Genomic DNA, 576,716 nt, shown 5'->3' with positions numbered 1-576,716 from the left:
AGAATGTAAGAAACAGGGTTATTAATAGAGGGGTGAAAATCCTACTCAAGCAACAACCACAAAGGTCACTGACTTAAACTATGCTTAACCCTCTTTTTGACCTTGGCACTAATATGGAAACGTTTAATAAATAAAAATGTTACTAGAACATTAAACATTCAATCATTAGTTCGGAGATATTCAGTTTCAGAGTTTTAAAAAGATATAAAGCCTAAAACCACAAAGCGCAACTCATGTAATGTATAGGCATTTATATAGCGCACTACTTACCCGGCGGGTCCCAAGGCGCTTCGACCGCTGCGAAACCCTTCCTGGCTTCCCTGAGAGATAGTCCCTTAATGGGTATCTCCAGGGTGAGACCAGGCATCTGAGGTTCCGTGACAATTGTAAGTGGTGTTTTCGACTCGCACGAATATGGTTGAGTCTGGTATCTACGAACCGCAAATGACGAGTTTAATAAGTGTGCGCAGTTTCGCTGTGCTAACTTAAACCGTTCGTTTGTTACGTGGGTTATTCATCTCTACCCACGGGTTCCATCTTAGATACAGCATCCATTTTGTTTCTTGCCCTCAAGTAGCCAGCGAACGGACGTTGTCCGTTTCACGACCCTGGGATTCCCAAGACATCCGCGGAAGACACATGTTCTTTGAAAGTATCTTTATGACAAGGGGGATAGTACTGTAAGGCAGATGGCCCTGCTCGAGGCTCATCTTGCCGTGCCGGTCTATTGTCTCAGCCGTGCATCTCATTAGGCACGTCCCTTTGATGCCTGTAGCTCGTGTTTCCTGATACCTCCCCTTTTACACCCTTTTTCGATCTCCCCACTGTTTCCATCTTCCTCTGCACCTGTCCTTGTTCCTTCTTCGATCTGTTTTACTGCCGATTGGAATGTACTAATGGTGGGAAGATGGGTTTTTACAGTTGGGAACCGCCAAATGTTTCCGCACTTATGCCCCGGACCTTGGATGTATCAAAGTGACCAAAGTGACCCCTCTTGGGGATAATTATGGGAACCGAGTTGTAAACCTTTGTGTACCATGCAATCTTATGGGAGAAATTTGTATAAAAGGAGCGATCCACAGTAGCAATTTGAAGCAGTCTCCTCGAACCTACATTCGTTGTACTTCCTGTGACTTCTGTGTTCCCTGCAGTAAATAAACCTCAAATCTTTGACGCCGAAGGAAGTGTCCCGTGTCTCTGTCATTCGTACGCCGGAGCAGGTTACCCACGAAGGTTTCAGGTGTTGTCCCCTGGCACCGCTGGGTCTTAAATAACCCAGTCCTTCAAATATAAGAGCTCTTTAGAAAAGAAATAGCCTGTATTTGGGAACACAGTACGCACTATGACGTCAGCAAGTGTTTTAGAAGCGTTATTAGGGATGAGAGTTCACAGGCACTTTCTTCCGCTTGCTGTGTGTTTCGTGTCGGGCGCGTTTAATGACGACGCCGACACAATCTGCCTTGAGACAGTCTTTATTCGTTCTCTGCTCGTCTCTATCTGCCTTTTTTTCTCCCGTCCCTCTCCTTCCGCTTCCTGCCATGCCTGACCCTGACGTCACAAGCCAGATCAGGCACAGCAATACTACATCTCCCCCCCTTTTATTTTTAAGTATTCCAGGTCTGCTTTCTCAAAATTCCTCGATAAGCCGGGTGGGTCTCCAGATAGTTCTCCGTGGTCGGAGAGAGAGGCGCCCGTCTCTCAGCTCACTTGGATTCACCTTTGGTTGGGATTCTTCTTGATTTTCACTTTCTCGATTTGATTCATCCGTGTCCCATTCAGGTTCGTTTGTTCGGGTGTACACCACATCAGGGGCGGTGGGTGACATTTCAAAATGGTGGGGTGCAAAATGACTTGCATACATCACCCTAGCGAGCGAGCCCAGCGAGCGAGCCCGAACCCCAAAAGGGGAGTTTGGGGGTGTAACCCCCCCAAGAAAATTTTGAAAAAAAAGAAGAAAAATTGTGCATTTTCAAGCAAATTTGAGAAAGCAGGAAGGTTAATAAAGCAATTGTGAAAGTGCAGTTATTACATTAATAGATGGCATAACATAGGTAGCTGCTTATTCAGAATAACCACAGAGCTTCATACATTTCGTCCTATTACGCTCAGGTGCAGAATTCAGACTATAAGACTTTCATGAAAATCTCAGCTCTAAGAGTAGAAGAAGTTGCACAGCAGTTGGGAAACAGCCTTCACAAAGCATTAGGAAAATGAGAGGCAATTACTTGAAAGCAAACTGAAAGCAATGCATCAATTAGTAACTTAAAGCAATGCATCCAGAAAAACAGTGCATGCAGTCAACCATACAAAAGTAAACTAAAGCAAGTGTGAACCTGTGAACCTTCACTTTGAAAGCAGGGTGCTAGTCAACAGGCCAGTCACATACATTTAAACTGAAGAACAGTACACTTCAGCATGAAGGCACCAACATAAAAGCACCAAGCAAGTCAAACAGTTTAATGAAAGAAAAATGAAAGCCATACATCCAGCAAACTAGACAGTGACTCAAAAAGTAAACTGAAGCAAGTGCACACTGAAAGGAATGCGCAGTCATAAGTCAGACATTCACATAAAAGCAACTTACCAAGACACCCAATCAATTACATGGGAAAAACTTGAGCCAATGCACCCAGAAAACCAGACCAGCACACCAAAGCATCCCACCCCTGATTGGATGGCAGCTGTGCTCTTAGGGTCACCCCTCAGTTTTTTGGCAGGGTTAAGCACCCCCCAGTTTTATGCCCTAGGCGTCTGAAGAGGAGACAGGCAAAAGGGGTCATAATGGGACATCTGGCACAGCCACTTTGTAATCGAGGTCACCCACCCAGCTCAAGACTGAGTTACAGGCTGATCTTAAATCTTTAAACAACCACAAGGGTCTCCAGCTAGTTGGTTCTTGAGCCAAAAGAGTCCTCAGCTCCTGGGAGTCTTTACATCGCGCCTGAGATGACATGACAATGTCCCTTAATCCGGAGCAACTGTGGGGACTGGTCTGGGTCTGGATCTGACTTGGTACGAGCAGGATACAAAAAGTAACGGGTAGGTGGTAACCCACTTCAAGTGAAGGAGCTGTAAGGAACCTAAGCGCACTGGTGTGGATACCACTAACAGGGCAGCTCTGGCTTTCTCAGGGTGGGTGTCAGTTGTGTGATGAAACCAGCATGTGAAGCAGTTACCTCAAACAAACTAAAACCAATGCACTCATCATGACAAGGAGTTACATGAGATCAAATAGAAAACCACCATCAAGCCAGGTAGTCACCAGCCAGCCTATTACACTAAAGGAAAATAAAAGCAATGCTCCCAGTAAACAAGACAACATAAATTGAAAATGTTTCCCCGCAGGACCAACAGTCACAAAAAGTAAAGAAACAGAACGAAGTCAGAGGCACTCCAGGAATCCAGGAGAGTGGTCTGGTGGACTGTTCATGAAGGCTGAACCTGGTTCCCCAGAACGAAATTCGGCAGCTCTGGCGTAGTGCCACATCCCCCAATGAACACCATACTATCCCACTGAGACACCCACACTGCCTTCAGCTACAACCCAGTTGTGCCCTGCTACATATACCTGGATGCGGCTCAATTCAAATTATGCACAAGAGTGATATGCTGCCTGGAAAAAAGTACCTTCCTGGAAAAAGCAAACCCTCATATGGATGCAAGATTAAGTAAAGCATATGAAATGTAAGTAGAACAACATGGCTACCTTAACACTTTTATACTTATTATTCAGAAATCAAGAGTGTTTTTTACTGAAACTTTAAGCACCACTACAGATCCCTGGGGGACCAGTATCATGGTGTATTGCTTATATCCTGTGAACCGTGAGAAGTATGGTTTAAAAAGACTACATTACTCAACACAGAGCCACTGCTTGTTTTTCTTTTTTTTCCTGTTTCATTATTCTATGTGTACCTTAAGTATAATAACATCTGTGCTGCTTTGCAGGAGAATCCAGACAGCTATCACTGCAGAGTCAAGGAAACAATGGGACACTTGGCTAATTTTTATATGTGATAGTATCTATGGCCCTGGGACAGAGACTAGAAAAGTCAATGGCAGATAATGATACTACTTAGTACGATCTGGTGAACTGGTGTGACCAGGAGAGAGCCTATTAAAGATGGCAATAAGCAACATCGGTGCAATGCCATAGAGACGGGAGCGCCAGGACTGAGTTAGCAACAGATGGGACTATCAAGGCAGGAGTACCAAATCTAACGCTGTGAGAAGGAGCATTACTAAGCCCTAAGACGTAAGAAAGGAGTGCAGGATTGGAATAGAGAAGGAGCCAAGAGGTGAGAGCAGAGGGCTAGAGCAAAGACAATGAAACAAAGGGCTGGCATACATAGGCAGTGTGACAGCAGTGCCAGGATAGGAACTCAGAGGGTAGTATCCGAGTCAAGGAAGGTGAAATGCTAAGTAGAGTTAGCAACAATGGGATTCCAAGGCTGAATGGCAAGGCAGAGAGATGGGAGTGCGATAGAGAGTGAGGGCGAGAACCGGCAGAAGCAACGAAAGAGACCAATCCCAAGTAAGAGACAGCAGGCAGGAATGGTCCTGGCCGGCCCTTGGACCGATTTTAAAAGCTGAGTTCTGTGTACATCCCGAATTAGAACCGGAATGGCCACTTGGAGATAGGGAACTTTCCTGGGAGGCTGGGGTCACGGGAGGCTGTTTTTTTGTAGGTCTGGGGCCACTGCTGATGCATCTGTCAATTTCTCCAGCCACCCAACAATAATTGCAGCAGGCCCTGCTGGGTTCTGAGAGCTCGAGACAGAGCGGAGAGAGAGAAAATGGATGGGAAGGGACAAGCAGCAGAGAGGAAGTTAACTGACTGGCCTAAACATTTTTGCTCGGGCTGCTTTTGGTTCCCAGACCGGTCCTGGACGGCATCAGTGCTGCTGCACACGCACAGTCCCCCCAAAATACACATCCATAACGCCAGTGGTAATAGCACCAATCTGCCGGCTCTCCAAGCAGCAGAGCTTGACGTACGAGTCCAGCGAGCACTTTCACTTTTCACGCAGGCGAGGCTGACGAGGATGACTAGAGGGGGAATAAAATAACATTCCCGTCTCATAAATACCTGGCCGGCTGCTGGAGATGGATGGGCCAGTCGCACAGGCCCAGCCATCATTCTGGCAGACAGGCCCAAGGACACCAATAACTTATTTTACAATCATTTCGTTTCAGCTCAAGTGGAAAACGTGACAACTAATCTCTGCTGACAAGATGCCACATCCAAGCTCACAATTAACTGTCCCCCCCCCCGGGATGATCTGCCTGTCTCATCGTTAGGCAGAACGCTACTGACGCAGCCTGTCCATCCTCTCCCCTTGGAGCGGCCAATCACTTCTGAGGACAGAGGAGGGTGAGGGCGGCTAATGGGCTGATGCTCGTGTTCCTAGAGTTCGAGCCAGAGCCAGAATACACCCAAATAAAAAGTTACAGCCCATGCAAAGGGACCTGGGAGAGCGCGTTGATCCACTTTAGTAGGCTACACAGCACGTATTCGAGTTGTAGTTGCCTTTATATAGCACTGCATTCCCTGAAGTAGTGCACTGGCAGACAGGCAGCATGCTACTCCGTGGGAGTGCTGTGGATGGAAGAGTGTATGTTTAGGGAGTGACCCATATGGACAGTGTGTGGAGAGGTGTGTGCGCTTCTCATGGTTTGTCTGGAATTTGAAGTGAAAACGAGTGAAAGTTAGGACGCTTAAGCATTAGATGCTGGTCCATGGATGGAGTTGTAATCTGTGAGTGCATTGTGGTCAATGTGGGAACTGTTTTGATGCCATGCATGCAGGGACTTGTCAAACTTTGTCACAGCATACATGTTTCTTTTCCAGTTCAGGCATGTGCAGAAAAAGCTGCAAAAAAGAAATGGTTGAGCGTGAATGACGATACCTATGAGTTGCAGATTTGTCCAGAATCGAATATACATTTTGAGCAGCGGTGAATATTTTAAGGTAGCATTAAAAGTGCCCAGATATGAAAATCAATGGAGAAGTACCAGAGTAATATACCAACATCTTGGCACAGCACTCAGCTAGCATCACTAAGAGCACGCAAGGCTGTGTTAGGTCCAGTGTATAAAGGGTGATAAAAATGACTCAGTGCAACATGAAGACGGGGCTCTGGTATTAAACCTGCGAGGCACTGGGGTAGCTGGTGAAACTCTGTCTGGATTTGTGTAGATTGTCATATTGTTCTGGGTTTCACCTCTCATGAACTTGTTGGTCCAGGTTCAATTAATTGAACAGATTTGCGCAATTGTGAACGTTTCGCTGGATTTCACCATAAAGTATTTCTTTATACCGATGTTTTGACCTCCTTCCGCTCAAAGATACCTTGGAAGACAATAGAGATTCGCTTTTGTATTTATAAAGAAATGGGTAGGGGTTAATTGGACAGTGTAATGAGCCATCCAGCTCCTACTTGTCGCCGAAAAGCTTTTCATGAGGGGTAGTAAGCGCTATATAAATACAAGTACATAGTTTGGCTTCACGAGGCACGCACCCGAGGACTAGAGCAGGACCGGTTCCAGGATTTTTGATCTAGGATGGCCATGAAGGTGAACGGCAACAGCCACAAAATTCAACAAAGCGGTTCGGTTATATTTTGAGTGTGGCCTTATGCCCTATATTGACACTTTCAGAACTTTGGGGCATAGGTGTGCGGAATGTTCATTGTGATATTCAGCAGTAGAACCGTTCCTGCTACCACACATGCCCCCTTTGCGCCTTTTATTTTTAATTTTTAAAAGCACTGATGTTTAAAAATGGGATGCTATAAACCTTATAACTATTTTGCACACCCTTTATCGAGTACCTTAATAAACTGCTTGCTATGGGTTTTTTTTCTACACGCATGTTCACTGAAAAAGAAAAAAAAGTTATGGTTCTGTCTCAAATGCAGTGGGCATTATTCAACAAGCCCATAAGCTACGAGGCTTCACTGTGGTGCGACAACAGTCGTGGCTCGCGGGAGGGGGGGGTGTCTCGCAGGGTTAGGGGGCAGGAGCTTTAAAAGGAAAAAAATAACAGATTTTACCTACCTGACCAGGTCCCGCCACCTCGGGTCCGTTGGCGCCAGTCCTCCTTCCTTGGCTTGCTGCTCCTGAGACGACGAATGCAGGGCACCCCCACGCGCGGCATCCAATGGGATGCTGCGCCGGTGGACCAGCCAATCCTGGCGCTGCATGCAGCGCCAGGATTGGCTAAGGGTGCACATTTGCTGCTCGCCCTGTCGCCCTTGGGAAACCCGGGCTGTGGCAGGCGAAAAGTCAGCACGGTGAAGCACCCCTGGGTCCCACTGGGGAACTTACAGTGGGCATGCTTGAGAAAGTTGCCAACTTTCTCAAGCATGTACACTGTAAGTTCCCCAGCGGGACTGCGCAATACGGTCTGCTGCAGCCTGAGTGTGTGGACTGTCACTCAAGCTGCAGCAGGCCACCCCCCCTGCGCAATTCAGCGCAATGTATTTTATTCTGAGATATGGCCGGCGGCCGCGATGCGGGTCCATGGTGGCTGATGGGGCTACGCCCCTACGCCCCAATGGACGCACCGCGGCTGCACCACAGGATTGCATTTCTTGAATTGTGAAACATTTTGTGTTGTTCTCATGGTCCCTGAGGCGGCTGTGATCATGTTTCCTTTCCGCCTTGTCACCTGCAATGGTTGAGCATAGTATTGACTGTCAGCCTTGGTTTTCCACTCCTGTTTTACTAGCACCCAGTCTCCTTCTCGGATGTTGGATACAGTGGCATGTTGACGTTTGCCTGCATACACTTTTATTTTTGCTTACTTGGTCCTGTCAATGTTCACTAGAGTTTCATGGTCCGAGGTTGGGGACCTGGTTTGCATGGTAACGTCTGCAGTTGGTATTCTGGTGAGTGGTGTTCTTCCAAGCATCAGAGTGGCGGGGCACCTGTTAGTTGTGCTGTGTGGTGAGGTCCTGTACGCTTGTAGTTCTTCCTTCAGCGCCGGTTGGATGTCGCGTTGAGTCATTTCGGCTTGTTGTATTGTTTTCATTATGTTGGCCATGACTCTTTCGACCATCCCATTGGCCTGAGGCCACATGAGAGTGATATTTGTGTGTATGAAGTTCAGGTGACTCGCAAACTAATGCCCATTGAATTGTAGCCCATTGTCCGTTTTCACTATTGTGGGGATTCCCCAAGCATCAAAGGCTTCGTCGATGACGGGTATGACTGTAGCTGCTTTTGTGGATGAGACTTGTAGCGCAATAGGAAATCTGGAATATTCATCCATGATGACAATGATGTATTTCCCGTAGTTCAGTGGACCAAAGAATTCGACAGCTACATGTTGCAACACACTGTCTGGGAGGTCATACATTTGCAGTGAGGAATGCGGTTCTTCACGTCCTGCCAGTTGACATTGAGAGCAGTCTTGAAGTGTGGCTTCTACCATCTGCTCAAGGGACGGGAACCAGACTCACTCACGCAATGCTTTCCTCATTGCTACTACGCCTCTGTGTCCTTCATGTGCTAGGTTGACAGTTCCTTATCTCAGTTGTTGAGGGATGACAATTCTCCTGTCTCTCAGTAATAGTCTATTGGCACTGATCGTGAGATCGTCCTTGACTTATCTGAATGATATGCGTTTTTGCATGTTAACAGTGTCATTACATGGCGTGTTCTCTAGATGTCTCCACGAGTCCGTGCGGATTTGATGCATGATGTTTTTGGAGTGTGGCGTCCTTGGCCATGGTTTCTATGATGGCATTGGGTGGGACAGCAGGTGGTCGTGCTTGATCGATGACAAAATTTAGATATTCTTCCAGCGAGCAACTTGTCCGCGTCGAGGCCTGGGGATGTCGCGATATATAGTCTGCCGGGTTTTTCACCTTCCCCAGTTTGTGAATGATGGTCTACGTGTAGTCTTGGAGGTGAATTCCCCACCTTTCAGTCCATGGTGGCAACTTCGCGTGGGGGGTTCCAAAAATCGTTTTTATGGTCTGATGATCAGTGATTAGTGTGAAATGCTTACCATAGACGAACAGATGGAAATGCTCACACGCCCACATGACTGCCAGGCTCTCCTTTTCAGGCTGCGAGTAGGCTCTCTCCATGTTGGGGAGGCACGACTAGCGTATGCCACGATGTGACGTTGTTCTCCTTCATCATCATACTGGGCTAAGATGGCTCCAAGTCCAACAGGGTTCGCGTCCATGGTGAACTTCGTCTTTTACCGAGGGTTGAAATATGCTAGTTTGAAAGCAGAACTCACTGCTGTTTTAATTTGATTGAAGGCGTGCTCACACTTGGCTGACCAGTGAAAACGTTGACATTGTCTTGTGAGTTCTTGCAGCGGATAGCTGATAGTCGCATAGTATTTAAGGTAGTGGGCACAGTAGTTAGCCATGCCTAGGAAAGATCAAAAGTAACCGACATCTCGGGCTGTGGCGTATCAACTAGCGCAGAGACTTTTTAGGAATAGGTCTCATTCCATCTTTGGAGAAGATGTAAACATAGAATTTTAGGGTGGACATGTGGAACTCGCATTTGTCTTGAATGAGTGTGAGGTTGGCATTGAAAAGGGCATGGCATACCCTATCAAGTGCTTTGTCGTGATCCTTGCGAGTTTAGCTGAATACCAGGATATCGTCGCTGTAATTTAATCAGTTCGGGACGGCCTGAATGACGCACCGTACTGCCTCTTGAAAGATTTCCGCTGCAGAGGAAATTCCAAAATTGAGGTGCTTGTATCTGAAGAGCCTTTGGTGTGTTGTGAAAGTAGTAATGTATTGAGACGTCTTGTGAAGCTCAAGTTGGTGATACCCCTTGTTCAAGTCTAGATTCGAGAAGACGTTTGCTCCATTTAGGCAAGTGATCATGTTGCTGATATGAGGACCTGGATGCCGCTCCCACTCGATGCCTGTGTTTAAGGCTCACAGGTCCACACACAGGCGTACTTTGTTTTCTTGTCCTTGTTTGGGCACAACCACCACCGGAGATACCCAGAGTGGGTCCCGTTGAACTCTCTATGATGTCTGCTCTCTCTAAGTCCTGTAGCTCTTCATCCACTGCTTTCTGGAGATGGAACAGTACTTTCCGGTTGTGCTGGGCCACAGGCGTCACTTGTTCATTGATATGGTGTCGAACCTTGAAGTGATTTAGTTTTTCTAGACCAGAGACTAGTTTTGGGAACTTGCTGATGATATCAGGTGAATCGTCAACTTTATATAGAATTTGTACTAGCTTCAGATGTTCAGCTGTAGGTAGGCTGAGGAGGCAATTAACTGCTTCAGGGCCTTCTATCACATGGATTTGCGCGTGAACTGTCCTGTCTTTGTAAGTGAGAGATGTGTGAAATTGTCCCAGGCACAAAAGCGGTTCTTTGGACATCCATGTGTAGACACGCACAGCAGCCGGTTCTAGCTTGGGCTTTGGGTTCATCTTCTTGTACTTAGTCATGCATATATAGTTAAGTGACGCTCTGGTGTCTAGAACTAACTTCCCTTGGTAGTTTCCCATTTGAATGTGTAGCCGGGGATCCTTCGTTAGTCGGTCGGGGTCTGCTACCCTGCATACATACGCATCACTGTCTTGTGATATAGGAGTAAGGGCTGATGATTCTCTTGAGGACAATCGTCGGGACTGATATGAACCTTGCGACTGGGTGCTGGATCTCGGCGAGCTCGTTGAGCAATCCCTTCTCCCTTTAACTGCCCTTGCATGGTGAGGTGGCCCTGTGCTTCACTTGGTCGGCCCGGACTCTTTGCTAAGGGTTTGGCACACCGCCTCAATGTGGTTGTCTTTCCCACATCGGTGGCACTATTGTCCGATGGCTGGTCATGGACCTGTGTGGGGGTAGTTCTGGCCGCAGCGATAGCATTGTGGCATTGTTTCTGGGTGTTGCTGTTCTTGTTTCCACCGTGGGGTGAATTTGTGAACTTCAAGGGTTTCAGATGATCTGATTGACGTCTTGAATCTGTTTGGGACTGTATTCGGAAGTCTAGTTCACGCTTCTCAGTCTTGCCAGCTTCTATCTTTTTTGCATGTTCTTCTGCTTGGTTGTTTATTCGTGTGAGCTCCTCAATGTCGTTGAGGGAGTAGTTCTTCTTCAGCAGACGACGGTGCAGTGACTCCAACTGGCACCCCTCAATGATTCGTAAACAAAGTGCATCCTCAGTGATAAAGTTGTCGAATTCAAAGTAGCAGACTAAATGCTTGAGGCGTGAGATAAAATAGCCCATTGATTCATCTTTTTCTTGAGACGCGAGATTGAAGGTGTAGCGTTCATAGTCCAGGTTTCACTTGTGGAGGAATTTTCTGTTTAATGTTTCCCTCACATCTGGGTATAATGCAGAGTGCACATACCGCTGTGGAATTCTTCCTGGCCTTTCCCTGTGAAGTGCCCACTCCTGGGTACCCCCAAGGTGAAGCCAGGCATCCTAGCGCTGTTGGGGCCGTTGTGGAGATTAAGCAAGCTATTGCCCAGAGTTACAGAGTGGGACCCATGATTAGAATAGGCACGAGGCGAGAATATCAGGTCCGGGGAAATTGAGCCAAAGACCCGCAGAGGCGGGAATTGAACCCTGGTACGGGCCAGACCTCTGCATCAGGGTCTGCCGCTCTAACCATTGAGCCACACTTCTCCACTCCATGGAGCGTATGGGAGTGTGAAAGTACAGCTGTAGCGTTTACAGAGGTTGCGATCTATCTTTTGGTGGGAGCAGTAAAGCTTATTTCTTTTTGCCTGACTTCAAGGTGGCCACCAGCCTGGTGACGAGGCCTCTTTAGTGACATGGGCTTGACTTCAAGATGGCCGGCTGATGCTATGGCTGCATGCTACACCAGGCATTTAACAATGAGGCTTACCCCTGCTCGACGTGGTGTTTACTTCCGAGATCCAGGGTATTAACAGGGCTTGGGTGGCAGGCGATGATGACGGGCGGCGCTCAGCTCCAGCGCAATCCACTGCGCAGGTTCACTTTGGCAAATAAAGACACTTTATTCACTGCATGCGCTGCAGCTTTTCGTTGGCATGTGCAGATTCGAGGAGGGTGTCTCCACATCCCACCCTCGTCGCCAAGTTTCGTGTCGGGCACTTTCAATGAAGAAGCCGACACCAGCTGCCTTGAAACACGTCTTTATTCATTCTCCGCTCATCCCTTTCTACCCTTCCTTTCCCCTCACCCCTCTCCTTCAGCTTCCTTCCATGCCTGACCCTGACGTCACATGCCAGGTCAGGCACAGCGATACTACTGTGTGTTCGAATAATATTTGCTCCTGACAAGTGAAGTGATTATCCATTCAAAATGAGACGGGCCAGGCTAGTGCATCAATCAATCATCGATTGCTCTGCATGCTGTGCTGTCCTCCCTGTTCTTTGTTTGGTGGTATGAACCATCCTGGGCAGCAAACCTCTTGCAAAGGACCCCTAAACATGGTGAAAAGTTACAAGGCCTAATTCACACCATACTTTAAGGACAACAACAGACTATGTAAATGAGGATTGTTTGGATTAATTGGACACACATCTGCTGCATTTGGCTATCCTGGAAATTTGAAAGCCTTAGTGGACCAACGTTGGACAACATTGGCACAGGCTGTCACTCAGTCATGGAAGGAATCGGTTAGATTTCACTTTAGTCAGTCTAATACAAGCATTAGTGCTCTAAGTTTTCTTCTGATGTTCTCAGCTGAACCATGACTAAAGCTACCAACAATGCCTTCCTTCAGACAGCAAAGGCATAAAAGGCATTCTGTCACAAGAATAATTAACATGGAGTAGGTGCTGATTTATTTATAAATGAATACCCGTGTTTTGGTTTCCGGTGAGCAGTGACAATGGTTTACACAAATTGTAGCTAAGCTCTCGTAACATGTTTGACCTCATATCAAATCAAATCAAATCAATTATTGATGGATTAATTAATATCATCACAATGTGCAAGAATCCAGATACAAAAACAATACTGTCACAAAACCTATACATTGTGCAAAAAATATAAATATAAGTCTAGAGTAACACAAAACATGAATTAAAAAACGGTAATCAAAAGTGTTGGTGCAAAAAAAGCTATTTGCATATGTGATCGCACAGTTTGTTGTAGTTAAGTAGTGTTTGCTTGTGTTAACCCACATTTTAAAAGAGTCCACCAGTAGGTAATGTATATTCACTGAAAAAAAATAGTTTTCAGGGACGTTATAGTTAGGAATTAGCATTTACAAAACTTTAGAAATTCGGTGAAAAAAACACAGGTTCAGGGACATCTTAAGGATTTTTGGGGCCCCGGGCCAACCGTATTTTGAGGGTTTCTGTTCAGAACAGCTTTGAATTTATGATGCAGTTCCAGCTCTTTCGAGCCCTCTTTGGCCTGGTCACTGACAGTACACAGGCACTCTTGTCCAAATTCTAAATGTGTTTACATTTAATATTCAGGAATATTGTACCACAGCAGCAGCTCATAATATTAGTGCAAATAATCTCTGTGACACCCTACCATTTCTCATACGTGAGGTCCTGTTTTGATCTAAAAAAACATTGTGTATGGATTTTGCACAAACAAAACCAACATAATGTATCTTCAAAATATATGTAATTTTCTCACTCATCACCCACAGTAAAAATAAATGAAAGGAAAACGCTATTTAAAATAATCTGTTCATGAATTATTTGACGTCATCAGGGCAAGGCTCTCTGCAGAACAGAGCTGGCTCTATCCACTTTGCCCTTGCTTGAAAACACCTCTGCACAGGTTTCAGGGACGTTATAGTTAGGTTGACATTTCACTCATACAAAACCAGAGAAATTCAGCCGTTATAGTTAGCTCAGCTAACTATACCTCGCGCTCTGCAATGCACTGCTGATGACGTCAAATATTACATCACTCATGATATGGTCAGTGACATCACTGATGACATCATCCTGTGAGTGTGAGTGTTTCTAAAAAAGAATGTTATATATATCTATACTACTATTATAAAGAGAGAACTGTGCCCTTTGAGCCAGGTAAACTCGAAAAGTACACCACCAATCCAAACACCCAAGACATCTTTGAATACCTCAGGGCAAGCAGAAGGACATAGGCTATGTAAAAATAAAAAATATACATTCTTTAAAAATTTAGGAATAAAAAAAAAGTAGTCCCTTGCAAGTAGCGCCAGCCGCAACGTGCGTGAAGACATCGGGAGCCTGGGGAGGAGCGGCGTTCAGGAGCAAGAGGAAGAGCGGCGGACATGAGCACGGGGAGGAGCTTCGGACAGGCGGGAGGAAAGGCGAGCGGCGGACAAGCGGTGAGGAGCGGCGAGAAGCAGAGGAGCAGTGGATCGGTAAACTCAGCAGCGCAGGGAGGAGCGGCGGCTGAGGTAAGTGAAGCAGCCGCGGGTGCACACGGAGGGACGGGCGGAGGGTCGGGTGGGGGACATGAGTGCTCGCAAGCCTTTTGCTCAAAGTCGGGACGTCGGGGGAAACAGCGGACAAGAGCCGCCAGTGCGCACCGAGGGACGGGCGGGGGCCATAAGTGCTCGGAAGCCTTTTCCTCAAAGTCAGGACATCGGGGGAAACAGCGGACATGAGCGTGGGCAGAAGCGGCCGGGAGCAACAAAACCGGAGCAAGGAAACACTGTAATTATGCTCTGCTGCTCCCGGCTGCTCTGCTGCACCTCTCCTGCTGCGATGCTTCCCCCAGCCCCCTTCTGCCCCGGGCAACGCCAGGGCGGGCTGCTAATATATATATGTATATGTATATATGTATATATATATATATATATATCCTGTGCACCGTCTGTCTCCCAGCTCGCACGCTCGCGCAACACAGCAAGCAGACTCCGGACACGGACCTCGAGGTGTGTAAAGATTTATTTACGCAGAAAGAGTCACCAACGTTTCGGCTCAAACGGAGCCTTGATCACATGACAGCGCTCACTTGACTGGGTACACCATTTAAAGTGAAAGCGAGTGGTTAACTAAAATCACCTGTGCAAATTCACTGATAAACATGGAAAACATACTTTGTAAAATACTCGGCATCATATTGCCTAACAAGTTTCTTAATAAATGTAAAATACAGTTATGATCAAATCTTATTGACACAGTTATCAACAGATTAAATAACAGGAGTGACAAAAAAGTATTATGGTAAAATACACAAATCTATTACAAAAACCCGTTTCTAAAAGCCCTAGTTACACATAGATGTATAAAACCCATAATCAATATGTTACCATATTTGTAAACAAAGTTTTTAGTTTTGTTTTCTTATTCAGGCACCTCGGTATGATAGTAAAATCCATATAAAGTGCTACGTGCTTACTTTTTAAAGTGCATATAGTGCTTAAAAAAGTGCGTCAATATGTGCAAAAATAGCAAAGTGCAAATACATATAATACAGTATACCAGGGTCCTGATCCATTCCACTCATATACAGTGAACGTTTGCAAATATATCGATTGCCGGTGAGGAGATAAGTTGTTATATCTCTTCTTGTGCAAAGCTCTATACAGAGCGTTTTGTTAAGGCTTCTAATCCTAAACGGGTAAATCTTCAATTACAATAGTCATACAAATCCATGTTGAAGTTTCCTATGTGAGTGCCAGAGTTTCCATGTTTAAAAAAAGTACATGTGCTGGAACGAGTTAAAACAAATACACCAGGTCCACACGGGGCCTGTAACCCAAAACCCAACTAATCCAAAAGTATAAATAAACGAACAACCAGATGTTAAAAGACCTATACAATTCATTATATTTCAATGGTAATTAACCTGGTTGCAAAAAACGTGCACAGTGAAAAAATAATAATAACTAAACAAACATAGTTTCCTCATAGCAGCATTATTATTACTAGTCATGATTATTATGGATTGTGATTGCTCGCAGCCCCCACGGGATCTGTCCCAGCCTTCACCCAGCCGGGTGAGTGCCGTGGACATTACCCACGAGGGGGAGAGCACACATTCCTAATACACAAAGTCTTCTAGAGCAAGCAAGTGTGGAGATCTTCAGTCACATTCAACCCATGGGGCACCTTAGTGTTTAGCAGGAGGATGTATTTTGTCTCCAGCTTTCTGAGCTTGGTCTCCCTGTCCCCACCTCTTTTGTTGTTGATGACAGAATCAATAACCCAGTATTTGAGACCACTGTTGTTGCTTTGATGGTGGTCCTTGAAATGGCGTGCAACAGGATATGTGCTGTCCATATTCGTAATTGCTCGCAGATGTTGCAAAATGCGCTTATGGACAGCATTCCTGGTGCTGCCCACATACTGCAAGCCACAGGGACAACGCAAAACATATATAGCGTATTCTGTCTTGCATGTGAGTACTTGGGTTATAAGATGTTCCTTTCCTGTGAACCCATCCCTTTAGGTTTTGGTGTTTTCACCATGGGTACACGCTTTACAGATTTTACAGTTATAGAACCCCTTATTTCTTTGCCACCACTCTGTTCTAGTAAAAGGGTCCGGGTTGGTTTTAACTATGTGGTCCCTTAGGGAGGGGGCTTTGCTGTAGGTCAAAGAAATAGACTTCGGTAGACTCTTGCCTATAACATTATCCCTCAGCACAATGGGCCAGTGTTTATTCACTATTTTCTTTCTTTGCTGGCGTTGTCTAGTGAATCCTGTTATTAATCTGAAGCATTCAGGCTCAACTATGTCTGGTTTAGAAGTGCCTTGGCTGGGGGGCTCCCTATCTGCTTTCCTGATAAGGAGCTCCTCTCTACTCATTAATAGGGATTTCTCCACAGCTTTGTCTATCACCTTTACGGAGTATCCTCTTTCAAGGAATCTCTCCCTGCTTTCCTTTTGTGCTTGTTCCAGTTCCACTGGGTTGCTGCATATGCGTCTTAACCGCAGCATTTCCCCGTATGGAATACTGGAGATGAGATGGACCGGGTGCGCACTGGCAGCATGTAAAATGCTGTTACCTGCTGTCTTTTTCCTGTAAACTCTAGACTCCAAACGACACCCATTGGTGTAGAGTTCAGCATCTATATATGAGATGTCATCAGTGATGTCATCGTTGATGTCATTTGAGATGTCATCAGTGATGTCATCAGTGATGTCACTGACCATGTCTTGAATGATGTAATATGTGACATCATCAGCAGGGAATTGCGGGTGCGCAAAATATAGTTAGTACAACTAACTATATAGGAGCAATTTCAATGGTTTTTTAAATGCTAATTCCTAACTATATAAGGCCTGAAACCTATGGTTTTTAAGTGAATTTGCAAGGTTTATAAAATGCTGATACCTAACTATATAAGGCCTGAAACCTTTGGTTTTTTAAGTAGATAGGTAGATAGATAGATAGATAGATAGATAGATAGATAGATAGATAGATAGATAGATAGATAGATAGATAGATAGATAGATAGATAGATAGATAGATAGATAGATAGATAGATAGATAGATAGATAGATAGATAGATATATGCCAGGGTGTATTGTATGAGTGTCTAAATGGATGATTTAGTGGGTGCATGACTGACTGTATAAGTGAATGATTAAACATGGCTTAGTGAATGCATGGGTGAATGACTAATCTGTGAGAATGTCTGTATCAGTCTGTCAGTTGGTGTGTAAGTGGCTGCATGGGTTGGTGATAGCTACATGAGTGTCTATATGGGTTAATGATTGGTTATCTGAGTACTTGTATTGGTGCAAGGGTGGGTGGGGGTGTGACTCCCTGCATGGATGTGTGAATGGGTGATTTGCTGGGTGTATAGGTTCATGAGTGCATGTGCGAGTGTAAATGTATGTAAATGTATTGCGATTTATATAGTGCACGTATCACCCGAAGGCATCAAGGCGCTTGCCTTGGGAACCCGTCCTGGTATTCCCCTGTGAGATATCCCCAGCAGGGTATCCACAAGGTGAAATCCAGGCATCCCGCCGCGAGGGGCCGTAGTGGAGATTAAGCAAGCTATTGCCCAGAGTCGCAGAGTGTGAACCCGTGAGACAAGTAGGCACCGGTACGAGAATTATCGAGTCCGTGGAATTTTTGAGCCCAAGACCCACCGAGGTGGGGAATTGAACCCTGATCCTGGACCGATCTCAGCTTCCGGGTCTGCCGCCTCTAACCCCTGAGCCACACTTCTGTGAAGGGCTGTATGGGTGAGTGAGTGTGCATATGGTCGTGTTTGTGAGTGAGTAGATATCTCAGTGGTATATGTGTGAGTAACTACATATGTGAAAGGTAGTTTATGTAAGTATTGCAGTATATAAGTGACTATATGTGAAATTGAGGATTGTTCGAGTGACATTATGGATGAGTGTATACTTGTGTCAGTGATTGTAAAAGAGAGTAAGTATGTGCTAGTTTCTGTATGAATAAGTGAGGTGATGTGTGTATAACTGTGTAGCTGAGTAAAGGACAATGTGATTGATTCTTTGCGTGACTGACTAGGTGTGTGAGTAACTCTATGGCGAGTGGTAGTGTGTGAGTGTCTATGGGTATATGTTCGCATATATCAGTGCCTATATAGATGAGTGACAGAGTGAATTAGTAATTGTATGGGTGAGTGACTGGATGTGTGTCCACCTATGAATCAGTATGTACTAACTGGTATTGGTGTATCTATGGCTTCAAGAATGCTACTCTATATTTTAGAGTGAGTGTATCAAAGGTTATGTTATGGTGTGAAGAGTTGCATCAGGTTGATGATGTCATCAGTGATGTCCTTTGAGATATCATCAGTGATGTCATCAGTGATGTCACTGACCATATCATGAGTGATGTAAAATGTGGTGTTATCAGCAGTGCATTGCGGGGCACGAGTTATAGTTAACGGCTGAATTTCTCTGGTTTTGTACGAGTAAAATGTCAACCTAACTATAACGGCCCTGAAACCTGTCTGTTTTCACTGAATTACCAAGGTTTTGTAAATGCTAAATCCTAACTTTGAAGTCCCTGAAACCTATGTGTTTTTTTCAGTGGATTTCTAAGATTTTGTAACTGCAATTTCCTAACTGTAACATCCCTGAAACCAATGGTTTAATGTATGATTTTTTACTGTTTCTTTAAAAACAAAACTTTTATGAAAATATGTTTATTCATTTTTTTCAGCTATCATTTTAAAAATATTTTTTTTAAGTTTTCAAATATTTGTAGGCAGTTTGAAAAAAAAACATAACATAGCTGAGCCTACATTTATATTCTAATTTCTTTAAATTAACATTCTTTTCTTGTTTGCAATTTTGTACATTGCTATATTATATTACAGAATGTTGAAATTAATTTCTTTAAGAAAAAAATGCTTAACTTATTTATAACAATTTTTGATCAATTAAACTTTGTATAATTACTTTTAATAGAATAAAAGTTGAGGGGGGCATTCTTGGGTGGATTTCTGGAGAGCATTTTCACCCCTCTGCCCTCTAGCTGCACTACTAAAAAAAAAGGGTTGCATACAGTACGCAAACGTACACGGTGGATGTGTGGATCTGTTTTACAGAAATGTCACCCCAAAGCACGTATTTAGAATGGATTAATATATTTTTTTGATGTAGAGATTTATTACCACCTAAAAATATTAATAAAGAAGTAACTCTTTTGTTTTAAAATTTTAAATCTGATTTTTGTGGATGTGATGGTATTGCCTACCAGTTGCAAATCTATGTGTTGCCTGTGCGAAACAGTTACACAAATGTAATTCTAAAATACATACTTACACTGAAAAAATATATGTTTTTTACAAAGAGGTTTATTAATCAATAGTAAAAATTAGTATTAGTGTTTTTCTGCAATATTTTTAAGTTCTATGAAGCACATTTGTATGTACACAGCTCCATCACGCTGCAGAAGCGTACGGGTCGCGATTATTTGTTTCACGTATTTCCAGGTTCACGTAGAAGATGCCACTGCGACACAATTTTTAAAAGTTTCAAATATGCATGTTTCAAGTTTAAATATCTGCTTTGCATAAACACTTTGCTTTGAATTACTTTAAAACACAATATCCTAATACTAATTTACGGTTTTATATTATATTTAATAAATTTTACGAGTATGCTATGCATACGCGATCGGAATGCAACCCGTACACAACTCCATGTGACATACAAAAAAAGCTTCTCATTGGTTAAAGAGCTTTTCATTCTCTTGGTGGGTAAAACCAACACCGGTTCCAGTCCTTTCTTTTTGGGTGTTTCTGCCATAAAGGCTAGCTTTTTCTAGGCTCTCTAAATTTCATATCTTTCTTGGTGATCTTCATATTTCAAAATCTAAAATGGCATCAGCATTTCCTGAAGAGCAGAAGGAGGATATGGAAGAGGTGGAAGATGGTGTAAAGAAGGAGAGCATCGTGTGTGATTCTTTCACTGTCCCGGAGGCAGAGAAGAAGGTGATTGCTTTTAAGGTAACATGCGCAATCTGCCAGAAAGTCCTCTCCAGAGCTTCAAAGAAGAAGTACTCATGTGGTACTTCTTCGATGATGAAACACCTTCAAACCATCCACCCTGTTCATCTTGCATGGGAGATAGAGCGCCAAAGAAGAGAAGAAGCAGCCAGTGATGATGGAACACAACCATCAACATCTGCAGGGGTTGGTTTGACCACTCCACAACCTCTTATTGTTCCAGAGATGGCAGATGCTGACATCCACAATAGGAAATGCTTAACAACTCTGCGTGGGAGAGATGTCCATTAATGCTATCAAGACTCTCCTGAAAGCACATAAGTGTTAATTATTTTTTGTATTTCGTTTTGTTGCTTGTGTTTCTTTGTTTAAAAGAAACACCCCAGTTGGACTGTGAACTTTCATTGTTATTTTTTAAAAATTGGGAAAAAATATATATGTATAATTTTTTTTTAAAAAGTACAAAAAGAATACAAACTTGTTTCAACCCCCCCCCCCCCCTCCATAAAAAAGGTTCTCATGGAACCACGTACACCAGTTAAAAATAGACAAATTGTATGGAGAAAAAGTGATTGCTTCTATGAATCTGTGTATGATCAATGTTACAGTTGTGTATAAGTATTGTCTCACTGAGTGCATAAGTGCATGCATAATATATAAATGAATAAATAACTGAAAGAACATTGCTTGGGTGATTTCATATGTGCATAATTGGTGGTAGAGTGAGTGGATGACAGTATCCATAAAACCTGTGTGAATGGCTGAGTGCAAGAGTAGTGTTTGAATGATAGCGCAAGTGCACTTGTAGTGTGTGAGTCATTCTGAGAGTATATGTCATCTGTCTGGGGGATTGCATAAATGCATGCATACTGTTGGAGTGAAAGAATGAGTGTAACAGTACTGCCTGACAGTTTCCATGAGTGCTGGTGTTTTGCCTGGATGATTGGATAAGTGCTTGTGTAGTACCGTAGTAAATGGATAACTGCTTAGATGTGCTTCAGGGAATTCATAAGTGAATACATAGTGCCCAAGTGAATTGTTAAGTGCAAGAGTAGTGCATGGCGGCTTGCATGACTGCATAGGTAATGTGTGATTGATTGAATGTGTGTATAAGTAGTGCCTCCTTGATTCTATGAGTGCATGGATAGTGCCTAAGTGAATCTATGAGTGCAAGACTAATATCCAGCTGTCTGGAACAGTGCATGGGTACTGCCTTAGTAAAAGGATGACTTCAAGAGTGATTGCTGAGTCATTGTATAAGTGCATGGGTAGTACCTGAGGCAATCGATGAATGCATGGGTACTGCCTGGGTGGATAATTGAGTACAAAAGTAGTATCTGGGTGATTGCATGAGTGTGTTGGTAATGTCTGGTTGATTGGATGTGTATATAGCTAGTGGCTCCTGGATTACGTGAAACATTATCCTGTTGGTACCTTTAAGTTCCTTGGAATTACTTTTGTTTGTGAATTGTATTTGTTGCTTTTGCATTTCGCTGTCAGCATGAAAGTAAATAAGTTTTCCAAACAGGGAATCACTGTTTTCTTCTGTGGAACATTCTTTAGTTTGCAAACAAATAAAAGTACACAGAGATTTTAAGATTTCGCGCTGTAATTTGTACTGTTTTTTTAAAGAAACTCCAGTGCCTGATGTTATTCCACGCTCATTGAGCTTTCGAATAGCAGTTATCTTATCCCAAATAACCACAACTGCTGTGGCTTACGAGCAGGCGTTCCATATACAGCCACTCTTTCACAATGTGTTACATGTTGCACCAATGTCTTTAGTCCTCCCCCACATGGGATTGTAGATAGTTTCTTATGGCCTTCCATGCCCACTTTGAAAATAGATTTTAACAACGTACGCTGACTCAAAGCACTATTGTTTCAACAAGAAGAGTCACTCACATCAGCTCGTGAGACCTTCAAATAGCTGGTGGCTAAAACAACAAGTGACATTGAGTCACTGCTCAAGAACAATCTCCCACTACATTCTTCAGAATTAATACACCAAATATTTAATGCATCTGAAACAGGAGGCCTACTACATTTTTTTAAACTAGTCGACTCCGGCCGCATTATCTCTTTTCAGACTATTTTTGAAGTAATACCAGCTTTTATTCTTTCTAATGTTCCCAGCGCCTTTTACGAGTTTTCCATGGTGCTCTTGCTGGTTTGCGCAGTGCTTGTTCTTCTGCTCCTACTACGAAATGGCTGCCCATCCTGTGGTTGAGCCCCATCCAGGCCAAATGCGGCTGTATTGTGAACTAATGCTGCAACTTTTTGGATGCTTGTCATTGGCGACTCTTGGCATCAGCTGTATGCTGAACTTCCGCTACGTCTATTTCACCGCGTGTAACCTGTGTTCTACTGTCTCCGGTGCCCCTTTGAGTGTGACCTGGATGTCTGCCTCTCCACTACTTCAAGTGCTGACCTGGTTTATGAACTGTTGGTGAGTCCATTGCTGGCTCATGACCACAACTGTTCAGGAGCCACACGCTTGATGGATGCATTTAATCATGCAATTAGGGGGAGATGGAGTGCGTGGCTCATGTGCAGCGCCTCTTGCAGTGCAGTATCATCGAATATCACGCAGGTTGCCCTGACATGCTCCTGGTTGCACGAGATTATGATGACCATGTCTGTTCTTTTGGCTTGCTCAATTGGAAGGTGACCCTCTTTGCTTGGAGAGATGCGAATGACCTTTTAGAGCTGATTGCATTTCGCTGTGCTAGTGAATTCTTGCATCTCGATGGATCTCCATAAGTGCGCATTTGAACCCAATTTCATTGCCTGTTATTACTACACTTCAAAAACACTGTTTTTCCCCACTTTCTCATTTCATTCCTTGCAAACTTTCAGATATTTACTTTTTCTGCGATTTCGCCTTTACAGATTCGGTTTGGCTCTGCTTTTCTTTTTTACGTTCTCTTTGCCTGGGTACTACAGAGCTGGCCAAGGGGAGGGTGCGACTTGCCTGTTCGGGACATTATCAACTTCACTTACTTAACATAAACCCTGCAGTCATTATCCAGCTTTTGCGCACAATAACACATGGCTTTATTTTTGCAAAATACCTCGTTTGTACTTTTCTCATGAGAACTGTCTGCTGTGTTTCTTCCTAGCATCTTTCGGAACTTTAAATTCAACATTGTGGGTAGAGTCAATAAACAATATCGCTTGTTATTCTGCTCTGGACAGGCCAAGCACCTGTATAAAACCTTCCAATGCAGTTGTAGTTGAACACCCATACTGTGAATCCAATAGGTGGCACACACATTTGGAGAGAAACGTTTCCTCAGAGAAACAGCACCTATATTTAATTTTACCATCTATATTCAAAGTTATATGGTCTGCAGGCAAAGCCCAGAGATCTTCTATTATGTAATAATACTTCTTCTTAGCAACGGGAGGGAGGTTAGGCAGTATAGTCTTTTCTTTATTGTCTTTTTATGATGACATCTCCCTTTATGACATATGGACTAACTGGTATACTATTATATTTCTATCCTAGATTTGTGTTCTTGTTGTGGCACGTGTACTGCAAGTTACGCCATGTTACTTAAAATATTTATTGTAAAATGTTTCATATCTGTGTCAGATCTTACAAGTACAAGAGTGACTGTGAAAGGCTGTGTCTTGTTACCGTGATACATGAGAGATGTGGGAGTGTTGTGTTCTGGGTTGTCTAATCACTTGTTTCTCTGTAAAGGATTTGGACAGCAATTGAGACAATATAGCAAGTTGACCTGGGACTTATAGGCACTCAGATAATAGAATGACTCAGTCCCTACCTACTAAGGTCCCATAATCGTACGCATAGTTGTGATCTTAGGCAGAATCCCTGCAACAGCCTGAGTGAATGGATTACTCCATGGCTAGTAAACACAAGGAGATTATGGATGGAGATTATTAAACTTTTCAGACACTCACCCCCAGTCACAGATCTGGGTTGAATCCCTCATCGTTCTTTAACTCACTACGCCACCCCAGTTCAGACACAGCAATATGCAAATCAGACTTGACCCTGTGCCTCATGGAATCAGTCCAGCCCGAACTGCCAAGCCATGTCTTACCTGGGCCGGAAACAAGCATCCTGGCACCAGTTTCGGGCTAACAGCCCTCATACGCCAGGCTAGCTTGAATCCAGTGCCAAAGTGAGCAAGGGACCCACATCTGGGCATACCCTGCCAACTTGAGGGGAATAAAGCAAACACAAAGAGATGATGGACGGATCGCTAAAACTTTTCAGACACTCACCCCCAATCACAGATCTGGGTTGAATCCATCATCGTTCTTTAGCTCACTTCGCCACCCCAGTTCAGACACAGCAATATGCAAATCAGACTTGAACCTGTGCCTCATGGGAACAGTCAAGCCCAAACTGCCAAGCCATGTCTTCCTTGGACCGGAAACAAGCATCCTGGGACCAGTTTTGGGCTAGCAGCCCTCATCAGCCAGGCTAGCTTGAATCCAGTGGCAAAGTGAGCAAGGGACTCGCGTCTGGGCATACCCTGCTCACTGTGCCACTGGATTCAAGCTAGCCTGGCTGAATAAGGGTGACATACCCTGAAACCGGTCCCAGGATTCTTGTTTCCAGTCCAGGGAGGACCTGGCCTGGCAGTTTGGTCTGGACTGTTCCCATGAGGCGCAGGATCAAGACTGATTTGCATATGGCTGGGTCCAAACTGGGGTGGCGTAGTGGGCAAAAGAACAATGGATTTAACCCAGATCTTTTGACTGGGGCAGAATATTTGCATTGTCAGCATTCTGGCCATCATTTGTTTGCTGTAGCACTTTTAGCCCTAAGTGGGATGGGTATGCCCAGACGTGGGTCCCTTACTCACTGTGCCACTGGATTCAAGCAAGCCTGGCTGGAGAAGGGTGGCATATCCTAAAACCTGTCCCAGGATGGTTGTTTGCAGATCTTTTGACTGTGGGAGAATGTTTACATTGTCAGCATTCCGTCCATCATTTGTTTGCTGTTACTCCATGGGTAGTGCCTGAGTGAATGGTTGAGTGCAAGACTAGTGTCTGGTTGATGTATTGATGCATTGGTACTGCCTGAGTGAATTAATGAGTGCAAGAGTAATGTCTGGGCGCTTAGATCACTGCATAGGTAGTGCCAAAGTGTAAAGATAATGACAAGAGTAATCCCTGGGTGATTGTATGAATGCATGGCGAGTACCTCAAAGAATGGATGAGTGCATGGGTAGGCCTGAGTGAATACTTGAGTGCAACACTAGTGCCTTAGTGATTGCATCAGTACATGTGTACTGTCTAGGTGATTCCATGACTCCAAGAGTAGTCCTTGGGTGATTGTATGTCTGCATTGAAACAATTTGAGTGACAGTATGAGTACACGGTATACCGACAGGGTAATTTTTATTATTTGGACTGGTGGAGACCATTGACCACCGCCATCTTAGTATATGATTATAAGCTCTTTATTTCTGACTTTATTTTATCTATTTGTAAGGTTTACCTATTGGCTTTGGCATGATTTTATGTCTTAACCTCTTTTCGGGCCTAGAGGCCTAAACTAGAGAGCAGCCATCTTTTCTTTCCGCCTCAGCTGTCCGAGGCGCTTGTAGGTCAGGGGTAATGTTTTAGTTTCAGCTTGTTGTTCACTAGTTGGAAACCGGTGAGGACCCGCCCTTATCGAAGGAATGTGCTTATTCCCTGGGTTCTAGACGCAACTGCAGATGGCCACTGTGGGAGCGCCGGGAGGGCGGGACTTGGTACAGGAATTCGGTGGGAGGCAGGTTGCTGGCTGGAAATTTGCGTGGGCAGAGGGCCTCCCATATTATCAAAGAGCAGCAGAGCAAAGGGGGAGAATTTGAACAGCCAGTCTTGGGAGCAGCTCGAAGTCAGTTGCTCCGTTCAGAGATTGAAGTCAGCAGTAGTGGCTGTCAGGGTGTCATCTCGAACTGGTGCAGATGGAGAGATCGGAGAGGATTCAAGTGGCCTGAAGGTGTAGCAGCTTTGATGAGGCATAGTGGTGCAGACGTGTACTAGCGATTGCAGAGCAGAGTCCTGAAAGAACAGAAGCGAGAGAAAGAGGGACCAGCTCAGCTGCTGAGACTTGAATGCATGAGATCATGGTGAGGCGTTCCTAGATAGTTTGCAATTTATAATCATTCACTCCTTTTTGCTTCCTAGGTCATGTTCAGGTTCCCACTTGCACTAATAATTTCCTTCACTCCTTTTTGCTTCCTAGGTCATGTTTAGGTTCCCACTTGCACTAATAATTTCCTATTTTATTATCGCAATGTTTTCTTTGTCTTGCCACTCTATCATTATGTAATAAAGATACCCCGATGATTAGCAGTTGCACTTGAATGTTGTTGTCTATGACAGGATTGACCTTTCTTTCTAGCCAGGTGCTGACGTATAGAAGAATGGGCGATTCCCTTCTTACAGGTAGCCTACAGAGCATTGTACTTCCAATATTTACCAAAGCCCTGTCTATACTTAAACCTTGAGATTTATGAATAGTTACTGCATATGCTAAGACAGATGAAAGTGTTTTCTGCAAACACACAAGTCTTTTACAAGCAAAAAACGTACAACACAATGCCCAATCTGTCTTACATCTTTTATCTGATAAAATGTTATTTTCAATAATTCTATTTCATCTCTGTTCAGAAATTTTACTAAATCAACAACTTTTCCCATTGCTCCATTTACTAATCCTTCTTCTACATTCAAATTATGCCGTACAATTACCCAACAGTATATATATACATGTAATGTTTTTCTAATGCCTGCTGTTTTAGATACAGTCTTTTCCAAAGAGTGCAATTTAGTCTGTAGTTTCTCTGCAAGAGAACTAGTCACTCCTTGTTGTTCAATTTGATCAATAGCTTAAATTTCAACTATTTCTTGTTTTTCCAGTTTCAAAAGCTCTTTATTTATTGTAGAACACTCTTGCAGTGTAGGGATTAGGCCAACTATAGACTTCTTTTCTCTAATCTTCTAATACAATACTTCAGCCGCTGTGTTTTCAGTTGTAAACTGTTTCCTTAGTTGCCGACTTTCTGAAAACTTGTTTGCCATGTTTCGTCAAGGCACCAATTCTTATATCTTAAAGAATATTTCCATAATCTTCATCACTTGCTTGCCGCACATTCTTTATAAGTTCTTTATATTAAAAATGTAACCAAATGTTCACATTTCCAATACTTCACAAAGTTTTTCTAGTGACTTTATGCACAAGTGTTTTAACAAGCATTTGCAATGCAATTGGTCTCGCCTTTGGGGCCTTATATGTATTTAGCTATGCAGCACATTAGCCTGAGTGCTGAAACATCTACTGTACTTTAACATGGATGGAAAGTAAGCACCAAATTGTGTGACACACCAGGTATGGGTACACATGGAGAGAAAAGTTGCATTTCACCGGGAAATGGCATAGTCCAAAGCTCTGTTTTTAATATAAAAGCAGGGCCTTTGGTGGTGATATCACTGAAAATACAAGATTTGAAGAAAAAAATTATTGTCTACGGGTGTTCCTGGAAGCCAATTTCTATGGACTGGAATCTAGAGAACACCAAAGTGATTCTAGTAGTTTACTGACCTCTGCTGGTCGTTTTCTATTAAGAAAGTAAAATAAAGGCAGATTCCATAAAAATATAAAGTCCCTCAGCAGAAAGCAATTCTGAAATTTTACTGACCTCTACTGTTCGTTTTCTATCAAGACAGTTAAATAGATCAGTTGAACAGATAAAAAAGTCCCTAAGCGGAAGCAGACAAGTCCTAGGGCTGATCTCTAGAGCCCACAAAGTACATACACATATAAGTATATGTTAAAGTATATACAGGAGGTCTTGAATACTCGACCTTAAAACTGGTTGCCCTTTCACAGGAGTTATTTGCAGTAGATCTCCGAATACAATTAAATGTTTTCCTCCAAACAGCACATTATATTTTGTTTTGAAAATCTGTTGCATTCTCAGGTTTACAAAGGGAAGCATTAAGTTTGAGACCATGCTCACCTCATCAACGATTAAAAGTTTAATTTCTTCAGTACTCCACATTACATGCGTCTCCAGACACCTTCTGATTAGGGTAACCAACCGTCCATAAATTTCATGGACCGTCAGTAATTTGGTTCCCACGTACGTTGTCCATGATGATCCCTTTTGTGGACGCTTTTTGTCTGTAATTGTGGGCATTGGGGAACAGCACTGTTCTCCTGAAAGAAGCCTTAGCTCCCTGCTGGTGCCACCTCACACTCCTTTGAGCACAAGAGCAGTCCCAACCCACCCAGTGTCATTTTGTCTGTGGCTGATTGCCACATACAGAATGACAATGGGCCAGTCGGTGCTCTTACTGAAAGCGGCGGGCCTCCTCCTGCAGCTCGGTCTAGGGCAGGGCATTCAGTCAGGTGGAAGAAATGTACATAAACGCCCATGCTGCTAGGTGACAATCCTGTTCAGGAAAAGAAGGTGGTGAAAGAAATTTTAAAACATGTGTTATGCTTTCTTTCACTGTCTCATCATTTTATAACTGACGCCTTTTAAATGTTATATTCAACAAAGCCATGGTTGCTGCTTTTTTATTTTATGCAACTAGCAACTGTTGACAAAGACAATAGTTCCTGCTCGTAGGTGTAACACTACTTGTTGTGTTATATATCTGGATGCAATGACAGAAGCAGCAAATTACTGTTTGGGCGGCACACTATGCTAAGCACAAATTTTTAGGTTAGGCGTTTTAAGCCATACCTTTAATTACATTGAACACCCCCTCTGGAGAGACCCCCAATTTTCCGATCCCACTTAAAGCCTTGGAAACAACACCATGTCACAGTGGCACTGTGCATCATGCATGACTCATGACTTCCACATTTGCGGATTGTCCATGTAAAGGGGCATAGTGAGCCCTCCCCGCCCCACCCCTTGCTTTATTTAACTAAAGCAGGGGTGAAGTCCTTGATGGGCCTCTGCTGTCTCAGTAGACAAAGGCTCAGCTCATAATTAATGTGAAAAGGTGTGGGACAGGTAAAACGATGGATGGATGAATGCAAGGATGGATGGATGAGTGACAGGGTGGATGACAGGTGAGTTAATGGGTGGATGTATGAGTGAACTGATAGATGGACTGATGAATTGATAAGTGAAAGGGTGAATGGATGAGAGAAAGGGTGGATAGATGAGTGATGGGGTAAAAAGGTGGATGGATGAGAGAAAGGATGGATGGATGTGTGAAAGGAACGATGAGTGATAGGGTCAATGGATGTATTCATGAATGGATGAGTAGATGAATGAATGGATGGAACAATGAATGGCTAAATAAAAGGGGGATGGAGAGAGAAAGGGAGGATGGATAGATGGATGACTGAAAGGGTGAATGGGTGGAAGAATGAGTGACTGGGTAGATGAATGAGTAAGTGAAAGGATGGATGGATGGGTGAATGTATAGATGGCTGGATAGATGAGTGAATGGATGGATCAGTGGAAGAGTGGACGGATGAGTGTATGGGTGGATAAGGTGAAAGTATGAAAAGAGGGATGGATGAGTGAAAGGGTGGATGGAGGTATGGAAGCATGGAATGATGGATGGATGAAAGAATAGAAGATGGATGGGTTTGCAAATGATTGAATATTGATATGGAAGGGCAAACAGATGGAAAGACAGAATGAATGGTGAAAGACTGAATGATGGATGCAAGAATGATTACACCTTGTAACCCCCATTATCTTAAGTACATTTCCCTTAGATTGGCTTTCACATCAGGCACCAATAGCTGACGTTTCATATTTCACGGGGGCATTATAACGCACATCACAAACACAAGTATGACACTAACAAGCCTGTAGGATAAAACATTAGATGGGGGTAGGCAGCATTTCATTTGGTTTAATGTATTGTAAAAACTTTATTTATAAAGAATGAATGCAATGGTTCTGTTTTAAAAATGCTCCCTGAAGAAGAGCGAGATGCCCGAAATGCATTGGAGTAATGAAATAATGTACAGACATAATGCATAAACGGAAAGAATTGAAAGGAAAGTAAGTTTGATGGAAAAAGAATAATAAAATTAACTTTATTGAAAATATACATGAACCAATGTGTATTATTATATAGAAAAGACACAGCAAATCCTTAATATAAGGACAAAAGAGGAGTGCCTAGGGGGATGCAACCAAATTGTTTTGGAAGCACTACAAAATATCTATGACATTGATGCCTTATAGGACGGAAGACGCTACCCCAGGAGCACCCTAAAAAACTTGGTTAAAATAGATAACAAAAACTCAGAACCACCAACAGAATAAAAGGTTGTGCGCACGCCAGTACACAGCACATTTGTAAGTCTCACCATATTACTGAAACCATGCATGCATGTGTCTCTGCCTTTTGCTAGTGCCATCATACATAAAAGAAACATAAAAATAGATGTATACCTGTGTTTTATAGGTGTCAGATCTGCAGATGCATGAAACATGTGAAAATACATGTAGAAGTAAAGACACACCTCAGCAAGGTCCGATTTGTAAGACGGACACTCAGGCAAAATATAATGTGCTGGTATGTAGGTTGCAACTGTGTGCCGCTTTTTTGTGTGGCATGGAAGCAGATTGAGACTTTCTCTGTGCTGTTCAGATGCCTCCAGCAGCACAATGGGGGCCTAAGTGCTATTTTTCAATGCAGATGGCCTTCTGTTACCGTCCTTTTCCAAACGGGTGGGATGATGCGTTGGGGAGGGACGAGTGGGGGATCGAGAGAGGTGTCATTCCAAGTCTCTAGATGTGCCAGCCCTGTAATGTACGGAGATTGAGCAGGGACAGGAAGCCTGACTCGCTCCTGACCGGTTGCTCCCTCCTTGCTCCTCTCCCAGTACTGCTGCTGTCTTCCTGGGGATCTCCGCACTGCTGAATAACTTCACGGTATCGCCTGCATTCTGTAATTTAGCAGTTTCGCCTGCATTTGAGCAATTTGAGCATTTGAGCAATTTGCGCTGTGTTTTTAAAATCTCATAGCTCACAGCGCATGTGATTGTAGCGCAGCCCGCCCTGCATTACGTGTGATAGTAGCGTCGCCCGCCCTGCACAGCATTTAACTGTATTTGCCCACCTGGCAGCAACGTGCATTATTGTATAAATTTTCGCTGTCCCAGGCGACCTACTGCCCCTGCCTCGCCTCCCCTCTGACCTCCATCTTGTTTGCTGTTGTTGTTTTCCCTGCCCCTCCTCCCCGCTACCGCCTCCCAGCTGTTGACCCTCCCACCCACGTTCACAGAGCCTACCTCGTCCTTCCAGCCCCTGTGACCTTCGACTCGCTCCTGACCGGTTGCTCCCTCCTTGCTCCTCTCCCAGTACTGCTGCTGTCTTCCTGGGGATCTCCGCACTGCTGAATAACTTCACGGTATCGCCTGCATTCTGTAATTTAGCAGTTTCGCCTGCATTTGAGCAATTTGAGCATTTGAGCAATTTGCGCTGTGTTTTTAAAATCTCATAGCTCACAGCGCATGTGATTGTAGCGCCGCCCGCCCTGCATTACGTGTGATAGTAGCGTCGCCCGCCCTGCACAGCATTTAACTGTATTTGCCCACCTGGCAGCAACGTGCATTATTGTATAAATTTTCGCTGTCCCAGGCGACCTACTGCCCCTGCCTCGCCTCCCCTCTGACCTCCATCTTGTTTGCTGTTGTTGTTTTCCCTGCCCCTCCTCCCCGCTACCGCCTCCCAGCTGCTGACCCTCCCACGCTCCGCCCCCTCCACCATCCATTTATGGCCAATGCCTCCACGCGCTACGGACACGCCGAAGGTGCGCCAAAGGTAAGCCCGTCTACGCCCGTCCGCGCCTGGACCGCGCCCAGCGCCATACCCCCTGGCCCTCGCATTGCCCAGCCCTCCCGCATTACCTATGATGCTGCCACCCTCCTAGCCCTTGACCCCGGTCGCGCCCCCAACTGCGTCCAAGCCGCTCCTGGACACACCCATGGACCTTTCTCTAGCTACTCCTGCAAATTCAGCGGCACCGTCAACATCTCCGCCACGACCACATCACAGATCCCCGACCCCAACCACCTACAATGCATCCTTCTCAACACCCGATCAGTTCACAGGCACGCCATTGAACTATGGAATCTACTAGACACCATTTCTCCGGACATCGCCTTCCTTACGGAAACATGGATGAACGCTTCCTCCGCACCAGACATCACCATTGCCATCCCTGAAGACTATAAGATCACTCGCAAAGACCGTACCAGCCACACAGGAGGAGGGATCGCTATCGTCCATAAGAAATCAATCCGCATCTCAACCAGCTCCGACGCCAACCTCGCCAACTCCGAACACCTTCACTTCCAAATACACATCGACCCCAAGACCACACTCAGAGGAACCCTCCTCTACAGACCACCAGGACCCCGAGCTAAATTCAGTGAAGACATCACGGACTTCATCACTCCACACGCGCTCCCCTCCAAAGACTACATCCTTCTGGGAGACCTCAACTTTCACCTTGAAAAGATCAACGACCGCAACACCGCCACCCTCGTGGACAACCTCGCCAACCTCGGACTTAAACAACTAGTCACTTCCCCCACCCACATCGCAGGTCACACACTCGACCCAATCTTCACCTCCAGCAACCATGTCTCCTTCAGCCACACCACGGACCTCCTCTGGACTGACCACAGCTGCGTTCACTTCACCTACAACAAACCAAAACCCAACATCCACCTCCAACCTACCCTGCAAAGAAACTGGAACAAAATCACCACGGACCAAATCTCCGCATCGCTCCTTCGAAACTCCCCAGCCCTCTCTTCTAACGCCAACGAAGCCGCCGCCAACCTCACCCTATGGTTATCCAACACCGCCGACACCTTAGCACCACTGAAAAAACGTCAAAGCAAACCTGGCAGCAAGAAGACCTCATGGTTCAACGATGATCTCAAGAAATCCAAGAAACTCTGCCGCTCCCTTGAAAAGGCCTGGAAAAAAGACCCAACCACCAGCACCAAGGACGCCTTCAAATGCGCCACCCGCACTCACCACCAATTGATCCGAAAAGCCAAGAAAACAGCCTTCAAGGATCGACTTGACAACAACGCCCACAACAGCAAGGAACTTTTCAACATCGTCAAGGAATTTTCCAATCCCTCGGCCAACTCCAACGACATCACCCCCTCTCAAATCCTCTGCGACTCCCTAGCCTCATTTTTCCACAACAAGATTGCAGACATCCACAACAGCTTTGACAACCAACCCGGAAACCAACCCACCCCACCATCTGCTGATCATCTCCCCCCCGTGAACACCCTTAACAACTGGAACCCAATCTCCACTGAGGACACCATCCGCCTGATGAATTCCATCCACTCAGGATCCCCCACAGACCCATGCCCTCACCACATCTTCAACAAAGCAGACTCCGTCATAGCACCGCACCTCCGAGACGTCATCAACTGCTCCTTCAACTCCGCCACCTTCCCGGAAGACTGGAAACACGCTGAACTCACCGCCCTTCTGAAAAAACCAACAGCAGACCCCACCGAACTCAAAAATTACCGCCCCATCTCGCTTCTTCCATTCCCGGCCAAAGTCATCGAGAAAGCTGTCAACAACCAGCTCGCCGCCTTCCTCGAAGCCAACAAATCCCTCGACTCCTCTCAATCTGGCTTCCGAGCAAAACACAGCACTGAGACCGCCCTCATCGCAGCAACAGACGAAATTCAAACTCTACTGGACAATGGAGACACAGTCGCCCTCATCCTCCTTGACCTCTCTGCAGCTTTCGACACAGTCTGCCACAGCACCCTTTTACAACGCCTCAATAACATCGGAATCCAAGGAAAAGCACTTGCATGGATCACCTCGTTCCTCACCGGAAGAACCCAGAGAGTCCGCCTTCCTCCATTCAAGTCCGAGGCCTCTGAAGTCATCTGCGGCGTTCCACAAGGATCCTCGCTCAGTCCCACCCTCTTCAACGTATACATGAGCCCCCTCGCGGCCATCGCACGCCAACACAACCTCAACATCATCTCTTACGCAGACGACACTCAACTGATCCTTTCCCTCACCAATGACCCCAGCACCGCCAAAACTAACCTACACGAAGGAATGAAAGAAGTTGCCGAATGGATGAAACAAAGCCGTCTGAAACTGAACTCGGACAAAACAGAAGTCCTCATCTTAGGTACATCCCCCTCTGCATGGGACGACTCCTGGTGGCCAGAAGCCCTCGGAAAAGCACCCATCCCGACAGACCACGCACGGAACCTAGGTGTCATCCTGGATTCTTCACTCTCAATGAACAGACAAGTCAACGCCGTATCCTCTTCCTGCTTCAACATTCTTCGCATGCTCAGAAAAACATTTCGCTGGATCCCCTCCGAAACAAGGAAAACAGTCACCCACGCTCTGGTCACGAGCCGACTGGACTACGGAAACACCCTCTACGCAGGTACCACCGCAAAACTCCAGAAGAAACTCCAACGAATCCAAAACGCCTTAGCCAGGCTCATATTAGACATCCCACGCAACGAACACATCTCTGGTCCCCTTAAAGACCTCCACTGGCTACCCGTCAATAAGAGGATCACTTTCCGTCTGCTTACCCACGCACACAAATCACTCTACGACATCGGACCAGATTGCCTCAACTCACGACTGTCCTTCTACATCCCCTCCCCCCAACTACGTTCTTCCAGCCAAGCCCTCGCCACTGTACCTCGCATCAACAAGACCACCATGGGAGGCAGATCCTTTTCATACCTGGCTGCTAAAACATGGAACTCACTCTCCGCTTACCTTCGCCTTACCCAGAACCACCTAGCATTCAGAAAGCAACTTAAAACATGGATATTTGACAAGTAATCCTCCTCCCCTTCCTAAGCGCCTTGAAACCCTATGGGTATGTAGTGCGCTATACAAATTCCATGACTTGACTTGACTTGACTTGACTTGACAATTATCTTCACCTTTATTCAGGTGTGGTTCACCAGTGTGAACAAATCTGTGCACAAAGTGAGCAGGCAACATTTGTATTTCTTTTTTATCTCCCTGAAGTTAATAAAACATGGCTTTTTTAAAGCCCCCCCAGTATTTGCGACAAGGTGCAATCTGCAAATGTGTGCATTTCTTTTATATTGCCCGGGCCGATTTTGGATCCCAATTCAACCCTGTATCTCAGTCACAAGACTATGCAATCCTTTCAACATGACAGACTGCACTCCTCATTTTACGAAGACAGCTAAATATATACAGCCTACTTCAAGCGTACCTTTCCATAGAGTCATACAAAGTACCCGACTCATTATTACCTCTGCCAGCATGTCTTAAACCTTACTTTTCTCTTACAGCTTGACTATTCAGCAACTACTCAGAGTCTTTGTACATTTTGTAAAATATTTCAAACAGCACACTTTTGTAATAATTTGAAATCTTTTAGAATAAAATATTTTCAAACTTAAAAATATCACTACAAAGTCTGAACCACTCCTACACAATACATAACACACCTTTGTAATAGTATTGCAGAATATCAAATAAATGTAATGCAGCGCTCTCAACAAGGTAAAACCAGTAATGGCAAACTGTCCGTCTCTTTCTGCACAGAAAGTAATGTAAGTAACAAATCAAATTTGTTCCTTCATTATTTCAAATTGGAAAATACATTTCTATTGGTTGATCACATTAACCCTTTTTTTTATTTCTTTTTATTGAAACAAAAATCAACAAAGAAACACATCAGGTGACATATTCCAAGATAATACAAAATAATTGATGACATTTCATACATTCAAAATATTATGCAGTTGTGTCAATTGGTGGATCAAGGGGACACGTGCACAACTGCTTCTTCAGGACCTGTTAGGGGGTACAGATATCCCCCCTATAGTGATCCCAGGCCTCCCAGACCTTACCCTACTTCCCTGGACCCCCTTGCGGAATAAACTTACCTTTCCCTAAACATACACCAGTCCAAATCCTCCATCCATTTCTCAACACGGGCGGTTGGCTGGCTCCCCAAAATTGGGCAATTTTCCTTTTGCTATCATGAATGCCAACGTTGCCCATTGCTTTTTATATGTGTAGAGGTCTGTCGGCTCCACGACGTTCAGAATGCACCTATGGGCTTCCAGCTGCAGTTCATTCCCCAGGACTGCCCACAGCGTGCCATGGACCCTTCCTCGAAACACCTGCACCCTTGCACAGTGCCACAATATATATGTGAATGTCCCCAGCTCCCCGCATCCCCTCCTGTAGTCCCCGCTCTCCGAGCGGCCCATACGGACCAGACAGGGCCCGTGACACATGACCTGTGTAGAATCTTTAGCGGCACCAATCTGAGCCTCATTGGAATTGCCACTACCCGTGGGGATGAAACCGCTTCCTGCCAGTCCTTGTCATCTAACTCCAATCCATCCTCATTCCATTGCCGTCTGATGAGTTCTAGTGGGTCCTCCATATTATTAATAAGCTTTTTATATAGTAAAGAGATGGTTTTCTCTGGAAGATGTCCGTCCAACACTCTATCCTCAAGAGGAGAGGCATCAGGAAGTACTGTGCCCCCTGGAATGTGTGTGAGTAACGCATGTCAAACCTGAAGAGAATGGAAATATTCATGTTCTCTCAGGTGATATTGTAGCTTGAGGGAGTCAAATGAGTGAATTGTACCGTCCCCCCAAACATCCTTTATGCACGTGATCCCTTTAAGATCCCAATTGTCAAAGCCTTTAGACTTCCATAAACTTCCCAACCTCTCAGAACTCCACAGCGGAGTGGGGAGTGGGAGTTTCCCTTCCCACACCGGTGCCTGTTGGCTGCATGCCACACCTGGACGGTATGTGCCGTGATTCCTCTGAGTGGAAACATGGGGGACCCAGCATAGAGCGCTCTGGTATAGTCACCACCCAGCAGTTGCCAACGGTCCATGGCGTATCCGGGGTCATTCAGGGGCCCATATATCCTGTGATTTACTGCCGCCAACTGGGAAGCCCAGTAATATTTCTTTAGGTCTGGCAATCCTATACCCCCGTCATACCAGGGAAGAGTGAGTTTAGAGAGCGCTATGCGAGGTTTACCGTCCCAAAGTGGCTGTCTCTGAAGGTCCTCTATTTCCTTAAAGTAGAATGCGGGAACTGGGTCCATCTCATTCTGGAGTGCGTATAGGAACCGGAGCACAGCCAACATTTCACAATAACCCTTTTTAACTCTCTTCTAAAAGTGCCCAAACTCATACTGTAATTTTGTGGAGTGGTGACTCCACCACACTGCTGCATCACCATGGAGCCCCGAACCCTTACAAGTGTTCAAAAGCCTATTTTCAATAATACTACTGCTAACGTTAAACAATACTTTTCTTCTAAGCATACTACTGATTTAGAAAAACTAACTTTAATAACTTATCACTGGTATTTCAATCTGCATTTCATTTTGTAATACGACAGTTGTTTCAACCCTTCCCCCACTCTCCTTAATGCCAGTTCACATAGCAACAGTTTCTGCAACATTCAACAGCAGTGGCAGGTCACAAGTTCACCATATATTTCAGTTCAGAACAGTAGCTTCCAAATGCAAATAGCAGGTGTGGTTGACTTCTGCAACATTTTAGCTTATCCTATCTATTGTCACCTTTTTAGGTATCTCTCATTCTACCAACTACAGACATCTTTTGATTCCTTCCATACATCCCTTCAAAATGCTCACAGTATGTACTGTAGGGCAGAGCTACTATGTTTTCTATTGCAAAGGGTATGCTGAACACAGACGTTTTGACAAAGATCTAGGTTTACAATATGGAGATATTGAATGGTTTGCACAGAGAGGATTAAAGTGGCACAAATTGATGCCTTTGGTTGAAACTTTTTGCATCTCCAACCCCCTGACCTCATGATTGTGCCCTGTGGTGGCAATGACCTCTGCACAATGACCAGGGTTGGGCTGGAAATGCTAATGAAAGATACCTTTTGCACAATTGATGCTGCTTTTGCCTCAAAATGTCTTTATACACTCTAATATATACCAAAGATAGAAATGGAAGTGGTCAAATCAATTTTGTCCTCAGATTGAGAAAGCTAGGAAAAATATCAATAAAGCAGACTCTGCTTACCTCAGAGATCATAGAATGAGGTCCATCTCTAACAACAATCTACGTTTTGACATTGGATGACATCTACAGAAGTGGTGGAGTTCATTGAGGGAAACAGAGTTTTTCTCAACAACCTCAAGCTGTGTATCCGTACTTACATGTAGCTCCAACTAAGTCATAATGAAAACAAGGGCTCTTTTTAGAGCCACCCTATAACCCAGAACTCATTCCTATTTATTTTTTAAAATACATACTCTGTTTAAATATTTTGGGGGATTCGTGAACACTTCACAACATTACTCAAAGCAGCTCTGAGAACCGCGTTGATGTTGCTGCTTCTATCACAAAAGAAAAAAGTATTAATAAAATCCCCTAGTTACAGTGGCCGAAATTGGACCTGGGGAACCTATCCCCGTCCATTTCTATTTTTTTGTGTTTCTATTTTTTTTAAGCAAATAAGGGAGGCCACGTGACCCCCTCCCTGGCAATTGTAGGTCCTGGGGAGCCCATCCCCTGGGGCCTGGCCACAATGTTTGGGTACTGTGGGGAAGCTCCAATGCCCCCATAGTCCCTGTCGGATCCCCGCCTACTGCAGGAACCGGCATTGCTTTTGGGCAATGGGAGCTGCTGACATGCATCGCCCATTGTCCAAAAGCATTGTCCAAAAGCAAATCTGCTGTGCTTCATGGAAGCAAAAGCAAATTTCCTCCTCTCACTTCCATAAAGCGAAGCAAAAGTTTGCTATGGCAGGGCAGGAAAGAGCTCTCACCCTGCCATAGGAAACTGCAATGTCCTGGGGTTAGACACCACAGGATATTGTTTGAACTGGCCCTTGGGGGTGGCAATCCCCAGGGCCATGGAAAGCTCCTCAAGGGACACTGCACAACCCGTCTCCATCAAATTAAAAGCCGTGGAAAAATCGTGCTTCCCAGGGCCAGCAATCTACAACGGACCCCCGCATTTTAATTGATGAATGCCCCGGGAACGTAGTGGTCCCCAGGACAGTGTTGGGAAGGCTTGAACCCTTCACACTAAAATTGTATGTATAGCCCCGGTGAGGTGGTGGTCTCCGGGGTGGTGGGGGGCCGCATGCCCCCGCATATCATTATATTTGCACTGGGGAAGCGCGGTGCCCATGACAGAAGTAGGCCCCACATCATAACTATTTATCCCGGGACCTAGCACACCTAGGGGCTTATTTAAACAAAGCACGTACCACAGCGTTTCATTTCTTTTTTTTTCGGCGTGATTTGGGGACCCTATGTCACTCCAGCCGAAAATATTTAAAATGAATGCTCTTTTTGAACTTGGGGGTCCCTATGGCACCCCCTTAGCAGCCCCAGGGAGTGTTTCTACCCTCCCCCTTTTCTTCATTTTTCACCTTTCTCCTTACGACTCGGTTCAACCAAGTCACAACATGCCTGCCAACACTTTCTAGTTTGAACTGTTAACAGCCAATCTCGTGATCGGGAGCACCCACCCACTAAAAATATAAAAATAAAATACTTTTATTGACCTTTGGGGTCCATGTGGCACCCCCTGAGCAGCCCTAGGGGTTCAGAGTGTTCCTACCCTGTCCCTTTTCTTCTTCTTTCACCTTTTTTCTTGCAACTCGGTTAAACCGAATCACAAGATGGCTGCCAACACTTCCTGGTTTGAAGTGTTGGCAGATCCGGAAGATCTAGCCAATCAGATCTCACAATCTCCAAATATTGATATCTGTAAATGTTTAAATTTCTCAAAAACTACTGAACGGATTTACACCATTTAGAGAAAAGAGTGATTTCTGGAACAAAAGCTACCTTTTTTTGCCAAATTTGCTGTAATTCCATTCAGCAGTTCGGGCTGTAGCTATGTCTAAAACTTCCTATGGAAATTAACATGGAGAAAACGCGGTTTAAGCCCTCTTTTTCCTCGACCCCGCTTGACAAATCACCCCAAAACTTTCAAGGCAGGAGCTACCGGAGCACCCCATTAGTTTTGAAAATTTCACGAAGATTCGTCAAAAGACGCCAAAGATATTGGCAAAAGAAAAAACGCTTTTTGAATCGAAACAAGGTCCTAACAATTACTACCTACTGATAGATCTATAGATATAGATATAGATATAGATATAGATATAGATATAGATATAGATATATATAACACCTTAGGGCCATAGTGAATCAGGACAATACCTGCCATGTATCATGTGATCAAGCCTCTGGCTAGAGGCGAAACGCATCATGCGGGCTTGCTAGATGCTATTCGATAAACTGGATTAAACACTGATTGCACCAGATTTTGGGTCTGACTTGTTCGTTTTGAAATGCAGTCTGAGCAGGATTGACTGTGATGCAGCGGCAGCAGCAGCGAATGTAGAGTGAGGATATGTACACCCATAGGGCCATAGTGAATCAGGACAATATCTACCCTGTAGCTCGCCATTATAGAGAAGCCCATCAAAGCGAAAACAAAGGTCTAAAGTTTTTTGTGATTGACGCAGTGGTATCAAGCAGACGAGGGGGTGACAGGGAAGCTAAGATTCGCAGATTAGAAACCAAGTATATTCTTCAGCTAGATTCTAAAAATCCAGGTGGACTAAATGTTACTGAGGATCTAGTGCTTAATGTTTGATTGATTTTTTGACTCTTGATATCAGCATTAGTGAACGGGCATTTTTGATAAGTGGCCTTAAGATGATTTTTAATTATTTGATAACTATTTATTATTTATGGACATTTTTATTGATTCACTGTTCACTTAGCAAACCTTAGTTCACTTGGCCTATCAACCAGAATTCCACTCGCAAGCATATACTTTGTCATTGAAACACATTCAATATTGAGACAGTCACCTTTACAAGACATGTTACATTAAGTCATATGTGGCAGCTGTGGCTATTTTTCAGGGTAGACTAGTCCCTTAACATTTAGCTCTCAATATATGAGCACGCAGAACTCTTTTTCATGATATCGACAATGAATGTTATCGTATGGCATGAAATTTCTTCTAATATTATTCACAGCTTATCTGATATTCTCCACATTTAATCTAAATCATTTTGGTACTTGTGGTTTTAAACAATGCACAATGAGTGTGATGGGCTCAGTCCACCATGCAGGCAACCAGAGTTCTAATTTTTATTCCCGACTATTTTTCAGTGATTTGTCCTACTAAATAGTAATATGCACATTAAGCACTATTTGCACTTTTATCACACACTCTCTAACTTGATCATGTAGGTGAAGATGGGATAGACATATTCTACTCACAATACAGGGGATTTATCCCATTGTTGTTTGAGATTATTTGTTTCAAAGATGGCAAGACAGTCACAAAATACCACTTTTAGCACTAGGATGAGGGATGCATATCCATATTTAGAACAGATATTCCAGAACATTTTGTATTTATACATTGATTGGTTTTAAGCAAACTATGAAAGATAGTCAATATAAGGTGGACATATCTTGCCTCCCGTTCTCACTATCTATAGGATATATTGAAATATGGATTTCTCTTAGGATATACTCAATCTTAACATGATTTGATATACCTATGTACAGCAATAAATTGTATTTTGCAAAGCATTTTTCTACTTACTTTAAATGCTTACATGTGCGCATTTTGCACATAGACAATATGGTTCCCAGGAAACATGGGAGGCCATTAGGGAGCGTCAACTTAATAGCTAATGTTAACCAACACACTGCGTACACTGTGTACAGGTGAAGTAGTGTGGCTCACTGGTTAGAGGCGGCAGACCCGAGAGCAGAGGACGGCCCGGGACCAGGGTTCGATTCCCGGCGCGGCAGGTTTCTGGACCAGGGTCAGTGGACTCGATAATTCTCTCGCCACGGTGCCCACTCTGATCAGCGATCACACTCGGCAACTCTGGGCATTAGCTTGCCTCATCTTCACTAACGGCCCCACCAGACCGCCGGGGATGCCTGGTCTCACCCTGGAGATACCCATTAAGGGACCATCTCTCAGGGAAGCCAGGAAGGGTTTCGCAGCGGTCGAAGCGCCTTGGGACCCTCCGGGTAAGTAATGCGCTATATAAATGCCTATACATTTACATTTACTGCGTGTAAATATCACCAATAGCAATGTCTGCCAATAATCAACATATGAACCATAGTTTTTTCTTCAACATGTAATAACGGTTATTATTGGCGCTATAATAATTTTAAATATCCAAAATAATGTGAGCTGCACACCCGATAGCTGAAACTTTTAGATTGCGATACTTTGCACATTAGCGCTTCTTTGTACATGTTCTAAACAAACCCTGTAGGATTAAAATGAGGTCCGTTCAATAGATAGTATTCATGAATTATGAAAAATGTCGAAATGTTTACATTGCGATACTTTGCACATCAGCGCTACTTTGCACATGTTTTGACCAAATCTTGTGGGATTAAAATAAGGTACATGAAATATGAAAAATGTTGAAATGGCTACATTGCAATACTTTGTACATCAGCGCTACTTTGCACATGTTCTAAACAAACCCTGTAGGATTAAAATGAGATCCGTGCAATTGATATTTGAAATGTTTACATTGCGATATTTTGCACATCGGCGTTATTTTTGCACAGGTTCTAACAAACCCTGTAGGATTAAAATGAGGTCCGTGTAATAGATATGTACATAGAAATTATGACTAATGTATATGCTTCAATGCCTACACTTCTGCCATTTGAAATGTAACAATGAATGTCTGATGCTATAGTATGTCTTCTATGTCTAGCCTGACAAAAGAACACATTTTTTTCATATGCACAGTCACTTTAAAGACGGTGTCTTTACTGGATCACGTTGTCATGTGATCAAGGCTCCTCGGAGCTGAAACGTTATGGTGACTTAAGAGCACGCAATAAAAATACTTTGCATCAAGCTAGCCGGTCCGTGTCTATGGTGTGACTGCTGGGATAGGAGCGAGGATCCGACTGTTTCAGCTGTTTCACGGATTTAATTATATATATATATATATATATATTCACTTAAAAACCATAGGATTCAGGCCTTATATAGTTAGGAATTAACATTTAAAAAACCATTGAAATTGACTATATATAGTTAGTTGTACTAACTATATTTGGCGTACCCGCAATCCACTGCTGATGATGTCACATATTACATCATTCATGACATGGTCAGTGACATCACTGATGACATCTCAAATGGCATCACTGATGACATCTCATTTGACATCACTGATGACATCATCCAGTGACTGTGTGTTTCTGTAAATTTTAAATATGTTTTACATATTGAAGAATGAGTGGATGTATAAGTGTCTGGATGAAGGATTTGGTAGGTGCGTGACTGACGGTATGAGTGAGTGATTAAATGTGTCTTACTAAATGCATGGGTTAGTGACTAAACTGTCTGAATGTGTGCATCAGTATGTCTGTTGTTGTGTAAGCTGCTGCATGTGTTGATCAGTAGCTATATGAGTGGCTATATGGGTTATTGATTGGTTGCCCAAGTATTTGAATGGGAGACTGAGTGTGTGTGTGGGTGGCTGGGAGGAGTGTGACTCTGTGCATAAATGTGTGAGCAGTTGATTCACTAGGTGTATAAATTCAAGAGTGCATGTAGAAACAGCTACATGGGCGGTTGACTGTGTGCGTGGGTGTGTTGGTGAGTGAATGGATATCCCAGTGCTACATGTCCAAGTAAGTACATATGTAAAACACAGTGCATGTGAGAGTTGGCATATATAAATGACAATACATTTTTTCGAAATTCTTTATTTTTTTTTGCCCTTGGGGGTCCTTTTGGGACCCCCTGAGGAGGGCTAGAGGGTTGGGGGGTCTCTACCCTGCCCCCTTTTCATGTTTTCCACTCTTGGTTTGGGCTCTCTTGTGCCTCAGTTCTCCTGAAAAACAAGATGGTGGCCAACACTTCCTGGTTTGGACAGTTTAGAATATTGACAGTCGACTGCCAGCCAATCAGAAACTCGCTCGCGCATGTAAGGGTACGCGCACGTACGCGTACGGTGCGCGTACGGTGAGCGCATATAGATATATAATTTGCTCAAATTCAATTTTCTCAACAACTACTGGAGGGATTTTCACCAAATATAGAAAAGGCACTACTGCATACCTGTCCCTACCATTTTGCCAAGTTTGGTGTAATTCCGTTCAGCCGTTCAGGCTGTAGCCGTGTCTAAAGGTCCCATAGAAAATGCCATTTGAAAAATTTCAAATTCAATTTTCTCAAGGACTACTGGAGGGATTCTCACCAAACATACTAAAGGCACATCTGCATACCAGGCCCTACCATTTTGCCAAGTTTGGTGTAATTCCATTCAGCCAGTCGGGCTGTAGCCGTGTCTAAAGGTCCCTATGGAAATTAACATGGGGAAAACACATTTTGGGACCCCCCTTTCGACCCCCCGCTTTACGAATCCCCCCAAAACTTTCAGGGAAGGAGCGGAGCGGAACTGGCCAAAATTCTGGGACATTACACGCAGATTACTCAATCGGTGCAAAAGTTATTCCCAATAGAATGTTGAGCGCATATAGATATATAATTTGCTCAAATTCAATTTTCTCAACAACTACTGGAGGGATTTTCACCAAATATAGAAAAGGCACTACTGCATACCTGTCCCTACCATTTTCCCAAGTTTGGTGTAATTCCGTTCAGCCGTTCGGGCTGTAGCCGTGTCTAAAGGTCCCATAGAAAATGCCATTTTAAACATGTCAAATTCAATTTTCTCAAAAACTACTGGAGGGTTTTACACCAAACATACAAAAGGCACTGCTGCATACCAGGACCTACCATTTTGCCAAATCTGGTGTAAATTCCGTTCAGCCGTTTGAGCTGTAACCGTGTCAAAATGTCCCTATGGAAATTAACATGGAGAAAACACGTTTTGGGACCCCCCTTTTTTCTCGGCCCCGCTTGGCGAAACCCCCATGAAACTTTTAGGGAAGGAGGGGAGCGGAGCGAGGCAAATTTAAGGAAAATTACAAACAGATCCCTCAATCGGCGCCAAATTTATTCCCAATAGAATGTTCGGAATTTCCTATGGTAACTAGGTCCTAACTATATATACTTACTGGCGACCGCCAGTAGGTAATATATATATATATATATATATATATATATATATATATATATATATATATATGTATATATATATATATATATATATATATAACCTACTGGCGGTCGCCAGTGGGTAGTCATAGTTAGGATTTTTTTCAATGTTAAATCTCAAAATTCTATTTGGAATAACTTTGGCGCCGGTTTTACGAATCTGCCTGAAAATTTCCTCAAAATGGCCTCGTCAAGCTCCGGTCCTTCCCTGAAAGTTTGGGGGGGGGGGTGCGTCAAGCGGGGGCCGAGATAAAAGGGGGGTCCCAAAATGCGTTTTCCCCATGTTAATTTCCATAGGGCGGTCGACCTCACTTTTAGCCCGAACGGCTGAATGGATTTACACCAAACTTGGCAAAATTGTAGGGACTGGTAGCCCGATGTGCCTTTGCTATGTCTCAAGATATGTGCTCCAGTGGATTTTGAGTAATTTAGGTTCAAAAAAATATATATATCTGTAAGCGCGCCCCGGTACGCGTACCGGGGAGCAATCCGGGCGCGACAAGCGACTTGCGCGCGGAAAGCTGATTGGCTCATGGGTGTCTGAAAACATTCAAAACAGTCCGGTGCGGCCGCCATCGTGTGTCTCGGTAGGATCGAGACACAAGAGGTGGCAAAAACAAAGGGGGAAATGACCATAAGGGGGCAGAGTAGACCCCCCTGACCCCCTAGGTTTGATGTGGGGGTAATAAAAGGGCCCCGCGGGGCAACATTTTTTTTTTAAATAATTTCGATTTAAGCGGACGGTGCGCTTACCGGTGCGCGCACCGGGAAGCGCACAAAAGTGAAAAAAAGTATGTAAGAGTTTAAAAAATGATAGCAAATTTTTATTATTGGAAGGTAGTTCTGAAAAGAACTTTTTTTGTTTGTTGTTGTTTTAGATATTTTTTTGTTTTTCTGAACATTTTTTGTTTTTTTTGGTTTTTATGAACTATTTTATAATTTTTTAGGGAAGAAACTAAAAACTGGGAACTAACAGTGGCTCAACAGAAGCAAAAAAAAAAAAAAATGCTACTGCTTTCTTTTCTTGCTGCACTGGTGGTTGTCTACAGCATCATTAATGAGGGAAATACTTAGTTGCCCGTAGCAGATGGTCTTTCCACAATACATGCAGACCATCTTTAATCCACCAAATGTAATTTGTATGTTTGGCGTTATTTCGCGCCCTTCTGGTGCTGCAACCGAAATTTCACCTGTGGAGGTGCTGGCCTGAGGATCTCTGTTCTTCTGAAGCATGTCCCGTACCTCAGCCTGTGCCAAATTGTTAGGATGTCACCTCTCCATGTGGCGGATCATTGTATAATTCCCAAAGGAATACTTTTTCTTTGGGTTGCCCCTGGCAAGGACTTTGTTGCAAATCAAACAGGTGACATGTGGGGCATTCACTTTTTTTTGCCCAGCAGGGATGGAGAAGTACTCCCATATAAAATGCACTTTCACATGCCTTTCCCTAGGTTCTTCCTGCAAGAATCTCCTAGGCTGTTCCTCCTCATCATCTTCTTCCTCCTCTTCTTCAACTCCTGGAAGGATGTGGGGTGGTGGACCTTCCTTTCTGGGTGGTGGTGGTGGTGGTGGGGGTGCACCGGCTGCAGCTACTACTGAAGCCATTTCTCTGCTCACAAATAGCTCTTGCTCTCTCAAAGAAGAAAGTAAGAATGAGGAAAAAAGGAGGGGGCTTTCATCATTTGAAGAAAAAAAAAGTTGAGAACCAATGAAAAGTGTTATTTTCAGGTCACATGTCCCGACGCGCTTACGTTACGCGCTCCGGCGCGCTTACGTTTCGCGCTCCGGGTCGCGCTACGGAGCGCTTCCGGGTGCGTTTACGCAGCGCGCCTAAAGAACGCATCCCGCGGTTACGCGATACGTCACGCTTACGCGGCACGTCACGATGTTGTTTTCGTTCGCTGCAATTGCGATGACGGGGCGCTCACCGTTACGCGCACCGGGGCGCTAAACAGAGTTGCGCTTACCAGTGCAGTGCCCGGTGCACGTACCGGGAGCGCTCCGGGGCAAACATTTTTAAAAATAAAATAAAAAAATTAAACATAAAATTTTTTTATTAAATAAATATAAAATACATTATTCATTTTAATGAATTATCTATTTTACAGCTATTGATATTTGCTATTAAAAAAACATTGAAATTCACAGAAAAAACCATAGGTTTGAGACCATATATAGTTAGGTGAATATTTTAATCCTACAAAACCAATGAAATTCCCATTTATAGTTAGTTGCACTAACTATATATTTCGCGCACCCACAATTCACTGCTGATGATGTCACATATTACATCATTCATGACATGGTCAGTGACATTACTGATGACATCACTGATGACATCTCAAATGACATCACTGATGACATCACTGATGACATCTCAAATGACATCACTGATGACATCTCATTTGACATCATTGATCACATCACTGATGACATCATTCTTGTGCTAATTGGATGAACCTCTTCAGACTCTAATATAACCTTAAATAAACTCAGTGTATACAGACACTCACACACTGTCACTCATCCATGGAGTTACTCAAACACCTAGTCAGTCATGCAAAGAATCACTCACCTCCATTTCCTCAACTATACAGTTATACACACCTTACTTATTCAAACATATACTAACACATATTTACTCTCTTTTACAATCCCTGATACAAGTTCACAATGATCCATACGGCCACTCACACATTCACTGGCTCTCATGCACAGTTACATAGGTTTGAGGCCCTATATATAGTTAGGAATTAGCATTTAAAAAACCTATGAAATTCACTGAAAAAACCATAGGTTTCACACCAGTTATAGTTAGGAATTAGCATTTAAAAAACCTATTAAATTCACTGAAAAAACCATAGGTTTCACACCAGTTATAGTTACCTGGAAATTTTACTGACATAAAACCATTGAAATTCCCACGTTATAGTTAGTTGGACTCACTATAACTTGCACGTGTAATGACATCACATATTACATCACACATGACATGGTCAGTGACATCACTCATGACATCACTGATGACACCATCCTTGTGAAAGAGTAACAGACCTCCTTTCAGTGTAATGTAACCCTTGAAACACATAGTCAAAAAAAGAAACTAAAATTTTCGAAAAAAAGAGATATCCATACCAGTTACAACCAATGCAGTATTATCACCATCTATATACACATCCACTCATTCATCAATAGTTCTATATAGTCACTCATACATATACTCTATTGAACATCCATTTATTTACATATACAGCTATACACACACTACCACCTTACCTCTAAGGAATCTTACACATACTTACTCTCTTAAACAATCACTTATAGAAACACATACTTATTTAAACAAGAACTCTTTCAATCTCTCACTCTCACATATACTCACTTATATACATCAATACTCACATATACTACATTAGAACAAATGTAGTTATTGATATAGATACTAGTGTGACAGTCATTCACTCACTAACATACACATATACACACTCATCCACCCATACAGTCCTGCACATATGCTGTCTTCAAAACTCATACAAACAGTGAGTCAGTCACCAACCCATGCAGCCAATTATACACAAAATGAAACACTGATACAAACATTTAAATATTTAAACAATACTCGCTAATATATGTATTCTTTAAGATACACTTAATAAGCCAGTTAACCAATCAATATTTTTTTTCAAAAACATCCATTAAGACACTTATTGAAACATTTATTCTTCCATCGACCTTTACATATACATATATAAAACATGTTTATTTTTCACAAAGACACACATTCACTGGATGGTGTCATCAGTGATGTCATGAGTGATGTCTCATATGAGTGATGTAATATGTGATGTCATCAGCAGTGCATCACACGCGCAAGTTATAGTGAGTCCAACTAACTATAACGTGGGAATTTCAATGGTTTTATGTCAGTAAAATTTCCAGGTAACTATAACTGGTGTGAAACCTATGGTTTTTTCAGTGAATTTAATAGGTTTTTTAAATGCTAATTCCTAACTATAACTGATGTGAAACCTATGGTTTTTTCAGTGAATATATATATATATATATATATATATATATATATATATATATATATATATATATATATATATCCAAAATCACTTCCTCCGTTTCACCGGGACCCACGACTGCGGTGCATACCAGGGATAGAGGTCGCCCTGGAAACTATAAACTTCTCACCCCGCACAGCAGCCGCTGTTGCAATGCACTTCCACTCCAGCCTCTCACAAAATCCAACGAAGAAAGCGCGTGCGCTTAAATTCTATTTATTCATTTCGGTTCCAGCATGTTTAGTAAACGGAAATCATGGATCAAAAAACCCAACGCGTTTCGGTGACCAACACTCGCCTTGCTCACGGGTAATTCATGTATCGGAAATGAAACATTTAAATAAAGTTATCTCCTTTCAAAGTGCACATGTGATTTCAGTGAAAATACGTGAACATAAACAAAGGACGCGGAACCTATAACATTGGAGGCCATCTTATAGCGGTGTTGTTCACAGGCTAATTATATCCATTTTTTTACCATTCCAAGTGGAAAGTCACCCCATATTGCAATATTTACATTACGGACTAGCTATTTCTAAATTCTACCTTTTCATGAGAGATATCATAAACATTTCCTTTCCCCATTACTTAAATTTATACCTCGTAATCCATGATCTGTCAAAACCATAATTTTTCAAAACCATAATTATTCAACAAATGTACCATTCAGAAAGCTGAGTGACCATAATCCATTTAACAGTAAATTGTCCGTGCAAGTCATTATACATAATCATTCAATTAATTATAGTTGACTTAAAAAGACCCAAATTTCTAAACCCATTTGTTTAACATCCAGTTCACATTCTCTTCAGAGAGTATGTTGAAATTCTCATCTCTTCCCCAGTGGGAGTTTAAGACAGTTTCCAAAGGATAATACGTGTTTTCAATCAAAAACCGGGGAATGGGGTATTCTTCAGATAGCATTCTTTCATAGTCCTGTACATCAGCAGGGGAAAACAAGAAAAAGGGTGCAACCTGTCAGAGTTACACGCTTTTATGCCATTTATGAGAATATGCCAATATATGTTCCAAGAAAAAGTGCAAACCCTCAATCATATGTGATAACATTTTAAACCAAGTATTAAAATCATTATTACGTTGTCTCGCAGAAGCTCAGGAACATGTAATATACATTAACATCATATTGACAGAATTTTCATACTCAAGAACAATATTAAAATTATTACAACTATTTGCATATCAGATAGAGAGTCAGGATTTGCAAAACCATTTACTCTCCAAGATGCCATACCATTTCTTCCTCAGAATTAAGGCCCCCCAGGATCAGAGTATCTAGACTCATAATGTACCACTTCTCTAGCTGTCGCAACTTACGAATCTTATCTCCTCCTCTTTTCATTGGAGGTAGTTTGTCGATTACGAAAAATTTGAGAAGGTTGCGATTGCTACCATGGAATTCCTCGCAGTGTCGAGCAACAGGTGAATTTTGCTCTTTGTTCTGAATAGCCCTCATATGTTGTAAAATCTGGGTTTTGGCAGGGAACATGGTACTCCCCACATACTTCTTAGGACAGGGACACATCAGTACATATACACAGTATTCGGATAGGCAAGTAAGATGTTTCTCAATGTTTTTTTCTTTATCCTCTATCGGATAATACACTTTCTTCACATTTGTACTATACCTACAGGCTTTACACTTCATACATGTGAAGAAGCCCTGAATATTAGAAGTACTGGATCTAGTAGTGCTGACCTCATTCTGGCTCACCTTGCTTCTAAGTGTGTCTGCTGTTCGGTAGGTTATACTCGGCCTATCTTTCAAAACTTCCTTCAGAGTTGGTTCTGTCCCAAGGACCTTCCAATGTTTATTAAGGCTCTTTTGGACTTTCCATGATTTTGAATGGAAAGTGGAGATAAATTCAATGGTTTCGTTTTCTTCACTTCTACTCTCCTGTTCTGAGGTTAGTAGAGACAAATGGCTGATCTTGCTAGCTTTTTGAAATGCATGGTCTATGACACTCTGTTTATAACCTCTCTCCCTGAAACGTTCTTTCATGCACTCCCCTTCCTGGACAAAATCTTGATCCCGGCTGCAATTCCTCCGAGCCCGGAGGAACTCGCCAAACGGACTACTATGGATCAGTGCCCTGGGATGACTGCTTTCAGCATGAAGAAGTGTGTTCCCTGCGGTTTCCTTACGGAACAGTTTCATCGCAAGATTACCTTCAGAGATTTCAACAGTTAGATCAAGAAAAACTGCATTTGATTCACTGATTTTGCCTTCTAGGGTCAGGTTGAGGTCATTTCTATTAAGCTCTTGAATAAATAGTTCAGCAAGGTCACCAGGACCATCCCAGATGATAAATAGGTCGTCTATGTACCGCAGCCATACTCTCACATGGCTGCGGTACAGGGCGTTTGTCCTCGCTACTTGTCGCTCCCAGCTTGCCATGAATAAATTAGCAAAGCTGGGAGCAAAACAAGTTCCCATTGCTGTTCCTTGACACTGGCGATAGTATGTCTCATTAAAAATGAAATAATTTTGTTCGAGGCAAAATTGCATCATTTGAATGATCATTTCTGTATGCTCTAAGAAGGAGATGGATCTTCTCTTCAAGAACATACGACACGCCTCAATACCATTGCCATGTCTAATTGACGTGTACAAACTGCACATGTCAAGTGTAATAAACAGATAATTGTCATGCCATTCGAAATTCTTAAGTTTGTTGATGAAGTCCCTATTGTCTTTTAAGTAGGAGGGGACCTCCTCCACAAAAGGGCGCAAAAAATAATCGATGTATCTTGATGTGTTCTCTAGTAAAGAACCAATCGAAGATACGATCGGTCTTCCCGGGGGGCTCTTTGAGTTCTTGTGCAGTTTTGGTAAAAGGTATAGTACTGCTACCTTCAGATTGCGATTGAGTAGAAATGAATATTCATTCCACTCAATCAGCCCTTGATCTTTCCAATTCTTTAGCATCTCGAAATATGTATTGTTCATTTTTTCGATAGCTTGTAATGAAGATACTTCATAGCAGTCTACACAATTGAGTTGTCGCATACCCTCAGTAACATAGTCCTGCACATCCATAATAACGACATTGCCCCCTTGTCAGATTGTCTTATGACAATAGAGTGATCATTAAGCCTGGGCGTAGTTCGCGTAGCCGCACTCCGCGGAGCTACGCGAAGATGCACTTGCACTCCGCGAACTACGCATAGCTCCGCAAGTATGCGTAGTAGCTTGCTTGACCCGTTCGCGAGCCATTTTTCGTCTTCGGGAGCGCCGTGGAACTCTGGAACCTGCTCGACACCACATCTCCAGACGTCGCCTTCCTCATGGAAACATGGATGAACGCCTCCTCAGCGCCCGACATCTCCGTCGCCATCCCGGACAGATACAAGATCACCCGGAGAGACCGCGTCAATGAGACAGGAGGAGGCATCGCCAGCGTCCACAAGAACACCATCCGCATCACGACCAACTCAGACGACACCCTCACAGCCGCTTAACATCTTCACTTCCAGATACACACCGACCCCAAGACCACACTCAGAGGCACCCTCATCTATAGACCCCCAGGACCTCGCACACAATTCAGCGAAGACATCGCAGACTTCATCAGCCCGCACGCCCTCGCCTCCGCTGACTACATCCTCCTAGGGGACCTCAACTTCCACCTGCAGAACAACAACGGCAACACCACCACCACCCTGCTGGACAACTTCGCCAACCTCAGACTCATGCAACTGGTGAACACCCCCACCCACTACGCCGGACACACGCTTGACCCAGTCTTCTCCTCCAGCAAGTACATCTCCTTCAGCCACTCCACCGGACTCCACTGGACAGACCACAGCTGCGTCCACTTCAGCTTCAGAAAGACCACGACTCACCACCACCCGCAACAGGTTCCCCGCAGGAACTGGAACAAGATCACCACCGACCAGCTCACTACTTCACTGAGCCAGAACCCTCCCGCCAGCTCAACGGACCCCAACCAAGCAGCCAACAACCTCACACAGTGGATCACCAATTGCGCTCGCCCAACCAGCCTCGACCACTCGCAGTCCGGCTTCCGCGCCAACCACAGCACCGAGACCGCCCTCATCGCAGCCACTGACGACATCTGAGCCCTGCTCGACAACTGGGAAACAGCAGCCCTCATCCTCCTGGACCTCTCCGCAGCATTCAATAAGGTCTGCCACCGCACCCTAGTGCAGCGCCTCAGCAACGAAGAAACCAGAGTGTCCGCCTCCCCCCGTACAGATCCAAGGCCACCGAAGTCATATGCGGCGTACCACAAGGATCATCACTCAGCCCCACCCTCTTCAACGTCTACATGAGCCCCCTCGCAGCCATCGTACGCCAACACAACCTCAACATCATCTGCTACGCCGACGACACCCAGCTGATCCTCTCCCTCACCAACGACCCCGGAACCGCCAGAACCAACCTACATGAAGGGATGAAAGACGTAGTCGAGTGGATGAGGAACAGCCGCCTGAAACTGAACTCAGACAAGATGGAAGTCCTCATCCTTGGATCATCACCCTCCGCCTGGGACGACTCCTGGTGGCCCCCTGCCCTGGGCAGCGCACCCAAACCAACGGACCACGCACGCAACCTGGGCTTCATCCTGGACTCCTCCCTCTCGATGACCAGACAAGTCAACGCCGTCTCATCATCATGCTTCAACATCCTACGCATGCTCGAAAGATCTTCCGATGGCGCGCCACCGAAACCAGGAAGACGGTCACACAGGCACTCGTCACCAGCCGACTGGACTACGGAAACACCCTCTATACCGGAACCACAGCCAAACTCCAGAAAAGACTCTAACACATCCAGAACGCCTCCTCACGACTCATCTTGGACATCCCCCGACACAGCCACATCTCCGGACACCTGAGAGACCTTCACTGGCTCCCCGTCAGCAAGAGAATCACGTTCCAACTCCTCACCCACGCACACAAGGCCCTCCACGACCTGGGCCCCAGGTACCTCAACAACCGCCTGACTTTCTACACTCCCACCCGCCAGCTACGATCGACCAGCCACGCCCTCGCCGCCGTGCCACGCATCCGAAGATCCACCATGGGAGGAAGATCCTTCTCCTACCTGGCAGCCAAGACTTGGAACTCCCTCCCCATCCACCTCCGCCTGACCCAAGACCACCTCTGCTTCAGGAAGCAACTCATGACATGGCTGTTTGAGCAGTAGCGGACCCCCCTCACCCAAGCGCCTTTAGACTCTCTGGGTGAGTAGCGCGCTATACAAATATCCTTATTGATTGATTGATTGATTGATTGATTGCCTGCATGCTCGGGATGTGTAGCGCGCGAAGTTACCCATGAGGTTTGTCCCGCCCGCTCGCGTCCCCTTATTTCCGGTCACTACTAACGTGTTCGCGAGTTCTTCTGTGCCAGATTGCAGTTTCTGCGTGTTCGGCAACTCGATCTTACCGACAAGCATCATCGCGCACGCGAAAATGCTGTTGAGCGCGCGAGAACTACGCTACGCAGCAGTTTGCGGAGTATTCAAAAACTTCGCGTTCTCCGCGGAGCGCGGAGTTGCCGAAACTCCGCGAACGGAGCGTAGTTCTTCGCCCAGGGTTAGTGATCATCCCGTAATGATTTTATGGCAAGTCGTTCACACTTAGTCAGATTGTCTTTTGACCAATGTTTCTGTTTGGCCAAATCATTGAAATCAGCAATCATAAGAGATTCAAAGGTATCAATGCTGCAAGTAGGTAAGGAGGGATTAAAGGTGGACTTAGGTTTAAAAGATATGGGACATTTCAAATTCGTAGAAAAACCTAAGGTTTTTGCATTGATAGACTCCTTCTCAGGGGTTCCAAATTCTAGACATTTCAAGGTAATCAGGGATTCCACTTCAGTAATACTTTCGCTAACTGGTTTGATGCTCGGTGGAGTGGAAGTGATGTTTTTTACCTTAAGTTTATTCCACTTGTGTAACCGCAGTTTTCTTGTAAATTTAAAAAGGTCTATACGTTCCTGTGCATAGCAAAAGTTAGAGGTGGGGCAAAAAGAAAGACCAAATTGAAGTACCTCATGCTCACTCTTGGAAAGAGAGCGGGATAACAGGTTGATTACATTTTGTTGATTCATTTTCCTCTTCTTTTTTGACCCCGTGTTTCCACTCCCATAGGGGTTTAATTTCCTCTTGCAGCTTCCGCCACGCCTGACTTGTGACTGGATTTGGTTGCGTCTTCTCCTTGATTTCCTCTGCCTTTGCCTTTTCCTCTGAATCCTCTGCCTCTTCCTCGGCCCCGGTCTATCTGCCAATTCTGCTGTTGTTGTGTTTGATTCATACGTTTGAACTCCTCCCAAAAATTTGTCGATTTCGTAAAATTCTTGGTTGTGCTTTCTGCTGTTCCTGGCATCTGCTCTTCTACAGATACATTGCTTTCCACCACTTCACCATGTCATGAGTGGTGTAATATGTGATGTCATCAGCAGTGCATTGCAGGCGCGCAAGTTATAGTGAGTCCAACTAACTATAATGTGGGAATTTCAATGGTTTTATGTCAGTAAAATTTCCAGCTAACTATTACTGGTGTGAAACTTATGGTTTTTTCAGTGAATATATATATATATTACCTACTCGCCAGTAGGAAGTTATAGTTAGGACCTATTTTCCATAGGAAATCCGCAACATTCCATTTGGAATACCTTTAGCGCCGGTTGACGAATCTTCGCGAAACTTTCAAAACTGGTTGGGTGCCTCGGTCCACTCCTATCCTGAAAGTCTTTGGGTGATTCGTGAAGCGGGTGAGCGTACATTATAGTGTGGAACATGGAACCGTAGCAAAAGGATATTAAAGGTTTAATTTTATGATTTTGTCGAAGAAAAGCAACAACACACAAACACATGGTATCATACTGGCAAGGGTCATAGGAGGGGGGGAAGGGGAAAAGGAATAATTATATAAAGGAACGCATCTGGCAAGGGGGAGCGAGCATGAAGGAAGAAAGGACACAAATGATATGGAAAACAGGAAACGGAACGTCAATCATGGGGAGGAGGGGAGAGGAACCTCGTAGTCAAGTGGAGGGGAGCAAATATCACCACGGTACGAATTCCACTGAGCCCAGACCCTGGACCATTTCTTGGGACGCCCCCGTGCCTCATACACCGTCTTTTCTCAAAACATGCACCAGTCCATGTTCTCCTTCCAGGCACTGAGCAGCGGTGGTCTGGCGGAGCCCCAGAGCTGAGCTATATCCCTCTTTGCAACCATGCTGCCCAGAGTGACCCAGAACGTCTGAGCAGCAGTACAATCCGTAGGCTCCCACACATTAAGCAAGCAACGTCGTGCTTCAGGAAGGAGGGGGACTCCAGTAACACGTCCCATCACATCGTGCACCCTAGACCAGAAGGCCGAGACAATCGGACATTCCCACAGAACATGGAGAAAAGTACCATCCATACCGCACCCACGCCTACACCGTCCATCCGTCACAAATCCCATTCGCACCAGACGCATACCAGTCACATACACACGGTGGAGGATCTTTAGCTGGACAAAACGAAGCCGAGCCGGAATAGCCACCTCCTTGGGGGAGGAAACAGCTGACTGCCAGTCCTCATCGTCTAGTTCAAGCCCGTCAGCTGTCCAGGAAGCACGAAGTTTCCCCAGCTGGTCAGCCCTGTTGTTAATGAGCTTCTTATATATTAAGGAAATCGCACTATCGGGGACATGGCCGTCTAGGACACGGTCCTCCAGGGGGGAGGATTGCGGAATATCAGTACCGGGGGGAAAGACGGAGGACAAGGCATGTCAAACCTACATATACCGAAAGTGCTCCCTGTCATCAAGCTGGTATTCCAGTTTCAGGACTTCAAAGGACTTCACAGCACCCCTGGCCCAAAGATCATCCACCTTACTGATCCCAATCATGTCCCACTTATCAAACCCTTTCGTCTTCCAAAGGTTGCCCAATCGATCTGAATCATACAATGGCGTCATACGCGTCAGCTTGCCACCCCAGCCCGTAGCCACAGTTGCATCCCTCCAGGCCCACACGGCACACTTCGTAGGACCCGTAAGGAGACGGATTGGTGACTTCGAGTACAAAGCCCTATTAAAGTTGCCACCGGGCAATAAAAATTTATCCAAGGCAAAGGCGGGAGCGGGTTCCGATGAGTACGTTGCATGATTAATGGCACTCAGGTGCGAGGCCCAGTAATAGCGTCTGATATCTGGCAAAGCAATACCACCATCGTACCAGGAAAAGGTGAGCTTAGACAGCGCAATACGGGCACGACCATCCCAGATCAATTGCCGCTGTAGACTCTCGACCTCGCGAAAGTAGCGAGCGGGAACTGGGTCGAAGAAATTCTGCAAGGCATAGAGAAATCTGGGGAGCGACATCATTTTAAAAAGCGCCGCTCGGCCCAATGGAGATAAGGGCAGCTCACGCCACCGTCTTACATCTTGTTTGAGTCGGCGGAGCGGAGCGTACAAATTTCGCTCATAGCGGACTGAAGAAACCATAGAGACATAAATCCCCAAATACTTGAAGCCGTCAGCCGCCACCAAGATTGGGAACCTGCGAGGCAAAGGCGGCAGAACCCCAGCTATGACATAAACACAGGATTTGGTCCAGTTGATGACCAATCCAGAGTTCTTACCGAAGGATGTAAGAACGTCGAAGAGTACGTTCAAGGACTTTTGAGGGGAAGTGAAATAAAGAAGGATGTCGTCGGCATACAATGAGACGCGATCCTCTAGATCTGGCGTCCACCGGATCCCTTTAATCGAGGGTTCCCACCGGAGCCACGCCGCAAGGGGTTCAAGTGCCAGCGCGAATAGGAGCGGGGAAAGCGGACATCCCTGACGGGTGCCGCGGCCCAACGGGAAGGGGTCAGAGCTTCTGCCGTTTACCACAACCTGAGCCAGTGGTTGTTCATAGAGGGGCCTGACCCAGGCAATAAAGTTAGGACCAAAGCCAAACTTGGAGAGGGCCGCCCAAAGATAAGGCCATTCAATGGTGTCAAAAGCCATAGTAGCGTCTAGAGAGGCCACCACCGCAGGCTCCGTGAGAGTTGCAGCTCTCGCGAGAACACCATGAAGCCTACGCAGGTTAAGGGCCGTGTTTCTGTGCGGTATGAAGCCGGACTGATCCGGATGGATCAGGTCACAAATCACCGTCAACAACCGATTGGCCAGAACCTTGGCCAGGATTTTAGGTTCCGCATTTAGCAGGGAAATGGGGCGATAGGAGGTGCAGTGATCACGAGGCTTGCCATCCTTATAAATGACCACTATAGTAGCTAGGCGCTGTTCAAGTGGAAGGATTCCTGCCTCGAACGCGTCAAGAAACATGTTGCGCAGATGGGCGGCCATCTTGTCCGGACAAAGTTTGTAAAGTTCGATGGGCAAACCATTTGGGCCCATCGCCTTACCTGAGCGCAAAGATCGGATAGCGAGGGCAATCTCATCCACCGTAAAGGGAGCCTCCAGAGCCAGGCCCTCTTCTTCCGAGACAGAAGGAAGAGCTATATCACGCAACAGCAGACGGGAATCAGCCTCATCACGATCACTCACTGGGGTGTAAACCTTCCGGAAGTGATCAACAAAGCAGTCAACAATCTCACCGGGGTCAGACACACTCTCACCAGATTCGCAAACAATAACGGGCACAACACGACTCGCTCTTTCAGCCCTGTCCAGCCATGCCAGGAGTTTGCTGGCCTTGTCACCCACATCATACAGCCGGCCCAATTGATTCGCTCGCATCAACTTAGCAGCATCGGTAACACAAGCCTTGTAATCCGCCTGTTTCAGTTCCAGAGTGTGTAACAGCGCAGGCGTGTCGTCCCCACCCAGCTCACTTTCAAGCGCTGTGATTTCAGCCTCGAGGGCCAGAACGGCCTCCCTCTTAGCCCTCCGCTCAGCAGCAATAAGAGACAGTGCGGATCCCCGAATGACAGTTTTAAAGGCCTCCCAGAGAACCGTAGGGGAGGTCAACGAACCCACATTTTCATCAAAGTAACAGTCAATAGCCTTCACCATATCTGAGCGGAGCCGGGGGTTCCGGAAGTGCCAGGGGGGAACAGGGGGAACTCTGTTACCAAGGAGACCACCCACAGAAATCCTAATCATCAAGGGGGAATGGTCCGAGATGCCCCGGGGGAGATGACGAACCTCCCATACCAAGGATAGAGTAGAAGCCAGCATAAAGAAGTAGTCTATACGAGAGAGGCTGCCATGTGCACCAGAGTGGAAGGTATACTGCGTCAGGGCAGGGTGCAGTGAACGCCAAACATCCACCAGACCAAAAGTCTCAGCCATATCATAGAGCCACATCTGGGACTGCGGCAACACTCTAGGGGGCAACCGATCACATTCGCCAGACATAACAGAGTTAAAGTCTCCGCCCATGATCAGCAGACCATCAGGGAGACCAAGAAGAGTCTTGCCAAGATCAGCGTAAGTGGTAGCCTGCAGCCCCGGGGGAATATACACAACCACTAATACAATTGGCTTACCCTCCCATCTCCCAGAGACAGCAGCATACCGCCCCCGATCATCCAGGATAACATCATCAATCTCAAGGGCAAGGGAGGATTTCACCATTATACCCACTCCCCGGGACCCGGAGGTGAAACCAGCGTGAGCGACCAATCGATAGCCCCGACGGTCAAGAGCCTTACAGGCATTACCGATCAAGTGCGTTTCTTGAAGGAACACGACATCAGGGGCATGACGCCTTAGAAATTGTAACACAATGCCACGTTTAATCCTGTCACCCAAACCGTTGATGTTCCAAGAAAGAACCTGCATCTCACCCCCCCCCCCATCCCAGGAAAAGCGACCCGATCCAACCCCCTCCCACAACCACAGATCCAGAATACTTGCAATCAGTGACATACCATGAAAAAAGAGAAATAACAGGAAACATGAAACACAACCAAGTTCCCAGAAACCACCCCCCAACCAAGAACCCGTTACAACGCCCCCCACCCTGCACCCCTGCTGACTAAAAAGCCACCCCAAACTGCAGTGTGCCTGTCGCCCCATCTGATCTACACAAAGAACCCCCCGAGGAGGAAGGGAGAAATCACCCGCACCCGCACCACCACGGGCATAATCATAAAGCATACAGTAAAAATTACTCTGTAAAGTTCATAGTCTCAAGTCGGACCTCTGGGGGCCCACGTTAATCCTGGGCTGTCGCACCACCTTCCGCACCACCAGGGCCTCCGCTCTCGGTGTCATCTTTCGGCAACGAGTCCAACCAGTCACTAGCACGGTCCGGCTGATCGAAAAAATAAGCTCGTTCTCTGAACTCAATCCGCAAGCGAGCTGGAAACAGCATGGCGTACTTCAGTCCCAGATCTCTCAGACGACGCTTCACTCCGAGGAACCCAGAACGTTGTCGTTGCACTTGGGGAGTGAAGTCAGGATAGATAGAGACAGAGTTATTATCGTACTTCAACGGGCCGTGTTTACGAGCGGCCTGCAGGATAGCGTCTCTGTCCCGATAGTGAAACAGCCTAGCGATGATAGGCCGCGGAGGGCCTCCTGGCTTCACCTGACCACCTGGGAAGCGATAGGCCCGCTCTACCGCAAAGAACTTGCTGAGACCTGCGGGAGCGAGTTTAGCGACAATAAGTTCCTCGACCAGTAGATCCATCGAGGCGGCACCATTGTCTTCCGGCACTCCGACCAAGCGTATGTTGTTCCGCCTGGCCCTATTATCGTAGTCTTCCATGCGTTTGAGCAAGAGGTCGTGTGAGGAACGCAGATTACCTATCTCGGATTGCGCCTCCGCCATGTCCGTCAACAAACTCGATGCCTTTAAGTCCAGTGCCTTTACCCTCTCGTTCGTCTTGGCCAAGTCGGCTCGAATAAGAGTAACATCCACCGCCACCGTGTCTATCTTGGACACGATGGCTTCGTATTGTTGACTCATATCGGCCTTGAGTCCAGAAATGGCGGCCAAAAGGTCCTGAAGGGACACTTCTGAGGAAGACGACATGTCGGTCTTCGGGTCCTCCAAGCCAACACTGGTAGCACCGGGGGAGCCTCTCGGCTGGGTGTAGTGCTCGATCATATTGGACTGGATCGACCACCCGCGAGCAGTGCTTAATTTGTAAAATATGAAGTGCAGGTGCTCAAATGTTTGTCGGAGTCCACACCTACTTTTCTCTGGCTCCACCCACTTCCTCCACTGGCTCCACCCACTTACTATATTAGCTCCACCCACGCCTTCAACTGACACTGCTAAAAGTCAGAGGTAATATATACCTGGTTGATCCGAATTTCAGCAAGGGAGCTTTCCTCATAGTAAGGTTTTGATAGGAGGTTCCCCTGCTCTGTGAACATTTTGAAAAAGATAAACTCAAAAGTGCATTTAAAGCACAATTTTGGAATAAATTAGCTAAAATCACTAATGGAAACGTCACGGCACCCAGGCCAGAAATCATAGAAATGTCACACAAAGCCAACCAACCAGGCCAGAAAGCATAGAAGCATCACACAAAGGCACTCAAGCAAGAAATCATGAAAATGTCAAAGAAAGGCACCCAAGCCAGTGGTGCTGGAACCACCCTTTAACACTGCCCTTGGCTTCAAGTCTCCATAACCACTGTCTTATATTAATGTATTTTAATAGCGCCTCTCATACCAGTGTAAGGTGTCAGAGCACTTTGCATCATTCACACATTGCATAGATACAATCCTACGTGTGTAAATCAGCATATAGGGAATGTTACATCAGACAGGACTACAAGGTATAGGAACCACATGTCATCCATGATTGTCATTGTAGGCAATATAGTTTAAGAGTTCAAAGTCTTGAAAAGGGCAAAATTTAGAATTTAAAACATAACAGCATTGTTAGGGGTTCTCTTCAATAAGAATTGATTTCTACCCACATTAGACCCTTTTGCAAGATTAGGATAATGAAAGATTGCCCAACAAAACATTTAGCTCTAATAACTTGCTGTTTGCATACAGCTCTTTGATGACAGACAGACTAGTTAATAGCTTGCTTTTCTATGATAGGATTTTAACTCACAAACTGCAAGTAACCAAAGGATCTCTCCGACAGAAGCAGTAACACACCGACCTATTTTAAATTATATGCACTTTTCTGCATGGTAAACGTTTGCAGCAGGTATATAACCCTGTACCACCTTTGAAGCAGTCACAGCTTCACCTAGATGAAGCTCCTGCCTCTCTCCAGGTAGACGATTAATCACCAGAGTTATCTTGACAATTTAATTTATGCCTGAATATTACTGGAGCCCAGGAACTCAGCAGCAGCTGCTTTTACAAAAAGGATATAGTGGCAAACTGACACACCTACCCCCATAGTGTTATATTAAATATGCTCATTGCTTTGATCGACAGGACAGGTCATTGTTTACCTAGAGTCTCCAGTGTCACTCACATGAGATATTGGCTCTCTTGTGTTGTATCATTCTGACACTGTACAGTAAAATAGCTCCCCTCCCAAGAAGTGCTGTTAGCACTCCGCAACCATTGTGTGTAACTATTTCAGCATGTAACAGCGGCCTCGGTGTTACGCAATGTCGCTGGTCGGTACCTTCAAGCGAACATCATGCTGCTATTATCGGTCGCACCAGCACCCCTATCGCTTTCAATGTTGGTTCTTGCACATACACTGTTACAAAAAAATGTTAGTGAGTGTATCTAACTGACTCAAGGTGAGATACTGCACAGAAAATTGGGACGTGCTCCAGTCTGCAGTGCAACTGTGAAGGAGTCCTGTGAATTAAAACCGAAGTCAATGTGAGAGAAGGGCTGTAGAATGGCCTGTGGGACTTGGGTACTGAGGAGCTGCAGAACACGAGGCTGGATTCAGGACAGCCCGACACAGACACGGAAATACGGACATAGGTTTACATATTCACACAGCAAAGACATGGATTTCGGAAAGCACGCAAAAATGTTGAAGCGCAAAATCCTGAGAAGCCACCATTACAGGAGACTGTCTTTCAGACCACCTCCAATTCAGTAAAGCGCCTATTTAAACCTTTTGTTTTTACTGTTGGGTTTACAGGTTGTGCATTTGATTCTGCTTCTATTTGGCAGTATGAAGCACTGAGTCCAGAGCTAGTTTGATGAGGTACAGGCAGATTGGCTGGATACCAGGATGCCAAAAAAAATTGGATTTAATAAAAACAGGTGAAAAAGTGGTGGAACAGCCTGACTAAAGGGCAACAGATGGCGGCAGGCATCATAGCAGCAAATGTCTTAATATTCTGTCTCTGGAAAGTGCCGTCCATGCAGCGCACAATGATTAAATACTTCACTTCTAACCAGGAAAATAAGACCTTTAATTTGCCACATTTTTCTTTTATTTTGAGGGGGTTTATCTGCTGTACAGAACAAATTGTACTTCCTGCTTTTATGTATGTGTAAAATAATTTAATAAACTCTTGGACTCAAGTTTTCACCATTGCCAAACCCTTAAAACCGAATGTACTTTTAAAATATTTGGCAGTGGTGGCTTTGGTGTGTGTAATCATTATGCAGTATTACTTGACTGCACTTCCATCACACAGCAATCCGCATTGATCGATCTTGTGCACTAGGCTAGCCTGGACCATGTGAAGTTACTGTGCACAAGTGACAAAATCAATCATCGCCCGATCCGATCACCACTACTTTGATCGGCGGCTGGCTGGCCACCAGGCCATGATGACTAGGACGGTGCCGGTGGTGGTGAGCGGGCCTCAGAGCCGCTTGAGCCAGTGCGGGTATGCTGGGGTGTGGTGGCACCGTGGCAAGCAGTGAAAGTGAATGCGCACGCATTACAATGTGAAAAAATATGCGCACGCTGCTTGCCGCGCACAGCCACAGCCCCAACCCCCACAGATTTCAGGAGCCTGCTCTGAACCGAAAATGAATCTATCAGGGCAAGTACTGATCTATCTATCCAGGCAGCTGGGCCGGCCCACGCCGCAACAATAGCCTGCAGTCACAGTGCACACTAGCAACATGATCATCGTGATAATCAGCAAATCAAACACAAACCTCATTCTTATGATCAGAGTGACCCCGCATCAACATAATGATTAAAAAAAAGTACAGTTTATTAAAACCAGCAGTGGGCCTCACCTGCGCAGCTCTACTTATTTTGTAATGCATCATGATTTTGCTGCCACCGGCATACGCCGCCTACTACCCCAGGCCATCATGATCAAACCAGACAAGTCACTCACCACCAGTCACCAATCAACATCATTATGATTAAAAAAAACAGTAATCCTGCCCTGCCTCACCTGCGCTGCTTATTTAAATCATGATTTAGCCGCCGGCGCCGGCCTACCCCAGGCCATCATGACGCAACCAGACACAATCAACATAATAAATAAAAATACAAAAACAGTAATGAGTAATCAGTATCACGGCGCCCCCTGTGGCCTGCCAGGCCCTGCCTCACCTGCGCAGCCGCCGGCAAACCCACTGCCCAGGCCATGCCTTGCTCGCCCTCCCTCACCTGTTGAGCAGGGCTATGTAATGTCTGCTCTGCAGCAGTAGTCACTCTAGCCAACGGTACCTGCCTCACTCAGGCTCAACGTCGTCCAAGGAGCAGGTCCCGACCGACACCCACACCTCTATTTCTTTGAAAGGCGGCGTTGGATACTCGGTGGAGAGGTGCGGTGCGGGTATGCTGGGGTGGCCGTGCAGGGGCAAAATTAAACCAGCGAATGCGCGCGCACTCAAATCTGCGCACGCCCCCGCAGAGGAAGACCCAGCCCAGGCAAAGCCCTGCCCTGCCCAACAACAACAACTACTACTATACAGTGTCCCGCCCACTCCACTAGGTACACCGGCAACACTGATCGGAGGCCGGCCGCCGGAAGTCTGAAGAAAGAGTGAGGAGGAAATGTAATCACTCACGTCACGTCACCATTTAGACAGTCACACACAGTAAGTGTTTAGGCAACAATAACGACGGGGTAACTAAAACTAAGTGACTGCAGCACACAGCACGTACGGTACAGCAGCAGCAGCACACGCTCTCTCTGCCAGTGCGACACACGAGTCACATAAATCAATTACTGACGGGACCGCAGGTGCACTTAATGCAATGTGACTGTGTAGACCCGGCCCTGATAATTAGGTGCCGGTGCTAAGCACCGGCAAGCTCCGGCTCAAATTAAGCCATGCCCGCGAGTAACGTTCTTCCTGCGTTTCTCAGCCTCAGGTTTCGTCGCCATGTTGCATTCAGCGTCGGCCGGGGACACCCAGGTGTAGCGGGACGGTGACAAGTCCCAAAGCTCAAAAGTCTAGATTCACAAGAGGATGCCACGGGCCTCCTTGCCAGCACAAAGAAAGAAAGCGTTCGCTGTGAGAGTGGCAGGCCAAGACAAAGTAGGAGGTCCCAAGGAGTCAGAGACGAGAGGGCCGGAAACCGAAATTGAAAGTGGCACACCACCGGTGGGCCAGATGCCAGGCAGCCGTTGTTGTTGTATTACAGCTCGGCCATACTAGGCAGTTGAGACCCCGGTCGCGTCGGGGGTTAGGCCAGAAAGTTGGAGACGATATAAAAATGGTCCCCGAGGTCCGATTTCGACCAAAAAAAGGATCGACAGCATCAGTGAGAGTAGCACTCCAAAAGCCCGTCGAAGTGACCAGGATATCTGCAGGATAGATAAAGAAGGGCGGCACGGGTCTCAGGAGCTCTCTGCTCACGCGACCATCTTGGATGCCCGCGTAGCTCCTCCCCTCAGCTCTTGTGTTGTTAATGATCTGGAGACTGCTGTCATGAAAATCGGAAGGGATATCCATAACCCATTCAACATCATATGGGAAGGGTATTTTAACATTCGTACTTGCCCCTTCTCATTTACAAACGCATGTGGTTTTGATGGGGCAAATGGAAAGGACCGGGCTCATTTTGTTCACACTTCATATGGTGACTCCCTTAACACATTTATGCTCAAATTAGACCTGTTAATCCATCAGCCAGCAGACGACAGTGAGGGCAATATTGTACCGACTTTTGTAGGGAGGAATTCAGCTACTGTTATTGATTATCTGTTGGTTTCAGTCAAAATTAGCTCTCTTTGTGCCATACCAGAAATAGTTGATTTAGGCCTTAGTGACCATAAAGCCATTACTATGCTGACATCTATTTGGGTGATGAAGACACCAGTCAATCGAGGGACTGTTGCTGAAATAATATCCTGTAGGCAGAATGGTATTAGGATCAAATGGTGTGGTGATAACTCTGAAAAATTGCTGCGTAAAATCGTGGTAGCCAGTTTCAAAGAGCTGCAACGTTGCTTAGATGGTGATGCAGCTGCATCAAGTACTGTTGCAGAATTTGAGAAACTAAACGATATCATTAAAAGGACTCTCACCATTACCAATGCTAATAATAAGAGGGCTACCGTAGGCTAGTTTGACAGGGCATGCACGAAGTCCCTACAAGAGTTAAAGAAAGCACTTTTAAACCACCCTAGGGACAGGGAAGCTGTTAAACTTCTTAGGGCAACCTATAAACAACACCTGAACCATAGAAAGCAGGAGCTAAGGGAGGAGGCGTGGGACAATCTGACAAAAGCGGCGGAGCTGCGGGACAGCAAGCTTTTTTGGAGTACTGTTAACAGTCCTATTCTCCAAAAAGAGGAATTCCCTGTATTATCTGCCCAGGTCAGCGAGGATAGTTGGGTTCAATACTTCACTGGAATCTTTGACCCGACCGGGGAGGACCCTATATGTTCCGGTGCTGAAGCCATTGGCCCAAAGTTACCCCTCAATATTACAATGCTAGAGGTAGATAACGCTATCCGGAATAGCAAGGGAGGGAAGGCCCCAGGACCAGACGGGGTCCCGGTTGACCTGTATAATACGGATCTATTGTTATGGAGCCCCTTTATGACACAGGTTTTTAATGCGTCTGTAAAGGAAAGCACTCCAGCCACATGGGGTGAGTCTATAATTTTACCACTCTATAAGAAGGGAGATAGAGGAGAGGCTAAGAACTACTGCCCTATCTCCCTTCTAGATTCATACCTAAAAATAATGAGCAGGGTGTTATTATTGCGTTTGGAAGAGTGGGCTGAGTTAACGGTATCCTTTGCGGATTCCCAATTCGGATTCCGCAAGGGCCTTAGTACTATCGAGCAGTGTATTAATTTAGACTTAATTATTGGCAAATACACTAGAGCTAAGCAGCGCTCTTTATTCCTCTGCTTCACAGATCTTACCAGCACATTTGATCTGGTGGATCATGCTTTATTGTGGTCCACATTGCTTGAGCTGGGAGCCCCTGCTGCAATTATCTATTTCCTGGCCAGATTATACAATAAGCTGTCAGCTCAGATTCGTTTTGGCCAAGCGGGGGAATGTACGAAGAAGATTAAGGTCAAATCAGGAATTAGGCAAGGCTGTGTTCTAGCCCCGCTGCTTTTTTCCCTTTTCATAAATGCTATGGACTCCGAGCTGAAGATGGTTAAAGCCGATGCACCGTTAGTTGAGGGCCAAGCGATTCCGGTACTGCTTAACGCAGACAACACTGTTCTATTATCTAGAACACCTGTAGGTCTGCAGAGACTAATGAATAGTTTTTTCGATTTTATAAAGGGGAGGAAACAAAAAATTAATAACTCTAAAACTTTTATTATGGCATGTGGGAAAAAGGTGAAAAAGTTGAGATCATTCCAGTTTAGGGATCAAAGAATCGAAGTGGTGGATAAATTCTGCTACTTAGGAATTACTTTCAGTAGCAGTGGTACATGGGCCCTGAGAGATCCTTAATATTAAGGCTAAGATGGGTAAGGGGGCCTCAGGGGTTTTTAGATTTGCTTCTAAATTAGGCAGTCGTCGTACACATGATATGTTAAATGTTTACCGACATAGATGTGCTTCAGTGGCACTCTACGGTTCGGGTGTCTGGGGACACTGCCAACATGGGGATTTGCAAGTAGCCGAAAATGACTTTTTAAAGAGGCTTCTTTGCCTCCCAACTTCGGCTTCAAACGAGTTGGTTCATAAAGAGGTGGGGTTGGAATATTTGACTGATTTAACAGGATTGAGGCCCCTAATGGCTTGGAGGTCTATCTGGGCCAAGGATGAAACAGGCTTCACTAGGAGAATAATTAACGACTGCCTCCGCCTGGATACATTTAGCCAGATCCCATGGCTTAAATATGTTTTGACATCATATAGAGACGTGTTTGATCTGGACATTTTTGTGGACCCAGTAAGTGCCATTAACATTTCAAAACAGGAACTCAAACATGTCTATTTGGGGGTTAAGGCAAAACAGCGTAGAGAAGCCAGCAGCCAGTTTACAACACATTTATTTTACAACTCTAATAACCTGGCAGGCTATGGCTTTTCAAAGTACCTAAAAGTGGTCACCAAGCAATCTCACCAGAATGTCCTTACTAGATTGAGATTAGGCATTGCTCATAACCTGGTGGCCTTCCCCCTGATGAAAAAACACACATCAATCCCCTGTCCATGCGACGGAACCTCCAGAGTACTGTGCACATTTTGCTAATCTGCCCCTTGTATTTGCATCTCCGTATAGCTTATCTGAAACCCCTTTTTAAGAAATACTCTGTGTCCACTGTTAAAACTGCTATGAGATTTTTATTTTCACTTGATGTTCCGGATGTCTGTTTTTATACTGCGACTTTTATCCTAAAATCAGTGTCCGCTAGGAAAAGTATGGAATTTATAACCTAACTGCGAATATACCTTTTCCTGTATATTTTGCTGCTATGCCGATTGTTATTCCCCCCCTTGTTGTAATTGTACTGTATCTCCTTTTTTTAAAAATGTTTTAATAATTTTTTACTGGATATGTATCTAATATTTTGTGTGCTTTTATGATTGTTTACTGAATGATCGAATAAAGCTTCCGAACTGAACTGAACTAACCAAATCAAAGTACTCCATTTGAGAAGATGTTTTCAGCAAAACTGTGGACTCTTCTTGGTAAAAATAAAGTTTGATTCTGGCCCTGGTGCTAATTTCACAGAAATTAGACCTCAACAAGATGCAGTTACAAATTCAAACATATGAGGTGCCCCAGTTGAAGCTCCACTTCAGTAAAGCACAAACGATCATAACATCTTGGGCTTGGCGTAGGTAACGCAAGTGTGTTTCCTCTCATATTCCACATTGAAAAATTATCTGAAGTGCTTAATGCAGGTGAATTAATCATTGGTGCACAATCTGATATGTAGTGACTGAGATGAGTTGGTTCTTTCTTATCGTCTTCTGGTGAGAGTAGAGTCCATGGTTCTTCTTTTTAAATACCCTAAGTATGCAAATGCCCAAAATGCATAGCATCACTCACAAACCCACTCACAGACATACAAAGGCACGCACAGACCCACACAGGCACTGATAGACCCGCTCACAGAGCCATACAGGAACTCAACCACCCACTCAGACACTCACAGGCCCACACAGGCATTCAAAGACCCCCACAGGCACTCACAGGCCTACTCAGTTCAGTTCAGTTAATCTTTATTTCGGTTTAGCAAACCATAAAAGATACACATTACCAAGTATCACATCACAATAAAAACACTTCATAACATAATCTTTCAAAAAGGTACCGCTAGACCAATGCATACATTTTAGAATCAAGTTTCTAATCTAAGACCTTTGTTAATCCTTAAAAAATAAATATAATTAAAACAGTTTTAAAGAGATCATAAAAACATTAAAACGTTGAGGAGTTACAGCAGTTTTCGTTATAAAATACCAGCAACCAAGCTTACTTCCTGATTTTCTTTTTTAAATACTATTGATACAAAGCAAAATATATATGCCCAGGAGAGTGTTCCAACTGTTTTTCCTTTTAATACGGCATAGCAAATATTATAATGCTAATAATATTCTTCGTGTACTAACAAAAGTGCAAGTGCAAAAGACCAGTGTGATTTTGTGATATTAAGTTAAAATTTCAGACCTTCCTTTCTTCTTAATAAACTTACTCCAAACAGGTACCTACTCACACTAAAAACCACAGTTTGAGAAGTTTTGTTTTTTAATATTCTTTCTGCCTCATTGCAGGATCTTATACCCAACAACCGGCAGATGGGTTTGATCCATTTACTTCTATATATTTTATAAGCTGGGCAAAAGAACAATATATGTACATCATTTTCTTTAGCACACGTATGGCATAATGCACAACACTCCAGACCTTCCTCCCCTTGTTTCTGGACCCATTTTGATGTATTCGAGTTTGTCTGTAAAACACTTTATCGGAATTTCAAATATAAAGATTTTGCTAACTGGGGCTGTGCTCTATCCAAAAAGGGCTCGAAAATCCAGGTCGGTTTCATCGAAAGAAACCTTATTGTTTAAGTACCAGTGGCTGAGTTATGATGAAGGCTGTCTTGAATGTAGGTCCAGAAAGTTAGCTTGAGTACTTTATTTGATGCCATAGACAATCCAGCAGGTTCCTCCCAAAAATGCTTAAGTCCTAAATTATGGAACAAAGCATGGACATGCTTCAGCCATGGTAACCATGCACCATTTTTTTACCTTAGAATTTCCTCCAGCCCTTCCTTATAAAGTATGAGCTCAACTGTTGACCACAGTCGCACCCAGAACAACAATGGTTGTAAGATTGCCTGGTAGTCTATACGGTGTATAGTTAGGGCCATTACAATAGGTATGAGCGGTGTACGCACTGGAGGGCATAACAATTTCCTAAAAAACATATTTTCTCCCACCACAAACGTATTACTGCTTGAAGGTCCCCATAGTTCTGCCCCATATAGAGATGCCGATTGTGGCCTATACTTATATACTTCAAGGGCAGGGGATACCGCTTTGGATAAACTGCTTCCGTGTTGCTTTACTATTGGTAGAGCGTTTTGGAGTAAGATAGACTTACTTTTCTCCAATTGCGGTTTCCAAGTCATTTTGGTATCCAAAGTAATATCTAGATAATTAAAACTTTGCATGTACTCTAGCTTCTAGTTTTTAACAGTTAAACTCTTTTTAAAAGACTTATGTGGAGTAATTGCCATGTATTTTGTTTTGCTAGAGTTTATTTCCAGACCCTTAGCTTCACAGTATATCCCAAAGGTGTTTATTAGATATTGTAAGCCTTTGGGCATTTGGGAAATTTAGAGTGCAGGTACTGGCACCCCCCTAGTTTGGGAGAATCATGTTTGCAGCCCAATAGATGTTCAGGAATATCATTTACATATAGTGAGAATTGGTTGGTTGCCAGCACACATCCTTGCCTTACGCCCCTGTTTGCCTGAATTGGTTCAGTAAGTTCTCCCCTTGGACCCTATCTAACCCTTACAAAATGATCTTTGTGTAATCTTATTATTTGCAAGAGTATTTCTCATGGAACCCCTTGATTTTTTAGAGATTTCCAAAGGAGATTTCTAGGGTTGAGGTCGAAGACAGCCTTCAGGTCAACAAAGGCGATATACAGATGGCCCTTCTTAAATACTGTGTTTTTCCAACTCATGCAGAGAAATCTAAAAAACTGGTCAATGATGCTGGTTTTGCCTATCAAAAAGCCTGCCTGTTACTTTGATGAAATGTTGTTCTCATCAATATAATCATTTAATTTTTATTTACTTTACCGAGCTTATATTTTCTGTAAAATATCCATTAAACTAATCGGTCGATAATGCGAGGGTCTTGTCAATTACCTTTTTTTTAAATAGTTGTAATTTCAGACCCTTTCCATGATTCTGAATAGGTGCATTTGCGGCAACTGAATTACATTAAAAATTGATATAAGGGCCCCAAACTTCTTTATCATGTTTCTATAGATCTCCTGGTATCTTATCTGGCCCCGGTGCCTTCCCCTGTTTTACTGCATCTATTGCAGCCATTGTTCATCCAAGCTAAAATGCAGGGGTGCTATAGCCAAAGCTCCTACATAATCTTGTGGATTAAGTTCTACTTTGCTCATAAATGCTGCATATAAGCTGGAAAAGTGACTTACCCATGTTTTAGAGTCTTGGAAGAAGTTCTTGCTACAGCTACCTGTTTTGTTACCTTTCGATATCAGGCTCCAAAATCCCGACTGATCTTTGGCCTTGGCTGCCCTAAATAGTTCAGTCCAGATGCTATCATCCCAATGTTTTTTAGTTTGGGCTAGTAGCTTCTTGTAGTTACTCTTCTCCCTTAGAGCCTCTACATTTTTAGGTCGAGTAATTTTAATTACTGGAAGCCTATTATATCTGAACCAAAGTCTCTTGAACCAGCGGATTTCCTGCAATGCATGTGGTGCATTCGAGCATGAAGCTTCCCCAGGCGCGCGCCTGACCTCGCACACCACCATCAAAGGCTTCCGCTCCCCCTCACTCACACCCCATCCCCATATGCTCCTTTCCTCCCTCCCACTCGCTCTCTCCCCCGCCCTCCACCCCCATCCGACTTGTTTGTTGTTCTTTGCGGCCCGGCCGCTCAGCCAATGCTTGTTTTTTCCCTTCTCTCCCCGAGAGTCTAAATGAGGTGATTTATGGTAGTTATCCGTCTTTAGGGTCATCAATCAACTTTTAGTTGCTAGGCAATCAAAGCAGCAGCTGTTTGATTTGAATCTAGCTGAAACGGTGTCAGTCATCGCATGCAGGTATGAACTTTTGTGGTAAAAAACATTATCTTGCGTGCAGAGTTACAGGATTAGGCTCCATTTTTTGGGGGTTTCTTTTTGGGGATGGCCAGGGTACATTGTGTATCCTGTGAGGATGCGAACAAAATTGTAAAGTAAACATTTCCTTTGCATTTTTGACCTGCTTAGTAAAATGCCCTCGGGAGGGCAGTCAGAGGCCTGTAAGACGATCTGTGCGGTGCCACATTATAGCGAAATAAATCTCGGTTAAGGTTAATAGCCTATGTGGCTAACATATGAGGCCTGGTGAAGTTCTCTGGTGGTGGGTGCTTGCTTTCTACACGTGCTCATTTCAGTAGGAGACTTGAGTCGGTGCCTGCAAACATTTCTTCTAAGCAATCGTCTTGGTGGATAAAGACCGGCACAAATAAACACATTTCCTTCAGAAAGTATGCGGTGTTAGTAAGACAGTTACCAAACTGCATTTTCTTTCAAGAATGACAATTTTGAAGACAACAACGACCGAGAAGCCAGTGTAACTCGCCCCTTCATCCTAGTGGCTTTGCTTGTGGGTTTGTCAGAAGGCTTCATAGTCATACCACTTTCAACTTTTGGGGAGATTTTAAAAAGTGCCTTTTAGCAAATTTACATACAGTAAGCCATCGGATACATATATTTAGTTGTCAAACATGATTTGGAAACCGAGAAAAGTGCTCAACTGGTTAAGTCCTGCCCTCAAACCCCATAACATGGGGTCTAATCCCTTTTTTCTATTTAGAAAAAAAACATGATTCTCTGAAAACTACCCTGTTTTCCTTTCCCTCTGACTGTAAATGTGTATTTTTTTGTATTCAGCACCACCAGAGCACCACTCAGTGCCACCACAGCATCACTCAGCGCCACCACAGGATCACTCAGCACCACCACATTATCACTCAGCACAACCACAGCACCACTCAGCACCACCACATTATCATTCAGCACCACCACAGCACCACTCAGCACCACCACAGCATCACTCAGCACCAACACGGCATCACTCAGCACCACCACAGCATCACTCAGCACCACCAGAGCACCACTCAGCACCACCACATTATCACTCAGCACCACCACAGCACCACTCAGCACCACTCAGCACCACCACAGCACCACTCAGCACCACCACAGCATCAGTCAGCACCACCACAGAGCCACTCAACACCACCACAGCATCACTCAGCACCACCACAGCACCACTCAGCGCCACCCCAGCACCACTCAGCGCCACCCCAGCATCACTCAGCACCACCACAGCATCACTCAGCACTACCACAGCACCACTCAGCACTCAACAGCACCACTCAGCACCACCACAGTATCTCTCAGCACCACCACAGCATCACTTAGCATCACAACAGCATCACTCAGCACCACCACACCACCACTCAGCATCACTCAGCACCACTCCGCACCACCACAGCATCACTCAGCACCAGCACAGCATCACTCAGCACCACCACAGCATCACTTAGCACCACCACAGCATCACTCAGCACCACCACAGCATCACTCAGCACCACCACAGCATCACTCAGCACCTCCACAGCATCACTCAGCACCACCACGGCACCACTCAGCACCACCACAGCATCACTCAGCACCACCACATTATCACTCATCAACACCACATTGTCACTCAGCACCACAACAGCACCACTCAGCACCACCACAGCACCACTCAGCGCCACCCCAGCATCACTCAGCGCCACCACAGCATCACTCAGCGCCACCACAGCACCACTCAGTGCCACCCCAATATCACTCAGCGCCACCACAGCATCATTCAGCACCACTCCAGCATCACTCAGCACCACCACAACACCACTCAGCACCAAGACAGCATCACTCAGCACCACTCAGCACCACCTCATTATCACTCACCAACACCACATTATCACTCAACACCACCACAGCACCACTCAGCACCACCACAGCACCACTCAGCGCCACCACAGCATCATTCAGCACCACTCCAGCATCACTCAGCACCACCACAACACCACTCAGCACCAAGACAGCATCACTCAGCACCACCACAGCACCACTCAGCACCACCTCATTATCACTCACCAACACCACATTATCACTCAGCACCACCACAGCACCACTCAGCACCACCACAGCACCACTCAGCGCCACCACAGCACCACTCAGCGCCACCCCAGAATCACTCAGCTCCACCACAGCATCACTCAGCGCAACCACAGCATCACTCAGCGCCACCACTGCATCACTCAGCGGCACCACAGCACCTCTCAGCACCACCACAGCACCACCACAGCATCACTCAGTGCCACCCCAGCACCACTCAGCATCACCACATCATCACTCAGTGCTACCCCAGCATCACTCAGCACCACCCCAGCATCACTCAGCACCACCACTGGTGATAGGGGTGGGTAACCCAATATACCCTTGCGGGCTTGGGCAGTAACTTGTTTAAGGAAAAAATTGCCAGCAAGGGGTTTATTTGCTGAGTGATGCTGTGGTGCTTCTGAGTGGTGCTGTGGTGCTGAGTGGTGGTGTGGTGGTGCTGAGTGATGCTGTGGTGGTGCTGAGTGGTCCCGTGGTGGTGCTGAGTGGTGCTGAGTGATGCTGTGGTGGTGCTGAAGGAAAAAATTGCCAGCAAGGGGTTTATTTGTTAGTCTGAGTTAGACAGTATAGTACAGTCTGTATTAATTAGACTTAGTAGCTGAGTGGAGCAGCAACTGTTCAGAGTGTTACGAATCTATCAGCCCAAAACTATAGAAACTACCACACTAGCCCCATAGAGTTGCATTGATTTGGACAGATTCAACAACAAATTTGCGTTTTCTGGCAGTAAATGGCGAATTAAATACAAATGTATAAGTAAGCAACACGAGAAGATAAATTTTTGGAAGAAATCATTATTTTTATATTGAAATCAATCAGTGAAAATCAAGGGTGTACAATTATAAACAAATGCATATATTTCTAAAGTAAATGGAGCTGAATAAAACAATCCATAGATACAAAAGAAAGCAATCCAGTCAAGAATATACTAATCCGCGGAATATACTAATCCGCGGATTGGATTTGGACGAGACGCCTCACGTCATTTACCCGGTTCAGAACTATCCCGGACCCTGAGATTGAAGCCACGGGTCACCAAAAGATTTATCTCTGTTTTGGCCTGATTATTCGGATATCACTTCGGGGCAGACTTAAAGCTTCCCCAAGGCAAGGAATTGTTAAACTCTGTGTGAGTTCACCTTGTGCTTTGTTTCAACAATGAAATAAGGGTCATCCTTATTGCATTATTCCGTTGTCCTGATGATGGTCTCTGGATTACTCCACTGAGACCGAAACGTCGACTCGTCAATCCAAGTCTCTCCCTTGTTTACATCTGGCTTTCTATTTACCATCTTGGAAAGAAGTCAATTTATTTAGTATATTCTTGACTGGATTGCTTTCTTTTGTATCTATGGATTGTTTTATTCAGCTCCATTTACTTTAGAAATATATGCATTTGTTTATAATTGTACACCCTTGATTTTCACTGATTGATTTCAATATAAAAATAATGATTTCTTCCAAAAATTTATCTTCTCGTGTTGCTTACTTATACATTTGTATTTAATTCGCCATTTACTGCCAGAAAACGCAAATTTGTTGTTGAATCTGTCCAAATCAATGCAACTCTATGGGGCTAGTGTGGTAGTTTCTATAGTTTTGGGCTGATAGATTCGTAACACTCTGAACAGTTGCTGCTCCACTCAGCTACTAAGTCTAATTAATACAGACTGTACTATACTGTCTAACTCAGACTAACAAATAAACCCCTTGCTGGCAATTTTTTCCTTCAGCACCACCACAGCATCACTCAGCACCACTCAGCACCACCACGGGACCACTCAGCACCACCACAGCACCACTCAGCACCACCACAGCACCACTCAGCGCCACCACAGCATCATTCAGCACCACTCCAGCATCACTCAGCACCACCACAACACCACTCAGCACCAAGACAGCATCACTCAGCACCACCACATCACCACTCAGCACCACCTCATTATCACTCACCAACACCACATTATCACTCAGCACCACCACAGCACCACTCAGCACCACCACAGCACCACTCAGCGCCACCACAGCACCACTCAGCGCCACCCCAGCATCACTCAGCTCCACCACAGCATCACTCAGCGCAACCACAGCATCACTCAGCACCACTACAGCACCACTCAGCACCACCACAGCACCACTCAGCACCAACACAGCACCACTCAGCACCACCACAGCACCACTCAGCACCAACAGAGAAACACTAGGCACCACAACAGCACCACTCAGCACCACCACAGCATCACTCAGCACCACAACAGCACCACTCAGCACCACCACATTACCACTCATCAACACCACATTATCACTCAGCTTCACCACAGCACCACTCAGCGCCACTACAGCACAACTCAGCACCACCCCAGCATCACTCAGCACCACCACAGCATCACTCAGCACCACCACAGCACCACTCAGCACCACCACAGCATCACTCAACGCCACCCCAGCACCACTCAGCATCACCACATCATCACTCAGCGCTACCCCAGCATCACGTAGCACCACCACATTATCAATGAGCACCACCACATTATCACTCAGCACCACCACAGCATCACTCAGCACCACCACAGCATGACTCAGCACCACCACAGCATCACTCAGCACCACCACTGCACCACTCAGCACCACCACAGCACCACTCAGCACCACCACAGCACCACTCAGCACCACCACAGCACCACTCAGCACCACCACATTATCACTCATCAACACCACATTATCACTCAGCACCACCACAGCACCACTCAGCACCACCACAGCACCTCTCAGCGCCACCACAGCACCACCCCAGCATCACTCAGCGCCACCACAGCATCACTCAGCGTAACCACAGTATCACTCAGCGCCACCGCAGCATCACTCAGCGCCACCACAGCACCTCTCAGCACCACCACAGCACCACTCAGCACCACCACAGCACCACCACAGCATCACTCAGTGCCACCCCAGCACCACTCAGCATCACCACATCATCACTCAGTGCTACCCCAGCATCACTCAGCACCACCCCAGCATCACTCAGCACCACCACAGCATCACTCAGCACCACTCAGCACCACCACAGTACAACTCAGCACCACCACAGCATCACACAGCACCACCACAGCACCACTCAGCACCACCACAGCACCACTCAGCACCACCACAGCACCACCACATTATCACTCAGCACCACAACAGCACCCCCAAGGCATCACTCAGCACCACCACAGCACCACCACAGCATGACTCAGCACCACCACAGCATGACTCAGCACCACCACAGCACCACTCAGCACCACCACAGCACCACTCAGCACCACCACAGCACCACTCAGCACCACCACGGCATCACTCAGCACCACCACTTCATCACTCAGCACCACCACACCACCACTCAGCACCACCACAGCACCACTCAGCATCACCACAGCATCACTCAGCACCACCACAGCACCACTCAGCACCACCACAGCACCACTCAGCACCACCACAGCACCACTCAGCACCACCACAGCACCACTCAGCACCACCACAGCACCACTCAGCACCACCACGGTATCATTCAACACCACCACAGCACCACTCAGCACCACCACACACCACAACAGCACCACTCAGCACCACCACAGCATCACTCAGCACCACAACAGCACCACTCAGCACCACCACATTACCACTCATCAACACCACATTATCACTCAGCACCACCACAGCATCAATCAGCACCACTCAGCGCCACCACAGCACCATGCAGCACCACCCCAGCATCACTCAGCACCACCACAACATTACTCAGCACCACTACAGCATCACTCAGCGCCACCACAGCACCACTCAGCACCACTACAGCATCATTCAGCGCCACCCCAGCACCACTCAGCATCACCACATCATCACTCAGCGCTACCCCAGCATCACTTAGCACCACCACATTATCAATGAGCACAACCACATTATCACTCAGCCAGCACCACCACAGCACTATTCAGCACCACTGCAGCATGACTCAGCACCACCACAGCATCACTCAGCACCACCACTGCACAACTCAGCACCACCACAGCACCACTCAGCACCACCACAGCACCACTCAGCACCACCACATTATCACTCAGGACCACCACATTATCACTCAGCACCACCACAGCACCACTCTGAACCACCACAGCATCACTCAGCACCACCACAGCATCACTCAGCACTACCACAGCATCACTCAGCACCACCACAGCACCACTCAGCACCACCACAGCACCACCACAGCATCACGCAGTGCAACCCCAGCATCACTCAGCACTACCACAGCATCACTCAGCACCACCACAACATGACTCAGCGCCATCACAGCATCAATCTGTGCAACCATTCAACAACAACTGGTTCAAATATGTTCTCTCAATGTTTCAAGGTTTATTACAAATGTCACAAAAAGATGTTAATAATTTTTGCTTTTGTTGCCAGGATAAGTTCTTTTTTTTTTGCCTCCCTGCAATCATAATTATACCAGGGATTATCCGGATTAATCTCCTCTGTTGTTTCCTTATTGCGTTCTTTGGGAATCCTACTTAATGTAGGTATCAAAGCTTCTGTTAGTATGTGATGTATTTTTATAATTGGGATCTCTGAAGCAGACAGATTGACATATGGGGAAATAATCTCCACAAAAGTATCATAAATCTGCTTCATGGCAACCTCATTTCTCCCTTTGGAAGGCCATTTTAATGCTCTGTGGTTATTGCTAATTAGAGGCTCAATGATCCCACCATTGACATCCTGTCACAAAGTAAAGGTTCACTAACCTCAATGGCCGGATACAACAGGAGCGATGCTAGAATTCCAATCCCCCTTCTCTGGCAACACCTTTGAGTCTATTCATAGAACTCTACAGATAGATACCATAGCCGGGGAAAGGGTAAAAAGGGACAAAGGAAACAAAAACGTTGGTGCAGTAAATCAAGAAGGCGTGCGATACAGGGGAGATAGCAATCTTCACTTCTCTAGGCGCCCTTGAATTCCTGCATATGAAACAAACAAACAAATATTAAGTGACCCCTCCCTTCCCTAGTGCAGGAGATATCAATGTAGTAAGAAACATCTAACTGTACACCTACAAAATATACTGCCCCACTTCCTCCAAGCAAAAACAGTGCAAAATAGAAAAATAAAGAAAAGAAAACAATAGGGTCTATTAGTCTTTCATATTCCTGGAATCATCCAGGAATTAACAGCATGACCTAAAATTGTGCAGAAAGGAATACAAGGTGATCATTGCTTCCCCTAAAGAGTTCTTAAAAAGAGAGGCCTGGGATGAAATACTTGACCCCTCCACCTTGAACTGCAGCACCAAGTTCTGGGCACTGGTCAAAAAACCTTTTCTGGTAGATGAACCAGGTGATGGACTTGACTGCTGCATAACTAGGGAGGAGTGGGAATGTCATTTCAAAAACCTGTATTACACAGCGGATCCTGTAACCATTGATGTTGCCTCCTCTGATAGAGGAGGCGATATTAAATTTGATAAAAACGAGGTATTGGATGCTATAGAGGGAATCACAGCAAATAAAGCTCCTGGACCAGATGGAATCCCACCGGATCTCTATAAATCAGATCCAGACTTTTGGGCACCCATTCTGGTAGCAGTATTTAATGCTGCCGCCATAGTGGGTTGTCCAACGTCTTGGGGATTGTCAACTATTGTCCCTGTCTTCAAGAAGGGAGATAGGGGAAGTGCTCTCTGCTATCGCCCAATATCACTAATAGATTATATGGTTAAGATCATGGGGAGAATCTTACTGCAGCGTTTAACAAATTGGTCCGCTGAAAATAACATTATGCCAAATTCCCAATACGGCTTCTGTGAAGGCCGTTCTACTATAACACAGTGCCTTAACCTGTTTCTCATATTTCATAAATATACCGTTGTACAGAAGGGAGCAGTACACCTTGCCTTCATGGATCTGTCTTCAGCCTTCGACTGTGTTAACAGGGGAAGGCTGTGGCAGACCATGACGGAGAAAGGTGTTGACAGGGGGATTGTGGACTTTTTGGTGGATTTGCACACCGACACTAGAGCCAATGTTAGGTTCTCATCCAATGGGGAAACCACGGGAAACTTTAGTATTAAAAAGGGAGTGCGTCAGGGCTGTATTCTGGCTCCATTTCTTTTCAATTTTTATATTAATGACTTAGATGCCGTACTTCAGGAGGTAAAATCAGATTGTCCTAGAGTCGGCAGGAGGGGTATTCCTGTACTTTTATAAGCAGATGATGCGGTTTTAATTTCAAGAACAGAAAAGGGTCTCCAGGCACTTCTGAATGCTTTTAAAAACGTTATGACTGATAGGGACCTTAAGGTCAACAATTCTTAATCCTACATAATGCATGTTGGCCGTCAATCAAAAAAGAAGTTCATTTTTAAACTAGATGATGTCCTGATCCCCATCACTGATACATTTTCATATCTCGGTGTTTTATTTGACACAAAGCTGAGTTGGGCCCCCCATGTAGCAAGAAATAAGGGGGAAATGACTAGAGTAAATGCCTCCATTTTTAACTTTGCTACTAAATTGGGGAAAAAGCCAAACGCTGCCATGATGAAACTATACAATGCCAAATCGATAGCTACTGCAGTTTATGACAGTGAGATATGGGGCTATGCCAGTGGCGATCAGCTACAGATCATTGAGAACAATTTCCTAAAGCGTCTGCTCTGTGTCCCAGTTAGTACATCAAACTTAGCGGCACACGAAGAGCTGGGAAGTCAGCACTTATCCGACATTGTTGGATTAAGACCACTGACATGTTGGGTAAAATTATGGTTAAATCATGATATTCCGTTAACCCACCAGATAGTGAAAGATCTTGTTTCGCATGATAATGCAATGTGTGTACCCTGGCTTAAATACTTGAAGTCTCAATTTCTGAAGCTTGGACGCTTGAACCTGTTTGAAAACCCGATTGAGATAGTAAAGGGTGATGTGGCAGCAATTCAGAGGGCTTTTTATATGTACAGAAGGGCCCAAAGAGAAGAAGTTTAGCTCTTGAAACCTAATGTTAGGAAATATGTCATGTTAAGAACTTGTGACACTATGGAATTATACCTAACATGCTCCTTTACTTCCCATGAACATTTTTTGCTGACACGGTTCAGGTTTAACATGTTTCATCACCTTTTAATCAGACCAAAGTTGGACATTTTTAAGAAAATTGTAGCTCCCTGTGGCTGCGACGGGAAGTCTCCACAGGATATGCTGCATTTGATATTTTTATGTAGTTTTTATGAATACCCCCGTAGACGCTATCTTGTCACCCTTTTGAAGAAACTAAAATTTAATCAAATAAGACCTGCACTCATGTACTTAAAGCTTTTGCACAGCGACAGTGTCCTCCAGGTGATAGAATTTTTAAAATTAACTGTGAGAATAAGAAAATGTTTAGATGAGTGATTATATATCCCTGAAGGATGAGGCACTAATGCACTTTGTTGTACTTTGATACTATCTGCACGTTAATTATGACCTTGATTTTGACTACTTACTCATTCAAGAACATTGTATGATTTATGAAATATGTATTATTTGTTCAGATGTAATAGTGATTTTAATTATGAAATGTTTATTGATTCTGTGCTTTTATGGATTGAAATATATCCGAAATAAAGTCATATTACTTACTTACTATTAGAGAAACCTTGGAAGAATCTCCTACAAAAATTGGCAAAGCCAAGGAAACTCTGAAGAGATTTCACACAGGAAGGGGATTCCCACTCCACAATCGCTTGGATTTTCTTCCGATCCATGCACAACCCTTGAGGACCAATGACATACCCAAGAAAGTCAACTTCAGAGGTATGGAACAGACATTTATCCATTTTGGCATACAGGGCATGTTGTTGTAGCCGTTCCAGTACCGCCTGCACATGAGCATGATGTTCTCTGAAGGTCCTTGAGTATATTAGGATGTCGTCTATATAGACTATACAGGAGACGTCCAATAGCCCACGTAAGACATCATCCATAAAATATTGGAAGGCGGCAGGGGCGTTGCATAAACCGAATGGCATCACAAGATATTCGAATAGCCCAAATTTCGTGCGGAACACAGTTTTTCATTCGTCCCCTTTTCTTACCCGGACAAGATGGTATGTGCCTCTAAGGTCCAACTTGGTGAATATCTTAGCTCCTTTCAACTGGTCCAGTAAGACTGGGATCAAAGGCAACGGGTACCTGTTCTTCCTGGTCACCCTATTGATAGCACGATAATCGATGCACATTCTCAATCTGCCTTCGCGTTTCGGGATAAAAAACAAAGGCGAAGAAGCAGGGGAGGATGAAGGTCGAATAAACCCTGTCTTTAGCATCTTCTCCAAATATTGCTGTAGATAGGTGTTCTCAGTCTCTGTTAATGCATAAATTCTACTGCAAGGAATACTAGAACCAGGTTCAATGTCTATCACGCAATCATAATCCCGATGCAGAGGTAGCCGACTGGCTTCTTGTTCACAAAACACGTTCTGGTACTGTCGATATTCCTCAGGCAGGGTGGAAGTAACACAAACACTGGGAGTACAACAAGCACTGGCCAGTAACTTTGCCGGGCTGTCTTCTCAAGCTTTTTCCTGTAAATGGTCTTGAGTACAATGTTCCACGCAATACGATGAAGTCAACTCGATGGTACGAGCTGCCCATTTCACCAACGGATCATGCAGCGTAAGCCATGGCATTCCTAAAATAAGTTGGAAGGTAGGAGCATCAATTAAATCGAATTGAATGTATTCGCAATGAGTTGGTCCAGTTTTCATCAGTATTTGAAGAGTATGGAAGGTCACAGGACCCGACGTCAGATCTGTACCATCTACAGCTTTCACAGGTTCAGGTATAGCCTTCTGAATACATGGTACCCAAATGCTTTGGGCATATTTACGATCCATGAAATTGCCAGTAGCACCTGAATCCAATAAAGCGTGTACAAGCACAGGATCAACAACTGCCCATTCCAAAGTCACACAAACGTTCATATGGGGTGCCGTGTTTTGCATCGCGATTGCCAAAGCAGGAAAGACCTCTTTATCATAAACACTCAATCAAAGGGGTCTCCAACTTGTCTGAGCATCCTCGTTTCCCGACGTTTCTGGTTGACATTCCACTACCCACACCTTGTTGGAGTCCTTACCATCCTTGTACCTGGCATTGGTTTTGGTCTTACAGTCCTTAAAAAGTGACTGATTTTCCGCAATACATACACAACTGATGTAGGCGCCGTCGGTTTCGAAAATCGATGCTTAATGGGCCACGTACCCCACTTATCTGCATGGGTTCACTTCCATCACTGGATTGAGGTGTTTCTACGGCTGCTGGTTTAGGTCTAGGAAGAAAGAACTTGCCATCATAACGCTGTTTATCCCCCTTTCGGTCTTGTAGGCGGTGATCCAGCTGAACAGTGAGGTCTATTAACTCCTCGCATGTGGTGGGCATATGAACTACTTGAGCGAGGACGTCTTTCATTTCGCCTCTCAAACCTTGGTAATACAATGAGACTCTCTTCTCTATTGGCCACTCTGTTTCAACCTCCAATCTATTAAAGTTGGTAATATAGGATAATAAATCAAGAGAGCCCTGTCTTAGGGTAATCAATTCTCTATCTAAAGATAGGAGATGGGCTATCCTATCAAACAGTTTGCGCATTTCATCGCAGAATGCAGTGAAGTCATTTAGGACCGGGTCATTCCTCTCAATTAATGTAAATGACCAACTAGCCGCATTCCCCCCTAAATATGACATCATAAATGCCGTTTTAGTTTGATCATCGGGAAAGACAGCAGGTTTACACATAAAGTGTAACTTACACTGTCCCAGAAATATACCAAACTTCTTAGGATCCCCAAGGAATCTCTTAGGGGGTGCTAATGGCAGCGTATGGGGCTGTATCACTTAAACCACGGATGTACCCACTGCGCCATCCTGTGCAGGAGAACCAACAGAGGAAGAAGGAGGAGGTAAGGTCCAATTCCTAATATACGGTTGCCCTCCACTACTAGTAGGCACCGTACGTGACATACCAGCTATCTCATTCCTCATGATTCCCATCTCATTCCTCATCTCATGATTTTCCCCTCGGAGTGCATCTACCTCTACTCTCAAAGCTGTTATGGTTTCTAGCAATGCAGTGAGCACTGCGTCTGTATCCATCGCTCGGGTTGTAAGTCAGCTTGGGCTTGTCACTCTGTCACAAAGTAAAGATTCACTAACCTCAATGGCCGGATACAACAGGAGCGATGCTAGAATACCAATCCCCCTTCTCTGGCAACACCTGTGAGTCTATTCATAGAACTCTACAGATAGATACCATAGCCGGGGAAAGGGTAAAAAGGGACAAAGGAAACAAAAACGTTGGTGCAGTAAATCAAGAAGGCGTGCGATACAGGGGAGATAGCAATCTTCGCTTCTCTAGGCGCCTTTGAATTCCTGCATATGAAACAAACAAGTGACCACTCCCTTCCCTAGTGCAGGAGATATCAATGTAGTAAGAAACATCTAACTGTACACTTACATAATATACTGCCCACTTGCTCCAAGCAAAAACAGTGCAAAATAGAAAAATAAAGAAAAGAAAACAAGAGGGTCTATTAGTCTTTCATATTCCTGGAATCATCCAGGAATTAACAGCATGACCTTTCCGAAGTGTATTCAAAACGTTAAGGACAATGAAATTGTACTTAGCTGCCCTTTAGAACGATAGCGCATGCAGGTGAAGTCAAGTAATCCAAACAGGCAATCCTGCACCGCTCCTTCCTCCAGAAACGGCGATATCGAGGAGACGATTGTAGTTGTCTGTCATTACTTCATGATTTACAAACAATCGAATTCTCTCTGTAAATATCCTTACGAGCAAACAATAATGTTCCCTTCAGTTTGTGTTCTTCCTCGTAGGGCACAAGAACCCTTACCAAATCCTGCTAAGGCCACCAATGCTTTCGCGCTAATCCAAATGTCGAGGCTCACAACAGACTGCAAAAAAAACACGAACGCGCTCCAGCGCTTAATCCAAAGACGCGGCACTTGTCGGAATTCAACGAACCACAAACGCGCTCAGTGCGATTCGGAAAAAGTCTCGAACATCAAACCTTGAATCCTGGGGATGAACAAACAAACTCAGCAGAGGGGAAATCCAGGAAGTCCTCAGGTGACAAGCACCGGGGAAGGGGAGGAACAGGTTTAGATAGGAAAGGAAAGAGAAAGAAAAGTAGGACAAAACTGCAGTCATTATGGGAGATGTAGTTGTCTACTTGCCCTGGCCTATTCTACGGCGTAATCGTGACACTTCCCCTCTCTTCACAGGTACTGGATGGGAAATGTGCCGCAAGCGTCAAACATAAGGAAAAATGGTCGCTCTAAGATCTATCTTCGATTACAAAATCATGTAAAATTGGCCACAGGCCATTAGATACCAGTATGTAGTCATGTAGCTCTTAGCGTTACTCCTACTAAACATGGCAACATTTGGACTGTCAGAGGGCAGGCGACCGATGCAAGCCCGAATTTCATGTCCCGAAATAAGTCTTATCAATTGTGCAACGGCACATGTACAGGGTACTATCGGACTACATTCCAGCATGGGAATATTGTTAGCCATGTTTTCTTCTTCGAAAATATTTTTGAGTCCCGCCACGGGTTCGAATTTACGATTAAAATCACCCCCCACAATTACCATTGCCATTGTGTTAATTGAACACAAAAATTGGTCTAACTGTTCAATAGCCACAGATTCATTACTTGCTGGGCTAGGTCTGTTATAGATATTTATAATGTACAATTTGTTTTTTTTCTGGAGTTATGATTTTTACCCCCGCTATATCCTTGGATAGGAAATCAACCTGGCTTATTTCAATGTTTAGAGTAACTTTTACCCAAATGACGAGACCACCTGAGGGCCTCCCTCTAACCGAAGGAGTCGCAGCTACACTATATGCTTTAAATCCCACTTTGTGTGGTGTTTCCAAAGCCCATGTTTCTTGTAATAAAATAAACTCGCTTTGTCTGATATATTCCTGCCACATTACATTCCCTTGGTTTCTTTTCAGCCCTGCAATATTCCAGGATGTCAATCTTATCTCTGTTTGGCTTTCCTCCATGCTTTGCTCGTTAAATACTCCTTCCATTTAACTTATAGCTCCTTGAGCTTCCTGAAATTCACCAGCAGAATTAAAATTATAGTTACAGTTAAAGATATCTCTTCCATTGTCCTGAAGTGGATAAATATTCTCTGTTAGTACCTCAATCTCATCAGGGAAGAGTGCTAACCATACATCTAAAGTGTCGCATACTGTAGCTGTCTCACATTTATTTTTAATGCATATTATATCCTGATGACTATTCCTCTTACAAGTTCTTCCTACATCCTCTTTTAGGGTACCTAAGTCAAGGCCTACATTGGCATTCTCTGCAGTAAATTTCACTGCTTCACCATAGTTAAGAACGGTAGGCACCAGAACTTGTACATTATCCACACGAACCATTTCATATTGCAATATGGGTAGGTGTCAGTCTTGGGCATCTAAATCTGACAGAATCTGAAATCTGTTAAGCATGGAGATCGGCATGGGTTTACTTACAAAAGGCCCAGTTGGCGGTTGTTCTGACCGGGCTTTTTGCCCCTTTTTTGAGTGAAGGTGACTTTAGCCTGCTATCTTTCTAATAGGAGGATTAGAACCTCAGACCTGGCGTATTTACAAGGTGTTTGATGTAATTCCCTACCCTTTTCTTTATTCTAGGGCCTATAAACTTATGTTAAGGGATAGATTCCTTAGTATTAGTATTAATCCGTCCTTTTGTAAGGTTGCTAGTATATTTCTGATGGAGTTATGCTTATTTCGGGCCTTGTAGGCCTCGAACAGGAGAGACTCCATCTTTCTTTCTGCCTCGGCTGCTTGAGATGCTTTTAGGTCAAATGTAATGTATTAGTTATAAGGTGTTGTTCGCTTGGAGAGAACCGGCTCAGGCTGGCCCTTATCGAAAGACTGTATTTTTCTTCGTGTCGAAGACATAACATCAGTCTTGGGCATCTAAATCTGACAGAATCTGAAATCTGTTAAGCATGGAGATCGGCATGGGTTTACTTACAAAAGGCCCAGTTGGCGGTTGTTCTGACCGGGCTTTTTGCCCCTTTTTTGAGTGAAGGTGACTTTAGCCTGCTATCTTTCTAATAGGAGGATTAGAACCTCAGACCTGGCCTATTTACAAGGTGTTTGATGTAATTCCCTACCCTTTTCTTTATTCTAGGGCCTATAAACTTATGTTAAGGGATAGATTCCTTAGTATTAGTATTAATCCGTCCTTTTGTAAGGTTGCTAGTATATTTCTGATGGAGTTATGCTTATTTCGGGCCTTGTAGGCCTCGAACAGGAGAGACTCCATCTTTCTTTCTGCCTCGGCTGCTTGAGATGCTTTTAGGTCAAATGTAATGTATTAGTTATAAGGTGTTGTTCGCTTGGAGAGAACCGGCTCAGGCTGGCCCTTATCGAAAGACTGTATTTTTCTTCGTGTCGAAGACATAACATCAGGCCGGCCGGCTGAGAACGTGTCCTTGGCACGGGGTGGTACAAGAATTTGGTGGGCGGCAGGTTACTGGCCGGAAATTTCCATGCATAAACAAGGTTCCATATTAGCGAAAGCATGGAGAGCTCAGTAGTCAGTTAGTAGACGGCAGCTAGTCGTTAGCATTATTGCAGTTAATCAACTTCAGGCAGAGAGTCGCCATTTTGAAGTCCGAAAAAGACCGAGGGCTGATACTCTCTCAGAAAGATTGAAGTTATTCTAGTTGGAGCAGCTGGCGAGCTTTGATACTGAGATCAGAGCATGCAGAGTGAAGAAGTTAGCAGAGCGAACGAATATCAGAGAGGTAGAAACTAAGGTATAAGATTGAAGTTAGAAGGTGAAGATAGTCAGTGATCGAGAGGAGAGAGGAGTAGTGCAGAACAGCGAGAGTGAAACAGACGAAACAGAGAATAAGAAGGAGGTTCCAGTGACTTGGAGGGGAGCAGAGGAGACAGAGCATAGCGGTGCAGACGTGTATCCGTGACTGCAGGGGTGATCCTAAGATGAGCCAAGACACAGACGAGAAGGGAACCCAGATGACAACTGAGTCCAGACTTCGTACTCATAAGGTGACGTCGACCCTTTCTTATTAGGGTGCACACACATTCTAATTTTTTCTTTTGCTTTTCAGGCTATATGTTATATTGCAGTATTATATTGTTGTTATAATTTACTATTGTTTAATAAAGGGACCCCAGTTCTTAGTGAACCATTGTGTAACTGTTGTTTTCTTATAATAAAGTTAACCTTTCTTCTAGTCAGATGCTGTGATGTGGACGGATGCGTCTCCCGTCCGGGTAAATGGTAACTGAGCAAGGGAGCAGGGGAGCACTTGAATCAGAGAATAACCTTTGCATATTGTAATTTGGCCATTGTTGTGTGAGAGGATTGAACAGTCTATCTATCTATCACATAACCCATAATATTACATCCCCAGTAGATATTGGATAGAGAAACTTCCCAATACAGAGAGAGAGAGAGAGAGCTGAAGGTATTCATAGGACAGTGATCGTCGTTGTGTAGTGACGTTAGTGAGAACATTGATTGTGATCAATGTGTATACCCACAGGATTGTGGCTTGTGAGAGCACCGGAAGGACACGGTGCGTAGTGAGATCGCCGCCAGGGAAAGTGGCGTTAGTGAGAACATTGACTGTGGTCAATGTGTATACCCACAGGATTGTGGCTTGTGTGAAAGAGTGAGAGCACCGGGGGGACATGCAGCCATATTCATCAATCTCCCGTTTTGCGAGGCCCTAATAGCGAATTATAGCGATTCGCTATTAAGGACTCGCAAAACGGGATTCATGTAGGATTAGCCAAAAATTTTGCGATTCCTACTGATTCCTTATTTGCGATTAGCAAATTGCTAATCGCAAATAAGGAAAAACTCCCCATTCATTCCTATGGGCCAAAAGGCCCATAGGAATGAATGGGGAGTATTCCTTATTTGCGATTAGCAATTTGCTAATCGCAAATAAGATTGCGATTTGAAGGGTGCCAGGGGTGTCCAAAGGACACCCTGTAGCACCCCTCAAATGCACATTTGAACAGGTGTTGCGCACACACATGTCCAGAGGACATGTGTGTGTGTAACATGCCAAAGAAAAAAATGCACTAAAGTGCTTTTTACAATTTTTTCGCAATTTACCACGAAGTCAGATTTCGTGGTAAATTGCGACCAAATATTGCGAATTCGCAATTTCAAATAGGGTGATGAATTGGATTTAAGGAATCTCTATTAGAGATTCCTTAAATCCAATTCCTCGCAAATATGCGATTTCGCAAATAGCGATTTTTGCATTTGGGATGATGAATCCCAAATGCAAAAAACGCACTCGCAAATGGCCAGATTATCAGAATCTGGCCATTTGCGAGCGCAATTCTGGTTGATGAATATGGCTGATGGTGCCTATACCCACAGGATTGTGGCTTGTGTGAAAGAGTGAGAGCACCGGGGGGACACGGTGCCTATACCCACAGGATTGTGGCTTGTGTGAGCACTGATTGTGATCAGTGTGTAATGGTAAGTAATCGGAACTGCCTCAGGGTAGTCTAGTCTGGTCCTATGTTGCCGCGAGACTATAAGGTATGAGTGTGGTGTTTTAGAAGATCTAAGCTTGTATATTGCTAATTCCCCATCCTTAGGTAGGTACCCAGGTGCCTTAGTAAGTAGGTCCTGAGGAGGGAGGTGGTTACGTTTCGGCTGGGTTGGTGGTGTCTTCGTGAGCTGATTCTATCTGGTCCGAAAATCCGGTCGTTACAGCGGTTTATGGAAATATCCCAAGGGGAGTGCACAGATACTAGTATTTTAAGCTATAGGTTGACTCACAACAATTTAATAAAGAGCGAACCATCGGTGGCCTACAAAAATGTGTTATAATACAGTCACTAATTATACCCTTAGATGATTGTCCCACCCATCCCACTCTACGAACCATTAAAATCTCCTTTATATTAGATGGGTGGAATCTTTTATATTTTTTTAACCAATCTGTACCTTTGTTACGCAAGTCAACCCACGTCTCTCTCTGCTCCTCCCTAAGGTCCGAAACATCAACCAAGATTAAAACATAAGGTCATGAGGCTGGGGGTAAGCTCAAGACATCTTCATTAGGTTTCAAATGCTTCCCAGTCAGATCAACTCTTCTATCAATATTTGAGGGTCTTGGTACAATTCCTAAGGCTAAAAGGTCAGCATTATTTTGTGCACCTACCCATTCCATCCACTTAAAAACATCTTGCAATCTGCCTTCCGTACCAGTATTAGTAGAGTTTAACATATGGTTATCTTTGGTTTTCCCATCTGGAGCTACAGATAGAGTCCTATCCACTGTTGCTCTCATTTCTTTTCTTTCTGCCTCATTCAATTGTTTACCTAGTATTTCACTACTTACATTTTTTATAGCAATATCCACTTGGTCCAGTTTACCCCATAAAAGGGCCAAGTTCTTTTCGACTATATCGTGGACAGGGGCTAACCCTAAACCTAATACAGCGAAGTCCTCAGTGGCTAAGGTTTCAGGCATAACATCCACATTATTAATATTCCTAGGTACAGAGGGAACAGAGGGTAGTAAAATCACGTCAGTTTGAGTACCAATAGAATTACTTCTCGGTAAAACAGCTTTTACATTATTAGCATGATTTAACATATGGGATCCCTTGGCATTCTTTGACTTTTGTGCCCAACCCCCTGTTCCCATTTCACTGGTGGTTCTGCCACCTTCCTCGCTTCTTGGTTGGCTAGAGTCCGTGTCCTGGTAGCTCTATGTGATACTTCTAGTGAAACAGGTGCTGGTGGGTTTGAGTCTGGCACAGAAGCAGTGGGTAGTCCATTTGTAGGAGTTATGGGCGGGATATATGTTCAAAGTCTCCCCCATTGTCCAGTGATAATCGTCTCTGGAGAGTAGATGGGTCTAGGGAAAGACGCTGCACAGTTAATTCTATTTTGTGCGTCAGTAGTGACTCTGCTCTAACTAGAAATGCGTCTAGGGTACCCACAACACCCTTTCTCTTATCCATATTGGAATACAGGAACTATTTGCCAAAAGAGGGAACCTACAGATGCACAATTGTATATAATTAAACACAGGCAGATTCACAGTACCTTCCCACACAAGTTATCAAGTCGATGTCCAACAAAAGATCCAGATCTCTGGGGGAAAGCCCAGCCCAGCCTCCTCCTGGCTCTGACGAGAGCTCTCTTCTTAAGCGCCTCCCGGCGCTTGAAAACTGGCATGCTGCGCTAGGTCTGCTGGGGCTTGTAGTCCCTGGCCGGCGTCCTCGCTCGTGGCCGGAACCTTCAGGAATGCCCAAGTGACTCTGTTGGCGGTGGCAGCAGAAGTGACGGAAACAAGGCTCCAGGTGAGTTTGGCTCCCGCGTTGTGGGAGCCCTGCTCTCTTCTTCAGCGCCTCCCGGCGCTCGAAAACCGGTGTGGGGTGCTAGGTCTGCTGGGGCTTGTAGTCCCTGGCTGGCGTCCTCGCTCGCAGCTGGGACGTTCAGGAATGCCCAAGTGACTCTGTTGGCGGTGGCAGCACAAGTGGCAGAAACAAGGCTCCAGGTGAGTCCTACTCACAGACCCACACAGGCACTCACAGATACCAAGGCACTTATACACCCACTCACACACTTACACAGACACTCACACACACACAAGCACTCACAGACCCACACAGCTACTAACACACCCACTCTCAAAGGTGACAGGTAACAGTTAGAATTAAAACATTTTAAAAACTTAGAAATTCACTGAAAAAACAAAAGCTATAGAAACATTATAGTTAGGAAACATTATTTCTTTTAAATTTAAATTCACTGAACAAACTAAAGGTTACAGCAACGTTATAGTTAGGCTCAGATTTCACTTGCACAAAACCATTGAAATTTAACAGTTATAGTTACCTGAGCTAACTATAACTTGCGCCTCCACAATGCACTGCTTATGACCTCACATATTACATCATTCATGACATGGTCAATGACATCACTGATGACATTTCAAATGACGCCACTGATGATATCCCTGATCACATCAGACAAACCCCCTCCAAACCTCCTCACACACCATGCAGTCTCTCATACACCCACTCTTATGTCCACATACCCATTTGCAGCCCCATACGGCTACTCACACACCCGCTCACTCATCCATAGAGTCACTCATGCGCCCACTCACTCACCCACACAACCACTCATTTGCCCCTACAGTCCCTTATCCATACAGGCTCTCAGATAGGCACTCACTCACCCATACAGACACAGCCTCACCCACTCACTCATCCATACAGGCACTTAGACACCCACCCACTCACTCACCTATAGCTATACTTACACCACCAATCACTCACCAATAAAACCATTCACACACCCACTTAAAAACCCATACAACTACTCATGCATGCATGCATGCACACACCAACACAACCACTCGGACACCCACTCATATACCTACACAACCACTCGTGCCCCCAATCACACACCTATATAACCTCACACACCCACTTACACATCCATACAATTACTCACACACCCATACTACTCACACACCAACTTATAAACCCATACAACCATTCACACACCCCCCACAACCACTCACACATCTGTACAACCACCCACTCACCTACAACTACTTACAAAACCACTCACACACTCATACAACACTCACACAACCACTTACAAACCCACACAGCCAATCAGAAACCCACTCACTCACCCATACACCACTCACACACAAACTCACACACTCATACAGACACTCAGACACCCACTCACACACTGATACAGACAGTCACACAGCTACTCGGATTACATATGTTAGAAATAGTATCACTCATTACTAGTTCACCTTGTTAACTAATCTAACTTTTGTAAGTAGGTTAGCATATGTGTAAAACTCATAAACTCTTAGAAAACACTTACACTAACTTAATGATGTCATCAGTGATGTCATTTGAGATGTCATTGACTATGTCATGAGTGATGTAATATGTGAGGTCATATGCAATTCATTGCGGGGGCATAAGTTATAGTTAGCTCAGGCAACTATAACTGCTGAACTTTAATGGTTTTGTACAAGTGAAATCTGAGCCTTACTATAATGTCCTGGCAAACTTTTGTTTTTTTCAGTGGCATAAAATCTATATATACACATACTGGCAAACCAATGGGGTTAATGTCATGTATGCTACCCCTATATACCACAACCCCTCCCTCACTAAAATTGAGGATTTCCTGAAGTAAATCTTCCCTATTTCCAGAACTGGCTATACGCGGTTTACACATGGTGCGCTAAAGTGACACTCAATGTAAAAGTGTTGCAGATGATGTTCAAAAAAGTCACATATTAGCTAGGGTGACCAGACGTCGGGGTTATCCCCGGACAGTACCGGTTTTCAGTGGACTGTCCTGGTTTCCTGACACATTTCTTTAATTTGAATAAATGTCCTGGTTTTTAAGAGAAAGGTCAGGTAATTGCAATTGGAAGGTATGCTCTCCTTACACGCGCTTCAGAAGAATGAAAAAACATAAACAAGTTATTCTGTTTCCGTTATGCATCACAAGAACAGGTCAGCTGCATGCTCCCAGTAGAGGGGAGACAGGGTGGCGAGGAAAGGCAGGACAAAGGGTTGAGGTCAAGCCAAGGAGTATGTTAAGTAAATGTAGCCTTGTAACTGTATGCACGTGTACGTGTGTGCACGTGTGCATGCACATACGTTTCATAGCCTACATGCTTTAAAACGTATATGCATGTACATACACACATATTTAGAAGGCTATGCGAAACCAGGACAGGCCAGATACAGAAGTAAGACTAACGGCTTTAGTTCTACTTTTACTTTCTGGTGTGTCCGGTTTTTGGTTCTCAAAATATGGTCACCCTAATATTAGCACAACACAAATGTTAAAATATCAAAAACTTTGAACAAATAAAAAAGTCAGACATAAAGCAAATTGAAAGTCTGTCTTCCCTGATATGGCACAGCAAGTGATTTTTTGCGAATTCTTTATAGATTACAAAATAAAATCCAATACACATAAAAAGTCGAACATAATAGTATATTTCGTTTAACTAGAAAAATATCTGCGAACTCCGAAAATAAATATTGCTTAACTCTGTTGAAGAAAGACATATCCGTGTTCGCCCATGAAGGGGCAACCAGGCGCTGAATAACGCGTTTAATGCTTTCCAACGACAATCACATTACGAATCTCAGAAAGGATGAATAGACCCGCCGGGAATTAAACCTGTGACTTCTCATTACGAATCTCAGAAAGGATAAATAGCCCCGCCGGGAATTAAACCTGTGATTTCAGGTCGAATTCAGGATCCAGCAGTGGGTGCATTAGTCCACTAAGCCACAAGACCTGCGAGAATAAGTTTAGGATTCTTTTTATCTCACGATACAGTTCAACTTAAAACCTACTAGTCCAAAATGGCCGCCTTGATAAACGAAAGGATAGTTTGTTTTATCTGGGGGCAGGGCCCCGACGTGCTCTGTGATAGGGTAAGGAAATATCACCCGCAAGACGGCTGCCTAGAAAACGGAAATGTGATGCGGTCTAGTTCTACGGAGGCCTGTCAGCGCTGCCGGGGTTCTCGCGATACGATCGGCGGATTATGGCCGTGCCCCATCTGTTTGAGCGGAGGGCCCTCAGGGATGCTCCAGAGTCAGTCCTGACAGTCCTTTAACTGTTGTCCTCTGCCTTCCGTTATCAGCGGCAGCAACACCTGCACTACCATGCACTGTGCTTGAGTCTTCCAGCGGGCCCGCAGCCAGCTTCTCCAGCAGGGGAGATCATGACCGGGGAGAAAATCCGCTCCCTGCGCAGGGATCAGAAACCCAGCAAAGATGAGGACCTATTGGAGCCCGACGAGGAGGCCACGGTTGGCTTTACCCGCAGTAGCGGCAAAGCGCGTGGCAAAATGTTCAGCAACCACAAACTAGTCCGCTCACCCTCTGCCCCCACGGGGCGGCCGCTTAGCCCTAGCGGCGCCAGCGAGGGTGGCCTCGCCTTCCCGGTGCACGAGTGCGTGTTCAAGGGGGACATACGTCGACTCTCCTCTCTCATCAGGACCCACAGCATCGGCCAGAAGGATAATCACGGTGCGTATAAGCGACCTGTCCACGGCTGTTTTCCGACCTGTCATCGAGTACAAGAACCCTTCACTGGGGACAGGGTGAAAGCACATTCTGGGTGTCTGACACTCTCGAGAACAAGGTTAGCTGGGAGATGCATGAGGTTAGGTGGGAGTTCATAGAGAGCAAGGGGGGGCTCGAGTCACCCGTTAGTACTAATTTGTATGGATCACACTTAGGAGGTACTTGTTTGATGACCCGTATGCACGCAGAAGAAAAAGGTATTGGTGGCGTAGATAAAATGCCCAAAATAAGCTCCAAGTTCTAAAACCTTACCACCATGAAATATTGCCAAAGAAAATATACTTTACGCTAAACGGACAGTTATCCCCACATCAACTCAGAAAATATTGTTACTCCAGAAAATAGATAAATGTAGAACTTACCCGACTTAAGGTGTGGGAGACTTGACACGTCGTGTATCAAGGAAGAGAGTGCGGACTAGGTAGCTAGTCCGTATCCCCAGGTATTTATATGTAATCAAAAAGGACTAGCCTATTGTGAACATTTACAGGACTCAGAACTGTATGATTAGGGGTGAACCATTAGGTTTCTTCATGAAGCCCGCACCCACCAACCTGGTTGGTGGCATGCTTCATCATCGGGCCCACCCAGTGACACTGAATGTGTCCCGGGTGTGCTTCGACGCTTTGATTACAGCGGAGCAGGTATGTAACTGAGTGTGCAGTGTGGTGACGTGACGTGAAAAGTGAAGATTAAAATGCTATACAGTGGTCCCAGTACCCAAGGGTAAATTATATGTTAATAACCGGGCCTCTGTTAGCTTTTAAAACGAGGCTGGTGGATGTAATGGGAGTACAAGTTAAGATCGCCTACATCCAAGTGTAGACCACACTTGGATGTAGGAGGTCTTAACTTGTACTCCCATTACATCCACCAGCCTTGTTTTAAACACTAACAGAGGCCCGGTTATTAAAATATAATTGCTGTAATCTGGTGTCGCAGCACACCTGGGACACATTCGGTGTCACTGGGTAGGCCCGATTATAAAGCATGCCACCAACCAGGTAGGTGGGTGAGGGCTTCATGAAAAACCCAATGGTTCACCCCTAATCCTACAGTTCTGAGTCCTAGACTTGACACGTGACACTAGCTTTATTTATTCCTTCATTTTCTTACCTGGACATCTTGCAGTCGGTGCCTGAGAAGGTGTGCGCTATTATTTGGCACTCTAGGAGACGTAGTAATGCGATCTTTATGTGGGACCAGTATTGGATAACTAGATATCTCCTTGTTGAAGGAACGCAGCCCTTATTAACAGGGCTCGACAAATCCACTCGCCCGCTCGCATTTGCGAGGGAGAATGGATGAGGACGAGCTATTTTTAGGTCCTACTCGCCCTTTCTGGCGAGTAGGAAGTCAAACTAACTTTTGTCCTCTGTCTTTAAAAACAGAGCAAAAGTGACAAGATAACATGATTTAAAGGCATTTTTATTGCTCATGAAGGTAATGAGCAATAAAGATGCCTTTAAATCTTGTTATCTTGTCACTTTTGCTCCGTTTTCAGAGACGGAGGTCAAGTGGGTTGCAGTCAGGTCGAGGGGATTTTCCATGGTACTAGACCAGCAGGACTAGTACAATTTTTCGGATTTGTCGAGCCCTGATTAATCATGTTTTCTGTTTGCTGATAATTTATTAGCTGTGTTATTTCAATTGACTTATCGGAATGCAAATGGAATATAGCTCCAAGAATTTACAATGTCGTTCGGAAAGGGTCAAAATGGGATTCGGTTTTGCAGAATCAGATTCTGAACCCTTGTTTCCGAATGAATTGTACACACTTCCCAACAATCGATTTATGATACCGGGACGCCGTTCGAGCAGTCCGAATCTTTTCCGAAAGGCATTTGGACAGCCTGTCTTATAGAGCCGATTCGTACAGCTCTATGGACACGGTTTCCGGACGAGCGATTACGATGACCGACTCAGACAGCCGTTCTGATTCGGTCTGCCCGACACGAAACAGCTGCCTGAATCTGTCTTTGGGGGCCCGTTAAGGGCCTCCCTTCACATGGAGGAATATGAATTGGGCCCGTGGAGATAACCAAGGAACCCCTCTTCCCAACCATGCACAATGTGGCTGCCAGAGGGTGCAAGGTTTTCCCCAACCACCCCTTTATAGGTCTCGGACTAGCGTCCCACGCAGTGGGCGGAGTACGAGACTTTATGTTTTGCAGTATGGGGGCTTGAACCCGCCCCTCTTCTCCATTGGCTGGCCTCGTAAATGCTGGCCAGCCATTGGAGGAGAGGGGCGTCACTCAGTTCAGGCCCCGTCTTGAGCAGATTTGGGGGTGTTTTTCTCTTTTTTTTTAAGCTCCGCCCCTTTTCTAGTGGTGGGCGTTACACCCTCCCTCTCACCGAGGTCCCAGTCTATTCCTCCTGTAATGTACCTTTTGCTACCTCTTGTATTTTGTTTGCTCACAATTGTCACTTTTGCCTCATGTAACTTCACGTCTGCTTTTGTAATTTGTTCACTCGTAATCTTTTCATGTATCATTACTGTTCCTATTGTGAAGCGCTCCGACTCCTTCGGGTACAGTCCGCGCTATATAAAAACGCATTAAATACATAAAAATACCATCACCCCGTGTCGGTGTCTGGACTTGTTAGGGGTATGGAAAGCTGCAGTGTTACTGACCCTGATTTGTGCTTGTTTGTAAGCCGCACACACGGCCGGCAATGATGCGCAGACCGGGACAAGAGGGAAGCTGAGGTGAAGCTTGTGGGACAGTCACGTGCTCTGCAAGTGCCCCGCAGCCCAAAGCCCGCACCATTCTGCTCAGAGATACCCCGCCCCTGGGACAGGCAGGCGCAGCACACCCACAGCCCCGGGACCGGCTGCAGGCAGCTCCCAGACTCTGACCGCGGGGCACCCGGGCTGAGGCAGACCTGCAGGGACCGGGCATCCCAGGAGGGAGCAAGGGGATCCCGGAGCCTCCCCAGCGCCAGCCGGGATAGGAGGTGAGCAGAACCCGCTGGGAGTCCCGTGCCGGGATGGGGCATCGGCCTCTGTGCCGCCCCCGCACGGGGTGCTTGTGTCTGCACCCTTAGCACCAGCCTCATCACTGATTTTCCCCCCCTCACCATCCTGGGAGACCCGAGGTGGCTGGGGCACACTGTGAACGTGCCCTCCCGTTACCTTTTGCTACCTCTTGTATTTTGTTTGCTCACAATAGTCACTTTTGCCTCATGTAACTTAACGTCTGCTTTTGTAATTTCTATTATCGTTCTTTTTCCGTTGTTTTTGGGTTTACCTCTCTCTGTTCCCCTCTTCCTTTTGCTTTCTTTCCTTCACTTCCTATTGTTCTATCACTTTCTTTGCCTCTAAATTTCCTTTTTTCTCTTTTTTCGTTTTCTATATTTTTTTCTCTTGTTCGTTCTATTATCTTCATTTCTTTCTCTCCTTCTCTTTTTCTTTTTCTTTTTTCCCCTCCCAGCCCCCATAACATTCTCCTGATTGAACTTTTGATTTTGGTCAGTAAAGGAAAGAATGGTTTTCCGCACCAGTGGGTTTTCCCCTGAAATAATCGCAACAGAACGAACACCTTGATCAAGGGTTTTACCTCCTCTGACCCCTGACCTCTGCACTGCCAGTGCAGAATGCGGACAGGCAGCTAAGCGCCTGGCTCGCTCTGGGATAAATTGAAACCGATCGCTCCCTTCTTCTGGGCTCCATTAAATACAGTTCCTGTTTCTTATCTTCTACAGCTGATTACCTGCGGACTCGATTTACAGCATCAGATATAACACCGCAATTCGTCCGGCTTCGGCTCAATCTCTATGCAAATTTGCCACATGTAATCCGTTAACACAGTCTCTGATGAGTTTAATGAGGTTAGACACAGTTGCGTGCCCTTAAACAAATAACCTTTATTCACAGAAGCAAGATGAAAGGACCCGCAGCCTCCAGCAGGTTGTAATTTGGCGTGAGACCACCACACCCTCTGGCACGCCCAGGCCCGCTCTTGAGGACATTCGTTGCTTTTCAAATGTGCAAAGGACAGCAGAGATTCAAGGAGTTCTAAGTCATCGGTGATTGTTGGATATCTTTAAAAGTGCTTTCATCTTTTAATGGAGACATTATAACGTCGTTTTCTAGTGACCACATGCTCACCAGCACACATTCTGAAGTGTTTTCTCCCCTCCATCCCACCCCTTCCCATCTCCTTTTGCATTATGGTTTCAAAGTGCTCCAAAGATGGTGGCCAGTGAGCTTATTGAAGTTAATGCGTGTGAGTTAGTCATTGTAGAGAAAGTAATTCATGGCAGGTGGCCCACTTTAAGGCTAAGAGAAACTGTTTGCATGAACCCGGCGGCGCCTCGAAGCTCCATTAACGTTACTAGAGCGCTATACAAACCTCTAGTAATCGAACGCAACGCACAACGGGGAGGGTGGACGCGATTTCAATCTTAACCCCTTCGAGGCTGATGACGAGCTGGGCTCGTCATGGTGTAGCCTCCTCAAACACTGATGACGAGCCCAGCTCGTCATGAACAATGGGATTTTCAATTCTGCAGCACAGCAGCAGAATACCATGAGCATCGATGGTGTTAAACTGAAGGCGAGTTGAAATGTGTGCAAGTGGGTGAGAATAACTTTACTTTCTGGTTCGTTAAATTCTCCCATCCGGGCCGCTCCGCTCCCTTCTGTCCCCACCCACCATCACCCTCCCCGGTTTTCTGTTTACTTCTTCCACGTTGAACTCCTGACCGCTTCACTTTTGGTTTCGGGGAGGGTGAGGGCTGGGAGAACAGTCACAAAGGACACAGCTGGCTGCACACACTTTTCATGGCACTGTTAGACCTCTTCCAGGGGTCTCGGGACTGGACCCTGCTCCAGGACAGCAAGGAGGACAAGAGGCGACAGGAAGATGCTCTGGGGCCACATGGCTCTGCCTAGGGGAATGGAGGTGAGGAGAGGTGGGGATTTCGGTGCTGGGCAGGAGCTCTCGGACAGCTGAGATGCTGCCAGGGGGCACGGAGGACACAACCCGCAGGCCTGGCTGTGTTTCTGGGATTGCAGCATGTATGTACATTGTAGAACACGCATTTTTTCAATGGGAGACTGTGTTCTTCGGAACACAGACTCCCATTGAGGTCAATGCGAGTCTGACCGAACGATGTTGGGAAGCCTAGTAATCAGTCGTTTGGACTTAAAGGACCCGATTAGTTTGAAAATGAGTCAGTGACAGATTCATTAAGAAGAGTTTCCTAACATCGTAATCGGCCCCTTAGTCTATTGACGTCAAACACACATAATGTCCCTGACAGTTAAAACCGAAAACAACATGGCCTATCCATATCATTTTTTCTTTACCATATAAAATTATATAGTGATCCTGAGTAGTCCCTAAAACACATGCATACCTGATCTGGGCCTAGTTATCCCCTTGTAATTTAAGATGTGCAGAGTATTAGGGTAACATTTTGATGTGGCACCAGATTAAGTATGGTTTCTATTGGATCATGGCTCTGAAGAGACATTAGAGTGAGCAGATTATTTTGGGAACCTGATAGCATGTAGGTTAATTTTGAAACATGCAAGGAAGATGAGCCAGTGAATGATGGGACGTAATTTTCCCCATTTTACGCACACCAGGGTATATTTGAGTTAAAATGACATGACAATCTGGTGAGCCCTCAAAACGCAACCTGAAGTTCTGTGTATATGGTCTAATTAGGTTTTATTTTATACTCCTCTCTTGTAAGTTAACTGTATATGCTGTACTCTTCTGAGGGTATGATGTATCACTCACGACCAGCAGTGCTGGAAAGCCTAACTCATTGCTCACTGGATCTTGCAGTTGGTGCTGCGCAGGCAGATTTCTACTGGCCACTTATGCTCCCTTCTTGTTTCTTTCACCACCAGTATTGAAAGATGGATAATGGCCAAGCAGATATTTGCTCTCTTTCTAGCATTTGGACTGCTAACAAAACTCACTGGGGCGGGAATACCTATGTTCTCAAACCTGGAGCATACAGAGCAGTACCTGCACCCCCACTACTCGTTGTCAGTGGGAGAAATTATCTCTTCCTCATGGTCTGAAGACAGAGATTTCAACTATTGTTTGGTTTTTCCTCTTGATAAAAGCGTAGATGCTGGCATTATCTTCCCAAATTAATGTTTAAATATAGACAATGGTTCTGTCGGGTATGAACCTGATCGCTTCAAAACATGCATAAATCCTGCAACATATGTTCAAAACATGCATAAATCCTGCAACATATGTTCTATCATAATTATATCAATTATTATGACGTTTAGAGTAAATCATTAAGTGCAAAACCAAACCAGCATAGAGGGTCATGCAAATGTTTTAATCATTAAATTATTTTTTATTCATGATTTTGTTTCTTCTTTATAGAGACCCTGTAGTAATGCATAGAACATGACACAACGACTTTATAATAAACGGCGCATCAATTGTGTTGAGTGAAATGTGACGTATTGTGCAAAAGTGACAAAAAAATGGTGATTTATATACACGACTGAGGGAAGGGGGAAGGAAAAAGAAGGACTTCTCAAGGCCAGTTCTTGTTTTAATAATTGTTTTGTCCAGTACGCCACAATAGTTAGCTAGGGAAAGACTGGACACGATTGACTAGTCCTTTAGCATTTATCGTCGATGTTTCGACCCTATTGACGCCTTGATTGTGGGTCTCGAGCGGGTCTTATTCAGGACGGGGAAGGGTAGTGACGTACGCCTATTGTTCCTTGATAACTCTGACACAAGGAAGGTATATTCAGTTGTGTTTTTCCCGTGGAACAATTAATCTAGTCGGACGAGTCTGTGTCAAATCCTGCTTCCATTATTTAGCTTGATTTCTCGTGTTCAGATATAATCAGAACTCCTCAGTAGCTCACGATCAGCCGTAATTAATTCGGCGATCGGTAAGTAGTGAATTTCCTGTTTAAACGTGCGTCCGATCTTGGTCAAATCATGCTTCCATTAATCAAGTTGATTTCTCGTATCCAGATATAATTTGAACTCCTCAGTGGCTCACGATCGGCCATGATTAATTCGGCGATCGATAGAAAGTGAATTCTCTGTTTAATCGCGGGCCCGATCTCAGTCAAGGTCCATCGTGTCGTTCGGCAACCGAGGCGGATCTGACTACGGTGGATCTAGCGTCTGTCTTATTCATTAGTTAAATTAATGGCCACACGCTGTACGAGATTCTGTTAATTTCAGCATCCTCTGTTGAAGTGCCACAGTGAGGAAAGTTAAGAAAGATATTGTTGCAGCTTTGCACTCTATTCTCTTAACGTCTTCTTACTTAATTTTACATCTTTTTCACTTCCTGGTTCTTCATTGGATTCTTATTTTCCCATCGCTGTCAGAATCATCCAGGCTTCCTATGATGAAGACACAGATGTGTCACCCCAAGCTAGACCCTTGGTTCAGTGTTTCTTTAATCACTTTAAAGATAAAAAAATTCAATAAATGACATCAAGTGGTACAGATCATATTGCCTTCTGAGAAGGCTGATATAATAAAATAGTCTTACAACACTAAAAAGATTCTTCAGTAGCTTCCAAAAGAAGTACTATTCATCCACAATTTTCTCATTCCACACTGCTCTTAAAGCACTATTTAAAACAATAGATTGCGCCTCCGCCATTACAATCCCTGGCCACACTTACCCCATAACTTTCTACACCATCAACTACGTCTTGTTGCAGTAAGTCTTTAAAATTGGCAAAGCGATTCGTGGATGATGTTTCACACCTTCTTTGGCCATCTGTTGCACTCCTCAACAGTGACTTAAGTTGAATGATATTTTGTATTACACTGTACTTAGACCTACGTCAGGGTCCCCTGTAGATCTCTGACCTGTACGTATTCTTAAACTTTTCCAGCTAAACCTTAGACTGGGGCCAATAATGGCAGTGTCATTATCCTGTTTATACTTGTTGTATGAGCGGGATTTGATGCAGACTATCACTACGTTCTGTGGGATCATCTTGAAGTGACTGGGATTGCTGACTTTGCATTATCCTGGTGTGGGTCCTGTCAACTTAATGGCTATCAATCCATTGAATGTCACTTTTTTTCTTTTCTTCTACCCTCTGCCTTCTGATTTGCTAAATTGTAGATGGTTTCTCCTTACCACCACCCACGCTTCATTGGCTATCTACAACCACTGACCGATTCATCCCTTCTAATGGCTTTGGATCCTACATGTACGCCAACAATGCCAAGCTTATCTCAGGCTGGAGTGAAGTCATTGGCACCTTTTTCTAGCTATCTAGGAAAGAATCCTGTAAGTGAATTGGTAGCCGATGACTTGCGCTTAATGCACAAAAGTAGACTAGCTTGTCGATGCCCGTTATTGGATGGCTACTGATCCCATGAAAGGGGACCTGGTCTTATGACTTGTGAAAATGGTGCGTCACATTGGAGACCTCTGTGATGCTTAGATATCTTTAATCCCGTAGAACTTGGCAGTCCTCTTCAGTCAATCCTTTCAGCTGCTTTGCTTGAGGAAGATTTTCCCTTCTTCATTGTAAGCTTCAAGTGTTTAGTCTGGTGTCACATGGACGTATGCTCGCTCCCATCCTTGCACTCTGAGTACTTGATGTCTTTCTTATTTGGAACCAAATGAAACTTAGCCCTGAGTGCCACTAACTTTAGTTGTGCTTGTCCTTACCTTGCTTTATTGAACTTGCTTATTTAAACAATATGCATCAAGTACAAAGTCCTTTCTGTGGTCCATTAACATTTTCAGTTCTTTTCCTTTTGTACTGAACAAGTTGTATCCTTATACTCCCAGTCGGACTCTGGGACCCTCCTCACCTCTCCTTCTGTTCACACCAACATTTCAAAAATTGATTAAGGGCAGCACTAACTTCCCTTTTTATGGTTCTCTCCATTTCATGCTCTTTCTCCTTACTTCTTTGCCCCATCCCTCCTTTAGACTTTTTTGGAAAGTCTTAAAGACCTCTGTTTCATCCACAAAGGTGTATGTCACTTGGAGTACTCCAGACTCTTATTTAACAGTGCCATGAAACCTTTTTTTAGAAGTACTCCTGCTCTACAGATAGTTAATCATATTAGATGAGGGATCAAAATGACCCATGCAATGACTCATTGGTTAAAGTTGAGGTTGGAACTTCTTTTGTCATGGATTATAGGATCTTGTGGAGGCCAAGTTGAGCGGTCAATGGGCAAAGGTTCTAGGAGAGTAGATAGAGGCCGTGGGGCAAGTGAGTGAAGTAGTATGTTTTAGTTATTCATGATTTTATATAGTACTGAACAGATTGTTAAATATGTTGGAGCGCTTTACAGGATGACGCATTTGTGATATATTTTTCAACAAAGGCTATATATTTAGGCATTGGATATTTCGAATTTTAAACCATGAGGTATCATTGTTCATCATAATTCATAAGTTTAATCAGTGAGTAGATTTTTCTTTTGTGAAAGTGCAGTAAGATGGGAATTTTAGAAGTTCTGTAGGATTGTTGTTAGTGATTGTGTATGCAGTTTTCAAGAATGCTTTTCGTAGCATTTAGTTTGTGAAATACACATTCAGCCTCTAAGGGCTGTACTCAGAAGAAATGAGTACACCTAGAAGGTGGAAGTGCCAGCCTATGCATACCTAAAGGAATTTGTTAAAATCCTGTTATGGGTGGTGTGAGATCCCGTCTGGGTTAACTGAAATGTAAGTTAATTTCTTGGTTTTTTTTGTGCACATAGGAACAGTATTGGCAAAGCCAATAGCTTATGCCTTGGCTAGCTTATGTAGTTATTTTTTAAATATTTTTGATTGCAAGCACATGCTAGAAAAACATGTTCCTCTCCAAGAGTGGTGACCATGTGCCTGTAATTAAACATTTAAACATTAAATTAACAGAGCTCATATAATTTTATTAGACCAGGGCAAGTGCTGCCAGGCAACCATGTGTACTTATTAAATGTTTAGAGACCTTTTTTTATTTTAATGTACTTCACAGGAAAGTATGTTTTTATTGGCACAAAGAAACCAGCATTTGCAAAGCCAGTAGGTCTGGCATTGGCTGCCAACATTTTGGCCTTATATCTCTAGCAGTAATGTCCACAGATGCTATCAGTTTCAGAAAACATAAAAATCCAAGTGATCTATTAATTAAGTTCACCAATCGGGTAATGACATTGAGTGAGAAAACTGTTCAATAATGGCCATGCAACTGCATCATATTGTAGACCTATTTATATAATTAAAATCGCAATGAAAAAGATCATAGACAAAAAAAAGATTAAGATCTTTAATTGACATGCCCGTTGAAAAAAGTAAAAACACGTTGTTAGAAGTGACAAGTGTAGACCAAAATGTGTTTAAAAAAAACAAAAGAAAACAAAGACTCGGATAGACCATACACAAAGAGTCAGCCAGTCAGTCAGTCAATGATTGCATTCGTGAATTTAAAATATCATTCTCTGAACTCTGATACATTTGAAATGTCTTTACTGCTCTATATGTCATCAGCGTTTCGAACAGGACATGGATTGAAGGGTCATCAGAACGAAAAATAACGACCTGAGCACTAGTAGTGACTTATGTGGCTGGCTTCTCATCCTGGTTCAAAAAAATGAAAAACAGGATAAGGTAATTGCTATGGAGGACAGGGGAGACAACTTTTTGTACACTCGGAAGGGCTTTAAATGAAGAATTTGAAAGGATCCTTGATTCAAACCACCAGGAGTAGTGTTTCAGAAATGTGTGTGTGTGTGTGTGGGGGGGAAAGGGGCAGGTTGGTCGCAGTGGGCAGTGATTCAGGTTTTAATTTAGTGCTCCAGATAAGTGTGCGCTCATGCGGATGAAAAGTCCTACACTGAAGCAGCATAAAGGGGAATAGTAAAACTGCTGAGGCACGTGAGACTTTAACCAGCATTACACAGGTTATCTAAATCATGATGAGGCTTACTGCTGGGAAGCAGATGTGGGGGAACTAAAGGAATCCTCAATCAGTGACTCCATCTGTTCCCACACTGTTGCCTCCCAGTTCTCACTTGTAGGTCACAAGAAGCATCCTGGAATTTCAAGCCATTACGTCGCCTGCATTATTGCTGCCATCCCCTTAACCAAATCATTGGGTTCCACCACTGCTGCTTCCCAGCAGTAAGGAACCTGGCATCTAACATTTATCATGCCTCTTACACCCACCATGAGGCCAATGAAAGTTTCAGATGTGTTTTATCAGTTTTAGTAATTCTCTTTTTGCTTTTTCACTGCAGACCGCACAGGACGTCTCACCCTAGAACACACTGTGTTCTCAAAACTACTAAATAGGCACTGAATTGCTGCACATTGTGGGCTACTGCCCCCCCCCCCCCCATTTCTGAAGCATCACTCCTTGTGGTTTGAATGAAGGGCCCTTCATTCAAACCACAAGGAGTGGTGCTCCAGATATTTGGGTGGTGCCTTTTTATGAGAAAGGAAAGGCATCTCTATTCTTCATACCTATTACCTTCTTTGCCTTTACATTTTTTGAACTAGGAAGGCCAGTCACATAGGTACCCCTAGTGCTAAGTTCATTCTTTGTTATCCTGATGATGACCCTTCAAAGCATGTCCTGGTTACAATGCTGTCAAGACACTCCTCCTACCCCCCCAGCCCCTCAACAAAGATAGTTCAAATTTATTTGAGCACAGAGCAAAGTGCCTGGATTTTATGTGCCCAAACACCGATTCACTCCGTGACACCATCTTTGTTTATTGATCACATTGTCTTACAAATTATACTTTCTCAAGTAAAACTCTGCATTTGTTGGACAACATAAACGGACTGGTGCAAGACTGATTCTGAACACCACTAGTGATATGTTCGCCTATAGTCCTGCTAGCTCACAATGCACTATCTGTACCCTTAAATTTACATGATAACTAATGGGTGTGCAACCTCAGAAACATTACAACCCTGACTCACGAAGGAAATCTTTGTAACAGGTCTAGAACCTTTCGCTCAGTTACTTATGCATACCCAAAGAGCTACGCAAGAAATACAGTGGAGTGTTTCAATATTTATTGAAGTATTATGATTCTTGAGTAAAATACTTGTGCTGCAAAGAGTAATGGAAGGAAACCGAATAATGTGATTAACAATTCGAGAATGGTGAAGAAGATGAACAATTCACCCCTTTTGGTGAAGAAGATGAACAATTCACCCCTTTTGCTGATTACAGAAAACTATATACTGGTATGTAAGTACTGTAATATAATGTACTCCTACCTAGTGCATTCTACCCTATCGTGTCTAAGGTGAGTGGATCTTCCACATCCCTGTCGAGTGGTCTAACTCCCCATTACTTATGGGTAAGTGTCAGCAAGTTGCCCGTCTTGGTGTAGAGTTGAACAGCACATCTTGCATGAGGTGACGGGAATCAGCTGAGCTGGAATTACAGCATGGACCTACGTAGAAGTGCCAGTGAAATGCTCCTCTGAATAAACAAAGGCTTGATGTCGTATATGTATAATCACATCCTCCATGGTACCATGCCGAAGCCCCAGTCAGGCCACTATTGTTTATTCTATTGTGATAGCTCTGTCGCTGAGTGCCCTAAAACAAATAACCTCTTGCATGCTGAACTTCGCTCTTGTACAGAATGTCCAAGGTGTTCTGATAGAGTGCCTATGGAGTGGTATTGTAAGCAAACTGATTTCGAGGAATGTTATTCTGTGTGTGCATGCAAATTGAGTGTCAAATGCCCTCTTGTTCAAGGAGAGAAGACCACTTAAGAACGTGAACATTTAAAGATGGCGTTTCTTAACCAGGACTAATATATCCATGTGACAACATTTTGAGCTTGAACTTTTAGCACCATGTGTTAACTTTTTTCACTGGGCACATTCATAAAAGTGATTCTAATGACTTTGTTGTCGCTGATATATAAATCGTACATGCCTCCAATCTGATTCAGTTTTATGGCAATTATTGTTTTTATTTTGTTTTTGATGTAATTTACTGATCAGTGAAATTATTCAATAGATCATTTGAATTTTATGTTTTCTTGGATTGACACCCTCTATGACCTTGTTGCTAGACATAAATTCCTATACTCTACTGGTGGTCCACGGGTCCTTCTCTGGTTTTACTACTCATAGACTTTTGGCTTGGTCAGTGCTTGTTGTCATAGTTTTACGAAACTTTATTTTTGGGGGAAGTTGCTGGCGCCAGCACGCTGGTGGAAGCGACTACTAACACAGTAATTGCTGTGTTTGTCTTTGGACGAAGTAGTCACCAGCGCCGCATCTCTCAAGCTACCCGGAGAAGACTTGGGGACCGTGTATTGGAGGCGACCGATTTGGACAGAAGCACTCCCCTGTTTGAGGCCCTCCGACACTCCCGTCATCACAGAGAGTAAAGCGGTTGTGCCCGTGACTGGTAACTGACACGTACTGGTTAACGCGGAGGAGCAAAGCTAATCTTTATTATAAGCGAGTCAATGGATTTCACGGAAAGTGACTTGTTAGGGGTGGAAGCAGCAAAATAGATTTTCAGCGACGTTCTTGAGAATGGGAACAGTGTCACTGAAGCGGGGATTGGCAACGCAGCAATGGCATCCCTGAAACAGAAAATGTTTAACATAGAAAGACTGTCTAACAAGCATTTACAATGCAATCGTTTCGCCTTTGGAAAAGTTAGAGCTATTGGCATTGCTCATGACATTTCTTTTTTTTTTTTTTTAAACCTATAAATAAATGGCATTGTTATTTACATTGCCAACAGCTCTCTCAGCCCACACAGCTCTCTCCACTCACACAGCCCCCGCAGCCCTTGCAGCTCTCGCACCCCACACAGCTCTCGCACCCCACACAGCTCTCGCACCCCACACAGCTCTCGCACCCCACACAGCTCTCGCACCCCACACAGCTCTCGCAGCACACACACAATGCAACGGTTTCGCCTTTGACAAAATTAGAGCTATTGGCATTGTAAATGACAAATTGTTTATTTATGTGTTGGTTTTGAAAACCGATAAATAAATGGCATTGTCATTTACAATGTCAATAGCTTAATCTTTCGCAAATGTGAGACCTATTGCATTTGCACCCACACACACAGCCACACGCACACAGAGCCACACACACACAGAACCCGCCCCCCGTACGTTCCTAAGAGAAGACCAAAACATGCCAGAGAAGTCTATAACATCACTGGTACTCAGTATTGGTAAGTGGTAACAAACCCAAATTCGAGGGTCAAAAGTAACAGAAGGCAGACAAATCACTGTTTTACTATGAATGTGTATAGTCGAAAAACACAGTGTGTAGTGAAATTTCAATGGCTAAGATGCGGTGTAGAGAGGACTAGGCAGAATGGGGTGCACACAAACTAAAGCAAAGGTGCTTTTTAGGGAAAGGTTGTGTGTGTGAACACATGTACAAATGTGCACTAAAATTAGTATAGGTGATAGCAGATGGCGCGCTGAAGAGCTCATGGGCGCCTATCAACTGTGGCGATAATGCGGAGCCGTAGGGCATGGGCACTCACTGGGTACGTCCACTCCTACAAAGTCGCTGGTAGGGGGAAACTCCTGTGTGCACAAACATAATTATGCATGTACAGTATAACGAATGGCACGTAGAAAAGGCACGTGGCTGTAGGGTGCGATCTGGAAAATGGCAAAGAGACAGTACATGGGCATGAATGCGGATAGGGAAACATGCAACGGTGCAGTATGACGAATGACCCAGGGTAGAGGGAGCGTGAATGACGGAGACAGTAGCGGAGGAAGGAATAGAGATTGTGTGGAAACAGTAACAGCGCTGTTAAAATGCACATACATGTAATGACGGGTGGTGAAAGAATGTAATACTGGTGAGTCTGGTGTCGCGTACCTTGACAAACTGTAACAGCTAGAGACGGTCCGAGAAGGATATCTTTAAAATTAAAATAAAGCTCTGGGTGAAATAGCCGGTCGTGGCAGGACGGGTAGGTCCAAAGGTGGAGCTGCAAAAACGGAGAGGAAGAGTTAAAGCAGCTACCGGACCGGAGAACCAGCTCACGGACGGTGTAGTAAAAAGAGGAATCCCACGAGTGATGTAGGGAAGTATCCATCGTACGAACAGAGTATGCGGGTGTGGTCTCTTACCTTACAATAGGTGAAGGAATGCACGGGTAATGTGCTCCACTCAAACGTAAGTCCTCATCCGGGTAATGGATGCGGATGGGGTAAAAGTGGGTGTGTATATGCAAGATATGCACTGCCGTGATACGGTTGGTGCATAGGTCAATGGGGGGTATTAATTGGTGAAAGGATAACCACTAGACCGGTAATCGAGAAAGTGATGAGTGGGTCTCAATGTGCGCCGGCGCTAAAGAATAGAGGCAGCTCATGGCAATGAACGTTTGTCGGCCGAAATGCGGGAGGGTCAATAATATGAACGAGGGACAGGAAGGGGACTGGACGAGAAACGTCGAGGAGAGGGTCTGTGCTTCAAAGGCCTTTGGGACATATAAGTATTTAGCCATGCAGCACATTATCCTGGGTGCCATAGCATCTACTGTTACATCATGTGAAAAGCAATATGCATTGTACTATCCATAGAGAGTTTGCATCCATGTGCCTAAGAGAGCTGTATATTAAAGTACCCGCTCAGGTGTCAGATAAACTGTCATGTGGTATTTGTTTCCTGCATCATGTGGCTAAAAGAGAACATATAACGTGGTGCAAACAGCAGCCAGGGGCTTAGAAGTGGTGAAAAAAAGAAAATAGAGTCGAAAGGTGTGTTGGGTATGTTTGCAGCAGGCCAAAGAGTGGCCTGAAATTCTCCTTCAGCGGGGTCCACGTTTCTGGAGAAATAAGGGTCCTTGGGTGTGGGCGCTCCAGAAACCGCTCCTCTTCCGGGTCTGCAGCTCCACCCAGGGCGTGCGGGGAAGCCCTTTCCATGCCAGAGCCCGTCACACATTAAAGACCCATCCAGACAGGAATCTTCTGGGCCACTTTTTACACTCGAGGCGTGAGCTAAAGCGAGTCCCTTCCATCTCCTCACATTAACCGTGTTTCTTGGAAGGGGCTGGGGTGATTTCCCGTGCCCAGCCCGTGGCAGCTACTTCCGAGCAAATTTCAATCTCTATTTTTTCATGAGAAGTAAACTGTCTAAATAAATTGTATTAGGGTCGAGCAGTATATTTTCTGGTACTTCCCCGTGTTCCAGTTCTACATGTCTGTAACAATCTAAAACCCATTTATGGAGAGCAAATCGCCGGATCCGTCATGGAAAATCCTTTTACTTTGCTGTGAGGTGATTTCTGTGACTGTTGCTGGCCGCGCTGAGGGGGCCCAGGGATGCGGAGCTGCAGGGCTGCGTGGCTGCTGGGCTTGCACGAGTCGAGTAAAATCCCCTGCATGAACGGAGCTGCGGAAGGCGAGCGCTGCCCCGGCGGAGAGCGCAGGGAAGCCCCGCTCGTTGTTACCAGAAACGCCCGGTGTTACCTGTGGCTCCCGGGCCCCGGCTCTGCCACAGGTGCTCTCAAGTCCCACCCCCCCCCTCCCGCCCCGAAGTGATTTAGTTTGTTTACCCTGCTGTAAAAATCAGAAGCAATAGAAAAGTCATAAAAGGCAGCTCGCGATCAATCACGAGGAGCATTGTTATTCAGCAGTTACTAACCGAGATGGATGCGTCTGATGGTGCCTTATTGTTATTACTCGGCTCAGCCTGCCGCGCAACCTTTATTTATCGACCGGCGTCGTGCGGGCTTGAATATGGAAAGCAAGGGCGGGCGTGCACTTGTGTACTCTGGGTACAGCCACGAGCGGGAGGGGGGTCGGGAAGGCCGCAGGAAAAACATGAAGCACACGGACAGGGGGGGGGGGGACGGACAGGGGGAGGGGGGTCGGGAAGGCCGCAGGAAAAACATGAAGCACACGGACGGGGGGGGGGAGGCTGGGAAGGCTTCCTCCGTTGGCGGTCGGCCGCGGAATGGCCAAAACAAACCTGGACAACAACAAAAAATAAACCCCGCCCACGGCCGCGATGACGATGCGAAAAGGGTGGAGAGGGAAGAAATCGCGGGAACGCCCACGAATCTGGTCCGGCCATGACGGACCGATCTCCGTTCCAATGGCTAGCCTCCATTTATGGAGCTAGCCAATGGACCAGAGGGCGTATTCCAAAGCCACATATTATCATATTATTCTCATTAAGTTTTCACCTGCGTGAAAAGCCTGCGCAGTGCGCAGGCTTTCACTTAGGCGAAACCTAAAAAAGAAATCCGTAAGTGGTGGGAATCGTTGTCTCTGACGCTGTACGTACAGCCACGTGGATTACAAATATTCACAGTCGCCACATATGAAACACCATATCCAGGTCCCTTGGAGGAATGGCCAGACCATAATTCTAAATTGAGCCAAGGAATGTTGGAGATCCTCGTCAAATATGCAGAACGGGATCTGACAAGAATGTTAATGAACTTACTCAAATTCGGAGGTGGAGAATGCATATGATAAGGAGACCCTGAAGGACTTGCAAGTAAAAATAAACGAGAGACTTGCAAGGCATGAAAAAGATGTGAAGGCAAAAAATATCAGAATATTCAGCGAGATAAACAAGATTATGCCGAAGGGCGAGTACTATTGCGAGTAACTATGACATTTATAGAAAACAAATGTACTGCGAGGATATGCAGAAAAGGCATGATGTTGTATCAACTGAATCCAGCTCCGTCCTGAGTACCGATAATGAGGATTCAGGGGAGCCAACAAGAAGGGTTCGGGGATTTACGATGAGTACTGCATCTTGAGACAAGCAGAGAAACCCAAACTAGACCACCAACCTCGATGAGGTAAAGGAGATGGAAGGGGGCGCGGAAAAGGCACCAACAAAGACATCTGATCAGAAGAGGGTCAGGAGGAAGCACAAACAACCAGCAGCAGTACAGCACGACCAACGAAGAAGTAAGCTCAACATTGACTGTTTTGAACTTATCCAAAAGAGAGGTAACTGAGGATGAAATCTCATTGTTGGAACTGGGTTTATCGTTCTGTCTGCAAAATGCTTTAATCTGCACAAGCACGTATTGACTTGTACCTTTTTGTACGAAAACTGAAACGATATAAAATGAAAAAAATATATATTAGTACTGATCATGTTAACCTTTTTGTGACTTACAAAATGGAGAAGCAGGAGGATTGTTGGCTCTAGAAATGCTACTAAGGGAGAGTGAATGTGATGACCAGGATATAAATATGGAATCCATGTTAAACACCTTAGGCATTGATGCATCCCCAGTGGGAGTGGCTTTAAGCCACCTTCACAGAGTATCCCGATATTATCCCGGAATCACATAGATGTGGGTCAGGAGATGGTGATCTAAGAACCCTATATCCATGCGGGATAATATCCCATATAAAGGCGACGACTTGTCTCAATCCAAACGCCAAGCTATTATCAATCTAAAAAATAACAAAACTATTATGAAAAAAAGCTCTGACAAGGGAGGCAATGTAGTTATCATGGAGGCCCCCTGGTATGAGGGAGAGATTGAGACAGCTGTTACAGAAAGATTACTATGAGGTGATTGACCTGGTGATTACAAGGATTCAGTGGAGCAGTTCCATCAGTTTGATTTTGTGGCGAGAGACAGGCGTTATGCATGACAAATTTGACTTTTTAAGACCTGACTTTCCCAGGGTACCGGCCTTTTATATACTACCAAAGGTGCATACAAGTTTAATTGAGTTTTCCCTCCCCCACCCCCCGGTAGACCAGTTCTGTCTTCTGATAATGTTTTTTGGGAAAATGCAGCAATTTACATAAATTCATTCCTCTCACCGTACGTAGTTGCACTCCTTCCTGTTGTAGGGACAATGGCGATTTTCTAACTAAAATTGAGAATGTTACTTGGACCAATATATTCTAATGATTACTATTGATGTGGTGAGTTTGTACACCTGCATTGACCATGATTTTGGAGTAAAAGCATGTGAGTCCTACTTAAATACAAGCATTGGCCTGGCAAATAGATTTCGCTTTTGGGACCTTATAAGTATTTAGTTGATCAGAACAATATCCTTGGTGCAACAACATCAACTGTTGCGTGGCTAAGCACTTATAAGGCCCCAAAGGCGAGACCTATTGGCTATGTCAATGCTTGTTATTTTATTTTTCTTGGGGGAAATCGGGCTAGTGCCAGGAGGGTCAAGGGTGAGGTTTGGGTGGTTGTGTGCGGTTGTGTGTGTGTGCGCGGTTGTGTGTGTGTGTGGTTGGGTGTGTGTAGTTAGTTGTGTGTGTTTGTGTTATGGTTGGGTGTGTGTATTCTGTGTGTCAGAAGTAAAATGTTCGGATTTGGATGTTGCAGCGATTTACAATACAGTTAGGTATTCATTACGTTTGTCAAACATGTGATGTAAGGCGAAGTGTTTCAAAAGCTGTCTGCTCCTTTGTGCCGCATGTGAACTGACTAAAAGGACAAACTGTGATAGTTTATCCTGCATCACAGCCTGCATAATTGCCCCTTCACATCCACAGCAAGGAAGGTTCCCCCTTCTTTAGTTCTGGTGAAAGAGAAGAAGTTTGGTAGATCGTCGAATGTATGGTGCAGAAAATTCTGTTCCCAAGGATGTGTGCACAATTATTTCACGAACAATAAAGTTTCTTCAATTTTTCATTCTCATTCTTTTAATAATGTTTTGAAACAATTCTTCATGTTAATCAAATGATTTTATTCTTCAATTTTCAAATTCAATTCAATTCATTAGTCTGATCTTTTGATATCATCATACATATTACTCCATTAGTCGTTTTTCAAAAACCCAATGCATTTCGGGTCGTACAATAGACCCCTCATCAGGGGTCTGAAAGGAAAGTGCAGGAAACATGGTGAGCTAGTCTTAACTAAAGAAAGTAAATGTTGCACAGATTATACATGAAACATAAACAACATAACTTCTAGAGAAATCGCATTACATATTCATTCCATATGGACTATTATACAATAATGAATATTATGGTGAACTGCATTGTGGTATCTTAATTTACTAAAAGGAGGTTCATACGATTGTACTGACGCTTATGATGGTTGCTTGACTAATGGCCGTAATGTATCAAGGCTACGATTTGAAAGTGTATATCAAGGATACGGTTTAAAAGTGAGTTAAAACAGGAAACAAACAGAATGTGTCAAGGCTACGAATTGAAAGGCTACGTTTTAATTTAAAACGGGAAACAGACAAAACTTACTGTTTTGAAAGACGCTGTCGCGGGTGTCTGTTCGAAAGATTCATGTGACATACCTCACAAATCGGGATTCGTCTTATATGTGCAATATGGTTCAGCCTGCCTTGCTGTGTGTAATTGGTTTAATCGGCGTCACGTGATCACAACTATTGTGATTTCAGTAAATATAGTCTATTTTTCAATGAATCCATCTGAATGGTGTTGGTATACATATCTAAGGTATATAATACAGTTTAGTGTAACCGGATAAGTGAAGTGAACAGAGTATCGAGCGGCGTCGGCCATTTTGGATTGGGTTAATTAGGTAAATAGAGATTGAATAGTGTCGTCCATTTTGAATCGGGTTAGTTTAGTCCAGCGTCTCATGTGAATGTTAAATTGCAAAGTTACTGAGTTATCTGAAATAATTTGATGAAACCTCATACAAAAATAATCATACAAAAATAATTTAGGAACAGTTATTTTTAGGTCTCCTGGCGTTGAACCGCGCGAAAGCGCGGTCTCGCAAGAGACCTATTGTGAGCGACTCTGCTTCCCAGGAGAGGGGACAGGAGCTGGCCGCGCGCTTCTCTGAGAGACGGAATACAGCGGGCCACGCGCATGTGAACGCGCGCTCTATTGAGCAGGCTCGTGTCGTCCCGCTCTCACCGCGCTTTCAGTTTTGCGCGCTGAGGGACGTTCTCGCACCTCCCATAGTCACAGATGAGACTGCGCGTGGCCTCCTTCCCAGAGGACTTGTGTCCCCCCTCTAACCTCACGCTCTACCCCGGAAGCCTCCCCTCCGCAGCGCTCCCCCCCCTGTGAGTGCGGCTCTGCCGGCAGGCGCTACCCATCTGGCGGCTTAAGGGCTCGACGGCTCGTTTAAGAAAGTAGAAAAGTGAGCCAATAAACGCTCATCGGGTCGTTGGGCATGAGGCTAGGGAAGGCATGTCGAATTAATGTAATGAGTATTACTATGGAAAACGAAGAACATTGTAAGTCCTAATTTAAAATACTTGCCATCATCACTCCATCCCGCCTGCTCCTGTCAGTCGCCTCCTTCTCCATACGCTCGTTCCTCCAGGCACGCAATATGACTGAGAGGCAGCCTTCCGAGCGACTCCCGGCAGACGTATGACCTCTCAGCTATGCGCTGTGCCTGCGACCCGACCTGGTGGACTTTACCTTCGAGGGAAAGCTGGACGCGGCTGTGCAGGTATGGGGGTACAGCAATGCTCTCTCACCTGGTGGTTGTATTACAGTGTGTGGTCCCGCACAAGGCCCGGTTTACACACTTAGATTGGGTTTACACACTTAGGGGCCTATTAGGATGGAGGATTTTCCGCATCCTCCGGGCCGGCGGAAGCCACCGCCGGCCCGGAGGATGCGGAAAATCCTCTGCGGACCCACCAAAGACCCACCGCCACATTAGGATGGCTGGTGGGTCCTGGTTTCCGTCCGCAGCTTTTCCGCCGTGGTTTTCTTACAACCGCGGCGGAAAAGCTCTAATATGGTGACGGTATCTCTCAGACACCGTCAGCCAGATTAGGATGGGCTGTGAAACATGCTTTTCTGCGGCGACTTTTCCGCCGTGGAAAAGCATGTGTAACTTCACTGCGGGGGCCCGTTGCGGGCCCGCTGGGTGGTGGGGGGTGCACACGGGGTGTACCTATGGTACCCCCCTGCATTTGTATGCAGAAATCGGCAGGCACCGCACGGTGCCTGCTGCTTTCTGCATACAAATGCAATGTATGCAATTTTACCATTGCGGCGGATGCAGCTAGACGCCGTACCCGCCGCAATGGTAAAAATAGAGGATGTGACCGCCAGGGTGGCGGTCACATCCTAATTGCACAGGAGGGAACTCCGCATGCCATGCGGAGGTTTCCTCCTACTCTATGGTGGCGGACGGACTCGGGTCCGTCCGCCATCATAATCGGCCCTTTAGATTGGGTGAGGAGTTAATCGTGTGGGTTTGAGCTGTGGAACTGCAGGATGGCAGGATTAGGGTAAAAGAACCCGGCGTACGCGTTAGAGTAGGCTTGGGGCCTCCTGCAATGTCCCCATCTGCTACAGTCTCTCACTGTGGATGTTAGTTGAGTTAGAGGTGTGATTTGTTTTGAAGAGCAGCGGTGAAACAGCCGTGAAGTGGGCTTCATATTATTGGCCAGTGTACTTGTGTGATCAATTTATGTTGCAGATGTGGAAATTAAAACTTTCTGCAATTAGGAAGCGTCCACAGATGTCCTGTGCTGTCGGATTGATGTAAGGCAGCATTTTAGACTATTTACGAGACTACGTGATTGCATGTACACTGGGGCGTCATCAGCAGAGTGCTAGTGTAGTGCCCTCTCAGCTTTAGATATGGTTGATGGATAGTTTTTAAGGTAGCAGGAACATGTATTTTTGTTTGGTGCTTTAGACAGCGGTTCTGTTTCTAAGAACTATAAATACGGGATGTTCATGTTATCCCGTTTTAATGGTTCTTGACTTACTTGACTTTGAGGCAGGTGCAAGGCTTAGTTTGCTTTGCCGGGATTTGAGTTTGCTTCAAAGAACGACGGTTCCTATGTACTTGTTTGAAGCAATATGGAGATATCCTGCATTAGAAAACGTCTGTATTACAGAATTGTTAGAGTAAGAGTGATATCACCAAATACTTATTCTGTTAATAAAGTACAATAAATACTGGAACCGCACGTACATTTTTTTTTTACCTTAAGTCAATATGTGAAGGTTATAGTGACCGTGCAGTACTCAAGAAAAACGAGAACCCAGTCAATTAACAAAAAGCAAATATTCCACAAATTACAAAATAGAGGTTTGACTGCTCACTGATTACGAAATAGGACCTATTTGGACACACTGTTCCAATGTATGACCAGTATAAAACAGAATGCATGTCAACATTAGTTGACGTTTCAACCTCTACTGACTACAAATACTAACTGCATATACTGGCGCTTCCACTAACCAGGCGCTGCCTTACAACCTCAGTAGGATTTTTTGTTTGTTTTGAAGTGGTATTAAAATAAGCCACAAACAATAAAGCAACATCCTTATCTTTGTCTAGTTCATTCAAAGTTTCCGTATTGTTTCGTATACTTAACTGCACTGTGACTTACCAGCTGTAAAGGACCACACAGTCCGGATGTGCTAGTAGTGAAGAGGACCCAGCCCATTTAAAGCCCTGCGCAAACATCTACGTTAAAAGTATATATTGAATGGAGAACCCTGTTCTTCGAGAGAGTAGGGTGACCAGCAGTCTCAGATTTCCCAGGACAGTCCTGGTTTTCAGAGGACTGTCCCAGCTTTTAGATTCTTTTCTTCACTTTAATTACATACCCAAGTTTTTTTAGAAAATTGCCAGCTCATTCTGCAAAGCAGAAATGAAGCGTATGCCCTCCTAACTGTGCATCTGAAGGGGAAAAAGCACCCAAATTCCTGCACTCTCTACCACACTGCTTTCAAGAACAGCATACTCTTGCACACACTCTCACTGCTCACCAATTCAAAGTTTGCTAAAAATGTTATGCAACGCATTGTCATACACAATGCCAATAACTCAAACTTTAATGCTGCGAGACCTATTGCATTGTAAATGCTTGTTTTGTTTGCAAAAGGGTATACTCTGTAATACATAGCTAAATCTAATCAATGTATTGGTGTCTGCAGGAACAACCAGCATTGGAAATGCAATAGGTCTCACATTAGGAAAGTTTGATCTATTGGTATTGTAAATGACACTTTTTTTTATTTACGTGTTGGTTTTGAAAGTAGCAAAATTAATAGCTTTGTCAGTTACAATGTCAATAGTTTTAACTTTTGCAAATGTGACACCTATAGCATTTGTAATGCAATGTGTGTTGTATTTACGTGACTTAGATGTATTGATATTACAAATAACAATGGCTTTTAATTTTGTAAATAATTAATACTTAAATAAAAGTTATTGTAATTTATAATGGCAATAGCTTAAACGTTTGTAAATAACTTTTGTGAAGATTATGTTCAGTGTATTTTATTGTGACGACAATCCAAGAACATTGCATTTGCACCTACACACACACAGCCACACACATGTAGATGTGGTGGTGGTGGATCTGGGGGATATGGTGGTGGTGGATGTGGTGGTGGTGGATGTGGTGGTGGTGGTGGATGTGGTGGTGATGTTGGTGGATGTGGGGGTGGTGGTGGATGTGGTGGTGGAGGTGGTGGTGGTGGTGGAGGTGGTGGTGGAGGTGGTCGATGTGGTGTTGATGTGGTGGATGTGGTGGTGGTCGATGTGGTGGTGGAAGTGATGGTGGTGGGTGTGGTGGATGCGGTGGTGGTGGATGCGGTGGATGAGGTGGTGGATGAGGTGGTGGTGGATGCGGTGATGGATGTGGTGGTGGTGGATGTGGTGGTGGTGGATGTGGTGGTGGTGGTGGATGTGGTTGTGGTGGTGGTTGTAGTGGATGTGGTGGTGGTGGATGCGGTGGTGGTGGATGTGGTGGTGGTGGATGTGGTGGTGGTGGTGGATGTGGTGGATGTGGTTGTGGTGGTGGATGTGGTGGTGGTTGTAGTGGATGTGGTGGTGGTGGATGTGGTGGTGGTGGATGCGGTGGTGGTGGATGCGGTGGCGGTGGATTTCATGGTGGATGTGGAGGTGGTGGTGGTGGTGGTGGATGTGATGGTGGATGTGGTGTTGATGGTGGATGTGGTGTTGATGGTGGATGTGGTGGTGGATGCGGTGGTGGATGGGGTGGTGGTTGTAGTGGATGTGATGGTGGATGTAGTGGTGGTGGGTTTGGTGGTGGTGATGGATGCGGTGGTGGTGGATGAGGTGGTGGATGTGGTGGTGGATGTGGTGGTGGATGTGGTGGTGGATGTGGTGGTGGATGTGGTGGTGGATGTGGTGGTGGTGGAGGTGGAAGTGGTGGAGGTGGAAGTGGTGGTGGTGGAAGTGGTGGTGGTGGAAGTGGTGGTGGTGGAAGTGGTGGTGGAAGTGGTGGTGGTGGAAGTGGTGGATGTGGTGGTGGTGGTGGATGTGGTGGTGGATGCGGTGGTGAAGTTGTGGTGGTGGATGTGGCGGTGGATGTCATGGTGGATGTGGTGGTTGATGTGATGGAGGATGTGATGGTGGATGTGATGGTGGATGTGGTGGTGATGGTGGATGTGGTGGTGGATGCGGTGGATGTGGTGGTGGTGGATGTGGTGGATGCGGCGGTGGTGGTGGATGCGGTGGTGGTGGTAGTGGTGGATGGGGTGGTGGTTGTAGTGGATGTGGTGGTGGATGTAGTGGTGGTGGTGGGTGTGGTGGTGGGTGTGGTGGTGGTGGTGGATGCAGTGGTGGTGGTGGTGGATGCAGTGGTGGTGGATGCAGTGGTGGTGGATGTGGTGGTGGTGGATGTGGTGGTGGTGGAGGTGGTGGTGGTGGATGTGGTGGTGGATGTCATGGTGGATGTGGAGGTGATGGTGGATGTGTTGGTGAAAGCACAAGGAGGCAATAAGGCCTCAAAGGGTGCCTGGCATAACACCCTCTTCCCCTATTTCCACCCCCAAAAAGATTCCGCTGACCACATAAACCCATTACTGACGTGCCAAAGTCTAACCCAGTATAAGTATACCCTACGTGGTTTTCAAACAGTTGGTGTGCAGGGGTATAGAAGCTGAAATTAAGAACAGAAGAGGACTGGGATGGATAAGCAAGGTCGGAGGTCAAACATGCCATCTCAAATTCTTTTGGGGAGGTGGCAAGGAACGCACGGCAGGAAGTGTCGGCCTGTGTCAAAGCAGCAGCCAGCTGGGAGATGAGCACGTGCCTTTTGGGTGTGGGCTGTTGCAGAGAGTGCTCATGTGACCTTCCTCAACACAAACAATGCGCATTCAAACCCTCCAGGGGAGGGGTGGGCGTACTTGGACCAGGAGGTTAATTGCGGCTGGCAAGTGGCACGCTATTTTAATACAATATGGAGTTTTGTGCAACGTGTGAGTTTGGGCTGCGGGGAACTGTGGGAGTAGGCAGCAAAAATGCTTGTTAGTATGGAGTGCTAAAAGGTAATATGCGAGAAAGTTATTTCTCGCATATTACCTTTGGACCTTTCTCCTGCTACTCCTGCAAATTCATCGGCACCGACAACATCTCCGCTACAACCCCACCACAGATACCCGACCCCAACCACCTACATTGTATCCTTCTCAACACCCGATCAGTCCACAGGCACGCCATCGACCTATGGAACCTACTAGACACCATCTCTCCGGACATCACCTTCCTTACGGAAACATGGATGAATGCTTCCTCAGCACCAGACATCACCATTGCCATCCCTGATGAATATAAGATCACACGCAAGGACCGCACCAGCCACACAGGAGGAGGAATCGCTATAGTCCATAAGAAATCTATCCGCATCTCAACCAGCTCTGACGCCAACCTCGCCAATTCCGAACACCTTCACTTCCAGATCCACATCGACCCCAAGACCACACTCAGAGGCACCCTCCTTTACAGGCCACCAGGACCCCGCGCAAAATTCAGTGAAGACATCACGGACTTCATCACTCCACACGCGCTCCCCTCCAAAGACTACATCCTTCTGGGAGACCTCAACTTTCACCTTGATAAGATCAACGACCGCAACACCGCCACCCTCGTGGACAACCTCACCAACCTCGGACTTAAACAACTGATCACTTCCCCCACCCACATCGCAGGTCACACACTCGACCCCATCTTCACCTCCAGCAACCATGTCTCCTTCAGCCACACTACGGACCTCATCTGGACTGACCACAGATGCGTTCACTTCACCTACAACAAACCAAAACCCAGCATCCACCTCCAACCTACCTTGAAAAGGAACTGGAACAAAATCACCACGGACCAAATCTCCGCATCGCTCCTTCAACACACCCCAGCCCCCTCCTCCAACGCTAACGAAGCCGCCGCTAATCTCACCCTATGGTTATCCAACACCGCTGACACCTTAGCACCTCTGAAAAAACGTCAAAACAAACCTAGCAGCAAGAAGGCCTCATGGTTCAACGATGATCTCAAGAAGTCCAAGAAACTCTGCCGCTCCCTTGAAAAGGCCTGGAAAAAAGACCCAACCACCAGCACCAAGGACGCCTTCAAAAACGCCACCCGCACTCGCCACCAACTAATCCGAAAAGCCAAGAAAGCAGCATTCAAGGATCGACTCGACAACAACGCTCACAACAGCAAGGAACTTTTCAACATCGTCAAGGAATTTTCCAATCCCTCGGCCAACTCCAACGACATCACCCCCTCTCAAACCCTCTGCGACTCCCTAGCCTCTTTTTTCCACAACAAGATTGCAGACATCCACAACAGCTTTGACAACCAACCCGGAAACCAACCCACCCTGCCGTCTGCTGCCCATCCTCCCCCCGTGAACACCCTTAACGACTGGAAGCCAATCTCCACTGAGGACACCATCCGCCTGATGAACTCCATCCACTCAGGATCCCCCACAGACCCATGTCCTCACCACATCTTCAACAAAGCAGACTCCGTCATAGCGCCGCACCTCCGAGACGTCATCAACTGCTCCTTCAACTCCGCTACATTCCCTGAAGACTGGAAACACGCTGAACTCACCGCCCTTCTGAAAAAGCCAACAGCGGACCCCACCGAACTCAAAAATTACCGCCCCATCTCGCTTCTTCCATTCCCGGCAAAAGTCATCGAGAAAGCCGTCAACTGCCAGCTCGCCGCCTTCCTCGAAGCCAACAAATCCCTCGACCCCTCACAATCTGGCTTCCGAGCAAAACATAGTACTGAGACCACCCTCATCGCAGCAACAGATGACATTCGAACTCTACTGGACAATGGAGACACAGTCGCCCTCATCCTCCTCGACCTCTCTGCAGCATTCGATACAGTCTGCCACAGCACCCTTCTACAACGCCTCAATAACATCGGAATCCAAGGAAAAGCACTGGAATGGATCACCTCGTTCCTCACCGGTAGAACCCAGAGAGTCCGCCTTCCTCCATTCAAGTCCGAGGCCTCTGAAGTCATCTGCGGCGTACCTCAAGGATCCTCACTCAGTCCCACCCTCTTCAACGTATACATGAGCCCCCTCGCGGCCATCGCACGCCAACACAACCTCAACATCATCTCTTACGCGGACGACACTCAACTGATCCTTTCTCTCACCAATGACCCCGGCGCCGCCAAAGCTAACCTGCACGAAGGAATGAAAGAAGTCGCCGAATGGATGAAACAAAGCCGTCTGAAACTGAACTCAGACAAAACAGAAGTCCTCATCCTAGGCACATCCCCCTCTGCTTGGGACGACTCCTGGTGGCCGGAAGCCCTCGGAAAAGCACCCATCCCGACAGACCACGCACGGAACCTTGGCGTCATTCTGGACTCTTCACTCTCAATGAACAAACAAGTCAGCGCCGTATCCTCTTCCTGCTTCAACATTCTTCGCATGCTCAGAAAAACATTTCGCTGGATCCCCTCCGAAACTAGGAAAACAGTCACCCACGCCCTGGTCACGAGCCGACTGGACTACGGAAACACCCTCTACGCAGGCACCACCGCTAAACTCCAGAAGAAACTCCAACGAATCCAAAACGCCTCAGCCAGGCTCATATTAGACATCCCACGCAACGAACACATCTCTGGTCACCTTAAAGACCTCCACTGGCTACCCGTCAATAAGAGGATCACTTTCCGACTGCTCACCCACGCACACAAATCACTTTACGACATCGGACCAGACTGCCTCAACTTTCGACTTTCCTTCTACACCCCCTCCCGCCAACTACGCTCCTCCGACCAAGCCCTCGCCACTGTACCTCGCATCAACAAGACCACCATGGGAGGCAGATCCTTTTCTTACCTGGCTGCTAAAACATGGAACTCACTCCCCGCTTACCTCCGCCTCACCCAGAACCACCTAGCGTTCAGAAAGCAGCTTAAAACGTGGATATTTGACAAATAATCCTCCTCCTCTTCCTAAGCGCCTTGAAACCCTCTGGGTATGTAGTGCGCTATACAAATTCTATGACTTGGCTTGACTTGACTTGTGTGTGAAGGAAGATTGTATGGGTGAATGGCAGAGTATGGATAAGGAAGAGTGGGGGGCAAAAGATATAAGAGCAGCAACTTGTTGATAGTAAAGTTATGGAAGGCAAAAGGAATGTGAGCATATTTGTAGAGGCAATTGTTTTTGTGTGTTGTCGTGTTATTTAACAGAAATAACTAACAATTGTAGCATTGTAATAAGTACAACAATAATGAGAAGTATTAGAAATACAAAAGTTGCAGTACAGCTCCAAATTGTTATATTAAAATGGATGATGTAGTAGGTAGAGACAGGGAGGGAGAGAAGAAGATAGTAGCAGTTGCGTAAGAGTAAGGTAGTATTGTGTGCAAATGGTATGATGTACTATAAAAAAACAATAAGGGCTTAATGGAGAAAGGGAGGGTTAAGAGCACGGAAGATGGCAAGCAAATAGTAGTGGCATGTAGCTAAAGCAGAAGGGACTCAAGAAAAAGGGAGGTAGGGAGGGAGAAAGCAGGAAGTGCAGTATGTTAAAGTGTTAGTTTGTGTTAAAGCAAATAGTAGCAGATGCACTGAAGGCGCCTTGCAGTCTGTATTATTTTTTTTTGCAAGTAAATGGTCCGTTATTTAATTAAAATAAAAGAAGGGACTTGTAGGACACAGGATGAAAGAAGCGCGCAGGACGTTAAGCAAATAGTAGCAGATGCATCGAAGGTGCCTTCCAGTCTGACAACACAGAATAGATGGTGAGGTAGATTAGGTTAAGGAGAGGCCGCGCATGAAGTAATGAAGCGGACGCGCTTTGTGGTGGGGGAGGGGGGTGCATCTGTTCTGTTAAAGTGTTCATGAGTCTGTATGAAGGGGCTTATATGTTTGTGTGTGAATTTTATAGTTGTCAAATTCTTTGTAGTTGAGAGAGGCAAACAGAAAATACAGAATGACAGAAAAGAGACGGGTGAAAAGGAAAGCAAAAAAGAGACGGAACCAGCTTTGCAAAGGGGCAGATGGAAATGATCTAGACAAAAGACGAGAGGGAAACCTGAGCAATGCAGGCAGAGAGAGAGTGAGGGTTCGAGAAAAGAATGAGGCGTTGCGGTTCTCTTTCTCCCTCTGGTCCCTCCTACCTGGGATGATCCCTCGCTTGTGAAAAAGGGAGAAGAAACGGTTTTCACTTGAAAGGGCATGTTTTGGGATCAACTTCAACTACACACGTGCAAATTGTGAGATCGGGAAATGCATTGTGTCATTCCTTCAGAGGAATAAATGGAAAAAAATGCTTCCGTGCGGCAGCGCTGATTGAGGCGAGTATGTAAGAGGAAAACAGCTTAGGGAGCCACTAGAAGCTTTGCCTTCATCCAGAGCGATTCTGGCGGGCTGAGATTGGGAGGGTTTCAGCGCTGCTAACTTTTCGCTGGGATTTCACGTGGTGCGTGCGCACACAAAGAAGGGAGGGGTAGTGAGAGAGAGAGGAAGGGGGAGAAAAAAGGGGGTAGTGGTACACGAGTGCAAATTGTGAGATTTTTAAAAGCATTGTCATTTCTTCAGAGGAATAAGTGACTCCGGGGAAAAGGGAGGGGGCGGAGTGGGTAAAAAAAAAAAAACAAGACGGAAGGAAGGCCGAGAAGGGGAGGGGGGGGGAGAAATGCGACACGGCGGGCAGGGGAGGGGGCGGAGCGGGGAGAGGGTGTGAAAGCAGCAGGGGCCTGGAGTGCGGCTGAGGGAACTTAAAAAATGCGACACGGCAGGCAGGGGAGGGGGCGGAGCATGGGTGTGGGAGGAGTGCGCCTGAGGGAAAATACATGAAAGCAGGCGGCTGGGGGCATGTGCACGCGCTTTTAAGCTCCATGCGCATGCGCATTGAGCTTAAATTTCACGGGCACTGCAAGGAATCGCCACGATTCCTTGCAAGTTGGTTAAAGACTGTTTAAGCCCCCATAGTCTCGCAAGCTCGATGCGCATGCGCATCGACAGGCGAGACCTAACAAAAAGGACAGTTCTGGTTTAGTTCATTATAGAAAGCAGGATAATTCTATCCTATCATTCATTCATTGTGGGTACAGGCATGTTAAGTTTTCTTAGACAGAGGATGAGTAAATGAGTTCCCAGGAATGACATTATTGCAATGTTTGCAATTTTCGCATCTTTGCATCCCTTTGTATGTGATTCCTTTTTTTGACTGGTCAATAGTTCTTTTAGATTTCTTGATCTGCTAAAAGAAAAGGTTATTCTGAGACTAGCGGTTGCAAGTCAGGTTCTTGTGTGATAAGTGACCGATGTTTGCTCAAGATTTTTTTCAGCTTGCATAGAATATTTCAAAACACAAACTGTTTTCTTGGTGTCGGATGTAGTACTAATTTCTAGTAACTTGTCTCTGTTCAAGTCCATTACTTTGTTTTTTTTGTCGTGGATAACCCCTTTTCAGATATTTACAGATCTGCCTGTCAATCGTGGTGGAAACTTCTTGAGAATCTGATGTCATTCTTTCTAATCTTAGGAATTGAGACATGGGTAGATGTTTTTTTTAAAGAATTCTGGTGAAAGCTTTTGTAATGTAAACAACTGTTGCGGTCTGTTGTTTTTGTGTGGTCATTAGTTTTTATTTTGTTGTTCTCAATTGTAATCTGGACATCTAGAAAGGCTAATTGATGAGCATCTATCTGATGGGTAAATTTTATGCGCTCATGGCATGCATTTCGTTGTTCAATATTTTCTAGTAGTTTTTCTCTTTTTCCTCTCCATAGAATGAAGATATCATCAATGTATCTTTTGAATAATGTCAGACCTTGTAACCAGTTCGGATTCTGTAAAATATGTTCCAGTTAAAATTTGGCCATGTAAATATTCGCGTAGGATGGTGCGCCCGCAAATCCCATTAATGTTCCGCTGCATTGTTCAAAAATTGTATCTTTTCATTGTAGGTAGCTATGGAACAGTGCAAAATGAAAGAGTTCCATCAAAAATATCTTATTTATTTTTCACTTCATTTCGCATTAAACACCATTCATTGGCATCCATCCCCTCATTATGAGGTATTGAGGTGTAAAGTGCTGTTATGTCAATAGAACATAGCCAAACTTCTTCTTCTTCGGTGAGGGTGATGGTGTTTAGCATCTTTAAAAATGCAGTAGTATCTTTTATGTGTGTATGCCAATTTTGAACTATTGGTTGCAAAAACCAGTGTAGGTATTGGCCTAGGGGTTCCGATATTGAACCGCAAGCTGAAACTATTGGTCTGAATGGTGGAGTGATAGGATTTATATGCATTTTGGGCAGCATATAAAACTGTGGTCTCCGTGGGTATTTTATATTCAAGAATCTGTATGTCTTTTCTGTAATCCATTCTTTTAAAAGAAAGTTGTTCTTTGAACAACTAAATGCATGCAATGAGCGCATAAAATTCAGCCATCAGATAAATGCTCATCAATTAGCCTTTCTAGATGTCCTGATTACAATTGAGAACAACAAAATAAAAACTAATGTCCACACAAAAATAGACCAACAGTTGTTTACATTACAAAAGCTTTCACCAGAATTCTTAAAAAAAACATCTACCCATGTCTCAATTCCTAAGATTAAAAAGAATTATATCAGATTCTCAAGAAGTTTCCACCACGATTGACAGGCAGATCTGTAAAGATCTGAAAAGGGGTTATCCACGACAAATCCTAGAAGATTAAAAAAACAAAGTAATGGACTTGAACAGAGACAAGTTACTAGAAAGGAGTACTAAATCGGACACCAAAGAAAACAGTTTGTGTTTTTGAAATCTTCTGTGCAAGCAGAAAAAATTTAAAAAATCCAAAAAAGGAATCGCATAAAATCACATACAAAGGGATGCAAAGATGTGAAAATGGCATACATTTCAATAATGTAATTCCTGGGAACACATTTACTCATCCTCTGACTGGAAAAAAATACCCTTATCACATTCAAGTACATGTGATACAAAAAACATCATCTATGCAATAAAATGCCCATGTGGAAAAACTTACGTGGGTCAATCAGAACGGAAAGTCAAAATAAGGATGACTGAACAATAAAGCAATATACGTCAAACGAACCAAAAATCAACAGTAGCCACACACTGGATGGAAAGTGGACATAATATATCCCAACTAAGATTCACTATACTGGAAACCATTGAGATACAAGGTGATACAGATCCGCTCAAACAACGCTTAAGAAGAGAATATTTCTGGATAAGAAAACTTAACAGCCTGTACCCACAAGGAATGAATGACCGGATAGAATTATCCTGCTTTCTATAATGAACTAAACCAGAACTGTCCTTTTTGTTCCTGCAGACACCAATACATTGATTAGATTTAGCTACAGAGTATATCCTTTTGCAAACAAAAAAATTACTGTTCATAAATTATTTTTGTATGAGGTCTCATCATCAAAATTATTTCAGATAACTCAGTTTATCACTCAGTAACTTCGCAATTTAACATTCACATGAGACGCTTCTGACTAAACTAACCCGATACAAAATGGCCGACACTATTCAATCTCTATTTACCTAATTAACCCGATCCAAAATGGCAGACGCCACTCGATACTCTGTTCACTTCACTTATCCGGTTACACTAAACTGTATTATATACCTTAGATATGTATACCAATACCATTCAGATGGATTCATTGAAAAATAGACTATATTTACTAAAATCACGATAGTTGTGATCATGTGACTCCGATTAAACCAATTACACACGGCAACGCGGGCTGAACCATATTGCACATATAAGACGAATCCCGATTTGTCAGGTATGTCACATGAACCCTTCGAACAGACACCTGCGACCGCGTCTACAGCGTCTTTCAAAACAGCACGTTTTGTCTGTTTCCCGTTTTAAATTAAACCGTAGCCTTTCAATACGTAGCCTTGACACATTCTGTTCGTTTCCTGTTTTAACTCACTTTTAAACCGTATCCTTGATATACACTTTCAAATCGTAGCCTTGATACATTACGGCCATTAGCCAAGCAACCACCATAAGCGTCAGTACAATCGTATGAACCTCCTTTTAGTAAATTAAGATACCACAATGCAGTTCACCATAATATTGCTTATTGTATAATAGTCCATATGGAATGAATATGTAATGCAATTTTTCTAGAATTATGTTTGTTTCATGTATAATCCGTGCAACATTTACTTACTTTAGTTAAGACTAGCTCGCCATGTTTCCTGCACTTTCCTTTCAGACCCCTGATGAAGGGTCTATTGTAGGACCCGAAATGCATTGGGTTTTTGAAAAACGACTAATGGAGTAATATACATGATGATATCAAAAGATCAGACTAATGAATTGAATTTAATTTGAAAATTGAAAAATAGAAATCATTTAATTTACATGAATTGTTTCAAAATGTTATTTAAAGAATGAGAATGAAAAATTGAAGAAACTTTATTTTTCTTGACAAATTGTGCACACATCCTTGGGAACAGAATTTTCTGCACCATACATTCAACATTATACAGAAGTACTTCCTGACTAAGTACTTGGATGGAGTAGCACATCTAGATTAAAAGAGGAAAATGATAACAAAACGGGGATAGCGAATGAGTGCACCGAAGAACACTAACAGTCTGTTTGGTAGATCACCACAAACCTCAAGAGTGAACAATTCATTTTTCCAAACAATCCATACAATAGAAGGTATGTATACTTTCTCGCAATCTGTATGTTCTCTGTAGCAACAGGCCTTCCTCTCCACCTACAAAGCGAAAGGCTTGTTTCCTCTCTAGCAGTCTAAACAACCGCAGGTCTTTTTTTCTTTAATGGGTAAGCGATGGTAGCATTATTTTTCAGCTGTGAGGCGTTGGTGCAGGGTGTAAAATTCTTAAGCTAGGCCAAAATGGGTTTAAATGCTTTCTTTGCTCTGGAGATAGTAATTCTTGATAAATGTCTTTTATTATGTGACAATGACGCCTATTTTAGGTGCCCGGCATTGATTATGTATGTGCTTCGTATGTTCAACAGGGATTGCGCCCACTTTCGCTTTTTTGAGTTAAAAAAAATATGGTAGGCACTGCCAAAATGTCTTCCCTCTCTCAGAAATGGTCTTATTTGCATAGTTTTAATAGGCATATATTCTCAGCTGTTGGTTTTTGACCATGATTACAGTCCTTTTTAGGTCGAGCCTAGACAGTGCTTGCGCTGTTTGCAAGATATGTTGTATTGTATTCTATGTGTATTAACAAATTAACTGCATTCTATTGGCTGTGCCATTCAAAAATGTAGCCTTTGTATTGGCGTTGGGTTGTAAAACTCCCCCTTTATCTCCTTCTCGCGATTTCACTTAGTGAGTATTTAGTTTGGCCATCACACTGTGTGGGTTAGTGATGGCCCCTTTTTACAGAGACGTGCATCTGTTTGTAATTATCCTTATCGTAAGTGCAGGCTGACTTCCATTCTGACCTAAAGAAGCTCTGTGGCTTTGTTTCTGTTTCAACGTGCATCTGTTATGAATTATCCTGATGGTAACTGCAGTATGACGTTTATTCCAACAGTCAAACTTAAAAATAATATTAAACCACGGAGCATTTCCTTTTACTAATATTAAACATTGTGTATTATTAATTAAATAATACAGTAAGGTTTTTTTAGTTTCCTTTTCTGTTGAAGTTGTTTGGGTTTGTTTTCCATTTTGGCTGCGGACATAGGCAGAGATGCTGGAGTCATGGAAGGTGTGGCTGGAAGTAAATCGCAGTGCATATGCACTTGTTTCAGGACCAGCTTTTTAGAGCTAACAATGGTGAGCACCGGCAGGACCCAGCCCCATTAAAGTTGTGTCTGTTGGTGTGATTGATACAACTATACCAAACAGTCAAACTTAAAAATAATATTTAAAAAAACACGGAGCATTTTATTTTACTAATATTAAGCATTGTGTGTCATTAAAAAATACGGTAGATCATTTATTTTTTCCTTTTCTGTTGCCGTTGTCGGGTTTGTTTTCTGTTTTGCTACCACTGCTCTTTAATACTTCCACTGCACTTTAATACTTTTTATATACTAAACTCCAATATATGGCGAGACATATTGGCACTGCCAATGCTTGTTTTCCTCTATTGTGAGACTGTGATTGCTGTCGTGTTTTAGACTGATTTCCTCTGCATAACATAGGTTGTTGACCTATTTTCGTAAATCAGTGGCATCGATGGCATAACTGAAATCTATTCCAGTGTTTAGTCAAGATGAAAATAAGGTAGCCTTTTTGAGGCAGATCCGTAGAGTAAGCATGTTGTCTGTGCTTCATAGTTTTTTATGTAATTGTGTGTGTGATTCTTGTATTATCTTGAAATGCTGTTGTTTATTCGAAGATCAGATTTGATGGCTCCTTTTTTCAGATTGATCAGAGCAGGATCTTGTATCCACCCTTGAGGGAATAACCTAGTTTTCACCATTTCATGTCGGTTGGTGATAAATGAGGTGAAGCAACTCGGGACGTTGCAGTGGAAACTCATAGTGGGCTCAATTTATGACCATCTGTCGCTTAGCTCAATCTGCGTCTCCAGGTGCGAGCCAGTGTCTGTGACACTTACCTACATTTCTTCACAAGGAGGCAGGATTGGCACAGGAGGCAGGATTTGTTGTTACTTTTTGCTTAGGGGTTTTCAGTCCAGAAACCTGCAGCAGCTTCAATGTAGCATTTTCGCCATGTTACCCAGTGTGTGCGTGAGGGTGTGGCGGACCGGAATACCAAGCGCGGAGGCCGTATATAGTGGGCAATGTTTGATTTATTTCAGTACGTCTGTTCACAACAAAGTGGTTATCGAGAGTCAATGTTCCAGAAATTAAAGGCACAGCTCCACGGGTAGAAGAAGGGTCCGGGTTCATTACCGATGTCAGCGGGCTCTCCGGGTCTTCTACTCTTGGGGATGTCCTCGGAGGTACCGGGAGGAAAACAAAGAAAAGAAAGGAGCCGTTAGTCCTGCCGGACTTCTCTCGTCGGATCCCTGTTACCAGCACCGGGGAGTGTGAGGGGTACGGAGTCGAAAGTGAGGAGGGAACGGGAGGGTCGGGGTAGGTACAGACACAAGCAGGGTATCGAGAAGCAGTAGGGGTGTTGGGTGGTGGGACGTGAGGGTTGGAGGGTTTATATACAAAGTGGAGGAGTGCTTCACAATATTTACACAGTGCTCCGGGTGACGACGTGAGCCTAAAGGGGTTTTAAACTATACAAGAAAGGAGTTATTTACACTGCACCTAACGTGCTATCAGAGGGGTTCCGTTTCACTCACCCGCTCCGCCGCAACTCTCCAAGTTGAGTTGCGGCCGCTCCCCAGCAACCTCCGTTGGACTCCACCAATCTTCGGACCAGTCTTCTTCCTCTTCAGACGTCCTCTCCTTCGCCGCTCCGGTCGGGGTCTCCTGCCACAAGCTCAATCCGACGCTGGACTGTTTCCTGGTTCCGGTCTTTCTAGTGTCCGGATCACGTGAGGGGGAGGTACTTCCGGGGTCGGGAGGTAGTGCTTCCGTGTTTTCGCCGTTCCTGATTGGGTCCTGGAACAAAGGACAGAGGGTTGGACATTTGGTGGGTTGAGCCGTTACTATGGACGCTCTGGCTGGGTTCTCTGTCGTACGTGAAGGACTGCAGTAACGTGGAGCAAGACGGGTATGTGAGGACGCCATATCACATCCCCTTCCCCTAGCTGTCTTTCTAGTACGGGTTTGGGTCATGGGATACCGGGAGAGGTAATCAGCATTGCCTTGTTCAGTCCCTTTACGGTGCAATGTCCGGAATCTGTATGGTTGTAGGGCTAAGAACCAACGGAGGACCCGATCATTATGTCCTTTATTACGGGCCATCCACTCTAAAGGGGCGTGGTCAGTATAGATGATAAACTCTCTCCCTTCCAGATAATACCTTAGGCTTTCCACCGCCCATTTGATGGCCAATGCTTCTTTTTCAACGACAGCATAACTGGTTTCACGGGGATACAGTTTACGGCTCAGATACAAAATGGGGTTTTCGTTCCCATGTTCGTCTTTCTGTGAAAGGACTGCCCCTAGACCCTGGTCCGAGGCGTCTGTCTGTAGGAGGAAGGTCCGTGAATAATCCGGACTGACCAGTACAGGTTTGGAGGTTAAGGCTGCTTTGAGTCGAGAGAAGGCTAACAGTAGAACAGGAGTGGGATTCTTTAGGAGGGTTTCTGTTTTTGTGGACTTCCTTAAGAGGTCAGTGAGGGGGGCTGCAGTTTGGGAAAAATTGGGTATAAACCTACGGTAATAACCTAGTAGGCCTAGGAAAGCCCGGAGGTCTTTTCGTGACTGGGGAAAAGGAATGGATTGAATGGCCTCAACCTTCTTGGCCTGGGGACGAATCACTCCCTCTCCTAAGAGGTAACCCAAGTACTTCACTGATGTAGCCGCTAGAGTGGTCTTTGCGGGATTGATGGTGAACCCAAAAGACCCCAATGACCCAACAACTTTACTGAGATGATCGAGGTGTTCTGCCCAGCTATTGCTATATATAACAATATCGTCGAGGTAGGCCCCGGCATACCCTGAATGTGGTCTTAATACCTGGTTCATCGCCCTTTGGAAGGTGACGGGTGCCCCGTGTAACCCAAAGGGTAACACCGTGAACTGGAATAAGCCATCTGGGGTAGAAAAGGCAGTTTTCTTTCGGTCCTGTGTTCTTAGTGGGATCTGCCAGTAGCCTTTGCAGAGGTCTAATGTGGATATGTAGCGAGCTTTCCCTATGCTCTCGACCATCTCATCGACCCGTGGAAGGGGATAAGTGTCGAAGGTAGATATTTTGTTTACCTCTCGAAAATCTATGCAAAACCTGACGGACCCGTCAGGTTTAGGCACTAGAACTATGGGGGAATTCCATTCACTGGTGGAAGGCTCAATGATCCCCATACCCAGCATCTGTTCGGTCTCTTGTCTTATCACGTTCCTGCGGGCTTCAGGGACCCTGTAGGGTCGTAGCCGTACAATCTTTCCGGGCTCTGTGTGTATGCTGTGTTCTGTGATCGTCGTGTGACCTGGTGAGGAGGAAAATACTCCCTGTAAGGGTTGTAATGCCTCCCGGAGACTCTGTCTCTGCTCTCTGGTCATTTCAGGGTCGAAACACGATTCAAATAAGAGAGGGGTTGGTATATCAGAGGTGGATAGGACGGGTCGGGGTCCCTCCCATTTTTCTAGAAGGTTGATATGGTACACCTGTGTGGTGCCTCGAGTAGGGTCGAGTTCCACTTCGTAGGTGACAGGAGTCACTTGGCGAAGAATCACATAGGGTCCTTGCCATTGCCCTAACAGTTTGTGGTCTGATGATGGCCTCATCAGTAGAACTAGATCCCCATTGTTAAAGGAGCGGGGTTTGGTACCCTTATCATATTGCCGTTTCTGGCTGGCTTGTGCGTTCTCCATATTCTGGCGGACAATATCGCGCAGCTGGGAGAGATGAGTTTTTAGGTTTTCGACATATTCTGGTAGGGGTCGGGTTCTGTCAGGTTCGGCCTCCCATGCTTCTTGGGCCATGTCAAGTAAGGTGCGGGGTGGTCGACCGTACAGCAATTCATAAGGAGAATATCCTGTGCTACTCTGAGTTTTGCAGCGAATGGCAAACAAGGCCAACGGCAACATCTCCTCCCACCTCTTTGCCTCCAAGGCCAACATCTTCTTCAGAGTTAACTTAAGGGTAGCGTTGTAACGCTCTACCAACCCGTCTGTCTGGGGGTGGTAGGCGGAAGTGCAAATCTGTTTTATGCCTAGGTTTGAACACACTTGTTTCATTAGGGATGAAACGAAGGGGGTGCCTTGATCCGTAAGGATCTCCCTGGGAAACCCTACCATTGAGAATATGGAGATGAGGGCTTTAGCTATAGCCTGTGTCGTAGGTTGTCGTAAGGGCACTGCCTCAGGGAAGCGGGTGGCGTAGTCCACCAAAACTAGGGCATATCGGCAGCCACTGCGGGAGGGGAGTAGGGGGCCTATAATGTCCATTCCCACCCGGGTGAAGGGGATGTCAATGAAGGGTAGAGGAAGTAAGGGAGCCCTGGGAGGACGGTATCTACTGTTCCGCTGACATACCGGACACTCTCTACAATATTGTCTGACTTGTTGATGTACTCCCGGCCAATAAAACTTCTCCAGGATGGACAGACTGTTTTTTTCATCGCTGAAGTGACCCCCTAGGAGATGGCTGTGAGCAAGGAAGAGTACCTTTTCTCTGAAGGGTTCGGGAATCAATAGCTGGGGTGGTTGGTTTGGGTTCCCTTTTCTATACAGCAGTCCGTTCTTTTTAAAAAAATAGGGACATACGTGAAGGGGGTCTTCCTGGTCTACGGCCCTTCCCCAGGCCTCTTGCAGGATAGGGTCTTCTTGTTGTGATGCCCGGAATTCCCTATCCGTTTGCCAGGGATGGACATCAGGAACCACCGGGTAGGCGGTGGTGTGGTTTCGCTTCTCTTTTCTCTTCTGGTTACGGGATTTCCGGGGTCTGGTCGGATCTTCAGCAAGCGGCTGTTCCCTGGAAAAGGGTGCTTCTTCCCACCATTGGTTCAGGGAGTCTGTAGTGTCCTGTACTAGTTTAGGGAGGCCAGCATAGTCACTCCCTAGGATCACTTGCTCAGGAAGGTTCGGTATCAGACCCACAGTGAGTTCAGTTCCGGGATCGGCTGGGTGCCGTACTCGCACCTGGGTGGTTGGGTACTTTTTGGTGTCTCCGTGTACACACTGGATGGCGACCATTCCAGTGGGAGATCTCGGTGGGGCCGTAGAACACTCTGGCGACAGCCCGTGTCAGCCAAAGCCATGAGTGGGTGTCCGTCTACATATACGGGACAACGGAACGGTGGGGGCTTCTTTCCGGGTGTGGCACACACATAGTTCTGTACCAGGCCTACCTCCATGGGCTCGTCTTTCTGGGGACATACACGCGCTATGTGTCCATAGCCACCGCAGTTGTAACACTGTGGACCCGGATTGGGTGGTCTGTATATGAGCGGCGGCAGCAGGGGAGGTGGCTCCGCTTTCCGTGGAGGGGGGGGTCGGTGGGGTCGGACTGTATTTATATGCGCTCTGTGGGGATGTTCATCTCTGCCCCTGGGTGTTTCTTGGGCTCGACTGTATGCACTCGCGATCTCCACCGCGCTGTCGAGGGTGAGACGTGCGTGTTGTCGTACCCATTTTTGAGTGGCCGGATGGAGGGAAGCCAGGAATTGTTCCAAATATATTTTTGCCAAGATATCCTCTTTGGTGGAGGTGTCCGGGCGTAACCAGCGATTTGCGAGATCTTTAATGCGGAAGGACAGAGCCCTAGGGGTTTCTTGTGGCCCTTCCTTGGCTTGGCGCAGCTTCACTCTATAAGTCTCGTCATCTATGCCTAGTCTCTCGAGGATACACTTCTTGATGTCATCATAGGGTGTGTTGCCCTGAATATTGGCTTGCTGATACGCTGCTTGGAGGTCTCCGGTCAGTAGCGGTCCCAAATATTGCCCCCATCGATCTGCTGGCCATGAGGCGGCCTGCGCTAGTCTTTCAAAGTTCGTAAAAAAGTAGTCCGGATCGTCGCCAGGAACATACTTTTGTAAGACCACTGATGGTAGGGAGGTTATGGGTCGTTGTTGCTGCTGGCCGAGGACGTCCGTTAATTTACCCATGGCCTGGTCGTGGGCGTCCCCTTGGCCCTTGAGGACGTCATGCAGTTGCCCCCTGTCTTCCTCAGCGGTTTTCAAAAACTTCTCCATTAGTTTTCCCAACATTTCTTGGGACTCGGCCATTTTCTGCACGACGGCCTCCATGCCTCCGGATCCCTCTTCTGACACCAACTGTGTGCGTGGGGGTGTGGCGGACCGGAATACCAAGCGCGGAGGCCGTATATAGTGGGCAATGTTTGATTTATTTCAGTACGTCTGTTCACAACAAAGTGGTTATCGAGAGTCAATGTTCCAGCAATTAAAGGCACAGCTCCACGGGTAGAAGAAGGGTCCGGGTTCAGTACCGATGTCAGCGGGCTCTCCGGGTCTTCTACTCTTGGGGATGTCCTCGGAGGTACCGGGAGGAAAACAAAGAAAACAAAGGAGCCGTTACTCCTGCCGGACTTCTCTCGTCGGATCCCTGTTACCAGCACCGGGAAGTGTGAGGGGTACGGAGTCGAAAGTGAGGAGGGAACGGGAGGGTCGGGGTAGGTGCAGACACAAGCAGGGTATCGAGAAGCAGTAGGGGTGTTGGGTGGTGGGACGTGAGGGTTGGAGGGTTTATATACAAAGTGGAGGAGTGCTTCACAATATTTACACAGTGCTCCGGGTGACGACGTGAGCCTAAAGGGGTTTTAAACTATCCAAGAAAGGAGTTATTTACACTGCACCTAACGTGCTATCAGAGGGGTTCCGTTTCACTCACCCGCTCCGCCGCAACTCTCCAAGTTGAGTTGCGGCCGCTCCCCAGCAACCTCCGTTGGACTCCACCAATCTTCGGACCAGTCTTCTTCCTCTTCAGACGTCCTCTCCTTCGCCGCTCCGGTCGGGGTCTCCTGCCACAAGCTCAATCCGACGCTGGACTGTTTCCTGGTTCCGGTCTTTCTAGTGTCCGGATCACGTGAGGGGGAGGTACTTCCGGGGTCGGGAGGTAGTGCTTCCGTGTTTTCGCCGTTCCTGATTGGGTCCTGGAACAAAGGACAGAGGGTTGGACATTTGGTGGGTTGAGCCGTTACTATGGACGCTCTGGCTGGGTTCTCTGTCGTACGTGAAGGACTGCAGTAACGTGGAGCAAGACGGGTATGTGAGGACGCCATATCACACCCAGCAACCCCCATCGTACCCCTAATTCTGGTTTATTTACAGATACGTGTACGGATATGCTGTGCATCCTTACGTTGCAGAAGGTGCCTGCCTCTGTTTTTCACAAGTGCACCACACTGTGCAGGCAATACAGTCCCACAAACTCAAAAACTGCGCAGGCAGTACATACACAGTGTTTTGATACATTGCTCCAACACTGAAGGACAGCATGGTGCACTTTCATTGAGACATCCCAGCAGCAATTAACTTATCACCCAACACCAATTAGCTCCTCTCCCAACACTCCAAGACTCATCCAGTCCAACCTCCAAAGCCATGTGATGATGCCTTTCAAGCACAAGCAGGTGGCCTCAGTAAATAAATGCTAATTGACAGCTGCTCCCATCAGTTTTATTTAACCCCCAATATATCCCATTCACAGAATGCTCAGTATAAATGAGAAAGGTAGGCTGTGACCACTAAACATTTTCATTCTTTACAGTTAGTGTTTGTAAACAAATTTCTTCTCAGTAAAGGATTTCTATCCAAAAAGATAACGTTTCAACGAAATCAGGGGTTAACGAGGAGCTCTCATTTCAAGGTCTGCTCATCATATTCCCCCAAGAATAGAGTGAGCAAGTGAAATATGGTATTTCTAAAACATAAGTTGCAAGGCAGTGCCCCACACACATCAGAAGTATTTTCAGTTAAATAAAATGCATAAGTGTGATATGAAGAAAATGAAATCCTGTTCACTCACTTCCTGTTCACTCACTTCATAACTGTACCCATTACGAGACCTAACTCGCTAAATTTATTCTTGGCAAAATAGCCCAGCAGGCTAAACAACTCTCCACCTCCTCACTTCATTTGCACCCCAGACTCACACATTAGACCGCATAATCTCTTCAATAATATCTAATTCCCAGTGTTCCATGAGCAGTGCAATCCAACACCATGGCTTCCCTACACCAAACGAATCGGTGTCAAATAAGGATGTACCCACACATATCGCCACACTACACAAACTCCATCCTACTACCATTGAAAGGCATGAGTAATACTTGAGTAAGTTCTCACATAATTGGTGGATCATTTATCCATAGAAACATTACATTATCTTAATCTCCAAATCACACATTCTTTTGTATAAGTAAAAAGTCAATACAAAAACAACTTAAAATTACCGTTTATGTACCAGTTTATGAGATTCCAGTACTGTAATGAAATACCAGTTTGAAGTAGTGCTTTAACTACTGGTGTCCACACCTTCTTGAGTTTTTCCGTGGCTCGCGACAGTTTTAATCTACCATGTGTTCAGATTCTATTAATTACTGCATTTTATATGGTCCAGTTTAATCTGTTCTGGGAAGTGTTGTTTTGTTCCTCCTTTTGGGTTATTGCATCTTTTCGTGTTGTAGCCCCGTTATCTAGTTCCTCTTGTGTTTTGTGTTTTTGTGTTTTTATTCTATTTTTTTTTTTTTTGCGTGTTGTAGCTCCTTGTGTGCCTCTTTAATAGAACCACAATTAAACACATTTATTGATTCATCAAGTTTTTGATTAGCTGTTCAATGTGGGTTTTTTGTAAATGCATATATTGTGTATGTGTTAACTTTCGTTCACATTTAGTTTAAGGCTCTTTCTTGCGTTTGTGAATTGACATGATACCAGAAATATTTCCATTTTGCACGTTTCTCATAATTTAACCCCAATACCATCCCATTCTTCACGATCTTCGCTTTTTTCCTAATTATAAAAATGTGTAATAAGATCAGTAGTTAAAGTATTTGTGTTTTTTTTAAACAATTAAACAATCAGGAAATTGATTTGCATCTATATTGTCTGGTTTCTGAATCCTGATGAGTGTTGGCCACAATATTGCTGAGGTGAGAACTCTGATGCACATTTGGTAGTCCTGCCAAAAACTGGAAATTATATTCAAAGCAAACAGTAGGGGCCTTCATAATTGTCTCAGAGTTTCCCATTGTGAATGATCCTTATTGAGTAGTTCTGGGATTTAAACTCCCAGTCTCTGAGAAGATTGTATTTAGCTTTTAGAAGATGGTAAAAATTAAAGCAGCATTTTAAATGCCACAAAGAATTCCACTCTTGGGAATACTTAAGTAATCCTTGTGTTACTAAACGCCTCATTAGGTTTTGGTTGGTCAGTTTGTAGTTCAGGTTAAATTTCCTTGTATTATCTGTCTTAATGTCTAGCATCACCTGTAGCAACATAAATGCAAGACCAGTGCCCCAAGAGAAAAAGAACAATAATAAGGTGCGAGCAAGGGGATCATTCAATACGTTATTTGTAGGATCAACTCTAAACTTAATGAATATAGCATCTATTCATAAGGGTATACACTGAATACAAACAAATGAAGAAAGATAAACATTCTAACAACCAGGTGTACAAAAAGAAGACTCTTTGCTAACAAATCAAATAAAGAAAAACAAAACAAATGACACCGAATAATCACATTGGTAAGACTGGGGACTGTGAGTATTTTAGCATATTAACACCAGTACAACTTCAAATAATTTCTAAAAACAAAGTAAGTTGTAAGGTTCACTTCAGTCTTGATCAACTCTTGCAAAGAGATTGTTGTCCTGTGGTATGTGAGTTGGTGAAAAGATCACTAGTATAATTACAGATACAGTCTTGTTAATTGTATTGTATTTTCGTTCTTGTATAGCGCAGACTGTCACCCTACGGGTAATCCTGGCGCTGTGACTGAATAAATGGATCAACAGAGACTGGCCTGATTGTTAGTGAGGGGAAATCCTATCATTTCTAGGAAAAAGCCAGGTCTTCAAGCACTTTCAGAAGCATAGCAACAAGCTGGCTTGTCTGATGCTTTGGGGTAGTTTTTTCCAGAGGCGTGATGCTGCTGTGCCAAAAGCCCTGCCTCCCATCTGAGATTTCTTAAATCTGGTAGTTATTACTAGATTTGCGCTGGAGGAGTGAAGAAGTCCGGTAGACCTGTACCAGGTAAATCTCTCTTTCATAGAAAGAGGGCCAGTACTATGCACTGCTCTGTATACAATGCATAGGAATTTGAAGCGGACTCTGTCCCTGATGGGCAGCCAATGGAGATCTCTCAAAGCCATTGTGGTAGATGAGCTACGGTGTCTGTTAAGTGCCAGCTTTGCAGCTATAGACTGGACTCTTTGCAACCCCTGCAAGATATATTGTGGAGCTCCCAAATACAGGGGGTTGCAGTAGTCCAGCCTAAACAAAATCATACTCCTCACCACCAGAGGTCTAGCCTGATTAGGTAGCAGAGGAAGGATCTGGCGGAGCTCTTTTAGCAAGGCAAAGCACACACTGATCGTTTTATTTGCCTGTGACAGCATTTGCAGATCTTCATCAACCAGGACACCCAGGTTGCGTACTGTTTTGACTGGGGTCAGGGGGTCATCCTCCGTGGTAAGTCTGAACTCGTGCGGTAAAAGCTGTGACATTTTGGCAGTACACCACCTCAGTTTTCCCCCCGTTAAACTGCAACAAATTTACTTTGAGCCAGCCAGAAACTCTACGCATACATTCCTGGAAGATATCCATTGACACCGCATGCTTCCCTTCCAGGGAAAACACCAATTGGGTGTCGTCTGCATAGTTACATATCTATCCCAAATGATTTTATAATGGGGATCAAGGGGCGAAGATATATATTGAAAGGCTTATTGCCGAACCCTGTGGCACTCCATGACGCACCGTAAACTTAGATGAAGCGAACGGTGTCATGGTTACAACCTGTTGTCTTTCTGATAAGTACAATTGTAGCCATTTCAGGGCACAGCCTTTCACACCCAGTCTCTCCAGCCTTCTTATCAGCACTGCATGGCTTACCATGTAAAATGCGGCCGACCTATCCAGCAGCACTGATACAGATGGGTTACCATTGTCGGCTCTCATTCGTAGGTTGTCCAGTACAGTTACCAAAGCTGGTTTCATCCCGTGGCCTGGGCGGAAACCGAACTGATCCCTATCCAATAGGTGAATAACTACAAGGTAGCTCGAAAGGGATTTGCTAACTGCCTTTTCCACAATTTTTATAGGATAAGGCAGGAGGGATATAGGCCTAAAGTTAGCTGGATTCATTGGATCCAGAGAGTGCTTGTTGAGCAGGGGGGCAACCACTGCCTGATTCCATGCCTCCAGGGCGACAGCTTCTTCCAAGGATTGGCGACGGATCCGTTGCATCCAAGAGAGAACTTCTGGCCCGAACTTCTTCCTGATCTTATGGGGTAGCGGATCTAGGGGAGACCCAGAGGAAACACTCTGAGCGAGACTGTTAAAAAGCTATTCAGTGAGTGGTTGAAAGCACTCCATTGATGTTTCTGCCCAGGATTCCATAGCTAAAATCTGGGATAGTGTCTCCTGGCTGCTAATATTATCGGGATCGAAGCCTCCAACAATTTTTGCGATCTTGTCATCAAAGAAGGCGGCAATTTCATCGCATTGTTTCTGAGATGCAACCACTTTATTGCCAATCCAAGCAGGACTGGAGAGATCTATTATAATGTTAAAAAGGGCTTTTGTACTGTTAGGTGCGTGTAAATTGAGCTGGCATAAAAAAGTGCTGTAGACTTGGCGATGGTCATCCTTATATGTCTGCACTAGTTTCAGTCGTTTCCGATTTTGATTCTAAATAGGACCTTCGCCACCTTCTTTCAGCCTGTCGGCATGTGTTCCGTATTAGTTTCTGCTCCTCGCTAAACCAGGGTGCTGAGGGTTTCCTTCTATTCTTTATTCTTTTCATGGGGACATGCCTATTTAAAATGTAAGTAATGTGATTACAGTAGGTTTGATAGTTCTTATCCACTGAGTCACCTGGAACAAAGAAGGTCTGATTGAAGAATATTGGGTCTGTGCTATTTTCAGCCAGTTTGGTCCAGTCTCTACCCCTTCGAAAGGTCGCTGAGCAGTTTTTATTGTCTGTATAGTTGGCTATAGTGATCCTAAAGTGGATTAATGAGTGGTCAGTCCAGTTTTGGGGCAAAATATCAATCACCTCCGTCTCAGACTGATTTGCGAACACAAGATCCATCACATGTCCTCCTAAATGGGTTAGTTCTTGTACTAGCTGGTTTAGGCGAAGATTCTCACATGTGTCTCGCAGATCTCTCAAATTACTCCCTAGGGTCCCATGATCCCATAGGTTAAAGCCTCCTAAAATCAGCACTCTGGAGTGTGACAGAGCAGCAATAGTGTCCAGCAATGCCTGATACTGCGTGTCTGAGCCTGGAAGTCTATAAAAGACCATGCCAGTCAGTAATCTTCCTTTTGTCTCCTGCAAAGTGAAACCCAGTAGCTCAATCCTAGCAACTTCATCTACCTGTAGGGGTGCGAGGTTCCATCTTTCTTTGATAATTACTCCGACCCCCGCCTCCCCCCCCCACTTTCCACCCTCACCTCGTCCAGAGGCCCTGGGTTTGTGAAATGTCTTATATCCTCCTGGACAGGCAAAACGCAGCTCAACAGAGCAGTCAATGCTGGTCCAGGTCTCTGTGATGAATAAAACATACAGGTCCTTGTCTCCTGATGATGTTTTACCAACGATCTGCTGTTAATCAGGCCACATGTTAAAACAGCACTAGCCTGAGGCGCAGTTACATGATGTTCCCCTCCCACTTCCCGCTTACCAATTCTAGGCAGCAGTTCCTTAGAGTAGCTTATCCTGCCCTTTTCCAAACGGGCAGCGTTTGATGAAGATGCAAGTAGTAGAGAAGTGTTGACGTTTCGAGCTCTGCTTTACTTTTACGCGAGGCCATTCTCGGGACAATGCTGATAGTAAAATTGTTTAAACTCCCATTGTTTTGTGAATACGGAGTATAAAACTGCAGTGATTTGATAAAAATGGGGTTCTGTGAAACTGCTCATGGATACTGTACATTTTTTGACTAACTAATCCATCTTTTGCAAATATGGTATCCATTGCCTTCGATCATTTGAAGTGGATATCTACTTACAGGCTAATTATCTAATCACTCAAGTATTCCGTTTCCCCTGATGACTGCTTCCTAGAACTCTCTGCATTTCTATTCTTTTTAGATCTGACCTGCCAGATGGAGCCAGCTGTCTTTTTGTTAAAAGTGACTTACTGTCTCCTTAAATTGGGCTTAAATAAGCCTGTCCATTGCTTTTATTGGTTGGCTTTGTCACACTCATTTGCCGTTTTTTTTTTTATTTGTTCGTTTGTGTGGGCTTTCCTTCCTTTTCTTATGTTTGTCCCTCCCTCTGAGTTTGTCCTTCAACCGCATTACTTTTTAAGTCTCGCCTATGCTGCGCGCATGCGCTGCATAGGAAAAAGACCTTTAGCCATCGGTTCCCTTTTTCGCCCAAAAACGTGCACACATTGTAGTGCTTTCAATGATAACGCGTGCACATTTGGAGATTCCTCTTTCCTCAGACAGACAGTCTGTAAACACTAAGCATGTCTCCTGTGCCTCTTGCAAGCACAGAGGAAGCTAACCCTGCATGGTTCGATTACTTTCTTGCTTGTTGCAGTCAGACACAGACTGCTGATACCTCCTTTTTCCACTGTGTGCTGATCTGGTTTTATCACTCAGATCAAAGCAGTGAACACTGCCCATTTTGAATGTGTTTACTGCAGTGAGGGGCGCAACATTCTACGCATTGATGGTGTGTTCTCTGCAGTCAGACACTGACTCGAATCAATGCACGCCTCTGATGTTTACTACAGTCAGACGCGCAGTAAACAATGCACATTTGTATTATGGGAAGATTAAAATCAGACACTCCATGCGGTCAGACAACGTTTGTAAACTGGACTTCTCTATGACACATACTGCAGTCAGAAAGAAGGAAACCAGGGGACCCTACTCACTGGGAGACTGGGTATGAAGGCTATTTGAGAAAACAAAGGCTCCTATGGAATGGTAAGGAATATTTATAATAGAATTACGCACAATGACTATGCAAAGCTTTGGGGGGATATCAGAAAGAAAGCTAACTATACGCATGCGAGGTTTGGTCAATTAGTGAAATTCTTAATATAGAAATTACATAAATAACCTAATACATACATGAGTGTTTGGGTAGGCAAGTATGTTTGTACAAAGGCTAAACATTAGACCATAGTGTCTGGTGTCCCAGTGAAAGTGCAATTGAACCTAAGCTAAAAAGTGACATTAAAAGTGACGAATGACTAAGGTTTCAAATATAAAACATATTCGGCGACCATGGAAATTATAGTCATGTGAGCCACAACACTTTAAACAATCAAAAAATGCTGCTTTTTGGTTCCCCGAGGCGAAAAAACAGCAGCATTTTTTGATTGTTTAAAGTGTTGCGGCTCACATGACTATATGCGAGTCCCTAATAGCGAATTGAAGTTGGTGGTAATTAGTGATTCTTTAAGGCTAAAGTGCACTTTCTTTAGTGCTACTTACATTGCATTTAAGGAATCGTAATTTCCGATTCTTTAAATGCAAGAGCAAAATAAGGAATTGCAATTTTGCTATTTCTCTTTTTTGCTAGTAGGTTTCAACTCGCCTACATTGCTCTTAGCCAAATACCGATCGCAAACGCTGAAATCCTGCAAATTTCAGTGGTAGCGATTGGTATTTGGCCACCTACATCTAGCCCCATGTCTCTAACTCACCTTCTCACAGATAACTCTGAGCACTGCATACTTCTGCCATGTTCCAGTGACTGGCAGCCACGGTCTGTAAACATGGCACGTACTTCCTGCATTTATGCAAATGTTATAAACACTGCATGCTTCCATTGTGTGCTTCCTGCAGCCAGGCAAAGGTTGCAAACACCCTCATGTACATCCGGCATCCATGCAAAGGCTGTAAACACAGCCTGATTCTATCATGTGTCCTACAGCCATGCAAAGGCTGTAAGCACTGCACCTACATCCTGCATTCATGCACGATTCCATTGTGTGATTCCTACATCCATGCAAAGGCTGGAAACACTGCATGATTCTATACCATGAGCTTCCTGCAGCCATGTAAAGGCTGTAAACTGTATGATTCCATCATGTTACTCAAGATGGTTAAACCCATAAATGAATAGTCCCATTCAAAACAAGCATTGGCATAGCCAATAGGTCTCGCCTTTTTGGGACCCTATTAGTGTTTAGCCATGCAACAGTTGATGTTGTTGCACCAAGGAAATAGTGCTGCATAACTAAATACTTCTAAGGTCCCAAAGGTGAGACCTATTGGCTATGCCAATGCTTGTTAACATTTGGGTTAAGCGTACCTTGGAAGTGCATGTATTTCTCGCTTCTCCATTGTGTACTTCGCTCTCCATCGCACTCCGTGTTGCTCTCTTGCACCCCCTTGTGTTGCGCTTGCCCTAGTGTGCTTCTCCTCCGTTGTTGCTTTTCACCAGTGCGCTGCACCCCTGCATTTTGCTCTGTTGCGTCTCTCCCCTGCCCTGTTTCTTTCCCCAACCTTTGTCCTCAGTGTTTCTCCCACACCCACCTGCACCCCCAATGTTGCTTCCCCCCACACTTAATGAAAAATGCTTTTGTGCTGCTTTAATTTTTGTACTGCTCCAACTCAGATCAGTAAATAAAAAATAAAGTGCCAGTGTAATTTTGTAGATGCCCAAATGCCTACAAAATGGCATGGCCACACACATTATTGAACTATTTTTTCATTTGCCATTCTACACAGTATCGGGGGGAATGCAGCACAGTATCATAAAGGTGGTCTCAAAAATGAGACATATTGACTTTGCCAGTGCTTATATTAGGTATTTGCTACCAGACTGTTGGGAAAGATACTTTTTTCTTTATTTAAGAATGTCGATTGAGCAACCCAGTCTGTCTTGGGTAGAGGGTGGTTCCACAGATCTCAACGGTATTGGTATTTGGAGTAAGTTCTTTTCAGGAGTGATTTCATAAGTGTTGTTTAGTGAATATTATGGTCCTTTCAGTTTTGCAGTGTATGGCATCTTTTTACACATGCATGTTCTTGATAATATTTTAGCAATAATTGATTTTACTATATACTTTCTGGCCCTGAAAACATTTATATATCATTAAAAAGTATTTCAAGGGTTTTTTCGCTGCTGGACAAAATAGGAAATTACCCTGACCCCAAAATCAAGAAGAATAAACCTGTTTGAGTACATTGAAAAAGGATTGAAGATAAAACATGGGACTAGGGGAGTGATACTGAATTTAACTCATTGGAGAGGAAACCTACTACTTTTTTTTTTTTTTTATTTTTTTTTTTAATGATTATTGGTTTAACCACTGCCAAGGACTAAGGGATTGGTGTCATGTGGGACATATTGACGTTTTGTTTGGGGGGGGGTAAGTTAACCTAGAAAAGTATGTCTCGTTGGTCTTGCAGCTTTTGTATTCTCTAGTAGCCATGTTACCTGCCACATGATACTGTTGAACTGTACGCTTTGTCGTGGCCAGCCGTATATTTAATTATAAGATGAAATGTAAAAAAAATACTAAATCATTGCATTTGCTTAGTTGAAGAATTATTTGTGCAGAGTTGCTTCAGGTAGATGTGCAGTTTAAGTGTGCTCAAGCCTTTGTTTCTTAAAGATGTTTATAATTTCTGTAGCTTTATTACATCGATATCGGCAACCTGTTCATTTTACACTTTGTCTAGTAAAAAAAGATGACTCATTTTTAAGATATCACAGAATAACAGGTGCGTAGGCTGATAAATATTCTCAAAACCATCTTCCCACGGCGAAGCAAAGATAGATTTCCGTAACTTGATGGCTGTCTGAATAATTTCTGATACATGTTTTCCAATGTATTCTAAATTATTTGTGTACTGTTTGACCTAGATCTGTCACAGTGCTTAAAATGTGATGCTCTGTGATCAGAACAAATGTAGTAGCTTCAAGTATTAAGTTTTGACGGACGTCTTTATTGCTTTTTAATTTTTTTATTTTTTTTGCACCATTGGCACTCGAAAACAGGGTCATGTATTTGAATTCAATTTCATCTATAAACATTATTCTCCTTGTGGTCTGTACACTGTACTTTACTTTTATATAATTGCCTCATAGAACCTTTGATGAATGCTAACTAATAATAAATACATTTTATAACATCTCGAATGAATGGGAAGGAAGGCAGTGTCTTGCATGCAAGCATCTCCCTCGCTGAGCTTTACTAGGTAAAGGCTGACAAAGCAATGCATGTTCTCATGCTTGTAGTTACGTAGGAGAGACTCTGCCTTACCCCAGGAGCAAATATGTGATTTTGGCCTTTTCTTGTCTATTATGAACATGTTTAGACAGTAGTAATGGGAGCTAAAGAGATCATGCTCTGAAACGTTTCCTCCAACCCTTTTAGGATTGCTAGGTGCTAGTTTTTATACACGGAGGTGAAAGTTTACAGCTTGGAGAGTATACTTATAAACTTAATACCCCAGGGTTTGAGCAGCTTAGGGTGTGTTCTTCCTTTTGAGGTCACTGAGCCTACTTGTGAGTGAAAACACCTATTTTCAAAAGGCAAATGCCAGATTTGTAAAAATGGGTAAGTTTCTCTTTTGAAGTACTGTGTGGAGTGACCTACATAAGAGTCGCTATCAGATTGCTGCTACCACTCTCTTTAGTTCTAGTACCTTAAGAAGCAAGCATTTTCAGTTGTCCTGCGATAGTGACTGCAAACTTTACCTAAAGTGTTAATTTTGGGGCTCGAAGTTATTCCAATGCTCCCCTGTCATCTTTGCTCAGTTTGTGTTTGGAATGCCTGAGTGATACACAATAGAGCAACTTTTACTCTTGACCCCTATGACTCCTGATCCAGCGCTCTGATTGAAAAACTGTCTCTCAAAATGCTACCTATCACCATTAAACATCAGACACATATTCAGGCCCATAACACCAATAAGACAATTTTTGAGCAACTAAATCAGGTGATTTGATTAATAAATCTATTCACATAATATTTACATTATTATATACAACTGCAGTTTATCTTTCTTTACCATGGCTTTAAACATATCACCTATAATCAAATCACTTAAGGCGATTGGATCAACTGATGGAAACTAGACCATGAATAAACAAGACCAGCTTGTCTTTCCAAATCTAATTTATTAACTTTTATTCTTCATAAGAAAAAGCATTTAAGTTTTAAAATCTTTATTTTATCAGCAAATAGAAAAGCAGCATTTTAATAAGGAAATTGAATTAATAAACTGACATTATCAAGCAAGCTCAGAGTCATGAAATATTAGCAGAATAATAGTTTCCCATTCCCTAAATCTATTTCCCTGACTATTTCTCTCTTCACCTGAAAAGGAAGAATCATTTAAAGTCTGCTGTCCTTACATGCGCCAAAGGTCCATCAGCATATCATGACACTCAGGAATCTGAAAGTAAGAGTTTTTTTCCTTGCTCATTGTGTCAGACGTTATACCTTTCTTTCTAGCTAAACTTTCTACAATTTACATTCTTGCAAACGAGTCCGAGCTTTTAATTGGCTGTCCTTTGTCAGTCCATGATAAAATTATTAGGTCATCTTCGAATCTTGACCAAGTCCAGGCTTCACATAAGCCCTATTGTCTTTCACTTCCATGTAATTCAGTTTCCTCAAGAAAGTAACTTTTCCTCGAGTTCTGAACGTTCACTTCCTAACCTTGGCAGACAAATCAAGTTCCTGTCCTTGGGTCATCTCTCCATGAGCACGTTCAACGCGACCAAAGAACTGCTTTTTAATTCACGATGGCAATGCAGCAAAAATCTTTACTGCTGCGCATGCGTAAGAGTTCACTCTGGACAAGCTTTTGCATCTGCAGCTCGGTCAGCCATATTTTCTGAACCATCTTTTAGGCCTCACTTTGGAAACTATTATTAAACAAACGCGAGACATCAATTAATTAAAGAATTGAGACCCATTCTGTTACCCTCCCCCCTACTAATTAACCCTGTTAATTATGTTACCTAGCAAAAGCACAAATAGGCAGCATCATAATTACTTCTCCTTTTCGCACAGCAGGAACTCCATGAGCTTTTATCACGAAAGACATAACATAAGCACATAAAATAAGCACATGCCATTAATTTAACTGCCGCATTTAATACTGACAAAGACAATAGACCAGGTTAGTTTATTATTCTTTCTTTGCGTTTGCAACATAGAGCACATTAGTTTATCCTGCGTGTAATGATGAATATATTTTTTAACTAAGTTGATTAATAATTTCACCACAAGCTTATTAATCTGGTTACTTTGTTATGAGAGATTAATTTAACAAGTTTGAACAAAATCTTGTTCTTCACCTTGCTCCATCACTCCCATGCCACCCTACCCTCTAAATCCCTCACAATGACAGCTCAACACCCTGCTGCTAACTCCTTTGATTTCACTGCTATCATGGATATCTTGATACACCAGAACGATAACAACTGTTATACGTCAGTCTCCGCAAGCCTGAGAAATCTTAAACGCATGAGCCCCTCTACAGTTACAAACAGGCTCACAACACCCTTACTTTGGCACTCAGCAAATTCCTCCTACTGCCATAAACTCAACCTCTCCCTCAAGTCAAATCTTCCATCATCTCTCTGAGTGGCTATCTACCAGTTAAAATGTTCCTTTCTTTGTGGTACTATACAACTCTGCCCCAAACAGTCAAAGTCTTCTCAATTTGCACACTCCCCATCATCTCAATTTGCACACTCCCCTTCATCTCCTTTCATACGCTTTCCTTTCCTCTCTATATTCTCCACTCTGCATATTTAGCCTAGTCCCCGTTGTGCTTGTCCCCATGTCTAAATTTACAAAACCTTTTCTTGCTTTTATCCACCCTTTTAGCTTTCATACACATAATTTCCCTCTCCTTAATCTCCACTCTGCACATCTTCCCTCATCCCCAACTCCTATATCTACACAAAAATCTTTTGCTTTTTTCCCCCACCCTTTCAGCTTCCATACCATCAGCTCAACAGTACTCTTCCTGAATCCTGTCCTGCCCTGCCTCTCAACACTGTTCAAGTGCTTCTTTATCTGGCATTTAAAAGACTTCCCTTTAATTCTGCAGTAGTCGTAGCACTCATATAATGATGGCAAATGCCTCCTTTCATTACACCGCATTTTCTTCTCATCACACTTGCACTTTCAATGTTTAATGAGCTCACCTCTCCTTCTCTTCTGCAAATTACCTTCTAGCACAGAGTTTCACACATTTATCCAACCTTTTCAGCTCTGCTAACTTCTCACTTCTCATTCATGTATTCTTAACCTACATATTGTCTGTGACATGCGATACTGTTGCTCACTTTGCTATGCCTGGAACTCTTGTGCTGGGTACTCCGCTCGACTTAGGCAGGTGTCCAAGATCTTAAGGAATCTAGTTGAATGAGTAGGCACAGGTTTATTGTATTGTATTGCAATTGCATTTATATAGCGCTTACTACCCCATATGAGGCGTCAAAGCGCTTTTTCGGCGGGTAGCACGCTACTCCGGGACCCATAGAGGATTAGTGTTGAATTAGTATAGTGAAACATGCAAGTACATTTTAAGTGGTGGATAGGTTAGTCAGTTATTTGGATTTGGAATGATAGCGGAAGGATGGAGGAAAAAAGGTTTGTATTTATATAGTGCTTGTTACCCCTGATGGGGTGTTGAAACATGCTATTCAGGTAGCCCATAAAGGATTAGTGGTGAATTAATATGGTGAAATATGAACGTAATTTTAGTGGTGGATATTATTCAGTTATTTGGAGTGAGAAGGATAGTGAAGGTATAAAAAGGGGAAGAAAGGTTTGCATTCATATAGCACTTGTTACCCTTGATGGATGTTGAAGCACTTTTCTGACGAGTAGCACGCCACTCCTGAACTCATAAAGGATTAGTATTGAAAATTAGTACAGTAAAATATGAAGTAAATTTGAGTAGTGGGTATGTTATTCAGGTATTTTATTTGTGTAGAGAAGGGTAGGTGACGGGATACTGAAGGGAAAGAGGCTTGTATTTATGTGGCGCTTGCTCCCCCTGATGGGGTTTTGAAGCGCAAGTAGCACGCTACTCTGGAACCCATCAGGATTAGTGTTGAATTAGTAGGGTGAAACATGAAAGTAATTTTAGTGGTGGATATGTTAGTCAGTTATTTGGATTGAGAAGGGTTTGGGAGGGGTAGAAAAGAGGGAAGTGTTTAGAAAGGTCTGTTTTGGGACATCGGTATAGTAAGAGGTGTAAGATGATGCAAGGAGGGGTAGAGTAGGAGAGAGTCTAGAAAGGGTTATTTTGGGGATCCTAGTATAAATATATAGATCCATAAGTACATTGAAAGAATATAGATGCATAATGGAGGTATGTATATTGGGCAGCATTTCTGGCCCTGGCATTGGTCAGTTTCGAACAGGCTCAAACAGGCAACTGCCCTTGTCCTCTCCGCCCTTAGCTGAGACGCTGAAGCCTGGCCTTTTATAGCCCTAGTAATCAGGTGACCCCATCAGCCAATGGGAACCCTAGCCCTAACACTATCCAAACACAACACTAGCCCTAAAAGTCTAGAACCAATAGGAGACCAGGACTTTACAGCCACTCTTAGCCCCAGACCAAGCACCAAATCAGTTCAAAAACCCTAATCTGTGGGAACAATAGAGGCTCTAGCCCTAACAGTAGTCCCACCCCAAGTCCAAGCAACCAATGGCACAGGAAGCCCTTGTCCCTACTTCCAGTAGAAAGCCTAATCCTACTCTTAGTCCCACAACCAGCACAGCAACCAATCACACCAGAAGCCCTAATCGCTACTTCCAATTAAAAGTCTAACCCTAGCCCCAACAATTAATACCACAGTACACCCTAGTCCCTACTTCCAATAGAAATCCTAACACTAGCCCCAACCCTACAGTGATTGAATCACAGACCCAGAAACCAATCAGAACACTCAAATACCCAACCAATGAGGACACTAACCCAATAGAAACATCAGATACAACCACCAATCGGTGTACATATGTACCAAACCATATCAGACCATATAAGGTCCCAGCGACCTCAGACAAGGTTTGCTGGCCAGGAAGTTGGAAGCTGCTTTTCCTGTTCAGAATCTCCTAGGAGACAGACGGGCTCAATCCACACTTTGGACTTCTGCAGGTAAAGGCCTCACTAACTTGAAATCTAACAATACTGTTTGAAAAAAACTTTAATCCCTCTACTGGACAAAAAACGAAGTGCACAGTCCCTAGTAAATACACTTTAAACAGCTCCCAGAAGCACCCTCTGATGTAGAATATCCCTGTTGCTGGGGAAGGGGGCGGGGGGGGGGGAGGTTGGGGGAGGGGAAGCAGGGGGGCTTGATACTGAGTTTTTACCTTCTGAACAGGCAACAGCTTCAAAGTTCTTACGCCTTGTGTGGCCCTAATAACTCAGACTAAGGATAGTGGCTTTTTTCAAATGAGTTTGTACTTTTTTTTTCAATATTAGTGTTGTTTACGAGTAAAAATGGTTTAGTAGGCATTGGCTTTGCATTTATTTTCTTCACTATTTCTTTTTTCTTTATTCTTTCACAAACATTGCATCTTACTAAATGCTGTATATGACTAGATTTGAAATGTAGATTAATGAATGTTATAGTTGCAAGTCTATTATTAGACTGAATTCATGGACATTGTTAGGTTACAATGATACAGAGAATGTTATTTATTTTTTTCAGATTGAGCCCCCGACGAAGGGCCTCATGGCCCGAAATGCATAGGGCACCACATGAAACTACAGTGGAATGATAATAATCATGGAAATGAGATATGATTGATGTATTTTGATGTTTCTAAATTTATTCTGTGAATAAGATAAATAGTAAGCGCTCTGTGATTTTGATCTTTATGAGTCATTTGGTTTGTCAATGTTAATTTTGTAAATATTAATCACATTGATGTATAAAGGATAAGATTTTGTACCCAATGCTGGGTGAGCAACTGTGCGCATAGGCCAAGTGGTTTCACTTGAGGTTCTTTGAGTTAGTTTTAGATACACAATAGGGACATGGACATTGTGTATGCCTACGCAGCACGCTTAGAGAATAAAGCTTAAAAACATTTCAGTTTAAAGAGTAAGAGTAGTTAAAAAAAATAGGAGTGCCCCCCCCCCCCCACAACATTTGTTACTTGGGCAGTCCTCAAGGCGGGAGGGAGCACCCACAAAAATGTCTTTTGACGCGATAACAAGCCTAACAGAAAACAGAGCTAGCACTCTAGTTTACACCAATGATCAGGCTGCAGAAATGTATTCACTTATTCAAGACATCAGATCTTTCAATGTCCAAGACAGCAGTCTACCTCAACAACTGAAACAATTGGAATTTCTTACAAAGAGACAACTTAACCAGCGCCTGCATGCCTCCACCCTAGTGCAGTACCATCGCGAAAAAAGAATCCCCAGGGGACTAAGGATGTCAATCAAACCTATGCTGTTTAGGTTCCATCTAAAGAAGGACTTTATGGATCGATGGTACGCAGTACTAAACAAGTTTTCGCTCGATTTAATTCTATTATTGATCGAAGAACTAGCGGTGGTCATAAAAGAAATTACCATCATTCAAGCAGACTTGGAAACCCGAATGGAGGCTGATGAATGGTCCAAATTCCTGGAGGACATGACTCAAAAATTTGACACATATACAAAGGATTTGCAAGAAGAAAAATTAAGGAAGAACAAAAGAGACACCCTAGATTATAAACTCAACAAGGTATATTCATGGGCGGAAGTGTATGCCCAAAGATGAACAGATTAAAAAAAAAAAAACCCGAATGCATCATCTGAAGAAAGTGTAGCCACTGAAGGCGACACCAATATTAATCGGGCACCGCCAAGACGAGAGAAAGCACCAGAAAAAACAACAAGAATAGCAAGTGAAAATAGGGTTGAAGGAGTCGCTACCAGCAAATCGTCTTTTTTTTTATCTCATGACGCGGATACTAGTCAACCACAAGGCAAACCTTCAGGAAAACAAGGCAAAGTCAAAGAAAAACCAAAACCAAACCTGAGGAGTCAGAAACAAATGCTGTCATAAACATTTCATCATCCTCAATAACCTTGCAACAAATGAAAGTACTTAACAAAGGATTAAGTTTTGTACCGACGTATCATACTAATTCTTTGGAAGTGGAAATTGATTTTTTAAATTCATGAGAACATTGCGTTTTTTAGATTTTTTTTCTCAAACTTTCCAGAACAAAGTTCCATACACACTGAACCGGAGTTTCTTGAGTTTAAACCTAAATCCACATTTAAGGCCCCTACATCACATAAGATCCTGGATGCATTCGAAAACCTTGTTCTGAAGGATTTAAAGAAAATTAAAACTTGGAAAAAGAGAACAACGAATCTTTCTAGACATGAGAAATCAATTTTGCAAAATTTAGCTAATGACACCAAGATCCATATTCAAAGAGCGGACAAAGGAGGAGCTATTGTCATTATGGATCGACAATTTTACAACAGTAAGGTAGAAGAACACATATTTGACACCGAAACTTATTTACATTTGGATTGACGTAAATAATTAATTTACTCTCTTAATTTCTATGCAGGTAAGTACTTAATCAATAGCAACTCAATCGGAATGAAAGAAGACAGAGTCCGTGGTGTTAGAGTTTCTAAGGGTTTTATTCCTCATAAAGGAATGGTCAGGACCAGGATATCATGTTCTGACCACCACAGGGGTGTCAGAAGGGATAGAGCGCTGTCGTTTATTAACAATACATAGCTTATATACTTAATTCACATCATAGGCAATAGTGTAGGAGGCGTAACAGCTGAGAGAAGACAAGATAACAGTATACACGTGGTACTAGTACGTAATCAAGAGGCGTAAACTAGGCGTGAATCAGAGGTGTGTGCTAGAAACGTCATTGATAGGTGACGCAAGTGGGTGGCACCAAGGGGCGGTGCTAACAGAATTGTTGCAGTGTCAGCAGAAATCGGAAGCTTGGATGCGCGCGCAGCTGCATGACGTGTGATTGACGGGGTGCAGGGGACTTGACATTTACACTGACGGAAAGAGACAGAAGTCTGGCATGTCAGACCAACTTGTACTTTTATCGTATCTGATATCTGATGTTTAGGAACCATACTATCTGGGCGGAAAGGTCTCTAGGGCAGAAGCTATTCTATGCTAACTGTGGATGCGTGTATAAGCGCCTAAGTGTCTACATGAGAAGCGTGGGGCACTGGGCCTTCCATGGAAGCATGGTAACAGAGGCTATGAATTACTTGCATTGAGACAGGTCGGCCCTTTGGCTCTGCAGCTGGAGAGGATGTTTACTGGAGCTAGTAGGCAGGAATGCATTCTCGAGGAGCGGAACAGATAACTCGAAGGTTATAGTCAGTCTTGGCAGAAAGCAGGCTGAGCTGAGCGCGAGGGGCCGCGCTGAAAGTAAGTCAGAGTTCACGGGTACAGAGGTAGCCTGGGCAGAGGCTGTCAGAGTCAGGAAGCCAAAAGAGGCTCGATGGCAGAAATCAGGGCTTACTCTGCCAGAGCAGGGAAACATGTAAAGTGTACTACAAAAAGACGGTGGCATAGCATACTTAGGAACGGACTATATAATCCATTCAGGGTGGGTCTGAAAGAGGACAAGTTAACGTTGGACGCAAATGTATTTGCGTCTTCATAGCTGGTACAGGAGGGAAGTTACATGCACTTTAAGCTGGTACATGGAGTCGGTGGGGTACGCGCTAGGGAACATAACATGTCCAAAAATTTATATTTCCTCATTCCCTCCTTGTTCCCTACGGACCCTTCATGAAATATCGATCCTCATGAATCGATCAGTTTGTTCTTGCGACATCATTTGTTCTTCTTTCTTTTGTTTACGTTTTGAGAGAAAACTGGAGTGTTCAATACATGACGTGGCACACAGTCCACAAATCGCTGGCCCACACTGCAGGCACAGGCAGCAACTGAATACTAGGACTAGGCCAATGCCTAGGAAGGATAGGATCTTCCATCCCCAAGCTGTTAACGTTGTCCAGAACCAACCGGACCAAGTCCAGGTGCCTGGATTCTGATGTATCTGATTTGCAATTTTATGGAGACGGGTGATAGCTTGATATACAGATGGTGCGTTTTGTGGTATGAAAACACAGCAACTTGACCCGATGACCTTACAGGCTCCACCTCTATCTGCCAAGATGACGTCAATAACAAGACGATTCTGAAGGACAACAACCCGCATAGCGGACTGCTCTTCTGTTAAATTACCTAAGGCGGAGGCAGTTTCATTCACTACTGCTTCAAGTGTTCTAGTTAATCTGCGTATTAATTTACTATTCTGAACAGGTCCTAAAAAGAAAAAGAATCCTTTATTAAAGTCGGTGTACTGTTCCCATGCCGTTTCTGTGTAGTCGACAAGTGGGATATCTCTTCTGGGTCTATTCTTTACTAGATTGGTATTTCTATGGTAATCAGGAGGAGCTAGAAAAACAGGTGGCAGAAGGAATGCAATGTAACAGGTACCATCCCAATCTGGAGGTAGACGTATGTATGCGGTATGACCACAGACAAAGTAAGAATGACTAATAGCTTTGAAAGACGATTTTCCATGATCACTGAATTCGACCACAGTAGTACATTTACTATGACCTAAGTGTATTGAACCTTTCTTCTTGATACATAATTCACCAGTGACTGGTAATACTGACATAATGGGTAGAACTGGTGCAGCTTCGGACTCGACAGTAAGGATCATAAGGCTAATTGTATAATTACCTAATCCATATACTTCATTTTCTAGGCTGTCCTGAAAAACCAAGGGAAACATTCTGTGAGCCTGAGAGGGGTGCCCCTGGGACTTCATTATGACTGATTGTAGTGCGACTTGCCCCTGTATCAATTAAAAACTTTCTGTCTTTTCCCAATACGTGACTGTGTACATAAGGACCTTCTTGATCTACAGGAATTTCAATAAGAGGCAAACCACCTTCCCTCTCTAGGCTGTTTCATGTGTATCGGGGGTAATCTGGATATGCAGATTGGGCATACTGGTACATCTGTTGTGAAACTTGCTGAGTCGCGGCAATGGGCTGTGGCTGTGGTACGGCTACTGTCTGTGCTGTGTGGGATGGAGCATGCATAGGCTGTGCATTCTGCATCGGCTGTACATTTTGTGAAGTCTGTTGCTGGACCTGATCTTGTCTAGGTAGATGCGGTCTTTCCTTAGTTTTACCTGTTGAGATGTTGTGTTTCAGGACTGGGCATTCATGTACATAGTGACCTGGCTGTTTGCAATAATTACATGTCCCTTTAACGGGAGCTGTATTGTGACTTGTCTGGGCCCCACCTTTTCTCTGACCGTCGGCTGGGACCGTCTGAGCTACCAACATTTTCATTTTTGTGTCCTTCATACGCTTCTGTTCCTGATCTTGTTCTTCCCTAATTCTGTTTTGATGGTATTGTAACATTTGTAACATCTGGGATGGCGTATTTGCCTGCCAAGTACTTTCAACTTTGTACACTCTATTTTTAACTAATGGTAGGGAATTCTCGACTAATTTTGATACGAAAAGGTGTGGATATGACTCGCTGCTTGGTTGTAGGCCACTATTTATAATGAAACATTTCTCGAATCTTGAATAGAAGTCACTAGTATCTTCATCTTGTTTCTGTTTACAGGACGAGATTGCGTCCCAATCTTCCTTTCTAGTTGTCAATAATCTTGGCAAAACCTGTACTATTAATCTGGGTAGTGCTTTAGTCCTATCCCCAAGGCCTAACCCTGGGATTCGTTTGCTTTCTTCGTCTTCAATTTCTGCCCATGCTATCTTTGACTCTCCCACCTCCCAATCCTTTTCCTTTAATTTCTCGTAAATGCCCGTAGGCAACAGTACTTTTAACATTTTCATAATATCATCATATGTGTAATCACCCATCAGTAACATGTCTTTAAGCTCTCTGTGAAAACCTGCAGGGTCTTTATCATGACACGGAACTAGTTTCTTCATTTCTAACAGTTCTAACTTAGTCAGTGGTGTGTGAACATACACACGCTTCAAGACTTGATCCGCACCCATAACTGGGTGTACTTCTCGTAAGGGGTTCTGACTTTCGATGCCACTCAGGCATTGCATGTGATACGTTTTTCTTTCTGGAGGCGGGGGGGGAACATATTCAGAACTTATAAAGGTGTTATATTTACGTCGTTGTTCTATAATTATTTGTATTAACTTGGTACTGAAACCTCTCCATCTATCCATGAGTAGTGCTTCTAATGTTTCGTGTAAGGGACCTGGATCGGAATGGTTGTTTCTGAACTTGATGAGGAGGTGCTGAATCATGTATACACCTGCTAATTTCTGCTCGTCTGGGGAGAGGTTCAAGAATGTCTGTGCTAACGTATCGTCATTATATATGTCTGGGTTTTCGGCCCATAACACGGCTGACCGGGCTAGTTCCTGTTCATCCATAGAATTGAGTACATGGTACCCCATTCGGTCTCGAAGCCTTTTATCAGTTTCCTGGAACTGATGTTCAGAAGAATTCGGATTAGTTAAAGCAGAGAGAAAAACTCTCTTGTTTTCCGGACGGATGCCTTTCCTAAGGTAGTTTCCCTTACCTACATACGCTATAGTATCTGTAGTCCTTCCTTGTTCTGTAAGTTCTTCTTCCTCCTCGGAGGAAGCTTTGTCATTCCCTTTCTGATGTGCCGTTATCACTGCCCTTCTGATTTTCTGGTACATACTGGCTATACAAGCCCCCTTGTCATGTTTTCCTTCGGCTATATTTTGACCCCACTTTGTTAGTCCATCTAATTCACTTTGATCTGTCTCGGGCCTGTCTCGTTCTCTTATTAGACAATTTATAAAAAATCGTAATATCTGTGCTTGAATGTCAACTTTCTGTTTATCCATGGCATCCTTGATACTGTCAGGGTCTTTCCCTGTCTGTATAAACTCGTATATTCTATCGAGACGCTCCTTCATTCCTACATAGCATAGCAAGATATCAGTGGCAGATCTTAATCGTAATGATGCCAATATCATTAGATCGTTATTTCCGGGTACTGGATCATATCTGCAAACTGACATGTTTTCCTTTAATGCGTCAAGACGGAAAGGAAAAGGGGAGACTGGAATGCGAACGGATTCTGCGTGTCCCTTAAATTGAATCTGTGTGTTAATGGCGGGGTCTGAGGACCCGCAGTCGCACCTCCTGAGGCGGATGCTTGGGCATTATTTCTCCGCGGAGTCTGTATCTGAACTTGAATTTGTCGTTTAGTAGGATCAGGTAGGACCTGTTTCGGTAGGTCAATCTTGAGTGCGGGAAGTGGCGGAGCTGGCGGAACAGGGGAAGTCTGTCGCGGTACTGGCGGAACATGATCTGGGGGCGTAGTGCCACGCCCGTCCCTGTCAGTAGGCAGGGCACGAACAGGCAGATTGGTGTAAGCTGGTGCTACATCCTCTAAATATGAATTTAAGAATATGTCTTTAGTAGTTTTATGCATTACTTTAGTTGGAACTAATGGTGACGGTAAGTTTTTCGGTATGTCTGATAGGCCTTCAGATGTGCCCTCGGCCGCGAGATACATTCCGTTTACAAGATTGTTTCGGGCACGGTCTATTTGCTCTGTCTTTACTCGGATCCCTTCAATAACTAATTCATTTTCTTGAGCTTTTTCTGATTCTTTAAGTCTGTCCTCTCTACGGAGTGCTTTCTCAGCACGCTTATGTGATTCCTTACGCCAGAATTCTATGGCGTCTTTCTGGGATTGTCTAGCTTTCTTTTTCCATAATGCTTCTTCTACTTTCATGATGCACTCGGCATCCCATGTTCCAGTAACAGGCCATCTGTGTCTTTCGTCTAGGTGTTTGGTGTAATCGGCCCATAAATCTAGATATAATATGGCATCTATGCCATGCTTGTGGTACATAAAGTTACCTGGAGTGTCCCTAGGGGGAATAGGAATTTCTTCCTCCAGTATCCCTTTCCTAGTTCCTATCTGCTTTAACTTGTTGAAAAACGGCATTTTGCTTACTTATTACTGAGTGCTCGATCTTTACTATTTAATACGAGTTACAGCTAGTTGATACAAAAAAAAAACACAATAATGCACATTAAACGATCACATTCATACCACGACATTAATCACATAAGAAGACATTTAAAACATAGATGACTACCCCCCTATACTGGATGTACTGCTCAACAGTACAGATACACTGATGTAACAGTGCAGAAATTCGGAATACTAGATATACTGCTAAACAGTACAGATACACTGCCTAAAAACAGTGCAGACCGGACTTGCGTACCCAAACCCGTCTAGATACGACCCAGCAATGGTACTCACCGGGAAGCACGGAAACAGAAGGCCTCGGAAAACTCGACTGGACTCGACTCGGTACTTCGGAAAACTTCGGAAAGCTTCGGAAAACTTCGGAAAACTTCGGAAACCTGGTGGGCCTCTTGACACCTCGGACCTTGCTTCTTTCGGCTAGGCTCTGGTCGGGATCCTCCGCACTCCTCACCGCCTCGTCTGGGCACTGATCGCAGTCTTCGTCACCTCCTTGGGTCAGAGGGAGATGCAGGAAATCCTGCCGGTACGTGTAGGTTCCGTCTAACTGACGGCAGGGGACAGAGCTTGCAATGCGCCAACCGGCGCGTGAGGTGGGGGAGGGGTTCCTATTCGGGCGCCAAAATGACGTAAATAATTAATTTACTCTCTTAATTTCTATGCAGGTAAGTACTTAATCAATAGCAACTCAATCGGAATGAAAGAAGACAGAGTCCGTGGTGTTAGAGTTTCTAAGGGTTTTATTCCTCATAAAGGAATGGTCAGGACCAGGAAATCATGTTCTGACCACCACAGGGGTGTCAGAAGGGATAGAGCGCTGTCGTTTATTAACAATACATAGCTTATATACTTAATTCACATCATAGGCAATAGTGTAGGAGGCGTAACAGCTGAGAGAAGACAAGATAACAGTATACACGTGGTACTAGTACGTAATCAAGAGGCGTAAACTAGGCGTGAATCAGAGGTGTGTGCTAGAAACGTCATTGATAGGTGACGCAAGTGGGTGGCACCAAGGGGCGGTGCTAACAGAATTGTTGCAGTGTCAGCAGAAATCGGAAGCTTGGATGCGCGCGCAGCTGCATGACGTGTGATTGACGGGGTGCAGGGGACTTGACATTTACACTGACGGAAAGAGACAGAAGTCTGGCATGTCAGACCAACTTGTACTTTTATCGTATCTGATATCTGATGTTTAGGAACCATACTATCTGGGCGGAAAGGTCTCTAGGGCAGAAGCTATTCTATGCTAACTGTGGATGCGTGTATAAGCGCCTAAGTGTCTACATGAGAAGCGTGGGGCACGGGGCCTTCCATGGAAGCATGGTAACAGAGGCTATGAATTACTTGCATTGAGACAGGTCGGCCCTTTGGCTCTGCAGCTGGAGAGGATGTTTACTGGAGCTAGTAGGCAGGAATGCATTCTCGAGGAGCGGAACAGATAACTCGAAGGTTATAGTCAGTCTTGGCAGAAAGCAGGCTGAGCTGAGCGCGAGGGGCCGCGCTGAAAGTAAGTCAGAGTTCACGGGTACAGAGGTAGCCTGGGCAGAGGCTGTCAGAGTCAGGAAGCCAAAAGAGGCTCGATGGCAGAAATCAGGGCCTACTCTGCCAGAGCAGGGAAACATGTAAAGTGTACTACAAAAAGACGGTGGCATAGCATACTTAGGAACGGACTATATAATCCATTCAGGGTGGGTCTGAAAGAGGACAAGTTAACGTTGGACGCAAATGTATTTGCGTCTTCATAGCTGGTACAGGAGGGAAGTTACATGCACTTTAAGCTGGTACATGGAGTCGGTGGGGTACGCGCTAGGGAACATAACATGTCCAAAAATTTATATTTCCTCAGGATTGTGATCCCATTAAAGAACTATCTTCTACACTGAATCAAATCTTGGAACATGCTCCGGATATGAAATGGATTTTGCAAAAGACAAGACAGTACCTGACTGTTCAGCACCCAAAAAGTCCAGGACTATATATGCTACCGAAAATCCATAAGGACCTCACTAATCCATAATTTCGACCAATTGTCACTGAGTGCGGCACCATCTTCGAGCCCCTAGGTCAATGTATAGACCACTTTTTACAACCGTTTGTTCAGGCATGGTATTCATAAACCAAGGATACCACTCACTTTCTACAAAAACTGGCAGGACTCCCCTTCAAGGAAGGAATGATCATGTGCACCTTAGATGTTAAGGCCCTCTATACTTCAATCCCTCACGAGGGGGGAATTGAAGCAGGTGAGTGTGCCCTTTTGAAGCAAAATGACATGCAAGCAGATAAGGTGTTCATCCTGGAGATGTTGCATTTTTGTCTCCACCATAGTTACTTTGAATGGGACAGCAAATTTTTTTTTACAATGCAAAGGCACATCTATGGGCTTTGCCGGGGCACCAGCATATGCCAATACCTACATGGCAAGATATGATGAGACATTTCTTCTTAAAGATGCAGAATGGACAGATAACATTTCATTATATTGTCGATACATCAACGGTATTTTTCTGATTCGGCACAACAGTATGGAGCTCCTTGAAACAAAAATAATTCAGCTCAACACTTACGACAACAACATACAGTTCACCAAATCAATCCACAAAGAAAGGATACCATTCTTGGATGTACTCGTCAGGATTGATAAAACACCATTCAAACTGAAGTGTACCATAAAGCTACCGATAAAAATACAGCATTGATGTACACAAGCTTTCATTCAAGAAATCTGATCTTAAATCTTCCGTATTCACAGATGCTACGGGCCAAAAGAATATGTTAAGAAGCAACGACACTACAGTATAATCTTGAAATGATAAAAAAGAAATATACAAACAAAAAATATCCAATGAACTTCTGAACAACACAATTCTGAAGGTAGAGGAACGCACACGTGAATCATTGATGGAAACCAAAGCTAAACCAGAACAGACAAGTTTTTGTCTCAAGATATTCTACCAGTTCAAATCAAATAAAAAAATGCATTAATCAACATTGGGAGTTGTTGGCCAATGAAAGTGATTTCACGGACTTATTTCAAAACAAACCCATCTTTGCGTATAGAAGATCCCAAAACATCAGAGACATTCTTAAATCCAGAGGCAAAGATACGCAAGAGAATTATAGAGGCACTAGGAAGTGCCAAAACTGTTATTGTTAGCAATGAAGTTAAGCACCCGCATACCGGAGAAACCACCACCACTAAACACAATGCAGACTGCAATACAAACAATCTAATTTACGCAATAAAATGCTCATGCGGGCTCCTATACATAGGAAAAACTGAGCGTAAAATTAAGATCCGAATTTCAGAACGCAAAAGCACGATACGGAACAACAACCCCAATAGCAGTTTAGCAGTACATTGGTCTACCAACAGACATTCCATAGCACAATTAAAATTTCAGGTTCTTGAAGTGGTATGTCCCGCACCCGGGAAAGACATAACTAGGACCCTACTACATAGGGAAGTTTTCTGGATAAGGCGTCTAGATATGCAAGATCCAAAAGGGATCAATGATGGAGTGGATTTAGGATGTTACTTATGAATCCTGCACAAAGGCCGATTGCATGCAGTATTTTGATCTACATATTGACATGTACACTAAAGTTGTGGTGTAATTAACGACCGAGTTATTACTGTAAAATATGTAACTTTTTCTCAACACACACATCACTATTCTTTTATTTTACTTTTATCGTTTTCTTAGGGCAGTTAATGGGCGATTCGATTCGTGCTATTCACTCGTGTAATGTCGGCTTAGTATTATCACTGCATGGTTATCTGGAGTATTGTACAGGTTTTTACTAGCTAGGCATGGCGTCATAATTGAAACCATTTTTAACTTTAGGAGCCTTCCTTGTTCACAAACAAAATTTTATTGTTTATTTATGTCCTTCGTTGACTTTCACGAGGGGGACTTTCTAAAGCATGCGTAGCGTCCCCTCAATATGACCAGGTGAAGCGGAAGCCCGGTACGCCGAACGAGGATCACATGTGAGAAAGCGCAGGTACGGAGCGGTGTCAGGGAATCCGAGAGTAGTCTAGTGAGTTTAGCTGGTTTTACTAGCAGTTTGATATATTTTCTAGATTGCGGGGAGAGAAGGTGCTTCGCAGCTAAACGCCAGCAATACAGCAGTATACCTACGGGCCTGTCTATGGAAGATAGACTTACTGAGCGCGATTTATCCAACACTGCTGGTATGTTTACCAATATGCAGCGTAACTAGTATAGATATATGCTTTTTAGGTTAGAGTTAACCCTTCGATTGTTTATGTAGGCGGAGTATTAAAGGAGTCCATTGGTGAGCGTGAACAGTTTTTGACGTCGCACGGAATAAAGCAAGAACCAAACTCACGGTAGAGCATTGATACTGAGTTTTTACCTTCTGAACAGGCAACGGCTTCAAAGTTCTTACGCCCTGTGTGGCCCTAATAACTCAGACTAAGGATAGTGGCTTTTTTCGAGTGAGTTTGTACTTTTTTTTTCAATATTAGTGTTTACAAGTAAAAATGGTTTAGTAGGCATTGGCTTTGCATTTATTTTCTTCACTTTTTCTTTTTTCTTCTTTCACAAACATTGTATCTTACTAAATGCTATATATGACTAGATTTGAAATGTAGATTAATGGATGTTATAGTTGCAAGTCTATTATTAGACTGAATTCATGGACTTTGTTAGGTCACAATGATACAGAGAATGTTATTTATTTTTTCAGATTGAGCCCCCGACGAAGGGCCTCATGGCCCGAAATGCATAGGGTACCACATGAAACTACAGTGGAATGATAATAATCATGGAAATGAGATATGATTGATGTATTTTGATGTTTCTAAATTTATTATGTGCATAAGATAAATAGTAAACACTGAGATTTTGATCTTTATGAGTCATTTGGTTTGTCAATTTTAATTTTGTAAATATTAATCACATTGATGTATAAAGGATAATAATATTTTGTACCCAATGCTGGGTGAGCAACTGTGCGCATAGGCCAAGTGGTTTCGCTTGAGGTTCTTTGAGTTAGTTTTAGATACACAATAGGGACATTGTGTAAGCCTACGCAGCACGCTTAGAGAATAAAACTTAAAAACATTTCAGTTTAAAGAGTAAGAATAGTTAAAAAATAGGAGTGCCCCTCCCCCCACAAAATGTATTACTTGGGTGATCCAGCTGAGCCACCCTCTGTATGACGTTTTAGAGGTATCCTTTTAGTTTGTGAGTACTAGCTTGACTATAGCAGTTAGTAGTAGGTCAATAAGCTCTCTTTCCCCCTCGGAGGGGAGGTCAGTTCGGATGAATGCCATGGTGAGCGAGGCGAAGTCTCTTAATATTTTACAGTTGAGCGATTTGTCTATGAAGTCAAATACTAGCCCCCAAAACCCTTTGAGTATCGGGCACAAAAATATGAGGTGTTCCAGGTCTCCCTTGACTGTTTTACAGTTCCAGCATTTAGCGCTGTCTCTGAGGCCCAGTTTGTGAATGCTGTCTGAGGTCCAGAATGTTTTGTGTTGTAGCCACAGTTTAGTCTGGGCCAGGACTGGGGTGATCTTATTGCGGGTGGCGGAGGCCCTAGTGTGTACCACTACAGATCGCTTAAGGGGGCTTGTGTGCGGCTGTCCCAGCATCCTATCGTTTTGTTGTTAATTTTAGATTTTTGTAGGCTGCGGGTTTTATATAAGAAAACTAAAGTTATCACAAATCTGCTTTCACCGCTGAATTAGATGCTTGGAAAATAATAGTGAGAGAAAAAGCATAATCATGTTTCTAGTCTTTACCCAGGCAGAGGAGAAGGATTGTTCATCCAGTCTTGTTCTGTTCCTGGAAATATGTAACCTATTCTGTGCGAACTGCTTTCGGATAATCATTCATGGTGAGGGCATACTACTGACTATATGTAATATGCCATGTTTTTATAGATTAAGTACCCAGCTCAGTGGGCTAACCAGGCAAACTTTATGGTTGATCTATCTAATCTATAAAATCGGTTTTCCTACACGGCAAACATACTATTTCCTGCCATATATCACTGCCGGGCTTTGAAACTGTAGCCCAGCACAAGCACAGTGGTGCTTCAGGCAGCCATAGATTTTGGCAGTTATATGGGTGGTGTAAATACACACTGCAGGCCACAGGTGACATCTAACTTCCACATCAGTTGTGCAATGTCTGTGCCAGTTTACAGTGACCTCACTGGAGACTTTTCTATCCCAATTAAATTAAACAAATTGTTTGTTACCACTTTAGGGGCAGGCCCTGCACACTGTGCCAGTGTCGTCCTAGCAAAAATAGACCCGGAAAATTCCAGGGTGTCCACACAGAAGAGACCTATTTGTTGCATTTATTAATAAGCACAACATACTTTGTAAGCAAGCACAAAGACTGCTATGTCATTGACTTCACTGCATGAAAGATGTCTATCTTAATCATCACAACAGAAGAATCTTATTCTGGCAGGAGTATCATTACACTGTAGCACTTTTTGCCCATACTGACCACTTGACTTAAATCAGTTTCCAACAAAGTCTGTCCTTGATAAGTCACCGTGTCAGCTACCCAAAGCCATCATAAGGTGGCGGCGTTCACTGCCCCTCCGCCTCTGTCCCACTTTCACCTTTTGAGTGGGCAAGCAAAGTAACCGAATTTGTGACTGCATGACAGGCTATAACCTCAGGCAGAATTTTTGACAATTCCTCCTCCTTCAGCATTCAATATAAAGAATAGCCACAAACTTTTTTCGAAGCAACAAAATGGGATATTTTGATCATGTTACCAAAGAGGTGCTGAAAATATTTTCAGATTCCAGAGGTGAGTTCTGCCTTATCGCCACATTTGGTACAAATACTGAGGGAATTGAGGCCTCAAGATGGTCACTATGAGACATTCTTCATTTTCTGGAGCAACATACCCTCAGGTCAATTAACTTTCAGGAAGCAGGCTTTAATATCTCCATTCATCAGATTTTTACATTTTATAACCAAGGTTACGTGTTCAAGGCTTTGCTTTTTGGCTTGAAATTCGGCAACACAAATGTTCACAATGTTCAGTGCTCCAGTTCTCTCATTGCCACAATCTTCCATCTCTTCTTGAGCAACTGGGCTTGTTGCTTCCTGGGGACCAGCCTTGTCTAGTTCAATACCAAACCAAAATGGCAATGCCAGAGTGAAAGTTTTACTCTTCCAAGGAGAGCAATCAAAACAGAAACTACGACCTAGAGTTTACAGATGAAAGGCATAAATAGAAGTCTGTAAGAGGCAAATCTTTCACGGAGATTGCCATCCACCGACAAGAATTTGACAGAACTGTCAGTTTTGCCTTGCCCATGCTTTCGGCTCTCAAGATACACAAGCAGCTCGCTCTTCTTTTGAGGATTGGCCGATGAATCCAAGAATTTACTGGGAAAGCATTGCCTTACCAGCATCATGCTGTTAATCTCTTCCTTTCCTCAAACGCACAAGCACACCTCCTCATCTCGAGGCAGGATGGACTGTGTTTGGGCACCTGAAACAGGCTAGGCAGCGATTTGTTTCTTTGGTGAAAAGATTTGGGAAGTGGGTGTGCTCAGAAACGGGGGTCTCCAGATCACACAGAAACACAGTAGTCTGCAAAGATGTGAGGTTACGCACCTGCCAAGGGCTTAAGCCGAGCTTCCTAATTTAAGGCATTGTTTGTTTTGCTCCATTGAGATTTAGAGCTGGTCCCCTACCAAACGATGCATTGCAGATCTTTTTGGCTGACTTCATCCTACAATCCATGCTTTCCTACTTAGCTTGTGGAGGAGTGCTGCTCTGAAACATGCTGCATACAGTGGCATGCATAGAATACACATCATAATGCATTCAAATCAAACTATGCAGAACAGCAGCTCCAAGAATCTAAGAGCCGGGAAAATGCACACCCCCCACCATCTCCACCTATGCAGGTTCCTTACTGTGCGTGCCATTTCGTCCATTAGGACATCCTCACACTAGTGGTCATTGTGAAGAGCTTGCATTGCCCAACACAGTGACAGTATCTTAGACTGTCTCCCCTATTCATCACCAAGTGCCAGCTTATCATAATTCCCCTCCTTAAAGGTCTTTGTCCTCTGGCTCCTAGTGGCCTCTTCAGCTGGGTTGACTTTTCCCACTTGCACCATTGCTTGTTTCTCTTCTGCATACCACCAGTGCCAGCCCTTAGCACAGCACACCAGAGAATGCTCCTTAGACTGCCCTTCAGTTTGCATGGAGCATGCTCGTTGGCTGAAGGGGAAATGTAGTCTCGGTGACCATTCAGTCCTTAGATGCATTCCTGACAAGGCCGACATTGCTTTGTTTTTTTGTAATTTATTTTTGTAATCCTGTTCTCTTTTGACCTGCCTTGTCTTTCCTTCTGATATCATTATCCTTTTCACTATCTTCCCTACTCCCTCTCTTGCTTTCTGAAACTCCTCACTCCCCTAACCTTTTTAATATTTTATTCCATTGATTTTGCTTTTCTTCTGTCACCCTAAGTGGTTGTGGGGGTATGAGTGGGTATGTGAATGGTTGTATGGGTTTATAAATTGGTGTGTGAGTAGTTCTATGGTTGTTTGAGTAATTGTATGAATGTGTAAGTGGTTGTGAGAGTGGTTGTGTTTGGTTGTATGGGTGTGTGAATGTTTTTAGGGGTGAGTGATTGGAATTAATCCACCTTCCTGTTTCTAGTTTCCCACCCCTTCTGTTTTTAGGTCTCGACCTAAAGCATTGCTTTAGCAATGCTTATTTGTCGATTTCTAGTACGCGGTCCGAAAAGTCCGCCAAAACGACGGATTAGACACAGTTCATGTGATGTATGCGCATCAGACTTCAAAGGCTGCCGCTCCCCCCATCAAATGTTCTTACGCGGTACATCTCTTTCCTACACACTGTCACATCCTTGGCTGAGCTTCACCTCACCCCTTCCTCTGCCCTGTCCCACCCACCTTCTCTGCCCACCCTGCCCACTTCCCTCCCTAAAATGTCTTTCTAGCTCCCTGTTTCTTCTCTCGCTTCCTTGTTTAATATTGCCCTCCCACACAATAGCAGCATTTCCCTAGTTGCTTTCCACCGTCGCTGCTCCCGCCCGGCCACCACCCTCCTACATAAACACAGCGTTTCACTTATTAGATAGGCCCGACACAAATGCTGTGTTGTGATGAGCTGAACTCTCAGCACACACGGAGTGAGCCTGTTTGTCAACAGTCCTGCTGTGAGCCTTGCCTCAGTCTCTGTCCACTTCCTTTCTTCCTTTTTCTGCTTACTGCCTCTGAGCTCTAAAACTGTAGCATGGCATCCACTAGTTCCGAGCTGCCTCTCTGCAAGCCCGCAGATGCTTTTTGTTGGGGGAGCCCTACCATGCCCAGAACAATAGCCAGGTAAGTAAAACTTCTAAAAAGGCAAAGTTAAGCAGGTCCGATACGCAAGTACAGAAAGTCGGTGTTCAGTTCATTTCACACAAAAATGCAAGCTATGTGCAGTGCGTTCTTTAACCCAGCTGACATTCTCAAATCACAGCCCCCTCTCTCAAGATGGCGCTCGGGGGGCTGCTAAGTAAGTCTGCTGTAATAGAAGCAAACTGCCCCACTGCAAGTAAATACTCCACAGAAGTAGACAAATGTCACATGCGCACAGCCTGGTAGTTGCATTTTGATGGAAACACGCAGCCGTCACCATACGTGAAAATAAGTTAAGTAAAGCAAATTCAGTTGGTCTGCAAACATCCACATTCACTTTTTGAGGCAAGCCGCTTGCCCTCTACGGATTACTTCCTTATTTCATTGTTGACTCTTTTCTTTCACTCTTCAGTGTCACACAGGGGCTGCACTGCTCTAGCCTTTACTGCACCATGTCTGAGCTCAGTCAGCTGCATCATTGTGGTGTCCATCAAAGGGGGTGTCTGGGTAGCACATAAATGCTCTTTTCATTCTTCTTTTCCACTTTTTCCTAACTTGTTACCTTCACTAGTAAAACGCCTGCTCCCCCCACCAAATCACCAGTCCACTTCCTTCTTTCCCACAACTCCCCTACATATCATTTTTTTAAATAAGCACAGTTCACTTGCCAGGCTTCCCTTCCCTATTCCCTATCGCACTTGTGTTTATTACTTCAGAGCATTTTGCCCCAAGTTGTGGACCGCATTGTGAAACCACTATGCATTGCATTTGCCTGCTGTACCCTTTATAATTGCACAATAGCTTTTGTTTTAACTCCACCCTCTAGCTCCACACCCCATCACTCGGGGACACCCCCCATCACTCGGGGACACCCCCCCATCACTCGGGGACACCACCACACCACTCGGGGAGGACACCACCACACCACTCGGGGAGGACACCACCACACCACTCGGGGAGGACACCACCACACCACTCGGGGAGGACACCACCACATCACTCGGGGACACCACCACATCACTCGGGGACACCACTCGGGGACACCACCACATCACTCGTTTCTCATTCCCTTCCTTCATAGCTTGTTCTTCTATCTCTTCCTTTTTCCATCCTCTCCACTCTTCTTTTTTTTCTTGCTGTAGCTCCTTGTCCTGGTTACCAGGCAGAGGCAGCATGTCTGATAGATGAGTTGATTGACCTCTTGTCTGGCTCCTTTACTTTGTTAAATAATTATCTTCCGTCAACTGCACTACCGCCCTACTGCTGACGCACTTCCTTCTGAATACAGAACTCTCGCACATGCTGAGTACAGTTCACCCACTCTCCTTTGTGGACTCTATGGTGATTATATAATTTGTGCTTGTAATTTGTGCATTTATGTGGTTGCATCTGTCTTACTTACTCCTGGGTGGATACTTTGTGCAGGGTTCTCCAAAGTCAGCCCTGGACGGCCGGATCTATGCCAGATTTTGACATTTCTCTTAATGGGATCTACTAAAAATCTGGCATGGATCCGTCTCTCCAGGACTGACTTTGGTGAGCCCTGGTAGAGAATATGCACTAACTGATTGCTGGTAGCCAGTCCATTTTCTCAATTGACTCGCAACCAGCTGTGAAGTGTAATCGTTCCCTAACATGGATGATAAACAAGAGCATCGGTTCATCTAGCTCTCACTCCATGCATAATCGCAGATGCAAGATTGCTGTGACTCGGGCATTCACTACTCATGACGCACCAAAACTTCCACAAAGGCTATAATCCTAAAGCACTTGCTCCCATCTAAAGACTAGGATAATTAAAGCATGTGCAGTATCCTTTGTTCTGCGATGCGATTATCGCAGTGACCGATAAGAGCTAAACCCTGGTCATCAACCCCAAACACAACATCAAAATGTTTCCCATACTGTTCACGCTGCAGTTCAGCTCTGTTACGCTGCCCATCAGTTATTGTGCTTTGCCACCTTGTTGGTGGAACGAAGCGCTACATGAATGCAACTACAACCTTGACAAACTCACTGTAGTGTAGTTCCTATTTTCCCTATAGGCCCTGCGCATTGGAATAACATAAACAGCAGTGTAGACGTAGGACTGAGGTCTTCTAGGTCTCTACTGACTATGTTAGACTTAATTTAGGTTTGCGCCAGCTAGCTCAGAGGTCACTGGAAACTTTCTTGATTGAATAGGAAGTGATCAACTTCCCTGGCTCAGACAAGAAGGGATTCAGCTTCCGACAACCGCATAAACATGACAGCTTTGCTCCCTCAGAATAAGAGTCAATCTCTAGAGTCGTGTGAAACAATAGACCGCTATTTCACTCAGTCAGATGTGCATATTTAATTTCACCAGGGTGCAGAGAAATAGAGAGACGGGCGTTTTCAATAAAATGGTATTATTTATTGAGCAGTCTTCCTTCTCATGCAAGAGAAATGAATTGCCACAATTGCAATACTTAATGTAAAGTACGTACAGTAAAAGGAGTATTATGAAATAATACTGTAAAAGCATTGATATGGTTTCTTAGCCATAATATACTTTAAAAAAAAAAAAAAAAATATATATATATATATATATATATATATATATATATATATATATATATATATATATATATATATATATATATATATACACATACGTAGGCTAACGTGCTCAACTGGTGCTTCTAACCTACGCCTACCCTGGTGTACCTGACCTAAGCCTAATACGTGGGAAGGAGTAAGTAAGTAGCAGTTTGAGTTAAGTAGGTTTTTTGCCAAGGATCTGTTCAAGAATTCTCTCTAAGGGTTTAGTCAGCACTGTACCTTGGGAATAGAATGTAGGAGGTCTGGTATCTCTCTCTCAGGACTCTATATCCCAGTCACCCGCAAGGGTAGGCTGGAAACGCTGGAGCTGGATTTTCTCGGCAGGAGAAAAGACAGCGTCTTTCTCAGCGCGTCAAAGAGGAGGGGCAGCGTCCGTGGGCTTCTCGCTTCTGCTGGGCTCTCAGAAAGTAGATTAGCTGCTCTGCTCCAGAATCACCACTGCGTGTTTGCTTAAGGCAACGTTGGTATATTTATACCTGAAAGGTGCCAAGTTTGACGTAAGGTTTGGACATAAGACGTCAATAAAGATGTCACTAAGAACTGGCCGTTCTTACAGTGCTTGCAGGAGTTCTATTTGTGATATTTGTGAGTATTTGTAGAGCGCGAACTTTCGCTCCGGAAGGAGCATCTTGGCGCTGAGCATGCCCGTGTGAGATGAGTGATACATGGCGAAAATCTGGGTCTAAATAGCTGCCAGTACAGAAATGTCTGGTTGTTGGTACACCCAGGTCTTGAGGAGTTGTCTAAAAAGACTCTCCTTTTCAGTTAATCTAAGATTAACAGGTAGATTATTCCATGCCCTTGCTGCCAAAACGGTGAAGGATTTCCCGCCCCTCGTTTTGTACTTAAATCTTGGGATCGTGGTGAGATTGGTCCCAGAGGATCTCAGACATCGTGTGGGATTATAGTGAGTGAAGCGTTTAGCAAGATAGTGAGGACCTATATTTTTCATGGATTTAAAAACGGTAAGCAAAAGTTTAAAAAGGATTCTTTTGTGGAGTGGTAGCCAATGGAGGGAATTTAAAGCTGCTGAAGCTGATGACCTACTAGGGAGTTTCAGGACCAGTCTAGCGGCTGCATGTTGTATACTCTGTAACTTCCTGAGGGTGGACTTTTTCACTCCAGCCATTAGGCCGTTACAATAATCGAGTCGGGAGAGTATTAAGGCTACCGCGACTGATTTCCTAGCGGCGATGGGGAGGAAGTCAAAGAACTTCTTTAGGGATTTAATAAGTCCAAAACAGCGTCCGGCAGTGATCCTGACGTGGTCATCGAAAGAGAGGGATGAGTCAAATTGCACGCCCAGGTTCCGTGCGGAAGAAACAGCACTGGGTGGGGCCTCTGATCCTGTGGGCCACCAGTCTTTCGGGCAAAAGGATAGATCTTTGCCCAGTGGTATAATTTCTGTCTTCGCACTGTTGCATTTCAGATGGTTATTATTCAGCCACTGAAAGACGTCAGAGAGGCAATTGCGAAATCGCAAGTCAGCGTCCATACACTTTTTATCAATGGCGACGACAAGTTGTGTGTCGTCGGCATATGACGTGACGAGGATCCCATGGGATTCTATCACAGCGAGGAGGGGGGCCATATAGATGTTGAAAAAAAGGGGCTTAATATGGACCCCTGGGGCACCCCTGATGTAATGGGTTTTTCGCTGGATAGATAGGGACCCAAAGACACAGTCTGGGACCTGTTTGACAGGAAAGATTTTACCCATGCCAGAACAGTGTCTGTCACGCCAATCTCTCGCATTCTATTAATCAGAAGGACATGAGAGATGGTGTCGAACGCTGCTGTGAGGTCAAGCAGGATGAGGACGGCTTGCTTTCCTTCATCCTGCAAGAACTTGATGGAATCAGACAGTTCTATCAAAGCTGTTTCGGTGGAATGGCCAGAGCGAAACCCCGACTGTTGGGGGTGCAAGATGTTGTGGGTCTCTACAAATGCTTTTAGCTCCCCATGTACTAACTGTTCCGTGATCTTACCTAGGACAGGTAGTAATGAAATGGGGCGCATGTTGGTGAGATCTGTAGGAGATTTGTTCAGCTTTTTCATCAGAGGCTTCACAATAGCCTTCTTCCAGTCGTTGGGCACTATCCCCGACTCTAAAGATTTATTGATGATAATGTTGATGCAGGGGTTAACTGCCTCAATAAGGTGGTGGAGAATGGCGGGGGGGCAAGAGTCGGTAGGGGCTCCTGATTTACAGGCCAAAATTGCCTTGCTTGTTTGCTGGAGAGAAACAGGATTAAAGTGACTGAAGCAAAGCAAGCGGGGTTTTCCCAGGTTGCTGGAGGTTTGGTGTGTCGAAAGAACTCGGTGTGCTCTCTAGGAATCCAAGGAAGTAGCTTTTGCCCTGCCTTGGACTGCAAGGGCGATTTACTGAAATATGGATCTGATTATTATGCCATTATAGGGATATTATTGATTATAGCCGTATAGGGGCATAAAGTCACAATATTGAATCGGGTTCCTAGATAAAACACATCATCACAGATGTGGAGAATAGAATGGGTAGGCTGGAATAAGATGCGGTTACAAATAATACAAGTAAATCAGAATTGCAGGAACTATATACAACACAGAGCAAAACTACTGGAAGACCTTAGAGTCCTAGACTATAGATTATATACACAGAAACAGCATGTGAATGCAGATAGGGCAGGCCCCCTGCTAGCTAGGATTATTAAAGATACAATCTCCGTATCACCCATTCTTGAAATAGATGCCCCTGGAGGTGTGGTGAAGTGCACTCCACTGGAAATTAATGGTGCTTTTCGACAATACTATGAACAATTGTATGCGTCCCTGGACAGGGTAGAGGACCGGGAATATGAGCAATTTTTTGAGGGATTGCAGGTTTCCACACTAAGCGATAATTAGGCAGCTGACTTGAAAGCACCAATCGCACATATGGAGATTAAAACAGCAATAAATGCCCCCCATGTAATAAATCGCCAGGAAATGATGGATTACTGTAATGGCTGGATTTTCTGTTTAGATGGGATCAGCCCCAGGGGCCCCTGTGACCCAGCCAAAACGTACTCACCTTCCCTCCTCAGATCGTATCCACAATGAATAGATATACAGATATATATATATATAGGTCGCACCTAAGGATGGGGAATGACAATATATATATGTACGGATTTTCTACAATATCTTATTCACATCAGTTGGTCTCGCGGCCACCCCGACCCAGACCGTTCTACCCTAGGGCAGATCTGACACACAATCCGGTGTGTCTACACATGGGCCTGCAGAACCCAATGCTCCCTTTTCCAAACTGTTCGCAATCCTGCGAAACTACACACTAGTTCAACCTCCTAGTGTTCTCACTTATTCAAGCCACAATCCAGTGGGTATAAACACTGGTAATCCCCCCCAGTGCTCTCATTAACGCCGCATATCAACGACGACCACATTCCTATGAACAGTTATCAGGATAATATCTCAGTTACCTACTCGGAATAAAACTACAATAATGACTTTGAATATAGTTCCAGATTGAATAGTGTACTCCCTGCTCTTGGCATCAAAGGTCCACTCACCCCCTCTTTATTCGATCACCATTTACCTGATCGGGATTTCTCATCCGTTCACCTAAACAGCTTTCAACTAGGAATGCAGTTTACCGAGATTGAACATGAACACCAGGTACACAGTAATTCTATATGAATTAGGGTATTTATTAACAATAGACACAAATCACATTACTATGCAACATAAATTCTGCAAGAAAAAGGTAAAGATTAGAGTGCACAATCTAGTTAAGTTAGACAGAGATCACCTTGTTAGTGGGAAGTCTGGACTCGGCAGTCATCTAGGTTCCCTTCTCGTCTCTGTATCCTGGCTCGCCTTGCAGTCACCCTCAGCCGTCACAAGTACACGTCTGCACCGCTAGGCTCAACCTCGTCTGCTTCCCCTCAGGACACCGGAACCTTGCTGATTATTAGCTACCGTCTCTCTCTCTCTCTGTATCAGTGCGCTCCGCGCTACTTCTCGTTCAGTCTTTCTCAGAGAGTTTCGGTCTTAAATCTTTCTCCGACTTCAAAGATGGCGACTTGTCCACCATGAAAATGAATAATGGCAGAGATGCTAACGGCTAGATGCCGCCTACGGACTAACTGAAAAACTGACTAACACCTTCGCTAATATCAAAGCCCGTTCCTTCATGGAAATTCACGGCCAGTAACCTGCCGCCCACCAAATTCTTGTACCTCCCCGTACCAAGGACACTTTCCCAGCCGGCCGGCCTGAAGTTGTGTCTTCGGAGTGGAGAAAAATACATTCCTTCGATAAGGGTCAGCCTGAACCGGTTCTCTCCAAGCGAACAACAGCTTGAAACTAAAACATTACACTTTACCTAGAAAGCCTTCTCGAGCTACCGGGCAGAAAGCAAAATGGAGTCTGTCTCGTTTAAGGCCTACAGAGCCCATAATATGCATAGCTCCATGGAAAATAGCCCAGCATGTTAGCAAATGAGCAAATCATGACTAATACTTATATATCTATCCCCTAACTTAAATTCATAAGCCTTACTCTAAGGAAAATAGTACGAAAATGCCCTTATATATGTGGGGCAGGGTCCCTGTCTATCGGCCTAATCCCTATGCTATAGGGGTGATAGGCTGGAGTCACTCTCCATCATTCTCCTTCTCCTTCTTCAAAGAGCTAGCAAAAAGACGGCCATAACAATTACCTATTGAATTTTATGTGAAGTACTCTGAGTTACTGATTCCTCGATTTGTTAGAACTGTACAGGGTAGCACTGGAGGATGGTTCCCTCCCTGCACTGCAGTACAGGCGACTGTGATCTCCTTGTTGAAACCGGGTAGAGACAGCAGAGACATGGCAAGTTATAGACCCCTATCGCTCCTTAACACGGATTACATTTTAATTAAGATATTAGCAAATAGACTATTGCAATATTCCCCCAGTTTGATACACACTGATAAGTGTGGATTTGTACCAAACAGGAGTATGGCGCTAAACATTCGGAGGCTTCACACAGTGATGTCACAGGTGCCTACGAATGCTGAACCGCGAGGCTGCATCTCTCCGGATCTGCGGCAAGCGTTTGATTTGCTACACTGGGAATATATGTTGACTGCGTTACCTAGGTTTGCGATCCCTCTGGAATACATAAAATGGGTGAGATTGTTATACACGAATCCAACGGCAGGGGCACAGGGCACGCACGGGACCCCACATTTCCAGCCAATATCAGGTGGAGAGGCGTACCAGACAGGGCTGCCTGCTTTCGCTTCTATCTAGCGCTGGAACCTCTTCTGCAAAATCTGCGTATGATGGTAGGGTACCGGGGGATATGTATAAAGGCCAAGTTGCATGTGGTTTCGGCATACGCGGATGACATTATTCTATTTATTAACAATCTAGATGAGGTCTTTGATCCTCTGCCTGAGCTTTTTTCGATGTTCCCAAAATTTTCCGGACCTACGATAAATGAGAACAAATCGTACGCCTTTTTTTTTTTAATGATGTAGTCTGGAATGAACCAATTCAATTTGCTCACTGGGAATTCCATACCGCCCCAGTTACCTTTTTAAATATTTAGGCATCCAAATATACAGAGACGTGGAGGACATATTAGATGGTAATTTAACTCGCTCTATCGCATCACTTCGGAAACAGATAACGTTTTTGACTTCCCTACCGATATCGGTGGCTGGGCTGATAGCCATAGCTAAAATGGTGATGCTAACGAAGCTGTTATATTATTTTTTTAATTTACCCATTCCGACACCTGTCTACATTTAAATTGTTGGACACCCTACTAGTTGAATTAATATGGGGCTCGGGACCTAGGCGTATAGAGCTTACTAAACTACAATTGGCCACAAAGCAAGGGGGAATGGGAGTCCCTGACATGAGAGCTTACTGCTATGCAGGCCAACTGCAGTGGTTGGCATATTGGATAAAAGGCCGTAACTTGAGAGAGAGATCCATGACCACACAAACATGAGAGAATGGGGAACTGCATGTACTCCTGCTACCAGGCAGTAAAGTTTCGTTGACAGCTTTCCCACTCCTACGCACAGCCCTAGGCTACTGGAAGAGGGCTACACGATACACCAAAGTCTCTGTGCCTTACACCCCAAATATACCCCTACCGGGTCTTCCACTTTCATCAGGAAGGGTGACACTCCAACATATAGGGATGTGGGCAGAGGCGGGAGTTTCCACGTTGGGTGACCTCTTCACAGATGGCACACTAATGTGCCATGATGCCTTTGTCAGGGAGATGCGGGTAACAGGGTGTTTCTGCTGCATGCACACATTACCCGCTATATCAAAACAGTATGGGCCTCTAGGGGGGATGAGCCACAGACCCACGGTTTGACACATATGCAATACTTGATGGGGGTCATTTGACAAAATGGCTGTATCTGGGTATCCGCACACAAATGTCTGTATCAGTACAATCAATTCGACATGGATGTTGTTGTGCACTCACGGACAAAGAATGGGGGTTACTATTGGAACACCCGTGTAAGGTCTCTAGAAACCTGAAATTTAAGTTTATCCAGCTAATGACAGTACAATGTGACAATGACCTCTGACCCTGTCTACAGGTTAGGTCACCCCCACGCCGCTGCCGCCTGCTCTCCCTGGTTGCCCGCTGCCTCCTTGCCGCTCATTTTTTCCCACCGCTGCTCCCTGCGGCCCCACCCCCCGGCATCCCCATTCGCTGCCCCGCTCCCGTCACCCAGCTGCTCCTCCCTCCCATCAGCGCTCTTATGCAGACCACGCAGCGACCGCGTAGCAGACGCGGCGCGCCAAAGGCAAGCCCGTATGCGCCCGTCCGCGCCTGTACTGCGCCCAGCGCCAGGACCCCTGGACCTCGACGATACCAGCCCTCACGTCGGACCTACGATGCTGCCACCCTCCACGCACTCAACGCCGGCCGGAACCCCGCCTGCTACCGAGCCACCCCCGAAACGCACCCACGGACCCTTCACCTGCAAGCTCACCTGCCTCCGGACCTGCACCGCACCCGCAAGGCCAAGCGCCAGCAACAATCACCTCAAGTGCATCCTGCTCAACGCCTGCTCCGTCCACAGACACGCCGTCGAACTCTGGAACCTCTTTGACAAACATCACCAGACGTCGCCTTCCTCACAAAAACCTGGATGAACGCCTCCTCAGCCCCCACATCGCCATAGCCATCCCAGAAGGCTACAAGATCACCCAGAGGGACCGCATCAACCAAACCGGAGGAGGCATCGCCATTGTCCACAGAAACACCATCCGCATCACGACCAACTCCGAAGACGCCCTCACCGCCGCCGAGCACCTTCACTTCCAGATACACATCGACCCCAAGACCACCCTCGGAGGCACTCTCATCTACAAACCCCCGGGACCACGCACACAATTCAGCGAAGCCATCACAGACTTCATCAGCCCGCACCTCCTCAGACTACATCCTCCTAGGAGACCTCAACTTCCACCTAGAGAACAGCAATGACCGCAACACCGCGCCCTGCTGGACAACCTTGCCAACCTCGAACTCAAGCAACTGGTGAACACCCCCACCCACTACGCCGGCCACACGCTTGAACCCGTCTTCTCCTCCAGCAAGCACATCTCCTTCAGCCACTCCACCGGACTACACTGGACTGATCACAGCTGCGTCCACTTCAACTTCAGGAGAACCACGACCCACCACCACCCCCAACAGGTTCCCCGCAGGAGCTGGAGCAAGATCACCGCCGACCAGCTCACCACCTCCCTCAGCCAGACTCCCACCAACACAACGGACCCCAACAAAGCAGCCCTCAACTTCACACAGTGGCTCACCAACTGCGCCGATGACCTCTCACCACTGAAGAACCCTCCCAGCAGACCCGGCAACAAGAAAGCCTTGTGGTTCACATACGAACTCAAAACCTCCAAGAAAAACTGCCGCACCCTCGAGGAAGCCTGGCGCCACAACCAGACTACAGAAAACATGACAGCCCTCAAGAATGCCACCCGCATACACCACCAGCTGATCCGCACCACCAAAAGGGCAACCGCACCACGAAAAGGGCAACATTCAAAGAACGACTGGACAACAACACCCACAACTGCAAGGAACTCTTCAGCATCGTCAAAGAGCTCTCGAACCCCAGCGCCTGCAACAACGACATCACACCCTCGCAAGACCTCTGCGACTCACTCGCCTCGTTCTTCCACTGCAAAATCGCCGACATACACAACAGCTTCGCCGCACAGACCAGGCACCCAACCACCGAACCAGCGCCCCCCACCACCACCCTCTGCAACTGGACACCGGTCAGCACCGAAGACACCACCCGCACGATGAACACCATCCACTCAGGATCCCCAACCGACCCCTGCCCGCACCACGTCTTCAACCAGGCCAACTCCATCATCGCACCCCAACTCCGGGATATCATCATCTCCTTCGCCACCGCCACCTTCCTGGAGAACTGGAAACATGCTGAGCTCAGCGCCCTCCTGAAGAAACCCACCGCAGACCCCACGGACCTCAAGAACTTCTGCCCCATCTCGCTCCTCCCCTTTTCCTGCCAAAGTCATTGAAAAGACCGTCAACAAACAACTCGCCACCTTCCTCGAGACAAACGGATCCCTCGACCCCTCACAGTCCGGTTTCCGAGCTAACCACAGCACCGAGACCGCCCTCATCGCAGCAACCAACGACATCTGATCCCTTCTAGACAATGGGGAAACGGCTGCCCTCATCCTCCTGGATCTCTCAGCAGCATTCAACACTGTATGCGACCGCACACTAATACAGCGCCTCAGCAACACCGGAATCCAAAGGAAGGCCCTGGAGTGGATAGTTTCGTTCCTCACCGGAAGAACCCAGAGTCCGCCTCCCCCCGTTCCGATCCGCGGCCACCGAAGTCATCTGCGGTGTACCTCAAGGATCCTCGCTCAGCCCCACCCTCTTCAACGTTTACATGAGCCCCCTCGCACACCAACACAACCTCAACATCATCTCCTACGCTGACGACACCCAGCTGATCCTCTCCCTCACCAACGACCCCGCCACCGCCAGAGCCAGCCTCCAGGAAGGAATGAAAGACGTCGCAGAATGAATGAAGTCCAGCCGCCTGAAACTGAACTCCGACAAGACGTAAGTCCTCATCCTGGGATCATCCCCCTACGCATGGGACAACTCCTGGTGGCCCCCTGCCCTGGCACCGCCCCCAAGCCAACGGACCACGCATGTAACCTGGGTTTCATCCTGGACTCCTCCCTCACGATGACCAAACAAGTAAACGCTGTCTCGTCATCTTGCTTCAACACCCTGCGCATGCTCCGAAAGATCTTCCGATGGATCCCCACCGAAACCAGGAAGACGGTCACCCAGGGCCTCGTCACCAGCCGACTGAACTACGGGAACACCCTCTACGCGGGAACCACAGCCAAACTACAGACTCCAGCACATACAGAACGCCTCCGCACGACTCATCCTGGACATCCCCCGCCACAACCACATCTCTGCCCACCTGAGAGACCTGCACTGGCTCCCCGTCAACAAGAGAATCACGTTCAGACTCCTCACACACGCACACAAGGCTCTCCACGACTTGGGCCCCAAGTACCTCAACAACCGCCTCACATTCAACACACCTACCCGCCCGCTCCGCTCGACCAGCCTCGCCCTCACCACCGTCCCACGCATTCGCAGAGCCACCGCAGGAGGAAGATCCTTCTCCTACCTGGCAGCCAAGACATGGAACTCCCTCCCCATCCACCTACAACTGACCCAGGACCATCTCTCCTTCAGGAAACAACTCAAGACCTGGCTATTCAAACAGTAGCGGATCCCTCCCCTCCCAGCGCCTTGAGACCCTAACTGGTGAGTAGCGCGCTTTACCAATACACCTGATTGATTGTTTGAATGTGCGTATTTAACCCCACACAAACTCAGCAAAATGTTTCCAAAGACATCAGGTGATTGTCTCTGCTGCTGTTATCCAAATGCGGGCTTACTGCATGTTGTGTGACTGCCCAAGATTACAGACCTATAGGTCGATTGTGCAGGAACTAGTTAATAGCGTGGCGCCGACAAGGAATGTCAGGTCACTGGACTGTTGCATATTAGGTCTAGGCCCCAAGGGGAAGAAGGGAATTCCTACGCGCAGGTTTGTGAACCTGGCAATGATACTGGCGAAAAGAAACATAACCATAAGATGGAAGGCAACCAGACCACCCAAACTGTTAGACTGGTGCAATGAAGTAGTGCGATGGGGGAGGGCAGAAGGAGCAGAACTACATAGAGAGGAGCATAGGGGGATGAGAAAGGTACCAATATCGCTTGACTGGAATGCAATAATGGAGGAATGTGTGGCCAAAGACCTGCAAGAATAGTGATGGAATGTATGGAATGGTATTGTATATAATATCAGGTGGAGTGGACAATACACAAAGTGCAATACTATGAATTGTATATACAATGTTAATATTCTGCAACTGATTTACATGATATGTATTGTTGAACTCGCATAGATGTTGGATTACTGTAATGTGTACAAATGTTAGCTTGAGCCAAAAAGGGGGGCGGGATGGATGGGTGGGAGGGTTTTGTTAATTGTCTTGTTCATATGCGACAGAAACTAGTGAAGATAAACCTAGAAGATCTAGATGATTGTGTTATTGTAAAAATTCAATAAGAATGTTTTTTTTTAAAAAAAGTTAATGCAACTACAACGCAGTCATAAAAATGACCACTGATTACAGAAATGTTCATGTGGACAGACCAGATAACGTTTATGGATAGTTGAAATTGGATTAGCCATTTTGTTATTCAAGGGATCTTACCCGTTTGTTGGGTTTAGAGTGATGCAACCAACAGCCATGGTGCTTCATGTTAAATGTTTCTCCACTCAAAATAAAGTATAGCTGACACGTTTTTAAAAAGAGAAACCTTGTGTCCTTATCGCTTGTTATTGTAACGTTTAGTAACATAACACATCATATCTCATTTGTGCATGGATGGATAACTCGTTGTATGTGACGCTTCTGTTAAAAGGTCCAACGTGTCAAAGAATGATACAGTATACATTTTGAAAGTTTTCAAACTTTTGACTAGTATTTATTATGTTTGTTATAACTTTTTTGGTCAAAGGATATTGTTGTAATCACCTGGGTCCACCGAGTAAGTAGAAAAGGCTTGTTTATTCAGGAAGCCTCCAGCCAGTCATCGATGTTAAGGTGTGTAGTAACTGGCACCAACATATATCATGCCTTTTTGAGATGTGAACGGCTAAGAAAGAGGAGAAAAGTATATACTGTCACAAGTATAATATTTTTTTTCATTTTTTTAGGAAACACTCCATTACATCTTGCGGTGACATTAGGAAACAAAGGCAAGTAGTTAATTACGTCAGTTACTTTACTTATTGAAATATTTCCTACTCTTTTTATGTAACCGGTCATTTTTAGTTGGATACCTTAGCTAAATGCTCCAGTTAACTTATATCCACGTTTTTTTTATTTTTTAAATGCCGTTCGATTTTACAAATGGAGGTAAAAGCTTTGGTGGTGTACTAACTGAACTATACGTCGTTCCTACTAGAAAATAATAAACATTTTTTTTTTTAGTATTCTTCAAGTAAAGCAATTCTGGAAAAACGTACCATCTGTTTTATGTCATTAGAGAGGTAGTGATCCGGTTTAGACAAACGAAATAAAGCTTTAAAGACCTAAAGTTGAAACCTGACCCAGGATTAGGCATCTGTGCGAGGCATGTTGTTGCTGTCCGCAAACATAAAGTGTCTTGGAGCCCTTCTATTGCTTACCATTAGTTCACTTTCTTGTCACTCACATTTTCCTGCTTCTTAATCTCTGCTTTCAGTGGTTGCTTTTCAGGCTCTACTTTTTTCTTCTGTGTGAAGCACTTTGTTTCAGTGTATGTGTTTTCAAGTCCTCCTCCTCGTGTACGTCTTTCCCCATCTTTCAATGTTGCTTTCATTTGCTTGACTACTCTCCCAGTCCCCTACCTCTTGCACCCACCCGCCTTTATCTTCTTTTACCCACGCACGTCCTCCGTGTTGCTTTCCCCTGACCCCTATGTTGCCTTTGCTCCCCCCTTGCTCTCACTTTCCCTTCAGCCCTTCACCATTGCTTTTGCATCCCCTTCCTGGTTGATTCAATGCTCGCCCGCACCCTCTCCCCAGTTGCTTCATGGTTGCACCCACCGACCTCATGTTGCTGCTCCCTGTCTGCTTAAGAGAAGTTGTTTTGCGTGTTTAATTTTCTTTTTAGTTGCCGATCTATCATAGATCAGTTACAAAGAAGACAAAAAAATCCAGTGGATCATTTTGTAAAGGTACGCATGCGTGGAGCAGTGTCTACAAGATGACGCATGCGCCTACAGCTAAGATGTTTAAAAATGTATTATTAACTTTAGCCACGCTGCACAGTATCGAGGATTCTGCGACGTGGCTAAAAAGAATTGGCAAATCCAATAGGTCACAAAGGTGAGGAATCCTGGCTTTGCCAATGCTTGTTTCATATTGTCTCTATTTGTAAAGTGATTCATCAAAAGATGTGGTAGTTTGTCCAAACAAGCACTGGTAAAAACCAGTAGTTGGGTTATTTGGAAATGTTACAATTGTATCTTCATTAATTAAAGCAAACACAAGGAGATGATGGACGGATCGCTGAAACTTTTCAGACACTCACCCCCAGTCACAAATCTAGGTTGAATCCATCATCATTCTTTAGCTCACTTTGCCACCTCAGTTGAGACCCAGCCATATGCAAATCAGTCTTGACCCTGTGCCTCATGGGAACAGTTCAGCCCGAACTACCAAGCCAGGTCTTCCCTGAACCAGGAACAAGCATCCTGGGACCGGTTTCTGGGCAACACCCTTCATGAGCCAGGCTAGCTAGAATCCAGTGGCACGGGGAGCAAGGGACCCACGTCTGGGCATACCCTGCCAACTTAGGGCGAACAACAGCAAAGTGAGTTTAAGAACGATGATGGATTCAACCCAGATCTATGACTGGGGGTGAGTGTCTGAAAGGTTTCAGCGCTCCGTCCATCATCTCCTTGTGTTTGCTATCTTCATTGATTAGCAAGTATTTGTGTGTGATTGGTTGAATTAATGATTGAAAGCAATGATGAATGATTGAATAAGTGAGTGCATGTATGGATGAATCAGTGAATTGATGCACCAGTCTTCTAGGCGAGGCAAGTGACAATGTTACGAAAATGCTAAGAATCGCCAATGTTATGTCAACCAGCATTCAGCTTTGCCCAAACGATATAAATAATTATCCTAAATATGGCAGAGCAAGCATTACACAAAGGTGGTCTGCCTCATGCTATGGGTGCGAACAATGTGTAGATAATTACTGCCACTATGCCATGACCATTCAGCTTCTGGTGGGAACAATGCTGGCAATGTTCTGTCAAGAATTACCACAATTATGCCAAGAATTACCCCAAACTGGTGGTGGTATGTTGTACTGCAGTTCTGTTATGTTGTAGTCCAATCTAGGAGACACAATGCAGTGATGGAGTGTGGTAGATTGCTTATATGGGCTAGATTTGTGCCTAGAATGTGGCTTTGTGACATTGTATAACTAATGGCTGTACTGAGGTGTTTAGTAGTGTGGTTGTGTGCAGTTATTGGTCAGGGCATGAGACAGACTTGTTGTGGTGTGAGTATTGTGGTTGTGGGATGAATTAATAGTGAGCTGAGGTGGTAGTGTGTTTGCTGAGGTGTGATAGTGTGTTGGTGGCAGAAGTTATTCAGTGTTATGTCAATGGAATCATGGGGACAGTGATGCAGTAGTGTTGCTGCTGGGAAATATTTTTGTAGTGATGGACAATGGTAGTGCAGTGGTGTGGGGATTTATGTGCTGTTAGGGGACGTAGTACAGTAGATATGAGGTGGTCAGATGGTGATAATGGACTTGTAGTATTGACTCTTGAGTGTAGTGGCAATGAATCAAATCAAAGTCTGACATAAATGATTGAGTGTGGTTAAAAAATGTAATTGTTTAATGTGGTTTGGTTTGTGAAATAGTCCATCATGCATTCCAGTGAAAGCACTCCCTAGGGGCGGAATGAAGTACCAAATAGCCAGTACTAGAAGTCAGAGATGTTTACTTCTCGAACACTGGATGGAGACAATGAGTGTTTGACTGAAAAAACCTATGGTAGGCAGGGGTGTGGTCAAATAAAAAGTTATCTCCCACATTGCATCCTGCCCTTGCATCATAAGCAATCACTTTCAACTCTTCCTACAATTCCTCTCAAAACCCCACCAGTATCATGGTGGTGGGCAGTGGCGTAGCTCTGCTGATGCATATTACTGCACCTTAGAGCTATTTAGAGTTACTCAGCAGGTTACTTGTGTGTTGTGATTTGCAAACAGTCTAATGCTTTCCTACATGGCCATCTACTGGTTGCTGTTTTGTTTTTGTACGGCAGGAAGGCTGATTCATTGACATTTTGTCTGGATAGATTTCTTATTCTTATTTCACATTCAGTACGTGCAGGAGGAAAACCCCTCAAAGTTTTAAACCTTTTCTTTTACAGAGTGTGCCCATTTACTTTTGGCGCATAATGCTCCTGTCAAGGTGAAAAATGCTCAGGGTTGGAGTCCGCTTGCTGAAGCCATCAGCTTCGGAGATCGACAAATGAGTAAGACTCACAAACTTAATGTAAATTTGTTTTCTTATAGTAAATATGATAAGGATGTTTAAATGGGATTGGTGATTACAAATTATATTTCCAAGCACAGTCCTCGCAAACAAAATAGACCACCTTTTCTTTGTGACTTTAGAGATCAAGTGTCCTACTGATTTCAGTGAAGTTGTTAATTTTCAGCAGTGTTTTAATTTCCCACCCTTTGTTCATCTCACCAGTCAGTAATTAAGTAGACACCAAGCACCACAAATCACACATTACCGGCATGCTGGGCACTTTAGTGGGGCCAGACCAGCATCCCAGGAGGGTACGAGCGACTGAACCGTAACCAGAAGCTCTTGCTGGTAATAACTTCCCATGTAACCCTGGTAGATCTCGTACAATTTACCCTCAACTACCCTCATAATGTACACCGTATCTAATCATCCTGAAGGACGTTCCCTATATTAGCACCTCTTAGTATTGAGGATCACATGACCAAGAAGAATAAATAGGTTGTGGACTGATTGGTTGCAGCATTTAGCAAATTAAGTTCTCTGTGAGAAGGACCACTTTGTTGGGCATTCATCCTAAAGATTCCTCAGAGGACTGCATGATTATTTTGTTCAGGAGCCCTGACATTTTTGAGCTGTTGCTTTAGCGCCTTACCAGGACAACTTTAGCCAAGAGAAAAATAAAAGCTCTTCCATTGGGGTATATCTACAGGCCCAGCAGACCTATTAGGGGAGTGAACCCGAGCAGGTGTACCTGCTAATCTTGCTAATCCTGGGTAGTTATCATTTAATGTTCCAACCATGAACAGCTTTGATGCCCTCTCATTCTTGGATGGCCAAGACTGACGGTTCCCGGACACTGTGGGTAACCAACCTAGAAAGTCTGGTCTACATGAGACAGCAGGCGGTCTGCAAGATTCTCACCCTGGTCCATTGTGCGTGCCTGGCCTGTCTGCTCCAAACACCAAAAATAATGATTTTAATGGGTCTCCCAAGGCTCAGTCTTTTTTCGCAAAAACTGCTGATCAACAACCACCAGCTATTTCCAGTAAGAGCGCTAGCATCAAGATTCTGTCATGGAATGTTGCGGGATTCGAGGATTACTTGCAAATCCAGACTGGGCATTGCTTTTATATAAACATGACATTATCTGTCTGCAGGAAAATTGGGCCCGGTAGGAGCCCTGTTTGAATGGATTTTATTGCATACATTCCATAGCGATTCCATCCAGTGCCGGAATGCCAAATGATGGCCCATTGACTTTTTTGCCACACAATTGCTCAAATGTAAGATATCTGAAGTTAAATCTACATGTCTACCAGTTATTTCTACTAATGTTGCTGGAAACATGCGATATTGATTGAATACATTTGTATTCAAATGGCCTTGATTACAATTCAACAAAGGTCATTGATGATTTAGAAGATGATATTGTAAATATACAACATAGGCATAGCAAGGAGGTTGTAGTTGCAGGTTAAAATCTCCAACCCATACATTTATCTAATGTACAAATGCAGACATTGGCATTTATTCATTTTGTTCGAAATCCATTTCCAGTCATCACAAGAAACATGCCAAATCCATAAAGACCAGAAAATGCTCTTTTATGCAGAGATTTATAATCCTTTCTTAGGAAACTACCCTACTCCTCTGTGATGCTTTTTTTTTCCAATGGTCTCTGATCATGGGGAGTTTTGAGGCCTTTGGATTCCTCATATTCTGTCCTCCCTGTTTTTTTCTTTAACTCCATTCTTGCGGTATTGGGTTGTGAGTGTATTTCTTTCTACATAGGTTGTACTGATTTCAGCTGCCAGGTCAATATATGTTGGGATTATTGGATTTGTGTATCTGTGTTCCCAATGTATGATGTTGCCGTTCACTTTAAGGTATCTTAGAACTTGAGGCCACAGCCAGCCCTAGTATTTCTTCAGAGACATATTGGGCCTTAACATGGAATTGAGATGTTTCTGAAAACAGCTGAAGTGATGTGCTAATGAATTCCACCTATTTGTAGAATGGTTAGCTCCCTTGACTCCCGAGCTCTTAATCTTTGATTTGGGGTGACATCTGTAAACTAGGTCTCCGCCACACATGCTGTTAAAATTGTGTTCTTTTCAGACTCTTGCTTCAGCCTATGTTACTATGGGACTGGCCTGACCATATGTCAGACAACCTGTCTAACACTGGTTGGTGTTAAATCTGGTATAAATGTGTTTTAATTGCTAAAATGTGACTTTGGCCCCATCACCCTCCATAGGGCTACAGTCTGTTTCTTAGTGTAGGTCATCTTGTGGTCAGTGGCTAGGTTGAACACACTTGGGGTTTGCTCATTGCTGAAGCAAAGATCTGGGAAACGGGGAGAATGCACATGATGATCTGTGCATGGAACCTCCTTTTTGGGCAGTTCACCCAATAACCATCTTCCTCAGCAAAGGATGTAGAGTTGTTCACTTGATATTTAACCATCTCTTTTACCAAGTAGTTTGAAAAGCAACAGATATCATAGACTTGTAGCATGTTACTCATTGTATCCAATACCCTTTGGACGTTATTACAGGTGATGGATGTGTAGTATAATCTTTTATTGATGTGCTCTCACAGCCGTGTTAAAACTGCTTTACACAGCGTGTTATGAACAGGATTATCACCAAAATGTCATTTTCATATCTGTCTTAATAAGTCAATTTAGATTGTCATAGCCGCGCATCAGACGCAATTTTATATAATAATTTAAGATGTAGCCTCTTTGAGATAAGAGCTGATATACTACAATATAAATACTGCTATTACAGATGTGGAAAGGGTTCCCATTCATACGTAAACTGGAAAAAAACCTCATGAGCGTTAGCAGTGGAAATCGAGATTTTTAATTGTTAAATTTTAGTTACAGCACTTTTAAGAAAGTTGAAGCAACAATCCAGAGAAAGTGTGGAAGAGAAACGACCACGACTATTGAATGCCCTCAAAGAGGTATTTTGCATTATATATTTTTGATTGCAAGTTATGGTTGGCTCCACCGTAACACTTTCATTTGACTGGACTCAATTTGTATTCTAGTTAGTCACTTTTGCATTCTGAACAAAGTCCTATAACTAAGCACAAGTTTACAGTTTACTCCGCATAACATGGCAAGGCATAGTTACCTACTTCATTTTCATCAGTTGCTTTTGTCTATTTGTTTTAAGCTAAATTGTGCATGTTTATCCCTTGTTTTTCTTTTTCACAGCTGGGAGATTTTTATCTAGAACTTCACTGGGATTTTCAAAGCTGGGGTAAGATGTAATGATGCTTTGTAATTTAATCTAAAGTGGTGACATTACTTCTAGGGCTGTCATTCTAGAGTAGGGGGGATGGGAAATTATCTGGGCATGCTGTACTGTGAGTCACAGCAGCATATTCTTTTCGTTGGAGTGAAAAACATTGTAATGTGAGGAATGTAAATGCTAAGAAAGTGACAAGGTCAACGATCTGAAAGGAAATGGCAGCAATATTTGAATGGATCAAAACAAACCTGCATATCATTTATTTTCTCCTCATACCAGTGTAGTCCTAATCCCAATTGACATGTTGCATAGAGAACATTGATAACTGAGAGCATCATAACACTGGAGTTAAAACCAATCGTGAGGAGAATCTGAACAGGGAAGTGTTCATGGATGAAGTCCCATTGTTTGAACCACTCTGCTAGGGGTTTCTATAAATATCTAGAATGAAATGTAAAAGATTTGCCACTGGTGCAAGTTGGAATGTAAAATTTAAGCTAGAACTTGTATCTACTCTGAAACTTGAGAAGCACTGCCTTGTTAGCAGACCGATATGAAGTTCATTGTGGAAAGGAGACAATGCAGTCTCCAAGAGTGGGATCTAAATGTTCTCTTCAAGAATTTTACTTTCAGACCTCCAAATACTCCTACCCCCTTCACCCGGATACATACCTTTGCTGGGGCTTTACCAGTTTGCTTAAAGACCTTCAGTTTGTGGGCACAGTAAAAAAGAAAAACACTGCAGTGTATGCTGACAATGGTGTCTCCTCTGGAGTAGTCCATAATGTAGCGTTGTGGTACACTTAAGGTAGTCCTACAGAGTACATAATTGAATTCGCTAATCAGAAAAGAATAAAGACTATAGAGCACATTGAAGTCTTACATCCCAGATCCAGAACCTAGAAGTGCAACAATTCACAGCTGATGCGGGAAACTGGGAGGAACTTCAGTTGAGCCAGGCAGAACTTAGCCAGTTTAGAGTTAGCTGAAGCAGAGAAAGCCTTAGAATACATGCTGCACAGAGAATATTAACAAGTTGATATGGGAGACCAGTTCTCAACACAGCAGCTCAGGCCTAGACAGGTGAAGGCAAACAAAGCTCAGTGGCTCCTAGCCTTGAGGGGACCCCCTCCAAGTAGTCCATTGAAAGTAAGCATAGACCTTCCTCTGCTTCTATTTAAACTTGAAGAATGCTGTCCTGAATGATTTCCAGGATTCTAGAATATTGGTTTACTTAGGAAGGGTTTCCTTTATGGTGGAGAAATTGTTAGATCTTGAAGGGACTTCCTCCAAGAAAGCCTGAGGCCCTCACGTTATTGTTTTGAAGTGACTCTTCCGTAAAGGTTTAGCAACAAACAGACACTATAAGAATGAACCTGCTCCTGTGAATTTTATACCTATTTCCGTGCCTCTTTATATGGCTAAACAAGAGTTGGCCAACATGAAGGAGATAACCCCCTGTTCAGAGTGCCCATGTGTAGAGCCTGAATTAGTAGGAGTATACTGTATATAACTGGTGTTATGGGGGCTTAGCTCTCCTGACCTTCCACCAGTATAATGAAGCATCCCAGTTACATTTCTTGGGTAAATGCATTCTACAAAACATGTCACTGGCTTGGGTGGTGATGGACAGGATTGTAAAAAACTAAATCTAAAAACAGCAGCTATAAACCAAAATAGAACATCTTTTTGTTTTATTCTGACACAGAGTTAGACACACCATAACTTAAAGGATAGCAGCCTGACTTCTGTAGTAGGGGATCTCTGTGTATAGTCATCTAGTGAATAGTCCCGCCCATGTGCGTGGACACCGGAGCAATCTAAATAGTCTTAGACAACTTAGACAACTTAGTTTTAAGTTGTCTTCTTCTGCAGTCCTGCATAGACACTTAAGAGAAAATCAAACACAAATAATGCAGCCTAAAACTACAAGGCTACACTGGCCGGTACTTCATCTTGAAGTGACAAAAATAACCAAATAATATTACATTTTACACACTTTGTAAAGTTTCACACCTAGAGAAACTCCCCTTCACAAAAATCCTTTGTCATGACAGAGAGGAAGGGTTGGACAGACAAGCCCCATAGGCTGCCATTGTGTGTCTGGAAAAGGGATACTGTGCCTTTAAGGAACTCTCCAGAGACCCTCAGTATCCCAGGATGCACAGCCAAAGGCCTTTTATTTTCAGTTCTTTTTTCCGGCTCCTGCTAGCAGGACCCTGGAGCATTGAGCTCTACCTTTTTGGGTATATCTTCAGTTTTTGGACTTTTCCAGTGTTTTGAGTGTTTCACTCGACGTGTGGGGTCTTCCTCTTCCAGTTGCTGTGTTTTTTGACCAGTTTTGCCTCCTCTATATTGTGGATATGCCAGCTTTATTCGACAAGTGCTCTGAGTGTGGTAGGAAGAAGGCTAAATATGACCCCACAGAGTGTGTATACCTTGTCTCCCTTCTAGCCATGTCCTTGACTCCTGTGATATTTGTCACTCTTTCTCCAGGAGTACCCTGCGTGACCGGGAGAAGATTTGTCTCCAAGGCCTGGAGCAGAGGAGACATCAAGAAACAGGTGGGGCTTCTGGGCATGGAGGTACTCTATCTTCATCCTCTGCCCATGCATCGGCCTCTGGGGGGCTCCCCAGTCAAGAAAAGGCCCAGCAAAGGCACCGGTCGACGTCTATGGCTTCGGCGTTGAAAGGTATGACTACCATCTGCTCCCCATCTACCCAGGGCTCTGGGTCGAAGCGACGTAGCCGTTCGGCGTCGAGGGGTTAGTACGTCGAGACCTCGGACGAGGTCGACGTCTGAGTTCACTGGCTTCGACACACCGACGTCGCAATGATTCCCGAAGAGGCAGGCGCTCGCCGTCGAGACGATACTGCCGTTCGCTGTCAATGTCGACGCGAAAATCAACGTCGAGGAGAGGAAGATCGCCGTAGAGGCGAAAACACTCGACGTTGGGGAGTTAGTCGACATCAGGAAGGTCGACGTCTAGAAGAAAGACTTCAAAGAGATCGACGTCGAGGGGTGGAAAGTCTAAGTCGAGGCCTAGAACAGTGTCTAGTGCCTCTGTGGTGAGCGTGTCCTCGTCATCAGCGAGTCACTGGTGGCGCTGGCGCTCGCGCGCAGAGGTCGGCCTCCAGAGTGTCCTCTCCGAGGCCTGCTCGCAAGAAGAGACTAGTTCTTAGGTCACTGGAATCTGATTACTCCCGGACCTACTCGCCCTCAAGGCCAAGGACGCCTATCCTCCGCCGCCTCTTCCACAGCTGCCTCTTCCTCCTCCTACACTGCCTCCTCTACCGAACCCTGTGGTTCCGGCACTACCTGTTCCGCTTCAGCAGCCCCTGGGGCCAGTGGTTCCTGCGAGGCCCAGAAAGCCAAGGTCAAGATCCAGAGGGAGGCATCGCTCTCGAAGTGAGCGTCGATCCTCGACGAGGTCACGCCATCTTCGGCAGAGGGACATGTCACGGTCCAGGTATTCGGTCTCATCTAGCAACAGGAGGTCGGACTCTCCTCCAACAAGAGTGTCCCCAGTGGACGACATTGTGACTTTCCAAGATGTGCTACTGAGCGGGGCAGCGAAGTTGGGGATCACATTGACTGTGCCAACCCCTACCACTTCCGTGATCTTGAAACGTTGCAGCGCAGACACCGCTCTCGCCCTTTAGTACAAGGACTAGAAGAACCGGCCATGGAGCTGTTTCTGACGCGGGCCTCATTTAAGTTGGCGCCATCAAGACTTCAGAAGAAGTACAGGCCTCCGGATTCTGATCCGGCATTCTTGAGAGCGGATCCTGTACCGGATTCTGTCATTGTGACAGTGGCCAAGAAACAGCCTTCTACTGCCCCGTCGTCTATGGTTCTTCCGGACAAGGAGAGCAGGCACATGGATTTGGCAGGAAGGAAAGACTAGTACACTGCCACCTCAATGAAGGCAGCTAGTGCATCAGCAATTCTGAGCAGATATGATCGCTCATTGTGGGATTCTCTGCAACAATTCATTGAGCTCCTCCCCAGATACCGGAGGGAAGACTTCCAGGAGATTCTGAATGAGGACATGATGGTCTCAATTCAGGTCATAAGTTCGGCGGCGGATGCCTCTCTCCTGGCCCCGCATGGGTATTCCATGCATTATTTTGAGGCGACATTCCTGGTTGCGCCTTGCCTCTCTTAAACCCGAGGCGCAGCAGCAAATTGCTAATTTGCTCTTTTCAGGATCCACCCTCGTTGGGGCTCATGCGGACGAGGAGATGGCCCGCATGAAGGCGGAAGTGGAAACTCTGAAGGCTGTAGGTTTGGAGAAACCGAAGGAGCAGCGGAAGTCATACCATCCCTTCCAGAGGCGTTACTCTTCCCAGAGGAATCAACCGGGGCAAGGTCGCCAAGCTGGCCAACAGCAGCAGCAACAACAGCAATACCAGCGACAACCCTTCCAGAAAGTCAGAGGGGCAGAGGCAGACAGCAGTCCTCAGCGAATAAGGGTCCGGCCGGGTTTAAGCCCTGAGGAGTTACTTCCCCCCTCGCGCGTCACCTGCTCCGGTCGGAGAGAAGCATACAGAATTACTTGGCAGAGTGGAGAAAAATTACTCTGGACAAGTGGGTGCTGAATATTGTTTGCAATGGATTCAGTCTTTGGTTTGTCAGCCCTCCTCCAGCTATTCCACTGGTTCCTTCGCACTACCAGCTGCAAGGGCTCCAAGCAAAGGCGGATACCCTGTTAAGAAAAAGGGCGATAGAAGACGTCCCACTGTCTCAAAGAGGAAAGGGTCTATACTATCGGTTCTTTCTGGTACGCAAAAAGGACCAGAACGAGTTGAGACCCATTCTGCATTTGCGACAAGCAAACAAATGGATTCGCAGGGAGAAATTTTGTATGCTGTCCTTGCACCAGATTTATCCCCAGCTGCAGCGAGGAGACTGGCTTTGCGGAATAGATCTACAGGATGCGTACTTCCATGTGCCCATTGCATGGAAACACCGGAAGTTCCTGCGATTCCTAGTCGGCACCAATCGCTATCAGTACACCGTACTACTGTTTGGACTGAAGTCTGCACCCAGGACTTTCTCAAAATGCATGGCAGTGGTGGCAGCGCACCTGAGAAAGAACAAGGTGTTTGTATACCCGTACCTGGACGACTGGTTGATCAAAGCCTCCACCTTCCAGGAAACACAAGTGCATTTCAACAGGACGGCCTTTCTGTTGAATCAGCTGGGTTTGCACATCAACATGTCCAAGTCCGTTCCGACTCCCGTGCAGTACTTGGGAGCCTCCATCAATACTATCATAGCAAGCGTGTCTCCTTCGGAGGAGTGACCCTTATCGATCCTTGAAGGCTCAGGCTCTCCTGTTGGTTCCATCGACGACCGTAAGGACGGTGTCCTCTCTTCTGGGGTCGATGGCCTTGTGCATCTTCCACACACCACATGCATGCCTCCACATGAGACCGCTGCAGGAATGTTTGGAGGGTCAATGAGACCAGAAACGAGGGAGATGGGACGACAGGATCCAACTGTCTCTACACGCTCAACAGTCTCTGAGATGGTGGTGCTCGGCAGAGAATCTCCTCAAGGGGGGTCCCTTTCCACAAGGACATTTCCACACAGATTATTGTGATGGATGCGTCTCTCTGCTGCTGGGGAGCGCATTCAGACCATCTTCAGATCCAGGGAACGTGGTCCCAGGCGGAATCCACATACCACATCACCTTCCTGGAACTCAGAGCTGTTTATTTGGCACTGAAAGCCTTTCATCCGTCCTTCCAGATCAACTCCTTGCTTGTACAGACGAACAATACAACCACAATGTATTACCTCAACAAGCAGGGGTGCTCGAGATCGCGCACACTGTCCCAAGAAGCGCAGGCGATCTGGCACTGGCTGTTAGCCAGAGGACTGACGATAACGGCGACCCATCTCCCAGGTGTGCAGAATGCTCAGACGGATGCACTCAGAAGGCTCGTTCAGTAGAACCTCGAGTGGGTCTTAAACAACGAGGTGCTTGGAAACCTCTTCGGAAGATGGGTCACTCCAGACATAGATCTGTTAGCCACCGCCGAAAATGCAGAGACTTCACCTCCAGGTTTTACCAACCGGGGACTCTGGGAATGCGCTATGGATCAGCTGGTCGAACAGCTTTCTGTACGCTTTTCCACCCATTCCCCATTTCCCCTGATTCCGGCGGTGCTCATCAAGCTGTCGCAGTCCAGAGCGCGAATGATCCTTATTGCTCCGGAGTGGCTTCGACATTCATGGTTCACAGACCTGCTCCACTGGTCTCTCCAATCTCACCTGCAGCTTCTATGTCGGCCGCACCTTCTCACGTAGTTCGGGGGCAGATGGTGCACCCCAACCTCTCATCGTTTAGTTTGGCGGCATGGCTCCTGAGATAGTACAGTATGGACACTTGAACTTGCCTGACAACTGCATGGAGATACTCAAGAAAACTAAGAGACCTTCCACCAGGATTTCCTATGCCTATAAGTGGAAGAGGTTCGGTATCTGGTGCACGTCCAAGAATGCTGATCCTACCTCTTGCAAGGAAGATGTCATCCTTCCATATCTCTTGCATTTGGCTCAATCTGGCCTTAATTTCCGTTCTATTAAGGTTCACCTTGCAGCATTAATTGCATATAGGAAATGCCCTTCACAAACATCCTTCTTCCAGATTCCTGTAATTAAAGATTTTTTGGAAGGATTGAAGAAAGTGTTTCCTCCTGTTAGGCGGTCGTTGATTTCATGGGAATTGAATGTGGTGCTGTCTCGGTTGATGAAGGAACCTTTTGAACCCATTCATAAGGCTTCCCTGCATCATCTTTCCTGGAAGGCGGCCTTCCTTGTGGCTATAACATCGACCCACAGGGTGAGTGAGATTCAGGCCTTGTGTTGCAACGAGCCTTATACAGAGTTTCATGCTTCCAAGGTTGTCATGATGACTTGCCCTAAGTTCCTGCCTAAAGTGATTTCTGATTTTCATGTCAATCGGACGATAACTTTGCCTACGTTCTTTCAACATCTTCTACTCCTGCGGAGAGGTCTCTTCATTCCCTGGATGTAAGAAGGGTGTTGAAATTCTACTTGGATAAGACTAAGGATATTCGTAGGTCAGACCAATTGTTTGTCAACTATGGTTCAGTCAGAACTGGTCTTGCCACTTCTAAACAGCGAATCTCTAGATGGATTGTGTCCTGTATCCAGTTGTGTTACCAGAAGGCTAACAAGACCTTAGGGGGTAAGCCTAAAGCCCATTCCACCAGGGGCAAAGCAGCTTCAACGGCTTTGCTACGTAATGTTCCCAGTGCAGATATCTGCAGGGCTGCCACCTGGAATTCAGTCCATACCTTTGCCAAACACTACTGCCTGGACTCTGATGCCATAGCAGACGCTCAGGTTGGGCAGGCTTCATTGAGAAATCTGTTTACACAGTAATAGTTTATCGGTTTCCTCCACCGCTGGTTTGGTTTGTTGGGATGGGCTTGCCATTCTATTCACTAGATTATGACTATGCACAGAGATCCCCTACTACAGAAGGAGTAGTTTCTTACCTGTAACTCCAGTTCTGTAGTGGGGTATCTCGGTTAGTCCTAAGCGACCGCCCTCCTCCCCGCTGTTTGACCGGATAATGTACTGAAAGCTATAGGCCTAGCTTTATACACCATCAAAAAGAACTGAAAGTAAAAGGCATTTGGCTGTGCATAGTGGGATACCGAGGGTCTCTGGAGAGTTCCTTAAAGGCATGGTATCCCTTTTCCAGACACATAATGGCAGCCTATGGGGCTTGTCTGTCCAACCCTTCCTCTCTATCATGACAAAGGATTTTTGTGAAGGGGAATTTCTCTAGGTGTGAAACTTTACAAAGTGTGTAAAATGTAATATTATTTGGCTATTTTTGTCACTTCAAGATGAAGTATTGGCCAGTGTAGCCTTTTAGTTTTAGGCTGCATTATTTGTGTTTGATTTTCTCTTAAGTGTCTATGCAGGACTGCAGAAGAAGACAACTTAAGAGACTATTTTGATTGCTCCGGGGTCCACGCACATGGGCGGGACTATTCACTAGATTATGACTATAACAGAGATACCCCTACTACAGAACTGGAGTTACAGGTAAGAAACTACTCCTTCCTTGAGATCCTCTACATTGAACATGACTTATTGTTGAAATAAGCAATTGCACTGATTCGAGCCAACACAAGCATTAGTATTCAGGGGCTGAACCCGAAAACAGTGTAACACTTCTCCCAGTGAATTAAGAGTGGAAGAGATGAGGACATTTGAAGGTCTCTGCAAGCAATCCTAGTTACCGCACACACTTTTATACATATATAAATATATAAAAATTAGGCATTACCTTCAGAATTTTGGGCATGTGGTTTCAAGGCGAAGCCGCTGCCCCACAGCTTCTCTGAGGAGTATGTGCCTGAAATTGAGAGGTATGTTCATGTACCTGATAATTTTAGACCTGGAGACACTGGAAAATTCCTAAATCCCCAGACCAGTATCCCTCCTGGGAATACAGCTCCAGGCAGCTGTTAATAACTGCCTTGGTTTCTATATATTATGACCCTCTCCAGAAAATCTCCTTGCAAAACATTTTGGCATGAGCATGCCAGGATTGGAGAAAGGACCACAGTCTTCGTGCGGCTCACCAAATGACTTCTTGCTCATTATGGATGGAGGATGGCCAGTAGATGCTTTTGAGTCTCCAACCAAACCGGTCAATAGAATGAGAGTTTTGTATTATGTTGGAGGAAGTGTGGTTGGAAAGATAGGCGGGCCACATTTTTAGGATGTTTCCTGAAACTGTAATTTGAAACTAAAATACATGTATATGTCCAGAGATTAATGCGGACTGATTTCTGTACAGACATTTCTCTCTAGTGTTTGGCTTTTGAAATCGGACTGCTCTAACGGGTAGATTTTATGATATATTGTCACAAGATCCCCAAAGCCCCCCTCCTCCCCATACAGTTGTACACGGTGCATTATTCCAATACAGTGGAAATTATGTTTACATTCTGGCAAATACAGAGCCTTCATGCCAACCACCCCAATCGGGGGCAGGCGGTGTTGATTACTCACGTCTTAATCGCCACAGGATACTGTCACCATCCATCGAACCAATGCAGCCCATAAGCCCATCCAATACAGTCATAACTTCCTTCAGTTAACCCTTTAGTACCCCCCGTTAAGTACCCCTTCCCGTTGCTCGCCCGACAGCCAAACCCAACCCGCAACCCGGCACTCCCTCACCGCCCGAACCCAGTATCCTCCCCCTCGTCGCATACACCCCTCATGATGGACATTCCCTTTAAGCACCAGTGATTTCAGCAGTTTGCAACAAAAACCCTGCCTGTTCATACGGTATCGCCCTGCTGCGTCCCATTGCCCCCCTCCCCCCTTCCCCCCCCCTCTTCCCGACACTCCAACCCGGCATCCTCGCCACTACTGTGTGTCTGCGCCCTGAGCAATCCCCAAAAGTTTTTAGGGTGGCTCCGCGGAGGCAACAAGTCATTGTAGTTTTCTGACTGTGTACAGCATGTCATGCATCCAGCGTTTAACGGTGGGTGACGGTCCCCGCATCCAGCACAAGGCCACCACGCGCCGGGCCACCAGCATGTCCATATTCACCAATCTGCGCAAAGCCCTGGGTAGTTTCTTAGAGTACCCCAGAAGCGCAAGTGCGGGATCAAATTCCAGCGTCACTTCAACTATCCTACTCAACTCCTTAAATTTCCTTCCAATATACATGTACTCTCAGGCACAACCATGCCAGGTGTAGAAAATCTGCCTCACGTGTATGGCACCTCTCGCATTCCGACTCCTCACGGAGACCGTATCTGCACATGCGCTCTGGGGTGTAATATTGATTTTTAATATATTAATAGGGTATAAGTCTATGTCTACCATGCAGAGAAATTTGCCTAGTGCTCAGGCAGCAATAACGCCACATCTCATCGTCAATCGTTATTTGCAGGTCTCGTTGCCATGCGAGACGTGCAGCCGAGTAGTGATTATCTCTATGGGACGGTGCAATTTTATACAGGTTAGTCACCAACCTACGAGGGGTGTCAGCCTTACTCACGTAAGTGAGTTCTGGAACTTCCGGTGGCTCATCAAGGTCCTCCCCCAGCTGCTCCAGCAAGGCCCTGCACAGTCTGGAAAACTGGAAACGCTGGAGCTGTGAGCTTGCTCCGCCCCCCAGTTCTCAATAGCTTGTTCCCAGGTTTTCGCCTTCTCGTCTAGAAATAAATCCCCTGCCAGTTGAATATTCATTTTGTGAAGAGCACTTGTCACTCCCTTATCCCTACAGGGAGCCAGCCACTGAACCCAATCTACCGGCATGATTGGCGAATACAGCAATGCGCAGCCCCCCCCCCCGCACCCCCCCCCCGATGCTGCAGGAGGCTGTGCATGGTTGGTACCAGTTATCAAATTTATTATTCCGGTTCTGCGGTCAACTGCTTTGAATATCGTTGCTCTAATTGGGAGCGGATCGGCGAAGAGCCTTTCCATTCGTACATGCGCACTATTCCATTCCCCATGAATCCAGGTGTGCATATGCACACCCTGTGCAACCCTATAGTAAAGTTCGAAGTCAGGTGCTCCAAGGCCCCCCATACTATATGGCAACGTAAGGACCTGCACCCGCTTCACCCGCCCACGTCAATTTAATCAGTTAAGTTCAATCTTTTGAAGAAGACTTTAGGGAGGACCATCGGGAGATTTGCGAAAAGGAACAGTCTAGGCAGCACCACCATCTTCATGAAAGCGATACGTCCGAGGAGAGAAAGCGGGAGCTTACACCAGGCTTCTACATCATTCTCCAATCTGCCAATAGCCACGCCGTAATTTTCTCGGAACATTAGCTCAGAATCTGTGTGCAGTCGAATCCCCAAATATCTAATCTAGTCAGTAGTCCATTGGAGCAGAAACTCCCATGTCAAATACGTGCATAGCCGGGGTCAGTGGAAGAGCAACAGACTTCGTCCAATACACTCGCAGGCTTGAAAGTGCGCCTAAGTGCACAACCCCGCAAAGTACTGAGGATAGGTTGTTTTCGGGGTCACGTACATACAACAAAGTGTTGTCTGTGTACATGGAGACCACTAGTCTGTAGGTAGAGAAGCCGATGCCCTCCTGCCCATGATATTCGCGAAGCGCACACGCCAACGGTTCCGCCACCAAGGCGTACAACAGGGGAGACAGAGGGCAGCCCTGACTGGTTCCTCTAGATATAGGGATAGATTCTGTGACCAGATTGACCAGGCGAATACGCACCGTGGGTCTATTGTACAGAACGCCAATCATTTGTAAAAACGCCGACCCCAGCACCATCCTTGTTAATACTTGCCGCATGAAGGGCGACTCCAGGGAGTCGAAAGCCTTCTCCCTGTCAAGGAAGACCGCAATGGCTTTGACGTCCTGCTTCACGTGCTGCATTGCTCCAAGGACAGTACCTATGTTAGATGTGAGGTTTCTGCTCGGAATAAATCCATCTTGTTCTGGTGCCACCAATATCGGCGCAAGGAGCGCCAGACGGTTAGCTAGGACTTTCGCGTATATTTTAGTGTCCACATTTATCAAAGAGAGGTCTATACAAGCAACATTCATCTAGTGGCTTGCCCGGTTTGGGTATAGCCACCAAAAGAGCCTCCCTCATCGATTGTGGCATGCAACCTGTCTCACACAGATCATCAAACAGTGCCACCAGGTGTGGGAGCAATAGGTCCAGAAACGCTTTATAAAACCCCACTGTGAGGCCATCTGCTCCCGGGGCACTCCCAGATTTCATGCTCGAAAGAACCTCCACTATTTCGTCCTTCTCTTTAGGCAGCATCAAAAATTCTCTGTGGGTGTTCATGAGAGTAGGGAGCTCAATATGTTCCAGGTAATTTAAAATTTCCTCGTCTAGGTCCTCTCTTTTTGACGAGTACAAATCAGCGTAATATTGCTGAAATCTGTGCGCAATGTCTACTGGATCTGTAAGGGTCTCTCCGTCTGCCGATCTCACCTCTGAAATCTGTGCTCTACTCCGCCTCCCCTTCAACACCCTTGCCAGGACCGAGCTCGGCCTATCTCCCTCACCATACAAGCGGGCCAAAGCATACTTTCCCATATGCTTTATTTCCCTATCTGCCTCCTCATGGTACTCCTGTAAGAGTGCCTTGATCTCGTTCTCCGTTACAGTGTCATAGTCAGTCGTCTGCCTTTCCTCTAGATCCCCCAGCTGCCTCTCCAAGTCTGCCAACCGTTGTCTAATGGATTTGAGTACCCCCGAGTGCTTGGACATCGCTATACCCCTAATATACACCTTAAAAGCCTTCCATACAGTTTTGAAACTATCCACTGGGCCTATATTTGACTCAAAGTACAGCTCTATAGCTTCCGCTAGCTCCCCCTTGAAAAGCGGGTCCAAAAATTAATAGGGCGGGAATTGCCACGTAAAGGGCTGAATAGATTTCTTCTGAGTAGTTAAAACCAGCAGCAAAGGGGAGTGGTCAGAGTGTGCGCGGCAGGACCCTACAATCCTGTAGCCTCCCCAGCAGGGAGGCAGATGCCAGCCAGTAGTAGATACGGGTGTGAATATTATGGTATGCTTAGTAATGCGTGTAGCCCCCTGCGCAGGGTTATGCACTCTCCACATGTCATCGAGATCCATACTAACCATCACGCTGCCTAAAATTTGTGCCGCCGCAGCAGGTTTCCTCACAGGGCCTGTAGATCCATCTAAAACCGGGTCGCGGACTAGGTTAAAATCGCCACCCCAAAGGAGCTGTGCACCGTGGCAACCGCGCACCACCGCTACCAGTGATGCGTAGAATTCCGGGCAATCATAGTTAGGTCCATATACATTGACCATCACAACGTCTTGTCCCTGGCCCTTACAGCGAGATATGACGTAGCGCCAATCAGTATCTTCCTTCTACAGCTCTAATGTATACCGTGACTTATGTTAAGCCGTATAAGCACCCCACTAGCATGCGTGGTGAAACCTGCTGATGTGACGGTACCCGCCAGCCCCCTACTATGGAGCATAGCGCTCGTTTGTGGGATGTGGGTCTCCTGAAGGAGGGCCTGTAACAACCGGATTCTCGGACCAGATAGAATCAGCTCACCAAGACACCACTAACCCAGCCGAAACGTAACCACCTCCCTCCTTAGGACCTATTTACAACAGGTATCTATGTTCCTACCCAAGGATGGGGAATTAGCAATATACAAGCTTAGATCTTCTAAAATACCACACTCATACAATATAGTCTCGCGACCACATGGGCCAAGACTAATCTACCCTGGGGCAGTTCTGATTACTTACCGTTACACACTGACTACAACCAGTGCTCGCTCAAGCCACAATCCTGTGGGTATAGGCACTGTATCCTCCCAGTGTTCTCACTATTACACAAGCCACAATCCTGTGGGTATACACATCGACCACAGTCAATGCTCTCACTAACGCCGCTTTCCCTAGAGGCGATCTCACTACACACCGTTTCCCCCCGGTGCTCTCATTAACGACGATCACTTTCCTATGAATACATTTAGCTCTTCATGTTGGGGAATCTCTCACTATCCACTAAAGGTACAATACTACAATATTATGGATCACACAAGAATGGCCGAATTACACGGTGTACGACTTATTCCCTATTTCAAGAGCTCCTCTCTCCCTCGTTATTCAGTTACCATTTACCTGGACGGGAATTGCATCCGTTCACATAACAGCATCTGACTAGAAGAAAGGCTAACTTTACCATAAGATAATAAGACATACACACTGGTTCACTAAGAACTGGGGTATCTTTATTCATTAACAATGTCAACAATATAATACTATACTATAACATATAGCCTGAAAAGGAAAGGTTAGAATGTGTGTGCACACTAATAAGAAAGGGTCGACGTCACCTTTATTAACATGAAGTCTGGACTCAGCAGTCATCTGGGTTCCCTTCTCGTCTGTGCCTTGGCTCGTCTTAGGATCACACCTCTGCAGTCACGGATACACGTCGGCACCGCTATGCTCTGTCTCCTCCGTTTCCCTCCAAGTCACTGGAACTTTCCTCTTATTCTCTGTCTCATCAGCTGCTTTCTCTCTGGCTGTTTTGCACTACTCCTCTCTCCTCTCAATCACGGACTGTCTTCACTTTTCAGCTTCGATCTTATAACTCAGTTTCTACCACTCTGGTATTCGTTCTCTCAACTAACTGCTTCACTCTGTATGCTCTGATCTTAATGTCAAAGCTCGCTAGCTGCTCCAACTAAAATAACTTTCTAAGAGAGTATCAGCTTCTCGGTCTTTCTCAGACTTCAAGATGGCGACTGTCTGCCTTGAAATAATTAATTGCATTGATGCTAACGACTAGCTGCCGCCTACGGACTGACTGACTCACTACCTCATGCTTTCGCTAATATGGAAGCTTGTCCCTTCATGGAAAGTTACTGCCAGTAACCTGCCACCCACCAAATTCTTGTACCTCCCCGTACCAAGGACACATTCTCAGCCGGCCGGCCTGATGTTATGTCTTCGACACGAAGAAAAATACAGTCTTTCGATAAGGGCCAGCCTGAGCCGGTTCTCTCCAAGCGAACAACACCTCGTAACTAAAACATTACATTTGACCTAGAAGCATCTCAAGCTGCCAGGGCAGAAAGAAAGATGAAGTCTCTCCCGTTTGAGGCCTACAAGGCCCGAAATAAGCATAACTCCATCGGAAATATACTAGCACTCTTATAAAAGGACGGATTACTACTCATACTAAGGAATCTATCTCTTAACATAGATTTATGAGCCCTAAATTAAAGGGAAGGGTATGGAATTGTATCAAACGCCTTATAAATAGGCCCTATCTAAGGTTCTAGTCCTCCTATTAGAATGATAGCAGACTAAAGTCACCTCCAATCACCTTCACTCAAGAAAGGGGCAAAAAGTCGGTCAGAACACTTCACCCTTGACTTTAGCCTACTAATCATTCGCTAAATGGAACTAACATCCGTAGAGGAATAATATGAAACAAAACTAACTGATCTATTTCTAGTACCACATCTACAGGTCTGGAATAAAGAAGGAATGCACTGAATAAAGCAGCAAATAGCTACTAAAATGCAAATAGTAATCAGGATACCCCCTTATATCTGTTGTAAAGAATGTAAGTCAGGTAACCAATTGAAGAGCCAGTCAAACCAGCCCTGGTCAATGTGTTTTCTAACTTCTTTGGTCAAATCATGAAGTTTGTCAATATGAGCCTGAATGGATCTGGTATGATCTGATAGATTGAAACAGCAAAGGCCCTCAAAGTCAGAACAGTCATGTCCATGTTTGAGCAAAAGATAGTCAATGGCAGCCCGGTTCTGCAAAATAGCTCTGCGTTCACCCTGGGCGTCCAATAACATGTCACATAAAATTTTAGAAGTATGATTGATAGATTTAACCATCCAACAGGCCATCGTGCCCAATGGACTTTGCATTATAGACTGCTAAGGCAGGGACACCCACAATTGAAAAAGCTAAGCTAAGATATTCAGATTCAGAAAACAAATGTAGTGTAGAGTCACAATTGTCATGTAACATCACAGCATCACGAACAACACGGGAATGCGTATTAGGATGTGAAGAAAACATCAATAAGCTCAGTCTAGTGATGGCACAAGGTCCTCCAGAAATGTTTGTGGGAATGTAAGGCCAAGATGTATTACCACAAGAGAAAAGCCATCCAGAAGGTAATAGCATTGTGCGATAATGACTAGGGGTAACTACTAAACTCTTGCAGGTCATATTATTTTTAACAGAAGTACATAATTTCGGGGATCTTCGGGAACACAAAGTTCGTTCATGAGCTGTAAAGGAAGTAGCACCTTTCAATTTTAAATGCACACATTCGGTGATTGCATTGGGATCACAGGTAAGGAAAAAACATAATTCACCCTGTGATATTATACGTAATTATTTGGGAATGAATCAGGGGTGTTGGATCTGAAAGCACAGTACATAAAGGACAGTATTCGTGCGTAGCAAAATCTCCAAGAATAATATTAGGACGGGCATTTGATATATTAAAAATATGGGCTAAAGTCTCCAACGAAGCAGGGACAGCAACCAATCAGGTCGCTAGTATATCAGTCACTGAACGCATCGGTGTTAAACAGAAATGTGGGGAATTAGTGACTCTTCGAGCTAAGGTAGTCCAAAAGTTAGATAATGAATCTCACGCAAAAGGAACGTGATACTCGGGTTATCGAATCAACCAAAGTCTGTGGGTTCCCTCCTTTCCCGACGTAGCAGGCCAAAAGGAGTCCAACGCCGGCACATCCTGCAACAACAGTCCAGAGAGTGATCTGAAAGAAAGTCAAATACAGGCATTATTCATTCTCGTAAATAACATTTGTCAGCCGGGACAGCTTCCCAGCTATCTTTCCCTGGTCTCATGACGAGTATTGTATTATCATGACCGGTTGCAATAACTTCAGCTTGTTCAGGGGGATTTTTAGGTGATTGCACCCACACTCTCGCTCCTGGATTATCTGTGGAGCCAAAACATTTTTGTCCTCGTACAGTTAACAAAGTTGGGGCAGTGCCTTTCTGAATCTCACCACTGAAAACAGGCATGATTAGCAACTGAGCAATTCGGTCAGTTTTATGAATCGGTAAATCAACTTCACTGCTATTTAGCAGGAGTACCTTAATCTCTCCCTGATAATCACTGTCAATGACTCCTCCGAGTACTTGAATGCCTTTTAAGGCCAGACCCGATCTAGGGGCAATCAGTCAAAAATTTCCAATTGGTATACAGACACCAACACTAGTTTCAATGATAACTCGATCTCTACTTTTTATGGTAGTGTCATTCATGGCATGCAGGTCTAAGTCTGCGGAACCTGGGGTTGCTCTGCATGGAGCTAATGCTCCAGGGGAAATTTCCTAGTACATTACAGTATTGTCAATTGTATTTGGTTTTGCGTCAATAGCTGGAGGAAATAAACGCATTAATGGAGATTCAGCATTCAACAAGGGACGATTATTCAAAATCAACAGTGCCTGAAACAAATAATCTCTCCAATTTTTATATTTACTGTCAGTTAATTTACGCAATTGCTCTTTTAGCAAACCATTCATTCTTTCAATAAGGCCTGCTGCCTGTGGATAATATGGTATATGAAACACCCATTCAATGTTATTTTCCACACAAAATTCCTGCACCAATCTTCCCTTGAAATGGGATGCATTATCAAATTGAATTTGAAATGGGACACCACAATAGAGCATAATCAATTCCAATGTTTTAATGGTATTCACTTGGGTAGCTCGATTACAGGGAAAGGCCACTAAAAGGCCACTGTATGTATCAACAATGGTGCAAATATATTGGCAATTTTTACTCATAGGGAGTGGACCAATATGATCAATCTGCCAAATTTGAGCGGGTAATTTTCCTCGGTGTAAATGTCCTTTAACAATTTGGGGTACTTTTCGCTGTCTGGAATGTTGACAGATAGGACAATGCAATATTGTATCTTTAATCAAATTTAAAGGAATATAAACTCCTCGATCAGCAGCCCACCTGCTAGTGGCTCTCTCTCCAAAATGTCCTGCTTTCTGGTGGGCCCATTTCGCCAATCCCGCCAAATCAGAATCTTGCATGTCCACCACTGCCTCAGCAATTTCTCATCTGCAATGTTATGAAAGAATTTGTCAAGGGAGTCTATTGGTGTATGAGCATCCACATGAAAGATTGTAACAGTACTTTGTGGGAGCATCTCCCAAATTTCTTGCCATAATTCTTTACACCAAAGTTCTTTAGAATGCAGTTCCCAAGTTGGTAACCAAACCGCCAGTCCATTAGCAGTGGACCAGGAATCAGTAAAAAGATGACATGTACCGGGTAACTCTTGGTAAACCGCATATAATTCAGCAAATTGACTACTCTTTCCTTCACCAGTTGTACTCAGCAATTTTTGTGTGATGGGATTATAGGACACTGCCTTCCAATGCCTCTTCTCTCCTATGTACCTTGCTGAACCATCCGTAAACCACACATGGTTTCCGTCCTCCGCGGACAGATCATCAAATGGCTTACCCCATTTAAAAGGGATTTCCTGTACTACAGGTACGGAGCAATCGCTCCCAATCTCAGTCGATGGCGCCTGCGCCACTTGCTCATGTAATGATGCCACACCTTTCGGTCCCACGCCTGTCTTGTATGTACCATTTCCACTTAATCACACTCGCCTCTTGAGCATGTCCAATTCGATGAGTTTTCGGCGAACTCAAAACCCACTGCATAATAGGAATCTCAGGTCTCAAAATCACATCATGCCCCAAAGTCAATTGCTCGGTATCCACCAGAGCCCAATAGCATGCAAGTAATTGTTTCTCAAAAGGTGTATAACGCTCACCAGCATCAGGTAACTTTTTAGTCCAAAAACCTAATGGTACTTTATTTCTGCCTTGTTTTTGCCACAAACTCCAATTTGCATAAAGACCTTGCACGGACACATTCAGATCCACATCACCGTCACGCACGGGCCACAAATCCAAAGCATACTGAATCGCTTCTTTCGCCAAATCAAACGCATCCTGCTGCAGTTTACTCCATTCAAACACATTCTTTTTACGAGTAACTTTGTATAAAGGGGCCAATATCTGACTCAAATGTGGGATATGTTGACGCCAAAAGCCAAATAAGCCAATAAAGCTTTGAGCTTCTTTTCGGTTTCTTGGAACTGCAAAATCAAGAATTTTCTGTTTTACTTGGGGAATCACCTCTCTATTACCTTGATGCCAATTGATGCCTAAAAATTTTACACTTTGTGATGGACCTTGCAATTTGTCAAGATTGATTTCCCAACCTTTTTCACGTAAATGATCAATAACTTGATCTAACTGGGTTTGAACTTGATCTTGAATCAAAATATCATCAATATAATGACACATCTGAATTTACGGGTATTTCAGACAAATGTTCCGCCACCAGCCGGTGACAAATCGTGGGACTATGTACATAGCCTTGGGGAAGACCTCTAAACGTCATTTGACGTCCATTCCATGTAAAACTGAATTGTTCCCGACACTCGGAGGCAATTGGGATTGAAAAGAAAGCATTAGCAATATCAATAGACTCATACCATGTTCCTGGATGCTTCTGAATTCTCTCAATTAAAGTAATTATGTCTGGTACTGCAACAGTCAAAGGGGGTGTATGTTTATTCAATTCGCGGTAATCAACATTCATACGCCAAGAATTATCACTCTTACGTACGGGCCAAACGGGATTATTCCAAGCAGAAGTAACCGGAGTTATAACTCCTGCATCCACCAAGTCTTGAATTGTAGCACTAATTTCTTCATGGCCACCTGGGATACGATATTGCTTTTGGGAAACAACCTGTGTAGCTTGGGGAATTTTTATAGGGGGCATTCTTAAGCGACCAACTCGTACAGGTCTGGATGATATATAACTTTTACTTCCAAATTGATAACAGCCATCATCTAAATGCAATGTCATTCCTTTCAAAATATCAATTCCGATTATGTATTCCAAGAGTGGCAAAACTAAAACCGAATATTCTTTTCGGGGAATTCTACCTATTTTCATTTCAAGTGTAGTTTGCACTGCGGGAGTTTCCTTTCCACCTAAACCAGTAATTGTGAAAAACTGACCTTTAAATTTCTTTGATTTTCCATGAATAAGAGTGGCCTCCGCTCCTGTATCTACCAATGATCGGACCCTTTGGATATTACGATGTTTCCAAAAAATTTCAATATCTACATAGGGTCTATTGTCTCTGAGCCCACCTGCGTACTGGAGCTTGACCTATTTCCTAGTAATTTTAATTGCGTTCTGGTAACCAAGACAAATCAGGGTAAATGCTCTCATATTTCTTGGACGATATAATGTCATGTTCATATCCATCCCCATTACGAAATGGATTCTTGTCATCTGCATGGTACTGTGAATTTCGATCGGAAAATCTGTGTCGATCCTCCCTTCTCCTCATCTCGGGGGACTGATCCCTTTCATCCCTATATCTGCTGCTAACACGGTCATCTCTCCCACTTTCTCTTTCCCCCTCTCGCCCTCTCTCTTTTTCACGCCGAGGGGACACATCACGTTCATATCGTCGTCCCTCACGACGATCAGAATCATCACGACGTCTATCGTCTCCACTGTCATCAGAACATTCACGATCACAATCATTCTTACGCACACGTCGAGCACCCTCCTTCCGATCCAAACCACGCTTGCGAAACATGTCCCACAAGCGATTATTAGGTTCACCATCAATGTCCTCACTCTTCACACCATCAGCCAGCAAAGCAAGAAACATATCACGTCTAGTGAACTTATAATTCCCAGCAGTACGACCCTCAGGTCTGGACTGCCTCTCAGGTTTAAGCCATTCGCCCAGCTCACCAAGCTGACGCACAGATTCAAGCACCATAGACAAAGCATTGCCAGTCTGATTGATCAACAAAGTCATCATAACCTGCTTATAAGCAACAGGGGAAGAACGGATAATGCGATTACGCACAGAAGACGTCAACAAGCCATCCAACAATCTGTCAGATGTACTCAGAAAAATCGCAGTTTTCATCACCTCCTCTTTCAGCCGTTGTGCCGCATCACGCAATGTGTACCATGGCTTGTCATTCAGAGGCCAATCAGATTCGAAGGGTATTTGTTATTACAACCATCAGTCGCTAACTGAAGCAGAGTAATTTGACCAGCAGCATTATAATTCCGGAAATGATCCTGTATAGTGGAATCAGAACTCAAAGAACAAAATTTCAAAGCATCTCCCCCATCTAACATGATGCCAGCAGCACCCAATTCATAGAGACGCACCATCCACGTAAGCAAGGCCTCACCATGCCGTTGCCAAAAACGTTGCAAAATGTCACTAACTTCCTGTTGTGTAAAATCTTCCATACTATCCATAGGAATACCATTTTATTACCAGGAGCTTGCTGTAACTTTCGTCGAAAAACCGGATGCACAGAAACCTCAGGACGAGCATCAGAAGAAGCCCGATCAGCAGATTTAGAGGGACAGTCAGAACGAGAAATATCAGAATGGAAAGAGCGACCACGGTCGCTGGAACCATCATATTTGTCACAAGAAGCAGATTTACAATTGCGTCCGGAGCGAGAAGACTCGCGCTTGTCAGACTCCTCAGCCGAGAAACCAGAATCATTCGAGTCCCAGATATTACCATCCCATTCATCAGGATTCCAGTCCAGTCTGGCTTTCGCCAGGACCATACGCACCTTCCGTTTACAAACACGACCACGACGATTCTTATATTTGTATTTTGCAATTCGAACAGCAGCCCTCTCTGCTATTGTCTGATAAGTCTCAAGTTTGTCGGCAAGCAATTTATTTTGACATCGCAAAATAGTATGACCATTCTGCACTTCAACAAACTTTTCTTCCATATCCACATATTGTCGCCGCAATTTCAAAAATTTCACATGTACAATCCTGTACGCAGTTAAAACAATCCAACCTCTGCGTCCCAAAATAGGAAGCTCCTCACCCTTCACTACTGGCGCTTTTTGCAAACAAGTAATAGCTGGCTCCAAACAAGAATTCCAATTTTCACTCAAACCAGTAGAATCGGCCCACTCACGGGCCAAAGCCTCGTAAGGCGTTGATTCCCAGCCGGGAATTTCAATAGGCAATTTGAAAGTAGATTTCGACTTTCTCAAAAACATTGTGACAAACCAAAAAGATATATACAACTATAAACAAATAATATACAAAATAAACTCCGTACATGCCCAGTGCAAACCGACAAGATAAAAACAATACAACGCACACAGGCTTCGTAAACAGTTCGTGACGCCAGATGTAACGACCGGATTCTCGGATCAGATAGAATCAGCTCACCAAGACACCACTAACCCAGCCGAAACGTAACCACCTTCCTCCTTAGGACCGATTTACAACAGGTATCTATGTTCCTACCCAAGGATGGGGAATTAGCAATATACAAGCTTAGATCTTCTAAAATACCACACTCATACAATATAGTCTTGCGACCACATGGCCTAGACTAATCTACCCTGGGGCAGTTCTGATTACTTACCGTTACACACTGACTACAACCAGTGCTCGCTCAAGCCACAATCCTGTGGGTATAGGCACTGTATCCTCCCAGTGCTCTCACTATTACACAGGCTACAATCCTGTGGGTATACACATCGACCACAGTCAATGCTCTCACTAACGCCGCTTTCCCTAGAGGCGATCTCACTACACACCGTTTCCCCCCGGTGCTCTCATTAACGCCGCCTTACAACGACGATCACTTTCCTATGAATACCTTTAGCTCTTCATGTTGGGGAATCTCTCAATATCCACTAAAGGTACAATACTACAATATTATGGATCACACAAGAATGGCCGAATTACACGGTGTACGACTTATTCCCTATTTCAAGAGCTCCTCTCTCCCCGATTATTCAGTTACCATTTACCTGGACGGGAATTGCATCCGTTCACATAACAGCATCTGACTAGAAGAAAGGCTAACTTTCCCATAAGATAATAAGACATACACACTGGTTCACTAAGAACTGGGGTATCTTTATTCATTAACAATGTCAACAATATAATACTATACTATAACATATAGCCTGAAAAGGAAAAGGAAAGGTTACAATGTGTGTGCACACTAATAAGAAAGGGTCGACGTCACCTTATTAACATGAAGTCTTGACTCAGCAGTCATCTGGGTTCCCTTCTCGTCTGTGCCTTGGCTCGTCTTAGGATCACACCTCTGCAGTCACGGATACACGTCGGCACCGCTATGCTGTCTCCTCCGTTTCCCTCCAAGTCACTGGAACCTTCCTCTTATTCTCTGTCTCATCAGCTGCTTTCTCTCTGGCTGTTTTGCACTACTCCTCTCTCCTCTCAATCACGGACTGTTTTCACTTTTCAGCTTCGATCTTATAACTCAGTTTCTACCACGCTGGTATTCGTTCTCTCAACTAACTGCTTCACTCTGTATGCTCTGATCTTAATGTCAAAGCTCGCCAGCTGCTCCAACTAAAATAACTTCAATCTTTCTAAGAGAGTATCAGCTTCTCGGTCTTTCTCGGACTTCAAGATGGCGACTGTCTGCCTTGAAATAATTAATTGCATTGATGCTAACGACTAGCTGCCGCCTACGGACTGACTGACTCACTACCTCATGCTTTCGCTAATATGGAAGCTTGTCCCTTCATGGAAAGTTACGGCCAGTAACCTGCCGCCCACCAAATTCTTGTACCTCCCCGTACCAAGGACACGTTCTCAGCCGGCCGGCCTGATGTTATGTCTTCGACACGAAGAAAAATACAGTCTTTCGATAAGGGCCAGCCTGAGCCGGTTCTCTCCAAGCGAACAACACCTCGTAACTAAAACATTACATTTGACCTAGAAGCATCTCAAGCTGCCAGGGCAGAAAGAAAGATGAAGTCTCTCCCGTTTGAGGCCTACAAGGCCCGAAATAAGTATAACTCCATCGGAAATATACAAGCACTCTTATAAAAGGACGGATTACTACTCCTACTAAGGAATCTATCTCTTAACATAGATTTATGAGCCCTAAATTAAAGGGAAGGGTATGGAATTGTATCAAACGCCTTATAAATAGGCCCTATCTAAGGTTCTAGTCCTCCTATTAGAATGATAGCAGACTAAAGTCACCTCCAATCACCTTCACTCAAGAAAGGGTCAAAAAGTCGGTCAGAACAGGGCCTTGTCCACCCGCTGCCTATGCAAATAGCTCGGGACCTTCCGCAACTTCCGGTAATCATTAAGCCCCCTGACATTCCAAGTTTGCGCTCTAAGACAGTCTACCTTCCCGTGGGATCCTCCTTCAGCGGTTTCCGCCATCTCTGTTGTCTCTGTGTGTACTTGACCTTCCCTCACTATGTGTACATGCACCGTGCACTGCATACAACCCACCCCCCTATTCCCAATATAACGGCCCACAACCACCCACCGAATCACAACCACCCCATCCCCCCTCCCACAGCTGACCTCCCCCCAACCTGGTCATGCAGAGCCCTCAGACCCCCCTCCCCACCCACCAACTCCCCCACAAACATTGCCCTCTTGAAACTGCTGTGGTGCATAGCACGCGCTGGCAGAGGTAGCTTCATGACCAATTAGTATAACTTTATCGCATCAGGCCTATTACCCGCCCCCGCCGTGCCTCTTGGTCCGCACCATTCAGCCCCAAAATAACTCTTGCTGGCCCTTCCGACCATATACCAGAAGTATATTACATACGTGCGTCTCTCCCTCCTTCGGCGCCCAGGCCCCGTCTATAGAAGAGCTGCCCCTCTTATCAAGCTATAAACTGAGTACAGTACCAGTTCCTCTGCCATTCAAACGGAGGCCCCTCCACAAAAATTTCATTGGGCTTCAGCCTCAGGTCCCCTCCACCTCCTTTTTATCACCAAACCGGGCACGTCTGTACAGTCTCAGTCCTGTTCATCCATCTGGCCTCCAGTTGCTTCATCCTGCAACTTTCTTTTGGGATCTTTACGTCGTTCTTTCCTCCACCCCTTCAATACCTGCTGCAGAGCCTTTGGGTCTGTGAACAAATGCGACTTGCCCTGCCGGTTCCCACGCAACTTAGCTGGGTACAGCATGGCGCAGTCAATACCCATTTCACGAAGTTCTCTCTTCAGCAGGGCCAAACGTTTACGTGCTTCCTGCACCCTGGCTGTGAAGTCCGGGTAAATCGATATTTCTGAACCTTCATATTGCAGCGACTTCTTCTCCCTGGCCAGGCGAAGCGCAGTGTCTCTGTCCCTGTAGTTGAGCAGTTTAGCGATAATAGGACGTGGCGGGGCTCGCGGCGAGGGCCCAGTGAGCCATGCGCTTGCTCCACTACAAACATCGGTGAGAAGCCACCCTCTCCCAGCAGGACAACCAACAGTTTCTCTACAAATAATTTCATGTTCCCGGTGGGGGTCGTCTCTGGAAAGCCCATAATTCGCAGATTACAACGTTGCGAGCGGGCTTCCAAGTCCTTTGCCTTATACTGCAAGGTTTGCATGAGCTTCCCTAGCCTCTTGTGTTCTGTGTCGATCTCAGTGTTCGCCTCCTCCACTTCAGTAATCCTCCTTTCAGACATGTCCAGCCTCTCTATGTGCTTATCGAGTCTTTACGCCATCCTGTCCATTCTATAAGTCGGTGCATCCATCTTCGTGCCCAGTGACGCTATGCTGCTCTGTAGGCCTTTCTCCATGGCAAGAAGTAGACTCCGTAGGTCCGTACCGGCAGTGTCGCTCTCCGCCACTGGCATTCTGGATTATACCACCACAGCAGGCGTGAACTGCGTCAACCAGTCCCGGGCAGAATCAAGCCTGTACCAAGCTAGTTACCGTCCCCCTCCATCGCATCTCGTGAATACTTCTACACAGTCCAGTATCCGCAGTCTGTAAACCACTACACGCAGACTTTCACTTCAGCTCGGGCAAGCCGGCTCCACAAGTCAGCCGCTACAAGTCTGCCTGCTTCGCCCCGGCACTGCAATCACCAATCCGTGGTCACTTTAATGTGTCTCAATGCACAGAAACTATGTGTTGTGCCTCACCGTGCGACCGCCAGGCTTCTCACACACGCCTCAGACTGCACTGTCACTCCAGCAGCGGTACATCTATCCTTTGAGGCCAGGGGTGACAGATGGCAGTGTAATTCTGCTTCGAGCAGAAGGCCGGCCGAGTCGCTCTGTAAAGGTCGCACTCACTCCTTGCTGGCCCCCCAAATATCCGCCTCACACCACCTCCGAATAGGTGACCAGGGACCACCCCAGGAAAGGGAGCTGCCTCCTTCTGCTCTGTCACCGGGCTCCTATAGTGTGCCTGCAGGGTGCCAGGGCAGTTATCAAGGCCCAAAGGCCTCACAGCACAGGGATCCTTGCGCACCCCGGGAGCCAGCCAAGGGCCCCACCGCCACAGCAACTCTCCTCAGCTGCCTCGCCACCATCACTTCTCCACTTTCTCTTGCCGCCGCACCTTACTTGGGGTCCTATGGGGCTCCACAGCACACGTGTGCAGGCAAAGGGCTCCTTCGACGTCAGGACTCCAGAGCCGGGGGGTGGGGGGTGTCGCAGAGACCAGATGCTGCCCCGCAGGCCCGAGCCCCCGGCCCAGTGCTCTTCGCCTGCAACTGACACCCTCAAGGGCACCCCGCAGAGGGAGGAGGGAAAGGGGGCCAACTTTGTCCGAGTCCTCCGCCCGAGCAGACACAGGGCCTCGGCCTCCGCAAGACGCTAATTTCGCTGCCGCAGGCAATCACCGGTATCCCGCAACCGCCTGCGATGCAGCGCGGCCTCCTCAGGCACTGTGGGTCGCGGTCCCGCGGCCCTCGAGACTTCCGCAGGTCGCAGGCGCTCACACTCTGCTCACTCCACCAATTACGGCCGGCGCCTCAGCTGTCAGCAGCGCTGCCCTTCCGATAGTCAGGACGCCCTTTAGGTGGTAGTTTTGGGGCCAAGTAGTGCAGGATAATGTAAAATATTATGCACAGCAGGACAGCTCGGGGCTCAAGCGCCCATCTCGGTCGCGAGCAAGCTCCGCCTCCCAAACGGGTAGAAAGCAGCGTCGGATTGGTAACGAGGGCACTCGGGCAATGCCCGAGGGGCCGGTATCCGAATTCCTGCTGTGGGCCGCTTTTTTGAGCAGCCTGGGCGCCGGTTTGGGCGATTTCTGAGTGGTTCGATGCCGCCAGCGGCCCAGTGGGTGTCTGAGTGGCCTTTCTGGAGGCAGATGGGCAACCATTTCCTCCCTTTTATCACCGGGCAGAGGTGTCACTACATTTCTCTCACTGGACTGGCCAATTAATGTGTGTATACTGAGCGGAGCAGGTGGCCTAAGCAGAAGTGGCCTCACTTGTTTTCAGGTGTGTTTCACCAGTGTGAAGTAATCCATGCATTTTTTTTTAACACCTCCCCACCCCCTTTTTTAAAAAAAATAATATGTTGCAGAAGCAGTGGTTTGCGGGAAGGCAATATGCAAATGTGAGCCACTTTTTTTTGTTAGCATGCCCGGGCCGATTTCTAATCCCAATCCGACCATGGTAGAAAGTTATCTGTATCCTGACAGTAGTGACAAATAAATGTGTACTTTGTTGCTGGAAACTGAATGCTATTTCCACATTAAACCATGGAAAAAATTCCCAGCAAAACAGGGGCATGCAGACCTCTGACTTCAGCTTAAGGATTTATTGTTTCAACAGTGTTGGGAGTTGTACTATGCCCTTTTCCTTCCTCAGGGATCAGATTGAAGAAAGACTTGGAGGATTCAAATTATACCTGGTGGGTAGATAGGGTGGCTAGAAAAAGGGACCAAATGGGATGATAAATACATTTTGAGGACTGTTTTGTTTGAAATCTCTACTGCTGCTACTGTTTGCATAGAGATAGTGAGCTTTAACTGCTCACAAGCTCAGAATGAATAGAAGTCTTGCGTTCTCTGTATCAAACTATCCCATCCATTTTTTTTTATATTGTCCACCTGCCTTGACTGGTTTATTACAAATGTGCATCTACATTCTCTTGCTCTGGTTATAGTGAAATGCTGGTTCGCCCACCTTGTTCATGTGTGTGCCCACTTACAAGATGAGATTTATCGGTCCCAGATTTATCTTTGTGACTTGTGTGAAGATTTTAAAAGGGATGGTCCTCAGCAGTGGTTACATCAGGTTATTGCTAGCTACTTGACTCTCTGCTAGTGCACCTTGTATCGTCAGAGTAGGTCCACAGTTCTTGTCCCACCTTTTGGGTCCATATCTGAATTTCTGCAGACATGGATTCTGATCTACCCACCCTTATTGTCCTGGACTTTACTGTCCATGCTGTGCTGGAACAGGGGTGAATGCCCACTTGGGGGCATAACATGTGCCCCCTGCAGGCACCCCTTGGCCCTGAGGTTAAAGGGGGCCATTTAGGGCCCTCTTTGTTTCCTCATCGCCACAGTGTCGATGGCGTCCTCACCACAATAAAAACTGCCAAACAAATTGGAGCCTCTGACCGCAGCTCCAGTGAGCACAGATCTCTAGCGGTTGCAATGGTATAGTGGAGGTGTGACCGCCGCACTCAAAATATGGCGTCGGACTGCAAATGTGGCGGTTCCTTCCACACCACAGCGAGTACGGCGGTCCTATGGACTTCCGTACTCATAATCGGTCTTTAAGTGCGTACTGAACGGGTTTTCTAAGCGGTTTTCTAAGTACTGCTTAAGTATTAACTTGTATATGTGCTGTGTAGTAGGTGTGTAGGTGCTGTGTAGGGCATGTCTTAATATTTACAGAAAAAACATTTGATTAAACAAAATTACCTTGATAATCTACTTAAACTGCATGCCTTGTACGAATTCTTAAATGATAAATCTTTATTTGCAAAGCTATTGATGTTATTTAATGACCTGTAAAGGATATTGTGGTGATAGTGTTGGGTGCATTTTGTGAATTATCAACTTTAACTATTTGAGTATCTTCTGAGCATAAAAATGGAACATGTATAGAAGAAATGAAGTCTTGTCTGACAGCCCTGCATTCTGATCCTGCTAAAGGGACAGTCAAATGTTAGTCCTTTTTAATTGTTTTCTTTACTTGAAGCACAATTGAAGAAAGTGACCTTAATGTTTCCTTTCCTTTTATACATGCAGTGCCTTTACTTTCCCGAATTCTGCCTTCTGATGCATGTAAAATATATAAACAGGGTATAAATATAAGGTAAGCTTTGCTTTTTATTTTTTCAATTCCTAATTTTTCAGATAAACACGTTTGTCCTATGTTCAGGTGGCCTGTCTAATGCCAACATGTATGTTTTATTGTGTTAAATTCTTAGCATGTGATCAGTCGTGTGTGAGGGAGAATATGTGGTATATATCCATGTAAATGTTTTGTAGTTGCTATGAGGACTTATTACGACCTTCAGCGTTTAGACTTTGAGAGTGGATTGTGCAATTTTTATACTGGCAACAGAAGTCTCTGTGCACTGAAAACTCGGAAGTTAAGATGTGGAAGTGAAACACCTGTGTTGGAATTTGGTAAATGATTAATTCTTTTTTTAGGTCTGGCTTCAGACAGCTTTAGTTGTTTTTAAGAAATCATGTCAGCCTTCAGTGGTCTTAGTGCCCGCCCCCTTCACCCATAGGTTTTCATGTGCTTCCCACTGTTTGTCATTGCTTGGATGGGTTGTCCCTTTGATGATGTTGATCATGAACAAGGTCGCAGTGGAGACCGAAACACGTTGATGATGTTTTCACCTTGAAAGTAGAAATAAAATAATGGAATAAGGAATTATTCAAAACCTTCCGTGAGTGTGACCCAATTTTCTTTGTTGGGAGAAATTTGTGGAGATGTATATCCCTTCCGCTGTTAGCCCCTCCCCCTCTTCTAAGCCTTTTGTTAGGCGATTTGTGGTAGTTTGCGCTTAGGCCTCCATAACTTTTTTCCACATAAGCTAGCCATGTCAAATTTGTGTCTATTTTTTCCAACATCCTGGCGATTCTAAAGGTACCCAGGCTTTGTGGATTCCCTTGGAGGAGATTGAGAAAATAGGCAAAATATAGCTTCATTTTGAGTTTTTGGGGAAAAATAGAAAAAAGGTGATCTTCAAAAATGTCTTTTTTCCTCTAAAAATTGCATCAACAGAAGGGTTGCTGTGCTGAGGTCTCCATTTTCCTGGCTTTCAGGGACATGTGGAGCTGAATCAATCCAATTTTTTTTTTACCACAATTTTGGCATTTTTCAAAGAGGTAACCCATTTTTCGTAATTTTCGTGCTTTCAACCTACTTCCAGTTTGTGGTGGAAACCCATGGGTGATCCTGTAAAGCTATAGATTTCTGAAAATTAGACAAAATGCCAGAATCAGCAAGGGGTTATTTGTGTAGATGCCGCAAGGTATTACCAAAGAAACCAACTGTTGCAATAAAAATATATTGAAAATTAGTAGGAAAAAACTTTCATTTGTTACGTTTTTATCTGTAACTTCTCGCCACGATGGCCGATTAGAAAATGAATATACCATGACATCTGCTAGACCCTTTTGGTTGCTAGGATATCTAGCGTTTGTGGATTTTCTAAGTGCTCGAGGTACCCAGAGCCAATAAGTGACCTGCACCTTGCAATGGTTTTTCATTGTGTACCAAGTTTAGAGCAATTCATGCGGTAAAATATGAAGAGTGAAAATAGGTATCAAGGAAACCTATGTATTTCTGAAATGGGCACAAGATATGGATTTTAGAAGCAGTGGTTATTTGCAAATCTCAGAATTTTTGGATATCCATTTCAGCATGTGATTTAGAAGGCATTTCTCACAATGTCTCCTTTCTTACACACTGGCTTACATTTGGAAGGCAAACCTGCAGAGAAATACAATCGTAATAAAACGTATCACTATTCTGCGGTCCCCTAAGTTTCTCGATAAAAATGTTACCACCCATTTTGGATAGGCCTAGTGCCCGCGATAAGAACGGGCCCAAAAAACATGATGAACACTTTTCATTTTCCACTGAAAACGAACCCTTTTTAGGTCTCGCAGACCTAGCGTTGCAGCGCACATGCGTTGCTCGCTCTGCGAGGCATATTGTAGTAGGGTAGGTTTTAGAAGTGGGATTGAAGCCCCGCCGCTATTTTTCATTGTCTCGCGTCATCGTTTATGGTGAATGCTGTCTTCCGATTGAAAATGAGACTTCTTAATTACCACCCTTTCTCCTTTTTGGACGGCCCATTCGGACTGGATCTTTTACTTTCGGCGTTATATAGTCTTTTTTAACTAATGGGTAAGCACTTTTTTTATTATTCGCGTAATGGCGACGGCTTGTTTCAGTCTCCTTTTTGTGCACGAGCGGCCACTTGTTTATTTTTACATCGCGCTTTCACTTAAAGTGAAAGTGCGATGCAAATATAAACAAGTCGCTACCTTTTTGCGCAATGGCAAGAGCTTGTTCCAATGGTTCTGAGCAGCCGAGGCCGCCCTCAGGAGTCCTGTCTCACGGATCTTGCTGCTGAGCAGATCCTAGAAGCGTGGAAAGATCGAGGTGCCATTAGACGACATGTTGCTGGTGTTCGGTATAGACTGCATTCACGTACAGTGGATTCCCTCCATGTTAACTGCCAGGAGGTGGAAGCGTTCAGTGGCCTACAGTTGTTGTAAGAGGTTACAGAGTGCGCAGCGGGTGTGTTGGAATCAGTGACGCAATGTTCTTTGTGCTTGGCACTGTCTGCACCTCTTTGTGTTCGGTGTACTTGTTAGCATTTCTCGGCGAGCGCAGGACTATCGCTTTGCCATGAATGTGGGATTGCTCCAGGGCGTCCGGCCTCGGCTCCGGGTTATGGGCGTCGGCCATACCATGCTAGGATCTGCACCCAGCCCTTGGCGTGCCCAGGAATTATATTCTGAGAGGTCAGGCGCGCCCCTGGATTCCCTTGAGTTTCCTCGTGCTTGCATGACTAGACCGTGTCTCATAGTGTAGTCCAGGCGCAGGATTGCTGGGCTGGCATTATGCATTAGTATAATTACCGCACATGCTGGAGATGAGGTTGGTCTCTCCTTGGGAGATGTGATGCATTGACTGCCCTCTCACCTCCACACTATGCACCGATCTGCATCTGCCCTCACCCCCCATGCCTTTGTACCCCAGTCTCTACCCCAGACCCTACGAGGAGGTGCTTCACTAGTCCCCACCATACTCTCTGTCACCCTCCACAGGTGAGATTTTCACTCCACACCTGCATTCTCCACTCTCCGCCCTTAACATGCCTTCTCCACCCTACACATACACTCCCTGCCCTCCACCCTACACATGCACTTCCCGCCATCCACCATACACATGCACTCTCTGCTCCTAGCATCTTTTGTTAAAGCTTTATATTTTTTATTGTTTGTGTTTAATCGCAAAGGTTATATGTCCGCTTTATTGTAAAAAAATTAAGTCAGTCTTGTTTCTTGTTTGTTGTGTGTGCTCAACGTGTTTTTTGCAGCGCCACCTTGTTTGTTAAAGCTGCTGTAGTGTCATGTGGGTTTATATGCCGTTTAAAGTTATTAACGGACAGGAAGTTTGCGTGTTTTTTTTTTGTAATTTGTTTTCTATACTGAACGGATTGTGTTTGTATGTTTACGTATCTAGATTTACATTTTAAATTGTAATAATGTGCTTACTTTTTAAACACTGTCACGTATGTGTTTCTAATTTTGTTGCTTTTTTAAAAACTTGAAACATTTATCTGCTTTGTAAGTGGGTGAATGGTAGATTTAATTGTTCGGTACGTTTATATGGTGTTAAATGTGTTTCATTGGCATTGGAAAGTTTGCATAGCTTTCTATTTCATTTATTTATTTATGGCACAATCCGTTCCAAACCTAAAACAAACATTCGCATTGCAATAGGTCTTGCATTTTTGCAAGTTTGAGCTAATGGCATAAATGACAATGCATTTTATTTATGTTTTGGTTTTTAAAACCTAAATAAAAGGCATTGTCATTTACAATGCCAATAGCTTAAACTTGTGTAAATGCGAGACCTATTGCATTGCAAATGCTTGTTTGCAATGTTGCTAGCTTAGGATTTTGGAGCCTAGCTCAGCAGGCACCTTGGTAAACCTAGCACACCTGCACATTATTTTTAAACTGGACACTTGGGGGAATCCATGTGGGGTGACTTGCACGGCTCTCATAATGTTTTCTAGCCGAGAATCCCGTGCAAACCTCAAACTTTGACTTAAGAAAAACATTTTCCTCACATTTCTGTGATGGAAAGTTCTGCAGTCTGCAAGTAGCAACTAATTACCTACAATTCCCCCAAGTCTCCTGATAAAAATGGTACCTCACTTGAGTGGCTATGGCTATTGGCCGCTACAGAAAAGGCGCCAAAACATAATATTTAGACATCTTATTTTTCCACTGGAAAACTGACACTTTTTTTTAATGGGCTTAGTTGCAGATTTTGGACCCTAGCGCAGCCGCCATATATGGAAACCTAGCAAACCTATTCATTTTTTGACACTAGATACCTGGGAGAATCCAGTGTGCGGTGACTCTCGTCAGGTTTTTCTACCCAGACCCTTGCAAACCTCACACATTGTGCATTTTCCTTGCATTTCTGTGATTTTAATTTCTGGAATCAGCAGGAATCTGTAAAATTCCTCCGATCCAGCATTTTCCCACTTATCCAATAAAATTACTGCCTCCAATGTGACTGGGCCTAGTGCCTGCGACAGGAACAGATCAAACCAAGTTCAATGAGTGTCCCTTTGTGAGGACTCTAATTTATGTTAGTTTAATCCATTCCTGTTGCAGGGACTAAGCCCACCCGCTCAAGAGGGGCAGCATTTTTATTTGGACAAGTGGGGGAAGACTGGGTGGTAGGGATTTTGTGGACTGCTGCTGATTCTGGAAGAATACATCGCAGAAATGCAAGGAAAATGTGCAATTTTAGTCAAATTTTTGGGTGTGCATGGCATTGTGGCTAAGAAAACTTTGTGGGATCCATGAGAGGCACACCACCCTGTACTTCCCTGGTAGTCTAGTTTACAGAAATGTCTGGGTTTCCGAACCCAGACTATCCCTTTTTGTTAATGTTTCCACATTGAATCTTGGACCCCGCCCTTTGGACCCTGCCCTTTTGCGAGCCCTAGGCCCACACAAACCGGTGAGGTACCATTTTTATCTGGAGATATGTGGGGCTTTGGGTGGCAGGAAATGTGACGCTCCCATCGTATCCCAGTACTTTAAGGGATCCACGCGAGCCATAGTGGAATCCCCCTGGTGTCTAGTTTACACAAATAACTGTAGTTGGTTGATTTTTCCTAGAGACATGGTAGACCCTGGCAGAGTGATGGAAAGACAAATATTACTTCACAACCATCTAATCCTCTGGTAGAGAGAGAGTCTCTCTCTCGCTGATCAAAATATAAACAAAATATTTCACAAAAATGAAATTCACTGGTAATAATGTACACAGCCCCCCTCATCCTCCTCGGTACAGGGGCCCCCCCCAAGCTCCTGAATAAATCCGGAGGGGGCCCCTCCACGTACCTTGCACGGGGGCCCTACTCCGGTTTCGTTATGCCACTGCTTCTCCACCACTCCAACTCTAAGAACACTTGCCTGCTCAACTACAACGAGGCTGCCGATTACAGACTGCGGAAGCAATAAAACTCATCTTTGAATCTGGAGAACAATCCTTGAATACAACAAAAACATTGAAGGTTGCCAAATAAAACAAAGGAACAGCCAACTTCTTATACCAAATGTATGACTTAAGAAAGCACTGTAAGGCTCCAATGTTCTATCTACTCTGTTGTAGACTGTAGGGGGGGAGAACGTAGGTGACTGAAGGACACACCACTCGTATGTTTATAAGTGTAGTCTTTTATTATTTTTTATTCTTTTAATGGCACTGATTTTAAGCTTTCTGGTGTCTCAGTCGCATATGTTTCAGACTGTCTTTAAATTAAATACACAAAAAAATGGTCCTTCATGTCAGGAGTGTAACAATGTAACTGAAATAAGGGTTCTTATAGGATTTCTTCAGGGTTGCTTCCTCAGGCTTTCAGGTCCTGGATGATTGTCCGGTCTCTCTGTCTTCGTAGGGCCTCTGAGGTAAAAGAGAGGGGAAAACAAACAATAACACGCCTTAGTCATGGGTTTTCAGTTTTATCTACCATGTGCTACCGTCACCAGCCGTAGTGGGGGAGGGGGGTTGATCAGGTGCCATAATGAGGGACTCCGGTATCACTCTCACCCAAAGAAACGTGTTTTAAGACTGCACTCCTTCCCACCAGAGTGCCCCTCCCAAGGGTACTCGCCTGAAGCCACGACCCCTACTCCGGGCTGTGGTGTAGGGACCCGGGGGGGTCCTCCCTCTCCTCTGGGTCGCTGAGTTGGTTAGCGGTGTCGGCGGCTCTTTCTCTCTGGTCTCCGCTCTCCTCGCTCCTTACACTCCTCTGTCGCTTCGCTCACTTCCTCCCTTACCGCTGCCTCTGTCCTGGACTCCTTCGTTGTTTCGCTCCTTCCGCCGTCGGGGTCCTTCTTCTCCTCGTCTCCCTCGCTTTATTTGCCTCCCGTGGGTGACGTCAGGACCACTTCCGTGGGTGACATCAGGACCGCTTCCGCCCACCTCTCGAGGACCGCTGACCTCTCTTCCTGTTGGATTGCAGGTTTGCCCGGGTTCATCGTGTATTCGGTCTTCCGCAGCACTGAACTCCTTACATCAGTCTACACCACCCATGTGCTGATTGTAGTCTAAAATGCACACATGTTTGCGCAATTCAGCAACCTGACCCCAAACAGTCAAGGTGAAGTTCTTTTTTTTTTTACTTTTCATGCATGTGTGTAGGAAAAGGCCATTATTGCATGTTTGCCCCCTAACTTTTTTCCAGATACCTGATACACTTTGTCTGAGTGTGCCTTGGGTCCCTACCAATCAGGTTCCCAGGGCCTGTGTTCTTTCCCTAACCTATACCATTGTTTGCACATTTGGCAGAACTCTGGCCTACCTGTAAGCCCCTTGTAAGGGGTACCCATGGTACCAAGGGCATGGTAGCCAGGGAAAGGCCTCTGAGGGCTGCAGCATTTATCATGCCACTCTCGGGGACTTCTCACCACAAATATGCCCCACTGCCATTGTAGCCTGCGTGTTGTGGTGCAGCTAAAAGTGAAGAGACACTATGGCACACAAGCACTGCATGAGACTTCGGTAAGTCACCCTTAAGTGAGGGTGCACTATACTTCATGTGAGGACCTATCTGCATGAGCAGGCAAGCCCCTATAATATCTAAGGCCATTCTTCGATATGAGAGTGCCCAGTAAAGCTATACTGAGTATATTGTCTAGAAACAGGTCATTACCATCTTCCTAGCACCATAATTGCTTTATGGAATCCTGGGATGTTTGGTATCAAACATCTGAGTAATAAACCTGCACTGATTCCAGTGTCTGATTTAGTATCTCATGCACTCGCTGGTCCCTTCTAGAGGGGACCCCCTGCAAACCAACTGCTGGTGAGTTTCTGACTGGTGAATATCGGTATTCCTCTTGGACACAGGTTTCTGGACCTCTGGGGTGGGAGCCTTTGCTCCCTGGACCCAAAAACAAAACCTTTCCTGGGCCGAGGGGTTCACTCCTTGCTGCCTTTGCAACGCGACCCCAGCCTCTCCTGCTATCGGGAACAGGCCCCCTTCCTGTCTCACCCCCTTTTCAGCGGGAAGACAGGTGGGACAATCAGGACAGCCCAGAAAGTGTGCCCGGTTCTGCCAACCACCCCTCAGGTGAAGGAGGCGAAGTGAAGGCCTCTCATAACTGTCAGCCATCTTGCAGATGGCAGGCACCCACTGTAGGAAAGTGGTCTATATATACTGGACCAAAGTAAGGTACAGTGTGCACAGAGTCCCCTGTCCCCAGAGGTTTGGCAGAAGCTAAAGTCAGATATAACCTTACTCTCTAAAGTGTTAGCTCGGTCGAGCAGTTAGGCAGTATCAGAGGACAGTGTAAAGCATTTGTTGTACACACTTAGTCAGCAAATGGTCCAACACACTCAATAACTGAACTCTTGGCCAATTGTTTTGTATCAAAAGATCTAGTTTTATTTTAGAACCAACAAGGTATCAACATATACTTTCTCAGGATGAGTTACTTTAGTTAAATAGGCAATAGACTTTTTGAATGCAATAAGTGTAGTCTGTTGCAATAGGCAACACAATGCAACATTGAGCTCAATGGGAATTTCTAGTTGAATGCAATTAGTTACTTTGTAGATTATTTTTCTAACCACAGGACTGGATCCTAGATTCAGTCCCAGGACATGAGCTGTAAACAGTTAAGAAAAAACGTTTTGGTTACAGTAGTGATTTTTAACGAATATTATTGTATTTTAAAAGTTGACACAAACCTTTTCAGTTGAAATTACCAATGTTATCCTATGGAAGGAAATTCAATTTTCAGGTAAAGTGTGTTTACGTTACTTTTGTAATCCAGTTCTGTCTATCTAAAACAGGTAAGTAATTACATTTTGGTAGTTGGTACGATTTGTAGTTTGCAGAAAACGACAGAAGAAATTTAACAGAAAAACAGTCAATAGTTTCCTATGGAAGAAAATACAGGTTACTGGTACATACCGTTAAAATTAGTTTTCAGGGTTTGTGCTGGGCTAAAAGGTGCAGCACTGAGGTCTCTCCTGATAACAGGTGAGTAAATCCGAATTTGTTGTTTGGCTGATTTTAGGTGAATATTTTAAAGTTCCAAAACTCCACAATTTGAAGAATTTCCAAGTGGAAACCAGTCCATGTTAACTCCCTTTTCTTCCGTAGGCTATCGGCTTTTAGGTAAGTACTCGACTGGCAGAGTTAAGGTTCTGGGCGTAGACACGGGGTCTCCCAGGTTCAGGTAGGTACAGTTGGTACACCCTCAGCGGCACAGGGGCAGCCGGGTGCAGAGGTAGTTAGGCCCAATGAGAGGCAGGGGGCCTTTAGTTGGTGGCTGCTGGCTAGCAGGCCACGTAGCTGTGGGAGCTGGGCTCCTGGTCACTTGCTCAGGGAAAATGGGAAAGTAGTATAGGACACAGGTTGCACTGCCAGGGGCACTCAGGCGGCTGGGTGCAGGGTGCTTTTAAGCCTTCGGGCGCTCAATGTTATTCAATGGAGATCTTTAAAAGGGAACCCAGGCTGCAGGCAGGGGGACGGTGGATCTTCTGGAGCGACCAACACTTCGAGGGTAAGTTGCGATCTTGGAGGGTAGGTAGGCACCCCGGAGTTGGGCACAGGAGGCCGGGGGGGTGCGGGATGCAAGGGTGTCTTGGGACGTCTGGAAATCTTACCCTCTGCTGGTCGAGATAGGAGGGGTCCCTGGTTCTGCGTCTGCAGGTGTCGTCTGGGTCATTGAGGAGGGTCTTTGGGCACTGGATTCCAGTTCAGGGTCTTTGTCCACTTGGGCATAGGCTGGGCTCGGCGGGTGCCGAGTGGGCTTCATTTGCGGTTCCTGGCTGGCACCAGGGGTAATGTGGTTTGAGCAGAGCCACTGCTCGTGTGAGTCCCCGTCTCTTAAGAGGGTCAAGGCAGGCAGGTCCTCCGGGGTTCTTGAGGTTGCTGCCCGCAGGAGACGTCTGGTTTTAGCAGGAGCAGGGTCAAGGATCAACAGGCCTGTAGAGCTGGGGCCAAGTCAGTTGGTGTCGTCCCCTTGTTAGCAGCTGCACAGCAGGTCTTCTTCTTCTTGGTCTTCTTTCTTGTTTCAAAATGTGGATCTGAGGAAGGAAGGTTCAGGATGCCCCTAAATACTACATTTAGGGGCGTTACATGTAGGAGAAGGGCAGGGACCAATAGGTCCCTGTCCTGGGGTGAGTACACCCCCTAGCCTGCTCCTCTCCTGTGGAAGGGGGGCAGGAGCCTATTTCTAATTGGACAGGGCTCCCCATCTTCAAGATGGCCATAGCCCCGAGTTGGGCTTCACCTCGCCTCTCCCACCTGAGGGGTGGAGTTGGCACAGGCTGGCACCCCCTCTTTCCTAGCGTAGGTTTTCCTGCCAGTCTGAACCGGTGGGGGCCAGTTGCTGAGTACAGCAAGTGGTCTGGAGAAGCTCACAAAGGCGGTATGTCTTTTGAAGCTTCCCCCCCTGCCCATCCTGGGGGAGGAGGCCTAGCACCTTGCCTAGGATGTGCATTGTTGCAGGCCCTGGAGAGTGGGGGGTTCTCCACCCAGGAGTCCAGCAACATGTCTGCTGTGTGGCAGCCTAGGCAGCCTCTCAGACCAGACGTGGATTGTAGGTTCGGTTTCAGGGGGGTTCTCTAAGATGCCCTCTGTAGTGTATTTTACATTAAATACCACACTGGCATCCGTGTGGGTTTAACGTGCTGAGAAGTTTGAGATCAAACTTGTCAGTCTTCAGTGTAGCCTATTATGGTGCTGTGGAGTTCGTAATGACATGCACCTGTGCCCACACAAATGGCATAGGGCACCCAGCTAGAGGGGTAACTGATGTATGCCAGGGCAGTGAGGGCATGGCACACATGGATGTGGGCCATGTCGAGACTTTGTTTAGTTCTACACCAAGCCACTCAGTCTGCAGAGGCAGTGTGTGGGTGTCCGGGTGCAGGGCCCCTAAGGGTGGCATAGTAAGTGCTGCAGCCCTTAGGGGTCTTCTCTGGTCATAATGGCCTGGGTACCTAGGGTAACATTTACCAGGGGCTGACATGTGGCCAGAGATACCAATGAGGTTTCAGCTTCAATAAAGTTTTAGGGAAGGAACATAGGCACTGGGCACCTGATTAGCAAGAGCCCAGGGCACACTTAGTCAAAGCACATCAGCACAAAGTGGGGGCATACCAATGCAAGAAAGATGGCACTTTCTCACACCCTCCAATCAGGGTCAGGGATTATGCCCACTCCTTCATGTGGGGCGAGCACACTAAGGGTATAGACACCCCTAAGGTCAGCAGCCCATTGGTTACTACCTTGCAACCCCAGTAACACCCCTAAATACAGCATTTAGGGGCACCCCTGAACCCAGCTCAACCGTTCCTGATGACACAAGATGACTGGCGAAGATGACGACACAACTGACAAAGATCCAGGCACCCACTGCTTTGGCCGCAGCCCTACCGCCTCTGCCTGCACCTTCATAAAATCTCTGCAGCACGACTTCCAACCTGAAGACCTGCGAACCTTGGAGGACTGACCAACTTTGAAAAAGACTCCGGACTTCCGAAGACAGCGGCTTGGTCTCCAAAAAGAACTCCAAGCCCCTGCGTAACGCGAATGCTCACCTTCCAGACCTACCTCTGCACCCAACGCCCATGGCCTGGGTCCCGAGGCCCACCGGACGCAGAAGAGGATTCCCAGGGGTCTCAAGCCCGAATCCATTGAGGGGTGATGTCTTCCCAGCATTCATGACAGCGCCCGCAGCCTCTGCACCAAGACCCTCTTCGACCGCAACCTTCCCGGTAAGGAGAAACCCAGCGTCCAAAGACACCCCTGCATCCTCCGGCCCTGCATCCTGGTGATCAGACCCAACGGTATCCCAATGTTGCCTGGTATCTCAACTTCCCTCCCTGGCTGTTGGTTCCATCGAAAAAACCTTCTCGTCTGAATCAGCAGCTTAAAACCGATCTCCAGCTGGTAACATTGGCCGCCTGATGCTGTTTGACCACCCGGCCGCCCTTGTGCCTCTGGTTGTGTGGTTTTGGTGCTGCCTTGGGCCCCCGTTTGTGATTACGTTAACTCCTGAAGATTGTCCTCCAAGGCTGCTTTTCCCTTTCTGTGAGCAGAACCAACCGATGTGCCCCTTGTCCCCATTGACTAGCATTGGCATCTCTGTACACGGCTCAATGTTATCCATTGAGGGATAGGGGTCCTCCAGTTGGTGGCTGCTGATAAGCAGGTCACTTGATTGTGGCAGCAAAGCTCCTAGACTTTAGCTCAGGGCAAATGGGGAAACAAAGTAACATGAAAGGTGCACCCTCAGCGGCACTAGGGCAGCCGGGTGCTGTTTCCACTTAGGCTGCCCTGTTTGCAATGGGAAACCTCCGATTTGCAAAAGCACTGCAGGCTCTGGGTTCCTGACAAGTTTATCCTTAAGCTTGAATGATATCTGATTTTACAAATTTTATCTTTTACATAGCAGTGTTAACTCCTTGCTTTTTAAACATTGTGGTATTTTATATTTTGTAATGGTTTTTATTAACTATACAATAAAGGAAATCTTAATCGCTGCATGGCTCTGGGACAAAGGTCTTCTGGGTGCGACCACCACTTCGAGAGGTATGTTGGGGGTTGGCTAGGCACCGTTGTTTGAGCTACCCGAGGCCGTGGTGCGTCTGGTGCAGGGGTGCCTTTTAGGGTCGGATCTTCTTACCAGCTTCTGGTCGTGGTTGGGAGATATTACAGATTTAGGCTGCAGTCATTGGCTTGGGGCAGGTCAGGGATCGCTGGATCTCCAGTCAGGATCGCCGGGGAGACCTCCTCGGTGTTTTTGCCTACTCGAGCTCCGGCCGTGGACAGCGGGTGCAGAGTGGGGCAGATTTGCGGTTTCCGGTTGGGCCCAGAGGTTGGAGATTAACAAATCTGGTGTTCACTGGAGACAACGTCTTTGGGCTTGAAGGCAGGCAGGTCATTTGGGTTTCTCGGGGTTACTGGCTGCAGGACACACCAGGATTTCGCAGGCGCAGGTTCGAGGTGGAGACAGGCTGGTAGGGCTGGGGGTCAAGTCAGTAGGCGTCTTCCTCTTGTTCGCTTCGGCACAGCTGTACAGTCCTTCAGCTTCTTTTCTTGTTGCAGGTTTTTATCTGAGGAAGCAAGGTTCAGGGGTGCCCCTAAATATAAGATTTAGGGGCGTTCGAGGTAGGTAATAAGGTTGGGACCAATAGGTCCCTTTCCTGGAGTGAGTAAACCCCCTATTATGCCACCCTCCTGTGGGAGGCGGGCATATGCCTGTTCCTGGTTGGCTGGGACCCCTCCGTCTATAAGATGGCGGGGACTGAGAGTTGTACTTCACCTCGCCTCCCACACCTAAGTGGTAGAGTTGGCAGAAGTGGGCACACCTCTCTTCCTCACTTGTTTTTCCCGCGGGGTCTCCTGCCCATAGTGGGGGTCAGAATCGGTGTGAACCAGTTGCTGAGAGCAGCAAGTGGCCTGGGTTAGCTCACAAAGGTGACAAGCCTTTGAAGCTTCCCCTTCGTGAACCCTGCTCATCCTGGTGAGGAGGCTTGGCACCTCGTCCCAGGATGGGCATTGATTGAGGGCCCCAGAGAGCAGCAGGCTCTCGACCCCGGGGTCTAGAAAAGCCGGATGGTAGCAGCTGAAAGCATCCACCTAGCCTGGACACTAGTGATAGGTTATTTTTCAGGAGGCATCTCGAAGATGCTTTCTGTGTGCATTTTCATTAAATCCCACACTGGCATCAGTTGGGGTTTAATGTGCTGAGAAGTTTGATACCAAACTTCTCATTTTTCAGTGTAGCCATCATGGTGCTGTGGAGTTCGTAATAACAAACTCCCAGCACCATATACTCTTAATGGCAGCTCTGCACTTACAATGTCTAAGATTTTACTTTATAAAAAAAAAAAAATTTAAACAAATGGGATGATGGACAGAGTGAACATTGCGAGCACTCTTCCCCCAGTCAACTGATCTGGGTTTAATCCATCATCATTCTTTAGCTCACTCCGCCACCCCAGTTCAGACATGGCCATATGCAAATCGGTTTGACCCTGTGCCTCATGGGAACAGTCCAGCCCGAACTTCCAAGCTAAGTCTTCCCTGGACCGGAAATAAGCATCCTGGGACCGGTTTCTGGCTAATTAGCCGTCATCAGCCAGGCTAGCTTGAATCCAGTGGCAAAGTGAGCAAGGGTCCCACTGGCGCCAGCCCCAGAGCCACTGGATCCAGGGCCCTCGGCTCCGGCCCTGGCGCCTCATGGTACAGCACGGCTGGCTCCAGTCCCGGCAACGCCCTTGGCTCCGGCCCCAGCGCCGCTACAGGCGCCACACTGGGTACTGTTTATTCGGCCCCTGCCCCGGTTCCCGAACCATTGTGTTCCTGCCAGGGATCCACGTTGGGATGCGGCTCCGGTGCGGCCCCGGCTGGCGTCACTTCCGGCGCCGTTGACCCCCCGCTCCGGCCCTGCCGCCACGGCCGGCTCCTTCTACCCCGGAGCCGGACGAGGACTGGGACGGCTCCGAGGACCCCATTGCGTGGCAGTGTGACTCCGAGCAGGATTGGATGGATGACCTTCAAGATGCGAGGGAACTTGATGTGTCTTCTGACCCGGCGTTTGCCTCCCCTCCACCTACTATGAAGGAATGAATGTAATGAGAATCCCAATCTATCCTTGAGGGCTTGAGCAAATCAAATAAACGGGTAAAAAGTACCTTCAAGGGATTTATTAGAATACTCTGTTCTATTGCTTTTGATATATATTTTTAACTGCAAGACTTATTGATGAACTCGCTAGAGATATTATTCAAATGTCTTTTATCTAAGAAATATTTTTGTTCCTTGTGAGGACATAAGAACTAATGAACCAATCGCAAATCAATAAATATTCAAAACAGGTGTGTATATATAGAAAAAAGTTTTATCTTTTGAAAGTTATCAAGTGTACTATACAGTTATACAAACAATGTAACAAGAGGAAAATAAGTACAATTGCATAATCCTTCAATGTCACTATTGTAAACACTTCTTTTCATTGCACATAATTTTCCAGAAGAGTGCAAGTGTTGACGTTTCGGTCTCTATGCATTTGTCCATGAGACCATCTTCAGGACTTTCATAAATTTAACAGTTGACCCCTGAATGGTGTTTCCAAAGATTCAAGAATTATAGAATACAATTGATACTTATATGTCAAATCGATCGTCGTTCTATAACTCTACTTTGCTTAAAGTGAATAATCGTCAAAAGATACAGGTAAGGGAACTCTGGTGCTTTTTGGACTGTGTAAATAAATTTCCAGTCCCCAGCGACTTCTCAATTGAAGGAGTTTATTCTGTTAAGTTTTGTAGCGCAGCGAAAATTCGGCGCTTCCTATACTATGGTGCTGCGTCTGGCCGCGGAGGCTCTCTATCTCAACCTCGCTACGGCGGCCCTTAAGACCAACCTCCTTACGAAGGTGCTCCAGATGGCGTCTACGTCTTCGGAGCCGCCACTCCCGTTCAAAGAGGCTCTTATCAAAGTCCTCTTGGGTACTGGGTAGCAGCCCGCCTCTGGGCACCGGTGGATAAAAACATTTCTAGGCTTCATCGCCCGGCTCCTGGTGATCTCGCCTTCTTGACCACTCACCCCACACCTGAGAGCCTGGTCATTCAGGCCTCGACTTCGCAGAGTGCCTTTCCCTCGGCTCTGCCGGATAAGGACTCTAAGAGGCTGGACCAATATGATAAGAGTTTGTTCTCCTCGGCCAGTTTGGGGTTGAGGTCGGTTAATACCACCTGCTTATTGGGCCGTTATTACCATGCAATGTGGGATTCGGTGGCAGAGGTTCTGCCTCAGTGCTCTGAGGAGGTCCAGGCTGTCCTTTCCCAAGCGATTGTGGAGGGCAAGGATGCAGCGAAGTTTGCCATCAGGTGTGGTTTGGACAATACTGATTCGTTGGGCAAGGCGATTTCCACGATGGTGGCGTTGCAGCGCCACGCCTGGTTGCTTTCCACTGGGTTCTCACCCGATGTCCAGAGCTCGCTCATGGACCTGCCCTTCGATGGCTCCCATCTCTTTGGCGACAAGGCGGACAATGCCCTGGATCGCTTTAAAGACTCGCACGCCACAGCCAGGTCTTTGGGTCTTTCCACGAAGGCCCCTGCCACGTCTGGGTTTTGTTCCTTTCATGGCCAGGGTAAGGGCTCCCAAGCACGCTCTCCCACTAAACCTATGCAGAACCAAACCTAGCGTGGCCGCGGCCATGGCTTCCGCAGGGGCTAGTCTGGTAACCAGCGAGTGGGTCATTCCACCTCCACCCCCGCTTCTTCTGCCTTTAATCCTTCCTAATCCTAGCTGACGCGCAATTACCTCGGACAAGTGGGTGCAGCAGATAATCTGTCACGGTTACTCTCTCCTCTTTTTGTCCTCCCCTCCCCACTCGGTAACACAGCATGTCGGGGGATCATTTGGCTCTTCTCCTTCAGGAAGTTAGGGCCCTCTTGGCCAAGGGAGCCATCGAGCGCATTCCAGGTCAGGAAGAAGATAGTGGCTGTTATTCCCACTACTTCCTGGTCCCCAAGAAGGACAAGGGGGGCCTGCGCCCCATCTTGGACCTCCGGGAAGTCAATCGCTTCCTCCGGAAGAAGAAGTTCAAGATGCTCACTCTGGCTCAGGTCCTGGCTGTCCTGGAGACTGGATGGTGGCGTTGGGCTTGCAGGACGCCTATTTCCACATCCCCATCCTGCCGGCCCACCGGCGCTACCTGCTGTTAACGGTAGGCCATGAGCATTTTCAGTTTGCCGTACTCCCCTTCGGCCTTACCAGTGCCCCTCGGTTGTTCACGAAGGTGATGGCGGTGGTCGCAGCTCATCTGCGCAGGTCATTCTTTTCCTACCTCGACGACTGGCAGGCTCTCCCCAGGCAGTCGTCACCCACCTCCAGACTACGGCGGACCTCCTGCACTTGCTGGGGTTCTCCATCAATGTGTCGAAGTCACACCTGAGTCCCTCCAAAAGCTCCCCTTCATCGGAGCGGTTCTGGATTCGACACGGTTTCGGGTCTATCCTCCCGAGCAGCGAGTCCGAAATATTCAGGCTATGATTCAGCTCTTTCAGCCTCTATCCCTGGTTTCAGTCAGGATGATCCATCGGCTTCTTGGCCTGTTCCAGTGGGCCCAGCATCAGGGCAACCTGTCCGATCACGTCCAGATCTCAGAGGGTGCTGCAAGACAGTTGCAGTGGTGGCTCACAAATCGCGATTGGGTCAGTGGCAGATCCCTCTACCTTCCCCAACCGGAACACACAGTGGTGACGGATGCGTCCTTCCTGGGATGGAGAGGCCACATGGGAGAGGCGGAGATCAGAGGCCTCTGGTCTCCGGCGGAGTCCCGGCTCCATATCAACCTTCTGGAGCTGCGGGCGATCCGGCTTGGACTGAAAGCATTCCTTCACTCTGTCCGAGGAAGTGTAGTGCAGGTGTTCACGGACCACACCACCACCATGTGGTATTGGGAAACATCCTTTACGACGCACCTTTTACCACGCAGTACCTTTACAATGCAGGTTTTTCAATGCAAGTCATTACAACGACTTGCGCTGGGCGGCGCTCTAGGATAGGTAATAGATTAATTTACTATCCAACACCTTCCCTACTATCCACTGGGACTGGAGTTGGAATAGTAAATTAAACTATTCACTATCCAGCACCCCCCAACGCAAGTCGTTGTAACGACTAGCGTTGAAAAACCTGCGTTGTAAAGGCATGCGTGGTAAAAGCATGCATTGTAAAAACCTACATCCTGTGGTATTGCAATAAACCGGGCGGGTGGTGTCGTGGACCCTATGTCAGGAGGCTCTGCGCCTCTGGACATGCCTGGAGCATCAAGGCATTACCTTGGTGGTTCAGCACTAGGCAGGTTCTCTGAACGCCAGGGCGGATAAACTCAGCCGCCGGTGCATGGTGGATCACGAATGGCGTCTGAACTCGGACGTGGCACAAGGTGCCACGTCCGAGAGAAGTGTGGCGAAGTGGAGAAGTGTGGCTCACTGGTTAGAGGCGGCAGACCCGTAAGCAGAGGACGGCCTGGGACCAGGGTTCGATTCCCGACGCGGTAGGGTCGTGGACCAGGGTCAGCGGACTCGATAATTCTCGCCTCGGTGCCTACTCTAGTCAGAGACCACACTCGGCAACTCTGGGCATCAGCTTGCCTCATCTTCACAACGGCCCCCCCAGACCGCCGGGGATGCTTGGTCGCACCTTAGAGATACCCATCAGGGACCATCTCTCAGGGTGAGCCAGGACGGGTTCCCCAGCGGTCGAAGCGTGGAGATACTCCTCCGGGAGTCGATTCCTAGCGCTATATAAACCCGCAATTAAAGGTCTATTTCTGCAGTGGGGAGAACCTTGGTTAGATCTATTCGCCACCGAAGAGAACGAGCAGTGTCATTGGTTCTGCGCGTTGGAATTTCCAAGGCAGCACTCGCTCGGCACCGCTTTTCGTCACAAGTGGAGCTGCCGTCTATTGTACGCCTTTTGGCCTATACCACTTCTGCCAAGAGTGCTGAAGATCAGACGGACTAGGCCCAAGTCATTCTTGTGGCTCCGGACTGGGCTCAAAGAGTATGGTATCCTGAGCTACTCAGTATGAGCATCGACTGTGGGGCTGCGTGCCCATTCAACCAGGGTCACAGCAGCCATTACTGCCTTGGGACGCGTTGTCCCCCTACAGGATATCTGTCAGGCAGCTACGTGGACCTCGCTGCACACATTTACCAAACACTACTGCCTTGACAGTCCGGTCCGGAGGGACGGCGTCTTTGGCCGTTCTGTGCTCCGCGACTTTACGGTGTAATCCTGTTCGCAGACCCACCACAGGGGTTGGTATTGCTGGGGTATCTATTCTAAGGTAAGGAATCGATCACTAACGTGTCTCTTTCAGATGCACAAGTCACTTACTTGTGTAACGATACATCTGTAAGAGACATTAGTTAGTGATAGATTCCTTACCGCCCCACCCATCCTTCCCGTTCTGCCAACTGGTTATTGGGGTTGTCATCCCCTTTTAAGGCCCTAGTTTTATGCACCAATTGTCAGTCTTTTGCATCGCTCTGCGCTTTGGCGCATAATAGTTGTGTACATAACTAACGTCCGCGTGCATGGGTGGCTCCTAAGTACTCTCCGTGAAGTCATCTCGGTGCCTATGACGCCAGTGACTGACGCAGAGCCTCAGGACGCCACCGACTGGGGCGCAGAGGTACTGCTAAGCAGAATAACTTTTTCGGATCCAGCCTGATGCCAGGGGTTATTCTCAGGTAAGGAATTTATCACCAACTAATGTCTCTTACAGATATATCGTTACATAAGTAACTGTGCACTTGGCCTCCACCAACAAGGTGGCCCGGGTAGACCACAGTTCCCTGCCCTATCTGGCATTTGGATGCCTTGATAGTTAGGCCTGCAGTTTGCAGGGCTTTTAAAACCTTCTGAAGGTGGATCAGGTGTTCTTGCCAGGTAGAGCTAAAGACCGCAATATCATCTAGATAAGCTGCACTAAAGGACTTCAATCCAAAAAGGACTTGATTCACCAACTTCTGGAAGGTCGCAGGGGCATTCTTTAAACCAAAGGGCATAACCGTAAACTGATAATGCCCATCAGGTGTGGAGGATGCTGTGTTTTCCTTTGCTCCTTTGGCCATGCCAATTTGCCAGTACCCTGCAGTTAAGTCAAAGGTACTTAAAAATGTGGCTGCACCCAATTTATCAGGTCATCTGCTCTTGGGATAGGATGAGCATCTGTCTTGGTGACAGAGTTGAGCCCTCTATAGTCCTCACAGAACCGCATTTCTCTCTTTCGACCCTGTGAATGAGGTTTGGGGACTAGAACCACTGGGCTGGCCCAGGGGATCGCAGAGGGTTCAATAACCCCTACCTCCAGCATCTTGCTGACCTCAGCTCTGATGCTTTCCTTGACTTGATCAGACTGGCAATAGATTTTGTTTTTGACAGGTGAATATTCACCAGTGTACACATCATGGGTACACCAGTTTGTCTGACCAGTGGTCAAGGAAAAGAGCTTAGCTTGCAATCAGTCTGCTGTTGGGCAGAGAGGGTGTCTGAAAAGACAACTCCATCCACTGACGCATCTTTTGGGCTGTATGAGAGGAGGTCGGGGAGAGGTTCACTCTAGGTCTCCTGAATCTCATCAGTCACCACCAGCATGGTGATGTCAGCCCTATCATGGTAGAGCTTCAGGCGTTTCACATGGATAACCCTTTTGGGTGTCCTGCTTGTGCCCAGGTCAACCAAGTAGGTGACCTCACTCTTTTTTTTTCCTAATATAGGGTAAGGGCCACTCAATCTGTCCTGGCGAACCCTTGGTGCCACTGGCTCCAAAACCCACACATGTTACCCTCTTTGAAATTCTACCAGTGCGGCCTTTTGGTCAGACAAATGCTTAATGAAGCTCCTGGCTGGCCGCCAGATTCTTGGATGCCTTTTCCATGTACTCAGCCATTCTGGACCTTAGGCCAGGCACATAGTCCACAATATCTTGTTTAGGTTCTTGGAGAGGCTTCTGCCAACTCTCTTTTACAAGACAGAGTGGTCCCCTCACAGGATGGCCAGAGAGACGTTCAAAGGGGGAAAACTCTACTCCTTTTTGAGGCACCTCTCTGTAAGCGAAAAGCAAACTTAGTAATCAGACATCCCATCTCCTTTTGAGTTTTTCAGGGAGCCCCATAATCATGCATTTCAATGTCTTGTTGAATCTCTCAACAAGGCCATTGGTTTGTGGGTGATAGGGTGTAGTTAATTTGTACTGCACTCTCACATGTGTTTGAGGTAAGCAGACATGACGTTAGAACCTCTTTCAGAAACCACCTACTTATGAAACCCTACCCTGGTGAGGACACCAATGAGGGCCTTGGCTACTGCAGGAGCTCTAGTAGTCCTAAGGGGAATTGCCTCTGGATACCTAGTGGCATGATCCACTACCACTAGTATGAATTTGTTTCCCGGTGCTGTGGGAGGTTCAAGTGTACCCACTATGTCCACACCTCCCTTTCAAACGGAACCCCAACCACTGGGAGTGGTATTAAAGGGGCCTTTGGGTGGCCACCTGTCTTGCCACTGGCTTGTCAGGTGACGCAGGAGCTGACAAATTCCTTCACCTTCTTAGACATCTGGGGCCAGTAAAGGTGGCTAACTAGCCTGTCCCAGGTTTTGATTTGGCCCAGATGCCCAGCTAGAGGGATGTCATGAGCTAAAGTTGGGAGGAACTCCCTGTACTTCTGAGACACTAACGCTCTCCTAGTGGCTCCATGTTTCGGGTCTCTGGCATCCGTGTGCAGTAGTCCCTCTTCACAATAGACTCTGTGGGTACCACTGACCTCTCCCTGTGCTTCTGAAACAGCTTGCTGCATCAGGCTTTCAAGAGTGGGGCAGTCTCGCTGACCTTGGCACAGCTCTTCCCTAGCGGGTCCCCCTGGGCCCAAGAGTTCAACCTGGTATGGGTCAAGCTCCATGGGCTCAGTTTCCTCTGGGGTGTCCAAGTCCTCTTCCTGAGGAGAGGGGCCTTGATCCTGTTGTATAGAAGCTGGTTTCCCAGTCTTCTTACCTTTCCTCTTGGAAGGTTGGGCCATACTTTCAGGCTTCAACCTTTCTTTTTCACCCTCATTTCTGCTCTGTGCTCTTGTTTTTACACACACTATCTCAGGCATATCCAGCACTGTTGCATGGGTTTTCAGTTCCATCTCAGCCCATACTGAGGTTTCCAGGTCATTGCCAAGCAGACCTGCAGCTTGAAGCTTTGGAGAGACCACTGTTTCAGGCCAGTCACCTAGCCCCCTCAGGCTAATGTCACCATAGCCATTGCATGGTTAGTGGTAACAATGTCAGCATTGGTGACTGGGAAGGTTTTCCCAATCGGCTATTGCTCAGTGTATCTCTCACCATAGTGACACTGGCACCTGTATCCCTCAGAACTTCTATCCAAGTTCCAAGGGTATTGTAAATACTTCTTTAAGTTGAGTGACCACACAGCTATAGTGACAAACTCAACTTCCCCTACTGAAACTAGGACTGCTTCAGTGTGCAACCAGATTTCCTCTTGGAACACTTTTCATCCCATCTGGAGACTTACTACACCAGGAGTAGCTGTACTAGGCCTAGGGGGCTTCTTGTTAGGACAAGTAGCATTTCCAGTTAAGTGTCCCAACTTTCTACAGTTATTACACCAGGCCTTTGCATGATCAAAGTTAATTCTCCTGTACTTAGAAGTCGATTGGGAAGAGTTTTGGGACCCACACCCCTGTGCGGGTTTTTGGGGCCCTTTAGAAGACTCAGGCTTTTTATCTTGGGGATTCTCACCACCTTTCCACTGGGGAGGTTTGCCTTCTTTCCCAATTCTTGGGGAGAAATTAGACCTAGGTCTACCAAATGCTGAAGTAACTTTTCATTAGTGCAATTACTTAAAATATGTTCTTTCATAAACATATTATCTGAAAGAGACACGTTAGTGATAGATTCCTTACCTTACCTTAGAATATCCCAAGGTGTCAGACTGGATCCGGAAATTTTTGCGTAGCAATACCCCTGCGCGTCGGTAGGCGTCGTCTGCGGCTCCGCGTCCGTCGTCAGCGTCGTTAGCGCCGGAATGACGTCGTCCGAGTACTTAGACGCCACCCATGCGCGCTGACGTCAGTTCTTCTTTTTTCCGCGCCAGCTAGCGCAGATCCGGAGAAGCTCTACCCCTAGTCATTTTTTGACTGAACTTTTGATCTTTTTGATCATTCTCTTTCTTCGAGTCTTAGACTCTATCGGTGCCGGTAGGGATGGCCGGGTTCAAACCCTGCTCAAAGTGCGACCGACTGATGTCGGTCACGGACCCCCATCGCCGGTGCCTGAAGTGCTTAGGCCTCGATCACGACGACTGCACCTGCTCCGACTGCCGGGCCCTGACGTCAAAGGCTAGGTGGGAGCGGCCTGCAAGCGGCTCGAGCTCTGGCAGTCGGCCCGCGCCACTCCAGGTCCCGGTCCCGGTCCCACAGGAGGTCGAGGGACAGGTCGCGGGGTCGGAGTCATCGCAGCTCCCGGAGTTCACACCGGTCGTCAGGCTCCAAGTCCTCAGGTAAGAGGCATGAGAGGTTGGAGAGACGTCATCGTTCCTCCGACCCACCCCGACGCTCGCACGATGCGGCCGGGGGCTCGGGCGACACCGCCCACGCGGCTCAGCGGGAGTCGCAAGCATCGCCGCCTGCCCCACACCATCGGGTCCCTGGGCGAGGCGCGACGCCGGAAGAGATCGAGCGGTACCTCATGGCCATGAGGTCCCTCCCTCCTCAGTCTGGTTCCGTGGCGCCTTCGGGCCCAACGGTCACGACTGTAGGCCCTAGCGGGTCGGGTGCTTCGGCCCAGACGCCGACTTCGGTCCAGGCGCCGCAGGACCTCACTGGATCCGGATCCGGGTCGTCGCCGGTCGACCTCACGACCTCACCGGCGCCGGCCCCACGGGTGTCGCCCCCGGCGCCCACTGTGGACGCCGTCCCCAATGTTCCCTACGGTCCGACTCTGGCGCCGCTTCCGACGGCCTTTGGAGATTTTTATTTCCATGAGGAGGCCCTGTCTACTAATCCTGTTTTACAGGAAACTGGTGATGAGGAGGATTGGGAGGGGTCTGAGGACCCTCTGGCACTGGAGTGCCAGTCTCAACAGGACTGGACATATGAGCTTGGGAGGCCAGTGGTATTGACACATCGCCAGACACTGGATTTGTCTCCCCTCCGACTGTGGCTTCGGAGGAGGGGTCTAAATATAGTGTAGTGTTGACGAAGGCAGCCAAGGCCTTACACCTTGAGCTCCCCGTCGCAGCCGTGAGGACTAACCTTCACACTGAGGTCCTCAAACCGCAGTGTAGCTCCAGCGAGCCTCGGCTGCCGTTCAATGAGGCCTTGTGTGACGTTCTTGTGGGCACTTGGTCCAAGCCCGCCACAGGCCCGCCTCTGGATAGGAACGTGGCCAGACGCTACCGCCCGGCCCTGGGCGACCCATGCTTTTTGTCCACCCATCCCACCCCGAGAGCCTGGTCATCCAGGCCTCCCAATTCCCACACTGCATTCCCGTCGGCCCCGCCCGACCGGGAATCCAAGAGATACGAACAGTTCGAGAAGAAGGTGTTCTCATCTGTAAGCTTAGGGCTGCGGTCTGTCAATACCGCCTGTCTCTTGGGCCTCCACGCCCACACTTTGTGGGACGCGGTTGCGGACGTGCTACCACAATGTCCGGAGGAGGTCCGGGCTAAACTCGCACAAACCCTTGCGGAGGGCCAAGATGCAGCGCGTTATTCCATCCGATGTGGGATGGATACAACGGACTAACCGGGCAGGGCAATGGCAACGATGGTGGCGGTTAGACGCCACGCCTGGCTGAGGTCCGCCAACTTCTCGGCTGATGTCCAGGCCATACTTCTGGACATGCCGTTCGATGGCCGTCGCCTCTTCGGCGACAAGGCAGACCATGTGCTGGAATGTTTTAAGGACTCCAGGGCTACGGCCAAGTCCTTGGGCCTCTCGGCCCCACGCCAGCAAACGGGTGCCTTTCGCTCCTTTCGTAGCCACGGAAGGGGTGCCCCCACACGTGCTGCCAGCCACGCGCCGCAAAATGTTCAACAGCGAGGTGGTGGCCGTGGAAACCGCCGTGGCGGCGGTCGGGGACAACGGCGAGGCCAGTCCACACCTCCCTCCACAGCACCCGCCTCAAAACCTTCCTAGTCCGAGTTTTCAGGCCCATGTGACGCCTGTGGGAGGCAGGGTTCGCCATCACCTCGCCCACTGGCGCACTATCACGTCGGACAGGTGGGTGCTGCAGATCGTCCGAAGGGGCTACTCCCTCCCCTTGGAAGAGACCCCTCCATCCATGCCACCGCATGCCGGGGGATCACTTGCAACTTCTGCAAGAGGAAGTCACGGCCCTCTTGGCCAAGGGGGCCATCGAGCGCGTTCCTGGGCCAGAAGTTGGGTGTGGATGTTACTCCCGCTACTTTCTGGTACCCAAGAAGGGCAAAGGGGGCCTACGCCGTATCTTGGACCTGCGGAACGTCAACGGCTTCCTCCGGAAGGAGAAGTTCAAGATGCTGACTTTTGCTCAGGTCCTAGCTGCCCTGGACCCGGAAGACTGGCTGGTAGCGTTGGACTTGCAGGATGCTTATTTCTACATCCCCGTCCTGCCGGCCCACCGGCGCTACCTGCGGTTCACGGTAGACCAAGAGCACTTTCAGTTTACCGTGCTCCCCTTCGGCCTTACCAGCGCCCCACGGGTTTTCACGAAGGTGATGGCGGTGGTCGCAGCTCATCTGCGCAGGTTAGGGGTTTCAGTCTTCCTCTACCTAGACGGCTGGTTGTTAAAGGCGGGCTCGCCCCAGACGGTCGTCAGCCACCTCCAGACTACGGCCGACCTCCTGCATTTGCTGGGGTTCTCCATCAATGTGCCGAAGTCTCACCTGTGTCCCTCTCAGAAGCTCCTCTTCATCGGAGCGGTTCTCGACTCGACGCAGTTTCGGGTTTACCCTCCCGAACAGCTGGTTCGGGCTATACAGGCTCCTATTCCCATCTTTCAGCCGTTATCCCAAATCTCGGTCAGGTTGACGATGCGGCTTCTGGGGCTGATGGCCTCCTGCATCCTTCTGGTGCATCACTCCAGGTGGCGGATGCGGGCTCTGCAGTGGGACCTGAAGTTTCAGTGGGCCCTGCATCAGGGCAACCTGTCCGATCAGGTCTTGATCTCGGAGGGCACTGCGAGACAAAAGCAGTGGTGGCTCACGGACCGCGACTTGGTCAGGGGCAGATCCCTCTCCCTACCCCACGTGGTTGTGACGGACGCGTCCCTCCCTGGCTGGGGAGGCCACATGGGAGAGGCGGAGATCAGAGGCCTCTGGTCTCCGGCGGAGTCCCGGCTCCATATCAACCTTTTGGAGCTGCGGGCGATTTAGTCTAGCACTGAAGGCATTCCTCCCCTCTGTTTGGGGGATTGTAGTGCAGGTGTTCACGGACAACACCACCGCCATGTGGTACTGCAACAAACAAGGCGGGTGGGGTCGTGGACCCTATGCCAGGAGGCTCTGCGCCTCTGGCAGTGGCTGGAACATCAGGGCGTGACCCTGGTGGTTCAACACCTGGCAGGCTCTCTGAATGCCAGGGCGGACGAACTCAGCCGTCGGTGCATGATGGATCACGAATGGCGTCTGAACTCGTACGTGGCGCAAGGCCTCTTTCAGCAATGGGGAGAGCCTCGGTTAGATCTATTCGCCCCAGAAGAGAACGTGCAATGTCATCAGTTCTGCGCGTTGGAATTTCCAAGGCGGCACTCGCTCGGAGACGCTTTTCGTCGCGAGTGAAGTTGCGGTCTATTGTACGCCTTTCCGCCTATACCACTTCTGCCCAGAGTGCTGAAGATCAGGCGCAACCGGGCCCAGGTTATCCTTGTGGCTCCGGACTGGGCACGAAGCTACTGGTATCCTGAGCTATTCAGCATGTCAGTCGATCCCCCGATTCGTCTTCGGGAGGACCTTCTGTTGCAGCAGCAGGGGACGGTCCTGCACCCGAACCTGTCCAGTCTCCACCTACAAGCTTGGAGATTGAGCGGCGGCAGTTAAGGGCATTTGACTTGCCACCCGAAGTCTGTGATATCATTCTGGCAGCCAGGCGTCCCTCCACAAAGTCGGTATACGCCTGCAGGTGGAACAGATTTGTGGCATGGTGCACAGCAAAGGCTGTGGACCCTCTCTCTGCACCCCTTTCTGAAGTTCTACTCTTCCTTCTTTCCCTTGCCCAGCAGTGCTCTGCTCTGGGCACTCTTAAGGGGTACCTTTCTGCTCTTTCCGCCTTCTTACGGCTACCTGATCAGCCTTCCTTATTCAATCCCCCCATTGTAAATAGATTTCTGAAGAGCATCACACACATGTTCCCTCCTGTTCCCTTCGTGATGCCCCAGTGGGACTTGAATCTTGTACTCACTTATCTAATGTGTGCTCCCTTTGAGCCGCTCCATAACTGTCCTCTCCGTCTTCTTACCCTGAAGACTGCTTTCCTGGTTGCCATCACCTCTGCCAGGAGAGCGAGTGAGCTCCAGGCTCTTTCTTCTACTCCACCTTTCCTCTCTGTTCATCCGGACAAGGTTGTGTTGCGGACAAGACCTTCCTTTCTGCCCAAGGTTGTCACGGCCTTCAACATCGGGCAGTCCATTACCTTGCCCACCTTCTTTCCGCCTCCGCATCCCTCGAAGGAGGAAGAGAGGCTCCACCGTCTGGACCCAAAACGTGCGCTCTCTTATTACCTAGATCGCACACACCAGTTCCGGGTGGATGACCAACTCTTTGTTGGTTACGTGGGCGCGAAGAAGGGAAAGGCGGTACACAAGAGGACCATTTCGCGGTGGATCATCTTGTGTATTCAGGCGTGTTACTCCATGGCCAAAAAGGAGCCCCCTGCTGGATTGCGGGCTCATTCCACTCGAGCCACGGCAACAACAACTGCCTTGGGCCGAGGAGTCCCCTTACAGGACATTTGCCAGGCAGCTACGTGGGCCTGGCTGCACACGTTTGCAAGACACTACTGCCTGGACAGTCTAGTCCAGAGGGATGGCTTCTTTGGCCGTTCCGTCCTCCCGGACTTTCTGGTGTGATTATTGGTTCGCAGACCCACCACCGGGGTTGGTATTGCTGGGGTATCTATTCGAAGGTAAGGAATCTGTCACTAACGTGTCTCTTTCAGATGCACAAGTTACTACTTGTGTAACGATATATCTGAAAGAGACATTAGTTAGTGATAGATTCCTTACCGACCCACCCATCCTCCCCGTTCTGCGAACTGATATCTAGGGTTAAGGTCATCCCCTTTCAGGGCCCTAGTTTCATGGCACCAGTGTTGGTTCTATCATGGCTCTGCGTATCTGGCATGGAAAAGCTGTGTATCAGAACTGGCGTCAGCGCGCATGGGTGGCGTCTAAGTACTCCGACGACGTCATTCCGGCGCTAACGGCGCCGATGACGGACGCGGAGCCGCAGACGACGCCTACCAACGCGCAGGGGTATTGCTACGCAAAAATTTCCGGATCCAGTCTGACGCCTGGGGATATTCTAAGGTAAGGAATCTATCACTAACTAATGTCTCTTACAGATATATCGTTACACAAGTAGTAACTTGTGCGTAAAGTCCATTGAAATCATGCACATTGTGTCCAGTTAGCCAACCATCTAGTGTCTTAACTGAGTAATCTACAAAGTCAATCCAGGATTGGTTTTGTGGACCCCCCTGAATCTAATTCTATATTCCTCAGTTGTGAGTCCAAATCCCTCAGATTTCTCTTCATGATGTCATAAGACCCAGCATCTGCACCAGAGGGCCAGGAGTCTGTCTCTGCAGTTGCCAGAGAACAGTTCCCAAAGGAGTGCCCCCCCCAGTGTGACTTCTTACTTTTGTAATTTCACAATTCCTCTCAAAGGCTGTGAACCATTTGGTGATATCATCACTCTTCATATTTTGGGACAATCCCTTTGGGGATTTTAGAATCATAAGATTGCTCTTTATCATTATTAAGTATGTTGGTGCCACCATTGATGGGTGCTAAGCCCATCTCTGCTCTCTCGTTCTAGAGCCAGCAACCTGGTCTCTAGATCCAGTCTTTTGGTCAACCTTGCTGAAAGGCTGTCCTCAATGAAGTTGTCCTCAGTAGTGCCTGACCCACCTGTGTGGGATCTAGGCACAGAGAGGTTTACTCTTGGAGTCGAGGGCACTTGGGCCCTTTTCTCCCTATGAAGTGGAGGGGTTTGGTCTACCAGATCATCCCGTCCTCTTCTTCCTCATCTGATTGGCCTTCACTATTTTCAGATGGGTGGTCCTGAGCATACCCAGCCAACAGCTCCTTGAGCTTTTGTTTGGTGGGATGAGACCCACCAAACAAAAAGGTATCAAACTTCTCAGCACATTAAACCCACACTGATGCCACTGTGGAATTTAATGAAAAATGCACACAGAGTGCATCTTAGCTCGTGTTCGCACTGCTTTTAAATTTAGAACTGTTACTTGTGTATAACTAGTGTGTATTTTAATTTTCACTCGAACTTGCAGGGATTACCTGTTCTCTTCCGGTCGGCGCCTCGTTCCACCGCGGCAAGTGCCGTTTGTTGTGGAGGGCGGTCACGACCTTGGGCACGCCCCCTGAGGGTGTTCTCTTCGCCAGAGGCGGGGACGGTGTCTATTTAGGCTCATTGACATCTTCCCGCGCAGCGGACGCGCGTGGCAGGCAGCCGGCGGGTCGCCGAAGGCTCTCCAAAGGCGAGCCCGTCTGCGCCCGTCCGCGCTAGACCGTCGCCCGTTGCAGGAATCCCTGGTCAGTTCTATTGCATATGGCCCCTTACGCTAGGGAGGAGTTATTGGCTCTTTGATATGTGGCTGCATGTGCGGCCCATGCACTGCACCCAGGCGCGCTCTGCCTACGATGTCCACACTGCGGTTTCGCGGCCACGGAAGCCCTTTGGCTTCACCATCTGGTAAGGACATGATTTTAAAAGTATTGAGCCTGAATTGTAGGTCTCTAGTTAGACATCATGAGGATGTCCATGAACTTCTGGTAGATCAATCTCCTGATCTACTATTTCTAACAGAAACATGGCTTACTAATGACTCTTCGGCCATTCTGACCCTGACACTGCCTCCTGGCTATTTGATACAGACCCAGAATAGACCTAAGAAAAGAGGGGGCGGATTGGCTGTGATTTTTAAATCCATTTATTTGTGCTTGCTCTCTTCTATGAACATAATTAACTGTGAATGTGCCCTTTTTTAAGATAAAGGTCTCAGACATTTTTACCCTTACAGGGCTCCTGATCTATCGCCCCCCTGGCCCTGCAAGCGCTTTCCAGGAATCTCTGGTTTCTTTTATTTCTACGTTAGCGCTCCAGTCTGCAAACTTTAGCATATTGGGGGATCTGAATCTCCATCTCGAGTGCTGTGAGTCCCCTACTGTACGAGAGCTTCTGGGTGTCCTTGAGGCCTGCCAACTCAACCAGCTAGTCAAAGGGCCATCTCACTTAGCTGGCCATCTGCTTGACCCGGTGTTTTCAAACATTCCTGGTGTCTCGGCCTCCATTCCTAGTCCCCTTAGCTGGTCGGACCACTTCCTGGTTCAAATTTTTATTAAGATTCCAGCTAGTTCCAGGAAGCAGTCCCTCCCGCCTCTCTGGAGACGCCCTTGGCACAAATTAGACGGTGCCTTGTTTGAGACTAGTTTGAATAATTCCCGTCCAGATTGGCCTGAAGATCTGGAGGAAGCTGACACACTTGATAGAGACTGGGTTAATTCGTCTCTCGACAATTTTATCCCCAAGAAACTGTCCAGACCCAAGCGAGAGCAATCCCATCCTTGGTATTCCGTGGCATTGGCTGATCAGAAAAAGCAATGCACGTTACTAGAGCGTACTTGGAGCTGATCTTATGATCCCCTGGCAAAAGCCAACTTCAGATCAACTACTAAAGCTTATCATAAACTTGTAAAGAAAGTTAAGGCTAACTATCATACTGAACTGATCAGGTCTAGTACAAATCGCTCTAAGACCATCTTCTCCTTAGTAAAGGATATGACTAAGTCACCGGGGGAATGTAACTGTACAAAAACATCTGACCATCAATGTGAAGAGCTTGCTGGTTTTTTTGTCAGTAAAGTTCAGGAGATCTATAATTCTTTTAAATCTGATAAGTCCGTTCTAATTTCACACCAAACTCCAGACTCCGTTCTGATTTCACACCAAACTCCAGACTCACTTGAACTCCCTCACTCCCTTCTTACCCTCCCTTCCATCTCACAGTCCAACATGGAACTTCTGGCTATAAAAGTCAAGTCCGGGTCCCCGGAGGACCCTGTTAAGCCTGAAATGTTTAATCTATTTCAAAATTCCATCCTGGCGGAGGGTCGGGAGTTGATTTAATAAATCCCTTCAGTCTTCCACCATCCCTAAATCGTGAAAACATGCTAAGGTTGTCCCCTTATTAAAAAAGCCCACGTTAGATCCCTCTAGGCCTGAAAGCTTTAGACCTATCTCTTTGCTCCCCTACTTGGCCAAGTTGGCAGAAGCGCATGTGAATGACATCTTGACCAATTATTTGGAGAGCAATGGGATTCTAGATGAGTCACAAAACGGGTTCCGGCCTAACCACAGCACTGAATCTGCCCTGTTGGCCGTCACTGATTAACTGAGGGCGACACAAGATCTAGGTGGCATGTCGGCCCTTGTCCTGTTGGATTTGAGTTCGGCGTTCGACACGGTCTCCCATAGGATTTTACTCAAAAGACTATGGGAGATCGGAGTCCGAGATGGAGCCCTGGACTGGTTCGCGTCTTTTCTATCAGACCGTTCCTTTCAGGTCCATGCCCCAGCATGGACCTGAAAGGTCCAGCAGGCTTCCACTGAGCTGCGGTGTTCCGCAAGGGTCAGCCCTCAGCCCCACGTTATTCAACGTATACGTCCGCCCTCTGGCAGTTTTGGCCAGAGAACGTAAGATCAAACTAACTTCGTATACGGACGATACGCAGCTTATCTTTTCCTTCTCCAATGACATCAAAACAGATCAGGCCAAATTTCAAGATGATATTTTGGCCATCTCTAGTTGGATGAATGCGAATTGCCTGCAGTTGAATTCATCTAAAACTGAGGTACTTCTAACTGGCAAGGAAATACACCAGTGGGATGAACACTGGTGGCCCTCCATCTTAGGTCCTTATCTCATCCCTAAGATGGAAGTAAAGAACCTGGGTGTGACTGTGGACAACTCCCTCACCCTAGAGTCACACGCAAAAAGAGTGGCTGGCGTGTGTTATGGTCGCCTTCGGTCGCTTAAACCTATTTTGGGCTTCTTCGATCCATCTGTACGTCCGACAATAGGCCAAGCCCTTGTTTTATCACATATAGACTATTGTAACATACTAATGTTAGGTTCTAATCGGACAGCTATCAACAGTCTCCAAAGGGCCCAAAATGCAGCTGCCCGTATTTTGTTTGCTCTGCCCAAACATTGCCATGTGTCTCACATTCTGTGGCGTTTACACTGGCTTCCGATGACACAACGCATTCAATTCAAAGCCCTTTGCCTAGTTCGTAAAGTCCTCCACAGCTCTGGCCCTCCAATCTTGCAGGGTCTGTGTTCCTCCTATGTTCCCACACGTGCTCTCCGTTCAGCGGACCTCCATCTTGCCTGTACCATCAAAATTAGAAGGAGCAGGGCAGGTGGCCGTTCCTTCAGGTATCTGGCTCCGAAACTGTGGAATTCAATCCCCCTGGAGATACGTGCCACTAACAACTACCTGTCATTTAGAAAGCTAATTAAAACATGGCTGTTTCCGCCTACTTAAGGCTCCTAGGTATTGCTATACGCTTTATCCACACCTAGTTGTTTTGTCTCAAACCGTCTGCAAGCGCTGGGACGCCCTGTTGCTGGGGTAGCCATGCGCTATACAAGCGTTTTTAACATAACATAACAAATAGTTGTAAAGGGGGAATCCACCTCCCTATAAACCACAAACTTGCAGTAACCTCCCAAATAGTTGTAAAGGGAGAATCCACCTCCCTATAATAATACTGTAAAATGAAAATCACATAGAGTATCAATTTAGAATGACACGCTGCAAATCAAAAGCAAATGTACATAACATTGGCATATATCACCAAATTCAATGCAGTGTCAGTAAGTGACTTAGCCGTCATCACATGCACCACAACAAATGAGTGAGTGACTTAATACTTAACAATCATCTCACACAGTACAGTTCTGAGTTCCTTATTTCCTTTGACCCATACTCTAACTCCTTATAGCAATATTTCATTACTGTTCCAGTTTTGAATCCTCCTTTCTCTGAGTGAACCAGTTAATTCCTTTTCTTGGTGCAATTGCGCTCCATAGCCAGAAGATGGCGCTGTTGCACTAGTTCTAAGTTTTCCAAAGCGACATTCTGAGTAATATGTAGTTTTCAATTAGTGTAAATGACAGTACCTGTGACTATCTTCAGGCAGCAATGCTCATGGCAACCCTCACATTAAAATCATCTTTATCACCAGTACTTGACTCACGAAATAAATTCTGATGGCAATCCAGGTCAGCTACAGAGCACAGAGACACAACAACAAACTGGGGCCTTCTTGCAAGTCCATTTTTAATACCATGGAGACACCAGTCGTGGTTGGCAAACACTGCACAGTTACAATAGACTGTGCAAAGGCCTGTAGACTACAATCCAAAGTTTTCTCCACATTTGTTCAGTCACATTTTTAACAGCGGTGCTTGATGATTTTTTTAAAGCATGTGATCAAAATCTGCCCCGATTATTTTCTACCATGTGCAGCCACTTCTCATCCGGGCACACCGGATCCTTGTCAGCATTCAACACCGGGGCATGACCTTCGCCCCTACCAGGGCTCGATGTGTGCCCCCGACATCACTACATCACAGCCCATTTAAACACTTTGAGGTTGATTTAGCACATACCTCTTCATTGAGCTTCGCAGTTTTAAAACAGGACTGCAGATACACTTTACAGTTTCATACACAGGTGGATCTGGCACCTAAAATTATTTAGGGCGACAGTTGTCGGGGTCACTGGTGGGGCGGGTGCCAGAAAGCTTAAATAGTTCAATGTCTTTAGTAATATTAGTACCTGAAGTTCAAGTAGCCATCAAATACCCTTCTTTTCTCCACGCGCAAGTTCTTTTCCTTTTAAATCGTCGCCAATGTAGAAATCAATGAAGCCTAGTAGACAGCCTTGTAGTTGTAGTATATTCTTCAAGTTACATCTTGGTAGATTCCAATGTAAGTCTTGACCTAAGCCCCACCAGGAGCAGCCTCCTGGCTGCTCAGCCCATCTGCTCCAACATCTCCACCTTCAAGTACAAACATCCATAATATTCCAAATAACATCATACAGCTAGAGCATCAGGCAGAGAACCAGGGCCAGGGAGCTGCATTACATAAGAAGCAGATTACTACACGAAGGTCTAGGAGCTTTGCTCCCACAACCAAGTGGCCTGCTCGTCCGCAGCCACCAACTGGAGGCCCCCTGTCCCCCATTGGATAACATTGGGCCTCAGCACTCTGCACCTGGCCGCCGTACTACCGCTGAGGGTGTAACTAGTGCATCCTTGACCCTTGGGGACCCCTGAGTCTACCCCCAGAACCCCAACTCCCACTGCAAAATAATTACCTTAAAACCAATAACACTATTTTCCTCCATAGGATAACATTGACTGTTTTTCTTGGAAAAGTTTCTAAGTGTGGAGTTTGAAAACCTAAAGAAATTCTTTAAAATTACACTGTTTAACAAAAAGGATTTTACATTATTGTTTACAGGAAATGTCCCTCAGTACTATCTTGGTATACTACTCTGTGTAAGAAAAGTAATCCAAAAAGTAACTTACCTAGTATTTTACTGAAAAGCCCATTCAAGTCTTTGTACTTTATTTAAAAAGTATTGCATTTCTCTGCAACCATACTGTAAGTCGAAACAAAGTGCATATGCAATTACAATTCAAAATTATTACAAACTGCATTACTACTGTAAAGTATTTATTGCTTACCTGTGCCAGGCTTGCTTGGTTCTAGTAAATATAATGACTAAAAGAATATTTTCATACAAAAACATTCTGTCTGAAATTCAGTCTTTGAGTGTGTGAATTCTTTTGCTGACTGAGCGTGTACAACAAATGCTTAACATTGCCCTCTGATAAAGCCTTACTACTTGACCACACTACCACAAATGGAGAGTAAGGTGCTATATAACTTTACCTCTGCCGACCTTTGGGGTTCCTATGGACTCTGGGCATACTATACCTCACTTTAGTATAGTATATGCAGAGCCAGCTTCCTACACATGTCGACTCTTCACTTTGTTCTCTACCAAGTCATGGAGCCTGCAGGGGGTGGGGTCTGTCTGTGTGTCTGTCTGTGTGTCTGTCTGTGTGTGTGTCTGTCTGTGTGTCTGTCTGTGTGTCTGTCTGTGTGTCTGTCTGCGTGTCTGTCTGCGTGTCGGTGTGTCTGTCTGCGTGTCTGTCGGTCTGTCTGTCTGCGTGTCGGTCGGTCTGTCTGTCTGCGTGTCGGTCGGTCTGTCTGTCTGCGTGTCGGTCGGTCTGTCTGTCTGTCTGTCTGCGTGTCGGTCGGTCTGTCTGTCTGTCTGCGTGTCTGTCTGTCTGTCTGTCTGTCTGCGTGTCTGTCTGTCTGCATGTCTGTCTGTCTGTCAAGGTACTGGACCTCTAAGGGTGGCACAATAAGTGCTGCAGCCCTTATGGGTCTTCCCTGATCACAATGCCCTGGGTACCTGTGGAATCATTTACCAGGGGCTGACCTGTGGTCAGAGATGCCAATTGGATTTCGGCTTCAATGCAGTTTTAGGGAAAGAACATAGGCCCTGGACACCTGGTTAGAAGGAGTCCAGGGCACACTCAGTCAAAGCACATCAGCAATTCCACAAAAAGTGGGGGAACCGTGCATGCAGAAAGAGGGCACTTTGTCACAATTTCTTGGCTGAGTGTGTACAATAAATGCTTAGCACAATCCTTTGAAAATTCTGACTGCTCAACCACACTACCACAAAAGAGAGTAAGGTATTATCCACTTTAGTCTCTGCTATACCTCTGAGAATCCCCTTGACTCTGTGCACACTTTGCCTTACTTTGGTATAGTATATGCAGAGCCAGCTTCCTATAATTTTTGTTAGCATGTGGACATCTCTCTTGTCTGAATATTTCACCGCTAGAAGTTCATCACTATGCAAGGCACTGCACTGTCCCCTTTTAAATAGAAGCCCTTTAGGGTAACCTTTAGGGTTAAAGCGGTCCATTCCACATGCAATAGTGTCACTTAGAAGAATTCCTTTAACAGTTGCACACCAGTGTAGAAGTTATCTACATATAAATGGTGACCTTATTTAAGAAGTCCTCTACCAAGTTTCCATACAATATTCTCACGGACTCAAAAAGGAGACAGACGACCCTGGGGGTCAATAGAAGAATCCCTAACAGTGTACGCATTGAAATTATAGACCTGTCCGGTATTACTCGCAGACAGCATATACATCTTAATTCCACACATGCCCTCGTGCTGGGAATGTACTGCCTAAAAACCAAACTGTCTTTAAACTGGACCAAAGACTCATTCACTGCTATTTCCTTCCCTGGAACATAGATCACTGAAAAACAATCTATAAAATCGTCGAGGACAGGCTGAATCTTGATGAGATTGTTACAATCAGGATGCCACCATGGCAATGCTGAAGTATTATCAACAAAATGCAGCATCCAAAGCAGGAGCAAATACTGATCACGACTCCTGGTTGTTGGAAGTATAGCAGTTGCCATCAATGGACTAGTAGAACAATATGAAGACCGCATCGGCTTCCTTCTCAATCCTGTAGGAATCTTGCTCTTTACATATTAGACCAAAACGAGGTACACTGTAAAGAGTCTAGGCAAATCTCAAATGGTTTATAGAGGCACAAATGATAACCCAAATGCTCTCTTTCGTAGTAGTGTGGGTGAGTAGTTAGGCTAATTTGGAGGCTAGTACAAAACATTTGTTGTACTCGCAGAGGCAATAAATGAGATGCACACTCCAATAAATCTGAGACAAATTTAGAAATATAACTCCTATTTTTATATACATTTTGATACCAAGATCTTCATTATCAAGTAAAATACTTTTTTAGACATTAATTTTTACAGGTAAGTAAATAGCTCATTTCATTCTATCTTTACGCAGCTATGCATATGTTGCATATGCAGATTTGCAGTCGGTTTTTGGGGGGTGTCCTTCGGGACTTGGGATCATAGGGGCCAAGGTTGAAAGAGTTCAAAGTGCCACCAGTAGTTACTCGTCCCCTGCCCTGGTGCGTCTGGGTGCAGAGATACTGGTCAGGTTGGTAGCTGTGCGCGCTGCACCCTGGATACAGGCTGCAGATGAGGGCAAGGCCAGGAGCTCTCAATGGGGGGGGCTCTGGGTCACAAGTGTCCTGGGGACAAGGGGGCACAGCCGGTTCATCGGTATTAGAGTTGGGACGCTGGGCTGTAGAGCAGAAAGGTCTGCTAAGCTCTGTTCATCCTAGGACCTTGAGCTTTTCGGTCTTTTCCGATTGAGGGTGCAAAATCAGAACAGCTGGGCAACTCTGGACATGGGTCTCTGTGGTGCTGACGTCCCTTGACGGCTGATTAGTCTTGGTGCAGTAGGAGTCCAGATTGGACTCTCTCAAACTCTGTTTGCTGCAAGGGTCTGGTACCCAGAGTATTGGTTATATGCCCCTCTGGTTGGTCCTGGTGTCCTCTCACTTGGTGGGGCGACAACTCTGACCTTCAGGAACACAGGGCCATTTTCTTGGAGGGGGATTGCTGCGTCGGGTTGACCAGGGAGCAGCAACTTAATAGACGGGACTTAGCGTCTTTGGCGCCAATGGACTGCAAGGGAGTAGCTCCTCTACTTCAAGGGAGATTGCTGACAATTTGCGAACCGCTGGCAGCCTCCTGGAGTTCTTGGAAGCTGGTTAGCTGCAGAAAGAGTTGCTGGTTACTATTGTGGAGACTTGGTGCAGGCAGGATTTGGCTCCAAATTTCACAGCAGTCTTCAGTTCTCACTTTTCTTGCGGCTCTTTGTCCTCTCTTCTTTATCCGTCAGATCAAAGTTCCTGGTGTCAGGGGTGCCACCTAAATACTCAATTTAGGGGTGTTACAGGAATTGACGGGTAGTAGCAAATGGGCTACTTACCTTTTATGCTACGCCCTCTATATGACCACTTCCAGTGGGAAGTGGGCATAACCCAGACCCAGAGAGCCTAATTCTGCCAAAACTAAGATGGTGGGTTTTAAATATTGTGTTCACATCAGTTAGCCCACCTTAGGGGTGATACTAGCTTGAGAGGGTAACATGCCTCCTGACTAGTTAATTTGCCCACCTGTCCTGGTGCTTAACGGGCCTAGGGCAGAAGGTTGCATTTCTCCTGTCTGGGGAAGCCTCTGGTTGCATAGCCAAGGTGGCAGAGTCCTTTTGAAACCTCCTGCCTTGATATGCTGATCATTTAGCACCTTTGGCAGGCCTGGTTTCTGCCCTCAGATAACGTGGGCTCTCACCAGCAGGAGGTCCGAAACCTGCAAACACTAGTTGGCCTACACACTAGTACTTAGTAGATTTTCAGGGGGCACCTCTAAGGTGCCCTCTGGGTGCATGTATTACAAAATTCATCACTGGAATCAGTGTGGGTATATTAATATGAGAGTTTTGAAACCAAAAAATGTCTAGTTTTAGTGAATCCATCATATAATTGGAAAACTCTTAATTACCAGTGTCCAGCACATGTATCTAAAATGGCTTTCCTGTTCACCAGCAATATCTAAGAATCAACTTAGACATCACAGGGGCATATCTGATCAAGTAGATATGTTCTCACATGTAGTATAGTGCACCCTGTATTAGGGGTGACTTACCTATATGGCATGCACTGTCTGTAGGTATGGCACAAAGGTGGTGTGCCATGTCATGTCTTCACTTTTCTCTGCACCACGGCATGCAGCCTGTAATGTCTGTTTACATGTTGCTGCTGAGGACTCACTTAAGGTGGCAGAATACATGTACAGCCCTTAGGGACCCTCTTTAGCCTCATGGCCCTTGGTACCAGGGGCATCATTTACTAGGGACTCGCAAGGGGGGCTAAATGTATTTCCAATTGGGGGAACAATTGCACAGTTTTTGGGAAAGAGATCTGGTACTGTGGGCCTGGATAGCAAGAACCAGTGCACTTCTGTCAAAATTGCATCCCATACCAGGAAAAAAGTGTGGTTGACAATCCAAAAAGTTAAATGCCAGAACATTTCAACTCATCAAGATTTTTAGAAGTCTAAGGACCAGCTCTAGAGTGGAATTTAAGTCTAGCATTGTTGTCCCTATAATACTTTTGAGCATACAAATTCATCTAGTCCACAATCTCATCCAAAAATACATCAGCCGTAAACAACTGAAAGAAATGTATAGGCTCTACATCCTGAAAACACCACTGAAGGCAGGCAACACAGGCTGCACCTTTTTAGGACAACCCAAAGGTCAGCACTTCCAATGGGAAGCCTTTCAGCACCAGGCTGCAATCCAGATTCCTCTTGCTGCACTCTCGGCACTAATGTCCTCCTCTAAAAGAGGCACTTTCTTCCCACTGTTAGTTGCTTCCTCATCAGATTATTCCTCTTGGACCGAAAATTCACTGCCAGAATCTTGGACTTTGTCCTCTGCTTCTGATGCAGAGTCGGTCTCGGAACCATGGAGAGGAAGAGTCGAAAAGCAAACCAATAAACTGCTGAACGGTCAACCTGTGGTTAGCCATAACCATTGCTAATAAAACTAGCACAACAAATAAGTGAATAATAACCAACAATGATGAAGCTCAGTTTTATTACTTATTTTACACAAACGGAAAGTAAAACTACTGGCATATAGTAATCTGAAAAGAGCAGTCAATCAGTACAAAGTATACAAAGACCTATATCCTCCAACAATACCACTCACTTACCAGAGACAGCAAGACTTCAAATCAACTGCACCTACTCTGCATAGACAGCAAGCGCCAAACAAGTCCCACTGGAAAAAAAAGAGCACGTATCACAAGGCAGTATAGAATATGCACAATCATTGTTACTTTGAAAGACAATCAAACAAAAAGCTGAAGATTCAAATATTATCACAGCATGATTATACAAACATGCCAAGGATACACATTAGATGAAAAGATTACAAAATGAGCTGCTTACCTACCACAACTCCACCAACTACAGATACCCCAAAGTTGCAAACACAAAGAGATTCACTGCCAAGAACAAGGAAACTATTGGCTCTGCAATAAAAAAAAACACAAATAAAAATAACAAAACATCAGTCAAAAGACACAGATTTCCTCCAAAAGGAGGCGTGACAAAGGCAAAAATAGACATTTCGAGATGAAAACAAACCTTACCCCAGAAGCAGATCCCCCACCACATATATAACCTTACTCCCAATGACCCAAGTGTTTCCACCCACCCTGAGGCCCAGTCGACTCTTAAGTGAGGTAGATACCAATATTTGTGAGGTAGGTTGGCTTGTGAATCAGAATTTAGCTGAACCAACTTAGCGCATTGGTCATTTTGCTAAATTCTATACTGGTCGCAAATTGCAATTGATGATTTATCCAGTCTTATAGGTCCTTTCCAATTCCATTTCCAGAAATGTGGTTTGCACTTACAGATTAATTTGTTTTACATTGTTGCTGCTCAGTGGTGTTGGTAATGTTTTATGCTTGTGAATTGTAACATTTCCTGATTAGACTTAAGACCATCTAGTGTTTATGATTCATACGTGTGTAAATGTTATGGTCTCAAAACCCTTTTCAGATTTTACAGTGGGATCACCTTCTTTTGCAGACTTGACACAACTCTCATAGATTTCACTGATATGAAATGCCAGCGAGGAGATTTAAGTTTTATCTTTAACGGAGATGCAGTACCATCTGAATCTTTTGTGGTTTTGGATAATGAACAAAAAGTTTATCAACGAATACATCATGAGGTAAGTTCTACATGACTAGTATATTCTGGCTGTTTTTGGTTTTGATATGCATATAGGCGACCTAAAAAGCATAGTTTCCTTTCTTTTGCAAATCTTTTTCCCCGTCTCTTGGCCTGATGGGTAACTGCACAGTCTGTAACACTCATTCACTCATGCATGCATAGTGTGGCCACTGCCATTTCCATAACACAGGTGCTCACCCTCACAAATTCACTATTTTCTGTTGAGCCTATGACCTGAAACCCCCTGTGTTGTACTTTGCCATTTCGTACCTCAGACTCTGCATTGCTCTATTGACTTCCCTGGGTCTGCGTTGTACTATCCGTAATTGGCAGCAACCCATGCTAGTTTTATCAATTTTTCTGTAAAATAACTGTTCGAGGCATATGAGCTGCAGATTGTACACTTTGCATAGATCGCCATCTGGTGTTGAGCTCGGATGATTTCATGTTGTTTTTGTCTTCGAAGAAGTCTTGCAGTCACAAGACCGATGACTCCTCCTTCGGTGTACAGTGCGCATGGGCTTGGGCTCCATCGTTAGATTGCTTTTATCCGCCATCGGGTTCGGATGAAACTTGCTGCGCTCCGGTTCGGAACAGTTTCCAGACCCCTTCGATGCGCAATTACATTCACCAATGGTATTATTTAGATCACGTGCCTTCAACGCGCACCTCGAAAGCTTCCATCACTCTTCGACGCCTGCGAACCTCAACGCGGGCTGTTGGGCCTACCCGCGCCAATATAGACGGACGTCAATGGAATGGACTTCATTTAAAAAAATGTCCACAGTGTGGTGCTAAATTTCCACACTCTGACCTCTATCCTGTATGCAATTTGTGCCTTTCTCCAGAACATTGAGAGGACAATTGTGAGGCCAGCCTTTCATTTAAATCGAAAAAGACTATCTGGGATCGACTAGCTCGACGCCGAGACATGCAGCAAGGCACAGGCTCCATTACGGACATCTTCAATCCAGGTACCGATAACCTTCCGGAGCCAGATCCTGGACTCCGAAGCAGATGCCTCCGATGCCGATGATATCACTCCAGCTCAAAGGGACGTGAGTACTGAAACCCCGGCCTCACCCAAAACTATGACACCGGTAACACCTTTGCCTTCGGGCTCAGGTTCACACTGTACAAAGACTTCGAATGTCCCGCCCTCAGGCTCGGCACCGAAGGACAGACAAAAGCCATCCGGCTCGAGCCAACCACTCTGTGCCGAAAAACCACCCTCTGCGCCATTGTCCGAGTTGCCACGCCATCTTTCTTCGTCACCGAAGAACCACTCTATGCCGAAACCCATAAAAGACCCCTCTGCGCCGAAAGACTCGGATAAAAAGTCGGCGCCGAAGCAGGAATTCCTGATTACACTGGCCACGAAGGGCAGTTGATGGAAATCCTATAGCGACCTTCCTGTGTTGTAAAGAGTTTACATGAATTAGTAGTTAGATGGTGTAACACATGGTCTGGGGACTGTATGTTCAGCAATTGCTTTTCTCATTATAGATTTTTTGACCACCAGATTCCAGTTGTGTTTGAACCATCAAAACACAAGGCACTGAAAACTTCGGAACTGATTAAAGCTGTTTTGTCAGACAGTGTCCCAAGACACCCAAAATTAGTTCCTAAGGACAATTCTTCGACACCAAGCAAGTCTGTGGAGTCCGAAGAACTTTTTTTCCTAGATCCAAAGCAGACTACTATATTTACCCACCCAAAGACTGGGCATATAGTCACCAAGTTACCTGCAAAGAGGAAACCAGAACATTTACCCCAAATTCTAGTTCCTCCAAAAAAATTCATACATCTACTAATACTTCTCCACCTCCACCACCTGATAACCCTAACTTAATAATTTCACCACCACACTCTCCAGATTTATAGGATAGTGATGATTCACAGGGGCATGGAGATGTAGATGATGATGTAATGTCATTAATGCAAAAACAACACTCTCCAGATTTACAGGATAGCTTGACTCCAGTGGTGTGGAGAGCATGGGACTCACGTCTGAGCATACCCATCCCACTCGGGGTGACAAATGCAAAAACAACAGTTGATAGACAGAATGCAGAACAATGTCATACATTCACCCCAGTACAGAGATCTGTGACTAAATCCATTGTTTTTTTGCACTCCACACAACCCCAGTTCAGACATGGCTATATGCAAATCAGCCTTGACCCTGTGCCTCATGTGAACAGTCCAGCCCGAACTGCCAAACCATTTCTTTCCTGGACCGGAATCTAGCATCCTAGGACCGGTTTCTGGCTATCAGCCGTCTTCAGCCAGATCTCTGTACTGTTCTGCATTCTGTCCATCAACTGTTCTTTTTGCATTTGTCACCCCGAGTGGGATGGGTATGATCAGACGTGAGTCCCATGCTCTCCACACCACTGGAGTCAAGCTATCCTGGCTGAAGACGGCTGATAGCCAGAAACCGGTCCTAGGATGCTTGATTCCGGTCCAGGAAAGACATGGCTTGGCAGTTCGGGCTGGACTGTTTCCATGAGGCACAGGGTCAAGGCTAATTTGTATATGGCCATGTCTGAACTGGGGTGGTGTGGAGTGCAAAAAAACGATGGATTTAGGCCCAGATCTCTCTACCCCTCAAAGCCATCTCCACCAGATCATAATGTGGGGTTTGCACAGCTTATTAACAGAGCAGCTGCGTATCATAAAGTCAAACTTCATGCAGGCCCTGTAGAGGGGGATTTTTTGCTAGAAACTTTTGCACAACCACAAAAATCTACTCATGTCTTACCTATGCTAAAAGGCCTTATCAGACATGCTTCTGATGTTTTTGAAGACCCAGTCAGAGCTCAGGTTCTTAACCCCAGACTTGATAAAAAATACAAAGCCGCTCCTAGTGACCCTATTTACATTAAGGGCCAACTTCCCCTAGATTCATTAGTAGTAGCCAATGCACGTAAAAGGGCAAACTCCCAGGGATCAGGCGACACACCACCTCCTGACGAATCTAAACTGTTTGACGCATCAGGTAAAAGTATGGCGTCTCAGGCTGCTAATTCATGGAAAATCGCAAACACACAAGTCCTGCTAGCAAGATAGGACCGGGCCCACTACGACAAGCTGGAAAAGCTCATTCAACATCTTCCACCAGAGTATAAGGACAATGCTAATGGCCTTGTACAAGAAGGGAAATTAATTACTAATACCTCAATAAAATGTGTACTAGATGCAGCAGACACAGCGTCACGTGCTATAAATACTAGTGTGCTACTACGTAGACACGCATGGCTTAGAGTGTCTGGTTTTAAGCAAGAGGTGCAAAATACAATTCTACACCAACCATTTGATCAAGCGCACCTTTTTGGACCTGCAGTTGATACATCTTTAGCAAAAATTTAAAAAGATACAGAAAAGTCTTTGGGAGCATTACAGTCACCGTCTGCCAGGGGGTCCTTTCGTCGCTCCTTTTACAGAGCAGGTTCCAAAGCTAACACATCAGAACACCAGACATCCCCCCCATAAAATTCCCAACCAAGGCTCTTTTTCTAGGGGATACGATTGAGGAGGTTACAGAGGTAACAACAACAAGGGTAGAGGCAGAGGTAACAACACCCGCAACTCCCCTAACAATAAACAGTGACTTCCCTAAGCTTCCCCCCCGATCATCCCACACCTGTCGGGGACCCATCTCACAGTTCCTACCTGTCTGGAATTCCATCACAACAGACAGGTGGGTAAGACAAATTATCCAGTATGGTTATTGTCTGGAACTCACTTCTACAACCCCAAACATTCCGCCAAGACAGCGCCCTATGTCATTAGATCATCAAACGCTACTCAAACAAGAAGTCTTAGCAATGTTACAAAAAGATGCAATAGAGCCAGTTCCTCTAATTCATCAAGGGACAGAAGTTAACTCACTTTACTTCCTTATCCCAAAGAAGGGCGGCTTTCTAAGACCAATAGTGGACCTCAGACCGCTAAACTGTTACATTCATTCAGACCATTTTCACTTGGTCACTTTACAACAAGTGCTTCCACTACTGAAGCAAGGCGACTTTCTCTCAACTATAGATTTAAAAGACGCCTACTTCCACATTCCAATACATCCCTCTCACAGGAAATATCTCAGATTTGTGGTAGATGGTCAACACTACCAGTTCAAGGTGCTTCCGTTCGGAGTCACCACAGCACACAGGGTCTTAACCAAATGCCTTGCAGTAGTTGCAGCCCATCTCAGAAGACAACAAATTCATGTCTTACCCTACTTAGACGATTGGCTTATAAAAGCAAACTCCCAAGACAGCTGTGTGCAAAACACGCTTCAAACAATACAGTTGCTTCACAATCTGGGATTGTGAGAAAGTGCCATGTTTCTTGCCTTGGTATGCCCCCACTTTTTGTCTGAACTGCTGATGTGTTTTGACTGAGTTTGCCCTGGGTCCCTGCCAACCAGGTACCCAGGGCCTGTGTTCCTTCCCTAAAAACTAAGCTGAAACAAAATCCCCAATTGGCATCTCTGGCCACCTGTCAGCCCCTAGTAAATGGTACCCTAGGTACGGTGACCAGAGAAGACCCCTGAGGGCTGCAGCACTGATTGTGCCACCCTCAAGGGCCCTGTACCCTGGCACTCACACACTGCCTTTGCAGGTTGAGTGCCTAAGTACAGAACTAAAATAAGAGTCGACATGGCATACATCCCTGTGTGCCATGCCCACAGAACCCACTGCCCTGGCATACCTCAGTCACCCCTCTAGCTTGGTGCCCTATGCCAGAGGTGAGGGCACGGGTGCATGAGCACTGTGCCCCTACAGTACCCAGGGCCATTCCTGGGCACTGTAAGTGCAGTGATGCCATTTACAGTATATGGTGCTGGGAGGTTGTCATTATGAACTCCACAGCACCATAATGGCTACACTGAAGACTGACAAGTTTGGTACCAAACTTCTCAGCACATTAAACCCGCACTGATGCCAGTGTGAGATTTAATGTAACATGCAAGAGAGGGCATCTTAGAGATGCCCTCCAGAACACGAACCTACAATCCACGTCTGGGCTGAGTGGCTGCAGAAGCTGCCACACAGCAGACATGTTGCTGGACCCCTGGGTCTAGAGCCCCCCGCTCTCCTGGGTCTGCAACAAAGCACATCCTGGGTGAGGTGCTATGTCTCCTCCCCCAGGATGGACAGGGGGAAGCTTCAAAGGCATACATCCTCTAAGAGCTTCTCCAGACCATTTGCTGTACCCAGCAACCAGTCCTACCCCCACTTTGGCGGGAAGACTGGCGAGAAAAACTACTTCAGCCCTAAGGTGGAGGAGGCGAGGTGAAGCACGACCCAGGCTCCGGCCATCTTGTAGATGGGGAGTCCTGCCCAATCCCAGCTAGGCTCCTGCCCCCCTCCCACAGGAGCGGAGCAGGCTAGGGGGTGTACTCATCACAGGACAGGGACCCATTTGTCCCTACCCTTGCCCTACGTCTAACGCCCCTAAATTTAGTATTTAGGGGCTCCCCGAACCTTCCTTCCTCAGATCCCGATACCAACAAGAAGAAAGAAGATCAAGAATACCCGCCGTGCAGCTGCCAACAGGACGACAACAACTGACTTTGCCCCAGCCCTACTGGCCTGTTGATCCTGGAACCTGCTCCTGCCTAAACCCAGCGAACCCCGCGGACAGCAACCTTGGGACACCCAGATGGCTTGCCTGCCTTGACCCTCCTGAAGACTGGCACTCCCATCACCAGAGGCTCTGCTGCAACAACCCACCAGGAAGCTCCGGACCAGCCCACTCTGCACCAGCCGAGCCCGGGCTGGGCCAACCCGAACCAAGACCACAAGGACGTCCCCCCGGCCACTGGGACCCGAATTCCAGTGCCCAAAGACCCTCCTTGACGAACCAGCCGACGCCTGCAGACTCCGAACCAGGGGCCACCCCAACCGCGACAAGCCAAGGGTAAGCTTTTCCGGCACCCAAAGACACCCCGGCGCCCTACAGCCCTCTGTGCCCCCTTTGGGGTACCTACCTGTGCTCCAAGATCCCAACTTACCTCTCGAAGTGTTGGTCGCCCCTGGAGAGTCTCCGTCCCCGAGCCTGCAACCTTTGTTCCCTCTTCAAGATCCTCATTGGATAACCTTGAGCGCCCGACGGCTCAAAAGCACACTGCACACTGCACCCAGCTGCCAGAGTGCCGCTGGCTAATTCCCCTCTGTCCGATCCTACTTCCTCCCCCCCCCCCCCCCCCCCCCTTGCCCTGAGCAAGTGACCAGGAGCCCAGCTCCCAGAGCAGCGTGGCCTGCTAGCCAGCAGCCACCAACCGAAGGCTCCCTTTGCCTCATTGGATATCATTGGGCCTACCTACCTCTGCACCCGGCCGCCCCTGTGCCACTGGGATTGAACTAACTGTACTTACCTGAACCTGGGGGACCCCTGAGTCTATACCCAGAACCTTAACTTCACCAACCAAGTACTCACCTGGAAACCGGTACTTCACTTACATGCCATTGGATAACATTGATCGATTTTGACTTGAAAATTTTCTAAGTATGACGTTTTGAAAACTGAAAATATTCCAATAAAATCAGCCAAAGACCGACGAACTCACCTGGGCTCAGGGGAGAAGCCAGCACTGGACCTTTCAGCTCAGTACTGAACAGTAAAATTAATCCCTAGCGGGTTTACTAGTAATCTGGATTTTCTCCATAGGAACCCATTGACTGCTTTTCTATGAAATTTCTTCTAAGTGTCTACTTTTGAAAACTGGAAATATTCTTTAAAAATCATACGAAATACTGAAACGCAATTACCTACCTGTTTTGAGTTAAGCTCCCAGTGCTGGCCCTAGGAGACCAGTGCTGGGTTACAAAAGTAACGCGATCGTACTTTACCTGCAACCTGAATTTCCTCCCATTGAATAACATTGTCAGATTTACATTAAAAAGTTTCTAAGTGTGAACTTTTAAAACCGCTTTATATTCATGAAAATTCACTTCAATAACTAAAACGTTTTTGCTTATCTGGTTTCAGCTTAGACTCCAGGACTGAATCTAAGATCTAGTCCTGGAACTACCGAAGTAATCCATAAAGTAATCAACTGTACTTATATGTAGAAAACCCATTGAGCTCAATGCTAAAGTGTGTTTTAAGATTGTGTTGCTTACTACCAATACTGTAATCATTGTGTTTATGAACCTTATTGCTCCTTTACGAAGTATTTACCTGAAAGTACGCATAGCCAGAAAAGTATATTTTTATAACTGTTGGTTCTAAAAATAAAGCCACTATATCTGTGGATATAAAAACAATTAGCCTGAAGTTCAGTCCTTGAGTGTGTGAAACCTTTTGCTGACTGAGTGTGTACAACAAATGCTTTACACTGTCCTCTGGTACTGCCTTACTGCTCGACCAAGCTACCACTTTGGAGAGTAAGGTCAGTTCTGACTTTAACCTCTGTTATACTTCTGGGGTTGGTGGACTCTATACACACTGTACTTAATTCTAGTCCAGTATATATAGAGCCACTTTCACAAAGGAATTCACTGTAAATCTAACAAAATCCCATCTCTAACAGTCTACAATGCAACAATATCTAGGGGCAACAGTGAACACTCCCAGCCAAACCTTATCCCAATCCCATCAGGATAAAAGCTATACAAACACTAGTTCAAAGATTTCAACCGCAACACACTCTACCAGCAAGAGTGTTCATGCAACTAATAGGAATGATGGCATCATGCATTTTCCTCGTCCCTCATGCAAAACTACAAATGCGCCCATTATAGGAATGTCTAGCACTACAGGGGAACCAGGCTCAAGGTCAACTAATAGATCTGGTGTTGGTAGACGACCGCACCCATCGCTCTCTGCAGTGGCGGAGTACAAAAAACCTTTCCAAAGGACGGCTGTGCCTCGAGCCACTTCCACAGCTAGTACTAACAACAGATGCGTCGCTCACCGACTGGGAGCACATTTCAACAACCATACCATTCAAGCGTTATGGACCTCTCAGCAAAAACAATTCCACATCAACTATCTGGAATTATTAGCAATCTCTCTAGCGCTACAATAGTTTTAACCGCAACTCCTCAACAAAGTTGTCTTAATCCGTACAGACAACATGACGGCAATGTATTACATACAAAAACAAGGAGGAACACACTCTCTCCAGTCATCCCGTCCAGCACAGAGCATCTGGAGGTGGGCCACTCCACGAAACATCTACCTCCTAGCAGAACATCTACCAGGAGTACACAATTAAATAGCGGATCTGCTCAGTCAAACACAACAGATCCACAAATGGGAACATCATCCTCAAGTTCTTCTTCCATTCTTTCGTATGTGGGGACAACCAGACCTAGATCTGTTCGCCATACACAAACACAAAATGCCAAAACTTTGCACCCAGGTATCCACACCCATTTTCCAAAGGCAATGCGCTATGGATGAACTGGTCAGGAAAATTTGCTTATGCTTTTCCGCCTCTCCCACTCATTCCATTGTTAGTGAGGAAGCTTCAACAGCATTCCCTTACAATGATCCTAGTTGCTCCAACATGGGCAAGACAACCATGGTTCACAACGCTGTTGCAGCTATCATAAGTGCCATATCAAAAGCTGCACCTCTCTCCCAACTTTCTCACTCAGAACCATGGAGAGAAAAGACATCCAGATCCCAATCAGCTCAACCTAGCGATCTGGCTCCTGAAATCCTAGAGTTTGGATACCTCTATCTTTCACAAGAATGTATGAACGTTATCAAAGAAGCTAGACGCCCTACAACAAGAGCGTGCTACCCTGCAAAGTGGAAAAGGTTTGTCATTTATTGCTCTAACAATAACATTGACCCACTAGATACTTCCATTTAAAACATTATTTGTTACTTTTTGCATCTTCAACAGTGTAATCTAGCGTATACATCAATAAGATTACATCTAGCTGCCATAGCCGCCTACTTGCAGAACAGACAACATCTGTTGCTTTTTAAAGTTTACCAATAAAAGCTTTTATGGAAGGGCTTAAAAGAATAATTCCACCAAGAGCTCCACCCTCCCCAGTGTGAAATCTATATATATTCCTTACCAGATTATTGGTACCTTCATTTGAACCTCTACACAAATGTGAATTACAATATCTTGCTTGGAAAGTGGCGTTTTTAGTCTCCATCACATCTCTTAGGAGAGTGAGTGAACTCCAGGCATTAACCATTCAAGAACTATTCTTACAAATTCATCACAACATAGTGGTTCTTAGAACAAAAATCCTACTTTTCTACCGAAAGTAGTTTCTGCCTTCCATCTAAACCAGTCAGTTGAACTACCAGCATTCTTTCCTCAACCAGACTCCGTGGCAGAGAGAGCGCTACACACTTTTGATGTCAAAAGAGCATTGCTCTATTACATAGAAAGAACAAAACCATTTACAAAAACTAAACAACTTTTTGTAGCTTTCTCCCCACCTCATAAAGGCAATCCTATATCCAAAACAGGAATTGCAAGGTGGATTTGTAAAATGTATACAAATAAGCTACCTTAAAGCTAAACTTGCATTAACCATTCACCCTAGGGCTCATTCCACACGCAAACTAGGGGCATCTATGGCATCCTTAGGAAACATTCATCTAGATGACATATGCAATGCAGCAACTTGGACCATGCCCCACACCTTCACAAAACACTATTGTGTAGATGTGCAAGCAAAACACGCTAGTGTGGGCCAGGCTGTATTAAAAAACACTTTTTCAAACTACTGCAACAGATACAGGTAGCCACCGTTGAGGAGGATACTGCTATATACTCTATGCAAAGTGTACAATCCGCCGCTCGTATGCCTCGAACGGAAAATGCTCCATACCAGTATGCATCTGTTCTTGGCATGTAGAGCTGCAGGGTTGTACACGCCCACCCTCCTCCCCGGATACCTCAATCTGATCCAGTATTATCTTAATTAGATACATCACGCATGGACACTTCTCTATTTCTCACTACTCCATCTAACCCTACTGGCAAAACAATCGAACGATGGAGCCCAAGCCCATGCGCACTGTACACAGAAGGAGTCGTCACCGGTCTCGTGACTTCAAGACTTCTCCGAAGACCAAAACAACATGCAATCATCCGAGCCCAACACCAGATGGCGATCTATGCAAAGTGTACAACTCTGCAGCTCAACATGCCAAGAACAGATGCATACTTGTAAGAAGCATTTTCCTTCTCATGCAAAATTGTGTGATGCTATTTGTGATAAGCTCTCCCTTCAGCCACCTCCTGCTGTACAGAGCATGTATGATTTCATACTGCAGACTCGTTCAACTTCATTTTGAATAAGAGTTCCAAGGTAAGTATAGCGACTTGAAAATATACAGTGCAGAGTAACTCTCCAAATTGTGGAGAAAGGTATTTTTAGAGTTCAGGGATGGGTAGTATTCACGAGTGGGGAGTATTTGTTTAAGGCTAAGGGAGGGTGAAGTTTAGGGCTCAAGAGGGTTTTAATGGATGGGTGGGATTTAGGTGTAGAAAGGGGTTTTCAGGGTTGATTGAGTGTATTTAGGTGTAGCTGAGGGTTTTCGTTTTCAGAGATGGGTAGAGTTTAGGAGTAGGAAGTTGGGATGGGTGGAATATAGGGGGTCGGGAATGAGGCTACTTGAGGCGTAATGCAAGGTTTTAAAGAGCAGGGATGTATGGTGTTTAGGGGTTGTGAGAAGGTCAGGTATGGATGATATTTAGGGGTGGCGGAGGGTCAACAAACTTAAAAGCATCAAAAGTAATTGTTTGACAGTGTAGAAAATATAAATCTGACATGTCCCCTGAAGTAAAGCACTGAAATAATTACTTCTGATGAAAATGTATCTGAAGGAAATACATGCAACCATTGCATTTACGCCTTAAAAAATAAGCATGCAAAAGCCAAACACGAAAAAAAGGACATTCTATGAATTGGTTTCTATGAAATGGTAAATACCACACATCAAGCAAATTTCTATTAAACAGTTTAGGCTAAATGTTTTCTCTGTAACTGTATTCCACAGAACCGTTTTTCAATGCAATTGCATACAACCGCCCAATGCAGCTGTCCAGACCGCTGTGTTAAGTCTTTTATAAAAAAGAATTACATTCTAATGATGCAAATCTAGCCACCTAACGGGAGGATAAGGGGGGGCTTTTTTGCTAGTCAGGGGAAGTGATCAACATAGTTCAAGATTTCAAAGCAACACTCATCTACATCGTCCTGAGTTGTGCTGATACATGATATGAATGAAGCCATTATCAGGACACTTACTAAGTTTCTATCCAATGTTGTTCAAAATATGTTAATCTGCCTGTTTTTCTGCTAATAATCTTACACCGTTTAGGTCCAGCAGAGAAGTATCCATACTTTGCATGCAGTAAGTGCTCTCACTTGCTACTAACATAACTGAAGAATTATGAGACCATGCATGTGAGCTGTAGCTTCTCTGCCAGACTTAAATGGCCTTTTTCTGGCAGTGTAGGGAGATGGTATAAAGAAAAGAAGGATGCAATGGAAGCTCTTTGTGGAACTAGTCTATTTGCAGAATTTAGTAAACCAGCTGATTGGAGTTTTCTTGTACACAAAATACAGACCGAATTATGAAGTAGGCGAAGCAGAGTTCATAAAACTTTTCAATTGTCCATTTTTCTATTTCTTTGATTGTATATTGTCAGTGTATTGACTTGTGAGTGACGCTCTAATAAGGAGTCTGTCCCACACATCATAGAATCTACCCTTCCAACTTCTCTATCTGTTTCCACAGGAACAGTTCTGACTGGCTGCTCATCTTGGAGGATGTAGCTTACTGAAAATGTTTTTAGAGCACAAGAGTACTTGATCCCATTAGTGCCATTAAAACACATTCAAATTTGTTATGCCTTGGGCTTCTGTCAAAGTTAGAGATTGACTATTTATTGTGTTGTAATTGCATTTATATAACTCTTACTACTCCTGATGAGGCGTCAGTGCTTTTTCGGCGAGTAGCACACTACTCCTGAACCTATAAAAGATTAGTGGTGAATTAGTATAGTTCATTATGCTTTGTTACAGCTTCCCACGAAGAGTAACTTTTTTATTTTCTAGGATGGCATTGAACTATTGTCTGAATTGATGCATTCTCTCTACAAAATGTTCATTTTTAACTCTTTTATAAAAATCTTGTAAGAAACAAATAATTAATATTTGTTTAATGTTTTTTTCATTTTTAGGAGTCGGAAATGGAAACTGAAGAAGAAGTTGACATCTTAATGAGCAGTGATATTTACTCTGCTACTTTATCCACCAAATCAATTACATTCACACGTGCCCAAACAGGGTGGCTTTTTCGAGAAGACAAAACAGTAAGTGTCTGTGTGAAGAAGATGGCACTCATGCATATTAAGATATCTTCTTTATTGAGATGAGGGTAATACAAGATCCCATCCACAGAAGACATCAACATCAACTGTCTCTTAGATTCAGTAAAGCATTACATCACTTACATTCTAGATTCTACACGAACACTCTAATAACCACTGAAGCTACACAAAGGATGAACCAAATGATTGTAAGATTTGAAGAATATAAATAAGGATACCACACCCCTTCCCCTGAAGCTTAAACAAACAAATAATAAACAGTAGATAATAATAAATACATATTGTTTCAGTTTCACAAAACAAGAAAGAAATCAGAATAAGCTTATTTCATCATACAAGAAAGTTAACAGAACAACTTATTTCAAAACATAATCACGAAGAGTTGTTGGATTTCTTGACTCTCGTAAACTTCTCCTTAAAGGGATATTAACACCAGCTCTACTACCAGTGTCAGTCGAATCAAGAGAATTGCGTGTGTTTTTGGATACCATCCCAGGAATGGGTGCAATGCGATTCAAATTCCATATACGCCCATCATTCAGTTTAAGAGCTTTGCGAAAAAGCTTGATAACATGAAAAGTAGTGGAGAACTTTGACCCAGAGGATTTGAGAGGTAGACGAACCCTCACACGATCACCCACAGAAACCTTTGTGTGAGCAGAAGCATGTCTGACATCAAAGTTTATCTTCCTATTATTGGACTTGACATGCTGTCGGTCTAACCCCAGAGTTTTACTCTAACTCAAGGCCTTAACACAGAAGTTTCTCATCCAAGACTGAAACATGTAGGTGTTTGGTGTACGACCCCTAAATAATACAAAAGGTATCTCACCAGTGGTGGAGTGAGGTGTGAATCTTTAAACCGTAACTCTTTCGAACAACTTAGTTTTCCAATCTGCACCTTGTTCTTTAGATAACTGAATGCGTTCTTTGAGTACGCGATTAAACCTCTCTACCATCCTGTTGCATTCCGGATGATGGAGAGAGCAGCGCTTATGTTTGATACCCTTATTATCTAGGAAGTGCTCCTTTTCTTTTGACACAAACTGGACTCCGTTGTCTGTGAGAAGAGAGTCCGGAAATCCTGCTCTACAGAAAACATCTTGCAAAAATTTAGTAATGCTCTTAGTCTAGATGCTTTGAGTGACTTTAATCTCTGGCCACCTTGAGAACATGTCCATTAAAACTACAACATAAAATTGACCACTTTTGTTAAAAAACAGGTCCTAAGATATTTAGAGCCACATCTTGCCAACAGCGCGTGGGAGCTTCTCTTATGATCATCGGTTGCACTCTCGTCTTGCACAACTTGTCAGAAGTATTGCACTCAATACAATCTCTTATCAAGCGCTCAACCAAGATATCTATGCCAAGCCACCAGAAATGTAATCGTACACTTTCTTTCGTCTTTCCTTATTCCTTGATGAGCTAGTTGAACAATCTTCAATCTAATGGAAGGAGGAGGAACAAGTCTAGTGCCCCTCCAGAGTAAATCCTCTCTCACAGAAAGTTTGTCCCTTACATTCCAAAACATCTTGGCACTTTCATTTAAGTTCTTCAGACAAGGCCAACCTGTTAAAACTAATTTACAAATTGCTTGCAGATCAGTGTCTTTACTCATGGCATCTCTCCAATCAATTTCAGGAACCACACTCTCAACAATCTCACAAACCTTAAATTCGTCCACCTCCCATGAATCTTCAGAGTTCAAGGAAGTTCCAGCATCACTCTCAGGTACCAACCTGGAAAGACAGTCAGCAACCTTGTTGTTCACGCCAGGTATATACTTTACCTCAAATTCAAAATCTTGGAGAGCAATCACCCATTTACAGATTCGAGAGGAAATGGCATCTAGGCTCTTTTTACAAAAGACATCTTTTAAAGGCTTGTGGTCTGTATGAACAGTGAAAGGATTGCCCCACAGAAACATTTTTAACTTTTTGATTGCCCAAAAGATGCTTAAAGCTTCCTTCTCGATTACAGAGTAAAGCAATTCCGGTCCAACAAGAGCCCTAGAAAGAAACAAAATGGTAACTTCTTTTCCATCTTCCATCTGCTTGAAGACAGCACACAGGCCACGAGAACTTGCATCTGTGACAAGTATGGAGTTGAAAGACACATCAAAACTTTGAAGAGAGGGAGCTGAATTAAGAGCTTGTTTGACATGCTCATATTCTGTTTGACAGTGCTGTGACCATGCAAACTTCACTCCTTTCTTCAAAAGAGATCTCAGATTAATAGTTTTACATGCCAAACGTGGTATGAACTTATTATAATATTCTCCCATGACTAAGAAAGTGACCAGTTCTTCTCTAGATTGTGGAATGGCAAGTTCTCTTATGGTCTTAACCAAGCGATCCTTAGGTTTAACACCACCAGCAGTCCGACAGTGACCTCGGTAATCTATTTCAGAGGGGTTAAACTTGCACTTATTTTCTCTGAGTGTCAACCCTCTCTATGCAAAACGTTCAGAACAGATCTGACCCTGAAATTATGCTCCTCTTGAGACGATCCATGAACCAGTACATCGTCCTGATATACTTTAACTCCTTCAATACCTCTCAGGGCATCCTCCATGACCCTTTGAAACACGGAGGCCGTGGAAATTAAACCAAAGGGCAGCTGTGTGAATTTGTTGGTTCCGGAAGGAGTTATGAACGATGTAAGATTCATGGACTTCTCGTCAATCCTGACCTGGTGATAAGCTGCCCTAAGATCCAGGGATGAAAATACACACACATCACCCAGCTGCGTTAACAACGTAATGATATTGGGCAGAGGATATCCATCAGCTACCACTTCCTTATTGAGGGCACGAAGGTCCACACAAAGGAATCGTTTCTAGAATAGTTGCTCTCTCTTACAGACTCGTTGATTTGTTTCACGTAGGGGGAGATATTTGCTTTCAAATAAGACTGTTCTGCGTGTCAATGTGGTGGAATGTTAACTACAGTTTATCTGTAAACATAATGCTTCATGCGAGTCGCACCAGGCACGAAGCTGAAATTCTCTTCAGCCAGCTGTCTGTGCGAACCTCAGCGCGAGTTTAAAACTTACGTCATTGCAGTTTAAAAATAAACACAACCTGCTGTGCGCCTGAAGCAAAGCGTGAATTTGAAAGTAATACATATTGGCAAATGCATATTTTCAGCCATGCACGCTAAGTCAAGCGTCAATCTAAATTTCATATCAACTCTCAACTGTGCACGTCAAATTGAGCCCGATGCGGAGTTGCAGTGTGCGAATGCGCTAAGCCAAACACAGGAATTCACATTATAAGCAAATTAATCTTCGACATACTAAGCGCGAAGTAAACCTTTTACTTCAATACAACATTTTCTTCATTTTTGATTAAGAAAGGGGATTGCCTTACTAACATCCCGTTTTCTCTGTGTAAGCCTTCACTGCTTTCATTCCTGTTGTTAAAAGGGAAGAAGGACTACAGGAGAACATCTTTCAGAACTAGAGCGCTGATACACGCAGCTTTGTCACTCTAGTTTTCATTACACGTGTGTCTCTGCCGCCGCGCTGACACGCACAGCCTTTCCGTGGAATCATCTATATTTAATGCTGACCCGAATCGCTACATTTAAGTAACCACATTTTATGTGTATTTTCGCTACAGCGCTGATACACACAGCTGTGATTCCATCGTTTCATTTAAAGGCTAATCACTTATAAGTGTGTCTTGAGTACTACTCTGACACACACAGCTCAATTACAAGTGTGTCTTGAGTACTACGCTGACACACACAGCTTATTCTGTGAGAACACAAACCAAAGCCTCATTACCATTTCATCATTCATTTTGGTAGTAGAAACAGAACGCGCTGACACACACAGCTTGTTTTATTTATTTATTTTTATATATTGCTGCTTTTATGTTTATAAATGAGGGGTGTAAATTCTTGTTGTTCTCGCTGACACACACAGCGTTATAAAGTCTAATGCTTTATAATTAAGTGTGCATTATTACATGTTTCCCTTTAAGTTGCCTATTGATCGAATATGTATAGAAATATTCTTGACTTTTAGTCTCATAAGTTTATCAGTTCAGTTCATTTAGTCTTTATTTCGAATAAAATTCATAAAAGACAGCAGATATAAAACATTATTGACATTTCAACATTTTACAATGGTTCCCCAGGTATATAAGAAAATTTAAATACAGACAATCTACAAACATTAAAAATCTAGCTGTTTTAAAAGGGGTTACAATTTCTTTACGCGAATTAGCCACAGCCACCCCAAAAATTTGGCAACGCAAATCACAGATTTTGCAGTGTGTAAATCACGTAATTTAAACAAGGCTGCACGATTCCCCCCACAATTTAAGGATTTACAAATTGGTTTCAACCATTTCAGTCTAGGCAAACGATAAGCAGGGCATGCAAAAAATATATGACCTATACTTTCCACCTGGTCGGGGCAAAAGGGGCATTTGTTACTTGTATTCTTGGCCCACTTCGCAGTAAAGGAGTTGATCTGCAAAGTTCCCACCCGAAACTGATGATACAGCTTACGGTCAAGTGTTTTGCATATCAAGTCCCAATAGGGTTCAAGGGACGGAGTTATCTTATGCGTTAAGAACTGTCCCGTTAGGCTGTTTTCTGATGAAAGGCTGACCAGTACAGATTTCTTTGTAGCCCAAAATAGCTCTTTGAATTCCACTTTAGATGGGAAACTAGAACATTCGGGATGTAGCCATAGTTCAGGGAGGCCCATGGAATACAATATTTGTTTGACCTCCCGCAGCCATGGAATTTTCTGAGCACCCCACAATGATCTAACCTCGCCCAATTCATGAGCGAATAGACTAAGCTCTTGAGTCGTCCAGAGGCGACGCCAAAGAGCTGCAAGGCGATACTGTGCCATCTCATTCAGCGGTCTACAGCCTAAGTCTAAAAGCAAAGGTTTGACAGGTGACGATTGGGGAAGCCCCACTAGGTTCCGAAAAAACCTGTTCTGTGCTGCGGTTAGTGATGTCAAACCTTTGTAGCCCCATATGTCCGCACCATACAGGGTAGCTGCATTCACCTTGGCCTCATACATTTTTAACGCCGGTGTAATGCGTTTGGTCAAGGTTTTTTTCTGTTCCTTCAACAAGCATCCTGTAAGGCGAACAAATTTGAGAGTTAAAACCTCCAACTGGGGTTTCCACTTAAGTTGGTGGTCAAGAGTCACGCCCAAATATGTCATGACTTTGACCTGTTCAATTGGGATACCATCTAATAAAAATGAACTTTTAATTGGTTTATTTTTGTTAAAAATCATAAATTTAGTTTTATCAGTATTAATCTGAAGGTCATTTATTGTGTAAAATTCAGCAAATCTATTTAGGGCAGCCTGTAGGCCGCTCCGGGTCTTGGAAAGGAGCAGGGTGTCGTCGGCGAATATTAACATGGGATATCTTGATCCCCCCAGGGTGGGAGCATCAGTTTGTACTTCATTAAAGAATGCAACCACCCGGTTGATAAACAGGAGAAACAGGGTAGGGGCCAGCACGCAACCCTGTCGGACCCCACGTTCGACAGGGAAGCTATCGGTCACCTGACCCTGTTTCCCCCATCTCACACGGGCAAAATTATCCTCATGTAAGCGCCTGACCAGCTCTAGTAATTCAGAAGGAAGGCCCATGAGTCTCGGGGCTTCCCAAAGTTTTGCCCTGGGAACCAGGTCGAATGCCGACCTGAGATCGACAAAGGCAGCGTAGATGACACCACCGCCCAAAAAAACCACCTTCCAGTACAGCATGGTAAGACGAAACACCTGGTCTAGGGTGCTGGTGCCTGATCTAAACCCTGCCTGCATGGGGGAGAGTATGTTATTCTGCTCAATCCACCCCTGTATTCTAGCCAGGGCCATTCGTGATACCACTTTTTGAATAGTATCGATCAGGCTGATGGGGCGATAGTTTTTGGGTGAAGATCGATCCCCTTTCTTATAGACTGGAAGCATCTCAGCCCCTTTCCAGGATTGTGGTATCCTTTCCCCTGCTGCAATGGAATTTGCTAATGTTGTTATATAAGGGACCCACAGATCTAAATTCAATTTAAAAAGGTCCGCTGGTACTGCATCAATACCTGGGGCTTTCCCAGACTGAATAGAATCTAATGCATGTTCAGAGTCTGAGGTACAAAAGGTGAGCCTATCCCCATAGGAAACTGATATGGTCCCTGCTAAGGACTCGCCTGCCAACTGAGCGATATTAGGATCTTTAAATTGAGCGGAAAAGAATTCTACCCAATCCACAGCGGAAACATGATTTTCAGGGGTTAGTGAATCCGAGCCCCTGCCCCATCTAACTAACTCCCAAAACTTGGTTTGGTATGACGACTCACAGGCTTAAAGAAGATCAAGCCAATATGAATCATCCCATTCCCTTTTAGCTTCCCAAATAATGCGTTTATAAGCCTGTCTCGCTGCCCTGATGTCAGGGGTATTCCTAGATTTAACTGCAACAATAAGAATGCTGTGGGCTTCTCTGCAATTTTTATTATACCAACCTTTGAATTGCTTCACTTTCTGTTTTCTACATGGCCTAGTAAGAAGTTCCTTAATAGCCACGAAACATGCCTCATGGAGATCAACAATATTGGGCTTAGGCATGTCATTAGAGGATGATGCAATCATCCTATCTCTAGTATCTAGGGCCAATTCTTCTATTTGGCAGACAAGCTCTTGATCAGCTATAACCCTTGACCATTTGACCCGTCTTCTGTTGTCACACAAAACTAGGTCGGATGTAATACAAGCTGTTTCTGCCTGGGGAAGCCCTAGACCAGGGACCTTAAGTACAAGTGAGAGTGGGTTGTGATCGCTCTCTGGCCTGGTTTCTATTGACATGTCAATTATGGTAGCCCAGGATTCAATGTTGACCAATATGTAGTCAATGCGACTCGCGCTAGACCCATTATCAAAGGTTGATTTTCCCGCCTTGTCGGATAAGCTACGGCCATTTACCGCACGGAGCCCCCATTCCAGGCAGAGCCCAAGCCAGTGGAGGGCTTCCTCCGTACCCCTGACACCTTTAGTTATTGCTAGCGGGGGAATATTCCAGACAGAATCTTCATCTATACTTGAATCCCCAGCAAGGTTCAGGATGGGTTCAAATGAGCAGTTCAGATCACCAGCCACTATAATGAGCTGGTCCCTTTTATACTCATTTAGAAAAACTTCTAAATCATTAAGGATAGGTTGCTTCTTACCACCCTGACAACCTCGGGCATAGATATTAATTAAAACAATATCCTTACAGTTCTCCTTGCTTAGGGATATACAAAGGAGATCAGGGTTCGTCACCGGGATTTCCTTAATGCTGAAGCCAAGTGAGTTTTTTATCCATATGGTGAGACCACCCGAAGCCCTGCCCTTGATACCCTGCAATGCTGGTTTATAAAAATTAAGGAAGCCTACTCTAAACAGGGGAACAACTGACCAAGTTTCCTGGAAAGCGATGATATCATGTGTAGTAATGTAGTCTGCCCAATCATCGTTGTCCAGGCGACCCCTTAAACCTGCTATATTCCAGGAGGCCATTTTAATTTCATTAGCTGGGGTACTAGGGCAAGGAGTCTCAGACTGTCCCAAAGCTCCTAACTCAGCCGGGATGTAATTATAGGCTTTATCAAGTGTTACTCGTGGGCCTGATGGCAACATAGAACAAAAGTTTATCATATCATTCTGTTTTGCATAGGCAAGAAATACTTGTCTGATTTTCCTTCCTGTTAAAGGTATTATCTACAATTCAAGAATATCTATAACCAAGTATGCAAAACGTCACTTCTGCCCCTTTCTTTCTTTCAAAGCCTGGTGACCCTCCCATTCGTTGGTCCAAATGGAAGAAAGTATTTCTTAATTACGTAAGGGTGTGTGGAGTATCTCTTAGCGCGGCAAGGAAGTCCGCTTTGTTAATGCATTGTTTAGGCTCAGAAGGCCAAGAGGTGTTCGAACATCTCCCAGATTTGTCTAATGAAGAATCAGATAATTGAAATAAACATTAAAAAACTTGATAAACACTACCTTCCAAGATTAAGTACTATCTTGGAGCGGTATCACTTCGGGAGACGCACACAAAAAGAGGAAGAATCTGTGGAAAATTATCTGACTGCTTTATGCAAATGAGCATCGATTTGCAAATTTGAAAATGCCTTAGAGAAAAGGAACCGCAATCCTATTTATTGCTAGGCTGCAGCATAAAAAAGGTGAAAGATGAACTCTGGCAAAAGGATGATCCAGATTTGTATGAAGTTATTGCCATAGCCAAGAGATTAGAACATTCACTCGCTTGTGTAGAAGTGTTTAAGAAAGGAAAAAATGTTGCTCAAGAGAAAGTGCTCTATGTTACAAAAAAGAAACCTCTTGGAAAGTCGATATCTAAATCTGCTAAGAATCACACTACTCCTTCCAATCACGCTACTTCTTTTTCTAACTTTGCTAAACCCACTGGTGGTGCAAGAATTAAATGTTATCGGTGTAATGCTTTGGATCACCTTGCCGAGACAAAACTTGTCCCGCCTTATCTTCAAAGTGTCTTAACTGTGGAAAAGTTGGTCACTTAACAAAGGCTTGCAGGTCACAATTTTTTTTTAAAATAGACGTGTTAAAGAAGTATTGCTTGATGAACAAAGTGATTCGGATTCTGATGCATTAGACTGTGGTGAAATCTCTTTTTGTGATACATTAGACTGTGGCGAAATCTCTTTACCAAGCGATAAAAAATGTAAAGGGGCTGTAGATAATGTTTCCATCAATAATTGTGAAGTTAAAATGCTCTTTGATTCTGGCGCAAACATTTCTCATACTTAGTGTTCTTTGACAAAACCCTTGATGGGAAAGTGAAAGTGTTTAAGCCTGACATAAGGCCATTGGCTTATGGGGGTCAACCAATCCAACTCTTTGATTATTTCAATGGTGAAATTGAATACAAAGTTAGGTTAACTGATGGTAAAATGTACATCTTTTGCAGGGGTGATCGCATACTCAGTTGGCTCCATCAAGCTGACTTGGGTGTTTCCTTAGTTCCAGGTGGGAATCCCTGTGTTCGAGGCATGTGGGCTGCTGAATTCATATCTGTGCATAGATCGCCGCCTAGTGTTGGGTCCGGATGATTGCACATTGTTGTCCTGGAAGAGTCTTCGAAGTATCACGAGATAGGTGGCTCCTCCCCTGGACTGCAGTGCGCATGGGCATCCTCTCCATCCTCAGATTGTTTTTTTCCGCCATTGGGTTCGGTTGTACTTTCTTGACTCAAGTTCGGAATCAGTATAAAAAACTTTGCGCAAGGCCAAAAGGCCTTCGGGCGTCGGTATTGTCTCGTTCGGTGCCTATACTTCATCCAGTTCTTCGAACAGGACGTCGAAGGCCGTTTGCCTTTCCAACACCAAAGGCCCCAACTACGACGACGATGGAACGGAGCCCGTTCAAGAGATGCCCCGTCTGCAACTCAAAATACCCTCACATTGATGTGCACCCAGTGTGCAATAAATGTTTATCCCCGGACCACGACGAGGCCAGCTGTATTGCCTGTTCCAAGTTCCGGTCGAAGAAGATGCTTCGTCTTCGACGCGCAGCAAGACAGTCGGCGCAGAAAGTGGCGCCTGACCCGGAGAACATCTTCGAGGCCGATGACGGTGAAGGCGTCGATGAAGAGGATCCTGACCAGCAGTCGGACCCTGCGTCGGAGCAAGACTCTAACTTCGGTGTGGACAACAATGAAGACTACGTCCATGATGAAGACGTCGTCGAGGTAGGAGACAACGCAGAGGCCATCAGAGCCGTCGATGACGACTCGAGCGATGAGCAAGGCCCACCCGCAGTCGCGGGGCCTAATATTGACACTGTGCTCTCTAAGGCTCAGGTCGAGGCATCGCCGGAAGGCCTTAGCCGAGATCTTACTCCACATTCTATAGCCCCGCATCAAGGCCCGGCTAAGAATACTTCAGAGGAGCCTTTGGTCGATCCATCAAAATCGAAACCGAAACCAACAGAGGCGAAAACGAAACCGAAACTGTTGAAGACAGTCCTCGGATCGACGCCCTCGGACTCCTCGGCTCCAGTCAAGTCTAAGTGTCATCGACCCTTCGGGGTCACAAGGGGGCCTCGGCCCGAAGAGCGGGGCTCCGAAGCCAGTCTCTACGGTCAAGCACGTCACTCAACGCCAATGCCAAAGGACTCCAGACTAAAAAGACTGTCGAACCGACGCTTGCAACCCCCAAGCCAATGTTGAGCAAGGCCCTCGAGTCGAAGACCAAACCCGACCCGAAAGAGCATATTGCGTCGAAGCCCAAGGCCGTACCTGCTACGCACCATGGACTCGAGTCGACGCAAGGCCGCAAGCATGCTGGTGATCCACCGAAGCAGATCGGATCGAAGACGACGTCAATCTCGAAGAAGGTCGGTTCGTCTCCGGTGCTTCCTCCAATTAAATACGGACTGCCCCTGACCGCTCGACCCAAAGCGTTCAAACCACAAAAGAGCACCGAAACGTCCAAGAAGGTGTCGGGACCTTCCAAGTCTCACTCCATTCCAGAGGAGGTAGTGTTCCAGGCACCCTCGTATGACAATCAGTCGAAGCTCTTCATCGACTCGGATTCCGGCAGGCTCACCATTCACAAACGGAAAATCGCTCCAGAACATCCGTTGGAGTCCTACAAAATCCCTCTCAAAAGGAAAAGAGATTCAGCCACCTCACCTGTTTTCTTCGAACCTGTGGAGTCATATACACAACACTATGCCTATTCTCCCACACGCAGCGATGAGGATGTGGGAGAGGGTTACGGTCAGGTTGAATTAACTTATCATGCTGACGCAGATCAGGAGGAACCTCAACCCTGGACTGACCCTGTTGACCCTGATGAGCCACACACTACGCCTGATACTCAGTCCTATAATGTCAAGACCTCGCCTACTGAAGACATGGCGGCGTTTAACGCTTTACTTGAAAGGGCGGCCTTTAACCATGACGTGGAAATGCACGCAGACCCAGTGGAGGAGGACTTTCTGTTCGATACTTTCTCCACACCAGAAAGATCAGTAAAGACATTGCCTATGCTAAAAGGTGTCCTGAAACATGCTACTGACATTTTCAAGGAGACCACAAGGGCAAGGGTTGTAAACCCAAGGATTGACAGAAAATATCTGCCTGCGCCTGTGGACCCTACGTACATCAAGGGCCAGCTCCCATTGGACTCCTTAGTAGTGGCTAATGCTCGCAAGAGAGCAAACTCCCAGACTAGTGGTGATGCTCCTCCTCCGGACAAAGAATCCAAAATCTTGGAAACTTCTGGCAAGCGTGTAGCTGCTCAAGCGGCTAATATTTGGAGGATCGCAAATACACAGGCCCTATTAGCCAGATACGATAGGGCTCACTACGACACGGCTTATAAGGAGGGGGCAGAAATGCTGATACAGGAAGGAAAGTTGATTTCGAATGCATCCATCAAGTGTGCACTCGATGCAGCAGACACGGCAGCTAGAGCCATCAACACTAGTGTGATGCTGAGACGTCATGCCTGGCTCCGCATCTCTGGTTTTAAACCAGAGATCCAAACAACTTTGCTCAATCAGCCAGTTAACCCTGACTTTCTTTTTGGTCCTGATGTAGACACGACCCTTGAAAAGATTAAGAAAGACACTAAGACCGCAAAATCCATGGGGGCTCTACAGTCACAGCAGTTCAGGGGCAGTTCCTTTCGTCGCTCCGGTAACAGGGGAGCCTCTAGAGGTCAAGCATTGCAGCAAGCCCAATACAACAAGGGGAGCACGCAGACCACCTATAACAAAAATAACAGGGGTGGATATCGTGGGAACAGCACCAAAGGCAGAGGACGTGGAAATAACAATGCCAGTTCCTCCGCCCCCAATAAACAGTGACGCCTTGTCACTGCCCCCAGACCATATAACACCGGTCGGGGGAAGACTCGAGCAGTTCCTGCCTGTCTGGGAAGGCATTACCACAGACAGGTGGGTGAGACAACTTATCCAATACGGCTATTGTCTGGAACTAACCCCCACTCCTCCCAACATACCCTCAAGGCACCGTCCTATGTCCGCAGAGCACATGCACTTATTGCAGCAAGAAGTACTCTCCATGCTGCAAAAAGGGGCAATAGAACTCGTGCCTTTAGAACAGCAAGGTACAGGGGTGTACTCTCTGTACTTCTTAATCCCAAAAAAGGACGGTTCCCTGCGGCCCATTCTAGACCTCAGACCCCTGAACCAGTACATCTTGTCAGAACATTTTCATATGTTAACTTTACAGCAAGTTCTACCATTGCTCAGTCAGGGAGACTTCCTGGCAACCCTAGACCTGAAAGATGCATATTTCCACATTCCCATTCACCCAGGTCACAGGAAGTATCTCAGGTTCACCGTCAACAACCAGCATTACCAGTTCAAGGTCCTGCCTTTCGGGGTCACTACTGCCCCCAGGGTGTTCACCAAGTGCTTAGTGACTGTGGCTGCACACCTTCGAAGACAACACATCCATGTCTATCCTTACCTGGACGAATGGCTTGTCCAAGCAAAGTCAGCCCAGCAGTGTGCCAGCCACATGTCCCGCACAATTCACCTCCTACACAGTCTAGGATTTTCACTGAATTACCCAAAGTCACACCTTCAGCCCGCTCATGTACAACAGTACCTAGGTGCAACAATAAACAATCTGACAGCAACAGCGCAGCCAAACTCTGCCAGAGTCAACAGCATGCAATTGCTAATTCGGAAATTCAGGCCCCAACACTCGCTCCCAGTGCAAGTATTCATGCAGCTGATCGGTATGATGGCCTCCTGCATCTTCATAGTCCCGCATGCGAGGCTACACATGCGTCTGCTTCAGGAGTGCTTAGCACGACAGTGGAACCAGGCTCATGGGCATCTGAAAGACCTAGTGTTGGTAACCGGTCGTGCATACAACTCTCTGCATTGGTGGAACACACAAAACCTTTAAAGGGGACGATCGTTCCAGGAGCCTGTCCCACAAATAGTGCTGACAACGGACGCATCTCTCCAGGGCTGGGGAGCGCATGTCCTCCATTATACCGTGCAAGGACTATGGACGACGCAGCAGCAGAAGATGCATATCAATCTGTTGGAGCTGATGGCAATCTTCATGGCGATGAAGGCATTCAAATTGCACCTGTGCAACAAAGTCGTGCTGATCCGGACGGACAACATGACTGCCATGTATTACATCCAGAAGCAGGGAGGCACACACTCTCCGCAACTGTCTCATCTAGCCCAGAGCATGTGGAAGTGGGCTATTCAGAGGAACATGTTCCTCATGGCGGAACATCTCCCATGCAAGGACAACCAGATGGGGGACCTGCTCAGCAGGCACAGCCATCAGATGCACGAGTGGGAGATACACCCCTCGGTGCTCCAACCACATTTCCAGCAGTGGGGTCATCCAGAGATAGACCTGTTCGCCACAAAGGAAAACGCAAAATGCCAAACCTTCGCCGCCAGGTTCCCACACCCGCAGTCTCAGGGCAATGCGATATGGATGAACTGATCAGACAGATTTGCATACACTTTTCCTCCAGCGCCGCTCATACCGCTAGTGGCACGCAAACTGCGGCAGCACTCCATGGCGCTCATCCTGGTTGCTCCAACGTGGGCAAGGCAGGCCTGGTACACCGCATTCCCGGAACTTTCAGTGGTGCCTCACCAACGGCTGCGCCTCACGGCCAGTCTCCTCACTCAGAGCCATGGAGACATTCAGCACCCAAATCCATAACAGTTGAGCCTTGCAATATGGCTCCTGAGGTCATAGTTTGGCTACCTCAACTTGCCCCCTGACTGTATGATCATCAAGGAGGCAAGGCGACCTACAACTAGGGCATGCTATGCCGTCAAATGAAAGCAATTTGTCATCTACTGTTCCAATAATGACATTAATCCGCTAGATGCGTCCACGCAGAACATCATATGTTATTTATTGCATCTGTTCAGATGCAATCTGGCGTATAGTTCCATCAGGATACATTTGGCCGCCATGGCAGCATATCTTCAGAACAGGCAGCATCTTTCCCTTTTTTAGGGTGCCTGCCATTAAGGCTTTTTTGGAAGGACTCAAAAGAGTGATCCCTCCTAGACACCCTCCTTCACCTGTCTGGAATCTAAACATAGTTCTCACCAGACTCATGGGACCACCCTTTGAATCTCTTCACTCTTGTGAGATGCAGTTTCTTACATGGAAAGTGGCTTTTCTGGTAGCCATCACATCGCTAAGAAGAGTTAGTGAGCTTCAAGCCCTAACAATTCAAGAGCCTTTCATACAAATTCATGCTACTAGGGTAGTGCTACGTACCAACCCTAAATTCATGCCTTGGGTGGTGTCGCAGTTCCACATTAATCAAACTATAGAACTGCCAGTTTTCTTTCCAAATCCTGATTCTGTGGCAGACCGAGCGCTGCACACCTTAGATGTTAAAAGAGCTGTCCTGTATTACATCGACAGGACAAAAGACTTTAGAAAGACTAAACAACTGTTTGTTGCCTTCTCTCCACAACACAAAGGAAACCCCATTTCCAAATCTGGTATAGCCAGATGGATTGAGTGCATACAAATCTGTTATCAAAAAGCTAAACGCACATTAACAGTTCCCCCAAGAGCGCATTCCACACGCAAGTTAGGGGCATCCATGGCTTTCCTAGGTAACATTCCCCTAGAGGATATATGTAGAGCAGCCACATGGACCACCATACATACATTTACCAAACACTACTGCGTAGATGTACACTCCAAACAGCAAGCTGCTGTAGGACAGGCTGTTCTCAAAACCCTTTTTCAGACTGCTGCAGCTGGCATGGGCAATCGACGCTAAGGAGGTAACTGCTATTTATTCTATGCACAGATATGAATTCAGCACCCCACATGCCTCGAACGGAATATGCTACTTACCAGTATGCATCTGTTCTTGGCATGTAGGGCTGCTGACTTTCATATCGCCCGCCCTTCTCCCTGGTGCCTGTAGCAGCTGTAGCACTCAGAATCCTTCTCAGGCATAGTCATCACTTACTGTATTACACTCCATCTCTGCCACAATGGCGAAAAACAATCTGAGGATGGAGAGAATGCCCATGCGCACTGTAGTCCAGGGGAGGAGCCACCTATCTCGTGATACTTGGAAGACTCTTCCAGGACAACAATGTGCAATCATCCGGACCCAACACTAGGCGGCGATCTATGCACAGATATGAATGTCAGCAGCCCTAGATGCCAAGAACAGATGCATACTGGTAAGTAGCATATTCCATCCTTCTCAGAAACATGGGATCTGATTTGAGTCCTCATTTTATCAAAGTCTGATTCTCCAAACGAAGAAACTTGTCATATTCCAGATTCGCTGACCTCAATCTCTTCTTGTGAATCACATCCTGACTGGCATTCTGAATTCAAGCAAGTCTTTAGCAATAAGTTGGGTTGTCTGTCAGGCTATGTTTACAACATCACATTGAAACCACATGCCATTCCGGTAACTTGTAAAGTGCGGAACTAGATAATCTTAAAAATAAAGGTATTGTTGAAACTGAAGCAAGTGAATGGTTGGCTCCATTGGTTCTGGCACACAAGGCTTCTGGAGAGATTCTGACAAATCTTGATTTAAATTCCTTCACTCGACAAGTAGCGGTTTCAGAAAAAAAGGAACTATGTATGTGTACAACAGGACAAAAGTGCATTAAACTCTCCTTCGCTGCCAAACACTTATAAGTGTCAGTGTAGATAAACCAAAGCTTTAGCAATAAAGCGCTTGTCATTGAACGTGGGAAGTCAATTAAGTCTGAATAATAGCAATAGATTCTTTAGAAAACCGCACAGTGCGATCAAACTTGATGATACTTGATGATGATTTATCTTAAGTGAGCAAGTTAAGCGTCTTTGAAGTTTCAAATGAGTTAAAATTAATAATGCTGCAGAATACAAGGAATTGTGTTGAGATCTTGAAATCACCTCAAACCTGAAGTTGTAGCATGTAGGTGTAGTAGGTTGAATCAATCCCATCCTCGTCGCCAATGTGAAGATGATACTCATGCATATCAAGATAGCTTCTTTATTGAGATGAGGGTAATACAAAACCCATCCACAGCAGACATCAAAATCAACTGTCTCTTAGATTCAGTAAAGCATTACATCACTTACTTTCTAGATTCTACACTGACACTCTAAAAACCACTTAAACTACACAAAGGATGAACCAAATGTATGTAGGATATGAAGAATATAAATAAGAAGGATACCACAGTCTGCAAATTCTATTGCCTCTTGTTTTCCTCGACATGCCTTGCACACTTTATAGTTTGGCAACAGGGCCCTGAATAAACATCTCTTCAACTTTCATGAGCTCCTCTCCCTATTCTTGTGTTGACCGGGCTCTCATTCTAGGTCCTATGTTTTTCATCTGTTGGCAAGTCGCAGGGAAAGGCTTCTCTTGATGCAGCATTGTGGTTTGGTCAATTATGTCTTTTTCAGCTTTCTCTCTGTGCTGTCAAAAAGTCCCTTTCAAGCAGTGTATACAGTAGAGCAGTTTTGTAATTGTTTCCAATCTACCCTAGGTTAACCTATCTTGTTTGGGAAATTTTTCTCCAGTTAGTTCCTGTCCTTTTTCTGTGTGGAAATTCCCTAACTACAGTGGTGACAAAGAACGATTATTGATGTCAGACGTGTGCAGTGCCACAAGAGACCATCAGGAGACTTTGTCAATTTACTTGAAGGGGATTCAGTACTAGATATGACTCCTCATTCAACATTAACTTTTAATACTGATGCAGGGGCCAACTTTCATGTTTAGGTGCTCTCAACAGCCTCTTGATAAGGAAAACAAAGGGCTTCCCAGACCTAATGGATTCTTTGACCTACATTTGGGTCTCTAGACCACAGAATAAAACCATCAAAACCCCACCAAGGTCACACAGTCCAGGCAACCCTGCAGAGCACCAGGAGCATCCAATAATGAGCTGTGTGATTTAAAAAAATAAACAGCACTTTAGGGGTAGCACCTTGTATTCTTGTCTGGAGTATTCTTTGTGGTGACATATTTTATTCCCACCTCTACGCATGGAGCAGGCTTGGATTCAGAATTCAGGTGTCTGTATTCCCACCATCTGAAAGAGACACGTTAGTGATAGATTCCTTATCTTAGAATATCCCCAGGCGTCAGACTGGATCCGGAAATGTTTGCGTAGCAGTACCCTTGCGCGTCGGCAGGCGTCGTCTGCGGCTCCGCGTCCGTCGTCGGCGCCGTGATGATGTCGTCGGAGTACTTAGACGCCGCCTCCGCGTGCTGACGTCAGTTCTTCTTTTTTCCGCGCCAGCCAGCGCAGATCTGGAAAAAGCAGTACCCTAGTCATTTTTTGACTAACTTTTTGGATCTTTTGATCTAATTCGAAGTCTTCACGATTCCGACGGTGCCGTTAGGGATGCCCGGCTTCAAGCACTGCGGCGAGTGCGAACGCCTCATGTCGGTTACGGATCCGCACCGCCTGTGCCTGACGTGTTTGGGCGTCGACCATGACGACGAGGCCTGCCCCGACTGTCGGGCTCTCTCGAGGAAGGCCAGGCGGGAGTGGTCCCGCAGGCGACTCGAGATCCGCCAGTCGGCCCCACGCCGTGTGAGGTCCCGGTCCCGGTCCCACGGGAGGTCGAGGGACAGGTCGCGGGGGCGGAGCCGTCACAGCTCCGGGAGTCGGCGCCACTCCTCCGGGTCCAAGTCGTCCGGTAAGAAGCATAAGAAGTCGAAGAGACATCATCGCTCTTCCGACTCCCCCCGACGCTCGCGCGATGCGGCCGGGGGTTCGGGTGACACCGCCCACGCGGCTCCTCAGGAGTCGCGGGCGCCGCGTTCGGCTCCATACCCCCCGGTCCCTGGGCTGAACGCGACGCCGGAGGAGATCGAGCGCTTCCTCATGGCCATGAGGTCCCTTTCTTCTCCGACGGGTTCCGCGGCGCCTTCGGGCCCAGCGAACCCGTCTGGGGGCCCTAGTGGGTCGGGGGCTGCGACCCCGACGCCGTCGGGTGCTTCGGCCTCGACGGCGCCGGCGCCGCAGGGCTCCACGATCCCGACGCCGCTGCTGCCCTCGGGCTCGGCGCCGCAGGGTTCAGTGGTCCCGGCGTCGTCGGTGCCTTCGGGCCTGACGCCGCAGGGTGCCGTTCGGCCCTCGTCGGGCGCTGGAACGTCCCCGGTGGACCTTACGACCCCCCCCCCCCCGGGTCGGTCCGTGTGGTGTCCCCTCCGGCCTCGGCCGACGCCGTCCCCAATGCCTCCTCTCTATGGGTTCCGGCGTCGGGACGGCGCCTGTCGGCGCCGATCTCGACGCCGTTCGGGGATTTCCATCCCTATGAACCATCCTCATTCACTTACGACACTGAGTCTCAGGAGATGGGGGAAGAGGAGGATTGGGATGGGTCTGAGGACCCTCTGACAAGGGAATGTCAGTCTAACATGGACTGGACAGGAGACCTTGGGGAGGCCAGTGGCCTGGACACCTCTCCAGACACTGGATTCGTCTCTCCTCCATCTGTGGCTTCGGAGGAGGGCGCGACATATAGTGTGGTGTTGATGAGGGCTGCTAAGGCATTGGGCCTTGAGCTCCCCGTCGCGGCCGTGAGGACTAACCTCCTCACTGAGGTCCTTAAGCCGCAGTCATGCTCCATGGAGCCTATGCTGCCGTTTAATGAGGCCTTGTCGGACGTTCTTTTGGGCACTTGGTCCAGGCCCGCTACAGGTTCGCCTGTAGATAGGAACGTGGGCAGACGCCACCGCCCGGCTCCGGGCGACCCATGTTTCCTGTCCACCCACCCCACCCCCGAGAGTCTGGTTATCCAGGCCTCTAACTCCCAGACCGCCTTCCCGTCGGCTCCCCCTGACCGGGAATCCAAGAGGTACGAGGCCTTTGGCAAAAAGGTATTCTCGTCCCTTAGCTTAGGACTGCTGTCTTCCAACACCGCAGGCCTCTTGGGCCGTTACACCCATTCTATATGGGAAACGGTGGCGGAATTGCTGCCAGAGTGTCCGTTGGAGGTACGGGCCAAACTCGGCCAAGCCCTAGTGGAGGGCCGGGACGCAGCGAAGTATTCGATCAGGTGAGGACTGGATACAACTGACTCGCTGGGCAGAGCGATGGCTACGACGGTGGCGATTCGACGCCACGCCTGGCTCAGATCCGCCAACTTCTTGGCTGATGTCCAGAATACCCTCATGGACATGCCGTTCGATGGCCGTCGCCTCTTTGGCGACAAGGCAGACCATGCGCTTGAGCGCTTTAAGGACTCCAGGGCTACGGCCAAGTCCTTGGGCCTCTCGGCCCCGCGCCAGCAAGTGGGTGCCTTTCGCTCCTTTCGTGGCCAAGGAAGGGGCGTCCCCACGCGTGCCGCCAGCCACTCGCCGCAAACTGTCGTCCAGCGCGGCGGCAGCCGTGGAAACCGCCGTGGAGGCGGTCGGGGAGGCAAGCGGAGCCAGTCCACACCTGCCCCCGCAGCATCTGCCTCTAAACCCTCCTAGTCCGTGCTTTTCGGCCCATGTGACGCCAGTGGGGGGCAGGGTTCGCCATCACCACTCTCACTGGCGCACAGTCACTTCGGACAGGTGGGTGCTGCAGATCGTCCGAAGGGGCTACTCCCTCCCCTTCGAGACGACCCCTCAAGCCATGCCACCGCAACACCACCGCGTATCGGGGGATCATTTGCGGCTCCTGCAGGAGGAAGTTTCGGCCCTCTTGGCCAAGGGGGCCATCGAGCGTGTTCCTGGGCCAGAAGTAGGTCGTGGTTGCTACTCCCACTACTTCCTGGTACCCAAGAAGGGCAAAGGGGGCCTACGCCCTATCTTCGATCTGAGGAACGTCAACGGCTTCCTCCGGAAGGAGAAGTTCAAAATGCTGACCTTGGCTCAGGTCTTGGCTGCCCTAGACCCAGGAGACTGGATGGTAGCGTTGGACTTGCAGGACGCATATTTCCACATCCCCGTCCTGCCGGCCCACCGGCGTTACCTGTGGTTCACGGTGGGCCACGAGCACTTTCAGTTTACCGTGCTCCCCTTCGGCCTTACCAGCGCCCCACGGGTGTTCACGAAAGTGATGGCGGTGGTCGCAGCTCACCTGCGCAGGTTAGGGGTGTCAGTCTTCCCCTACCTAGACGACTGGTTGTTGAAGGCGGGCTCGCCCCAGGCAGTCGTCATCCGCCTCCAGACAACGGCGGATCTCCTGCACCTGCTGGGATTTTCCATCAATGTGCCGAAGTCGCACCTGTGTCCCTCTCAGAAGCTCCTTTTCATCGGAGCGGTTCTCGACTCGGCGCAGTTTCGGGTTTACCCGCCCGAACAGCGGGTCCGGGATATACAGGCTCTGATTCCGGTCTTTCGGCCGTTATCCCGGGTTTCGGTCAGGTTGACGCTGCGGCTTCTGGGGCTGATGGCCTCCTGCATCCTTCTGGTGCATCACGCACGGTGGCGGATGCGGGCTCTGCAGTGGGACCTGAAGTTTCAGTGGGCCCAGCACCGGGGCGACCTGTCCGGCCATGTCCTGATCTCGGAGGGCACTGCGAGACAGCTGCAGTGGTGGCTCACGGACCGCGATTGGGTCAACGGCAGATCCCTCACCCTTCCCCAACCGGAGCACGTAGTTGTGACGGACGCGTCCCTCCAGGGCTGGGGAGGCCACTTGGGAGAGGCAGAGATCAGAGGACTCTGGTCTCCGGCGGAGTCCCGGCTCCATATCAACCTGTTGGAGCTGCGGGCGATTCGTCTGGCACTGAAAGCATTCCTCCCGTCTGTCCGAGGGAGCGCAGTGCAAGTGTTCACCGACAACACTACCGCCATGTGGTACTGCAACAAACAGGGCGGAGTGGGGTCGTGGACCCTTTGCCAGGAGGCTCTGCGTCTCTGGCAATGGCTGGAACATCAGGGCGTGACCCTGGTGGTTCAACACCTGGCCGGTTCTCTGAACGCCAGGGCGGACGAACTCAGCCGTCGGTGCTCGATGGATCACAAATGGCGTCTGAACTCGGACGTGGCGCAAGGCCTCTTTCTGCGTTGGGGATGGCCTTGGTTAGATCTATTCGCCACCGAACGCGCAATGTCATCAGTTCTGCGCGTTGGAATTTCCAAGGCGGCACTCGCTCGGAGACGCTTTTCGTCGCGAGTGGAGCTGCGGTCTGTTGTACGCCTTTCTGCCTATACCACTTCTGCCCAGAGTGCTGAAGAAGATCAAGCGCGACCGGGCACAAGTCATTCTTGTGGCTCCGGACTGGGCTCGAAGGTACTGGCATCCCGAGCTACTCAGCATGTCAGTCGATCCCCCAATTCGTCTGCCTCTTCAGGAGGACCTTCTGTCGCAGCAGCAGGGGACGGTCCTCCACCCGAACCTGTCCAGTCTCCACCTCCATGCTTGGAGATTGAGCGGCGACAGTTGAGGCCATTTGACTTGCCTCCTGAAGTTTGCAACATCATTCTGGCAGCCAGGCGTCCCTCCACAAAGACGGTATATGCCTGCAGGTGGAACAGATTTGTGGCATGGTGCACAGCAAAGGCTGTGGATCCCCTCAATGCCCCTCTCTCCGAGGTTCTTCTCTTCCTTCTTTCTCTTGGACAGCAGGGCTCTGCTCTGGGCACTCTCAAGGGCTATCTTTCGGCTCTTTCAGCCTTTCTGAGGCTGCCTGACCAACCTTCTTTGTTCAAGTCCCCTATTGTTAACAGATTCCTGAAAGGCATCACTCATACCTTTCCTCCTGTTCCTTTCGTGATGCCTCAGTGGGACTTGAACCTGGTTCTCACCTTTCTGATGTGCGCTCCCTTTGAGCCGCTTCATAACTGTCCGCTTCGCCTTCTTTCTTTGAAGACTGCCTTCCTGGTAGCCATCACCTCTGCCAGGAGAGTGAGTGAGCTCCAGGCCCTCTCTTGTAAGCCTCCCTTCCTGTCAGTCCATCCGGACAAGGTTGTTTTGAGGACTAGGCCCTCTTTCTTGCCAAAAGTGGTCACGGCCTTCCACATTGGGCAGTCCATCACATTGCCCACCTTCTTTCCTCCTCCGCACCCCTCGAGAGAGGAGGAGAGGCTCCACCGTCTGGACCCAAAACGTGCGCTCTCGTTCTATCTGGATCGCACACGCCAGTTCCGGGTGGATGATCAACTCTTTGTAGGGTACGCGGGCGCTAAGAAAGGGAAAGCGGTGCACAAGAGGACCATCTCACGATGGATTATCATGTGCATCCAGGCGTGTTACTCCTTGGCTAAGAAGGAACCACCTGTTGGGCTGCGGGCTCATTCCACTCGAGCCACGGCCACTACAACTGCCTTGGGCCGAGGTGTGCCCTTGCAGGACATTTGCCAGGCGGCTACGTGGGCCTCGTTGCACACGTTTGCTAGGCACTACTGCCTGGATAGTCATGTCCGGAGAGACGGTTTCTTTGGCCGCTCGGTTCTCCAGGACTTTCTGGTGTAAATATTGGTTCGCAGACCCGCCACCACGGGGATGGTATTGCTGGGGTATCTATTCTAAGGTAAGGAATCTATCACTAACGTGTCTCTTTCAGATGCACAAGTTACTACTTGTGTAACGATATATCTGTAAGAGACATTAGTTAGTGATAGATTCCTTACCGACCCACCAATCCTCCCCGTTCTGCGAACCGATATCTAGGGTTAAGGTCATCCCCTTTCAGGGCCCTAGTTTCTTGGCACCAGTGTCGGTTTTTTGTCATGGCTCTGCGCTTCTGGCGCGGAAAAGCTGTGGCTAAGAACTGACGTCAGCACGCGGAGGCGGCGTCTAAGTACTCCGACGTCATCACGACGCCGACGACGGACGCGGAGCCGCAGACGACGCCTGCCGACGCGCAAGGGTACTGCTACGCACAAATTTGCGGATCCAGTCTGACGCCTGGGGATATTCTAAGGTAAGGAATCTATCACTAACTAATGTCTCTTACAGATATATCGTTACACAAGTAGTAACTTGTGCTTTAAGACACATTTGCAGGAGTTTTGCTCTCATTAAAAATTATAGACACAAGCTATTCTAAAATGTTCTTAGTTGACCTAACCTAGCCACATGGTAGAACATTGGCAATAGGGTTCATTGTTGATGGCACCTAGATCTAAGGCACTAAAATACTGTTTGGGTTTGTACCTTGGCACCAAAGGGTGCCAGCAGCTACTTTGGGATTTTGTTGGATTCTCCATTTTAACTATTACATTTAACTTACCTGTTAATAAAGAACTGTTCTTTTTCCAACGTGAACTGCTGACTGTACATAGCCTTTTTTTGTTTTTTTTTAATTTTATTTTTAAAAATAAACAAATATTATTGGGGTTTTTGCACATGTGATGCATTGCCATTGTACGTTCAATGCAATCTATTAAAGCATAGTTATCTTTGTTACTATTCCCCGCTTCTTTCAACATTACAAACATCGCCAACTCTCCCCCCCCATCCTCATCCATTGAGTCGGCGTCTCACTTCAAAGTTGCCCGTTGTATGTGATGTGTTCGTGTGCTGGTATGTGTAGGTTATAGGTATGAGAGACTGGGGTATGGTCAGAGAGGGTCCATCAGGTGTGCGACTGGGCCCTGCCCACTTCACCCCTGCTTTTGAGATGGAGGTCATGAAGTCCAAGCCGCAGGAGGGGTCTGAGTCCAGTGCTATCAGCTCAACGAATAGCACTCCCCAGGCCATAGCAGTGTCCAGTGTGCCTAAGGCCTTCCTCAAAAGTATTCTCCCTTCACAATCACCCCCCCCCCCCCCCCCCATTTTTCCATTTACCTCATTCATGTTGCGAATTTTGGCCCTCCCCTTGGCTTCCAGTTCCTGGTAATTTCTCGTTTAGCCAGGACCTATGCGAAATCTTGGATTTTCCCAGTGACTTTTCTTTTGGCTGTGTGGAAACCACCCCAGTAGGCAGTAACCCGGTGTGCGAGGAATATCCTTGTCAATGACCGCTTAGACTACATTCACAACATCCCCCAAAAGGCGCACAGAGTGATGGCACTCCCAGAACTTGTGCAAGATATGTGCTTCCCCTTTTCCCTACAGCTGGGGAAAGCTGCTTTCGTCGTCTGTAAATACCTTCTAATTCTCACCGGGGTAAGGTGCGCTCTCTTCAGGATATAGTAATTAATTCATTAATTAATATAAAACACGTATTTCGCAAGATCTTTGGTGTTCTTTACACTATAGTATCCCAATCTGTCTCAAGGATTGCAGTCCTCGGATCCTCCTCTCCTGGCATTCGCAGGCGCTCCATTGTAGATCACTACGTATGGCTTCATAAAGACACTAGACTGTTTTAATTGTACCTGCCGATAAAGCATTTAGAGCATTAACAGTTAGGGTGGTCGACCGCAAATCTGGGAAACCGGGTCTCGACAACGGTGCTCAACATCGTGTGATTCTGGGCAAATCACTTAATCTCCCCATGCCTAATAAATAACTAAATCTGTCCTTGTATAATGCAACTGGTGCTCATGTAAAACTGGACATCCCTGAAGCGTTCCCTGCTCTACCCTCTGACTCACAAAGATAGTTCTCCTTTGCACACTGTGGCCTACTGGGTTTGCATACAATAATTTCATCCACGTTAGAAAGCCCCAACCTAGGCCCACTTGTTTCAGCACGTCGCAGAGAAAGTGCCATTCGAGATTGCCGAATTCCTTCTCTACATGCATTGCGAACACAGGTGCTGTGGTCCTATCATAATCATTTGTGTCTAGTATAGCTAGTAGTCTCCTGATGTTTGTGGCTGTGTTCTGGCCCTGGGTGAATTAGTTTAAGCATGAGGGCTAATAGTCTGGCTGCCGGGATCTTACTCAATATTTTATAGTCCATATTTTGCATTGACAGCGGTCTGTAGACCGTACAGTCGTGAGCCGGTTATCCCGGTTTGAAAACTAGGATTATGAGTGCTTCCCTGGTGCTTTCGGGTAGAGTCCCGCGGTCTACAATGTAGCTAACCATGGTGCTAGTTCTTCCAAGTAGGTGGCATACAACTCTGCTAGAAAGCCGTTTGTTGGCGGAGTTTTGTTGCAAACCATATGCTCTCAATTCCTGGGGGGTAATGTCCCCGCCCAGTTTCTGTCTCTTCCACTCCAATGCATAGCCGGCGCAACGCCTCTAGATAATCCCGAATTGCTATTGTGTCCTGCGTACTACGGTACAGGTTGGAGAAGCACTGATTAAAAAGATGATTGATCCCCTCCTGAGTGTACTTCTTATCCCTCTACTGGCCGGGTTCGCCAGCCAAGCCAGAAAGGACCTGGATTTGTCCCATTTGGTCTATATATTGCTTGAAATCAAAGCATCTAAGTCTCTCAGTCTGTTATGCTACTTCCTCCTTAGCACCCTGTAGTCCGGGCTGAAGTTCTGGGTGCCCTGGTCGCCGCCTCCTCGAGCTCTCTCGCGTCCTGTTCCACAGTCAGGACCTCATGCAGGAGCATATTCCTAATCACTTGGCTTCTGCAATGCACTGGCCCCTTGGGACTTCCTTTAAGGCATCCCGCTCCACCTGGGAATTGTATTGGACTATTTTCTTCCTTATCACCTCCAGAAAGGCTTGATCCTCTAAAGAGGATGGTCTGAGCCTCCAGGTAGGTTTTGAGGGTTTGGGGTGGGCCCACTTAAGGCAGAGGAGGACCGGGTTGTGATCTGATATTGTTTGGGCCAAGTATTCAACGGTTTGGACTAGGCATTGTATTTTTGCGGTACAGAGAAATGTGTCTAGGCGGGCATGGGCCTAATGCAAGGCAGAGGAGTAGGAGTAGTCCCGGTCGTGGGGGTGTAGGGTTCTCTAGTAGTCAACCAGCCGCCAGTGACTTCGCCAGGCCCCAAAGGCCTGGGCGATGCGCACTGCATAGGAGTCGCAAAGCGGCATGTGAGATCTGTCTAGCTGCCCATCTGTCACACAGTTGAAGTCTCCTCCCATAAGCATAGGGGTAGTCGGGTACAGGGCCAGGTGACTTGTTCAATGAGCAAAAATGGTGGTCTGATCGGTGTTAAGGGCATAAATGTTTGAGCTAGATAGGATACGACCCTCTAATCTGCGTCACAACACTAAGTAGTGGCCCTCAGTCTGTCAAGGTGCCGATGTGCTGAAATGGCACCCCCCTCTCTGATCCAGATCATCACCCCTCTAGCATCTGCAGAGAATGTGGTGTAGAATGCCTAGCCGCGCCAAAGTTGCTGTAGCTCCTTCCCTTCCTTCGCTGTGAGGTGCACCTCTTGTAGTAGCGCGATCTGCTCTATTCTCCTATTGAGGAAGGAGAACACTTTGTACCTCTTTGACATAGTGTGCATACTGCTTATGTTCCAGGGCAGGGATTTCCCCAACACCCACTCACCTGGACAAGAAGGTGGTCACTCCCCCAATCCAAACCAGTAACCTGAGTTAGAAAATCAAGTACCCCCGCATTTGAAGGAGTAGGGGGGATGGGCAATTGATCCCCTCAGGCACTCTTCCCTCCTCCAGTGAAGTCTGCAGGAGATCTCGATGCAGCCCGAAATAAGAAAAAGACATCTTGAACGTCATTGCCCCAGAGTAGCTATGAAAGGTGTCTTATTGTCCACTTTTGTATTCCTGTATTGTTTCGTAGTTGACCATATGAGGTTGTCTTATCTCTGGGTCACCTTGGGGACGGCAAGGCTGGAGGCTCCTGAACTAATCGAGCCACCATGCGAGTCAGAGGCCCTTGCAGCGTTCTCTCCCTCCAGCATCGATGGGCCTGTGTCTCCCCCTCCGATTTGCGCCACCACGCTCTGTTGTCTAATTTGTGCTTCCACCTGTGATGTTGCTGCCAAACTATGTGGCGCCTTTCTGCATCAAGAGCAAAATGCGCTGATTCCTCAGTCTGTCTGTGGCCTCCTACTGCAGGTTCTGGTCCAGCCAGTCCCAGACTTCTTGTTGTGTCAGAATTTGGCGCCATCCTGTGCCACAATCCGCAGTCTGGCCGGAAAGAGTATTGTAAATGGGAGGCCAAGCTGGCGTAGCTGTCTCTTAGCTTCCTGGAATTAAGCACTTTTCAGTTGCACCTCCAGAGAAAAGCCTGCGAATATTCGTTCTTCGGTGTTGTCTACGCGGAGTTCTCCTTTGCGGCGAGTCTGGGTCAAGATGTGGCCTTGATCTGTGCAGTGCAGGGATTTGCACCACCACCAGTCAGGCAGGTGCTTCCAGCATGGGTGGGCATGCTGGGACTTGATGTGCCTCTTCAAGAGTGAAACACGTACAGAGAGGTCCGTAGGCGTAACCTCACAGCCAGTCTTCAGCTGCCAGGCCCTTTCCTTCTCTAATCACTTGTATGTAGGACGGGGGTGGGGGGTGGGGGGGGGGGGTAGGAGTCATGTGTCTCATCCCTCTCAGTGGCTGGCTTACTGTGCCTCACTTCATATCCAGCACAGTCTTCTGAAGTACACTCTGGCCCAGTCACTGCCCAATGGCCCTGTTGGTGATGACCTCATTGGTGATGACCCCTTTATCTGGGTGGCAGGAGACCTGTGTTCCATGGGCCTGACTGATTAGGCCCCCTATGGCCCGCAACACAGGCCAGGCTGGCTTCTCACACCTGACCTCTTTACTGTGATTGGGGTGCCCTTTGCAGCTGCCATTTGGGAAGGAGACCATCACCCATTAAAGTGAACCAGGAGTCTTGCTGCATGAAGCATATGAGGTAGACTTCCAGTTTTCTGCATGCGTTCAGTCATCCTGAACTAAAGCAGTAAAAAAAAAAAAGTGGAAACACCAAGTGTCACTCGCTTTCAGTCCCTCTAGATGATCAACCTCATCAGCTCAGTTGGGAACTTTGCCACCAATGAAGGCATACATATGCAAAAGTATAAGATGCTTCCAATTTCTCTGCTGGGCCAGATCCTGGAGAAGGAACAAGTAGCAGTACAAGTAGAAGTGACAACATAACATTAGGAGTGATGCATCAAAAGCAGAGCACTCTATTCTAACACCATAAAATGGAATCTGATGAAACGCTGAAGACCCCAACTCATCTTTTCCTGTCTTGAAGAATGTTTGTTATCCTTAGGAGCAAGATGAAATGCAGAAACATGGGGACTTAAGGAGAAAACTAGAAATAGCTTTGATCACTGCTTGTTTTTATTTTTTTACGGACATCCAAACATGCTTGACAAATGCAGGGATTGTTGGTTCCCCACTAAGGAAGAGATCCCAGTGATGGAGCGCATTATCGTCCGCAGGCTAGGGGGTTGATGTCCTTTTACAATAATTCACATCACATAACCATATTCTTTTCAGCACTTCACAAAGGGCACTCATCTGGGCACAAGAATTAGTATTTTAGTATGTTAACACAAATTAAAACAGCTGTTGGATTGGTAGCGGTTTTAGCGAAGGCATAGATCCCAGTGGTAATGATTTGTGGAAGACCTGAGGCATATAATGTACATGGACACACTGTACAATTTAATCAGAATTGCCTCAAGGTCCACGATCTTCATTAAAAATAATCCTAAATTATTGATTCTTGTTGCAAAATGCTAATCTATTTCTTTCCTAATGGCACCACAAAAGTTAGAACTCGTAACTGGCATATCAATTGTTAATAAAAGGTTTTGTTTATTTTTGTTTTTTAGGAAAGAGTTGGAAATTTTTTAGCAGATTTTTATTTAGTAAATGGACTAGTATTAGAATCCAGAAAACGAAGAGAACATCTCAGCGAAGAAGATATTCTTCGAAATAAGGCCATCATGGAAAGTCTAAGTAAAGGAGGAAATGTAATGGAACAGAACTTTGAGGTATTGTATAAACTGGTTTCAGAATCTTAAAATGTTACCACATTTTATCAAACTGCTTGCATTGCCTACACAGTTATCCGTCCCCCTTCATTAGCAAGGTATATTTTAATATAGTCAATTTTAAATTATACCAGTGTTGCATCTGCTGTGGCCTAAGGCACATGCAAATCTGTCTGCTAACCACACACTGTACCCCAAACACTTGTTTACACTGCCCGAGGGGTATCCTGTTTGTGCCCTTTGTCCCAATTCCATTTTTTCAACTGGATTAGTAGTCGCACTTTTTTCCGGGGCTAATAGTTGACCAGGAATTGGCTAGATGAAGCTTCCCCCTTTTTTCCACCAGTTTCTGCATTACTTAGAAACAATCCACATATTTTCTAGGGTCTCATGAACTAAATCTGTTTGAAAAAGATCTAGGGCTGTCGGATCCTCTGATTAGGAATATACTAAGATCTGTGTATAACTGTTTTCAGCTATTTGTATAGCATTTGGATACCTCAGCTAGTCTTTTTTTTTTTTTTTTTTTTTTTTGGTTTTTTAAAGCTACCATGGCTGACTTGTTTTTATATCTATAAATATGTTCCTCCTTCTGCATGTCCAGTCCTTTCCTTTTGTGAGATGTCCCCTTTTCACAGCTTAAGAATCCTTACCAGTTTTAAAGGTCCTTACCCCGTGGGCATAACATGTTTCTAAGCTCTGTGGTAGCAGTAAGGAAAAGGGTAAATGCCTACTGCTGACCTAAGCCTATAACAGAGCTCTCTTTTGGGAAACTCAATGGTTATTAGCGCTCCTATTCGAAACCTGAGAGTGGACTACACTATTGAGTTGGGCTCCTTGTATAAATATGAACACCAAGTAACTGTTGCCAGATTTTGCAGCAAGCAACCAGCATTCTCGTGAGAATATGCTATTATTTCAAAGAAGGAGGGAAATGAAGGCAATTTGTATTCACTGAGGAATATGAACATTTCTACCAGCATGCTGTTCATAGTAAATCATGATTCATTTTGGTTGAACGCTACTCAGGATGAGGGATAGTTGGTTTGGCAAGACAAAACATTTATGTTCGAGGCATGTGGGCTGCTGAATTCATATCTGTGCATAGATCGCCGCCTAGTGTTGGGTCCGGATGATTGCACATTGTTGTCCTGGAAGAGTTTTCGAAGTATCACGATATAGGTGGCTCCTCCTTCAGACTACAGGGCGCATGGGCATCCTCTCCATCCTCAGATTGTTTTTTTCCGCCATTGGGTCCGGATGTACTTTCCTACACTCCAATTTCGGAATAAACTAACTCTTCTTTAAAGGCCAAAAGGCCTTCGATTCTGTTGGTGTTGTTTAGCGCTCGGTACCGAGACACTTAAGAAAAATCTATTGCACTCCTGTCCTCGAATCAGGCCGTGAGGCCTTCTCGACACCACGTGGACCGACCGTCGATGGAAAGAAGTCCATTTAAATACTGCCCGCAGTGCAACTCAAAGTTCCCGCACACAGATAAGCATCCCGTGTGCAACAAATGCTGGGTCACAAGGAAGATAGTTGCCTAGCTTGTGCCCAGTTCCGGTAGAAAAAGACTATCTGGAATCGACGGGCAGCAAGGCAAGAAATGCAGAGGTCGGCGCCAGAACCCGACAAAATCTTCGACGATGAGGAAGAACTAGGTAGCGCTGAAGACTCTGATCAAGACGAAGAACAATACTCGGAGCATGACTCCGAAAATGACTTCGAAGAGGACGAACAAATCGTCGATCTCCAGGAATACGATCAAGACATCGTAGCTGTTGAAGACGACTCCGATGACGACGAGGGGCAAACCGTTAGTACACCGCCCCATATAGACACTACACCAATATCAGAGACTCAGGTCGAGGCATCGCCAGTGGGCCTTAACCAAGATCAACACTTTCGTTCTACAGCCCCGCCGTACCGCCCGGCTAAGAACATATTCGAAAAGTTCTCTGAGACACGCCATACGATAACAGTTCCATTGAAACCGAAACTCGTCGACAACACCGTCTTCGGACAAAATGTCGTCGATCCAAAAGTAATTAAGCCAAAGGTCCTCGAGCCGAAGGCCCAACACAACCTTCGAAGCCAAAGACCGTCGAGTCGACATCGAAGATAAAACTTGTCGAGTCGAGCTCAAAGCCAAAAGCCATCGAGTCCGCCTCGTGGCCCAAACACGTCGATTCGACGCCAAAGCAAAAGCACGTCGAACCAACCTCTAAACCAAAGCACGTCGAATCGAGCAGACAAGTCTCAAATATCGACAAAGGGAAAAACACTGTCGACGAAAGTAAAAGGCCGACGCCCAAGACTAACGTCGAACCGAAAGTGAAACCTACTGTGGACAAAAACAAATCGGTCGAGCCGAAGCCCGTCGAACCGAAAAAAGTCATTGAGCCAAAACCACATACACCTAAAGAGACTGTCGAACCGACCAAACCGCTCGGTCCGAAAAAGGTGGTGAAGCCAGCTAAAGACATCCAGCCGACAAAAAGTGTCGAAACATCAAAAACCCGATCCAACCACCAAAAGCGGTCAGACCCAAAATCTGGCAAACCAAAGGCTACGGCACCGAAGGCAAAGACTGTGGAGGAAGAGCTTATTCAACCAGACCCCTCCACAGAGGACCAGTAAAAGCTGTATATTGACCCTGCAACTGGCAAAGTGACTGTCTACACAAAAAAGAAAAGACCTCTGCCAATAGCAGACTTTCCTAGAATACCACTCAAAAAGAAACAAGGCTGTGCTACCTCTCCTATCCTTTTTGAACCTATCAGTCCAGCCATGCCTACAACCCCATAGGCCCCAACATCACCGGACTACAACCCAGATGAACATCAGGATGCAGATGTGGGGTTTGGTTATCCACAAAACCCAACTGTAGACCCCAACCTACAGCCATGGGGTGCAGGAGGAGAACCAGATAATGAGGGGACTCTGCCCATTACAGAAACAGCAGTTTAACCAACTAGGCCATCACCCACTGAAGATGCAGTGGCCTTTAATTCTTTACTTGATAGAGCAGCTACCTACCATAACGTAGATATGCACTCTGATGCTATTGAAGAAGACGTTCTCTTTGATACACTCACAACATCTGAGAGACATGTAAAAACACTCCCCATGTTAAAGGGCGTCTTAAAACATGCACATGACATTTTTAAAGACACTGCTAGGGCACTGGTCATTAACCCTAGAATTGAAAAGAAATATCGGGCTGCACCTATAGAGCCTACATACATAAAAGGGCAGCTACCCCTGGACGCCCTAGTGGTGTCCAACGCACGTAAAAGTGCTAACTCACAGACTACCGGAGAGGCTGCTCCTCCAGACAAAGAGTCAAAAATCTTTGAGGCATCAGGCAAAAGAGTAGCAGCTCAAGCAGCAAACTTATGGAGAATTGCCAATACACATTCCTTGCTGGCCAGATATGACAGGGTGCATTATGACAGCTTATACGAAATTCTCCAACACTTACCTGACCCTTATAAACAGCAGGCAGATGAACTAATACAATAAGGGAAGCTCATCACCAATGCCTCAATTAAATGTGCCCTAGACGCGGCTGATACAGCTGCCAGATCCATCAATACAAGCGTGCTGCTAAGGCGCCACGCATGGCTTCGCATATCCGGTTTTACGAATGAAGTCCAATCCACTATTCTTAATCAGCCCATCAACCCAGACTTTTTATTTGGTCCAGCAGTTGACTCAATTCTGGACAAAATGAAAAAGGATGCAGAAACAGCGAAGTCAAGCAGTCAAGCAGAGGCTAATGTTTAAGGGGGTATGTATTGTCCATAAAGCCCTTTATGGTAAGGCACCTACCTACATGAAATCACGTTTGACTCTCTACAAACCGGGGAGGGTGCTTAGATCTGCAGAAGCTACCCTCCTAGTTCAGCCACGCTGTAGACTGGCTACGGTGGGTGGGCGTGCCTTCTCACACACACTTCCAGCTATGTGGAACAACCTGCCACTGGAACTGCGGAAAGAAACTAAGCTAATGTCCTTCCGAAAGAAATTAAAAACTGTACTCTTCCAGCAAGCGTGGGTTGGTCTTTAATCTGTTACCAGATGTATCCCTAAGTATTGCCTAGCGGACCCTGACAAAGCGCTTGGAGACCTGGGTTATAGTGCGCTATATAAATCAAATAAATAAATAAATAAGTCCATGGGAGCTCTCCAGTCCCAACAACACCGGGGCTCCTTTCGTCGCTCCAATTATAGAGGAGGAGCCAGAAGTAATACATCACAGCAATCCTCCACCTACAAAACTAACACGCAATCCACGTACAACAAAAACACCAACAGGGATGGATACAGGGGCAATAACACCTAAGGTAGGTGTCGTGGAGGCAATACAAATAGATCCTCCACTAAAACCAAACAGTGACTTGTTGGCACTACCCCCAGACCATATAACACCGGTCGGGGGAAGACTACAACATTTTCTGCCCGTCTGGTTAAATATCACTACAGACAAGTGGGTCAGGCAAATTATCCAACATGGCTATTGCCTCAAACTCACTTCAACACCTCCCAGCATACCACCCGTGCACTGTCCAATGTCACAGGACCATATAACCTTGCTACAGCAAGAGGTCGTCATTATGCTGCAAAAAGGGGCCATAGAACCAGTCCCACTACAACATCAAGGAACAGGAGTATACTCCCTATACTTCCTTATTCCAAAGAAAGACGGGTCTCTAAGACCAATATTGGACTTGTACATTTTGTCAGAGCATTTTCATATGCTCACTCTCCAACAAGTCTTACCATTGCTTCGCCAGGGAGACTTCCTGGCAACTCTTGACCTCAAGGATGCATACTTTCATATACCAATACACCCTGCTCACAGAAAGTATCTAAGGTTCACCATTCAAGGACAGCACTACCAGTTCAAAGTCCTACCATTTGGTGTCACAGCAGCTCCACGAGTGTTCACCAAATGCCTAGCTATAGTGGCGGCACATCTCAGGAGGCAACACATCCATGTGTACCCATATCTGGACGATTGGCTAATACACGCGCCATCAGCCCAGCAATGTGCCAACCACATGTCAAAAACCATCCATCTCCGGCACAGTTTGGGCTTCTCGCTGAACTATCCAAAATCGCATTTGCAACCCTCCCACGTCCAACAGTACCTGGGGGCAACAATAGATACACTGCAGCAAAAGCATATGCCAACGCAGCACGGATCAACGGAATGCAAACATTGATCCAAAGGTTCAGACATCAACACTCATTAACAGCTCGAGTGTTTATGCAACTAATAGGCATGATGACCTCGTGCATATTCATAGTCCCTCATGCCAGGCTACATATGCGTCCGCTCCAAGAGTGCCTAGCAAAGCAGTGGAATCAGGCTCAGGGGCAATTACAGGACCTAGTGTTGGTGACCAGTCGTGCATACAACTCTCTGCATTGGTGGAATCCACAAAACCTTTGCAAAGGTAGACTGTTCCAAGAGCCTGTCCCACAAACAGTGTTAACCGCGGACGCATCCCTACTAGGGTTGGGAGCCCATGTCCTAAATTACCCAGTCCAGGGACTCTGGACTGTACGACAAAAGAAAATGCACATAAACCTTCTGGAGTTGATGGCATTCTTTCTAGCCCTAAAAGCGTTCAAGACACACTTATGCAACAAAACTGTGTTGATCTGGACGGACAACATGACAGCTATGTATTATATTCAAAAACAGGGAGGAACACACTCCCCACAGCTGTCGCACCTAGCAATGTGGAAATGGGCCATTCAGAGGAACATGTTTCTCATGGCAGAGCACCTCCCCGACAAGGACAATCAAGTAGCCGACCTGCTCAGCAGGCACAGTCAACAAATTCACGAATGGGGGATTCACCCTAAAGTGCTCCAACCATTCTTCCGGAAGTGGGGACACCCGGAAATAATCTGTTTGCCACAAGCGAAAACGCAAAATTCCAGTACTTTGCCGCCAGGTTCCCACATCCACAGGCTCAAGGCAATGCGATATGGATGAACTGGTCAGGCAAATTTGCGTAAGCTTTTCCCCCAGCTCCATTAATACCGCTAGTGACACGCAAACTACGTCAACATTCACTGACGCTAATCCTAGTTGCTCCCACATGGGCGAGGCAACCATGGTACACAACGTTCCTAGAACTATCAGTAGTGCCTCATCAAAGACTAAGACTCGCACCCAATCTCCTAACTCAGAGCCATGGAGAAATCAAACATCCAGATCCGCAACAGCTGAACCTGCCGATCTGGCTCCTGAAATCCTAGAGTTTGGATACCTAAACTTGCCTCCAGACTGTATGAACATTATCAAGGAGGCAAGAAAACCCACTACCAGGGCATGTTATGCAGCTAAGTGGAAACGTTTTGTCATTTACTGCAGAAACAACGATATAAACCCACTTGATGCTTCCACTCAAAACATCATTTGCTATCTCTTGCACCTACAACGCTGCAATTTAGCCTATTCATCCATCAGGATACATTTAGCTGCGTTAGCAGCATATCTTCAAAACAGGCAACACCTTTCACTATTTAGGGTGCCGGCAATTAAAGTGTTCATGGAAGGACTTAAACGCGAAATTCCTCCAAGACACCCACCTTCACCAGTCTGGAATCTAAATATCGTTTTAACCAGACTTATGGGACCACCTTTTGAACCACTACACTCATGCGAACTACAATTTCTTACTTGGAAGGTGGCTTTCCTTATTGCCATTACTTCACTTCGAAGAGTTAGCGAGATGCAAGCCCTAACTATTCAAGAGCCATTCATTCAAGTACATGCAAATAGAGTAGTTCTTAGAACAAACCCTAAATTCATGCCAAAGGTGGTATCCCATTTCCATATCAATCAAACAATAGAACTGCCAGTGTTCTTTCAAAACCCACAGACAGCAGCTGAAAGGGCCTTGCATACTCTAGATGTCTAAAGAGCTCTGCTATACTACATAGATAGAAACAAGGCATTTCGAAAAACAAAACAGTTGTTTGTTGCTTTCTCACCGCAACGCAAAGGCAACCCTATCTCAAAATCAGGTATAGCCAGATGGATCGTTAAGTGCATCCAGATATGTTATTTAAAAGCAAACACACCTTAACTGTTCCCCCTAGAGCGCATTCCACAAGCTAGGGGCATCCATGGCTTTCCTGGGTAATATTCCTTTACACGAAATTTGTAGATCTGCCACATGGACAACAACACATACATTTACTAAACACTATTGTGTAGATGTACATTCAAAACAGCAAGCTGCTGTAGGACAGGCTGTTCTCAAAACTCTTTTCAGACTGCTGCAGCTGACACAGGTAGCCACCGCTAGGGGAGATACTGCTATACATTCTATGCACAGATATGAATTCAGCAGCCCACATGCCTCGAACGTAATATGCTACTTACCAGTATGCATCTGTTCTTGGCATGTAGGGCTGCTGACATTCATATCGCCCACCCACCTCCCCGGTGCCTGTCGCAGCTGTAGCATTCACTCTTTGCATGGCCATCTCTTACTGTACTATACTCCATCTCTGCCACAATGGCAAAAAACAATCTGAGGATGGAGAGGATGCCCATGCTCACTGTAGTCCGAAGGAGGAGCCACCTATCTCGTGATACTTCGAAAACTCTTCCAGGACAACAATGTGCAATGTGCAATCATCCGGACCCAACACTAGGAGGCGATCTATGCACAGATATGAATGTCAGCAGCCCTACATGCCAAGAACAGATGCATACTAGTAAGTAGCATATTCCTTACCTTAAGACGCAATAAGATTCAACATCATGAGATTGTCATTAATAGTCATCAAATCTGAATAGCCATACAGAAAATATAACAAGATATCTACAAAATACAACACAGATACACACACACACACACACACACACACTCTTACGCTTGGATTTCGATAGAGACACACACATGTACCATCCATACACATAAGTGCAAACACACACTCATCTTCTCCTCTCATACAAGGAAAACGTCCTATCCTCAGAGTAGTGTCAACTCTTTAATTTTTCAATGGATAGATGGTTTAAAATGTCTGACCGTGTGTTCCAGTCCTTACAGAGGCCTTTCTCAAGGCTGTGTGCCCTGTTAACTTGTTTTCAGGCAATTAGTAGCATTGCAATGTATTCTAGGATTTGAGAAAAAGTGCAGCGAGAAAAATTTTACATATTTGCAGTGTAAGGCTGTGACTGAGGGACAACATAATCACAATGCAAAATGTAATCAAAGTATCATATATATATGTTGGGATTTTCTGATTAGTTTGTGCCTTACCTGTTTCTCTCCTATAATGGTAGTACGCTTACTTTTTAGATGGGCATTTTAAACTTCCTAGATTTATTTCTTATCTCCTCATGTCAATCACACCATGTATTATTATTGTCCACCCACATACTTGCAGCTCACATTTGTAGACAGGTGCATCATTTTGTAGCACTTGTGAACATAAAAAAAGTTCATGCTCTGTGTAGGTCCAGCCACTTTGGTATCCAGTTCACCATAAAATCCGAAGGTCCACTCTGCTATCATTTGATTTCCTAAGACACTAGTTGGATTCCATTGCTCCCTGTTTTCTAGATAATGTGTCCTTTAGTCAGTGCTGTGATTTATTTCTGTAAAGATGTTTTATTTTTGTCCATTCATAAAGAAATGGGGGTATTCTTTGGTCAAAAGAATGAATTGTCAGTGTTTGGCTCAGGTCCTGGGATCGATGGGGAGGGAGAGCGGGGAATCGTCATCTGATAATTAGCTGCCACACTGCACATAGGCTGAGTCAGCCCAGGCCGGAGTCAGACCCAGGCCTGCTGTACAAAGGTGTAAGAAGCCCAAACATCTGGAACCAACACAGGAGGGGCTCCTCTTAGATGTTTTAGTGGGATGGGATCTGGAAGTGATGTCAGCTTGCTGCACCAATGAAAGAAGTCTTCAAGGCTTCTGAGGCGTGTGGAAAGCCCAGGTTATACATGGACGAGCCACAAAGAACCTGCATTTATTGACTGTGCCCAGCTCCTTCAGCTGTGAACTCTGCAAAACATTTCCTCAAACATTCAGTGTTCTTTTCTGGAGATGACTTTACAAAGCACCCCTCAGACAGCTCGAAAAATGCCACATTAGGGGAGCAGCAGGAATCTAAGTGAAGTTACAAAAAGGTCATTTGTCTGTATAATTAGCGAACCTCCTTTTTTTGACCCTCTGACTTTGGCACTGAAGAAATCATTTACTAAGTCTTCATGCCTTTCACCTAAAGCAAATAAGATTTCAACTAGAATTCATGATAGTCACCTTAATGAAAGAGTTGTGGACGAGATCTTCCCCATCACTATCTTATGGCTCTCACTGCTTCCAAATTGCTCTCGGAGTGATCGCAGATGGCCCTTCCATCAAAAATCCGTGCACTGATGGCTGTCTTCTTTTCAACATCTTCCTCTTTGGCAGCTTCAGTGACTGTGGGTGCGATGCCACACCAATGGCTCCACATGCTTACCTTTGTTCGTCACCAGTTTGGTGACTAAGCTGGGTAAGTATGTGGAGTCATTAGTGCTCATGTGTTCGAGGCATGTGGGCTGCTGAATTCATATCTGTGCATAGATCGCCGCCTAGTGTTGGGTCCGGATGATTGCACATTGTTGTCCTGGAAGAGTCTTCGAAGTATCACGAGATAGGTGGCTCCTCCCCTGGACTACAGTGCGCATGGGCATCGACTCCATCCCCAGATTGTTTTTTTCCGCCATTGGGTTCGGATGTCTTTGGTTCCCTCTTGTCGGAATCGATTAAAATCTACTTTACTCTTAAGACCAAAAGGTCTTTAGGACTTGCGTCGGTATTGTCTTGCGTTCTTCGCAACTTTCCTCGGCTCCGAGTCGAGATTGTACTTCCGCGTGCTTTCGGCGCGGAAGGGCCTAGTCGACGCTCCAGACTCTTCAACATCATGGAACGCAGTCCATTCAAACGATGTCCGGTGTGTGCCTCAAAGTACCCACATATCGATGTCCACCCGGTGTGCAACAAGTGCTTGTCGCCGGACCACGACGAGGCCAAGTGTATGGCCTGTTCCAGGTTCCGGTCAAAGAAAACACTCAAGCTCCGTCGAGCTGCGCGCCTGGAGGCCCAGCAATCGGCACCACCGCCTACGGACATTTTCGATGCTGGGGAAGTCGAGGACGATGATCTCCAGGACATCACAGAATCTAACCCCGCGTCGGAGGACGACTACGACGCAGAGACTGAGGATTTCGGTGAAGTCGTCGAGGAGGTAGGGGACGACGACGGGGCCCTTGCCACCGTGGAGGATAGCTCGGACGAGGAGCTTCCTCAGACAGACTCCGGGGCCGTACAAATACATAAGGCCCAGGTCGAGGGATCGCCTTCAGGCCTTACCTGAGACCTTGCTGTAAGTTCCTCGGCCCCGCCTGCTGGCCCGGCCACGGACATTGGTACCGATTCGGTAACGCAGAAACTGAAAGTGAAACTTACTGTCTCGACGCCAGAGGTATCAAAACCGAAAGTGCGTGTCGCACTGGTCGGGTTGAAGACTTCGGAGGCCTCGGCGCCGAAGAAATCGAAGATGGCCGTCGAGCCGAAGAGCCACGTCAAAATGGGCGACCCGAAGGCTACTACGTCGAAGCCAAAGCTCAAGGGGTCGGACGCAGCCGCGTCGGCGCCGAAGACGGTCGATGCCAGCAAGGGTCGACTCGATCACAAAAAAACGGTCGACAACCCCAAGAAGTCTCTTACCGACCCGAAGAAGCGGCCAGACGACCCGAAGTCCCTCTCTGCCTCGCTTCCACACGACAAGGCCAAAGGAGCTGCGCCGAGTGCGTCGACTCCGAAAGGAACATCGTCGGTCTCCGCTCTGAAACCAACCGATAAGGACTCTGTCGAACCGGCGCGCCCATCCGCCGCGTTCACAAAAAAGGTTACGGAGTCCCTACAGCGCATTAGGGACGGCGCCGCGGCTGTCGAGCCGAAAGACCCTGCGCCAGCCAAGCCTCTGGATAAACCGGCGAAGGTGCCCACGCCGATCCTTTTCACTTTGCCGCCTAAGACAGCGCCGAAAGCTTTCGCTGCTAAACAAGGGGCCGGCTTGCCCGAAAAGGTGTCTTCGACGCCGAAACCGTCGTTGGTGGTCCTCGGCCCACGGCGTCGACAACTTGCGGAGGAAGAGCGTCAGGAGCATTTCATCGACGCCGAAACGGGCAGGCTTTCCCTCCTGAAGAGGAAAATCACCCCTGAGCCCCAATTGGAGTCATACAAAATCCCACTGAAACGAAAGATGGACTCTGCTGGGACTCCTGCCTTGGTGGAGCCCATCTCACCACAGGCTCCCGAACTCTCGCCCACTCATTCCATATGTCGACGCTGGTGAGGGTGACGACGACTATGAGTACAGCTACCCCATCTACACAGACCCAGAGGAGGTGACTGAGCCCTGGTCTGCTGGTGGCGATCCTGGGGACCCGCATTCTGGTCAGGACCCTCAGCTTTTCTCAGCCAAAACTTCACCCACTGAGGACTCTGCGGCTTTCAATGCCCTCATGGAGCGGACAGTGGCCAATCACAACGTCGATCTGCATGCTGACCCTGTGGACGTCGACTTCCTATTTGACACTTTTTCTGTCACTGAAAAGACTGTAAAGACTCTCCCAATGCTAAAGGGGGTTTTAAAGCACGCTGCTGAGGTCTTCAAAGAACCCACCAGGGCGAGGGTTATCAACCCAAGAATCGACAAAAAGTACAAAGCAGCGCCCACTGATCCAACTTATATTAAGGGACAGTTGCCTCTGGACTCCCTGGTTGTCTCCAATGCCCGGAAAAGAGCCAACTCGCAGACTACGGGTGATGCTCCTCCCCCAGACAAGGAATCGAAAGTCTTTGAGGCTTCGGGGAAGAGGGTGGCAGCGCAGGCAGCCAACATATGGCGCATCTCCAACACGCAGGCGCTACTGGCGCGTTATGACAGGGCACACTATGATACTCTAGAGACCCTTTTGCAACATTTACCCGATCAATATAAGGAAGCGGCTGAAATGTTAATACAGGAGGGGAAGCTAATCTCCAACGCTTCCATAAAGTGCGCTCTGGACGTGGCTGACACCGCCGCACGCGCAATTAACTCTAGCGTTATGCTGCGTAGACATGCATGGCTGAGAATATCTGGGTTCAAGCCACCATCTTGAACCAAACAGTCAACCCAGATCACCTGTTTGGCCCGGAGGTTGACACCACCCTTGAGAAGATGAAAAAGGACACCGACACTGCAAAATCTATGGGTGCCTTGCAGTCCCAGCAGTTTCGGGGTGGGTCCTTTTGTCGCTCCAATATTAGAGGCACCTCAAGGGGGCAACTTTCGCAGTCAGCGCAGTTCTACAAAAGCAACACCCAGACTTCTTATACCAACAAGGGTCGGGGTGGATACCGCGGCAACAACGCCAAGGGCAGAGGACGTGGCAACAACAGCTCCAGGTCCTCCACCGCCAACAAACAGTGACGCATTGTCACTGCCCCCCGACCACACAACACCGGTCGGGGGGAGACTCCAGCAGTTCCTGCCCGTGTGGAAGTCCATCACCACGGACAGGTGGGTCAGAAAACTTGTTCAATTCGGTTATTGTCTGGAGCTCACATCCACTCCACCCAACATACCCCCAAGGCACCGTCCTATGTCCGGCGAGCACTTGCACTTATTGCAGCAGAAAGTCACAGTCATGCTGCAAAAAGGGGCAATAGAGCTCGTGCCCTTGCAGGAAAGAGGCGCGGGAGTTTACTCCCTGTACTTTCTAATTCCAAATAAGGACGGATCCCTCAGGCATATCCTAGATCTCAGGCCCCTCAACTTTTACATCCTATCAGAGCATTTCCACATGCTCACACTGCAGCAAGTTCTCCCACTGCTTCAACAGGGGGACTTCCTGGCAACTCTGGACCTGAAGGATGCGTACTTCCACATTCCGCTACATCCTTCACACAGAAAATACCTCAGGTTCACCATCCAAAACCAGCACTACCAGTTCAAGGTTTTGCCTTTTGGGGTCACCACCTCACCCAGGGTTTTCACAAAGTGCCTGGCGACGGTGGCGGCGCATTTCAGACGTCAAAACATCCACGTCTACCCCTATCTGGACGACTGGCTCATTCAGGCGAAGTCGGCCCAGCAGTGCGCCGACCACGTGTCTCACACCATTCACCTTCTGCACGATCTGGGGTTCTCACTGAATTACCCGAAATCCCATCTCCAGCCCGCCCACATACGGCAGTATCTGGGTGCGACCATAGACACTCTGGCAGCCACAGCACAGCCAAATTCAGTGAGAGTCGGCAGCATTCAATCGCTGATCCAAAAATTCAGACCTCAACACTCGCTTCCAGCAAGAGTGTTCATGAAGTTGATAGGCATGATGGCCTCCTGCATCTCCATTGTCCCGCACGCGAGACTACATATGCGTCCGCTTCAGGAGTGCTTAGCACGTCAGTGGACTCAGGCTCACAACCAATTGAAAGACCTAGTGTTGGTGAGCGGTCGGGCATACAACTCTCTGCATTGGTGGAATCCACGAAACCTTTGCAAGGGCCGACCGTTTCAGGAGCCTGTGCCACAGATTATCCTGACAACGGACGCTTCTCTCCAGGGATGGGGAGCGCATGTACTCCAATACACTGTGCACGGACTATGGACGCAGCAACAGGGGAAGATGCACATCAACGTTCTGGAACTAATGGCAATCTTCATGGCACTCAAGGCTTTCAAAGTACATCTCTGCAACAAGGTTGTGTTGATCCGGACGGACAACATGTCGGCGATGTACTACATTCAGAAGCAGGGAGGCACACACGCTCCGCAGCTGTCTCATCTGGCTCAGAGCATGTGGAAGTGGGCCATTCAGAGGAACATCTTCCTCATGGCAGAGCATCTCCCAGGCAAAGACAATCAGATGGCGGACCTGCTCAGCAGGCACAGCCACCAAATGCACGAGTGGGAGATACACCCATCAGTACTCCTCTTTCTACGCCGCGCTTATCTATCAAGCGTAGTTCGGCCCCTTGGTTTTCTAAGTCACTTGCTCTGGCTCGGCGCAACTGCAAGTTAGCCGAACGTCTCTGGCGGAAGCAATATGATAAGGAAGCAAAGTCCGCCTACAAACTATCTATCAAGTCCTATCACACAGATATCCTGGAGGCTAAAAAGAACTATTTTGCCAACAGAATTGAGTCTGCGTCAAACTCCTGTAAAGAAATTTTTACCATAGTTAAAGAGTTTGTCTCTCCCAAATCCAGTACCGTTCAGCATAAGTTTTCCGAACCTTGGGTAAAGGAGTTGGCCATTTTCTTCAATACTAAAATTAAACTGATCCAAGAATCCTTTCCACCAGCTGCCCCTAGTGTATCCCCGATTGATTGCAATCTGACGTCTCTTCCACCTGATTCCTGCCCCCTTCTATCGGAGTTTCCACCTCTATCGGAATCTATCTCTCTGAATCTTCTACTCAGGATCAAATCAGGCTCCCCGTTTGACCCTTGTCCGGCGACTTTTCTAGCTAGGAATGCTAAGATTCTAAATTCCTTAATTAACCCTGTTTTGAACCTATCCTTGTCTAGCGGCATTGTTCCGCCAGCCTGGAAGAAGGCTATGGTTGTTCCACTTCTAAAAAAACCAGGCCTTGATCCAGAGATGCATGCTAACTATAGGCCTATATCTCTCCTGCCCAGTTTGGCTAAGATCGTCGAGAAGCACGTCCACTCTGTGCTTTCTTCCTTCCTTGAAGACCAGGGGTTACTCCATTCTACCCAATCTGGCTTCCGCTCCAATCTGAGCACTGAGACCGCTCTATTGGAAGTAAATGAAGCCATTAAGGAAGTCCTCGACGCAGGTGGTAGAGCAATGCTGGTGATGTTGGATCTGTCGGCGGGCTTCGACACCGTCCCTCATGAGGCCCTCTTGAGAAGACTTCACGAGATTGGTCTCGGAGGGACGGTGTTGAGCTGGCTGAGATCTTACCTAGCGGGTCGTCGACAAGTGGTCTGGGCCCCGCCGTACTCCGCCGAGGTACCGCCTATGGATGTTGGAGTCCCTCAGTGGTCGGTGCTTAGCCCGACCCTTTTTAACATCTTCATGACTCCACTGGCGGTACTGGCTGAGTCCATGGGTGCCCAGATCATATCATACGCTGACGACCCCCAGCTTCTCTTCACCTGTAAGAAGGGCATGGAGTTCGATGGGGAGAGCATCCGTGGTTGCCTTGGGGCTGTCTTCGACTGGTTTCAGCGAAGCGGCCTCAAGTGCAACCCTGATAAATCTGAGGTGCTCTTCTTTGGCTGCTGCGTAAATTCCTTCCAATGCTCCCTTTAGTCCACAGGAAGCTGACAGTACAGGCTTTAATTTGTTCCAGGCTTGATTATTCCAACGTCCTTTACCTGGGTTTGCCGGATTACCTCATGCGTAAACTTCAGGTTGTACAAAACTCCGCGGCTAGGGCTATATTTGGCCTACCTCGTCAAGCTAGGTCATCAGAGTTGCTTTTTTCCCTCCACTGGCTTCCTGTCAAGAAGCGGATTACATTCAAAGCTCTCACTTTGGCCCATAAGGCACTCCACTCGGTTGGGGCCTCCTACATTCAGAAACGGCTCTCTTTTTATAAACCTACTCGATCTCTCCAATCTGAATGTCTTGGTCTGGCAACGGTTCCACCCATTAGGAAAATCCGGATTGGTGGACGCTCTTTTAAACATCTCGCCCCTAAACTTTGGAACTCCCTTCCCGTGGATCTTCGCCGCACCACCAATCTGCTTGCCTTTAGAAAGGCCCTGAAAACTTGGCTCTACAGTCAGTAATCTGTTATGTTTCTGTTCTCTCATCTTCTTTTCAGCTATGGGTCAGAAAGCGCCGGGACACTCCTCGGAGTAGCCGTGCGCTATATAAGTCACCCATTAACATTACTCCAGCCGTACTTCCAAACGTGGGGTCATCCAGAGATAGACCTGTTCGCCACGCAGGAGAACGCAAAATGCCAAAGCTTCGCCGCCAGGTTCCCACACCCGCTGTCGCAGGGCAATGCGATATGGATGAACTGGTCAGGCAAATTTGCGTACGCTTTTCCCCCAGCACCTCTGATACCGCTGGTGGCACGCAAACTCAGGCAACACTGAATGACTCTCATCCTAGTTGCTCCAACGTGGGCTCGTCAACCATGGTACACCACGTTTCTGGAACTGTCCGTGGTACCGCATCAGAGGCTACATCTCACACCCAGCCTTCTGACGCAGAGCCATGGCGACATCCAGCACCAAGATCCGCAACAGCTCAACCTGGCGATCTGGCTCCTGAAGTCCTAGAGTTTGGCTACCTGAACTTACCTCCCAATTGCATGGACATCATTAGGGAGGCAAGGAAGCCCACTACTAGAGCCTGCTACGCGGCAAAATGGAAGCGGTTTGTCATCTACTGTGCAAACCACAACATTAACCCGCTGGACGCTTCTATTCAGAACATCATCTGTTACCTTTTCCATCTATACAAGTGTAATCTGGCCTATACTTCCATTCGCATTCATCCCATCGAACTGGGTAATGCGCCAATACCATCCACCGCAGTTCGTAACCTGGGTGTCATTATAGACGACAGGTTAACTATGAGACAACAGGCCACTAAGGTTGCGGCCATCTGCTTTTCAACGCTGCGGTGGCTTCATAAGATCCTGTGGATGCTCCCACTCTCCTCCCGCAGAACCGTAGTCCAGGCGCTTGTAACATCACGCCTGGACTATGGTAACATCCTTTATTTGGGCGCAGACAAAGCCACCTTACAGGTGTTGCAGGTAGTGCAAAATGCGGCTGCGCGCCTGTTAAAAAACATCCCCAGACGCACTTCAGCCAAGGCCGCCTTACGTGACCTTCATTGGTTAAGCATCCCTGAACGTATTAAATTTAAGGCACTCTGCTATATGTTCAAGGTCAAGCAGGGTAGTGCCCCAGCCTACCTCCAAGGGTTGATAACACCCTATAGACCCCTACGTCCACTAAGGTCATCGGACATGGGAAATTCACTATGCCAAGATGGAAGCTGACAAAAATGGGAGGTCGTTCCTTTTCTACTCTGGGCCCCAAATATTGGAACTCCCTCCCACTGGCTCTAAAACTAGAGACCAATTTGCTTCGCTTCCGTAAAGCTTTGAAGACATTGCTCTTTACTCAACGTGCCCAATAGTCTGCTGTGGCTCAAGCTAGGTGAAACTGCCTCCTTTCTTCTTCAGTCTATCCCTAGCGCCGGGAAACCCATTGTGGGTAGCTGTGCGCGATATAAGCTTAAATAAATAAATAAATAAAATAAAATCTGTCTGCAATGGCCGCGTATCTCCAAAATAGACAGCACCTTTCACTCTTCAAGGTGCCTGCCATCAAAGCTTTTTTCGAAGGCCTCAAACGAGTCATCCCGCCACGGACTCCACCAGCTCCTGAGTGGAACCTCAACGTGGTTCTTACCAGGCTGATGGGTCCTCCTTTTGAACCACTGCATTCCTGCGAGATTCAGTTCTTGACATGGAAAGTGGCTTTCCTGGTAGCAATTACATCACTACGGAGGGTTAGTGAATTACAAGCCCTCACAATCCAAGAGCCTTTTATCCAAATTCATTCCAACAGGGTTGTGCTCCGCACTAATCCTAAGTTTCTGCCCAAGGTTGTCTCAATTCCACATCAACCAAACTATCGAATTACCTGTTTTCTTTCAAAACCCTGAATCATTGGCGGAGCGGATGCTCCATACCCTTGACGTTAAATGGGCCCTCATGTATTACATTGATAGGACCAAGGATTTTAGGAAAACTAAGCATTTCTTTGTCGCCTTTGCACCACACCACAAAGGTAACCCTATTTCCAAGGCTGGTATTGCTCGATGGATCGTTAAATGTATCCAAATATGCTACATCAAAGCTAAGCGTACTCTTAACATTCCACCAAGAGCCCACTCCACTAAAAAGTTGGGGGCCTCTATGGCATTCCTTGGAACCATTCCTTTGGAAGACATATGTAGAGCAGCCACATGGTCTACCACACACACATTTACTAAGCATTACTGTGTTGACGTGCACTCCAAACAGCAGGCAGCTGTAGGGCAGGCTGTTCTCAGGACACTTTTCCAAACTGCTGCAGCTGGCACGGGCGGCCGCCGCTAATGGAGGGACTGCTATATATTCTATGCACAGATATGAATTCAGCAGCCCACATGCCTCGAACTGAATATGCTACTTACCAGTATGCATCTGTTATTGGCATGTAGGGCTGCTGACATTCATATCGCCCGCCCTCCTCCCCGGCGCCTGGAGCAGTTGCAGTATTCACATATACTCATAGCATGGTCATCATTAACTGAGTTTCACTCCATCTTGGCCACAATGGCTAAAAACAATCTGGGGATGGAGTCGATGCCCATGCGCACTGTAGTCCAGGGGAGGAGCCACCTATCTCGTGATACTTCGAAGACTCTTCCAGGACAACAATGTGCAATCATCCGGACCCAACACTAGGCGGCGATCTATGCACAGATATGAATGTCAGCAGCCCTAAATTCCAAGAACAGATGCATACTGGTAAGTAGCATATTCGTTGCACTATGTCAACTGCTGTGCCACCATCAGCAACTGAACTGACAACAGGAAAGAAACAAAGTAAGACTGGAACACTCATTTTTAGGTCGAGCAGACCTACGCTCAATGCGTGAGCATTGAGGGTGTCTGCTTCAGACCTATTGTGGCCCGTATTTAGGAATGTGGACAGTTACCAGACGCGCGCTTTGACGAGGTCAGATTTCACCTCGGGAGCGAGCGTCTGGTAGCTGCGCATTCGCGGTGCAAAGCCCTCACACACAGACACAGGCAGCCCTCACACACAGACACAGGCAGCCCCCTCCCCTCTGCATGCACGCACACACACACGGGCACGCGCATGCACACGCAGGCATACGGCACACATACAGGCACACTATCCCCTACCTCGCATTCTCTCTCAATCACACACAGTCACACACGCGCACACCCTCCCCCCCCCCCTCCCCCCCCCCCCCCAGGCATACACACAGGCACGCACGCACTTCACATCAGCCCTGGGCCCCACTCACCGACTGCGCTCTTCCGGCGGGGCTCCTCACGGCGCGGCGCGTCTCCTCATCTGAATCGGGGCTCCCTCAGGTCAGAGGAGCCCCGCAACAGGCGCCACACTCCTCCTTCCCCCTGGCCCCCTCCTGGGGACCCGGGCTACACCGGACGGCAGGGCGCTCCATGCGCCGGCAGCTCGCGGACCTCGGGAGGCGGGACTTCCGGTCGGCCGCGAGCGGATTGGCCGGCCGGGCAAGAGCTTCCGGGTCGCCGCGGGCAGCGCGGCGGCGCCCTTTAACATTTTTGTTTTAGGGAAATGTGCTCCCCTTCCCTGCCGTTCAAAAAAAGTGCAAGCGAAACTGAATATGCTTGTACAATGCTCCTTTTAAAGCTTTTTTTTTTTAATGTCGTGAGTTTGTTTTATATTACTCGTCTAGCCTATGTTTCCTGACACAGAAACGTTTACCCGCTCAACACACATCACACTTAATGCTACAACATCCTGTGTGATTATGTCCACTCCATGCAAAACAAAAAAAACACCAAAATAATAAATAAGCAATCATTATAAAATAGTCAGTGAGGCTTGTTACATGTGCCTCGCACACCGCTCATTAAATGCAACGTGTACGATCAAGGCCGGGCGGCGCTGTGACCACTGCCCGGCATGAAGACTTCTCTTCCCCACCTCGTTTAGTTTCTCCTTTCAGAATCAATTAGCCGAGTGCTTGCCTAAATTTCTCCCCCCTCCCCCCTATTGTTTCTCTCTCCACGTTTTGCCCCTAACATCAAATTACTATGAATTGCTATGAATTGCAAAGCAGCTGCCAGCTGAGCGGAGGGAGCAGGCAGCTTGCCGAACACAATCGCGTCTCCTCATGTAAATGCAGGCATCATTTTTTATGCACGTATTACACGCCACTTTTTTACAGCCTTTACTGCTAGGGACGGCGAATACCTTCACATATTCAGACCTGCTCAACTCATAAAAGATGCACATTCACCGTCTCCGCTGCCCTGTGTGGCAAAAATAAACAAGACGCAGGCACACATGTGTGCGCACAGGCAGGCAGACTCACAGAGATGTCTGTAGGGGCGCGCCTTACAGACCTGCCAGGGAGGTGTTCTGAATTCCTTGCACCCGTGGACTGCTGGATGCCGGGTAAGTGTATATAAATTGCCTTTATTATGCTTTTAAAACGCGCATTTTTTCTCTCAGCCATCAGCCTGGGTTTAACTTAAAGCACAAATTAATTTAAAGCACAAATATCTTAAATCTAGTTTCTGCAGTCACATCGACCTCTGATCATTTGACAGAAGTCCGCTCGGACAGGGGATGTCGTTACCAAATGCTTGCCTTTGTAGTTTGCAAAAAAAAAAAAAAAAAGAAGCTTTCTTTATATGCGTTTTCCTATTTAAAAAATGTTTTTTTTGGTTCAGCTTAATGTTGTATTCGGGTGGGACCGGGGAACTTGAGAGATTCCGTAGAAACATCTGACATGGGGTAAAGGAAGGGAGTGGGGCCGCCTGGCCAGGGACCTGTTTGGCATTTATTGCAGTTAGGCCCAACCAGGTGTACAGACACAAAATAGAAAAAATAATAAAAAGCAACCATCGCAAAACACACAGAGCGTCATTTGTGAGTGGTTTCGTTGGCACAAAAATATTGTTATTGTATTTATATAGCGCCTACAACTCCTGACGAGGTGTTGAAGCGCTTTTCAACGAGTATCACGATTTTTTGTATTTATTATACGAAGAACAAAGCCAAAAGATTCCCTGATTAATCACTGTTTTCCCCAGCCCAACCTACACACCGTTCACATGGGGGGAAAAACTGCGTGAAGGAGGGTGGGAAACCAGACTAGCAGGTTACGTCAAAGGGTTCAGTGAAGCTTGCTAAAATATAGCTTTTTGAAGACTGTCCGCCGCTGGCACTGGTCGTCAGAGAAACTATGCAGGGCTAAACTTTGTCATGGTTTCAGAGTTTGGAGAGGCGCGGAACACAACAGTAATATGGTGCACATCTGTGGTGGGACGTCACAAAACTGGACGAATACTGGCTTTAGGTATGGGGCTGTTTGAAAGCTGCCCTTCATATGACCCCTGCCTGCATGGCGCTGCAGCATGATGTTTCATTTTTATTTGCACTAACAAGACATGTAAGATGATTGGCAATTGCATTGGGCATTGCTAGATTGGTTATCCTACGTCATTCAAGGACAAGTAGAAGCCTGACACTTTTATTTAAGTATTAATTAAAAAAAATAAAAGCCATTGTTATTTGTAATATCAATACATCTAAGTCACGTAAATACAACACATATTGCATTACAAATGCTATAGGTGTCACAATTGCAAAAGTTATAACTATTGGCATTGTAAATGACAAAGCTATTAATTTCGCTATTTTCAAAACCAACACAAATACAAAATGTGTCATTTGCAATACCAATAGCTCAAACTTTCCTAATGCGAGACCTATTGCATTGCAAATGCTTGTTTGACAATGGGGGTCCCAACGACACTATTGCATACACAGACTTCTCCGAGCAAAGGATCTGGTCAACCACTGCCTAAGCTGGCAGAGGCTGAAGAATCCAATGCGAAGGCCCTTATAGTCCACTTGCAGTCCTACACAACTCATTGACCAGGCAGGACTCTTCTATTAACATTGTCAACACGTCAGAGATGAAGAATGGTTTTAAAATGGGAATATTATGGGCACCTAAAGAACAAGGACCAAAAGAGTTCCACAGACAGCCCATGTAAGTGTATGTAGCTCAAATAGTCTGCAAATGATAGCAGTCTATTTAAGGTTACTCTTAGGACTGCCTCAGAATGTAGTTCTGCCCGAGAATGCTCCATTGCCCACACCACAGATGGTGCCTCCCCCACTACGGCAAGCTCCACTAACAGAAACAACTCCTCTTCCACCCGACCTCCCGCCACGGCTTGCAAAAGTGGACACCACAAATGATTCTGATGAGGTTGATTTGTTAGGGGAAACTACATGCCCCTGCCCAGGAAACTGAACCACCATATAGCACCTACTAGATATCTGATCAAATGCTAGTTACATTTTTAAACCCCCAGAAGGTTTGTACCCTTTCCAAGCAAAGTAGTTCCAAATGTTTTAGTGGCCATCACATTGTCACGCACTGGCAGGGGCTGTTGCTCGAGTGACAGCATATTCTACAAGACTTCAGCAGCCCCTTGTGTGGGGGTGTCCCCGTGAGATATTTGCTTAGTTGTTCCTTGTAAGATTTACAGCACATTTACTCAACATTAGTGCTTGGATGTCACATCTGACAGACAGTGGTTAGAGAGACTGTTATTCAATGTAATTTCTGGTAAGGGGAGCCATCTGGTGCTGATTTCCTAATGCTTGCTGCTCTGGAGCATGTACATTTATGAAAGCTCCAATTCTGGATAAGTTACTTCCCTGGGACTGCTGGTTCGAGGCATGTATGCTGTAGATGCACATGCTTTGCATACTCCTGCCATCTAGTGTTGGGTCTGAATGTTTGCAAGTTGTTTTTTTTTTGAAGAAGTCTTTTCATGTGAAGAGGTAAGGTGACTCCTCATTTTGGTTATAGTGCGTATGGGCATCGACTCTATTGTTAGATTGTTTTCTTTCCGCCATCAGGTTCGGACGTGTATTGCAGCGCTCCGATTCGAAAATGCTGATCGGGATCCCTTTGATGCGCAATTCACTCTACCTTAGTCGGTATAGTTTTCGATCGCGTCTTCCACCATTTAGTGTTGAAATTTATGAAAATTTTATATCATCGAAAAAACTCTAACCGCACCCTTTGGGCCTACCTCTTTACTCAGTCGGCTTATACTTCAAGAACTAGCGGCCAGTCTTCCGCCGATGGAATGAACGCCGTTTCAGTTCTGTCCTCAATGCCATGCCTAATATCCGCGTACCGACCAGCATAAGGTCTGTTATCTCTGTCTCTCCCCAGAACATAAAGAGGAAGACTGCGATGCGTGTAGTTAATTCAAATCCAAAAAGACACTGCTGGAACATCTGGCTCGATGAAGAGACCTGCAACTGCAAAGTATTGAGGACATCCCTGATCTTTTCGGTGAAGATATCGAACAGGAAGAGATGGCAGTCCCACAACATTCCGGCCCCTTTGATCACCAAAACCACTCAAACAAAAGCTATTGGGCCACCACTGCCAACAATCCATTGGCAGTACAGAGAGTCTGATTCAAATGCCCCACCTTTCGTGCTTGGCACGAGACAGCAAGTTAAGCCTTCCGGCTCGGGCCCGAGCTGAGATGAGACCCCTATGGTTCTGAAACATCTCTGATTGAATTACAGAAAACAGAAATCCAGCTCGGCACAGAAACAAAAAAACACTCCCTTACAGCCACCGGACCTGATTTTCAAAAAAATTCAAGAAAACCTGGATCCCAAACAGAATAATACTCGCATAAATCCTGATACTGTACACATAACAGCTAAACCAGTAATATCTTCAAAGAGGAACGGCAGACACTGAATACAGAATCCCTCTCAAAGAAAAAGGACATAGCTACTAGCTCTATTCAATTCCCCCAAACCCTCCAACTTCTTCACCAGTACTCCTTTTACCAGATACAGATCCTCAGGTTCTCCTAATACAAATCCTGATATAGAAGAGGGTGACAACAATTAATCAGCCACCACTAGATCCATTGGGTAACTATAACTTAGATCCACCTCAAGATACAGACCCTGATCTATATCCAGCAAAACCATCCACTCCTGATAATACTGCATATCAGGAATTGATTGCTAGGGCAGCCAATTACCATGGAGTGCCTTTACATAAGGAAGGACTGGTAGAAGGTTTCCTATTTGAAACATTAGGAAACACACACAAAACAACACAAATGTTGCCTTTGCTTAAGGGTATGTTGAGGCATACTAATGATGTTTAAAGACCCAGTTAGAGCACTTATATTAACACCTAGGGTGGACGAAAAAAAAATATAAACCGGGCCACCCTGACCCAGTTTATGTTAGGGGTCAGTTGCCTTTGGATTACTTAGTGGTCTCAAATGCCTGTAAGCGGGCAAATTCGAAAACTTCAGGGGAGGCTCCGCCTCCAGATAAAGAATCCTAGCTCATAGATACATCTGGAAAAAGAGTTACTGCTCAATCAGCCAACCATGGGCGAATAGCTAAAACACATGGTTTGTTGTCCAAATACGATAGAGCTCACTGGGATGAGATGGACGAATTATAAAAATATCTCCCAGAAGAACACAAAAAGAGGGGGGGCAAGAAATAGTACAGGAAGGGAAACGTATTTCTAATTCCTCTAGCAGATGTGCATTCGATGCTACAAATACTGCAGCTAGAGGAATCCACACTAGCATTATGCTTAGGAGACCTGCATGGCTCAGTATTTCTGGTTTCAAACAAGAATGCAACAGACCATTTTGAATCCACCCTTTGATAAGGAACCCCTCTTTGTGCCCCAAATAGATCGGTCCCTTGAAAAAATAAGATGGCGAAATAGTAAAGTCTATGGGAGCACTTCAACCTCCATCTACCAGAGGTTCCTTTTGTCGCTCCTTTTACAGAGGAGGCTCCAAAGCTATCACTAACACCTCAGATGCGGCTGTATCATCATACAAGACACACACACACACTATCATCCCCCACAGGGGGATTCTATTAGAGTGGATATAGAAGGAACAATTTCAAGGGAGAGGTAGAGGTACACCAACACATACCTCACAGTTCTCTAACAAGCAGTGACTTGCTACCACTTTCTCCCCTGACCATCCAACACCTGTCGGGGGAGGGGGGGTTGTGGGGGGGTGGAATTGCAACAGTTTCTTCCCATTTTTAACAGACAAATGGGTTTTGGATATTATCCAACATGGTTATTGCCTGGAGCTTACCACAACCCCTGCAATATTCCACCTCACATTCACAAACTCGCTAAAACACCAACTGCTTTTCAAACAAGAAGTACAAGGTCGTCTAACAAAAGTAGCCATAGAACCAGTTCCATTAGAACATCAAGGGTCAGAAGATTACTCATTTTACTTCCTAATCTCCAAAAAGGACAGGTCTTTACGACCAAGCTTATATCTCAGAAAGTTAAACCTATACATACTGTCAGATCACTTCCATATGGTTACCCTTCAGCAGGTTCCTCCACTTCTACAACAAGGTGACTTTATGTCCACACTAGATTTAAAGGACGCATACTTCCATATTCCTATCCAGCCAGTACATCATAAATATCTCAGATTTGTGATCGCGGGAAATCACTATCAATTCAAAGTACTTCCATTTGCAGTGACTGCTACACCCAGAGTATGCACAAAATGTCTAGCAGTAGTAGCAGCTCAACTCAGAAAGACAACAAATTCATGTCTTCCCAAATTTCCCATATCTGAAGGATTGGCTCATCAAAGCCAGTACACAGAGAAAGTGTTTACAACACACTTAAGCTACCATAAACCTTCTCCCGTCAATTGGGATTCACAGTCCATGCACAAAAGTTCAGTCTTCAACCCTCACACCTGCAAATATATCTGGGAGCAAGGCTAAACACTCACACAGTTCTATTCTCTCCCAATACAGCCAGAATTCAAAACATTCAAATTTTATAACTACAGTTTCAAAACAACCAATACCTAACCGTGAAGACTTTCATGCAAATGTTAGGAATGATGGGTAAACAGCCTTTACAGCGCAGGCATTACATCGCACTACACTTACGACGCAGTTAGTACATCGCAACATCCTTTACATCGCATGTCACTACATCGCATGTCAATACATCGCATGTCACTACATCGCATGTCACTACATCGCATACCATTACAATGCCTACCATTACAACGCATAGTACCCCTACACTATCCAACACTTACCCTACTGTTGCACCCCCTGGAGTTAGAATAGTATTTTTACCCCTACTGTTAGACCTGGCATCCTTGGCGTGGTTTCCCCCTATCTTTTTACCTCTACCCCCTGTATTTTGGATGCTGTGCTGGATTTTGTTTTTGCAGGTTTAGATGCTTTGGACACTCTGCCGCTGCTGATCAGTGTCAGAGTGTAAGTGCTCCCTGTTAAAATTGTTATTGCGATTGGATATACATGATATGCATATTTGTATCACCAAGAAGTCCCTAGTAAAGTGCACTGAGTGTGCCAGGGCTGGTGATGACAAATGCTACTAGTGGGCCTGCAGCACTGATTGTGCCACCCACATGAGTAGCCCTAAAATGGTGTCTCAGGCCTGCCACCACAGTGCCTGTGTACAGTCTGTGAACTGTCATGTCCTCCTGGTCAGTGTCCCCACTGACCAGGCATAACCCTTCCCGTGCACATTGGTCACCCCTATGGAAGACCCAAGGTACCCCCTTGGGCAGGGTGCAGTGTATGGGAAAGGTAGAGCATGTACTTGTGCAGGTGACATGCTCTGGTAGTGAATTACAGCCATTTTCGTTTTTCACTGCTGCAAGGCTATCTTGCTCCATAGGCTATCATAGGGGATGCTGGCTACAGTGGCTACCAACATATCTTCCCATAAGAGCAAGATAGAACATAAAAGTCTGGTATCCCTGAACTCAGAATTTAATAACGCATCTTTTAGGATAGGTAGTTTTTAACTCCTGTGTTTGAGAATAGCACTTTTAGAAAGTTGCTGTTCTCTTGTCTGACCTTTCTGTGTGCCTTGGCCTGTTTGTGAATTGACTGTCTGGTTTGAGAGTGGCAGGGGCTGGGGATTCCCCAGGAGGCTGGCTGAGTCAGCCCTAGGCTGAATGACTGCATTTGCAACTTAAGTGGTGGGAGGAGATAGCACCTGGGCCTGAATAGAGCTGTGCCTGCCTTCCACAATGCTGGCTCCACCTCCTGCTGGGCGGCTGACGACCCTGCCCCTCACTCTGAAAGGAAAGGAGAAGCCAGGAAAGCAAAGTGCTCAAGGAACACCCAGAACTGGTTCAGACCGGGCTCAGAGCCCTCCTGCACAAAGGGAACAAAGACTTTTAGGGGTATAAGTACAGGACCCCTGACAACAGAAAATTAGATCATCCTGGAATCAAGAAGGAACCTCTGCCAAGGAGAAAGCTGAAACTGAAGAAGGAAGACTGTCCTGCTGTTGCTCTGCTGGACTAACCTGCTGTTGCTTTGCTGCCAAGGAGAGGGGAAGGACTTTGCTTTGTGCCCCCTTGCTTGAAGGAATCTCCAAGGGCCTGAGAAGAGCTGGCTCCCTGTTATGAAGTCCCAGGAACAAAAGGACTTCACCCCCAGCTTTCCTGAACTCTATTGAGAGAGATCTGTCCTTCCTGGAGTGTGTGGCCCATGTGTGATACCTTTGGAAGTTGTACCTGTGTTGGAAAGCTGGAAACCAAGCTTTTAAAGACTTTCTGCAAGTTTTGCCGCATGGCTCGCTTGCGGAGCGCATCCCAGACAGTGCTAGGAAATTCCCGCTGCTACGAAGGCCGAGATCGCCGCAGCGCCGTTGCATCCTTCGTTTGCGAGACGCACCAGACCAGTGCGGGAAGATAACCATCGCTGCCAGTGTCGTCGCAGAGCCTGTCGTCGCTGGGTGAGATTGTCGCACCGCTTGCTTGCGGACCGCATCACGTCGCTGCGAGTGTTGTCGCAGAAGCCATCGCATCGAGGAGCTGCGAGAGAGATCACCGCTGGTTTGCTCATCGTCGGCCTGGAGATCGTCGTAACTCCAAAGATCATCGCATCGTGCTTTTGCGAGAGAACTTCATACGCACCGGAATCCAGACAAGTCCGCCTTCCTCCCCATACAGACCGGATTCATCGCAACACGCCCACTGCTGCAGCGGGGTTGTCTCATCGCCTCCCCAGGGTCTCAGGAGCAACGTATCGCTTCTTTTCCACAGCACCAGCTTCTGCTTTGGAACTTTGTCGCTTTTAAAAGGTATTGTTGGCAAACGTGACGCAACTGTGAACTTTTTGCGCAACTGTGGATTATTTTATCGCAACCTTAAGAAATCTTTTGCAACCATATTCTTGAACTGTGCATGTTGGATTTTTGTCGTTTTGGTCTTGTGTAGTTTAGATTAAATACCTTTATTTTTCTAAACTGTTGTGGAGTCAGTTTGTGGTGTTTTCACTGTGTTACTGTGAGTGTTGGTACAAACACTTTACACATTGCTTTTGGATAAGCCTGGCTGCTTGTGCCAAGCTACCAAGGGGGTGAGCCAAGGTTATGTAAAGAGTGTTTCCTCCTTACCCTGACTTGAAGCAAGGGTTCCTATTTGGACAGTGGTACCTACCTCTGCCAACTAGAGACCCCCAGTTCTAACATTGTTGGTCAGCGGTGGGATTTGAACTTGTATTTGCACTAGACCCACAGTGATTGGTGTACATCACTAGTGATTGCAGACTACTACGCCACCGCATACTACTTTTTTGTTTGGTTGGTTCTATTTTTGAGTAACTCTTCAAAGCATCATATCTGTGAATGGAAAGGCACTCAGTGAGGAGGCAGACGTAGAATTGGAGTTTCATTGAGGATTTGTATCCCTACAAAGCAAAAGATTTTAAGAGATTCTGCCAAGAGATTGAGTGCCCCATAAAGAGCAACACCAGGAAAGAGGAGTTGCAGAAAATCTTGAAGGCCCTTTGGGAGGCACAAGAGGGAAATGATGCAAGTACAGGGAATGGTTTTCAAATCCCAGATCTGCCTGTGAGCAGAGTAGGCTCAAGGGCCGGCAGTCACCATTCCAATAGTGGTTTCACAAATCAAAGAGCAAGGGACCATGACTTGGAGGTCCCGAAATTGAAAATGAAGCAATTGGAAATGGAAAAAGAGAATCAAAGAACTGAGAGAGAAAGGGCGGCGGAGGAGAGTAAAAATGCCAGTGCCCTGGAGAAATAGAAATTGCTTTTGGCTCATAAGTTGAGCATGAGAGAACAGGATCTTAAAGCCAAGGAGGTGGGTGCCAGTTCAAATAGTGGCAGCGGACAGCCAGTGCAGGGGGGGTAAAGTATATATTCCCAAGGATCTGGTACAGAATTACAATAGGAGTGAGCATAATTATGCCTGGTTTACTTCTCATGAAATTGCATTGAGAATGAATGGTGTGCCTGAACGACATTGGGGGGCGGGCCTGTGGAAAAATTTTGAGGCTTCTGGGAGGAGTGCTCTAGAGCCCTTAGAGATGGCAGGTGCCATGACCTACCCCAATATGAATACTGATAGGTGATGTCAAAGTGTGATCACAACCTCTGAGAAAATTTCAAACTCTGAGACAGTCCCTTACACCTAGACAGTACCATACTTTGAGGGGGAGGGTCATAGGAATTAAAAATACCATGCACTAATCTTGCACACTGAATAGAGATGTGACTCTTGTAATGTAGGATGTGACATTATTCTTCAACTTTTCATTGTGAGGCCTCCATTAACCTCATCAGCGCGGCGCAAATTCGTGCGCTGTGCTGAACGTTCTATTGGGCTTATGGACTCATGACGGAACGGTTCAGTCATGTGCACAGGCCAACCGGCGCTCATGACGGAACCGTTCCGTCATGAGCATCGAAGGGGTTAAGAATATTACTCCTTGTAAACACCACTGTGCACTGTGAAATCAATTAGTGCTTAAGTACTTGGCTCCTTTTTGCAAGTAATGGAAATATATCTCTTATGCTGGTCACTCCTAAATCGGTCGCCCCTTAACTATAGAGAAATGTAAACCCTCATAGAGCAGTACTCTCCTTTAGGATGGGCCCTTATTGTTGAAAAATGGTTATGTTCCTTCCTCTCTGGCCCAAACTCAACGAATCATACTACCCCCGTTCCAAACCTACACAGAGCTCCCCAGGGATCCTCCCTTAGCCCCACTCTCTTCAACGTGTACATGGCTTCCCTCGCCGCCATTGTAAGAGACCACAGACTTATCTCCTAGGCCAACGAAACCCAGCTGATCTATGCCTCACCAACAAACCCTCGGCCACCAGAATCAACTTCCACAGCTGAATGAAGGTTGTTGCCTCTGGGTTGAAGGACAGCTGCCTCAAACTCAACTCTGACCAGACTGAAGTACTCCTTCTGGGAACCACCCCCTCTGCCTGGGTCGACTCCTGGTGGCCTGACGCAATGGGAACCCCACAGACCACGCACGGACCTCAGCATGATACTGGACTCCTCACTCACAATGAACCACCAGATCAACGCAGTACCCCCCACATGCTCCCACACACGATGCTTGCTTTGAAAGACTTTCAGATGGATCCCCACCAAAACAAGAGACTGTCACTCACGCACTCATCACCAGCAGGCTCGGCTATGGCAGCGCACTCTATGCCGGCATCACCAGGAAACTCCTCAGGAAACTGCAGAACGTTCAAAATGTCACAGCCCTACTGGTCCTCAACACCCCCCACCACAGCCACATCACCGAATACCTCAGTGAATTTCACTGGCTCCCAGTCGACAAAAGAATCCCCTTCAACCTCCTCACTCACGCCTGCAAAGCCCTCCACGACCCTGGACCCAGCATATCTGAACCACTGCCTCGCATTTCACATTCCCGCCAGACACCTCCGTTCCGCCCAGCTGGCCCTTGCCTCCGTCCCTCGGATCCACAAGACCAGAACAGGAGGAAGATCCTTCTCATTCTTCGCCGCAAAGACCTGGAACACCCTGCCCCTCAACCTCAGGCAATCCCCGTAGCTGACCAAATTCAGCAAGGATCTCAAGACCTGGCTCTTCGACTGAACCCAGCTGTATCAGCAGCCACCCCCCACTACCCCTGAGTGCCTTGAAACCCTCACAGGTGAGTAGCAGCACTATACAAACGATTGATTGATTGATTGATGCTGCCAGTGAGACCAAATCACTTTTCTGATCCAGCACTGTTGGCTCTGCCAGAAAGTGAAAAGATGTTAGACGATGATTTGCAGCTACAGTCATTTAATTAGTGATTGAATCTGTGGTAGGGGTGTGAAATTTAATAAAATATCTACTTGTCCACGGGGCAGGTTGCTTTGATAAATGTACTTGTCCTGTACAAAAATTCACTTGTCCCTTTGGGTCTATGTAGTGTGGCAACAAATTATGGCAGCTATCTAGTTATATAAGAGCTCTGAAATAGCCTCTCTGATTATGCCATGGCTCCTTCCATAGTAGGGTTTGAATACTAACAATTCCCGTATGTTGCCACGTTTCCGCAGACCTACATAATGGGGCTGAAAGTAATGGTAAGCAGCAGTTCTAGGGTTGGAATGCCCTTTTGAATCTGTGCAAACCTACTAACTTGTATGTTTTAGTTTTAACTCTTTTTATTGAAATCGTCCTCAAAAGGCAAAGCAGTAAATACAACAATCCCCTTTGTATCATAAGCCAGCCAGTGTCACAAAAGCGAATGGATAACTTGTATGTTTTAAGGGTTTTCACCAACTCTTTCATCTTTTTCCCTACTGAGAAAGGGTGGGAATTTACTCCTGACAATGGCAGACCTAAAACTTCTTCCATGGTTGGGAAAAAAGATGTTGGAGGGAAAGTGAACTTGCAAACACTCATATTTTCGTATGAGCAAATCTACACCTGCATATTTGCTCATGCTAAAATGCAGTTCATAAATATTTTCTAGACAGACTATTTTGTGGCCTACTTCAGTAAAGTCTTGTGAATTCACGAAAGCCATATATCTGCACTTAAAGCAAGGGCATGGGTGCACTTTTGAGACTTTAATAAATGGGCCCCTAATTAGGTCTGGTGTTAACCATTACCTTTTGTGATTATTAAAATTCTGGTTTTCTCTCTCTATCAGCTAATTCTCTGTGAGTGACAGCATTCTGTTCTTTCATAAAGAGCTTATCGAAAGTCATTGTGTTCAGTGCCAGGAACTACTGTGGCAATGTGTGCTTTTTCAGACAAAAACACATTTTGCTTTTGCCAGCATTTGTTATATTGGTGGGGGTCCGGCAGCTCCCAAACCAATACGTTTTTACAAAAACCATGCCAAAACAAGTTACACATTTACAAAACCAATAGGCTGACCAACAATTTCAGACCTACTGGCTTTACCAATGCTAGTTTATTTGTAGGTTCCCATAATCTTATTAAATCTGGTTACACTGATTTTGCCATTATGAATATTTTTGGGAAATACTAGCATAAATCAACACATTTTACTAAATGATGCTGTAAAGAAATGGTACCTAAAGTTTTACAGTAGATTAGTGAAATTACACATTTTTATACTGTAACCACTGTCAGTAGTGCAGTCTGAGCGTACAACATTCATTTGGAGCTCTCACCCTAATGCTAAAGACTTTGCTTTAATGAACCATGAATACAACTTTGAACAGCATTAACACATAGAGACAAATGTTACTTTAACTGCAGGCAGTGCCTTTCCCAGATCCATAGTGTGTCACTGTAAACTAGCAGGCAAAGAGTTTGTGCTGTAGTGGGGTTGAGCCTAATTGGCCCAAGGACAAACTACACATGAAAACTGGTTGCCCTTGACCCCAACCAATATGACCTGGGCGGCGGGCTATAGGAATTCCACATCCCTGCTGTGGCTTTGGGGTGTTATGATTGAACCTTTTGGTAGATAATGTAAGTGTTTGCAGATGATCTCATGGAGTACAAGAGACAGAACTACAAGGGAACCCTTAACAAAGGACTCCTGGCTTTGAGTTAATTAGATCTGACACATCTGACGTTGTGACTACTGTCACTAGATCTCACTGGATTAGATTAAGGGACCTGGCATACTGAAGAAGGTAATGCATTTGCTCTTCCTAATTGAAGATTATTTGAACTATGACATGTACTATGCGCAGACTGCCAAAGAAAAAACTGAAAAATGTGATGCTCCAAAAGAGAATTACACAGAGCTCACTATAATGTTACATAGGCTGTGCTAATCTCACAGGGTTCAGCATGCGGTCTGGCAGCAGCACTAGCCACAAAAACAAAAACATCTATGCCGTTGCGAAAATCAACCCAGAGGAAGAGTAGGTTTTCAGCTTTGAGCTGCATCAGGACGTTTTGTCATCGCCCCTCTACTCTGTTACGTTCGTGGAAAACATTACAAGTCATCTAGTAGTATAGCACAAAGTTACAAAGCCTTTTTTTATTTTGTTTAAATACCTATGCCTTGAGGTTCAACCCAACCCTCCCTGTCACTCCACTAAATAAGTCTACTCTACTACAGGTCACAAGAGCTAATAGTGACAAGGCCAACTTAGCAGTCAATACTTTTTTATTATTATTTATTTTTATTTGCTTATTTTATTGTAACAATAAGCAACAAGATGCCATAGTACAGTGACACACATATTTGGTCTTCTAGTCCACGTCGTGCACTTTCCAAACTTCTTACACAGCCATTATGCCAACAACCCACTCCGGGCAGGCGGCGGTAGCTAATAGATTCCAGAGGCATTACAACAGGCAGTGAACCAGATGTCCCCCTAGCAGCTCCACACAGGTGGACCGGAGCTCCTGTGTACCCATCTGTAATCACGAGCACTCTCTCCTCAGCGCATGCCCTCCCGAGCATCACCCACACCCAGAATACCCTCTCTCCAAGTTCTTGTATAAAAACACATACCCTAGCAGCATTCAATGAATCGCAGAGAAGTATCGGGCGCAGGGGACTCTAAACACCACCAAGTCTTGCCGTCACTTGCATCATACCCACTAGTTGTACCTACTACTTTCTTCTCCTGCCCTTAAGCATGTATGCAGTTTATAATCCCCAAAAGTTCTTTGGGCAGCTCCTATGCGGGAGAAGCTCACTATAATTTTCAGATTGTGTAGAGCAATACATCATGTCACAAGACCAGTGCCGCAGCGTCGGGACAGAGCCCCTCATCCAGCACATTGCAACCCTTCTCTTGGCCATTAGTAGCCCCACAGGGCTCGAAAAATCTGAAATAGTACTAGTCCTGCAGGTCTAGTACCTTGAAAAATCTCCTCGACCTAACAGTAACCTACTTGACCTCCGTCTCTGAAAGCGGAGCAAATGTGACAAGATAACCAGATTTAAAGGCATCTTTATTGCTCATTTGCTTTGTGAGCAATAAAAAGGTCTTTAAATCTTGTTATCTTGTCACATTTGCTCCGTTTTTAAAGACCGAGGGCAAAAGTTAGTATGTTTTCCTACTCACCAGAAAGGGTGAGTAGGACCTAAAAATAGCTCGACCTCATATAATTTACCTCGCAAATGCGAGTGGATTTGTCGAGCCCTGTCCCATATCTACCCTACATACTCTGTGTATTCCACGAGTTCCATCGTTGGGTCAGGCATGAGATCAGTTTCCACACTCTCCCCAGCTCTCTGAATATGTCCTCTCACTAAGAGTATTTTCCCGGGCACTGCCAGGCTAAATGTCAAAAGTCTGCCAATGGTGATAGGCATCTCTCGCAAGTAGCCTCTTCCCGTAAGCCATATCTGCATTGTCTCTCCGGGGTGTAGTAGGTCCTATTAAGGAACTTAAAGTGCACAATCCTATTCTTGCAGTGGAGCGATATTTTTCTAGTGTTCATACAGCAGTAGAACCACATAGAATCATCCAACTGTATTTGCAAGTCCCGCTGCCATGCCAGCCTGGCTGCCGTGTATTTATGCTCCCTATGCGTCATGGCAATCTTGTATAGGGCTGTGATCATCTTGCAGGGGGACTTAGTCTTAATTACATGTGTCAATTCCCGTTCTTCCAGGGGTTCTTCCATTTCCTCACCAAGCAAGTCCCGTAAGGCCCTGCGCACCCTGTAGAATTGGAATGTACTCAACTGCGTGCCTCCACCCCCTCAATCTGCTCTAGGGACCGCACCGTCCCGTTAAGGAAGAGATCCCCTGATACCGCCACTTTCATTGCACGCAACGCCTGAACCACACCCCTTTCTGTACATGGTCCCAGCCATCTCATCCACTCAATTGGCATTGCAGGGAAATATAGTAACGCTCCAGCCTGATTTTATTTATTTAGTTATGCGTTTTTATATAGCGCAGACTTTACCCGAAGGCGTCAGAGCGCTTCACAATAGGAACAGTAATGATACATGAGGAGAAAATTACAAGTGAGCAAATTACAAAAGCAGACGTTAAATTACATGAGGTAAAAGTGACAATTGTGTGCAAACAAAATACATGAGATAGCAAACAAAATACATGAGGTAGCAAACAGTGCATTACAGGAGGAAAAAGTGTCAAGTGTGCAGGTTACAAGAGAAAACAAAGTACAATTAGAGGTACAATTAGAGGTATTTCTGGTGAAGAATTGGCTTGGTAGTTTATTCTGCCCTGTTCCCATGATGCACTGGGCCAGGGACAGACTGATTTGCATATAGCCAGGTTCTGAGCTGGGATGGGGCAGTGAGATAAATAACGGTGATGGATCAAGCCCTGATCTTTGGACTGGGTAAGAGTGGTCTGTTTAACTCAGACGCTCTGTTCATCACCACCCCCTTTTCTAAATCGTTTTTGGCCACTATAGGTGTGGCAGGGTATACTCAGACATGAGTCCCTTTCTCACTGCTCCATCAGGATTCAAGCAAGCCGGGCCGAAGAAGGCTGAAATGCCAGAAACCGGTCCCCGGTAGCTTGTCTCCTTTCTGGTGAAGAATTGGCTTGGTAGTTTATTCTGCCCTGTTCCCATGATGCACTGGGCCAGGGACAGACTGATTTGCATATAGCCAGGTTCTGAGCTGGGATGGGGCAGTGAGATAAATAACGGTGATGGATCAAGCCCTGATCTTTGGACTGGGTAAGAGTGGTCTGTTTAACTCAGACGCTCTGTTCATCACCACCCCCTTTTCTAAATCGTTTTTGGCCACTATAGGTGTGGCAGGGTATACTCAGACATGAGTCCCTTTCTCACTGCTCCATCAGGATTCAAGCAAGCCGGGCCGAAGAAGGCTGAAATGCCAGAAACCGGTCCCCGGTAGCTTGTCTCCTTTCTGGTGAAGAATTGGCTTGGTAGTTTATTCTGCCCTGTTCCCATGATGCACTGGGCCAGGGACAGACTGATTTGCATATAGCCAGGTTCTGAGCTGGGATGGGGCAGTGAGATAAATAACGGTGATGGATCAAGCCCTGATCTTTGGACTGGGTAAGAGTGGTCTGTTTAACTCAGACGCTCTGTTCATCACCACCCCCTTTTCTAAATCGTTTTTGGCCACTATAGGTGTGGCAGGGTATACTCAGACATGAGTCCCTTTCTCACTGCTCCATCAGGATTCAAGCAAGCCGGGCCGAAGAAGGCTGAAATGCCAGAAACCGGTCCCCGGTAGCTTGTCTCCTTTCTGGTGAAGAATTGGCTTGGTAGTTTATTCTGCCCTGTTCCCATGATGCACTGGGCCAGGGACAGACTGATTTGCATATAGCCAGGTTCTGAGCTGGGATGGGGCAGTGAGATAAATAACGGTGATGGATCAAGCCCTGATCTTTGGACTGGGTAAGAGTGGTCTGTTTAACTCAGACGCTCTGTTCATCACCACCCCCTTTTCTAAATCGTTTTTGGCCACTATAGGTGTGGCAGGGTATACTCAGACATGAGTCCCTTTCTCACTGCTCCATCAGGATTCAAGCAAGCCGGGCCGAAGAAGGCTGAAATGCCAGAAACCGGTCCCCGGTAGCTTGTCTCCTTTCTGGTGAAGAATTGGCTTGGTAGTTTATTCTGCCCTGTTCCCATGATGCACTGGGCCAGGGACAGACTGATTTGCATATAGCCAGGTTCTGAGCTGGGATGGGGCAGTGAGATAAATAACGGTGATGGATCAAGCCCTGATCTTTGGACTGGGTAAGAGTGGTCTGTTTAACTCAGACGCTCTGTTCATCACCACCCCCTTTTCTAAATCGTTTTTGGCCACTATAGGTGTGGCAGGGTATACTCAGACATGAGTCCCTTTCTCACTGCTCCATCAGGATTCAAGCAAGCCGGGCCGAAGAAGGCTGAAATGCCAGAAACCGGTCCCCGGTAGCTTGTCTCCTTTCTGGTGAAGAATTGGCTTGGTAGTTTATTCTGCCCTGTTCCCATGATGCACTGGGCCAGGGACAGACTGATTTGCATATAGCCAGGTTCTGAGCTGGGATGGGGCAGTGAGATAAATAACGGTGATGGATCAAGCCCTGATCTTTGGACTGGGTAAGAGTGGTCTGTTTAACTCAGACGCTCTGTTCATCACCACCCCCTTTTCTAAACCATCGTTGGGTCAGGCATGAGATCAGTTTCCACACTCTCCCCAGCTCTCTGAATATGTCCTCTCACTAAGAGTATTTTCCCGGGCACTGCCAGGCTAACTGTCAAAAGTCTGCCAATGGTGATAGGCATCTCTCGCAAGTAGCCTCTTCCCGTAAGCCATATCTGCATTGTCTCTCCGGGGTGTAGTAGGTCCTATTAAGGAACTTAAAGTGCACAATCCTATTCTTGCAGTGGAGCGATATTTTTCTAGTGTTCATACAGCAGTAGAACCACATAGAATCATCCAACTGTATTTGCAAGTCCCGCTGCCATGCCAGCCTGGCTGCCGTGTATTTATGCTCCCTATGCGTCATGGCAATCTTGTATAGGGCTGTGATCATCTTGCAGGGGGACTTAGTCTTAATTACATGTGTCAATTCCCGTTCTTCCAGGGGTTCTTCCATTTCCTCACCAAGCAAGTCCCGTAAGGCCCTGCGCACCCTGTAGAATTGGAATGTACTCAACTGCGTGCCTCCACCCCCTCAATCTGCTCTAGGGACCGCACCGTCCCGTTAAGGAAGAGATCCCCTGATACCGCCACTTTCATTGCACGCAACGCCTGAACCACACCCCTTTCTGTACATGGTCCCAGCCATCTCATCCACTCAATTGGCATTGCAGGGAAATATAGTAACGCTCCAGCCTGATTTTATTTATTTAGTTATGCGTTTTTATATAGCGCAGACTTTACCCGAAGGCGTCAGAGCGCTTCACAATAGGAACAGTAATGATACATGAGGAGAAAATTACAAGTGAGCAAATTACAAAAGCAGACGTTAAATTACATGAGGTAAAAGTGACAATTGTGTGCAAACAAAATACATGAGGTAGCAAACAAAATACATGAGGTAGCAAACAGTGCATTACAGGAGGAAAAAGTGTCAAGTGTGCAGGTTACAAGAGAAAACAAAGTACAATTAGAGGTATAATACTGCAATATATACTTGACACTCCGGCACAAGAACAAACGTTACGTAGGCAATAGTGGCGTTTGTGCAAGTATCAAAACAAACAAAATGTGAGGGGTAGCAAACAGTGTGTTACAAGAGAAAAGTGACGTGTGCATGTTACAAAAGCAGACAGTGCAGCAGATAGTCCCAAGCGTGTGTCTAGTGGAGTTCAAGGAATCCAAAATACCCTTTCTGCCATCTACTGGCATAAATATCATAGCAGGTAAAAGGGTCGGTTCCGCACACAGTCTCCATACGTAAGAACGGGGCATCCCCCTCCCCATGTATCAAGGCATGGAGCGGAGCACGTAGTGCATCCCTATAATATAGTTCGAAGTCTGGCGCACCAAGACCACCCAAGTGATATGGAAGTGTAAGGACGCTCCACTGTACTCTCGCCTGCTTGCCAGCCCAAGCTAGTTTTATCATGGACTGCCCGAGTCTGTGGAAAAAAGGCACGCAGAAATACTATGGGTATGTTTGTAAATAAAAATAGCAGCCTGGGCAGGAACACCATCTTCATGATCGAAATCTGTCCCAATAGTGACAATGGTAGGCGAGATCATAGCTCCACATCTTCCAGTTTATCAATGGTCGTGCTATAATTTTCCCTGAATACTATCTCTGAATCAGTGTGCAACAAATGCCGTTGTGGCCGGGGTGAGTGGGAACACCAGCGACTTTGCCCAGTTGATTTTCAGTCCCGACAGTGCACCGAAGTGTACAACCTCCCTGATGATTGAAGAGCGATTGTTTTCAGGATCCTGAACATATAGCAGCGTATCGTACGCGTAGGTCGACCCTACTATCTTGTACGTCGGAGATCCAATTCCCTCATTGCATTGATACTCCCGAATTGCCCAAGCCAAGGGTTCCGCAACCAAGGCATATAGCAGCGGCAACAAGGGGCATCCCTGCATGGTCCCTCTGGAAATGGGAAAGGAGTCCCTTACCAGGTCGCCAAGGCGGACGCGGGTCATAGGCTTATAGTATAAGGTCCCAATCAACTGTAAGAAGACCGCCCCCAGTCCCATTCACATCAGCACCTGCCTCATAAACGCCCACTCCACTGAATCAAATGCTTTTTCCATATCTAGAAAAACTGCAATCGCCTTATTTTCCTGTCTAACATGTTGCATAGTGCCAAACACAGTGCGTACATTATATGTAAGATTTCTAGACTGTATGAATCCCGCCTGTTCTGGTGCGGCTAGGCTATGGGACATAAGAGCAAGTCCGGTAGCTAATGTTTTGGCAAATATCTTCGTATCCACAATGAGTAGGGAGAGAAGGCAGTATGAGCTGCATTCTTCTGGGGGTGTTCAAACAGAAAAGTCGATTGAGGCTACTAGGGCCGCACCGATAGCCAAGTTCCTAGTGTTTTTGTAGTATGGGTGCAAGTGGTCTGGGATACAGTCTCCTAGATCCCAACATAAAACAAAAAAACATTTGTCTTATACATCAAAATTCCACAAGTTGACCATGCACACCCAAGACAATTTAATGAACACAATATTAGTGCTTAGTTTCCATTTGTTTTGTAACAAAAAAAGATATCCAATTGTTCTCCCAGGGGGTTTACCTGGCTTAGGGATGGAGACAAGTAGGGCTTTCCTCATGGACAGCGGGAGAGTGCCCGTGACACACATCTTCAAATAGGGTAGCCAGGTGGGTTAGCAGCAGAAGGCTTTTGTAGAAGGCTACTGTTAGGCCATCGGTCCCCGGGGCGTTGCTAGCTTTCATACCTCCCAAAGCCTCAGTAATCTCGTCCATCTCTATGGGCTGCATTAGGAGTTCCCTGTGCGTATCAGGGAGGAATGGAAGCCATATATGTTCCAGATAGTCTGTTATTTGCTCGTCCACCCCTTCTGACTGGGACTTGTACAGTTCAGCAGAGTGATATTGTTTAAAGCGGTCGGCAATTTCAGTTTTCTCCGTTAGTAGTTCCCCGTCTGCCGCCATGCTTACCACGCCGTGCTTTCATCAACTGAGCTAAAACTGAACCCGACCTATCTCCTTCCCCATAGGACCTCGCCGTTGCGTACTTGCCCATATGGTTCACCTCACTATCTGCAGCATCATGATATTCCTCTAGCAGGGACTTGATCTCCTTTTTCAGTGCCCCCTTTACTGTTGTTACACACCCGCCACACTTCACATAAATCCATACAGACCATCACTCCTCCAGCTTTCTCGCAGCCGCCAACAGGTTTCTAGGAGGGCCTGCTGATCTGTCTAGATGCGGGTGTCTCCATAGGGTCTGATAATTTGAGCTATATCCCCAAAAAACTCAGGACAGTCATAGTTGGGGCCATACACATTGACTATGAGCAGGTCCAAGCCCCGACCTAGGCATTTAGATATTGCGTATCGGACCTCAGTGTCAGCGTGAAGCTGTGTAAGTTTGAATGGTGTTCTGGGATTGATCCAGGTCAGTACTCCCCTGACATGTGAAGTAAGCACCGCCAAATTAATGTGCCCATTCAGTCCCCTAAAACGCAGAATAGGACTCATCAGGGGTAGGTGCGTCTCTTGCAGGAGTGCAATATCTACATTCTGACGATTTAGATGGCTCCGCACCTTCCGCAGCTTACGATGGCCGTTCAGTCCCCTAACATTCCAGGACATTGCCAGCATACAACCTATCGTGCCCTGGGAGTCTTGTGCATTACGTGGCATCCTCTCCGAAGACTAGACCTAACGTGGAATCAGACTCACTGTGTTCTAGTGTGTGGTGTACCATAGAGGTGTACAAAAACCAACCCCCTGAACCACCCCCATTGAAAAACATCCCCCACCTCCCACAGCAGACCTCCCCCAACTTGGCCTCATGTACAACTAGAAGACTCCCCTTCCTCCCCTCATCCCCTCTTCCCCCGGACCCATCCAAAGCACAACAACCGTGCCAGGCACTTGTTCGTGGAGGTAGAGCCTCGTGGCATACTCCTACATTCAATAGCATCAACTCTACCCAACCCGGACTCACGTGCGTCATCAACGTCCTTTTGCAGCGTTTACTTTGAAACGTTTTCCATAGGAGGACCAGCCCCTACGAACGCCTGAAAACTCAATCCACTGCACAGCCCACAGCAGGGGGTATCCGGCCTGCCGGCCTCAGTGCTAGAGTGTTGATTCTTGTCATGTTTGGTCAAACCCGCCCCCCACATCGATCAATTCACACTGTGCCTCTGTGTCCGCAATAGCAGCGGGCAGGAACCCTCCAGGCAACCTCAGACTCAAAAGTCCCAGTTTAGGCAATCCAGCCATACCTCAGACCCCGAACTTCATCCCCCCCACCTCCGCCCCCCAAACCATCTTACTTCCCCAACATCCATCAGTTCTTTGCATCAGTCTTGGTCATCTAGCGAGGCTCCTGCCACCTCCTCTAGAAGCTGTCTCTCCGGGCTCACCCGCGTTCCTTCGACTTGCTCTTGATAGCCTGCTGCAAAGTCTTGAGGTCTGTAAAGATATGCGATCGCCCTTGTCTATTAACTCGGAGTTTCGCTGGGTACAGCATGGCATAGTCCACACCCAGGTCTTGAAGCTGATTCTTAAGCGGGACAAAGTGTCTGCAAGCCTCTTGTACTCGTGCGGTGAAGTATGGGTACAGGGGCAACTCTGAACCCTCATATCTCAAGACCTTCTTCTCCCTAGCCACTCGGAGAGCTGCATCCCGATCGCGATAGTTGAGTAGCTACGCTATGATTGGCCGCAGAGAAACTCCCACTAGGGGTCTGGGACCCAGGGATCTGTGCGCCCTCTCAACCACATACATAGCAGAGAAAACACCTTCGCCCAGCAGCGTCACAAGCAGTTTCTCCACAAACATATTCCCTGTGGGAGTTGTTTCCGGCATACCAGTAATTCGCAGGTTACATCAACGGGAACGTGCCTCCAAGTCCTCCGTCTTGTCCTGCAGGACTCGAAGTACCCTTCTTAGTTGCTTATGGTCGGCGTCTAAGGTGGTGTGAGCCTCCTCTACTTCGGTTAGGCGCTGTTCAGACATATCCAGTCTTTTCGCATGTTTATCAAGGCGGTCGACCATTCTGTCCATCCTGTATGCGAGGGCATCCATTTTAGTGCCCAGAGAGGTGATGCCACTCTGCAAAGATTTTACCATAGATTTCAGGTTACTGCGTATGTCTGATTCAGGGTCTTCGCTCACTGGGGGCGGCATCCTAACGTCCCCTCCCGTGCCTGATCAAAGGCAAGTTTTGTCTGCGTCTTGTCGCCTCTGCCCATATTGACTGGTGTATCTTGTCCCCTCAGTGGGAGGTGATTGGACACCCTTGTCCCACTCACTCCTGGCCTAGCAGGAGGAGAAACGCTGTCTTAGGTCGCCCAGCGCGACCCACCTCTCTATCTGCCACTACTGCTCGTGACTGGCCGCTGTAATTCTGGTGTTACGTCCCAATCTGGGGGACTAAAGGTGTTCTGCGTCATAGATAATTCCCAAGGAGGTCCCCTCACTCACCGACTGTGGAGGTGCAACTGCGCGGTATACTCACTCCATAGCCCCAGCCGGATAGTCCATTGGAAGCCTTCTCCTCTCCCCATTCAGCAGCGCGGAGGCCCTGTTGTCACCACCTCGTGTTCGTTTGCAGCGCGACTGTAAGGTCAGTGGGGGGGGGGGGGGGGTGAGGCCCACCACACACTCCGCAATGCTATACGAGGGGGGGGGAAAGGAATCCTGTCCGGTGTGTGCCCCCCTGTGCCGGTATCAGTCCCCAAGGTATGTATCCCTCCTCAGGCCTCGCCACGTGCCCCCGCGCTTCTCTGTTCCAAAGCACAAGGCAAGAGCGCTCTGCGTCGCTCGGGTGAAGGCCGCCCATAAATCCCGGCGTCTGACTCCCACCGACTTTGCCGGCCGCCCACACCCAACAGCCGGGGGCACCATTGAGCTAACTCCAGCAAACACTCGTCCTGGGCTGCCAGTGCCGCTTCCCCCGCTCGTCAACCCCCACTGCTCAGGCCTCCTCCGCACAGTGCCGCGCGAGGTCCCAGGCACCCACCCCACCCCACCCACCCCACCCCACCCCACCCCGCCACCCACCCGGGACCCTTCGGCCCATTAGTGCACAAGTTACCACACTCCTGGCCCTCTGGACAGCAGTCCCCCCACAGCGTGCGCTGAATGGGTTTGGCACCCGCCGCAGGTCGAGTGACGTCCCTCGGATGCGACGTTCACCGGGGCTCGGGGATTTGCGGCCGAACTCCCGTCTCTTTGTTGCGCTGCATAGCTCACTCTAAGCTTCGGATTGCAGATCCGAACGGTTCATCGGCATCCGCTCACTTTCCGCTGTCCTAGGCATTGTAGAAGTGGACTTAGGATCCATAATGCTGCAGGATATCTTCAGGATAGTGCGATAACGCAACGGAGCTCTGGGCTCAAGCGGCCATCGCGGTCGCGAGCTAGCTCCGTCCCCCAACTTAGCAGTCCATACTTTAGTGATTGGTAAATGGAGTACTAATAACATTTGATAATGCTGACAGTGGTTATTTAAAGTACTTTAAGAATGCAAACATATGATATGGAACCCTATATAAACAAGCAATTCATATTCTCAACAGTGTATTCTTTGTGAACTAGTCCATCTCTCTACCCTAAAGCCAAACTTAAATCTGTCTTGCCCAAATCCCTGCATTAGTACCAGTCTGTACTCCTCACAGTTTTATGTCCTTAACCCAGTGCTGTTTGAACATGATTGCATTAAATTGATGCAGCTTCATAACATTTGTATATGCAGTGACCATCTATAATCAGTCAGCACAAAAGCTTTAGAAGTTAATATATGTCCCTAAAGATTTATGTTGGAAAGCTGATTGTAGATTGGTCAAAGGGGTTTTTGTGGGAAAGTGTGAATTGAAAACGGTTACTTAAGGACCAGGTCCACTCTGAATGAGGGTCAAAGGGGAGTGGGAGAGATCCCATAGGTTAAGTTGAAGGCCTCTCCAATTAAAAAGTGCCTTTCATATGGCCAGAAGCTATGCCCAGTGAGCATCACGAGTGTAGTGGAGGGAAACTGGAGCAGTTCTTTGTCGAACGCAACATCTTGCATCCATAACTCACTTTGAAGGGGAGGGTGGTCATGTCCAAAGACCTTTAACTGTTCCCTGTTCTCTGATTCTAGGGGTTGAAACCATATAAAGGCCAGCCACTGTCTGGTGAGGGTGTTCAGTGCAAGGTAAAACTGAAAGCCCAGTATCTAATGAGCGTGGTCAATGTTTTGGTTGTGTGGCAACACAAACACCCATTCCTTGCATTGCTCACTCAGAGTATTGCTCAGACTGCAAGTATGAAGCAGATTTCCATGTACCACTGTTACATTGTTTTTTTCACACTTGAATCAAACAGAGCAGAATTGAATCCTTTTTTTTGTGGAGAAGAATTAGCAAGCCTTACTTTTAACCCGATTGATGTCTGAAAACCTTGTCTAAAATTTCCTACTGTCGACTGCCAGCACACTGATGGGAAAGTCATGCGTTCGCAAGGTTCACTACTAGCTTCATATTAACATTCAAGTATTGAACATATGACATTTCCATCTGGTGCAGTTCATCACACATTTATTTATTTTCCATTTAATAGGCATGCTTTTGTAGGATGTGGTAAGAAAATCTTAAAGGTAACTGTTTCAACAGTTCACAGGTATGGTTGTTTTGCTTATTTTTAGTGTCCCAAGGTCCTATCTTGTCGTAAATCTCCTTGGTAATAAATTGAAAGCAGCCCACATGTGATTTGCCTCTTGAGTGGCTTACAAGTCGAGGGCTTTCTAAAGGCTAAATTTAACAAAGTATATAACAGCTTACCTAATAATGTTAGAGACCCTTGTGTGCAAGTTTGGGAATCAGCACTTATTCTTTTACAAATGTAGCACTGGCCAATATTCTTGTTAAATATCTATGCCTAGTGTATCACTAATATTGAGCAACCCTTCTGGGCACCCTAATGCTAGACTTACTGCAAGGCGATCAATAAAGTTTTATTCCTGGTAGACAGTGGGTTGATCACACCAAAGAATTGTTGGATATTCTAGTAAATGGCTAAAAGAAATGCAAGAACTTTCTCCTTCTTTCTTGATGGAGAGGTGTGGTGCAGCGGCCAGGGCACAGGGTTCAGGTTCCATCCCGGCTCTGGCGGCAGCTCAGCACCATGTGACTCTTGGCAATAGCTCACTTAATTTCAATGACGGCCCCCAGCGCCTTCAGTCTTGTCATGGTGAGTAATTTGCGCTTTACAAATACAGATTTACAATTTACGATACTGAAAATGTGCTTGAACGAGTTGCCTGGTGTTGAATGTAAAAAGTGTTAGAGATTGGGATTAGGCGTGCTGTTTTTAAACGGGACTCTAGCTAACCATAAATCCTAGAGGCTATATATGCCAGGCAACGATGTAATGTTCTGCATGTTTGGCATTGTGAGGGGCACCCCCTTTTTCATTCTTAACATGGAGCCTCAGCTAGTGCTATTAGAAAATGCTCTGAGAAAATAAGAGCCGAGATTGGACAAGACCATTTTAAACTAACCATGTTTGCAGATGATGACATGGTGATGATCCAAAACCCAGCGCAATCAATATGTCACTCCTGGAACAAAAGGCAAAATTAAGGCAATTAGCAGGATTTTAAACGAACATAGAAAAATATGAGGCGCATCTGCTTCATCCACCACCAACCCAACTACAAGAGCTCCAGAAAGTGTTGCCTATCAAACTGGAAACAGATGCCTCACCTGTCTTGCAGTGTAGTTGTGCCATTCCATTGCTCGGGTGATAACCCTTTATTACGCTCGTCTCATGAAAAAATCTACAGACCTCTTAAGGTGGATTTTATAACCTTTTATTCAAATGAATGTTTTGCAAAGTATCATATTGATTTCAAAAAATTACTATAACTATACTGAGAGAAGCTCTCAATCTTTTGCAGCCATTAAGTAATAATTACATATGTTCATATAAAAAAAAGAGAATTGAAGCAAAACACAGATAGAGACGCAACGCATCAAGCAGGCCTGGCAGTACCTCACATCCAAACATATCACAGGCTAACCCATTAGGATACCTGAAACAGAACAGCGGTGTGGAATAGAACACTTGATGCATATTGGCTAAAAGCTGTAAGCTAAAATAAGCACTATATAAGCTCATCTAATTATATAGAACCCCAACGATACTTGTACGAATGGGACAACACAAACCACAGTGTTTGTTGGAGGGGATGTGAGGCAACATGCACACTGACATATTTTCTGTAGCATTGTCCGAAACTGAAAAGGCACTGGAAAGCATTACTGAAAGACTTGGATACAGCCTTTGAAGTAACCATAGAAAGAGTTCCAGGGGTTATTCTGCTAGGACTCCCATTGCAAAGGGGTTGATCACACAGGTCAATGCGGATTAATAAACTCACAGTAGCATTAACTGCAGCAATCCAGTCCATACTGGTGAAATTACAGTAAGGTGTCCACACCATCAATGGGAGTGGTTGAATTATTCAAATAAGGGACATTTTGGCAATAGAGAAAATATTGCAATATGTTGAACAAAGACTGACGATACCTACCAGATAGACTTGGCGTCATGTAGTATGGCCATCCTCACGAGGTACTACTGTGAACTGTGCCAGCCACAGTATCTTAGAACACACCACATTATAACAGATCATTGTTCTGTGTTGCTCACAAGGGAAAAAGATACCAGTAAACATGGGGAGGGATAACAGTTATAAGTGTGCCTGCCCGGTGTACTGCTTACTAGTCACAAAATTTGAAGGCTCCAAAATGAGGGTAGAAATAACTGCAATTTGTTCATCTATGAGATGTTGTACCAAGGGAATGTTGCACAAGAGGGCTGGGAGAGTAGGATGGGGAAGGAGTTATGTACTTAACCTGATTATAGCACTCATGGTATTGTTGCAGTCAAGGGTATGTGATGTATGTGAATTCATGGGAAAACCAAACCACATTGGAGTAAACCCAATCATGGAAAACTAATTTTAGGGAAAGACATTTGTAAGAAAATACAAGTAAATTAAAATGAAACATTTTAAAGGAAAGTTAATCCGGGACCACCATCTGATGGTGGGCCCGGATGATTACACTTTGTTGTTGTCTTGGAAGAGTCTTTGTCTGTTGGATGACTCCTCCTGTAGACCGTAGTGCGCATGGGCATCAACTCCATCTTCAGATAGTTTTTTTCGGCCATCGGGCTCGGATGTGTTTATCGTTCGGTCCTGTTACCGATTTCTTTTCGACTTCCAGTCCTTCATCATACCATCGGTATCCTCTTCGACAGTAATTCTGGTTACCCGCATCGAAGAAAGGCTTGCGCTTCTCGATTCCAGCGTTCGTCGGGGACACCGAAACACACTTCAGCTCCGAAGGTCGATGATTCCAAACGCACTTCAGGAACAACCATTCTGGATCCAAAAAGCTCAGATCCGAGAAAGAAACATGATATCAAGTCTTTGGAACCGAAGCCAAAATCCGCTCCAAAGACAATAGACACTGTAAAACTTAAGCATTTTGGTCCCAAACAGGATAAATCTGCACCGAAAAAGGACTTTTCAGCAGTAGAGCTTTTCAGTCCAGACCCAAAGCAAAAGACGTTTGTATTAATCCAAAGACTGGACATGTCATTACAGTGCCTGAAAAGAGGAAAATGGCATCTCCCAAACCACCTCCAGTTCCTCTCAAAACACATGCTCAAACTTCCCCCATAAGAATTCCTTCACCATTGATAGAGATACCAACAGATATTTCTCCTGTACACTCACCATCCAGCACACATAAACTTATACCGCTGGATAATGATGATGAAGACAATTACTCTCAGGGGGTAGAAAGTGAGCATCATATAGAAGACACAGATGACCCAGACAATATTCCTTGGCCATCAGATGATCCCTGGGAGGATTATAATGTGCCAGATCTGCCACAAGATAACGCATACCCTTCTAGACCATCTCCCCCAGATGGCACCATTGAGTTTACACAGCTCATTTATAGAGCAGCCACCTTTCATGGGGTAGACGTACATACAGATCCAGTGGAAGAGGACTTCCTTATGGATACACTACTACCATCACATAAAACTACAACCACATTACCAATACTTAGTGGAGTGGTGAGACCTGCACCAGAGGTATTCAAAGACCCTGTCAGAGCTAGAGTAATTAACCCCAGACTAGAAAAAAAGTATAAAGCGGCTCCAACTGACCCAGCATACATCAAAGGTCAGCTGCCATACGACTCTTTAGTGATATCAAATGTGAGAAAAAGAGCTAACTCGCAGACAACGGGGGATGCTCCACCCCCTGATAAAGAGTCCAAGCTTTTAGATGCTTCAGGGAAACACACCATCTCACAAGCTGCTAATGTTTGGAGAATTGCTAACACTCCAGCTTTATTAGTGAGATATGATTGAGCACATTATGTGAGTTAGAATCACTCATGCAACATTTGCCAGAGCAATATAAGACCAGGGATTCTGATTTAATACAAGAAGGCAAGGTTATTACAAATACCTCAATCCGCTGTGCATTAGACACTGCAGACACAGCCTCTAGAGAAATAAATACAGGAGTATTGTTGCGTAGACATGCATGGCTACGCATCTGTGTTCAAGCCAGAAGTACAGGCCAGTATCTCAAAAAACCCTTTGACCAGCAACATCTCTTTGGTCCATCTGTGGATAATGCACTAGAGAAAATGAAAAAAGACACTGATACAGCAAAAACTATGGGAACCTTACAAACTCAGACCCATAGAGCATCCTTTCGTTGCTCCTCATATAAGGGTGCCTCTAAGGGTTTCCAAACTGACATCACCCTCTCTTCTTATAAAGCGCCCACCCAAACCTTGCCCAGTAGAGGGTATTATAGAGGAGGATATAGAGGTAACAACAACCGCAATGCCTCTACCCCTAAACAGTGACTTCCCTTCCATCCACCCATACCATTCCACTCCTATCGGGGGGAGATTACAATAGTTCCTACCTGTCTGGAACTCCATCTCCACAGACAGGTGGGTGAGACAAATAGTTCAGTCATGTTATTGCCTGGAGCTCACTTCCACTCCTCCAACAATACCACCCAGACAACGTCCCATATTACAAGAACATCTCACAATCCTAAGACAAGAGGTTGCAGCTCTACTGCAAAAGAATGCATTAGAACCAGTCCCAAAACACCATCAAAACACAGGAGTTTACTCGCTATACTTTCTCATACCCAAAAAAGGCGTGTCCCTCAGACCTATACTAGATCTAAGGCCCTTAAACCTGTACATACAATCTGACCATTTCCATATGGTCACACTACAACAGGTTCTACCGCTGTTAAAACAAGGCGACTTCCTTACCACATTAGATCTCAAGGACGGCTACTTTCACCTTCCTATCCATCAATCTCACAGAAAGTACCTACAATTTGTACTAGACGGTCAACATTACCAATTCAAAGTACTCCCTTTCGGAGTAACTACAGCACCTCGAGTGTTCACAAAGTGTCTTGCAGTAGTAACAACACACTTTAGAAGGGACAACATTCGTGTCTTCCCATACCTAGACGACTGGTTAATAAAATCCAAGTCATACCACCAATATGTACAGCACACGCATCAGACCATCAGCCTGTTGCACAAGCTAGGATTCACAGTAAATCAAAAGAATTCACACATCCAACCATCCCTATCTCAACAGTATCTAGGTGCCACAATAGATACCTCCAAAGCAATTGCATAGCCCAATCTAACACGAATACAAAGTATGCAAGCTCTCATGCAAAAATTCCAGCCACAACACTCATTAGCAGCTCGAGTGTTCATGCAATTAAAAGGAATATGGCATGTTGCATTTTCATAGTACCATACGCAAGACTATAAATGCGCCCCATACAGGAATGCTTGGCAAGTCAGTGGAATCGGGCTCAGCAACAAATTACAGATCTGGTGGTGGTAGACTACCGGACAGATCACTCTCTGCAGTGGTGGAACACCAAAAACCTTTCCAAGGACTGGCCGTTCATAGAGCCTTTTCCACAAATGGTGCTAACCACAGACGCATCTCTTATAGGATGGGGAGCGCATTCAGAAGAACCCACAGTACAGGGTACATGGACATCGCAACAAAAGTCACTCCACATAAATCATCTGGAGTTGGCAATTTTTCTAGCTCTAAAATCTTTTCAACATTACCTATCAAGCAAGGCGATACTAGTCCGTACAGACAATATGACAGCCATGTATTACATCCAAAAACAAGGAGGAACACACTCCTTACAGCTCTCCCGGCTGGCGCAGAGCATATGGAAGTGGGCCATTCCTCAAATAATCTTTGTTAGCAGAACATTTACCAGGAGTTCACAATCAAGTTGCAGATCTGTTAAGTTGTCAAAGACAACAGATACACGATTGGGAGCTTCATCCTCAAGTTCTTCAACCGTTCTTTCACAAGTGGGGTCAATCAGAAATAGATCTGTTTACCACACACTGCAACTCAAAATGCCCAAGCTTCGCCGCCAGATACCCACACCCATTGTCCAAAGGCAATGCGGTATGGATGAGTTGGTGAAACAAATTTGTGTATTCTTTTCCACTCTCCCACTAATTCCGTTAGTGGTACGCAAGCTCCAGCAACATTCCCTCACATTGATTCTCATAGCACCAATGTGGGCAAGACAACCGTGGTACACCGCACTACTAGAACTTTCAGTAGTACCACAGCAAAAATTAAAACTCTCTCCACATCTGCTGACACAAAACCTTGGAGGGATCATGCATCCAGACCCAATGCAGCTCAATGTAGCGATTTGGCTCCTGAGGTCTTAGAATTTTGATACCTTAATCTTCTGCCTGATTGCATGAATTTCATAAAAGAAGCAAGACGCCCCACTACTAGAGCATGCTAAGCGGCCACGTGGAAAAGGTTTGTTGTGTATTGCACAAATAGCAAAATTAACCCATTAGATGTTTCCATACAAAACATCATATGCTACCTGCTCCATCTACAAAGATGTAATTTAGCATACTCCTCAATCAGGTTACATCTTGCTGTTATAGCAGCATATCTTCAAAACAGACATTTGTCATTGTTTACCTGCCATTAAAGCGTTTATGGAAGGACTCAAAAGAATAATTCCTCCCAGAATACCACCCTCTCTGGTATGGAATTTAAATATTGTTCTCACTAGACTTATGGGTCTTCCATTTGAACCATTACATAAGTGTGAGTTACAGTTCCTTACATGGAAAGTTGATTTTTTAGTTGCTATTTTCTCAGAAGAGTAAGTGAAATCCAAGCATTAACAATTCAAGAACCATTTTTACAACTCCATCACAACAAAGTGGTTCTTAAAACAAACCCAAAATTCCTGACAAGTCATTTCACCGTTCCTCCTCAACCAATCTATTAAGTTGCCAATATTCTTTTCTCAAACACAAACTGTTGCAGAAAGAGCTCTACACACATTAGATGTAAAAAGAGCGCTCCTCTACTACATAGGACAAAACCGTTTTGTAAAGCAAAACAACTGTTTGTGTCCTTTTCTCCTCCACACAAAGGCAATCCTATCTCAAATCAGGCATTGCAAGGTGGATTGTTAGGTGCATTTAAATCTGTTACCAAAAAGCAAAACTCACTCTATCCATTCCCCCTAGGGCTCATTCTACCCGTAAATTAGGGGCATCTATGGCATTCCTAGGAAATATACCATTAGATGATATCTGTAAAGCAGCTACATGGTCTACACTGCATACATTTACAAAACTTTACTGTATAGATGTGCAGTCAAAACAACAAGCTAGTGTGGGCCAGGCTGTACTCAAAACATTATTTCAAACTACTGCAACAAATACGGGTGGTCGCCGCTAAGGGAGAAAACTGCTGTGCAATCGATGCAATTGTGTATGGTCTGCATCCCAAATGCCTCGAAAGGAAAATGCTACTTACCAGTATGCATCTGTTCTTGGCATGTAGGGCTGCTGAACCACACATGCCCACCCGCCTCTCCGGCTACCTATATCTGTTCCAGTAATATCTTAATTAGATACACAACACATGGACATCCTTCTCTGTACTCCTACAACTCCATCATTTGCCCAATGGCGAAAACAATCTGAAGAAGGAGTTGATGCCCATGCGCACTACGTTTTACAGGGGTCATCCAACAGACAAAGACTCTTCCAAGACAACAACAAAGTGTACTAATCCGGGTCCACCACCAGATGGTGATCTATGCAATAGTGTGTGGTTCTGCAGCCCTACATGCCAAGAACAGATGCATACTGGTAAGTAGCATTTTCCTTTAAGGAAATGTCCAAAATCTCACCGTGGATGAAGATATGGGGCAAAGAGGGTTTTTTGGGGGTGCTGAGGGCAAGATGGCAGCGGGTAGCCTGTAGCAGAGAGTCTCATCGACCCTGGCTCCCTCAGAGATGGACCATGCTCAAGCCCAATAGCGGTTCTTTATGATGATTACCACTCCCGATTTCAACAAAAGCACGTAATTCACCGAGAATAAGCCTGTGCTTGTTGCGGCTCTACGAGAACTTTTGAGCAGGCTCAGTGACCTTGCACAAGCCAGCCTAAGCAGCTTCGTGGCCTTGATGTTCGGGGGGACACTGGCCATGTCGCTCCGGTCCACAAAATCGGCCAAAGAAGTCAAGGAACAGAAGGAAGATCCCCAGAGAGGGAAAGACAATACGAAATGCGCTGGAATGAATACAGGACAACGAGTAGGCAGTATTTCAATCAGCGCAGCACGGAGACAACAGTTGAAGAAGGGCGGCGAGCAGAAGGGTAGGAATCCCGAAGCCTTGACTTCAGCCCCGGCATCAGGACATCACACGGCTGCCCTCTCTGACCCCCCTGCACAGAAAGGGCTGGGGGCTAAATCAAAAAACAAGGACAGCCTGCGGCAGCCTACCTTAGTGGAAGTCTTCGCCGGGAAACCTGCAGAGACCCAGGCTGCAGGAGAAACCACGAACATCCGGCTCCACGAAACAGCAGCTGCAACCCTGACGGCGTCCTCGTGGGCGCAGGAATAGCGGTTGCTACGCAACGCCAGGAGCAGGCGGAGAAGGCACAACAGAGCGCGACCGCAGAGGCACGGATGGTCATGGAAGGAAGCCGACAACAGTCTGGAGGTGACGGAGCCCCCAGCATGGTTGCCCACAGTCAGGTAACCCCAGTAGCAGTGCTCAATCAAGAGACTCGGCAAGATCAGCACGGTGAGTTGGGGGACTCGGATAAACTCGAGGGTGGAAAGCAGCTGGTTGGAGAAGCAGGCTCACCACAAAGTGTGCATAAGGATTCCAACCACAAGCCCACGACTTTGGTGGCGAAGGGGTGCAGGGGAGAGCAAGGGGAGGCTCACCGGAGGGAGATACGTTTTATTCTGTAAATGAGGACTCCGAGTCTTTCCTTTCAAGTGAAATCGATACAGGCAGTGACACTGACTCAGCTAGTAGTTTTACTGCCCATCTGGGAGTCCTTCTGATCCTTCCCAAAATTAACATGGGATTACTCAGCAACATCACTGGTGTATCAGGAGCATGCTAGCCCACAGGCGAAGATTGACAGGCATACCCAATGTCCCCCGCAACCTGCTTCGCTAGAGCTCCTGTTCAGCACGTTGAAACAGATGCAGAATGAGGCAAGGGCTGAGAGCCGCAGGGCTAGGCAAGGGACAAACAAAATCCAGAGTTCACTTCGTAAAATGAATAAACTATATGAAGAGGTGGCTGTGAGAGTAACCCAAGTAGAAGAAAGAACAGGGCGGTTGGAGGATGATTTCAACAGCTTTCAATCCTTCAAGCAAGAACAACAGAAGATGGCGACGGACATTCTGTGGAAGCTGGAAGATTATGAAATCCACCAGCAAAGGAACAACATAAGACTGTAGGGGATGGAGGAGGGACTGGGGGGACAAGATACAAGACGCTTTGTTGTAGGCCTATTGAGGGGAGCATTCCCAGAATTAACTACCTGGCAGTGGGAGAGCGAAATTCAAAGAGCACACCGGTTCCCATTGGTTAGAAAGGCACAGGGGGCTGGCAGGACTGATAGACCCAGGGCTATTCTAATATATGTAGGCAACTATCTATTGAGGCAGGAAATCCTGGATAAAGCCAAACCAGAGGCCAAGCGGTCAGTCAACAACATCACATTCTTTTCGAGACCTGACTTCTGTCATGTTACAGTCGAAAGAAGATGGAGATTAAGGCAGCTTATAGCTCCACTCCAGGCACTAGGCTCAGAGGCTTACTTACTGTATCCTGCCAAGCTAAAGGTGGTAACTAGAAGGCAGAAGAGAATATTCTCCTCAGATACCAGTGCAGGAGTATGTGGAAGAACTTCGCAGCCAATCAGGGCGTTGACATCACGGGGAAGCTGGGAACACAAGGTCTCCTTAAGGGGGGTGGTAAAAAAAAATAAACTGGGGGCAATGGCAATGTCTAAAAGGAGGTAGTAGTTGGTTGACGGGGAGCCAGGGCCGGATGGGACAGCTGCAGACTGAAGCGGACACACATGGGTCATTTCTGACCTATTGGCCGGTAAGGGGGGACGGAGGGGTAGAGGGGGGGAGAGGGAGAGGTGGCACATACAGCACAGCTCTTTTCTATTTTTTTAGCAACAGAGAAAGTCAGAAAATTAGTCTAAACTTTTGATGTATTCTAAATGACTTGTCGAATATCTTCAATCCATGTTTGCGGATTGAATGATCCCCAGAAAAGGCTCCGGGTGGCTGCATTGAGATTAGATATTGTGTGTTTGCAGGAAACACATGTCGAGGGAGGGAGGACATTCCCCCTAGAGCAGTTGGGTTTTACTTTGCTTGCACATACAAGCGCGGGGTCCAAGACAAGGGGTGTGGCGGTTCTGGCTAAAGGGAGGTGGTTAAGAAAGAAGAAGATCAATGGGGTAGGTGGGTGATAGTTGAAATAAAGCACAAGGGGGTTAAGTTTACAATAGTTTCGATATATGGCTCTACGGAGGATGACCCAGAGATATTTGAATATCTTGATGCAGAATTAGCACGCTGGCCTGAACCGGTTATATGCTGCGGGGATTTCAACCTTAGTATGCCCTCAGGCATTGGACTACAAGCAGGTCGGGGATATACCGGTAGGAAGAAAAGAGTATTCCGAGCAATTACAGCCATGGCACAACATAACTCCATGTGTGACGTATGGGCAGGGATGCACCCACAGGTGGATGGTACCACATTTTATTCTGCACCTCATAAAATTTTGGTGAGACTGGATTACTTTTTAATTTCTAACTCTATAGTGGCAAGGTCCAAAATCCAAAAGTATCCAAGAATCCTATCAGATCATAACCCTCTGGTCATGTCGGTCAATCTAGAAGGGGTGGCAGTCAAGGAAAATACCTGGACATTTGAAAGACCTCTGCTTAAGGACTCAAAATATGTTATTCCTATGAATAAATGGGTGCAGGAGTTTTGGGAATTTAACAGGGGGGAGTGCAGCATCAGGTGTTGTCTGGGATGCATTCAAGGCAGGAGTCCGGGGGGAGACGATGAGCTATACAATGCATAAACAGAAGTGCGAAAGAGACAGAGTAGAGCAGTTAGTTAGGACAATTGTACAGGCAGAGGAAGAATTGAGCTCGTTAATACAACAAAACTTGCCCCTGGGACAGCTGTTATTTAGAATTATCCAGTTAAAAGCAGAAGTAGTAGAGGATATTGCAAGCAACATAGCAAAATATTTAGTCAAGAAAGAGCAATCATTTGAGTTAAGTGAGAGAGTCGGTCATATCCTGGCTATCCGGACTAGACAGCAAATGGCATCAGGGGAAATTAAAGAGATCATGGACAGCCAAGGAAATCAGATAAGGGACCTGGATGGCATTAGAGGGGTGTTCACGCAATTCTGTGCAGACCTCTATAGTACAGAAGATGGCTGGGGGGGGGTAGGAATAATTGAATATCTTAATCACAGTTTAGACACAAGTATCCCGAATCTTTCGGAGGAAGAGAAGGTAGATCTAGAATCCTCGATGTATTCTGGAGGAGCTGGCCAAAGCAGTGGGGGACCTTCCGGCTGTGAAAGCAGCAGGCCCGGATTTGATCCCAGTCGAATTTTATAAGGTATTTCAAGGGGTGATTGCTGCAGAGATGTTGAATGTGTTGCTACAGGCCCAGCAGGGGAACTCCATTCCAAAATCCTGGAGGGGGGGGTTATATTGTTATCTTAAAAAGGGGGGGAAGGTGCCTACGGCCCCAGGATCCTACAGACCAATCACTTTAATGAACGCAGATTTGAAAGTGTATTCAAGGATACTAGCCAATAGGATAGCAAAGGTAATTGGGGGTATGGTTAGTGGTACTCAGCACGGGTTTATCCCAGGGAAGGGAACCACGCAGCATATCAGGCAGGTAATCACCCTGTTTGACGCCACAGGGGTTCCAGGGGACCCTATCGCAGCTCTATTCTTAGATGCCGAGAAGGCGTTTGATAGGGTTTCCTGGGATTACCTTTGGGCAGTACTTAGCCGCTATGGCTTAGGCGTGCAATATGTTCGAGCGATTCAGGCACTGTATAGGGGGCTAACAGCCAGGATTAAGATCAACAGGGGATACACGTCTGTAGTGTAGATTAACAGAGGGACCAGGCAGGGGTGCCCAGCATCACCACTCTTATTTGCGCTCTACATGGATGTAGTGAATTCTGCTGTTTATCTCGGGGTGGAGATCTCCGCAGACTTGGATGATGTAATAGGACGTAATATGGCACCCTTAATGACTAAAGTAACTTCAGATCTGATACGAATGAATAATCTACACTTAACTTTGGTAGGCTGCACGAATGTGATTAAGATGATTATTTTAAGTTTTTATATTTTTTTAGGGCGATTCCGCTATTTTTTAAGCCAGCTGGTTTAATAAGCTAGAGCAGGTCCTGAATAGGTTTATTTGGGCTCATGGGAAGACAAGGAGGGGTTACAGATTTATCACCCTCCCCAGGGATAGAGGAGGATGGGGGGCCCCACACTTCAGATTGTATTACTGGGCAGCCGCTATACAGTATATGCAGGGCTTGATAGGAGGTGACGGATTGGAGCCTAGAATCACGTCCAATTCCACAGAGGTTCATGCAACCGTTCTTGGGATCGAGGCGGAGAATGCATTTCTTAACTACACGGATTCATCCTATTTTAAAAGGACGCGATTCAAGACAGTTTGGGCAGCGCATAAAATATGGGATGCCTTCTTGAAGAGATCTGGTCTAGGAAGATTCAACAGGTACACTTTGCTATATAAAAACAAATCCTTGCCCTCCGAAATATTTTCAGATTCAGTTATGGCAGCTTGGGCAGGAAAAGGGGTTAGAAAAATAGGATAACTAATGGGCCCCCATGGAATCCTTCAGTTTGTGGATTTACAGGACAAATTTCACATAAGCAGGAGTAGCTTTTTTAAATATCTAAAAGTCCGCAGCTTCCTGTGTAATAAACTGGGGGGGGCGGCAGGATTCACTAATAACCGACCAAAGATCCTCACATTTCTTGCCTTTGGCATCATCAGGCAGCAAACATTCTGTAAATGGTTGCCAAATGGATAATATAGCATTCATAGCCCCATGGACTGAGACCCATCAGCTAAGGTACACAGTCTGGATGACTCTTTCTTTGATGCCACACAAACTATGGAATAATAAATATTTGCGTTTTAGTTCCTGTGCATAAGAAAACAGTGCACCATAATGGACTAAAAAGTCAATAGCATTCCTCATTAACTATGAAGATTGTAAAAATGCTTTCAGCATACCATCTAACAAGTGGCAAGGATCTCTCACAGGGAAGCACTTCAGCTCAGGTATCAATTTTGACAGGGCATCCCACAAAATGTATATTTACATAGCTGAATCACTGCAAATACGACCAATATCACTCTAACTTGTTGAACTTGGAAAGCATCTTTTTAGCATAGCATTCCAAGTGACACTGCGTTCATGTTGTCCCAAAGTCTAGTGTCATGTTTTTACCACTATCCGAGATGCTTGATGATAATAGCGCTCTTTTCACATATACTTGTCACTATACCTTGATTTGAATGTTTAAAGCCTGAGGTGTTGGCAATTCACCGAATATCAATACTTGCTTCATTAGAAACTGGGGGCTGATGTATTAAGGGTTCACAAAACTGAAAAAAGCAAAAGGAAGAAGAAACAATATTTTAGTGCCATCCCTAAACAACAAAACTCAGGCAGAATGTTAGCCCAGTCTTTCTTACTGCTAGCGTATATAACAAAGTTACATTGTACTGGCCCCCTGAGGAAGAAAAAAATTACTTTCACTCTCCTTTTTCCTTTTTTTTTTATATTTCTTTTCATTAGAACAAGGCATCAAATACATCGGTCCCAACGTACAGAGGAGGGTTGGCACAATTTCAACATATAGTACAGAAAATATTGGGCAGGGGGGCTAGGAGCACAATTGTCAGGCAGAGCAACATGAGCGGGTCATGGGGAAAGAGGAGTATCAAAAACAATAGTTGCAGGTGGTACACAAATATTTCCTCTGTATTGATTCCAGGGTCCCCAAACATTGTTCCACTTTCTAGGGTGACCCCGTGCCTGATAAACAGTTTTTTCGCGGAACATACACCAATCCATACTCTTTCCACCCCTCTAGCGTAGGCGGCCCAGCCGCTCCCCACTGCTGTTATTGTCCTCTTAGCAATCATGGCCCCTAGAGTGACCCATCGCGTCTGTGCAGTGTTTAAGTCTGTAGGCTCCCAAATTTTCAATAAACATCTTCTGGCTTCTGGCAAAAAAGTCACACCCGTCACTTCCTGCATACCATTATGGACTCTGCTCCAGTAGTCGATCATATATCGGCATTTCCACAGGATATGAAGAAACATCCCCAACTGGCCACAACCACGCTTACACAGACCATCCTCCGTTAAACCCATTTTAATCAGACGCGGACCAGTGACAAAGACCCTGTGTAGTATTTTCAACTGGACGAGTCGCAATCTCGCTGGAATCGCAACTTCCCGAGGGGAAGACACTGCTGACTGCCAATCCTCGTCATCAATTTCAATACCCTCCTGCGTCCACTTATCCCTTAAGTCTACCAAGAGATCTGCTCTATGGTTTATCAATTTTTTATAAATGAGAGAAATGGTGCTATCAGGTAGATGTCCATCTAGTATTCGGTCCTCCAATGGGGACGCTTCCGGTATCTCTTCCCCATCGGGGAACACCGACCTCAGGGCATGACTCACTTGCGCATAGCGAAAATATTCTGTCTCACTCAGTTCATATTCAGTTTGTAACTCGGCAAACGACTTAACTCTTCCCTTCTCCCAAACATTGCCCACAGTGGTGATCCCTATCAAATCCAATTGATCAAAACTCTTCGAGTTCCATAACCTGCCCAACTTATCCGAGCCAAATAACGGGGTAGCCAAAGTCGGACGGTCTTTCCATCCCAGTGAATAAAGAGCATTGTGCCATACGTGCACAGCCACTCTAGTCGGTCCCGTCAGACTTTTCTCTATAGACTTGGTGTATAGCGTTCTACTAAAATCACCGCCAGGGAGCAGCCATTTATCCATTGCATAACCCGGATCCACATTGGTCCCATAGGTACCATGATTAATAGCACTCAATTGTGACGCCCAATAGTATCTCTTAATATCCGGGAGGGCAATTCCTCCGTCGTACCATGGGAGCGTCAACTTAGCCAACGCAATACGCGGTCTGCCTTCCCAAAGTAGGTTGCGCTGCACTCCCTCTACTTCTCGGAAATAGCTAGATGGTACTACATCCAAGGTATTCTGGAGGGCATAAAGAAATCGGGGTAGGGACATCATTTTAAAAAGGGCTGCCCGTCCTAACAGGGACGACGGCAGCTTCTTCCAACCAGCCACATCGCTTTTCAGCCGAGTCAATGGAGGAAGAAGATTCTTATCATATCGAATTACGGGATCCTTTGAAATATAAATCCCAAGATATTTGAACCCTTCCTGAGCGATCTGAATGGGACAATTACGAGGCAAGACAGGGGTGTCACCACACAATACATAGATAGGATTTTGCCTAGTTTATTACCAATCCTGAATTCCTACCATACGAGGCCAAGACATCACAAACAACATTAAAGGATTTCCTGGGAGAAGTCAAATAGAGTAATATGTCATCAGCATATAGGGAGATCCGATTGTCAAACTGCGGGGACCAACGAATACCCCTTATCGAAGGCTCCCACCGGATCCAGGCCGCAAGAGGCTCGAGAGCCAATGAAAACAGGAGAGGAGAAAGCGGGAACCCCTGTCTAGTGCCCCGCCCAAGACAAAATGGCGCAGAGACACGATTGTTCACAACAACCTGCGCAAGAGGCTTAGTATAAAATAAACGCACCCAGCTAATAAAATCAGGACCAACACTGAATTTAGCCAATACATCCCAAAGGTATGGCCACTCCACCGTATCAAAGGCCATTGTCGCGTCTAACGACGCTAATATGGCCGGTTCCCGCAGGGTGTGCGCCCTGGCCAGAACCCCGTGCAACCGCCTTAAGTTCAGCGCCGTATTCCTATGCGGGATAAATCCCAATTGATCAGCCTTGAATGTCATCAACCTATTAGACAGTACTTTAGCCAGAATCTTGGGTTCCGCATTCAGCAATGAGATCGGCCTATAAGAAGCACAATTGGATCTTGGCTTCCCCTCTTTAGGTATTACTACTATCGAGGCAACTCTCTGGTCACGGGTCAACTCTCCACATTCTCGAGCTTCCAAAAACATGTCTTTCAAATAGGGGGCGATCTTATCTGGCCTGAGCTTATACAACTCGATCGGAAGACCATTGGGACCCATTGCTTTCCCAGAGTTCAAGGAGCGCACAGCCAAAGCAATCTCATCCGCGGTAATTCTACTATCCATGAGGTCCTGATCCTCCTTCGTCAAACATGGAAGTTGAATATCCCTCAACAATAGGCACGAATCTTCCTCCGGCCTTTCTGAGACAGAAGTGTAGACGCCATGGAAATGATCCGCAAAACCGTCTAGTATCTCCTGTGGGTCATTTATATAGGTCCCCTCCTTTGTCTCAATCTCAGGAACCACCCGATCCGCTCAATTCTTCCTATCCAACCAAGTAATACATTTACCGGCCTTGTCCCCAACATCATAAAGACGCCCTTGTTGTTCTCGACTCAAGGCTCTAGCACTATCCGTGACTAGCGTCTTGTACTTAAGCTGCTTAAGTTGTAAAACATGCAATCAAGCCCGGGTCACCTCCTGTTCTATTTCCATTTCAATGTTTGCTATCTCTGATTCAATTCTCACCACTTTTCCCTTTCTGTCGGTTGACTCCTGCAATCAGGGACAAGGCTTGACCTCTAATCACTGTTTTGAAAGCTTCCCATAGCGAGATCGACGAGGAAACCGAACCCTCATTTTACTGAAAATAGTGCTCCAACGTTTTAAGCAGTTCATTACGAATCTTAGGATTACGCAAGTGCCACGGGTTAATGGGGGCGATCCTACCTCCTGAACCCAAGGTCATCTCAAATCTGAGCCAGAGCGGTGAGTGATCCAAGATGCCTCTAGCCAGATGTTTCACTTCAGTAATATTCGACGCCTGGGCCGCCAGCACCAGACCATAGTCTATTCGAGAGAGGCTACCATGGGCACCTGAGTGGAAGGTATACTGTCGCTGATTAGGATGAAACAATCTCCAGCTATCCACCAGATCCCGGGCCTCCAAAAAATCTGGTAGCCATTTTTGTGCCCTCCCCACATCACGGGGCGGAAACCTGTCCATGGTGCCGGAAACCACAGCATTGAAATCCCCACCCAGAATCAACAAACCACTAGGAAGGTCTAAAACTATTTTTCCCAAGTCAATATAAGTAGTGGCTTGCAGACACGGGGGACATAAATAGAGACCAAGGAGAGAGTATATCCCTCCCAACGTCCCGACACCGCTATATATCGACCCCTCTCATCCGCTACAACGGAGTCCACTGTAAATGGGAGAGAATTTTTAAGGAGTATCCCAACTCCGCAGGAGCCCGTAGTAAACCCAGCATGCGCAACCAATCGGTAGCCTTTTCTATGCATTGCCTTACACGCATTTCCTACCAAGTGCGTTTCCTGGAGTAAGACTACATCCAGGGAATATCTTTTAAGGAATTTTAGGACCACACTGCGCTTGATTTTATCCCCCAACCCATTCATATTCCAACTCAATACTCGCAACCCCCCATCACCCAACATAAAGAAGGTCCAACCCCCCTCCAATCCTCGCAACATCAATAACCAGTCTTGGAATACGATGCCTTGGAAAAACACAAAGAACACAAAAATAAAACTAAAAATAAACACCCCCCTCCCTCCCACCAGAGTTCCCGTTACACTACCCCCACCCTGCACCCCTGCCTACGACTATCAAGTGTCCCCAACTTGCAGTGTGCCTGTCGCCCCCACATCTAGGCTAAACTACCAAAAAAGATAAATCTGAGGAGGGAAGAGACCCACCAATAACCTGTTGACCCCCCATAGTTACTGTGCTAAAACATTTTATCGGAAAGAGTACAGAAATAGTCTGTTCCCAAACTTTTCCCAGTTCCCACCGCAAGAGTACTTATTCTTGTTCTTGCGAGCCCTCTTCTTCATCACCACTCTGTCTCTGGGATTCATACCGAACATGTAAAGTGTCCAACCAGTCCGCTGCAATCTCCGGCTTGTCAAAGAAATAAACTCTCTCGTTATGTTCAATTCTCAGCTTGGCCGGGTATAGCATGGCGTACTTGAGTCCCTTATCACGAAGCTTCCGTTTAACACCCATGAAGCTCATTCTCTGCTTCTGGTGTGAAGTCCAGAAAAAAACTGATGGATGAGTTTTCGTACTTCAAAAGGCCCCCCGATCTGGAGGCCTGGAGGATTGCATCTCTGTCCCTAAAATTACATATTCTCGCAATCCATGGTCGAGGCGGGGCACCAACACGCGGTCTGCCTCCGGGAACTCTGTGAGCTTTCTCGACAGTAAAGAATTTGCTCAGGTCTTTGGGCTTGAGATAATTAAGTACCAAATCTTCGACGAGGAGATCTGCGGCCTGCCCCTCCGCCTTTTCCGGCACTCTGATAAGACGCACCTTGTTCCTCCGGGCCCGTCCTTCAAAATCCTCCAGTCTACGGATAGCCAGGTCATTCGAGGCCTGCAAAGTCCGAACCTCCGATTGCAGTTCCGTTACATCAGTAGTGAGGCTAGCAGTCCTAATGTCAAGTGATTTGACTTTCTCACTTGTCTTCGTAAGGTCTGTCCGAATCAGATTCACTTCAATAGATACCATGTCCAATTTATGAGCCAGGGTCTCCATCTTTTGTCCGAGGGAGGACTTGAGTCCGTCCATGGCGGCCATCACGTCTTGTAGCGTCAGCTCCGCTTCCAGCACAGAGGTGTCTTTCACTCCATCTTGCAACTTTCCCAGTCCAATAGGCGACCCTTTAGTTTGTGCATAACCATCCATATTGTTAGAATGGGTATGCCTTCCCCCTCTAGTGGACTTCGATTGTCGTTTCTCTCCGTCTGGTTTGGTCGCCATTTCGGTACAATGTTCGTCATTCGATTCGAAGCGGAAGCACTAGAAAGCCGTTGTATTTTGGACCAATATCTTGCTTACGACTCCTTAGGAATGCCAACTAGCCATCCGCAGTTCCGTACTGTCGGCCAAAATCCCAGGCCTCGGCGCACTGTCTGATGCGACTGGCAGCCAAAACCCTAGATATCGATTCCACAAGTCTGTACTCCGTTAAAGTGTCGTAATAGTATGGCCCACTGTCGTCAACCAGGGTCTCGGATATTCTGTAGTGTGACCCAGTGAGGCATCAGAGAGTTCCAGGTGAAATCGAAAGTGAAACCAGGTGAAGCCGCAAGGCCGGGCCAGTCACTTCCGGTGTTCAGAGCCGTTGTTGTCGCATTACAACTCGTGATAAGAGGAAGGGGTCCCAGTAATTAACGAACAAATTGCAGAACAAATGAAAATAAAATCAACCAAGAAACAAATCTGTCCACATTGTTTTAATCACAATGTGAATGTATATACCAAATATATACTTTATATCAGAACGAAAGTACATTAGTGGTTTCGCAGTGCCCCAAGTGTTGTGGAGAAACAAGGGAGGAGGGGGGGGGTGATCCTGTGAGGATAAAGTGAAGGGAAGGAGGAAGAAATTCTCAAGTGACAATTTAATCAATAGATATGCAACATTTGTCCATACTACACAATATGTGCAGAGATGGTGTCCACAAGGTTCAAAGTAGTATTTCCACAAAACAGCATACTCCACATGGTTCAAACAATGAAAGCAATAGGGCGTGGAGTTGATGGTACAAATGGTTGTCGACGTTTCGACCCTCTAATATGCAGGTACAGTTGCTATCCTTGCTGTGGAGTCTTCATCAGGACGGGAGTGGGGACACACCTATTTAATATAAATTCATAGATTAACAACGGGGAATATTATCCCTATTTATTCCAAAACGAAAAAGCACATCAGTACCATCATGGAATGGTAGGGGATAAGGTTATTACTACGCTACATAATTAGTATGCGTTAGATAATTGACTAAATTAATCATGAGATTATTTAAAACGAATGACAATTGAAACAGCCATACATGAACAAATTAATTCGCATGATATTGCGGAAGGATAGGAGAGCGGCCAAACCGGGGTCGGTGGCAGCAACTGAACATCTCAATACCCACTAACAATGGGATAGGCTCGGAGTATAGGCAACGGGTCAACTAATGATGATAGTGGTAGACCGAGCGCTGTCTCGGTATTAACAATTAATGTAAACTTACCACGAGGTGGTATTCAAAAGGATGCTGGTTCAGTCTATCGGCGCGGTCCAAAGGTGCCGTCAATGCTGACGAAACTAGTAATATTAGATTACAGGGAACATTTAGGAATTGTTTGGATATTGAATAATTAGTTGAGAAAATAAGCAGTCTAAGTTAATAGAGCGGGGAACTTACCACGAGGTGGTATTTAGACGACCCCAATTGAGTCTATTGGCATGGTCCGAAGTACCGTCAGTGATAGCGAAACTGGGGAATATAAATAACGGGGACCTGAGTTTAGCAAAAAGGAAGCCAGCCGCATCACAACAGTAAGAGTCAAGGGTCGGATTCGCACTCACCTAAGAACATGAACAACGCGATCAACATAGGATCGTGAAGAAGTCTGGTCAAGTCAGACGATGGCTTCGTAATATTCTAAAAGTAAAGGGAGGATACAATGTTGAAGAGGCCCGTGAAGGGAAGATCGTTTAACAAGCATTCGCATACTTCAACTACCGCTTACCGGTTACAGAGTGAATCACGTCCCGCAACGAGCTGGAAATCGCAATGGCGAAATTCAGTTCCGGGTATCAAGATATCACCATGGTGATGGGGTCACGTGGTGCGGAGCACCCGTGTAGGCATAGTAAAAAGACTACCAGTGACGCTAGAGTGCGGTAATCTTGTTATATTGAATGGATTTAAAACACATAACCGTTATTATGTTCAAACAGACCGCGTATTCAATAAAATTATTAATTGTAAATACGTCGCGGAGACACAAAGTTAATGTTTGGGAGAAACCGTCATAATATCCGTGTTGGGCATGCAGGAATTTCAAAATGCTTGTACACGGGCTTACATGGTGATTGAAAAACGAGCAAGGACAGAGTCTGATAACCCGCAATTACGGTGATATTACTTAAAATGCAACAAGTATGTCTATGGTCTTCTGCTATGTGTCTATGCGGGGCCTATATAAAATCTCATTATTCTAGCGGTAGTGGCGTGCTTCTAACGCATGAGAGTAGCATGTCATTCTGGTCAATCAGGAAAAGAACACATTCACATGTTGTTATATACAAAGGAATTAGCAAATTAAACATCATATGTCACTGCTAAGAAGATGATCCGACATTGGATGTGGCTAGGTTAGAAAGTTACAGCGACACACCAGGGAGTGGCGTACCTCTCACATGAGGGTAAAGGCCACAAATCTTTCTACTCATTTAAATGTTATATTAGACATATAATGCCCACAATACTGATGGATTGAGTAATGGATTTGTACGAATAGCACTTGAGTGGGACGTGGCGTACCTCTCACATGAGGGTAAAGGCCATCCAAAGTCTCACTGGAAGTTGACAGTCACATAAAGGGTCGTGGCGTACCTCTCGCACCAGGGTAAAGGCCACATATGGTTCAAGTTTGTCTTACAAAAAGGTGACAGCCACGTAAGGTTTGATTCAGATAGACGATAGAGTTGCCAATTGGGAGAAAGAGCTATCTTGCTCATTGAGCCCATTCTCAATGGAATCAAACCTTAACATCCATTTCAACTCACGAGTATTTAAAATATTCGCGATATTACCACCCCGGGGTCCTAAGGTAGCTTTTTCAAGGATTACCCATTTCAAACTATCCGGTGTGTGACCGGCCGTGGAGAAATGCTTGACCAAAGGTGCACCTTGTGCTTGGCACCTGATCCTACTCATGTGTTGAAGGATCCTTGCTTTAGCTTTCTGCTGTGTCTGACCAATGTATATCATTGAACATGGACATAGGATAGCGTATATGACGTTTGATGAATTACAGTTGGTGTGTGTTCTTAGTGGAATTTTGTGATCAAGGTAAGTGAATTCCTTAGTTTGAATGACACTGTCGCATGCTTTACACTGGCCACATCTGAAGTGGCCCACAATGGCAGGCAGATTCCAAAGAGTTGGGACCGTAGGGTCATCCATAGTCTTCAAAAAGGAGCGAACTACATGGTCTTTGACACTTCGGGCTTTTTTGAACGCATGTAGAGTTGGGTTAGATTGCTTGATGTCATCTGATATTAATTCCCAGTGGCGGTTGATTATGCGTTTAATTCTGTTACTTTGGGTGTTAAAAGTAGTGACGCATACAATCCTGCCTTCCTGATCATCCTTATCAGTTTTAGGGGTGAGCAACTCCTCACGAGGATAAAACCAAGCTCTTTTCCTACCTCGCTTGATTAGTTGTTTGGGATAGCCTCTACTTAGAAGTCGTTGTTTAAGTTCTTCTGATTCCGTGAAATAACGGTCCTTGTTGGAACAGTTCCTGCGAATTCTCAAGAATTGCCCAAACGGTAAATTGTCACGCAGAGCTCTAGGGTGGTGACTGTTATAGTGTAGTAATGAATTCCTTTCAGTAGGTTTGCGGTAGAGTGTTGTTAGTAGGTGGCCCGAACATTCATAAATGTTAAGATCCAGGAAATTAATTCTGTGGTTGTCGGATTCAATGGTAAATTTGAGGTGTTCTGATTGATTATTTAGCCAACCAAAAAACAGCATCAATCCTTCTAGGTCTCCATTCCAGATTAGCAGGATATCGTCTATGTACCGCATCCAGAGACCCAACTGGTCTCTGAACGGGTTGACTTGATTGAGGATAGTATCCTGCTCAAAGGCTGCCATGTACAAAATGGCTACATCCGGAGCAAAGGGCGCCCCCATTGCAACTCCGGATGTTTGAATATAGAACTTGTCTTTGAATATGAAAAAGTTTTTTGTCATGGCTATGCGTAATAAGGCAACAATGAACTCGGTTGGTACTTGGACTGGTTCCGGGCGTTGGTGCAGGCAGGCGTTGGTGCAGGCAGCGTGTGATAACCGTTAACGCCTCATGTTGGGGAATAGATGTATAGAGGGATACAACATTGCAGGTAGCAAGTCGTTGCTGTGAGGCATCAAATGCAGAGTTTTCGATAATGTTGATGGTGTGCATAGTATCCCGTAGATATGCAGGAGTGTCTTCAGCCAAAGGTTTTAAGAAGAAGTCGATATACTTTCCCAGAGGCTCAAGCATGGAGCCACAACCCGAGACAATTGGACGACCAGGGGGGGCTACCATGGACTTGTGAATCTTAGGTAATGTGTAAATAGTTGCAAGGCGTGGATACTTCTTATTTAAGAAATTGAACTCTAGTTCTGTTAGGAAACCCTGTTCAAGACCCGCTTGGGTTAGCTCCAAGATCTCGCGGGCAATAGTCATTGAGGGATCTGATCTCAATTGCTGATAGCTGGTTCCATCATTCAATTGTCTTAGAATTTCGGACTCATAAGCGGTGACGTCCTGCACCACGATTGCTCCGCCTTTGCCAGCAGGTTTGATGATAAGTTTCTCATTATGGGCAAGCGATTGCAAGGCCATTTTCTCATTTTTACTGATGTTGTATTTGGTAAATGATTTTGTTCCCAACAGTTGTAACACATCTCTCATGACAACAGATTCATAGGCGAGAATCTTGTGCGACATTGTGCTGTTGAATGGAACAAACGTGGAGGGAGGTCTGAGCCCAGTGACCGATGGTTGTTTGGTGGGTTCAGAGTTACGGAAGAAATATTTTAACCTAATCTTCCGAAAGAATTGAACCAGTTCCGTGCGTATGATGATAGTATCCGGGTTGTTGGTGGGAACATACGATAGTCCTTTCCCTAGTACTTTGATCTCATCATCATTCAAAGTTTGATTTGATATATTTACCACCGGGCTGTCCGCCACCGGTGGAGCTCCTCCGAGTAGTCTTAGTCTAGGGTAGATCTCCAAACTTTCTACCATCTGTAGGTTTTGTTTCGAGTCACTCGTTCTCCGTGCTGTGGTTCTGTCTGGAATTGCACCTGTTTTTGTGGTTGACCACGACCTCCATTCCAGGTGTTCGTGCCCTGCTGTGACCCACGTTGTTGGCCGCGTTGCCAGTTGTTGCTTCTGCCGCGTGGTGGCCGCCATGACCATTGGCGTTGTCCTAAAAAAGGGTTGTATTGATGCTGTTGGTATTGGCCGTAGTCAGGGTAGTATTGCTGAAAACTGGGACCTGGTTGTTCCTGATCGCCCTCAGAACTGAAAGAGGAGTCTGAAAAAGTTTGATAATTTCGTCAGCCTCTGTAACCACCTCTCCCCCGGTTCGTGAATCTGCCTTGCTGGTCTTGGCGAAAATAATCTTCCTGTAGATAAGGATAGGTTTTTCTCTTATCGTACAGTCTGATGTCCCGTGCCAGTTTCTCAAGTTTCCGATTCTGCGTCGTTAAATCAAAATCCTTAAGGGTCGCTTCAAGATTGGTTAAGGTTTCCTTCGCATCTGCCGCTATTTCTGCTTTCAGAGTCTTTATTTCAGCCGTAATCACTTGGATCTGGTCCGCAGCTGTTTCCACGCCAAGGACCATCCAATGACGGGAGCAGGTATTCGCGACGTGGCTAAACCCTTCTCTGAATTTAGGTACCTCGACAAAAATGGCCGGTTCGATCTTAATTTGCAGCCCGATGGGGATGATATTTTCTTTTAGGTACTTTGTTAAGAGATGTCCATGCCACCTAGTCCGGATCAGCTTTTTCTCCAACCGTTCCAGACGAGTGATTTTATCCTTTAGTATAAAGTCAATGGTTGGGATGTCGGATGAAATGAATATATTATTCGGATCTTCAAGTAGTTTGTCTATATAATCTTCAGAAAAAGATAGAAGTTCCCTTTCTACCATGATGTGCAAGGGTCAAAATTAATTGAACATGAAATATAACCTCGCAGACCGGCGTCTGCACGAAGTGGGGTATCGATAAGGGGTTGTACCCAGCTAGTGTCACTGGGACCTGGGTTATCAAAGTGATAAGAGGAAGGGGTCCCAGTAATTAACGAACAAATTGCAGAACAAATGAAAATAAATCAACCAAGAAACAAATCTGTCCACATTGTTTTAATCACAATGTGAATGTATATACCAAATATATACTTTATATCAGAACGAAAGTACATTAGTGGTTTCGCAGTGCCCCAAGTGTTGTGGAGAAACAAGGGAGAGGGGGGTGATCCTGTGAGGATAAAGTGAAGGGAAGGAGGAAGAAATTCTCAAGTGACAATTTAATCAATAGATATGCAACATTTGTCCATACTACACAATATGTGCAGAGATGGGGACCACAAGGTTCAAAGTAGTATTTCCACAAAACAGCATACTCCACATGGTTCAAACAATGAAAGCAATAGGGCGTGGAGTTGATGGTACAAATGGTTGTCGACGTTTCGACCCTCTAATATGCAGGTACAGTTGCTATCCTTGCTGTGGGACCAATATCTTGCTTACGACTCCTTAGGAATGCCAACTAGCCATCCGCAGTTCCGTACTTCCGTACTGTCGGCCAAAATCCCAGGCCTCGGCGCACTGTCTGATGCGACAGGCAGCCAAAACCCTAGATATCGATTCCACAAGTCTGTACTCCGTTAAAGTGTCTTAATAGTATGGCCCACTGTCGTCAACCAGGGTCTCGGATATTCTGTAGTGTGACCCAGTGAGGCATCAGAGAGTTCCAGGTGAAATCGAAAGTGAAACCAGGTGAAGCCGCAAGGCCGGGCCAGTCACTTCCGGTGTTCAGAGCCGTTGTTGTCGCATTACAACTCGGGCACAATGCCAAATCAAGCACCGGGTCTCCAAGAGATACAGGCCTCAAACTGTCTGGACCTCAAACTCTGGTCCCCGGGGCACGTTCGGGACACGGTTTTAAGCATCCGACACTCCTTCGGTGCCGCTGCAAGAAGCACTCCACAGTAAACAGGATGAACGACAGGATATATTCGAGGGGCTACGAGCGTCTCGGGAGCCCAAGCTCACGCGGCCATCTTGGATGCGCGCGAAGCTCCTCCCCCTCTCCTTTTCATTTTTTAATGGCATATAGTTTGTGGTTGTGCAGGTGTTTTTTCAGTGCAATACAAAAGGGGATGGTGGACGGAGCGTTTAACCAAATCAAACACTCACCCCCAGTCAACTGATCTGGGTTTAATCCATCACCATTCTTTAGCTCACTCAGCCACTTTTGTATCGCTTTGTTCGCTCTATGTTGGCAGGGTATGCTCAGATGTGAGTCCCTTGCTCACTTGGCCACTGGATTCAAGATAGCCTGGCTGATGAGGATTATGAATCCAAAACCGGTCCCAGGATGCTTGTTTCCGGTCCAGGGAAGACATGGCTTGGCAGTTCGGGCTGGACTGTTCCCATGAGGCGCAGGGTCAGACTGATTTGCATATGGCCATGTCTGAACTGGGGTGGCTGAGTGATCTAAAGAATGGTGATGGATTAAACCCAGATCAGTTGACTGGGGGTGAGTGTTTGATTTGCTCAGACGCTCCGTCCATCATCCCCTTTTGTATTGCGGTGTTTTTTCAGTCTTTCTATGTTTCACTGGTGAGGGCTATTTCTATTTCAGTAGGGTTTTATCAGTCATTGTAGGTTTAAACCTAAAACCGGACAGCCTAGCTATATATAAACCCATATATATGCGTCCAGTTACAAAGGATGTTTCTGCCATATTGTGCATAGGCACACACCTAAATCAGGAGCTGAGGCTAGGTGGTGCAAGAGTGAATCTTCCACTGATGAAGTATGGCAACCTCAGGGCATTTAAAAAAGTTACCCTGGCAAACCGAATGCACCACACCCTGACAGTGGTGTCCATTTGTCTGCTGATGTCAGTTATGATTTTCTTCTGCCCCCTACAGCTTACAGGTTGGGCAAGAGTTCAGTCAACTTCAGCCATTACCTTACACTTCACTATGGTGACAATGTTTTTTCCCAAGAAACGCATCTAAACACAAAGAACCTCCCTTTATGCTGGAGGCTACAATGACAGAATGTGCGTTTTTGAGTGTGTATATCTATATTATGTGTATGCATGTGTATATACATATGTGTATGTATGTGCATATGTATGTATATATCACAAGAATGCCCCTTTCTGGGCCAGTAGAGAGGTGGTGCACTCTGCCGGCAGAGCTCGCTGGACAGTTTAAGGAATCCAAATGCTGCAAGAAAAGCACACACTCAAGATGGTCAAGATGCAGTTCATTTAATGAAACTCGTAACTCGTTTAGTCTGCAGACAGTCTTGTCATTTCATCACTTCTTCTTTTCCTTTCTCTTACTCTGTTGCTCGCATTGTGCTCTTGGCGGTTGGCATGACTTTTCAAGCATTTTCGCTTCAGCAAACTAGGGGAATGCACATTTGGTTTGGTACATATGTCTTTAAATTAATCTCTGTACACTATAATGTACAGGGGCACTATTGCCATACCATCATTATGTACTACAAGACAGTGGTGTTTCATATTAATGTACATGTATAGTTATTACTCTGCAAAAGTGCGATCTTTTCCTTGACGCAAGATTTTGCACGTTACAAGACGGCCGCCATTCATAGATGGTGTGTTACGATCCACATGTAGTCCTTCATTCATGTCTAGACATGATATGTACAAGGTGATCTTTCTGCAATCTGTGTGAACAAGACTGTCCGCAGTTGAAATGCGTTACAAGATGCATTAAATGAACTGCATCGTGACTCTGGAGTGTGCGCTTTTATTGCATTCTTGCAAATTTATTTATTTTCAGAGTAACATTAACACCCCAAAGGTAATAAGTATATATACTTATAGCCGAGGGCATGGCAATGATGAAACAAAAGAAGGGCCGGGTAAGCTAAAAGTCTGGGCTGATGCCAGACCAATTGCCTTTTCCAGTGGTTTTTTCTTTCATGTACTCTGATTTAGGAACCCCTGTTATCAGAGGTCTTTACTTCAGGCCTCTTCCCTTGTGGGCTTCTGTTTTAGATGGCAAGCCCTTCTCTCAGGAGCACATCACAACAGTAACGAGAGAGAGGATTAACATAGATGAGTCCACATAGTGTTGATGTTGTAGAACTGAAATAATGCTCCATTCCCCTGACAAGGCCAGACCCTCTGGTTCACATCATGTTCCAGAGTATACTTTCATGGTCCATGGCTGACTGGATGTTCATCATTGTTAGGCCTATGTACGTGGTTTAGTGATGTGTCTAATGTGTAGAGAAGTGCTGTGAACATGGTGAAGCAGACGGGTACCTGTGCATAGAGCCAATCACAAAAAGACGAGTAACACTGCCTATCATGTTAGCACACAATTAGCCTAGATGCATTGTGCTTAAATGCAGTGCATGATAACACTCCGATGGCAGTCTTTAGTATTCAACATTTTTGGTGCAGCCAGTGCTCAGTTCACCCCAGTGCATTTGATAGATGCAGTCATGATAACACTTCAGTGACAGCCTTTAGTGTTTCACCCTTTTTGCTGCAGGCAGTGCTGTATATCTAGACACATGGTTCAGGATTGTTGTCCTTCTCAAGTAGAGAGCAACATGTGAAAGTTGAGGTGCATAACCTCTTGTCATTGTAAAGAATAATGCCTTTTATTTATGTTTTGAAAACCTGCAAGTCGAGCGTAACCATGCACTTTGTACTTATAGTCTTTGCTTACGAGAAGCACGGCTGGCAGTAATTGTGCCTCTTTTACTGCCAGCCTTGCTTCTGCTACTATAAGTACAAAGTGCTAAATAAAATATAATTACAATGCCAATAGTTCAAACCCTTGCAAGTGCAAGACCTATTGCACTGAAAATGCTTGTTAAAGGCTACTGTCTCTATGAGCATAGCACTGAATACACACTGAGTGCGAAACTGTATAGCTGTCCCCAGAGCCTGATAGACACGACTAAAGGCAGTTGTCTAAGGATTATGGGGCAGATGGACAGGTTCCAAGAAATCATTTAAGGCTGCGTCTTGTGACCAGAGCGCACTGGGCATAGCCAAAACCTATTCTCAGTGGGCTTGTGGAAATTATCCACTGAGTGTAGAGAATGACCACATGGCAAACCATACACACACATCCTTTTAGCACAGCCCAAAATCATGCTCGGGAGCTTCAGTGGCAGCAGGTAACTGAGCCCAGTGTATAGCCGAAGACGACACCCTATCGCTAGTACCCAGAGGCCACAATATATCTTCAGAACATTCATGAAATTGTGTTATAGAAATTCATTTTACTCACATAACAGATCATAAAAATAAACCGGTTTTATCACAAAAAAGACCAAACTTGGTTGAAAGCATTCATGATTCAAAATTTTATAACCACAGAATTTCACCAGTTATCTCTGAAGTAAAAACTTAAACCCCCTTTTGCTTGCACTGCTCATAACAACACTCATCATAGATGTCAACAATATCCTGTTATGACATCAGTAACCTCACGGACATAGCAACATTATATTTCGCACATTTGTTTGCTTAAACTCCAAAAATAGGCCTTTCTTCAATTTCTTAGGCATTTTGAAATTATAAGTGCACTCTTCAATTTATATACATTAATTGAAATTAGAAATGTGGATAGTGGGTAGCTACATTCTTGATAAAAAACTTCTAGTGTATAAGAATACTACTCTGTTATTACAGCTGTGTTTAAAGGCCAAGCTCTCCAGGCACGGAGTCAACTGGGCACCAGGACATTGCCATTCCAGGTCGCTCCGGCGGTGCTCAATCTTCAAGGCCTGTTGTACCAATGTGCCCAGCAGGAGGGCTCAGCCATCTTGTGTTCTTGGATTGTGGAAGCTGGGATCCACCAGATAATGGACCCTACATGATAAGAGCCCATTCTAGGCCCCATGTTTCCATGTGGTAGAGCTTCACCCTCTCCTGCATGATCCAGAGTACTTCAAGATTGTGGCGCGTGGGTGCTAAAAGCTGAGGTGTAGTGCCTTTTTTAAATGTGGATTGCGCTCACAGAGAACTTGCCTCTCATGTGGCAAAAGTTATGAAGGCAGAATTCAAGCTCTGCAGTGCAACTTGAGCCAGAGAAATGGTCCAAAGGCGGGCTCACGTGTGGCTCCTAGGGCATGGACAAGGGGTGGCCGCATTGAGTTGAGCTAGGTTCTGGGCCTCTTGCAGATTAAAGCCAGATAGACAAAGGAAAGCATGGCTTCAGGACTGCTATTGTAGTTTGACTGCTGCATTGTAAAATCAGAAGTACGACCTGTTACAATAACCCTTTTTGACAGGTAAAATCCTCAGGTTTAAATATTAGTATTTCACCCCTATGTAGGCCTGCCAGCCCACAAGGTAGGCTGCATGGTATTTAAAATTTAGACTCGCAATGTATGTTACCATGTCCCTGCAGTGACAAGCCCCTCAAAGCTGTTTTCACAATTGCAGGCCTAACTGTCCTATGTAAAAATAATAATACTGTTTCTTGAAAGTGGGGCCAGCTAGTAAAATAATAAAACCACTATTTTAATAGTTATTAAAAAATACAATTCAATTGTGAAGTTGGATTTTGAGTGAATAGTAAAGAAAAGTAACTTTTAGAAGGTTTCCTAGTCCCTGGCTGAAGGTGCTGGAGTCTAATTTGCATTAAGTCTCCTGCTTCTCCCAGCTTGTGCTCAGCCTGGGAAGAGGATAGAAAGGGGTGGGGAATGCCTCTCAGAAACGCACAGTAGGCTGACCTCAATGTGCAGAAATGACTCCTTTGAACTCTACAGAATATGTGGGGGAGGGTATCCTGTGACAACCGTATCAAACCCTGTTTGACAGGTCTGTTCAGCCACATGTGACGCTTGTGGCAAACTTGAGAAGGAGAGAGCAGGATCCTAAAACCATTTTTGTGTACACTCTGGGCACCGATTATTTTCACTACTCTGAAGCGTACAGCACATATGCCATGATAGACTTTTTACTGATATGGAAGAGACTAATAGGGACATTGGAAGAGGTGTACCATATGGGCCATTCACTCTTAGAGCATAATGTTGTAGTGACCCTAAAATGACCTATTGTAGATGAGAGGAAGTAAGGGAGAAGTTGGAGACTAAATATTGACTTGTTGAGGGACCCAGTGGATGTTGACTCACCAGGGCAACAAATTCCACACTATTTAATCAGTAATGGCATAGGAGAGGTGTAGAAGGTAATTGGTTGAAATGCTATGTGTAGGAAGCTTGGTTTCTTTTTCAGTAACACCCTCCCCACTTTTTGCCAGACTAGTGATGCACTTTGACTTGATGTGCCCTGGGTCCCAGGCCAGTCAGGTTCCCAGGGCCTGTGTTCTGTCCCATAACTGTACCTTGTACCCCCAATTGGCACTTCTATGGCCATATGTCAGACCCTTGTAAAAGGTGCCAAGGGCACTGTGGCAAGGGAAGGCCTCCTTTAGAAGCCATGTGCCTTTACAAACACACCCCCATTGCAGGTTGCGTGTTTTGGTGCAGAACAAAGTGAAGTCGGCATGGCACACAACCCTGTTCGCCATGCCTACAACCCACTGCCCTGGCATAGGTCAGCCACCCCTCTAGCTGGGTGCACTATACCAGTGGTGAGGGTACAGGTGCATGTGCCCTGTACCCCTACAGTGCTAAGACTAAATCTTAGACATTGTAAGTGCAGTAACGCCATTAAGAGTTTATGGTTGAGTTTGTCATTACGAACTACACAGCACCAAAATTGCTTTACTGAAAACTGGGAAGTCTGGTATCGCACTTCTCAGCTCATTAAACCCACACTGATCCCACTGTGGGATTTAATGAAAAATGCACTCAGAGGGCATCTTAGAGATGCCTCCTGAAAAACGACCAGCCTCTGGTGGGTTCCCTGACTGGTGCACACCAGCCTGCCACCACAAGACCTATTTCTGGACCCCTAGGGTGGCAGCCTTCGCTCCATAAGCTCAGAAACATAGCCTTTCCTGAGCGGAGGAAGAGCCATCTGTGGCAGGCGAGCTTCAAAGGCCTTGCTGCCTTTGTAATGCGGCCCCCAGCCTCTCCTGCGATCCGGAGCAGGCCCCCTTACTGTCTTCCCTCCCCATTGGCTACTGACCTAGAGACCCATAAAATGCCCCCTAAATACAGTATTTAGGGGCCAGCCCTGAACCAAGAACGCAGATTCCCTCAACCTACGAATAAGGACGAAAGAAGATACCTACAGAGGAGACTGCTGAGAAGAACTGACTTTTCCCCAGCCCTACCGGCCCGTCTGTAGTTTCCAGAGATCCTGCTCCAAAAGTCGCCTTGTCCTGCAACCAGCGACCTCCAGAACCTCTTGGAGGACTGACTGCCTTCAACAAAGACCAGATCTCCTGTGAATAGCTTCTCTGTTCAAAAGACTCTGAGCCTGCTGAGGACAAAGAAACCCTATGCCTGGAACCACCACTTCACCCGTCGCATACGGCCTGAGCGGCCCAGCGAGGTCCCCCAGTGCTCCAGAGCCCGAGTGGGTTGACCCCTCCAGGACTCACGGACATCATCTTCAGCTTGTGCACGGAGACTTCATCCCCCCCCTTCTCGCACAACTCCCCCCCCCTCCCCCCCCCCCCAAACAAAAGTGGCCAGATGAGGTGAAATCCGACCTCCAAAAGTCGCCCCTGCATCCAGCTGCCCTGCGCCCCGGAGACAAAAACCCGGGTGCACCCACGTCCCGGAGTCCTCCAACGTACTTGCCCAGCTGTTGGTTCCTCCCGAAAATCTTCCTGGACCGAGTCTGCAACTAAAAAACAAATCCGGCAGTCCCCATTGAAAACAGGGCACCCAATGACAAAATAGCCCCCTGCACCAGCCACCCCCCCTGTGCCTCTGCGAGTGTACTTTGGGTGCTAACTCGAATCCCCCTTTGCCCTGAGCCGAACACCAGGAGCTTTGCTCCCACAACCTTGCCGCCTATTCATGAGCAGTCACCAACCGGAGACACCCTATCCCCAATTGGTTAACATTGGACGTCAGCACCCAACTGCCCTAGTGCTGCTGAGGTTGTTTCAAGAGTGCATCCTTGACTGGGGGGAGGTAGGGGGGGGAGGGGGGGGGGGGGACGGACCCTGGTTCTAACCACAGAATACCAACTCCCGCAAACTTGTACTTACCTGTAAACTGTTAACTTTATTTTTCTCCATAGGAATAGATTGACTGTTTTTCCTTGAAAATTGTTCACTGTGGAGTTGGTTTGTGTGAAACATTGAAAAACTGTAAATGTACCAAAACTGATTTACTTTTCCTTTCTCTAGGAAATGTCCCAGTGTGATATCTAGCCACATCACACTGAGTAGAAAATGTAAACTTAAAAAGTAATCTAAAAAGTACTGTACAAAGTAATCTTTAAAGTAAAAGAAAAGTAATTTTGAAACATTGACTTACCTATAATTCAATCAACTGTATTTGTACCTGCATTCAACTAAAACATTGCATAAGATTTTGCAAACCATTTATTTCATTTACCTGTACCAGGCATGGCTTGGTTCTTAGAAATTAAATCCCTTAATATGTTTTATACAGATCAAATTGGTCTTAGTTCAGTCTTTGAGTGTGTGACATGTGCTGATTGAGTGTATACAAGAAATGCTTAACACTACCCACTGATAAAGCCTTACTGCTCTCCCACACTTCCACAAATAGAGAGTAAGGTGCTATCTACTTTTACCTCTGCCTACCTTTGGGGTTCCACTGGACTCTGCACACTATACTTCATTGTGGTATATTATATACAGAGCCAGCTTCCTACACTACGAAGGCAGTAGAGAGTTCTTATTTGCCAGCCCGCGAGCCTAAAACTTGATGGAGAAGCTCAGATTAGTATGCTTTGGAAGAATAGACCAGCAGAAATGAATGTCACAGAAATGTAATCTCAGGTGGATGGACACAGAATGATAGCTTTGAGGGTCTATAAAGGCAGACAGTGCACACTACCCTGGGGGATGAAATTCCATGAAGAGGGAAACCAAACAAGCAGCAGAATCTAAGGGCAAACTACAGGTGCATCTTGCTTGCTGTTGTAAACTGGAAGTGAAAGATTTCACTGGATTCATCAGTCATGGCTATCTGGTCGCGTTGGTATGTGGAAAAGTGACCTGTTCAGGCTGATGGTGATGGAGCGCAAGCCGATACAGGGACCAAGTTAGTCCTGTTGAAGAGTACTTTCTCAAGTATGGCAGTAAGAATTCCTTTCGCTTTGGAAGAGTTCTTCTGCGTGAAGAGTAGATTGAATATTGCGTACAGTTGTTGCTGTAGTGCAAACAGCCTGTTGTTGCTGGAGTTTTACTTTTGTTGATAGTCGCAGACGGTGGGTGTTGATGGGAAGAGCAGGTCTCACATGAGCTTCTCGCTGGCGGCTGCAACATTTTGCGGTGAACAGGCCCATTCTAGAGGATTCCACACTTCTGGATTTCTTTGTGATAGAGCTCTAACTGATGCCAACCAAGGCCTGAGTATTTGGGAGACACCTCTTGGGGATCAGGACTAACTTCAGCAGGGGTCAGCAGCAAGGCTTGGGCAAGTCCAGTTGGTGTTGTTTACCATGGCAGTTGCAGGGAGGCCTCTGGAAGCTTGTTGTGTTCCCTGTATCTCACTCAGGACGTCGGTCAACTGACTCATGTAGTCAGTTTAGGCAGTTTTGGATCACGGCAAGTAGGTCCTATCTTCCCTCTTCAGTCAACAAGGCAGTCCTTCTTCTGAACCACAGGTTAAAGTGTATTTTTAAGATTGGTTCTGAGGGTCCTATTTTTATACTTGGTGCCAGCCTTTGTGTGAGGAATTCCTAGCCAATCCCCCAAACTGGTTCTGGTCGGTACTTGGTACCGTAGTCCTGGCTCCAAACTGTCTAGGAAAGGGGGGTGGTGATGAACAGAGTGTCTGAATTAATCAGACCACTCTTACCCAGTCCAAAGATCAGGGCTTGATCCATCACCGTTATTTATCTCACTGCACCATCCCAGCTCAGAACCTGGCTATATGCAAATCAGTCTGTCCCTGGCCCAGTGCATCATGGGAACAGGGCAGAATAAATTACCAAGCCAATTCTTCACCAGAAAGGAGACAAGCTACCGGGGACCGGTTTCTGGCATTTCAGCTTGTTTCCTTCCCAGTGTAAGAATTGGCTTGGTAGTTTGGTTTGCCCTGTTCCCAGCATGCACTGGGACAGGAACAGACTAATTTGCATATAGCCAGGTTCTGAGCTGGGATGGTGCAGTGAGCTAAAAAACGGTGTTGGATCTAGCCCTGATCTCTTGACTGGGTGAGAGTATTCTGCTTAATTCAGAGACTCTGTCCATCACCACCCCTTGTTGTTAAATATTTTGTCCACCATAAGCGTGGAAGGGTATACTCAGATGTGAGTTCCTTGCTCATTGCACCATCAGGATTCAAGCAAGCCGGGCCGACGACGGCTGAAATGCCAGAAACCGGTCCCCGGAAGCTTGTTTCCTTCCCAGTGTAAGAATTGGCTTGGTAGTTTGGTTTGCCCTGTTCCCAGCATGCACTGGGACAGGAACAGACTAATTTGCATATAGCCAGGTTCTGAGCTGGGATGGTGCAGTGAGCTAAACGGTGTTGGATCTAGCCCTGATCTCTTGACTGGGTGAGAGTATTCTGCTTAATTCAGAGACTCTGTCCATCACCACCCCTTGTTATTAAATATTTTGTCCACCCTAAGCGTGGAAGGGTATACTCCGATGTGAGTCCCTTGCTCATTGCACCATCAGGATTCAAGCAAGCCGGGCCGACGGGGGCTGAAATGCCAAAAACCGGTCCCCGGAAGCTTGTTTCCTTCCCAGTGTAAGAATTGGCTTGGTAGTTTGGTTTGCCCTGTTCCCAGCATGCACTGGGACAGGAACAGACTAATTTGCATATAGCCAGGTTCTGAGCTGGGATGGTGCAGTGAGCTAAAAAACGGTGTTGGATCTAGCCCTGATCTCTTGACTGGGTGAGAGTAGTCTGCTTAATTCAGAGACTCTGTCCATCACCACCCCTTGTTGTTAAATATCCAAACTGTCTAGGGCAACAAAGGCAGACCTGGTCTCATGTTCCTTTTTTATGTGTGGTGGGCATGAGCCTTGGAAATGTAATTAGGGCAGGGTACCGCTACTCCCCAGTCATCCGGCCGGGGTGGCCCTCTTCCAGCTACCCCCCCCCCCCCCCCCCCTCTCATATTGTTCACTGTTTGGGCCCAATAAACATTCCTGATAGAGGAACCATTAAGAGGCCCAGGCAGCTGAAAACTCCACATAGAAAGGACTAAAAGTTCAAACAGGAAAATACAAACTTTCTAAAAGTGGCATTTTCAATAATATAAACTAATATCCAACTTTACCATTAAAGATGTTTTTAAGCATTTTAGTGTAAATATCATTTATCGATCTGCCCCCCAATCGTAAGTTAGCACTTAAGTGTTAGTCTGTGGGAGAGAGCCTTAGAACAGTGAAAATCAACTTTAGGAGTTGTTCATTACCAGGACATGTAAAACTGAAACCCTTCCTACTTTTTAAATACCATGCATTCCGTCCTACAAGCCTTTACGGTCTACCCTAGAGGTGACTTATAGGTATTAAAAAGGAAAGTTTAAACCCAGTAAAACGCTTTATTTTGCCAAGTTGAAATGGCAGTTTAAGACTACACTACAGGCTACAGTGGCAGACCTGAGACCGGTATTAAAGAGACTACTTTAGTGGGTGTCACAATGAGTGCTGCTTCCCAGTAGTAGCTTTTATTTTACAGGCCCTGGGTACATGTAGTACCATATGATATACTGGGGATGTACAAGTAAATTAAATCTATCAATCTGGTGTAGGCCAATTTTACCATGTGTTCAAGGGAAAGCAAAAGCACTTTACAACTGGTTAGCAGGGAAAATGTGCACAGTCCTAAAACCCAGCAAAAACAAGTTCAGCTAAGGAGGGCAGAAAAAAGCAAAAATCACGGGAAACCCTGCAGTAAAGGCCAGGTCCAACAATCTGGTTAGGTTGGACTTCATGGTGGACCCACTCAGGACATTTGCTTTGGGGTACAATTTACAAAATAGGTTGTAGGTAGTTATGCAGGAGTGGAGTGTAAGGGCCCAGGCAGAGTTTACCACAGCCCCTCCTACTGAAAATTAGCCCCCCTCTTTTCAGTGGGATCACCTTGGAGCTGGATGGCTTTAAACATATGACTTTTGTTGATGACTACACCACCCGAGCACTCCCTTAGGGCCCTTCCCCTAGATATAAAGCATTCTAAAGCAGTGGCAGGCTTCCTTAATTAATATGAGCAAATGGAGATGATGATCAGCTCAAGTGGCTTAATCGCATGCTTTCATGAGTAAGATGGATTGTGACACGGAAAATGATGCTTTTACCGAAAATCCTATTTCTCTTTCAGGTGTTTCTACCCCTGATGGGGACCACAGAAACAACAATTTGCAGGAAACTGTAGGGAAGAGATAGAGACTGAGCTGGAGGTAATTGCATAGGAGAGTTACACTAAGGGGGTCTGGGAGTTCCTCTGTCATCAGAAAGCCAGGATTCATTATAGGGTTGAATGGTCAAAGGAATATACTGATGAATTGCAGTATTTTATAGAGTGTAAACTACGAGGTTGATCTCTCCCCTTTATACCCTTCCGCCCCCCTCAGCCTCACCCCCTGGGAGGTTTCATGATTCCTTAAGACACTAAGGAGTCCTAGTCTGTATCTCTCGCTGTTACTGGGCCCGCCCTGAGAATCTGAGATGCTACTGGGGTCTGGCAGGGGTTAACTACGTACTCCTCCCCTTACACCTGATAATATGGTTCAGGTGATATTTAAAGCCTTTGACCATAATATGTGAGAATGTGGTCTCCCAAAAGTGGAGCTCCTTTGCTACTGTAAGCTAAGTCATTGGTCTTTACATGCCACAGGTCAGGAGCAGGAAGGGGCACATGGAACACTTTTCAAGAAACTGCTGCAGACACTTCAATGATCCATTTGGCTGCCTGACCCCCAATCCTTAGCTCTCCATAGTTGCAGCGCAAACATCCCTTCCATTCTCTGTGGGAGAGCGAGTGCTATATATATTTAGACTCAAAACCATGTATAGAGATATTTCATAGGACAACAATTGTTGTAAGACATTAGAAAAGAGGCCAAGAATGGTAATGTATATATTCATAAACTGAAAATGTCAGTGTATTACATAAGTGCGTTCCTGTAGGTGAGATATGATGCAGCATTGATACAAACTAATGTTAAATGACAAAAAACACTCAAAAGCTTGCTGATAAATAATACGACCCATTAATCAAGTGGCAAACAGATAACTCTGTGTTATGCTTATTTGTAATCACATTCAATCAAGCAGTTTATCATGAAGGCATTGACGTTTCGGCCCATTTACTTTAAAATTCTGGCTGGGTTTTCATCAGGACAGGCCCATGGGATACAACCTCACAGGTCTTGAGTTAGCAATTGCTGACCTGTGCATGTTACATTATCAAGTAAAATGATCAGATAAGAACCCTGTATTTAAATTAGGACTCATAGAAAATATGTCCAGCCTCTGTCAGTATCTAGGTACAGAGACCTCCTTGCGCCCGGGAACCACGAATGAAGACTTGCAGCTCTTCACTTATGTTTCCCAGGCGCAGTAGTATCTTGTTTGAGTGAATGTGATTACAAATGGGCATAACATTTCTGTTTGGAGGATGGGAATACCAGTCCTCCTATATGTTAATGACTGGCTACTGAAATGGAGTTGCCTCCGACATTGTTACGCCACCTCAAGACTACTGCCATTCTGTTGACATTGGTAGGATTTGCCATCACATTTGGAGGTCAAACAAGACTCCTGCTGAACGACTCCCCTTCATTAGTGCTATCCTGGACATTGTGTTTTTCCAAACCATCTCTCCTCAGTGAGTTTAGGACATCCGGGTTATCATTCTGATGTTTTAAGCCGTGACTTGGGTATTAGTGAGAGTCACTTCTGGGCCTCCTGCTTCCTGCTTATGGACTGCTTCCTGCTTATGCACCCCACTTGTGGGACACCCCCGCGCCGCACGGCCACCAGCTGCTGCGTGTGTTCCCCTCTGCCTGCCTTCTGCCTCGCCGCCGGCCTCGCTGACGCCGTGGTCGCTCCCCTCTGGTTTCCCAGTTGTTTTGCCCTAAATTTGTGCTTGTCTGTTTCTGCCGTCTGCTCGCGTATTTTGCTGTTTTTATTTGTTTTGCCCGTAATTTGTGCTTGTCTGTTTCTGCCGTCTGCTCGCGTATTTTGCTGTTTTTATTTGTTTTGCCCGTAATTTGTGCTTGTCTGTTTCTGCCGTCTGCTCGCGTATTTTGCTGTTTTTATTTGTTTTGCCCGTAATTTGTGCTTGTCTGTTTCTGCCGTCTGCTCGCGTATTTTGCTGTTTTTATTTGTTGTGCCCGTAATTTGTGCTTGTCTGTTTCTGCCGTCTGCTCGCGTATTTTGCTGTTTTTATTTGTTTTGCCCTAAATTTGTGCCTGTTAATTTCTTTGTATCCCCTGTGCCGTGTCCAGTTTCCTTCCTGATTGGCCGCCTACCTCGCCGCCCTCCGCTCTCGCTTCCCGCCACCGACATTGGCCCCGCCCCTTTTCTCTTCTGTTCCCTCCCCGCTCCCGCCTCCCAGCTGCTCCGCCCACCCGCGCACTTCGCCTTAAATGGCGACCGGGCGGACGCGCAGCGGTCACGCGCAGCGGGCGCGCCGATTGTGCGCCGAAGGCGCGCCAAAGGTAAGCCCGTCTGCGCCCGTCCGCGACCGGATCGCGACCAGCGCCAGGACCCCTGGCCCACGAAGACCCCGACCGACCCGCCTGACGTACTCCGCCGCCACCCTCACCGCTCTCAACACCGGCCGACTCCCAGAATGCCATCAAGCCTCTCCACGACGTACCCACGGACCCTTCAGCTGCCACGCCTGCAAGTTCACCTGCATCCGGACCTGCCTCGCACCAGCACCCACCAAGCCGAACACCAGCAGTACCCACCTCAAGTGCATCCTGCTCAACACCCGCTCCGTCCACAGACATGCCATCGAACTCTGGAACCTCCTTGACACCACAGCTCCAGACGTTGCCTTCCTCACGGAGACCTGGATGAACGCCTCTTCAGCTCCCGACATCGCCATCGCCATCCCAGAGGGCTACAAGATCGTCCGGAGGGACCGAAACGCCAACCAGATGGGAGGAGGCATCGCCATCATCCACAGGAGCACCATCCGTCTCACGACCAGCACCGACGACTCCCTGACCACCGCCGAACACCTGCATTTCCAGATCCACACCAACCCGAACACCACCCTCAGAGGCACCCTGATCTACCGACCCCCTGGACCACGCACACAATTCAGCGAGGACATCGCCGACTTCGTCAGCCCACATGCCCTCCCCTCCGCTGACTACATCCTCCTGGGAGACCTCAACTTCCATCTGGAGAACAACAACGACCGCAACACCAGCACCCTGCTCGACAACCTCACCAACCTGGGACTCAAGCAACTGGTGTCCACCCCCACCCACCTCGCCGGACACACACTCGACGCTGTCTTCTCATCCAGCAAGGACATCAACTTCAGCCACACCACAGAGCTTCAATGGACGGACCACAGCTGCGTCCACTTCACCTTCAAGAAAACAACGACCCACCACCACCAGCAACAGACCGCTCGCAGAAGCTGGAACAAGATCACAGCAGACCAGCTCGCCACCTCCCTGAGCCAGCACCCTCCTGCCAGCTCAGCGAACCCCAGCCAGGCCGCCGACAACCTCACGAAGTGGATCAGCAACTGCGCGGACGAACTCGCCCCACTGAGGACCCCGCCCAGCAGACCCGGCAGCAAGAAAGCCCCATGGTTCACCGACGAACTCAAGAGCTCCAAGAAGAACTGCCGAGCCCTCGAAAGTCTGGAGAAGGGAACCGACACCGGACAACAGGACCTCCTTCAAACTTGCCACCCGGAAACACCACCAGCTGATCCGCGCCGCCAAGAAAACAGCATTCAAGGACCGGTTGGACAACAACGCACACAACTGCAAGGAACTCTTCAACATCGTCAAAGAGCTTTCCAACCCCAGCGCAGGAAACAACGACATCACCCCATCGCAAGACCTCTGCAACTCCCTGGCTTCATACTTCCACAACAAGATCGCGGACATACACAACAGCTTCAACAACCAACCAACGCACACCATGACCGAACAACCACCCCCCACCACCACCCTCCACGCCTGGACCCCGATCAGCACCGAAGACACCATCCGCACGATGAACTCCATCCACTCCGGATCACCGACCGACCCCTGCCCTCACCACGTCTTCAACAAAGCCGACGCTGTCATCGCACCCCACCTGCGAGACATCATCAACACATCCCTCGACACCACCATCTTCCCCGAGAGCTGGAAACACGCCGAACTCAGCGCCCTACTCAAGAAACCAACAGCGGACCCCACCGACCTCAAGAATTACCGCCCCATCTCGCTCCTCCCGTTTCCAGCCAAAGTCATCGAGAAGACCGTCAACAAGCAGATGGCCGCTTTCCTCGAGACGAACGGATCCCTCGACCCCTCACAGTCCGGCTTCCGAGCCAACCACAGCACCGAGACCGCCCTCATCGCCGCCACCGACGACATCCGAGCCCTGATGGACAATGGAGAAACAGCGGCCCTCATCCTCCTAGACCTCTCCGCGGCATTCGACACGGTCTGCCACCGCACCCTAGTACGGCGTCTCAGCAACGTCGGAATCCAGGACAAGGCGCTGGAGTGGATCACCTCCTTCCTCGACGGGAGAACACAGAGAGTCCGCCTACCACCGTACAAGTCAGAGGCCACCGAAGTCATCTGCGGCGTCCCCCAAGGATCATCTCTGAGCCCCACCCTCTTCAACGTCTACATGAGCCCCCTCGCGGCCATCGTACGCAAACACAACCTCAGCATAATCTCCTACGCCGACGACACCCAGCTGATCCTCTCCCTGACCAACGACCCCGCCGCCGCCAGAGCCAACCTGCACGAAGGGATGAAAGAGGTAGCCGAGTGGATGACGACCAGCCGCCTGAAACTGAACTCGGACAAGACGGAGGTCCTCATCCTGGGCTCCTCTCCCTCCGCCTGGGACGACTCCTGGTGGCCTCCCGCCCTGGGCACCGCACCCAAACCGACAGACCATGCACGCAACCTGGGCTTCATCCTGGACTCCTCCCTCTCCATGACCAGGCAAGTCAACAACGTCTCCTCGGCATGCTTCAACATCCTACGCATGCTACGGAAGATCTTCTGGTGGATCCCCACCGAGACCAGGAAGACCGTCACCCAGGCCCTCGTCACCAGCCGACTGGACTACGGCAACGCCCTCTACGCCGGGACCACCGCCAAGCTCCAGAAGAGACTCCAGCGGATCCAGAACGCCTCAGCCAGACTCATCCTCGACATCCCACGAACCAGCCACATCTCCGGACATCTGCGAGACCTTCACTGGCTCCCCGTCAACAAAAGAATCACCTTCCGCCTCCTCACCCACGCACACAAAGCCCTACACGACCAAGGCCCGAGCTACCTCAACAGCCGAGTCAACTTCTACGCTCCCAAACGCCACCTCCGATCAGCCAACCACGCCCTCGCCGCCGTCCCCCGCATCCGAAGAGCGACTACAGGAGGAAGGTCCTTCTCCCACCTGGCCGCCAAGACCTGGAACTCCCTCCCGACCGACCTGCGCCTGACCCAAGACCACCTCTCCTTCAGGAAGAAGCTGAAGACCTGGCTGTTCGAGCAGTAGCGGCTCCCCCCCCCCCCAGCGCCTTGAGACCCCACGGGTATGTAGCGCGCTTTATAAGTGTCACTGATTGATTGATTGATTGACCATGCCAGGTGGCATGTGCAGTCTCTGCTGTTGGTACTGAAGTCCGAGTGGGCTCAGCATCAAGGGGACCTGTTGGGAGTCCATCCACGTGTCGAAGAAGAACACAGAAAATCTGCTGTTGTATCTGTTCGACCCTGAGTGGACCAGGGGCAGACCCGTCTCCCACCCAGAGCTAACGGTTATGATGGTTGCATCATCATGTACATCGGTAGGACATCTGGGAGAGGTGGAGATCAAAGCAGAGGACTTTGATCTCCAATGAAGACTCACCTCCACAGCACTTCAGCTTGTTGGAGTTGCAGGCGGTCTGCTTGGCAGTGAAAACGTTTGTCCCGACCATCAAGGGGGAACAGGTGCAGGTTCTCAAGGACAACACTACTGCCATGTGGTATTGCTACGCACAGGGCATAGTGACGTGATGGGTTCTGTGCCTGAGGATCTGCGCCTCTGGAAGTTGCTGAACTCTCAGGACATCTCCTGATTACCCAACACCAGGCAGGATCTTTTAACGCCAGGGTAGATGAACTCAACCAGCGGTGCCTAGCAGATCACGAATGGCAGTTACACTCTGAGGTGGCCAGGGCATCTTTCAAGAATGATAAGAACCCTGACTTGTTATATTTGCCACCACAGAAAATACTCGGTGTCAAAACTTGTGATTGTTGGCTTTTCCAAGGCATTCTGCCCCCAGAGGCACCTTCCACCTGGATTGGAGGTCGTGACTCCTTTACTTGTTTGCAACCCTCCATCGCCTGCTAAAAAAAAAAATAAAGAAATACTGGGCGCAGGTTTTCCTAGTGGCTCTTGGCTGAGCGATGAAAGTGTGCTATTCAGAGCTTTTGGCCATGAGCATATGTCCTTTAGGTTCTGCAGCCACTTCAGGAGGACCTCCAGTTGTTGCGACAATGCTGAGTCCTGCACCAGAGCCTGCAAAATCTACTCCTCTATGCATTGACATTGAGCAGCATTGGTTCACGGCTTTTGACCTCCCTCCCGAAGTGTTTGGTGTCATCCTGGCAGTCAGGCTTCCATGACCAAATCTGTTTACTCAGGATGCTTGTTGAGATTTGTTGTCTGGTGCTCCTACTGACATATCCAACATCTGAATGCATAGTCATCAGATGTTATTCTATTTTGGCAGTCTTCTCGGCCTTCCCACTTTTACTGTATCAGCCGTCCCTCTTCAAGTCACCAATGGGGAGGCGTTGTCTGAAGAGGCTGACCAAATGTTACCGCCAGCACCCTTTGGGATGCCCCAGTGGGACGTTAATTTGGTTCTCACTTTTGTAAGTTGCACTCCATTCAAACCTATGCACAGTTGTTCTTTACGCCATTTTGACCATCAAGACAATGTTTCTTGTCACAATGACCTCTGCCAGGCGAGTAAATGAACTGCAAGCTTTAACTGTCCTATAACCATACACTTAATTTCCCCCAATCTATGTGGTGCTACAGACAAAAGCAGCATTCATGCCAAAGTTAGTCTCACCCTTCCATTTCGAGCAATCCATCACCTTGACTGCTCTCTGTGCTGCATCTCACCACACTAAGGAGGAGGAACAGCTTAATTGACTTCACCATAAAAGGGTCCTTAGTCTTCACATCAATCTGACCTGAGATTACGGACATGACTTACTCTTCATCGGTTCCTCTGGAGCAGAAAAGGACAGTAGTGTAAAAGAGAATCATCTCCCAATGGGTTGCGTTATGCATCAAGATATGCAATGGGCTAGCAAGAAAACCATCCCTAGAATGCTTTCACCTTCATTTCACCTGAGCAAAGGCTCCTACCTATGCAATGTGTCAGTGTGCCATTCATGGGCATTTACCAGGCTTCTAGGTGGGTGTCCCTCCACACATTCACAAGCAATACTGCAGAGACAGCCAGATCTGGACGAGACAGTCTCTTTGCCAAATCTGGCCTGCAGCATTTCCTGGTTTGTGCCATTCCATAGATCCTTCACTTTGGGAGGTACTGCTTTGGCATCTTTTCACAAGGTGAAGAATCTGCAGCTAGAAGTCTCGATCAGAAGAATAAGTTAATTACATTTGGTAACTTATTTGTTTGAGGCTTGTGAGCTGTAGATGACATGCTTTGCATAAGATCGCGATCTATTGTTGGGTCCAGAGGTTTGTACTTTGTTTTTCTAGAAGAAGTTTTCCCTAGTCACGAGGTAGGGGACTCCTCCCTTAGGTGATATTGCGCATGGTCATCGACTCCAGAATGTTTTTTTCCACCATCTATTTCGGATGTAACTTGCTGTGCTCTGGTTCGACGTCAATTCTTCGGTCCTTCTCGGCACGTATCGCATTCATATTCGACAGTATTGTTTCTGTTCATGTTCCTCTTTTTTTGGCGGATCGTGATTCCTAATGAAAATTTTGATTGGAGAGCTCGTGGTAGGCTGTCAAGCCTAGCTGCTGGTTGACTCGTAGTCGATGGAACAAACTCCTTTCAAGTTCTGTCCTCGGTGTCATGCGAAATACCCGCACACTGACTCACACGAGGTGTGCAATTTGTGTTTGTCATCAGACCACAGAGAAGACAACTGCGATGCGTACCGAGCTCTCCACTCCAAAAAGACTCTTCGCGATCGTCTGGCCCTACGACGACGCGACATGCAGAGACAACAAACCAGTTCTATTTCGGACCTCAATCGGACGAGGAGGAAGGCGATGAGCCCATCGGAGCCAATGCGGAACAGGAAGACATCTTCGTTTCCGGAGACCGCTCTGATGAGGATGAAAACATCCCGCATGGACAACGTACCGTGAGTACAGTCTCTACCTCGCCCCACCTTCCATTTCCATCGAAGAAAAAGGCCCTGGACCAACCTGCCCTCTCAGGCCCCGGTGGGTGCCAAGAACAAGCTTCCAAAGCCCGACTTCGGGCTCAGCATCGAAGCATAGTAAAAAGCCTTCGGTTCCAAAAAGTCCCATGCCAAATCGGGCACTGAGTCAAAGACTTCAGACCCCAAGAAAGTCCGTCACTGAACATCATCCGTCGGCACCAAAACAAACTTCGGATTCAAAAACTCCAGCCAAGAAATCATCGGCGCTGAAACATTAGGGCCGAAACACATGGAGATGCTGAAGTCACCAAAACACATGTTTTTGTGATCTTCTCGACAAACCGGATCCAAAGCAAAAAAATTCCGGTTATACACCCAAAGACTGGACATATCACCACTAAAGTGACTTTATAAAGAGGTGCTACTACAGAAGAGAAATACCACATACCATTGAAGAAGAGAACTGTCGAGTCAAATACTTCCCCTCCTCTTCCTTAACCTTTTTTTACCCCAGACTATATCTGTGCCAACTTCACCCGAGCACTCACCACCACACACACCTGACAATAACGATGATGGGGATAGGGATAATAATGATGATCAACCTGGAGACGTGTAGGATGACTATAATACTGATTCTCCCACTGACAATGACCTGTACATATATCCTACCAGGCCTTCTCCACAAGACGACAGTGTAGGATTTGTCGATTTGTTAAGTAGGGCTGCTACTTACCATGGAGTCCCGCTATACTGAGAATCCTTTGAAGAGGGTTTCCTTTTCGAGACACTACACAACAAACAAAAGTCTACACACATGTTGCTCATGTTGAAAGGCATGACCAGACATGTAGACAACATTTTAAAGGATCCCGTTGGAGCATGTATCCTTACCCTAAGGGTAGATAAAAAAAATACAAGCCTGCCCCATCAGATCCAGTCTACATAAAAGGTCAACTACCATTCAATTCACTAGTAGTTTATAATGCACGTAAAAGGGCAAACTCCCAGACTACTGGATATGCACCACCAGATAAGTCTAAACTCCTTGACGCTTCAAGCAAAAGAATAGCCTCCCAGGCTGCTTACTTCTGGCGTATTTCCAATACACAGACGTTTCTAGCACGCTATGACCGCACACACTGGGATGAAATGTAACAACTCATCCAATTTCTTCCTTCAGAACACAAATCCATAGCGCAAGACCTGGTTCTGGAGGGACAGTTAAATTCTAATAATCAAATTGGATGTTCCCTAGATGCTGCTGATTCATCGGCTAGAGTGGTGAACACTAGTGTTCTTTTAAGAAGATATACCTGGCTGCGCATATCAGGGTTTGAAACCAGAGGTTCAGACCTCAATATTAAACACACCTTTTGATAAGGAACACCTTTTTGGGTCGGTGACAGACCCTTCACTTGATAAAATGAAGAAAGATACTGAACTGGCTAAATCCATTGGAGCTCTCCAGTCTCCACAAGGATGTGGTTCCTTTCTACTCTCCTTTTATCAAGCAGGATCTAAAACTACTTCATCAGACACTGCGTCCACCTATAAGGGCAATAATCAACCTTCTGGTTCCAAGGGTTTCTTTCGGGCAATTACAGAGGAAACAATGGCAGGGGCTGAGGTTCCAATATTCGTACCTTGCCATCCAATACAAAACAGTGACTTGCCCATAGTCCCCCCCGACCACTTAACACCAGTAGGGGGGACGACTGTCACAATTTCTACCAAAGTGGCAGTCAATAACAGACAAATGGGTTCTTCAAATTATCCATTCTTGTTACTGCCTGGAGTTCATCAACATTCCTCCAAACATTCCCGCAAAATCGCACAGACTACTATCTAACTCCAGAACGTATTAACCACTATTTTGAGGGGATGGACGCCCGATGCCCGAGGTGTCATGAAAAGGGGGCGACTTTTATGCACATGGTGTGGAGCTGTGTCTCCTCAATGCAATACTGGCAGGAACTGACACAGGTCACAGCGAGGTTGATGGTCCCCTGCACACGTACTGCTTTATTCCTTCACACTGACAAAACCACAGCCAGATTCCAGGACCTGGCATTTTTTCTGGCGAAACCAGAAATAACCAGTAGCTTGAAGAAACCGAGGGGCCCCAACGTGCACAGATGGAAACGAGAGTTTGTGAAATGGGTGGGTTGTGAGGGCAGGGTCCTACATAGGAATGCACAGCGTGGAGTGGGCAAGCCGGAATGAGCCCAGGCATGGGAGGGGTTGATGGCGGACCTAACGAGAATTGATGGGAAATCTGAGGCCTCCACCCCAGAGAGACCCCCACGTGTAGAGAACCCTCAGGGATCAGATTAGGGTGGAACCACTCGGCAGAGTCAGAAGACTGGGAGCGTCCCGCGGCATTGACACACACCGGAGAGTAAGTGGGTTTCGACGGATGGAAAAGTTTGTTTGGGCGGGTGGGCCACAGGGATGTTTATTCCTATATGCGCTATTGATTACTACCACTCCCACAACTAGGCCTCGTCATATAGCTTTTTGGAAACGCATTCTCAGGGAGACAGTCCTTGAAGGGCAATAGCGTAAGCTATTGAGAGAAACCCCTAGATTCAACCACTCTATGGGTATGAGAGGCGGACTACAAAGTGCTTTTCAATTGGTATCTGTACCCCACCAAACTTTAAAAATCTACTGAACCACGACTGATCCGTGTTGGATGGGCTGCAGGCTACTCTGAGATGTAACATATTTGGTGGGATTGCCCTGGTATTCTGCTCTTCTGGTCCGAAATAGTGTATCCGATTAAGCATATTCTTGGGTTTTCAATTCCGACTACTCCTGGATTTGCTCTTGTGGGGCTGCATGGTGAGACCCTCCGGTACCAGACCTCTGGAGACCATTTGATCCTGTAGTTGTGCCTTGGAGCAGTCAATACAGCATCAGCTGCATCATGGAAGAAGACCAATGCTCCTTCGATGGCCCAACTTTAGCAGGCCATAACCATGGAGTGGATGGCCGATATACTTCTCGACAGTTAGAAAAGCTTTGAAAATATTTGGTGCCTCGTGATGCGGTTCCTCTCAACTGTCATTCTGCTGTTTTCGTGTCCCACATGTGTTCAGGCACTCCTCCTATTGTAAATCTATAGTCAGAAAGTAGTATTGACCACCATTTGTAAATGCTGAATTCAACTCCATTGGCCCTCCCAATCTTAGTGGGTTCTGTCCCATCAACGTTACACATTGCTTCAGCATATTCACTCATGTTAGTTATTCGTTAATTGGGGCGAGGGAGGATTACGTTGAGGAGTGAAACTATTGCAGAATTGACGGTATTAGTTCACCAAGGTTACTTGTTTGTAACTAGGAGACCACTGTCTTGTTAAAACTTTGTGGTACACTAGCAATCTCGATGTATAATTATGGCTTCCTCCGATTGCATTACTGTCAGTGTACTGATATATGCTAAGTAAAACATAATAAAGAAAGTTTGGGGCGGGGGGCGACAATTTGTCAAAAGATGTAAACTGCTATTTGACCTATCTTTAAAGTGCAGCAAAAGTGACCAGATAAAGGCATCTTTATTGATTGGACTTTTACGACCTACCAAAAGTCGGGTTCCACCACAATTTGGAAAATACTGCTCTAATATAAAGGGGTGTTCGAATGCATTTGAATTTCAAAAGATTCCTATGCTGGAAAATGAGATTTTCAGGTTATTAACTATTGTTAATTAGGACTATGATGACAACAGTAATTAGTACAAAGTCTTGTCTCTTCCAAGCTAATCATTTAACTTCTGTAGACTCCCATTGAATGACTATTGGAAGCTGGGAATCGTGGCTTAAGCAGTTCCTATGATTTGAACCTCAAACAAAACAACAGAAGAAAGTATTTATCAAACAGATACACAAAATGTATGATCTTTGTTTACTTCACAAACAAAATTGGTATGCACAAATTGAAATTGTAATGAGCACGGTTTAGCGTTTCAAAAAATGGGTTTTGTTTCTAAAAGACAGATATTGTAGACGCTAGCATATCACTTTGTTGTTTGCCTCTAACTGATGCCCTCTTTCTGTGAGTAGGGCATCAATTAAGGGCCACCAATTGTCAATATCACCGATTGCTATACTTGCACTGCACTAACAAATCAAGATCGGGATACCACATTAATTTTTAGCCTCGAATTTCAGATCTCTTCAAATTTACATATCATTGTAAATTTTTCCATTTGCTTTTTAATTTATGTGTACCTTATTAATCTGCACATTTTCTAAACAGTTGTGAACCCCCTGAGTAGATGTTGTGGACCCCACGTTAGTGCTGCAGCTCCTGACAGTTTGCCCTCATAGTCTTCTCTATATTAGTGACCACTGGCTGCTGCGGATCTGCACGCAGCGGGCCTGGTAGTGGTTGGGCCATGCATGTTCCAGTCTAATTTTTAGGTCTAGCGTCAGCGCTCATGCTCTGTCTGCAAGACCTGTTGTGGTCAGTAGATGGCATGTAATCACGCCTGCTGCTTACAATCGGCTGACTCCTGCATCAGTCTACTTTGCTGGCTCCTTATTGGTTGGTGCTCCCGATATATCACTTCCGTTGTATCGAAGGGAGCACCGTTTGTTATTGCCATGGCTCCCGCTTCACGGGCCACCATGCACATAACTGAAATATTCACGGGCGCCACGCTTTATATTTTAGAACAGCGCTTGCTTTTTTTGTCTACTGCTTGTTTCAATTGCCGCCTGTAAGAGATGGCTTTATCTCTAAACTTCCTACAGAAGTTCCCAACTTCCCATCATACACAGACTGCAACGCAGTACACGGCAACGACGTTCTGACACTCACACGAGGCGGATATAATTTTACCCCAAGACTTGGTGCGCTCCTATAGTCCCGTCATACAGGCCAAGGCTCGTGTGCTACACAGCGAAGCCGTCTTCACACACTCCCTAATTTGCTCATTCCCCTACCATGGAACTACCGAATCTGAGCAGTGATCCTGCAGGAACTTGAAGATGTCCTTCTTGGGCAGGTCGTCATTCTTCGGCTGCTCCTTCCTCCACTCCCGCTGTTGTTCAGTGGCTGCCACCTTGCTTCGCTATCCTATGTAGAGGATGAACAGCAAGAGTGAAATAAATAGAAGCCCTCTCTGGATTCTTTAGGAGTGAGGAGGTGGACTCTTGGTTGGGATATGTATATGTAGATATATATATATATATATATATATATATATATATATATATATTCACTGAAAAAAACCATAGGTTATAGACCATATATAGTTAGGGATTAGCATTTACAAAACCTTATTTTACTTGCACAAAACCATTGAAAATCCATATATAGTTAGTTGCACTAACTATATATCGCGCACCCGCAATCCACTGCTAATGATGTCACATATTACATCATTCATGACATGGTCAGTGACATCACTGATGACATCACTGATGACATCACTGATGACATCTCAAATGACATCACTGATGACAACACCCAGTGACTGTATGTTTCTGTAAAGTTAAAATATGTCTTACATATTGAAGAATGAGTGGATGTATAAGTGTCTGGATGAAGGATTTAGTAGGTGCATGACTGACTGTATGAGAGAATGATTAAATGTGTCTCACTGAGTGCATGGGTTAGTGACTAAACTGTCTTAATTTGTGCATCATTATATATGTTCTGTAAACTGCTGCATGTTTAAATCAGTAGCTATATGAGTAACTATATGGGTTATTGAATGGTTGCCCAAGTATTTGTATGGGAGACTGAGTATGTGTGTGGGTGGCTGGGAGGTGTATGACTCTGTGCATAGATGTGTGAGCAGTTGATTCACTAAATGTATGGGTTCAAAAGTGCATGTGGAAACAGCTGTATGGACAGTTGACTGTGTGCATGAGTGTACTGGTGAGTGAATGGATATCTCAGTGCTACATGTCAAAGTAAATACATATGTAAAACACAGTCCATGTGAGAGTTGACATATATAAATAACTGTGCATAAGAGCCAGTGAATGTGTGAGTGGCTGTATGGATCATTGTGAACTTGTATCAGGGATTGTATAAGACAGTAAATATGTGTTAGTATATGTTTGAATAAGTAAGGTGTGTATAACTGTATAGTTGAGGAAATGGAGGTGTGATTGATTTTTTGCATAACTGACTAGGTGTGTGAGTAACTCCATGGATAAGTGACAGTCTGTGAGTGTCTGTTTATACTGATTGTATCTAAGGTTATATTAGAGTCTGAAGATGTTCATTGTATTATCACATAAATGATATCATCAGTGATGTGATCAGTGATGTGATCAGTGATGTCATCAGTGATGTCGTCAGTGATGTCATTTGAGATGTCATCAGTGATGTCATCAGTGATGTCACTGACCATGTCATGAATGATGTAATATGTGACATCATTAGCAGTGGATTGCGGGTGCGCGATATATAGTTAGTGCAACTAACTATATATGGAATTTCAATGGTTTTGTGCAAGTAAAATAAGGTTTTGTAAATGCTAATCCCTAACTATATATGGTCTATAACCTATGGTTTTTTCAGTGAATTTTCAAGGTTTTGTAAATGCAAATTCCTAACTATATATGGTTTATAACCTATGGTTTTTTCAGTGAATTTCATTGGTTTTTTAAAAGCTAATATCTATAGCTGTAAAATATATTCTTTATTACGTGACGTATCACATAGCCCGTGAGACGCCTCATGACGCATCGCATAACCGTGACGTATCGTCTCTGCAGCGCAAACAAAACCCGTAACGTAAGCGCGACAGAGCACGCTTACAGATATATATATATTTTTTTAACCTTAATTAGACAAAATCCACACGTGCACATATCACAAACGTTCCAAAAACACAATATGTCGGACTCCCGTTACGCTGCCGGTTAGCTGCCCGGTTAACGTACCGGGAAGCACCTCTACCGCGAAAAATCGAATTTTTTTTTTCTTTTGCCCCGCGGGGAACTTTAATAGCCCCCTCATCAATCCTAGGGGTTCAGGAGGTGTCTACCTTACCCCTTTCCTTCATTTACACCTTTTTTTTTTCCACCTCTTGTCTCTCGATCCTACCGAGAGACAAGATGGCGGCCGCTCCAGACTGTTTACAATGTTAACAGCCAATCAGCTTCTCCTCAGACTCCCGTTACGCTGCCGGTTAGCTGCCCGGTTCGCGTACCGGGACGGGCCTCTATGGCAAAAAATCGCATTTTTTTTTTTTTTTGCCCCGCGGTGCACTTTAATATCCCCCTCATCAATCCTAGGGGGTCAGGAGGGGTCTACCTTGCCCCCTTTCCTTCATTTCCCCCTTCGTTTTTCACCACCTCTTGTCTCTCGATCCTACAGAGAGACAAGATGGCAGCCGCTCCGGACTGTTTACAATGTTGACAGCCAATCAGCTACTCCTCAGACTCCCGTTACACTGCCGGTTAGCTGCCCGGTTCGCGTACCAAGACGCGTCTCTACGGCGAAAAAATCGGAATGTTTTTTTTTTTTTTTTTTTTTTTTTGCCCCGCGTGGCTCTATAATATCCCCCTTATCAATCCTAGGGGGTCAGAAGGGGTCTACCTTGTCCCCTTTCCTTCATTTCCCCCTTTGTTTTGGCCTCCTCTTGTCTCTCGATCCTACCGAGAGACAAGATCGCGGCCGCTCCGGACTGTTTAGAATGTTGACAGACACCGGAGAGCCAATCCGCTTCGCTTCGCAAAGTTCCGTTACGCGTCAAGTACGCGAACCGGAGCGCTGTCACAGATATATATCTTTTTTTGAACGTTAATTTCTCAAAATCCACTGGAGCACATATATTGAGACCTAGCAAAGGCACATCGGGCTAACAGTCCCTACAATTTTGCCAAGTTTCGTGCAAATCCATTCAGCCGTTCGAGCTAAAAGTGAGGCCAACCGCCCTATGGAAATTAACATGGGAAAAAAGCGTTTTGGGACCCCCCTTTTTTCTCGGCCCCCCCTTGACGAACCAGGGGCTGCTCAGAAACAAAATGTGCCATTTTCCTGAAAATTTCAGCCAATTCCGTCCACAAACGCCAAAGTTATTAGACATAGAATTTTCAAAAATCCCATAGAGAAAACATCCTAACTATATATACCTACTGGCGACCGCCAGTAGGTTATATATATATATATATATATATATATATATATATATATATATATATATATATGGTAAACGGACGTCTTACAGCAGATTTTCCAGCTTGTAGAGACGAGGCAAACCCAGTTTTAGTGCTTATGAATTTTTTAATTTGCTCTACACCATTTCGCCATATATATATTTATTTAATTTTACTTGTACTAAACCTACACACAAGGATTGAATACTGCTACAATATTTTACATGTACTCCAATATTTAAGTAATTACATACTATTATATAAGCATTCATCTACGAAATATCAACTTTTTTTATTAAATTGTATTTTATCAGGTTGTGTGAAATAGTCCATTTCAAGCCATAGAATATTATACAACTGGGACTTTTTTAAAACCAGTGTCCTAGGGATTACGCATTATTTCTGTTTAATTGAACATAGAATATCCCACTTCATAATAGCTAATCTTGGAGGTGAAATCAGCAGTTGTCTTTACTCTGAGCTCAGTGACATTTTACGTCAGCCTCAGCTTCAAACTTTTGACACACACGATTACTTTTCAAGTCAAGGTCATGTATAACTGTTTTAGTTCTTTGGTGTGAGACAATACCTCCTTCGGTGTGTATATATAACAAGCATTTGCAATGCAATAGGTCTCGCATTTGCAAAAGTTTAAGATATTGGCATTGTAAATAACAATGCCTTTATTTATCTGTTTTGGTAATTACCACATAAATAAAAGGCATTGTCATTTACAATGCCAATAGCTGAAACTGTTGTAAATGCGAGACCTATTTCATGTCAAAGAAGCAGCTGCCATTGTCCCGGCCTCTTGGAAAGTGAAATTGTGCATGACGCGCTGAATGTTGCAGGAAAGCATGTCATGCCTGCAGTAGGAGAAACTCATAAAAGAAAATAGTGCTTACAGACTAAACTAGCATTAACAATGTAATGGGTCTCGCATTTTCAAAACTTTGACCTATTGGTATTGTAAATGACAATGCTTTTTATTATTGCAGGTTTTTTAAACGCTTAAATAAAAGGCATGGTCATTCACAATGCCCATAGCTCAAAATCTGAGAAATGTGAGACCTGTTGCATTGCAAATGCTTTTTTAAAATCTGTTTTTGCTGGGTAGAAAGGATTATGGCTTGGTGGTCTAGACATTTCACGATTCTGAAAGAAATGTCTTTGTTGTGCGTAACTTGTACTTCACATCAGGTCTAATGTTTAGAGATGCAGAGGATTTGTGTACAGCAATCTAGTAATAGAAGTCCTGTTTGCTTTTTCTTTCACAGCCTGTGCGACGGCAGTCACTTACTCCACCACCTCCCAATACGATTACATGGGAAGAGTACATCGCTGCTGAAAATGGAAAGTATGTGTCACATTAGTGCTTTGTTTTTCAGACACGCACTATGAAAAATTCAACAGTTCATAAAGCATGACATTATTTACCATAAATCTATAAATATATTGATTTAAATTAAATGAGTCAGACTATGAATGGTATCCAGAACACTCATGTTGTAAATCCATTTGTTTAATTCGAACAGACTAAATCCAAGTGATGTATGCATAGAGGTTGAAATATTCCTATGTATGATAAAAATGCAGGCAATGTAAACAATGGTTTGCAAGCATGCAAAGTGGAAAAATGTTTCAGATAGATTGTTTTATTTCATCGCTACTGTAAAGTGATGAGGCATCTGCTTCCAATGTCACATGCTTGCCTTCAAAATCTAAAGCTTCTAACTTTCAGTTATTTCTATGTGCCCCATTCGCATTGCTCCTGCACAACACAAAAGTAGTTTGGAGAAGCTATTCTGGAATCTGTACAGTAGGAGTAATGGAATCTGAAGTATACCAACAGAGTTTGAACAATGGGGATTGAAAGCACAGTGCAAGAGATTTCTTCTTTATCCACTTTTGGATAGAAGTAATATTTTCCATATCTATTTCTTTTCTTTTCCTGAGGCTAGCCAGTAGCTTATTTGCTACTGCAGTCTTTTCTTGACTGTGTTGATCCTATTGGTATGTCCAATAGCATTTGATCTGGCACTAAGGGTTACACATTTCTCCATCTGAGATTCCCGCTCCCAGTACAACTGGAACTTTCTCTTAATCGGTATTTAGAGCTTATTGTGCCATGTAAACATTTTTTAGACTTTATTTTAAGTTTTCAACAAACATACAGTGTGATTCATTCAGCGATACATTGGTTTGGTTGTACATACAATCCTAATAGGCAGATCGTGGGGTAGAAAACAACGGTCTGGTTTCCAGGTTATCCCTATTGTGGTAGGGCATACCATGACGAGGCGCATTATCAACATTCTAATCACAACCCCAGCACAAGTTTACACCACACATACAACTATGAGGTTTGGACTACATCTTAAATACTGGTAACATTTGATGTATGGACACCAGGGACATGCGAGGCCGGGTGCAAAACATAGGGTAAGGTTCTCCCCATGAGAGAGATCTCACCCAGGTGTGTCACTTGGGTTCAGACCACTTCCTGTCCCTACCCCACTCTCCCTTTCATCTTGCTCTACTGCTTCAATTCCATACAAGTAAGCTTGTTAAGGCCCCCAAATATCCCTCAGGCGGCTGCAAATTGGGAGTAGTTCACAGTAGGTGTCTGATTGTGCCATTCTTTAATTGTTGCTAATGGGCCGTGGGCTCAGCACATTGACCCTACGCCTTACAAGCAGCAAGTCTTTCACCACAAGGCATCTGTCCTCTCACCCGCACGTCCTTATCATACCCCAGCAGTGCCAGTATAGGCTCCTGATGCAGCAATTCAGTTGTAATAGCCTCTATTTCACAAAATACCTCCTGCCAGAGTTTCTGAATTCCCAAATATTCCCACGCCAGATGTACGAATCTGGACTTCCTCACAATACGCACACCTCGCACAATTGCGCAGTCCATATCGGGTAGGTCTGACCGATGTGTAGTATGCCCTATTGATGTATTTAAAGTTTATAAGTCTATGTCGACTGTTTAATGAAAGTCTTTGTGACAGAGCAGCAGTATTGCCAATGTTTTTCCGTGATGTTACCCAAATCCCTCTGCCATTCCAACTTTGCTTTTGTGAGCCTGGGCCTACGTGCCTCTTGCATGTATGCATAGATCCTTGCAACTATATGAAGAGAGGTGGCTGTTTGCAAAAGAGTATCGTGCTAGTAGCTCTGTGGGTTCTAGGATATCCTCTCCCAGAAGTGCTAGCAATGCGTGCCTGGCACTATGGTAGTGGATTTGCATCAACGCAGTGAGTCTGGGGCGTCAATCGAAAACTTGATCCCAACTTCTCATTGCTTCCTCACTGAAGAAATCCCCCATGGGGTGTATATCTAAAGCCCTAAACACCTGTGCCGCTTCCCTCTCTAGTGTTGATGCACCTGTCTCTCGAAGAGTGCTTGTGGCAAGGTAATTCGGGCAGCTGTGTTACGTTCCAACCTTAAGTGTGGAAGGTCCTGTGGGTTGTGTACCCAATAGTGCACAAAACTACATTGATCTGCTCTATAGTAGGTGGCAAGACCAGGAACATTCAGTCCTCCGGTATCATAGGGTAAAGTCAAAGTCTCACTGCACACGTGCAGCTGCTTCCCTGCCCAAGCCAACCGGATCATAAGTGTCTTCAGAGTGTTAACTACTAAGCGGGGAAGCAGGAGAAAGATATTTGTGAACAAGAATATAAAGTGGGGAAGTACCACCATTTTCATGATGGTGACCCTTCCAGTGAGTGAAAGTGGCAATTTAATCCAGCATTCGGTTCGCTTGTGCACTTCATTACAGCAGTTGTCTAGAATCACTACCCCTGGGTCGGTCTGTACTTGTATCCCCAAGTAGCAAACTGAGTCTGTCGTCCACTGCAATAGATATTCAGATTGTACATGCGTCGTGGCCAGGGTAAGTGGGAAGGAAAGGCATTTGTCCCAGTTTATTCATAGCCCAGAATTCCCCCCGAACAGGATCACCTCACGCAGCACTGGAGTCTGTTTGTGTTCTGGGTCGCGACATACAGTAGTGTGTCGTTCACATACGCAGAGGTAATTAAATTGTAATGAGGAAACTGCAAGCCCCTGTGCGTGTGATACTCCAGTAGCGCACAGTCCAAGGCCTCCGCAGCTAAGGCGTATAACAGTGATGGCAAGGCACCCCTGACTGGTACCCCAGGTAATATCAATAGGGGCAGTGACTGTACATTTGATCTGGATATGGGCAGTCGGCTGCGTGTAGACCACATTGACAAGCTACAGGAATATATCCCCCACCCCTATCCGTTTCAGCACCTCTCACGTGAAACTCCATTCTACAGAGTTGTAGGGAGCTGGCTATTAATATGATATTGCCACTAGGTGGTAATACGGTGCACAGAATCCAGGGGTTCCCCAAAAGTGTACAAGGCTCAATGTTGAAACTCAGTCCTCTCTATTATTGGTAGTGTAAGCGAGCAGCCTTAGGCCTAACAGAGAGGAGTGTAAGACATTTATTGCACAACAATGATAAGTAATGGACAAACGACTCAAGAAGGAGATCCAGACCAATTTTAGAAAATATTTCTTTGTTTGTATCTTATGTTAAGACCAACATCTTTGTCATAAGATAACTTTTTAATTAAAAATACTTATCACTTTATAAAATCGACACTTAGAAACTTTTCAGCATAGTCCAATGTTATCCTATATGGAAAACAATATTGTGGTTAAACAGGTATGTACTGCACTTACATTACCCCAGTCTTTAGAGCCAAAAGTCAACAAGGGCCAGGGGGTCAGGTGAGTGCCAAAACTGCACAATTCAGAAACTCTGTCCATCACCACCCCTTGTTGTTAAATATTTTGTCCACCCTAAGCGTGGAAGGTGAAGGACTGGGTTCTTTGGACCCAGCGGTGCCAGGGCACAACACCTGAAACCTTCGTGGGTAACCTGCTCCGGCGTACAAGTCACAGAGACACGGGACACTTCCTTCGGCGTCAAAGAGTCAAGGTTTATTTACTGCAGGGAACACAGAAGTCACAGGAAGTACATCGAGTGTAGTTCGGGGAGACTGCTTCAAATTGTATTTGTGGATCGCTCCTTTTATACAGTTTCTACCCATAGGATAACATGATACACAATAGTTTACAACCTGGTTCCCACAAGTCGCTCTCAGAGGGGTCGCTTAGATCACTTTGAAACACACAAGATCCGGAACATAAGTGCGGAAACATTTGGCGGTTCCCAACTGTAAAAAACCCATCTTCCCACCATTAGCAAATTCCAATCAGCAGTAAAGTAGATCGAAACAGGAACGAAGACAGGTGCAGAGGAAGACGGAAACAGTGGGGAGATCGGAAAGGGTGTAAAAGGGGAGTGTCGAGAAGCACGAGATACAGGCATCAAAGGGACGTGCCTAATGAGATGCACGGCTGAGACAATAAGCCCGTGCGGCAAGATGAGCCTCGAGCGGCGCCATCTGCCTTACAGTAGCATCCCCCTCGTCATAAAGACACTTTCAAAGAACATGTGTCTTCCGCAAATATCTTGGGAGTCCCAGGGTCGCGAAGCGGACAGCGTCCGTTCGCTGGCTACTTGAGGGCAAGAGACAAAATGGATGCCGTATCTAAGATGGAACCCGTGGGTACAGATGACAAACCCACATAACAAACGAACGGGTTAAGTTAGCACAGCGAAACTGCGCACACTTGCTAAACTCGTCATTTGCGGTTCATAGATACTAGACTCGACCATATTCGTGTGAGTCGAAAACACCACTTACAATTGTCACGGAACCTCAGACGCTCCTTTTGCCCTCAAGTAGGCAAGCACTAGTCGGAATCATACTCGATATTCATCAGACCATCGAGGTGTTGCTGTAGCATAGCTCTGTCCAACCGAGTCCCCTTGGTAACAGATGGTTGTCTCATACACGTTGTAGCACAGAGGCCACATAAGGCAGGACCACACTGCACACAAAGGCAACACGTGAACAGGAACACTACCACAACCCCGATGATCGTCAGAATCTTCCAACCCCAAGTCGACACCAGGCCCCAAAACCAACCAAGTAGCGTCCAATCCCCTACATCCACGTGTATGGATTCGGAGATCTTGTGCAACTTCGAGATGGCTTGATAGACAGTAGGAGCATTATCTGGAATGAAAATGCAACAGCTCGAATGGATCACTTTACATACCCCACCGCGATCTGCTAAGACAACATCTAAAACCATACGGTTTTGTAATGTCATAAGTCTCTCCGCCTGAAGTTCTGTGGTGATATTACCAAGGGCACTGGCAGTAATGTTAGCTGTCGATTCTACCACTCGAGTCAAATGTCTCAGGTTCCTACTATTAACCATAGGTCCCCAAAACGGGAGGAAACCCTTGAAAAAGTCTCCTGCCTCTTGACCGGCAGTATCCTCTTCACTAATTACGCCTCGTACAACTCTAGTCTTATGGTAATCGGCATCTACAGTGAACGTCGGAGGCAACAGATTTGCAACAAAACATGAGCCCATGAAGTCTGCGGGCAACCATGTGTATGCACGATCATGACAGATGAAGTACGTACCCTTGGCAGCCAGAAGCACAGGGATCGGGGACATTGACAGAACGTAACTTTCAGTGCAAGCACTTACTCCAAGTGAGGCTTGCGAGCCACGACCCACAAGACAAAGATTACCAGTGTGGGGTACGACCCATATTGGAGACGAGCTTTTAAGCTGCTTTTCATTAGTGAACGTACTATATTCCCCTTTATTCGGTGCCCTATAGGCTTGTACCTCTGCCTTAGGGATGAGATAAGCATCATGGATCTCATCTTCCAAATCCTGTATTATCATCGATACCACCCACTGCCATGAGGTAGGACCCGGTTTGGGGGAACGTTCTGGAGAGGGGTGGAAACCTAGTGCGCTTCGAAGCATTGTTTGGTATGCTCGAGCTGACCCTTGGGAACTATACGGTAACACCAGATATGGAATTCCCTTACCCGTAGTATGTGGCATCAACCCACACACCCAACAATTAGTAGTGTTAACCACTAACTGATGCTGATGGAGGAGCTGGATAAAGGAATTGTTGCGGAATTCTACACGTCTAGCCTGTTCGTGTTCTGGTAACATATGAAAGGAATGAGGAGAAGCAGTAGAAGTAATGTTAGGGTAAGGAGTAGGAGTAGGGGTAGGAAGTAAGAAGTAAGACATAGTGTAATACACCCCACCCGCAAAAAATGCGGAAGCAGTTAAAAACAGTACAAACAATTGGAATACAAAACATTTAGTACGACTAAGTTTCTGCAGTTTGACTCTATATGCCTGAGCTCCTTCCAAATCGTTCAGCTTCAAAAATGCCATTTCCCTATGACCGTCCGCAACGTTTCTTGACGCACTTCGTTCTGTGCAGCAATAGTCAATTCCCAGGAGTTCCTAGGAACCGACGGCCTTTAACCTAGCGTCAAGACCTACTGTCCAGAAGGAAGTACGCGCGCGGCCCTACGGCCCTCAATACACAATATGTATTTTATTTAGCACAAATAATTCAGCTGTGGAAGGAAAAAGATACAAGAAAAAAATCTTGATATATGTACAAAACAATTTTCAGTGATACGAATTGTTCACAGTTGATCAGGGGAAACGAAGATATTACAGTTATCAGTTTCAGCAAAGCAAGAAAAAAATTTATTTGTCCTTAGTATGAGAACGCAAAGAATATCGATGTTTCCCATGACGTGTCTGCTCGTCAAACAAAGGATCTGTCGAAGAGACAGCGTCCTGCTGATCAGTTTGCTGATTTGGTCTTGAGTCTTTTGCTGACAATGTTCCAACAATGGCTTTCTGCTGCGCTGAGTGTTCACCAACAAGTTGTGCGTCACTGAAAGGTACAAACGCCGGCAATGTCGCTGCTTCTGTTGACGCAATGCCTTTCCTCACCCACGGGTCTGCCGGCAAAGGAATAGGGACTCGCTTACAATGGGTAGCATGTACCCAGTTCTTCCGTCCCTCAAGACGAACGGCAGTCCTCGTGGCCAAAAGCACCTGGTGAGGTCCAACAAAGCGGGGGTCCAGATTCTTCTTGCGCGAAAAATTTCGGGTGACAACCCAATCACCAGGCTGGAGCTGGTGGCCTGGACCCTCCGTCTGCGTCGGCAAGGCGTCGTAAACCTGTTGATGAATTAACCTCAGTTTAGCAGTCAAGTCATGTAAGTAGTCAATCAACATCGGGTACTCAAGATCAACGAATATACCTGGCCTAGGAACCCCCCACACATTCGCAGGACGGCCGAACACTATTTCATAGGGACTAAGCCCTATTCGGGAGTGTACAGTCGCCCTAGTTGACAGTAATGCTAGAGGCAAAGCGTCAGGCCACGAAAGTCCAGTCGTAGCCTGGATCTTCGCTAATTTTAGTTTAAGGGTGCCATTGTACCCTTCAACCAATCCAGCTGACTGGGGATGATTGGCGCTATGGAATTTCTGATTAATTCCAAGGCCCTTACACACACTCTTCATCACACTTCCAACAAACTCACTTCCGTTATCTGACCACACGACTCTAGGCATTCCATACCGAGGAAAGTATTCCTTCAGTAGGATTTTCGCAGTAGACAAAGCAGTATTATCTTTGAGGGGATAGGCCTCGATCCATCGGGAGAATGCGCAAACCACAACCAAAACGTATTTCAGGTTATTGCATCGCTCCATATGGATGAAGTCCAATTGGATCACCTCAAAGGGATACGAAGGAGGAGCAAAACTGCCAGGGGGAGTTGGGGTTCCTTTGCCAGGATTGTACATTATACACACCATACAATTCTTCACCAAACGTTCAGCACACTTAGTAATTCCATCATTCTTCCACACATCAGCCAACAACTTGCAAATACCTTTCGCGCTAATATGTGCTAACCCATGTGCCATTTGCACAACGGCCAGTACATACGCATCAGGCAACATCCATCTTTTCTGATCTGACAAATCAATCCAGCAACCATTCACATCCAACCTTCCCGTACTTTCTTTCCACTTCATCTTTTCAGTGTCGGTGGCCTCATTCTGAATTGCTTTCACACTCTCTATAGTATTCTCACACATACTTGATTCTGTAGGCCACCTAACCGAATTCGTCACATACATTCGAGTGCTAAGGTTCCGGGCAGTCTCCTTAGCAATCTCATCTGCAAACGCATTACCACGACCAACATCATCCGTCACCTTACGATGCGCACTACATTTAACAATTGCAACTTGAGCAGGCAAAGTCAATGCATCCAAAAGATCGTTCACAAGCTGGCCATGCTGTATTTTCGTGCCATGTGACGTCAAGAAACCACGTTCTCGCCACAATCGTCCGAAACTATGCGCTACACCGAAAGCATACTGACTATCGGTGTACACATTCACACTTTTACCTTCTGCTAATACACATGCTCTAGTAAGAGCGATCAGCTCTGCAGCTTGGGCAGAATTCTGATTCAATCTCGCAGTCTCAACAACAGTATTCAATGTCACCACAGCATAAGCAGTAGTCACATCACCATTCGGCAATTTAAAACATGACCCATCCACATACAGGATGCCATCCGGGTCTTCCAATGGGGTGTTTTTAAGGTCCACACGACCTTTTGTTTCCTCCTCTGTACGCAAGTAACAGTCATGTTCTGTTACTGCATCTGACTCTGCACTAATTGGTAACAAAGTTGCCGGATTTAGGACATTACAACGTTTTATCTGAATGTGGCTTGCCAAGAGCGTCAATTCGTACCCAGATAACCTCGCACTCGTCAAGTGCTGAGTTTTCGTACGGTTCAAAAGAGTATCGACTGCATGCGGAACCATCACCGTAAGCATATTATCCATGACCAATCCTGCTGATTGTCGGATGGAGACCGCAGCTGCCGCAGTTGCTCTCAAACAACTCGGCAATGCTCTAGCTACTGGGTCTAAGGTCGAGGAAAAATATGCACATGGACGTTGCTTACCACCAAAAGGTTGCGTTAAGACGCTTAAAGCACAACCTTCCCTCTCGTGAACATATAACGTGAACGGCTTGCTGTAATCAGGGGTACCTAACACAGGGGCCGAACACAATGAATCACGTAATTCAGAAAAACTTTTCTGACATTCTTCCGTCCATGGTAAAGGAGTCGAAACATCCTTGCACGTAAGAGCCACCAATGGTTTCGCTAGCAATGAAAAATTAGGAATCCACTGCCTGCAGTACGATGTGATACCTAGAAAGGCACGCACATCTCTTTGGGTTTGTGGCACAGCCATGCGCGCAATCGCTGCAATTCTCTCTGGGGTCAATCTCCTTCCCTCCTTTGACAATAAGTGACCTAGATAGGTTACTTCTTGACAACAATATTGGAGTTTAGAAGGTGACACCTTGTGATTCAACTCACAGAGATGTTGCAGCAACGACACTGTAGCAATTTTGCAAATGTCCTGAGTATCAGCAGCCACCAATAAGTCGTCGACGTATTGGATTAAAGCCGCACCAACCGGCAACCTAAACGCATCTAGTTGACCCTTCAAAGCTTGACTGTAAATCGATGGACTTTCACAGTAGCCCTGAGGAGCGCGTTTGAACCGGAAGCTACGTCCACCAAGAGAGAAACCGAAAAGGTCCCTGCTCTCTTCGGCAATCGGGATGCTGAAAAACGCATTTTGCAAATCAATCACCGAAAACCATGAAGCCGTAGCTGGAATCAGAGTCAGTAGCGCCGTAATGTCAGGCACAACAGGGAATTGAGGAACCACAATTTTATTCACCTCCCGTAAATCAATAACAAAACGATAAACAGGCGGTTTGGTAGGATCAGTACGTTTAAGAATGGGCAGTACAGGACTATTGCACACGTTTCCCCGAGTTTCTTCAATGACATCTTTCTCGATCAAATCATAGATGATCGCTAACAAAGCTCGTTCACCATCCAGGGAGATACGATATTGGGGAATACGTGGCAATCGCACATTCGATTTCAACTGAACAACATAAGGGGAGATATCAAGTAGGCCCACGTCGTTTGGACCCGTCGCCCACAAAGATGCAGGAAGAGAACTCAATTCCGGTGGAAGCTTATCGAGGGACAAGTACATGGGAGAGACTACCCTCTCTCCTAACGTAAGCTTTATACCCGCAGGAGAACAATACAAAGTCGCATACAAGCGTTTAAGCAAATCCAGACCCAAAAGATTTTCACCACAACCAGTGGTTAAAATCAACGGAGCTTCGAGCTCACGAGGCCCAATTTTAAGGGGCAAAGGGCGCGAAACTGGATTGCTAACGGGGGCGCCAGAGAATCCAACAGATACATTTGTTAAGCCAGACAAAGGTGCGCCAGGGAGTTTCGAATGCATGATAGAACTTTTCGCTGCACCAGTGTCCAACAGAAAAGGCTCAACGACGCCCGATGTAGCAACTGCGACGTAAGGCCCTCTCTGATCAACCGGAACTGATACCACTCCCTCTCCTTGTCTTTGGCTGTCCTAGTAATTACTATCGTCAGTTCCCTGATCGACGTAATAATCGTCTACATTGTACTGCGCAGATCGTCCTTGCGATGATCCACGTTGGTCGAAACAATTATTAGAATTTGACGAGTTATCAGAACGGTCGTTCTGAGCACCACGACCTCTACCACGTGATGCGTTCTGTGAACCACCACGACCTCCTCTAGACGAATTACCACCACTACGGTCATTTAAAGCAGGACAATTGAATTTAATGTGTCCCTCCTGTCTACAATAAGCACATTGATTGTACCCCAACGAAGATCTCTGAAAAGATGAATCATTACGCGGCTGCGATCGATTTGATTGCGACTGCGATCTATTCTGCTGAGGCGCATTCTGATTAGAACGCGGCGGATATGCTTGTTGTAACAACACTTTAGTTTTCAGCTCTTTCGTCTTTTTATCGGCACGGTCATTTTCCTCTTTTTCTCTATTTTCGTAATATTGTGCCGTAGCCAATATCTGAGCTGAGGTAGAAACGGCCCACGCACTTTCTGAATTCTTCAATTTACTGCACAAGTCGGGCAATAAGTTCGATACAAATTTATCCACAAACAACCTCTGTCCACCCTCAGTACCCATATCCTGCCCACTATGATCGACGAATGTTTCCTCGAACCTCGTAAAGAAGTCTGAAACACTCTCATCTTTCTTCTGCTTACAGGCTGACAACTTGTCCCAATTTACCCTCATAGCTGGCATAAGCGTTTTCATTAACGTAATGATTCGCTGGGGAAGAAGTTCAATCAACTGATCGGGTTTAGTAGCAGCCACTTGTCCAGCGTCTGCCGCTGTAATGGCAGCCCAATCACCACCTAATTCATTCGCGTGATCTTGGTGACGAATCTTGGCCCATACCGGTTGCGGTACGACATTGCCAAACAACATGTCGATATCGGCCAGATTCATTATCGTAGCGTCTACGAGCTGCGATAATTCTTTGTAATACCCCGCAGGATTTTTGCGAGGATCAGGCAAAGTTTGTTTCACCTGAAGCACTTCCGATCGTTTCCAAGGGAGGTGTATCCACACTCTCTGGAAATGCGCTGGTATTGGAGCATTAGCATTAGTATTATCAGCGGGTACCCAAACTGGCGGAACTTCTCGCATAGGATATTGGCCAGACCCATCTCGTTGTTCAATGTCCTCAACGAACAATGCATGAGGAATAGGAGCGGGACGAAGAGATAGCAACCGTTCAATAGCACGTCGGACATTAGTATCGACTATCAGTCCAGTTGCGAACTGAAGCCGAAGATTAGACAGGGCGGTCAGCACCTCGTCAGGCGCAACAGCCGCTATCTGATCATGTAAGAACTTGCACATTTCATCAAACACATATCTCTGAGTAGGTATGTTGAATTGATCAAACGTTTCGAGGACAACACGAGGTGGATTTCTAACAGGGTTTATCATCCAACCCATCGCCATATTGTATAGCGCAACACGTTCTCTATTACCAGGAAGCTGGCTACGTCTCTGTGGACCATCAGAACCTGCAGACCCAAAAACAGGTCCGAGCGACTGAAAGAAGTTTGTCGCAAGGGGAGAATCACGATTACGAGTAGAGGGAGAAGAGTAAGACACAGGACTAACAAGAGAAGGAGTAGAAACGTTAGCAGCAACAGGGGTTAACAACACAGGAGCAGTAGCGTGAGCAGTAGCGGGAACAGGAGTATGTGGAAGCGGAGGAGCAGTAGGAATAGACACAGGCACAGGAGCAGGAACAGTCGGAAGAGCGGGTGCAGGTTGAGGAATAGGCGGAGGAATAACAAGTGGGAGAGCAGGTACGGCAGGGACCACAGGAACTGCGGTACCCTGTACGTACGGAGGTGGCGACTTCATAAGATAGGACATTAAAGAATCCTCAACTGCCTCTTCCTTCTTATCCGACTCCGTAGACAAAACAGGATAGCATTTGTCTATGGACATACGCTGTAATCTCTCAAACACTTCCTTATCCTTATCCTCCTTATCACGCTGAAACTGCTCAGCTTTCTTTACAACAGTAGCAACAGTATCTCGCTGACTACGTTTATTTTGTCTGATCTCTTTCTGTCGGGCTTCTTTGCGCCAGAACCGAAAGGCATCAAACATGGCCGGCCTTGATTTACGTTCGAACAACTTTATTTCCAAATTATCTAAGATCGACGCTTCGAAGCTACCGTGAGGTGGCCAACGAAGATCGCCGTCTTTCTTTGTATATTTGATCCAATAATCGTTAAAAGCAATCGGGCCTAGCCCATGTTTGCTATATAGGTCATAAGTAGGAGTTCCAACCGGAGGTATCGGACATGAGTCCTCCAGCAGGGAATCCGCACCACAAGGTCTAAAGCAACTGAACAAAGTACTGCGACCAGGCATCTTGCACACTAGCCGAGTTTCACAAACTTCAAGGGTTACGGGATTTACCAAGTCCCAGCAAGAACAAAACCCTCGGTCTTTGGCGGCTGCAGTCGTCAAACAAATACAACAACAACAAAGTACGCTAGCAAAGTGTCACCGACAAAAACACTCACACAGCGTGTACAACAAAGACACCCGCTAAAGTGTCTACAACAAAAACACTCGCTAAAGTGTTTACAACAAAGAACTCTGGGAGCGACCCACAAATACTTAACTCAAAGATCAATGGCGTCCTCAGGAAGGCCCGTCAATCGTCTCGCTATACCAAGGTCTACGCCAGGCGCCAAAACAGGTCTACAGTCAGGGTAGCAGTCCGTCGCAGCCGTTAGGAGGCGGGAATCTTCGCGGGAAAAGTCTTCGGGCCACTTATTTCGACAACAGGATCGATGAAGCGGGGTGCACCTTCCCTCGGAGATTTCACACGAAGTTCCTCACGATCGTCAGGCTTGGACCGGTACCACTGATGCAGCCCCACGTTGGGCGCCAACTGAAGGACTGGGTTCTTTGGACCCAGCGGTGCCAGGGCACAACACCTGAAACCTTCGTGGGTAACCTGCTCCGGCGTACAAGTCACAGAGACACGGGACACTTCCTTCGGCGTCAAAGAGTCAAGGTTTATTTACTGCAGGGAACACAGAAGTCACAGGAAGTACATCGAGTGTAGTTCGGGGAGACTGCTTCAAATTGTATTTGTGGATCGCTCCTTTTATACAGTTTCTACCCATAGGATAACATGATACACAATAGTTTACAACCTGGTTCCCACAAGTCGCTCTCAGAGGGGTCGCTTAGATCACTTTGAAACACACAAGATCCGGAACATAAGTGCGGAAACATTTGGCGGTTCCCAACTGTAAAAAACCCATCTTCCCACCATTAGCAAATTCCAATCAGCAGTAAAGTAGATCGAAACAGGAACGAAGACAGGTGCAGAGGAAGACGGAAACAGTGGGGAGATCGGAAAGGGTGTAAAAGGGGAGTGTCGAGAAGCACGAGATACAGGCATCAAAGGGACGTGCCTAATGAGATGCACGGCTGAGACAATAAGCCCGTGCGGCAAGATGAGCCTCGAGCGGCGCCATCTGCCTTACAGTAGCATCCCCCTCGTCATAAAGACACTTTCAAAGAACATGTGTCTTCCGCAAATATCTTGGGAGTCCCAGGGTCGCGAAGCGGACAGCGTCCGTTCGCTGGCTACTTGAGGGCAAGAGACAAAATGGATGCCGTATCTAAGATGGAACCCGTGGGTACAGATGACAAACCCACATAACAAACGAACGGGTTAAGTTAGCACAGCGAAACTGCGCACACTTGCTAAACTCGTCATTTGCGGTTCATAGATACTAGACTCGACCATATTCGTGTGAGTCGAAAACACCACTTACAATTGTCACGGAACCTCAAAGGGTATACTCAGATGTGAGTCCCTTGCTCATTGCACCATCAGGATTCAAGCAAGCCGGGCCAACGACGGCTGAAATGCCAGAAACCGGTCCCCGGAAGCTTGTTTCCTTCCCAGTGTAAGAATTGGCTTGGTAGTTTGGTTTGCCCTGTTCCCATCATGCACTGGGACAGGAACAGACTAATTTGCATATAGCCAGGTTCTGAGCTGGGATGGTGCAGTGAGCTAAAAAACGGTGTTGGATCTAGCCCTGATCTCTTGACTGGGTGAGAGTATTCTGCTTAATTCAGAAACTCTGTCCATCACCACCCCTTGTTGTTAAATAAAACTGCACCACCAGCAGCACAATGAGGCCCAGGTGCAGAGATCAGAAATCTGAGTTCATCCCAATGCTTTCTAATGGAAAATGGGGGTGCCTGGAGCCACACTGCTTGCAGGTAAGTAGATTGGTTGCAATGGCCAAGCTTTGGGGGTTAGGTTAAGCACTGGGAGCACAAAGCAACACCAAACATACACCACCAGTGTTACAGGGGCGGCCAGGTGCAGGGTGTAATTTCCACATCGGATGCCCAGTGCTTTTCAATGGGTATTCTTCTTTCGGCAAAGAGGCTGCAGGCGTGGTACCAGAAGTTGCAGAAGGAAGGCCAATGACAGCAGAGGTAAGTTGAGATGTAGGGGGTGGTAGGGGCATCATCGGTTAAGCTTACCAAGGTGCAGGGACTTCGGGTGCAGGGGTGTCTTTCTACGTCAAAGTCGTCTTACCAGAGCCGGTCATTGTCAGGGGATTCACACAGCAGGCGCAGTTGTAGAGTTCAGGATTGGTCTGCCAACGCTGGACACAAGGTCAGGTTCGCTGGAGACACAGGTGAGCCACTAAGACTCGTGCAGTGGGTGCCGGGTGCAGAGTGGGCAGGAGACGCGGATCCGCTGGGATCCAGGATCCTTGGAGTAGGTTTCTTCTGAACAGGTCTGCTGTCGATGGGAGATTAGAGTCTTTTTTGAGGGTAGCAGTTCTTCCTGGGTTTCAGAGGTCGCTGGCTCCAAGACAGGTTGCAGGTTCGTAGTAGCTGGAGACTGGCCGGTACAGCTGGGGCCAAGGCAGTCATCGTCTTCAGTCTTCTCTGCAGGCCCATCTTCCTTCTTATGTCATCGCAGATCTAGTTTCTAGGTCTGGGGGAGCCTTCTAAATACTATTTTTAGGGTGCGTTTTAGAGGAGTAGTACGTAGGGCCAATGTGCTCCTTACTTAGGGTGACTTCACCCACTAGTGTGCCACCACTCCTGTGGGAGGGTGAATAGACCTAGCCCAGATTGGAAGAGTCAAGTTCCCAGCCCATGTACTTTCTATGGCATCCATGGCACTCACAGTATTAGGAAATAGACCCTAATACTGTAGGTGAAGATCTGCTCATGCAGATCTGATCACACCTGTGATATAGTGCATCCTGTCTTAGGGCTGGTAAGTCCTGCTAGAGGGGGACTTAACTATATATTAGGCAGTGATTGCTGGCATTGCACACAGGCAGTGTACCATGTCGACCTGGTAATGTTTTCACCTCACAGGGGCATGTCAGCTGCAGGGGCTGTGGCATGGTCCTTTTGAGGGAGTCCCAGGGGACCCTCTTCAGCCCCCAGGCCCTAGGTACCTAGGGTACCACTTACTAGGAACTCAACGGGGAGCAGAAGTACCAATTGTGGATATGTTTAGAGGGAAAGAACACTGATACTGGAAAACTGGACAGGAGGGTCCCAGTACTCTACAGTGAAAGCTGCATAAAAAGTAGTGGGTGCTGCAACAGAACCCTAATTTCTCACAGGAGTCGAAAGACTTTAAGGCAACAAGGAAGACCGCTGTGGCCTGTACGTTACGCCTGGGTCCAGTCTCTGAATCACTCCAAAAAGTCTCCTGAAGTTATATGCTAAGGTGCGGCCCGGAATGAACCCAGTTTGTTCAGAGCCCACTATCTCCTGGAGCAGAGGAGCCAGCCGATTGGCGAGAATCTTCATGTAGAGTTTTGAATCTACATTTAAAAGTGACAGTGGCCTCTAGGGCAAGCATCTGTTTGCCTGTTTCCCATGTTTCAGGAGAGTAACCAGCAGCGCCTCCCGCAAAGTAGGTGGCATATGCCTATCTGTAGCCATTTCCTCATTCAAAGTGACCAAACATGAGATCAGTAAATCTTGGTAGGCCTTGTAAAAGGCCACTATGAGTCCATCTGTACCGGGCGTTTCGCCAGATGGCATCACCTTTAGTGCAGCTCGTATCTCCTCTGGGCTCAACGCAGCCATCAGATGTTCCCTCTGTTCTCCTGTGAGCCATTTCATCATTATATGTGCAAGGTAATCCTCAGTGGAGTCTTCCACACAGTTTGGCCGTGATGTAAACAGATTAGTATAGAACCTACGGAAACTATCAGATTCATTCAGTGGTGTGAGTCCTTGCTCATCCAGCACCTCTAAGATCGCATCATCTCGTCTGGGTCGCAACAGACCAGCTAGAATAGCACCTGGGTGCTTACACTCACCATACATCCGAGCAACTGCATATTTTCCTAAATCGTTCACTTTACTCTGCGCTACCTCATGGTATTCATCTATCTTGGTTTTGATACTGGCTAATAGGTTTCTTTCAGCCGTTTCCCTACGCTGTTTTTCTAGATATGATATCTCTGCTTCTACTTGGGCCAGATGGCTGCAGAGTGATCACAGGACCCCAGCATGTCTGCACAGGGTGACTCCATGATTAACTTTAAAAGCCTCCCACACTGTAGGAAACGTAACTTAAGATCCAATATTAATGTTAATGAACTGTCCTATGGTTGTGCCAATTCGTCCTTGAACACTGTGTCTAAGAGTGAATAAGTATCCTGTGAATGCAGCCTTCCACGGATCTTGCAGCCCAAGCACAACCATGAATGATCTGAATATGTGCGCGATCGAGGTTCTCATTGGTGAACGCGGGGAGCTAACTCGCGCGGCAACAGCCAAATGTCAATGCATGTGTGAATATAGTGTACTGTGGAGTAATTCATGTACCCTGCTTCTACTAGGGACCAGTGACACCATATGTCTAGGAACCCATTTTGTCCTGCTATGTTTGCAATGACGCATGCCGGTGCAGCAGGTTGCCCGGGTGGGGGGGGGGGGTATAGTTGTCCGCATCATGCATAAAGCACCGTTAAAGCCACTGCCCCATATTTGAGGCAAGCTGCCCCACTGAATCAGTCGGGCATTAAGAGAATCCTCAAATTGGGGATAGTCATAATTTGGTCCATACACACCTACAAGCAGGACAATCAAACCATCTTTACTGCAACGCACCACTACAAATTGCCCACTTAGATCTGTGCACACCTCCTGCAGCTTAAACCCCTATGAGCCCAGACAAGGACACCCCTGGCTTGTGCAGTGAAACTTTCCACAAAGTAAAGGCCTTGCATTTTGCAGTTCGTAATATTCTGCTCCCAGGTGCCAAATGCATTCCCTGTAGTATGGCGACATTTGTTCTGTCACGGGAGATAGGGCAACACCTTGCGCAGCTTCCTGCAATAGTTTAACCCCCTAACATTCCAGATGATAAATCAGATTAGCAACAGGCCAGCAGGCCCACCGCGGATGCCTACACATCATCCTCTGACATCTGATGCTTTCATAAATCCATAGACATCTGTTCAAATGTTTAACCACTACTGTATTTGAATCTTACACATGAATGCTGTATGAAATGCATACCACACCCCACCCACTTTGTCTTCTTGCAACTGACACAGCAAACATTTTCCCCCTCCACCTGTAACCCAACCATTGATCCTACAAATTGAAAAAGGTGGTACACAAATGGGTATTGAGGTTGATCTGCCAAGCTACCGATGTCCCACATAGCTAACACAGGCTGTGTACCAAGTATAGGGGTGAAACAAATGGTACATTACTGAATTTGTGTTACCTCTCTGGCCATGACCTTTAGGATGATAATACCCTGTAAGGATAGTGGGGACATCTATGCCCTCCAGTGTGGCGATGAGGTACCAAGCGCTTACATCTGAAATTTCCCCACCCCCATCCATCCTGTTACCATGCACGCTACTAGATATCAGTTTTAATCATACATATCAAACAACTCACAGAAATCGTGAGAGAAGCAGCCATAGCCGAGGAGAGCACCCCCCGGCCATGGTCAGTCAATAGGGCGTTTGAACCAGAGGTCGAAGCACGCAGCAACAGGAGGCTCAAGCTTACTCTGCTGTATCTTGTTGATTACCCTCTTTTTCACACTCCCGTCCAGGGGATTGCTGTTGTGACCCCCGGGGTTCCCTGCGCCTCAAGAAATGCAATACATACGGGTCAGCAAATATGGTGGCTTTGCCATCAATCATTTCCCTCACCCTGGCTTGGTATAGCATGTTGTACTCAAGCTGCAGATCCTGCAACTTTCGTTTGGATGGGGCAAATTGCTTCCTGTACTTAAGTAAAGTCTGGATACAGGGAACCATACCGGAGTTTTTTAAGTAAATGCACCCTACGAAGTGCAGAATCCCGGTCCCTGTAGTTCAGCAGCCTTGCAATTATGGAATGAAGTGGGGCCCCTGGAAACGGGTGTGGTACAAGAGTGTGTGCATGTGTTCCATAACCAACATGTCTGAGAAAGTCTTACATCCCAGCAAATCGGAGAGAAGCTGCTCCATCAACTTTCCATGTTGTCTATGTTGTGTTTCAAGATCTTCTGCCTTTGCTTGCAGTGCAGGGAGAAGTTTGTCCATCTGCTTTTGTGCTGCTGAGACTGAGACCGCACCACCATAGCCAAGCATGTTTGTCCAGTCTTTCAGACATGCGATCCTTTCTGAAGGTTAGGGCATTAATCTTGCCAACAGTTTTTGTAAGACTGTGCTGCATAGCCACTAGGATTTGTTTAAAATCTGTGCCCACTTCTGCATTGGTTCCTTGCTCACATCTCCCAATGAGGCTGCCCCTCACTCCAGATCCTTGATGCCTTCTGCAGGTAAAATAGCAGCTTTAGCTGCATTTTGTCCATTTTGCCCATCTTTATGGTCAGGAGGACCTGCACCCAGGTGTCCTTGTAACACATCAGCTAATCCGAGGGGTCTCCCGGCCAGATGTGACAGGCAATGTATTAGTTTGTCATTCAGATGCCTGCTCTACACCAGCCCTCCACCCCAGAGAGGTGCCGCTTGATCAACAGAGGCAACGGTGTATCCGCCCGACTACATCAGCCTCTAAAGAAATCACCCAACGCCACTGGCAAGGGCAGACTACACCTGCATCTGTGTGCCCCCTCTGCGGGCAGTCCACGAGACCCAACAGGCCCTGCCAACACTACCAAGGCAGTTCACCACTGAACCATAAAGTTCACGCCGCAGTGTGGGTAACAATGTCTGCTATCATGTGGGTTGAAGAAGTCTTCGTCCCCAGGGATCCGGGCCGTGGGCCTTTGGTGAACAACAAGCTTCCGTTGCAGGGAGATAAACCCAGGGGCGGCAGTACACTCACAAGCAGGTCTTAATCGGGGCCTAGTCACTTCTTGCCGCAGCCGGCCTTCAAAATGCCCTGTGCTCCGCCAAAGTATTCATATTGCGAGTGGTGTCTGATTTTCCTGTAGCTTTTTTTAACACTAGAGTAGATCCACATGTCTGAAAGACCCAGGCAGCCTTACACAATTCTATGTCGGGATCCCATAAAACAATGATTAGGAAGGAAACAAAAAGCTATGACAATACAGGGGAAATCCTAAAAGGAGGACTGATTCCCGTCACTCACCTAGGTGACCTGCTTCATCATCTGGGATCTCCTCATGGTTACACACTGAGGTAACGAAGGGCTGCAAACTCCTGTCTATCAGAAGGGAGCTCACAGATGTTTTTATTCACGATATGTTAAAGGGAACTCTGCAGTACCTATTCCAAATGAAGAGCTAAAGTTGCAGAGTGACGGGCGCAGTGCAAAAAGGGAAATACCCATTGGTGATGTGCGCAAATTTAAAATTGAATGTCAGAAGAAAAAATATATTAATGGGAATCCTCTGAGATCCAAACTAAAAACAGTGCAAGAGCAGTTTTAACAAAATAACTGCTGAAAATATCGGGTTGACATGTTTCGGCCAATCGGACGTCAAATAGTCCAAGGACTTCTTCAGGGCCACTGCATGTACTATTGCTACTGCATTTGTGAACAAAAGTAAAGTGTCAAAATCAAAAATAAAAACCTGATCTGCAATCACGGTTGGAATGAATAAAACCATATAACCTGAATTTCAGGCGTTGAAATACTCCACATATTACTGGATGCTGGTGGCACCCATGATTCATGAGGACCTGACCTTCCCTCACCTGGCAACAGCTCAGGAAATGAGGCCCTGCTCTATCCTTCGGTACCTTGAGCTGATACTAAGCTCTTGATGGTTTGCCACACTCATGCAGACACCCAGTCTAGGATCACACACTCCTCCTCTCTAATACGGGTAGTGCAGTGTGCAATTGCGTGAAAAATCAATCTCTGCAGCAGGCAGGGCAGCCTAGGGGCAGCAGAGTGCACATAAGCATGTCTTGTTCGGGGCCCAGTCACTTCCAGCGGCTGTCTGTAACCACAGTGCATCTCTCTCCCCCCCAGCACATTCAGTTCGGAAGAGGTGCTTGGCTTTGTTGCTGCTTTATGTGGCTCACACGGGGGCCCAGCCAATGATTTCACCCACTTTGTGTCTCATCTGGAGAGCACTGTGTGCAGCAGAGTTACCACTGGGGGTTTGCAGGCCCCGTCTGCCAATATATCCACAATCTCAGGCGAATCAGCACTCACTTGTCCCAATATGGCCTCGAGCTGCTACACTCCACTACTGTCTGCGACCAGGCGCCTCGCCACCTTCATTCTGCAGCTGGCTGCTAATACATTGAGGTGGGTGGGACTATCTGCCCATACCCATGCCGATCAGCACAGACTCTAGGGGGATTTGTCGCAAAGCCTCCTTCCACAGCACTGAAGCCTCTACGCCTGGTATATAGCAGCCCAGTCAAAATGACTTCCCTCTTTCCGGCCTACAGCAGTCATGCACCACAACGGAGGCTGTTTGATGGCAAATCCACAGCCTGCTAGTGGTAGGGAGCGGCTTGCAGTCGGTCACAACTAATTTTGTGCATTATATGCACAAGAATGATATAGATTATCAAACGGCTGGCTAACAAGCGCCCATTTAGGAGCTTGACAAGCTCCGCTCCCCATCATGTAAAACATTTCTAGTCCCATAGCATCCCATTTATGTACCAGCCTCACAGATCTAGGCTTTATACAGCAAACTCTACCTGCACGAGTGTCCCCTATCTTGACTCTGTTCTTTATGGGCTCTGATATTGCTATTATACTAATTCTTCCTTCTATTTGTTCTGATCATGAAATTTAATTCAGACTTTGTGAAAGGGGCTACATACTTCCTTACTGATTAAAATTGAAATCATAGGGCAGTGGGTTGTTGCAACCGTTACACAGCTTCCACTAGCGCCTTCTTGTTCAATGAGGTGTGACACACACTTAAAAAAAAATACTCTGTAAATTATTTCTGAAGGCTACCACTTCTGAGACAATGTATGCTGTAGTGGGGCTTCTCAAGCATGCTGACGGATATGATCCCAAAATCGCCCATGCTTGACTGCTTAAACCATTCCCTACCCTTTATTCCCCTGTCATTTGCAATTTGATTAACTTCTGTATTTTGTTGAGCGTTGTATCCAATTCATTCAAAAGGGATAATGTTTTACCACTCTTGAACAATGTAATTTAAATTCTACCTTCTTGTCTATTTCAAGCTGTCAATGAATTTGTTGTTTCTTGCCAAGGCACTTGCACTTAAAAAAACTTGTGCATATTGAACTTCAAAAATATATGACCGATCATCTCTGTTTTATTTAATCTGAATTTTAGTCTAGACAGAGGACTCGGACTGGCCTCTTCCGGTTTTGGTACAGTGCCCTCTGAATGGCTGATTAAGGAACTACTTGCTTGTTGACCATATTGAACCTCACTACTTCTTTTACGCTGGAGGCCATTTTATCCTTGAGTGGTCTACCAAAGTCCAGGTCGATCATAAGACTTTGACTTGGGTGTTTGTCATTCCTGACTACATATACACAGAAAATCAATTGTACATGTATTTTTTATCTGATATAGTCTCCCCCACCTGTGGTGTCCCTCGGAGCTCTTCGTTGCTCCTACGCTCTTGAATATGTACCAAGCTCCCGTTTTTCATATATTTTCGAGCCCACCCCATGACAATACAGTCCACCATTGACATTATGCAATTATATATGATTTTCTCAATACATCTCGAAGGTGATAGTTTTACAGAAACCCCCAGTACAATTGAAATCTGGATGGGACATAATAGTGAAGAGTTTTACAATGGAAAGTCTCAGGTGAGCAGTGGAGACTTCTGAAACGTGGGATTGACATTTTTCCCACTAGAAGTCCCCCTAACATTAACATTAGCCATCCATTTAGGCGCCTGAGGAGAACCACATCAGTGGGAAAATCTCCTATAGGAGTAGGCCAGCCCAACTCTGCATTCTGTGTTTCCAGCTGTTCACTGGCAAATGCACAAAACGTGTACATCCGGAAAAACACTTCCTTGTCAAAAATGTCTGTTCCACTTCAGAGTCTGGATCTTCTCCTTGAGGGCTTGTAAGAATGTAACTATTGATATTGATATTCCAACTCCAGAATAATAATGCTTGTCGGACACAAGAAAGTGAAAATAAGTCCTTTCATTCTGAACAATTGGCAGTCACATTTTTGGCTATTTGGAGAGTATAGTTAGGTCCGACTCGGAGGAGAATGCATGCAACTGCAACAGATTTGTGAGTAACTTAGAGTCCGGTGTAGCAAAGCACTTCTGCATAAACATAGAAATGGGAAACCCCTGTGGTACTCAGGTCATTATTTTGCTAGAAGGTAATATTACGCTATAAAAGATTAATATTTCACTAATGCAAATTAAGATTGTGTAGAATCAGTTTATAGAGTCAAGAATCCTCTAGAGAATATCCAATATGGATGTATAAAGAAGTTGCTTGAGGTTCTCCAATGTACTTAACGTAATAAGTATCAGCAGTAGTTTGCCCAGTTAATAAAAGCCTCTATTTGCCATACCTCCTAAATTGATACAGATAACATATACAAAAATCCCAGAAGTTCACACAGAGATTTATAAACTGTGTAATATAATAAAAAAACAGTATCCGATAGACATTTAGCCGCAGATTCCTTACCTTTGAATTTCCCTAGGACCCGGAAGATTTTTTGTGAGCAGTACCACTACGGTTGGCTCCGTGTGGCATTGTCCAAGCCAGAAGTGATGTCGGTTACATTTTTATAGGCGCCACCTAGACATCAGTTCTTTATTTCCCCATCAGCCAGCACTGATCCGAGAGAAGAGCTACCCCTTTGTCATATTTTTACAGTGTTTTTGCAATGTTTTATTGACCTTTGAGGTGTTTTCATCCTGGCGTGTCGAGGTGTCTTCGAGGAAGACCGATTGTAAACTCTATAGCGCCTGTTACCACACAACGTCGGTGACTGATGGTCACCTCGTATGTTTGCAATGTCTGGAGCACGGCCTTCTCCAAGGCGTGCTCCAACTGCCAAACCATGGCATTGAAGGCTTGGAGAGAGCGGTCCCTGAAGCTGCTAGTGGCCCAGCATGCGACTCTGCAGAAGTCACGGTCTCACTCGAGAGGAAGGTCTTGGGACAGTTCCAGGAATCCTAAGTGCTCTTCATCCCACTCAAAATCATCCGGGCACTCCGGTAAGAGGCTCGAAAAACACAAGAAGTGGAAGCGCTCTTCGACTTTTCCTCCTCTATTGGCCGATATGTTTGAAGGAACATTGGCGATCGAGGCCTGGTTCCATAGAACCGCAGCCTGGGACACTCCACGCTTCAACAGTTTTCTGGGAACCAGAGCGATTCCTGCTCAAATGAGTTTTATGAGGCCATGCATCTTAATTTTGAGAGTCCTGACCCCTCCGGAGTGCTTTTGGCCCCCCGGGGGGGGGGGGGGGGGAGGGTCAGAGAGGGCACCATCTAGTTCTGCTCCAGCCCGACTGTCCCCCATGGATCCAGTCACGGATCTGAACCGGCATCAGCCCGACCCCATTGTGATCCCCCACAACACAGAGCTGCATCGACCAATGCCACTTCTGGCACCGACTGGACCTCGGGGAGGAACGAGAGGGGTCACTGGACCCTTTAGAATACCCGTATGAGCAGGATATGGGCTGGTGAGAAGATGAGTGATGCCAGCCGACTGGACGCGTCTCCCTATACCAACATGCTTTACCCCTTCAACGTGGCCACAGAGGAAGTAGCTACATATGCAATGGTGGTGCAGCAAGCGGCTGAAGTCCTTGACCTTTAGTTGCCCTCTGTGGTGGTCAAGAATAACATCTTGATGGAGATGCTGCAACTGGGAGTCTCCTACTCTGAAACTCTACTCCTGTTCAACGAAAACCTCAGACGTTCTTCTGGGGACCTGGTTGAAATCCAGCACAGCTTCTGTGAATAGGACAATTTGGCATATTCCCTGCTGCTCCCCTGGACAGGGAATTCAAGAGGCTGGACAGCTTGGGGAAGAAAATATTTTCTTTCGCCAGCCTTGCATTGTGTTCAGTGTACCGCATTCTTATTGGACTGTTATTCCGACACGCTGTGGGAAACTGTTGTAGAAGTGCTCCCACAGGTACTGAAGGAGGCCCAGACCTTTCTCACTCAAGCAGTTACAGATAGGAGAGATGCAGTCAAGTTCACTATACGCTGTGGCTTGGACACAACAGACTTACTGGGCAGATCGGCTTCGTCAACTATGGCCCTCAGACACCGCGCCTGGCTAAGAACATCTAGCATTTTGGGGGATGTCCAGGCTTCCCTCAGGGCATACCCTTCGATGGCAACTATGTCTTCGGAGACAAGGCAGACTCTGCTCTAGAGCACTTTAATGACTCATGGGCTAAGACCAAGTCCTTGTGGCTCTCGACTGCCCCATGTCCCCAGTCTCCGTTTCACTCCTTACTTGGCCACAGAAGGGGCTTTCAACCGCGCCAACACTGTCCCAGCCACGCTAGCTTCCCAGCCTCTACGTCGAGGGTGCGGTGCCTACCGACCTTGTGGGTCAGGAAACCAGTGGTCCGGTCTTGCCACCACCATGCAGGAGCTACAGCCTCCAAACCTTTCAAAACCTGCCGTTCTAGGTCTTCGGCATGTCTATGTTTGGAGGTTTCACAAAGCACATAGCTGCCCAGAGGTTTCTCAGTGCTGAGCAGAGAGGTCTTGGTAATGGAACTTGAGAGTAATCATCACAAGGACCGCCAGTTTTTTCATGAAGCTGGGTTCATCTTTCAGCAATCTGTTCCCTGGTCATGGAATTCCACAACTTTGGGACCATGAAAGAGTCCGATCTACCCCCCATCTTGCTCTCCTGATCCTCCGCGTCTTTGAGGCAGTCATAAGGCGACCTGAGGGACCTCTTTGGTCCATACGGAGAGATGAGTTCCTGAGAATGGTTGGACCCCTGCCATACATTGTTTTATGAGCCAGGCAGAGAGATTTTAATTTGATCCTGGATTCGATTGGGCAGCCAGTGAAGTTGTTTCAAGGAAGTTTTCTACTGATTCCTGTCTAGGTATCTTTAAGATTGGCCTGGCTGCCACATTCTGCGCAACCTGCATTCTGTTAATAACCTATTTTGGTGATTCCAGGTACAGGTAGTTGCCAAAATCAAGACATGAGACCACAAGACTTGAATCACGATTCTTCATGCCTGTTCTGGAATAAGTCCTATGATCCTACAGATTATTCAGAATACACCAAAGCAGGATGCTGCTATGTTTTTTTTACTTGAATTTCCATAGAAAGAGTATTGTCCAGCCACATGCCCAGATTCTTTATTGATGGTTTTGGAATGGTAGGTGATTCAGTCTTTTGGCCAGTTAATCATGGCCCTGGGCATCCAATTGGTGGCAGGATCCGCCTTTGTTTCCACCACTGGCTGTCCAGAACATCGGACAGGTGGGTACTGAAGATCGTCCGAAGGGGCTACTCCTTTCCCTTTGAGACTACCCCTCCCTCTTGTCCAAGGGAGCCATAGAGAGAGTTCTGGCACCAGACATGGGTTGTGGTTGCTATTCTTGCTGCTTTATGTTCCAACAGAAGGACAAGGGCCTTTGTCCTATCCTAGTTCTCTGAGCACTCAACTACTTCCTCAAAATAGAGAAATTTAAAATGCTCGCATTGGCTCAGGTCTTGTCTTCCTTAGACCCAGGAGAGTGGATTGTAGCATTTGACTTGTTGGACGCCTATTTTCGCCCCTACCCCCATGCTCATCGGCTTTACCTGCCATTACCAGTAGGTCATAAGCATTTTCAGTTCACTGTGCTCCCTTGTGGCTGTACCGCCGCCCTTCAGGTGTTTATCCAGGTGATAGCTGTGGTCGCAGTTTATCTGCGCCAGCCTTCCCCAAACTTGATGACTAGCTGCTGAAGGCGTGCTCGCGCCAGGCTTTTGTCTCCCACCTCCAGACTACGGCGGACCTCCTGCATTGGGTTGGCTTCACAATCAACATGCCAGAATTGCACCGGACTCCCTTTCAGACGCCCTACATAGGAGCTGTCTGGACAGAATTCAGTTTTGGGATTATCCTCCGAAGCAGTGAGTCCAGGATATTCAGGCTATTATTCTGATGTTTCAGCCTCTATCCTGGGTGAGACTGACTCTGGGGCTGCTGGGCATCATGGCCTCCTGCATCCTGCTAGTGACACATGCCGGATTGCATATGCGGGTTCTGCAGTGGGACCTGAGGTTCCAGTGGGCGCAGCATCAAGGGAATCTCTCCCACATGGTCCTGATTTCGGAGGGAACTGCAAAAGACCTGCAGTGTTGGCTAATGAACTGCAATTGGGTCACTCCTGGGATGAGACGGCCAACTGGGAGAGGTGTAGATCATACAGCTCTGGTCTCCGGTGGAATCCAGACTCTACATCAACATGCTAGAGCTCTGTGGGATACAACTTGCATTGAAAGCCTTTCTACCCTCCAAAAAAGGGAAGGCGGTACAGGTGTTAACTGACAACACTGCTTGTGGTACTGCAACAAACAGGGTATGGCGGGGTGGGGTTGTGGACCCTTTGTCAAGAGTCCATCTCGGTACATGGCTGGAACAGCAGGGCATTTCCCTGATGGTACAACACCTGGCAGGTTCCCTGAACGCCAAGGGGATGAACTCAGCTGTGGATGCTTAGTGGATCACAAATGGCTTCTCCGCCCAAAGGGGGCACAAGGTCTCTTTCAACAGTAGGGAGAGCCTTGGTTAGATCGATGCACCACTGCTGAAGACGCGCAATGTCAACAGTTTTGCTCACTTGAGATTCCAAGGTGGCTCTTGCTCTAACATGCTTAAAAACACGAGTATCAATCCTCCAATCAGGCTGGCCGTTCGAGTGGATCTCCTGTCCCTGCAGCAGGGGAGGGTCATCCACCTGAACCTGTCAACTCTTCTTCTTCTTTCATGGAGATTTTTCAACAGCAGTTTGATAGCTTTCAACCAACCTCCCGATGGCTGTAATGTTATTTTGACAGCCAGGCATCCTCCACCAAGACGGTATACGCCTGCAAAGAGTTTGTATCAAATTATACAAAAAAGTCTATTGATGACCTATCTACCTCCCTTTCGGATATATATATATATATATATATTTTTTTTTTTTTGGATGCAAAATTAGAACGCTGCACTCGGGAATTGTAAGTAGCTTTTCTTTATTCAGCAAACTCCACCATAAGTCTATCACACCGACGCGTTTCGGGCATACGCCCTTTCTCACGGTAGGTGACATTACTCTTTCCACAGTTTTTAAGGCTATGCACTTTGACCTTCTCCCATAGGATTCTGGGATTGGTAGTTTTTCAGTTAACAACGGAAAACACCTTAAGTGACAGTATTTTGTGTTATTTTACATATTTACATGACACATTGTGGCAATACTGAAGCATAAACAAATGCAATTTAGGAAAACCAAGTCAAGTGAAAGCCTTTAGTTGCATTCTAGGTCTAGTACCTTTTTTGAATCCTAAGTTGTTTGATAGCGATGCTTACAGTATATAGTACTGATTAATCAGCTTGTGTATACCAAGATCTAAGATTTATTAGGTATAGTACCTAAGATTGTATTACGTATAGCTGTTTCTCGAACTTATGTCAAACCATAGTTCTTACATTAATACTTTTTAAGTTCATTATACAGTTCCAAAAATTCTTATATGCTGTCCTTGTTTACAGATGTACAAAGAGTTCCTCATCCAAATTCATCCCCCTCGGGATTTTAGTTTTCATTCGGATGATGTATTTTGATTCAAGTTGACGGAGTTTGGATTTCCGATCTCCCAGTCTTTCATTTTCTTCTACATTGTCTATTCCGTAGAATTGCATCTTTCTCCAATCTCCCTCTTGACCTTTTACCCAGTTATGTCCTGGATAATGTCGATCAGTTTCCTGGAAACTAGCCTCTTTTATTATGCATGAGAATCTTTGAAAAGTCCCTGCACATGACGTACATAACAGCATAAACATACTCTGTGTAAAAGTCATGATAATATTCATCCTAGGGCAAAAAAACTGCTTTGCATAATCGCAGGGATTGTGCTAGGCTCATTTGCATAATCGTGCTCAAAACATATCAAAAACATATCAATTGTGTAAAGAACCCCAAGTCTATCTTTATTGTATAAAAGAACCATACCAAGACTAGAGAGGTAGAGGAGAAGCTTCAACGCTGAAGTCCCGGCCTGCAGAAGCTACAACACATAGTGGCTGAAATCGCTTGCGGGGTGTCCAACTCGAGACCAAGATGAGGTCCTTCGTCCTCTCCCATCAGGTAATGGGGTTGGCTGTTTCCTAGGGGATTCTTGGCTTAACACCCACATACATGCTAGGTACGCTTAGGTAGGGTTTGCATCTTAGGATTATGCTTGATTACTGTCATATAATAATACCCTGCATATATTTACTGTTTTAGCACCATTGTAGAATTCTACCTTCTATACATCTGTTTCTGTCTAATGGTTGTCGCAGCACACATGTTTTATACTAGAATGACGTTGGTTCAATAAATGCTTATTGAAAATGTCCCCATTTATTCTGCTTATTTTTCTGACACTAAGTGAGCACAATTGACTGAGCGAAAAGTACTGTACTGTTTCCACGATCCCTGAAGGATCAAGGGTTGTCATGCTCGATAGTTGCCAGAAACTATTTGCTCCTTGTTAAGGTTAGGGGGCTTTTGGTGGCAGTGTGAGCTAACTGGTTTAAAGGGTGAAATATCCTTTGGGGTGTCTTGATTCAGTCTGGACACCAATCCCTTAGTTTATGTTGTCTAAACGTGCAGATCCTATGCATTTGTAGGAACAACACTACACAACATCACATCCCTCTAAAGAATAACAACAACTCCACCACCTGGAACCAAAAAGTGTTGGCCTTCTACCTTGACCACACATGAGAGTGCCAGGTGGACGTTCAACTCTTCATGGGGTATGTTTGTGCTAAGAAAGGCCAGGCAGTGCATAAACGGATCATCCATCGATGGGTTGTTCTCTAAATCAAGATCTGCGGCGCACTGGCAAAGAATTAGCCTCCTGAAGGTTTAAGAGCTTATTCCACCAGAGCGAAGGCTGCGACCACTTTATTAGCCCGTGGAGTTCCAGTCCTGGCCATCTGTCGGGCAGCAACATGGGTGACCGTGCACACTTTTACCAAACATTTTTGCCGGGACAGTCTGGTCCGCAGGGACCAGCATTTTGCTGGTTCGGTCCTGCAGAACTTCTTAGTCTAAATTTGTCCTCAGACCCTCCTCTGGGCATGGAACTTCTTAGTCTAAATTTGTCCTCAGACCCTCTTCTGAGGATGGTATTGCTTTGGTATATATTCTAAGATAGGGAATCTGGGGTTAGATGTTTCTATAATATGAACAAGCCACAGATTCCTATTAGTCACACCCATTCTTCCCGCTCTGCATACAGATTTCTAGGGTCAGGGCTCATCCCTTTCAGGTCCTTAGTTTGGACACTCCAGTGTTGGTGCACTTCATGGCTCTGTGCTTGTGGTGTGGAAAGTCATGAAAAGTAACTGACAGCTGCGCGCTCAGGTGGCGCCTATATAGGTAACACAGACATCATTTCTGCTTTGTGGACAACGTCATGTGGACCCGAGCAATGCCACCTCCTGGGGCACAGAGGTACTGCTCACAAACAAATCTTCCGGATCCAGTCTGATGCCTTGGAAAATTCGAAGGTAAGGAATCTGTGGCTTAATACTGTCTCTACCAGATAAGACATTCCCAAATGCAAATAACGTGTTGAGTAGGTGCTTGTTGGTTGGTTGCATTGTACAGCAAGAGTGCTGATAGGTTCCAAAGAAGTTCTGATATGAAAATACACTCCTCATAGGACATTCTATCAGCAAGGCTTTTTCAGTTTGCTGCTAATGTAACACTAGCTCGAATAGAAGAAACGAGTCTCGCACTAAGAAGCTCCAAATGCCCCGGGGACCCAGTGAACTAATCTACCCAGTCCATCATGATCGCCGGTTTGAGTACTGCAGTTGCATTCAGCCTTTGCTTTTTCTGAGGTCAATAAAATAAGTACTATTGAGTAAGGTAGTCGTAAACATCTGTTATTCAGCACCAAGATGTGAACATGTAATGTACACATACATGATTTGTTGTATAAACAAAGCTGTGAGCCCAGGTCAAGCATTAACCACAATCCTAGTCTCAGAGTAAGGCACCCGCAATCCCCAAAATAACCTGTGCTCGCCCTCTGGTAGCTTGGCACAGAGCAGTCAGGCTTGACTTGAAGGCAATGTGCAAAGTATTTGTGCAACGCTTCCAACTGTGAAAATGCCATACACAAAATTACCACAAATGTTTACGAAACGAAATTATTTTTTAATAAATGAAACAAGACCAAAACATCGAAAATCCAAGCAGGAAAACCGGAGATATTGATTTTTAGATTTAAGTTAAAATGGCACCAAAAGGCACAAAGCGCTAACAACGGATATGTGGTCTCACTGGAAGGGGACAAAGTCACAAGTTCAGGCTGACTGTGATGAAGCACAGGTCAGCTACAGGGACCAGGTTTGTCCTGCTGATCAAAGTACCTTACATCCTGGTTGCAGAGCGTGCCGTGGATCCAAGGCAACACTCATAGCACAGTCGAAGCGACGCGTCTGTTCCAAGATACGGTGAGACTGCGGTGCGAGGTCCTGTGCTGCAGCGGTGAGGATCCTGTCGACTAGGGCTTGCGATGCAAAGTCCAGACGTCGAGGATGTGGCGCGTAGCTGTTGTCAATGAGTGATGCAAGGCCCTGAGCTGGAGATGAGGTGTGCCATCAGCGATAGGCCTGTTCTGCTCAACGATGCGCCACCCAGCCGAGGAGATGCATCAGTTCTGCTGGAGGATGTGCCGCTCAGCAGAGAAGATGCATCACTTCTGCTGGTAAGCACCTTAGGATCACTTTCAAGGGTCCAGGAATGGGGTGGCGCCACTTGGCAGAGTAGACTGTCACAGATGGCAGAGTCCAGGTGCAGATGGAAGGTTGTTGGAAGCCTGTTAAGTCCCTGGGGCGTCAGATCGGGAGGCCAGGCAACTAGCTTTTGGAGCCACTCTGGATTCTGGGGTCAAGCGATGCAGGTCCAGTCCTTCTCAGAGGGCAGCAGTTCAGCACAGCAAAGCAGGAGTTCAGCAGAGTGGTAGTCCTTTCAGCAGCACAGCAGTCCTTCCTGGCAGAGTATCCACAGGTCCAGAAGTGTACTGAAGTGGTAGTGTCTGACGCCCAGATCTTATACCCAGTGGTGCCTTTGAAGTTGGGAGACTTCATTGAGATGCCTCTGAAGTGTGCAAATGCCTTCCCTCCCTTTCTGCCCTGGCTTCAGACTCACTAGAGAGGTGTATGCAGCGTTTTGTGTGGGGTAGGGCACATCCTATTATGGTGTAAGTGAGGCTGGGTCCAGCTCCTCCCTCCCATCTTGCCAGGATGGTCCTTAAAGTCACACCTAGGCTCCCATTGTGTGTGGCTGTCTAGGAGAAATACACAAGGCCCAACTCTCACCATCCCCAGACATGTGATGAGAGATGGGCAGCAGGCACCAAATGGCCAAAGTAAGAAAATGCAAGCTTTCTAAAAGTGAAGTTTTCAGAATGGCTATTTAAAATCCAACTTCACCATAAGTTAGAATTTTAAATTATGATTCCAGTGACACCAAATTTGGAAATTGCTCTCCTAAAATATAATAAGTAAGGCAACTCTGTTATCCTGTGGGAGAGACAGGCCTTGCCGTAATAAAACCCGAATTTAAGAGTTTATTACTACCAAGGCATGTGGAAAATATTTTTCCTGCTTTTTAAATTAATTGCACCCTGTTCTCTGTGCTTCTCAGGGCCTACCCTAGGGGTCACTTATATGTATTAAAAAGGAGGTTTTGGCCCTGGCAAGAGGCAGCAGGCTCATTGTAGCATTTAATTCACAGACCCTGGTTGCAAGTAGCGCACATTGTGGATAAGCCAATGTTGCCATTTTTTTATGGAAAGAGCACAGTCACTTTACCACTTGTCAGTAGTGGTAAAGTGTGCAGAGTCCTAAAACCAGCAAAAACGAAGTCCGCAAAAACAGGAGGTCTGGAGGGAAAATTTTGGGGAAACCACACCAAGGATGCCAGGTCTAACACATCATTTCTCTCCTTTCTTTTTTGATTTCTGAAATTTTAGCATTCCATTTAATATAACTTGACATCTTTAGGGCATGAACGAGGTGTAAATTAATAATATATTGAAAGTAGTTTCAGCAAGGGCCTCTGACATATGTTTGGCCCAGGGCCCCCATAATCCTTGAGATGGCCCTGGTCCGTGTGTAGAGAGGGCGCTTTACCATGTAGTAGCAGGATTATTTAATGCCTGCTTTGGATGAGGGTGGGTAGCGCTAAATTACATAGAAAAAGCACAATAGGCCTTGTAAAATATAAAATGCAGTGTTATTTAATTACAGCAATGTCACAGCCCCAGGAAGGCTCAAACAACTCATAGGGTTTTACCAGTAGTTTGTGATTGACCAGTTGGAGACACCTGTTCTACAACATGTAGCATGTCTTACAATGATTTGCATTCCTTTTGACCTGCCGCTTTCTCCCTAAAAAAATAAAATAGCACTTGAACCAGTTTTTTTAAACACTCTGCAGGGGTAGAGTTGGAACGGTGTAGTTTTAGTGGCACTGATTTTCACCTAATAGTTGATCAGCTTGAGTATCAACATTTTCTAAACTTCCTGTTAACTAGCTTTGGGTTTCCTACTTTACTTGACCCTCTTTGAGGATATTTTGGCTTACCAGAAGATTTTCTTTCACTTTGTGACCAATCTTCTTCCTGAATCCCAGCCAATTGTGCACCATCTCACGAGGGAAGGACTTATGGTTTCTCTTCCTGACGTATTACCAAAGTGAGTGTCCCGGATTTGGTGACCAGCAGCAGTTGTCAGGAGCTGAATCTTAATCTTTTGTGTAATTTTCTATAGGTGATCAAAAGATGCGTTCCTCTTTTTTTTTTTTTCATCCAGGTTTTTCAAAAGCACCTACCATGCTCTACAACCTGTCATTTACACACTCTACCAAACCTTTGGTCTGGGCATGTATAAGAAGAAATCCTTTACACTACACTGATTCCACATGTAGTTAGGCGTGAAGTTACTACATTCACCAGAGGTAGTTTTCCTGCCAATTGTACCCTCAAGGGCTTAGAAATCAGAGTATGATGTTTCAGGGACTATGGTGGGCTTTCTGTGAGTTAAGGTTCAAGATGTGTGTAAGGACCCCAGGAGGCTGATTTCCCAAAAGATGATGTAAGGGGGGTGATCATCATAAGAGGTTGCTCTTATGATGGTGGTAAACGGTTTAAAGGCGTTCTAGTGCAGAGTATTTCCCAGGCAGGGAATAGTTGTGGTGGTTTGTAGCTGTAAACGTTGACTGTGTTGATTAATATTTTAGTCAAAAAATAAAAATAATGTTGGTTGAATTCTTTACGAAATTGGGGGTGGGCAGTCTGTGCGAAAGGCAATTGGAGCAGTGTTTAATCGGTTTGAGAAATTATTTATTGTGTTAGTCCTCTGTGGTTTCTTCGTAGTTTGACTTGAATTTAGCTAATTTGTGTCTGCCATTAATGTGTGCTATTTTGACGATTTGCAAGTGCAGCTAGGGATTTGAATTTGTTATGTCTTACAGTGCAATGATCTTTTTTCTTGGCATTTCACTAATAAGCATACTATTATGTTTCACTCTTCCATTTACAATATTTATAGTTTTTATCATGGTATGATGCTTGTCCATCACACCTTTGCTTGACCCTCTGTTTCTATACACCAATCAGTTTCAGTCCTTTCCCCTTAGACAGGAGAATTATACTGTGGCAGTATTTGAGTTGACAGACCTAAGTAAGACATGGCTGCTGTGGTTACCTTAATAAAGATTTTCTTACTGCAGAGAAATATTTCTTGCTCAATATTGAACTTAAACTATATGCCGAAGAGCACATGGTTTAGTTTTGATGATCCCCTGGTACCAAGAGACTTGGGTGCTTACCACTTTCTGGGTCTTTTTTCAAGGTGGCTAGAAGAATGCGGGGCTCAGAGGCGATAGGAGGATGGGTAATTAGTGCTTGGTTTATAAGTATCCGATGAAAAATCTTTAAACAATCGTATCCTGTTTGCAGATGCACTAAGGTGTCCATTGTGTCGTGGCCATAAGGTAAGAATAGGAATTGTTAAGTGGTTGGACCTACCTAGAGGAAATGAATGTTGTCAAGTTATTTAAGGCGAAGCAGAAATAAAGTGAAAGGTATTTTAGAATGACTTAGAAATGCTAGTGCAGTGATGTGAAAAAATAAATCACTCATGCCGTTAGTATTTTGGTCGCCTGCACGGTTAAAGTCCCCATAGTACGATTTGTTGGAATCTGGGACTCAGCTGAGGCGATGAAGCCGGACAAGTCAGCAATTAAATATTTGATGCCCAAATCAGCTGTAGATGAGAGAAACCCTGGCAGAGAATGTGGATTTGGGGAATTATTCTGGCAGAAACTGGCTAAGAAGAAATGTTAACATACTCCTAATTTGAAATGTGACTTACTGGTTGGACATGTTTTCTGGTCTCTGAGTATGGCTTTCTCTCTGAGGTGACACACTTGGATGTGTTCTACTTTTTATGGGGATTTCCAGGTGGCACATACTGCCATGCCAATTAATGGAGGCTGTTTTTTTCCGAAATGGGTCAAAATAAGAAAAGGTATTGGGAGGAATGCTTGCAATGAGACTAACCACTAGCAATCACTGGGGGTAGCATAATTCTTTTACTCACCATGTCCCCTCGATTTGGACCCAGCCATGTGAAAATCAGTCTTGACCGTGCTCCAATAGGAACTGTCCAACCCCTCATCCCTGTAAAAACAAGGGGGAGAGCAAGGGATGGTGTCCACCCGTGGTGGATGGGGAATACTCCTGTTCCCCTGATCAAGGTTATAGAAAACAAATGGAGGAGTATCACCCGAAGTTGGGCTGAAGGTTTTCCAAGAGGAGGAATAAATATTCCTTTTATAAGAAAACCCTCACTCACCACCTAGTGGTGACATGCTTCATCATTGGGGTCCACCCTGGTGGCCTAGCGTCACCAGGGTGTGCTTCGACACCTGTAGTACAGTGGAGCAGGTTGTGAATGTGGGTGCAGAAAAAATAAATGTTAAAAATTGTCCTGGTTTAGCTTGGAAAAGTGAATTTTATTAAAAAGCAATTGGACAATAATAAAAATAAGGGACGAGATACTGGGAGGAGAGTTACGACCTGAGTATCTCTGTATGTGTTAAGGTGAATTGGTCAACATGTTTCTACCGTGTGGGAAAATACCCGGTATTCATCAGGACTAGGAGATGGACGGTGTGGGTCCCCTAAAAGACTCACCCTATCCTAAATCCTTTCTATACCATTGGCAATTTTGCCAAAGTTAGTATGCTCTAAAAATGCCGAGCAGAAGTAAAAAAAACCTGTGGGGAGAGAAAGTAAACAGGTGTCGGGCGCAAACATTCTTACTAGCCTGTTACGTCGTGTAGGTTCTCAGCGCTTTCATACTTCATGCCAAAGTGATGGATGGAAAATCTTCTGGTGATAATGAGTGTGATTATATCGTGTCCGTGAGCGCTTACTGTTAGTGCCAGGGACCGATATATAAGTATCAATAGGTGCGTGCTCAATCGCATGCAATAGTTCTATTCTTATCGCAGTAGCATTCTATTGCGGTGAAGTCACATAATGTGATATTAAGGTAAGATCGCTATTGCCTTCTATTTGGAAAGGTGTTTTAATGCGCAATGTTATTTATTATGGACCCGGCAGTTGTGGCCCTTAATAGTTGCGGTACAGGATATGTCCGAAATTTCAAACAAGAGACGCACAGGACTAACAAACATGTAACATAGAGAGGGTCACAGATATTGCATGGCAGAGGGCAGGCTTACTATTTGTAGTTAGTTGTGGTGACAGAAGCCCATGGGATATTGTCATTGAGGCCCATCTTGTGGGTTGAAAGTCTATAAATCCACCGCTGCTCTTTTTCAAAAAGGCGTGATTGTACATTGGGACCTGGTTGCAATTGTTCGATCACTGCCCACCTCGTGTCATTCGGGGTATGGTGTACTGTCAAGAAGTGGTCTGTGAATCTGGTGGTATTTTTCTTGCATCGAATCGTGCTTCTATGCTCACAGATACGTTGTTTTATCTTGCGTGTTGTCATACCTATATAAGGCTTTTCACAAGTACATGTGATCAAGTATATAACATTGCTGCTATTACAATTCGTATGGGATCTTTGCTCCCAGACTTTGCCAGTTTCTAGATTTAGAGTTTTGGTGTTATCAGTGAGGTGGCAAACACTGCAATCCCCACATCTAGAGTGTCCTGTCACCAGCGGGAGGCCCCACATCTGGGTGAGGGTGGGGTTGTTATTCGTTGTTGTACTCCTGGGTCTTGTGTTAACCAAACTGTCTTTTAGGCTCTTTGCTTTCCTGTATGAGAACAGTGGTTTCTCCCATTTAAAGATTCCTGAATTTATTATAGACCGATGTTTGTTTATGCTTCTGCTGACTTGGTTTGAAATGGCGTTATAGGTAGTAACGCATGTGAGTGGAGTTGTTTCGTTGTTTCTCATTGTTTCTTCTAGTAGGTATGACAACACGCAAGATAAAACAACGTATCTGGGGGGCGTGGCCAACTGCCGAGCATGGCGGCAGCTTAACCCGGGAGCTCCGCTAGGCACTCCGGCCCGCACACTAATCCGAATACCCATCCGTGTATCGACCTGCCTGAAGGGGTGAAATCGGCCCCGGGAACCGAGCGGCACAGAACGAACCGCTCCCAGCGAAAATCCGACGCCGGGAAGTGCCCCATCCGTCGATGGGGAGGCGAGGCCTGCAGCGACTCAACAGCACCGGCCTGGGTTCGGAGGCGAGCCGACCGGAAGCGCACCTCACCCGGCCGGGAGGGGACGGAACTAGCCGGCGACCGGTCCTCCTTGATTGGCAATGAGCTCCGCCTCGGCGCTCACACAACGTTGCACCTGAGGGCGCCCTTCGCCCAAGACTCCAGTAGAAGCAAGGTCAGTGGGGGCCCCGCACACCATCGAGGAAGCGCCCCAACGAAAGCGGCGCGAGTAGGCAGACGGCGCCTGGACCGGCGCGGTCCCCCCACATCACTAAATATCACCCCGGACTGCCATTAGTCAGAGGGGCTGCCCACACCGTAGTGGCACCAGCCCCCGGAGGCACATTGCGACCTTAACGCGCAGCGGCGCGCTCCACGTGGAGGAGTGAAAGAATACGGAGTCAGAGACCTATGCGCGCCGCCATTACCACGGCGGGAATCTCTCCACTGCTTCCAAAGGCAGCCACAGACCGGCCGCACCACGGGCTGAGACGAGTCTAAACCCTGCACCTTTAACCGGCTGCATCAACGACACACAGCGGGGGGAAGGCCTGCATAGACACTGGTAACGCTAGCAAGCCATCATGGCGGGCAAGAACACGAGGAGCATGTCTGCGACGCAATCAAAGCTGGACAAGTTTGCTTACGCCCACACCAGTCATTCGCAAGGGCCTGGTCGGCACTCAGCCGGAGCTTCCTCTGACACCAACGGGACTGGAAAAGTCACACTGGAGGCCATCATGAGAACCCTCACAGACGTCCAAGCGACGGTCGGCACAATCTCCACGGAAGTGACCCTGCTGCGAGCAGATTTCAAGAAAATATCGGAGAGGGTGGCCCAAGTAGAGGTGGTCACGAAATCACTTATTGAGGACACCTCGGACCTGCAGGTGGCAATGGAACGACTAGAAAAAACCACCAAACAACTTCAAGAAAAGCTGGACGACCAGGAAGGACGCTCAAGAAGAAACAACGTCCGTATTCTAGGCCTTCCGGAATCGGGGGGGAAGGGGGCCATGGACCTGTATATAGAGGACCTTATCAAGACAAAACTGCAGCCTAAAGGGCTATCAGCCTTCTTCTCCGTTGAAAGGGCTCATCGAGTCCCCGGGGGTACACCCCAACCAGGGGCCACACCGCGACCGGTGCTGGCCAGACTCTTCAACTATAGAGACAGGGACGCCATTTTGCAAGCGGCCAGCGTGGCGCCGCCGGTGAAGATCCTGAACTCCACGCTGGCGTTCTTCCCGGACTACACGGCCGAGGTGGCCAGGCGTCGAAAATCCTTCAATGCAGTCAAAAAGACTCTGAGAGACAGGGAACTACCCTACTCGATGCTGTTCCCCGCTAAACTGCGGATTGTGGCCGAGGGGAGGACGTGGTTCTTCGACAATCCTGAAGTAGCGCGAGAATGGCTGGACGGCTGGAGACCGGCGGGCAAGCCTCAACGCCCGCGCAAAGACCGCCAAGATCACCGTAAGGAGAGAACACCGGAACGCCGCTCGCCCAGCCCGGCCACTGAACAGGGCGCAGCCGGGGGACTGGACTCCGATCTTGAAAGAGATCCCTTTGATTCGGGACAGCCTAACAGGGGATGAATGACTACGCTGGAAGCATCAAGCATTGATCACTACACTTGGGACCTTGGGCCGATGGAACCGAGTAGGGCGGGTTCTGGCCGGTGCCTGTAGGGGACTCACCAACCCCACAAGCAAGTAAGACTAGATAGGGGGGGGAATCAAGCACTCTGCCAAGTTGGGGATGCGGGCGGGAATTTGTCCGTGGTGCAGGGGAGCAGGGAGGGGGTGGTGGGTTGGGAGTTCTGAAGTTCGAGTTCAAGTTAAGTTACACGGTCATCACTATTGCGATCTCACAGGGCATGAATACACCACACACTATGGGTGGCGTGCACCGCCTCCGCACTCTGGCACCCTTCTCCTCCTGACAATGGAGACCTCGGTTCAATCATACACATGGCACAGCATAATCAAGCTACACCAGCGATGGGTACCCAGGCGACGACTGTAGTGCCCCCACTGAAGCTCCTTACTTGGAATGTCAGAGGGTTGGGAGACAAAATAAAAAGGGGTTTGGTGCTGCAAACAGTTAAGCGTGCTCGGTCAGACCTGGTACTGCTGCAAGAATCACATTTAGCGGGAACCACCTGTAAAGCCCTGAACAGGCGTGGATACACCATGGCGGTACATTCCGAATTCACCTCGGGTTCCAGGGGCACTGGGATCCTCCTCAGGAACAGCTCCCCCTTCCTGGTCACTAGCCGCAAGACGGATGACCAGGGCAGGTTTGCAGCACTCTCAGGCCAATGGGAGGGAAGGGCCTTGAATGTGGTATCAGTCTACATCCCCCCTGCACTGCACGCTACGGCCCTCCCGGCGCTTAGCCGATTCCTTATTGATCTCCCCGAGGGAGATGTGATCATGGGGGGGGATTTCAATGCCATCGCGGACCCTCTACTAGATACTTTTCCCCAGCGAGCTCGCCAGAGAGGAGCCGCAGCACTCCCGGGCTTTTTATCTGCTATGGGCCTCACAGATGTCTGGCGTCACCTGAACCCGACAGCGCAGCATTACACACATTTCTCCGCACCACACAACACCCTCTCCCGAATTGACTACTTTTTCATTCTGGGGGTTGGAATGAGCTCTGTGGATAGTGTTGACATTATGCCGCGGGGAATTTCTGATCACTCCCCGGTCTCCCTTCACATTTCCACTAAGGAGTGTAGGCGGGGTAGGATATACCCGATCTATCCCACTTATCTGCAAGTCCCTGGTATCAAAAAGAAGCTCAAGTCAACCACCACACACTATTTCAAGGAGAACACTGGGTCGGTCGCCTCACCTTCAATTCTGTGGGAGGCATATAAGACGGTCCTCAGAGGGGCGTCCATATCTGCCATTACTGGGCACAAGAGGGAATCCAGGGCTACACTGGCCAATTTGGAAGCTGCCTTACACACGGCGAACACTGCACATATGACAGACCCCACTCCGGAGACACTCCATGCACTACAGCTTCGCCAGCAGCAACATCAGGCGCACCTTACAGTGATCACAAAGGGACACCTCGCGAGTACAGCGCACAGAATCTATGACGTGGGCGATAAGGCAGGGAAGATGCTAGCGTGGCTAGACAAGCGGGGTGGCAGCAACAAAGGGATTCACGGACTCTATGATACGAGCGGCGTGCTGCGAACTCACCCAGAGCACATAGTCCAGACTCTAGCCTGCCACTTCCAGAACATCTACACACCGACACGGCTGGTCACTGAACGGGAGGCCTTAGATTCACTTCGCAACATCCATGTCCCGGTGCTCTCACCAGAAGCACAGCAGGAACTAGACGCAGACCTGACTGTAGGAGAGGTCCAATTGGCAATACAGGCGCTACAATCCGGCAAAGCCTTAGGCCCGAACGGGATTCCTGTGGAGTGGTACAAGGCGATGGACTCAGTCCTGGCCAAGCCCCTCCTTGACATGTTTAACGACAGCCTACAGAAGACGCTGCTCCCACTAGATCAACGCACAGCCACCATTGTGGCCATCCCAAAACCGTCCAAACCACCAACCGATTGTACCTCATACCGACCCATCTCACTGCTCAATACAGAAGCGAAGGTCCTGGCGAAACTTCTGGCCAGCCGCCTCACCAAACATCTCACTACGCTGATACACCCTGACCAATCGGGCTTTATGCCACATAGGAGCACGGCACTTAATCTGCGAAGGGTGCACGGGGTGTTGGCAAGGGCGCATCTCCTTCAGGAACAGACAGTGATACTTTCCTTAGATGCTAAAATGGCATTTGATTTGGTTGAGTTGGAATACCTCTTTGCTGTACTAACCCGCATGGGCTTCGGGCCCCTATATATGGCGTGGGTGCGATTACTATACACCCGGCCGATGGCGCAGGTAGTAGCGAACGGGCATATATCCTCAACCTTTCCACTAGGAAGGGGAACGAGGCAGGGATGCCCACTATCGCCCCTGTTGTTTGCGATAGTGCTAGAACCACTGGCAATCCTGCTACGAGCGACGCCGTTGTTTAGAGGGATCACGTGGGGCGACGGGTGGGAGGACAGGGTCTCCCTCTACGCCGACGACATGTTGGTATACATGACTGACCCGACTGCAGGGGTGCCCGCCCTGCTGGAGATCTGCGATGAACATGGTAAGGCATCCGGGTATACCCTGAATTGGGCCAAGACGGTGCTCTATGTGCTTGCCGGCCAGGCCCCGGTGTTGCCGGCGACCTGCCCTCTTACAGTGACCACCTCTTCCTTCAAGTACCTAGGTATTTATGTGACTAGAGATGCTAAACAGTTCTATGTCGAAAATTTGCAACCGCCTCTGCAGAGGTTGCGTGCAGATGTCCAGTATTGGGCTACGCTGCCGCTGACCCTCCTAGGGCGCGCGGCTCTCTACAAAATGATGGCTCTCCCGAGGTTTCTGTATGTACTAGAGAACTCCCCATATGTGGTTAGCCCGCAATACTTCCGGCGAGTGGCAGCGCTGGTCTCCAGCCTGCTGTGGAATAACGGGCCGGCACGTATAGCACAGGCGAAACTAGTGAAGAGTTGGTACGAGGGGGGTGTTGCACTACCTGATCTCCAATTATATTACTGGGCGGCACAGCTTAAAATAATTAATCACTGGATTCACGTTTCCAGAAGCGATCCCGCATACAAAGCAGACTGGTCGCAACTGGGGACGGCTGACATGCTGTCAGTACTGTACAATCGCCAGAAGGTAAAGACCCTGCTGGGCCCAACATTCCACACTGCGACACTCTGGCACATGGCGCAGACCCGCCTGGGATGGAAAGGGAAAATCACTAAGCTGACGCCCCTTTGGGACACCAAGGCACTGGGCACACTTAGGGCCTGTAAAGGCTTTGCGAGATGGGATGACATAGGAATCTCAGTAGTTGGAGACCTCTGGGACAAGGGCACGGTTGTTCCCTTCCAGCACCTCCAGCAACAATACGGCCTAGGGCCCACTGAAACATTCCGCTATGTACAGATTCGACATGCACTATTGCGCGCAATCCCACCAGACACGACACTCCCAGAGTCCTCACCCCTTGAGGATAGACTGCTCACCGAATACATGGAACAAAAAGCGACCTCGCTCACGTATAAGAAATTAATTAATAACACGCCTGATCCCACACTCAAGCTTAGGGAGAAATGGGTAGCTGAGCTAGATGATATGGATGAAACGGAGTGGAATGAGGCATTGGCCTCCCCGAGGGAGGTGGGCATATCAGCTAGGTTCCGCCTGATACAGCTCAAGGTGCTACACCGCACCTACTACACTCTCACACTGCTACACAGAATACAAAGGGCGCAGCACCCATACTGCCTTAGGGGATGCGGGGAGGAGGGGACTCTCCTACACACGTTTTGGGAATGTCCACGCATAAGGGAACTATGGCGCCAAATTATGCGCACAGTCTCTCAAGCCATGAATGTGTCTGTCCTTCCGGAACCTCGCAGGTGCCTGCTGAACATTTGGGAACCTACGGACTTGAACAGGTACGAACAATTGTGGGTCACCCTCGCAATGACGGTGGCCAAACGAGACATTGCACAGAGGTGGGGTGCTCCGGAGTTACCTACGGTGACGGGATGGGTAAGAAATATGGACCTTCTCATGATTAAGGAAAGGGCAGTGTATGTGTTGAGAGCCTGCCCTCGTAAATGGAACCGGGTATGGCTGAAGTGGAACGCTTATAGAGGTGACCCATGTGAAGCTTTGCCAGAGGGTGAGGACTCGGATTCGGAGGAGGAGGAAGACTAGTGGCTGTAGAGGGATACTGTGAACGAGGGAGGGAACAGGGGGAGTGATGCACGCACTGACACTCTAAACGAATTGCTGATTTGTTAACCTGTGAGATGGTATAGCAGAACATACGCAGACTCTGATGTAGTGATGACAGTTGTTTGGTTTTATGAGTAATTTTCTTTATTCTTATGAGTACCCGCTCATGCGCTGTAAGAGACAAATCAGCCTTCTGCCATGGAACTGTGTGGGCGGGGAGGAATTTAGAGGAAGGGAAGACGCTGGGCATGGTGCGGCATATATCTGTTTATTAACTTTTGGCTATCAGGCCCTGCATGAACACGGTAACTGTTACTATACTCTATGTTGCATACTATCCCCACCCGGGGAACTAGCTACTGTTCTGTTACGGCAATTACAAATGTCATACTGCTATTTCTTCTAAATTCCTGACAATAAAGAATTTTTTTTTTAAAAAAACAACGTATCTGTGAGCATAGAAGCACGATTCGATGCAAGAAAAATACCACCAGACTCACAGACCACTTCTTGACAGTACACCATACCCCGAATGACATGAGGTGGACAGTGATCGAACAATTGCAACCAGGTCCCAATGTACAATCACGCTTTTTTGAAAAAGAGCAGCGGTGGATTTATAGACTTTCAACCCACACGATGGGCCTCAATGACAATATCCCATGGGCTTCTGTCTTTAAATAAACAGTGACCTCTCGTGAAACACAACATTCACTTCTTGGTCACATCACTCCCCTGAACCTGGAACCATATGACAATCATGTGCCTGTCCCTTTAAGTTCCTACGTAGTTTCACATTTTCTTGTCGGAACAGAATCTTGTCCCCTCTGCTGAGATAACTTGGTGGCCCCAAACGAGTGAGCGCTCGTCCCCCTAAGAGCCGCTCCCTTGACCAGAGTCTCATACTATCATGTTCCCTATGGATGCAATGTATCCATTACTTTTTCCACGCATGCGGTACACCTCAGCGTATCGTCACCCAGGCAACCAACGGCCCTTCTCACTCCCCGTAGTCACGCTTCCCGGACCAGTGACGCAGTCACCACGTGACTACACCCGGAAGCGACCATCACTTTAATACCGGCGCTCGACTGCACGGCAATTGTTGCCGCGCAACGGAAGGTAGAAGTAGGTTATAGGCCACTCTCCACGCCAGTAAACTGCAAGTAACGAAACCTTCTTACCCCCACAGAACCCCGATGCGGACATACGCCATTTTGCGTATACATACCGATGCGGCCACATTTACCGCCCCTCGGCAATTCTGATTAGGCTAACCTTATCACGGGTACTTTATCATTTATACAGAATACATTGTACTGCGTGATGCGCCTACCCCCTGCCCGACGAAGCACCACAACTAACTACAAATAGTAAGCCTGCCCTCTGCCATGCAATATCTGTGACCCTCTCTATGTTACATGTTTTAGTCCTGTGTGTCTCTTGTTTGAAATTTCGGACATATCCTGTACCGCAACTATTAAGGGCCACAACTGCCGGGTCCATGATAAATAACATTGCGCATTAAAACACCTTTCCAAATAGAAGGCAATAGCGATCTTACCTTAATATCACATTATGTGACTTCACCGCAATAGAATGCTACTGCGATAAGAATAGAACTATTGCATGCGATTGAGCACGCACCTATTGATACTTATATATCGGTCCCTGGCACTAACAGTAAGCGCTCACGGACACGATATAATCACGCTCATTATCACCAGTTTTTCCATCCATCACTGTGGCATGAAGTATGAAAGCACTGAGAACCTGCACGACGTAACAGGCTAGTAAGAATGTTTGCGCCTGACACCTGTTTACTTTCTCTCCCCACAGGTTTTTTACTTCTGCTCGACATTTTTAGAGCATACTAACTTTGGCAAAATTGCCAATGGTATAGAAAGGATTTAGGATAGGGTGAGTCTTTTAGGGGACCCACACCGTCCATCTCCTTGGTCCTGATGAATACCGGGTATTTTCCCACACGGTAGAAACATGCTAACCAATTCACCTTAACACATACAGAGATACTCAGGTCGTAACTCTCCTCCCAGTATCTCGCCCCTTATTTTTATTATTGTCCAGTTGCTTTTTAATAAAATTCACTTTTCCAAGCTAAACCAGGACAATTTTTAACATTTATTTTTACTGCACCCACATTCACAACCTGCTCCGCTGTACTACAGGTGTCGAAGCACACCCTGGTGACGCTAGGCCACCAGGGTGGACCCCGATGATGAAGCATGTCACCACTAGGTGGTGAGTGAGGGGTTTCTTATAAAAGGAATATTTATTCCTCCTCTTGGAAAACCTTCAGCCCAACTTCGGGTGATACTCCTCCATTTGTTTTCTATAACCTTGATCAGGGGAACAGGAGTATTCCCCGTCCACCACGGGTGGACACCATCCCTTGCTCTCCCCCTTGTTTTTCCAGTATCCTGGCAGCGCACAGCTGCGAGAGCTCATACACACTACTCCCAACAATAACATTACAGAGGACACACGATACAGACATGGTGGAAAACCCAGGCCTATCTTTTTCAACAGAAGAAATAGACTCTATTATGAGCAATCTCAACGTATTTGCAGATGCCAACATCAGCAACACAATATCACAAACTTCAGAGTGGGACAAATTGACGGAAATGAAACGTAACTGCATCAGAACCATACTGCATGGAACCATCCTGAAGGAATATGTAACCAACAACATAGCCCCAAAAGGCTTACTAGTTACCAACGCTCCCAGGATATTTCTAGATTACCCAGAGTACAGGAAAGATTGGGCCCTCATAGCATGGCACTGTACCCACGATTGGATTATACTTATTCTTAAAACAGCTGTACGACTATCTGAAAAAATCCAAGTGGAATGACGGAAAGCCAAATCAAAGCCACCATTACAGGATACAAGAAGAAGCTGGATGACCTTAACAAAGAGATAAACGAGTACAGAGACAATCTTACCCAACAAAAAGTACTTAAATTTCAGAAAGATCTCAAAAAATGTACTTTTGTTAAGGCACACCCATACTCTGATCCAGGCTACAAAAGCACAACAACACCGGACCCAGACTCGGATGCTTCAAGCAATACTTCCAATAGCTCTAATAGCAGCGGAGGATCCAATAATAGCACACCTAGACAAAGACAACGAGGAGCCTACAGAGGGCATTACCAATGGCCACAATACAGCCACCCTCCGTTTCAGAACCCATACCAACAACCCCAACAATTCCCAATGTATGGATGGCAACCACCATTCCAACAGTTCCCCTTTCCACCAAACCAATTCCGTCCTCCTTTTCCCAACAGAGGCAGGCGCGGGAGAGGGTGCAACAAACAAGGGAACAACGTCCACTGGGAAGAGGAAGATACAGTGGGCAGCAACACCCGGAGCAAAACCGGGACCAACAGGGCAGGCCCCAGCAATTAGGAGAGCTAGTGACCAACCTTTCATCTCGCACATTAACTGAGTCGGAAACAAAAGTCCTTAACAAAGGACTGGGATTTGTACCCACAGCCGCCCTAGACAAATTCAAACTACAATGTGAACTGGCGGCGTTCTTTAGAAAACTAAAACTCAAAGCCTTTTTTGAGAAAACTAACACAGACAACTCAGGAGAGACTACAAATGAAACTGGATTAAGAACAAAATCCACATTCATACCGCCCCCACACACTATCCCAGTTGAAATCAATACTTTCGAACAGGCCGTGTTAAACGACATCGAAACCATGTCAGTTACAACACTCTACCGCAACAACAGCAGGGCAGAGAGCAATGCCATATCAGACCTTAAAAAAGATGACACCATAGTTATAAAGCCAGCGGACAAAGGTGGAGGTCTGGTCATAATGAACAAAACAGACTACAACACGGAATGTAGACGTTTGCTTGGTGACACCAAAAATTACCAACGACTCCCAACTGACCCTACAGAAGACCTACGCACCGAAATCATAAACCTGGTGGAAACAGCAGAATTGGCAGGCCATATCTCCAAACAAGAGGCCGACTACCGGAGTAAAACGGAGGCGAAAATTCCATATTTCTATGTGGTACCCAAAATGCATAAGGATAAATTGCCCCCTCCAGGAAGACCAATAGTTTCCGGCATAGGAATATTATTGGAACCTTTATCAAGGTTCTGTGACTTTTTTCTTAAAACCATTGTCCAAGGAACATCCACATACCTGAAGGACACAAAGAGCCTATTAACACTCCTAGAGAATGTCAAAATGGAGGAAAACACCATCATAGTGAGCTTTGACATCGAAAGCCTCTATACCAACATACCCCAGGATGCAACCATCAATGTCCTAAAGAAAACACTGGAAGAAGCCACCTGGGACTACCGCACACCAAAAGAATTCATCATAAAATGTGCAACCCTAGCCCTCAAAAGGAATTTTTTCGAATACGAAGGATCCCTATACCTCCAAATAGGAGGAACTTCTATGGCGTTTTTGCCCCGAGTGTTGCAGGGCTCTATGTGTTCGATTTCGAGCAAAGGTATATCCTATCACCAGACAGCCCCTACTTTGAAAATATCAAATTCTGGCGAAGATACATAGACGACGTCCTTACAATCTGGCAAGGCCCACAGGAAACACTAATTGCATTTATAACTTGGCTCAACAACTGCGACCCGCATCTGCACTTTACCCACAGCGCAGATAGAGACAAAATGGTTTTCTTGGACATACAAATCCAAAGAGAAAATGACACTCTAAAAACCAAAACCTATTTTAAACCCTCTGCCAAAAACAATCTGTTGAGGTACGAAAGTTTCCATCCTCGCCCTTTGAGGGAAAACCTGCCTTACGGCCAATATCTGCGCCTACGGAGAAACTGTAGTAAGCTGACAGACTATAAAAACCAGGCAGAAGACCTCACTAAAAAACTAAGAAACCGTGGCTACCCGTCCAGAATCATCTATAAGTGCCAAAAGAGAGCAAGGAACCAGCCTAGACAAGCCCTACTAGAAGAAACAATGAGAAACAACGAAACAACTCCACTCACATGCGTTACTACCTATAACGCCATGTCAAACCAAGTCAGCAGAAGCATAAACAAACATTGGTCTATAATAAACTCAGGAATCTTTAAATGGGAGAAACCACTGTTCTCATACAGGAAAGCAAAGAGCCTAAAAGACAGTTTGGTTAACACAGGAGTACAACAACGAATAACAACCCCACCCTCACCCAGATGTGGGGCCTCCCGCTGGTGACAGGACACTCTAGATGTGGGGATTGCAGTGTTTGCCACCTCACTGATAACACCAAAACTCTAAATCTAGAAACTGACAAAGTCTGGGAGCAAAGATCCCATACGAATTGTAATAGCAGCAATGTTATATACTTGATCACATGTACTCGTGGAAAGCCTTATATAGGTATGACAACATGCAAGATAAAACAACGTATCTGTGAGCATAGAAGCACGATTCGATGCAAGAAAAATACCACCAGACTCACAGACCACTTCTTGACAGTACACCATACCCCGAATGACATGAGGTGGACAGTGATCGAACAATTGCAACCAGGTCCCAATGTACAATCACGCCTTTTTGAAAAAGAGCAGCGGTGGATTTATAGACTTTCAACCCACAAGATGGGCCTCAATGACAATATCACATGGGCTTCTGTCTTAAAATAAACAGTGGCCTCTCGTGAAACACAACATTCACTTCTTGGTCACAACACTCCCCTGAACCTGGAACCTTATGACAATCATGTGCCTGTCCCTTTAAGTTACTACGTAGTTTCACATTTTCTTGTCGGAACAGAATCTTGTCCCATCTGCTGAGATAACTTGGTGGCCCCAAACGAGTGAGCACTCGTCCCCCTAAGAGCCGCTCCCTTGACCAGAGTCTCATACTATCATGTTCCCTATGGATGCAATGTATCCATTACTTTTTCCACACATGCGCTACGCCTCAGCGTATCGTCACCCAGGCAACCAACGGCCCTTCTCACTCCCCGTAGTCACGCTTCCCGGACCAGTGACTCAGTCACCACGTGACTACACCCGGACGCGACCATCACTTTAATACCGGCGCTCGACTGCACGGCAATTGTAGCCGTGCAGCGGAAGGTAGAAGTAGGTTATGGGCCACTCTCCACGCCAGTAAACTGTAAGTAACGAAACCTTCTTACCCCCACAGAACCCCGATGCGGACATACGCCATTTTGCGTATACATACCGATGCGGCCACATTTACCGCCCCTCAGCACTTCTGATTAGGCTAACCTTATCACGGGTACTTTATCATTTATACAGAATACGTTGTACTGCGTGATGCGCCTACCCCCTGCCCGACGAAGCACCACAACTAACTACAAATAGTAAGCCTGCCCTCTGCCATGCAATATCTGTGACCCTCTCTATGTTACATGTTTGTTAGTCCTGTGTGTCTCTTGTTTGAAATTTCGGACATATCCTGTACTGCAACTATTAAGGGCCACAACTGCCGGGTCCATGATAAATAACATTGCGCATTAAACACCTTTCCAAATAGAAGGCAATAGCGATGTTACCCTAATATCACATTATGTGACTTCACCGCAATAGAATGCTACAGCGATAAGAATAGAACTATTGCATGCGATTGAGCACGCACCTATTGATACTTATATATCGGTCCCTGGCACTAACAGTAAGCGCTCACGGACATGATATAATCACGCTCATTATCACCAGAAGTTTTTCCATCCATCACTGTGGCATGAAGTATGAAAGCACTGAGAACCTGCACGACGTAACAGGCTAGTAAGAATGTTTGCGCCTGACACCTGTTTACTTTCTCTCCCCACAGGTTTTTTACTTCTGCTCGACATTTTTAGAGCATACTAACTTTGGCAAAATTGCCAATGGTATAGAAAGGATTTAGGATAGGGTGAGTCTTTTAGGGGACCCACACCGTCCATCTCCTTGGTCCTGATGAATACCGGGTATTTTCCCACACAGTAGAAACATGTTGACCAATTCACCTTAACACATACAGAGATACTCAGGTCGTAACTCTCCTCCCAGTATCTCGCCCCTTATTTTTATTAATGTACAGTTGCTTTTTAATAAAATTCACTTTTTCAAGCTAAACCAGGACAATTTTTAACATTTATTTTTACTGCACCCACATTCACAACCTGCTCCGCTGTACTACAGGTGTCGAAGCACACCCTGGTAACGCTAGGCCACCAGGGTGGACCCCGATGATGAAGCATGTCACCACTAGGTGGTGAGTGAGGGGTTTCTTATAAAAGGAATATTTATTCCTCCTCTTGGAAAACCTTCAGCCCAACTTCGGGTGATACTCCTCCATTTGTTTTCTACAACCCCTCATCCCTCCAGCCTTCTCTGCAACATGCTTTCATTACAGTAAATCTCGGGAAACGGCATTTTCCAGGCAGAAAGTTACAGATTTGTCACGTTGTTAACTGAATGTTGCTAGGTAAGAGGGGCCCTGCACAAAGGTCCCTCGTGGCTCTCACTGTTGGAGATGTGTAGCTAAGACAGGTTGGCAACAAACACCCTCCAGGCGGGAGATGGCCACTGTGTTCTCTGGGGTCCAGGTTGCAAGGCACATTTTAAGAGAATGCAGGACTCGACCTGCTTAGCCAAGCCTGCTCAAGGAGACAGGGCAGGGTGGCCCCCCTTCCCAGCATCCTGTAACCAGGGCTCGAGTCGGGGTCCCACGCGGCTGGACGGCTTCCCCCCTTGTATTTTACTGGGAGATCGACAACTGGAACAAATGGAGCAATGCATTAACTCTTTGGCCTCTCTGGGGCGAGATTGGAGCCCATTCAGAGCGCTGCTCACGCGATGGCTTCTCTGATGCAATGGCATCTAAGGGGTGAGCGAGGGGAGGCAATGAGTCTGATGGTGCAAGCCACCTTTCGTGACGTAACTTCCTGTCATGACGTCAGCGTCCCCCCACTTCCTTTTCCAGGACTTGTGCCCTGCCTATAACTGTGCAACCCCACCAAGGTGGGGTGGTGTCCAATACCTAATTGCAAGAAAGTCCACTGTATGTCAACTGCAGAATAATTTTGAGTATGTATGCGACATGGCTTGCTTACATGTGCTCATTTAGGGACTCTTGCCTGAAAACCGGAGAATAGGGGAAAGACAGCAGATAGAAGGTCTCACCGAGGGCCTGTTTCGGGGTGGCACAGGCTGTTGGTGTCCTTAAGCCCTACAACACACGCCCATGTGGTTCCTGATAACCTTATTCCAATGCTAATCTCCGTGCTGCAAAATGTAAGTTTTACATATTCCCCTTCAGTTTCATTTTGTGGCCTGTGCAGAGGTACTAAAGCAACTTGCCTTCGGCAATTGCATAGCCTCTGCTCGCTCTGTGATGCCTAATGCAAACTCATCTTGTACTGTAACATTTGCATAGCAGTTTCCCAACTGACAAGGCCTCCACACTTATTAATAAATTACAATTAAAAGAAAATATTTTTTTAACGACATTTATTTAATCATTTGCAATCTATATTTTAAATCTCTCAAAGCCCTCTACCCAGTTCTAAAGCTCTGCTGCACCTGGCTCAACTGTGCAACAAACTGTGCCCAGGATTGCAGGTAAAATCACATTTAAGGATGAGTGCCTAGAAATGTTTTAATTGCCTGACTATACACCTAGTTTTCCCCATGTCATATGAGCCAGCAACACATTCAGACAGTCCTACCTTTTAGCAAACATGCTACACATTTGGGCACTCTTAGTATTGTTTATCTTTATGTTCTTGGGACTGGATGTCACTTGGCAGCTGATGCACCTATCCTCTCACTATTGCACATGTTGTACCTTTTTTGAGGTAGGCTTGTGTATCATCTACCTTTCCCCGACCTGTTTTTGTGAGGGAGGACAGCATAGCTACTACCATCCTATCCTTGTTTTGTGAGGGAGGGTAGGTCTGCTGCTTGCTTACCATGCTGTACCTTTTCAGTGAGAGACACTTCTATAACTGCTACCCATGATTTTCTTTTTGTGCAAGATACGCGAGCACCACTCCTTCCAAGTCTCTACCTGTTTTGTTAGGAAGGCGACCACTGTTATTTTTTCCCCATGCGGACTGTACAGCTTCTTCCAGTTCTACATGTGCTTTGTGCAACAATGATGCATGTTGTGCCTTTTCTGTGTTTGGAAAGCTTCCATTACAGGAGGGGGGGGGGGGGGTGTACACTCAGGAGTAGTAAGGGTGCCTTTGTGCAAGAAACGAACATAGCCCATTTGCTAGTAGAGTAGGAAAGTACAGCGATCGCTATGTATTTCATATTTGCCATTTCTCTCTTTGCTACTACTACCTGTTGCTAATGTCGAAATGACATCCGTGGCCTAATTTAACTTTATGTTCAGAGGGGGATGAATAGCAGCATATAACTCAACTTGGGGACAGAAAAAAGAAGGGAATGTGAAGGCAAAGGAGAAGAGCATACAGCATTTGAGGGTTGAGAAATTATTAAATTACGTTAAAAAGATAGTGGAGATAGAACGTGCAAGAGAAATGAAAGAGAGGGAAACACAAATTTTATAAAACTATGAGGTGGAGGGTGAAAGGGATGGGAAGAATGAGTACGAAGTGGTGACAGAAAAAGTGGTACTTAAAGTGAAAATTATACAACATCAAGGGTGAAAGAGAGTGACAAAATAACAACGAAAGGCAGGATATGGAATAAGCAGAACTGAAAAAGCTTGGAAAATAAACAAAAAGAAAACTTGACAACCAGATAGAACAAAGAAAAGAGAAAGGAAGTGAAGGGCAAAAGGATTGAGAGAGTTAGTAAAGGAGTGGTCAAAGAATAGGAAAAAAGTATGAGATGGAGGCCACAAGAGAGTGGCCATGTGAGAACAGGAGTCAAACAAGAAAGGGCAAGAGGGATAGAGCTGCTCGGTGCAAAGAGGGTAAGGAGGTTCGATGGGTTTGGCAGGGACTTCACAGGATAATTGAAGTGCTGAATGTGGAAAAAAGTTTGCAGAGTGGTGGAAACGAGGCTAAATCAATTAAATAACAAGCATTTGCAATGCAATAGGTCTCGCATTAGGAAAGTTTGAGCTATTGGTATTGTAAATGACACATTTTTTATTTATGTGTTGGTTTTGAAAATAGCAAATTTAATAGCTTTGTCATTTACAATGCCAATAGTTCTAACGTTTGCAAATGTGACACCTATAGCATTTGTAATGCAATATGTGTTGTATTTACGTGACTTAGATGTATTGATATTTCAAATAACAATGGCTTTTACATTTTTTAATAATTAATACTTAAATAAAAGTTATTGTAATTTATAATAGCAATAGATTAAACTTTTGTAAAAAAAATTGTGAAGATTATGTTAATTGTATTTTATTTTGACGAAAATCCAAGAACAGAAGTGAAATATTAACATCTTTTTATGACATTTGTAATAAAGCTTGAAACATTGAGAGAACATATTTGAACCAGTTATTGAATGGTTGCACAGATTGATGCGGTGGTGGCGCTGAGTGATATTGTGGTGGCAACGAGTGATGCTGTGGCGTTCATTGATGCTGTGGTAGCGCCTAGTGATGTTGTATTTCCCATGAGTGATGCTGTGGTGGTGCTGAGTGATGCTGTGGCGAAGTGATAGATAGAGTGAAGGCGATAGATCGATAGAGTGATGGCGATAGATAGAGTAAGTGCGATAGATAGATAGAGTGTATTTATGTTGCATTGAGTAGTGTAAGTATGAGGTGTGTAATTATGCGGCACTGAGTGGTATTATGTGAAGTGTATTTACGTTGCATTGAGAAGAGTAATTATATGGGGTGTAATTATGTGGCACTGAGTGGTAATATGGGGAGTGTATGTTGTATTCAGTAGAGTAATTATGTGGCACTGAGTGGTATTTGGAGTGTATGTTGCATTGAGTGCAGTGTAATTATGTAGCATATTATACGGCACTGAGTGGTATTATGTGAAGTGTATTTACGTTGCATTGAGAAGAGTAATTATATGGGGTGTAATTACGTGGCACTGAGTGGTAATATGGGGAGTGTATGTTGCATTCAGTAGAGTGTACTTATGTGGCACTGAGTGGGATTTGGAGTGAATGTTGCATTGAGTGCAGTGTAATTATGTGGTGTGTAATTATGTGGCACTCAGTAGTATTTGGAGTGTATGTTGCATGGAGTGCAGTGTAAATATGTAATATGTAATTTTGTGGCACTGAGTCGTATTGTTTGGAGTGTATATGGCATTGAGTGCAGTGTAACTATGTAGCATATAATTATGTGGCACTGAGTGGTATTTGGAGTGTATGTTGCATTGAGAGCTGGGTAATTATGTGGCAGCGCAGTGTGTGAGGCAACGCAGTGTGTGTGTGTGTGTGTGTGTGTGTGTGTGTGTGAGTGAGGCAGCGCAGTGTGTGTGTGTGTGTGTGTGTGTGTGTGTGTGTGAGGCAGTGCAGTGTGTGTGTGTGAGGCAGCGCATTGTGTGTGTGTGAGGCAGTGTTTGTGTGTGAGGCAGCGTGTGTGTGAGGCAGCGCAGTGTGTGTGTGTGTGAGGCAGCGTGTGTGTGTTTGAGGAAGTGCAGTGTGTGTGTGTGTGTGTGAGGCAGCGCAGTGTGTGTGTGGCAGCGCAGTGTGTGTGTGGCAGCGCAGTGTGTGTGTGTGGCAGCGCAGTGTGTGTGTGAGGCAGTGCAGTGTGTGTGAGGCAGCGCAGTGTGTGAGGTAGTGCAGTGTGTGTGAGGCAGTGCAGTGTGTGAGGTAGTGCAGTGTGTGTGAGGCTGCGCAGTGTGTGTGTGCGTGAGGCAGCACAGTGTGTGTGAGGCAGCCCAGTGTGTGTGAGGCAGCGCAGTGTGTGTGAGGCAGCGCAGTGTGTGTGAGGCAGCGCAGTGTGTGTGAGGCAGCGCAATGTGTGTGAGGCAGCGCAATGTGTGTGAGGCAGCGCAATGTGTGTGAGGCAGCGCAATGTGTGTGAGGCAGCGCAGTGTGTGTGTGGCAGCGCAGTGTGTTGAAGCAGCGCAGTGTGTTGAGGCAGCGCAGTGTGTGTGTGCGTGAGGCAGCGCAGTGTGTGTGAGGCAGCGCAGTGTGTGTGAAGCAGCGCAGTGTGTGTGAGGCAGCGCAGTGTGTGTGAGGCAGCGCAGTGTGTGTGAGGCAGCGCAGTGTGTAGCAGGGCAGTGTGTGCGTGATGCAGCGCAGTGTGTGTGTGTGAGGCAGTGTAGTATGTGTGTCATAGGGCAGTGTGTGTGTGTAACAGCGCAGTGTGTGTGATAGGACAGTGTGAGTGACACACAGCAGTGTGTGGCTCCATACTGTGTTTGTGAGGCAGCGCAGTGTGACTGTGTGTGAGGCAGCGCAGTGTGTGTGTGAGGCAGCGCAGTGTGTGTGTGTGAGGCAGCGCAGTGTGTGCGTGAGGCAGCGCAGTGTGTGTGTGCGTGAGGCAGCGCAGTGTGTGTGTGTGAGAGGCAGTGCAGTGTGTGTGTGAGGCAGTGCAGTGTGTGTGTGTGAGGCAGCGCAGTGTGAGGCAGCGCAGTGTGTGTGTGTGAGGCAGCGCAGTGTGTGTGAGGCAGCGCAGTGTGTGTGAGGCAGCGCAGTGTGTGTGAGGCAGCGCAGTGTGTGTGAGGCAGCGCAGTGTGTGTGAGGCAGCGCAGTGTGTGCGTGAGGCAGCGCAGTGTGTGTGTGCGTGAGGCAGCGCAGTGTGTGTGTGTGAGAGGCAGTGCAGTGTGTGTGTGAGGCAGTGCAGTGTGTGTGTATGTGTGAGGCAGCGCAGTGTGTGTGTGTGAGGCAGCGCAGTGTGTGTGAGGCAGCGCAGTGTGTGTGTGAGGCAGCGCAGTGTGTGTGAGGCAGCGCAGTGTGTGTGAGGCAGCGCAGTGTGTGTGAGGCAGCGCAGTGTGTGTGAGGCAGCGCAGTGTGTGTGTGAGGCAGCGCAGTGTGTGTGTGAGGCAGCGCAGTGTGTGTGTGAGGCAGCGCAGTGTGTGTGTGAGGCAGCGCAGTGTGTGTGTGTGTGTGTGAGGCAGCGCAGTGTGTGTGTGTGTGTGTGTGTGAGGCAGCGCAGTGTGTGTGTGTGAGGCAGCGCAGTGTGTGTGTATGAGAGGCAGCGCGGTGTGTGAGAGGCAGCGCAGTGTGTGTGAGGGAGGGCAGCGCAGTGTGTGTGAGGGAGGGCAGCGCAGTGTGTGTGAGGGAGGGCAGCGCAGTGTGTGTGAGGGAGGGCAGCACAGTGTGTGTGAGGGAGGGCAGCGCAGTATGTGTGTGAGGCAGCGCAGTGTGTGTGAGGCAGCGCAGTGTGTGTGTAAGGCAGCGCAGTGTGTGTGTAAGGCAGCGCAGTGTGTGTGTGAGGCAGCGCAGTGTGTGTGTGAGGCAGCGCAGTGTGTGTGTGAGGCAGCGCAGTGTGTGTGTGAGGCAGCGCAGTGTGTGTGTGAGGCAGCGCAGTGTGTGTGTGAGGCAGCGCAGTGTGTGTGTGAGGCAGCGCAGTGTGTGTGTGAGGCAGGGCAGTGTGTGTGTGAGGCAGCGCAGTGTGTGTGTGAGGCAGCGCAGTGTGTGTGTGAGGCAGCGCAGTGTGTGTGTGTGTGAGGCAGCGCAGTGTGTGTGTGTGTGAGGCAGCGCAGTGTGTGTGTGTGTGTGTGTGAGGCAGCGCAGTGTGTGTGTGTGTGTGTGTGTGAGGCAGCGCAGTGTGTGTGAGGCAGCGCAGTGTGTGTGTGTGTGAGGCAGCGCAGTGTGTGTGTGTGTGTGAGGCAGCGCAGTGTGTGTGAGGCAGCGCAGTGTGTGTGAGGCAGCGCAGTGTGTGTGAGGCAGCGCAGTGTGTGTGAGGCAGCGCAGTGTGTGTGAGGCAGCGCAGTGTGTGTGTGAGGCAGCGTAGTGTGTGTGTGCGTGAGGCAGCACAGTGTGTGTGAGGCAGCCCAGTGTGTGTGAGGCAGCGCAGTGTGTGTGAGGCAGCGCAGTGTGTGTGAGGCAGCGCAATGTGTGTGAGGCAGCGCAATGTGTGTGAGGCAGCGCAATGTGTGTGAGGCAGCGCAACGTGTGTGAGGCAGCGCAGTGTGTGTGTGTGAGGCAGCGCAGTGTGTGCGTGAGGCAGCGCAGTGTGTGTGTGCGTGAGGCAGCGCAGTGTGTGTGTGTGAGAGGCAGTGCAGTGTGTGTGTGAGGCAGTGCAGTGTGTGTGTGTGTGTGTGTGAGGCAGCGCAGTGTGAGGCAGCGCAGTGTGTGTGTGTGAGGCAGCGCAGTGTGTGTGAGGCAGCGCAGTGTGTGTGTTTGAGGCAGCGCAGTGTGTGTGTGAGGCAGCGCAGTGTGTGCGTGAGGCAGCGCAGTGTGTGTGTGCGTGAGGCAGCGCAGTGTGTGTGTGCGTGAGGCAGCGCAGTGTGTGTGTGTGAGAGGCAGTGCAGTGTGTGTGTGAGGCAGTGCAGTGTGTGTATGTGTGAGGCAGCGCAGTGTGTGTGTGTGAGGCAGCGCAGTGTGTGCGTGAGGCAGCGCAGTGTGTGTGTGCGTGAGGCAGCGCAGTGTGTGTGTGTGAGAGGCAGTGCAGTGTGTGTGTGAGGCAGTGCAGTGTGTGTGTGTATGTGTGAGGCAGCGCAGTGTGTGTGTGAGGCAGCGCAGTGTGTGTGTGTGAGGCAGCGCAGTGTGTGCGTGAGGCAGCGCAGTGTGTGTGTGCGTGAGGCAGCGCAGTGTGTGTGTGTGAGAGGCAGTGCAGTGTGTGTGTGAGGCAGTGCAGTGTGTGTGTGTGTGTGTGAGGCAGCGCAGTGTGAGGCAGCGCAGTGTGTGTGTGTGAGGCAGCGCAGTGTGTGTGAGGCAGCGCAGTGTGTGTGAGGCAGCGCAGTGTGTGCGTGAGGCAGCGCAGTGTGTGTGTGCGTGAGGCAGCGCAGTGTGTGTGTGTGAGAGGCAGTGCAGTGTGTGTGTGAGGCAGTGCAGTGTGTGTGTGTATGTGTGAGGCAGCGCAGTGTGTGTGTGTGAGGCAGCGCAGTGTGTGTGAGGCAGCGCAGTGTGTGTGAGGCAGCGCAGTGTGTGTGAGGCAGCGCAGTGTGTGTGAGGCAGCGCAGTGTGTGTGTGTGAGGCAGCGCAGTGTGTGTGAGGCAGCGCAGTGTGTGTGAGGCAGCGCAGTGTGTGTGTGAGGCAGCGCAGTGTGTGTGTGAGGCAGCGCAGTGTGTGTGTGTGTGAGGCAGCGCAGTGTGTGTGTGTGTGTGTGTGTGTGAGGCAGCGCAGTGTGTGTGTGTGAGGCAGCGCAGTGTGTGTGTATGAGAGGCAGCGCGGTGTGTGAGAGGCAGCGCAGTGTGTGGGAGGGCAGCGCAGTGTGTGTGAGGGAGGGCAGCGCAGTGTGTGTGAGGGAGGGCAGCGCAGTGTGTGTGAGGGAGGGCAGCGCAGTGTGTGTGAGGGAGGGCAGCGCAGTGTGTGTGAGGGAGGGCAGCACAGTGTGTGTGAGGGAGGGCAGCGCAGTATGTGTGTGAGGCAGCGCAGTGTGTGTGAGGCAGCACAGTGTGTGTGTAAGGCAGCGCAGTGTGTGTGTGAGGCAGCACAGTGTGTGTGTGAGGCAGCGCAGTGTGTGTGTGTGTGAGGCAGCGCAGTGTGTGTGTGTGTGAGGCAGCGCAGTGTGTGTGTGTGTGAGGCAGCGCAGTGTGTGTGTGTGTGTGTGTGAGGCAGCGCAGTGTGTGTGTGTGTGTGTGTGTGTGAGGCAGCGCAGTGTGTGTGAGGCAGCGCAGTGTGTGTGTGTGTGAGGCAGCGCAGTGTGTGTGTGTGTGTGAGGCAGCGCAGTGTGTGTGAGGCAGCGCAGTGTGTGTGAGGCAGCGCAGTGTGTGTGAGGCAGCGCAGTGTGTGTGAGGCAGCGCAGTGTGTGTGAGGCAGCGCAGTGTGTGTGTGAGGCAGCGTAGTGTGTGTGTGCGTGAGGCAGCACAGTGTGTGTGAGGCAGCCCAGTGTGTGTGAGGCAGCGCAGTGTGTGTGAGGCAGCGCAGTGTGTGTGAGGCAGCGCAATGTGTGTGAGGCAGCGCAATGTGTGTGAGGCAGCGCAATGTGTGTGAGGCAGCGCAATGTGTGTGAGGCAGCGCAACGTGTGTGAGGCAGCGCAGTGTGTGTGTGTGAGGCAGCGCAGTGTGTGTGTGAGGCAGCGCAGTGTGTGCGTGCGTGAGGCAGCGCAGTGTGTGTGTGTGAGAGGCAGTGCAGTGTGTGTGTGAGGCAGTGCAGTGTGTGTGTGTGTGTGTGTGAGGCAGCGCAGTGTGAGGCAGCGCAGTGTGTGTGTGTGAGGCAGCGCAGTGTGTGTGAGGCAGCGCAGTGTGTGTGTTTGAGGCAGCGCAGTGTGTGTGTGAGGCAGCGCAGTGTGTGCGTGAGGCAGCGCAGTGTGTGTGTGCGTGAGGCAGCGCAGTGTGTGTGTGCGTGAGGCAGCGCAGTGTGTGTGTGTGAGAGGCAGTGCAGTGTGTGTGTGAGGCAGTGCAGTGTGTGTATGTGTGAGGCAGCGCAGTGTGTGTGTGTGAGGCAGCGCAGTGTGTGCGTGAGGCAGCGCAGTGTGTGTGTGCGTGAGGCAGCGCAGTGTGTGTGTGTGAGAGGCAGCGCAGTGTGTGTGTGAGGCAGCGCAGTGTGTGTGTGTGAGGCAGCGCAGTGTGTGCGTGAGGCAGCGCAGTGTGTGTGTGCGTGAGGCAGCGCAGTGTGTGTGTGTGAGAGGCAGTGCAGTGTGTGTGTGAGGCAGTGCAGTGTGTGTGTGTGTGTGTGAGGCAGCGCAGTGTGAGGCAGCGCAGTGTGTGTGTGTGAGGCAGCGCAGTGTGTGTGAGGCAGCGCAGTGTGTGTGAGGCAGCGCAGTGTGTGCGTGAGGCAGCGCAGTGTGTGTGTGCGTGAGGCAGCGCAGTGTGTGTGTGTGAGAGGCAGTGCAGTGTGTGTGTGAGGCACTGCAGTGTGTGTGTGTATGTGTGAGGCAGCGCAGTGTGTGTGTGTGAGGCAGCGCAGTGTGTGTGAGGCAGCGCAGTGTGTGTGAGGCAGCGCAGTGTGTGTGAGGCAGCGCAGTGTGTGTGAGGCAGCGCAGTGTGTGTGTGTGAGGCAGCGCAGTGTGTGTGAGGCAGCGCAGTGTGTGTGAGGCAGCGCAGTGTGTGTGTGAGGCAGCGCAGTGTGTGTGTGAGGCAGCGCAGTGTGTGTGTGTGTGTGTGAGGCAGCGCAGTGTGTGTGTGTGTGTGTGTGAGGCAGCGCAGTGTGTGTGTATGAGAGGCAGCGCGGTGTGTGAGAGGCAGCGCAGTGTGTGGGAGGGCAGCGCAGTGTGTGTGAGGGAGGGCAGCGCAGTGTGTGTGAGGGAGGGCAGCGCAGTGTGTGTGAGGGAGGGCAGCGCAGTGTGTGTGAGGGAGGGCAGCGCAGTGTGTGTGAGGGAGGGCAGCACAGTGTGTGTGAGGGAGGGCAGCGCAGTATGTGTGTGAGGCAGCGCAGTGTGTGTGAGGCAGCACAGTGTGTGTGTAAGGCAGCGCAGTGTGTGTGTGAGGCAGCGCAGTGTGTGTGTGAGGCAGCGCAGTGTGTGTGTGAGGCAGCGCAGTGTGTGTGTGAGGCAGCGCAGTGTGTGTGTGAGGCAGGGCAGTGTGTGTGTGAGGCAGCGCAGTGTGTGTGTGAGGCAGCGCAGTGTGTGTGTGAGGCAGCGCAGTGTGTGTGTGTGTGAGGCAGCGCAGTGTGTGTGTGTGTGAGGCAGCGCAGTGTGTGTGTGTGTGTGTGTGTGTGTGTGAGGCAGCGCAGTGTGTGTGAGGCAGCGCAGTGTGTGTGTGTGTGAGGCAGCGCAGTGTGTGTGTGTGTGTGTGAGGCAGCGCAGTGTGTGTGTGTGTGTGTGAGGCAGCGCAGTGTGTGTGAGGCAGCGCAGTGTGTGTGAGGCAGCGCAGTGTGTGTGAGGCAGCGCAGTGTGTGTGTGAGGCAGCGTAGTGTGTGTGTGTGAGGCAGCGCAGTTTGTGTGAGGCAGCGCAGTGTCCAATGTGTGGAAGGCCCTGGTTACTTCAGCATGAATGACACATTTGCACTTCATAGCAGCTAGATTTAGACCGGCACTGCAGGATTATAAACCCCTTGGACGCCCTTGAATCGTCTGTACATCCAGTTCTAGGGCCACAAGACTCATTCTGTTGTTTTATTTATTTCCAATGCACGTGGCTGTGTTTAAATGTGACGGGGTTCTGCTTGGCCCAAAACATGGGCTTCAAACGTCTGGTCGCAGAGCGGTGCAGCCGCCTGCAGGCTGGAAGCACACGGCTTGACATGGAATGATTTACATTTAAACAAAAATAAAATCAATGGGTTTACATAGGTTACGACTGCCCTATATGAATACGGTGACAGAGACTGGAAAACAACTGCTTGATTGCTGGTAGGTAGAGAAATGCATTTATAGGAAAACGTGTTTATTTTCGATTTTTTGACAACATAATATATCAAAGTAATATAGATACACCTAAAAAACTGATTCTGCGCGAGCCACTGCCGCCGATTTTGCAGTTTCCTACCTAACCTTCGTAAATAGTGTATAGCCACCGGTTTTACCAATCAACGCAGTAGTGCTTATTTTATCAACTGAGGTAAGATGAAACTTTGAGCAGTGACTCGCATTGTAACATGCTACTTGCACACTGTAGATGGGGCTACCCGCTCAGATGTTTTACCTGCGTTGGAACCTGTGGCTGAAAGTCCCCCACACATGTGTTTTAAAGGGTTGGAGCCTGTAGGTGTGACCACAAAGATCTCCGCAGTGGGCGTATCACGCCTCTGGTCCACTACAGATGTGTTTTTTTTTTCTAAGGAGACATTTCAGATAAAATGTGAAACCCTGTCGCTGTTACTTATAAGACAGCTCCAATGGTGAGGGTTCTGGAAGGGCATGGTCTTTTTTTACGTAACCCCTTGGGCGTGCCCACCACCATGCAGCAGAAAGAAAAACAAGCATAATCATGGTGGGTGAGAGATAGGAACAGGGGGAGGGGGCAGGGGTGAGTGATCGAAACAAAGTGGAGGGTGTGAGGTGGGAACAGGGCGGAGGGGTGAGAAGAGGTTGGAGGTGATGAGAAACGGGAGAGGGTGAAAGTGAGAGATGGGTGGAGGGTGAGTGATGAGAAGAGGGTGCAAAGATGAGAGGAAGACAATAGTGAGGTGGATGTGACATATAGGAGCGGGGTGCGGAGGCTGGGGATGGGGTACAGTGCGCAGAGTTAAGAAAGTAACAATAGTGTGAGGTACCAGGAGAGGGAAAGGAACCGGACGGATGAGTGAGAGAAATAAAGAACAGTGGCCGAGGAGTTCGGATTGGGACAGTGCGGAGGTAGAGGTGGATGAGTTGTGAAAGAAACAAGCGGGTGGGGAAGAGATGTTTGGGGTAGTAATAGACACCGTAAGGGTAGATGGGTGAGGGATCGGTGGATAGGTGAGGAACTGACGGATAGACCGGCGAGAGTCCTGGTCGGGTGATTGACGGGTAGAATGGAGAGAGAGGAGGCGAGATGATTAGGAGAAGCAGTTAAGAAAAGTGAGAGAGGTGGGTGCAGAGGTGAGAGCGATAAGTGGATGGGGGACTGCAGGAGGGAGCGGAGGGCTGATGGGTGAGTGCACAAATTGAGGGATGAAAAGCGGAGGAGTGACTACTTGGGGAGGAATGAGCGGTTGGAAAGTGTTAAGGGGTGGGGGGAGGAGTGGAACGGTCCAATGGTCGAAGGATGTGTGGTTGAGTAGAGGGAGCCCGGGTGGAGCCGTAGGGCATGGCTGACAGTGGTGAAAGGGGGAGACCTGCAAGAATGTTGTGATGGGCGGAGGGGGAGGCAGGGTAAAAGTGTGAGCGGCTTAGGCAGGACGAAAGGCTGAAGTGTGTGGGAAGAAGTTAAGAGAAACTAGGAAAGGCTATAAACCTCCGATGTTTGGCATTCTGTAGCCCCACGGACAGAAATATGCAGAGAAGGATACGGTTGTGAAAGAACATGCTGACCAGTTAGAATAGAAAACAAGAAATAAAGATTATTTCAAAGTTACCTCGGCGGGGCTTGCTGGGCATGCTTGTGTGCTTCCCAGAGAGACAGGAGATTGGGAAACGCACGCGCGCGGCCGGCGCCGATCGCTTTCCAGAGCGTGCGCGTGACATCTCCTGTCTCCTGGGAAGCAGACCCGACAGCATTAGTATCGCGCCTGCGCGATGGCATATGGCTTCGCCATATGCATCGCAGGCGCGAGACCTAAAAAGGGAGAGGACTGAGGGTAAGAAACACACTTGAGTGCGCTGAAACTAAATTGGCAAAGATACTGAAAAGAGGAAAACTGAGACATAGCAGCGGCTTGATTGAACAGCTAGAAGATGAATGTAAGTGAATGGTAGAGAATACAAAAATAATAGGTGCCAGAGACTGAGAGGAAGAGGTGATGGAAACCAAAGTGATGTCACTCGGATTGAGAGGTGGAAGTAATGAAACCAAAGTGATGTTGCTCTTTAGAATAAGAGGTGGAGGTGATTGAAACCAAGATGGGACCGCCCAGGGAATTAGTCTTAAATGTGTAAGGAGATGGGAGACTTGGTGTATACAGACGTTATGTGCATCAAATAATACCTACTAAGAGTTGGTGCAGAAGGTGCAGTGCCACCGGGGCCAAGGGCTTTGAGAAACTTTGCTCTCCAAATATGTATGTTTTACAAACTGAAATGAAAGCTAGTGGGGCTCATTTCAATTGCTTGGCTTGGGGCCCATACCATCCTTGCTGTGCTAATGCTTACTAACGTTTTTAAGGTTCTGTAATGCTCCCGGAATATGGAGGTTTTTCTGTACTTCAGTGTGTTTTGAAACGTTTAGAAGTGAGTCATACCTACTAGTGTTCCATGAGGTCAGAATAGTCAAGTGTAAATTATGTTGAATGGTTGCCAACCAAGTCGTGTTATGAATTTATATGGGTTAATAAAGTGCATGGATGTGTATGCCAAAGGACTTTGTCGATTGTTTTGTTCTACTTGGGTTGTCAATTTTTAGGCTTTTTGAGCCATCTTTGCCAATTAACTGACATTGATGTAATTCTGTGTATGTGAGTGTTGTAGGTTTTTTAGTTAATATCTAATGTAAGTATTGGTGAGAGAATATGGATGTTATGTTGAAGTTGCAAAAACTTAGCCAACTATACGGCCTGTAATCATGACGTATTAATGTGAGCAAGAGATTTCTAATCCGTAAAAGTAGGTTTAGTTTGAAGTGAGTACAGCTTATGATAGATGTGCCGTTAAGGTAGCACGTTTTTACCAAACTATTTGGCTGAGTGCAAGTTGTACCTTGATCGCGCTGCCAGAAGTTGTCTAGTGTGCACCACTGGTGTAATGTGAAGTAGGAGCATACCTTGCTGTTTATTACATTTTTAATTGACTGTTAAACTCAGCTGCCCTTACGAAGACTGGAGAAAGATGTAAAACAGATTCCATCTTCCATACCCTATGTTACACCTGTGGACACCCATCTCCACCTGCAGCAGACATGCCTCACTGGATTTATTGCTCCTTTCGAGGCAGGGTTGGATCCATGTATGTCATCAGTTGCAAGTCTAGTTGTTACAGTCTTATGTGGACTATATTCTTAAAAAATCTTTTGATCTCCTCCCCCTCACAGTATCACCTTTTGCTGGGGAAGATCTCCATTTTGTCACGAATTGGGAGACTATGACTGCGGACTACTGGGTGATTAAGCTGGTCCTCAGGGGCCCTGCCAGTCCCTTCCTTTTGTCCTTGCCGGACCGCCTCTCCTCCTAAAGTGACTTTGATCTTGAAGGCAGAAGTACTTGCAGTGCTGCAGAAAAGGAACCACAAAAGTGGTGCCTCTTGAAGAGACGGGGGCCGGTAGGGTTTGTTTCTTTACTTATTGTTTCCCAAGACGATTGGAAACCTTAGGCCTATTTTGGGTTCTCCGCTTTCTAAACCTGATCATCCAAAAAGACAATTTCGAATTGCTGTCCCATAGTAGTCATTTTGGCCATGAACTCTGGAGATTGATTGTTCTTCTTGAATGCCGAGAAACCTATTTTCATAGAGTTACTTGGAATTCCCGCCAGGGTTCCAAGTTTTTCAGTTTGCGGTCCTGCTGTTCAGACTGACTACTGCCCTATGTATCTTTACCAAGGTGCTGGTGATCCTTGTATTTCTACATTCTGCTGGCTGAGTCATAGACGCTCTTAAGGAACATGTCCAGCTGGCAACTTTTCCACAATCAAGCCTTCCTCATCAGCGTCCAAATGTCCCACCTCACTCCCACAGAGAGTCTGACTTTTATTGAGGTACTCCTGGACATAGCCCTTATGAAAGACTTCCCTCCTGCTCTGATTATCATGGGTATTTGGCTGATAATTTTAACGTCTGATTCAAGCCTTAATCACCATCCTGCAACTCATGCACCTTGTGCATGCTGTTTGTGTCAAGGATGACCCATTACTGGGCTAGGGTGTTCATCTGGGTCACATGATGGTGAGGGCCCTTGGTCTGTGTTGGAGCAGCACCTACACATAAATGTGCTTGAGCTGTGAATGGTCAATCTTGCTTTGAAGACCTTTCTCCCTTCCATATCTTGAGTTAGCATCCACATTCTGTCAAATACCACGATTGTCCATTATATGAACTGACAGAGTGATGTGAGTTTGTGGCACTTATGTTGGGAAGCAATTTACCTGTAGAAGTTAACTTACGGATGGGCTATTATTCCCAGTACCAACTCATCTAGCAGGCTCCCTCATTGGGAGGGAGGAAGCTCTGTCAACTATCACTGAAGAACCTTGAATAGGAGCTACACCCTGAAGTGATGGAGATGATCTTCTCCAGATTGGGATTTCCATTCCTTGCCATGGACCAGAACAGAAAGTCCCTCAGTTTTGTGTCATCACTTCTTCTCAGTAGTTTCCTGGGAGATGCATTCAGATTTGACTGGTCTCTAGCCTACTCTACACATTTCAGCTGATCCTGCTTGCCTCAAGGGCACCGTGTGAGGTGCAGGAGGTTTGACCACAGCTGATTGTGATTGTCCCAGTCTGGGAAAGGAAGATCTGGTATACTGATCTGTTGATTTTCAGCATTAATTTGCCCTTATTCTGCTGTGCAAAGAAGACCTGCTTTTGGAGGAGGGTGATCAGTTCCTCCAGCCCATCCCTCAAACCCTGCGGCTGCACTTGTGGAGATATAGCAATCTTATTTAAACTCCTGAGGCTTAAGATGTTTTCTTGTTGGTGAGGAAATCTTCTACCAAAATATTGACCCAGGCTGCTGGACCAATTTTGTCCAGTGGTGCAAATCAAAAGGCATCCACCTCTTTAAATTTCACCTTTCTGATGTCTTGCGATCGTGTTGCCCCTTGCCCAACAGAGTCTGGCAGTGGCAATAGTCAGGAGGTATCTAGTTACTCTATCTGCTTTCTTATGCTCGCCTGATGAAACATTGGTGTTTATATTGCCACTGATGGTGTGTTTTCTCAAAGGTTTGCTTTATTTGAACTACCCAGACTCCATTGCTAGTTTCTCTGTGGGCGTTTAACTCTGTTTTGACTTTATTGATGGCATTTTCATTCGTTTTGATTCACAGTTGCCTGATTCAACTTCTTCCTCAGAGGTTTAAGTTCTGCTTTATGCTGGTCAAGAAGAGACGCACAAGATAGCATTCATGCACATTCCATTAGAGCCCTGACTGCTTCCACAGTTCTTTTCTGAGGTTTCATGGTTACCTACATCTACGAAGCAACTACGTGGTCCTTGTGTTTTAATTCTTTTACAAAGCACTACTGCCTGTTAGTCGTGCAGTGACAGATTCTTTGCCCAAGCTGTGTTGTATGATTTCCTTGGTTACCCTGTGCTACTCAGTCACACCTTTCAGAAAGGTTCTGCAATGGGACTCATAAGGTGAAGAATTTGTCTGAAGATGTATCAGGCCTCGAAAAATCATAGAAATATGCTCTTTATTTTCAATAAAAAATTACTGAAATAAAAAAAAAAGAAATGTTACTAGTCCTTCATGTCTAGTGACTTAAATGATCTACTCAACCTATTTGTAATGCTCTTGACCCATAAGCTGGTTATAAATGGTGTGATCATGGGCAAATACATTTATTGTATTGCCTTACTCTTGATGCTGTAAAGCGCTCTGATACCCCTGGGTCTAGCTAGCGCTATATGAAACATTTAAATAAATAAATATTGATCTGACATTTTCTTCATTATCTATAAGAGCACCTTCGAATGTGCAGGTTTAGCATGTCTGCTGTAGAAAAAACTTGTGTATGATTTGATAGACTAAACTTTCTTTCCAGATATCATACAAATTTAGCCATGGGGGACACGCTCCCCCCCCCCACTTGCCTCGTAGTTCATGAACCGCATTGTCATCAGAGCGTGGGCAGGAATGTTTGTCAAATACGGTTTAAAAACTATCACTTTTAATAAATACATTACTAAAGCATGTAGTGGTAGCACTCATTTGTAATCAGCAGATGTTACATTGAAATGTCCACAAACTTTTTTCCCACGGACATGCGGTTTTACTGATAAAACTGTAGTGTACAAACAATGTTTGGAAATGGAGTTTCAGCTAAAATGTGTCACTTGCTTATCACCAACAAAAGTGTTCTGTTTTGTTTTGCTCCTATTTAACTCTGTGTTTGTATATCACTGCTTAATTATACAACAAATGTGATTTTGTAATTCCTGATATATATTTTGGAATATTTGCAGTATTTATTTACAGGTTATTTATATAAATATTATGTGTTAGAGCAAAATAACTAAATAATGAGTTGTGAGTGGCACACATCCTGTTTTAGCTATGTTTATCCGCGTTTAAACCACCTATTTAAAATGTTTGTGTGCTGTACTAGGCCAGGGAACTGTCTGTCTCCCTTTCTTTGTTAATGTAATATATTTCAAGTAAATGTGTACCTGAATCCTAGTTCGCACAGCATAATGTATTTAACTCGCACATGAAACATAAGTTCATATAACATTTATTTGTATAAACTGAATTAAGTATTCTTTGAAAACACACGTATTTGTTATATCATGATTCAACTTTTTATGTGTACCAACAATGAATGTATTGCAGTATCATAGAAAAATAACTGACCTCTTCAGACAGCTCACTTGATAAAAACCTCCAACTCTAGTAAGAGAGAGAAAAATAAACCTCATTTTCCAAGCAGTGATTAGTTAAAAGACAAACTGACGTTTGACCTCTTCCCTTGAACAGACAGTAAATGTGTCGAGATAAAAACAAGATTTAATGGCATCTTTATTGCTCATTCACTTTCTGAATGAAAAGAACACCTGTTCCTTTCCAGCCTAAATATACTCACCAGATGGGACTAGTAGGTGTTAAAAATCGCTCAACCTGATAAAATTGTACTTGCAAATACCAAGGGGCGATTTACTTTTTGAGGCCTGGGTGAAGAAAAATCAATGATTTCAAGTGGATATACATTCCCATTATTCCCTACTCTTCCCCTCTACCAACGAGCCAGTGGTGTGATTAATATGATACCAAAGTATACAAAAATGTTACATGTCATTTATGTTGATGTTGTGGCTGTTTAGATTCCTTTCCGCACACCTTGATGAGGAGCAGAAATAATATCAGGAACTGACATAAGTGCTTTGGTGTGCGCCTGTTCACTTATATACGTGAGGTCACCAGATTAGAAGTCACGGATGGAGCCACGTGGACAATCAGGCTGTACCCTAAAACCATTGTTGGTAATACGTTTTGTGGGCAATTCTGAAACCTGGAGACCATAGTCATAAGATGAGAAATCTGTATAAAGGTTTTGTATCTGCCAGAAATATGGTTACAGAAGATAAGTAACTTTTTCTTTTGGCTCATAATGTGGCTAACATAGTTTGCAAGGTGACTGTATGGCGCTCCTAAAGCAGTCACAGCGAGATGCAAACTCTTGTCACCGGTGCCATCACCTCTCAGTACTTTGTAGACTTGCAGCTGTTCTTCTAGTTATGTCAGGTGAATGACATTTGACAATTAGGGTACATCAAGATCCTATCAGTACATACAGAAAGCAAGAAGACTCGCTTGTGACGTGACTGATTACCTTTCTTCAACCCTTTTTCAGGATTATGGAGGGTATTTTTTGAAAGTATGCCTTCCAGTGATGCAGGCTGACAACAGGGCACTAACCCTTGTGTCCACAACACTGATGGGAGCACTGTTTAATCTTTGAATAGTTCGGAGTTTAAATAAGTTTACAAGAAAGTAGGTTTGCACACTCCTTCTCTAGCTTCTTGGAAGCAATGGGGTTAGTGGATGGTTGGAGAACGCACCACCCCGCCAACATTCAGCACACCTTCCATTCTGGGGCTCATGACAGCCTATCTTGCTTGAACTATATAATTGTCCCGGCCCCACAGGTTACGGATATCCACGAGATACGGCATCTAACTAGGGACATTTCTGACCACTTCCCCCTCTGGATCCACATTGTTCTCGACCACTCACAGGCTGGACGCGTTGCCCCCATTATCCCCTGGTATCTAAAAAGCCCGAAAATACGCAAAAACCTGATCAAATCCATTGACAGCTACTTTTTAGAAAACGACCATACTGTTGACTTTCCACAAATGTTATGGGAAGCCTTTAAAACGGTGGGCCGAGGTGGGGCTCTCTCTCTTATAGCGGGATCCAAAAAAGACAAGCTAAAAGACATCTCCGATGTTGAGCAAGGGATTTACCATCTTGAGCAGGACGTTCATTCTGATCCGCCATCGGATGCGCTACATAGACTACGTCTACGACAACGACGAAAACAGGGTGCTGGTTACCGACCGTGCTAAGCTACTGGGGCAAGACAGACTGGGGCGACTTTACGACTGGGGAGATAAGCCGGAGAAATTAATCGCCTCCCTGGACAAAAAGGAATATGCCAGTAGACTTGTCCCTGAACTAACTGGCCCTGGAGGATCACCCATAACCGATCCCCAAGACCTAGTCGACCAGTTTGCCATGCACTTTCACAAAGTCTACAGCTCCGTTGCACCATATTCCGAGGCGGACTCTTCCGAACTCCTAAGAGATATCGCCCTCCCAGTGCTGTTGGACGGTGAACGGGCATTCATGGACAGTGCCCTCACCACTGACGAAATAGCGACCACAATCTGAGCGCTTCACTCTGGCAAGGCTCTTGGCCCGAACGGCATCCCGATTGAACTCTACAAGCTCCGTCCGGACAAATTAGTCCTACACCTGAAATCTATGTTCGAAACCCGCCTAGAACTCTGGTCACTTCCCCGTGATCAAAGAATTGCAACCATTGTCGCAATTCATAAGGAAAAGAAACCCAAAACAGACTGCGCCTCCTATCGTCCTATTTCGTTGCTTAATGCTGAACCTACAATCTTGGCCAGAGTGCTTGCAAACAGGCTGCTTAAGGGGGTAAGCGGTCTGGTACACCCGGATAAATGGGGGTTCATGCCCAGGAGAAGCGCTGCTTTGAACCTGCTCAGAGTCCATGGGGTCCTGGGTAGGGCGCCAACAATCCGTGAAGATGCAGTCATTGTCTCCCTTAATGCCACCTCTTCGCTGTGCTCATAAAGTTAGGGTTTGAGCTGGGTTTCTGCCGGTGAGTGCGCTTATGGTACAGCCTCCCTATGGCACAGGTAGTTGTCAATAACAAAAAAATCGGAAACCTTTTTACTTAGCCGTGGGACCCGTCAGGGATGTCCCTTCTCTCCCTTGTTATTTGCCTTGGCCCTCGAGCCCCTCGCGGTTTGGATTTGTCAGGACTTAATGATTTGTGGTATGTGGTGGTCGGCAGGTTGGGAGGATCGTATCTCCCTATATGCTGACGACATTCTTCTATATCTTACATCCCCCAAACGGTCCCTTATCACTGTATTTGACATCTTTACCATCTTTGGCAGATATTCCAGGTTTTGTATAAATTGGCAGAAATCTCTCCTATACGTCCTCTGAAGAGACCACCCCTAATCCCTTGAAACTGCCCCATCCCAATAGTTTCAGAAGGTTTCAAATACCTGGGTATATTCATCTCGCTTGATAGCTCACTCCGATTCGCCCGCTACCTTGTTTCCCCGCTGCAAAGGCTCAAACGTGATATTGCCAACTGGAAATCACTCCCACTCTCTTTATTGGGAAAGGCTGCCCTTTTTAAAATGATGTCCCTGCCCCGACTCCTCTATGCTCTCCAGAACTAGCCTGACCCTGTCCCAAACTCATACTTCAAAGAAATAGAGGGGCTACAGTGGGACCTTCTTTGTGATGTGAGACCACGTATCACCTTACCAAAACTTACGCTCAGCTGGTATGATGGTGGCATCGGCTTGCCCGACATCAAAAAATACTATTGGGCAGCACATGTTACAACAATAAACCATTGCACCTATGGGCAGCCCGACAACCCGGGGTTCAACATGGACCGATTGATCCTCAAAAATGGATCCCACAACCGAGCCCTATACGCTAAACTGAACAGGTATCCACGTACTAGTCCCAATAACCACACAGTCAAGATCTAGCATTCGGCGCCACATCATTAGGCTGGAGCAATAAACTGACTCTTGACACGCCCCTGTGGGACTCCCAGAGGCTGGGTGACTTGGGCAATTGCAAAGGATTTGATAGGATCTTATCGCAGCCGCGGCCCTCCGGCAAAACCCCTCAGCTGCCGCCATCACCGGCGTGCACACAGGCCACGCCCCCTCGAGGCCACGCCCCCTTGCCCTATAACTGGCGCTGAATACGAGCGTCCAGTCAGAACCTTCACTCCTGAGGCGGAAGCCGGGAGCTTTTTAAAACTGCTTAGCTTTCTTGAAACTTTTCACTTGCGAGTCACAAATTGTTGTTTGGTGCTTTTAAAAACGACTTACCAAGCATCTCTGTCGCTCGCTGGTACACCGCGCTGCGGATCTTATCGCAGCCGCGGACCTCCGGCAAAACCCCTCAGCTGCCGCCATCACCGGCGTGCACACAGGCCACGCCCCCCCCTCGAGGCCACACCCCCCTTCACCCCACCACCTTCAATAAATCATGTGTATGTGGAGGAAGCGCAGCGGACGAGCGCAGCGGGCGCGACGATTGCGCGCCAAAGGCGCGCTTAAGGCAAGCTCGTCTGCGCTCGTCCGCGCCGAGACCGGGCCTAGGGCCTACACCCCAAACCGCAAAACCCAGGCAGTACAGTGCCGCAAATCTCCGGGAACTAAGGCTCCATCAAAAGAAGTGCAGCCAGCATCCGCTTCACGCAGAACAACTCCCACAAACCTGCAATATCTGCAAATCGACCCTCAAACCCCAGCGGGCCTTAGACCAATCCCACGAGTACCGCATGTTCATGCTAAATTGCAGGTCCCTACCTAAACATAGGGAGGAATTTGCACTCCTGATGTAAGAACGTATGCCTGACATTGTCTTCCTGACGGAAACTTGGCTCACCTCAGACTCCGACCCGGCCCTGGTCACAGCCCTTCCACCTGGCTTCCAAATCTCTCGTCAGGACCGGCCTGAAGGTAGAGGAGGAGGCTTAGCAATCATCTACAAAGAGCAGTTCCTCTGCCGAGTCATCCCAGAAACCATCCCGGACTGCGAGAGCCTAGCCTTCAGCCTCGAACTCTCCCCTAACAACTGCTTCTCAGGAACTCTCATTTACCGCCCCCCCGGTTCCTCCAAGCAATTCCACAACCAACTGGCATCGATTGTGGCCGACGAGCCAGTACCTCCTCTAACTTCACCCTGCTAGGTGATTTTAACTTTCACTTTGACTCTGTAGCAGACCATACGGCAACCACACTTACAGATGACCTAGCAGCGCTGCAATTACACCAATCTGTCAGCTCCCCAACCCACGTTAAGGGTCACTTGCTGGATCCAGTATTTAGCAACTGCGTAAACCTGGAAACTGGTCTACCTATCCCCCTCCCATGGACTGACCACCTATTGGTCCCCTTTTCATGGACCATACCTAGGCCCTTAGCCGTCAGACCCACAGTAAGAATAGCCAGACCCTGGTCTCGCCTTTCAACCAAAAATGGACCACCAAATTGGCCAGCAACCTACCTCTTCATAATGAGGACCCATGCCTCGCAAACCAGACATACGATGAATGGATCACCCAATCACTCGATCACTCCCTACCCAAAAGAAAAACCACAACTAAACGTCCCCACAAGTCCGCTCCCTGGTATTCAGAAGCCCTTAGAGCAAAGAAACGCCAGTGTAGGCAAGCCAAAAGGAAATGGCGTCTGGACTCCTCACCAGGAAATAAAACTCAATACCGAAAGCTAATCAAAGAGTACAAAGAAGAAATCATAGCCAGCCAAGCAGCACACTTCTCTAACAAAATTATTTCAGCCAAATCAAAACCTAGAGAAATTTTCCAAATCGTGAAAAACCCTACTAAACTGCCACCTAGCCTGCTTGAGACCAAAGCCAGAGAACACTGCAACAAGATGGCAGACTTGACTTCTTCCTCCAAAAAATCAATAAAATCTATGAATCCTTCCCCTCCGTGCCCACCACCCCCCCAACTCAGATCAATTCTACCCTGACACCTCCTCCCACACTGAACCACTTCCCCCCCTCAATCTTGCGACCCTAGAATCCGTGGCACGGAAAGTCAAATCAGGCTCCCCTGACGACCCAGCCCCGCCAGACATCGTTATGTCAGCTTCCCAAGTCACTCTGCCCATCATAATGGACCTCCTAAACTCTTCCATCACCGCCGGCATAGTCCCGCCGGGATGGAAACGAGCCATGGTCCGAGCCCTGCTAAAGAAACCTAGCCTGGACCCCTCAGACTTCAGCAATTATCGGCCAATCTCTCTACTGCCCTGGCTGAGCAAAATCCTAGAGAGACACATCAACGGCCAACTGGTCGCCTACCTAGAAAACCATCATTTGTTGGACCCCACCCAAACAGGCTTCAGACCAAAGCTTGGAACCGAAACCGCGCTCCTCATGGTCACCGAGGAATCCAGAACCATCCTGGACCAAGGAGGATCAGTGGCAGTGATCCTCCTTGACCTAAGCGCGGCCTTCGACACGGTCGGCCATGACATCCTGCTGGACCGTATGTCTAATATCGGCATAAAAGACATAGCATGGCTATGGTTCAAGTCCTTCTTGAAGGACAGATCCTTTCAGGTATTCGACGGCGAGTCAATATCTACTAGCAGACCATTAAGATGCGGGGTACCACAAGGCTCCTCATTAAGCCCGGCGCTCTTCAACATTTATATGAGGCCACTGGCTGAGGTTGTCCGTCAGTTTGGAATTAAGATCATTTCCTACGCTGACGACACTCAGCTGGTGGTCTCATTGGCGCAGGAAGCTAAAATGCCAAAGAGAGGAGGGCTCAGAAAATGTCTAGAGGAGGTAAAGAGCTGGATGTCCTCCTCATCACTCAAAATGAACGGGGACAAAACAGAGCTAATGCTTCTGGGCCCTGCCGACCCTGGATCTTTTAATGCTCTATGGCCACCCTGCTTGGGCAACTCCCCGGCCCCCAAGGACAACATCAAGAGCCTGTCTTTTGGCACCCAAGCCACCAAACTCTCAGCTACCTGTTTTGGCCTCCTTAGGATGCTAAGGAAGGTCCTCCATCTTTACCCATGGAAGCCAAACAGGTAGTCATCCAGGGCCTGATTCAGTCCCGCCTGGACTTCAACAACGCCCTCTACCTTGCTGCCCCAGAATATACATTGCGGAAACTTCAAACTGTGCAGAATTGTGCAGCCCGCACACTACTTCAGCTCCCTCGTCGACAATCCGTCAAAGCCGGTCTGATCAAATTACACTGGTTACCAGTTCGCCAAAGAATCCACTTCAAAGCCATGTGTATCGCGCACCAGGCCTTCTGGAAAATAGGCCCCCTCATCACCCGTAACCTAGTCACCCACTACCAACCTACCAGGAATCTTCGATCAAACCAGGCCTTCATGGCCACAACACCCAGAATAAAGAAGGCCAGAACTGGCGGTAGGACCTTCACCCACAATGCCTCCAAGACGTGGAACACCCTGCCCCTTCATCTGAGAGCCAACCCCAACCTCTCCTCATTCCGGAAACAGCTCAAAACATTCCTCTTCAACTCCCCTCAGTAATGCTCCGACAGTCCCCCCGGCTCCATCTCTCCCCTCTGTTGTTTCTTAGCGCTTGGACGCCCCCGGGCAGCAATCGCGCTCTACAAATCCACATACAAATACAAATAGGTGGGACCTAATTGTCATCTCCTACATTAGAGACCTTTGGGACAAAAATGACGTGAAGACCTTTGACACCCTTCAGCGACAGTACAAAATGGCAGAGTCAGAGCGTTTTCGTTACTTGCAAATCCGACAAGCACTGCGCACAGCATTGCCCTGTTACTTTTCCCCGCCAGAATATTCCCCATTAGAATACAGATTACTCGATGGCCACCTTCCTGAAAAGGCTATTTCTTTGACTTATAGAAAACTCATTACCAACATAGAAGATCCCCTACTGTCCCTATTAGAGAAATGGCTTGGAGATGGGATCGAATTAGTTGATAAACTGGCAGACGGCAGTGTCCTCCACCAAACTGTTGCCATTCCAGTGCATCTTCGCCTGGTGCAACTAAAAATATGACATAGAATTTACATCACAGTCCCCCAATTGACACATATGGGTGGTCCATCAGACGGGTCCTGTAGGAGGGGGTGCACCCACAACGGCACGTTCATACACATCATATGGCATTGCACCCAATCTAGGAGTACTGGCGCAAAATTCACGAAACAATGGGCGAAACACTAGAAATTGAAATTAAACCAGAGGCCCCTAGATGCCTCCTCAACATCTGGGAACCCACTGACCTCACGCATACGCCAAACAATGGGTCACACTGGGCTGTATGATTGCTAAGAGAAACATCACCCAACTCTGGGGGGCGCCACATGCTCCTAAAGTTGCGGATTGGAAGAAAGATCTTGATTGGTGTATGCTAAGAGAAAAGACCATGTACGCAGCTCGGGGATGTCCCCGACAGTGGTCTAAGATTTGGGCTCCATGGAATGAATATCAAGGCAAATATAGGTGCTCCCCCTGTGATCCTGATTGTGATGATCCCCCCTCCCCGTGATTTCCAATCATTATCCTACTGTAGTTGTGTTTGCCTTGATTTCGCTGTGCCTCCTGTTATTGACCTATGTGGAATTGTACCCCTATGTCGAGTATGTTTAATAAAAAGATTTATAAAAATAAAAGAAAGTAGTTTTACTGGTTATCGCATCTGAAAGAAGAGCCAGTTAGTTGCAGGCTTTATCGAGTTTAGAATGGTTTTCAAGATTTTCTTCAGAGATCTGGTGAGTTGCTGATCTCTTTATATTATTTTCCCTAACAATCTCCTCACCGAAGATCTGCATGACTTAAATAATCATAAAACTGTAGTGGGTGAAATGCACCACTCTTGGCCGGGGCTGCAGACCGTGCCTCACATACTGAAGGGGGAGAGAGTCACATTGGTTGAGTACCCCCCAGGCCGATTGACGTAGGCATTATACAGAAGCCGGCCTAAAATAGATATAACTGTGCAAACACTGAACTCCCAGGCCAAGTAAGTGAGGAGATAGAATCTGGCAAAAAAATGACTTAGCTGCCACAGTGGGTTAATTGCATGAGGTGATCTGGGTTGGCAATAGCACTGGAGACCTTGGGCGCGATCTGACACTGGCTCTGCCTGTTGAATCACAGAGGTCTGTCATTTGTGGGCACAGTGCCGGAAGTGCAGGCGCAGCGATGGCGCAACCTCCGTCGGTGGCCAACCTGCACCCCATTTTCGCAGCCAAGACACAATGCTGCACCTAGCGCGTTAGAAGAAAGATCTCAACTATATGGGGTTTGTTATCCTTTTTCCCGACTTTACTGTGGCTGTCCAGGCAGCGAGGAGAGAATACCTACCCATAAAACATCCACTTCAGAAGGATAATATACCTCATGCCTACAGATCGATTATGAAGGTCAATAAAAGATCTGCGCAATTCCGAAGGCAGCCAAAGATTTCCTGAAGTCAGTCGCGCGTCAAAAATGAAACCAACAAACAGTGGAAGAAGAGGACTCCGACAAGTAATACAGACCTGGAGCATTAATTATTGGGAAAATTGAACATACTGGGCCAAAGCACACAGGAAGTGATGAACGGGACTAGTCCTCCATCTCCTGCCGCCACCACCCATAACTGGCAAATAAGTATGTCCAGCCACCTCCGCACCACAGGAGGAATAATGGGAATCTGGCTGCCCTTGCGAGGGTGTACCCCGACTGATCTGATAAGTATACTGACTATTGGAATTGTTGGTATTGTTAATAGTAAGTTCTCTTAGTTTTTTTGGGATCGTGTCTTGGGCATGATTGGGATGCTGAAGTGGGTGGGCGTGGATTGGGGGGAAAGTTATGTTTTCCATTAGTATTATCATAGCTCACCAACACCAGACGTAGCAGACATATACATGTTCAAATTGCAAACTGCTCAAGTCCCATCCATGAACCTAGATGGTTAACAACGGATCCTGTAACATTGATAATATATCATGGAGTGGTGTGGAAGACCCGTACGCAGAGAAAGGCCCGGGACCAGGGTTCAATTCCCAACGCGGCAGAGTCGTGGACCAGGGTCAAACTGACTCGATAATTCTCGCCTCGGTGCCTACTCTAACCAGGAAGCACACTCTGCAACTCTGGGCATTAAGCTTGCCTCATCTCTACAACGGTCCCCCACAGGCGCCGGGGATGCCTTGTTTCACCTTGGAGATACCCAGAAAGGGACCATCTCACAGGGAAAACCAGGACTCCCAGCGGTCTTCAGCGCCAGGATACTCCTTGGAGTCACAGTGCGCTTTACAAGTACACCCACATTTACATATCTCTTGTAACTTGGATTATAAGAGGTCTTAATGACCCCAGGAAAATAAGACCGGTTATAGCCTACCTCAACCGACACCATATTCAAATCTGGCTCCTCCACGAAACACACCTGTCGAAGGGCACAGATGCAAAGGTGGGCACCCAGTGGGTGGAGATTTGACTGGCCTCCACGGAGGCTACAGGAGTATTGACTCCAATTTAAAAAGGCCACCATTTGTGGTTACACATACAATTACAGATGACCACGGTCGATATACTATACTCAAAGGCAGTTTATACGGCATGTCACTCACAATCGTAAATGTTTACGATCCGAATGTAGATGATCCTGCATTTTACGTAGACCTATGGAATGTGCTGCGCTCTCCCAAGGTTCGAAATAATATAGGGTGGGACCTAAACACACGTCTTGATCCAAGTAAAGAAAAATTTGCTCCGCATGGCGGACATAGCAGGCATTTGGCCTGAATTATAAGTGAGGCTTTGGAGGAATTCAATATGGTAGACCTGTGGAGAATCTGCAATCCAGACCAGTTGGCGGGTACTCCCACTTCATCGGTCTATGGCACCTGGTCCTGACATGAGCGAAGTGGAATACCGCACACCGTGAAGAACACCATACCCTGCACCTCTTCGCTTGGCAGGCTTTGGGTGCCAGAGCTAGCAAACTCCTATTATATGCCCCATCACTCCCCATAGGGCACCACCCAGCCCTATCAGTTACACAAGAACAGGGAGCCCTTCGGTATTAAAACAGGCAGGAATAGACAAGATGAGTGATGTATATCCAAAGGGATCATTTTTAACCACTGACAATTTACATTCTATACAGAACAAAACGCCACTATTCACATTCATATATTATTGACTTCGTTCAGCTATGCAGGGACTGTACCCTTAATTTCCAGAGGAACCTTCTTACCAGCCCCACACAGTGTCAGTTAGTCACCAACCAATACAAGACGGCTCTGGAGGAGAATCTACAAACTCCCATTAGAGCCCTCGAGCACTGGAATGAAGTGTTAGTCCCTCAGATAACACTGGAGTAATGAGAGTTATTTTGTGGTTTGACAGAGTTATTAACATCCAACTGTAATGTATGTATTATTCAGTTTGAATAGATATAGTAAAAATATTATACACCAGCTAGACTGCACACGTATGGTCTCAAAGACAATGATTTATTTCAGGGATGTGGGCGGGAAGAAGCAGATTTTGTACACCTGGCACGGCATTGTGTATTTATAAGGGACTACTAGGAAACTGTGGTTCAAGACCTGAGATCTATGACCTCAGAGGAGATCAAATATAACCCACATGTGTGCTTATTAGGCCTGATTCCGAATTTGAAAGATGGATACCCAAATGTGTAGCAGTAGCGCTGTTACTGCCCAAAAGACTGGTAGCGATGTATAGGGGTGAAAGATCAGCTCCTAAGCACAAGCACTGGGTCCAAGACATGGTATATTGTAGGATGAACCTGGATCTATATGCTGAAGTACTTCCGGCAACCTCCAGACCAAAGGAATTATGGGCCCATTAATCGAACATTTGAGGGAATGGGTTCTTTCTGAACCAGATAAAATGCAATAGACACAAGCATGGAATAGGCTGGTAGCTGAGTAAGGGAGAAAAAAGGTACGATCATGTAAAACCAGAATGTATGAACAATAGAGATGATAAAGGTGTTGCTATGGTACTTGTTAATCATATGTGCTGAAATATGATGATTTTAAAAATCTCTCAATCTCCCATCAAGTTAATAGTATCCTTGGCTTTGTCATAGCTAGTACCCACATCTAAGGGATTAGTTTAATATTGGGTGTCTGGAGTCCTAATATATTACATTGGCACAGCAAGCATTTCAGATAGATGTACTACCGGTCCCCTTCCAGAGCTGGGCATCCTCCAAGGAAAGACTGTTTCAAAGCAATGAATCATATGATCTATCGTAGCATGCACCTACTGAAAACAAAAGCCACACATACCAAGATATGTTAAACATTGTTGTAGAGAGCAGTGCATGCCTTCACTAAGCATTAATGCTTTGGTGCGAATGGCAAATGGAAAACTAGAGTTTGTTTGACTTAGTTTCCACATTCCAGGCAGATTCCTTGCATTAGTCTACTCTTAAGTGTGTGAATCTTTGAACAATCAATAGTGATGGAGAAAATAAAGTTATATCGAACTGGTTCTCCATATGTGGTATATTGCTTTCACGTGCATTTAAAGCTACCGCATTAAGTATAAGATGCCTTTTTTGAGGACCAGGAATAGGCCTCCATCCAGTACACAGAAAACATGACAGTAAATATAACATTGAAAAAAAGAGATGTCCCTTTGTAGTGAAACTGTTACATTTGTAACCATGGATTTTCAACTCAAAATAAAGATTATTATAAGTCTTGTTCATCCATGAACCACAGTTAAAGGTAAACAATGTATAGTTTATTCAAATTATTATATATAGTACTCTTAAGTGGTTCATCCTTCTCCAGTCACAGAACTCGTTCACCATTTTGTCTGTTCAGTTTAAATACCCCTCTTGTGTGCATTCAGACAAATGCAAGGAACTATGGCTTTAAACTTTAGGCTGGTATGTGAAGAAATTGGCTTGTGGGGTCCAAATTGGCATGTGGGGGCCCCACGTTCTTGTCTCTTACTAGTGTCGCATCATATTCTTCATGACCATAATCAACAGAGAAAGATGTCCCATAAGTATGAATGAAGAGGCTGCAGGACAGAGTACAAATACTTTTATCAAAGTTCAGTGGCTGGTTTAAAGTATGATATATACATTCAAACATAAGACATGGGAATATTTTAGAAAACGATAAATGATTTAATTACCAATGACAATTGAGCAGTTTGATTTCTAGTGAAGACTAGATCCCTTCGCGTTTCCACATCTATACAGTGTACAGTATCCTAGTTTGTTTTGTATTCTACTTTACTATTGTGAATTCAGTATGGAAAATAATTAATGTTCATATTTGTGTTTTCATGTCGTCTTTCCTTAGAGCTCCTCACCTGGGCAGGGAACTGGTCTGCAAAGAAAGTAAAAAAACATTTAAAGCAACAATCGCCATGAGTCAAGAGTTTCCCCTAGGAATTGAATCGTAAGTCTGTCGCCCATATAAATGTTTTTTTTTTTAGGAAATTATTTTTTTATTTGTATGTTAGTATGATTGTTTGGTGCACTCATCAATAAAGGGAAATACAGCTTAAACGTAATGCCATCATATAGCATTAAAACATTTGTAATGCAGCTAATTTACTTGTCCTTATTAAGTTAATAAAGTTACAACAAACCCATAAAGCAATTTTACCATAGATCTCTTTTTTCAGTAATACTTTGAAGATAATTAAGAAATGTAAGACATTCTACTCTGACCATTTCTAGATTGTCATCTGCCTACTTGGTCACACTATTGTAGGTCTGGCTGTGGACCACTTTAGTTGCCTGCAGATGCTCATGTGTACAACAGCCAATAACAAGGAGTAGTTTTGAGTGAACTAGTGAATCAGTATTCCCACGATCTTCTCTGTCTGCCCACCCAGCTTAGTACTAATCCATAGAGCATCCAGAGAAGCCCAATACTAGTATGCACTTTCTCTTGTAACACCAATTGAATAGTTTGGCTAACTGAAAAATAGTTTTACAAAATTGGTGTATGAAAGCCCAACTGTATTCATGGAGAGGTAGATCGCCCAATACAGTGGGGTAACAATCTGCTTCTTGATCATCATCTAATGGTGGTGCATTTTAAAGCAGGTATGCTACCAAACTGGTTGCTCGGCAACCTGGTAGACATTTTATTTTCTTACCTGTTAATTTAAATAAATAGTATTGAAAGAAACTTGTTACAGTGGTAGACCTTGTACTAATACTAGCTGTATTTGTGTTGTCTTTTCTTTGTCCTCTATTCTGCTTTCCCCACCCCACTAGTATTGTTTACCTCTGTCCCCCTGTTTCTCTTGTATTGTGCCCCCTCTCCTTCGGCAAATCAGATTACTAGCTTGCGCAACTCCCAGCACAACTCCTCGGTCTCGGAACTTTACATTTGGTCCACCGCTTGGGTCTTTCCACCTAATTATTTTGATCTGTGTTGTGAGGCAAGACTAGCTAGCTTGGTTCTTTGTTAGAGGTGGGTGAAGAGAGGGGAGGATGAGAAGTGCTGCCAAAGAGCTGGGGCTCTTCTCGAAGTCAGACTCCTATTTCGCAGGTCCAGGTCTATGGGGGTGCAGGTGTGTGCTAGGGTTTCCTTGGATTCAGAGAAAGAATGCAGAAAGTACTGTAGATGTTTGTTGAATTGGGTGCTAGGTGACTAGATGCTTGCACCCTTCAACAGATTATTGCTGTCCCAGGAAATGCCTGATTCTCGAAGTATGCGAGAGAAGGGTTGTGTTCTAGGTGCCTACAGTTTACATTGTTTTCTATCATTCTATACTAGTCTGTTCCTTTGGCTAGGTGGGGAGTCTACCAGTCCCTTTGGCATAGACTGGACAAGGAGAGATCTGGGGATAGTCGTGGTCCTGGGCAGATGGTCAGTTTTCTGGCCTGGAGTGGACCGCTTGCTTCAGAAGGTGGGTTGGCATGGATGGTTGTGGTATGTGTATCTGGAAATAGTGGGAGGAGATTACAGCAGGGGGTTGGTGGTGGTCGTAGTGTTGGTGGCAGGGTGGGTTGTTCAGTGAAAGAATGATCTGCTGGCCCAACAGAGTACATTTGGGAGGCAGAGAAGGATGAGGATGGATGGATGATTGGTGGCTTCTCTGCATGTGATCCTTGTCAACAGTGTGCCTACAGAAAGCAGATTTGGAGGGGATGCTTTATCTTCAAGGCCCTAGTGGTGTGCAGTCTGTATTCAGCATAGAAGAATGAGCCTATCAGGGCAGGCATCACCGGATGGGGTCTGTCTTTTTGGCCAAGGAGGAAAGCCAGAGATGGCATAAACCATTGTGGATATTTGGCTTTTGGGACCGCATTCGACCAGTGATGGGTCAGCAATTTAGAATGCTGTGTTGGATAGTTAAGAAGTGTATCGTTATCTGGATGCATGTCCCTGAGTCCACCTGATTTAGACCTTGAGGAAGGGAGGAGTGCATGGTCATGGTAGCTTCTATGACCTTGGGAAACCTGTCAGAGTTGTTGTTGGAAAGGGTGATAGCCCTGTGGTTTGCAATGAGGAGCCCACCACTGCTGTTTCGGTTTCTGGAGCTGCTTGTTGATTTATCCCAGTAGAATGATTTCTGACTTTTAACCTCCTGGCCTGGACCCAATATGTCTTCACAGATTGCTACACTCCACTTGGGTGTCTACCTCACGGTGCCGCTGTAGAGCCAGATAACCAGGCTAGCAGAGCCGCTGTAGAGCCAGTGAACCTGGTCAGCAGAGCTGCTGTAGAGCCTTAGAACTAGGTCAGCAGAGCCGCTGTAGATCCAGAGAACAGGTCAGCAGAGCTGCTTTAAAGCCAGAGAAGCAGGGCAGCAGAGCTGGTGTAGAGCCTGAGAACGAGGTCAGAAGAGCTCCTCCATGGCTAGAGAACTGGGCAAGAGAACCAGGTAAGCAGATCTGCTCTAAAGCCAGAGAACCTGGTCAGCAGAGCTGCTCTACAGCAAGAGAGCCAGGTCAGGAGAGCTGCTCTAGAGCCCGAGAATCAAGTCAACAGAGCTGCTGTAGAGCCAGAGAACCAAGTCAGCAGAGCTGCTGTAGAGCCAGAGAACCAAGTCAGCAGAGCTGCTGTAGAGCCAAAGAACAAAGTCAGCAGAGCTGCTGTAGAGCCAGAGAACCAAGTCAGCAGAGCTGCTATAGAGCCAGAGAACCAGGTCCGCAGATCTGCTGTAGAGACAGAGAACCAGGCTAGCAGAGCTGCTCTAGAGCCATAGAACCAGGACAGCAGAGCTCCTGTAGAGCCAGAGAACCAGGCCAGCAAAGCTCCTGTAGAGCTAGAGAACCAGGTCAGCAGAGCTCCTGTAGAGCCAGAGAACCAGGTCAGCAAAGCTCCTGTAGAGCCAGAGCACCAGGTCAGCAGAGCTCCTGTAGAGCCAGAGCACCAGGTCAGCAGAGCTCCTGTAGAGCCAGAGCACCAGGTCAGCAGAGCTCCTGTAGAGCCAGAGCACCAGGTCAGCAGAGCTCCTGTAGAGCCAGAGCACCAGGTCAGCAGAGCTCCTGTAGAGCCAGAGAACCAAGTCAGCAGAGCTACTGTAGAGCCATAGAACCAGGTCAGCAGAGCTCCTGTAGAGCCATATAACCAGGTCAGCAGAGTTACTGTAGAGCCAGAGAACCAGGTCAGGAGAGCTGCTCTAGAGCCCGAGAATCAAGTCAACAGAGCTGCTGTAGAGCCAGAGAACCAAGTCAGCAGAGCTGCTGTAGAGCCAGAGAACCAAGTCAGCAGAGCTGCTGTAGAGCCAGAGAACCAAGTCAGCAGAGCTGCTGTAGAGCCAGAGAACCAAGTCAGCAAAGCTGCTGTAGAGCCAGAGAACCAAGTCAGCAGAGCTGCTATAGAGCCAGAGAACCAGGTCCGCATATCTGCTGTAGAGACAGAGAACCAGGCTAGCAGAGCTGCTCTAGAGCCATAGAACCAGGACAGCAGAGCTCCTGTAGAGCCAGAGAACCAGGTCAGCAAAGCTCCTGTAGAGCCAGAGAACCAGGTCAGCAGAGCTCCTGTAGAGCCAGAGAACCAGGTCAGCAGAGCTCCTGTAGAGCCAGAGAACCAGGTCAGCAAAGCTCCTGTAGAGCCAGAGCACCAGGTCAGCAGAGCTCCTGTAGAGCCAGAGCACCAGGTCAGCAGAGCTCCTGTAGAGCCAGAGAACCAGGTCAGCAGAGCTCCTGTAGAGCCAGAGAACCAGGTCAGCAGAGCTACTGTAGAGCCATAGAACCAGGTCAGCAGAGCTTTTGTAGAGCCATAGAACCAGGTCAGCAGAGCTCCTGTAGAGCCATAGAACCAGGTCAGCAGAGCTCCTGTAGAGCCATAGAACCAGGTCAGCAGAGTTACTGTAGAGCCAGAGAACCAGGTCAGCAGAGCTACTGTAGAGCCAGAGAACCAGGTCAGCAGAGCTGCTGTAGAGTCACAGAACCAGGTCAGCAGATCTGCTATAGAGCCTTAGAACCAGGTCAGCAGAGGTGTTGTCGAGCCACAATCCAGGTCAGCAGAACCGATTCAGAGCTTGGGAACCAGGTCAGCAGAGCTGCTGTATAGCCAGAGAAGGAGGTCAGCAGAGCTCCTCTGTGGCCAGAGAACTGGGCCAGAGAACCAGGCCAGAGAACCAGGCCAGGGAACCTGGTCAGCAGAGGTGTTGTAGACCCAGAGAACCAGGCCAGCAAGCTGCTGTAGAGCCACAGAACACCAGGTCAGCTGAGCTGCTGTAGAGCCAGAGAACCAGGCTAGCAGAGCTGCTGTAGAGCCAGAGAACCAGGCTAGCAGAGCCGCTGTAGAGCCAGAGAACCAGGCTAGCAGAGCCGCTGTAGAGCCAGAGAACCAGGCTAGTAGAGCCAGAGAACCAGGCTAGTAGAGCCAGAGAACCAGGCTAGCAGAGCCGCTGTAGAGCCAGGGAACCAGGCTAGCAGAGCCGCTGTAGAGCCAGAGAGCCAGGCTAGCAGAGCCGCTGTAGAGCCAGAGAACCAGGCTAGCAAGCTGCTGTACAGCCATAGATGCAGGTCTTCATAGCTGCTGTAGAGCCATATAACCAGGTCAGCAGAACCATTGTAGAGCCAGAAAATCAGGGCAGCAGATCCGTTGTAGAGCCAGAGAACCAGGGCAGCAGAGCCGCTGTAAAACCAGAGAACCAGGGCAGCAGAGCCGCTCTAGAGCCTCAGAACCAGGCTTGCAGAGCCGCTGTAGAGCCAGAGAACCAGGCTACCAGAGCTGCTGTAAAGCCTTAGAATCAGGTCAGCAGAGCTGCTGTAGAGACAGAGAACTAGGTCAGCAGAGCCTCTCTGGAGCCAGAGAACCAGGCTAGCAGAGCCGCTGTAGAGCCAGAGAACCAGGCTAGCAGAGCCGCTGTAGAGCCAGTGAACCTGGTCAGCAGAGCGGCTGTAGAGCCAGAGAACCAAGTCAACTGAGCTGCTGTAGAGCCAGAGAACCAAGTCAGCAGAGCTGCTGCAGAGTCAGAGAACCACTTCAGCAGAGCTGCTGTAGAGCCAGAGAACCAAGTCAGCAGAGCTGCTGTAGAGCCAGAGAACTAGGTCAGCAGAGCTCCTGTAGAGCCAGAGAACCAGGTTCGCAGATCTGCTGAAGAGACAGAGATCCAGGCTAGCAGAGCCGCTTTAGTGCCAATGAACCAGGTCAGCAGAGCTTCTGTAGAGCCTGAGAACCAGGTCAGCAGAGCTCCTGTAGAGCCTGAGAACCAGGTCAGCAGAGCTCCTATAGAGCCTGAGAACCAGGTCAGCAGAGCTCCAGTAGAGCCAGAGAACCAGGTCAGCTGAGCTCCCGTAGAGCCAAAGAACCCGGTCAGCAGAGCTACTGTAGAGACAGAGAACCAGGTCAGCAGAGCTCCTCTGTGGCCAGAGAACCAGGTCAGCAGAGATGCTGTAGAGTCACAGAACCAGGTCAGCAGAGCTGCTGTAGAGCCAGAGAACCAAGTCAGCAGAGCTGCTGTAGAGCCAGAGAACCTAGTTAGCAGAGCTGCTGTAGAGCCAGAGGACCAAGTCAGCAGAGCTGCTGTAGAGCCAGAGAACCAAGTCAGCAGAGCTGCTGTAGAGCCAGAGAACCAGGTCAGCAGAGCTGCTGTAGAGCCAGAGAACCAGGCAGCTGAGCCGCTGTAGAGCCAGAGAACAAGGTCAGCACAGTCTCTCCAGAGCTTGAGAACCAGGTCAGCAAAGCTGCTGTAAAGCCAGCGAAGGAGGTCAGCAGAGCTCCTCTGTGGCCAGAGAACCAGGTCAGATAACCAGGTCAGCAGAGCTGCTGTAGAACCAGAGAACCAAGTCAGCCGAGCCACTGTTGAGCCAGAGAACCAGGTCAGCAGAGCCGCTCTCGAGCCAGACAACCGAGTCAGCAGAGCCGCTCTCGAGCCAGACAACCGAGTCAGCAGAGCCGCTCTCGAGCCAGACAACCGAGTCAGCAGAGCCGCTCTCGAGCCAGACAACCGAGTCAGCAGAGCCGCTCTCGAGCCAGAAAATCATTTCAGCAGAGGTGCTCCATGGCCAGAGAACTGGGCCAGGGAACCATTGTCTCCCAGGAGGTGCTCTCTGGATGAGTGCAGCACACCATTATATTCTTTGGGAATGCCAATTGTGCTTTGTCTGCAAAGCGCCGACTGTCTTTACTAATCAACGTCAACCCCAAGCTTGGATACTTGGCGGTCTCTGAGGCTGGTGCAGTCGTTCGAGGTTGCCTATTCGGGGAGCCTTTATAAAGGAACTTGAACAATTTATGAACACTTTTACATCCCTAGACAAGACCCAATCCTCTATCAAAAAGACTTTACATCTTCGGTTTTCCAGGGGGCCGGGTGTGGCAGGGAATGCTCGTCCGGCCGTGGTGCTCCACAATATGCTCAAGGGCAAGGCTCCAAACGTGACGGTTACCAGGATAGTTCCCATTATGCCACTTTCCACCCTGTCCGTGGTCAACGTTTGAGAGGTAAAGGCAGAGGAGCCAACTCTACGCCCAATTCTGGTTTGTATCAATCCTTCTTAATCACTAAGGGTCGGCTGGCGGGTTTCGTTCCTGCTTGGCACTCTATTACTTCCAACGCCTGGGTCTTACAGACAATTCAATTGTTTTCAAATAGAGTTCTATAGTTCTCCTTCTCAGGGCGTACTTCCCAGACCCATTCAGTTCTTTGCACAAAAGGTAGCCCTGATAGATGCTGAGAATTCTAACCTTCTGTGTAAGGGCGTGATTTGTCCCTTGGTTCCCAATCCACGGGGATTCATCAACAATATCTTTTTGGTGGACAAGCCAAATTGTGGTCAGCAACCCATCATTAACCTCTACGAGTTCAGTGAGTGGCTCGTATACCGCTGCTTCAAGAAGGAGGGCATTCGTCTTCTCCGAGACCGTCCTGTTAAATGGTTTGGCTGGACTTAAAAGACGCCTACCTATCCATCCATTTTTCCTCCGCACAGGTTTATTCAGTTCTTCTGACGCAGCCAGACATACAAGTTTGCCACTCTACCTTTCAGTCTTTCTTCAGCACTCTGCTGTTTCATGAAGGTTCCCAAAACAGCAGTGAATTACCTTCAGGCTCAAGCGGTCCACCTTCTCTTATCTGGACAACATACTGCTCCATGCTCAGTGCCCGCAACAATTGTCTCTTCAATTGCAATCAGTGGTCAACCTGCTGCAGGATCTGGAGGTTTGACATCAACAAGATTCGCTGTTGATTCCCTCACAATCCATTAAGTTTCCGGGTTTTGTAAAGGACTCGACAAAGGTCACTTTGAATCTTCCCCCTCGCAAGGTTTCCAAAATACGACCAGAGTTGGGCAAGACCCTGGCAAGGATTCATGTTTCTTTGAGGCAAATCGCCAGTCTGAGTCTTCTTACCTCCTCTATCCAGGCGATCTTCCTGGGCCCTCTTCATTATCGCGCCCTTCAATGCTTAAAAGCATCACATCTGCGCAAGGGTCTCGCTCACTGACAGCACGTAACCCTCTTGTAGGAAATAAGCTGATGACTTGCTCACATGGAGGCTTGTAATGGTCATGCGATCTTCGATTCTTCCCTGATATAGTCATCGAATAATACGCTAGCAGATTGGAATGGGGCACCAGGTGCAGAGAATTCTCTACAGGAGGTGTTTGGTCTCCCCAAGAGCAGGAACTGCATATCAGTTGTATGAAGCTCCTAGCTGGCTAATTGGAGATCCGTTGCTGTACCAGGGCCAAGATTCAGTCGTGCGCCCTCCTCAAGATGAAAAATGTGTCGGCAGTGCGATATATCAACCACTTGGGAGGCACATGATCCAAGTGCTGTTGGATCTGGCTACCAGTGTTTAGCAGTACTTCCTCCAACACCAGATTTTGATCAGTCGAGTACCCACCAGGGCACCAGAATCAGGCGGCAAACTGCCATTATCACAATTTTCAGCATTCCAGCCTTTGGAAGCTGCACTCAGACATTTTTGTGTTACTCCAACGAACCTGGGCTCCCTTCTCGATCGATCTGTTTGCCTCCCGATTGGACTGTCAGTTACCTTGCTTTTTCAGCTGGATACTGAATCCAGTGGCAGTAGCCAAGTATTCATTCCTGCAGATTGGAGTCCAGAGAAGAGCTATGCATTTCCCCCTTCAGGATGATCACCCGGACATCAGATCAAATAAAGCATGGGGGAGGTGAGGTGGTCATGGTCACGGTCACCCCGACATGGAGTTCTCAAGTATGGTTTCCTGTGCTTCTGGAACTTTTTGGGATTTTTCAATCCGACTCCCCCTGTTTCCGTCGCTCCTTCTGAACCCGGATCGCATCCCGCACCCACTGGTTCTGGAGGAAACTCTCTCTCCTTGAAGACCTGGCAGATTTCAGGGGCTGATTGCCCTTTCGCGAGAGGCTGAGGGCCTACTCGCAAAGGCATGAGCCAGCACAATCAAATGCTACAGGTCAGCCTATATGAGATGGACCGGTTGGTGTGTACGATCTCGTGGGAGCTGACGTAGTCCAGGTGTTGAATTTCTTGGCTGCTCTGGCTTACCTCTCTATGAATACCTTTCATTCAGCCATCTGTGTGGGTCATGTCCCGATCAATGGCTCCCCAGTTGGTGAACATACTTTTGCGTGCAGTCTTGTCAGAGGTATTAGACTTTCTCTTCTGCCAGAACCTCGATATTCTGCCTTCTGAGATCTTGACCAGGTTCTCAATCTATTTGTCCTGGCAGCCGAACAAATTCTTATCCAGGAAGGGGTTTACAGCAAAACCAGTGATGCTTCTCTGTCTTGTCTCATGTAGACGGGTTTTCGATGTTTGAGCCTTGGACATTACAGGTAGAACCTTTGCTCTCTCTGAGAATTACCTCGCTGGCAGCAAATGTACGAAATGCCACACTAGAGTGATATCTTATCCGGCTTTCCCAGATTCTCCACATTGTGCATGGTGCCGTGCCTTAAGGCAAACGAAGATGTCGGAAGAGTTCCGACCTCTGGGTGAGCGCCAACTCCTCATAGCACTCTGCAAACCCCACAAGGCGATCTCCTCCCCTACTATAGCCCATTGGCTGAAGTGGGTGATTCAGGAGGCAGGCATTGATTTAAAGATGTTTGGGGCTCGTTCTGCCCATGGAGCAATGGCTTCTAAGGCCTTCAGTCTGCCACATTTATGATGTCCTCCAAACTTGCATCCACACTGGTCATCAGATTCTACCTTCAAAAGGTTCTATTTCCCGCCAGATCTTGATATGGCTCAGTTGGTGGTAGATAAGCTTTGAACATGCATAATCCTTGCCTCCGGTCCTGAAATAGAATGAAACATTTCCTTGCTTTCGTAACAGAAAGTTTCAATTCTGTTAAGGGCTCTGATGTGAGGATTATCCCACCTTGGGGTTTTGCAATCAGAATCCTTCCCCCCCGTAGCTGATAAGCACCTAGGTTTTCCTAATTTAGAAAAAACGAAAAACATGGAGGAAGATGAAAAGTTTTCTCATTGTATGATTGAACCTTGTTCCTGCCTGTTCTTTGTACCATGTACTGCATAAATGAGTTTGATGATATTCTTTCATCAAGGATGACCTTTAGATAACTACTCTGGTTTCATTTTTCCAGGCTCGGTTTCTGCCGAACAAGATGCTTAATTCTGGACGATCAGCTTGGCTTATGCTTCGAAAAAGAACTGTGGGACTATGTTAATGGTGTATGTGGAGTTCTGATTGGATCTGTGCTGGACTTTAACTATTGGTGCCCACTATTATGATTTTTTTCCTATTCACAACTGTTCATGAGAATACATTTTTCATTTTGGATAGTTATTATCCGTATTAAGCCAGCAGGCTTGTATTTTGTTACATGAACAAGAATTTTGGTATTGACTATCCTTCTTTCCCGCTCCTCCCTCCCCCCTCCCCCCCCCCCCACTTTTCCCCCACCCCACCCCAACCACGACAACCCTGGAGGAGTAAAAGCTTTGCACTCTATTATTATTCTTGCTACAAATCTCTTCGGAAGGTCTGACAGGAACTTGAAAAATAAAACCTAAATACATAATATGTATAGAATAACCTACATAATAAGTATATGGTGTGGGGGCAGAGCTTTACGGCGCCGAAGATGGCCGCCGAGAGTAGAGCTCCCCATTTCAAATACACTATCCTACATATCCTATGTTCACCTGAGACTGTGTTCCCGGAAATCGCTGCTGTGTGCTGCTGAGAGAACCCTCTATCCATTGCGGGGTCCCGGCTGAGAGGCGGACGAGAGACGGCTGTGTGCTGCAGGAGTCCGTGCGGCGTACTGCCAAGGCCGCGAATCCCCGAACTCGAGTTAGACGCCAGCCGACCAGAGTGCTGCAGTGCCGGTCGGCCGCGCCGCCTTGTCCTGATTGGTGCTCGGTGTGCCCCTCCGCCCCTGCCGCTATACACTGGGGACCGCTTGAGGTCAGCGACACCTGCTGCATGTGCACATGGACTGGGAGGATGCAGCTGAGTGCCATATCAGCATGTAGCTGTTACCCCACATAGCCCACACGACTGGCACACCATGGAAAGATAGGCTGGGCGCTATGATGCTTCCTGAGGACTTGACCGTGCCTGTGGGAGGACCTGGCCTGTGTTGCGTGGTACCGCTACTGCGATCGAGGGGAAGACTGTCCCTAGCTCCCCCCACATCGCCTGGCACATTGCGCACTGGAATGCTTGATGGGGCTTGCCTGCATGCACACTGTTTGATGTTTATCGTGGCTGATGGAAGCTGTTTGTTGTACCAGTGGCGGTGACCTGCGCCCCCCCCCCTTGCTCTCTCTGCCACAGAAGCCACTGTTTAAGGACAAATGGTGCTTTGTGCTTTGACTGCCTTCGTGGCTGAGCGCCGCATGCTGTGTGATTCGAATGTGATAAAGGTGTAAGGTTGGTGACACTTACGCTGCCGATATCAAATCACTGTGGGACTACTGCGCGGTTTCTGGTTCTGGGCTCCCACTCCTACAGGGACCTGGTGATTTGAGTATACTTGCTGTTCCCCTTTTTGACTAGGCTTTTGATTGACGTACAGTGCCCTGCCCTCGGTCGTTCGGTCTGTTGCCTCCAGTCCGGGTGGGTGTGACGCGCAGCTATGGGCAGGACGGATAGAACACAGCAAAAACTGTCCTTTGAGCAACACAAACCCAGAGACCGCTCTTGCGCTGCTGATGACACGGAGCAGGATGAGGATAGGGAGCAAACACTACAGGATGGTGATTTAAAATCCATCTTGGTCATCGTGGAAAAAGGCCTGCAGAACTACTAACGGCGTTAGGGACGAAGATAGACACCCTCTCCTATCACATGGACCGGATGTCTGAAGGGTTGGACAAGCAGGTGGAACGCCTTGATATGGCAGAACGGCGTACCTCGGAAATGGAGGAAACACAGTCTGATATGGACAATGGTCATCAGCTTATGGATGGGGCGCTACAGGTACTACTAAACAAGAGGACTTGGAAGCTAGGTCTCGGAGAAGTAACCTATGAATCACTGGCTTGCTAGAATCAACATTTATTGGTAACATGGAGCAGTTCATAGAGAACCTTCTAACTACACTTTTTGGCTCTGATATCTTTTTGCCCATGTTTGTGGTAGAACAGGTGCATCTCTCCTTGGGTCCACGTCCGGCTCCGGGTGCACTTCTGAGACCAATCATAGCAAAGCTACTTAATTATGTTGACAGAGATGCTGTGTTGAAGGCCGCGAGAGAGAAGCAGTCATTACGAAGGGTCTACACTTGCTATATTCCCGGATTCCAGGAGCAGGAGGCACGCCACCAGTTTGTGACACTCAAACAGTTTTGAGAGACCAAAACATTGACTATGCGATGTTCTATCCAGCTCTCCTTCGAGTTAACTGCCAGGTCGCATATTTACACGGACCCCAAGACTCTTCTAAAGGCCATGAAGGATTGGGCTAAGGAGCAGAGGCGCAGCCCAGATAGTGAAGCCCTGGGGGGTGCAGTTAGAGGCTCCCTGGAGTAACCGGACTGAACTGGTTGTTTATCTCACAGATAAGATTTGTACTCTGAGGGGGTCTACACTTCGCTCAGATACTGTACTGTGGATGATTGCTGCTGGGGGGGCCAAGGGAAAGTTTTTTCTTTTTGAATCTATTCTAATAATGTGCTGTCTTTGTCTTTGCCTACACATCAGGCAGGTCATACCCTAGACCTGATATTCTCCAACGTCCCGCTAGTCTCCTGTCCACCTGCAACACAGGTCAACTGGACTGACCACTTTATTGTAGAATTTATCACTCCCTACTTTGTAACCACCCCTTCACGCCCAATTTTACTACCAAGTGTCCGCAGACAGTGGCACAAAGTCACTGACACCACCTTTAAGGAAAAATTTAATTCCCCCCTCTTCTCACCTCAGGAAAATATTGCAACCACCCTCAATAAATTTGAAAGGGCAACTAAGGAAGCCATAGATAAAATTGCCCCTATGAAACAGTTCAAACCAAGACCGGCCAACAAACAAGAAATCTGGTTTTCTGACCACTTAAGGACACTTAAACTAAGTGCCAGGAAACTAGAAAAAAGGTGGAGAACTTCCCACCTACAAGAGGATAAGAAAAAGTATTGGGATGCACTTTCCTACTACCACAAAGCGATTCGCATAGCACGCAAAACCTATATTGCATCACAAATAAAAGATGCAAGGAACTCTCCAAGGGTCCTCTACCAAATCTTGCAAACATTTGTTAAGCCAGTTGCATGTGAATCCTCTCAGATGGCATCTCAACAGCTATGCGACGAAATCTCCTTCTTCACCAACAAAATTGATAAAATCTACGACAAAATAGTTTGAGCCAACAAGGCAATCACCACAGATTTGGCACTTCCCCAGGTGGATACGGAACTAAAGCTGGACACACACTCTTTAGATACCTTCCCTCCCATTTCCTTACAAGAAACCTCCTCATTAATACTACAGATTAAGAGTGGTAGTCCAGATGATACCATCCCTGCTAGGATAATGCCTGTCCTAGCAGAACAACTCTGCCCCACGATTGAAAAATTGGTGAATCTTTCACTCAGTTCAGTTACCGTCCCCAAAGAATGGAAACGAGCCCTTGTCAGACCCATTAGGAAAAATACTGCCACCCCATGGACTGACCTAGCTAACCTCAGACCCATCTCCTTACTACCATTCTTAGGGAAACTGATTGAAAAACATGTAAACCATCACCTGTCCGGATACATTGAACTTGCTGGCACCCTGGACTACTCTCAGTCAGGGTTCCGGCCAAAACACAGCACGGAGTCCACCCTCCTGTCTGTCACTGATGATCTACATATGTACCAGGACAAGGGCCTCTCAGTAATCCTGGTTCTATTAGATCTGTCGGCAGCGTTTGACACCGTATCTCACACCATCTTGACTGATCGGTTGTCGAACGCTGGCATTAAGAACAAAGCCCTTGACTGGTTGAAGAGCTTCCTAGCGGATCGCACCCAGAGAGTCACCATGGGTGCGTATCGTTCAGCGGAAGCAGAGATCTCAAAAGGGGTGCCACAGGGCTCCTGTTTAAGCCCAACCCTTTTTAACATCTATGTGGCACCCCTGGCAAGAGTGATGCGTAGGTATGGTTTCATCCCAGTATCATATGCGGATGATACGCAGCTCCTCTTCCCTTTTAAGACTCTCTCCGCTGATGTTACGAGCTCTTTTTCATCAGGCATGAAAGCATTGGCAAACTGGATGTCCTCCAATTTCCTTCAGTGTAACGTCAGCAAAACGGAGGTAATGTTGTTTGGGGAGGCTAAAATGCTATGGACTCCAGAGTGGTGGCCGCAAGACCTAGGAGCAGTTCCTGAACCCAAACAGGTTGTGAAGAATCTGGGGATTCGATTCGACCAAGATCTGTCACTCAAACAACACACTAACTATATTTCAGGAATATGCTTCCATACCATCAGCCTATTACGCAAAGTTTTCCCTTTGCTACCTGACTCCGCTAGGAAAACTCTTGTTCAGGCATTGATTCTAAGTCGGATCGACTATTGTAATGGCCTGTTGCTTTCTGTCAACAAAGGCGTGTTGGCCAAGCTTCAGGTCATTCAGAACACTGCAGCTCGCCTTGTTCTCAATGTCCCCCCGAGAACTGCCTCCAAACCCCTCCTTGAGCAGCTGCACTGGCTCTCAATCCGACAAAGAGCCAAATTTAAAATATGCTGTCTGATCCATAAATGTCTAAATGGACAAGGGCCCGCCTACCTTGAAAGAAAATTTGTTCCCTATATTCCAACCCGATCTCTCAGGTCCAGTAACAATCTTCTTTTAGTGGTCCCCCGTGCCAAAAAAAAACAGACACAGGTGTAAAGCTCTATCTATCACTGGACCCACTCTATGGAACATACTCCCTCTGTCTCTGAGACCATGTAAAGAACATCTTACATTCCGGAAACTCCTGAAAACTGCTCTGTTCAGAAATGAGATCTAGATTCCATTCACTCATAACCTCCGTTACTACCGGCTCCACAAGCGCAGAGATACTCCAGCTGGAGTTGATTCAAGCGCTATACAAACCAGCAAATAAATAAATAAATAAATGTATATTTATGCACAGGTTTGCTTATAAGTGCTTGGTTGGGGGTCTAGTTTGTAGTCTTTCATTGGACAGGTCGGATGGACCTGTAAGAAATATTTCTGCTGCCGCTAGACAGATTGAATGTGCCTTGATTAGGTTTGACTTGTCAGATGTGTGGCGTTTAAAAATATCCGAACACTGGTGGCTATACACACTATTCTGCCTACCATAACTTACACACACAAATTGATTACTGGCTGGCAGCTGGGCCACTTTGTAACAGGATTCGATCATGCCAGGTCTTGCCACGTACACTCTCAGACCATTCGCCAGTCCTATTGGTACTGGATACACCTTGCAGATGCATACCCCCATTCAGGAAGAGCTGGCTGAGGCTATTGAGACTTTCCTTGAGACGAATGTGGGCTATGTGGACGACTACCAGGTTGTTTGGGAAACCTTCAAAGTTTATATAAGAGGGATTACTATCTCTATGCACTCAGGAGTCCTCTGTTCTATACAAAAACGTCTTACGGACTTGGAGGGAGTTACCAAATCTCTTGAGCTACGGATGTTGACTGGCGGCAGCTCAGATGGGGAAAAACTCGCTGAGTTACTATGCAAATACAACGTAGTAGCCGACGACGAGATCAAGTATCTCGGTAAATATGCCACCGCTAGGGCTCATGGTGAGAGCGAGCAGCCGGGGTCAGTATTAGCTCAGCTACTTAAGAAACGCAGGGAGACGTTGAATACGGTGTGGGTTAGGTCCTCTGAGGGCGATTTGCTGACTGAAGCAGCGGAAGTGGCTGATAGATTTTGCCACTATTATTATGAGCTCTACGCTTCTAGGAATTCTGCGACGGATGATGAGATCATTGATTATCTGTCCCACATAAGACTCCCCTGGCTTACTAACACACGTAGGGAATTCCTCATGAGGCTCATAGAGAAAGATTAAATTCTTCTCGCGTTAACCAGCATGAGGCCGGGGAGCGCTCCTGGGTCACATGGGTTAACGGTTCAATCAATCAATCATATCATTTGTTAAGCGCACTACTCACCCGTGAGGGTCTCAAGGTGCTGGGGTGGGGAATGCTGCTACTGCTCGAAAAGCCAGGTCTTGAGGAGTTTTCAGAAGGTCAGCAGGTCTGCCGTACGTCGATGGGAAGGGTGTTCCAGGTCTTTGCAGCGAGGTGGGAGAACGATCTGCCGCCTGAGGCGGCTCTTTGGAAGCGGGGGACTGTAGCGAGGGCAAGGTCGGTGGAGCGGAGCTGGCGGGTGGGTGTGTAGAAGCTGAGTCGTCTGAGGTTCGTTGGTCCGGTGTTGTGCCTTTTGTGCGTGGGTGAGGAGCTTGAAGGTTATCCTCTTGTTGACCGGGAGCCAGTGCAGGTCTCTCAGGTGGGGTGTGATGTGGCTGCGGTGAGGGATGCCGAGGATTGGGCGTGCAGAGGCGTTCTGGATGCGTTGGAGCCGTCTCATGAGTTTGGCCGAGGCTCCTGCGTAGAGGGCGTTTCCATAGTCAACCTACTGCTGACAAGGGCCTGGGTGACTGTTCTTCTCGTTTCAGTGGGGATCCACTTGTAGATCCTACGGAGCATGCGGAGGGTGTTGAAGCAGGAGTAGATATCGTTGACCTGTTTAGTCATGGAGAGGGTGGAGTCGAGGATGACCCCTAGGTTGCGTGCATGATCGGTGGGTGTTGGAGCGGTTCCCAATGTGGTCGGCCACCAGAAGTCGTCCCAGACCGAAGGGTTGGATCCAAGGATGAGGACCTCTGTCTTGTCCGAGTTCAGCTTCAGTCAGCTGTTCCTCATCCATTCAGCAACGGCCTTCATTCCTTCGTGAAGGTTGGTTGTGGCGGTGTGGGGGTCCTTGGTGAGGGAGAGTATCAGCTGGGTGTCATCGGCGTAGGAGAAGATGTTGAGGTTGTGCCGATGGGGGACGTGGGCGAGCGGTGCCATGTAGATGTTAAACAGAGCTGGGATGAGCCCTGGGGTACGCCGCAGATCTCGGTGGCTTTGGAGCGGAAGGGGGGAAGGCGGACGCTCTGTGTTCTGCCGAAGAGGAAGGAGGTGGTCCAGTCCAGGGCCTTCTCTTGGATCCCAGCGTTGTGGAGGCGTGTTCGTAATGTGTGGTGACAGACCGTGTCGAAGGCGGCTGACAAGTCCAGGAGAATGAGGGCCGCCGTTTCTCCGTTGTCCAGCAGGGACTTGATGTCATCGGTGGCGGCGATGAGGGCAGTCTCGGTGCTGTGGTTGCTGGGAAAGGTCATCGAGAAGACCGTCAACGAACAACTGACCCGCTAACTCGAGGGGAACAACATCCTGGACTGGGAAGGGTCCAGGATGTTGTTCCCCTCGAGTTAGCGGGTCAGTTGTTCGTTGACGGTCTTCTCGATGACCTTTGCCGGGAGCAGGGAGATGGGCCGGAAGTTCTTGAGGTCCTTGGGGTCCGCCTTGGGTTTCTTGAGTAAGGCTTGCATTCCACAGGGCAATCATAGACTTATTGCTTCCACAGTTATCCACGCTCTTTGATGTGTGTGTGACGGGCAATATGCCTCCATCCATGTCCGAGGCAGTAATAGTAGCACTTCTTAAGCCCGGTAAGTCCTCTGAGCACTGCGCATCATATCAACCTTTGCCTCTATTTAATGTAGACACAAAGCTATTTCCAAAGATACTTGCAAATAGACTAGTCCCCCTGGTCCCACTCTTGGTGGCACTAGAACAGTCGGGGTTTGTTCCCGGCAGGAATTTAACTTACAACCTGCGTACTGTCTTCAGTGTCTTACAACCTATCAGGCCGGAAACGCCAGCAGTGTCTTTTTTTTTAGATAGAAAAAGCATTCGATTCTGTGGAGTGGTCGTTCCTGAAGCATGTTTTGTCTCGGATGGGAGTGAACCCAGTCTTTTTGCAACTAGTAGGCACACTTTACAGTAAACCCACTGCCCGCATCAAGATAGGCAATATAGTGATAGACCCTATACGTATAACTCGGGGGACGAGGCAGGGCTGCCCGTTATCACCGTTGCTTTACGCTCTGGTGGCGGGGGGTCAGGACTGCACAAATAAATCCCCTGTTAGGCTCTAAATTCCATTTTGCATTGACCAAAATCAGGCAAGATTGTAAATTGGGGCCAAAGAGACATGAGGTGCATCGTTGTTCAGCTTTGCTGAATAAGAAGATAGACATTTCTCGGGCGGAATTCCAAGATGGCCGCCGCTCTTTCCATTTAAATAGCAGTTCTAGTTGTTCAGCCTCGCGACGATCTTCGGTTGAGTTCCCGGTTCAAATTATGAGGAACTGCGCACTTCAACTGAAGATTTGGCAGGGACGGTCGCGTCTGGCTGTTTCTGCTCTCGTTTTGTCGGAGATATGGTTTAATGCTCCATTTGAGTTTGTGAGCTTTCCGAGAACACGGTGTGCTGCAAAATTACCGCGGCTGCGGTAAGTGCCGATTTTTTGTTTATTAGTTGCGAGTTTAAACCAACGAAGGTGGCTAGTGAGGAGAGAATTCTTCCCGTGTCATACTAAGACATTTTGTTCTGCAGCATAAAGAGTTCGAGCTTTACACAGACATTAAGACAAGTAGACCGCTGCAAATAGGGTTTGAGTACTATAGAGACATAAAGACAATTTTGACTCAAGAGAAAAGATTAAGATTTGAGCAAGAATCGTTTCCAGGATTATAGTAGTTATACAGTTCTGTAAAAGAAAAAAGAAGAAAGGGAATAAATAATTCAAGTCATCAAGTATGTGTTGTGATATATATATATATATATATATATATATATATATATATATATATATATATATATATATATATATATATATACTTACCATCTCTAAGGAAGATTTCCAGTTGTAATCAGCTTCAAGAATTCAAGACTAGTCAACCTATGAGAGAATAGTTACACAGGGTGTTTAAGGTAATCTGGGTTACTAAGAGAGACTTGGGAATTAGTCAGAGCATAAATAAAAGTGTTATTTGTATTTATAGAGCAAACATATTTGAAGATAACCAAGAGACTACATAATCCAACTGCATAAGAGAAAAGCTAGCCACACTGCAAGGACCGGTACCCAAATAGAAGTTTAAGGTATAATCACTTTAGAGTATAAGAAAAGGTTTTTAGTGCATTCTATATTTTAGGAAGAAAAGACAGAAATAGGAAGATGAAAAGAAGAACTGTCCAGAGCAGTAGAAGTAGATGTGGTGTGTTTCTCTTTACTCCCAATCCCCTTTCCCCCCTCTTGGTTGCTGAAGTCCATGCGACGTTGGTATCTAGGAGTGGGGTTGGAGGAATAAGCATCTGTTCCGGCGTAAATTGAAGATTCTGGATTTCAGGTACTTGACAGATTGAAGTGCCAAAAAATTCCTAATATTCCACTCGAGCAGGATGGCTGAGGGAGTAGATTTAAAAACTTTAGCTTCAGTATTAGATGGGATTCAGACTCAATTAGGGAATGCCTTGTCAGAAAATAAGACTCTTAGAGAAGAGGTCATGAGATAAAGTCAGGAGACAGTTTCTTAGAAAAAGGCTGGATGATTTATCTGCGGCTACTTTAGTGGGTTATAAGGATAATAAGCCACAAACTTTTGCCCCTTCCGCTTCAGAACTGACCACTCAGGTAATTCATGCTAATTCATGCTAATTCATGCTATGTCTCCCGCCATTTCTTTGGCTGCTCCAGAAAGATATAGTGGGGATCCGCAGAAAGCTCAGACATTCCTCACACATTGTTCTTTACATCTTTGCAAGCCTGTAATTTTTAAGGAGGATCAGGAGGAGATGCGGCTGCTTGGTCTTTACCAATTGTTAATAACAATGATTCAATTTTGTATGATTTTGAGGAGTTCAAGAAAGAATTTTTGCGAATTTTTGACAGGAGATCCATCTCTCAAATCACTGACAACGAACTTTTAGATTTAAACCAGGGTAATCGAGACCTGGTTGCATATCTAGCCCAATTTAATAAGCTTATTGTGGAAACTAACTGGCCTGAAGCTAAGCGTGCCTCCATTTTTTATCGAGGTCTAAAGGATGAACTCAAGGATGGTTTGACGCAAATACCCAGACGACCTACTGAGGTTTCTGAATTAATAGATTTAGTTTTACAGATTGATCAGCGTCCGAGTGAGAGAAGAGGCGAACGACGAAGAGAGTTTAAGTCTTATACTCCTCGATTTGATAGATTTAAATCCGAAAATCTCAAGACTTAGGAAACTCATCCTGAAGAAGAACCTATGCAAATTGGCTCTGTGAGAGGACCGCTGTCTAAGGAAGAGAGAGTGCGAAGGCGATTGGGCAAGTTGTGTATGTATTGTGGAGATTCTGGGCACTTTTTGAAGGATTGTTCCAAGAAACCAAAACATCAGTTGCCAGTAAAAGACAGGCTCCACCAGTAAAGGGAGTTGCCCTGGTGGGAGCTGAAGAAGAGTCAACTGCAGGTCCACAGTTGGTGGCTAATACTCTACAATCTGCTGCTCCGCATTTAATTGTTGCAAGTGTTATTGAATTTGGAAATGTCAGATTTGATGATATTTCCGTGATGATTGATTCCGGCGCCACTGGAAATTTTTGTGACATTGGATTTGCTTAAATGTTGGGGATAAAATTTGTCAAGAAGGAAAGACCAGAAGCTGTTCGCGCTGTCGATGGAACCAATTTGTCATCCGGACCCATAGTACACGATACGAGACTATAAGATTAACTGGTCCTGGTGAACATGTTAGCAAGTTGAGATTTAGTCTCATTGATGCTCCGCAATTTCAGCTCATTTTAGGTTTACCCTGGCTCACTGAGCATAATCCGTTTATTGATTGGTCAAGGAGAACTATTGAGATGAATTCCGAATATTATCTGAATCATTGTCGTCATGCAAAACCGGAATGTGTGCCAGTTTCTTCCTCACATCATTTAGCCAGTCAAGCAAAGTCAGTCTGCCTTTTGACTACACATAAGATTCCAGAAGAGTATATGGATTTGGCTGCCGTATTTGATGAGAGAGAGGCTAATAAATTGCCCCCTCATCGTGATTACGATTGTAAGATTGAATTGGAACCCGGGGCCTCCCTGCCTTGCAGTCGTATTTATGCCCTCTCTGAAAAGGAAAATCAATATCTCAAGGAGTATCTCGAGCAATATTTGGCTAATGGATTTATTCGTTCTTCCCAGTCGCCAGTTTCTTCCCCACTTTTCTTCATTCCGAAGAAGGATGGAAGTTTAAGAACGTGTATTGACTATCGAGCTCTGAACTCTGTCACTAAGAAGAATAGATACCCGTTGCCACTAATCCAGGAGTTGTTAGATCAAGTAAAAGGAGCCAGAGTGTATTCAAAACTGGATTTGAGAGGAGCTTATCATTTGGTTGGAAGGGCTGAAGGGGACGAATGGAAGACCGCATTTCAAACTAGGATGGGTCTGTTTGAATACCAAATAATGCCATTCGGGCTTTGCAATGCTCCTGCTGCTTTCCCGCATTTTATAAACGACATTCTGAGAGAGTGTTTAGATCGATTTGCCGTCGTTTATATAGATGATATTCTCATTTTTTCTGAAACTGTACAGGATCCTATTCAGCATGTGCGAACCATTCTGAAGAAACTTTTGGAACATCAATTGTATGTCAAGCTGGAAAAGTGTGTTTTCAATTCTGATCAGGTGGAATTTTTTTAGGATTTGTACTTTCCCCTGAGGGAGTTTCCATGGATGATTCAAAAGTAACAACGATCAGAGAGTGGTCTTCTCCAAAGAATGTTAAACAGGTGCAGAGTTTTATTGGATCTGCCAATTTTTACCGACGCTTCATTGAAAACTTTTCTGAGAAAGTTGCTCCTTTAACTCGACTATTAAAGAAGGGAGTTAAATTTGAGTGGACCGATCACACAGAAAGGGTTTTTGGTGAATTGAAGAACGCTTTTACCACAGCTCCAGTGTTGATTCATCCAGATCCAGGAGAGCCCTTCTTTGTTGAAGCGAATGCTTCAAATTTGGCCATTGGTGGAATTTTATCTCAGAGGAATAAGATAAACGGTCAACTTCATCCAGTTGCCTATCGTTCTCGTAAGTTGACTCCTGCTGAATTGAATTACTCCATTGCCGATAAGGAATTATTGGCAGTCAAGGATGCCTTTCGGGGATGGAGACATTACTTGTTGGGGGTGCGACATGAAGTGACAGTGTATATCAATCACTGGAATCTGCAATTTTTAAAGTCTGCCCGAATTTTGACCCCCTAGGCAATGGTGCTGGTCCTTATTTTTTGCAGACTGCAACTTTGTTTTGACTTATAAACCTGGTTCTATCAACGGCAAGGCTGATGCCTTATCACGATTGGTAACTGACGAAGATTCTCCTGTACAGAAAGAGGAGTTGATAATTCCAAGAGAGAGGATCATTGGAGTAATATTATTCCCTGCATTAGAAAGGCGTTTGGATCAGGAGCTGGTTTCATTCAATCTTGAAGAATGGGTTAAACTTGGTGATAACCGAGAAGTTAAAGATGGTCGACCGTATTTTCAAGGGAAACTTTTTATTCCCAACAAGGAGATTCAAACTATGATCATTCAACATTCTCATGATGATCTGTTGGCAGGTCATAAAGAAGACCTTGCTTGATTGCTCATTTGTGCATGTAATTATTGTTGCCTTGTTGTGCCGGTGCCACTGCCCACAGTGTGATACCACTTTGTGCCCCCAGCCTGTTTCGGTTTTGCTTTTGCTGCCATCCATTTTGTTTGTTGTGCCTCGGAGCCCGTCCTCTCCACCCCGCTCCCGCCTCCCAGCGGCTCCTCCCTCGCTCTGCCCCCCCCTATCCACTTATGTCAGAACAGCTGACGCGCAGCGGACGCGCCCCATGCGCGCTGAAGGTGCGCCAAAGGTAATCCAGTCTACGCCTGGACCGCGCCCAGCGCCAGACCCCCTGGCCCCCGCAAATTCCACTCCACCCGCATAGCGTACGACGCAGCATCCCTCTCAGCCCTTAACCCCGGCCGAACACCAAACTGCTACCAAGCCGCCCCAGGACACACCCATGGACCCTTCACCTGCCACTCCTGCAAGTTCGACTGCATCAGGACCCACACCAAATCCATAAACTCCAAACAGAGCTCCGACACTAACCACCTGAAGTGCATCCTACTCAACACCTGCTCGGCCCACAGTCACGCCATTGAACTTTGGAACCTACTCGACACCACATCGCCGGACATCGCCTTTCATACAGAAACCTGGATGAACGCCTCATCAACGCCCGACATCGCCATAGCCATCCCGGCCGGATACAAAATTATCCGAAAGGACCGCATCAACCAAACAGGAGGAGGCATCGCCATTGTCCATAAGAATACCATCTGCATCACGACCAGTTCCGACGATCACCTTGCAGCCGCCGAACACCTTCACTTCCAGATCCACACCGACCCCAAGACCGCACTCAGAGGCACCCTCATCTACAGGCCACCAGGACCCCGCACACAATTCAGCGAAGACATCACTGACTTCATCAGCCCACATGCCCTCCCCTCCGGTGACTACATTCTACTGGGAGACCTCAACTTCCACTTGGAAAACAACGACTGCAACACCACCACCCTTCTGGACAACCTCGCCAATCTCGGACTCAAACAACTAGTAAACACCCCCACACACTACGCCGGACACACACTCGACCCAATCTTCACATCCAGCAAGCACATCTCCTTCAATCACACCACAGCACTCCATTGGACAGACCACAGCTGCGTTCACTTCAACTACAAAAAGACTACGACCCACAACCAATTCCCCGCAGAAACTGGAACAAAATTACCACCGACCAACTCTTCACATTGCTTCACCAAAACCCTCCTATAAAATCATCGGACCCAAACCTTGCAGCCACCAACCTCACACAATGGATCGATCACCCATAGCGCTGACAAATTAGCACCCTTGAAAAAACATCAAATAAAGCAAGGTAGCAAAAAAGCCCCCAGGTTCAACGATGACCTTAAGAAATCCAAGAAGTTCTGTTGCACCCTCGAGAAAGCCTGGAGAAAAAACCCAACCACTGACAACCTGGCCACCTTCAAGAACGCCACCCGCAAACACCACCAACTAATCCGATCCACCAAGAAATCAGCATTCAAGGATCGACTCGACAACAACGCCCACAACAGCAAGGAACTATTCAACATCGTCAAAGAATTTACTAACCCCACCGCCGGCACCAACGACATCACTCCCTCCCAAGACCTCTGCGACTCCCTAGCCTCATTCTTCCACACCAAAATCGCTGACATACATAACAGCTTTGAAAACCAGTCCGGAGACCAGTCCACCCCACCCACCTCCGAACTAAAACCCCCCTCCAACAACCTTTACGCCTGGAGCCCAATCACCACTGAAGACACCATCCGCCTGATGAACACCATCCACTCAGGATCGCCAACCGACCCTTGTCCCCACAACATTTTCAACAAAGCGGACTCCATCATCGCTCCCCATCTCCGAGACGTCATCAACTGCTCCCTCAACTCTGCTACCTTCCCTGAAAGCTGGAAACATGCCTAACTCAGCGCCCTTTTGAAGAAACTCACAGCAGACCCCACTGAACTTAAAAACTACCGCCCCATCTCGCTCCTCCCATTCCCTGCCAAAGTCATTGAGAAAGCCGTCAACAGTCAGATCGCCGCCTTCCTCGAATCCAACAAATCCCTCGACCCTTCACAGTCCGGCTTCCGAACCAAACACAGCACTGAGACCGCCCTCATCGCAGCAACAGACGACATTCGAACACTACTGGACAACGGAGAAACAGCTGCCCTCATCCTACTTGACCTCTCCGCAGCCTTCGACACAGTCTGTCATAGCACCCTTATACAACGCCTCAGCAACGTTGGAATACAAGGAAAAGCATTGGACTGGATCATCTTGTTCCTCGACGGAAGAACCCAGAGAGTCCGCCTCCCTCCTTTTAGATCAGAGGCCACCGAAGTCATCTGCGGCGTACCACAAGGATCATCACTCAGTCCCACCCTCTTCAACGTATACATGAGTCCCCTCGCATCAATCGCGCGCCAACACAACCTCAATATCATCTCCTACGCAGACGACACCCAGCTGATCCTCTCCCTCACCAAAGACCCAAACACCGCAAAAACCAACCTACACGAAGGGATGAAAGAAGTAGCCGAGTGGATGAATAACAGCCGTTTAAAACTGAACTCGGACAAAATGGAAGTCCTCATCTTAGGTTCATCCCCCTCCGCCTGGGACGACTCATGGTGGCCACCGGCCCTAGGAAACGCATCAATACCTACGGACCACGCACGTAACCTGGGCTTCATCCTGGACTCCTCCCTCTCGATGACCAGACAAGTCAACGCCGTCTCATCATCATGCTTCAACATCCTACGCATGCTCAAAAAAATCTTCCGTTGGATCCCCACCGAAACCAGAAAGACGGTCACCCACGCACTGGTCACAAGCCGACTAGACTACAGAAACACCCTTTACGCCGGAACCACAGCCAAACTACAGAAAAAACTCCAACGCATCCAAAACGCTGCAGCCAAACTCATACTAGACATCCCCCGCCAAGCTCATATTTCCGGCCACCTGAAAGACCTCCACTTGCTCCCCGTCAACAAGAGAATAACGCTCCGTCTCCTCACCCACGCACACAAAGCCCTCTACGACCTAGGATCCGAATGCCTCAACAAGCGCCTGTCCTTTTACACCCCCACCCGCCAACTTCGATCTTCCAATCAAGCCCTCGCCGCAATCCCACGCATCCATAGACCCACCATGGGGGGAAGATCCTTCTCCTATCTAGCGGCCAAAACCTGGAATTCTCTCCCCACCCACCTCCGCCTTACACAGAACCACCTCTCCTTCAGAAAACAACTAAAAACTTGGATATTCGATAAGTAAAGTACCCTTCCCACTCAAGCGCCTTGAGACCCTCTGGGTGAGTAGTGCGCTATACAAATGTTAAACTTGAACTTGAACTTGAACCTTGGAATTAGTACAACGGGATTTTTGGTGGCCGTCCATGGATGCTCAGGCGGGACAATATGTGGCCTCATGTGAACAGTGTTTCAAGGGAAAGTCAGTTAGAATGGCCCCACAAGGTTTACTTCATCTGTTGCCTCCTGCTCCTAGCCCTTGGCACACGGTTTCCATGGATTTCATTGTGGAACTACCTTCCAGCCATGGTTTTTCGGTCATTTGGGTGGTAGTGGATCATTTTTCTAAGATGAGTCATTTTGTCCCATTGATGTACATTCCTAATGCTACTCAATTGGCTTCTCTGTTCACACAACATGTGGTTAGGTTGCATGGAATTCCGTAAGTGGTCATTTCTGATCGGGGTCCTCAATTTGTTTCACACTTTTGGAGGTCATTTTTAAAAAGATTGGATATTGACTCTCGTTTGTCCTCCAGTTTTCACCCTGAAATGTATGGTCAAACTGAGAGTTAATCAGGAATTGGAACAATACGTACGGTTATTCTTGATGGATCATGAAGGAGAGTGGCCAGATATCATTTGGGCAGCAGAATTTGCTTATAATAATGCTAAGCACTCTAGTACTGGTTACACCCCCTTTTTTTTTAATTCAGGCAGACACCCAAACACTTATGTAGGAAGGCAGTAGAGGAAGTAGTGCAGAATTTAAAAAGGATTATAAGCAGGCAACTGAGAATTTGATTAAGGCAAAGGCCTCTTATAAGAAACAAGCAGATAAGAAACAGTGTTTAAGTCCCATCTGTGATTCTGCAGAAAAGGTTTGGCTCTCCACACAAAATTTACGTATTAAGGGAAGTCGCAAGTTTCTGCCTCGATTCATTGGTCCTTTTGAGGTAGTGAAAATGATAAATCCAGTCAGTGTGCAGCTACTACTTCCCAAAAGGCTATAGGTACATTCAGTTTTTCATGTCTCTCTTATTAGGAAGAGTCCGCCAGACTTGAGAAAGAAAGGTCCTCCTCAGCCAATTCAATTGAGTCAGAAGAGGAATTCGAAGTGCAGAGAATAATTGATTCCAAATTCAAAGGAAAGAAGCTTCATTATCTAGTCGACTGGAAGGGTTTCGGTCCTGAAGAAAGAACTTGAGAAACTAAGTCCAATTTGTCTGCTCCTAGATTAATTCAGGAATTTCACAAGAGACACACAAATAAGCCAAAAGAGAGGTTGGGAGGAGTTTTTGTGGGGGGTACTGTAAAGGAGTGCACAAATAAATCCCCTGTTAGGATCTAAATTCCATTTTGCATTGGCCAAAATCAGGCGAGATTGTAAATTGGGGCCCAAAGAGACATAAGGTGCATCGTTGTTCAGCTTTGCTGAATAAGAAGGTACAGACATTTCTCGGGCGGAATTCCAAGATGGCAGCCGCTCTTTCCTTTTAAATAGCAGTTCTAGTTGTTCAGCCTCGCGACGATCTTCGGTTGAGTTCGCGGTTCCAATTATGAGGAACTGCGCACTTCAACTGAAGATTTGGCAGGGACGGTCGCGTCTGGCTGTTTTTGCTCTCGTTTTGTCAGAGGTATGGTTTAATCCTCCATTTGAGTTCGTGAGCTGCAAAATTGCTGCGGTAAGTGCCGATTTTTTGTTTATTAGTTGCGAATTTAAACCAACGAAGGTGGCTAGTGAGGAGAGACTTCTTCTCGTGTCATACTAAGACATTTTGTTCTGCAGCATAAAGAGTTCGAGCTTTACACAGACATTAAGACAAGTAGACAGCTGCAAATAGCTTTTGAGTATTATAGAGACATAAAGACAATTTTGACTCTCGAGAAAAGATTACGATTTGAGCAAGAATCGTTTCCAGGATTATAGTAGTTATCCAGTTCTGTAAAAGAAAAAAGAAGAAAGGGAATAAATACAAAAGAAGCTGAAAAAAGGAATAAATAATTCAAGTCCTCAAGTATGTGTGGTTATATATATAACTAGAAAAGGTGGCTGGTCAACTGGCGTTGACACAGACTTAATTGCGCACAGCCTAATATATTTGTTGATCTAAACACGGTTTATTCTTTTTACAAATTCAATTTATTCATATTTCGTTCACTATTGTTGCCAACATCAATATTATAACATTATTTAACATTTCACATTATTCATAATGATTCACATCAGTACAAAGTTCAATATATAAACAAAAAGCAAACAATCAATGCAAAGTAAGTTAGATTGGCATTCGCCCAATGCATTTCGGGACGTTAGAAGAGTCCCTTCGTCAGGGGAACCACTGTAAAATAAACATAATATACAGGCACATCAGTATATCGTAAAACATTTCAAATGTACAAGAAAAAGTCATAGAACATCATTACCATGCTACAAACAGAAATAGCACCTTCACCATCATCACCCATGTAGTGTTAGTGTAAAGAAAAACATCAAAAAAAATTTACTCACACCAAAGGACCTATGTCTCGATAGGTTGCTGATTAACTGAAGTCAGTCAACTCAAAAAAAAGCCTTTTTCTATGAGCAAAAATTAAAACCAATGATTTAAAACTCAAAATTATTCCCTGTTCGTCTCATAACATCAGTACATGGCATAAAGCCAAAAAATTGCATACCTATTAACTTGGTTCCACGGGTGGGTTTAGAAAGATTCACCATTCAGACTCCGTTTTATACTCTGTTACTCAAACCAATGCCAACCTGTAGCGTATTGACAAATAAACCATCACTATTTTATAGCCTCATTTTGCCATAAAACAATCACGACGTTGTTCTTTACATACCTCGTGTAGCTTCAAAAGGTTCTTGTAATTATACTTGTACTACGTCCACTCAACACCGCAAAGGTCGTCAGACCTGTTAAATAATTACAAGAGAGCCATCACTCTACTACTCGACATGTAATCCAAGCAAAACTGCCCTGAACGCTCATGATTCTCACCTTATAAGACAGTCCTACGGCTTTTGATAATTAAATCGGGCGCTTCCTACTTAACCTGTTCAACAACGCTTGCCACTGGCTACTCGACCGCTGCGTCCACCAATCCTGTTAACTCCTGCTGTTACTTCACGACGGGTCAACCAACTTTCAGCCAATCGCTCCCATAGTTTAACCACCCATCGGGTCTACCAATCATAAAAACTCTTATATCGGAGGCAACTTTTTTTTAAACCTACACGGCAGTGTCCTGTTTTTTTAAAGGAACACACAGTCCCATGCCAATGGCAAGCGTTGTTGAACGGGTTAAGTAGGAAGCGCCCAATTTAATTATCAAAAGCCGTAGGATTGTTTGAAGCGAGGAACGGAGAACGGGAATAGTGGTGTTTCGAGACTGACAGATTCCGAAAAGGTGAGAATCATGAGCGTTCAGGGCAGTTTTGCTTGGATTACATGTCGAGTAGTAGAGTGATGGCTCTCTTGTAATTATTTAACAGGTCTGACGACCTTTGCGGTGTTGAGTGGACGTAGTACAAGTATAATTACAAGAACCTTTTGAAGCTACACGAGGTATGTAAAGAACAACGTCGTGATTGTTTTATGGCAAAATGAGGCTATAAAATAGTGATGGTTTATTTGTCAATACGCTACAGGTTGGCATTGGTTTGAGTAACAGAGTATAAAACGGAGTCTGAATGGTGAATCTTTCTAAACCCACCCGTGGAACCAAGTTAATAGGTATGCAATTTTTTGGCTTTATGCCATGTACTGATGTTATGAGACGAACAGGGAATAATTTTGAGTTTTAAATCATTGGTTTTAATTTTTGCTCATAGAAAAAGGCGTTTTTTGAGTTGACTGACTTCAGTTAATCAGCAACCTATCGAGACATAGGTCCTTTGGTGTGAGTAAAAAAAATGTTGATGTTTTTTCTTTACACTAACACTACATGGGCGATGATGGTGAAGGTGCTATTTCTGTTTGTAGCATGGTAATGATATTCTATGACTTTTTCTTGTACATTTGAAATGTTTTACGATATACTGATGTGCCTGTATACTATGTTTATTTTACAGTGGTGCCCCTGACGAAGGGACTCTTCTAACGTCCCGAAATGCATTGGGCGAATGCCAATCTAACTTACTTTGCATTGATTGTTTGCTTTTTGTTTATATATTGAACTTTGTACTGATGTGAATCATTATGAATAATGTGAAATGTTAAATAATGTTATAATATTGATGTTGGCAACAATAGTGAACGAAATATGAATAAATTGAATTTGTAAAAAGAATAAACCGTGTTTAGATCAACAAATATATTAGACTGTGCGCAATTAAGTCTGTGTCAACTCCAGTTGACCAGCCACCTTTTCTAGTTTAAGACAGAGTATTGGGTATACTCTATTAGTTGCAGCACGCAGATCAAAAAAAAAACAACCAAATTGTGTTTTTTAAACAAAGAGGAAAATAGGTGTGCTCAGAACACATTCATTGGTTATATATATATACATATATACAAATACTTACCATCTCTAAGGAAGATTTCAAGTTGTAATCAGCTTCAAGAATTTAAGACTAGTCAACCTATGAGAGAATAGTTACACAAGGGTGTTTAAGGTAATCTGGGTTACTAAGGGAGACTTGGGAATTAGTCAGAGAGCATAAAAAAAAGTGTTATTTGTATTTATAGAGCAAACATATTTGAAGATAACCAAGAGACTACATAATCCAACTGCATAAGAGAAAAGCTAGCCACACTGCAAGGACAGGTATCCAAATAGAAGTTTAAGGTATAATCAGTTTAGAGTATAAGAAAAGGTTTTTAGTGCATTCTGTATTTTAGGAACAAAAGACAGAAATAAGAAGACGAAAAGAAGAACTGTCCAGAGCAGTAGAAGCAGACGTGATGTGTTTCGCTTTACTCCCAATCCCCTTTCACCCCTCTTAGATGCTGAAGTCCATGCGACGTTGGTATCTAGGAGTGAGGTTGGAGGAATAAGCATCTGTTACGGCGGAAATTGAAGATTCGGGATTTCAGGTACTTGACACGGAGCCTCTAGCTTGTGCATTGCGGGAATATCATCAACATCGCAGTATGTTTCCCACATTACAAAATTATATTATCCACGTACACCGATGAAACTCTTCTATACGTCCGACACCCTGCAACTAACCGATCGGCGGTGGTGCAATTTGGTGGGCTTTCAGGTCTAAACGTGAATTGGCCAAGCCGAATACCCCTTGTTTTAAACTTGATTATCCTTTGCAATGGACCATGGAAGCAGTCAGATATTTGGGTATCAGAATTCACAAGCTGGAAGACTAGGTTGAAAAGTGGATTAAGCTCCCGTTGTCACTTCTCGGGAGAATATCCATCGTGAAAATGGTGGTGCTACCGTGGCTTTTGTTCTTATTTATTAATATACCTATGGTTCTCCCTCGCTCCTTCTTTGATCGTCTCACCTCTTTGATGGTTCGATTGGCATGGGCGGGTAAGCAGCCGACCACGAAATGGCAAATCCTGGTGATTCCCTATTCTATGGGTGGACTTGACGCACCGGATTTCAACTTATATTACAGGGCAGCACAATGCTCTCATGCATATAATTGGATGCTTGGCCCTCCAGAGATACCTCACCTTCGTATAGAATCAGAGGTGGCTGCCCCATTCCCACTTCCTGCCCTGTTGTTTCAAACGGCGGATCACAGGACTGGCATATTGGATTCTATCAATGCCATAGCATACGTTTGGCACTATTTATTGCAATTACAGGCTGGTGCTAAATTGTATTCTCCATTAGCCTCAGTAGAATGGTTGCCATGGTTGCCCCCCCCTGTTAAGAGAAAGGGGTCACTCAAGCACTGAAAGCATTGGGGGTGAGTGTCATGGTAGAGTTGTTTGATGATGGGGTGGCTAAGGGGTGGGAGGAGTTCCCTACCAACGAAATAGAACCTACTTTACTGATGAAATTCCAATTTCATAGAACGCGACATGCATTGAAAAAACAACTTGGTGATGACTGTCTGGGTACACCTGAATTAGCTGCTTTAACACTCAATATAGGTGCGAAATCCCCCAAGCGTATAGTAGTTATATTTATAATTCATCAATGTCATATAGAGCTAATCATTATACCAAGGCACGCTTAGCTTGGTAAAGAGACTTGGACGTAGATATATCGGACACGGTATGTTCCTAATGCTGTACCAGCACTAAACGTATCTCACTAAACGGCAGGCACCGCCTAGTGCACTTTAATTCTCTAAATAGGATTTATTACACACCGGAGAGGCTTCACAGGTACGGTTTGAGGGATACTGGGAATTGTGAACTATGTCATGCTGAGTCGGCAGACTTCTTCCATCTGGCCTGGGCGTGCCCGGGAATTGTCGCCTTTTGGGTTATACTCTTCAGGGAAATAGGTCTGATCACTAACTTGCCCCTTGAGCCTGACCCTATGCTGGCACTGTTGTGTTACTCCAAGTCAATCCCCAAAGGGGGCAGGAGATTGGTCGACATGGGGATGCTGATGGCCAAGCGTAGGGTGGCTATCAACTGGTTTTGCGGTCCTCTTCCTACACATGCACAATGGAAAAATGACATGACATTTTCTGTACAGAGACTGAGATCTTTAGCGAGCTTTTCCCTCCACGTAACAGGCCAAAAGAATTCGGAGAACTTTGTAATACCTATAAGCTCACATCTGACAGAGGTGACACTCACTGACGTGGAGTTAGACTGTTTGTGTTGGGGTTTACCTCCTTACGTCTAGTAATCTAACTGGTATTGCTTCCTGAGGGTATGCCCACAATTGTTGCGACATTTGTAAACTGTTTATGATTATCAATGTGATTGGGGTTTTACAATATGTAATGTTGCTGGTGGGATTTGGTGCATTTGTCAAATTGATGTTATGGTACTCATGCCTGATTCTGCTGCTCTGAGGAATATGCTACTACATACGGAGTCTCGTATGCTTTCTGAAACTCAATAAAACAAAAAAAATAAGTATATGGTGTATATATATTCTATTTGTTGGAAATAAAAAGAGGAGAGAAATAAGTTCAGAAAAATACTGTCTCTCTTAGGCTTTCCAATGTGGCCAGCACATTGGTTTTAAACATGTCGGTCATGCATGAACTTCAAACCAAACAAGCTCCGTGTACAATGCCATTGCAAGCCACCATGTGCTGCTCTGTTTAATATTATTTGTTTTGCAAACATATGTCTGCTATGTTGAAGCAGCAGCATGTTTTATTTTTTTAATTTTTATTCTTTAAATTCATCCTGCTTATATTGTTGAGTTTGTGTGTGATTATTGTGGTTGTGTAGGTGGATGAATGCAAGAATGAGTCAGTGGATGGATGAATGGATGCATGAGTATCTTTACTTAGTGAAGGCCTAACCCCATCGCTGATTGAGGAGGCACATTCATTTAAAAGACAGACTATCTGAAAGAGACCATTTGTTATGGATTCCTCACCTTAGAATTACCCCCAGGCGTCACACTGGATCTGGAGAATTATTTAGTCAACGGTACCCCTGCACGTCGATAGGTGGCGTCAGTCAACTCTGCATTCGTCATTGGCGTCATGGTCGCCAGGGATGACGTTGCAGTATCTACTTAGACACTGCCCTCGCTCGCTGGCGTCAGTTCTTTGTTTCTCCACTCCAGCCATCGCAGATCCAGAGAGAGCGGTGCCTCGAGTCACTTTTTGACTCTCTTTTTGCGACTTTTGTCGATGTCTTTTCGGGTCCTTCGACTCCTGGTGCAGGCAGGGATCTCCCGTCCTCGAACCGGCTTCAAGACTTGTCACAAACCGATGCCGGTTACGGACCCGCACCTTGTGTGCCTTTGGTGCTTGGAGCACGACCACTACTCGAAGTCTTGCTCCGACTGCCGGGTCATGAACTCGAAGTCTTTGCGGGGATGGTCCCGAAAGCTTCTCGAGGCCCGGCAGTCAGCTCTGCACCTTTTGAAAGGGAGGTCGCAGGACTGGTCGCAGAGTCATTACCACCATTCTTCATCCAAGTCTTCGGGTAAGTCGAAGCACAAAGAAGCACAGTCGCTCTTTGCATTCTCCCAGTCTGTGCGCAGACGCTGAAATCGGAAGGTAGTCGTCCGGTTCTGCCCGCGGAGCCTGTTGGGTCGACTCTGGTCTTCCCTACCTTTCCGGGAGCCAGAGCTACCCCTACCCAGCTTGAAAACTTTTACGAAGCCTTGCATTCCATCTTTGGGCAGCCCTACTCCGCCTACAGACTTGGTTGAGGGCTCTAGGACTGGATCCCGATCGGCGCCGGTCGACCTCGCGACACCTCCGGTGCCGAATCCAGTGACGACACCTCCACTGCCTCCAGTGCCGATTGTGTCCCCAGCTGACTTCAACCCCGGCCTTCCTGTAGACTCAGAACTGGACCGATGTCGGGACCAGCGCCGACTGTTGCTTTTGTGCCATTATTCCCCCATGGTGTTCCCTATCGCCCTCAGTGGCTACTAGAAGAGGGTGAGGAGGACTGGGAGGGGTCTGTGGACCCTCTAGCAGTCCAGTTGGGAGAACCGAACTGGAGAGAGGAGTTGGGTGAGGCTAGTGGTCTGGATATGTCCCCAGACCGTGGCATGCTTTCTCCCCCTACCATGGCATAGGAAGAAGGTTGCATCTTACGCAGTGGTATTGCGTAGGGCGGCCGAGGCCCTAAACCCCGAGCTTCCTACAGTGGCAGTCAGGACTAACCTCCTGACTGAGGTGCTTCAGCCAGCAGCGGCCTCTTCGGAGCCCCTGCTGCTGTTTAATGTGGCCCTCACGGACATCCTTTTGGGCACCTGGTCCAAGCCCAACAGAGGGGATAGGATGATTGCCCTAAGCCACAACCCCCTTTCCTCTCCCAACACCCCACCATTGAGAGCTTGGTGGTCCAAGCCTCGGCTTCCAAGAGTGCATTCCCTAATGCACCACCTGATGGGGAACCCAAGAAGCTGAACGACCTTGGGAAGAAGATGTTTCCTTCCTCCAGCTTAGGATTGCGGTAGGTGAACACTGCATGTCTCTTGGGCTGATACTCCCACTCGGTGTGGGACACGGTTACGCAGGTGTTGCCACAGTGCCCGGAGGAGGCCCAGGCTGTGCTCTCCTATGCTGTTGCCGAATGGAGAGATGCAGCGAAGTTCGCCACCCGGTGTGGACTGGACAGCGCTGACTCACTAGGCAGGACAACTTCCACCTCAGTAGCACTGAGACGCTACACCTGGTTGAGATACACTGGTTTTTCGGATGATGTCCAAGCAACACTTTTGGACATGCCCTTTGGCCATCACCTTTTTGGCGACAAGGCAGACAACACGCTCGAGTTCTTTAAGGATTCTAGGGCTACGGCCAGATCCTTGATTTCGCTTCCACCTCCTGTCCAGCGCAGTCTGCTTTTCGCCCCTTTTGGGGCTACGGGGGGTGCCCCACCACGCGCCGCCCAGAGCCACAGGCCGGCACTAGCTGTCCAACTTCTGCAAGGACGGGGACGTGGATCCCACCGCTGTGCTTAGGGGCCAGCGGTTGGGCCAGTCCACCAGCGCCCCCACTGCAGCAGCCTCCAAACCCTCCTAGTTTGACCTTTCAGGCCCATCAATCGCCAGTGGGCGGCAGGATTCGCCATCACCTCCCCCACTGGCTCAACATTATGTCGGACAGGTGGATTTGCAGATAGCCTGAAGGGACTACTTCCTCCCCTTTGAGACTACTTCTCCATCCATGCCACCTCAATTCCATCGCATGTCTGAGGATCTCCTGGCTCTTCTCCAACAGGAAGTTACGGCTCTCTTGGCCAAGGGAGCCATCGAGCGCGTTCCTGCCCCAGAAGCAGGTCGTGGTTGTTATTCCCACTACTTTCTGGTGCCCAAGAAGGATAAGGATCTTTGTCCTATCTTGTATCTTAGGAATGTCAACCGCTTCCTCCAGAAGGAGAAGTTCAAGATGTTGACACTATCTCAGGTCCTCTCTGCTCTCGAGACTGGATGGTTGTGTTGGACTTGCAGGACGCTTATTTTCGCATTCCCGTCCTGCCGGCCCACCAGCGTTACCTGCGGCTCACGGTAGGCCAGGAGCACTTTTCAGTTTACCGTGCTCCCCTTTGGCCTTAACAGCGCCCCTCTAGTGTTAACAAAAGTGATGGCGGTGGTCGCAGCTCATGTGCGCAGATCTGGGGTTCTAGTCTTTCCCTAACTCGACAACTGGCTGTTAAAGGCGGGCTCACCCAAGGCTGTGTTCTCCAGACTATGGCCAACCTCCTGCATACGCTGGGGTTCACCATCAATGTGCCAAAGTCACACCTGATTTCCTCTCAGAAACTCCTTTTCTTCGGAGTGGTTCTGGACACATCGCAATTTGTGGCTTATGCTCCCGAGCAGTGAGTCTGGGATATTCGGCCTATGATTCTGATCTTTAAGCCTCTATCCCGGGTTTCTATCAGAATGACCCTGAGGCTACTGGGCCTCATGGCCTCCTGCATCCTGCTGGTGGACTATGCCAGGTGGCATATGCAGGCTCTTAAGTAGGACCTGAAGTTCCAGTGGGCACAGCATTAGGGGAATCTTTCTGATTGCATCCAGATCTCGGTGGGCAGTGCATGCTAATTGCAAGGGTGGTAACGAGCCAGGATTGGGTCAACGGCAGATTACTCTCCCTTCCCCAACCATAGTTCACAGTGGTGACGGATGCATCACTTCTGGGGTTGGGGCCACAGGGGAGAGGCGGGGATTAGAGGTCTCAGGCGGAGTCCGGGCTCCACATCAACCTTCTGGATTTGTCTAGCACTAAAGGCATTCCTTCCCTCTGTCCAGTGAAGAGTAGTGCAGGTGTTCCCGAACACCACCATCGCCATGTTGTACTGCAACAAACCGGGCTGGGTGGGGTCGTGGACCCTATCTCTGATGGTTCAACACCTGGCAGGTTCGCTGAATGCCAGGGCGGATGAACTCTGCCACAAGTTCATGATGGATCTCAAATGGCGTCTTCACTCGTGGTGGTGCAAGGTCTTTTTCAGCAGTGTGGAGAGCCTTGGTTAGATCTACTCGCCACCAAAGAGAACGCGCAATGTCAGCAGTTCTGAAAGTTGGACTTTACAAGGCGGCTCTCGCTCGGCGAAGCTTTTCGTCGCGATTGGTTTTGCGGTCCTCTGTACGCCTTTCTGCCTACACCACTTCTGCCCAGAGTGCTGAAGAAGATCAAGCGCGATCAGGCCCAATTCATTCTTGTGGCTCCAGATTGGGCACGAAGAGTCAGGTATTCCGAGCTATTACACATGGCGAGTGATCCTCTGATCAGATCTGCCTCCTCGGGAAGATCTTCTGTTGCAGCAGCAGGGAACAGTCCTCCACCTGAACCTATCCAGCCTCCACCTCCTTGCGTGGAGATTGAGCGGTGACAGTTGACCGCTTTTGACCTTCCTCCCGAAGTCTGGAATGTTACCTTGGCAGCCACGCGTCCCTCCACCAAAACGGTATACGAGTGTAGATGGAACAGATTTTTGCCATGGTGGACAGCAAAGGCTGTGGCTCCCCTTTCTGCACCCCTTTCAGAGGTTCTCCTCTTTATTCTTTCTTTGGCCTAGCAGGGCTCTGCTCTGGGCACTCTAAAAAGCTATCTTTTGGCCATTTCGTCCTTCCTTGGGCTGCCTGACCACCCTTCTCTTCTCAAGTCCCCTATTGTAAATCGCTTCTTTAAGGGCATTACTCTCTTGTTTCCTCCAACCCCTTTCGTGATGCCTCAGTGGGACTTGAACCTGGTTCTCACTTAATGTGCCGGTACATAAGTGTCCTCTCAGGCTTCTGACTGCTTTTCTAATTGCCATCACCTCTGCTCGCAAGTTTAGTGAGCTTCAAGCCCTTTCTTCAAAGCCTCCTTTCTGGGTGTTCATCGGGACAAAGTTGCCCTTCGCACTAGGCCTTCTTTCCATCCCAAAGTGGTTACCTCTTTCCACATAGGACAGACCATCACTTTGCCCACCTTCTTCCCGCCCCTGCATCCTTCTAAAGAGGAGGAGAGGCTCCACTGTCTGGATCCAAAACCTGCACTTTCTTTCTATCTCGATCGCACAAAACAATTCCAGGTGGATGAACACCTCTTTGTTAGCTATGTGGGCGCCAAGAAATGTTGGGCCATGCAAAAATGGCCATCTCCTGATGGGTTGTTCTCTGCATCAAAATCTGCTACTCCTTGGCAAAAAAGGAACCTCTAGTGAGACTGCGCGCCCATTCCACTAGGGCGACAGCAGCCACTACTGCTTTGGGATGTGGAGTTCCCCTTCATGACATCTCCCAGGCAGCCATGTGGGCTTCATTCCACACGTTTACCAAACACTACTGCCTGGAAAGCCAAGTCCGGAGAGAGGGCTTCTTTGGCTTTTCCGTCCAGGACTTTCTGGTGTGAACTTGGTTCGCAGACCCACTTCCAGGGTTGGTATTGCTGGGGTATCTATTCTAAGTAGAGGAATCCGTAACTAATTGTCTCTTTCAGATGAACAAGTTACTTACCTTCGGAAACGATATATCTGGAAGAGACATAGATTAGTTATGGATTCCTCACCGCCCCACCCATCCTCCCTGTTCTGCGAACTGACGTCTAGGGTTAATAACTCCCTTTCAGGGGCCTAGTTTGGTGTACCAGTGGTCAATGTCTTGCATGGCTCTGCCCTTCTGGTGTGTAATGTTGTATAAAGAACTGACGCCTTCATGCGAGGGCGGCGTCTAAGTAGATACCGCAACGTCATCCTGGCGACCACGAGCCCAACGACCAACGCGGAGTCGACAGACGCCACTTATCGACGTGTTGGGGTACTGCAGAAGAAAAATTCCCCGGATCTGGTCTGACGCCTGGGGGTAATTCTAAGGTGAGCAATCCATAACTAATCTATGTTTCCTACAGATATATTGTTACCGAAGATAAGTATATTGTTCTTTTGGAATTGTCCACCTTCTACTGAGACCTGGCCCTCTCCATCAGAAGATGCCACAATTGGATACCTAAGGAAAATAAGGGGATGGCACAACTGTTACCACCATTTATTCTATTACCGCCACTGTTCCTAGACAATATGACACTGTACCAACGTGTTCACCATCGAAGGCCAGCACTGGTATAATGTCCATGTCAACACCAAAACAGACGCCTTAACATCGGAGAAGAAATCCTGTAATCAATTAGCTTCAAGGCATTCACCATCAATCCACCCGCAGCTGAGGCCTTCACTACCAAGAATTCAGCATTGAGACATTTTACATCAAGACATTCATTCATGCATTTCATTCATCATCAAAGTGATTACCTTCAAGAGATTTGGAGTTAAAGAGCTTAACTTAGATGGTGTCATAATGTACTCCTTCTGAGCAACTTTTTCACAAACTCAAGGCTTAGCTATTACCATAACGACCTCCACTGAGGGTTTTACCAGCAGAAGATCCACTGAGGAAACTGTTGCAAACTTTGCGCCTACAGCCAGCATCAATCTAGGTGCTCACCCATAATGAAGATATTTTCGTATGTTGCACATATTCATTCTGGAAACATGCCAGTTGTACAACTGCCTCCTAGAAAGCTTCCTGTAAGAGGAAGAGCTGTTTATGGATTTGTCATTTTTCACTTATTTTGTTGATTGGCTCTCTAATTGCCTCTTTATTTTCAGGATATTTTGCTGAGTGGTTCAGCTACGTTAAAGATGCTGGTTAAAGTTCCCTAAACCTCAGTCTGTGTTACAATGGAGACTCTGCAGCCTTGGCCTATTTTGCCATTAGTACCTGGGTTAGCAAATCAGACAGAATAGAAATTCCTTACTCCAGCTATGCTGAAGATTGTGATGGCAACATCATAATCAGGCCCAAAGATGTAAGCTTAGGCCGACCATAATGGAACGTGGCAGGCTACAGGGACCCAGTTAGGCCAGCTGAACAAAATTTGTTAAATCCTGGTTGCAGGAATCCACTCCGAAGCGATGCGTTGGTTCCGAGCTGCAGCGAGGCTGTGATGTGGGGTCCTGTTGCGTCGCTGTCGAGGATCCCGTTGCCAGGCTTCCAGTATGAAATCCAGTTTTGGGGATGCAGTCCAGATGATGTCTGTTCTGAGCGGCTTCAATTCCCAAGTCCAGCGTTGTCATCAACGCTGCAGTCAATGAGCGATGCGAGGGCCTTTGCTGTGGATGCGATGCGCTGTTGGGCGAATCATCTACAGTAATGCTACTGTACTGCTGAGGGATGTGCTGCTCGACAAAGGAGATGTTGGTACTTCTTGGGGATGCACGACTCCACAGAGAAGATGCTTCAGTTCCTCTGGAAAGCACCTTAGGCCCACTTTCAAGGTCGGGGACTGGGATGGCACCACATGGCAGGGTAAACTCACAGATGGCAGAATCAAGGTGCAGGTGCAAGGTTGTTGGAAGCTTGTTTTGTCCCTGAAGCTTCAGATCAGGAGGCCAGCCAACTAGCCCTTGGAGTCACTCTGGGTTCAAGAGATATAGGTAAAGTCCTCACCAAGGCAGAAGGATAGCTGGTTATTACAGCAGGTCAGCTGTTCCTCAGAGCAACAGTCAATCAGGTGTAAGAACCTTGTAGGCCTTCTTGTGGAAGTGAAGGAGACTCACTGCCTCACCTGCCCTGGCTCCATGCTTGCTGAAGTGACATGCAGGGTTGTTAGACCCTTTGTGTGGGGACAGGACACAGCCTGTTCAGGCATAAGTGAGGCTGAGCCTAGCTCCTCTCTCCATCCTGCCAGTGATGACCCCTCAGTTCACACCTTTGCTCCCATTGGGTGTGGCTGTCTAGGAGAAATACACAAAGCCCAACTACTCCCAGCTATGGGACCAGAGACCGGCTGCAGGCACCAAATGGCTAAGGCAAGAAAATGCCGACTTTCTAAAAGTGGCATTTTCATTGTAGTAATTTAAAATCTGACTTCATCACAAGTTAGGATTTTAAATTCGTATTCCAGAGACACCAAACATGAACCAGTTATTTTTTCCCATTTGGAAATTACACTTATAAAATGTAATAAAGTATCTCTAATGTCATCCTATGGGAGAGGCAGGCCTTACAGTAGTGAAAAAATTATTTAAAAGTTTTTCACTACCAGGATATGTAAAATGTAAAAACACATGTCCTACTTTTTAACTACAGAGCTCTCCCAGTTTCCCTTAAGTCAGCTGTCGGAAGTCTGTTTCAGGAAAATGCTAAAAACCAACCTGTTCTAAACTTGGCTTGAGGATGTGGTTCATCACAATTTCGTTGCAGGGTTGTTTTTTTTTGCAACTAGTGCTGGGAGGCTTGTTTGGGTAACCATGCCCTATATAAATACAATTGATTTGGTAAAGAGCTCAAGAGTCCTAAGGCCAGCAAAAGCGAGGTCAGATAAAATAAAGGAGGGAGGCAAAAAGTTGGGGGAGAAGACCACCCTAAGACTGCCATTGCCTCCATATATGAAGCAGACCTAGGTATCTCAGAATTCTGTTGCAGTATTCCTTTAAGTGGGTTCTTGTTTCTCTATCTCAGTTCTGTAATACTGAACGCAGAGTTAAAGTAAAGAACCTTCCCTTCACTGGTTCAGCTCTATTCGGTCAACACATGGAAGATGAGGTGCACTGTACGTGGAAAAAAGTGTAGACACTTAAAGCAACAGAAAAATAAGAGATTTTACAAATCCCAGTACAGAACTCCATGGCTTACTTGACCATCAAAGGCAGACAGCTCAATCCCCTTGGTAGCCTTACCATTCTCAGCCCCAAGGTGAACAGTAATAATAGCTCTCAGAGAAGTTCTTTGAGAGACAGAAGACACCAGCAAAAATAACTTTCTTTTACACATAAGACAATCGCATTCCAGACAGTGACTGCACCATTTCCTCCTTGGTGTGCCACTTTGGTGGGAGGTAGTGAATTTTACCATGTAAACGAGCAGCAAGAAATTACTTCTGACAAATAGGTGTTACAAATTATTCAGAGTTGCTACACTCTCCAATTCAAGACTCCCATACTGTTCACTTACTTTGGAAGAAAGCCACAGCACTTCCAGAGATGCATACCATTGAGCCCTTTCAAGAGAGTTAAATGCATCTATTTATGCTAGTTATTGGTTCACAAAGAAGACTCCAAATAGGAATTTAGTTTGATTTGAATACCAAGTTATTCAACAAATGGATCAGAAAAGAAAATGTGTGTATGCTGGCTGTCCATTAGCTATTTCCTCATCTCAAAATGTGGAATGTATATGTGCTGTGAATCTGCAAGATGAAGATTTCCATATTTCTGTTGCAGGGAAACATGTTTAGTTATTGTGGTTCATAGTGGGCACCTTCCACTACCAGTACTAAGTTCTATCTTTTTCAGTCTGAAATCAGTGCCTCAGACATTTCCAATTATGTCCACAGAGAAAACCCTTCAGGACTTCTACTTACCATAGCCACACTAGAATATGTAGGCCTTGCTCTCAACTTCTCAAATCCTTTCAGTTTAGATGCTTTATTATATAGGGGCCATATCGGATACAAAGAGAGCTGTATACTTTGTGGGGGAGTGCATCTATAATTTTTCATAAATCTCTCCAATTCACTGACTCCTACATCATCTACGCACCTGATGGTTTCGCTGCTTGGGTTGGTGGACTCCTGCATTTTCATGGTTTTTAATTCTAGCCACTAAATAAGGCCTCTACAAAATACTTGGTAAAACAGTTGTCTCAATCTAAAGACAATTAGGAAGACCGGTTTATTGGATAAATTTTATTTATTTTTTATTTATTTTTAGCATTTATTAAGCGCGAACAATTGCCTGCAGGCGTCTCGGCGCTGTACTGTATTACCCTCCTATGTGATCTTGGGAATTTTTCAGAAGTTAAATAGCCAAGTTTTCAATTTCTTCCTAAAGGACATTAGATTTGGGCTTGATCTTATGGTTTGTGGAAGTGTATTCCATAGTCTTGGGGCGGCAACTAGGAAACGTCTGTCTCCCCAGTTGACCAGCCTAGTCCGTGGCACTACCAAGTCATTCTGTCCTGCTGATCGTAGCATTCGAGTGGGAATGTATGGGACAAGATGGTCGCACAGGAATCGAGGCGCTTGATGGTGTAGTGCCTTGTAGACGATACATAACGTCTTAAATTTAATTCGGTTCCTAACAGGAAGCCAGTGGAGACTCCTCAAAGATTCAGCTATTGGCTTGAATTTGGGGATGTTAAGGAGAAGTCTGGCTGCTGCATTTTGGATTGTCTGCATTTTCTTGATTATCCTGACTTGGGCGTTTGCAAACAAGCCATTGCAGTAATCCAGTGCTGATAGGACCATAGCGCTAACCAGTGTCTTTCCCACATTGGTAGGAAGAAAAGGAAGAATCTTCCTAACCAGTCGTAGCTTGTAGAAGGCAGTGGAGGCCGTCTGATTGGCGTGAGCCATGAAATTTAGATTGTCATCAAAGATGACACCTAAATTTCTCACTTTTGTGACTGGTTTGGGTGCAGCTCCAAAAGATGATGGCCACCAAATTGGGGACCAGCTAGGGCTGAGGTGGCCAAAAGTGACCACCTCGGTTTTGTCGGAATTTAATTTCAGACAGTTTGCTGACATCCATTTTCCAATGGCCAGCATACCTGTCTTGAAATTTTCCGCCACTGTTTCCCCATCATTTCTGACAGCCAGTATCAGCTGTGTATCATCCGCATATGAGGTAAGGTTCATCCCGTGCGCTTTGATGGTATTAGCGAGGTCCGACACATATATATTAAATAGTGTCGGACTAAGGGATGAACCTTGAGGTACCCCACATGGCAGCGATAACTCAGCGGATTCAAACTGGCCCAGTATAACTGCCTGGGATCTCTCTGCTAAAAAAGACGCTATTAGATCTTTTGCTAGGCCTTGCACGCCCATCTTTTCGACACGGTTGACTAGGATCTTGTGGTCAACCGTGTCGAAAGCAGCCGATAAATCTAGGAGCACCAATAGTGCTGTGCCACCTTGGTCTCTGATTAATCGGATGTCATCCGCTGCTTTGATGAGCGCTGTTTCCGTTCCATGAAACTTGCGGAATCCAAATTGTGTTTCGTCGAGCAGATGGTGTTGCTCGATGAATTCCGCGAGTTGAATATTCATGGCTTTTTCAACTATCTTATCAAAGAAGGGTAAGTTCGCTATAGGCCTATAGTTTTTAAGTTCTGCTTTGTCCAAGCCCGGTTTTTTCAGGAGGGGTTTGAGTAAAGTTTTTTTTAACTGGTTTGGAAAGATGCCTGTGCGGAACATGAGATTACTTATTTGGGTAATAACTGGAGTTGCAGTGTCCATTAATGAACGAAGAGTATTTAAAGGGTAGGGGTCCAGGGCTGATCCAGATTTAATTGTTTTAATAATGTCCTGAATTTGATCTTCTGTGACCTCTGCGAAGCAAGAAAAATTATTGCTTGGAGATGGAGTATTTATTTTTTCAAGGCATTGGTTATCACCTAGATTAAATGCTGAAAATATGTCGTTCACTTTGGTGAAAAAGAAGGATGCCAATGAATCACAGAAATCTTGTGAGCAAGGGGGGTTAAGGTCTGGGACGCATCCCGCAAGATGTTTAGTTATTTCAAAGAGCTTTTTATTCGAATTTTTTGCGCTTTCGATTTGCTCAGTGTAAAACTTCTTTTTTGTCTCTGTGATCCGAAGTTTATATTGGGTTAACAATTCCTTGTACACTATCCTATCTTCATTATCATACTTTTTCCTCCAGATTCTCTCTTTGTTTCTGCATTGCTGTTTTAGTTTTTTAAGCTCCTCGGTATACCAAGGTGCTGAAGGGGAGCTTCTATTCCTGGACATTCTTTTTTCTGGTACCAGTTTATTAGCCGCCTGGCCCACCCATGTGTGATATTGTTCAATAGCGGTTTCTGGATCAGTAGCCCATATGGGTATAGAGTTCTGTAACGCCTCCTTAAAACAGGGGATATTGATGTCTTTCCAGACCTTGAACACTTCTTGTTTGGGGGGGAATATAGTGGCGGTAGATATTTTATTAATTTGTATTGTAGCCAGTACCAGGTAATGGTCGGACCAAGTCCTAGGCAAGACATCGGTCACAAGTATGTTTTCCAAGTTAGTGAAAATACCATCTAAGGTATGGCCTGCATTATGAGTAGGTCCTTTCACCAACTGAGATAGACCAAAAACCTCCATTTCGGATTGCAAAGATGTAGTGTCCTTGTCTTCACTACATTCCAAATGGAAATTGAAATCACCTAGCAGAGTTACAGATTTGTCAGTAGCTGAAGTTTCTAGGATAGTGAGTATTTCTGTGAGGAATTCCGACCGAGTTTCTGGTCTTCTGTATAGTAATACGCCTTTAAAGTTGTATGAGGGAGAAAGGTAGATATCAAATTGAAGCGCCTCACGTGCCTTTGAGGGAATGGCAGTGGTACGAGTTTTAAAAGAATCACGGGCAATTATAGCAACCCCACCGCCTCTTTTACCAGGTCTATCTAGTCTATAGCATTTGAATCCTTGTGGAACGGCTATTACGAGATCTGGGTCGGAGGCTTTATCCAGCCAAGTCTCCGTCAAGAACATTATATCTATGTTCCTGTCTGAGTACATCGGCTACCTCTTGCCTATGTTTGGCTAATGAACGCACATTAATAAGGGCTATCATGAACATTTGGTTTGTTTGGTTCAGGTTTTCACTACCTGCTCTTTTATTTAATAAGGGAATGGACATTTGACAGTGTTTACAGTCCAGTACAGTTTTAGATGATATGGAGTCAGGGCTATACCTTATGCAGTTTTCCATCGCTTGTGGGCGGAGGTCAATCAGTGCTGAGCGTGGATAAGATGTAAGGCTTGCGCGAGCATTCTGGCCAGGGGGGGTGGCCCTAGGCCCGTGTCCGGCGCGGACGGGCGCAGACGGGCTTGCCTTTGGCGCGCCTTTGGCGCGCCCGCTGCGCCCGCCCGCTGCGCGGACGGGATGGCCTCATCATTTTATAGTCTATAGAGGAGGGTGGGAGGCGTCCTGCAACTGGACCGCCAACCCTTCCTCCCTCCAAGATGGCGCCTTTCCCCGCGATGTTAGCCCCTATTCGGCCACGCCGGGAGGAGAAGGTGATTAGAATGTGCCTCGGTGCAATGTAATCTTGCACACGAGAGCGCGGTGCTACAGTGCTAATTAAAAGCGCTACAAATTAAAATATATACAGGTTTTAAAATGCCGCTTTCGTCACCAACAAAGAATAGAAAGTAGAACCCCCGGCTATCCGCCTCAGGGGAGAGTAATCTAGTACACTGTGTTAAGGACTGACCTGCTTAAGTACCCTGGAGGGCGGGAGGCGTCCTGCCACTGGACCGCCAACCCTTCCTCCCTCTAAGATGGCGCCTTTCCCCGCGATGTTAGCCCCTATTCGGCCACGCCGGGAGGAGAAGGTGATTAGAATGTGCCTCGGTGCAATGTAATCTTGCACACGAGAGCGCGGTGCTACAGTGCTAATTAAAAGCGCTACAGATTAAAATATATACAGGTTTTAAAATGCCGCTTTCGTCACCAACAAAGAATAGAAAGTAGAACCCCCGGCTATCCGCCTCAGGGGAGAGTAATCTAGTACACTGTGTTAAGGACTGACCTGCTTAAGTACCCTGGAGGGCGGGAGGCGTCCTGCCACTGGACCGCCAACCCTTCCTCCCTCCAAGATGGCGCCTTTCCCCGCGATGTTAGCCCCTATTCGGCCACGCCGGGAGGAGAAGGTGATTAGAATGTGCCTCGGTGCAATGTAATCTTGCACACGAGAGCGCGGTGCTACAGTGCTAATTAAAAGCGCTACAGATTAAAATATATACAGGTTTTAAAATGCCGCTTTCGTCACCAACAAAGAATAGAAAGTAGAACCCCCGGCTATCCGCCTCAGGGGAGAGTAATCTAGTACACTGTGTTAAGGACTGACCTGCTTAAGTACCCTGGAGGGCGGGAGGCGTCCTGCCACTGGACCGCCAACCCTTCCTCCCTCCAAGATGGCGCCTTTCCCCGCGATGTTAGCCCCTATTCGGCCACGCCGGGAGGAGAAGACAGACATGCATTAGAAAAGGGATCAGAATGATCAAACATATTTTAACTCTCTCTCTAATAGCTAAAAGGCTTTTAGACTCAGATTTCTTACCTTACAGTTTTTCCTAGGCGTCAGATTGGATCTGGAAACATTTTGTGAAAAATACCCCTGCACCCTTATAGGTGGTGCTTTTTTCAGCTCCACATGGCATCATCCACACCAGAAAGGATGTGCAAGGGGCCTATATAGGAGCCACACCATTGAGCTGAAGTCAGTTCTTTTCTTTCCGCACCAGTCAATGCAGATCTTGAGAGCTATCCTTATTCACTTCTTGACACCATCCTTGAGCATGACCAAGACCAGTGTCTATTGTCACACCATTCCCCTCCAAGCCGTTGAGGGAGGGATATCTCAAGCTCATTGCCGCTCAACGTACGACGCTGCAATGGTCTTATTCCCAGTCAGGAGGAAGGTCCCAAGATCGGTCGCAAAGCCATCGATCTTGTCGCAGGTGTTGCAAGATATTGAATCTGCTGATAGAAGTCCTGTTCTGTCTTCCATATGAAACCCTTTTGATATGTTCTTCCTTGACAAGCGTGGGATTCCATCTTCAGAGTTTGTCTGGGCAAGGTCTATTGTTAGACAAGAGCGCTTATATCAACTTACACGAGTTGAGGGCAGTCAGGCTAGCTTTTAAGGTCTTCATACTGCCTCGTCAACAGAGTTCAAAGTCTTACGGACAATACGACCACAGAGCACTATTGTAACTAAAAACGTGGCAGTAAATACCGGTCTCTTTCTCTAGAGGCTCAAACAATCTGTAACTAACTCTTGATGAGAAATCTGGCAATTCAAATGATTCATTTTAAGGGTCTCCAGAACTCTTCAGTAAACTTGCTTAGCAGCTTCTCCTTAGAAAATCATAAATGGGTTCTCAATGCTAACATGCTAGCTGGCATTTTCTAAAATTGGGGTCTTCCTCAAACAGATGTTTGCAACATCTCAAAATGCACAAGCTTCACCTCTTGAGTCAGGGAACCAAGATCGATGGGCAGTTTTTTTTTGCTAAACTGGTCGGGATAAGTATCCTAAGTTTTCCACCATTTCCACTGAGCCTGTCCATGTTGGTGAAATTAAGCTAAACCAACTCAAAGATGATTTATTACTCCCAAATGGTGGTGGCTCTTTTCAATCAATCAATCAATCATGGTATTTGTAAAGTGCACTACTCACCCGTGAGGGTCTCAAGGCGCTGAGAGGAGAGGAGGGGAGGGGAGGGTGTTCGCTACTGCTCGTAGAGCCAGGTCTTGAGTAGTCTTCTGAAGGCGAGTAGGTCTTCGGTGTACCTTAGGTGGGTAGGTAGGGTGTTCCAGGTCTTGGCGGTGAGGTAAGAGAAGGATCTGCCGCCGGAGGTTATGTTATGTTATGTTATAAGCTTATATAGCGCTATATCATCCAGGGGTATCTAAGCGCTGTCAGCGGATACACAACATCAGTGGGTACAAAAGCTAGATCACAGAGGTCCCCAAGCCTCCTCAAAAAGCACAGTCTTCAGCTTTTTCCTGAACAGCAATAAGTTTGTTTCCTTCCTAAGTTCCACCGGAAGATGGTTCCAGGCCAGAGGGACAGTGCTAGAAAAGGCTCTGCCGCCCTTGGATGTGAGGTTGTACCGAGGGCAGAGTAAGTTACATGCCTCAGCCGACCGGAGGGACCTAGTAGGTAGGTACCTAGAGAGCCGGTCTTTGATGTATTTGGGGGCTGAGCTGTAAATAGCTTTGTGTGCGATACAGAGATTTTTAAATTTGGTTCTTTGGGCAATGGGCAGCCAGTGTAAGCTGCGGAGTAGGGGCGTGGCACAAGTGTGCCTAGGTTTATTAAAGAGAAGCCTGGCCGCATCATTCATTACGACCTGTAGTCGGGCCAGAAGGTTGTTTGGGAGGCCATAGTAAAGGGAGTTGCCATAATCCAGCCGTGCCAGGATTAAGGCGGATACTGCCAACCTCATTGTGGAGAAAGATAGGAATGAGGAGATTTTCCGCAACTGGCGAATCAGACTTACACAAATGCCCATCACAGATGATACCTGCTGGGTCATAGAAAGTCGGGCATCAATTTTGATGCCAAGACTTTTAACTAGCGCCGAGACGCCTTAGGGTATTCGTCGCGCTCAATAAATGTCATAAATAAAATAAATAAATAACTGCTGGTGCTGGTGCTGGTGCTGGCGGTGGCCCTAGGACTGTTGGCCAAAACTGGTCACACCAAGGGTTGGCAGCTGTAGTGATTGCCAAGACTTCAGTTTTGTCTGGATTTATTTTTAGGGAGTTATTTGACATCCAGCTGACTGTAAATTTGAGTATATTCTGCATTCTCAAATGGGCCTGAGCAGTGTTGTCAATCTGAATCAGAATCTGTGTGTCGTCTGCATAATTGTAGACTCTGCAGTCCATCCTATTTAGTGACGCAATCAGTGGCTGCAGGTAGATATTAAAAAGTAGTGGTGACAGAGCCGAACCTTGGGGCACGCCACAGGTCAGTTTTGATGACTTGGACACAAGGTCGGCAAGCTGCACTCGTTGCGCCCTATCTTCGAGGAAGGATGTCAACCAGGCCAAGGCTGCACCCTGAATCCCCAAGTCCTTTATCCGCGATAGAAGCTGGCAGTGATTAACAGTATCAAATGCCGCGGATAAGTCCAAGAGGATCAGGGCACAAGGTCTTTTATTATCAGCCTTGAGCCTTAGGTCGTCCAGCACGGATAGCATTACCAATTCCGTGCTGTGATGAGCTCTGAAACCCGCCTGGTTGGGCTCGAGGAGGTTGTTGCTTTCCAAGAAGTGGGTGAGAGAGTATAGGACAAGCTGCTCCAAGATTTTCGCGAGAAAGGGGAGCTGGGAAATTGGTCTAAAGTTCTTTAGGTTTTTTGGGTCCGCACCAGGTTTCTTAAGTAGCGGGACCACTCTTGCCTCTTTAAAGTTAGAGGGCACCAGTCCCTTGTCTATGGAGTGATTTAGCAGCGTCAGGACATTGTCATCCAAACCAGGCCAACCCAGCTTGAAAATTTGAGGTGGACAAGGGTCAGCTGGCGAGCCCGATTTCACCCGGTTCAGTATGGTCGCTAAACCCTCCTTAGTTAGGGCTGGTAGAGATGATAGTTTTTGCGAGCTGGGTCTGAACGGGGAAGGGGGTGGGGAAGGTACAATAGAGCACAGGAGAGTTGGAGTCTGGTTGATTTCTGTGACCAAGTTCTTGATTTTATTCATGAAGAAATCCTGAAAGTCCTGACAGTCTTTGGAGTCAAAAGAAGGTTTTGACTCTTTGATGGTACGTAAGTCTTTCAGGATTCTAAAGACTTCTTTCTGAGGGTTAGCTGCCGTTTGTATGGCTGTTTCATAGAACTCAGCCTTCCTCGAGCGAATAGCTCTTTTATAAAGCGCGAGCTGCAATGTATAGGCCTCACGTTCCGTGGGCGCAAGGGACTTCCGCCAAGCTCTTTCACGCTGACGTAGAACTTGCTTTAGATCCCTGAGATCTTTATTAAACCATCCTGCGGCTTTACCCTTGTCTCTCATTCTGATTTTGTGGACAGGGGCAACAACCTCAATGGCTTCTTTAAGTAAATCTTGCAGGGCGGTGCTTTCAATGTTCACATCGTCACTCGGTGACACGGGATGTGTGGTATGTAATAGGGTGGTTATTAAATCATCAGCTTTAACCTGCTTCCAGCTACGGAGAAATTTCCACTGTGATTTAACATCTTGCTGTCCTAACAGGAGAGGGAAATGACATTCAATCAGGAAATGATCAGACCAAGGACAAGGGGAAATCACCGGGGGAGCTAGGAGAGGGCGAGAGGACCAGATCAGGTCTAGCGTATGGCCCTTCAGGTGGGTTGGTTCCTCGACTACCTGTGCGAGTCCCAGGTGTGTAAGGACTTCATGTAGTTGGTTTGCCTGACTATTCTTAGGGGTAATTTCCCAGTGAAAATTAAAGTCCCCTAATACCACCAACCCCTCATAGCGAGTGCGAAGGTCCTGGACCATCTTCAAGAATGGTTCCATGAACTTAACAGTTGTGCTAGGAGGGCGGTAGACTAACAGGAAGGTCACACAGTCCGTAGGGGAGCAGAATTTCACAGCCAGGACATCTACACCTCCAATGCACTCAGAGTAGATTGTTTCCGTCTTTAAGGTGTCGTTAACCGCATCGCTGCTGCAGTGATTTTTGCGCTGTGCGGCTTTTTTTTTTAAAGCCGCGTTACATGACTAGCTCAGCTCGTCATCAGCACACGCCACCCGTGGGTGATGACGAGCTGAGCTCGTCATCAGCATGGAAAGGGTTAAAGAGGAATGCAACACCACCCCCCATGACATTGTCTGGCCGATTGGCATAAATGGCGGAAAAAATCGGGGGGAGGGCTGCCACTAAATCTGGGTTTGAAAACTCATTCAGCCAAGATTCAGTAATGCATAGGATATCAACTGTATCCTCCTGCAAGAGGGAAAAGACTTCAAGGCAGTGCTTCTGCAGGGAATGAGTGTTAAGCAAAGAGAACTTACACCCCTGCCTGCTAGCCTGTTTTGGCGGAGTGACCTGTAAAGATGGACCAGTTGCTAACTTGGGGCAAGCATTGGGTCTCAAGAGTCCTTCCCGAGCAAGTTTCAGTATTACCCTATCTGGCAGAGCGAGGGCAGGTGAATTATAACATAACAGAGACTGTCTAGAGTAGACCATGGCATGGCCAGGGGTCCTGGCCCCTGGGCCCGAACTGGCGCGGATGGTCGCAGGCGGGCTCGCCTTTGGCGCGACCGCTGCGCGCGTCCGCTGCGCGACGGTGCCGCCATTCCCTTAAGAAAGGATATCCCAGGGAAGGCCCGCCTGTAGCCCGCCCCCAGACGTGCGTCACCAGGGGGAGCCCGAGGTAGCCCAGCTATTGGTCCCTAAGCCCTCCACTCAAGCGGCACCAGCCGTGGTGGAACGGGGCTATTGATCAGCGTTATGGCAGCATGATGCAGGTGAGTGAAAGTAAACACGTACAAGTAGTAATCACTAGAGTGCTAAACTCACAAACAGTATTAAAAACAAATACAGGTATTCCTAAAATCAGCCGTCAGAGGACTGAAGAGTAGGTTGTTCGTTGGATGCGGGGGACGGCGGCTAGGGCGAGGCTGGCGGAGCGGAGCTGGCGGGTGGGGGTGTGGAAGCTGAGTCTGCTGTTCAGGTAGGCTGGTCCGGTGTTGTGGAGTGCTTTGTGTGCGTGGTTGAGGAGTTTGAAGGTGATCCTCTTGTCGACGTGGGTGCCCTTGTAGGTTTGTCAGGTGGGTGGTGATGTGCCTGCGGCGGGGGACGTTGACGATCAGTCGGGCGGAGGCATTTTGGATGCGCTGTAGTAGTTGTAGGTGTTTGGTTGTGATTCCGGCGTAGAGTGCGTTGCCGTAGTCCAGCCTGCTGCTGACGAGGGCCTGTGTCACTTTTCTTCTTGTTTCAGTCGGGATCCACTTGTATATCCTGCGGAGCATGCGGAGGGTGTTGTAGCAGGAGGAGGAGACGACGTTGACCTGTTTGGACATGGAGAGGGAGGAGTCGAGAATGAATCCTAGATTGCGTGCGTCGTCGGTGGGTGTTGGTGCTGTCCCGAGAGTGGTCGGCCACCAGGAGTCATCCCAGGCCGAGGGGTTGAGTCCAAGGATGAGGACCTCCGTCTTGTCCAAGTTCAGTTTCAGCCGGCTGCTCCTCATCCAGTCGGCGATGGCCTTCATTCCGTCGTGGATGTTGGTTTTGGCGGTGCGCGGGTCCTTGGTGAGGGAGAAGATGAGCTGAGTGTCATCGGCGTAGGAGATGATGTTGAGGTTGTGGTGGCGGGCCACTTGTGCGAGGGGGGCCATGTAGATGTTGAACAGCGTTGGGCTGAGGGAGGAGCCCTGGGGGACGCCGTAGATGATGTTGGTGGCCTCGGATCGGAAGGGTGGGAGGTGGACGCTCTGTGATCTGCCGAAGAGGAAGGATGTAGTCCAGTTGAGGGCCTTTTCTTGAATACCGGCTTCTTGGAGGCGTATTTTTAGAGTGCGATGGCAGACCATGTCGAAGGCGGTCAAGAGGTCCAGGAGGATGAGGGCTGATGTTTCGCCGTTGTCGAATTGGCGCCTGATGTGGTCTGTGGCGGCAATGAGGGCAGTCTCGGTGCTGTGGTTTCGTCTGAATCCGGATTAGGACGGGTCCAGGATGTTGTTGTCTTCGAGATGGCGGGTCAGTTGTATGTTGACGATTTTCTCGATGACCTTCGCCGGGAACGGGAGCAGGGAGATGGGTTCTTGAGGTCCTCGCCTTGGGCTTCTTGAGGAGGGCGTTTATTTTGGCGGCTTCCAGCTTTCCGGGAATGTCGCTGTTTCGAAGGAGATGTTGATGACCTTCCGTAGTTGGAGATCCTGAGTGGATGGAGTTCATGACCTTGCGTGTCTTGTCCTCGGTGACGTTGGACCAGGAGGTAAGGCGGTTGGCGTTGTTGGTGTTCGGAGGAGGGGTGGAGTCTGGCGTGGTCAGGTCAGTCGTGGTGTTGAAACTGTTGTGGATGTCAGCGATCTTGCGGTGGAGGAAGATGGCCAGTGAGTCGCACAGTTCCTGTGAGTGCGGGATGTCGTTGGTGTTGGCGCTAGGGTTGGATAGTTCTTTAGCAATGCGGAATAGCTCTTTGCTGTCGTGTGCGTTGTTATCCAGGCGGTCTTTGAAGGAGGACCTCTTGGCTGATCTGATGAGGTGGTGGTGTCTGCGAGTGGCGTCCTTGTGAGCTGCGTGGTTGTCTGGTGTACGTTCGTGGAGCCATTTCCTCTCCAGTTTCCGGCATGCGTGCTTGGAGGCCAGGAGCTCGTTGGTGAACCAGGTGGTTCTCTTGCCGGCGTGCTGTTGGAGGGTTTCTTCAGTGGGGCGAGTGTCTTGGCACAGGCGTCGATCCACTGTCTGGGGTTGCGGGCTGCGGCATCTGGTTTGGTGGGGTCGGTGTGTGGGTTCTGGGAGAGGGTGGTGAGCAGCTGGTCTTCGGGGACTTTGCTCCAGCAGCGGCGAGGCAGCTGTTGGGTGCAGTGGTGCATGGTTAGTTTTTTGAAGGTGAAGTGAATGCAGCGGTGGTCGGTCCAGTGGGGTTCGGTGGTGTGGTCGAAGGTGACGTGGGTGCTTGTGGAGAAGACGGCGTCCAGCGTGTGGCCGGCGGCGTGGGTGGGTGCAGTGACGAGTTGTCTGAGGCCGGGGTTGGCGAGGTTGCCGATCAGCGTGGTGGAGTTGACGTCGTTGTTGTTCTCGAGGTGGAAGTTCGGGTCCCCGAGGAGGATGTAATCCGTGGAGGCGAGTGCGTGGATGCTGGCGAGGTCGGCGATGGAGTCGCTGAACTGGGCCCAGGGTCCGGGGGTTCTGTAGACGAGCGTTCCTCTGAGGGTGGTGTTGGGGTCGTTGTGGATCCGGAAGTGCAGGTGTTCGGTAGCGTTGAGGGTGTCGTCTGTGTGGGTGGTGAACTTGAGGGTGGATTTGTGGACGATGGCAATTCCTCCTCCGATGCCGTTGGCGCGGTCCCTGCGGGTGATCTTGGCTATGGCGATGTCTGGTGCAGAGGAGTCGTTCCACCACGTCTCGGTCAGGAAGGCTAAGTCCGGGGCAGTGGCGTCTAGCAGGTCCCAGAGCTCGATGGCATGTCTGCATGCGGAGCGGGTGTTGAGGAGTATGCAGCGGAGATGGTTGGGTCTGGTCCTTGATGGTTTGGTGGTTATGTTGCAGGTGCAGCTGCGGCAGGAAAAGGGCCCGTGGGTGTGTTTCGGGGCAGCCTGGTTGCAGCGTTGGTCTCGGCCGGTGTTGTGAGCGTGGAGAGAGTTGGCGTCGTAGCTGAGGCTGGGTATGGTGCGGTGGGGTGCGCGGGGTTCTGGCGCGGGGCGCGGTCCTGGCGCGGCGGGCTTGCATCTGGCACGCCAGAGGCGCGGCCGCGCTACGTCGTGCATTACGAAGGGGTGGAGGGAGGGGGGAGCTGCTGGGAGGCGGGTGGCGGGTGGCGGGAAGCGAATGGGAGGGGGCGGGCCGCAGGGGACGCAGCGGCGGGAAAGGAATGCGGGGAGTGTGGGGGCGAAGAACTAAAGGCACAGCAGAAGGAAACAGGCAACAAAAACACAGGCAACAGTTATTTAAGCAGCACACAGAAAAACAGGCAGGCAGTTTCCCAGAAAGACTTTACATTTCTTTAAGACCACATAGGAGGTTGCCATGCAAACCAAATTTGCTTACCATAATGCAAGGACAACTTTACAATCCAATATGTCATACTTGAATTTGGCAGCATAGCTCCTGATATTATGCACTATAGATACCCAAATGTACTATAGCATGTATCAACACCCAAACCGGTAAAAAGGTATTGCTAGGGTATCCTAAGCTTTTAAATTTAAAAGGGTCTATCTGTGGTGTCAGCTTCATAATCATGCCCACTCTATTTACTGGCTCTGCTTTCCCTCTATGCAGCCTCTGTTTTCCTCTCGGTCTTCTGCTTTGCACCCCCTTTTCCTCTCTAACACCACACTGCTTTCTCCTGACCACCGCTCCCGCCTCTCCACTTTCAAGCCCCTGCTGCCTATTGTATTGTATTGTATATTGGATTTATATAGCGCTTATCACCCAGGGGTCTCTAAGCGCTTGCCTTGGGAACCCGTCCTGGCTTTTCCCTGTGAGATAGCCCCTACAGGGCATCCCCAAGGTGAAAGCCAGGCATCCCGCCGCGGGGGGCTGTTGTGGAGATTAAGCAAGCTTAATGCCCAGAGTTGCAGAGTGTGAACCCATGATTAGGTCAGGCACCGAAGCAAGAATTATCGAGTCCGTGGACATTTGAGCTCAAGAGCCTGCCGCGTCGGAAATTGAACCCTGGTCCCGGGTCTGACCTCTGCTTCAGGGTCTGCCTGCTCTAACCAGTGAGCCACACTTCTCCACCGGAGTCTGCTTTCCAGCCCAATAGCGTGTACTGATCTGACTGTAATCAAAGTTGCTTTTTTAAAGCTATAGAACAGCATTTTGGGGTGTGGGGGGGGGGGGGGGGGGCAAAGTTTGCTTCTGATCATTTTAAAAGTGTGAATGTTGTGCAATTATGCCTAGCAGTAATCAAACGTTTACTGCTGAAAGACCCATTTGTTTCCACTCACCTCCTCCAATTTTCCGCTTCCAGACTGCTTTCTTAGAAATACCAGGTGCACTTATTTGGTGGTTGCTGGTCAACCATTTGTCTTGGCCTGCAGGTGAGCCTAGGAGGCTGAGAGAAGGTTATGTGACCTCACCACCAGCCTTTACAAGCCCTCCCCACAGGGTCTCAGTTCAGGCCTCGAGGCTGGAAGCACAGAGGACAAGAGCAACTTGCCTGCCAGAAATGCTGTCCTTTTTTCTACCTACAATCATTTACCAGGGCTCCTCAACATCGACAAACATGGAATCAGACACTCACTTAAATCAAACAAAATAACTCCATCCACCACTCACTCACCAACCACTATCCACCTCTAAAAGCACTCGTATATACCATTTTACCCCTACATTCACTCAAGGGCCATTTCACTCCTAGACAACACACAACTACATTCAATTTCACAAAACACCAGTACACTGCTAACCCACTCTGAAAATATTCATAATCCCCTCGAACACCCTCTTCTATTCCACTCAAAATCCTTGCCCTACCTTTTGACTTCTTAAATACTGCCCCTAACCAGTCATCATCAGTCCTCTGCTCAATCATCTTTCATCCCTCTCTCACACCACCCTTTTTCATTATCACCCAAAACTCAGAAAACATTTCTATACTTCCTTTAACCACTAAGGCTACATGATTCCCCCTCCCCCACTCAACTTACAGCCAACCCTCCTAACCAATTTTTATACACATTCCCATCCCTCCTTCTACATCCTCATCTCCCCAGTTCTTCACAGTCAAATCCTACACATGAGGGTACTACCCCAATATCAGATATTACTATCACAACAAAACCAAACACATACTCACTCGCTTCTTCTAAACAGATCATCACACAATTACAAATTCTCATCTTTCCCAAAATGCCATATTGCATCCACTTTGCTCATACCAACACAATCAACACATATTCAAAACCAGGTCCCCCTCATACTTTCCAAACAGACATCAAATGCTTACTCCACACATACAACAACATTCACTCACCCACCTGTCATACATTGCAGAATTCAGAGCCATAAAATCTTGTCCTTGTGTGCAACATCTACCCACCACCCGTATACGCTCCACATTCAACATACACAAAGGAAAGCAACTTCACACTACTCTTCATACCCTTTCATCCGCTTGTTTATCACACAATACCTTTCAAAATCAGCTGTGCAGCCCATCACCTGAACCTCAACTTCTCTCGCTCCAATACTCAAAACACACCCAGACCCAGCAAAATGTCTTCTAAGCCTGTTAGATGAAGGGAAAACCCACAAATAACACATTTTCTGTCCTGCTACCTTTAACACCATCAACAATAGCACACCTCATACAACTTCTAAGGACAATGTTCCACCTCCTGCAGCACATAATCACACCACAACCAAAATGTGTTAATTAAGCTGTCGACTAATCAATGCTTGTTAGAAATGGGGGTCTCTATTTGGGAGGTTCTTTCCCTGTCCAAGTAGAGACCCTTCTTCCTAGTCAGGATAAAGGGGATACACTACTGAAGTAATGCTCACTCCCTTGGTAGCTTGGCACGACCAATCAGGCCCATCTCTGAGGCAGTGTGTAAAGCATTTGCACATAAAGAACAGTAATACAGTGAAAGCACTACAAAAGGATAACACACCAGTGTTAGAAAAAAAAAAAATCCAGCATACAGTTCTCCGAAATCTCAGTAATCAAAAATAGACTTTAAATACACTTCCTTGAAGTCGCTAGGTCTGCCCTGGGCTATCATAGCGGCGTGAACTACAAATCCAAACAGTTCTGGCTGACCGTAGCATCGCAGGCCAGTTACAGCGTCGGAGAGACCCGCAAAACAATACCTTTAGAGATGCATGGCCATCAGTGACCTCTCGTTGAGCTCCCCAAAGCCAGCGTTGTCAGGATTATGTTCCAGAGGTCGGTGCAGTAGTCATCTGGCTCTTGAAGTCACACGTGTTGCAGATTGAACTACTCGCGGTTGAAGTCTGGAGCACCGGCGTTGGGGCTGTGGTGTGAAGTGCAGCGCGCCCTCAGGTCATTGTGCAGGCAGCGGCTCGGTGACTGTCGTCCATCGGTGTCGGTGAGACAAGGGCTGCGGTTCAAAGTGATGCGATGCTCAACACCATGCTGGCCGGTCATGGTGCAAGCAGCAGCGTCGTTGTTGCGGAAGCGCGGTCATCAGTTGACGAACCGGAGTCAAAGGCGCTGGTAGGCCAAGGCTACGGTGTAGGATAAGGCGGTGTGTCGTGTAACTTGCAGCGGTGCCTTCAAAACACGGTGCAAGCAGCAGCGTCTGTTGGCGTGGAGCACCATCATTGGAGATACCAAGGCGGCATCGTGAAGAGAGGCACTGCGGTGCCCACATTGCACGGTGCAATCAGCGGCTCATGGCAGCGTCTAACGAGGTCCTTGGTGAGAATAGGGTTGCGGTGCGAAGTGCGGTGATGCCCTCTGCGGTGCCTTCAGGACATGTAGCCTGCAGCAGCGTCAATGTTGGTGTTGGGTTGCTTTTTCTTCTATTGCAGCTCAAAACACACAGTTCCGAGTGCTGGTGGCTGATGAACTTGAAGACTTTGCTTTTCCTGAGACTTCATGAACAGGGGGCAAGCTCTACCGCAAGCCCTTGGAGAAACTCAAACAAAGAAGTTGCAGAACGTTCAGTCCCGTCCTTTCTCTGCCCAAGACAGAAACAGCTACTGTAGGCCAACACAGCAAAGCACACAGCAAAATGGTAGTTCCTCCTCACAGCTTCTCCAGCTCTCTTCTTTGCAGTTTTCTGAGTCCAAAAGTGTTCTACAAACCTGGGGTCTGGGCCCCAATATGTATACCACATTTTCCTTTGTTCTCCTGTGAAAGAGAGTCTCTGTGCCTAGTCAGTCCAGCTCTGTCCGTCTCTGGTCCAGCTTGCTGGCAGGAGGTGGAGACAACATTGTGTAAGGCATACCAGGCCTATTCAGATGCAAGAAAATCTCCTCCCACTACTCTAAATGCAGCCCAGGTCTATTCAACCAGCCCCGACTCATCCAGGAAAGGCAGGACACACCTCAGCCTGGCCAGTGGCTGTCTACAGTGAATGCACATCCCCAGCCTCTGTCGCTCCAAAGCCAGACAGTCAATCCTCAACCCAGCAGAGGCACACAGGATGGTTAAGCAAGACAATACCCACCTTCTAAAAGTGGTATTTTCAAAACGGAACCTAAAAATCATCTTTACTAAAAGGTCCATTTCTTTTATCATTCTGAGTTAAGGCATACTAAACTCCTTCGTTTTTCACTATAAAACTTTCAAATAAATTAAGTATATCCCATTCTGTCCTATGGAACAGATAGCCTTTCAGTAGTGAAAAACTAAATACACTATATTTCACTATCGAACATGTCACACACATCAGACCAGTACATGTCCTACCTTTCATATACACGGCACCCTGCCCATAGGGCTACCTTGGGCCTACCTTAGGGGTGACTTACATGTCATAAAAGGGAAGGTTAGGGCTTGGCAAGTGGGTGCACTTGCCAAGTCGACATGACGGTAAAAACACACACTACAGTGGCAGGTTTGAGATACCTTTACCGGGCAAGTTCGGTTGGTGGCACAATCTGTACAGCAGGCCCTCCAGTAACATTTGATTTACATGTCCTGGCACTCTGTGGACTTTACTAGGGACTTACCAGTAAATCATACATGCCAATCATTGAAACACCAATCCAGAACAAAATTTACAGTAGGAACACTTGCACTTTAACACTGAACAGCATTGAGAACACACTCAGACACTGAAACAGCAAAAACAGAGGAGTCAAAACCAGGAGGTCAGAAAGCAAAAAGACAGGGGAAACATGCCAAAAGATGCCAGGTCTAACAATGCTCAATCCATTTCCAAAAGTAAGTACCACCTCTTCGACATGTTGACAAATACAGAACCTGACCTACTCTTCATAACTGAATTATTGCTGGGGGAATACAAGGCACCAGTATTGCATGAAGCTGTCCCACCAGGATGTCAGACTGACACACAAAATAGCATATGCAAAAGGCAGCGGCTTAGCCATCATACTTGAGGTCAACACCAAATGTCACCAAAGCTGAGGATGTTATGTCCTCCATGTCGGATTCAATTGTATCCCAAGCTTTTGCTGTGCCATTCTCCTTTACAGACCATCACCCAGCAAAGTAACATTTACAGACTCGTTTCTTGACAGTTTCAAGCCTTCTTACGATATATTTAACATCTATACATCCTCGATGACCTGCACATATGGTTTGGGAAACCTATTATGCCCCCCCCCCCCCCCCCCCCAGAACGATCAACATTCTCTAAATCCGCTTATCCTAAAACCTACACTCATCGCGGGATACATCTGAGATGTCGTTTTCCCAACCCAAAGTATTACTGAAGTCACTTGGTCAGAGTCCCACCTGGTGGCTTTCCAACACAAGACACCACAGATCACCCCAGACAAAATCACCCTACCTACATATCGTCCTTGGAACACATTTTTGAGAATTTTGAGGACCAAGAAACTCAACTTACCTCCAACACAGATCTGGACACAATAAATGTAGTCAAAAACTGTGTGGATGGATCCATGAACATTTAAAGATGACCAACAAACCAACTACTTGGATGAATGCGATATTAAAAAAGATAAAACAACAAATTGCTAAGCTTCAGCACAATCAACCCTACAACAAAATGAGCTTACACAGACAAAACAGAATGTACAAGTCAATAATCTAAAAGGCTGAGAAACTATGACTTAATCAGAATCACGATGCAAAATGTGCCAATATTGCAAACCAAAATGCACAGAAGGAACCCCTGTCAAGATTTTTCAAACAAGCTAACAAATCATTACACAATCAAAGCAGAAAAACAGCACCACCCAATTTGCAATAAACCCCGTCAGGGGTAGGTTAACACAGCCTCTCCACTCCTTCAAAGGAATATTGCCAACTGAATTTCTGGATTTTCTCAAGGCAAGCAAGTCAGCCTGTTACCCCACTAACCCCTATACTCCACAAATCTTCAGAAGAATTATTTCACCAATTCTCCCCCATCCCTCCCCCCCCCCCCCCCCCCCCCCCCAGTCAGAACACTGATCATCAGCTCCTAAACAACAGGAGTATTTCCAGAACACTTAGAAAAAGGCATAAATACGGCTGTTATTAAAGAAAACAAGCCTGGATCCTTAGGGCCTGGCCACCGTCTCACATATACTCAAGACCACAGCTGGAGGAAGATCCTTCTCCTACCTCGCAGCAAAGACCTTGAGCACCCTGCTTCTCCACCTCAGGCAATCACTGTCACTGCCTCAAATCAGGAAGGACATCAAGACCTCCCTCTTCGACTGAACCACATTGCCTTTGAAGGACCAGCAGACCCCCTTAGCACCTTGTGACCCTTACGTGTGATTAGTTGCACTTTACAAGTACCTTGATTGATTGATTGAAGACCTCAACAGCTATAAAATTATAGCAAACAGACCATTTCTGGACAAACTTGTAAAAAATGCAATCTTTGCCAGATGTGAAAATCAATTGAAGATAACTCTCTACTTTCCGACTTTCAAACATGATTCTGTTCAGAAATAGGCTCTGTTCCCCATCTGGGATTTCCTAAAAAAAAACACAGTAGACCAGAATAGGGTTGCTGTTGTACTTTATTTGGACCTTTTAGCTGACTTCGACAGTCTATCAAGACTCACTAATCCTAAGACTCGACGAAGCCTGCTTAGAGGATACGGCTCTTGTTTGGATCACATGATTGTACAAATAGAGCAAATACCATCCACATTCCTCCTTCCTCAATCAAACCCTACAGCATAAAAGCAGGAGCTCCTCAAGGCTAAATCATCTCACCATGCTTTTCAACATTTACACGAAATAATTTCTGGAAGTGATTAAGCATTTCCGGCTCACCTGCTATAACTACACAGATGGCACACAGATATATCTTAAATTGCAAAGCCCCAACAACATAGGAAAATAAAATATCTTCAGTTGCCTCCATGACGGTGATCAGTCACACAAAAGGTAATGGGAGGAATGTTTGCAATAAGTCTTATAAGAAATTTCTTGGGGTAGCATTCCAACCCATTGTTCTTTTGCCCACCTTTCCATGTCAGTTTGAACCCAGCCATATGCAAATCAGTCTTGAGCCTGCTCCAATAGGAACAGTCCAGCCTGAACTGCCAGGGATGTCCTCCCTGATCCGAAACCCATATCAAGACTGCTTTGCTCTGATTGGGGCTTATCAGTCGGTTGTAGCTTGGTTCCCGTGGCACAGTAAACACAAGACCCATGTCTGGGCATACTTTTGCTGCTTACTATGTAAATGAGTGCGAGTGGTTTTCACAGTGTAAGTATTTTCTAAGAGTACTAAGCTACTACAAAAGTTAAATTAGTATACTAGGTGCACAACTGAGTGATACTACTTTTAATATATATTAAGTGAGTGACTATATATGTGTGTGAGTGGGTGTCTGAGTGGCTATATGAGTGTGCAAGTGGCTGTATGGGTGTATAAGTGGGGTGTGAATAGCTCTGTGGGTGAGTGGCTGTGTAAGTGACTACAGAGGTGAGGCTGTATGGGTGCGTGTGTAGCTGTTTGGGTGGGTGTTTGGTTAAGTGAGTTGGTGTGTGAGTGACTGCATTGGAGAGGGTGTCTGAACGGCTGTATGGGTTTGTGAGTGGATGTGGGAGTGCTTATATGGATGTGAGTAGCCGTATTGAGAGGCTGTGTGAGTGGATGTATGAGGGGCTTGTATAGGTGAAAGTGTGTGTATGAGCAGCTGAATGGATAAGTGAGTGACTGTATGGGTGATTGAGTGGTTGTATGGGTGAGTGAGTGGTTGTGTGAATCCTTTTATGGGTGTGTGAGTGGGTGTATGAGGTTGTATGGGGGGTCTGAGTGGATGTGTGAGTAGTTTGTCATCAGTGATGTCATTGGCCATGTCACGAGTGAATGTACTATGTGAAGTCCTAAGCAGTGCATTGCTGTGGGCATACGTTTTAGTTAGCTCAGGTGACTATAACTGATGAATTTCATTTGTTTTGTACGAGTGAAATCTGAGCCTAACTATAACGTCCCTGTTACGTTTGTTTTGTTTTTTTGTGAATTTCTATGGTATTTTTTATTCTATTCGCTAACTATTAACAGCCGACTAGTGAATTTCTAAGGTTTTTTTTATGTTCTTTGCTAACTAGAACATCCCTATATTCGTTGTGGGTTTATTTTGCAAAGTGCTATGTTTTAATAAATGTTTATTCCAAATTAAAATGTCCTTGTAACCTTTAGTTTTTTTAGGTGAATTTTTAGGGTTTTTCTAATTTTATTTCCTATTTGTAACCTTTTAGCCTTTCAGAGTGTGAGATTGAGTGCATGAGAGTCTCAGTGGGCAAGGGAGTGGTTGTGTGAGTGTCTCAATGGGTCTGGGAGTATCTACGTAAGTATCTCACTGGGTGTAAGAGTGGGTGCGTGAGTGTCTGAATGGATCTGTTAGTGGGTGTCAGTGGGTCTGAGTGGGTTTGCGAGTGCCTCCATGAGTGTGTGATTCAGTCTGAGTGAGCGCATGAGTGTCTCACTCGGTCTGTAAGAGAGTGCCTGAGTCTTTGTGTGGGTCTGTCAGTGGGTGTATGAGTGTCTCAGTGGGTCTGGTAGTTCGTGCATGAGTCTGAATGGGTCTATGAGCGTCTGAGAGCTCTGTTTTTGTTTTACTCTCTTCCTCTCTGTTTTGCATAAACTGCTTGTTTTTGTGCCCTCCATTTTGCCTTTTCTGCTCATAGTCCTGCCCTCTGTTTTTCCCTCTTCTGCCCTATTTTGCTTTTTCTTCTTGTTTGTTTGCCCTCTGTTTTGCCATCTTCTGTATTGGGGAAGGGGCAGCGCCCCATCTGCGGGCCAATTCCAGCCCTAGGGACCCCATGCTCCGGCACATGACCCCCTCCTCAATTCAATTTGGACCCCGGGGACACGGTCTCCCGGGGTCCAGCCATGTCTCCCTGATGCCCGGCCATGTGTCCCTTGTGCCCTGGAACCCACCCATGGCACCCAGTGTGCTATGACGGGGACTGTGTGGGGAGCCTCAGGATCCTGCTGTCCCTGCTGACTCCTCGCCTCCTGTGGAAGCCAGCGGGCAGGGAAACAGATGAAAACTCCTCTCCCAGCAAGCGGGAGCAGTTTGACATCTCCCGCTTGCTGGGAGTGGAGTTAGTGTTAGTGCTTGCTCTCATTTTGTGGGAGCTGTCGGCTCCTGCCAAGCAAAAGTAACCTGCTGTGCCCTGGAAGTAGGGACCGTAGGACATAGGGAGCCAGCCCTGTTGGGTGGAGGTCCCCTCTGCCCTTAATGTCTCCAGGAGAGGGCCACGCGGCCGTGTCCTTTACTATACATGGGAGCGCCCTGGGAAGGTTGTCCCCGGGCCGTATATGGCTTGTGAAAGGTGGGGGGCATGCCCTGGGGAGGTGGTGGTCCCCGGGTTCATATATGGCCCGGGAGGGCGTCCGAGCGCCGTCTTCTCATTAACAATAATGGGTTGCATACATATAATAATATATACATGGTCTCGGGGAGGTCGCGGGTAATAGCGGGTGGATGGGGAGGCAGGGGGGGGTAATCTGAGGCCCCTCCTTTCTTTCTTTCTACCCCACTCTCCTGCCCCTCTCCCCCCCGCTCATCCTCCCTCCCCCACTTTTTGATCAGCAATTACATTCTCTTGCTGCTTGGCTTCCTCAAAAAGAACTGAGCCTGTAAGCACACTGCCAGTTCAAGGCTCTTTGGTGTATGGGAGCTACTGATTCCTTAAAGGGACAGTGCATAATTTCACTTTACTGTGCTTAAGCCTCTGAGGATGATTTTTCTGCTTGTATCTTCTCACTTCGTCCAAAGCTGTATTTCTTTATTGCAGCACACTCGAAGGCTCATGCTTCAATGTCGCCTTATAAATGATTGAAAGTTAAAGAATTATGAAAAAATCTACATTGCTAAGTCTTAGGAGTTTGACAAAGGACCACCTTTCCCCTCCTGTGGACATACATAAGTTGAAAATGAAGTGTTTTGGGGTCTCTGCACACAGATGAGAATATTCTATGTTTAGGACTATCAGTGAAGATAGCTATTATGCAGAACTAGGGTTAGAAGTGAGTAACATTTAATTTTCTACTCTTTGTTGTGCAAATATGTCTTAATCCTAGTCTTAGTAATTGTGGAAGTTAAATTGGTGTATTTCTGCTTTTCAGATTATTGAACGTCTTAGAAGTAATTGCGCCTTTCAAGCACTTTAACAAACTTAGAGAATTTGTCCAGATGAAGCTTCCACCAGGATTTCCTGTGAAATTAGGTAACTAAATTAATATATAAACAAAATAAGCATGCCTTGACTGTTTTTATGGTAATTGTTATTTACAGTACATTGATTGCAGTATAAACCCTTGACTTTCTGAGAAATTCAGTTTTTTTGGTATATTATTAACTGCTGTGGTTATTTTTCCCCTGTGCTGGAAAGTGGAATTCTCCTTTATTCATGACGAGCTCAGCTCGTCATCAGCACAGCTCAACTGTGCCTCATGACGAGCTGAGCTCGTCATGAGCATGGAAGGGGTTAACTTTCCATTGAATCATAGAAATACTTTATTTTGGTTTCAAATTCTGAGTTTAACATACGGGGCTTGGTAAAAACACAACTAAAAAAGAGTTTGCTGCACAAAATAGAAGGGAATCTGACATTTTCAAGATTTTTGAAGAATCATCACTGCAATGTCTTTCAGTGGGCCACAATCCACTGCAATGCAACCTATTACAGATAGCCTGAGACAGGATGGACAATCCATAATCTGTGACTGCCCAGAACCACTTCGAAGGGTCTAGTTTCAGAGCCCCATTCTTATTGGCGGAAGGCAGCTACCAATTGTTAAAGCTGCTGATTAAGCAGTTCTGTTTTACTGCCCTCCATAAATTGGAACAAATCTGTGATTAGATAATTCTGACTTTTACTAGGCAGCCATTCAAAATACATAGTGGGAATACATGCCTCCTCTGGGGAACGTATTCAAACACGTATTTCTCGTGCTAGAGCATTAAATCTGCTCTGTACATCTAACTAAAAAATGTAAAGGTGGAGTACACCTTGTTGGATTTCCTGCAAAACATTTTGCTCATCCCTACTCACCTAATGTTTTCTTGCGTTAATGCAAGGGTACCATGTTGCAGGTGACTTACTGTGGAATGCAATGGCAATTCATATGGTTTCACATGAGATTATACAACTAAAGGTATTGTAAAAAAAACTGAAGTGTTTGGGGGTGGAGGGGGAGAACTCAACTCATTCACACAAAGCAGTCCGGGTTACTTTAGGGACAATGGCTAAAGTATTTATCTAGTACTCAAACAGTAAAAAAGTGAAAGTGCAACACAACAAAAACCCCAAACCAATGTATAAAATAGACCATATTTTAATAATTAAAATGGCACCAAAATGACGAAAATTCTACAAGTAGAACTGGAGTTAAAAATATTAACGTTTAAATAACAAAATAGTGCCACAAAGCTAAACTGCTGTGAACTGGTCACGCTAGACCAGATCAGAGTCCAAAGTTATGGCCGACTACAATGGAGCGCGATTTGTATACAAGCACCAGGTTCCAGTGAAAAGTTTACCTTCTGATTGTTGACAGTTTTATGGAGAAAAAGCCGTCATCGGCGAGTCATTAGTGGGGCAAGCTGGATCCGAAGTGGGACTCGACTGCGAGCTGCTGAGGCGCGGGGTCCTGGAGCGGTTGTCTGCGAAGGCAGGAAAGCTTAGAGTGGGCGAATTCTGGAGTCTATGACCAGGAAAGCCCCAGCATCAATCGGATGCTGCTCGTCATCAGTCCCGAAGAAGCACTCGTCATTCGGACTTGAAAACTTTTCTGGAAGTCAGATCTCCTTCTGCAGAGCAAATCAGCAAGTTCGCGTCGATCGGCAATTCTAAGCTTGGGGCTTTGGCTGTGATCCCGGTCTTTAAGTTCCCCAGGCATAAACTTGGAAAAAAGTTTCTAAGTCCCACTTCTTGCAGTTTGGGGGCAAGGGGAGTACACTATAGCCAAGGGTCATGGAGGTGCACAACTTGGGAATTAAGACTCATTTCAGCAGAAGCCGGGAAAGGGGTCCAGGGCAGGTCCAATTGGAACTAGTCAGGGGGGCAGTTGTAGCGGGACAGACCTCTGGAAGCTTGTTGTGTCCCTGTACCTTAAACAGGAGGTTAGCCAACTGACCCTTGGAGTCACTTTTGGGGTCAGGTTTTAGATAGCAGGGCAGTCCTCCTTCTGATTCTTTACAGTAGTTGTCTGAGGAGAGATCTGTGGGGTCCACCTTTATGCTCATTGCCAGCCTATGACTGGCGGGCAAGCCTTGGTCCATCCCTTACACCAGTTTTGGTCCGTTTCTCTACCACCCCTAGGTTTGGCATCTGTTTGATTAGAGCGACAAAGAGGAGGCAGGTCTAGGTGTAAGCTGAACTTGCTATTGACAAGATAGGCATTCTTTGAAGCGCAGTATGGGACTGAGCATAGCCCCCAGGCCATCCTTTCATGGTAGCAGTCCCCCCACTCTTTTCCACACTTAGAGCCTGTTGTCCCGTGCCTGGGAGCAATACAAATCTCACCGCAGGGGAGCGATCAGGAGTCAGGTTACAGCTGGACATTGGTGGCAGGGAAGCCTTTTGTTCCTGGGTAGAAAAATGACAGCTTTGTAAAATCGTAATTTCCAAAATAGTAATATAAAATCCAACTTGGACATTAAATTGGATTTTAGATTCCTACTATTCTGAATTTAGCACCTATTAAATGCAGTATTGTAACCCAGTGTTAACCTATGGGAGAGCCAGCCTCGCCAACTTAGGAGGTTTTTCACTGCCATGACATGTAAAATATTAAATATGCATGCCCTATTTTTTATATACCATGTGATCTGCCCTATGGGCATTTAGAGGTGACTTATTATCAAGCAGGAAGATTTAAGCTTGGCAAAAGACTTGTTTTGCCAGGTTCAAATGGCAGTTTTAAAACTGCACCGCCTGCTGTAGTAACGTGCCTGAACACATGTTTTACAGTACTTCTTTTGTGGGCGGCATAATGAGTGGTTGCATCCCATAAGTAGCATTTAATTTACCAGCCCTGGTTCTCCAGTATTGAATCTTTTATAGATTCACATGCTTGTATCTTCCCCGTCGTCATGGTGGGAGTCTCACGGTAAAAGAATAACCATAGCAGTAAAAGAAAAACTGCATAGAAAACCCATAGGGAAGTATATAGTTTGGTAGCTATCACCATCATTATGTGGTCCAAACACCAACCAATCAGCTGCCAGCCCTGAGATCACACTCCCCAGCAGAGCCACCATACCTCAGATTTCCAACCAGACCAAGAGTGAGCCAAGGATGAATCTAGAGATAAAAAGTTGTCTATCTGCTAAAAAACGGGGAGGCGGGCAGGCCACATGTGAATCTATGAAAGATATCAATACTGGAGAATCGTAGTGTACAGGTAAGTAACTAGTTTGGTTTTTCTCCAGTATTGAATCTTTCATAGATTCACATGCTTGTATCAGAATAGTAAGCAGTGTATAACCCAAGCAGCGTTTGTAGGATAGACCCCTTTTTGTAGGGCTCTGCTTCCTATTAGAGAATTATAGTGAGGTATGCTGCCCAAAGAGAAAATGATGCATATTTTGCTTGTCACCATGTCGATATGAAATATGAAACAATCATCAATGTATGTAACAAACATTCTGGTCAAAATATACAATATAAAGAATGAGATGTACCTAAGTGAAAGAGGTGCCGTAGAACAGCTTGTCCAACTGTGAATCTATGAAAGATATCAATACTGGAGAACCATAGTGTATGGGTAAGTAACTAGTTTTTTACATGTGGTACCATATACTAGGGAACTTCAAGTAAATTAAATCTGCCAATTAGGGTTGTTCCAATTCTGACCTGTTTAGAGAGGAGAGTACTTTAAAACAGGTTAGCGGGGTTAGATTCAGAGTAAACTTTATTCGATCGAAGTAATTAGACCATAAATGTACAATAAAAGAAAAAGATTAAAATACAATTGATATCCAACGGTGTCTGTGCAATCCATAATAAAACCAGTTAATGTAGCGCACTATTATGCCTCGTCATACCCCTTGCTATGACGTCCAAATAAGGATGTTACATGTTTGAATTGAAATCGGGAGGGAAGGGAGGAGGGCAAAATAAATCTCAATTAAGGATCCGCTATGTGCTCCTGCCACCCTAATTGTCAATACCGATTATCAAAATATACTATGGGGCACGCCAAGAGGCCTGGTCACAGCAGATATGGACTTCAAGAGATGTACAATAAAAGGTTAGCAGGGCTAAAGTGTGCTGTCGTAGGGCTAGCAAAAATGGGTTCTGCAAAAGAAGGCCCATTTTATAATCCTAATGTTTAATCAAAGTAATGTATGTATAATGGTACGTTCCCCATTTGCACAAAAGGTATTGCAAGATAATGACTGTATATGTAAAACCTGGCACATTCACTTTTGGAAAGGTTGTGGTTGATTTGTCCTCTCAAGCCAGGATTATTAACAAACACCAATGAAGTCGCCTCTGTATTTGTGGTCCTTGCTGGGACCTCCCAGGGGGTTTTGTTTTTAGAACACAGGTAGCCATTGACGAACACCAAATCTTTGGCAGTAATCTTCATGTGGGAACAAGTTCCATAGAGGTTGTACTCTTCTTCTTCCAACATAGGCAGCAGTGCCCTGACACCAAATATCTGTCTGCATTCTAATTTCTATTTTCGGCACGTGCTACCTCCCATTGGATGTGGGCCCAGGCAGGTGCACCTATGTCCATTACTTTTTTTTACGCAGCTATAAATTAAGTGGTCACACCCACTGATGAAAGTCCGCTAAAAAAGCTAGTAGATCCCAGAAGTAAGAATGATGTGGAGAAATGGCATTAAAAAACATAATAATGGTGAAAAAGTACGAATACACAAGCATTCGGAAAACTAGAGACATGACTTTGTCAGCCTTAGAGAAACTAACATGTTACTCTGCTGAATATGGTCGCATAGTGCCAAAATGAGACTGGCACTGGTCTGTCAGCGGCTTTGCTCTGCATGAACCACTATGTTGTAAATACAATTGCATTGCTAAATTCTGGTTCTGTATTAAAGGCGTTTTGAGTAGCTGGTCCGGAGGATGAATACTCCTGTGCGTTGATAGTATTGTTTTTCTCTTGTAGATTGACGTTTAGCTGTATGAGGTAAACAAACTGTCTTCGTTATTCGTTTGTCTGCAGTAACATTTAGAGAGTTTCAGCGCAATATCCCATTGCAATTTATTGTGAATTGAAGGTGTATGGAGCCGTAATGTGCACAGTAGGCCTCCCTCACTTACTCTTCCACTCCAATCTTAATTGTATTGTGCTTAATGTTGTTATTATTGAAATAGTTAATCCTGCTCGCTTCCATTAGTAACAGTTTGTTTACGCTCTAGCCTGATTCCTGTTTTTGGAGTCCTGCTCTCATGCTTTCGCTTTCTTTTGCAATCTGTCTAGACATCCCCGTGTTTCCAACCATCACTGCCACAGTGACTTTTCAAGAGTTCCGCTATGATGAGTTTGACGCATCCATCTTTACGGTACCTGAAGATTACAAAGAGGACCCAAGTCGTTTTCCTGATTTATAGCGTGTTGGGAAAATGGACAACTAATTCCCTGTGATTATCATTGAAGAGAAGTGGTAATGGCTGACCGGTGCCACGTAGCAGAAGGGACACACAAGCCTACAAATCCGGCGGAAGAAAAGGGAACAGGTGTTGAACATTGCAGCCATCACAAAGGAACATAAAACAAATAATACAGAGGTCCACCCAAACGTGCTTTGGAAAATATGGTTTCGCAGGACAGCCGGAAGAGACGAGAAATTTCGCTGGAAACAAGTGCTGTCATTTCGATGTTTTTTATTTTGTAATTTTCTTCCTAATTAATTGAGCCCACGCGGACCATGACCAGGTGTAACATGACATGTCTTAACTGACTCTTAGCATCTCACCTTACATTCAAGGTGAGTTTGTAAATATGCTTTCAGGCATCTTTTTCATAAATTGTAAACTATGTAACATTATGTATAGTTCATTAATTCGAATGTTAGTTAAACGTGTATAAACTAGAAGGAATGCATTTTCTGTAGACGAATGAACCAAATGGCATCTCGACAAATAATGAAATTTACACATTGCAATACATGTCAGAAATAGCACTCGCCCTGCAGGGAATAAGTTACCTCCTTTAGCACTTTAGTGCAAAACATTGTGGTGCTAGCTTTGTTTTTTCAAAACTGAGTCTTTATTGTATATTCTCGCTATTCTTACTTCCATACCATTTCTTGTGTTAGTCACTAATTTTATTATACCAATACATGTGCAGCCTTGACATGCATGATTTTAAAACCTGTCATTTTCAGATGTTCTGCTGTATCACGTTTCTTTTCCTATTTAGTTATACAGGGTTTCGACCGAAGCTGCATAAAACACTGATTCTACAGAACAAGTTGACCTGGCTGAATTTAACCTTCTATAGGTAACGGCATAATAAACTGGCATATATAAGAATACCATTTCCCCCAAATTACTCCATTTCTTAGCTAGGGAAATGTGTGTTGGTAAACTTTGCACATTACTAGGGAGTCCCGAACAAGCCTTTGTACACCGAAATATTTGCAACGATTTTTAATGTGTCTGACAAGAGCAAGAGTGTCACTTGCAAACTCCTTTGCAGCTTTAAATGTTCGAACTGTACTTGAACAAGACGTTGACATATTGTGGACCTTGTTACTGCGGTGGTTTGTTCATTCCTGCTCAGTTTGTTAGGAGGCTGGGTAAATGCACTTGATGTCCTTCGACATATTTGGGCCACATGATCACCCATTAAACATGTTTTCCTTGAGGAACACATTAAATATTTCAGGAAGTACGTTGCTGTGAGGCACAGTCATTTATAACCTGGTAAGTTGGTACACACATATTTTTGGTCTAAACAAGCTCAGTTATACTGGTCTTCCAGATCACTGCTTTTGTAAACGTCAGTGGGGGCTGAGGAAGGAGCCTTTACAGTTTTGAACTATGCTTTTTATTGATTTCATCAGTAATATAAATCCTTTTGAAACCCCTCCTTTTAAGTAACTCGTTGCCCCACTATTTTTATTTCGAGGCTCAAAATACTAACCTGTGGACGTAGTTAAATCATTTCTCAGCTTTTTTCCCCCCACTGCAAGTAATTGGTACTTATGACTGTCGCAGGTTTAAGATTTATACATAAGTTACCAGAGTATGAAAATCTAATAAAGCGGTAAAGGAAGATAAATGCTCGTTTTCTGTTCGTTTTAACTAAACGATCAAAAGTGATATTAAAAGCTCTTTTTGCATAATTCTGTTTGTGTAAGTTATGTTAATCCGTTTTAATATTTGGGGCATTTTATTGGCGTCATTATGTTCATTAAATGTTGTTGAACATACTCATTGCAGTGTTTCAACATTTCATGCTTGGATACAAATTAAAACTATGAAATGTGAAGGCACTTTGGACAAGGTTATTAAAAAAATGTATGTTTTGAGTTGGGTGAATTGAACATTCAAATCTGTTGCCACTCTGTTAAAACTGTTTATCCAAGGAAGTTATTTTATTGGTCTGTTTTTAAATAAAACCTTGAATTTTCTAAATTTATCTTCGTCTAGTTATTTTCTAAATTGTATTGTACCACAACTGATTTAAAATGACGGCAGTACACTCCGGGGCTATAGTAGGCACTATCGTGCATTTAACCGAAATACTGGTCCTTCATGCTCCTCCATCCGACTTAAAGATCTTTGGTATCCTATAATGCGATGGGAAGGGTCTGTAGTTGCACTAATTTTTAGCAGACCGTGATGAGCTGTGTCTTGGTGGTGTGGATGCTTTTCTAGCAGGGGGAAAATGAAGAAATGTGTCCCCTTAACATGGCTAAGCAGAATTGAGCTAGCTTAGTTTAAGATTTAGAATATGCAGGATAATCCTGGTGGTCTGCAGCACTGCTTCAGCGTAATCTACTTCCTCATTTGTGCTACTGTCTAGTGATTCAATACATTTCTAGATAACTGTGACATTTTTAATCTGTCACTCATGATAGCTTAGATTAGTAGAAACCTTTGCCCAATGATCTGATACCCCTCTGCTGAGGTCCTTGTCACTATGGAGTTCCAGTGACTAGTCTGGTATGATGATGTGAGGCTGAAAGTGTAAGCGGAGCTGAGCGCAATGCATGTTGTGGAGAATGATGGGATGATCTCGGTGAAGGAAAGTTGGAAAGCTCAGCCACTGAAGGGGATATCTCCCTAGACCGGAAACAGACCCTCAAATATGCTGATTCCTACATACCTGGAATATCTTGCTTTCAACCTTTTCATCCATGATGCTAATAGTTGGAGAGTAATGTGGTTAAAGTCAAAATAGTCTTAACTTCCAGTCTTAACAGTGTCCTGACGCCAATCTAGTCATTAGGCCTCCTCAACATTATGTGGTACCTCAACAGTGAGCTGGCCCTCAGTGGTCAATAGGTACCAAAATATTTGCTTTTGGATCTCCTCATATTTGAGTTCTCAGGGAAGTTAGATGGTCAGACAGGAATGTTTCATGTTTATGTTGTCCATTGGACAAGTAAGTCCAACCCCGCTACAGTACAAACCTTTTGGCTGGCAGTTTGCTGCACCACATTATGGATCAGTGTAAGAGGATTTTCTGTTACTAAGATAAAATTTGTATCCAAATGTATATACTGTTAGGTGTTATTTATATTGTATAGATTGTTAATTAATACACAACCTTTACTAGTATGATGAGCGTTCGGAAGAAAAGCAGTGATCTGCGAGCTCAGCTAGCATTACTGTTGGAAATGGGATTTCTGGCTAGCTGAGACTTGCGCCAAAGCGAGGCAGAAACCAACACTCTAGTCAGGATAAGGGAGTTACACTTCTAAAATAACCCCTGCTCACCCCCTTGGTAGCTTGGCACAAGCGGCCAGGCTAATCTTCGAGTCAGTGTGTAAAGAATTTGCACATAACCAACAGTAAAACAGGGTACGCACTACAAAAAGACACTACACCAGTTTAGAAAAATATCCAATTTTTATATACTTAAGACAAGACCAAATACGATAAAAATCCACAATACTATACTTAAAAGTTCACAGTTCCAAAAATACACTGATTAAAAAGAGTTCCTTGTGTGGGTAGCTCAGTCTGGGCTACCACGGCGTCGTGAACAACAAATCCAACAGTTCTGGCTGGTCGCAGGGGGGCGGACCAGCTACGGTGTTGGGAAGACCCCAAACAGTACCTTTGAGAAATGCAGGGTGCTGAGACCCTTGAAGTCACTCACATTGCAGGTCGAGCTCCTCTCTGGTGGAGTCAGGTCGAGCTGGTGCCGGCAGGCGTTGGGTGCTGCGGTAGGAAGTGTAGCTGTGCAGTGTGCGGTGCCCCCAGGTCGCGGTGCGAACAGCGACTCGGTGGCAGCATCAGATGGCATCGTCGGTGAGACCTGGGTCGCAGTGCGAGATGAAGGCGGTGCTCGCCACAGTGCTAGTTGGCCACGGTGCTGGGTGAATCTTTGAATATCTTCAGCCTGACTCCTTATGTGATGTTTCCCACACATGAAAAAGGTCACATCTTGGACCAGATCTTTGTAACATTGATTTAGATAACCCCCTTCCTATTGTTAGGTCCGACCATTTTCTGCTCACTTTTATGCTTAAATAAGATCTGAGTAGGGCACAGACTCATTGTATACAACAAACTAAAGAATATAGATCCTTTAAGTTGATAACACCTGACTCTCTGGCAGAAATATTGAACCACCATCCTATTCTTGTGAAGGGTTCCTTAGAAGATGTGATGCACACTCTGGAAAGCTGGCTTCAGAATTGGGCATTGCATCTAGCTCCACCTAAGATGCGTTGCACCGTACAGGAAAAACTTCGGCTCCCTGGTTCACTGAGGCTTTAAGAAAAATCTAATGTGCGTGTAATGCCTTGAGTGCCTATGGAGGAAAAGGTTTGATCCAATAAGTAAAAACACCTAAAAACAGGCCCTCCAGGCGCACTATGCAAAAGTTCGGTACGAGAAAAAAAGTTTTCTGGCTACTAAAATTGATCAAGCCAGAAACTGTAGTAGAGAATTGTTTAAAATTGTGAAAGATTTTGCATCCCCCAACGTAACTCAGAGCCTTTTCACTCCTACACTTGAATGGACGAATCAGGTTGCAAAATCTTTCTTTGACAAAATTAGGTCCATTCAAGATTCATTTGACAAGCCTACCTGTATGAGTCAGGATGTTGAGCCAGAACCTGAAGTACATTCTATGGAGGAAATACTTCAGGATTTCCCTCATTTCTCCTTGGATACTTCACTTACCATCATGAAGGCGCTTAAGTCTGGGTCGCCTTCGGATCCATGTCCTGCGAAAATAGTGGCATCTGTCGCCGAAGTTCTGAATGCAGCCGTGAATCAAGTCCTGAACCTGTCCTTGTTAGAAGGAAAGGTCCTGGCGAGGTGGAAACAGGGTAAAATTATTCCTCTTTTGAAGAAACCCTCAGCTGACCCTGCAGTGGTAAGCAATTATAGGCCAATAACACTGCTTCCTTTTTTGCGCCAAGGCGTTGGAGAAGTATGTGAATGTGGTTAACACTGACTTCATTGAGGCCAGTAATGCTCTTCATCCCAGTCAATCGGGGTTTAGAGCAAATTTTAGTACTGAAATGGCCTTATTGGAAGTCACTGAAACTATCAAAGCCACCCTTGATAGAGGAGGCAAGGCAGTATTGATACTGCTGGACCTCTCGGCAGCCTTTGAAACCATGCCCCCGGACGACTCCTACAGAGACTCAGTGAATGTGGCTTTGGGGGCACGGTTTACAGGTAGTTCTTCTTTTCTGCCGTCAGCAATCTGTCTGGTCCCCCCCACCGAACCCCTTTCTCAGTGGATATTCCACTGCTGAATGTTTGAGTGCCTCAAGGCTCAGTTTTGAGTCCAACTTTATTTAATATTTATATGGCACCTCTGGCACCCCTAGCGGAACATGGGGCAAAAGTTATAACTTATGCCAATGACTCCCAATTGTTGTTCATGTGCGAGAAGGATGAGCCTTTCAATGATAATTCAATTTATCTATGCCGGACTAAAGTGTTTGACTGGTTCCGACAAAACTGAAATCTTCTTCGGACATACCCCAGGTGATGAATGGCGGAATTGGTGGCCCCAGGATCCGCTTCCACCTTCTAGTCCAGTCACCACCGTTAAAAACCTTGGAGTCATGCTTGACTCAGATCTCTCCATTAAGTCGCAGGTTCAATCTGTGGCTGGCATGTGTTTTAGACTCCTAAAAATGATAAACTTTTTACCACTTCTCCCCTTGTCCCACAGGAAAACTGTGGTCCAAGCCTTGATTATGTCAAGGCTGGAATATGCAAATGTGTTATACCTGGGTATCCCAAATTATTTATTGGGCCGCCTACAGGTAGTTCAAAATGCGGCCGCCAGAGCTATTTCTCTGGCAGGGCCTAGGACTCGCATGATGATTCATTTAAAAGCTCTACACTGGCTGTCAGTGAAAAATAGGATTAATTCTTAGTCTCTTGTGCTGGCCTTTAAGGCTCTCCATAACAGTGGGGCTCGGTACATCAGAAAGAGAATTATACCCTATAGCCCAGCCAGGACTTTGAGGTGATCGGCCCATCATTTGCTATTGGTACCTAAATTCATCAGGACTAGGAAGGGGGGACACTCCTTCCAGGTGGTAGTTGGAAGATTATGGAACACTTTGCCTCTCTCCCTCCGACAAGAACATGATCTTCTTAGTTTTAGAAGCCAACTTAAGACCTGGTTGTTCCATCAGTAATGGGGACTTGTTAGGATTAGAGTGCATTCTGTCTCTCTTTCATGGGGGACCTCTTAGCGCCGCAACACTCCTTGGAGTAGCCGTGCGCTATATAAATTCCCCATAACATAACGGTGCAAGCAGCGGCGTAGTAGGCCAAGGCTGCGGCGCATGATGATGACGGTGTGCGTTGTGTGACTTACGAGCGGTGCCCTTGGACCATGGTGCAAGCAGCGGCTTTGATTTCGGCGGGAATTGGCGACGTCAAGCAGGCCAAGGCGTCCTCATGAAGCAAGGAGGTGCGGAGTGCGGTGCCCACAGGTCGCGATGCGAGCAGCCGCTTGGTGGCAGCATCAACAGGCATCGTCGGTGAGACCAGGTTCGCCGTGCTGTGTTGCGGTGGTGCTCTCTGCGGTGCCAAAGCTTTGGTGCAAGGCAGTGCGGAGTGCGGTGCCCACAGGTCGCGGTGCGAGCAGCGATTCGGTGGCGGCATCAACACGCGTCATCGGTGAGTCCAGGGTCGCAGTGCTCAAGCTTCAGCGTGAAGCGAGGCTGTGCGGAGTGTGGTGCCCACAGGTCGCGGTGCGAGCAGCGGCTCAGTGGCGGCGTCAACAGGTGCATCGGTGAGACCAAAGTTGCGGTGCTAAAGCTTCTGCGTGAAGCAAGGTGGTGCGGACTGCGGTGCCCCCAGGTCATCGTGCAAGCAGCGGCTCGGTGGCGGCATCAACAGGCGTTGTCGTCGAGACTGTAGTGTAGTTCCTATATTCCCAATAGGCTCTGCGCATTGGAATAACATAAACAGCAGTGTAGACGTAGGACTGAGGTCATCTAGGTCTCTACTGACTATGTTAGACTTAATTAGTTTTGCCAGCTAGCTCCGAGGTCACTAGAAACTTTCTCGAATGTTCAGGAAAGGGTTACCCGTCCTGATTTAGACAAGAAGGGATTAGCTTCTGACAACCGCATAAACATGACAACTTTGCTCCCCCAGAATAAAGAGTGTATCTTCAGAGTCGTGTGAAACAATAGACAACTATTTCACTCAGTCAGTCGTGCATGCTTAGTTCCACCAGATTGCAGAGAAATAGAGAGACTGGCGTTTTCAATAAAAGGTGTTATTTTATTTAGCAGTCTTTCTCATGCAAGAGAAATGAATTGCCAGAATTGCAATACTTATTGTAAAGTAAAAGTAGTATTATGAAATAATACTGTAAAAGCATTGATATGGTTTCTTAGCCATATGATACTTTAAAATGGATAAAATATATACATACATAAAAACATTGACTAGCAAACTCAACTGGTGCTTCTAAGATACGCCTACCCCAGTGTACCTGACCTAAACCTAATACGTGGGAAGGAGTAAGTAAGTTGCAGTTTTAAGTTAAGTTTTGCCAAGTATCGGAATCAAGAATTCTCTCTAAGGTTGTAATCAGCTCCGTACCTTGGTCATAGAATAAAGGAGGTCTTGTAGCTTGCTTCTCAGGACTCGATCTCCCAGCAACCCGTGAGGGTGACTTGGGAACACCGTAGCTGGATTTTCTCGGCTGGAGAAAAAGACAGCGTCTCTCTCAGTGCGTCAAGGGGAGGGGCGGTCTCCATCGGCTCTCATAACAGCTGGGCTCCCGGGCAAGTAGAACGTCGCTCTGCTCCCAACCACCGTGTGTTTGCTTAAGGCAACATTGGTATATTTATACCTGAAAGGTATAAATTTTGACGTAAGGTTGGACATAAGACGTCACTAAGAACTAACAGTTCTTTCTGGACTCAAGGAGTTCTTGTGCAAAACAAAAGCAGGGGGGTTTTCCCGGGCTGCTGGAGGCTTGGTTTGTTTAAAGAACGCGTTGTGCTTTCTAGGAGTCTATGGGAGTAGCCGTGCTGTGTTTTAGACTGCATGGGCTATTACTGAATATGGATATGATTCTTATGCCTTTATAAGGATATTATTAATTATAACCACATAAGGGCATGAATCGGGAATATCGAATTAGGGTCCTAGATTGAAATACAACACCCACTCCACGTATTAATGTCCATCATTACTAAATAATAAGCAATATAAACATATAACAATGTATGTGTGTTTTCCAACCCACCCCAAAATACATAATCGCATTTGAAATGGTGTATGGTTTATACACGAAAATGAGTATTGGTACTGTACGCTTTTCAAGAAGAGTTATCATTCAGTTAAATGCATATATATATATCAGCTGAATGAATTGCGAAAATTACACATGAAAAAGGCTCTGTTTACAGAAAAGAAGGTCAAGACCATTTCATCACATATTTATACGATATTGTACATGTGCTAGAGGCTGAGGTAAACATTGTCTCTAACGTCTCTAAAAATAGAAGCTCTGTTCTCTAAGAATAGTTCTACTTTAAGCAGAGTACCGTGTGCCAGAAAAAATGGTAAATATTTTTGAAGTGAAATAAAAATAATTTTGCTTTCAGGGGAAGTGAGAAAAAAAAATAGTCCCAAATGTTTTTAGTAGCATTGTTTAACAAAACTTAAGGCCGAATTCAGAGTTCAGGGAACTCTGTGTGATCATTGTTTTTAAATGTTATTCTCGTTATTAGGTAAGAACATCATATCAGACAGACTCGCAAAAAATTGGTCTACAACATCAGGTGAAAGTTCGACCAAGTTCGAAAATGCTGTAACTGTGCAGTTTGGAGCGTGATTGCTATCATCGATGTTTGGATCAGCAATGCTCACAGAAGGCTGTACCTATTTGGTGCTGCTTTCCTCTCGTACTTCACCGCCACCTACTCGTAATGGTGAAGTCTCAACGAATGCTGTCATCAGAATAGGTAGCCGCTGGGGACAACCTGTTGCATGAGTCGTTACAGGACAAAGCAAAGAGTCGATATCCATTGGTACTGCTGATGGTAGTGTAGGACAAATGTCCAACACGCATTTTTCTCCGCATAGCAGACATCAAAGCACAGGTAAGATGCAATCTTGCCAGATAGGTCTGAATGAAAGAAACCAGGTTGTACTCAGATCTCTTAGCCGGGCCAAACCGAGGACCTTAGTTATACGGTCTCGGTATCGTATTGCTAGGATCGTTTCTTCCATCGTTGCTGGAGTCTTGTCTGTGGATTGGCTTGCCGTATCGGAGCAGAAAGAACAAAAATAAAATTCCTGCCACGAGTCCCAAGGCCGCCAAAGACAGAATGGACAAAATTCGGGAAGATGCCCAGAACTGTTTCAAAGGCTGCAAACAGTCCCGAAAAAATTGTCTTAAATACATGTGCGATGCCACTGGTATCAGACATGTTTAATATTTGACTTAACATTTCTACGAAATGCACGGTGCAATTTGTTGATAAAAGGGTATGTATCTCTGATGCCGTCCTTGCAACTTGCAGATCATACGTTTCTTTGGACGACGTCAGAGGCACAGTAGTCTGTAAAAGAATAGACTTCATTCTGCTTAAAGTATCAATTCGAACAGAAGAGATATTCACATGAGGCCATATTGCCGCCTCCATGTCTGGATTGCTGTTTGGATACAATACTTGCATACAGCAAACGACCCTGGAAGTAACAGTAACGAGATAACATTCTCCTGGCACCATTTCACAACAGCTGTGGTCATTTATTAAAATGTAACTTTGGTTCGAAAGTTGTCTGAAGAATGGCTCTATCTATTTTGCAGGAGTGCCTTGCAGGTGACAAGAAAGGTTATTTGAAGACCCTTCGCAAGCTCCATGCAAGTTAATACCTTGGCACAGAAGTGTACCGCCTAGTGATTTTTTACAATTATTGCCACTAAGGAATACCTCCTTTTTGCCTTCACTATAACATTTGTGTGTGTAAGGTAATCCCAGGTTGATTTGATGTATCCTTTACCCAACCTTTAATACTGGCCTGCTGGTATATATTCTTGGCAATTTTTAAACTGGAAAGTTGTTATCGGAATGACAGGTCTCTCTGACATTGTCAATGGTAATCTCTCAGGTTTTTCAATGCTCAGAATCGTATAATCTGCTCCTTTTTGTGCCAAACTGATTTGTTTATCAGTAAGGTTAAAGATAGAAAATAATGACGTTACGTTGATTAGACGCGCGGCACGTAGCCTGAACGTAGGTTTTGCAACGTCCAGCCAAGCTGTACAATAGAACGCAATTGGGACTGACCATGTTGTAACATTAGTAAGTCTTGCTCTATTATATCAAAGGCAGATGACACAATACTGTCCAGTGAATATATTCTGGAGGACAGAGTCGTTAACCCATTGTCCACAACAGAAAGGGTTTTTTCCAAATTTATACGATCAATTTCTCGTATTTTTTCTGCTGTCTCAATTTGCATTACTTTCCATGCAGCGTATATACCGGCCGCTATGAAACGTTTTTGACGCTGTTTGCGAGGTCCCATTATGAAATCTCGCAAGTCAGCACCTTCTTTAAGTAAAGTCAAGTGTTGCTTAATTTCATCCAGTGTGGATTTCTGTAGCCACTCAAGGCATAATTTCCCTACATTGTATGTTGTAACTATCCCTGGATGTTGTCTCTGGGAGTATCATGGGTCTGGTCTAGTCATTTTTAACCCCTGTTTTTTGTTCAGGAATCTCTCTTGACAGTTGTTTGTGTCTGTGGGCCAGATCAACCATTTTTTCCAATCAGGATTTGTTCTGTTTTGGTGAAAAATATGGGATACGTCTATTTCCACATCTGTATCAGGTATGGGCTTTGGAATAGACGGTTTGTTTAAGTCTTTTATCTTAGCTAAGCCAAGACAAGTAGTTTGTTGAATGGTATCATTTAGGAATATTATTTGTTCTGGGATCATGCAGGCTCTAAATAATGATTCTAGACCTTGTACCTGCCAATCTTTTGTACCCCAGATGGTTTTTGTTTCGATGTTGTTTTTCCAGAACTCAAAACCAAATGTAGACCTTTTGTCATAACATTTTTCAGAATAAATCAATTTAGTATTTGTCAACATTGTTTTCATTCCTGTTTTGTTTAACAGTTTAAAATAAAACGTTTCTGGATCACTATTATTGAACCCTGAGAAGTATGGAAATTTCTCATAGAATGTCTTCGAGCTGCCTTTTGGCGGAGTTGGACAATTTTCCCATTGATTATAATGAAAAACATTTCTAGGTTGTGCAGATTTATGCAAATAGTGATGACCATAGTGATTGTAACAGTATAACTCTTCATAATTTGATGAACCCTGTAAATAATCATGTTCTGTGAATTTAGCTGACATTACAAAATCTGACATCATATTATTGATATTTTCAAAGTCCCAATCATCAGAAAAAGAACTTGGTATCACAAAGTCACTTAAGGAAACCTTGAACTGGTGTGGATACTTCAAGAGCTCAATCGGGCCATAAATATCATAGTTGGTTCTGTCCTATGCTATACCACCAGGTATTGGATTGGCTGTGATGTTCACTGATGATAGTTCTCTTTTCTCGATGTGAGAGGATCTGTGAGACTTTAAGACCAAGTTGATGTTCTGACTTGCTGTGTCCATTGTACTATATTTCCCATCAATGAATCTACCTAAGCACAAAACCATGATGAGCCAAAGCAGGAGAAAAAGTACACCTAACACAGTCCAAAATTCAATCCATGGTGAAATCAGATATGTTTCTTTTAGTTGATGTAAAAGCTCGGTCATTTTCTCTTTGAAAGTTTTTGTGGCTGGCTTGTCTCCATGTTCACTTGAATCATCGGAAAAGTCATCAAAGTTGATAAAATAGCCAGATGCTGTTCTGTCAATTGGTGGGATTGCTTCCGGATTTCCATTGATCTTAGCACTTTCTTTTGTTACATTTGTAAATTCTGATTCCACATCGTTATAGATTGGTGTATCTTCACAAATTGTGTCAATTTGGATTTCAAGAGGCACAAGTTCCATGGCTTTGTTGCATAGTCCCTTGTTATTTACTGCAGGTTTATCGAATGTGATTAGTCTCTCAGTTTGAACCTCTTGGATAGTAGCAAAGTTTGGTCTTCTGTTATTTCTTGGTAGTCCACTGGGTCTGCTATTTATTATCGGCCACATGTTTGTGGTTTCACCAGATCGATGGAAACAATTCTGTTTTCCTTTTTACCAGCAAGTGGCGGTAGTACTACTGATCTTGTTCCGCTGACAGCTAAGACAGGTACTGCTTTTCTGTAAGAAGGCCCAAATTCCTTCTTTACCGCGATCTTTTCTCTGACCAGATCCCCAATCTTCTGAATCCAGACAGGTCTTGCGGGGACAGGTGGTTCTTCAGTGGTTGTTGGCTAAAACTTTGTTACTTAGACTCTTTCTTGTTTCATTCCAGTCCTGTAAAACAGCCAAACGATCTTTGATATCAAAGGTTTTTTCTTCTATCACTGAAGTCTGACGATCCAGATCCTGGATTATCATTCTAGTACTGAACAATAGTTCGTATGGACTGATACCTCCTAGAGAATTTCTTGGCATGTTATTAAGACTACGTTGGACACTTATTAAATGTTTGACCCACCCATCACCCGAGCCTAATACCCTCGCCGTTATAGATTGCTTTATGTCACGGTTTTTTCTTTCCACTATCGCATTTCCCTCAGGATGGAAGGGAGAAGAGTACCGCAATGCGATACCCATGCTGTTCCTGGCCTCTTTGTAAGCTCGAGAGCTAAACGCAGGACCCTGATCAGAATGTAGCATGCCAATTGCGTATGTGCCGATAAAGACTCGCAAATCTTTTATAACAGTTCTGGCATCAGCCGAGCGCTGGTGGTCTACATTTTAAAGTTAATTTTGTCTTAATAATTATGGGGACGCGTTTCTCCGGTTGGATTTCTGCGTAATAGATTGCCTGATGCTTTCTAATAAAGGTGTCCTGTCAATAGTCTGGTCCGGTTCACAACTGCAATCTCTGTTGCAGTCTGGGCAATTCATTGCAAATTTGTAGATTTGCAAGCTCATCCCCGGCCACCAGTATTCTGATTGTAATTCTATTAGAGATTTCAAGATCTGTTGGTGCCTCGGACCCAGTCCCATGTGTGCGTCTTCAATCAAGAAAACTCTCTGGTTCGTGTTTGGAATTACTCTATTCCCCACTCCAGGGATTTGAGAAAAAGGAACGGAGTTTGCATCAATTATCTATGTATTACTGAGTGGATAGTTGAGAGGTAATGCTGCATAATGGCCTTTTAATGAGGCTTTTACTGCCAGCATGGTTTCCCCATCTACGTGTTTTTCTGAACACTTTTTTGTGGCTACGGAAGCCGGTTGAACCGCTTCCGCTGTGGCTGTGTTAGCCAATGAATTCCCTGCAATGTGAACGCCATCACGTTGATGATTCAGTGTAGGGTTCACGTGAGTCTTTTGTAGTTCTTTCTTTAAAAGAACTACTTGTTCCCAAAGCGTTTTATGCTTTATTGTGGCACCAGTGGCACCATTGTAACCGTTTTTGCTCCATGTCTGCATGTCACTGTTGTATGACTTGACGCAGAAATGCGAATCGCACACTATCAGTGTGGGGAATTTGCGATCAGCAATTTCAAGCGCCATCTTTAAAGATCTTATTTCAGCTCGTTGAGCTGAACAGTTTCTAAGTGATTCAGTTTTGGTAATCTTCGGTTTGAATTTACCAGAGCGCCAGCGACCTTTAGCAATCGCGCAAGCTGCATTGTCCATATAGATTACGCAGGTATATTGTTCCAGAGGGAGAATTTAGATTGGCAGAGGATATTCTTGCTCATATTCTAGATCATCTAGTTTTTTCAGTTTCAGGTCAAAATAGTATTTCACGTCTTCTGTAGCAAGAGAATTCTCCCATTGTATCCATTTCGGATCTAATGCCACTGTATTCAGATTGCGTGGACCTGTTAATGCCTCAATCGCTGATTCTGCTGTATAAACAGTTATTCTTTTGCCTTGGGCTCTTTCTTTTGCTACAGCAGTTTGAACCGCTGTCAGAAATTGTCCTGTAGAGCTGAATTTAATTTCAGCTTGAGTGTACAAATGTGATTTGTAAGCTATAGGTACCGTTTCTCCCTCATTAGAGGTCTGGTATGTGAATCCGCATCTTCCTGGGATGACTCTGATTACAAGGTTGCGTACGTTGTCGCGAGTTTGCAATTTTGTTTTAGTTAACATGTCTGTTTGTAGTGATCTTAAAATTTCTGTGTGTTTCTGAGTCCAATTTATTGGTTTGAAATCATGTCTTATTAATTCATAGAGAGGTTTAACCCTCTCTGCGTAATTTAGAATGTATGGGCTACCGAAATTCAGGAAGCCTAGTATTGATTGTAAGTTTTTCAGCGTTTTTGGTGCTTGGAGTACTGCACACTTCTCTAGGAAGTTGTCTGCCGGGCTTTTGCCTTCACTTGATAATTCATATCCTAAAAATAGGACTGTTAGATGGGCAATTCTTGACTTTTTAAAGTTGAATTTGTAACCCTCTGATGCGAACCCAAGTATTATGGTGTTCACTCTCTTTAAGTGAGTCTCCAGGTCATCATCTGTAAGATAGATGTCATCAACATATGATAATGCCTCATCATCATATATTTATAGTAACTCTGTTACCCTTGCTGAGAATAATCCTGGGCTATTCTTGAATCCCTGTGGGAGACGGCAAAATTGTTTTTGCGACCCCATTATTGAGAAAGCGGTCAAATACCTGCTTTCAGGTGCAATGTTTTGACAGAAGAATCCATTAGAGATATCTAATGTCGTTTTATATTTTTTGCGCACAATGTTATTCATTAGTGCTGCACTGTGTGAGTTTTGTACTGCAAAGGTTTTGCAGCAGGAGTTTAAATGGCTGTAGTCCAAAACTAGGCAATATGAATCGTCTGGCTTGAATACAGAAAACAAAGAATTGTTCATTTGTGAGGTGCATGTTTCAATCACCCCTTGATATTCAAGTTGATCTAAGATCTCCCTGACTTGCTTTTTAGCTTCTTGTTTAACTGGGTACTGCCTTTGTGCAGTGGGTTGATTTTTTTAACTGGATTTTGTGGGGAGGAGACTCCTCATCCCATCCTACATGATTTTTGTATAGTGCAGGGGCTTGGGCCACTGCCCATTTTCTTGCCCATGTGTATTTTTTATGAATCAGAATGTGATTCGAGAAGGCAGGCATATTCATTTCTTCGCCATGAGGGCACTCTCTGACAACTTTAATTAATATTTTTAGCTGAGCTAAAAGTTCCACGTCTGACATGTTATTAATGTCTGTATGTGGTGTGTAGCTGGCTAGGACCGGCCACGTGGCTCCTGGTCTACCTAGTGGACCGTGCCTGGTGATGTGATTTTGATGTTTTAGGGTGCCTTTAAACCAGAGCAGGTGCTCTTGGTAAGTTAGTGGGATTTCAACGTCCTTGAAAGGAGTGTATATATCCGAGGTTCCTCTATTTTGTAATAGTGGAAATCTTTTGTCCCAGCGTGTGCTGCTGGAAAATGTATCCATGTGTAGAATACCTCTGTCTGCCGAAACTCATGTGCCTCTATCACGAATATGACCGTACCACCTCTGGACGATAGTCCATTTTCTATAAGTTTAAGAGTTATAGTTCTTCTTATGTTGTCCGGGATGGTGATTGCATCCGGGTCGTTATCATTAAACCCTGTAAGATCTGCACCCGGTTGATTCACATTTATTGCGGCTTCACCGGTTTCGTTGTTGTCGCCATGTTCTGACATTGTTTAATGAGTTTTTTTTTTTGTTTTTTTTTGTAGAGCAAGTTTCAAGGAAACAAAGATTAGGTGCACAATATTTTGGAACACTGTATCCTTCAACGTTGACTAAACCAAGAACTAATACATAGGATTCTCATCCTACTATGTTCCGGCGGATATTTAACCTTTCACCCACTCCAGACGTCTATTGGAGTTTTTACGGGGGAAAGGGGTCTGTGTGAAAAGCATGACTGAGTTACTCTAGTGTCTTGCGTTAGTTTTATCGCCTTACCAAACGATGGGCGCCATGTAGTGTAGTTCCTATATTCCCAATAGGCTCTGCGCATTGGAATAACATAAACAGCAGTGTAGACGTAGGACTGAGATCTAGGTCTCTACTGACTGTTAGACTTAATTAGTTTTGCCAGCTAGCTCAGAGGTCACTAGAAACTTTCTCGAATGTTCAGGAAGGGGTTACCCGTCCTGATTTAGACAAGAAGGGATTAGCTTCTGACAACCGCATACACATGACAACATTGCTCCCCCAGAATAAAGAGTGTATCTTCAGAGTCGTGTGAAACAATAGACAACTATTTTACTCAGTCAGTCGTGCATGCTTAGTTCCACCAGATTGCAGAGAAATAGAGAGACGGGCGTTTTCAATAAAAGGTGTTATTTTATTGAGCAGTCTTCTTTCTCATGCAAGAGAAATGAATTGCCACAATTGCAATACTTATTGTTAAGTAAAGTGCGTACAGTAAAAGTAGTATTATGAAATAATACTTTAAGATACTTTAAAATGGATAAAATATATACATACATAAAAACATTGACTAACGAACTCAACTGGTGCTTCTAAGATACGCCTACCCCAGTGTACCTGACCTAAGCCTGATACGTGGGAAGGAGTAAGTTGCAGTTTTAAGTTACGTTTTTGCCAAGTATCGGAATCAAGAATTCTCTCTAAGGTTGTAATCAGCTCCCTACCTTGGTCATAGAATGAAGGAGGTCTTGTATCTCGCTTCTCAGTACTCGATCTCCCAGCAACCCGCGAGGGTGACTTGGGAACACCCGAGCTGGATTTTCTCGGCTGGAGAAAAAGGCAGCGTCTCTCTCAGTGCGTCAAGGGGAGGAGCGGTCTCCGTCGGCTCTCATAACAGCTGGGCTCCCGGGCAAGTAGAACGCTGCTCCCAACCACCGTGTTTGCTTAAGGCAACGTTGGTATATTTATACCTGAAAGGTGCCGGGTTTGACGTAAGGTTGGACATAAGACGTCACTAAGAACTAACAGTTCTTTCTGAACTCCAGGAGTTCTTGTGCAAATCAAAACAAAAGCAGGGGGTTTTCCTGGGCTGCTGGAGGCTTGGTTTGTTTAAAGAACGTGTTGTGGTTTCTAGGAGTCTATGGGAGTAGCCGTGCTGTGTTTTGGACTGCATGGGCTATTACTGAATATGGATATGATTCTTATGCCTTTATAAGGATATTATTAATTATAACCACATAAGGGCATGAATCGGGAATATCGAATTAGGGTCCTAGATAAAAATACAAGACCAAGGTTGCGGTGCGGCGATGCCCTCTACTTGCCCTCGAAACACAGTCGGCAGCGGCGTCGTAGACCTCGCCGAGTTGCTTTTCCTCTGTTTGCTGCTCAAAACACACAGTCCCCAGTGCTGCGGGCTGAAGAGCTTGAAGTCTTTGTTGCTCCTGAGACTTCGTGAACAAGCATAACCTCAAGCACTTGGAGGGACTCACAAATTGGATTGCAAGCATAACCTCAAGCACTTGGAGTGACTCACAAATTGGATTGCAGAAACTCCAGTCCAGGCCTTTCACTGCCCAAGACAGAAGCAGCCACTGCAGGTCAGCCCTGCCAAGCACGCAGCAAAGCGGTCGTTCCTTTTAGCAGCTTCTCTGGCTCTTCTTCTGTGCAGTCTTCTTGATCCAGATGAGTTCTAAAATTCAGGGGTCAGGGACCCAGTATTTGTACACAAATATCCTTTGATCTTCCAGGCAGAGGGTGTCTGTGTCCGGCCAGAACCAGGTGGGCCTTCTCTGGCGTGAATTCCTGCGAGGAGGTGGAGACTGCTTTGTCAGAGGCAGACCAGGCCCTTTGAGGTGCAAGGAAGCCTTCAGCCTCCCCCCACAGCCCCCCCCCACCACCCCCATCGTAACCAAGGTCAGTTTAGCCTTTTCCTGACCAACCTAGACTATTGGGAGCCACCTTGCTACCTAGCCATCTGTCGTCCAAAAACCAGACAATCTACATTCCAGCAGAGGCACATGAGATGACCAAGCAAAATAATACCCACTTTCTAAAAGTGGCCACTATGTACTCAGAATGAAAAGGGCACCCTCGCTAAAGGCTGCGTCTTTAGACGCTGAGTTCAGGTATACCAAACTTTACTTTCTTACCGAATTCCCTGGGTCAGTTATGTTTATAAGATGTTATAAACAAACCTCTCATTCTATCCTATAGGGGACTGGTAGCCTTGCAATAGGAAACAATGGAAATGGCTGTAATTCACTATTAGGACATGCCACACACACCAGGACATGTCCTACCTTTCACATACATTGCACCCTGCCCACAGGGGCCTACCTGAGGGATGTCCGACATGTAAGAAAAGGGAAGGTTAGGGACCCGGCAGTGTATGCACTGGCCTAGTCGACATGGCAGTTACAAACTGCACGCAGACTCTACAATGGCAGGTCTGAGTTACCGTTTTATGGGGTACTCACGGGGGTGGCACAACCAGTGCTGCAGGCCCCGGGTAGCATTTGATTCACCGGCTTTGGCACACGCAGTGCACTTTACTAAGGGCTAACAGGTAAATCAAATATCCAATCATGGAAACGCCAATCATAACACAATTTACACAGAGATCATATGCACTTTAGCACTGATTAGCAGTGGTAAAGTGCCTAGAGTCCTAAAACCAACACACACAGGTCAGGGAGAAATAGGAGGAAAAAGCAAAAAGTTTCGGAATAACCCTGCAAAAAGGGCCATTTCCACAATTACGGACTGTGGTTCTCATAAAAACGGGTGCACAATTGAACAATTTAAGGCTACTTATGATGCTCCCTGATTATATGCAAATGCATACAGGAGCCTGAAAGCAATATGGCTTTGGTAATGCATGCAGGAGCCTAAAAGCAACATTGGTCATTGTTTGCATTCAGACTAAAATGTACACACAAAAAATGTAACTTCAAAAAACGTTTTGCTAAACTGTTGTGCAGATTTCTATGCCTTTACTTTCATGAATCATTTAATAAAACTTGTTTGATATATGCCAATTTTTTAAAAACAATAACAATGGGGAATCCGCTTAAAACCAACATAAGCAATATTATGGGCAACATGAAAATTAATTAGGGACCCAATTCTTGAAGAAAATCACAAAAGTGTACACTCTGGTATATTCCCTTGCAATGGTGCAGATGAACACAAGAGTTTACAGAAATAGACCTGGAAACCTGGTGTTACAACCGGGGTCTCTAGTTGGTCGGGGTAGGAACCCTAGTCCAAGTAGGGACCACCGTTTCGGACAGGGTAGCTTGGCGCAGAGCAGGAAGGCGTACCTTAAGAGGCAATGTGTGAAGTATTTGTGCAACCCACACCCACAGTACACAGTAAAACACCCCAAAAAGACACCACACCAATGAATTATAAAAATACAAATATCTTTATCTCCGTTTCAGACCAGATCAATCATCAGATAAATCCAGTTTCCAGGCAAGATCAATAATAAAGAAATTCATAGGGGCTAAGGACTTCCCTTGTGCAACATAATCATGGGATCGACGTGTAGGCTCGGAGTTTCTCTTTGGGACAAGGTTTGTTAAATCACCAGTTTAGTCTCAAAAGTGGGGGAAATACTCCCAGTTGCAGAATCTCTGAGGGAAGTCTCGAGTTGTGGAATTAGATTGAGGACCCAGAACACTGGTGCGGTCCCTAGCGCACAGAGCCTCTTTCACCACTGGTTTGGGGGCCTAGAGGGCACTGCTGCACTCACAAATGCCGGGTCAGCTAGAGCGCTGCCTCTGTGAGAGGTGTTCCGGTCCAAGGAGCCGCTTCCCGGACAAAATGCGGCTGACACGTTGGTTCTCAGCACTAAAATGCCCCGCTATGCTTGCCACAGTAGTAGGTACAGCGCTTGCAAACGCGTGATTGTCAGGTTGCCACCAACGTGCCCTGCGCATTGGCCACTGCAGGGTTTAGGCTTTTAAAGTGGCCCCAACCAGGACAGCCTCTTCGGGCCACACCCCCGCTCTGCGGATGCCGCCCTACTCAATATCCGGCAGTCCAGCTATCGGCTACGTTAGTCCCCGCAACCCGCTACCACACGGCAGCTCCACTCGCAATCCTGACCGTACCTGGGGCCGGTGCTGGCTCGGGGCTTCCTTGGGGTCAGAGCTTCTTCCCGGCCTCGGCGTGGCACGGGGAGAGCAGGCGCCTCCTCACTCTGGCACGGCTTCCTTGGTGATCGCGCGGCAAGCCCTTCGGTTGATAGGCAACGCATCGCGCTGGCTCCAATCCCAGCGCGTCGCTGCCTCTGACCTCACAGGGAGATCCTCGCAGGTCTCCCGAGGCTCCCCGGCCGGCGGCAGTGATTCCGGCTGATTAGCGCTTCCCTTCACAGCGCCCTCTCCTCACAGTGCTTGTCACTGCCCTGGGCCTGCAGTGGTGATTACGGCATGCAGCGCTTCTTGGCCCCAGCGCTCCTTTGTTACTGCGCTTCCCATCGCCTTCAAGTCCCGGGTGGCGGTGGTGATTGCAGGGGTGAGAAGAATTAGCGTCACACCCCCCAGCGCTGCAGAGGCAATTGATGACAGGAAAAAACATTGTTGCCTTCAGCAATTCCCCATCTGGCAGGGGGAACAGGCCTGACAGTCCTTGGGGCTTAGAGTCCAGGAAATTAGCCAATCTTGTTGTTGAGACACTCTGGAGATGTTGCTTCAGTCTTCTCTTGGCAGGGTCAGATCAGCAGGCAGTAGGGCATCTCAACAGCCACAGGGCAGCAGTTCCTAGGAACAGTCAGCTCCAGCAGAGTGGCAATCCCCCTAGCACAGCAGTCTGTACTCCAGCAGAGTTCCGTCTTGATCCAGTAGTGTAACAAAGATGTGAGGCCAGGACCCTCCCTTTTATACCCTACAGTCTAGTTACTAGCAGGGGACAGAAGTCTCTGGAAAGGTCTGGGGGCAGGGGCTTCTGGAAGAGTCCAGGAAGTTCTGGGATGTTCCCTGCCTCCCCTGACCTGGCTGCCAAAGTGACAAGAGAGCTACAGTGGGCAGCCGGTCACAGACCATTCAAGAGGAGATGATGTGAATCACCACCCCCACCTCCTAACCCAGGCAGCTATCAGTATGCAGATGGGAAGGGGGAGGGGTGGTGTGGGGGGGGGGGGGGGGGGGGAGTCTGCAGTGCCTAGACTAAGTGTAGGCAGGAAAAGGTCCACTTTCTAAAAGTGGGATTTCTAAGGTACTAGTGCCCGAACCCCATATATAATTGGAAAGGGTTCTCCGCCCGGATTCCAGCAATACCAAACATGACCGACTTATTAGGTGCCCGTCAGAAATGATCCCATAAGGGTGGTTCTCAGTGTTAGCCTATGGAGGGTTAAGCCTCACTGCAGTAGCAGGAGCTTGTGGCAGATATGCCAGCGTCACAATGTTTTAGGGGAGAGCACCTGCACCTCAGCACTGTTTAGCAGTGGTGAAGCGCCCAGAGTCCTAAGTCCAACAAAAAGGTACAGTGAAAATGGGAGGCACAAGGGCAAAAATGTGGGGGAGACCACCCGAAGGCTGACAGATAACACCTAGAGCTTTAAAAGGAGCTCCTAAATTATATGGAAATCATGTGGGGTGGAATAAGAACTCTGTATCACATGTGATTTCCCTACGGAGTAAGCCACAGATGCATTTTCAATATACCTTAAATCAGAAGCGAAACGTGATATAAGGGCCATCCGGATCAATTGCGTTAGCCGGATATGATAGTGCCTTGTCAGTCTACAATGAACTCCCCTTTTTCCAGTGTTAAAATCAGACTACTGCTTTAGAATAATGTTCGATTATAGAATTTTGAATGCACACACTCAAATGCATGCTGTGTAAAATGCTCACCACTGGCTGTTAATGAATTTCATTAGGAAAAAATATCAAATTAGATTGGCTATCTCAAACTGGTTCTTTAGTAAAAAATGTTCTCCTGTATTGCAATAGCTCACTACTTTCTCATTTGGAGGATTCTAGTATGCCTCTGAGATTGCCTCAAAGGTAGAGAAATAGGCCTATGCTTCTTGCAGCAATAATTATGGAGCACTTACAAGAAGAGTTTGGAGTGGTACTGTATATTGATAATATATACATTACAGATGATTATTTAACAGAGCATATGGAAGGGGTGGACAGAATAGTCACAATCTTGGCTAAACACATCTTATTGTATCTTCCTTAGATGCGAACTATCCAGTGCGGGCAAAGTATTGGCACTATACTTCCTACAAAAGTATACTTCTTTACAACCTTCATATAATGAGAAAGTTGCAACCTCTCAGAGATCTTGAACTTTGGAAGAGCTTACTTGCCACATTATGTGAAGCAAATGAAGCTATTATGTAATACCTTTTTCTCAAAGGAATTATACTCACACTGCTTACGTACAGGCACACATGTTACAGACGGACTATCTCATGCTGGTAGACATGTTAGAGACAGACTATCTCCAGACACTTGACAGCCTAGTAATTAGGGTGGTCCTAGAACTTACTGCTACATAAGTAGTCAAAATTTGCAGTCAAAATTTAAGTTTATTTAGATCATTGATCTTTAAACCACAAAGAATACACATTTAATTTAAAATTCTTAAAATAATTACTAAAACCGCATATAATTTCCATAAGTACCATGAAGTTCCATATCCTCCATCATAGTTATATTAAAACCAATTTCATACAGCAATAAAATACATTACAACAAACTAAGGGTAGATCGACTTCACTAAAACCTATTTTAAAATATTAAAAGAATAAAATTTAATGTTCTTTTCCTCATTACTCGATCTGATCCTCCATTTCCTATTACATGAACAACTTTTTAACAGCCTGGATAAACTTTGCCACCACATGGCAATATCAAGGAAAAACA

At 46.2% G+C, this 576,716-nt stretch overlaps 1 protein-coding gene across 1 annotated transcript; it reads left to right on the top strand.

Annotated features, from left to right (window-relative positions):
- Positions 1-95,805: 95,805 nt before the first annotated feature.
- On the top strand, positions 95,806-555,740 carry ANKRD13C (ankyrin repeat domain 13C). Its single transcript, XM_086953854.1, has 13 exons — positions 95,806-96,408; positions 185,665-185,706; positions 188,892-188,996; positions 191,883-191,968; positions 192,225-192,270; positions 220,920-220,986; positions 260,841-260,985; positions 273,169-273,300; positions 301,897-302,058; positions 402,028-402,107; positions 483,264-483,362; positions 548,246-548,346; positions 553,579-555,740. Exons 1-13 carry the CDS (start codon positions 96,102-96,104, stop codon positions 553,707-553,709), a joined length of 1,503 nt encoding a protein of 500 aa, XP_086809980.1. The 5' UTR covers positions 95,806-96,101; the 3' UTR covers positions 553,710-555,740.
- The last annotated feature ends 20,976 nt before the right edge of the window (positions 555,741-576,716 follow it).

This window comes from Lissotriton vulgaris, chromosome 1_1 (assembly GCF_964263255.1).
Source record: "Lissotriton vulgaris chromosome 1_1, aLisVul1.2, whole genome shotgun sequence".
NCBI classification, from domain to species: Eukaryota; Metazoa; Chordata; class Amphibia; order Caudata; family Salamandridae; genus Lissotriton; species Lissotriton vulgaris.
This window is presented reverse-complemented; position numbering and strand designations above follow the sequence as displayed.

Coding starts and splice junctions, on each gene's coding strand:
- ANKRD13C (XM_086953854.1), top strand. CDS start 96,102: ATGACCGGGGAGAAAATCCGCTCCCTGCGCAGGGATCAGAAACCCAGC. Junction 302,059..402,027: donor TAATGGAACAGAACTTTGAG/GTATTGTATAAA, acceptor TTTCTTTCACAG/CCTGTGCGACGGCAGTCACT. Junction 548,347..553,578: donor AGGATTTCCTGTGAAATTAG/GTAACTAAATTA, acceptor CAATCTGTCTAG/ACATCCCCGTGTTTCCAACC.